Below are 562,419 nucleotides of genomic sequence, written 5' to 3' on the forward strand. Positions count from 1 at the left end.
GATGGCTAGGATAGGGCATTCTCTCTACTAAAGGGGAGGAATGGACAAGTTAGATTAATTTTGTAAACCTCGATCAGAAAAGGGATTTTGAGAAAACCTGTTTTCAGGAGCACACCAGAAAACCAGTATTAGACTTTGATATTCAAATGTTTATGGGGAACTTCTTGTGCTTAAAGATGCCCCACTGAACAATGAATGTCATTACCCAAGAATGTCCCTTTATCTACCATGATGAGGGACACAGTTTTGTCACAGGGTAACAGTGACACTTTTAAACATATGCTATTGGTCCACTCTCCCTTTGATCAGAGCATGACTGAACTTTGACTGTAAAGCTCAAGATTGATCTCAGTGTATGCTCTTTGGAACAGCCCTTATAGCTAAGCTATGTTAATGAAATAGTAGGTGGCCTGAGCTATGATTTGTTCCATCATAGGGTGTTTCCCAAGTGTAGTTGTCTCCTATTCTGTGTAGCCTTATCATGTGTTCCATCACTGAAATAAGAAGGTGGCGACACAGCCAGCTGTTGGACAGTCACTACAGAAGTTGCTCTCCTGGGTTAGAGTGGTGTTTCCTCTGTGGCTTCCTCGTGGTTCCTGGTCTCATGGCTGAACCAGCAGAACAGATACTTGGAGTGTTCTTTGTCCATTTCAGAGTAAAGGCAGACAAATTAACCAAATCACTTCCAAGCACAGATTTAACTCCAACAAACTGTTTTTTTTGTAAAACCTGTGAAGGGTTCTTTCATCATATTTGTTTCTGGCAAGGAGGTAGATCTGGTTGTGCCCCACAAAGTTGCAGTAACAAACAGATCTCTCAAATGCTTTCCTGACCCTTGCCTCCAGCTTGCTGGTCACTTGCCTATCATGCAGAGGTTTTGTATTGACCATTGTTTATCTGCCACTCTAAAGACAGCAGTAACAGTTCAAATTATCTCTGAATTTCCACTTGTGTTACTATGCCAATGACACAAATTTGTACGTAGTTGAGTGAATTTTCCATTGGCTGTTTTTCTTGTTCTTCCAGCTAGCTTCCTTTAGCTACATCATCTTACCTTCACACAGAAATCCAGCAGTTCCCATTGACCTCCTAGGGATCCTGCATGAGGTCTTGGTAACAGTTTGAAGAATTTTGTGTCACACTTGATTCCATTGAGAACAGTGCCAGAGTGCTTGATAGATGTGGGCCCAAGGTTATCCCAACTCTTTGATGGTAAGAGAGAATTCAGATCAAAGAGACAATTTTTTAAGTAGTTCCCTCTCTCACATAGTAACCATTCCTAATACTTCTACAGCATGTTGGGGCACTCCATGCAGTAAACAAAAGCCTAATTCACTGTCCCAACCTGCCTGTGAGTCATGTATTACCATATTTTTCAGATAAGGTAGCTGAGAAAGAAGGGAATATTGATTCCCTAAAGCAGAATACAAACTGAAGCAATGGAGCTGTGATTAACTACTTTGACATTTCTACCTCCTCCTAATTCTTTTGGCTAAAATTTTTTAATTAACAGTGTGTGGCTGCAGAGGACTTCTCCCTTCTTTTGCCTAAGAGCTGAGTGATTTGTCTAGTAGTTACACCAAGAATTGCTCCATTAATAAATGGGGCTGAGCCTGGTGAGGCACATTGTCCAGAGTCACATTGCTAATGTTTGCCCTGAAGCTGTGGAGTGTGTCCCTTCCCTCATGCTCAGCTGCATCAGGGAAGAAAAGCAGTGGTTCCAGTGTTTTAATCTCTCAAGTCTGCAGAGCTCCAGCGCCTGTCCCGCACATCTCTGGGAGAAAGATTTCTCAAAAGAACAGCAAGACTTGCTCATGTCTGCTACTCTGAGCTCTCTCTGAGCTTCCTGATTCATAAACCAGCTGGGGATCTCATTAGAAAGTCTGTGCCATGAAATGGTTCATCCTTTTCTCCTGTCTCCAAGACCTTTACACAATTCAGCAAGGCAGTGGTAATGTTTTGTCCTATGTCAGCCATAGCTGGCAAGAAGCATGATAAGGACCTTTCTAGTCCTCTCTGTTGTTTTTAAGCTTTGGATTTTGACATCTGTAGTCTGAGCACCCTGGTGCAGATGCTTGTATATGTAGTAATTCTGCTCTGGAACCCCGCTGTTATAAAATGTGATAAAAATGTGATGAGCCTGTGCTCCAAACTGTTCCTGAGACAGAGGCAGTGGCTGGTGCTGTCTGGGCCACAGGAAAATTCAGAGCCTGTAGACTTGCAGTGGAATGGAAATATAGTGAGCTCAGCAGGAAGATGTCTGCTTGGCCTGTGATTCCTCTTTATGGCCTAAAAGCCAGGAGAAGAAAATGAATAATCCTTCCAAGAGGAGCTGTGCCAAGCTGGGATGTTGCTGGTGTCCCTTGTGCCCACCAGAGCAGCATAGGACTGGCAGACAGATTCTATGAAGGAGAATCGGCCAATTTGTCCACTTGCCATTGGCTAAATGACATCTCTTGAAAGCCCTGGGAGGTAGGGAATGGAGGAGTCTGGTGGGCTGCTGGTGTCCTGCCAAACTGCTCTGCGGGGTACACGTGGCAGAGCCTGTGCTGAGCATCTGGATGAGCTCAGGCTTTCTTTCTAACTGTCCCAAATATCACCATGACATAAACATGTGCTTCTGAGCTTGGACTGGAAACCAGGCAGCTTGACTGGAAGATGAATTTGGGCCTAAAGCTGAACAGACTGGCTTAGAGTGAGTGAACAGCATTACACAGATGTAGTGGGTGGCCCTGTCTGGGTGCAGACACACCAAATCCTGTCTCACTCTCCTCCACACCTGGACAGGAGAGAGAAAATATAATAATGAAGGTTCATGAGTTGAGATAAAGACAGAGAGAGATCACTCACCAAATATTGTCACAGGCAACCTGACTCCAGTTAGAGATATTATTGAATTTATTGCTGACAAAATCTGAGTAGGCTAATGAGTAGGATAGTGTAAGACCTGAAAGATACCTTCCTCCCACCTTTTTTCCCTTCCCAGCTCTAACTCGGCCCCACCAGTGGTGCAGACAGGTGGGAATGGGAGTTATGGTCAGTTCATCACACGTTGTTTCTATCACTGCTCAGAGAGAGGAGTGCTTCCCCTGCTGCAGCATGGGGTCCCTCTCACAGGAGACAGTTCTCCATGAATTTCTCCAATGTAAGAGCATCCCATGGGCCACACTTCTCTCCAGACTGCTCCAGCGTGGGTCTCTCTTCCATGTGGCCAGTCCTTCAAGGATGGGCTGCTCCAGCATGGGTCCCCCACAGAGTCACAATTCCTGCCAGGACACCTGCTCCACTTGGGCTCCTCTCTCCACAGGTCTGCAGGTTCCTGCCAGGATCCTGCTCCAGCACAGGCTTCCCACGGGGTCACAGCCTCCTCTCAGACATCCCCTTGCTCTGGTTTGGGTTTCTTCCAGGGGCTGCAGGTGGATCTCTGCATCCCTGTGCTCCTCTGTGGGCTGCAGGGGCACAGCTGCCTCACCACTGTCTGCAACACAGGCTGAAGGGGAATCCAGCTCTGGTCCCTGAAACAGTTCCTGCCCCTCCTTCTCCACTGACCTTGGTGTCTGCAGAGTTATTCCCATCACATATTCACCATTCATTATCACCATTCCTAATTGGCCCAGCCTTGGCCAGCAGCACATCCAGCTTGGAGCTGCCAGGGATTGCTGGACAGCCACACCTGTACAGCCACCTTGCTACCAAAGCCAGGCCATTCAAACCTAATACAGCAGATCCATACAGAACTTTCCAGCCCATGGTCTCTTGTGCTGATCACTGCAGTCCTCTGGGTTAAGGGAAGATGTGAGGACAATTTGCTCTAACATCTGCCAGCTTTGGCATTGTGCTTTGTTTAATCTAAAATTTAAGGTGTTTGAAGCCTTGTTAGTAGGAGTTCTTGCCAGGTTTTTATGGGGACAGTTCTTGCAGGTGCCTACTGCATGTTCTTAATCAGTCAGAATGCTCTGGACTGGAAGGGCAAATCTATGAACATGAGCCAGTGTCCTCTTTCTACAGTGCTCCCTATAGCTGAACTACTGGAAGAATCTGAAGGGAGGTGTCTTCATGTGTGAAGAAATTAGAAGATTGGGCATAGTTCAAGTATCCATGCCTCCCTGTTACTTTCTAAGGAAGACAGGAGCTTTTAGCACTTCTTATGCTAAAGAATGGAGTTGAACTCTGGAGCTTTTAGCACTTCTTATGTGGAGTTGGCTGCTACACATTAGGAATTTGATTGTATGAGTGGTCCCTTCACAAATTATCTATTCCCCATTTTGGAACATACAAGACATTCATGTCATAGTATTTTTATAAAAATGGTTCCTGACCTTATTTTAGCAAGCTTTTGCAATGTCCTTCTTCTTTTCAGTCCTGACCTCTGGATCCAGCTGACCTCTCTGCTGTAGTGCCAGCTGAAGATGGAAGGGTCCTCTTGAGAATTGATGGTTAAACTTGCTCTACTCAAGCAGGGTGAGCGAGATCAGTCTGTCCAGAACTTTGAAGATGGCCAAGGATGCAGTGCCCATAACTTCTGTGGGCAACCTATTCCAGAATCCAGCCACCCTCACGTCCTCTTTATTGTGGTTGCTTTTCCCCTTTTGTCTCAGCTATTGCCTCCTTGAACCACTTATGCTGGACTGTGCTCTCTGCTCTGTCCATCTCTAACACCTGCACCTCTTCCTCCTCAGCCCAGCTCATGCTAGGAAGCTCTGAGCCAAACCAGAGCAGGGGGTAATTCCACCACAGGGCAATATTCCTAGGAAGCTTTTCTTCTTGGTACAAGTTGAATGTATGTATGCATTGACTGCTTAGGAAACAGAATTTATCTTATAAACCCAGAGCATTGCCTGTCAATAAAGCCTTTCTGAGTCAGCTTTACAGAGGAGAAGGAGCAGTTAATTAGTACTTGAAAAGGACAACATAACCTCCTATCAGTTGCTCTGTGTAAAACTTCATACCTTTTCAGCACTGTATTTTAAGAATGTTATTTTGTTTTCTTTTGTGGTGTTTGTTACAACAAGGTTGCTATCATGAAGAAAAGAGCTAAAAATCAAGTCAGCCTGATTACTTTTTAATCTAGAGTTCACTGAAGACTTTATACATTCACATTAAGTGCCCACTGAGAGCTGATGTTTCTGATGAGAAGAAGAGGGATTTTCCTGAAGGTACAGACAGCAAACACTGCTCATGACAATGCTGAAGTCAAAAAAATATGTCCCATTCTCCAGAATTAGCAGATATCAAATACTTCCTTGTGGCAGGTTAAGAAATGAACAAATAGAGTTGAGTGATGCAAAGAGTACCCACACCAAACCCCATCCTTGGGCCAACCATTCAAGCTTTGACCAAGGTAACAGGCTAAAAAGTCCCTTCTTTGGTTTTGGGTGTCACTCTGCTGTGGCAGGATCCTGGGACAGTGCTGTTCCTGCTGAGGTGTTGTGATGGAACATGCTGTGACATCCTAGCCCACAAGTGGGTGGGAAGTGGGTGGGAACCTTGTCATTTGTCCTGTGACTGTCAGTGATTTCTGTTATCACAGGTGATGCAACATCTGTGGTACAATGATAAAAACGTCACAATGTAGGTGCTTGACCCAGTGGGGGAAAAAAAGCAAACAAACAGTCACAGTAGCTGCCAGCCAAGGCAAATAAAACTTGGAGGAAGGTAAGTTGCTTAGGATTTTTTTAAACTTTTACAAAATGTTCTGCATGCACACAGAATTTCTATTCTTGTTAAATAGCTCTGAAGAAGAATTAGTCATCTTTTCTTAAATGTTTCTACATTTTGGTTATACCACAAGTTCAAAGTAAATGCTCCTCACATAGCAAGAGCAGGACCCAGTGCTTCTTTCCTAGAGAAATATGAATTTTACAGAGGACTTCTTTAATTTCACTCTGTGAGGTCTAGATGGTCAGCTGTGTCCATAGGCTATTCCCTGTAGGCTGAGCCCTCTGAAAGTTAAGAGGTCAACTGAAAGCAATGACTTCAAAGGTGGTTTTAGACTTTCTGAATATGTCCCTGACTGCACAGGTATGGCAGATACTGCATTTGGTAATGGTGAAGGAATGCACAAGCTGAAAATCTGCACAGATGAGAAGGGACATTTTAAGCTGTGTAACAAATGTCACAAGCTCACTCTCTCTGTGTTTTTACATAAAACACCAACAGCTGTGTTTAAACAATCCTGAAGGACTCTCTGGGTAAAAAACAGTGCTGTCTTTTCCAGTTCTGAGGGAGTGATGGATATGAACTGAACCTTTCCCCACCCTCTCATGACAAGTGGCAGTGACAGCACTTGCTGAACACATTCAGACAGTGGCAGTATTCCCAGTGAAGCACACGCTCCCCTGAGCTTCAGGAGTGGAACTGGCTGGGCCAGACAGCATTTTGCCCAAGGCCTTTCCATGCTCCCAATTCTACTTGGAGGGAGCCAGTTATTTATAGAAAGGAGTGTGAGTTCTCCTGTATCACTCTCTTCCTTGAAAACCATTACTCTTCAAGAAATATTTTGGCAGTGCCATGTCCTGCAAGGGGTAATATTGTCAGGATCTCTTGGAAGAGTCCAGATATCCTTTGGCTTATTTGGAGAGTCCTTTACACCATTAAAAAAAAAAAAAAAAAAAAAAAAAAAAAAAAAAAAAAAAAAAAAAAAAAAAAGGAAACATGATAGACTGAATTCAACACCTGTGAATTAAGCACAACCTGCCACTCAAACCTGCATTATGAATATTGATAGTTTCCATTAACTTGAATAAGAACTTTGTGGATCTAACTGTTTATTTTGCCATTTGCCCTAGTACCAAAACTGTTTGTGGAATTAATCTGGTAAAATCAAAAATGTCAAAGGCAAAGCAGTTTCCCAATGCCTGGTGTGAGATCTTTAGACTGAGAATTGACAATAGAGTTCTTTTTCTTGCCAGGTGACCTTTGGTTTTTTCTTGCCAGGTGCTTTGGTTTTCTCCTCAGAACCCCTCCTATAGCTGTAAGAATAAAATAGGTTACACGCTTTTCTATCAGTGTTTTAGTACTGCGTTTACACTCCAACATGTAATACATATGCTCCACTGTACAGAGTGACCACGTGGCCCTTGCATGCCAGAACCCGAGAGACTGGACCCGAGGTGGATGCTCAGTAAATTGTGCAGCTAAAGCTGTTACTCAGATGTTCGACACAGAGGGGAGCTCTGGTAACAGAGAAGAGAAACTTGTCCTGCATCATCTGCAGACACGGAACGGCAAAGGATGGTGTAAGGCTGCTCCCAGCATTAGTCTGGTCCCACGGCTTTATTTGCAAAACCTAAGTGTATTTATCTCATTTGCTAATAAAGAGCTTCTTTTGTGCAGGCAGCTAAAGCCTCTACAGCTGGTGAGATTATCGCCTGTGTCTGTGTGCTATGGAGCTCCTGTCTGTCTGGCTGAAGACAAAGGATTTCTTTTTGTCTTTCTCATCTTTTAGGTTTAGCTCCAGTTCTACTGACTACAAGTTAGTTCAGTCCCTACAACTCCTTGGTTTGTGCTTAGTCTAAAAATCATGGTACATACTTTATCAAGGTCCTGTTGTAAAATGATCTTATATGTATTGCCCTGTTGTTCTTAACAAGGGAAACAAAATAGTATCATTTAATTAATTATTTTCTGATTTCCTATGGGCAGAATAAAGGCAGAAGGAAAGTTAAAAATTGCATAAATTTTGGGTACTGCAGAATAATTGTCAGGGAGCAGAAAGGGCTGGTTTCTCCCTAAAGGAAGGTGAGCCAGGAGCAGAGGGTGATTCCAGCCTCCTGAGTGTCCTCACTGATGGCTGAACTTAGAGTCATGGAATGGTTTGGGTTGGAAGAGACCTTAAAGACAATCGTGTTCCAAACCCCTTGCCATGGGCAGGGACACATTTCTCTAGACCAGGTTGTTCAAAGCTCCATCCAATCTTTGAATCTGGGGATAGGGCATCCACACCTTCTCTGGGCGACATGTTCCAGTGTTTTCCCATCCTCTGAGTAAAGAATTCCTTCCTAACATCTAATCTAAATATCTTCTCTTTTTGTTTCAAACCATTGCCCCTTATCCTGTCATTATCTGCCTGTGTAAAAGGTCACTCTACCTTATTTTTATTACCCCCCTTGGGTAGTGGAATATGCTCTAAGTTTGCCCTGGAGTCTTCTCTTCTCCAGGCTGGACAATCCCAGCTCTCTCAGCCTGTCTTTGTAAGAAGAATGTCTTCATGTGCTGGCTGAATGTGGTGGACAGAGATGGATGATGATAAGAGCTCATCAACAGTCCCAGACCAGGCAAGTAATGAATCAAATCCAGAGTCCAAACTCAGATCCAGAGCAAATGGAGACAGAGTTATAGACAAGGCTGGTACATGGTTCCAAAGTCCATTCAGGCTGGGGACAAGCTAAAATGTGCTTTTTTGGGGCCCATCCACCTATGGCTCAGCTCCATGGCCAGCCCAGGACACTGGGCCTGAGACTGAACTGGGGACATGTTTGAGTATAGCTCAGCTTGGGCAAAGGCTGCAGCCCTGATGGTGCTGGTCAGGATTTTCAGGTGTGGTGCAGGGCCAGCAGCCTCCCCTTCCCTCAGAGCAGCCATGGGGGCAGGGTCCCCAGCACAGTGTGGCTGGCAGCTGAAAGAACACTGCCTTCAGAGAGAGATCTATAAAATAAATATTGATATGCTGCATTCTGGATTACAGGTCCTTCAGAGACTTGGTGAAATGGGCGGGGGTGGGAAAAATCATCACTTGGGTCTTCTTTAAGATTAGTTTAAGTCATGATAGTGAAAAATGAGTATTAATCATGGCTCTTCTGGATTTTTGTCATTGGGCTTTTAAAGCACTGCAATCTGCATTGCAGCGTTTCCCTACCAGCAGCCTGAATGCCAGAAATTGTTTCCTCATTTACACCTGAATGGTAACTTGCTTAATACTTCTCATTTGCTTTTCACCCAAAGAGCACAATTCATGAGAAACAAACTCTTATGCTTTTTGAAGGAGTAGGACTTAGTTCTTTTACAGAACTAACTGCACACTTCCTGCAGCGTCTGGAGAGGTTTGAGCAGGATTTTAAGCAGTTTACCTCTTGGTATGGCAGATAATTTTCTGTGGACTTACACAGTTCATGTTACCTTTGATATTATTGTACCTCAGCCCAGTGGCACTTCTCTCCTCAGACTGTCCAGGTTGTTTAAGGAAGGTACTGCTCAGTGTAAGGGTCTCACCAAAAGTTTTTATCTGTGGAAGACATTTCTAGAGCCTGTGATCAAAAGGATGTGGTGGTTTCTTGTTTAGCTATCTTCATCACATCTAGGAGGTCTCTGATATTTTCCTGTGAGTTTCACAGTTTGTCAGGTGGAACTGTGTGATTGGGCAGGTAGCAGATAGGGAAATAATGATGTCCACATGAAAACCTGGTTAGTTCTTCTGGCAAATAATAATTTTACCTATGAATTAGGTTGCTTGTGTTCTCCCTGTTTTAGATATCCTGCATTTCCAGTTATATACCTCTTATTTCTGATACTAAGCCATGATTACGTGCTCCTGTTATATGGATTGTACCTGCCCACTTAGAAATTCAGATGCTTCATTTCACCTTATGATTTTAGGTTTTCTGCAATCTAATCACGCTCTTCACAGGTACGTAGCTACATTAAGATTAGATGGACAATTTCACACCCACAATCTCCCAGATTGAACTTGTATATCATCACAGAAATCAGAATTTCACTGTTTTTCTTTCTGGCTAGTTGTTTGTCTCCTCTGCTAGATCAGCTTATTGAAAAAGGATCCTACTGAGTGGAACATTTGTTTTTGAAACTGGACCAGTATTGCCTTTTGGGCCAAAAAAATAATGGATCATCTCCAGCTACTCTTCTTTCCACTGGCCAGTGGATATTACCAGACTGGCCAAGGCTGATGGGACCCAGCCAGACCTAATCGGCTTCTGGATACTCAGCAAGTGAGGAAAGCCAATCTATTATGGTATGACACTGGTCTCACTTCATCAAAAAAGCAGTAAGGAAATAACTAGGACTGATTAGATTTTGTGTTCAGTAATGTGCTAAAATAGAGTTGAATTTCAAAACAATTGCAGTAGCTCTGGTAGAGTCATACTACATCAATTATATAAAGATATGGTAAGGACTTGTAATTTGTTACCTGGGGACTGTACCAGCACCTCACACATGCATGGGTTGGAACTCATTAGCTCTTACTCCAGTGAGTGCACCAAAAGTGCAGCAAATAATCAGTGGAGTGGAAACATCTATCAAAGATCACATAAAAAAAAACAGAAGAGGGGGGACACTCATACACAATCACAGTTTCTCATTTTTTTTACATGAAACTGTGATTAGTTTAAAAGTACCTACTTTTGACACCTGTTTCCATGGCAACAGGAGCAGCAGCTAGAAATGGCATCCTTGGAGTTCTTGTTGGTTGCACTGGCACAGGAAACTGGAGATATTATATGCAGGCATTGGGACCATTCAGCAGAGTTTTGTCAGGAGAAGAAGAAGGTTCCATGGTGTGTTAAAATCCCTTAACACACTTAGAGGAACTCCCTACAGCTAATATTATTATTATTCTTAAAATAAAAAATTAAAGGTAATTTTCAATTTAAAACTAAAATTATTAATGAGAAGTACATTTTGCCCGGAAAAACTGCACCTCTCAAGCAGCTAATAACATGAGGCTTGGAAAAGAAACACCTAATGTAACAACATTATTGTATTTTTCTGTGCCTCTAAAACTGCCTGAGACACACTCACTTGCCTTTTATCACATCCTTTCCTTAATGGTATTGCATTAGAATCAATTTCAATATGTGCTGGCAAAACATCTTTTTATACACTGCTGAATCATATATTTACTTGGAGTTTATTACATTGAGCAGTCTTATTTTTCTATGTGATTTGCCTAAATATTTTCTTGGAACAGAAGTGTTTTGCAGTGGGAAACTTAGGCATGAATTTCTACTTAGTTGGGCAATACTGTAAAATCTGGAAAGGACCACCCCCAGCACAATAGAGTGTGGCAGTTCTGTGGAACTTGTTGTTTAGATGTCTTCCAAGTAAGATGGAGCTGTGGGCCATTTATGCAAAATTTCTGAATGCTTGCAAAGTATCAGATCTGAGCAGTCCTGAACTGAGCATGACAGCTTTCTGCTTCTTCCACAAATTCTCTCTCTCTCATAAGAAATAAAGACAATTCCTTCATCCAGAAAGTGTATTAAAAACATAATTTATAAGTCATAACACCTATGACTTAATACATGTTTTAGAATAAAGTTCTACTTAGAAAAATATCTTGTTTTTAGTGCTGATCAATAATTGATGTCCAAGAAAAGGTGTGAGGAAGGGTTGCTGTATGGAGTGATCCTTCTTTGCTATGACTACTTCTGGCAATCAATAAATTGAGTTTAGGTTTTGTGTGAAGGTATAAACCCCTTTTTTCCTGTACCTGGTTGCAGGTACTTAATTGTGCCATCTTTTTTCCTGAGCTCATTCTTCAATAAGTTGCTCCATGCCACATTTAACAGGATTGAGTTAAATGGCAACTTTTTTTTTACAAAGGGAAACATCCTCAAGAAAAAAGGTCCAAAGCCTTGAGGCTGCAAGTAACTCATGTGCATGCAGCTTTTGCAGGGAGAGATTTGACAGTTTGTAATTGATGCAATTCCTTGCAGTAACAAAATATTTCTGACCTTTTATTGATAATTTTTTATTGCTATTACACTTATTAACAATTCAGTTGCACCAAGTGGTGATGCAAGGTACTCCAAATGAAGGGGAACCATCAGATCCTGTCTGGATCCAGCCCACCCCATGATGTGTCTCTGCCAGGAGATAGGACAGAGCTCAGACCTCATTCAGGCCCAGTGCAGATGTTGTAGGGATACAGGGATGTGCACAATGATGGGATTTGGAGTATGGTTACCCCTGGAGTGACAAGATGTGAATCATCCAAGCTTTTCCTGTGGTTAGTGTCTTAAATGCCATGAGTATTAATCATTAGTGACATGTTTATTCTTTCAGACAGTGTCACAGTGCCACTAGGCAGGTGTCAGTGGTGTTTCAGAGCAGATGATGTTGGTTAGAGACCCTGTCTTAGGGGAATGGGGGCTGTGTTCTATTCCTGTCTGTTAGAGGTGGGGCAATTATCTTCTGTTAATTGGGCAGTTTTCTTTTTCTCTTCCACAGTCCATCCTCCCTCCAGGGGGACATCTGCTCTTAATGGGCCATTGAGTGTCACTGATAAAATGACATCATCCCATTGGGAGATGCTCTGCCCAGGGGGAGGAGCCAGGCATTCCTACCTGGATAGAGTCTGAGATTTGCAACACCACAGCAGCCTTGCCCACTGGGTTACCAGAGGAAGACCAGGCCCATCTACACCACCACTGGATCTTCAGAGGAAAACTCCCCCCTTCTACAGGATCACTGCTTCAAAAGAAACACACCTGGCACTGTAGGAGGGCTGCAGCCATTTAATGGGACTGCTACCAACAACCCTGACCCACAGGGTGCCAGGTCCTATTCTGACTCTGTCAGTGTTGTTTTGTATTACTGCATTGTTGGTTTTTTTTTTTTTTTGTTTTGTTTTTTTTTTTAGTTTTCTCCCTAATAAAGAACTGTTGTTCCTGCTCCCATATCTTTGCCTGAGAGCCCCTTAACTTCAAAATTATAATAATTTGGAGGGAGGGGCTTTATATTTTCCATTTCAGGGGAGGCTCCTGCCTTCCTTAGCAGACACCTGTCTTTTCAATCCAAGACACCCTCTTTCAGTAGAAGTCTGGGACCCTTCCTGGGGATTTCACGCTGCATTGGAAGCTGCACCAAAAGGTTGGACTGGGGGCACTGGAACCCTGCCCTTCATGAATCTCTACCTGATCACAGACCCTCCCCTACTCCTGGAGTGGTACATCAACACAAACAATGCTGGCAGCCTCTAAGAGCAGGACATTTGAAGAGATAATATGACAGCATAGTACTGGGTAGATCCAGGCTACACCATGGAAAGCAGCACAGGAGGTATACAAGAATACACTTTCAAATATTTTCAGAGTATGGATATCTCATAATTTGATACTGAGTGGTATCATGTGCATTTAAGAACTGTTATGCTACCAAAATATCAATATCAAATATCTGACTAATAGAAGTGACTGTGAGAACAATATGTGAACAGTTTAATTTACTGTTTCCTCTAAGGAGATGAAATTTGAACAGTGTTAAATTCTCAACACTAACCAAAGCAATATCTTAACATGCATTTTCAAATATTTTAATTAAAAAAATTACTACTATAGACTGTTACGTATAGTCTTATGTCCAATATATAAGAGTATTAATTATCTTTGGGAAGATCTAGGCTGCAAAGATATTCTAGCCCTCACAGCCAGGCTATGCTGCAGCTCATTATAAACAAAAGTAATTATTCCTTGAAAAGTTTTCCCAACTTAAATCAGCTTTCCTAACCCTGAGAAGCCAATAAATATCCAAGAGATGTGCAATTTTTTCTTTCTTGATATTTGCTTATCCCTAGATACCATTTTCAGCCAATTTTGTTCTGGAGAGTGCTCATTCATATTTTATTCTTCATATCCCTGTAGAGGGAGGAAAAGAAGAGCAGCAATAGCCTAAGAAGAGTCTGAGAAGCCAGAGGCAGGTTATCCTCTTATATGACGTTAATGACAAGAGGATCTGCTGGGATTTCTGCTAATAAAGGTAAGGGTATTCAAGTCCCTCTTTATTTGCAGACATTACAAGGGGAAGTATTGCAGTCACTTGCTCTGATAGGTTTCATGGCTGTGCTCTTCTGTACTGCCAAAGGAAAGAAAGTTTTGTCCATTAAACAGCTCTTTCCAGAGAGAACATGCTTTTGTTGCTGCCTCTGGTCAGATCCACCTCTCATTTCATAGATAATGAGGGAACTTTTGTGCCCAGCTCAGAAACTCCAGCAGATGTGGAGCTTATTTCTGTCATTGGGTGCAATTGACTTTCAGCTGAAATAATGATCCTTCAGGGTGACAAGGACTTAGCACATGCTCCCTCCTGTGGGGTTTTGAAGTCTGGAGGCTTGGCTGTTGAGGTGAGTTGTGATATCCAACTGTGAGTGATATTTGGGTAAAGCCACAGGTGAATTTAAAGCCTCATGCTCCAGCTTTGCAGTGGTGCTCAGTAAACACACCCGTGGGCAGGAGCAGCTAAATGGAAATGTGCAAACATGCTGCTCATCATCTCTCAGCTATTAGTGCCAGCTGAGCCAAGTGCTTCCAAAGAGTGCACAAGTGGATTTAGCTGTGGTTAGCATTCCAAATCTTCCTGTACCTGCAGTGCATCTGCAGTCATGCTGTGTCTGGGACCAAGACCTCAGTAGGTGTGATGAGAGTCAACAGCTCCTCCAAGAAACCAGTAGTATCTCCTCTATAAATTTGAAGCAATATGTCTCACTCCTGCCTGAGGTGAACTCTAGCTGAAAAAATGACAATGCTGGTAGGGCATCCATGATGCACATTTTTTTTGTGCTGAAATAAAAGGTTCTAGGAAAACCTTTTGAAGTATTATGTGCATGGATTCCTCACTGCAGCTGACATGTTCCTGTACAATAATTTCCATTCTGGTGAAATGTTCCTAGAAAATACATTCTCACCAGCTGCTCTAGGTCAGAGTAATCAATGGCATCTCAGAGGTACAAAAAGAACTCCTTTGTTGGCTTGCCACACACTTTTTATATCCACAAGTACATTAAAGCTTTTTGTAAATAATGAAAGGAGTTTGCTGTTAAGTGACAATGGTGTTCCCATATTGCATTATATCCTGTTCATTACTTTTATTCCCTGACTTGAGCCATAAGTAGGACAGCAAAATGTGTCACTTTCCCTGCACATCTGCCTTTTCTAGCTCTGTGATTCACAATACCTTGAAGGAACACTGACTGGGGAAGACCAGCACTACAGTCTTTACAGGGCATTGACTACTCAGGAAATTAAAGTTAGTAGAGAAACTAAAGTGACTTTATCTTGAGAAATAAAGTGAACAAGCAGCAGCAGCTGGCTTCATTGAACAAGTGATGCAATGAAAAGGTAGCAAATTCTTCTTACAGATCTCTCCTGATTGCTATCAGTTGGCTGCCTCATTGTGAAGAACCATGTTATTTAGCAAAAAAAGGAAAGCATGACGCCCTTTTTTCCTTGTGAGAAAAATAGCATTAATTTATGATATCTTGGACTCCTATCAGTTGATGTTCAAGGAGGTACTTATCAAGGGCAAAACACTTGCTCTTCTCAAATGTAAAAGTAGGTTACTTTCTACTGTTGTTGGATTTCAGCGCCAAAATACTTCCTGGTTAAAAAGTTATTGGGGTACTGGATGATGCAGGCCCTAAAACCAACCCTTCAGGAAGGAGCACAAAGAACAGGTATCAGCCTTGCCACAGACAGGGGCAAAATGTTCTGGTTTTCTCAAATAGAACAAAGTGAAACAAACAAACAAACAAAAAATATCAGAATATTGTGAAATATAAAAGGGTTTTTGTCCTCTTTGGAGTTGTACAACTTGCAAGAAAACAGAGTACCTTTTTGAAAATTGTGTTGTGGGAATACTGGTGTATTTAGGAGTCATAAAAAAGATTGAGCAAAAATCACAAAGTCACAATCTTTCTCTTAGAAAACACGAGTAACATGCAGTATTTAATAGGCAGGAGAAAATAATGGCAGTTTTTCTGAGTGAAGCTGGTGTTAGTTGATCATGACCACCTTCACAGCCTGAGAAGCAATGCCTTGATGTCATTTGGTCCTGTTGACAGACATGAGGCTGTCCTGACCATTCAAAATACTGAATGGAACAGTAATATTTTTACAGAGACAGGTAAAATATTTTCCAAGCTTTAATTCCACAAAATTCCACATAAAGAGGAAAAGAAAAAAAACCAAAAACCTGTGACTTAAAATTCTGATCTTACCTTGGTTGGTGTCATGGTTTAAGCCTGGCACAATACCAGTGCCCCCACGAGAACACCTACTCCCCTGGCACCTACTGTGAGATACGATCAGAGACAGAGCAAAGCAGGCTCCAACTTAAGGTTAAAAGGAAAAAAAGCATTTATTAACCTACAACTACAAAAGAAGACACACAAAACACAATAGAACATAAGATGAAAACCTTCCAAAATTCTTCCTCCTCCCCCCACCAAATTTCCAATTTCATTGCCACCCTTCAGACAGTCAATTCTCAGTCTCTTGAGGAGAGAGAAGTCCCTCTTGCGCCACACGCCTTCCATGTCCAGTGCTCTCACCACTGCACATGGATCAGAGCTGCTTCTAGGGTTTTTCATTTTAAGGATACTTTGACCAGTTCCAAAGGGAGCACAGTCCTTCTCCTTCTGGGACACTTGTCCCCCCCAAATTTCACCCCCTGGGGCCGAGGGGTCTCTTGAACAGAGATCGTCTTCTTCTCTTCTTCGAGACGGAGGGCACCACCACCACCCTCCTCACCCGTCGTCTCTGTTCACTCCTCCACATCACCGCACTCTCTTGGCTCTGAGCCATCGCCTCCCCCTAGAACGCAGTCTCTGTGGCACAGAAACACCAGTGGTCCTGCCGTGGCTACACAAGAAAAGTCCAGCCCAAAGCCACTCCATCATCTCCTCCCACCTAGAATTTTCTTAACATCTTCTCAATTTCAACAGCTTCTCAATCTCATCAACTTCAGGAGGACTCAGCTTTTGCAAGGTTCTCATCTTCCTCAGAGGGGTTAAAAGTCCCGAGCTCTCTCTCTCTGCCGGTTTACTTCGTCAACTCCCACGCCTGTCTGCCCTGCTGGGCACCCCCCCCCCTTCTCCTTCACGCCGGGCCATTATCACAGACACCACAGGCACCGGCTCTGTCTCTCTCTCCCTCGCAAGGCGGGGAGGGGGGGAATGGAGGATGGCTGCCCGAAGCCCTTGCAATGTTCTCCTCCACCCTTGGGCCCAGGCCTGGCCTACCTCTCTCTCTAGTCACATGGCTCCCCTCCCCACCCTGCCCAGCTCGGCCGGGCAGGGGGAGGTCTACTCACTCTCAAGCGGGACTCCAAGAGAAAGTTCCCCTGGGAGATCACAGCTTTTAACCCCTGTGTTCTCAGAGGCGTATCCTGCCCTCAGTGGACAAACCAGGTGCCAATATTAAATCTGAACACTGATTGGATTGCCCACACCATCACAAAAAACTTCATTTCCTTTCAAACCACGACAGTTGGCTACAGTTGTGAGCAACAGATTATTGACAAATTAAGACAAAAAAAAAAAAAAAAAAAAAAAAAAAAAAAAAAAAAAAAAGAAAAAAGATACAGTAGTTCTGTGGCAATGAATATTCCAGAAATTTGCAAGATGGATCTGTCCAATTTAAATTGCCATTTCCCTTAGGATTCATAGTAAGTCCTCAACACAGATTTTAATATTCCATTTGAACTCTGGGTACATAACTTTTCTGCAATTTTACAGTATAAATAATTTCCAATAGGATTTGAAGTGCTGCAGTTACATGAGATTGAAAAATAGGGCATACAGAACCATATACCTTTTTCTAAAAAATCAGATTTTCTCCATCATTCTTTATCATAGTTTTGGGGAAATCTGGCCATTCCCAGAACCTGCCTCCAGGATGGACTTCTGGGGAGCAGGAGTAGCTTGTCCTGCAGTGAAGGCATGGCCAAAGGATTTTCAGAAGCAAACAAGCCAGGAGATTGCCAGCTGAGCTGTCAACTAATGTAAGCTCAAGCCAGTCATAAAATCATAGAATCCTTAAGGTTGGAAAAGACCTCCCAGATCATCAAGGCCAGCCTTAAGCCAAATACCATTATGCCCATGAAACCATTTAATGTAGTACCATGTCTACTCATTCTTTGAATACTTCCAAGGATGTTGGCTCAGCCATTTCCCTGGAGAGACTGTTTCAGGGCTTAACCACTCTTTCAAGTGAAGAAATTTTTTTGTAGTATTCCACTCCCCTGGAGCAGTTTGCACAGTACTCAAAATATTCTAAAATGCAATATTAAAAAAAAACAACAACCCCAACCAACCAGCCAACAACAACCAAAACAAAATCACAAAATAAAAACAACAACAAAACCCCCAAAGAAACAAACCACAAAAAAACCCAATAAAGCACGAAAGTCTTGAATATGTCTCACTCAAGAGCAGCAGCACAAGGTTTGGACACCCAGCATAAGGAAGGAGCAGACACTTTGCAGTCTCATGACACACAGTCTGTTTTCCCCTGTTTGTAGCACAAAATCTGGTGTTTGCTGTGAGGAGAATGCTGTGAGCTCCCCTTGCCAGCACAATCTTTCTGCCCCTTTTTAATTAAGCTTGAAAGGCTAAGGAGTGTTTGTGAGGAATGAGAAAATGAACTAATCAGGTTTGAATTAATATTTTTTTCCTCTTCTAAATTTGCACCTGACAACAAAACTGGAAAACCTGGCATGGGCAGTGGCTTTTTGAGAGGTTAGAGCTTCTCCTACCCCTGTCCTGTCTACACAAGCCATCAGTGTGGCTGCCAGGGCAGGCTGCAAACTGACAGGCCTGTCAGAGTTCATCTTTTCCTTCTTTCCCCAAAAGCACCACACCTTTGTAGCCATGGCAACTTGCTGCCAGGAACAGGCATTCCCTGTTCCTCATCCTTCATGAGCTGCAGCATTGCTTGGTGGTCCAGAGCATCCCTTCATGGGCTGCAGCATCCCCTCCTGAGTCACAGCATCCCCTCCTAGGTCACAGCATCCTTTCATGGGCTGCAGCATCCCCTCCTGGGTAACAGCACCCCTTCATGAGTTTCTCCACCATCTGTGCCAGGGCTATGGAGCTGGAGATGCTGGACAAGATGCTCCATATTTAATGCTCCACATTAAATCTGAGCAGGGAAATGGGTCTGTTCTCTTTGGAAAGGCTGTTACCAACATTTGAGTTTGCTGCTGTCACAAACAGCTTTCTACCCACAGTGCACATTCTGTCTCAAAACCAAGCAAATCTCAATTGAGATGTGTATTCTGGGGTGAAAAAGGAATCTGATCCTTTTCCAGCAGCAAGGTTAAAGCAGTTAAAGGGATGGAGTAACACAGCCTGGGATTTTTTCCTAGGTTTCTTGGTGTTTGCAATTGCAGACATTTGTTATACCCTGCACTAGTTGGGTTGTCTTTTAAGATACCTTCTCATTACAGCAGCACACTCCTTTAGTGAAAATTTCTTCATGAAAATTTCTTCATGAAGATTTCTTAATGAAAACCCTTTCTTCAGGTTCCCAAGAGGTGGCTCTTTATTTACATAGCAATGCAAACCCTTTCCTTTCATTGTCTTGAGGCGTCATCCTGCTTCTCCTGAGGGCCTGAGGAAAAAGAGGAGGTTAGAGAAGAGCAAACCCCCACACTCTTGATTCTGACAGCACCTTCTGAGGGCTGCAGGAGGAGCTGGAGGCAGCTCCCTTGAGACACCATCATGAGTGGAAACCTAACTGGGCACATCCTGACCTGAGCCAGTGTGACAGCAGCCTGGTGTCCGGCATGGCTCCATCCTTGATGCCACCTTCTGCAGTTCATTTCCTGCTGCCCAAAAGCATCACTGTAAAAAGGAGCTGCGGCCCTACAGGTCTCCACATTGATCCCTGTGGGATCATTCTGGCTTTGCTGGAAGTGGCAATGCCATGCCTGCAGAGCAATGTGTTCCAAAAGCCAGCAAAAAGGCTGCCCTGGAGTCCTAGATCTGCACTGCTCATAGTCTGCAGTGCTGATACTTCTGTGTGCCCAAGTACCCACCCCTGGGTTTCACAACAAGTGTTGTTTCTCATATAATGATATTCCTGGAAGAGTGCAAATCTCTAGATTCACATGTGCATTATGACAGCAGAGATGGGGAGACTGGACTGGCTGGACAGAGCTGACACTCTGATGACACTTGTAAAAAGAGAGGAATTTGTAGGGTTATATTATTCCAAATAGAGGAGTCTGTTGGCAGATAGAAACCACATAGAAACTTGTGCCTTCTGGCTCTGCACAGATCTATTTAACCACGTGAAGGTGCACAAATGATTCAAAGGATCATAGACTAGAGGCCTTTGACAACACTTTCTTGCTTCCAGTGGAAGCATTTTGCTCACCAATTATCAGCTTGATTTCAAACGTAGAGACATCTTGTGGGACACCAGAACAGTGGGCTCTGAATAATTGAGGAGGCTCATGAAGCATCCCTGGCCTGTCTGGCCAGAGAACCACAGTGACCAGGACCAGGGCTGCTAGAGCTGTCCAAAACAGACACTGCCAGCTCAATGTGGAAAGGAATGTGTTTGCCTCTGTGTTCTCCTCAATCTCCTGGATGAGGCGAATCATCTCCTGACGCAAATGCACCTCACGCTCCAGCATCTTTCTGGTTATAGCCATGTCTTTTGGGTTATTCTCCTTCAGGACAGGCTGGACAGCCAGCAGAAGCAGAAACAACGTTGTCATCAAGGACATGGCCTGAAGGAGGTGAGAGGAAAGGGGCTCATCAGGTGGGAGGGAGTAGGGAGCTGAGGGCACCTAGCTCATCCTCAGAGTCTCTCTGGGCACTCAGCTCTCTCTCTGGGTTAGAAACACCCTGGGGGTCACCCTGGTCCCCCATCCAGCTCAGCCTTTCCCCTGCATGACAACTTGCCGTTTGTCCAAGTCCAGCTGCAGTGGGGCTGAGGCTGCCTGTGGATACCCCTGGTGATAGGTCCCATTGTGCCCCATCCTGAATGATGTCACAACCACCAGAGCCTCATATCCTGGCTGACAAGATGATGAAGGCCCTGCTGACAGCTGCCATTGTGAGCTGTCTCCAGTCATGTCACAGCCATCAGAGTGACATCACCCAGCTGGAAGCCCCCAGCCTTTGTCCTGCCCCGTTCAGTGGGTCCAGGGCATCATCACACCAAGTGCAAACCCTCCTGAGCAGTCCCAGGGGCTCTGCACAAAGTGGGCAAACTGCCCACAGCTGTAAATGAAACAAAATGCCAGTTGTGTCCCTGGTGTAGTGTAAAAGAACCACCGCTATACCATGCCCCCAAGTGCCATATGTCTTTTAAATTCCTCTAGGAATGGTGACTCCATCACTTCCCTGGACAGGCTGTTCTTCAAAGCTTGATAACCATTCTGGAGAAGAAATTCTTCCTTGTATTCAGCTTAAACTTCTCCTGGTGTAACTTGAGGCTGTTTCCTTGTCCTATCACTTGTTACCTAGGAGAAGAGACCAACCTCCCACTTGGCTACAGCCTTCTGGCTGGACTTAGAAGCAGACTTTTAAATTAGATTTGACAGGGAAAGGGGATGTACTCCAAGTGTCAGAGAGGAGCCAGGAAACACCAACATTTTGGGAAGCAAAAGGAAAATACCTGTAAATAGGTGTATTTACAGAGCTAGGCTGGGCAGGAGGGGTGTGTGTGTGTTGTGCTCTGTGTTGAGAAATGGAATGATTGTGAAGAGGAGCAGCCAGGAGCAGGCTGAGAGCTTGTGGGCACAAATCAAAGACCAGACCAACAGAGAGCACCTTATGCTTAGGTCTGCTCAGGGGTCTGACTTGCAGGCCCTGCTGGCTCTCTTATTTCAGCTCCCGCAGCATCCAGCATCTCGCTCCCAAGCTCTCATCCTGCTGGGGGTTTCAGTTCTCTGGGTTGTCTGCTGGGAGGGAGCACAGCTGGCTGTGAGCAATCCCCAGAGAGTGCCAGGGACTACTTCTTGGTCCTGGTACTGCCAGATGAGAAGTGCTATTGTGTCCCTATAGGACATGAAATAAACCAACGAGGACACTGGAACCTCCAAGGTAAAAAGAAGGGAAGTTTAATTTCTGGCTCCAACATTTATAGTCTTTCAAAAATGACAGTGGATTGGAGGATGACAGTGCCACCCCTCCAGTGACACTGGACAAACCAACAGTTTATCAAATTTCTCCTCCTCCATAAAAGAATGTAAAACAATAATTATTTACAGAAACCTGCATGAGAAAGTTCATAACAAGAATGCAAACATCAGAAGGCTTAGAAGAACTTAAAAGAACAGGGCAACACTACTGGACTTGGTGACACATGCACAAAAAAGCTCATCAGAAGTTAAGAGTGGAGCAGCCTGGGCTGTAATGACTGTGCCCTGGGGGTTTGTGATCCTGGAGAACATGGGCTTGGTGAGGAGCAGAGTCAGGACCCTGAACTTTGGAAGAATGAACTTCCAGCTGTTTAAATAGGAGCAGTGGGCAGATTTAAACAGTTTCATAGCCCTGTGCTTTTGAGAAAAACTAAAGGCAGGATTTGAGTAGAATAGGAGACATTTACTTCTGTGAAGCTTTCTTGCTTTTCAGGTTTCCTTTAGACCTGCTACAGCAGTTCTGTTATTTATTTACTTTTTCTCCACATATGAGATTCGGATTGAACATAATGACTTTACACAGGTATGGCAGACATCCCTGCTGCTCTTCAGCCTTTCTGATAAATCTGAAAGCAATATTTCCTGCATGATACATGACTCTGTTGAAAAATGCTTTGTCTCCAAATGTCTGCCCTACAAGTTTTTGAAATGACCCTGAGTAACAATGGGCTAAATTCAACTATAGTGAACTTTCACAGACTATGAAGAAGAGGTATGATGGATTAATTTTTCCTGAAAACCCTTGATAAAAATATTACAATAAATTAGTTCCTTTCATAGAAAGCCATTCAGTCTTGTTTCTTCCTAGAAGTTAGGAAATTTCCTTTCTTTCCCTTCCCACCATCCGTTTTTACCCCATTCGGTTGCTTTCCTATAGTGTCCTCAAAAAATACTTTATTTCCTTTCCTTGTAGTTTTTGGATTAAAAATACTTTATAGAATACAATCATTAAGTCAGTTCAGATACTGTTTGCTCTCAAATTACATATTCCTTACATTAGGGAAGGGATAGACATTAGCATGTAATGGAATCACTCTGCCTTAAATTAAGAATTTCTCTTTAAAAATGTTTTGTGAGTCTAGAATAATAATGTTCACAGCTGGTGAAATGTCACTGATTTTATTTTAGTTCTATCAGAGTGTGGAAAGATCCCTTAACTAATTATATTTTTCATGAAAGTACTTAAATAACATTTTTCTCAATGATTATTTGGAGTTCTCTGTCTCCTTTTCCACACTGTATTATAAAGCAAACAGGTGAGTAATTGTGTAATATAATTTTGATGAAACCATGCTAGAGAAAAGACATTTAAATTATTTTTGCCATTTAATCCATTGCATTTGCTGTTGTTCTCAAAAGTTTCATGTTAAAAACAACTCATGGCCACTTTTCTGTGATATTTGAGAATAAAATGCACTCTCACATGAGTTAACATAAGGTCTGCTGATAATTAAAAATAATTATCTTCAGAATGCACAATGTAAGTTGCTGGTCACCAGGAAGATACTGCCTGTAGTGTTAAATATTGGACAGCCAGCCTGAAACACTGTGAGAGGTTTTATTTTCCTTGGGGTTTGTCTGTACTGCACATGACAGGCTCATACAGAACCACTGGAAACCAACTGGCTGGGGCATCAGAGAGGTTGGAACTTCTTGGTTCTGAGGGCTGTGTGAAGCACCAGGCTGTCACAGCTACATACCCCTGGAACTTGCACTTAATAAAGCTATTTTGGATGTATAGTACAGGCAAACAATTTGTTAAAGTGATGGCTGTTTGAGGCAGAATAAATTAAATAATGGATAATTGATTTTCCTTGCTACAGCAGTCCACTATTCCTGAACTCCTTGACTTCTGGAACAATACAAGAGTACTTTGGATATTCTCTAGCCCTTGTAAATGCAGATTAATAAAGGCAAAGCACAGTTCTTTTATCCAATGTTTTTGCAGGGCAGCATTCTTACTTTGCTGCTAATGAGCCTCAGGAAGTAAATGGTCACCAAAGTGCCTCTTGAAATGCAGTCTCAGGTGAGGAATTATTAGTTAGCTGGCAAGTGTCACCATCCCTCAGTCACTGAGCTGCCCAGTTTTGTGAGCAAAAGCTGGATGCAGGCACATATGGAATGACCCTTCTGCAGACCACCCTCTGCACTACAAAAAAATCAATGTCATCAGTGGTGGCAAAAAGCTTCCAGGATGGCATTTCCTGCATGGATTTGTTTCCAAGGAACATAGTCTGTAAATGCTCCTAGAGGTGAACAGCCTGAAAGAGGGAAGATGTGAAGGAACCAGCATCCAGTACCAGAGGGAACTGAAGAATTTCTGCAGCCTCATGGTCACCCTACACTGATCCCAGCAAATGGTCACAAAGGTGATTAAAAGAGATGAAAAAAATATGATTTAAAAAGATAAAAAAAAGATGATGGAGCAAATGATCACAGAATGCTGGAATGAGTTGGGTTGGAAGGGACCTTAAAGATCATCTAATCCCATTTAATGATGGTCAGGGACACCTTCCACTAGACCAGGCTTGGTGCATGGGAAAAAGCCAACTGGGCAGGAATTTGTTCAGAAAGGAATGATCTTTTCAGTTCAAATGCATCTGTGAACACCCACTGGAATACACAGCCAGACTCTCCATTCTTGTGAACAAAGAAAAGGATAAGAAACAACAGAAGAAATTGCAGCAAGACAAACTCCAATCAGATATAAAGAGAAAAATTCATCATGAGACCAAACCAGCACTGTTACAAGTATCCCAGAGGGGTTCTGGAACCTCTTTGGAGATACTCAGAATTTGTGCTGAGGAACCTAATATAACTGCTTTAAGCAGTGGAGTTGGACCAGATGACTTACATTATTCAGTTTTTCTACAAAAATATCCATCACTAACCTGATACCTATGAGAGCAGTGACATCCCTACCAAAGGGCTCTGAGAACAACTTGTAAAGGCACAGATGTACTTCAAAAATTTGAAATGTTGGAAAAAGAAAGCTTGAAGAAGAAAATTTGCATACAAGAACAAGACTAAAATGAGAGAACAAGATTGAAAAGAAAGAATAGTGGGTAATGTTAAAGGCACTGTCTAATTCTGGCAGTAGCAGCCCTGACACCCTGCTGACTAATTTAAACTTTATTTAGCCTTGATGAGGCAGTGACACTGGGGATGCAGCAGGAAGGGACCAGCTCTTAAGGCTCTGGCAGCTCTCAGATTTCCTAGGGGTTTAAAACCACTCAGCACTTCCAGGGAGAAGTGACAGATTTTAACAAGGCAGAAGAAGAGCCCAGTGAGCAAATTACTTGGGAAGTTACTCTTTCCTTTCATTATGCTCTTTCCCTTAGTGCTTCCTTCAATTATTATTCACAACTCTTCTAATTTCTCTTGCTTATTAATTTTTCTAATGCTTCCTCCAATCACATATATCCATTTCTTCTAGGATGTTACACATGGTCTGTGAGAAAACAAGAAATAAATACATTTGGTACTTCTGTTGATTTCAGAATTTTTCTGGCAGGATCCATCTTCTCTGGTTGCTTTGCTGCTGTACAGGGTATAAAGAAACATCCAATTATATTCTTTATGCCTAGGTACAGCTCTTACCTCAATTTAACTGAATAATCAAATAGAATTGAGGTATTTCTGTTTCTTGTGTGCTGCTTTGGGATTAGAGCTGTGAAGACATTTCTTGTAGGTATAGAAGACACCATCTGTCTTTGTACATTGAATCTGAGATAAAGTGCCTTAAAGGCAAGGGGAGTCTAAACAGATTTCTCAAATATAGATTCTAAAGAAAAAAAAAGGTAGATTCTAAACAGATTTTAAAAGATAGCTGATTTCTTAGCAACCTTGGCTACAACAATGGAAAAATTATGCAGTTTACTGTTATGACCTCTGCACAACACAAAGTAGAAGAATGGTGGATGCTGAAGATAAGGAAGTTGAGTTCATCAGTGCTCTGGGTTCTCCTGGTGTTCTTGGAAAAAAGTGGAAAATCTTAATGAACAAGACCAGACTGCCACTACTACTTGCACATCTAACCTACAGGGAAAGTCAGTGCAAATTTTCAACTTCACATGCCAAATGCAGTGTGACTGATTCCTCCTCTCTTAGGATGATGAATTCTGGTATCAGGAGGCTGCAATCTTGTCTCAGTTGCTGTGATTCTGTGGGATGCCATGCAACAACAGAATGAGCAGAAACACAATCCAGTGAGATGAATACTCATTAGTTAACATTAAAAATACAAATATGTACTCCCCTTTCCACTACAAACTGTTGCAGAAAAATTATAAAAGAAAGGCTTCATAAAATCAAGCCTGCTCTGATTATATATATATATATAACTAAAATTTTATCTATCTATCTAATATATATATATATGTATATATATATATATATATATATATATATTTATATTTATATATTTATATTTATATTTATATTTATATTTATATTTATATCAGTGGCTGGCCTTGTCAATCTAGCACTTTGCAAGGTCCCATGTGAGAGCAATCCTGTTGTGAGCAGCTTCCCAACATAACAATCTATTCCTGGGTGAAAAACAACTAACACCTGCATAAACATTAAATCTATCCCATGAGAACCAGTGAAGAAAATATGTAAAGAATTTAAGAGTAGAGATTTGAGGGACAAGTAAAGTACCTTTTACTAACCAATAAAGTAATTGGCAAGAAAACTGCTAACCAATTGGAGTCACACATGAGGTCTGTAAAACTGTAAAAATGAGTTGTGTGAATAAAGAATGGGCTTTTTCCACCATGAAGAAAATGGAGTCTTGTGTGATTTATTCCAACAGCAAACTCTTCCTACAGGGTACAGAAATCTGTAAATTTAATCTGCAAGTAATTCAGATACAATATTGGGCCATGAAGTACTGGTAAAGGCAACAATATGTTCCATGTATTAATGCAAGTTTTCTTGAAGTAAACTTCAGATTAAAATCTGGTGAGTAGAATTGAAAAACTATCTTTGATAGTCTCATTTGAGAGTAGGGAGGTAGCACAGTACACATGGATCTCACACAGATCTCTGGCAGTATTTTCCTCATCATGGGGGACTTGGGACATCTTTCTGCTTTACAAGAGCAACAGACTGCTTTTGTCACTCAGAGATTGATGGAGCACTAGGACATTTTTAGTACTCAGAAGCAATTCCACTGATGTTTACTTCCCAAACATCATGTAAGTCATTAACTGTTGCTGAAACAGTCAATTCACACATTCAGGAAAGCACTTTGGAATAATAATAATATGGGTGTGTTGAGGAGTAACTGTGCCACCCTTCCCTTGCATTCAAATCTGTTCATCAGCCTTTGTTTTAGGGCATGTAAACAGGAGGAATTCAAGCTTTTCAGGGGACATGCTCTGTAAAATTAATTCTTGTAATATGGGGAAGGTTTCCTTTGGGGGAAAGGAAATAAGTGTGCAGAACAACATATAAACAAATACCAGAGGAAATTTAATCAGCCTGAGAGAGGAAAACAAGTTTTATTTCAATGCTGAAAGTTTCTGAGAACCTCAAAACTCTCCATGGTGCTGAGAAACTTCAGGAACAGCTCAGTGAAAGGATGGTGTCAACAGCCTCAATTTCCAACCTGAACAGTAAGTACAGCAATCCTATTTTACTGACCAGGTAGAGCATATTGCTGCAGATTGCTAGCACAGTGGCATCAAGGCAATTTTTTACAGTTCTTTTCAAGTCAGATGGCTGAGCACAATGTTACCCAAGTTAGACCAGTGCACAAAAGTTAGCAGCTGATGCAGTTTTAACATTTTAACCCAAATCTGTATTAGCTGGAACAAGATGTTTCCATTTGACCACAGATGCTTCAAGCAAATCAGTAGGTAGAACTATTTCTTCCAGCATCTACATATTTCACAAAATTTAGATAATCATTTGCAGATTTGCCCCATCCCATTCTTTCTAGAATAAACATCTTACTGGATTAATTACACCACAGATCTGTCTGACAAAACCACTAGCTTGGGGAACTTAGGTCTTTGTTTACAATTTGAATATTTGAATGCAATTTCTGGTTTATTTCCTTCATTTAGTTAATGTATTTTGCAGAAAATAAAAGAATCACAGCAGAACCCTAAGTGTTTTGGAAGGATTTTAGAGGGCTAGAGAAAAAGAAGTATCTGGAAAGGTGGTCAGTTTGAAAACAGATCAAGGCCCCACAGGCTATGAAATAGAAAAAGATGAAGAAAGCATATGTTGGAAGCAGTCACTGATGAGCTGCACTTGGCCAAAAGAGCACTTGAAGAAATAGCAAAATGAGAAAAAAAAGAGCCAGGTACTTTTTCCCCTCTGTATTGCTATTACAGTGAATCATTATGGTCTCTTAAGACACTCTTTAAAACCTTATTAAACAGGTTTTTGGTCCTCTAGTTAATGCAAGCTGGCTCTCTGTTCGAGTGATGGTAACTTAAGGAGTTTTTAAGAGACTGCTTCAGCAACCTGAAAGAATGAGTTTTGTCACAAAAAGAGATAGAATATATTGCAGAAACTGAACAAAAGAACTGTTTGTAAAAGAGGAGTCAGAAGAACTGTATTGTTCCTTTAAAAAGCAACCAGGAGTTGGTTTGCTGAGAGTTTAAAAAAAATGAACTAAGAACAATTTTAGAGGTTTAATTAAAACAAATTTTGATATTTTTATTAAAAATGATTTTAGTAACAGTCTCACTGCTTTCATACCACCATTATTATTGCTGGGAAAGTAATCATGTTCAGTGGTTCACTACAGCATGCTGGCATCACAGAACATGTTATGAAGAAAATGTGTTTTAATAGCAATGCATTGCTGGTATCAGATGCAAACATTAGATGCATAGAGTAATGTAGAGTTGCAGTTACTTGAAGAATTAATTACAACTTGTAACCATTGGGTTCTTTAGCATCAGAACAACTAGGAAATACTTTCAATAAAATCAGAGTTGTGATGATTTGGGCACTAGTTTCAAGAGACCAAAATAGGAGCCCATATTCTATGTGTGGCTCTGCTCTTGTTTGCAATACACAGAGTAGCTCTCATATGTAAAAGCCCCCAGGTAGATTTCTTGTGTTGTGTTCTGCAGAACTATAGGTTTAAATATATCTAGAAGCAAGTAAAAAACACATATAGATGCATGTTTAATGTAATGTTTCCAGCAGCCTTTTTGTTGAGCGGGTGGCATCTTCAGGTTCAGGTGGACAATGATGGCTGTAAGAGATGCAAAGTTGTTTCCTAAGAGAGAAACCTGGGCATTAAAAACTATGTGGAATATTTTAGGATCACCTATAAAGCAGCAAGGAAAGGCTCACTGTTTAGAAGCTTGTCTATAGATTAACATCTCACTTTCATTAGATGGAAAATATCTACAGTGTAGTTTTCCCATTAATGTTTGCATAAATGGGAAAAATCTACTTTTTGCAGTATGGGAAATTGGAAGGAAATAAAAATCAAAATGAGTGCAAGGTACAGTCAGGAGATAGTGAGGTCTCTTACATGTGGGTCTAACACATGTATTTTTTCTTCCCAAAAATGTAACTGAAGGAGTGTTCAGTAGGGCTAAAGTCCAGCCCTACTGCATGTTGTTATGGTTAAACAGTCTATTTCCACAGAACCATGTACTGTGACTTGTAGGGAAAATTACTTTTGCTGCCTTTGCAGCACCTTTGAGTTGATATACTTCATGTTATGTATGTTATACATAACCTGAAGTATGCATCCCAGTAATGCATCCCAGTTCTGGAAAATGTGTTTAACCAAGGCTCTTTCCCTAATGAGAGTGGAGCTTGGCATGTAAGTGCTCTGGACACTGTGACACCAGGGGATCGTGGTGAGTGGGTGCAGTCAAGGGAAAAGATGGTTGGCACTGCTGGGGCTCCTCTTGGCAGCCCTCTGGCACCCCTGGGCTGGGTTTAGTGTCCCTGAAACACAGAATCTGTCCCCATGCAGCCTTCCAACCAAAACCTCTGGTGTTTTGGAGAGCTCAAGTAACTGCCTTCAGGACATTTAGGTTCTGGGGACCTGAGTGTGCTGTTTGTCTTTACTCTTTGGTTAATTTTGGCACAGAATGCAAGAAAAGTGTAGTGAATGGAGTCTTGGGATGATTCTGGATTTTGAAGGCTGGTTTTTCTTCATTCTAATCTCATATGGAAGTAGTGATCCTGGCCCTGGTGAGTTTAATAGCAAGAATTCCACTGACTTCAGCAAGGACATGACTTCTCAGAAAGACCATGCCCTTCCACCAGTAACAGCTTCATATTACTAAGAATTTAGAGGCAGGTCATAAAAATATATAGAAAGGAGGTTACATTCGCAGAAAAGAATCACTGAAATAGTTTTGAAAATGATTTTTCCAACACTAATAAAGAAAATGTAATAGACCATTTTATGCTCCTGTCCTTAGGCTATGCCTTATACCATGATCAATATAAAAGAAAATTATATTTCCTTGATTACTCATTCAAGCAGAAAATGAGTTCTGTTACCTGAAAATTTAGAAGTTTCCCACGTAATTGGGTAGCCTTTGTACATCTTCAATTTTTGATGTTATTGGGTAGTTCATGTTATTTACTAAGATGTTTTAGTCTAATCATTTCTTTGACAGGTTAAAATATCACTATTACAGTGGGAACAGTCTCCTGACAGTGGAAACCATTTAACAAATTAGATGCTGAATGCAATTTGCTGGTCAGTGATGCAGAATATACAGTGCATGTGCAAGAAATAGTTTAAATAACAACTAGAAACTAACTATGCAAATTACACAAAAGGATCCTGCATTGTGCTGGCTTTTTGCCCTTCTTCCAAGAGTGCAGAAGACACTGGCAGGAATAATTTGAGCAAATAAATTGTATAGAAATCTGTCTGCTTCAGAATTGCAGGCTCTTCTTTCAGTGCTGAGCACACTCAAAAAAAAAAAAATAGAGTTTAGGATTTGAAGGAGAGTGGATTAACCAGGAGTATTCATCATTTCTCTCTGGTACTCATGCAACAGTCATCAGTCTTGAGGGGTGTCTGACAAAGACAGGCTGGTACCTTTCAAAGTGCTTGCAGGAAAGATCTGCCACCTTGGCTTGCAAGAGTGTCCCTGAGGTCCCTTAGCCCTGGTGTGGGTCCTGTTTGAATTTGTGACTGGTGCACAGCAACAACAGCAGTGGCAAAGAGAGATGTCCCAGCTCCTGCACCAAAGAGAGATCTCCCAGTTCCTGCACCTGCTGAAGCTCCAGCAGAGCCAGAACATCCCCCCTTGCTCACTCTTTCTTCCTCCCAGCTGGTGGGATGGGGAGAGAATCAGAAAAGTAATAGTGAACAAACCTGTGGATTCAGAAAAAGACAGTCTGATAGGGAAAGCAAGAGACTCCCACACAAGCAAAGCTAAACAAGGAATTAATTCACTGCTTCCCATAGTCTGGCAGGTGTTCAGCCATCCCCAGCAGAGCAGGGCCCCATCACACCTCTCAGTGCATTGGGAACACAGAGAGTTTTGTTTTCTGGTTCATGCACAGAATCACCAAAAAGAAACTCTGTGCCTTTCATCCTCATATTTCTCCCCTAATCCATTTCTGATGTCTTCAGGCTCTGGTGTTGTCTGCTTGGCAATTTCCCCACTAGCCCTAGACTGCATGTATTCTATCTTGTTTCTTGTGACTGTGTCTTTGTGCATGCACACTTCTAGGGGTTTTTCCCCTCTACATCTCTCAAAAGAGGTGTATTAGCTAGATGCTTTTAGTTTGCATGTTACAAAGATTTCATCTGTATAGAATAATTGAATAGAGTCATTATTTTATGTGTAAAATTTGTTCAGGCATGTGCCTCTCTTGAGAGGCCTATTCTATTCCTTCCTAATTCCTACCATCACTATTACTGCATCTCTTCACAAAGTAGGAAATTAATTAGTGAGATGTCTCTAATGGTCTTTATTTTTTTGGCTATTCAAAATAAAACAGCTTTGAGATATAAGTAGGAATGCTGTTTGCATTCAACTGCACCATTTCTAGTTTTTTACACCTTTTTTATTACATTTGTGGCTGGTGCAGCAGACGTAAGTGACTGCAGCTTCTGCTGGGTTCAGTATTCACAATCCTGTGGATTCTGTGAATATCCTTTCCCAACTTTCTTCCTACCTCCTTATCTCATGTGAGGATCCCTCAGAGCTTTGCTCTTCATCTTGTTCATGGGGAAAGCGTCAGAAAGAGATTAAGGTTAAAATGTCAGGTTTCTCTCATTTTTAGGTGTTGATTTTATGTGTCCAGACCCCAATCCTTTCAAGTGCACTCTGCATTATTGGACTCTCAGATGGAAGCTGCCCTTTGAAAACCAGCCATTGTTGCTTCTTGCTTTCTACATTCCCCTTGTTCAAAATCTCTTTAAGCTGATGGGTATGCCAGTTGCTTTCCATTCTAGCAGAAAGTGGGAACAACAGTGAGCCCCTCTGTTTTACAATAATTGGAACATGGGAAGCTCCTTCAGAGACCACTCTGAATGCCAGTAAAACCTGGAACTGTTGATCTCCTTGTGAGTGGGTGTGTGATCAAAATAACCAAGGAAGAGTCAACTAAAAAGAGGAGTGTTTCTAGTATGAATTTGAGAGAAGAACAAAAATTGCTTGGAGCTTTCTGTAAAAATATTTCTGGAAGAATAAAATGAACTTCCACATGATTATTTCCCTGATCAGAGTGGTTTATGTGTATTCTGCAAATAAACAGCCAGAGAGAGATGACTGCAGACCCCACACAGTATAGAAGCATGGGCTTAGAACAGTGTCACCGACATGTTTTATGAAAAATCCTTTCCTTAGGATTTTTCCCCTCCTGGGAAGCTGAGAGGCCTCAGGAACAAACTGTAAACAATTCTTATCTGCTGCTGTGGAATGCAACAGGGAAATCTGTGATTGGCCTTGTCAGGCTGTTTGCAATTAAGAGCCAATCACAGATCACCTGTCCGGCCGGTCTTGGTCTGGGAGAAGAGCTTTGTTTTCACATTCTTTCCTATTCTTAGCTTAGCCTTGTAGTGAAATCCTTCTCTCTATTCTTTTAGTATAGTTTTAATATATTATATATCATATAATAATAAATCAAGCTTCTGATACATGGAGTCAACTTTCTCGTCTCTTCCCTCATCCTAGAACCCCAGTGAACAAGGTAACAGAACAGAGCTAGACCACAAACACTCAGCAAAAAATGGTTTAATGAGCTCTCAGATTAAAACCATGGTAGATTGGAACTGAGCTCATCCAGGACCATCTTCATTCAGGTGCTGTGTATCTTTTGTTTCCTTTAGCAAAGTAATAGGTGGCATTGTTCTCTGCTAATACATTGGCAGCATATTTTCTGTAATGTTCTATTGCATTTAAAGCCTATTTGCATTGAAGACTTTGCCTAAGTTCCTGATGATTCTGGAGAAAACCTACCCCTCTCCTTTTGCTGGGATAGCTTCCATGAGAAGTTCCCAAGCTGGAGTGGCTTCTCCTGGACCAGGCCAGCTCCAGAGCCAGCATGAGGGACAGGGAAGGACCCTGTGGTCCTGAGAAGGCAGGAGAGGGACACTGCTGCTGGTGATGGCAGCAAACTCTCAGAAAGGAGGAGCTGTCCAAGCCAGTAGCTGCTGCCATTGAGAACATTGATTTTGAGGAAAAATTCAACAAAACTTGATGCAAAATGGGATCTGATATAAAAAAACTGTACATTAAAAAGATACATGGTTACATCAGGTTCTTTATCTACCTCTTTGTGGTGACACTGAAAAGAGAAACAGCAGTTTCACCACTCTGATCTTTGAGGTGGCAAGCTGTTCTTAAGTACCTGCAAAGATCAAAAAATGAAGTTCAGTTGCTTCAATTGCTGTGAAAACTTTAAGAACCTCTCAGCCACTTCAGGTGCCTTTGCAACTCTCTTCTCTTGTTCTGCTGGCATCATCTTCTGTGTCTGAACTTTGCTTTGATAGTTAGATTTGGGTTATCTGCTGTGGGCAGAAAACACATTTCAGCTTACTTGATAATATTTGTTGTCTTGTAAGAGAGACTGAATTCAGAACAGCTGTTCTGGATGTCTGTTAAAGAACTCTTGAAGGGCAGTGGGTGTGACCAATTACATTTCAGCCCCACACCAAAGGCACTTCATCAGTGATTGCTCTAAACCAGCAGGCCTTGTCTGTCTTGCCCAGCTATTCTGTCCCCTTTCATTGCCTACTTTCTGGGAAGCTCATTGCAAACAGAGGAGGCAGAAATAATTTGCAAGTTTAGGAGGAGCAGCTCTCATAAATAGGTATATGGCATTGGCTGTTATCTTCTGGAACTGCATGGTTCACATTTTGTATCACTGGGCAGCTGTCTGTAAGGTTCTTAATTCTCTCTGCTGATTTTTGTGGTTTTATGGAAAGAGCAGCTTTCTCCAAGTACTCCTACTCTATAATGAATGTTTTTGGGGTTTGTTTCCTAAACTTGCAGGTTAAATTTAACCAGATCAAATGAAGAGGAATAACTAAAAGCCTTCTCAAAAAATACTTTTGGCTAGTGTAGCTGTAGGGTAGATGGGAAATGAATCCATTGTCACTAGTCCTTGGTGTATGGGGAGGAATTCCTTTAGGAGGTTGGGGCCCTGGAGGGCATATGATGTAGGTGAAAAGGAGAAGAAGGAAATGAATAGTAACTTCCTGGACAGCAAGAAAAAAATTCCTTCCCCATGACCTAGCTGTGGTTGTGTATTGGCAAGAAACAGCTTATGTTTGAAATGTTTATATAAGAGGGCTTGGTTTCTGTAATCTCTATGCCCAATTTCTGTGGAAGCAGAGAGCCTGGAGAAACAAGATTTGATTTTGATTTTGGGGAAGCAGAGTTGCCTCCTTCATAACACCTGCCAGGAAGCTAAAATCTCAGAAAAGAATCAATATTTGTTTATTATAGCTTATTATAATATATTCATTTAATTGCTACTTCAGGACTGATGTGTCTCCATACAGGGTCTGCTCCAGCAGGATATTCAAGGCCAAGGAGACCAAGGGATGATGGAGGAATCTGCTGTAAAGCCATGAGCCATGGCTGGGAGCTCTACCTGCAAAGATTTAAAGGAGGGCAGGAGTTTCAATTGTGGTGGGGGGAAATCTTTTTGACCCAAGAGACCAAGCCTGCTATTTATTAATATCCTATAGTGAGTGTGTGATATGGAGACTCTGGGTTTCTCATGTGTGTAGATGTTTTAGATCCATGTTGAGTTTCCTCTGGAAACCCAGGTTTTCTACATTTAAAAACCAGCTTGAATTCAAAATGACCTATGTTGAATGTGTATTTAATGAGGTAAACTGGAGGAAGTCACACAGAATCAAGGAACACAAGTTCCACATTCTCAGCCAGTGACTTTCAGCTCTTAACTTTAGCTGTCTCTTGCCAAGACTGCAACTAATTGAGAAGAGAATGAAATACTGCAGCAATCTTCAATCCTAAGGAATGTTGCAATAATTTAAGATGAAAGAATTTAAATCTTTAGTTGTTTCCTTCTGTGTGGTACTGGGGTAGAAGCTGTGGTAGCAAAGCCAGGTATATTCTCCTCACTTGCTGTGAGTACACTGTGGGTGAATGAATACCTTTGCACAAAATGACAGTTTTGTGGATAGTTTCTTTCAAATTCTTTTAGGCATAATTGTGGTGCTTATTTCTGCTAATGTTATATTGCATCCTTATTTTCCATAAAATCTACATCATTTTTTGGATATGTGAGAAAATGTGGAGCTATTTTACAGCTATCAACAAGTGTCCTTAAGGACAATGCCACAGCAATTTAATGAGGTGCATAGGAACCTGTAACCACTGAACAGCATCCAGGAAGATTCTTTCTGCAGTTCTGCTCTGGCCCTGCTTCTTCACTCCTCCCTCAGAGTGATCCTTTTGCTATAACACCTCTAAAACTTGTAAGAGGTGGTAAAAATGCTCTTTGTTACGTGAATCCTCAAGTTAAGCCAGTCTTCAAATTGCTTACATCGTGTGAATTTGCTGGACAGCCAAGTCGTGACTGTGAGACCTGGTGCTAAATATGGTGGGAGTGCAGGGGAGGAGACTCAGTGCTTTTCTGGGGATTCTGTGGACAGTGCACACCATGGGATGGGCACAGCCTGTCCTGTGCTCCCAGGAGCTGCTCAGCCTTCAGTAATTTTAGGTGATGATGATGTGAGTAAATGATTCTGTCAGGGACAAGGCAGTCATCCAGGATGGGCCTGCATTGTCAAGTAGATAAATTTACCCATTTTATTCTTTACACCACCTTTGTCTAAAGGAACTGCTTTTGGAATCTATTGGCACTAATGCATTTTCCTTCGTGTATTTGGTCACACAGGGGAGCATAACATCCTGAACTGCATCTGATTTGGATTTTTTCTTCCTTGTGTATTGCCTCAAGGCTCCTTGTAGCTGCTCCCCATGTCTGCTAGGCAGATGCTGCTTCACTTACAAACTGCTGCAGCTTGGAGTCTAATCATTCCTTTTTGTGTGTAAAAACTCCTACCTTGACACTCCCATCCTGACAACTCCCCCCTCAAAAACCCTAGGTGGAAAATACATAAATTAAAGGCCTTCATTTTATATTGGTATAGGAAATATTAGTTTACATTATATATATAAAAGAGAGAGAAGAGAAGGTGACATTTTTCTTTGTCTGCTGCCAACCTGTTCCTGATTTACCATCATTTACCTATATACTCTTCATTCCATTTGGTTATCTAACACATAAAATCTTTAAAACAGTCAGAATTTTCCTTCATTGAAGGGTTTTATTCATATTACCCAAATCAGCTGTGGCTCCTGACAGAGTGGAGATCTGACTGGAGAGGGAAGATGCAATCCACAGGTAACCCCTTCATGCTGCTCCAATGCTTATTTGGTTCCAGGAATTTGGAGTAAAAGATTTACAGGACCAGGGTCAAGTACAGATAATTGAGGGGCTGCATCAGGATGTGAGGACAGTGCAGCCCTTTTATGTGCAAAAAACTAAGGTTCACTTCTATAGTGTTTAGCAGAAAACCTTTATTATCTGTCCCATTAGCCCTGAGGGTGGCTGGGAACATGACCTGGTCCTTAAACAGACGTAAATAGGATTACATAGGCACGAGTCACACTCCATATAAGAACAAATCATCAAAAAGCACTGGCATTTAAATCCCCCCTAGCTTGCAAAAGGCTTTATCTTCTAAAACAAAAGGAAATTCAAATTAAAAGCAGCAGTGTTTGGACCAGCAAAACAATAATGTGAGGAGACAAGGAGGCTCAAGGAAAGCACAGAGAAACAAGGTAGAGACAAATTTGATACTGAGAAAAATTGCATTAGCAAAAAGTAATTATAGGAAAGGCTGACTGAGTAACAGTGATATTACCTTGGTCTGGTTCTGGCTGTGCTTGCAGGGAAGATGTTGATAGCAAAGGAGGCAGAGCTGTTTCAGCTCCTAATTCTAACAAATAGTTTTGGAAAGTTGTGTAAGCTTGAAGGTGTTTTGGTGTCCAGAATGCAATAATGTGAAGCTTTATCCAAGCAAATTCTTAAGCTTGGTATATGGCTTTATCCAAGATAATTTATAAGCAAATTTATTAATTTCTCCTGACTAAATTAAATTAATTCTTAGCAGCTAATCAAGGATTTTGGAAGACATTACAATGTATAAGTGAGAAATGGACCTTGCTGGCTGTGTTCAAATTTTGAGTTTTTCTGTTGTTTTGGCTTTATGTTGGTTTGGTTTTGTGTGGCTTTTTGGTTAATGCTAACTCAGTATGCTGGTTTTGGGTAGGGTAGAGCTATTTTTGTTTGGGCTATGCTTTAGATGCATAGATGTCATCATTTGAGCCTGGCGCAATGCCAGTGCCCCCACGAGATCACCTCCTTCCCTGGCACCCACTGTGAGATGTGATCAGAGACAGAGCAGAGCAGGCTCCAACTTGAGGTTTAAAGGAAAAAAAAACTTTATTAACCTTAAACTACAAAGGAAAACACTAAGGAAAACACACAAAATACATAGAACCGAAGATGAAAACCTTCCAAATTTCTTCCTCCTCCCCCCACCTAGATTTCCAATTCCATTACCACCAAATCCACCCTTTAGATAATCAGTTCTCAATTCCTCAAGAAGAGAGGAGTCCCTCTTGCACCACCGACTTCCCCAGGAAACAGTCGAAACTTCTCGTATTTCCATGTCAAATGTGGCACCGCCCGGAGAACATTTTGCCATCGTGACTTCTTCCTTCCATGTCCAGTGCTCTCACCACTGCACATGGACCAGAGCTGCTTCTAGGGTTTTTCCCTTTAAGGATGCTTTGTCCAGTTCCAAAAAGAGCACAGTCCCTCTCCTTTTGGGACACCTGTCCCCCCCAAATTTCACCCCCTGGGGCCGAGGGGTCTCTTGAACAGAGATCATCTTCCTCTTCCTCTTCTTTGAAGCGGAGGGCACCACCAACCACCCTCCTCACCCGTCGTCTCTGTTCACACTCCTCCACATCACTGCACTCTCTTGGCTCTGAGCCATCGCCTCCCCCTAGAACGCAGTCTCTGTGTCACAGGAACACAAGGGGTTCTGCTGTGGCTATACAAGCAAAGTCCAGCCAAAGGCCACTCCATCATCTCCTCGCACCTAGGATTCTTCTCAACATCCTCTCAATCTCATCAACTTCAGGAGGAATCAGCATTTGCAAGGTTTCCATCCTCCCCAGAAGGGTTAAAAGTCCCAGGCTCTGCCGGTTTGCTTCATGAACTCCCACGCCTGGCTGCCCTGCGGGGCACCCCCCCTTCTCCTTCACGCCGGCCGCTATCACCAGCACCGGCTCTGGCTCTCTCCCTCTCTCCGGGGGGGAGGGGAGAAAATGGAAGATGGCTACCCGAAGCCCTTACAATGTTCTCCTCCACCCTTGGGCCCAGGCCTGGCCTACCTCCGGCCACATGGCTCCCCTCCCCCCCTGCCCAGCTCGGCCGGGCAGGGGGGTCTGCTCACTCTCAAACGGGACTCCAAGAGGAAGTTCCCCTGGGCGATCACAGCTTTTAACCCCTGTGTTCTCAGAGGCGTATCCTGCCCTCAGTGGACAAACCAGGTGCCAATATTAAATCTGAACACTGATTGGCTTGCCCACACCATCACAAAAGCTTCATTTCCTTTCAAACCACGACAATAGAGTAATGTAGAGTTGCAGTTACTTGAAGAATTGATTGTAACTGTTGGGTTCTTTAGCATCAGAACAACTAGAAAATACTTTCAATAAAATCAGAGTTGTGATGATTTGGGCCCTAGTTTCAAGAGACCAAAATAGGAGCCCATATTCTATGTGTGGCTCTGCTCTTGTTTGCAATACACAGAGTAGCTCTCATATGTAAAAGCCCCCAGGTGGATTTCTTGTGTTGTGTTCTGCAGAACTATAGGTTTAGATATATCTAGAAGCAAGTAAAAAACACATATAGATGTATGTTTCATTTAATGTTTCCAGCAGCCTTTTTGTTAAGATGGTGGCATCTTCAGGTTCAGGTGGGTAATGATGGCTGTAAGAGATGCAAAGTTGTTTCCTAAGAGAGAAACCTGGGGATTACAAACTCTGTGGAATATTTTAGGATCACCTATAAAGCAGCAAGGAAAGGCTCACAGTTTAGGAAGTCACTTCAACAAACTTGTCTATAGATTAACATCTCACTTTCATTAGATGGAAAATATTTACAGTGTAGTTTTTCCATTAAGGTTTGTATAAATTGTCTAATCTACTTTTTGCAGTATGGGAAATTGGAAGGAAATAAAAATCAAAATGAGTGCAAGGTACAGTCAGGAGATAGTGAGGTCTCACTATGCTGGTTTTGGCTAGGGTAGAGCTATTTTTATTCCTAGCAGCTAGCATGGGCTATGCTTTCAATTTGTGCTGGAGAAGGCACATCTTGAAGCATTAGTGGCTGTGCATGAGCCCATGCTGGAGCAGGTCCAGCCCTAAGGGATTGCAGTTTGTGGATAAGTGCAAGCTAGAGCAGGAGGGAGGGGAGCAATGTTAAACCATAAAACCTCACTCAAAGGGATCAGGAGTGGAGAAGGTATGGAAATACCTTTCAATTGTTGTAATCCATGACTTGAGTTGTATGTTATGGGAGTTGCTACAGCAGGAGCCACCAGAAGCAGTGCAGGACAATCCTTACAAGTGCAGCAGACACCCGACCTGAGATGCCTTTGGTGTCTGATAACTCCCCTCAACACAGCACTTCTCATGTCCTGAGTGAGCACCACACCAGATGGAGCACAGAATCATGGGCTGAGTGAACCTGTTGGGCATTTTGGGGGTGCTTGTGGTCTTTTATGGACATTTTACAGACATTTCACATGGGTGGTCCATAGACTAAGGGAATGTTATCTGTGAACTACATCAAAGAGTGAGAATGAGGATGGAGGGTGATGATGATGAGTAGGACCAGAGCATGATGTAAATGGTATGGGATAAGAAGTGGAGATTGTGCTGGTTGGGGCTGGGGTGTAGTTAATTTTCTTTACAGTAGTATGGGGCTGTGCTTTGGATTTGTGCTGGAAACAGTGCTGATAACAGAGGGGTAATTTTATTATCACTGGACAGTGCTAACACAGCTTCTCAACACCCCAGTGAGGAAACTGGGGCTGCACAGGAAGCTAGGAAGGGACACAGCCAGGACAGCTGACCAAAGGTGTGTTCCAGATCACAGGGTGTCATGCTCAGCATGGAAAACTGGGGGAAGAAGAAGGAAGCGGGGGGGGGGCATTTGGAATGATGGCATTTGTCTTCTCCAGTCACTGTTAGATGTGATGTAGCCCTTCTTTCCTGCCTGCCCATGGGAAGTGATGAATGAATCCCTTGTTTTGACTTGCTTGTGTGGGAGACTTTTGCCTTACCTATTCAACTCTTTTTATTTCAACCCACGAGTTTTCTCACTTTACTCTTCCAATTCTCTCCCCCATCACAGTGAGGGGAAGTGTGTGAGTGGCTGTGTGGTGCTTAGTTGCAGGCTGGGGTTAAAGCATACATAAGCTTTTTTTTTTTTTTTTTAAGCATAAAAAGCCTTGTTTCACATGCAGTAAAACAAAGATATTATCCCAAATGGGTTCCATTTAATTTGCTTTCCTTGAAAATGAATGTAGCTACATTGAAGAAAAATAATTCCCCCTTTGTCTGTGTTTGTGCATCTGATATTTAAAAAACAATGCCAAAGGAGTTTATTTATTATGCTGCCCAAAATGTTTAAGATGAGTACATTTCTGCTTCAGAGCAAATGTTAATTATGCTTCAGGTTTTCCTGTGACAAAGATAGAAAAAGTTTGATTTAGCCTTTTAAAAACCTCAGTGTCTGATGCCAGAAAATGCTGGTTAATTAACCTTCAAATTTCTGTGCTACATATGAGAATGCTTGGCTTATAAAATGATTCCATCATGTAAGAGCCTTAACTGCAGTGAACGACAAATTCAGAGGCTTGTTATGTCAGAAAGGAGGAGGAGGAACTTCTGTTTAGGTCTTGCCTTCAGAGGGAAAGGAAACACTGGTAGTATCCCTGTAACCTTGCACTGATGAGCAGGCACCACATTGCTTTGGAAAGATTCATATTTGAGATCTGATGACTAAGTGGTGGTGGGCACAGCTGCTTTTAGAATCAGAGATAAAGGAAAGAAGGAAAACAAATCCAGAATTGCTATGAGAAAATCTTGCTGACATGTAATGCTGTCAGAGCATTTATAAAGAACAGAAACCCTATTCAGTGCCATTCAGGTATGTGCTATATTGAATGAAATATTTATTGTTGTAAATGTTGCCAAAGGTCTGCAATTGATAATCTCTGGATTTATGAACAATAGGCTCTGTGAGAGAAATGAGACAGATTAAATTATTGAGAGTATTAATTTTTGGTTCCAGTGTAAATTTGTTCTTAAAGTCTATCAGTTTATGCAGATTAAGTGATCTTCCAATAGGCTTGGGGTTTTTAAATATTTGTGGATACAGAGAAAATGATGGAAGTTTGCTATATTTTAGGTCTTTGGCTTAAGAATCTTATTAGAATAGGATTGCTGCACTGAGAGCAGAAGGAGTATTTTGGAACATAAGTGGTGTTTTAAGGTTTTTGGGAAATTCCAGAGATAAATAGACTAACAAAAGGTAAATGCCTCTTCCAAGCATCATAGCAATTGGTATAACCTGATCCAAACCAAATTGGGGTTACTGGAGCTCTCTTGACTTCTGAAATTCCAAGTCTCTCACTGATAAATGTCTCAGGTTTTGTTGTGACAGTTCTGAAGTAGTTTTCCCATTGAAGTCAGTGATACAGATTTACACTCTTTTATTATGATCTTCAGCTTTAAGAAGGATCTTCCTAATTAGACAATGAGATCCAAGCCTGGTTTTTTGAGTTTGTTTTTGGCATTGCTAAAAGGTTTATTTAACAATAACTAAAGATTGGGCAGCACACGTGTAAATCTTCATCAAACCCATCAGAACCTTTGCTTGAATGCTCTTAAAAGACTTTTGGCTAGCAATGGCAAGAATGATCTGGTCTTTAATCTTGGATGCTTTATGACCCAGGTTTTATTAGAGAAAATAAATTACAGCCTGGGGAGAGGATGGGATAAACAGCAAATTGTGCAGTTAATACCTTGGAGTGGTGGGTAAATGTGCTATTTCTTTCTGGGAAAGGGTTCAGCCTTGTCATACAGAGAATGATGCACAATTACAATTTGTGTGTAGAGAAAGTTTTGATATGATTATGGGTGGCATGAGAAACTGCTTTTGAACATCAAGTCATTTACCATTTGCTTCTGATGTGCTTGGTGTTAGCAGCAATGTGTTTCCTCATCCATATCCTTGAAATTCCTTGCTCATCTGTTGTCCCCACAAGAGGGGGAGTTCTAAGACTGGTGCTTTTACTGAAGCAGCAAATACATGTTGTATTTCTGATTTAAAGCCTGAAAACTTTTATTTGTTATTTGAGAACTTTATTAAAATTCTTTTTTTCTGTTTGTAAACAAGGTTTACTTCTCCGTGGCTGTCCTCCTTTTTGCTTTCCTTTCTGAACTTCCCTGTACCTTTTAAAATAAGATGTGTCTTGCATTTTGCAGACAGTGGCTGTAACACAGCATTAGTGGAAGACAGCTGTAGTGTCTTCCCTGTCAGGCTGGTAACTCTGTGTGTAAGTGAACAGCTCACCTTCCCCAGGCTTTCAAAGGAGAAATAACAATAAAAATTTTGGACCTGAAGTGATGGAGCAAATCTGGTGCTTCTTTGCAGTTTATCTCATCAGTGCTGTAAATGAGAACCAGTAAATGGAGCTCCAAGTATTGCTGGAGAAAGTGGAAACACCCAAACTATTTTATATCCTTGAGAATTTTTTGTCTGATAGCCTGAAAAACTTTAAAAATCACAGGAACAAAATGCTCATAGTTTTAGAGGTGTTCTTAAACTGTTGAAACTGCAGAATTGTCTTCAAGAAGTCAGATAATGTGAGTTTCTATAATGTTCTGATCAAGAATGGATTAAAATATATTAATTAAAACAACTCTAATTCCTGTTAGTAGATGATCTCTTTAAATGTTCTATATTTTAGTTCTGGTTCTTGAATATTGGCTTAAAGATAAAAGTAGCAAAGAGCTTACAGTGACAAGGGATGGTGATCCAGGGGGCTGACCAGATTTTGTATCCACTCTTTTACTGTGCTTTTCTTCAGCTATCTGCAGCATGCTTTTGCTAGCAGCAAGAAATATTCACATAAAAGAGTTTGCTGGTCCATTCCTTGAGAAACAGGACATAAGCTCAGCAGGCAGAAATTCCAGAATAATTTCTCAGATTTCATTTTAATGAGACTAGGAGGGCATTACAATTTTGTCTTAATTAGTATGTTAGACAAATGTCCATCTGTGAGAATGATCAACAAAATTCCAACAGACTCAGCTGAGACAGGATTTTACTCACAATGAAAGGCAGGTTTTCATGTCTGGGTTAATGATGAGACAAATCCGGAACAACTTGCTTTGTTTAAGGTACTAAAATATATGCAAAACTTTTGTTACCTGTGGATGGTGCTAAGTATATCAGAGCTGGGATTTCATGCAGCATTATGAGAGTGTTTCACAGCATGAAAGGCAGGAATAAGCAATGCCTTGGTTTCTGTGCTCTTTCAGTGATTTAGTGATGGTGGAGAAAAAGTAAAGGCATGATGACTTATTTATGAGATGCTTTAAAGTCTTTTAAGTCATTAAAAATCAGCTATCAAAAAAGTGCATTGAAAAAAATTTATTTTAAAAAGTTAGAATAAAATTGCTGAGACAAATATATTTAGTCTTGAATTTGCTGTTAATGTGAAAATACACAATAAAAGTAATACAGATGGAATAGTCTTTTACAGAAATTCCAGTAAGAAAATCAATTTACTATAGCTAAAACCAGATAAGCAGCCAGAGGAGTTCTGCATTTTATACATATTCAGACACAGATTTCATTTCTATGCCATCGTAGAAAAGATTGCTTATTCAAGTTTTATGACTAAAAAGACAAAAGTTTTACCCTTTTTATTTCCTCTTTGGCTACCTAAATTAATCCTATAGCATGAATCATTTGCATTGTGAAGAGGCTATCTGGAAAAAACACCATAAATAACACCATTTTATTTGGGGAGGAGAAAGTTGAATAAGACATATTGCAAATTGGTCTGACAGGAAAAAAGTCCACTGCTTTTTCTTCACTCTTTAGGACACTGAGATCTGAAAAAAATTATTCCCTGACAACATTTCTGCAAGGAAGATTTTCTTTTGCCAAAGACTGCTCTGGTTATCACCATTGCTTCTCAGCCTCACAAAGCAGGAGGTTATTTGAGGAGCCTGAGGCATGGCATGCTCAAGGGAAAACCAATGTCTGCTCAGTCAGGAGCAATGAATCCTGCATTTCTGACATTCATGCCAAACAGAACCTCCCCCCCTGGCTTTTGGAGCTGTGGCAGGGCAGATGTGCCAGGGTGGTAGAGCATGAACTGCAGAAATAGATGAATTCCCATAATGTGGGGATGTGTCCCACCCACCTGTCTGCCCAACATCAGACTTGTTGCCTAGAGATGGCCAGGGGTCAGGTTTGAAGGGCAGTAAGGACTTTTCTCTTTTGTGCATTGGCAAAAGGACTTGTAATCTTTTCCCTGGTCTTTATGCCTAGTGAAGAACAGCTGCTCCCAGGGAAAGTCTCATCTTTGCTTTCATCAAAGATAAGATACCATCTCCCCTGAGAGTGTAGGAATTTTCAATTCCTGCCCTATCCCTATTGCCTGATTTACTTGTTTTTCTTCACATATTGACTCTTTTAGCCACCATCTCTTTCCTCTCCAATTTCTGCCTGGCATGAGTGCATTGCTGCAGGCTCTGCTCTCTTCATGCTGCTGTAAATCCTCACAGACCTCAGTGGGCAATCTGCTGGGGGAAAAGGGTGAATAAACGAGGTGGAATTTTCAGTCCCAAATTTATTTATAATACAAGAGCTGTTGATTTGTTGTAAGAGTAAACAGAAGGAGCTTGACTTGAGTAAAAAAAATCTCAGCCCCCTGTGCCAGCTCTTGTCTATACCCTGCCAATAACAGAGACAGTTATTCAGAAACTCCCCAAGCTGTGTAAAAGTTCTGCTGGGCAAAATGAGGCATTTTATCCATGAGCTTTTTCTCTTGTTGAGGGCAGAGGATTGAGCATGGCACTCTGCTCCTCAGCAGACTAGAGTGATGGAATATCTTTGATGCTGATGTGGGCACTGGGGTTTAGGTGTTGATCACCAAGTTTGCTGACTGCCCCAAGCTCTGTGGTGCAGTCTCTGATCTGCCCTTGGAAAGCCCACCTGGAGTGCTGAGGTCCCATCTCTGGGACCCTCAACATAAGAAAAAGAAAATAAGATTCAGTGAGTCCAGAGGAGGCCATGAAATTCATCAGAGGGCTGGAGCACATCTCATATGAGCCCAGGCTGAGAGAGCTGCGGTTGTTCAGGCTGGAGAAGAGAAAGCTCTGGTACTTCCAGTGCCTAAAGGGGCTCCAAGAGAGCTGAAGAGGGACTTTTTACCAGGATGTGTAGTGATAGAGCAAGACAGAAGGGCTTCAAACTGAAAGAGAGCAGGTTTAGATTGGATATTAGGAAGAAATTCTTTACTGCGAGGGTGGTGAGCACTGGCACAGGTTTCCCAGAGAAACTGAGGATGCCCCATCCCTGGAAGGATTCAAAGCCAGGTTGGATTGAGTTCTGAACAGCCTGGTCTGGTGGAATGTGTCCCTGCCCATGGCATGGGGGTTTGAAATTAGGTGATCTTCAAGGTCCCTTCCAACACAAACCATTCATGGGTTCAGTTACAATTCTGTGAATACACTTTTTGCAAATGACCAGAAAGAAATGGAGTGGAGGAAGGCACATGTGCTTTTGTTCTAGGACACTGTCATTAAGAGAGAACTGTTGATTGAAGGAATTAATTCCTCCTGGATCCAAGGAACAGGTGCATTCCATGCTGTTGGGACAGAGCTGTGGTGTGGCAATCAAAACAAGAATAATTTTTTTTTAGAATTAGCTTTTCTAATTGGTATGTGCTGGGAGACCCAAGTGTGCTTCAGAGATGCTGGATGCAGATGCACATTCCAGATCCATGAAAATCTAAATCCCCCTGCTGCTCTTCCCTGCCTTTTCTTGCATTAGAGATGCTTTTGTTTAATAATGAAGTTCTTACTGGAAAAGAGTGCTATTCTTTGTGCTGGCCTCTGCCATGGTACTGCTGCAGATTGGAGCATGATAACAAAATCCTCAGATAGATCATTGTAATGATAACTTGTGTAATAATTTTAATAGATGTTTCTTTTCTGATGGAACACACTAAAATTTTCATGCTGAAATTCAAATATTCTTGTTGACTAAAAAGTCAAAATAGATGGAGAGTAAAGGAGCTGAAATGTCTCAGTTTGCATTTGTGTTCTTGAGTGGGACAGTGGCTTTTCATTTCTGGTGTCTGAAACCCCACAACTAGGAAACAGACCTAAGAGATGCAAATCACAGAAAGCTTAAATCCACTCTCAGATCTGGTAACATTTTAATGATCCACAAATTTAAAATCTAAAAACTAGTAAAGTCAACCTGAACTCTAGTTTGAACTGAGATCTGAAAATATTTTTCAGTAATGGGAAGGTGGGAAGGGAAATCTAGAGAGCAAGTGATCAAGCATCCTGCTCAGTCTTTTTTTAACCTTTCCAAAGACAGATTTCACAGCCTTTCTGGGTACCCTGTTCCTGCCCTTAATTCTCACTGTGGAGAATTTTCCCCATGTTCTGCTGGGATTTCCCTTGCACTGGCATGTGACTGTGATCTCCAGACTTGTGCACTTTCTGTAAAAAGAGTCTGGAGTCCTTGTCTTGGTAACTCCACTTCAGGGGGTAGAACACTGAAGTTGTGGAACAAATCCAGTTCCTTTGGTGCCCCCATGTCATATCCATTGAGCTCTGAAATGTATTTATGAATATTTAGAATAATCTAGGAGTTGTCAATGTTGTGAGTAATTGAAGGCTAACATAGGCTAAAGAGTGCTCATTTTGCTTGTTTCAAAGTATTTTTTCCTGTGTGATTTTGAGCTGCACTATTTTATTTAGAGTAGGTCTTGATGCCATTGAGGACAGGTTATTAATTTTGGAGGAATGAGTACAATATCTGAAGTTTGGACAGATAGTGAAGCAAAATGCAAGCTCTCTCTCCCCTGCTTGTTGCATCCAGTCCTTCTCAGGTAATAATAAACTTGTTTACTTGCCTGCCTTCTGTTGGCAATATCTGGCACTGCTGTGTTTAATGAGTAATAAGTTTGTCACAAAACCTGAAGCACAAGTATCATATGCCTCAGGAATGACTTTCCTTTAGTAATCACTTTTCCAGAAGATGATTCAGTTTATTGTTGCAGGGAGTTGTGTAAAATGTAACTGAGGAGAATATTAATAGAATGTTCTGTGAGATGACTGAGGATCTTTGGCTGTGGGGTGGTGGAATGCACGCTTGCTGAATCACCTCTATTAAACCCAAAGGCACAATGATTGCACTTTAGTCTAAGCCTAGCAGAGAGAAAAAGGTCATCTTGATTCTCTACTGCAAAAAATATTTACTAAAAAAATATCTATAAAATGCTAAGCAGTTGTAGTGTGTGCTGATGGAAGGGTGCCTGAGAACATCCATCCCTTCCTTGCTTTTTGAAGTGTTTCACTTTTCTAGGAAGAGCTATTGTACTATGTTCCCAAGCAGGCACCCTGCCCTCTCTACCCATTTCCCCCTTTCCAAAACTAAAAAAAAAAACCCAAAACAAACATAAAACTGGAAAAAAATTAATTAGTTTTTTTCCCTCAAGGCTTTTAAAGAGGTTCTTGGTATAGGTAATGTGCAGTAAGAGGCTTTTGAGTTTGTTGAAATACGTCAGATGGTTTAATTATTTACCCTGGTGTCTGTTTGACTATGACATCTAAACCAGTCCTTGTGCCTCATCTGGCATGTCTTGCATGGTGACTCAAGATACATTCAGTTGTTGTAGAGTTATTCAAAGACAAGAAACCAGGTTTTTTTTTTTTTTTTTTTTGGTGAAGAACATTGATAACATTTGGGTTTTTTTCCTACATCCTCATGGATAGTGGTGTCATCCTCAGGGTACTGGAGCTAATGAAGCTGCTTTATGTCAGAAGGGAATCCTGCCTGTAGTGTCTTAGATTTGTGAATGGTAAGTGTTACTCAAGGAACTGGCCAGAATGGCTGTTATTTACTTCATAAATGGCATTGCAGTTGTTGAATATCTTGCTAAGCTAAACTGACTTCAGTGGATTGAAACATTTGCAGGCTCCCAAGAAACTGGAATATAAAAATAATAGACACCTGTTTTGTTTCTGTGTCTGGTACAGATCTAGTGCAGAGCTGCCAGACTGCATGCAAATAATGCATTTTATCATTGAATCTTCCTTTTAAAATCTTTTTTTCAGAGGAAGAGGGCATGTTGGGACAGGAGTTCACTACAGGAAATAGTTCATTTCTGTTTAAGATATGAGGACATTATACCAGTATTGAACAAATTTATTAGCCTATTGCACTACTTATTGTAATCCTTGTATTGAATGTGGTTGTGCTTCCTTCTGCAGTGTTTGTGGAGTTTTTCTTGAGTCTCAGATCTTGAGATCTGTTTCCCTCAGTCTTCAGTTCTTCTTTAAGACACACAACTTCACAGTTCAGCAGCCAATCTTTAGGACCTTCTGAGCAATAATGCATAATTTCAGGAGTTTCCCTTTTTTGGTGAGGCTCTGGGCTTTGCATTTCAAATTCTCTGGGTGTAAAGAAATGTGATCAACACGATCTCATGCAGATCCATAGTCTACTGTGGCTAGACTATTTCTGCCACCCAAGTTAACAATCTCAGGTCAATACTGTTATTTTTTCACTACATTACAGCCTGCTGAAGACCATGAGCACAGTTTTCTTTAACCTGCTGGACCCCAGAGTCTCCTTCTCTTGTCAATAAGTTATGAGCAGTGTGTTTTTCAGGAGGGCTGTGCTGACTTCTTATGCTTGTGTGAACTCTTCCCCTAAAACAAGCTTTACTTTTGCTTCTGGTAACTTCTGAGTGTGTTTCTAAATGCTGTGTGTTGCCCTTTGGAGGCAATATCTCCTCCTGCTAAGCACACACTCATTAGTGGATTTCCTCTGCAGAAAAACATGACTCAAATCTCAGCTGATTTCTGTTCATAAAATTCTGTAGTAGCAGCTCTGTGTTCTCTCTGCTTCCACAGTGTGCAGGCATTTATTTGCTAAATGCTGAGGGAAACTACACAGCCAGTCTGCCTGCTGCAAAAGCTGGCACAGCAGAATGTCTCCAGCTGACTGGAACAGAGATGAGGCTGTGATGCTGCTCAGGTCCTTCCCTCCAAAGAGTTTGGGGCTCCCCTGTGCTGTGTGTCCTTCCAAAGGAGGCAGAGGGACAAAGTAAGCACAGACAGCTTTTGTTGGACATGCCAGCTCCTCTGGCAGAGTGCCCACGCTCATCCTGAATACCTGCAGCCTCTGAGACTGCAGGGGGGAATACAGCTTGGCTTATACTGAGTCTCTAAATGTGTGTTGAATCCAGTGTGCTCATTGGGCTCACTCCTAGAAACCCCTGAAAATACTCCTAATTTTTTTTGTTCCATCATTTCCTTCTAAAAAATTACCCACCCCATAACCTGGGAGTGAAAGCACCTTTGGTTTTATCAGTGGTTTTTTTTGCAGTGAAGTTTGCACAATGCCTGGTTTTTCCTGGGGGAGGCTGTGAAGCATCTGGTGGAGGCAGGTGAAGGGTGTGGGTTGTGTGAGGGGCGAGGTCAGAATCCCCTGCTTTGACTGCTCTGGAGGGCCAGTCCAAGAACTGCTGGACACAAACAGCTGCTGAGAGATCTCATTTTCCTGTTTCCCGCAAAGGAAAAAACAGCAGCTGGGTCTAAAGTGCCTGAGCTGATTTCAAAGAGTTTCTGGTTATTTCTACACATACCTTCGGTTCCATTGCCAGGGTGCAGAGCGAGGAGGGAGCAAAGACTCCCAATTATCCATTTTAGTCAAAAATACTATTTCTTACATTTTCTCTTAATGTTTCTACTCTCAATCCTCACCCTAGAGGAGAAAAATGTGTCAGTGCCCCAAGGTGGCACACTAGAATTGCCATTGGCCTGAGAGCTCTGGGGACAGGGAGGTTGCTGGTACTTGAACAAACCCATGCTTGAATCTTCCTCATCTTGCTTTATGTGAGGCAAAAAAAAAAAGGTAAGAACATTTAGCATCTATACCTTGGCCACTTGGTGAGCAGCAAAGCTGTGGGTGAATGCTTAGCTATCCTGTGGTTCCTCATGTTAGGATCTTATTGCCATATGTAAAAGTACACTGCAATATCAGTTCTGGGGCTGAAACTTGCTCTTTTGGATACAGAATTGTTTTGAATTGCAAACTAGAGCTGGAATGAATTGCAGATGGAACTCTCAGTGAAGAATAAAGAAAAAAAATATTTTTAATGCTACAGTAAAATAATGCTTCTGGGACAGGGGTCTGTCTCAGGAGAATAATTTTGGTGCACTTTTTTTTTCTTTTCAAAATTCTTGTCTCTCTTAAATATTTTGTATATGCCTAAATCTAGTAAAGAGTATTTACTGTGAGGAATTTAAGGTCTCTGTTTTGATAGCTGAGTGAGATGGGAGAAAGGACAGGGGGTAGTTGGGATGGGGATGGAGAGTTGCAGGGAATTATAGAACCTCTGGACCCTATGAAATCACTTCAGTTTTATTGTCAGCTTTGGAAATATCTGCATTTTATGATTTCTGCTTTTCTAATGGCTCTGTGCAGAGCTGCTGTGCCCAGGGACCTCTCAGTGATGAAGTTGCACCTTGCTGCCATGCACTCCCTGTGTTCCTCCTCTGTGCAGAGGGATGTGCAGGGGAGTTCTGGATTTGGAGGGTGTAGGGGATATGCATGTGTGTGTTTGTCTGCTCTCAAATTGCCTGCTGTTCCATGTTTGTGATGGAAAAGGGAAGCACCCTGAAGCACAAGGCTGAAGGCTGTGGTGCAGTTAACAGCAGGGGATGGTGAGTTGTCAGGAAGAGAATTGATTTCTCCTCCATAGCTGTGAACCTTGGGGTAATTTTATCTCTGATAGAGTGCAGATTTACCCTGGTTGTAACTCCTGGTAAGTTGTCACCTTTATCTTTGTTTCAGGCAGGCCTAAAATTTTTGTTCTTAAAATTATTTTTATTTTTTGAGGGAGTCCAAATGCAATGTTTGTTTTAGCCTTTATTTTTAAGGATATTCTAGAAAGCTTTCTTTTACTTAAAGGTAGTAAATTTGTACTCTGACTATTCAAGTGCATTTGGTATGCAATCTGTTTTAAGGAGACTTTTTATGTTTTCTGATTTGGTATGCAATCTGTTTTTAAGGAGACTTTTTATGTTTTCAGGTTTATTGGTTCCTTTTTTCTTTTACAGAAAAGACTTAGTGCAGAGCTTTTTTAATTTTTTAATTCTTGTTTTTTAAATTCTTTATTGTCTTAGGATGAATATTTAAACAGCCCTCTTCAATCTTGCTTCAAAATGTCCCTGTGCACATCTTCTCACAAGGACTTCTCTCAGTTGCTGCCACTTCAGGATATTGGATGCAATAAAACAGAAATTAAAAATTCACCTGCTGGTGTCATCTCTCCAGTTCCTTACAGCTGCAATCAGTCCACGCTGACAGCAGAGCACAGTCCAGTCTACATTCCCTCCTCTTTCGTGGAAAACAGACACGAATATTCCACAATGGCATTCTGCAGCCCTGCTATGGTCAATTACAACATCGCCAGCAATTTTGGGGACCCAGAGGGCGTGACTGCCAGGCAAACCTCGAGCCCCAGTGGGCTGTGGTCTGCTCCTGGCCATCTGTCCCCCCTGGCTCTGCACTGCCAGTCCTCCCTGCTGTATGCAGAGCAGCCCAAGAGCCTGTGGTGCGAAGCGCGCCCGATGGAGCCCGTGCTGCCCGGGAGCAGGTCAGTGCTCTTGCTGCTTCAAACCTTGCCTGAATGGGATTTGCAGCTTCCTTAGCTCACCTCTTTGCTTTTTACTTTTGAATTTAAGGGTTGGTCCCTCTGAAAAAATGATGCAAAAAAACCTCAACTAGACACTGAATCAGCCAGGGGGTGTGTGTGTTGTTTGTTTGTTTTAATGTAACTTCTGAAATAAGGAGTTTTTCAATACCTCCTTAGAGTACTATACACCAACACAGAGCATTACAAATACCTTCAGTGTGGGAGCAGTTTACATTGCATAAACAGAAGTTCAAGACTGCTAGGTACTATTTTGTGTAACAAATTAATTTTGCTCTGGCAGATTAAGTCCTTTGAATGATCAAAGAGGTAAATGTTCATTGCTTTTGCCTTTTCATACAATATTGTTTTAATTCATTTTTACCCAGATTATTTTTTTTACTGCTTCTAATAGATGTGAAGGCTTTTTGTTAACTTGAAATTCAAGGGAAATGTTTTTCTTTGCTTTTGGGCTTTAGTATAAGCAGTCACACAGCAGCATGCATCACGTTAAAAGGGGGCTGCTGCTGGAAAAACCTGATTTTGTTTCTTGCTGCTGTTCCCACCTGACTTTGTAAAGTTGTTGTGATGAGCAGAGTCACAGGCTAAATTTTCAGCTGACAAGAAACTCTGTTTGCAAAACCACATTCTTGTACTGCACATTTACTCATACTGCAAACCCTAACCAGGGTCTGGATCATCAGCTGATGGCATTGCTCCATTCTTGGGCACACACCTGTGGGATGGATAAAAGCTCAGGGTCTGCAGGTGCTGTTCCTGCTTCAGCAGCTGTGTGTTTATTCACAGGCCTCCTTATTTAACTGCAGCAGTCAGTTGGAGTATGAAAAATTGTGTGTCCTGGTAACAGTTTTAGTCAATGGCTGATAAAGGATTTGTGCTATTTTTGAGACTACCCACACTCCTTCTGCAATGGGTGGGCTCTATGGACTGCAAATATGCTCTCAGTGTAGGTGTGTGGATTGGGAAAGACTCTGGGTAGCACTTACATACAGAAGAATTCCCCAAGCAGCTTTGATGTGAACAGGGGGCACATCCAAACTCCTTCCACTTTGGTTAAGGTTCCAAAACTTTGACAGGGGAAGGGTAAGGTTTGAAGCTGTCCAGATGTTGGGACAGCAGCTGGAATAACCCAGGAGCAAGAGCACCCTGATGCTCTGCAGAGCCCTCTCTACAACAGACAGAAGGGAAGCTAATAATATTTATTATTTAAATATTTAATGACTTATTTAAATAAATAAGTCATCAGCTATTTGTATAGCTATATAAGGACTATTGCTCATGCAGCTGATGATGACCTAAGTTAAAGAGAATCAATAAATTCTGGAGTATAACCTCTTCTTCACAGCATGGTTTGAATTGAAAGGTGTCTTAAAGACCATCTAATTCCAACCCCTCTGCCATGGACAGAGTCCTCTAGACCAGGTTGCCAGGGTCACCTTCCTCTAGACCAGGTTGCTCAGAGTAGAAGGATGACCAGGAGAAAATCAGTGATTTATTACTTCAAGTGAAGTCTTAATTCATTTTAGAAAGTTAGTGTTTCTATACAGAACCCACCATCATAAAATAGAGAGGAGTACTAGGAGGTGTAAAGCAATAAATCTTTCACCAGGTGGTTCCTCTGTGCCCACCAGGGAACATCCCCTGTTTTCCTGCATCCTTTGGTGCAGGAGCATGGTGGGCATCCATCCAAGCCCTTCCAGCTCTCCTGCAGGACCTGGCAGCTCATTCCTCTGCTGAGCATCCTGGGCTGCCCAGTCCCACAGCAGCTGGCACGTGGTCTCTACCCCTCTCTGGCTTGCCCTGTGTGTGGAAATGCTGCTGGGGCAGCAGAGCCTCAGGTATGGGGTGGTTACCTGGAAGCCCTGACTTTTTGCAGGCTCTGTACCCTCCCAGACAGCCTGACAGACTGATGGGGTTTGAGCCTCCTGGTGTGAGGCTGCAGCTCTGGCAGATGAGTGGCCCTGGTGCTGCTTGGTCTGCAGCAGGAATTTGCTCCAGATGGTTCTGCTGTCTGCAAGCTGTTTGCCAGGAGTCTGAGGAAGCATTGCAGCTTGCCTGTGTGCAGGGTGGCTGTTGGTAAACTTTTAAGCAAGGAAAGAAAAAGTGCTTTTAAAATACATTTGTCATGACTGGGAGGTAAAAACCAACAATCCTCACCCAGGTGTTGTGGTGTGTGGTTTTTTTTTTTATTTTCATCCATCACCTCAGTGTTTTATCAAGGGCAATAATCATTGATCTCCACAGCATATCAATCAGTCACAGAGAGGCTCTGCAGCTGATTTTGAGCCTCTTTTGACCCTCACAATTAGGTAACATTTCCCAAGTAAAGCTTAAAAATATACCTCTTTTATTAATGTGCAACACCCAATCACTTTTGCTTCCAAATACAGGGAAATAGGAAGGAATAGGAACACTATTCTCTCCTTTCATTAGCAGCAATTTAGGCATGTGTGATACAGCCCCTTTACTCTTGGGGACAGTTCCCCCTCACTGGTGTTCCCAGCGTGGCAGAGAGGGAAATAATTCAGTGATTCACCAGCCCATTAACGAGGTGTGTGTGTGTAATCAAAGACCCAGCTTGTTAAATGCTTAAACACTCCTCTGCCCTGCTGTAGCTGAATGAATTAACATTTAAAAAAAAATCTCTCAGTAACTTAATTGTCCAACAAATATCTTAATTTCAAACAATATTTGAAATTTGCTCTGAGAAGCACCTTTTCCTCCTTTCCAAATTTTTTACCAGGAAATTAGAGCACGTTCTCCTCAAAAACTTATGAACTTGATGATTTTCAGTTGGCATGTGGGTGTGTTTGTCCTTACCTCCTGTCATGAAACCAGCACAAAATCTACTTTTAATATATTAGTTAAAGCCTCTTTGACAGCACTTTCAGCATGTTTCCACTCTTCTGTTTAAACTTGCCCTTGTTCTGTAGAAGTCATAAACCATGCTACCTGCTGTCTTATCCCAACTGATTTTTCTTCTCCTCCCTAATCCTTCTGGAAGGTTGGATGAGGAAAATTCTAGAGTTCCTAAGTTCTGCCTCTATGCTTAGGTTTATACCTGTAAGTTGATTATACACCATTCCCTTTCTCAAACTCTGAGCTGCTCAGAGTTTGCACATGGCACTTTTCTCTCTGTCTAGAAATTCTACTGAAAGCACAATGTGCAAAAACCACCAAGAAAATGAGGTCCAGATAAAAAGGATACAGTGGATGTACTTCCTGCACCTAAACCAAATGTTACCGATGATCAAAGCTCCTTTCCTCTTTTGTTTGTTTACAGGTTCTTGGTGTCAGGAATTGGCTGTTTTTTCATGGTTTTTCCTGTTTTAATTTTAATCTCTTCCTGAGGAATTGTTCCTGTGTGTTGGAGTTATCTGCAACACTTCAGCGATGTCTATATCTTACTGATTTATATAAAGCAACAGTTTCTTTAACATATGGAAGTATTTTATTAATTGTGTTTCTTCATTCTTGTAGTCAGACTTCTTTTTGTTTAGCAGTAGGGTTATCAACGTGGGCTGTCACCTTGAACAGAAAACTTTGCCTGCCATCATGAGCTGATCTTGTAGGCTGAGATTCACGCCTCAGTTATTTGAATGTCATTGGATGAGTTAAGCCTCATGTAAAGGATGAACACTTGGGATGGATGTGTGTTGTAATTCTGCCTTACTAACAGGACAAAGCAACTGCAGCTCTGTTCATTGTAGCATTTATAATGTCAGTCTGAGCTCTCTGGGTTCTCCATTTCCATGTGAAGCTCCCAAGAGGCAAAATCCACTTGGTTCAAAAATTCCTGGACTTGCATATTTCCATTAATTCAAGACCCATCAGCATTCCATATGATTTTTCCCAGGGTTCATGTGATTGGTTCAGCAGCAGTCCAGTTTTATGCCTAAATCCTCCTAGTGTGTCATCACTGGGATCAGACTACATGCTTTAAATGCTTTATCTTGTCAGAAAAGGCTTAGCAGTGTTTCACACTAACCTGTGTTCAGGAGCATGAAGACTCTAGAGAGAGAGAATAGAGAAAATTATGAAAACTATGAAACTCTTTGCAGTGCAGTTTAAATTTTTCTTCTTTTATAACAGATGTTTTTCTCTTCTACCAGAGAAACATTAAAAAGAAAAACGAATGGCAATGACTGTACAAGCCCAATTGCAAATAATCCTGGCTCAAAAAAGGATGCCCACTTCTGTGCAGTCTGCAGTGACTATGCTTCAGGATACCACTATGGGGTCTGGTCCTGTGAAGGCTGCAAAGCATTTTTTAAAAGAAGCATTCAAGGTAGGACAAACAGGTTTTGATAATTTGCTTAAACAAATTGTTTCATGTGACCAGGGGCTGCAGCAGTTGACCTAGTAATGAGCTGCTCTGAAATCCTGGTGTCTGGTGCTCCATGCTGAAAATAGAGCAACACATGATTTGGCTGCTTTATCTCTTGGCTCTGATGTTATCAAGATCTGGAAATATTACAGAGTGAGGAATTGATTTCTTTAGAGAAGAGGTGGAGTGCATAGCACAGTGAGGCTCTGCAGCACTGGGATGGCACTGCAGACCTGGGAATCTGATGGGAATCTGTGGCCCAGCTTGGCTGCAGTAATTGAGAGTTAGTTGTCATAGGCACAGTAAGAGTAGGCAATTATCTGGAGACTTTTCTTGCTGGGAGCTCTTCTTGACAAGGGTCTATTGCCTGGAGCTGTTGAGTCACAGTGTACAATACCTACACACTGTGGAGGATGGAAAACTATGTGCAGCACATATCAGGTACTAACCTGACTATCATTAATGCTCAGCCCTCCACCCCTCAGAGCCTGCCCTGCAGTATCTCTCACCCTGCCAGGCCTCTCTAGCTAAGACTTCCACTGCCATGTTTAAATTCTTTAATATTTGGTGTTTAGTTCAAGTTTGCTGCATGGCTGCAGCTCCACCTTTGCTGCCACAGCCAGTGGGAGTCACTCATGCCCTGTACTGCAGCTTTGGGGCACTCAGTTTCTTTAACCTTGGCCTTGTTATCCTGATCTTTGGCCTCCTCTCAGGCCATTTGGTGGAAATCATTTCTGTTGACATTGGCTGCTATGTGTGGATGCAAATGCAGAAAATCCTGCTGCAGTTTGATCTTTTCTGTTCCTCTTCCTCTTCTGCCTCCAGAGCCTTTAGGAACCTTCAGGTATTTTCTTTTTGCTCAGTATGGCAGAGATGGTGCCACTAGGAGAATCAAATTTAATTCAGAACTTGTTTTGCCTTTTCAATTCATTGTGCAGATTCTGCACAGGTGAATAGCAATTTCTACAAGCTGGTGCAAGTACTGTGGATTTCCAAAATAATTGAAAAGACCTTTGTGTCCAGTTTGTCACAAATGGAGACTGAATTTGATCTCAAGGTGTTTTCTGCCAAGTCAATGCTTTGCCTGCTCTGTGTTGCTCACATGTACTTGGGCCACCAGCCAGTTACCCACTGTGGTCTTTTGTACACCTCAGTGTACCCTGACAGGTAATGGTGTTTGTATTTCAAATGGAAGAATAAAAAAGGAACATAAAAGAAAGCCAGTTCTTGGCATAAAACATTTATCAATCACTCAGTTGCAATGGTTGTTATGCAGGATATTGTGTATTAAAATAAGACTTCTGGGCCTGCCATAGAGCAAAATGTTGGCCTTATTAATGAAATTAAAATTAGAAGTGTGACTGACCAACTGTGTGTGGTCTCTTTGGCTTGTCTGAGTTTGTGGTGTAGTCTGTCCCACATTGCTGAACATCTGCCTGCAAGTTAAATTATCCCAAGGCCACAAGAGTTTTAAAACACTTTATAGTCCTGTGTGCAACAGAGAGTTTCTTCCTCCTCTCCCTTCATGTTGTGTGAAGAGTGATAAACAGCAATTTGTTTTTCAGTCGTATCTGCCAGTAAGAAATGGGACAAACTGTAATGTGATCTCTTCTTTTTAAAATTGTCCATTCAAAAATTCAAGGTTAAAATAATTCTAATTTTGCATGGCAATAGTCACAATGGTTCAGTTAAATAATTACTCTTGGGGACATGAACTCTTGGATTTTCACCAAGTGAAAAAAAAAAAAATCACTCTAGTAGCTGTATTTTTGTCTGATCTTATTCTTGGTTGGGGAAAAAAACCAAACCAATTTCAAAAGCAGCCTGGGAGAAAAGATATTAAGAAAAGTAAATGAGTGAATATTTTTTTCATCCTTTAGTAATTGCTGCAGGAGATAGTTCCATGATTTGGCAGGAGATGATTCAACTGTATTTACACCAGGAGTGTACCCAAGTCCAGTTTGCAGTAATAAACCTTTGGACCAGATTATTGATTAATGAACTGCAGTATCCTAAAGGGGTTTGGGTGGGAATGAGGTGATGTGGGAAAGAATAAGAAGAGAACAAAGAGGCTGCAGCAAAAACTGATGCAAGTAAGATAAACACTTGTCCAGAATATCTAAAACTTACAACCTCTCCTTGTGCTTTTCTTTGTAGTTACAGGATGCATTATTTCCTACCAGTCTGCTTTTATCTTGGCCTTTTTTTTTTTGGTTAACTTTGGTCCAGTGTCAATCCTCCAAAGGCTTCTTCATTCCTGGAACTCACCACATCAGAGTTCAGTAAACAGAGCTGTAGTTTACTTAAATCTTTGCAGGACTGAAGCTGTTCTTTTCAATTCTGCTGAGTGAAAAAAAAAGAAAGAAAGAAAATCTAGTATCTGCCAGCTATAGACTCCCAATATACAGTAAGAAATTGGAGGCTGGGAACAAATTTCCACAAGAGCGTGTGTTCCATTTTCAAAAAATTAGTTGGTTTTAGAAGGTGCTTGGTTGTCTGACAGTCACCACTATAAAGCTGAGTGATGCTGTCTGGTTAATTTTGAGGCCACAGGCTGATGTTTAAAATGTCAAACAAATACTCATTTTTGCATCAGTTAAATTAATGGAGCTTAGATATATGCACACAAAAAAGCTGAGTTGTTTAAAGTTGAGAACATTCCTGATTTGGGAAATGGCCAAGATGGTTGGAGATGTTAAATTTTCCCTTCTTGCCCCTCTGCAGGACACAATGATTACATCTGCCCAGCCACCAACCAGTGCACGATCGACAAAAACCGGCGCAAGAGCTGCCAGGCGTGCCGGCTGCGCAAGTGCTACGAAGTGGGGATGATGAAATGTGGTGAGTTTGGCAGGGCTGGGTTCTTAGCTGGGGGTTTGCTGGTTTTGGCTTTTTCTTCCCTTCAGCCAGTTCTGTATCTTTTTTCCCCTTGGAATCCTAAGAAGGCACAACAACTAAAGCAAGGATTTATAGGAAGGAATTATCTGGTTCTTGAAGCCGAAGAAGACTTGTCATTTTCAGATCTGTAGGTTAAGAGTGAAAAACATATAACCTCTGCAGAGCTTTGGGGAGGCAAGTTACTCCCATGCCATGCAGAATGGGAAATCAAGGGCTGCTGCTTTCAGAACCTTCCAGAGCCAGCCTCTGCTCATGTGAGGTAAAGGAGCCTGTGCTGTGCTCTGCTGCTTGGATGCACTGCAGGAGCAGCAGTGTCACATCAAAGCAGTAGTTAATCAACCCAACATTCCACCTCTGATGGTGGCAAGAGTGGGTGCCTCAGGAGGAGAGTAGGAATGAGAGCAGCAGCTGAGTGGAACTGCTGCTGTCAGCTCTGAGCTTCCAAAAACTACTGGTTGGGGACGTTAACAGAATGACAGATTTTCCATTGTCCCTCTTTTTAACTATATAAAGGCTTAGCATCTACAACATTCTTCAACAGCTTGGCCACTCATCTGGGGAAGAACAAGCTCTCTGGTTGCCAGGCTTTTGGTGGGGGGGGGGCTTTGGTGGGACAGTGAGGGAAAGGCATTGGATTGGGATTGGATTGGACTTTTTTTGAAAAAGCCATCTTCAGATGATGCCCCACAGCTCTTCCACCAAAAGAAATAGAGAACCACCACTGTTTGTCACTGCACCACTCAGAATTATCCAGACTTTTCTTTTATTCCTGTCTTGTATTTATGGCAATGTAACTTCAATTCAGTTGATAATTTATAGATGATGTTTTAAAGGTTACTTTTTAAGAAGAGAATTATTTGAGAAATATTTCAATCTAATATATGTTTACAGTCAAGGTTTTCTGTTTCTTATAGCTTCCCCAATGTATGTAATAGAAACAGGCTGAGAAAATAGCCATAGCCCATAAGAACACTGGAGTGCACAGGAGCAGGTCCCTGTGCTTGGCTCTCCATGATTTGCAGGTGTGCATCTTGTTTCAGCCCATTTAATGCAGATACCTAATTCTGTTTCAAACCCAGACACTGTTTTCATCCTCCCACAGCTTTGATCTGAAAACTGTTTGCAAAATATGACTTCTTTCATTAGGAACATTGTTTAGAATTTCAGCCTGCATTTATTGATGACCAATAATGTCCACTTTTTCTTGCAACAACATTGTCTTTTAGCATAGAGGCTCCTCTTCTCTTTGCTGCTAATGGCCTGAATTTGTTTAAGGACTGCATCATATCCCCTCACAACCTTTGTTTTAGTTGGCTAAACAAAGTAAGAAAACTTCTCCTCTTGCAAAATAGGAAAGTTGATGAATCTGGAAATGAGCAGATTGTCCCTCCACCTGCTCCAGGCAGAGCTAACCCAATTAGCACTTGGATGCCCAGAATCATGGACAGCATTCTGGGGACTCTCCTCACTGCAGTAGCACTGACACATCTCTGTTGCTGCAGGAGCTCTCCTCTGCTCACAGCCCAGGATCCTATTTGCCTTTTTCAAGGTAACATCATGCTGGCAGTTCATAATCACTCCATGATCTGTTATGACTGCAGTCACCCCGTGCATTTCTAGCTGACAACTCCCAGAGCAGAACTGAAATTTCAACTGTGCCTTGTATTATTTTTGTACTCCTCAAGTACATTTAGTTTCTTCTGCTCAAGTCAGATGCTTCTTTCTATGTGAAGCTCCTGTCTTTTCCTTCAGTGATGGTCCATCTCAACTTTATTGGTGTTTGGTCTTACTTCCATCAAGGAAAGCCTTATGCCTGCAAATAAGATTCCTTTCAAAATCTTTCTAAATCGTGCCACTGTCTTTTGGTCATTTTTATGACTCAGAATTTTGCTTAAAGTTTTTCCAGTGGAGGTTTCTGTAAAGCCCTAGTTCTGGAGTTGGAAAGGTTTGGTAAAGATTGATTCCATAGTGATATTATAAGGTAGACCTCCACGGTGCTTGCCTTAAATTAATAATTTTATTCTAGCTGTCCAGAAAGTCCTGGTGTGTGATAAGACCTGATAGGAACTGTGGTATTACAAGTAATAAATTATAGTATGCACTTATGTTCTAGCCTGTGTTCCCTTGAATCTTGTCACATATTCATAAACCTGTATTGCTATAATAATGATTGTCTGCAGGACATTGATGACTATGCCAAACAAAAAAAAAAAAAAAAAAAAGAGTGAAACTATAACTGAAAAAAAAACCCCTGTATTTTTAAATAATTCGTTTTTCAAGTAGTAGCACTAACGCTTGAAACTCTTGAGAATTTAATTTGAGAAGCTGAACAATTGATTTTCAGAAAAAAGAACATAAAAATTACTCAGAACTGTCTGAGTCAGCTGATGAGTTAAGTGGCAGCTGTGAGTAATGCTGGTGTATGGACACATGGTGACAGACATTTAAAGCAGACAGATTTTAAGACAGTATTTCTTGCATGAAATGTAAATGCCATTTCCTGCAGACCAGAGCGATTATCTCTCAGACATTTTCTCACAAGAACTGGGCTTTAATAAAAACTTTTTATTGTAGAAAGCCATAAAAGAGAACACTTTGTTTTTAATGAAGGCTTTTCTGCATCTCTGCTCCTTTCTGAGGTCACTTAGTGAAAGGATTGGTTCACATCTGCTAAAGCCCTGGATGGGCTGGAATGGTTTGTGAGTGCATTTTTGCTCAGTGGAGACTTGTGTCCAGCAGAAGTGATGAAAGAAGTTCAATTGCCACTTTGTAGTTTGAGAGCTCTTCATAAAATCTTGGCACCATTCCCATCATACCTTTAAATCCTTGTTTTGCATATTATCAATAGACAACTCAAGAGAAAACACACCCTAGGAACTCGTTTAAAACAAGGTTGTGTGCCTAAATCTGATTGAGCAGGACAGGCCACCTTCCATACAGTAGGAGAAGGCAGAAAAGTGTTGCTCTCCAGCTTCTTGGTCTGAAATTCTCTTGGATGTCATCACCTTCAGAAATGTTAAGAAGTCAGCCCAACAAGCCACAGGTATTTTGGTGGAGGCCAGCTTGGGGGTGCCTTGTATTAAGGTGATAGTGGATTTTCTGATAAAATATAGAAAATATTCATATATCGTATGAAATTATTCATATATCATTGCCAAAAGCACAGGGGTCACAGACATTGCATCTGCCAATTCCTCTGCAGGAAATCTATGTTCCCTGCTGTTCCCAACAAGGAAGCCACTGCTAAAGTTTGGCAGTAGGACTCCTAACAGTGCTAGAAAAATAATTAACAAAAAAATTGCGCTGTCATTAGGAACAAAAAAACAGAAAAACTGCAGTTAACTCTGCCCAGAAAGCTTGAATAAAATAGACCAGGAAAAAACTTCCCTTGATCTTCCCTTGGAACCTTCTGGTGTTTACCTGGGGAGCTGGAATGGACTTGGACTGTTTGTCAAAGGCAGTGAAGAAGAGGAGAGTTGCTTCATCACTTTTCACTCGGGGAGCAGCTATCCCCTGCTTTGCTTTTGGTTTGCTTTCTGAGGCTCAAACAGACCTTTTTCCACAAGGAGTTTTCAGTTTCCCTAACTTTTATTTCCCTCCTCTGCACTTCTCCTGTATCTTTTTTCCCCATTTGTCTGTTCTCAACATGCTGAAATAGTTCCAAAGGTAAAGCTCCTTTCAGCCCTGAGTGAGGAGGCTGAGAGGCCACACTCAAGTGATGGAGATGCTGCTCTTGAATCATCTGACAAGTCTGCAGGAAGGAAAACAGATTTCTCTGTGGGCTGGTTCAGCATTTGGCCCTTTCTCCTGTGTGTGGCTGCTGTGTGCAGTTGAAATACTGTAAAGTACTTTTCACACAGAAAATAAGTGGGGACAAAATGTTTCAAGGCATTCTCTGGACATCAGATGTATTAATTGAATTTCAGCTTTTATAGCAGTCACTAGAATTTCAGCTCACGTTCTCATGTGCACAGAGCAGACAGCAGCTCCTTTGTCAGTGGCTCTACTCTTGAGAATTCAATTTGAGAGTCAGCTCTGGCGTATGTACTCACCAGAACATTTGCATTTGCTTTGGAAGGTGACTGGAGTGATCATGATTTACCAATGGAGTGTACTGGAGCAGGTTTACACTCACAGTCTTTTAAAAACTGGCTATAAAATGTCCAGTGGTAGAATCTGTGGTTGCTGCAGAGCTGGTTGGTTGTGTGAGCCATTGCCAGGGACCAAAATCAGTATGAAGGGCAGCATGCCATGTAACTGCCTACCAGATCAGACAGCATTTGTGATTTTCAGAGAATTTGCAATGCTTGAAAAATAGTGTGTTTCACTGCCAGTAATACCTGCTGTGGCTGAGTGAACAACAGGCTCATTTTAATGACTTTTTTTCAAAGTGCTTCACTTCTTATATCTTGGTCATTTACTCATGGTCTGTGGTGCTGCAGCTCAAGGTCTTGCCCTTGGCCCAGCATTCTCAGCTGAATACAGCAATTTTCTTGCACAAAATAGCTCTAAATAAGGAGAGTGTGGTAGGAAGAATGAGGGATTTGATCATTTTGCACTTCTGCAATTGCCTGAATTACTTTTATAGAAATGAATATTAGATTTTCAGAACAGTTAGGGAGTTTGTAGTAAAGTCGAAGATAGCCCCTAATCTGGGAAGCTGTATTTTATTTCTCTGCTTTTACACACATTGATTCACATCTCTGTATCTACTTAAAACATTAGGCTGGTCAATAATTATTTATAACATATAATTATTTATAACATATATTATTGTTTTATAAACAGTTATACATGTCTTTTTTATGCTAATATATACATATAAGTAAAATTTCTTGGTCTGCCTAAACTTTGGATTTGAATATAAAGAAAAGGAGTTCCTTTATGTTGTTGAAAGCTGTTGTTGTAACTGGAAAGACTGGTGTTTTCTGCTGTGTCAGCTGACTAGAAAGTTTAAATGTAGTTTTCTTTTACTTTAAATGCAAGCACAAAAAATTAGAAAGTATAAATAAATGTATCTCTTTTTAGTATCTTTTCTGGATACTGCTTGGTCATTCAGCCTACTTCTGCTTTGGCAATATATGGTGAATATAAACCACCACAAATAACTCAGAATCTGCTTTGGTTGGGTTTTTTCCCACCTTGTTTTTGTCATCAGTTATATTTTCTTTAGCAGCAAGTTTTTTATGCAGAAATGTAATACTCCTAGTCTGGCTTCCTGCACTGGTACTGTTTTTATAGAAATTTGGTAAATGTTTTCAATTGAGCATATTTTATATAATATGAATTGGTTATATAAGAAACTCAATTCAGTTAAATAACCTAAAATAAATTAAAGGTGTTTGCTAGTTCCCAGTAAGAACCCTCCACAAATCTTTAGACCTTTAATACTCTCAAAATCATAACCTGATTGAATTATCTTTAGATGGAGCACTGAGTGCAGCTGTGCAGATGAAAATTGTTCAAGATTTTGTCAATTAGAACAGAATGCTAAAGTTTTTTTTTAAAGTGCTTTTATAATTGATTCCTTTGATATTCATTAAAGTATCTACTCAATTATCTGTGTTTATATTTTCTGTATATTTCTATAAGCTTAAATTTATATTTATAGGCTACAAAATGTTATTTAAAGATCTTTGCAACAGTGAATTGGAAAGGATAACTCAGATAACAAATGTCACAGAGCATTTGGTATTTTTTTGATAGCCCAAGAAAATTTTTACTCTATTCTGCCCATGGCTTTTATTCCCTTTGCTATTTTTCTTGTTCTGTGTTTCAAGGTGCCCCTGGAAACGTGCTTCAGGTTTCTAAACAGTGAAAACAATGTGCCTTCTTTCTTGGTGGTTATGGTCTGTCCCATGCTGTGGAGACCAGAGCCTTCTCTGTAGGCAGAGCACCCTGGTACCTGGGCATCTCCTCATCTGTCTCATTCCAGTTGCCTGCTGTCCTCTCAGCTTTACTTTTTGTCTTTCCTGATGGAAAATGCATGCTTTCTGTGCATTACATGATTTCAGAGCAGTCTGCAGCCCACTGTGCCATTCTAGTATTTTTTGGAAGCTTACAAACCACTTCAAGATTCTCCTCTTGACCTTTGTGCATTAGTCAAAAATGAGGTTTAGCACAGAGTTCACTACATTATCCAGGTGTCTTTGTAGAAAATAGTCTATGCCTTGCTGGCCTTTGACTCTCCTCAGGAAGGATTTGATGGTGGAAGAAATTGCTTTGTTACTTCTGTAGTTCTGCAGGGAACCTTTTTTTGGGTATTTTCATCAAGTCTCATTCCATGAATCTACATAAGATAATGTCTCATGCCCTGTCTCTGCTGGTATGTCATCTTCCCTTTGCTGCTATTCATCTGCTCTGGCAACTTCTAGCCTGTTGTCATTTGGCTAAACATTTGGTTCTACAAATTAATTTCCTTCAATCCATTATTTGTGCGAATTTCCTGTCTGCATCCAGCCCATTTCATCCTACCCACATCCCTTTCAAAGTTGCAAACCCATCCTTTCTCCAAATGGTGCAGGCCTAAAGCTGGAATTGCAGCTGGAAAATACTTCCAGTTCCAAATGGCCTGTCCCACTTGGAGAGCTCTGTGCCTGAGGTCTGTTCGTTGAACCAGCTTTGCCCGTTGGGCTTCTCCAATCTCTTGGATTTCCAGGGAAAGAATGTTCTCCAATACTGAGAACTCCTTTAATGAGAACTTCCTTAACTTTCCCTGCATCCAGCATGGTTTCCTGAACAGGCAGCAAGTGAGGGCCATGGCCCACATCCTAAAAGTCCTGGAAGACTCAGCTGGTCCTTATTCAGTCAGGTTGTTCCTGAGTGGCCTTTGCATCCACCCCTCCCCCAGACTGCCCAAATGCTGTTTGACAGCTGCTGGAGATGTGACAGGACTATGACCTGAAAGCCACCTCCACCTGAGGCTCCTCTGCCACATGAGAGTCACCCAGCATCTTATTTAGCAAGACAAAGCCTTGTCAACAGCATCTGAAATTATTTTTTTTTTGTGCCCTCACAGCCCTTATTTTTAATTTGGCTTATGCTTGGACCTCTTTGCTAGCTGAAGTAGAGCTATAGCTGAGTATTTTATGAATGTCATGGTTTTGGAGAAACTTTTAGACTCTTTCCTTGGAAGCTATGCAAAACATAGCTACTACAGTGATGCTACTAATAACATTGACCAAGAACTGCACAATGTTTAGATTTGTCAGAACAAACAATTAATTAAATCTGGGAATGTAAAGGACTGCTTTTTGCAGTCAAAAATAGCCTTCTGCAGACAGAACTCCACACAGGGTGTTTGGTTTTAGTTGTAGATATCTGAATTTCCTTTGGAGAAACTCCTGCTGGCTTCTTGGGGCATGGGGAGAAAATGGGTTGAATCTTGTGAGTCGCTGGCTGACCATCCAGCTAACTCTGAAGCCCAGCTGTGCTTGTTCCTGAGGCATTTAATCTGTAACCTGGCCCAGACTCTCAAGTTTTTTATTCCTCCAGATTATATATATAAAGCAAAATTTACAATCAGCCATCTTTATATCTCTTTAAAGATCTGATTCATATCTTTTTGATGTCAATGGGAGTTTTCCACTGAACTTTTTAAACTGAATTGACTGAGGTTCAAAACCAAACATTTTTCAACTTTATTTCTGTTTAGCAGAATAAACAAAACCCTTCAGCTGAAGTCAGCAGGGACAAAGTTAAATCCGTGCTGAATGTCCTAGAAACTTAATGTTCAATATCACAACATCCAATATTAAAGGGTTTTCCTCCTTCTCTCCAAACATTTGTGTTGGGACCCAGAGCATTCCTCTGGCTGCCCTGGGTGATTTGAGACCCTGCCAGGGGGCTCAGAGACCTTGGCACGGAGTCAAAAACACCTGAGCCTTTGATTTTAGCCCATGGTAAGAATGACCAACTTTGTGTGAAGAGTTACAAGCCACAAGAGTTTGAGTAGAATGATAGCTAATTTGTCACAGGGTGAAAAAGTAGAATTTTGGGGTTTTAGAATGGGGGTTCAAGAGGCAAGATGGAGGAATCTGGGCCTGTCCTGTCCTTCTTCTTCTTGTCCTCCATCTTCTGCTGTGATGGTGGCACTTTTGGATTGGTTTAGAGTAGAGACAGACTGTTTAACATAGGTGATAGGTATTGGAAGATTATTGTAAATAAAGTACATGAAGTTCTTAGCATAAAAAGTTAACACCACCCCCAGGGCAGGTGTTGTGCCACAACCCGACCTGCTGGACAGATCTCAGCAGGTCAGAGAAAGAATGTAACAGATAAGAGAAAATAAACAACCCTGAAAAGCAGAACCAGTGAATCTCGACTTCTTCAGTTGCGGGGCTGGGAAAAAAGAGACTTTCTAACACCTCGGGGGTCACCTCAACCACAGAAACCTGAGACATTTGGGTTTGCACAAGGGAGGAAAATTCTCTGGGGAAAAACTCTCCAATGCAACCGTGTGGTTCTCGTGGCAGGTTCCAGGAGAGAACGCTGCGGGTACCGGATCCTGCGGAGCCACCGCAGCGCCGAGGAGCGCGCGCACTGCCTGGGCAGGGCCAGGAGATACAACGAGGCGGCCACGAGGGTGAAGGAGATCCTGCTGAGCGCCCTCAGCCCCGAGCAGTTCGTGCTGACCCTGCTGGAGGCAGAGCCGCCCCACGTGCTGGTCAGCCGGCCCAGCAAACCCTTCACCGAGGCCTCCATGATGATGTCCCTGACCAAGCTGGCGGACAAAGAGCTGGTGCACATGATCGGCTGGGCCAAGAAGATTCCTGGTGAGGAATTCAGGCTTGGGTTTGGTCAATGGTTTTGGTTTGGTTTTGGTTTGATTTTGGTCAATGGGTTTTGGTCAATGGGTTTAGTCAATTGGTTTGGTCAATGGGTTTGGTTTTTGTCAACGGTTTTTGTTTGTTTTGGTCAATGGTTTGGTTTGGTTTTGGTCAATGGTTTTACCCAGCAAAGTGCCCTTCTCTGCTCTGACATGACAGAGCAGCACAGTAAGTGTGTGGTATATGTGAAAAACACCAATCACTTGTTTATAGAATTTTAAAAATTTAATAGTAATAAAATTGTTAGAAAAATAGTAATATAATTAGAGTAATAAAAATTTGGACTATTGGGATTTAGAACAATATGAGACAATAAGAACAAAGATTTATGGATGATCCGGGTATCTTTTTCTGGGCAAAATAAGCCTGAAAAAGGACCCCCATTAACAGAGGATTAACCCTTAAAAGCAGTAGCCTGTTGCATATTCATACACCACATACATGATGCATAAATTCTATTAAAACAAAGGATTCTGTATGGTCAGTGTCAACTTCTTCCTCTTAATCCTAATGGCATCCTCGTGGCTGAGCGAGGTGGGAAGAAGTTCGTTTCTTCTGATAATGGGGCAGTAAATTCTCGTTCTCTGAAAGATTTGGGGGTCCTGTGGCTGCTATCTCGGTGTGAGTCCTTTCTTTAGAAAAAAAGTATCCTACATAGCATAGTTTCTATTTTAACATTATGTTATAAGCTAAAACTATATTTAACACACCACTTCAGAAAATTAATACAGCATCACTTTCTAACATTACACATATAATATTCATTTTAATATTTGCAAAAATCAATCACATGATACACATTTTTCACAGTATAGAAGTCAAGTTTTCTGTCCTGCTAAGTAATAAAGAGTTTATTCCTCTCAGTAATTAACCTGGATGTTTTTTAATTTAGATAAAATATAACCCATAACTTGCTGTCTGTTCTTACTCAAATACTCGTTCATTTTGCTACAAAGCAAAGGTGGTGTTGCAGGTAATTTCTGCCTCAGCTATAAATACCTGATTAGCTGATTTAGAAGGTTCATTTAGCACCAAATTCTCTCCTTGAGTCCTGATAGAAGGTTTCTAGTAGTTGGTGAGAACTGAAGGGTGTCCAAGTCCTGGGTGTCTGCAATTGATTCATTTGACAGAGCTGCTACAGAAAAACATCAGTGGAGCTCAGTATTGATTTCAGATTTATCATGTGCGCTCCTTCAAAACAAAAATCAGTAAGGGTTCTTTTGGCTATTGGCAACACCCAGAACATCCAGTACAACTACCTGTGCCAGTGCCTGGAATGTCTCAAATGTCTCCATGGCATCATGGCAATGAACCATTTAACTTCTCACCAACCAGAAACGGTGAACATTTGCAGTTCCTTCTGCATGACTAAAAGAGGCAGAATAAAAACTAAAAACTAAAAGTGAGCCGAAAGCTTGGAATATTGGTGGACTCACAGCAGTAGAGGGCTTGATCCTGAGCTTCAGATAGAGTGCACTGCTGGGGCCAGCACTCCATGGATCCTCTCCTGGGTTTTGTGCTGAAGGATTCAGGCCGTGCTGGTGTGTGCCCTGCCCTTGGTGTGGTGTGCACTGTAAAGAGCTGCTGCTGCTGGAGAGCACTCAGGGAAAACATGGCAGGAACCTTTCCCTCCAGAAACAGTGTGTGCACAGTGCAGGAAACAAACTTGGAGGAGAATATCTCATTTAATCCGTTAATTAGGAATTTAGCCATCAGGGAAGCGCATCCTCTTTCAGGTCTAGGCAGAGTGGCTGATGTGCTTCCAAATCCAGCTAAGCACATCTCCCAGGGCAGAGCAGTCTCAGACACTGGGATGGAGGGTCCAGGTGTGATGGTTTTGGGGTGTGCAGATTCCAGGCCAGTGCTGGGGAGGAGATGTTTGCACCCCAGAGTATCTCAAACCACGCTGGACCTCTGCCAAGTGATGATGGTTTTGCTGGCAGTGTGGGATGTTTAAAAAATGAGAGCCCAAATCCTTCAGACTCATTTTTTGTGGCTTAAGGAACTAAAAAAAAAACCTGTGAAGTAAGTAGCCATAAGGGGTCAAATGGTAGCTATTGTTATAATTTCTTGTCTAATCATAAAAATGGGATTAAAACAGAGGACTACACTTGGTTATGTTTATCTGGTAGGAAGTGAATTGTGAAGGAAAACCAGTCTTAGAAAATTACCTCATTTTAATCAATATTTCAGGGGGAAAAAACCCCAACCCAACCTTTTCCATTTTCTGAGTATTATTAATTTCTATTTTTTGACTCTGAGACTTTTTTTTTTTTTTTTGAAAGACAAATCCACAAACCCAAACCTTCAGCCAGTTAAGATTATTTCTTTGTATTTTTCACAAGAACAGTTTTCAAACCAACCTCAATTTTGGCACAGGTCACTTTTAGTTTATTTTCAAAATATGTTAGAAATAAAAACTTTCTTGGCAGTAAGAGAACTGTATGAAGAAAACCCATTGAAGTAATCAAACCCCTTCAAAACAGTTCTTGGGAATGCTGACACTTTGTTGTCTCTGTTTGTTTTTTCTGATCACTCCTGTTACAGAGAACAGAAATAAACAGCATTTTAGAGCAGTGCCAAAAATAGATGGGTTTTTTAATATATAGCCAATTATAAGTGACACTGCTGTATTACATGGAAGTTGGACCATTAACTCCAATCTGGATTGATTTTTTTTTTAGTTTTTCATATATAAGCTGTGATGGCTAAAGCTCAGGACATGGAATTTTATTTTTCAAAAACTCTTGCCTGAAGGTAATCATGCCTATCCCTGCCTGGTTCCTGGAGGTAATGCCTTAGGAAAAAATAGAGAGCTCTTGGCTAATGGCCCAGTGAGCAGTAATTTTACTTTCTGAAAAGCTGACTATTTGCTTTTGTGTACTCTGGTTAGAAGTCCATTTTCATCTCAAGTTATTATTGGATTTTATTTCACAATCATTGGAGGTGAAAAAAAATTTCTTATTGTCTTAACAGTAACTTTTTGCCTAAATAGGAACAAAAACATGTTTGTATTGTGTGGGTTTTTCATGTTTAATATTTAATAACAGTCTTTTGTTATGAATTTTACTCTGTGGCTGTATTTTTGTTCTGGTCTTTCAGCCTAATGGAGTATATTTTTTTGTCAAATAGAAGCTGACATATGGATTTTTTTCCTTCTGAATCCTAAGTATTTTAATTCTCAGTTGTCAGGCAGCAGAACACAGCTTCTGTAATTACCTCTTGCTTTGCTGACCTAATCTAAGAGAGTTTACATGGTTCATTGCTGAACCTGTATTGCAAATCAATAGGATGCTGTCACAATATCAACATTTGGATTCATTAGGCAGCCCAGTGTGTTGCTGACCAGAGCAGTGTGTCTTTTCCTAGTTTTTACACATCCAGCACAAGTTTTTTTCTCTTCTCTGTCTTAGCAATTCATAATTAAATTATAAGAAATAGAGTCCACAGTCTAAAGGATGTGTAATACAACCATGATAAAAATTATTAGTTTAATGTATTCTGGAGGAAATTAAATGGGACTCCTGAGGCTGCAGTGAAAGCTGTGGTTGCTCTTTGATGTCCTTCACCTTTGGAGCATGAGATTATTAGGAAAAAGAGAGTTAGAGTCCTTCTAACAGCTGTGCTCAATGGCCATAGCTCCCACTGCTGCCACTGATAATGTGAGTTTAGCAGAGGACATCTGTGATAAATCTGGATCTTCAAGAACCCACAGATTGAACCTTGGGACTTGGTCTGGCATCACTCAACTGAGAGAGTTTTTAAACCTGATAATTCCTTGTTTATGCTAGAGAAATCAGCACAAGGCAGTGTAAATGTTTATTTAAATATCCTCTGAAATGTCTTTGGGCTGCTGTTTCCCAGGAAACTGGCACTGTCAGTTTTTGTACCATTTCCCACTTCCCTGAATATTTTCCTAAAAGCAGTTTGAAGTGATGAGTGTGTGTGGCAGACAATCTGCTGTGGGCTGTGTGCTCTGTAGTAAACTCTGTGACAGGGAACCCAGGAGGGAAGGTAACACTCCTGGGCTCCTGTTTATCCTTCCTGTAAAACCAGAGGCAAGGCTGCCCCAGCTTTGAAAAGCAGCACGTTCAGGGATGATAAAAGTGAGCTTTGCTCAGTTCATGGCAGCCCCTGGCTGTCACTGACTGTCCTCCAGCTGAGTTGTGTAATGAGATTAAAATGCATGGAGCATTGGTATAAACTACTGACAGAGAGATTCTCTGGCAGCCCAAACATCCTGTGTGTGTTTTAACACCTTAGACAACCAGGAAGAACTTCAGGAAACCAGTCTGCCATGGCCAGGCTGTACCTGGGTTTGTCATCAGGCAGTGTCAGAGATGCCAGCTCATCTGAAAATGGAGCACCTTTGCCAAGGGCCCAACCTGAAGAAGCTCAGCTTTGAAAACTGTGGCCTGATCTTGTTTTTGAGCAGCTCTTCATCATATCTGTGCTTTTCTCCTTGACTGAACAGTCTGTTTTCCCATCCATGCTTTGATAATTTACACTTCTGATCCTTTGGTTTGGAATGTATGAATTTTATTTCTCTGATTTTTTCTTTTGACTTTTAGACATTACATTATTTTTTCCCCAGTAATTTTTTTTTCCCAGGGGAAGAGAAAAGGTGGGCTGTGACTATCTCTGCCTTCTGGCTGTGCTGCAGAGTTATCTGAGGCCTTGCTAAAAGTTCTGGAGAGAAATGAATCATAGAATCATGGAATGAGTGGGGTTGGAAGGGACCTTAAAGCTCACCTTGTTCCACCCGCCTGCCACGTGCAGGGCACCTTCCCCTAGAGCAGGATGCTCAGAGCCCCATCCAACCTGGCCCTGAGCACTGCCAGGGATGGGGCACCCACAGCTGCTCTGGGCAGCCTGTGCCAGGGCCTCACCCTCACAATATTTCTTCTAACATCTCTCCTCTTTCAGGACAGGAACATAAAGCAGGTGACTCTGCAGTCATTTGAGTTCCACCAGCTGTATGGGACTAATTGCACTAAAACACCACTCTGCTTTATTCCAAATATTTTGTAGATGGTGATAATTGCAATTATTTTGGTTCCTGTTTGAAGTGGCAGCCTGCCACTTTGGATGTCAATGCTCCCTTATCTTCACAACCCTTAGTTCTTTCTTGTTCTGTTTATCATGGACTCATTTTTCTTTATTAAACCAAAACATTTAACAAGTTGATTTATTTTATGCTCTCTGCATCACTTTAGGCTTCATTGATCTCAGCCTCTATGACCAAGTGAGGCTCTTGGAGAGCTGCTGGATGGAAGTTCTAATGATTGGTTTGATGTGGAGATCCATTGACCATCCTGGGAAACTGATTTTTGCACCAGACCTTGTACTGGACAGGTAAGAGGAATAAATTTATTGAGAACACTTCAAATTCGTGTGGTTGAAGGTGGGGAAGAGGATTAAACATGGCAGATGTTACTAATACTTCATCTAACAATATAATTCACTTGTGCTTGTAACAACCCTGTCCTAAGGTTCCCCATCCTTTCAGGGGTTAAGGAATGCTAAGCTGTAAAAGCTTTGTTGAACTTGCAAATTCCTGAACTCCTCTAGCACTGAGTGTGAAGTTTCTCTTCACATTTTTCTTCTCTCATTTTTTCCCATCTTTTGGTGGTTTTGTTCCCTCTGTTCCAGGTCTCTAGATGCTGAAACTGTCAATACAGCAACACAAGGCACTGCATTGTCCAATTGTCCCTACATCCCTCATTTTAAAAGAAGACACAGTGTCAGGCAATATTTTAATTATTTTAAATAGGTTTCCTGCCTGTTTTCTTCCTGCCACTACAGCAGACTTTATAGCTGGCTATAACAGTAAGCATTGGAGCACTAGCTGAGAGGGATTTAAAGACCCCTAGCTTGCTGTTAGATACTAAGACTGTTTTTTCAAGCTACAGCAGGATGTTTTCAAGTTTAAAGATTATTTCTCCATAGCATCATGTACCAGGAAGGAAGACTATGGATTAGTAGAGATTTTTTTTACAGAACCTTTGAAGGATTTGACCTGTGCTTCACATTGGTAAAAAAGTCAGAGAAGCAATCTACTCTGTTAGAATAAGAGAGTAGATTGCTCTTTAAAATATCTTTTCAACCTGGAGAAATTCAGATTTGCACCAGTTCTGTGACTTGCAATCAATAATTATCATTGTAGATACAGATAGGTAAAAGTGGCTTATTAAAAAATAATTTCTAAAACAGAGGAAATAAATATTATTTGCTCATATGAAATTCAATGCAAGGACATGCTGCACTGTTCAGTGCAATGATCAGAAATTGATGAAAATGTACAATGCATTTAATTGCTCAAGAGTTAATTTGTGCTGAATAGAGTGAGAATATTTGATGCATTTCTTCATTTCCTCAGGACATGTCAGAGTGGGAGCTTACAAGTGTCTGGGCATGCTGTAATTTTATTCAGGACACTCCTGTGTGAACCTGGTCTCTAACTTGATTGTTATTATCTTAGTTGAACTTAGAATCCCAGAATGGTTTATGTGGAAAGGACCTTAATAATCATCTCATTCCACCCCCTGCCATGGGCAGGGACACTTTCCACCAGACCAGCTTGCTCAGAGCCCCATCCAACCTGAACCTTCCCAGGGATGGGGCAGCCACAGCTCTGGGCAACCTCTGCCAGGGCCTCAGCACCCTCACAGTCAAGAATTTCTTCCTGATCTCTAATTAACCCACTCTCTTTCCATTTGAAGCCATTCCCCCTTGTCCTGTCCCTCCAGGTCCTTGTCCAAGGCCCCTCTCCAGCTCTCTTGGAGCCCTTTTAGGCACTGGAAGGGGCTCTGAGGTCTCCCTGGAGCCTTCAGATGTGTTTCATACATAATCTTTGCAGACAATATTTCTCTGGAACTTCTGTCCTTGTTTTGAATCTGGCAGCTGCCTCTCCTTCTCTAAAGCTTAATATTCTTCTTTGCTGTGAGAAACACAGGAAACTGGGCCATAAGAAATACTTTTTGCAGGCAGAACCTGCTACCCTAGGTGGTGTTATCTGCATGTTCCTGCCTCCAGCCTGAAGGCTCAGCACCTTTCTCTTGGGACCCAGTACATTTCTTTTATTCTCCTGCACTGCTGTGCTTAAATCTGTCTTGTCTTAAAAATGTTACTGAGAAAAAAAAATCTCCTGTGACCAAGAGGATAAGGAGCCTCCCTTTGAATACTGTTGTTGTAGAGCTTAATCACTTTTTTAGTTCAGTACATATAAAACAAAACTAACAAAAACCTGGAACAGCAACTTTGGGAGCTTGAGATTTGCCACTGCTGAATTTTAAACAAATAGGAATGACTTGTTTGGGGTGTTTTCAGATCTGAAAACAGGACCACTTCTCATGTCCAAAATGGTGAAAGTTGCATTCTGTAAACAATTGTAAATATAAAAATAGCCAAACCACAAAATCACCAAAACCCCAAATACCTTTCAATACCTTCCCAAAAAATAGTGCCAGGAGATAGGGACAAGAGTTGTTTTATTATTTAAAAATGTCTTGTTATTCCAAGCAATTGACTTTAGGAAGTCTTTCCTTTTTACCAAGTCCTGAGGCCTCCATTAAGTACAAACATTGTTATTGGTTGTGGGTAACTCCTTATGAAACAAATCTGGGAAATTATTCAGGGTGGTATTGTGCCCTGCACTGCAGGATTTCAGACTGATTATCAGAATGATACAGGCTGAGAGGACACAGAAATATGATCACACTTATGACCAATCCTGCTTGCACTTTAATGAGAAAATCAGTTTCTTAGAAATGCTGGCCTTTCACACCAGTGTAATTTTCAATTCAGATTTCATGACAGAGCCTTTTCAATTGTCCCAAAGATGAGATGAGACAGGCCTTCTGCAGCCTCCTTCATGCTTTGACTTTGATCTCTCTCAGTCAGTTCCTCAATTCTACTTTTTTGGTGATGTGTTGAATGTGTTTCCATAGGGATGAGGGGAAATGTGTAGAGGGAATTTTGGAGATCTTTGACATGCTCCTGGCCATGACCTCGAGGTTCCGAGAGCTGAAACTGCAGCACAAGGAGTATCTGTGTGTCAAGGCAATGATCCTCCTCAATTCCAGTGAGTATGTGTTGGCTCTATACTCACCAAACTGCACCTTTCATTTTGAGGGTGGCTGGGAAATCAGCCTCAGAAAACCCAAAATGTCAAATGATAAAAAATTGTTGGAAGAGAATAATAGGAAAGGACTTGTCTCTGATAGATTGTAAAGAGGAAATTTTTGCTCAGGAAACTTCTAAGCTGTATAATTTGCTGTATTCAGGGGCTGTGCCCTGTTCCAAGAACTGCATGGAAGACCCCAAGTTCTGATGGCTTCTCACAAGGTGGGGCTCATCGCTCAGGCTGTGGATCTGTCCTTTTGGATGGGAAATTTTGCTCCTATCTCTGTGGATCCTGGTCATGTGTGAAGCTGTACAGTCCTACAAAACTTTTCTTAATTCTAGTAATTCTAATAATACTAATTACTCAACTGAGTGATGATTAATGGGGCTGAAATGTTCCTATTTAATGGTAATGACTTGGTTAGAAATGATTGGAAGTACTCAGCAGTTCTGCAGGATGAGTTTCAGGAGGGGAGCTTTGCTTTGCAGCCTCTCACACTGGGTGTGGTTTTGCTAGTTTAGGGTAGCCTGCAATAAAAATTATTTTTTTCCCCAGAGCACTTTATAGTCAATATTGACAAAAACCAAAATCCCACAACAAAATAGCAGCTAAGCTATTTACATCTACTGCTTTCAGCAAGAAGCTGCTGCATAATTCTTAGTCCAGTACTGAAGGGGAGCAGTCCAGCTGCAATCCCACTTGTCTGCCCACTTGTTTGAGATGGAGTGTTGATCTGCTGGAGGGTAGGAAGGCTCTGCAGAGGGATCTGGACAGGCTGCATTGACGGGTCAGGAACCAACAGGACCAAGTGCTGAGTCCTGCACTTTGGACACAAAATCCTCCTGCAGTGACACAGGCTGGGGGAACAGTGGTTGGAAAGGGATGATGATGATGATGATGAGAGGAAATGGCTTCAAGCTGCACCAGGAGTGCAGATTGATATCCAGCCAGGTTTAGGTTGGATATTAAGAGCAATTTCTTCACCAAAGGAGTGGTCAGGCATTGGAACAGGTTGCCCAGGCAAGTGGTGGAGTCACCATCCTTGGGGGGATTTAAAAGCTGTGGAAATGTGGCACTTGGGGATGTGGTTTAGTGATGGCCTTGGTAGTGCTGGGTCAAAGGTTGGACTTGACCTTAAAGGTTTTTCCAGTCTAGATGATTCTATGGTTCTGTGAATCCCACTGTTTCAACAGACAACAAAAGCTGTTCTTTTTCCATGTTTTCCTAAAATATTCACAGGAAAAAAAACCCAGTCAAAAAACCCCAACCAAACTCCACATTCATCACCCATATTTTCTTCAAAGTTCATGTCTCAAAAGATCTGTCCATTCTCTGCTTATACTCTCCTTTCTTGACAAAATTAATAATTTGCCTCTAATTTTCAAGGTGTTTTGGAGCTCTGTCCTTCCATAGGTATCTCTGGAGGGACTGTTGAGATTTTTTCTTTCCCTTGTCCCAGGTCTCTTTTGCTTTATCATTAATGTTATTGTGTTATTCCAGACTTTCTTAGTGATGACTTCTTTTTTTCCTTGTCCATATCCCCAAACCCCTTCTTTATCCTTCCTTCAGGTTTTTTTTAAATTTTATTTTTGTGGAGTTTTTGTTGTTGCTGTTTTGTTTTGGGCTTTTTTTTTTTTGGTTGGTTGGTTGTTTTGGGTTTTTTTTGTTTTGCTGACTTTCAAGGTTTCTCACTGCAGCCATTTGCTGTTATTATGACACCCTTAGTGATCTTAGGGAGACCATGACCAGCTGGGTCACTCTGAGCAGTGTCACTGACATGTTCCCCTCCCTCCCTTCTATATATACAGGAAAAGAAGGGGTTTTTTTAAACAAGAAAGGATTAGAACAAGCACAATATTATAGTTCATAATAATACAAAAAAGAAGGTACAGGGGAAAAAAACCCTGGAGAATGGAGAACATATCATGACCTGACTGAAGGGTCTATGTGCCATAAGTTCAGGGAGGATTTGGAAGAACTTCTCACTTTGCAAATGATGGAGCCATAAAATTCAAGCTTGATGGGGCATGTAGAGCATCATTTGTACAGTCTTGAGGGGGGTGTCAAGGCATGTATCTTCTCTAATTTTGTAGAAATATTACATATTAAAAAAATCTACAGTCACAGCTTTTTTTCCTTCCTCACTAGCAGCAAATATTTCTTCCTGTTCTCTGGTTAGGCATGTTCCCCTTGTCAGCAGAGGAACCTGAAAGCAATAGGAAGCTGCACCACCTGCTCAACGTGGTCACAGAGGCTTTGGTGTGGGTTATTGCCAAGAGTGGGATCCCCTCCCAGCAGCAGACCACTCGCCTGGCCAATCTGCTGATGCTGCTCTCCCACGTCAGGCACGCCAGGTAGGGTTGGCAGAGTGTGTGGAACACTGGTGTTATGTTACTGTTTGGTTATTACAGCAAAAAAAGAGGTGGCTGGAACTCCAGAGCACTCCTGAGGGAATCCTGGTGCTGCTCTGCACCTTTGTCACTGTGAGGCTTTCCCTCCCAGCACAACAAAACAGGCAGTAAACTCAAGTGCTTGCTGGCACTCAAGGATGTGATGATATGCAAATGTTGTCTTAGCCTTATTACATTAAATTATTCATTATGTGTCTGCCTGAAGTGTTTAACAAAACACAAATCAAGCCTTTTAGATGGCCTTCCATTCAGCCATCAAAACCCTTCCATTCAAAATGAGAATCTCTTCCAAAACTGATCTGCACTGTGGGCTTTGGTAGAGCAAAGTGGATTTTGGAGACCGTGTTTTTCCCACACCAAATTTGTTGTCTTTTATGTGAAGCCACAGAGTTTTTACCAAATGGCTCATGCCACAGCAGTGTTAGGCTCCTGTTTTTCCATGGGAAGTGGGAAGTGGGAAGTGGTCCAATTCCTGGACCTCCTTGAGAGCTCCATCCCTTCTCGTGGCACAGCAGACTGAAATGCAGATCCTACAAGGAGAGGTTTTAGTTTTCAATCTGTTTGTCCTTTTAAATTATTACCCAGAGGCCAGCTGTTGACTAAGCTGTCTCATGGCTTAACTTTGGACTGTGTGTCCAGGGAAGATGTCCTGGGACCTGGCTGGAGCACACACAGCAGAGCTGGGCACATCTATAGGGACACTGAAAAGGGGATGGCCACCTTTGCAATAAACTCCCTGGGAGAGCAAAGGGCAGCAGCAGGGACCTGATGGTGCTGACAGACAACTTTTAACAGTCAGTCTGTGGGCTGGGGGTGAGTTTGAGAACTGGCCTGGCTCCAGCACCAGCCAGAGCTGAACCTGTCTCATGGCTCTGATCTCTGCCACCACCTGGATTGTGCTCTGTGATGTGACTCCACAGCTTTGCAGAAGCTGCTCTGGCATTCTGTGAACAAACATCACAAATCTCTGTGAAATTTTTACATTTTCTTATTAAGCCAAGATCCTTTATGCTGTGTCTCCCTGAGCCAAAGTCTGTAGGGGGCTTGTTGTGTCCTTCTCCTTTAGGTTGCTTGGTGCTGGTCAGTCAATTAGACTTTGTTCTGGAAATAATTGAGAGCTGGGTGTGGGAGAAGGGCTGCAATTTCTCCTTGTCCATTAACATGTAACTCTTGAAGTGCAGCAGAACCTCCTTTATCTGGGAGCATTGCCCCCCTCCCAGCCCAACTCACCAGCTCAGCTGCCTGCTGGCTGGCTGCTGCTAGTTCCACTGGGGTAGATTTGGTGTTGAGCAAGCACCCTTAGATCTCAACCCCAAACCCCTGAGTGCATCTGGAGTATAAATATGTGTGGCTGCAATGGCAGTAGACATTTTTGGTCCAAACTATGATACAGCACTGAGTGTTCAAGCTAGCAAGGTGTCGTTGTATGTTCCTGCATAACAGAAGGATTATTTTAAAATCTGCAGCCACCTGCAAGATCCTCTCACTGGACATGCAGAGAGTAAACAAAATGCTTGAAATTGGCTGAGTAATTTGGTCTTCCTACTCAGGTAGGAGAAGTAGGTAGTGTTTAGTAAACTGCATGTAGTAAATCACTCTATTGCATAAAGCTTCAGTATGGGGCTTCCCACATTAACAGCATCCAAGAGGTTTTCCTTTCATTTCAATAGGGTCAATACATCTGAATTATTTCCTGGAAGGGTTTGTGTGGGGTAAAACAACCTGCTTTTAAAAATAGTAGAGCATTCAGCCTTAAAGTATTGGGATGTTGTGACTGTTGGTAGTGGTAAGTGATCTCAGGGACCACAGCATCTAAATCCTCTTAAATCCAAATTAAAAAAGGGACCCTTCTGAAACCATGAGTGTGTTTTTCTTCTCTGCACTTGGGAACCAGATTGCTGAGTTATTTTCTGTTCTCCTGCACAGTAACAAGGGAATGGAGCATCTCCTGAGCATGAAGTGTAAGAATGTGGTGCCAGTGTATGACTTGCTGCTGGAGATGTTGAATGCTCACACCCTCCGAGGGCAGAGGAAATCCCTGGCCACACACCCTGAGTTTGGCCCCCTGGAGCAAATGGAGCCTGCAGACAGCCTGAGGAATGGGGCACCCCAGTAATTGTGCAAGACCTGGAAATGTGAGGCTTTTTCAGAGCTATGGGGGAAAACAGAGCTGCTGTGATGGGGCTGCAGAAGTGTGACCTGGCGTGAGCTCTCATCCCTCCTGGATTTGCACATCTGTGTCTGGGAGAGGCCGCGGGGCGCTCACTCTGCCTGTGTTCTGACATTGCAACAGCTGCACTGCTGTAGTGCCTTTTCTGAGACTCTGCAAAAGCACCTTATGAAATCAAGCCTCAGAACAGCACTGTGGGACAGGGGATTGCTGCCTCTCCTTCTCAGAGGCAGAACTGAGAGGGAGAGGTAAAGGGACAGGTTTGAGAAGCTTGGAGAGAGCACGTTGCTCTGTCTCCCAGAGCAAGACTTTTAGGAACTGACTGAACAATGTCCTCTTTCAGCACGGGATGGTGTGAAATGCAGGACAGCATCATTTGGGACAGATGTTTACCTCTGTGTGCTGGTCCCTGGGGAATGCCTGCTCTGCAGCTGATCTAGATAAAGTGCCGAGATACAGACAGTGTAAAGGAGCTTTTTCTCAAATATGCAATGGCTGCAAGAGCCTTCATGTGAAGGTCATTAGAAATAGCTTCTAGGGTCAGTTCAGAGCCTTTGCAGAAAGTTTAAATTGATCTTAAGTTTGTATTTTGTGAGCCTGTTCTCAACACTCACGTTGTTATCTGCTTATAATTCTTCAGTGCTTTAAGCAACGACCAAATCGTCTGAATATCTCAGTCACTGCTGACCTTTGAGATGTGCTTTGTCTGTGAGTTTATAATGTTGTTTTATATATTTATTAATGATGTTAAATCTATTCTAATAATTAGGTACAAGAAGTTGCTCTGTGGATATTAACTGTTTGTATTTGTATATGATCTGCTGATCAGGCCTTGTGAAACCAGCTAGGAAAAAAAAATCTTCCCACCCCTTTGTCTGGTGTGTGGAATTACGTCCTGCCCACCCAAACCCTCTTGCAGCGGGTGAGGCACTGGATGGGAACATGGATGGGGATCTGTTTTTGTCTGCTGCCCTGAGGTTTGCTGCTTGCTTGTTCTCAGCATGCATGGCACCTTGTGCTGTGGTCTTCATTTCTTTATAGGAGCCCTCAAAGAGCGAGGATGGGGATAATGGTGAAGACAATGTGAAGATGGGGATAATGTAAAGCACTGCTTTGCTTTGCAAGTGTGATGACTTGTTTGAATTACACTGAAGATGTAGTGGTTTAAACTTCCTTTTTGTGCTGATTTCTGCATGTGTTTAAGCTGCACTGAGTAAAAAAAAAACCTGATTAAATGGCCTGGCTGACCTCAGAGATCAGCAGGGTGGCATCATTCATTCTGGTAACTGCCTCTCTACTTGGAAACATTTAAATATGGCACATGCATGTTCTGGGCATTATGGTGAAATGAATTGGGATCACACCAAAAGTCTATTTTGAGCCCCTAAGTCTTTTGCATTAGGGACTTTGATTAGTATTCCATTTGCATATTTTGAATATTAGTCAAACCATTAATCTTGGTGGTTTTTTAAAGCCAAGGACAGTATTTTTTATAGGAGGTTTTCAGTGAGTTACACATCTATTGTCTGTTTTGATCTTGTACTAACTATACCAGATGCTGCTGCTGATCTAAATTTTTACTCTTTGCCTTTTTATTGTTTTTAAGAAACTGTAATATAGCTGTGTCCTTCTAAAGCTGTGTAATATTTACAATGAAAAAAAAGGAAAAAAATGTGAGTACAGTCTGGAATTTATTGGTACTTTCATGTTGAGAGATGTTTTGCTGTGAAACAAACCTGTCTCAGTATTTCTTGGGCTTGACTGTGTTCTGGCCTCGTTGCCTGTTGTGTTGCTCTTTCTCTGATTTTCCTTATCCTGTGTAATCTTTTGGTTTAATACAGTTTTTCAAAGATATGTTTAAGTGATTTGTTTGTTTTGCTTTAAAAGTGCTAAATTTGTGTACAATCTTGGAACAAACCTTTTGAAGAGAAAATGGGAAAGACTGGGTTTAAATCATGAAATTATCTTCTAGATGGAAATTTGCTGTGGACTGACTCTGTGAAAAGGATATGCTGCAGTTTTGTGCTACGTGGTGGTGTTCATATATGTTGCTATTAGTACAGTGCAAATAGGAAAATGATGTGATTTTAACCCACTTTTTGTCTTGTTGAACATGATTTTATTAAAAGTTACTAACGATGTTTTAAAATGGGTGAAAGTCATCAGCTGTGGAGTCTGGATTACTGGAGCTGTGCTCATTCTGGGGTGAGGAGAAGATGCTCATTTCCAACAGCACAGGGAGGGGTGTGGCAGTGGCTGAAGGAGGGTGCCTGGCTCTCTTGTGAGGGATGTTGGGTTTGTCTGGGGTCTGGATCCCCCAGACTGCCTCAGATGCTGCAATCCTGGTGTGGATATCCCTGTCCCTGCCAGCCTGGAGCAGAGCTGTGCTTCCATTGGGATACTGGGGCTGTTCCAGTCTCAGTGTGGGTGAGGGGAGTCCTCAGGACCTGCAGGGGCTCTGAGGAGGGGCTGTTTTACTGCTTTCCTTCACTGCTTGGCTGTGACTCAGCTTCTGCTGGGACCTGGCAGGGCTGCTGCTGCTGCTGCTGCTGCTTGGAGAAATGGTGCTGCAGGTCTGGGATGTTCACAGAGGGGAGCAAACCTGGCTAGGGCAAGAGGGACAATTGTCATGAGTTAAAAAAAAAAAAGGAAAGCAAAAAGGAAGGAAGGTCAAACTTTTTAACAGCACACATAAGGGAAACATGCTGAGCTTCCTCTGTCAAGTCTGGAACTGGAACCAGATGGTAAAACAAGCTCAGATGTTTTTCTTCTTTTCTTTAAAAAGAAATGTGGTATCAGACAGGTGAAATGCTTTGTCTCCAGGAATATGACACCTTTTCCACACCTCTGCCTTTCTTCAAATTACCCATTTTTAGTGCTGTAATGTTTCCAGTCAGAGAGGAGAGTGTGGGGAAAGATATGGAGGTGTGTTGAGACATTCTCACTTGAGATAGTGCCCAACAGGGTAAGTGCTCCTACAAAATAGCAAACTAAGATTAGCAAACTAAACACTTTAATATTTTTTTAAGAAATATGGATATTTTCATAGTCATATTATGTTAATTCCTTGCTGACTAAATGTAGATCTATACAGGGATCATCATGGTGAAAGGAGAGCATCCTTTTAGGTATTTTAAGTGCTGGAATTTTAGTCTTGATGAGCTAGGGAGTATGAAAAATATTTGTTGTACTTGCATCATTACAGTGGTTTAGCAGAGCCTAAAGAGGCAGTGAGGCCCAGAACGTTGCCTGTTGATCCTGTTTGAGCTGTCACCAGTGATCTTCCTCTTCTCTTCTGAGGTAAGAATTTTTGTCATGTTTGGACTTTGATAAAAGAATCATGGAATGGTTTGGGTTGGAAGGGACCATCTCCCCTGGCATGGGCAGGGACACCTTCCACCAGACCCAGCTGCTCAGAGCTCCATCCAGCCTGGCCTTAAAGATTTCCAGGAAAGGAGCACCCACAACTTCTTTGGGTGACTGTTTCACTGTCTCAGCACCCTCACAGTGTCCTGTCACTCCATGCCCTTATCAGAACTCCCTCTCCAGCTCTGTTGTAGCCCCTTAAGGTACTGGAAGCTGCTCCAAGTCTCCCTTCCCTGCAAGGATTTCTACAGAGCCTGGCCAGGTGTCTCCAACCCACCCACCCTCCATTCCACCTCCCTTAGGAGGTTCTGGCTGCAGATTGTGGGTGTGGGGACTCACTGTGGAATGGTTTTGAATGTGCCAACCTTGTTCCAGCCAGGGAGTAGCAACTGCATTTTACCCTCAGTTTCTGGACTTCTGGGATGCAAACATAACTTCTCAGCTTCCTCTAAGTTTACCCCAGGCCATCCTTTCACACTTCCCTACAGACAGACCTAGAAGCCATGGAAACACCTTTGCTATCATCACCATCCATCTCAGAAAAAATGGTTTGACACTTAGGTTCTGTGAGATAATGGGTCAGCAAAGCAGGTAAGATGTGATCTGTTGTGCTGACCCAGTGTCCACACCAATTCTAAAGAGACTGCTGCAAATGGGAGCAAGTGCTACAATGTGGAACATAAGTGTTATTCACATTAATTTTTCACAGTATTTTACTGCTAAAGTGAAATGGGATGTGTTAAATGGCACTTTCGTAGCTAAGGCTTCATTTTATTTATGATCTGTGTATTATTTAACTCCATATTTACATTTAAGAGTCACCTGTACTCCTCATGTATTGCTGAGTGTTAGCAATTTTGATTTAAAGATACTGCTTTGCTATAAAAGTGCCAACATCTGCTGCTACTGCTTCAACAAAACCTTCTTCACTCATCAGTGTCACAGAGGAGTTGGCATAACCATTACAGTGCTTACTCCACATCTCCTCTACCTGTTTTCCACAAAAGGTTTTGTTCTCATTCCTGTCATTTTGGTTTCAACATTTCACTCTGCGAGTTTGTAATGGAATCAGGCTCCTGACTGAAAGTGGTGCCTTTTAAAGCACTTGATGTATGTTATGGTAATGTGAAAATAACCCCACAACAGCCCAGCCTCTCCCCTTCCCCCAGCTGTCTTTAATTCTGTGAAGTGCTGGCATTTGTCTGTTGCTGTGTTTCATTGTTATGGATTGGTGCAGTTGACTAAGCAGGCATCACACAATGTAAATATATTGCTTTTTGTTCATTTCTCTCCTGCAGCTGAGCTCATCCTGCTCTCATGAGCACGCCCTGTGTGTGCTCAGTGACTGAGGGACACCTTCCACCAGACCAGGGTGCTCCAAGCCCCATCCAACCTGGCCTTGAACACTTCCAGGGATGGAGCAGCCACATCCTCTCTGTACAACTTATCCCAGACCTCAGCACCCTCACAGCACTGGATTTCTTTCTAACACCTAATGTAAAGCTGTCCTTTGTCAGTTTAGAGCCACCAGCCTTTGTCCTCCCACTCGATGCCCCTGTGAGAAGCCCACCTGCAGCTCTCTAGCAGGGCCCCTTCAGGTACCAGGAGTTGCTCCAAAGTCTCCCTGGAGCTTTCTCATTGCTGCTGACTGTGCTGGAGGGGGGGTGGGTATAGCTGAAAAAGGCCAAGGCTCATCTCACTGCCAAAAAATAAGACTTCAATTCAGAACTAGTTTTGGCTTGGTTTGATTTCTCAGTGCTTGTGCACAATCATAGTGGGTTGCTCTCACTACTGCATCTGTCCTCTCTTTAAAGTATTTTTTTTTGTCCTTCCCTGGACACTAACAACCCAGTCCAGAGAGAGAGATGATGACACAAAGAAATTGTTGGGGATATAAAATGACTTGTTTAAAGCAGACTTCAGTGTCAGCCTACAGTGCAGTGATTATAATCAACTGGAAATAAAACTATTTAAAATAGGTGTGGAAGAAAAAAGATTTAAGCTATTTCCCAGACACTGTTTTTTAGTGACATTTTGAGATAATTTCTTGAAAGCTCCTCTTTTTATATATTACATCAGCTCAACAATTTGATATAACTGTTCATAATGAAAGGAAATTGTAGGCTATGAAATTTTCCTTAGACCTTTTAACATTGTTCAATTTTTTCCCCTGCATAGGTTCTTTAATGGAAGAAGAACTGAATATCACGTCAGCAACTGCCTATTACTTCTTGGCAGAAAGGTCTGCATGAGCATTTGAGGCAACCTGGCTATGAAATAATGGTTGAGTTGGCTCACTTCTACAGAGGAAGAAACTTAAATGAGCTCCATCTTAAAGTCATTGCTTTTAAAATATCAAATAATGATTGCAGAGGGAGAGAGGACAGTGTGTGTGGCTGTGTGCAGTGAGGGGGATCCATCTCTGGCTACAGCCCCACTGTGAGAGCTGTTGGTGCTGGAGCACAAGTCTGGCACCTCAACACAGCCTTAGGAGTTTAGTTTAATGTCCTGGAAATAAACCAGAGTGGGTTTGCCACCCTGGCTGGGAAAAAGCTGCTGGTTTGGCCATTCTGTGAACATGAGGACAAAGCAGTTTGCTTTGTAAAGGCCCCTGCCAGGGGGAATCAGCAACCACCAGTGGGGACAAGTGCAGAAGGGGTGGGAGAACTCTCACAGGCTAATCAGAGATCTTATTTTCTATGGGTAAGCACTGCAGAAAGAGGCTAATTCCTGGGTCCCTTCACTGCCATACACAAAAAGCTGCTGACCAAAGTCCTTACTACTGCACTGAGCTCTCCCCCACATGCATTTCCCCACTCCAGCACTCCCACTATAGAAAGTTCCAGAGTGGGAATAGTTCAGCATTTCAAACTAGTAACAAGCATGAATTGGTTCAACTTTGTGTTCTTCCTCCAGAAAAGCAGTTCCAAAGGGAAGGATCTGTGCCATGGAACACAGGTCCCACTGCTGGATTTGTGATCTCTTGCTCTGACAAGCAAGAGAGTGGTTGTGCTTCCTCCAGCACCACTCCTTTAGCAGGCAAAGAAATGGACTCTTCCAGGAGTGGAAGGGGCAGCACTGCTGGAACATGAAGCTGGTCTCCCCCACTAGACACACCCACAGTCCTACAGACATTGGCAAAATTTTAATGACAGTACTCAAACTGTACAACAGAGGGGCAGTGGTTATGCTGACTGTACACAGTGTTTCTCCAGCCCCTGCCCACACACTGGTTTCATTTTAAAAACAAAGCTTATAAAAATGCACAATTCTCTCCCAAGGTACTGTACACTATTCAGCAGGTTAAAAACTGGAAAAAAAACCCTTTCATTAAAAAAGTCATTGCACTATTTCTATACATCAGGGATAGTCTACATAATCATGTTCATCTAGAAAATATGTGCATTATAAACCATGTCCATGCAATGCAGCAATTCCTCATTTCAAAGGTGGTATAAAAAGACAACACAGCAGTCCTAACTACTAGAACACTTTATGTGAAACAAAACAAATGTGCATCATGATAGTGAATGTGTTAGATGAATAAAATACAACAACAAAGATTCCAAAATATGCATTTTTTTTCCACCAAGTGACTACAGTACCAAAAGATACAAGTAATGTGAAGTGTGTGTGCAGAAATCATATTACATGAAGTCCCTCTTCACCTGCCTGTTTGTCATGCTCACCAAGACAGACTGCTATGTTTAAGATTACTGTGATGTCGTTTCTGCATCTAAGAACTCAGTATCCAAACACCTTGCAAGCTTAAGAGCACTGCCCCTATAAAATAGTGTATCTATTGCATCAAAGTATAAAGTGTGTTGCTTACAGTTTAAAAAAAAAAATCTATAGAAAAAGTTTTGTTTCCCGTACAAAAACGCTGAAATTCTGTCAAGATATACATTTTGAGATGTGAAACTCACTGCCTGATTGATGCTAGAGCAGCATGGGAGAAAAAAGCACCAGCCAAGAGTGTTTTGTGTGAGTGCAGGCTGTCCTAGGTGGGGGGGGGCCCGTTGGTGTAGCGCAGCATGGGGTAGAAGGAGCGGGCGAAGTTGTTGGCCTGGGTGCAGCTGTAGTCTTCCTCAGAGGAGGGGATCATGCAAGCCAGGAGCAAAAGCAGCAGGAAGAACAACTGCAGAGGTAAAGCTGCTCTCAACACTCGGTAGAAGAAAGAGGGAGACCGAGGAGCTGTCCGCACAGGTTCTGAATGGCTTTCACTCCTGAAAAGGAGAAACAAAGAACAACAGGCACTTCAGGGTTTGAGTGAAACAAGGTGTTTTTACCCTGTTTTCAGATGCAAACTCAACTTTTCCCGGGAGGCAAACAGACCATTCCAAATAGGTGTTGAAGCACAAAGGAAAGACATCATCCACACTGATGAAGTTGTTCTCTGCCCTGGCTATTGAGATCTACCCTTTGAACAGACCCCAGTGGACTGGGGGTTAAGTTCTCCCTCTGTCCTTCATGGTCTGTTTGTACCAAGTGGCTCTCAGGGGCAAGTTGCTTTTTCCAGGCATGCTGGTGGAATTCAAGGAAGATTTAAACCTAAAAAATCCTCCACTTGGCAGAAAAAATATTTTCTCAAGCCAGTGTTGCACATCACTGCAGAGGTCCTGGAGCAGGAGTGCTGAAGGAAACCATTCCCCAAGGAGCAGCCCAGAGCTGGTAGGTAGAGGGGACTCCACAAGTAAGCAGAAATCACCTCCACCCATGTGTCAACCTACAAGGAACAGCTGCCCAGGTTTCTGCTGTTACATAGCTCATCTCTGTTATATTCACTGTTTATCAAGAGATCAGGCATATATAAAATATTACCTTGTGCTGCTGCCATTTCTGCTGTCAGCTGCTCTCCTGAAGGCCATCTGTTGAGAGAAATGGCTTTTAGTATCCAGGTTTCAGCAACTACAAAGAATTTCTCTAAAAAGACAGCTGAAGACTTTAAGATCTGATTGTAAATATTGTAATAAGGTACATGGAGCTAAAAGATAAAATGATTATACTTGAGGAACTTCCACACTAAGTATGTCAAAATACACTATATGCTGATAGCAAAATATTAGGAGAAAATACTTGCCTTCTTCACAGCAGGGCTGGATTTCTCTTCTTCTGGATTATAGACTCCTGAGTCCAAGTCATCTGGAACTAGCAGGAATGTTTTGGTGTCCTGAAAGATAACACCACCTTTCACTACCTCTGTAGGTGCACAGCCCACTGACCCTTCACATGAGAATAACCAGTTCCCCAGAATAAAGAAATGTTTTACAGTGCCTAGCATGAAGGAATTGCATCCAGGAATTATGGGTGCATACAGGAATTAACTTGGAAATATCTCTGACAGGCCTCAGGATAAGCAACCAATTGCTAAGACCTTCAACTCCTCCATGTTCAACTCCTACACATTCCTAGCCTGATACCTGGTTTGGATCACACAAATTCAGGTTGGAAGGGACTTCAGGAAGTTCATCCAGTCCAACCTCCTGCCAAAAGACCTGACCAAAAGCCTTACTCAGAGCTGTATGCTCCCTGCTCTTCAAGCCCCTTGAGGACAGAGGCAGCACAACCCCTCTGTTATAATACTGTAGTAGCCTTGGGGTGCTGGAGTTGCTCCTAGAGCCAGAACTGTTCTTTTTTCAGCTTATCAAGGTGGAAGTACTTAAGCTTTAAGTTAGTTTTTTATAAATACCTTCACTCTTAATATGTCAAACATGTAATTTCTTTCCAGTAAGGAAGAGCCACAAACAAGTATTTAAATTCCAACTCACCAGATTCCCTTGTATTGTTTTTAAGTCATGAGAGACTTGTTCAATCAGCTGTTTCAGTTTTGTTCCAATTACATGGACCTTCTCCTCCTCTTCAATGTAATCACCATCTGATTTCAGCAGCAGGTAAGCAGTGAGCTCTTGGAGGGAGTTCGCATTAAGCTGTTGCTCCAGCAGCTCTTTCTCCAGTTGCTGAGAATAAACAAAAACAGCACAACAGACTGTTACCCTCACCTTTATGGATGTTCTCCCAAAAGGAGAAACTCTGGAAGGTTTTAAAGAACAACACAACCTGCCTGAGAAGGAACAAGGCACAGAAATGGTTATTACAGCTACATAGGAAATGAAGCTCTCTTGAAGAGACTGGTTGTACCTGTTTGAACTAACATTTAAAAATAGTTCTGGCAGCAGGTAATTCATATAGAGAAGACGTTAAATTTTGGAAATTGGAAGTCTTGCTCCAGAATAAAGACTGCTCATAAGCAGCTTTATTAGGATGTGTAATTATGGAGAAGTGCCTTGTAGATGCAGTGTCTTGATCCATTTCAAAAACCACCCACATGCCTGAGCACAGCAGATCTGAGGACAGGCTGCAGACACTGTGAGACACAAACATCCTGCTCTTCAGTGTGTGCTGAGAGCTGAGGTGCTGCAGTTAGGACTATACTCACCATCAGCTCCTTCTGGCATTCCAGTATTGTATTGAGATCAGCACTGGGATCTGTGATTTGTGCTTCATTCCTCCGGCTTTCAGCACTTGCTAACCACAGGATTAGCTTTTGGCTCTGGTCGTGGAAATCCTAGAGAAACAAAAAGATTGGCCCATAAGAAGAAAAACACCTTTGTACTGCCTTCACCTACAAACAAATTCACAATTAGTGAGGGTACAGAAACTTTGTTAAAGTATTTCACCTATGTAGTAAAGGACATTATCCACTTCAAAGATATTTTTACCAAACCGTTTCAATCCATCAGCGGCAACTTTATCAGGAAACAAAGTGTCTCGGATTGTGAGTGACCATTCCACTTATGTGCAGGAATTACCCCTCTGCCCTTTCCTCAACAGAATCCCAGAGAGTTTTCCCTTACAAGCTGGCATGTGGTATGCACCTGGCACTGCAGTAAGGCTTGCTGCAAACCCTTCCTCCAGTTGTCCAGTGCACGATTTGCCTTCTCCCAGTGCAAGTTGACCTTCCGAAGCCTGTTCTGCAGCTCCTTGAACTCTGTGCTGTCTGCTTTCTGGAATTCTTTGCTGCTCAGGTTGGCAGAAAGCAACACTGCTTTGTAGCTGTCAAATGCTTTAAGCATGTCCTGGTAGAAAAAGAAGATTAGGAGTTTTTATGAATGATGAGAAGTATGGTTATTTACAACAAAACCACACACTCAAAAGTATCACAGGTGTTGGGGAAGGATGTTTGAATCTGGTGGCTTTTCAATACTGCTAAGGAACATATTGAGGCAGGTTTATGTTTGGGGTTTTTAAAGCCAAAACCTTCACTTTGAAGAAAATAAGTGTGACTGGGCTTGTGCTTCTCCCTAAGTCACAGGCATTATGGCTTAATCCACATCTGCCTTTCAATTCCTCTGAGCTGTCTCTTTGCCTGACATTTTGACAAATACCCACATTGATCACCACATGGTATTTTCTCCTAATTAATAAAGGTTTTGCCACCCCAGAATCCTAGAATAATCCTGTCAGGGACATCTGGAGGTCTGTACTCCATTCTCCCGTTTCACACAGGACCAACTTCAAACTCCAAGGAGTGTGCTCAGGGCCCCATTAATTTAAATTTTCAGTATTTCACAGGACAGAGATTCTCCACCCCCCTCTGGGCCCCTGGTCCCACACCAGACTGTGTTTGGAGGTTTGTTTTTTTCACACAGGACAGGACTGTTGGGGTTCTTTCCCTGAGCTTTTATTTGCAGCATCAGCCTCATTACATGGTTGAGACAACAGAAAGATGGCCAAGCTCATGTACAGCCAGAAGCAGCCAAAGACCTCTTTCTTTGCTACAGAACATTTTAAAAACTTTTAGTTAATAGTATATTGTTAAAGCTTACAGACAGTTGTTCTAGCCAATTACTTAAAGTACATGTATACCTCTTCACACAATGCTTGTTTCTCTTACAAAAAGTCATAATAACTTTTTCTACTTTCTGACTGCAGCTGCTGCTAGCTCTGAGTTTTCTCTGCTCTTTCTGTTTCTAAGGCTTGCTTTTCCCAGTTTTCTGAAAAATCTTCTTACCTTTACTATTTCCCACACCAGACTACTGCATTGTGAGAAATTATTTTTCTTCTCTCTGGTCTCAGTTTCTGTCAGCCCATATCTCTGACTTCTCAAGGTCCCCCAAGAAGGCAGTCCTGCCTGCTTTCCTCCTCTCCTTAAGAATTGCAGAGGGAATAATATGGAATTTGCAGTCATGGTCATCTCATCTAACCACCTTTATGTTAAGGCTGACCCTGTATTTCTGAAGGTTTTTTAGAAAAGGAATGCCAAACAATACCTTCCTTGTACCCTCCAGTTTACAGTTTGAATCAAGGGTACTCATCTTTTCCAAGCAGCTCCTGCAGTAGAGGGAGGTTAGAGCTGCAGGATGAATCCTACAAGCCACAAAGCTCAGACTGCTTTTCTCAACAGCCTTTCTATCCAAGAGTGTCAATCTCAAGATCTGAGTTCCACTTGTAGAAAACTGCTGGTCTAAATTACTTTTTTTCACCCATCAAAGGATCCTGTCCCCCTCTCCTCCAGGCAATAAAGTTTCTCTTAATATCAGACAAAGCAAACAGACTTCTGAACACCAGTAAGCCACTCTGCAGGCAGTCTGGCTTTATCCTTATCCCAGGCAATTGGGATGTCCTGACACCTCATGAAATTCACTTCTTAGAGCACACTGGCTCTTTTAACACCCCTCTAAAGCCAAACTGTCTGAAAATGGGATTTACAGCCAGCTGGACTCCTCTTAAGCAGATGCAGAAGAGAGAAGAGAAGGGAAGCTCTGCTCCCTGAGGAGGTCAGACACCCAACTCCAGGCTGAAGGGAAACACCTCACTCCACTTGGGAGGCACCATCAAACCTTTCCTGGGGCTTGGTGCCTAATCCAGACTGGCTGAAGGAGTCAGAGTTGATCTTACTGGAGTGCAGAGTCATTGTCCCTGGCCTAATACCTACTCCAGGACATGCAGGCTTAAACATACTCTCAGCTTGCCTAAGGAATCCCTCCTCTGTCCTGCAGTGTCCTGTTTGTGAGCATCACCCAAGGGTGACACCAGACTGACCAGTGGCCTCAGGGTGACTCCACAGGGGGCAGCTGGTGAGGGGTGAGCACACAGGGATTTTGCACCTCCACAGATTTTAGGAACACTTGCTCTCTCAGACTTCAACCTGAGGCATTTCATTGCCTGAGTCCCACTCACATGTGCCCTGGTAACCTGCTGGCTCATGTTGCAGAAACCACAGCTTTAGAGCAGATCTTTGCCAGTCTCCTGCTGGAATTACACCCCAACCTTAATTCAATTAAAAAAAAAAGCAGCCTAGACTTTGCAGCCTGTTGACCTGGCTAATTTTCAATCTGTTTCTGGTTTGCATAGAGGAGAAAAGCACAAGGAAAAGATGTCGATATCACTGTGCAAGAAACAGAAAGGGAGAAGGGGAAAGGTTTTTACTTCTGCCTGCCAGTCTCTGTATATGAAGACAGAAGCACCTTGTCTAAGACCCTCTTTAGCCCTCTTAGCTGAGAGCAGTTCTGCTCCCCTGTGGCACAGGAATTGCTATTGGCATCCATGCTGCCAACTGATCCCAGGAAACACAGTGATTAAAAAACATCAGCATCTTGAAATCCCTCTTCTCAGTAAGCCATAACTTACTTTCAATTTCTTGACCTTTTGTTCCAATGCCTGCATGCTGGTTGGAAGCTTCACCTTTTGCAGCTCTTCCAGCTCTTGCTCAGTTTTATCAAGCCAAGCAGAGATATCACTGAGGTCTGAGTCCAGCTGCTGCCACTGCTGCAATTTCTGTTTCATCCTAAGTTTATTTCTGAGGTCTTGAGCTTGGATGAGCTCCCACCTATCAATAATGCCTGCAAATCACAGGGAAAAAATAATTACATCTTCAGTAGAGGAAGGAGTGTGCAAAAAAGATGCAAGAAAATTTGCAAGAAAATTATTTCCCATGCGACTTGAGATTAATTAACTGCTGTAATGTATTGCTGTCATTGAGCCACATTTTCTTGAGATTCTGCAGTGTCTAAATTTCATATTGCTGGTCAAGTTACCCACATAGCAATGCTACAAAGAATTTTAATGGCATTAATTTGAGATGTTTTAATTCACTTGGAAGAACAGACCAAAACTAAGGAGACAGAGTTCAATGAGCCCAGCTGCAATTTGGTGAACGTCAAAATTCAGCACAGGACAAATACAATCCAGCAGTTAGGACTTGGGTTTGTGTTTTAAGTCTATGTGGAGCTGCTGGAGAGAGCCCAGAGGAAGTCACAAAGATGATGAAAGGGCTGGAGCACCTCTCCTGGAAAGACAGGCTGAGAGAATTGGGGCTGTTCAGCCTGGAGAAGAGAAGGCTCTAGGGAGACCTTAGAGCTCCTTCCAGTGCCTATAGGGGCTCCAAGGGAGCTGGACAAGGACTTCTGACAAAAACATGGAATGATAGGACAAGGGACAGTGGCTTTAAACTGGAGGGCAGGTTTAGATTAGAGATTAGGAAGAAATTCCCTACTGTGAGAGTGGTGAGACACTGTCCCAGGTTGCCCAGAGCAGCTGTGGCTGCCCCATCCCTGGAAGAATTCAAGGCCAGGCTGGATGGGGCTCTGAGCAAGCTGGTCTGCTGGAAGGTGTCCCTGCTCATGGGAGGGGGGTTGGATCTAGATAACTTTAAGGTCTCTTCCAACACAAACTATTCTCATTACTCTTAATGATTGTTTCATCAATTCAGTGCAAAAGGACATGGAGATGCAACCTGTGTGATCAGTGACACTTTCTGAAAGCACATCTAAACCATTCTCAGGTTATTCCTACTCATTCCACACGTGGGACACACCCCTGGACTATTTGTGAGACCACAGAAACAAAGTAAGTGAGCTGGTGCATGTAGCTGCAGCCTTTTTTTCATCACATGATTTGCTTTTGTGACTGCAGTACAATGTGTTGTTACAATCCCAAGCACATGAAACCAGGAATGAGGTCCTAAAAGGCCAAGAGAACCAGCTTGCTGCTCTGTTTGCATGAAAGGACCACTGTAAAGATACTGAAAAACAGAATGCATTACCAGCTTGGAACAAACATTTCTGTAAATGGGAGCTGTAGCATCTTGTTATATGGAGTACCAATAACTCCACATAGCAATCTTGTTTTAGACAGAACCTTTGGTTTGAAATCTGATTAGAAGTCCCTGAAGTGTTCAGTATCAGACAAAAGTGAAATTGTTCCCATTTACTACAAGCAGCAAAGAGACAGAAGTATGTTACGAAAGAAAAACCTCAATTCTGGCAGAAGATGTGAAAGCTTTGAACAGCACACATGGGTTGGACAGAACCAGATGAGATGAGAAGGGACCTCAGTGACGTGGAAATTTGGCAAAATGCTTTTTTTTTTTTTTTTTTTTTTTTTTTTTTTTTTGTTCCCAAATATGCTGCCTTTGTGCCATGTCTGCTTTGTCTTCTCAGAGTCACAGGACAAACACCACAGCCCCAAAGCCACTCCTAATGCTCTGTACCTGACTGCTTCTCTGTTGCTGCTAGATTCACAAGTTCTTGGTCATCTTGGGGCTCCTCATCACTCATGTTGGCAGATGGAATCTTCTCCTTGCTGCTGCTGCTGCTTGCAGAGCTGAGCTGCTTCACCTGGAATGACATTTTGGTGGGTGAGCCCAGCAGGTTAAAGGGATGTCAAAGGTCCAGCATAATCTGTGTTACTCTGGGGTGGCTGGGCTGCTGCTGAGCTCTTGAACATCAGATTTAGCACTGGGCTTCTGCAGCTTTGCTACCAGTTTACACTGGCTCTCTGTGCCTTTCCAGTTAACAAACACACACCATGGTGATGCCAATAGTTACAAGAGTGGACATGGCAAATTAATTGCTTTTGCACTATGTGTTCCAGACAATGCACAATTGCTGGTGTTCTTTGTTGGATTGTGGGTCTTGGTCATATTGACTCTAAGGCTCTGAGACTGGGTTATTGATGCCAAAAGCAGCCAGATCCCAGTACCACCCTGACTGGAAGAGCGCTGATAATGGGTCCAGATCCACTGAGCCTGGCAGCTGCTGGTGAAGCCATGGCTGGCAAACAGCCACCAAGGCTGAGGCACTAAAGGACAATAAGCCATTCTGGCACATTTTTCAGTGCTTAGAAGCAGATTAAATGGTGTGTAGCATATTAAGACTCTTCAAATTTGCTTAGGAAAGGGAAATATGTCAGTATCAAGAGATTCACACCCTGTCCTTTGTGGGGGTTAAATTCTAGACTTGTCATATGACAATAGAGGAAGGAAGCTCCTCCAGACCCTGACTGACCAGAAGTCCAACCTGAGTCACCAGAAATAATGTCTAAGTTGGTGTGAAGTGAAAATTCCCCACCTCAACTATTCTTTTCCTTGATGCTGGAGAAGGGAAGAGGGTGGAGTTACACAGAACAACAGACTCTGTAGTACAGGTTCAGTGCCCACAGAGCCTCCAACTCACATAGGCTGGTTTAAAGGGAGTACTTGTCTCTGGTCCAGACAACACATTTCCAACCATCTCTGCCTGGTTGTATCTGTGTTTCCTGCAGACTGGGCTACCTGGAGAATGCCAAGGACGAGCTTCTGAAACGGACTTTCCTGAAACAAATAAAACCAAAACCACACACCATGAGTGCAAGATCCTACCTCCACAAGGAAGCTGCTGCTTTGTATTAAGTTAGAAAGCGCTTTGAATAAAATGGCATCAAGTTATGGCATAAAAATGACAGTTTTGCAGCTTTCCTTGCAAAGCATGCACATTTGCAAAACATCAACAGTGTTTCAAAGGTGATGAGATGAGAGCCATGCAGTTATGGGACATTCTGTTTTCTTCAGGAAAATGCTTGAATACAGGTTAGAGTATTCAAAAAAAAAAAAAAAAAAACCAAAAAAAAAAACCAAACCAAAAGACAAGGCTGCACCATGGTTTTGTAAAGTTTGCATCCCAACAATAACTATCACACATCTGCAACATGTCAGAGGGAACAAGTTAGACATGTCCTGGTTTGGAGAATGTTTGTTCTGGATTTAACAGACAGGACACACATAGTTCTCTCATGCACAAACCACAAAAAAATACTCGCAGAGTTGGAGCTACTGCCTTCAGTAGTTATGCAACCAAAATTAGAAACAACCAAAAATTGATACTACCCAGAGCAAACCACCGAGAAAGAACCAAAAGACTTTGGATCAGTACAATGAAATGCATGTTAACCACCTTGGCATTTACCAGGCAAAATCTAAATGGTGTGTTCTTGACTGCTTTTAATGTCCATGTGGATACTGCAGCTTAAGAACACCATGACAGGATGAGACATGGTGTCCACACAAGGCAGGAAGTCAGACATTACGTATGAGAGAGGTTGAGGAATATAGCGTGCAGCACAGGGAGATTGCCATGTTCAGACACATGCATTAGCAGGTGCCTACCAGAAGATGCTTTCAAAGTTTTTGTGGTCATTTTAAGATATGCCTCAGGGTTTTCAGTGATTTCTACATCTGAAAAAAGAATAATGTCATTTGCCTCACTAATCAGTATCTTCCAACTATTAAAAACAACTGAAACAATGAAGGACAGCAGAGACAAAGAACAAAGTGGTTGGTACCATTTCCAACCATTCTTAAACACTAAGGCTTCTAAAACCTTCTTATGTTTCTAAAAACAAAAGCTTGGTTTAGACAGTACCATTTCCTTCATATAAGAGACGAGCCTGCTCACATCTATTAATGGTACTTGAAAACCAACCAACAATGTGGGAGCAAGACTTCAATCCCCCTCCCTTCCCACACAGGGACATCCTCCAGCTGGTCATGTCAAACCAAACTGCTGGACATTGGTTCTCACCTGACAGAGCACTGTAATATGTTGCTTCTTCATCATCTTCATGAGAGGAAGAACCTCCCACATCACCTGTGTGATCCCACTCAAGTGGGATGGAGTCAACGCTGACAGGGGTCTCGCAGCCTGATCTCTCATGGCCCTGGGTCGGGGGCATAAGGTGGCAAAGGGACTGTGTTGATGAGGGCCCCTCAGTGATGGCTTTCTTATGCCAGGGATCATTCTGGATTTCTCTGGAGTCTTCTTGATCTGTCTCATTTTCAGAGTTGTCTTTTTCATCGTCCAATCCCTACGAGTAAGTAATTATTGCATATAAATAAGATTTACAAGATATCTTAATGAAATAATGATTGAACCACACAGTACTACTGAAGACAGTTTTGTGGTCAGCTGCAGCAACCATGGGCCTAAAATTAAAGGGAAACATAATTCCTGCCTTCTTCCTCTTTTGCCAAATTCAATCCTCACATCAGCAGCTACCTCTCCTCTTTCAAGGCACCCAACCACCACCACAGCATCTGTCCAGTTTGCAGAAGGAGTACCCAATTACAAATGGAGTTAAAAAAGTCAATCAGGAAATGATGCTCAGGCAGGAGTAAACAGCTACTTGTTCATGTTCCTTCCTTTACCCAGCTTTCTAACAGATGTTCTTTCTTTTTGAGGCCAAGCAAAATGAGAGTCATCTGAAAGTTCCCAGGGAAAAGCAAAGTGCATGCTGTTCCCCATTCAGGGCTCTCACAACAAAATGGACAAACAAATAAATTAAGAGATATTCTAAGCACATTATTGATGGTAAGGAAAACAAAGTGATATTAAAAACACCAAAAAAGGTTCTGAAGCCTTCAAGCCACACCTATATAATTCTGAACCTTATGAATAACCTCCATGTATTATCCAGATTCTGCAGATGGAGAGGCATGAAAGGACTGGCAACAAAGATTTAGCAAGGCTGGCACATGTACTGCAGAGCTCCTGAGCCACTGGAGATTAAACCACTCAGTCAAGCTGCTAGGAATAAGCAATAAGCAATTGCAATTCAAAAACCAAAATAAGCATTGCAATTCAAACACCAAAATCTTGTCAAAGCATTGAAACAACTGTTGCTTCTTACAGGGTCCCTTGAAGTCAGTCTTTGATGGAAGCGGGCAACTCGCCCAAACACCTCCTGGCAGTATCGATGAAGCTCTTCCAACTCATCCTCAATCAGGATGGCATCCAAAGGCTCGCTCTTCTGAATCAACTGCTCTCCAAAAACAATTAGCTGATCAATCTTATTGGTGTTTAATGTTATTTCCTGTTGGAAACCCTGTTTGGAACACACAAGAAAAATAATTACTTCTCCATTGGCTCTTTCTAGCTCAAGGTTTCTCTCTGTTGTCTAGCTTACAGCAGTGAAACACAAGCAACAATTGACATTGTTGTCTAATTTAATTTGGCAAATATCTTTTTACTCAAGAGGTCCAAAGATTCGTTTTATGAGCAGAATTACAGTTCTAAATGAAGTGGCATTTTTCACCCATGTGTACATCACTATGAGCGCAGTGTCCTGAACTTGCAGGGGATCATGATACAAGAGTTAGTTAATCAGAGATTATTCTTTTGTTGGTACACACAATCTTTTTCTCAGTAGCCAAGAAGTTATTTTGGTTTCTTGGGCCTCCAGCCTACACAACAGTAAATCTACATCCCAAATCAGTTACAGGGAGAAAGGAGAAACGAGCATATAATGTAGGAAAGAACTACTAGAATATTCCTTACAATCACTGCACATTTCTGATGTCCAATTTCTGCTGAAATTACCAGCTACAAACATGAGCTCTGAGGAGAGACTGTACAATAATGCCAATTCAAAAAAGATTTGCACCAGAAAATAATGCCAGAATTTAGGAATGTAGCTCTTACTGTTAAGCAGCATCTGTGGCTTTCCAGGCCAGATACCACTGTCAGTGACACATACTGTCAGAAGAAAATGGCAGGACAGAACTGAGCCTGAACTCTGAATCTGAATTGAATAATGCACAGCTTAATCTTGATTCAGACAATATGTCTTTAAAATTTACTGCTGTCATCAAACAAATGTAGTCCTAGAGATGTGGTGGCTGTTGTGAAGTTACAGAAAAGAGATGATTCTGTCAGGCAAGGGCAGCCCAACAAGATCACTGGGCTATAGTAAACAACTGCTTCAGAAGGATACGTACATTTAACTGGCGCATTTTGTCATCAAAGTTACTTTTTGAGAAGTGTTCCACGTTTGTCAGCTGTAGGTCCATTTCTGTGAGCCAGACAAGGATGCTTTCCCTTGTTCCCTCAAACTCATCTCTCCGATTGGTGAAGTGCTGGATGGAAAAAAGGAGCCAGTGTTACATGACTTCAGCTACTAAAAGAGACAGGTCACAGGAGCTCTCTGAAATCAGTGTTTTATTTCAAAACAAGGCCATCAGGACACAAACAGCAGCATGCCGTGTATAAAACCTGTCCTCTTCCTGTAGGGATGCTAGAACAGTGCCCTGTACTAGTACACTATTTGTACAAAAGAGGGAGTAAAAGTTTAGCACTTAAAGATGCTTCTATAAAATTACATTATTGATTCCACACATTCCTTCTCCCACATCATTATACCAGCAACAGTTACCAACAATCATTATATCAACAATTACTTGGACTGAGGCTTAACATCTAATTTGCTCTAAACTTAAAACAGAGATAAACAAAGGAAGCAACCCTCATCTCTAATAAAAGTAATTAAAACTGCGAGACTGAAATCAGATTTTACTGATTTTACAATGGAGAGGCTGGATCATGTATGACCATTCCAGTGTAATTAATGCACTGTTTGGCATGGTATGTCCCACAGAAGCTAACAGACATGCAGCTTGCCTGTTCTCGTGGGTGGATTTACTTTTCAGAAGGGGGATCATGTAACATCCCAAATATAACAATTTGTAGCTGCGCAGATCAAACCCCATCACTGCTCTCACTGTCTCATCCACTGACTTTGGGTAGCTAACAGTTTTCCCTATCAGTTGCTTACAGCACTGCTATATTTAAAAAACTGGCAGTGGTAAGTTTCCCCCAGAGCACAGCACAGAGTATCTGCCCAGAGATCAGCTGAACTGATGAGCAGGATGCTTCTTTGAAATACACTCCAACAACATTCCTCATCAGCCAGGCAGCACAGCAGGAGCTGCTTTCTATCACATCTCCATCTTTAATGCCTTCTTGGTGAATAATAACTTGGCTCAAAGTAGCGCTGAGTTGGAAACTCCAAACCATATCTGCACTTTGGGCCCTTTTGTCTCTCTGTCTCTTATCTATGGAAAGGTCTAAGTGCATGAACACATCCACCCATTACAAGTGGGTAAAAGGAAAGTGTGATGGGAGCAGTGAGTATTGCAATTGACCTCTAAAAATTTGCACCCTTTCTTCCTTTAAGCTATTCTTCAGCTACCAAAAACCAATCTACCAAGGTGAGGTTTATGCCATGTACTCAGTGACCCTTCCAGAGCTCCCACGCTATGCCAGTAGCTTGGAACAGAGAGAGTTGCTCTGATGTAGGCTTTGCTCATGGGTAATTCCTGCAGAACCCTGGATGCTGACAATTTTAAACTTTCTATGCTGAAAGGCACAGACCCACAAAAGAATACTACATTTGACCTGGAGAATGCTTCCAAAATTGATAACTGGGATTAGGGGTGTGTAGTTTGATTAGAAGTGTGTAATATCATTAAGTAGAAAACTTAAGAGTTTGAAGTTTTAGAATATAGTAATATATATACAGAGCAAGATAAAAGTTTTAGAGTGGAGGCTAGTCTTTCTTCTTCATGAGTTTGGGTAGTATTTGTAATAGGACAGAAAAGTCCATATTGCAGACTCTGAGTGCTCAGTTATTGAGTTAAAAGTAGAAATAATTCAGGTGTCATTTCTTAATTAGATAGTTTAGCTTTAAAAGACCTTATAAGGAAAGATAGTTTTGTAGCTTGTTAGTAGAATGCTGTAAAACCCACCACTTGTAACATAAATAAGAAATAATAAACATCTAAGTCTGAACACGAAACACCGTCTCTAGCGTTTCAATCCTGACCTTGACAGAAGCAAAAGAAGAAGCCAAAAACCAGCACCCTGCGAGTGCTCCTCACTCCCTCACCCCACTGTGCCACTACCTTGAGCCTCCTGAGAATGGAAGCCACTCGTTTCTGGAGGTTATCCCAGCGCTGGTTGCCCTCGTGCACCATCTGTTTGAGCTTGCTGGCCGAGTCGGTGCGGTTCTCGCGGGCCAGGCGCCGGTACTGCTTATTGATCAGCTCCAGCTGCGTCAGGCGCTCGTGGATCTGCCGCTGGAACGCCTGCAAGGCAAAGCCAGGAGCTCACTGCCTGCTAACAGTCAGGATGTGGATATTATCCATCAAGAGAGATGGTGCCCTCCCCCTTAAAAACAGATCTTCCAACTGCAAAACTAAATCCACATTTTATAGACCCGTCTTTTAAACCATATGCTCAAACTTAGCTCACTAGGAGAAGAAAGAAAAGAATAAATAGCACAATACAAAAGTCTCTTGTGTATAAAAAGCAAGGCTTTAAACTTTTAAGTGTCTATTCAGAGTATTGTATTCTCCACATCAAAAAAAATTCTGGAAACAGACATCTAGCAGCTGCACACTAACCAAATTATTTATGTTCCCTACACTACCAATGCCAAACCAGTGTTTACCAGAGACTAAGGCATTTTGCACAGACAGTACGTATTCAGCAGCCTGATGCTGAGCATAAAAAAGGCAGTTAAAAAATTCACCTCAAATTTTTTCAGCTCCTCTTTTGCATGTGTGTACAAGACCTCTGAAGAGTTAGGCCTAGCTGCTATATTTTCAGATGCTTTTAGCCAATCTTCAAAGCGAGAATAGTCATCCAAAAACCTCTGCCACAGACGCCAGGTCTCCTCGATTCTGAGAGAGCAAAAACAGAAAGGTTTTATCACAAGCTAACTATCAACTCTGCATTCTTTTTTCCTCCTCAAAACTCAGTTTGTAGCAAAAGCTACAGCGTTTCCTCACAATGCTGCCACAGGTTTCTGTAGGGTAGGAACAGGAGACGTACTTCATTCGCCTTTCCATGGACATGGCACAGATGTTTCTCCACCGTCTGTCCAAGCTCCTGGTGGTTTGCTGGATGGAGTCACACTCTGTCTCATTAGCACACGCATCGGAGTCGTGCAGCAGGACTTCACAGATCTGGAACACGGACTCCACGCCCGCCGTGTGCTGCTCTATGTCTCTCTGCAGGTCCTGCCATCAGCAAAAGAACAGCGTCAGTGGGTGGAAATGTACAGTGTCAGTGGAAGGAAACATGCATGGCTACATCCCACCCATGCCCTTTCAAAATGCTGCAGAGGATGGGGAAAGAGCAGCTCCCGTGTCAGGAAAAGCTGGTTTGGCTTTAAAAAAGACTTGCAGGATGAGCTGTGCAGATGACAAAGGTCAGGAGAGAGCCAACATGTGAAAAAAGGGCTGTCCACTTTTGGTGTCTCAGTCTCAATCTTCTCACTAACAGTCTGGACAATTTTAATGTGCATTCAAAATCCAAACCTTACCTATACCAAAAATAAATTCTTATTAATTTTGACAGCACAAGATGACTGTCTCACATCAGGTTACTACACTGAAAGGTTCATCAGAGAACTCCTAAAGCAGTACTTGCATTTTATTGACTGATCACAGACTGCAGCATGAAACACAAACACAGAACACAAGTACCTGGTGTTACACTACCTTTCTTAATCCCTCTTGTATGGCTTCTCTTCTGACAGACTGTTTCAAAGGGTCTGGCAAAGGCCTTTTGTCTAATCTACACTATGGGTTTCTTTTCCAGAGCCTGCACCTCCATGATAGTCTGGCCTTTCATCCTGTATCCATCACTACTCCTAAAGTCAGTGTAATTGAAAGACAGAAAAAAAAAGCCTTATCTAAGTATTTCTTATTGAAAAGGTAGATCTGCACTATGCTACCAACTTTAGGTATTAATAAAATGACAATAGCCACTACAATGCCATTTTCAACCTATTTCTGGCTTTTCTAATGAAGGATACAGAGACTTTTGCTTGAATAACACCAGAGCAACAAACACAAATGAGTATTCTCCTGACAAAAGTGAACTAGAGTTCCCATTTAATGGTTTTTACTGATTTCAGTCAAGAGATGAAGCAGAATTGGTTTTGCTCTAGACTTCAAAAAAAAACCCCCAAACAAAATAAAACAAATAAACCCCTCCAAAACAGACACAGCTTGTAGTAAATACAAAATGAGTAGAAGGAAGATTTTCCCAGAAGTCAACAAGCTGCAAGGAGTTGAGAATCACTCAATGGCAGCTCTCAGTGGTTACATGGGTACCTGAATCCAGGGCTGAGCCATAAATGGTCAAAATATGGTTTCTGGGATTTGTAGTAATGAACAGCTTTATGGAATGTAGAAGTGAAATTCATTACATGGATGAGACTGCCAGAAGGAGATCCAACAGAAGCTTTTACAGGTTACTCAGGATTCACAGCTATTTACTGAGTCAGTGTCTTTTCAACATGCATCAGTGTCTTTTCAACACAGGCTCCACAGCTGGGTGCAGGCTCTGTCTCACTACTGGTACCTGGAGAGTGTCTTCTGAATTCATTACATTTCACTGGATTTACAGATGTATTAGTGAAAATAATAATTCTGATCACAGATTACAAATTAATTCTAACTTGTACTACAGGAATGGTGCTGACATGATCTCATTACTTCAAGCTATGACTGTGTTCATGGAGGAGCCTAGACAATCCTTGTTTTCCAAATGACCTGACTGCATGAAGTGAGACAAATATAACTAACTAAGGGAGAGGAACATACATGGAGCCCCAAGAGGTACCATTCCCTCAACTCTGCACTGCACTGCCCAGAGAGCTTAAACAGACTACACACTGCTAGATCGTTTCATTAGTGAAACACTTTTGCAATCTTAAATTATTATTATTATTATTCATGTTGTAATCATCATCTTTGAATTTAACAAACATGCCATAAAACACCTCTGTGGATACACAAGGCTTTTCAATTTCATTATTTAAGACTGCACTGGTAAAGCTTTTCCAGTCATGGATGTCAAATAAAAGAAGCCTGTAGGGCATATTTCTCACCATTGCTCTGCTCTTGCTGAAATAATTGTTCAGCTAAAACCAGGAAAGATCTTTTTACTTGACTCATTGAGACAAATTTTTCACTAATGCAGAACAAAAGCAGGTTTTCTTTTTACTGTGGTCTTTTTAGTCAGCATAGCCTTCTCATACTCAGCCTGCTAAAAAGCTACTGTAGACAGAGTCTAGAGGTGCCTAGAGGTCTGTATTTAAAACAGCATCCAAAAAAATTAAGTAGTGAGTAGCTCTGAGCAGCAAAAGATGGCTCTTAAAGCCAGCTAAAGCTTGAATGCTCATAATAAAAATAAATTAGTTTGGACACAATTCCTTTGTGCTCTATGCTCTGCTCTGCCTGGCAACTTATCATGGCCTTTGAGAATAGAAAAGGTTTGAATGAGAAGAAAATATTTCTTTGTTGTTTACATGACCATTCACAATGTAGATGGAACCATGAGAGGTGCTGGGCCAAGGCTTCTGGTGTTTGACCAGCTCCTGCAGTGCAGTCAGTGGGAGCCACCTCTAATCCTGACACAGAGGAACTGGCCCTTCCTGTGACATTTGGGACATGAGTACAAGGACAGCCACACCAACTATCAGAGAACAGAGTCCCCAGGTCTGGGTCACTCAGGAATCCTTAGACATGAAAGCAGAAGCCAGAGAGAAAGGATGGAAAGGATGGGAAGGATACCAATAAGTGTTCCTAAAGGCAGATGCCATAAAACTTCCAAGCTTCCAAACCTGACAGACTTATTCTTGATCTTTGGTTTTTGGGCAAGTTTTGCTATTTAACACAAAGGCCAGATGACAGCCAAGCACTTAGAACCTGGCCAGACTAACAGCACAGCCCTGAGCAAAGGATGACTCCACCTGCAAATCTGTGCTTTGGAGAAGTTCCTTTTCCTTGCCTGGCTGCTGGCTAGACAAAATTTACTGCAGGACTATCCAACTCCTCTCCTAAGATCCTCTGGTAAGCCACTGCCTTGGATAAATGCCCACAAACACCCAGCAGTGTGAGGTTGGTTCACACTTGTTGTCTCAGCAGGATTGACATGCCAGCTCCCCCAGCCCTGAGGGATCTTCAGAGCCTGCCTCTGATCAAACCTCAGCCAAAGGTGTGTCTGCACAAATCCACCTTCCAAAGCCCAAGCATCCTGCTCTGCCAAGCTTGCTCTGCTGTCTGCAAGGAAAGGACAAGAACTGGAGCCAGTGAGGGAAACACATGGAATCCCATCTCTTTGCAGAGAGCAGCATTCACGCCTTGTCAGTCGAAGTCATCCTCATGTACTCTGCCCACTGTCTGTGCCCTGCCCAGTCCTCAGGAAGTCTGCTGTACTGAAATGAGCAAATTTGCTTTTGTTTGTATTTTACATGTTTTCCTTGGGTAAAGGGGGGCAGGGAGACGTGAGAGTAACTAAACACACTACTGAAATAACAGCAAGCAAATAAAAATTTTCCATGTAACGCATCTTGGCAGGAACACGCCATGCAAAGCAAACAGTCAGAAGGGCTCGCTAAAGAAAAGAAACAGGTGATTTTATACCAGGACCAATCAGCAGCATCTTAGCTCATTTACTCTGGCTGCTGCTATTTCCCACCTGCTGTTCTGCCAGTCTCTTCTGGATTTCTTGGTCATCACAGATGTCATAAACAACAGGCTTGGAAAGCTCAGACTCAATCCGGGCCAACCAGGTGCGAAGGTTACTCATGTTTTTGTCCAATAGTTGTATAAAAGCAAATGTTTCCTTCAGTTTCTTCACCCTAAGTAAACCAGGAAGAACATTTTGTTACAAAGGTGGTCAATCAGTGGAAAAGATGCTGGCAGGACGTGATGACAGGCATGGCTTTATGAAGCCATGTTGCATCAAGCTGCTGCCTGTAAATCAGAGCTGTGTTTTAGTCAAAACCTACCTAAACTGGCTCAGCAGGCCCCTGCTCTACAGCTGCAAGAAGGACTTGGGTAAAGGCTTTAATGGAACTGTATAAGCAAGGTGAATTTTCATCTGCTAGGGAGCACTGGACATTTATCTAAGTGGAAATTTGCACAATAATTTGGCACAGTTAAACTAAAATGGGTATCTATGGTTTGATGTTCTTGCTGTGAATTTTGCTCAGTGTCATCTTTAGCAACCAACAAGCTCACACTAATCAACAAGGTACCACACTGCCAAGATAAGCAGAATCTGCACAAATCATCAGTCCAACACCCTGGCAAAATCACAGAAGCACAGAATGGTTTGGGTTGGAAGCGCCTGAAAGATCCCCTTGCTCTAACCTGCCATGGGCAGGGACACCTTCCACTATTCCAGGTTGTTCCAAACCCCATCCAACACAGCCCTGAACATTTCCAGGGATGGGGCATGCACAGATTCTCCAAGCAACCTGTGCCAGGGCCTCAGCATCCTCTGGATGCTGACAGGAGAGGAGAAGGCCTGAACAACAGCTACTAATAGAATTTGTAGCACCACAACGTTAAAGCTCATCTAAACACCACACAAACATGCAGAGATATGCCAGGCTCTCCTGACGAGTGAGAAATTAAAAAAACCAATCCTGATGGGGAGGGAGACTTGTGCAGTGGACAAGCAAATGAACCATTGAGACCATTTACTTTTCTTACAGCTGTTTGTAGCACAGCTCTCAAACTGCAGGCAAACGTTTTTTTACTTCCAGCCTTAGCAGCACATTCCCATGTCAAACCCCCATATCAGCCCCTCAAATTACCCACATAGCATGCTTTGATATTTTGGCAAATTTGTCTCCATGTGTTGGAGGAGTATCTGGTGAACTACCTCACTGGTCTCAAATTCTTCTTGAAATTCTCATTTACTGCAACTCCCAACAAAAATTACTAGAAAGGCAACACCAGGGTGCCACTTATTGCTACAGACATATTTCAGAGCTTGTAATCTAGACCTTGCTAGATAATGGAGAAAAAAAAAATCATTACTTGTATCAGACTTGTCTTAAACATCCAGATCACAAGATGAGATGAACTGTACCAAAAAGCACATATTTCTCCCCATGAACTGCAATGGTCTACCCTGCAGTACTATAAATATCAACACTGCAGACTCTGAAGTCAGATGAAATCATTCCACCCATGCCCTAGGGAAAGCCCATTTCTTAGCCAGCACTGCTTCCCTGTGCTGGTCTCCTGATCTCTAGTTATGTCCTTGTGCCTTAGGATGTGTTTTTGAACCTTGCATGTGATTTCTAAAATGCAAACTTACAAATTAAACATTTAGCTACTGCAACTATCAAGATGAGCCTCACTTACTTAAGTCAAGTGCAGCACAAAATTTAAGCCTGTATTGTGAAAAGGCTGAAACATTTCCCATTCATTGGCCACAGAGGCTGGGAAATGTCACCATATAAACAAAACCAGCAGTGGGACTGCAAGGACAGCTTGTACAAAGGGTTCACTGCATGTGCCCAAATAGAGGAGACTGTTGAGGGTCTGAGTTGAGCCCTGATGTACTTGGCAACACAGGTCTTGTGCAAGCTGGGACTGAGGAAGGGTGAGGGATGTGATCTCATGTAATGCAGGCAGGGACAGATTGCTCCAAGGCAGAAGTGCCCACACAGGGCACCTGGACAGTTTCCTGGCCCACTGTCCTGCCTGCTGCCAAACTAGCCTGGCAAGTTTTAGAGGAGAGTGGTCCAAACTGTCTGTAATGAATGGCTTTTGCAACTGCCTGATGGTACAGTGACAGAAGATATGCAGGCCACCTAATCCATAATGAATATGCCACTCTGCAAGCAACATCTGATCTTATTAACAACCTTAAGGTAACCAAAGAGGATACACACGTCAGCCAGACACTTGATTTAAGGTAAAGCACTTATGGAGGAGATATGGGAATGATCCTGCTGGATTTCAGTCCTACTGTTTACAGAGTAAGGCCAGAAAATTTAGGGTCTCATATGGATTAGCAGCATGGAAAGTTTCCCCTACCTCTTGTCCCAGAAGCACCAGACAGTACTTTCAGTTGTTTTACAAGGAGGGTGAGAAGAACACAGTCCTACACTGAAGCTCCTGGCAGGTATTTAGCAACTCTGCACTCTCCAAAAATAAAATTAGTATTGTCTGACTGATTTAAGTCTGCAAGCCAGCCTGAAGTATTTGGCCCAAGTCCATGGTCCACCTTGTTCCTCCCTTGCACCCACAAAGCTGCTGACTCTGGTGCAGAGCACCTGCCTCTGCCCCTTCTACACGGACTGATTGAGAGTAAACCAGGGGATGACAAAAGCATTTAGCTGCTCTTGCTTTTCTTAACAAGAATTTTTTCAGAACTCTGGTCCCAAGTTCAACCCTGTATGCAGACAGCATCTGGCTCCCAAGCAAACAGCTGCTGTTTAAATCTTGCTGCTTTTGATTTTGCTTATATTAAGTGGTACTCAATGAACATGTCATTGCACCATTTTCTTGGGCTGTCATGGGCTGGCAGTTATTTTACCCAGGAGAACTAATAATTCTTTCTCTGCCCCGTTCCCATCAGTTATTTTGGCTGCTTACAATGCTCAGCAGGGTCAGTGACTCTCAAGGCATGTGGCCCTCCAAAGGCAGGTGACTCAGGAACCCTTTTCCCTGGAGAGATGGACAATACAGGCTCTGTGCTGAACCCAGAATGGAAGAATCTGAGCTAAACATCTACACTGTAGCATTATTAACTCTGCATGACTTCAGGCCAGTCAGGAGGAAAGCAAGGCTCAATCTCTGCCCGGTCCCTGATTGTATTTTGTGGCAATTCACTTCCTGCATATCCTGTGATGCTTCCCACAACTGCTCTGGAGACAGGCACATGTAGGGACCATCTGATGGCACAGCTGACCTGCTGAGACCACAGCTTACTGTGCTGCTCAGATCATCTCTGCCTCCCTGGGCTCCCTTCTCTGCCTCTATCCACCTGCTTCCCATCCCTAGGCTGCATGACAGAAAAACTCACAGGGTGCTAAACATCTTTCTTCAGTCTGCAGAGTGGATAGATGAACACAGCCAAGGAAGTCCAAAGCAAAACCAAAGGATATTAGATATAAATAAATATATTTATGACTGAAAGTACATTAGATAAATTTAAAAAGCAACAGTTTTAGAATCCAAGTGTGGCTTTTTGCACCACCACTCCAGTATTATTTTGGCTTAGAAATCACTCTGATTTTCAAGTTATGAATGTCACCACGAGGATCTTTATCTTCTAGTGTTACCAAAAGCAATAGTCTCAAAGACAGCACCATTGTGGAACTGAGAGCTTGTATTTACTTTCTAGCAATTGCCATTAGAAACACCATTGTAATTAAGTCATTTAGTCTGTTATTTATTCTCGATAGAATTTGGCATTTGCCAGTCATTTAAACACCCTTAATGCTCTAAGCCATTCATCTCAAACTTGAGCTAAGCAGCCAAAGAAGAACAAAAACTTAAGAGAAGTTCACACCAGTGCAGTGCATAAATGGGAAGGCAGCCTTGTCCAGACATTCACATTGGCTGATCTGCTCCTGTCAGCAGACACAGAGACCAAGGAAAAGGGCAGGGTTCTACACTGAAACAAGAGGCAAACTGATGAAAAATATGAGCATCCTCAATTTGCAAAGAAGTCACAGGTAACTGCCATTTCCCTGGCTCCAGCTCGAAGAAAAGAGTGAAACTGACTGATTACATCAACAAAAGTCTTCAATTGCAACCACCATTCTCAGATGCATATCTGCACCCAGAAAATATTCTTACAAATCACCTGATCTTTGCATGAAAGAAACTTCATGTACTCTTTTGAGGTGTATCCTGACCATTTCTGGGGAAAGACAGACCTTCTGGAAGCTGGGTGGGAGTGCACAGTGCAAGCCTCCAAGCCTGGGGGCAGAAGATTCCTGCCAAATGCAGGTATCAATCACCCAACACACACAGTGAATTAACAGCACTAAAAGTTCAAGTGCAGCAAAGAAAACCAGCTTCTTCCAGAGAGTGGAAGGTGCCACCACTGTTGATTGAATTCTTCCTCTATGAAGTGTGATTCTCAAGTTAATTGAGACTGGTCAAACAGGAAAAATTTCCTGTTTACAAGAAAAACTCCTTATCCATTGTTCACTTCCCACTGAGAACTCACCTGCCACAATTCAACATGCCTCCAGAAAGAAACAAAAAGTAATAATACAAAAAAAAATACAATAAAAATATCACCACTAATCTTAAAAAAACCCGACAAATTCAGATTTATCTTGTCTTTTGCAATGGGCCAAGCTAAAAAAATCCATCCTGATTAGCACTCAGACACATGCTTAAATTGCCTGGAATAAGCCAAACAAAGCCAGTTTTAAAATATTTTAATCTTTACACCACAACAGAAGTGGCAGAAAAAGAACAGAAGTAGGAGATTATAACTACAAACTGGCTGCAAAAGTGAACAGAAGGACTAACTGCTTTGACTCGAGATTGGATTTGGGTCTTAATACCCACCATGAAGTTGCCAGTATTGGGTTACAAGAGAAAAGTATTAAACTGTCTTAGGCTGAATCTTTGCACAGCTCCAGAAATACACAGTATATTTGTAGTAACTACTCAGGAATTAGCTAGCAGTAGGAGGAGCTTCCAGGTTGATCGAAATGTATTCACACAAACAAAAAGAATTACAATATGCATGTCCTATTGCATTGTTTTAGCTGTCAAAATGCTGCAGGAAAAGGTAGGGGGGAAGCTTAAATAAGGTAAATAGCAGCATTCATATTTTAGTGCCTGAAAGAACGAAAAACATCCTAACATCTATTCCAAACTCTCCTTCACAAAGGCAAATGCCACCAGAAAAAGCGACTCCGTGCATGTCTTTTGGAGGAGGAGGAGGGGCTGCAATGGCCCTGCCAGCTGACAGGATTGTTTACCAGCGGCAAAGCAAATGAGATGCACAGCCCAGGAAACCTTTGTTCAGTGAGTCGCAGGGGGAGGTAACCCTGTGAGGGACAAAAGACGCTCTGGAGAGGTGATGCCAAAGGCAAATCTCAGGCCTTTCTCATGGAAGGCGAGGCCATTCTGGGTCCGTGCCGGGGCCGTGCCAGCCGCCCCGTGCCCCGGGCTGCGTGCGCGCACGGAGAAGCGCAGGAGGCTTTGGGGGAGGCTTTTCTCCCCGCCGGCGAGCCCCAAGGTTCTTGTCAAGGCTCTCCGCCGCCTCGGGTGCCAGCCCCAAACACAGCTGATCGCAAGGCAGAGGCCCGTGAGCACAATTCCTGCTGCTAACGTGCCGCACTTCCCACTCGCCCAAGGCGAGCTGCAGCGGGGCGCTGGCGCAGCGCATCCATCGCTCCCCCCCCGCGGCCGCCGGGTCCCGCTGCTCCGCCAGAACCCACCGGCACCGCGCACCCACACGGCACTTACGGTTCGCACGGGAAAACCATTCCTCAGCCTGCAAATCCCAAGCTGCAAGGGGGGACCGTCTGTGCGACCAGGCAGGCATGGCAGAGGAAACCCCTCCTCCACAGATGCCCTATTTATTCGCCGCTTTAGCATCCCGGGTGTGGGGGGGAGGCTCGCCCGTTCTCCTCCTCCCCGACCCCGAGCTGGGGAGACACCGGAGCTCGCTCTCTCTCTCCCCCTTATTTTAACCCTTACGTTTTGCGTTGGGATTTTACCTGGCGAACGGCCGCATCCCTCCTCAGAACAAAACCACCAGAGCTTTATTCTGACACGAGGGAATTGTTAGCACGGGAGGAAGGCTGCCCGCGGCTGGCGACAAAAAGGTTGCGGGTTGGAGCCTCCGGCACCGAGAAAGGTGGATGCGGTGCTCATTTCTTGGGAGAAAGAGGGATTATTGAAGCCTCAGACCCGGATGATTTTGCAGCAGAGTCAGTCTGAAGCGAGCCCAAAAAAACGAGCACACATACATCCATGCACAAGCAATACGCACAAAGATGTATCCTTATTTCCCCTGCGTTCTGCTCTCTCGCCTTTCCCATTATATCCCAGGTATTTAAGTACGAATTAAATCTCCCACACACTAACCTGTCCTCTCTTTAACCTTCCAGACCAGGCAGAAGGCCTCCACTGCAAATAGCCTGTTATACCAGAGGGCAAAATAACCCCTAATCTTCATTTATGATATCATTCGTTTGTGGAAAAACACACTGTCATGATTTCTGTGTGTTATGATTGCCAGAGATCACAGGGTGGGAAAAAAAAGGCGGAAGTCAGAGAACCTTGGGTTACAAGTCACTCCCCACCCAGCCAAAATCAGAAAAAAAAAAAAAAAAAAAAAAAAAAAAAGAAGTTGTGATAATCCCACAAAAAATGCAAAGAATGATTTTGAAATCAAAGGTTTTTCAGTATTCAGGTAATTTTCCACAGACCTGTACTGACTTGCTGATGGCTCACATGGCAGAACACACAGTGCCTGTGAGGACACAGCACACTGTGAGAGTGCTTTGGGCATTTGCACAGGTAAATCATGCCCAGTCACCTTCACAGTTTATTGTCCAGAGTGGTTCAAAACCACATTTGAAATGATTGCCCTGAGTAAATGGGGAAATGACCCCCAGCTTTGCAGGCAGACACTGGGAGTGAAGATGGTGTGCAGAAGACAAGGACTCCCCTTGCACTGCCAGCTGCCCCTGCTCCCTGCACACATTGCATAACCAAAATAAGCCCAACCATCATGCCTGAGACAATAATGAATTCTGTCACAGCTTTTACACTGAAGAGAAGTGTAATCCTCAAAGGACAAAGAGAACATGGAAAGAAAGCAAGCACTTTGTGAGTGAGATTTCAACCATCTACATATTGTGCATACCAAAAGAAAAAACAAACCCAAGAATGAGATTTTACAGTGTTATTGCCACAAGCCAGCACAATTCTGCTGGACATTGCTGCCTTGTTTACCTGGGGAGGCCTCCCTACAGCATATTTTGGTTCCCTTGCCATGCAATATTGATTTGCAGCAATTTAAAAAGACCTTTGAACACAGAGTGCACCCACACTGATTGTGGGCTGCCAAAGGGTAGGACAGTACACCAACACATGGTGCCTGATTGTCTGCCCTGCCAAAGGGTAACCAGTGTGGTGGAAAATAAATAGAGACCAGCTGAAGGGTGTGCTGTGAACTCACTTGCTCTCCAAACCCATAATCCAGGGCTTGCTGCTGCTGGAGTGACTTTTGGGGCAACCCAGCCACAGTGAGGGTGCAAGAGAGGAGTGGGAATTGGCATCTCACTGCACTCCCCATAAAACCTCCATGGACCCACAGCACAGCACAAGGTGATGTCACTGGAGACCTTCAACTCCTTCCCTTTTTTTTTTTTTTTTTTTTTTTTTTTTTGCAACCTGAGAAGTTTCAGTCTGTTTGGGAATTTCAGCCCCTCCCCCAGGGTATGCAGGAAATGAGCTGAAAACACCTTCAATCTTCCAAGTTCTCTTAAGGAAGGTAAGGGCTGACTTGAGTGTGGCAGTTTAAGATTTCTGGACAACGATGATGCTGGCAGCTTGCAAACACAGGGTAAAGACCCAGTTGCCAAGAACAGCTGCATTTAAAAGAATGAGCAGGCACATTTGACCTTGCTTGCTTCCCTGAATTTTCATGCTTGCTTTAAAGGTCACAGTCATTTGAACCCGTTCCTGCTACATACACAAAAACTTTGCTTTTCTTCACAAGGTTGAAGACATAGACTAGACCCACCAAGTAAGACAACATGAATGTGCCTGTAGCCAGAACAGCTGAGAAATGGCACTCCCTTTTCACAGTTTGGAAAAAAAGTGGCAAGAGCTGCAGGATGCCCAGAGGTACAGAAATGCAACATCAGCTACTGTAGAGACTGGTCTGCAGACCCAAAATTCCTGGAGACAGCTCCTGATGAAGCTGGTGGCTTTAATGAAGGCTCAAGCAGCATCCAAAGCTTTGCACAGCCCCAGGCAGTGCAGACACCTTCCAGGGACACGGGGGTGCTCCTCCAGCCTGACTGCAGGCACTAAACAAACAGCAATGCAGAAGGAAAACTTCTGCATTTTCCTTTTCAGCAGGGTGGGAAGCAAAGTGAGGAGTTAGAATCAGTGCTGGATGGCCCAGGAAAGGGAACATGGCCATGCATAACACAGTTCTTTGCTAGTCCTTGCCTGTAGATGCTTGGCCCAGGAGTGCTGTCCCAGAGCATACTGAGGATGTAAATCCCACTCCATGGGTTTTTGGTTGTCTACCACCCTCAGGCAGCCTGTGCACTCCTCCTCCTACTGCTTCAGTCACAAAAGCAAGACATTTCCTGTGTCCATCTCTACAGTCAGCACAATGCTCCCTCCTGTTAGTATGTTTCTACTCCCCATCCCTCAACAAAGAGTCAGCACAAACCTCCCGTGGTAAACCGAGTATCTTCTGAGCTGAACAGAATTAATTTGTTCTCCTTTTCTGGCATACTAATGCCTTGATGGTTACTTTATCCCATGAAAATTAACATTTTGAGACTCTTCCAAGTTTGCAGCCACACGTTGGCTTGGTGCAAGGCAAAGCTTTTGTCACCACACAGGCTGAGCACAGGCAGATAATGAAAGTGTTAAGTCCTGCAAGTGCAGCCATATGGCAAATCTGAGCTTGTCACCATGAACTAAGAGAATCACTTCAAGGACTAAATGGGGAGCTCACCTAATTTGCCCATCTGTCCCAGGACGTTTATTGGTTTAAAAAGGTGAAATAAGCTATCAGGAGGAATGCTCTGCATTGATATATGGGCTTCCAGGCTGGTTTGGTTTCATGTTGGTATCACACAGCCATACACTGCACTGCAAAGAAGATAAAATCCTGCATAGGTCACAGGGACAGCCATGGGGACATCAGCAACCACAGAACTGAAGCTGGCAATATATCTCAATTAGATTCCTTTGTGGATACAGGTTATTTTTCACTCTTGAACCACAGGATCAAAAAGTGCCCATCTACAAGACAGATTCAATGCCAAAACTGAAGAACTGGCTTTGAACACACAGCTATTCAATATACATTTTCTCCTCCTACTCAGTGCCTGGCTCTGTAGTTCACCTCCTTCCCAAATCTTGGCCTGCCATGAAGACATACTGAAATTTGGTCCTTGCTCCTGTGATGGCGGGTGGGCCACTGGGAGACAGGTGCAAGTACAAATAAAGGTAGCAGCTCAATGTATGTTTAACAGAAATTGTTAGAGTTGAAATAGTTGTCAAAAAAAAAAAGCTTCAAGTGGTCACAGATTTGGCACCTGAAACATCAGAAAACTTTCAATTCAATTTTACTTGCCACAGCTACAAATTTAAAAAGACAGGAGCAAAGCCACCTCCTCATTTCATGGATGTGCGAAAATAAGTTCCTACAAGCAACTCTTTTTCAGGAGAAAGACAAGGTTTTGCCTGCATCAAAGTCAAAATTTGTCACTTCTCTCCAGGACCATTCCCCTACCCTCAAACCCTCCAAGCCCTCTGGCAATCCTTCCCAGAGGCATCTCCTCTATTCCTCTTATTTTCCCCAGTAATGAAGCAGTGCCCAATAAAAAGGGCTTTGCACAGGTCTGCAGATGTGGCAGCATTTGTGCAGTGCTCCAGTCTCTTCTGCAGGGCTGCGGTGGATGCACAGCCCCTGTGCCATTCCCTCCAGCCTCCACACACTGTGAGAGGATCTCTGGACAATAATGGCTTAATCCAGCAGGGACAAAAAAATTCTGCCACTATCCTTTACATGTATTCTTTCAACAAAGCCTCAATACAATTATTTTTTGTAACAGTTTTTGCAAAAGCAAACTGAGAAGGAAGGAGACAGTCTGTCAGCACAGGGCATCACAACCCACACTCACAGGTCACCTCACCTCAAGCCCAAGGCTCTTTGCTCCAGTCTGCTCTCCCTCAAAGATGCCCAACTTGTGTCACACTGGTGATGGGTCGAGCTGCTGCCTCCCCCCCATCCCCTGAGCTTGAGAGAGGCCACTCAAAAGCATGGAGGAACCTCATCTTCAGTGCCCCAAAGCACACCTCAGTGAGGTGGACATTTCAGTCAACTGATGCCTAATCTAATTCCTTCAGACATCAAATCTCAGTGGCACCATAGCAGCAAACTCAAAGCAGAAAGTTGGAAGGTTATAACAAGGCAAAATAAACTCTTAGGAGTGTACTCAGAGTCTGTTGTGTCTGGCCTGGTGGTGGTTACTTATGACTGAGCAGCTGAGAGCCTGCCCCAGCAAGGTGGATTAGGTGAGGGAGGAGAGGTGCTGGCAAACACTGCCATATGCTGAACCTCTTTTAGTATTAACTCAGAGGGGACCAGCAGAGCCCACAGGGCTGGCTGATAATCTTGGGCCACCAAGGGAGCTGCTTAAAATCACATTTTTCCAGGTCCTTCCAGTTCATTACCTTGGTCGTAAGCATCAAATTGATGGAAATCACAAGTAGAAGCTGGCATATTACAGACATTTTGGAATTAATTACACAGGAACACTTATAAAGCATCACACCAATTCCCCAGGAGCTGCAATACCAACTTAGAAACCAAATACTGGGAGCCTTGTTGATGCTCTAGACAAATCCACAATAATGTACCCCAAAGCACCACTACACACTTGCCTGAAGGTAAATATTTAAGAGACACCAGGTAGACAAGTCCTTGTTACAGAGTACTGGAATACAGTTGCCAGATGTCTCTCTAAATGCCCCATCAGTTCTTTAGCATGTTTTCCTAAAGATTATCAGAAATGTGCCATGCTTACCTCACTTTTAAAACAGTGCATTTTAATCTGCATTTAAAATTGCTACAATTCAAAATGAACACATGGCAGAACAAAAAAAGATCATAAAAGAGCATTAAAAGTGACACATTACTATCAGATGAACAGAAAAAGTATTACTAAAGTGAAGCTTGCTTTCCTGCACCAGATCAAAAACAAAGACACCTTGAGACAACCATTGCAAGTCTATCTGCAGTGTCAGATCTTAAGAAGGCAGCTTCTGCTTAATCATTCACAGCTCCTGTGTCACCATTAATTCAGATCTCATTCCTGATTAAGGCCCAGCACACTTAGCACTACATTGTTACAGCATAACTACCTGCATTATCTGTCCCAAATTTAACTGAGCAACAGAGCTGCTCAGAGCCCAGAGTAGGGGATCACAGGCAAGACAAAACCTTGGGAGAGAAGTTGAGATCAATACTAATTTGGTGTTAGCTTTATTATTTCTGGATTACCAACAACCCAGCAGGAGGCAAGACCAGCCCAGCATCCTCCTCCCAAGCTGTGGCAGAAACTCAGAGATAATAATGAAATGGGATCGTCTCAGTAAGGCTAATACTGAAATGATCATGATGTTCTTAACTCTGTCAAGTATAATAAAGATGCTTAATCCATTAAGAAGAGGTTGTTGCCTAGACTGTGCAGGTTTTGGTTTTCATTTCAACTGACAGTATTTTTCACTTCACCATCATACAGAAAATCCTGAATTTAAAAGGAACTCATATGGTCTTTCAGTTGTTTTTAGGAGGGAGACTGAGTAAAGAAATAGCACTGGTATTAAATGAAATTTCAAACACTTGTGAATGTAAAAAAGGAACATTATCATATAAATCTGTCTGCAGAGACAGAATAGAGTCTATTCCTAAATCCTGTGCATTCATACACAGAGTGAAAGAGAGGCTTGTGTTAAAATATGAAGCTCTCCTAAAAAGCCCAAATGAACTCCTACCATGAACTCCTGCCTTACAACTAGGTTGCAATTCAAGACATGGAACGGAGAGATAACTTTGACTCTTTCTTTTACAAAGCTCTCATCATTAAAATTTTATTTCATATGAATTCTTACACCCTGCCCTCTACCACTGGATAAATTAAGACATTTGGTGTCATAATACAGCAATAAGTTACAAAAGAAAAGCATTCCCTTCAGCTTGACTCTCAGTAATAAATTCCAACTTAACTGGAAAGTCATGTCACTCTGTTTCTGATGGCCAAGGACACAAGCCTCTGACTTTTATCTCACATAAAACATTGAAAATCATTTTCTTACCGTGCTCCAATGACATCGAAGAGGTGCTGCCAGCGATCATTGATTTTGTTGAGTTTATCATCTACTTCTGCAACTCGGCTCTTGTTGCTAGCCTTGATTAGCTGATCACCCATTTGTTTCAAGTGAAGCTTATTTTCACTGAACAGGGTTATTTCTTCCATGCAGTCCTGATAAACATACACAAACATTGCTTTAATTACAGGGCAAAACAAAACAATGATACCAAAACAAAAATATGCGTTTCTTTTCCCACGTGTGTGATGCAAAGTCAGGTTTGGCTGAGGTTTCTACATTAGCACGTAGAAAACATCACTGAAAACAAAAAGAAAACCTCAATGAAGAAGCCCTCTCACAATCTATGAAAAAATAAGCAGCTTAAAGACTTGCAAGTGCCAGGAGTAAGTATTCCTAAAAATAGCAATTGAATGTTCTAATTGTATCTGTTGTTTTCCTGATTTAACATCATTTTTCAATGAAGCTACCTCAAAAGAACCCAAATTCGTGTTTAGGGTGGCTTTACTTTGCTGGCATTCTTATCCACAGGAGATCTGGGATTAGATACTGAGACATTTTAGCCATGGGGAAGAACAGCAGAACAATAATGGTCTTCTTTAAAATCAATCTAATACAGAAGTATTAGAAATCACCAATGGGGAAGGGACAGAATTAGGTTTTATTTTTGGTTGTGGTAACTTCTTGTTCGCCTGGTATAAGACCTACCCCATCCCTCAGTCTTTTCTTTGCCCTCTGCTTACCAGTTGTGTGGATGATGGAGGTGGTGAGAGCAGTGAGCTGCTCCCAGGACACCATTCTGAGCAGTGCTGGGTGTGCGTGTGTGCCCCAAAACCCCAACAGCCCAGACCCCACCACCACAGCTCACACTGACTAAATGCAGTCCAGTGGCATTTCTGCTCTGCTTTAAACTCCAAATCTGAACTACCAAGAAGAGCTAATGATAGAAAAGCTCATCTCACAAAAGCCTCTGTGTGCTGGTTTTACATCATGTATCACTTCCAAGAAGCAAGGAATGCATGAGGAATGGTGCCTCTGTAGTGAGTTATCTGACTGCAACTGAAGAAAAGTGGCATTAGTACTTACCTTCTGCAATTTGTCTATCATGTCTTCAATGCTAACATCTGCAGTCTGCAACACTTTGCTTTCCATTTGGACCAGCCAGGAGCACAGCTCCTTATTCTTCTCATTGAACACAATCCAGGCATTGAGCCTGTCCTCAATCTCCTGCTTCCGCAGGGACACCTGTGGAAAAGCAGACACAAGAAATTCTAGCAACAGCTTTTTCAGTAAGGAAACCAGCAGTTATGAACCTTCTAATTTCTAGTCTGCATTTGATCTTACTCCATTTTGCAAGAGCTGTTATCAAGTATCCTACTTTTCTTTCCAAAGCCATCAAACAGATTGTTATTACATCTTATTTTGGATAGCAGAGCAAAAAGTTGACTAGCAAATACCAGATTCTCTCCCTCAGAAGACAGAAACTGAGTGACAACTTTATAAATAATGTGCTTATATAATAACTTAAATGTTACTCAGTGAAAACCTGAAAATGTCAAACACAGAAGGAATATAAAAGACATAATTACTACAAACTGTTTAGTATGGCCCCATATATAACACAAGAGAAATAACACCTAGGTAAATTCTTATTTTTCTGCCACCCTAAGAGAAACTTTGTAACTACTGACTGCAATTATTTTATCTCTATAAAAGCCTCCCTGATTTCTTTCCATTTGCCCAGCAGTAACTGGAGAACTTCCAAAAAAATGAGCAGCAGGAATCTATCCCTTTCATTGAAAACTATGGATTTTTTTTCCCCTATCAAAAATACATTTCCCAGGATGGATAAACAAATTGTCTAGACATAGCAATTAAGGTCTGAGACTGCCTGAAAAAGCAGAGTTATTATCATTGCTCCAGTATCTCAGAAATAAGCAGGGTCACACTTCTAACTAGCTAATAGCACCTGTCTCTAGCCTAGGGCTCTTAAATATGTATTTATTTATTAACCTTGATGGATTCCTGTACCAGGATATATGGGACAAAAGAAGGGAAAAATGGTTCAAGCTCTACTGAAGCAAGAGATACAAGTAACCCCTCATTCTCACCAATAAATTCTGTCTAAAGACTGTGCACAACATTTTGCTTGTCTTGGCTGTAAATGGCCACTCTAAATGTCTGCCCATGGCAGGAAACACTCCCTCTTCACATCTCACATGCACTTTATACAGCATATGACTCCTCAAAATTCCATTATTGATTCTTCTAGACTAATATCTAACACACTTTTGTACCCCAGAGTGAAGTTTAAATGTGTAGTGTGGAAGCAAGGTCAGCTCCATGTAACACCAGGATCAGAACAGAAGGCACCAAGCCATCTCCTACCACATTGCTTTTGTCCCTTAAATTCTGACTTGTTTTCAAGGAGGGGATGGAGAGCTGAAAGGGATTTCTGAATCCTTCATGACAATCTAAGCAAAGAGATGAGGATGAAAGCATTGTCTTGAGACACAGGCAATCAATCTCCCAAAAAGCCTGGAGGTGCCAGGGACCTCAAAGATTTTCTAAGAGTGTCTCTGCTCTGGGATGCTCCTGTGTACCCTCAACCTCAGAGGTCTAGAGGGTGAACCCTTCATCCTTCCTTACCACTTGCAGCATCTCCCATGCATGGAGATGAGTTTACTTGGTCAGTGGAAGAACAGACTCTGCTTGTCAGCAAAACAAGCTCTGAATGCTGATGTGATTCTGACTCCATGTTTGCCTGCTCAGAACAGGGCAAGGCAGGATTTTAAGAGCAAGAAGCACATTTTAGCTGGGTAAGCAACACAGGCTGAGAGTAAAAAACACGGAACACCCCAAAAAATCCCAGGCAAGCTTCTAGGAACATAAACCCTTCAAGCCATTGCTTCAAGCACTTTCTCCTCTGCCCAGCTGCCCTGGTACCACCCCCATTTTGCACCCACTGTGTGAGCATCGTGTACATTCCTAAGGGAGGCTAAAATAACATCCCTGCTGGATGCTGGCTGGGATGAATGGTTAAATCTGTGACCTACATGCACCTTGCAAGGGCAGCTCTGTAAATGCTAATCCCTTGAGTGCATCTGCTCCCTCTGCCTGCCTGCCCCTGCCCAGTTGAGCACAGGCATCTGGCTGCCCCAGGGCTGTGACAGCTGCAGCTCTTTCACCTCCCTGCATTTATTCTGCACACTTTCCTCCACACAATACATCTTGACTCTACTTTGTTATCCAAAATGAAGCAGTCATGCCAACAGCAGAGCTGATAAAGTCTGCTCTCCTAGCCTGTGTCCAGCACTGAGGAACACTGTGGGCTCTCCTGAGGTTCATTAGGGCTGTGCAAACATTCAGAATCTCCCTCCACTACAGCACTCAAGAGATTCCTCCCACTACAGATTTTGTGTGCCTAACACAGTTACGTTACTGTCACCTCTTTCCTGCCTCCAAGACAGACTGAACTCAATGCTGCTCCCTCAGGAAATTAAAATGGAAATTTTGAATAAAATCTGATCTTAAATTACTACAGGAAATTACTACTTGGATAGACTGTAGTGGAGCATATATAAAAAATTTTAATTTTCAGGGCTATTTGACACAGTGGGGACAGCAGGCTTCAGTAGTTCACCAAAAAAATGAAAAACAACAAAGTTCTCTCATTTATAGGCTTAACTACAGATTTCCATTAGGAAAATGGTTCAGGCACTTTAATTTAAAAAATAATGGCTTGTATTTCTCAGAAGGGGAGAGGATGTCTCTGGAATTATTTTCAGAATTCAGAAAAAATAACAGAGAAAAACTGGTTGTAGAACAGCTGTCCAGTTTAAGAAATTAAATTCTTCTTTCTCATTGCAATGCAAAAAAAAAAAAAAAAAAAATCTTCCAATCAAACCAAATAACTATTTCATCACAACACAGTTTGTGAAATAAGCACAGCTGTTCATTACTCTGGCAACATCCCCACCAAGACTGCTTGACCTTTGCCTGTGGAAGGGTTAGAAACAAAATACTAACTGGCTTCAATAGTTCCTTATAGACAGTAAAATAAAAGCTATTTACTTGTCAAGTAAAGGGATGCAAGAGTTTGGCTTGCTGGTGTGTAAAGCCCCCCCAAACAACTTAAGACCCTGAAGTATTTTACCTCTTCCAATCCTGTTAACAGGACAAAGTAAACACACATTCCAACTGCACAATAACCTAATGAATCGAGTCCATGTGACTTTGCTGTAAATATTCCCCAGCAATTTTACACGCAGCACTAAATTAAGTGTAATACAGCAACCAGCCACAGAGAATGCAAATGTTTCCAGCATTTTCCTGCTACAAAGGTAAGTCAGTTCTCAATGTGTTCAAACCCAAGGAGTTAGTATTTAAACACATTTAAGTTTCCTTTCTTCTGGCATTTTGTTTCAACTTCCCTCTTCCTTTCCCTGCTCTGTGCCCTCAAGCAATTCCTGTGCTTATCCCTCCCTGCCTTTGGCAGCCTGGAACAAAGGCACCTATTCCAGAAACCAGCTGCATCTGGCTCTGTGCAGTCCCACAGTCACTTCTTACAAAGGGTTTGCAACAAAACCCTGGGCAGCCTGTCCAGGACACAAAGGGTGAACTCCAGCCGGGCCAGGAGCAGCCCCATTCCCACCCAGAATTGCCAGAGGGGCCGAGCCCAGGAGGAAGCCCAGTCCTGCCCTGCTCCCAGGGATACCAGCCCGCTATGAACACCCTGGAGGAGGTGTTCATACACTCACCCGCAAGCAGAGCTCTTCCCACTGCCTGTGCAAATGCTCCACTTGCTCCTTGAGCACCATCATGTCCTCGGTGAGGATGAGGTGTGCCAGCTCCACCTTCATGGCCTGCAGCTCCTTCATGTCGTGGGCCCAGTCTGCCAGCGACTGCTCCAGCTCCTGCATGGAAACGCACCCGCACAAGCCTTGGCACTAAGCTCCTCGGCTTTCCAAACCTGCTGGCTAATCCCCTGCCCGGCCTGTGGGGGAGGAGAGCAGGGAGTGTGCAGCCGCCTGTGCTGGGGCTGGGCTGGCCAGGATCCCCAGGAGATCTCTGGAACCCCACTGGAAGCCACTGGAGCCCACAGCAGTGCCCCAGCTGACCCACCGGGACCATCCCTGCATCCCGAAGCGCTGGGACACAGCCTGGCCCCGGCAGCTCCCCATGCTCCAGGGCAGCATCTGGGCTCTCACATCCAGGCCAGCACATGCCTGCTTCTTCAGGGTTTCATTTTTCCTGCTATAATTGTTTTGGACAAGTTGCTTTCCACCTGCATTTGTTCCAGTTTCAGGTTGTTTTTCTAAACACACAAAAAGATTAAATCAGTTGCCTTCTCTAATGAATGATGTCATAGGCACTTCCTCAGACTTACGAGGAATGTGGAGCTTTTAAACTGCTTGTTCACAGAAAACCGGCTCTCTTTTCTGCTTTGCTCCCTCAACTCCCTTTTCTCTTTATTCTAAGTTACACATTCTCCTTAACACTGTTAAAATTGTCCCCTAAAAGGCAGAGGTACCACTGCATGCAGCTGGGGAATATTGAATATTGACAGTCTCCACACATAAGGTCCTAGGTCCCATTTTGCAAAAAAAGCTGCTGGGAAGGGTCACTGGCTCATGCAACAAAAAAAACCTCTTAGAGAGAATCCAGTTCGTCTCATTTTGAAGGGGGGAAAAAAAACCTCTGAGTGTTTGTGTCAGAAGTGTGCTGGGTCTAAACCCTGTGAGGATTTTCACAGGTCTTGGACTCAGCTTCAACACTAGAGGAAAAGACCAAACGAACCTGACTCTAAAATTTACCTGAGATCACAGCACTCCTATGGATGTGCACACATGCCTTTAGGTCTCCTAACAAGGGGCAAATCCAGAGCAATTACAGAGCTAACTATGGAATTTCACGGGTCTTTGCTAGCCTCATGTAAGGTCCAGGGCTGAAAGAAAAATAGCTTTATTCCAGATAGAAGTACAAAGCAGAAAGAGCATACCATGCCATTTTAGTCCTTTATTGTACTACAACACCTACTAGCAGCACTGGCACTGGCACTGCCTGACCCTGCTGCCTCTGCAGCTGAATTTCTCTTGCTGGGATAAGAGGCACAAGCTGTGTGCTTCCATCTCAGATAAGTCAGGGCTACAGCAAGGCTGCTGCCGTGGGAAAGGCAGCCAGCACTCATAAAGAAGATTTCAGACAGCTGATAATGAGTTCAAAGCCTTGGCTTGTTAATAAGCTTATTTGTTCCCACTACATAGGTCAACAATTCACTTCATAAAAGGATGATGAAAGACTGACCACTCCAGACAAAATGTCTCCTATCCCTTGGAAATGCTTTTCTTGCCATTTAATTTTCATGGTGCACTATGGGCTGCAAGGAATTTGTGCCACTCCCTTACTCTTAATTTTCCTTCTCTTTAATTATTCCCAGATCCTGCAGGTATGTAAGGTGCTTTGCAGAATTACAAGGTCTCTTGCCTGAGGAGCTCCATGTCCAAAATGGATTGGGAAACAAAAAGGGAGATTCAGTCATGGGACAGCAGCCAACTGAGCTGACAGAAGGGAGCTTTTCCCTTTTGTTTGAGAAACTACTTATTTTATAAATTCAGACTGTAAAGGGAGCAGAAGCAGGAAAAGAAATTCCAAACACTACTACTACTCAATCTTCTTGATAAGCAGGACTTTGGAGATGGGCAGCAATCAGGATGGTGTAGAGGAGAGAAATTCAGTGTCTCTCAAGAGTAGGTAAGAGGGGAAAACTGATTTTACAGGTATGAGGTGTTGTGCAAAGACTACATCAATTTAAATATACTACAACTGTTCATACCTTAATATGTTCCTTGGCTTTGTGGAGCTCTTCATGCTCAACAGGGAGTGGATCTTTTACTTTCTCCTTTAGCTCTTGCAGTCTGCTTTCCAGTTCCTTGGTTTGCTTTTCAAAGCGGTCACAAGTCTGGCTCAGGGAGACAAAAAGAAATATAAAAGGTGAGGAAATTTTATCAAAAACATATGAACCACATGGATATGTAACAAAATAGCATCTTCAACCCACTGAAATAATCTATCTTGTGCTCTGCTTTTTTGAATTTTCTTTTTTGATACATAGTGCCACCCACAAGATTTTGGTGCTTGGATTTACAGAACTTCAAGGCTCTCTTATTTAAGCCTTGCCTTAGAGAACATTTCTGCTCACTTCGTATTGTTCAACCCAAGAGGCTTTAAGCATGGTTTTTGTAACTGTATCAGTGATAGTATTAAATTTTAAGACATACCTAACGTTCTACCTAACCATGAAAGCAAACTCATTGCTGTAAGGAAATAAATATGACCAGCCCTTCTATTTATATGCTGAAAAACACGAGGAGGAACAAGTCATGTTGACTCTAAGCTACATTATATCTTTACAGCCCAAAGCAGGAGTGAGCTCCAGGCCATGGGGAACTTCAGAACAATCAGAGCAGAAACATCCATTGTAGCAACAAATGGAATCCAACTCAATTTCCTTTGGAGAATCAGGGGACCACAGTTTTAGCATTCCCCAAGCCCTGATGACACACGACAGCACTTCCCTCAGAGAGCCCCTGCAGTGAGCAGCAGCTCAGCCTGGAGATGATGGGACAGGGAAGCTCCTGAGACCCAAGGCCAGAGCAGCAGGTGGGGAGGGCATCACCTACCTGTAGGGTGCCACTGAACTGCATCTTCTTCTTCTCCAGCAGGGCCTGGGTTTTCCCCCAGTGCTGCTGTAAGTGGCTGAGCTCCTCCTGGAGAGCAGCGCTGGTGCTGGGATCAGAGACAGCGCGCAGCTTCTCCCCCATGTCGATGACCAGGGTGTACATGGCTTGCCACCTCTGAAGGATCACTGCCTTACTCTTGGAAAAGGAAAAAAAAGTTAACTTTCTAAGCTGTTCTTAGAAAGTTCCAGGAGAGCTTTCTTGGTATTTCACTTGGGAAGATGACTCACAAGGTACAGCTTTGTTCACAATTGTGAAAGAGGAATCAATAGATCTCCTATGTGCTTCTTTAATTTCAGAAAAATCATGTTTTCTCTGATATTTTGATTTATAAAACTCTACAAAAGCTTTCCCCAGACCAAATCTATAGTCCCAGACTGAAAGTGCAGCAGTCAAAAAAAAGATGGAAATTCAGTTGTGTGAGTTACTCAGAACAAAAAATACAAACTGAGTTCTGAGACCACCTCTAACATCAACATCTCTTAGGCTCATTTTTTCAGAGATAACAGCCCTGTTAATCATGATGTACTCCAAGTGAAGTAAGCCATCAATAATAATTTGCCCACAACAAATTGATCCCTAACACAAGGAGGTATAATCAGAGTTTCTTTATGTAGAACAGCAGCAGGAGGAAAAAGGCAGTTTGGAGTAGGAGGGAGAAGAGTTTCTGGCTTTTCTTACTAAGAAAAAAAAGCAAGAGCACTAAGTTGTAAAATCTACTGAAAATCACCTTTACACAGCAGGTAGAAATACAGATGAAATAAAAAGGGCTAGCACCAAATGGAATACTGGTTAATCCATCAACACCAGGTGTGTGTGGGGACACAATATAAATCTTGGACTGTGCAAATAGCATTCAATAGTGTGATTTTAAGAGGTTTTAGATTGCCTTACAAAACCATCAAGTTCACTGCTTGTTTCTACCTTCCTATAAAACAAAGAGGTCCACAGTTAAATGCAAAATCAAAACATCCAAAATTAACAAAGGAAAATATTTTTTTCCACTGCATGTAAAATGCAGAACTCACTGTTCTGAAGAAGTGCTCATTTGCTTTTTCTTTGTTTCTGGCCTCTCCTGCTCATCTCTGCACACACAGGACCTATTTGACCTGTTTTGCCACATAACTACCTTTCTTCAGGCAAAATAAAAGTCCTGAATTCAGCAGTCATGTAAAGTAAAATGTACACAGACATAGAAGTTACCTGCTAACTAGTGTGTCTGTCTCATCTGGCACCCTGAATTTCCATCTTCATATCCATAAAATTTTTAAAGCATGCAAGGCTACTAAATGGCCATGCTGATCAAGAAGTTTCTGAATATAATGAGCCTTTTGCAATGTCACTGATTTCTTACCTGTGCTCAGCTCTAAGGAAAAAGTATCACCAATCATTTCAACCCCAAGGAAGTGTGTGATTTTAAAGCTTTTTCCTGACTGGATAGAAGCTGTTTCAGTCTGAGGGAAAAAGCCCACCTATTTTAGATTTATGAGAAATAAACACAGTACCTTGAAATCATGAATTACATTTCTAAGCTGGTAAAGGCTGTAACAGTCCTGGCTCTTCACAGCTGCAAGGAAGCTGTTTGTGTCATCAAGGAATCTGCTGAGGCTCTGCAGGGAACTCCTGAAGAGCTGCCACTGGCTCACGAATGCATCGATGTCTTTCTTCCTCTGCTGAACCATCCGGATAACATTCTGCCACTGCTCTTTCAGCAGTGTCAGCTTGGAAATAAACTCTGTCCTGAAAATTACAAAGGCTGACTGTTAATTTCTTTTGATCTCAAGGCTGCATATTACAGTAATTGTGATGGAGCTCCATTTGCAAAGTTGTTTTTCAATTATACTACCCAGCAATCCTAGAAAGCTCTTTGCAGCCCTAAGCTCAGCCCTGCTTTCTGTATTCCATCTTTTAAGCAATCCAAACAATCTTTTACATGATAAAAAAGAGGGTAAGGCAAGTTAATCTTGCAATTGTGGTATAGCAACATACACAGTACAGCAATCAGACACAATATACACTAAACACTTCTCTGAAGAACAAAAAGGTCAATCCAAGTGAGACAAGGTCGCTGATTATGCTGCAAAATTGATCTGCACAATGGAAAATTGTGTAGTTATTGAACCTATTTAAGCAGTTATTCTGCCCTCTTCTTCAACATGGTCAGATGATCCAGCCAGATCTGGCTGGTTGGTTAAGGCAACCCCATCTATCAACTCTGCTTCTCTGCAGGAGGCCATCATCCCTGATTCACTCTTAGACAAACCCCTGCCTTTGTGTGGGTAGTTCCAAACACAAAAATCCAGCAGCTCAGCTTAGGGTAACCCTCCCTTCCCTGGCAGTTTTAAGCCAAGCTATTCCATACTGGCATGTCTGAGGGCAGCACACACACTGTCCTGCCAAGTCTCTGGAAGCAGCAAGATCTGGCAGGGGGGGAAATGTGTTCACCCCAAACACCTGAGGCAGCTGAACCCCTGCTCACAAGCATTACCTGCTGTTTCTCATGCTACAGTGATTAAGAGAAAGGTGTAAGATCACACTGATAAAAGACAGGTTTAGGGACCATACATTTGGGGTTTCATGGCCAGTGACTCAGTGCCCTGCCATGTGTGCCAGGAGCTATGTGGATACTCCACACCTCTGCACTCTGAGAAGCAGAGAGGTCCAGGAAGAGGGAGAGCATCCTTCATATGCAGCATCCTCCTTATGCTCTGTGGGCAGGCAGCTTCTCAACCACAGGGACAGAACAAAAGATTCCTCTTCAGGAGCAATTATTTTTGTTTCCAGCCCAGCCTGTTACTATCCCAGATGCAGTCTGGCCAGGGCACCTGTGTTTCTTTATCACTGCACCTTCTTGTGCTTTTGCAAAATGTGACAGGTGATCATTCAAAGAGTGAACCCAGCTAAGAATTTGGATTTATGTCCTCATAAGAGCAAAGATTCAATAGCAATTCCAAGGAAGGCAGCACATTCAGGAGAAAACCAAAATAAAGTACCTTTTCTCTGCTTCTCCGGATTCCAAGGAGAGTAGAACTTTTTCTATGATAGAATTAAATGTCTGCTGATTTATGGAAATCTCAGTCTGCAGCATCTGAAAATATCAAGAGAACAAATTTTAGCTATTCTGTGAACAACCTTTGCTATGAAAGCTGCTTCTGCTCCTCCAGAGTGACAGCATTTATTTAGTTGTAAAAGCTGAAAACTATTATTTTCAATTGCCAGTGACAAATGCACCCTAAGAGTCCACAGTTTTTGGATACCAGGAGGAATTTGCACATATGTGATAGTGGACCCCACCAGGAGCTGGATATACAGATCTGATACCTATTGTTTTTTGACTGTTCCTCTGTAACAAATAGCAACTGTCTGGAAAAATGGCAGAGAAAACAGCTTTTCACTAAAATCTAACAACTGGTCAAACCAGAAATATGCTGTGAAAACACTATTTTAAATGCATTTCTTCCAGAAACTGTTAAAATTGCTGCTAGGTCTCCAGCAAACTATCCTGTTAGTTGCCACAGGCAGACAAGTACACTTCAGGGGTGGAGAAATTTAGGACTTTCATGACACAGCACCTGAAGATGTACTCCTAAAGGTCTGATCCTTGCAGAAAGGGATCTGTCCCTTTGGAAAAGGATTTTCATGTTTCAGAGTTTTTACCTTAATAGGCATTTCAAAAGTGAAATGCTCTGTAAAATCCTGCCCAGATCTAATTTCAAAAGGCACAGCATTTTCTAGTGATTTCCCCCTGCCTTCATGCTTCCATTTTTAGAGTTAGCTTTACCTCATATACTCTCTGTTGCTCTTGCAGTTCCTCAAACCGTCCTGGAATATCTGTTTTTAAGGCTTCTTTCATTTTTTCTAGGAATTTCATCCACTTTTCACATTTCTGAAAGAATTTCTTCTCATCATTTTGGGTTCCCTCAAGCATACTGTAGAACAAAACAAATAACCACAAACTTCTGTTGGTGGATGTTTTTCTGGGTATGTTTACAGGTGCTCTAATGTGGTGGTTAATAAAATTATTTTGTATTTATTTTGAAATTTATTTTTAATATTTATTTTAAATATTTTTATTTTAAAATTAACATATGGGGGTTTCATTTGGCACTTTGCTCCCTTCTTCCCCTACAAACATCCAGGGTTTTTCTTCAAGTGACTTGGAATACAAATAGCCACTGAAAAATCAAGTAAAATGCAAGGGCAGAATTCTACCTGGCAAGCTCCTGAGAAAGCTGAGAACAGACTGCAAGATGTTCTATGCTTTAACTTGGTTTTCATTTCAATCACAGAAAAGGGAATTGTTACTAGTGATTTTTTTTTGTTTCCATTTCAGACCTGCAACATTCCAGAGCAGCTGCTGTTTTCTGACTCCATTGCCGAGTCAGGCTCTGCATTTTCTTCAGGCTGAAGTCACTGAGTGGCAGCTTTATGCTTGCTTCATTCAAACTCTCTATGCTTGGAGAAAGTGCAGCAAGCTCCAGTGTCTGCTTCTGGAAATAAAGAAAAAATAAATTATTGCAAAAAAGTACTGCCTTTATTTCATCTCAAACAAATGTAAAAGCTTATTCTCCACTACTTGAAAACACCCAACATTTCTGTGTTAACTTCAAAAAATACAGGGGAATAAAAAGTAATAACTCTTTTACATAGGGCTCACTTTTCCAACAGCACTGAACAGATGCTCAAGACCTGGTACCTCCACATTTACTTCATTGAGGGAAACAGGGCAGCTCCAGGGCAAAGCTGGGGAAAAAGGTCTCCCATCAACCCCAAATCTGTTGATTTTCCTCCCTTCCAAGCAGGCACTTGGCCTGAAATGCAGATCTAGAGTTTCTAAACTTTAATCACTGCTTTTTGTGTTTTGGCTGAATTATAGTTACTCTGATGGAAGTGCTGCACCTGTGACATTTAGGACACAAAGAGCATTTTGAATATGCAAGAGCTGAGCAGTATCTTTTTGTATTTGGGAATGCAAACATACCAGGAGCAATTCTGAGTTGTCTCCTTCCTCTAGACAGAGGCTATCAAAGGTGTCTGTGCAATTCTTGACACGACCCTCCAGTGTTTCCAGGCAGTTGTTGAAATCCTCCAGTTGTAAAAGATTGAACTAGGGTGAATATTGAAAATTTACATTAGTTACTATTTATTACACTTATTCAAAAGGAATTACACTTATACATAAAGGGGCAATAAGCAATATTTTTTAGGAAAACAAACAGTTATTAAACCTAAATTCTAATGTATTTATAACTCTCTATTGAACTTTTTTTCCATTTTTCAATGGGACAAGGGGAAAATTTAACCCAAAGCAGAGACCAAGAAACAGAATCTCCAAATTCTGAGACAGCTGTAACTACGTGAAGGGAATAGGGGTTTCTGTGAAACCTTTTGTAGCTTTGTGCTGGTTAACTTATTGTGAAATTGGAAAATGAAAACTCAGCTTATCAGAGGGAGGAAACTTGTAAAAATGAGCTTCCTTTGAGGTACACACAAAGCCTGCACAACCAAAGCTGTGCAGCTTACATCAGCTCTGTGGAGAAATCAGTAGGGCTGGAATTCAACTTTCCTTTAGCAGAACAGCACTGGGAAATCTTTTTCTTTCTTTCCAGACTTAAACTCCACATCTCTGAGAGCACTTACACAACAACAGTTTTGTAAGGGATGAATGGCAAAAACTGGTGTATGGAGAGAGATTGCTGTGGTAATACCACAGGGTTAAAGCAGAAAAAATGATTACCCAGAAATGCATTTTTTCATGCAGTGAGAAGTTCACAGGGAATATGAGAAACCTGCTATCTTCACTAAGATTTCTGGCTTCCAGCCATTAACTGTGCTAGTAGATGGAGTCATAAATAGAGCTGGCTTCAAATATCTTGATGAATTTGGGTTTACTTTAAAACAGAACAATTCATTGAAATCAGACTTTTTCCATAGGAACAGATTAAATCTGTATGAGTAAGTGTCCAGCAGTACATTTGCTTGGAAGCTTTCTCAAGAATACCTGTGAAAAAAATCAATCCTCCACTACTCTGAGCAGAGCTCCTGCATCCCCATCTGGCCTGAACAGGAATGTGAATCTGGTCCTCAGAATTACAAGTGGTCACAGTTCTCTGTTTGCTTTTAGGTTCACTACATGAACTCTTCCCAAGGAAAACTGAGGCCCATGATTTTTTTTCAAGGCAGAGCTGAGAAAGTTCACAACTTACTTCAATGTTCAAAAAAATAAAAATACATTTCCTAATCTTTAATCATCTGAGGGTTCTGGGGATAATGAGCCCAGTGACAGAGGCTGTTAGAGCAACACAAGCAGGTAAGGGTGAAATCCTTCACCTGTCCCTCTGGCTTCAGCTATTATTTCTTTATATAGTTTATCATCCTGTTTTATAGTTTATCATAAGTTTTAATGAATTGAAATTCCAATTCAAGAACTAGAGTGAGTTTTAATGAATTGAAATTTCAACTCAAGAACTAGAGTGCTCTAATGAGGAGTGTGGCTCACACAGGACTCTAGTGAAGTCACCCCACACTAACAGCTAATTTAATATTAAAAGAAAAAAACTACCTGAAGTTCATCCAACTTCCTCTGCAACATCTTTTCCAAATAGGTTGCTCTCTGCAATGGCTGCAGCTTCTCCATCAGAGTGGCCTCAGCAGCTGTCCCAGCCTGCTGTTTTATCCTGTCAGCCTGCAAATAAATCTGGGTTCGGCATCCTGCAAGGTTTTGAAGGCCGTGCTGTAAATTCTGATGAGAGAAGGGGAAAGGGAAAAAAAAAGTCAGTAAATGAATCAGATCATCATTCATGTGCCACTTTCACTTGGTATCTTTTGTTGCTGTAACTAAACTCTTTTTGTTGAGCCCATCTGGGAGCCAAGCTCAGCTGTGGTGAACTGTTCAGTCTTTTACTTGGAGGATAATGGGAACTGCATCCATTGAGTGCAGTGCTGGGAAAGGCACAGTTCAAAGTTCAATGGAACACCAGTGACTTCAGGCAGTGGGATACTGCTGCTCCAGAGGAAATCAGGGAGGGAAATTGGGATATCCCTCTCTACAAGATGTGTGAACACTAGAAGATGGAGGAACTGGCCCATGCTGCAGATGAGGAATGCTATTCAGTTACAGCCATACCAGTACTTTGGATCCCTCAATGACTGAGGACTATGGGTTTGGTTTTAATTTGCTCCCCTTTACTAAGAAATATGCTATAAAATTATACTCTAAAGGCAAAGTACAAGAACAAAGGGAGTAATTTCACACTTATTCAATATACTTGATTTTTTTTTTTGACAAGTGAAATTTACTTTTAGCCATGAACCCCCCTGAAATTTGCCACTATGTGTTGTCTTTTCTGAGAATAATGAGCAAAGTCTTCTGATCAATAGCAAAGAACATACACATTTCCCTAAGAAGCAAAATGGTCCTTGCTTCCTGACCCCTTTGTCTGAAAGGATCGTGTTATAAAATACCACTCCAGCCATTTAATAAAGAACCCATTTTGATTTCTTCTTCTGTTTATAAGAATTTAGTTTTTATTTTTTGTGGTGGCAAAAATCCATAAAACCATAAATTTTCCCAATATATAGAGAGGAAAAGATTAGAGGGATTAAAATAAAATTTTGTTGTGCACATGTATATTCAAATACACAGAACTCATATACTATTTCATTGATCCCCATTCTTTTAACTCACCACTTTAAAAAACCCACAATAAATTCCATGTGTTCTACCCACACACACCAGGATAGGATCTACAGTGCTAATGGCATTCAGGTGGTCATGCCTTGCTTAGTAGGTGTAACACTCTTCCCAAAAATTTCCAGAAAATGCAATCCCTTTTTGCTGACAAATTGGTGAATTTCCGTCACAGGCATTAGTATATCAGAAAAAAGTAAAGACAATTTTGGTCTAGGCATTGCTGCTGTCAGTTTTTTCTGACAAAGAAAGATACAAGAGTTCTCTTCCCTGTAATGTAAAGTTTCTTATTTAAGGCCACATGCAAAATGGAATACTCTGGACCTCTTCCAATCCATGGCTAGAGAGTCATAAAGCACAATGAATCACTGCTCTGTCCTGACAGAGGACAGATTATTAAGGATTATTATATTTCTTTATCACAGTCTATAGAAACCAAAAATGTCAGAACCCAGTGACAGCTTTGCTGCCTGACAGAGTCCAATGTGCCATGTGGTTTCAGCATGAGATCTCATTTGCCTAAAGTCAAAGGCATTTAGAGTAATCTAATGAGCTCAGGAATCTGTGAACTCATCACACCAGACCAAAACACAGCACCAAATCCAATTAAAAACAATTTGAAGGCTGTGGAAGAGTTCAGAATGAAGATGTGCTCGGGAAAACTGCTCTTTTTTCACTCAGCTACTGTTCTTGTAGATATTATTCCTCCTCCCAAACAATGCCCCAGAAAGTAAATAATTTTTCTTTCAGTGATTCTTCCTTCCAATACAGGCCTGATCTTTTGTGTAGAGCAGAGAGGGGCAGAGATGGAATATGAATCCCTTCTGCTCTTTCCTCACCATACACTAGCTCTGCTTTGGTCTCTGGTCACAAAGTGTTTAAAGGAAATACAAAGGTGCCTGTTCATGGGAGAAACCCACAGATTTTATCTTTTCCACTGACTGGATTGTTGGTATTCTTTTGCCTTATTTCTCAACAATAAATCTTGGTTTGTACCCAGCAGCAGAAATTTATTCATGTACCTTTATCTCCTGTATCCTCTGCTCCAGGGTTTCTATGGAGTTCTCCTCAGGCATGTGAGCATCCAAGAGCTGAGCACACTGCTGGCTGTACTGCTGTAACTTGGCTGCTGTCTCAGAGCACAGAGCATCAAAGGGCTCCCAGAGCTGCAGAGCTGCCTGTGCTGCCCTCAGCTGATCTGTGATGTCTTCATTTACTGAGTTCCACCTGCCAAAATATCAAAAGATTTAGAGTGTTTTCCCAGTAGGTTCTCCTGCAGAATTTGATTTGGCACAGGATTCCTGAGGGAGTTGCTTTGCATCCACACCATGTTCCTGAAAACCAGTTTGTGCTGTGGGACCCATCACATGAAAAGCATGCAGGTAAAAGGTACAAGAAGTTCCCCATCCCTGGAAGTATTCAAGGATGGATGGGGCTTGGAGAAACCTGGTCTGGTGGAAGGTGTCCCTTTTCATGGCAGGGGGCTTGAAACTGGATGATCTTTAAGGTCCCTTCCAACCCAAACCAATCCATGATTCTGTGATTCTACTCCGCACACAGATGCTCTTAGATGGGTGAGATGCATTAGTACAGATTTGAAAATCTGACAGATGTTTGAGTCCTGCCTCAACAGCTTGGGTTTTTTAAATACTAATAACTGGGGTCTGATTTTGCAGGCTTACCTAGTGTGTGCCTCCATGCACTTCTGGTCAATAATCTCTGCAAAGGAGGGGGAGCAGCTCTTCTTCAGGGTACTGGCAGCAGCCTGGAGCTTGGCCCAGCTTTCTTCACTGTTCTCTGATTCATCTTGAAGAGCCTGCAGAATGGATTATTGCAATCAATTGTGGGGGATAAATAACCTAAGTGAACTTCCCCTATAGATTAGGAGGGATAGGGCAGCAATAATGCCATACTTCTGCAGCACAGATTAAAATGTTTGCAGAAAATGTAACACCAATTCCTAAAAATCAGGAAGCTAAGAGAGGTGAAATAGGAAAAAAAAAATCAGGAGACCTGTTTTAAACTAGGATAATTTATTGGCTGTTAAAGAAAAAGCTCATTTAGCAAACCCACACCTCAGAACTGAATAAATGAATTTGCTAGAAACCAAAAATAATTTATTTTAAGCCACTTTTTCTACTGGCAGTAAAGTTGCCTTGATATCTCCTGCTCTCAGCTGCAAGCTCTCCCTCCTGATATGGGCCATTATCTGTGAACTGCTCCAGGTTAAAAGTAAACAAAGGGTGATTGAAGGAAGGAGATGAGAAGGTGCCAGTTCCTTTTATTTATAACATGAGCCCAGATGAGGGTGGCAAGAGCTTGAGCAGGGTTTACTGCCAAGAGTCCCCCATCCAGCATTCACAGCCTCAGGCTGTCCTGCACCACTTCTGATACAAGTTGAAAAACCCCAATTCAGGCCCTATTTACAGGAAAACAGGGAGTGCTTGCAGAGCCTTTCAACCCTCATTTAGAGTCAGGAAAGGGGATTTTAGCCAGAGCTGTGAAGTGCCCAGACCCAGGGCCAGCCTAACTGCCTAATCCAGATGCTCCACTTGGACTCTGTAACAGCCAAGCAGAGCAGCAGGAGGATCCAGAGCATTTATGTCTGGCATTCTGACTCCTTCAGAGGCTGTGCAGGGGACTCCAGCTCTCTGGAGGGGGACAGAATAGTGGCACTGGTGCTGGAGCAAGCAGAAATGCCAGGCTCAGCATCAGTGCAAGGGAGCATGAGGACTTGGTGGCTTTTTTCTTGTACCTAAACTGCACTCAAGTTGAACTTGAATAAAATAAGAAGTCTAAGTACCTCTGGATATAAAAAACCCAGTAATATTGCACTGACTTCAGTGTCATTATAATAAAGAAAAAGTTGCCCAGATAATTTTTTCTGTCTTTTTTTCAGTGGAGTTTGTTTGCCTAAAGGGAAAGAAAAAAGTACAGAAAAATAAGACAACTTTACCTGGAGAGTTTTGACCTGTTTTTTCAAAGCTTCCAATGAAGCTTCTTCCTCAGAAGGTTTGCACTGGTCTATGCAGTACAAATATCTTGTTGTCATCAAGCTGACTTCTGCATAAATTTCATCATATGCTCTCCACTGCTCCAGTATTGACTCCATTGAGGCCTTCAGCTGTGCAACCTGCAGATAAACCATTTGTGTTAATATTTCTTGGGTAGTCCTGACATATAAATCACCTTTAAATTGACTTAGAAATCTAAACTCAATGCTCAATCCATGACAAGTCACAAGAATTTGTCAAGTTGGAGTTTTCTACTATTCTTTTGGTAAGGAATTATTCAGGCTTCAAAAAAAGCAGTAAATCTTATCTGGAGTGAAGTATAAGAATTTGCTGGAAATCAAAATTTCACTGGAGGTCAAGGTGGCATTATTCTGCCAGAACACCCCAGGAAGTACTGAAATAATGAACTGCTTATTTCTTCCTGCCAAAATCAACCTGAAATGGGAGGAAGTTGAAAGCCCTTATCTTCTTAGGAAGCTGATAGTTTGATCCAGAGATCAAGTTTCCTTTCAAGGACAATTTGAACAGAAATTGGTTTGCATGGAAGAAGCCACTACTGCAATACTCTGAGAGCTGTCATTCCTCTTATGCCATTGTGCTCTAATAATGCAGGCCCACCTGGACCCCAGGCTAGCAAGTTCAGGATTTTCATACAAAATTAAATGATTGATATTCCCTTTATCTTCTGTCCCTTTCATTAATGATGGATAGGCCCTTTATTTTCCCTTTCATTATTACAGTTGTCTTATCTACAAGGGGCAGGCATGGCTTCCATTTGCCACAGGCTCCTGGACTCTGCCAACACAAAAACACAGTCCTCCTTCAATCATTTTCATCCTTCTCTTTCAGGGAAGTACATAAGGCATGTCCTGGGTTAGATAAAACATTCACCTAGTTCAATACCTATTTTCAGTCATGCTTGGAAGAAAAGCACAAAAACCAGGCAGACAAACAACCACATCTCCACGAGACCTGACAAAAGCCAGATGCCAGACTTTGGTTCTGACAATGCAGGCACAAAATGGAAGATGAAAAAATGTCCACACAGTAGTTCACCCTAAATACACTGCAAAGATAATTTTATCCTAGTACCCGAGTTTCAGGCACATACAGGCTGGTGGATTAATCATCCCTATTCTCTTTTGAATCATGGTAGAGGTGGGAGGAATCTCTAATTGCTTTTTGTAGCCTGTAGCTAATTACTGCCCACACAAGGAAGATGGAAAGACATCGTTCCCGGGAAATGTCTCAGGGCCACAGACTCACAGGCTTGAGCTCAACCCACGGACAATTTAATCAAGGTATTCCATCTCCTTAGCCCTGTATTAGAAATCTCTGCCTGGCTCTGATGTGAGCAGTCACCCGTGGGGAGGAACCTGCACTTGCTGTTCACTGCACACACAGAGAGCTCAGCCCCAAGAACATCCTGCAGTTTGTAACTTTGGTACTTGAGTCACAAAATCCCTGTAATTAACATGACCCACGGTGACTGTAAGGAGAAAAAAAGCACCAGGCTGTCAATCCTGCCAATTTCTATCCCCAGCTATATATCAGAAGGAAAAACTTTCATCGTGTACATAAACATAAATTTTCCTGCTTTCTTGGTAAGAAACAGTCACATCCTTTCTGCTGAAACCTAAATCAAGAAACAGCAGATCAATACTGGATCGACACCTCCTGTGGAAGAGTTCAAGCAGAAGGGTTCAGGTTTCACAAAGTTCTGAGGAAAAAAGGCAAGGAATCGATAATAAAAAGTGTAAAGCATTCTTAACTAGAAACACAACCACTCCATCATGTATAATTCTTAATGGTTCTACATGGTTCTCTATAATTCTACATGGTTCTTTATTATCACAAATTTAACTCTATAAGTGCACTCATTATTATCTCTCCTGCACCTGTGAATTACATCCACATTAAAAAAAAAAGATCAGCTCCAATTATAAAGATATTATGACTATAAATACAAACTCCTGGGGAGTCAGTTTGCATGGGAAACTAATCTGCCAGACTCTCCTTGAAGCAACTGGAAACTACACAGGATTTGAGGATGGCAAAAGCCACCCTGGTGTGTGGATGAAAGAGTAAGTGGGAGGTGGAAAAGCTGCACTAAGAACAGGGACAGAGTAGGCAGCTTCCACCAGCTGCACTACAAGGGAGAAAGAACAGGGTATGAAAGAGAAGGAGATCAAGTAAGACTAAGGTTTCCATTTGCAGCTTGACAGAAAAATAGCAGAGCTCTTTATTTTCTTAAACTGCAGATGGGGATCTGTTCCTCCTCCCTTTGTACCCAAACTGCTTCAAGATCAGACTAATTTTCCTCTCTCAACTTTGGAAATATATTAATTTACTTTACAGTTAAGACTTAAAATGGAATTCTTAGGAAGGTAAGGAGAAAGGAATACTTTGCATCTTTTTTTGTAGCAGCTCCTGTCATCCCATGAAGAAGATTAATGACATTGGTGGTCAGAACATGCAGTGCAGGAAACCTGAACACAAGCAAGGCTTTTACCTGGTTTACAATGCTGTCCTTCATTTCACACAGCTCAGCTATCCTCAGAGACTGAGCTTCTGGGGTTTCTTCTGCACTACCATCCGAAACCAAACTCTCTTTGAGCTCATCAAGAGTTTTGGATTTAGCCACGAGTTGATTTTCCAACTCCTAAATAATGTGGGGGGGAAAAAAAGATAAATATGATATTTTAATGAGACCATAGGAAAAAACTTCTGTGTGAGGAGCTTAGGTAAACATTCCTACTTTAAACCAAATTTTGTGCAATTCTTCAGTCATGCAAAGGTAAGACAGGAACTGGTTTTGCAATGAGCAAGTCCCTGACATCCTAACAACTTCTAGAAAGTTATTTTCAGTTTGTCCCTTTACTCAGAGGGACCTCCATGGCAGAAATTCCACTGAAATTAACTCCAGTGGAATCAAGTGAGAACACTCTCCAATGAATGGAGATACCTGGGACTCCTTCCCCAGCACAACCAGCAAGATTATAAGAGTCTTGGCATGCTGGGGAAAGCTCAGCAGGGAGCTCTTGAAATGTGAGGAACTATCCCTACCCACAATGGGCCACAACATTTTTCTATAATGCTACACTTAAAGCCATGACCTTTTTTCACCTCTCACTGATCATCTCCAAAATATTTTTAAATTTGGACCTCATTTTTACTGACCAAATGAATTTTAATGAAACATTTTAGCCACCTGTATCCTAGCACTGTGTTGCTTAGAGCAGGTGAGTGTTTAGACCAAGGTACCCTTGTGCCTTTCTTTCATTCTGGCTCCTCCACACTTTCAGAGATGCAAGTAACTCAGTGTGTAACAGAGCACTCCAGACAATAAAAGCAGCCTACTACAAGAGAGAGATGTAACCATGGCAATGAAAGAACAAATATTCCATGTTAAAAAATAGAGAGGGAACACTGTACTGAATGAAAACAGCAGACTGTCAGAGTAACAGGAACCAATTATTAGCTGGCTGCCACTTGTATTAATTTTGAGGGATCTGATGCTGAGAAAAACATAACAAAGGACACCCAGATCCTTGAGGCTGATGCAGAGAGACTACACTACAGTCTAGGGCAGAAGTAGAGAGGGTTGCTATTTCTCCAAATGGGACTGAGTAGTTTCCATGACACTTCCATCACAGAGCTCTTCAAACTAATGGAATTGGTAATTTCTGCCATGGCTGTGCTGAACTGAGAACTACTTCTATTGGAATTATCTCAGAATACAATATTGCTGCACAACACTCCAAATACCATGAAGCAACAGCAGATGCATCTTCAATTGGTGGAAAAAACCACAGAATAGCCACTCACATTAAAAATGGTTCTGGTTCTTTATCACCTGAATGCAAAATGCTTTAATTAAAATGACACTGGAGAATTCTTCTGGGGAAATGGCAACTTCCTTTACATTTCTTTCTGTTAAAATCTGTGCAGTTCCTTGGTCTGGATTCAGCAAAGTGTGCTAAACAGGGCTTTTACAGTAATACCATTCATGTAATGCTTTACCTTGCAATCATCTAAGGTGTTCTGTGCAGAGATCAGACTTGCTGGGGTCTGTAAGGATCTCAGTCGATCACTCTGAGCTTCCAGCCAGCTGTGCAGAGTCTGGGCTTTGTTCTCATTCTCAGTAATATCCTCCAAAATGTGTTCCAGGTCTTGTATCTGAAAGTTACAGAAATGTTTTAACTTACTTAAACCTGCAATTGGGCAGAAACAGGGCTTTGCCTTCCATGACAAAATTAGACATTAAAAAATCCATACTGAAAATATTCTTTAGAGAAAATATTTTGAAAGGAAAACCTAAAACGTTTTGCAGGCTTTTTAGGATCTGACCTTTTCCTTTGGAAGAAACAAGGCAGTGTGTGTTCTGGGGCTGGGAGACCTGACAAGTTGGGGGACCCTGGGCTATGTGGACACATTCATGTGGAGTCTGAAAAATCTCATTCTCACTAAAACCCACCAACAAGGCTACTAATAAGAAAGGGACCTCAAGTTTCCTATCTTCAATCTTGGCCCTGAGGATCCATTAAATCCTAGAACTGAATTTCATGAAAATGGTAGAGAAGATAACCTTTTCCCCAACAAAACTGAAATTTCATCATGGGAATTTTCAATTGTAGGGGAAATGAAATTTCCACTTAAAAATGTTTCTGGAAGACTTTCTGAACTAAAAACATTGGCAATTTTCCATCTGACCAGAAGTCTTTGTATCTGGATTCAGAATGACCAGCTTCTCCCAAAGCTGCATAATTTGAGACACAGAGATGAAAGAGAAATGTGTTGGTAGGGGGATTCATTCCAGCAGCCTCATGGTTGCATTTTGGGATTCTAAGCTCCCCCATATTTTTTCCATATCATGAGTCAACCAGCTTTTCTGGGCATTGGGGCACATAAGCAGCAGCATCTAATTCTGGATGCATGGATTATTTCCAGCCTCACTAGAACAGAATAATTCTGAGGCATTTCTAAGGCAATTCTGAAACAGATTTTCTCCAGAGAAACAAGAGTATGTGCTGATAGGAAAATTCTACATGCAGACTGACTCTATCAGCTGCTGACCTCCAAAGCACTGCATTGGGAAAGCATATTTAACTACTGCAGGAGGAAGACACTGACAGAGGAGCCCATTTCCAGTGACCCAGGAGGGCTGGAACAGGGCTGGGAACTGATCCCTGCTGTGCCTTGTCCAGGAGGTTCATATGTCCCCATCTAAACATGGCTGTCAACACTACTTACTTAATAATCACTGCTTGCACAAATCCAACTGCTACAACAGGAAAACTGCTGCTAGCTTGATATATCCCCAATACAGATATACAGGCAAAATCAGAGCTCTAAGAGGGAAAGCCATGGGAACTCAATCCAACCTTTCTGTTGAGGGATGCCTGCAGCCGGTGCCACCGCAGGTTCATCTCACCCAGGCACTCAGCAAACTCTGTCCTTTCGTAGCGCTTGCTCTCCACGTCACAGGTGCTCATCTGCAGCAGGGACTGGTTAACAAAATCTACCATCCACTGCTTAAAGTTCATTTCCATCATGTATTCCTGCAGGGGAAAAAAGAGAAAGAACAAAAACATAAAGCAATCCGTTCTGTAGTTTTAATCACAATGGTTCCAATGATGCTTCAAGGTGTGGCAATGGGACGTTGATGGCTTTGTTTGAATCATGATCTCAAATGGTAAAATTCTCAAATTTTACCATTCTGTATTTGTGCAGCTGTTTCCATCCACTGAAATTTCTGCAGAAAATTTCTATCATTATGTGGGTAGTTCAAGGTAAAAACAGGCTAGAGATGGAGCAGGGAATAAAACCCAGGGGTACCAGACCCTGTACTTCATCCATTGGACAAAACCATCACACTGACATGGGCCCAGATTAGGCCAAGACCAAGGCTTTCCCACACTCCTGCAACTCACAGGAAAATGAAGCACGAGCTTCTACTCTTTTTAACAAAACATCTGGTATCAGAATAAAATATCAGAATATCTGGGAGGAAAAAGTGTCCTCCAGCATCAGCATCTCTTGTGCAGAGAGAGAAGTGAGAAACTACATGCAAAGTGAAAACATAAGGGAATGTCTTTTTATTTCAGAGGGTATTAGAAGAGAGTAGGAAAGGGCTCCATATTTATCCAGTAGTGCCCAGAAAAGTCACCAGGGAATACCACAGTAGCCACAGCTGCTTCCCTCTAGGAATTTGAGACTGTCATCCCAGCTTTCTTCTTAGCACACACAAGCCCACCTTGCTGACAAGTGCAAAAGATACACCTACAAACCCACCTCTAAATAGCCAAAGTGTTAAGAACAGCACCTCACCTACATGTCCTAACTGCCAAATCCAACTGATACAGACCAAAATGTTATATATATACTATACCAAGGCACTTGGAAAGAAATGTTTGCATTGGCACTTGCCTTACGTGCAGCACCAAAGTGGCTGGGAGCTGCAGCTGCAGATTGAGAACTGTCAGCCTGTCAGAGCCCTGAGCAGGGGCAGAGCAAAAAGGGCTCTGTGAGGATTCATGCCCTGAGGCTGGGCTCCCTGGCATCCCTGGAGTATACAGCCTGAATCCTCCCTGTGGCTGGAGCAATCAGCCTCTGCCACTCGTGCTCCAACATCTGGACAGTGCCAAGAGTCTGCTGCAGCCTCTCTCTCTCTCTCTCTGCAGGGATGTTCATCTTGTCCCTCTTTCCTAGCAGGTCATTTCTTTTGATGACCCTGTTCCCTAGTTAAATGGATTCAGGTTATGGAGCTCCATTAGGGTACTCCTTGTTAAAAGACAGACTAGAACACAGCACAAACACAGAGTCTGTCCTAAGGAAGGAAAGCTTTCCTGCTTGTTACATTTTATAACCTAAATGCAAGAGATAGAACAGATGAGACAGATGGGACAGCATGAGAAAAGGGAGATTACAGCCCAGCAGGCAGAGGCTGTATTGCAGAACAGGCAGTGGTTTGTGTGTTATGGAAGCATAAGATTTTATAAAGGAGGATGTTACAGCATGTTTCAGACTGAGGAACCCTCCTGAGAGCAAGGGGAAGGGTATGACAGTGCCTGTAGGCTGCTTCCATCCTTTTCACAGCAGGCCTGGACTCCCAGTTTCCCATTTACCTTGTACTTCTGAAGGAGGGTCTTGACCTGGGCAGCACTGTGTTGTGAATTTACTGGCTCCTCACGTTCCTGCTGCTGTTCCACATGGTCCAGCCAGGCCATTAGTTCAGCAATAGCTTCCCGTGATGAAAGCTTTTCCATCTGAAGCTGAGGTAAAGCATATAATGAATCCTCTACACTCTACTTGTCAGAAATACCAAGGGAAATGGCATTTCTATTTTTAGAAAGGCTCAGGCACTATAATCGCATTATTGGGGCATGAACTTGAAAGTGAACTTCAAGTTCACTTGAAGTTCCAGAGTGACTTCAGTTCTAGAATTCATGAATCTGAAATAAAATTCTTTCTAATTTTGAAAAATACTTGCTAATTTTAAGTAACAGACTTCCATGCAAAATCATAAAGATAAGGAATATATATAAAACAGCTCAGGAAGAACACAGTTATATTTAAACTGCAGTACAATATTGGGGTTATTCTGAAAGCGTGGCACAGCTAATTCAGAAAAAGTCAACTGAATTCCAGCACCAGCATTTTAACAAAATTATTATTTAGCTTGAACTGAGAGATGGCAGCAGAGTTTCTCACTCACCTGGTGAAGCTTTTCTTGGATGGCTGGGAGCTGTGTAATCAGTTCTCCCCATTTTTGCTCAAACTTTGCCAAGAATGACCTAAGTGTTGCAGTATCAGCTTGCTTCACGTGGAGGAGCTGGCTGGCAGTGCTCACCACTGATGACTTCAGGGAAGATTTTTCATCAACTTCCTTAGAAAATGTCTGGGGTGCACAGGAGAAATTTAAAAGGGAGTAAATATTTATATATCTATTGAAATGAAGACAAGCCATATTTTCACAGGATGAAATGCCTCAACAAAAAGATTTTATCAAGATGGCAAAGTTCAGAAAACCTAAACATGTTCTAGCAGATAAATCATTTTTTTGCCCACCTTGATATACAGTGCTGAATGCCACCTTTTGCTCCCACAGAGACTGGGAATATCCTGATCCCCACTTCACACAGAGGTGCAGGGAGCAAACCCAGTCCTCAGACCTCTGGCCAGCTCATATCTACCAGTCAACCTTCATGAGCCTTTTCCTTCCCCCTGTGCACTGTTGCTTCTGTCTGGCCTCACACTGGGGCTGATCCTCCTGAGTAGCCATCCAAAGGGAGCAGGCAAAGACATGAAATGCAATTCAGCATTTCAGTTTCTCTTTCCTGACTTTGGGTGACCACCTTCACTCCTGTACCCTGAGCCCACACCCCAGGGTCAGCTGTTGAGTGGCTTTGGGGCACACAGCCATTCAAGTGCTGTATTATGTGGGTGGCTCAAGGGCATGGCAAACCAAAAAAACCTCTCAAAAGGGTAATTTTCACCAGAATTCACAGTGTCTTATCTAAAGCAGCAGAAATGACTTACAAACAAACTGCTGATGCTGTCCCTGATGGTGGCAAGATCTTGTGACACATTGAGAGACTGCTCCTTCCAAAAATTCATTCTCTGCTGAGCAGAATCCAACCATTTCATCAATTCCTCTGAGTCTCTGTTGTAGCTACAGGAGAAACAAAACACAGAAACACATTTCTAGCTGAGGCTGGGATACATTTCTCACCCAAGTTGTCCTCTCTGAGAGAAGACACGTGCTATTCTGGCACCTCTGCTGCTGCACAACCCTGCAGAAGCACAGCTTCAGCTGTCATCTATTAAAAAAAAATCACAAACTAATATCTAGCTGATACTTCAAACTGTTTTTTTGTGTTGGACCCACCTGACCAGGAGTTTCAGTAATGTTTGAAGTCGGTGTAGCTCATGGCCAACTTTTTTGGTTAAAGACAACCACTGCTCTTCCAGCTTCCCAATTTGGCTTCTTATTTCTGGACAGTTCACAGCAGACAGCAATTTCTTCCCTTCCTTCACCATCTGGTACAGCCTGGCATGCTTTTCATCCACACTGCTTTTGATTTTCTGTCAGAATATGGGAAGTTTGCAAAGCAGTAACATTTTAAAGACAGAAAACACAACTAGAAAAAACACATATCACTTGTTCTAACTTCTTAATTATCTCCTCTGTAATGTATTTTATTTTCCAAATGCCAGGAACCTGTAATTCATTACATGCAAAAGGGACATAGATTTTTGTGGGTTTGTTTATCTTTTCTTTGTTTGTTTCCTCTGGGGAGGTCAAGACAAATCTCATCATACTTATATACATTATCAGAATGACTGTGTTATGGTTTGATGGGCTTTTCAGACACCTGAAGACCTCATGCAATGGACAAACACTCTCTACCTGATCTGGCTGCACTGTCCAAACATATGACTGCTCCCACCATGAAATTATTGTCTTCCCATGCTCCTGAAAGTTCCTGTTCCTCCTTCAGGCTCTATCCTATTTTGAAATGAAGTTACCACAGTTCTGAAGGAAACAGCTGGGATAATTATTGAATAATGGTGGCAGGGAGAAATGAAGAGTAGACAGTGAAGTCATTAGGTAAAAAAAAACAAAGGTCTGGGGGTATTTCTGTCACAGGAATTAAGCCCTAGAGAATTTTATTCTGCTCTGCTTTTGAAACTGTGAAGCTCCACATTTTCACCCTGCACCAAACATCTTCTAAAGCTTTATGGCTTTGTTTCTGAAGTCTTTAAAAACAAATAAAGACTTAAGAGTGAAAAGCTAATGAAGAACTCAAAAAGCCAAGGAAAACCAGGCAACTTCACATCAATGGCTGTGCAAGTTTTGCATGTCTCTTGTCTCAGTGCAGCAGGAATCAAAAGCACCAGAGGGCCACTAAGACTAAACATCTACAGTTGATTTATTACAAAGGCTTCACTGTAGCTCAGATTTTCCTGGGAATGTCCAGTGATATCTTTCCTGCAGTCAACTAGATTAAATTATTATAGTACATTTTTTCCTTTATTAAACTCTTTAATCATTGATTAAACACTCATTAATTTGCTTTTATTAAACACTTATTAATTCAAAAAATTGTAACAGAGTGTGTCCTCTGAAGACTGAGAAAGGTCACACCTGTGAGGAATGCAGAGCCCTCTCTGAAAATACATTACTAAGGCTACTGAAAAGCTTTCTTCTTAATTTTGTAAAACAACCATAAACGCTGTTTTCATATCCTTATATTTAAATGTGCTTAAAACATGGATAAAATATTTCCAGCTGGAGCTGAGATTGTAAATAAAGATGTAGCTCTGTCATCAGAGATGCAGCTGCAACCAGTGTGACAGTAAGAGCTCAAATATTTGGTATTTTCAGATATTTGAAAGCACTACAGTTTTACACTGTGGCATGAAAACAATTTCTGCATTACAGAGAAGTGGCATTATGTTCACTCCAAGGCTCTTGCTGTCCTTGGGATCCATGGAGCCTGCACAACATCCATCTTACCCCAAATACCTTCCTTTGAAGACTGAGTTATAAAGTAGTTATGGCCATTACTGCCACTAAAATGGACCTGTAGCCCCCTGGCTGAAATTAGCAGCCCAAGCTTCTCCTGCTTTTAAAAGTCAGTTTTGAGCTGGCATCCACACACAGCTGAGGAGATGAGGCAGTGCCCTGCAAATCATCTCTCATATACTAGCTAATATTTTCTGCCAGTTCTACTGATGCATAAAGAAAAGCAGTGACAAACACATAAATACCTCTAGAAGTGCAATCCTTTCCATTAATCTTTCTTCAGATTCTTCTACCAAACTGACAGAAGGCAACACAGAGGCAAGTGCTTCTAACTCCTTGTTGAAAACCAGGCATTCCTCATCAAATACCACCCAGTCCTAAAAGGTACATTGAATTGTTAACACAGCACACATCCATTTGCATTTTAATACACCAGACTTAGGCCTTAATGCCTTCTAAAACATCACCAGCTCTTGCTTTAATGAAACAACACAAAAACAAGTGAATAATATGTAAATATCAAAGAGAGACATTATTTCACTACAGAAGAATTAATTATGCACTCTCCAAAATCTTTAAGGATTCTTATTTTAAGTGGTGTATGAATTTTTTTATTCTCTAGGGATGTTCTGAGATTATTGGTTAAATGGTTTAAGTTTTATTTAAAAACAGTGCTGGTATTTTTTTGCCTTAAAGGTCTCTTCAGTCCAGACACTCAGAAATTACAGCAGGAAGTCAAAGTGTGATGTGTTGAAATGTCCACTTCCAGAGGTTTTCAAGAAGAAAGTTGTTTTACTGACACACACAGAACAAGTAATAGACTGTTGCTGTCCAGTGGAATCAGGAAAGGACAACTACTAGCCAAAGAATCACTGGCAGGGCAAGAGCTGCCCCAGATGCAACTTTTCTCCTTCCCTCCAGGTTTTACTCTTGGGTGTGTTTTCATTTATTACCTTTAGCAGGCTCTCTAAGTGTATACCATACTGGCAGGCCTTCTGCTCCAGCAATTTGACCTCATTCACCAGCTCTCTCCAGAATTCCTCTCTCTTTTGCAGGACAGAAGGACTCACTCTCTTGGAAAATGCTTCCATGTAAGCCATACGTGTCATGAGGTTGTGGAAAAAATCCTGGAAAAAACCCCAAGTTACAGCTTGGTCTCCAAGAGAGATCACACTCCCACAGCAGGAGTTCTAAGGCTTAGGTAGTAGGCAGGACACAATAATCCTTTGGGAAACTCTAAGAAAGGTGTGTTTTCCTTACACAGCTGTGTGTTCTGAGGTAAGCAGAAATAGCAACTGATCACCAAAACTGGTGCTGTTTTGGTCTACTGAAAAATTTGTCTGTTTTCTGCACGTACTCCAGTCCCTCCCTTTTGCTATGAGCCAGTCACTCTCTTCCACTACACTGGAGAGAAACCAGTCCCAGAAAACAGTGCTCCTTGCTATGCTGACCTGAGCAGTGCTGTGAACAACACCTCATACCTTGTGATTTTTCAGGTGAGACTGCAGAGCTGCTCTGTTCTTTGTTAAGTGCTTTGGATCTTGGGCCATCTTCTCTCTTCCAATAGCTACCAGCTCTGCAAACCCATGAAGCAAGTCCTCATACTGGCTTTCACTGATGGCAGGGGAGTTCAGCTCCACATACTTTGCTTTCAGAATCCCCCACATGTCATCCAGAACATCCTACAATGCAAACACTGTGCAGTGATCCACGAAGGGCAGAAATTATTTCCACAAACTCACAGAATACAAAATAACCATCAGCCTTTTGATGCTGAAAGTGCATTGCTTAGAAGAATCAAACCTTGCTGAGTAAGTGGGAACTGTGCTGGGCTCTTACCTCTAATTTATAAGCTTCCTGGATTAAGGTGATAGGTAGCTGCAATCTTTCTCCATGGCCTCTCAATTTTGATACTTGGTTTTCAAAGTTTTGCAGCTCCACAGCAAAGTCACCAATTTTCTGGACAAAGGACAAAATTAACTGTTAGGAAGAGTTCCATCCCAATAAACTTTCCATTATCAGAAGGTGGTGCAGTGAATCCACTGGCTGGATCTCTCCTGTGCTAGCACTTCAGAAAATCCAGTGAGTTTATAAACTAAATGGACAAAACATGGCAAAACTTATTGTGTTCACACAGCAAAGCCAGGAAGGGAATTCAGGTCTTGTGTCTCAGAACATGGAACATGCCTTTCCATTTACTAATTCAAGAGCAGCCATTAAAAGGAATCATGGACTCAGAAAACAGGTTTTTCTTATGTATCAGAAACACTCAGGGATTGAGACAGGATCCCTCTGAGGGAAGGAAAGCTATGTACTTCTGGCATTCCTTTTCCAGGAGTGGTTACCTAACAGAATACAGCCAGTCCCTGCTAGGGAATTCAGCAGGGAACACAACTCTCAGTCTGGCAGAAAATAATGCCTCTAAGCAAGGTTATAAACCTGTAACAAGAAAGATTCAGAATACCCTCCCTGCTTTGGTAAATGGCCAATAACCATTCTGGGGAGAACAGTCTGTTAATTTTTAATTTTCTTCTAATCTCAATAAAGATCAAAGAAAATAGCTTAACTGGTCAAATTCCATAGGATAAAGTGTTCATAAATGCTGCAGGAGAAGATGGAAATACCAGAGTCCCACAAAGAAAAGGTAGTCAGGCATAAGAAAAGGTATAACATGTGTAGCACTTTTTCTTTCCTGCCATAGCATGGGGGGGGTATTTGCTCTAGGAGGTTGAGGAGAGACTGGTTCCTCCACTCCAACCACTAAAATGTCTGGAATTAGGTCTGAGTGTGGATTGGGTGTAGTTAAAAAAAAAAAAAAAAAAAAAAAAAAGCAAAAGGTGTGGTGGTATGGCAAATACTGAACTCTCTCATTTTCCCATTTTAAAAACCCAAGTTAGACTCAAACTTTAGAAATTATGAAACTTCACAAATTGCAGAAGGCTAGAAATAATAGCTAATGCAGCAAAACCTCTCATTTCCTTCAAATAAAATTACCTGAAGCTGTTCAGAAACATTATGTCCACGTAGTTCATTCAAGCATTGTTGCAGAGCAGCTTTTTTCTCAGTTAACTGATCATAGAGCAGCCTGGTTTGATTCTGCAAAAGAAACAAACATCAGAAATATATCACATTAACAGGAATACAGTAATGACCAGGCAAAATTACACAGCAAACAAAATGATTACCTCTCTAAGCAAATGCATTTTTTTTCTCTTAAACAAACAAACAAAAAACCCCACCAAAATAAAGCATATACATTATGGGCTTAAAGCAGTAATTGGACAAGGGAATTCTGAGTCTGTGTAATATATAAGAAGCAGATTACTCTGCCACAATGATCCTCTGTAAAAGTGACTGTAAAAATCTGAGAAACTGGTATGAGAATCAAATTATTCTCTTCTGAAAATGGGAAAATGAGCCCATTACTGGGGACTGATGGAGCTCTATGGATTCTGCATACATAAACATTGCAAGACCAGTTCTGTGGCTGTTTGGAGACAACATCCCAGTGTTCCTCAAAAGGGCTGCTTTACTATTCAGCAGTAAAGGGCCAGGATGACTTGCAGATGATGAGCACACTGGAGTTTTGCTGGACACTGCAAACTGTATTTCAAAGATCAGACTCTTCCTTCCTTAGTTCAGACTAAAGACCTGATCTGAATATTTTCCAGCAATGGTTTTAGATTTACACATCACAAGAATATAAAGAAAAGCTTCTCACGATCTGCTTTTCCAACAAAGACAAAAGAAGGAAAATTTTGCAACTTTAGCTTATGTTTCTGTGGCACAAAATCTAAAGGAATCTGCATGCAAATTTTCTACTGTGATCCAGGCCTCTGTGGCAGTCAGCATTGCCAACAGCACTGTAACCAGCAAAATGAATCTGCTTCTTGAGAGGCCAAGACAAGTGTTTTAAGTAGTGAAAAAAGAAAAGAGGGGAAAAAGAGGGAAAAAAAAGAGGAAAAAAAAAGAGGAAAAAAAAAGAGGAAAAAAAAAGAGGAAAAAAAAAGAGGAAAAAAAAAGAGGAAAAAAAAAGAGGAAAAAAAAAGAGGAAAAAAAAGAGGAAAAAAAAAGAGGAAAAAAAAGAGGAAAAAAAAGAGGAAAAAAAAGAGGAAAAAAAAGAGGAAAAAAAAGAGGAAAAAAAAAGAGGGAGGAAGAAAGGAGGAAAAAAAAAGAGGGAGGAAGAAAGGAGGAAGAAAGGGAGGAAGAAAGGAGGAAGAAAGGAGGAAGAAAGGAGGAAGAAAGGAGGAAGAAAGGAGGAAGAAAGGAGGAAGAAAGGAGGAAGAAAGGAGGAAGAAAGGAGGAAGAAAGGAGGAAGAAAGGAGGAAGAAAGGAGGAAGAAAGGAGGAAGAAAGGAGGAAGAAAGGAGGAAGAAAGGAGGAAGAAAGGAGGAAGAAAGGAGGAAGAAAGGAGGAAGAAAGGAGGAAGAAAGGAGGAAGAAAGGAGGAAGAAAGGAGGAAGAAAGGAGGAAGAAAGGAGGAAGAAAGGAGGAAGAAAGGAGGAAGAAAGGAGGAAAAAGAGAAAAAAGAAAAAAGAGAAAAGAGAGAAAAAATAGAAAAGAAAAAAAGGGAAAAAAAGAAAAAAAGAAAATCCATTAGAGATTGCTCATCTGTAACCCAAATGCATTAACATTGACAAGGCTAGCAGATGCTGTGAAACAAGATGTGCATTTGGCAGTGGAGTACCAGGTAATTGCTATTATGATCCAGGCCAGCTTTCATGGAGCTGCTCCTTGAAGCAGTGGCAGCTTGGGTTTGTTCCAGCCGTGCCTGCAGGTTGTTAAAGCACTCGCAGAACACATCTGTGCTCCCACCAGCGCAGCTGATGGACTTCAGAAGATCATCCTTTTTGTCACTCAGATCAGCATGAAGTTTTTGCAGCTCCACAGACAGAGTCTAAAGGGTTGAAAGAAAAACAACATGTGTGAAAATGGTCTGTGCAAGAACTTTTGCCTATAAGAGGCAGCAGGACTAGAGTTGATAATTGTTAAAAGCATCAGGCTCAAATCTGTGCAATACAAAATTAATTGTTTGGCAGCGTTATTCCTCAATAAAGCCAGAAGAACAGAGAGGAAATACCAGGCCATAAATAATCTGCTGTAACAGAAATCCACTGGGATTTCTCCATCCCTGGAGGATTTGGGACAGTTACCTCATAGAGAGCCTGCTGCACAGCTGCCTCTTCAGTGGAGAGCACGGAGGTGTTCAGCATCTCTTCCATGTTATTCAAACACCGGCTGATTGCCAGAAGCAGCTCAAACAACTTTCTGTCCAAATTGGAAGAGACTTCCTCTGCCACATTATCCTGGGTAAATGCAAGCCAGTTTTCAGTTCTTTCACCCAAGGCATGGCTAAGATTCATTCACTCAAATAAGGTTAGAGGTTTGCTCAGCTAATACTAAAATGGAATTAATGAAATACTGAGGGACAGACTTGGATATATCCATGTAACATTCAGAGCTGTCAAGGCCAAAGCTGAGACAATGACCCTTTATGTATTGGACAGTGGCTGTGCTCTTACAGGTCTCTAATCTCAGGCATGAGCACAAGAAGTTTGTCTTGTCAGCTCCCATCCTGCACATTTACTGAAATCATTCACAGGCTCCTTGCTTTATACAGTTTGAGGATTTTTACCCACACTAGCAAACTCTTGGACTCAGCTAGAAGTATCATAGTGGAGAACTTGGAATGTTTCTTTTCAAAATCCTCAACCTACTTCTACATTACAGTCCATACCCAACACAAAAGCTCACTGCAGTGAATGCCATGTGCAATAATAGGATTACTGGCTGTTTCCCAGTGTCCAAGCAGTGTCTTATGTCTAGAATCCCTGGGGTTTTTTGCAATGCTTAGGACATGCCATTTTCACCTGTGCGTGCACCACATTTGCTTCTTGGCTTAGGTCTCCCAGCTGGACAGTGTAAGTTTTCAGTTCTTCCACAGTTGGGGTTCCTGCACCTGAGAATGTGCCTCGAGGCAGCATGTTCATCTTTGTTGTGATCTAACATTTGGAAAAAGAACATTGCAATTAGAAGAACAGCTCAAATGAAGAGAGACTATGGGCAACACAATAACACTCCTGTCAAAAAGCATTAAAAGATTCAAGGCACTGATATAAAGCACCTGGGCAGCAGGGTTCCCTTTTCACTGGCAGAAGCTGGGCAGGCTATGCCTTAATGGGAGCTTGACTAAAAAATGAGCCTCTGATTCCCAGCTCTATGGGCTACAGCTGAAGTTTGGGTTATGGCAACCCTACTGCCCACTGCAGGGAAGTCTTGCCTGAAGAAGAGCTCACATTCATCCTTTTACGTGTCTAATATTCTTCCATGTATTGCAGCAATTTCAGAGGACAGAAAATCTAATAATTCTAATTTAGTATGAACAAAACTGTTAATAACAGGAATTAATAGTTTTATCCAAGCAGTAAAAGTCTGTTCAGAACACACAGCTCAAACTCTGTTTTTTGATGTGTGAGAATGAGAGAACACAACGGTGAATGGCAGAACAAAATTTAAGCCAGAGATTTGCTTTGATCAAAATGTTCTCACTTGTGGGAACTGAGATTTCACCCACATCCACGGGAACCAGCTGTGAGCTTGCTGGATAACTACCTTAGTGCTCCTGGAAGGAGTAAGCATGCAACCGCTATAAGCACACGAACCTTTGGTTAAAACAATGCTTGCTTATTTCAAACACAATGCCCTCTTGTAAGCCTTAAAACACAATGCACAGAGCTCCATTATTAAGCTTCAAACTTCCTAATATCTTGCTAGATAAACTTTTCTGCAGCTTAGGAAGTTTTCCTAGACAAGCGTTAATACACAGATCATTGTTCTGTTTGTCCTTGCTTTTCTACTTTTTAAATAATTTTTCTGCTGACCAATCTCATGGCTCCTGCTTAGCTCTAATCACAGATCTGCTGTCTCTGAGGCTTGCCTTTCACAGCTTTCCTAAAACCCTCTGATTTTGTGGATTCCCACAGTAAGCAGATAACATCTACTCTTAAAATTAACCACAGGGATTCACCTAGGTGCTCCCACACTGTGCTCAGCAGTCACTACTTCAGAGACATGATTTACCTCAAAGTAAAATTAAAAGACAATTATGAAAACACTGTGCAGTAATAATCTCCACCCTTGCACAGATTTCAGTTATCTGATGGAGGGCCTGCTACTATGAGACAGAAAGATACACTAATTGCTATCTACACTATCAGACTGTTTTATAGAACTTAAACAAACCTGAGGTTCCACAAGCTGGCAGAGAGGAGATTTCATCTTTGATGAGAGTTCCTGTTGTAAATATTGCCATTTATTACCCATTTGATCCTTTGGAGCTAAGGTGGTATCAGCCTGCTTGCTCTTTGAGTCAGCTTCTCCATTGCTGTATTGAGAAAACATTGTTAGAATGCCAGTTCCTGAAGCAGAGTAAAACTAGGTTTCCTGTATAAGATTAGTTTCTTTTGCTCCTGCCTCAAAAGCAAAGTGAAACCAAGTGCATGTATGATTATTAATCCAAGCTTTGATAAACTTGGACTTTCCCCTCTGCATGAAATATGCCAGAGGCCTGCTGGCAGCCTCCACCTCTGAAATGACAACCTGGGGAGCAGAGTCCTGTAGGAAGTCCTGGTTCTGTGCTGGAAGGTGCCAGATTCCAATGTCTTTCAAAGCTGCTGCCTTGACACTGGTTGGGTGTGTCTGTGCATTTGTAGAGCCATGGCTGTGAACAGAGGGACCCGACCTGCCTACAGAGAGGCCTGATTTAGCTCATGGCAGGTATCAGTCATGTCTGCTAGGATCATGCTAGATCCTGAACTCTGGAGTCAGCTGAGTATCACAGAGGCTGTCACATAAATGAGCCTCCATTTCTCTGGACTGTTGAAGCTTTTGCCATTTTTCTTCTAAAGGCACACAGAACCAAATAACAGAACCAGGGGTGCCACTTCAGCAAGTTTAGGCAGTTTTGCATCACTGAATCTGGTAACTGATTGTGTTATTCTGTACCTGGATTCTGATTTCGGAGTCACGCTGTCCTCAAGCTGTGGCTGCATTTTTTCCACACACGACTCAATAAAGTCAATGAGGCTTTTCTGCTCAGCTGCTTTTAATTTCAGGTCCTGTGCAGAGAGAGCAGCATGAACAGTTATGTGACCTGTAATAATCTGAAGGGGTGATTGTGCTTTTTCAATCACATTTTATGTGAAATCATTTAACAAAGAAAACAAAAAGACTACATCTGTCAGAATAAAATGCAGTTTATGTATGAACATGAATCTACAGAACAAACCATTTTCTGCAAACATGCATTTTTATGGAATATATTTCTACCTGAGCTGAAGTTTTAAAAGTTAAGCCCAACCAGAAACAAATTACATATAGAAATTTAAACACCACTGACTGCAATCCTTACATAAAGAAACAGGTAAGGGAAAATGGGGATTTGCTCAAATGAGTTTGAGTTCCATTAGTTAAAAGGAGAGTGTTGAGTGAAAAGTGAGCAATTCTAGCAGCTCAAGCTGGACCACTTTCTCCAGCTCTTTTCCAATAGCATGAAAAAGGCTAAAGTTAATTTACAGTTAGCAAAATAGAAGTAATTTGCAGAGCAAATTACAGAACATTACAAGATTCTTACACTGTGTTAACAACCTTCAAAGTCATAGTGAGTTAGCCCATGGGAATATGTTCACAAAACTTTAGCTTTAAACTTACCTTCAAAAACAGTATCAGTGTCTAGATTCAGATTTCATAATACATCAGTGTTTTAAAGCTAGGACTCTTGCCTTGTTTCACAATGATTCAGATGGCATCACCCACTCCTCCAATCTCTAGCTCTACGGTATTAGTAAAACTTTTGGGCAGGGGATTTTAGAGGTGAGGCCTTTCTCCATCCTGACAAACTCCCCAAATCCTGGAGGAGATGGGCAGCTGAAACCAACCCTTACAGAGTTGATCCCACAGGGAAAACTGCAGCAGTTATAAGAGCAGCTGTCCCCAGCCTGTCACCGACATGTTTTATGGAAAATCCTTTCCTTAGGATTTTTTCTCCTGAGAAGCTGAGAGGCCTCAGGAACAAAATGTAAACAATGATCATATGCTGCTGTGGAATGCACCAGGTGGATCTGGGATTGGTCTCATGTGGTTGTTTCTAATTAATGGCCAATCCCAGTCCAGCTGTCCAGACTGTCTTGGTCAGAGACAAATCTTTGTTATTCATTCCTTTTCTATTCTTAGCCAGCCTTCTGCTGAAATCCTTTCTTCTATTCTTTTAGTATAGTTGTAATATAAAATAATAAATCAGCCTTCTGAACATGGAGTCAAGATTCTCATCTCTTCCCTCATCCTGGGACCCCTGTGAACACCATCACACCCCAGCCCACAGGGGATGTGGAACAGCCTGGCCTGGAGGAGAATTCCTTACCTGTGGCTGCTGGAGCCCATTTTGCCAAGGCTGTTGGGCAAGGGGCAGCTGGGATGTGCTGAAACCATCAGAGTGCAGGATCTCCAGGGGCTCTGGGTCCATCCTCTCCCTGCTGGGAACCTGTGAAGAGACACTCATTGTGGGAAGGCTTCTGGACTTGACAAGAGAGCAGAACCCCACAGGTGCAGCCTGGGGAAAGGGCAAAAGCTGCCTTGGAGTTACCACACAGAATCAGCAGCACATGAAACACAACTGCTGCTTTTGCAAAGATTTTTGTCCACTTGAATTTACTGCAAGTTTTAACATCCTAACCATTTTAACTTCTGCCAAGGTCCTCACATTCTCCCCCAACAGTTACTTTGCTGTCTTTGCTTTTCCTGCTAGCAGATTAGGTGATACTAACCCTCCCTTCTTTTTGTTTGACCAAAATACAGTCATGTGCAATTTATTCTTATAAATCTGGTCACACACCTGGATTTTCAATCTGTCTGTGCTCACAGAAGAATTTCAACACAAGGCATTACCAGTGCTAATTCACCAGAGGGACTGTGGCTGCTCTTAAGCAAACACAGCAGGTGGGCTTCTCTGATCCCTCACACAACAGAACGAATGAGCTCTGAAGCCAGGAGTTGCTATCTCACCCACTGGAAAACTCAGCAAAGACTGTGCAGCTGTGGTGCAGGAGAGCTGACAGAATCACTGCATTTTAACATTCTTCAAAGAGAAAATTACTAAAAGGTCTCTTTGCTTTGATACTGTCATAGATAAACATCATGGACTTTTTGAGTCATTTAAAACCAAACCCAACCCTAAGTGCTTTTCCTGTGCTCTTAGCAGAATGCTGACCCCTGTCACCAAACACTTAGAGAAGAAAAGATGCTGTTCAGAGACTCATTAAAAATCCACTACTTGTTGCAAACTACAAGTAATTATACAGCACTGTAAAGTAGAATAATGACAACTCTGACATTTCTCCCTTCATTGCTTCACATGGTGAGCTCTAACTGTTCTTCTGCAACCACAGACCAATAAAGCACCAGGACTCAACTCTTGCCCTGCACAACACTCACATGTTTTACCTGCTCTTCACTGTGCTTGTCTTGAAGCATCATCTGGACATTTTCCAAATTGCGCTTCACCTCCTTCAGCTTCAAGGAAAGAGCCTCTGTCTTTTGTTGGTAGTCTGCACTATCTCCACAATCTTCCAGTAAAGAAAGGACCTTTTGTTCAATCTCTGATAACCTCACCTAGAAGGGACAGCAGATAATTATTCTCAGAAGTGCAACCCTCCTTTTCTGACAACATTCTCAAGTCAATGCTCACACCTCCCCTGTCTGAAGAGAAGGGAAACATGCAGGGAAAAAGAGAAATAGCTGCAATCCCCCTAGATTTTCTCCAATGTAGTCTTTTTATCCTGGACAATTAAATGAATTTTATACAGAGTTAGTCTTAAAACTGTTTCAAACAAGAGTATCTGCAGTAGGTTATCTTAACTCAGGTATCAAGTAATAAAAGAGGAGAGCAGAAATGACAGACTCCATTTGAATGCAACCAAGAAGACAACACACCTCAGTAGGGGAGAAAGAAGCAATGCACACACAGCTCACATCACTCTTTGAGAGGATGATGCTGAACTACCAACACATAGGAATGCTTCCATGTGACAGCGAGGCCACTGTAAACTCTTGGGATCTGATTTTTGATCCAAGCTGCTGTGAATCAAGGTGCATCCCTGCATACTTTAAACTCACATTCTTTAGGTGAGCATGGGGAAAGGTACCATGATCCAACTGCAAAGTAATCAACTGCAATAAATTAATTGCTTTATATCATAAACCCTTATCTAGAGACTGTTTCTCTTCCATTCTGTGTGTATTTTTTCTGTGTAGATCTTGACTAGAGAACCTTCTTCCCCTGCCCAAGCTCATATCCTAACACTGAGCCAGATTGTTTGAAGCTGACAGGAATACAGCAGCCTGCTTGTTTTCACCAGCTGGAGCTGCCCTGGTGAAGCCTATACTGACAGGAACCCTGAATGGGATCCAGACACAGCCAGCTGCTTAAAAGCACTCAGGATCCTAATTCCCACCAAGTTCAGCACCTGAGCACTTGGCTGAATCACAGCCTAAACCCAGAGGCACTCCAATTAAAAACAACCACCCAAAACAACAACAAAACAGCTGGTGATGTCTCCCAGTAATTTAAAATGGGGACATTTTGGTATTGTGAGTGAAATTTGTTGCTCTAGGTAGGCTCAACGCCTGAAGCCAGCTGGCATACAGCAGACTGGCACCACAGGGAGCCTCAGCTCCGTTTTAATCTGCACATGCTGCATGCCAGGGCTCCCTCCCACCCAGCCCCTTGTGCCAGTCCTGTTTTCCTCCTCCCATTTTCACCAACAGGTACCACCCACTCCTTTAGTTCTGCTGCCATGAGGGCAAGAGGCTGCCCTAAGTGCACAGCAGTAGGTACAAATATCACCACTGCTCACTCAGGGCAGGGGGAAAGCCACTATTTTTCTGTGCTGACAGTTTACAGAAAAAACTGAAAAAGTAGAACTTAGCAGCATGGAAGGTTTCTTAGACCAGTCTTTTAAATCATTCTGACAAGCAGAAAGTGGAAATGTCAAATCTTTTGTTTCTAGCTGATTTATTATGATCAGGACCAATGAAAAATTGCCTTTTAATAGACGATTCAAACTATACTCAGCCATGGTTTTGAAAATACTCCAAATCAAACCAAAGCTTTACATATATTCCAGAATTCTACCTAAATCTCCTGGATGCATACAGATCCCAACTCTAAAACCAGGTATTTTAACCAAACCCTGGCAAAGCTGAAGCCAAGCAGTCAGTCACCTGCTCTGTGCAGAGGGTGAGGGAGCTGCTGAAGCAGGAGAGAGGAGCAGGCACAGTGTCCTGCAGACACAGCCCAGGGAAGGGGATGGCAGCAGCAGTGTCACCTCCTTACCTGGCAATCAGCAAGCTGTGGCTCCACCATCTGCTGCCTTTGGGGGGTCTGAGGGGCTGAGCCCAGGGACATTTTAGTTTTGGCTAGCCATTGTTCCAGCTCTGCCACCTGGGCCTGGCACAGCAGGAGGATGGATTCTGGCTCAGGCCTCCCTCCATCCAGCGCTGTCTGCGAGCCCAGGGCAGCGTTGGGCACTGGAGGCAGCTGCTGGCTCTGGAGGAAAGCACATCAAAGCAGCCTGGTGAGCCACCTGGTTTTGTAATCTCCCTCCCCTCCCCTTAGCAGTGAGAGATGATTAACTTCCACACTCACAGAGTGTGGAAACAACAAACCCCAAAACAACTCCGTCACCGCGTTCCCAGCCTTGCGGGATGGGGGGGGGGAACCACAAACCAAGAAGGAAAGAAGGGAAACTCTGCAGGAAGGTGATCCAAGATCTGGTGTAACAGGTTTCCAGGCAGCAATTTGCATCTGCAGGGATCTACCTAAGCACAGCAGCTATAGCTGAGCACACAGGGAGTGATGACTCACCATGAACCTGTTCTCCCCTGAGGAGAGATGTTTTTCTGTAGGAGTTACACACAAAAGCAATGCAGTTGGAAGCTGCCAAACAAGCTCTTGGACAACGCTTACAAGCTACTTGTGTGTGTTCAGTTCCAGCAATTAAAAATGCTTTACTTAGGCTCTAGATCATACAATAAAAAAATGGTGTGTTTTAAGGGTGTCTTGTGCAATTCTTCTTAAACACACTCCTTGAAGAAGCAATATTGCATTGCACATGTCCATAACAAAAGTCCAAAGTACTTGGAGATAAAGAGCAGTGACTTGGAAGGCTGCACAGGTCTGTATATGCCTCCACACATGCAAATGTTGGTACTCAGTAAGTAAATGAAGCAACACTACAAGAACAGAATGCTCCCCTGGCTCCAGAGCACACATTCAGGCAACTGAGACGGCCAGTGCTAGTGCACAAGCTTCATATTAAAATGAGATTTGGCAGAAAAAAAAGAGAGAGCCAAAATGCATTGTTTCAACTATCAGTGCCATCACAGAATGACAGAACAGTTTGGCTAGGAAGGAGCCTTTAATGGACATCTAATTCCAATCCCCCTGCCACAGGATACTGGAAAAAACTTCTTTACTGAAAGGGTAATCAGGAATTGGAACAGGCTGCCCAGGGAAGTGGTGGAATCAGCATTCCTGAAGTGTTAAAAAATGTGGGACTTAGAGATAAGGTTTAGTGCTGAGCATGGTGCTGGGTTAATGGCTGGACTCTGTGAACCTGGAGGTCTCTTCCAACTTTAACAACTCCAGGACTCTGTGATCCTAAAAGCTGAAGCTGCTCTGCCACCAGACTGCTGCTCCTGGCCTTCCTGGAGCACTCATGTCTGCAGACTCTTTTGTATTTAACCTGCTGCCCACTCTTCTCTGAGCCTTTGCATGTTTTCCACAAAGCAGCAACACGTGTCAAACTCCTCAATCCCTCCTGTAACTGCCATTTAAAAATGCCATGGCTGATGTATGTTTACTCCACTAAAACTCCCTCATTCATGCCTGCATGAATGACAGCAGCTTCCTTGCTGAAAATGCTCCATTTTTTTCCCTAGAAAATTGCATTTTCAAGGAGCAATTGAAAATTTCTCACCCAGAGCCAACAGGAAGAGGCCCACAAAGGGTTATAGGTATCCTACCACATCATACTGCAGCAAACTCTCATAGCAAAACCAAATGGACCAGGGCCTCTGCCCACTAGGTAGGTCACACAACTCACTCAGGAGGTCACCTTGGTCAGGCCTTCAAACTCACCATAGCCAGACTGCCATCAGCTGTGCCAGGACCTTTAGGGCCCTCCAAAGTTGGCAGAGATGTTTCCTCATCATGTTTGCTGTGTGATTCAGTTAAAACATCCTCATCCTGGAGAGAGAGAGGCAATAGTGGAAATATTTCCTATCTTCCATACAGATGTGCAGTAGTGGAGATGTGGCACTTTGGGACATGGTTTAGTGGTGAACCTGCAGTGTTTGGTTTAGGGCTGGACTCGATATCTTAAAGGTCTTTTCCAACCTAAATGACTTTTTGATTCTATGTTCCACTGCCTTGTTGTGCTAGAGAAGCCTCAAAGAGCAGCAAGCACTCAACCTACTGTGGTCCTGGCCCAAGAATATTCACAGAGAGCAGTTTTGTTATGCCTGTGGCACTGATGTACAGACACAAACAATTGCATTACTGAGGCACCATGAAGAACAGCACCAAAACTGTACCTAATTGGGTGTCCCAGACATTGATTTTCTCATGTACAAAGAGAACCTCTTCCACAAATCATCCCCCACATTTTTAGAGCCTTTCCAGGAATCAGTGAAACAAGTTCCTGCTACTAAATATGCATTTCTGCCCTTGGGGGTTTTGTGACGCTAAAAGGAATTAGAATCATTGAATCATTTAGACTGGAAAAAATGCTTAAGGTCACTGAGTCCAACCAGTATGTACAACAGAAAAAGAGATTCTAAATGGCAAGATTTAGTGTGAGATGGAAGATATGAATATGGCCACCTTGTCCTGCATTCCTACACTTCTCTTGCAGTACAGGCTTCAGCAATACTTAGGACTTGTGTAGGTCTTTTGCACAAAGGTGAGTTCCCACCCCCACAGAGAGAAACCCAAGTGCACTACCTGAACAATGCCATCTGACAAGGTACCAGAAGACCAGGAGGTTGCACTGTCTTCCTTGAGCCTTTCATCATCTCCTTCTGAAGGCCAAAGGCTTGCATCTTTCTCTGTGGCTGTACTTCCCTTTGAAAGAAGTAACAGCTCAGCTTTAGCTTGTGACCAGGAAGCTCCAGGCCATGTAAAGCACTGCAAACTTCTAATAACACTTTGCTCTATTTCTGCCTTGTCTATCCATATTTGGGGTTCCCAAATCCAACCTCTCTTCTTGCTCTATAGCTCTGTTGCAGGATGAGTGGCAGCTGGATGACACTGATAATGTTCTCTAGAGACTGCAGAATATTCTCATTTTTTATAATATTAAAAAAAAAAAGCTGAAAAAACTCCAAGCAAATCAACAACCACCAAACCAACAAGACACTATCTTTCTCCTGTCCTGTCCCCAAAGAAGTCCTACATGTAAAGAAAATTGCACCAGTGATGGTGTAGAGTGAGAAATCCCAAAACCGAAGTGCTTGGATCAAAAGTGAGGCACAAGCTCTCCAGGATGTTTGGACTTCTTTGCTCTGTCTTGCCATGGAGTTTTTTTCCAAAAGCAATTAGCTTTGCCCCTCTGCAGTTCACCTGGGCATTCAGACCCCTCAGATTCGGAGCAACCTGTAGAGCAGTGTCTCCCAATGTACCAGAAATCTCTTCTACCCAAACTTCTCTCCCAATAGTCCAATCACACCCTTTATTTTCTTATGTTCAAACATACAAATAAATTCTGTTGTTTATGTTTTGGCATTTCAGAGGCTAATTCTTTCTGAAATCCACTTCCACATGGAAGCATTGGTATTTAAGGACATATTTTGCCTTTAACACTTCCACAAAGGGGGCATTAGTAAATAGGCAATCCCACCAAAAGCAGGTGGGATCACACCTCACAGAACAAGGTGCTGTGTAATGCTGGCACTGGAATATTGGTCCACTGGCTTGAGAGCAATTCCTTTGTAAACTGGAGAGATAACAGATAATTTAAATTGTTCTGAAATATTCCAGATTTTCACATTTTTCAAAATTTCTGCTTTACCAAAATATTCTATCTTCTTTAATACACAGCTGTGTGTATATATATATACACATACATATTATATACATATTTATATATATATACATACACACATACATATATATATATATATGTAAAATACACTGGACTCACCTTGCTGTGTAAAGAACAGTCTTCTGATTCTTCATCTAAGGAAGGCAGAAGAGATATCACTCCTCTTTTTTTCAACTACAAAAACACACACAGAGAGACAACCCAATTAATCATGACAAGAACAGCAAAAGCCTCTTCACTTCTGCCTGTAAACCAAAACAAATTTACCACTTGAGATCCACTTTCGGAGAAGCACTGAACATCTGGCAACCTACATTAAAGTGACTGAAAGCTGCAGGTTCTAAGCACCTCTGAAAATTGGGATTTGATTCTGTTAGGTTTCAACAGCACAGCTACAAAAGGGACAAATTTCTTTCTGCCCCATGAAAATAATTTATTGAAAATCCCAGAACAACTGGTTATCAACAAAACTAGATGTGGAGCATTTTGCTGTTGATTGATGCAAACTTCATGTTGAAAGTGAAAGACGCATAGAAATAACCAGAGGCTCACCTCTCCTACCTTCTCCTCAGCCTCAGTCCTTCTGAACACAAAGGGGAGGAGAGACACTATTGATTCACAGGGACAGGGGTGCTCCTCTGCCACATGCCACTCCTCCAGGAGCAGGAAGGGTTATTTACCTCCCCTCTTTGTCCTCAAGTGAGTGATCACTTACCTGCTGAGGTGAAACATCAGTCCCAATCAGGTGACTCTGGGCTAATACAGAGGCTGGAGGTTCATCTGCTGCTTCAGGCACTTCTTGCTGTAGGCACTGGTGAAGCTCAGACATGGAATTCTTCATCCTGGTAAGGAAATCTTCCTTTCTTTGGCACAGCTTTATGATTTCTTCTTTTACAGCTTCCATTTCTCCCTAAGGAGCAACAACATCTGTAAGCATCCATTTTCCCCTTTTAACCAACCAGCAATGTCACAGATGACACCAGGGATGCATCTTACTGGTACTGGGGCTATTTCCCCCTTTTCCTTTTTCTGGCCTTTGGGACAGTTCCCCATTGTCACTGCAGGAGATGTTCAGGCACATGCAAACCAACAGCAACAGATCCAGCTCAGGACAGCCCTTGCCACTTGTGATGCAGAAGTTGGCAGTGTGGAAGGAAACGTGGCAGGCTGGAACAAATTCTACCTAGGTCCTGCATATCCATGAGAACAGCAGCTTCCTCCAGGATGAGGGAATGCAGATGGGTCACATTGCTCTGTGTGTCACAGCAGGTGATGTTACTTCCAAGCACCTTCCCTGGCAGCCTGAACACTTGGGAAAGCCCTGAGGAGGGCAAAGCCAGCAAATGAGGGCAGCTCAGGGCTCAGTCTTTGCTGAAGCTGGCCCAAAGGAAACAAACCATTTGGTGGGTGTTGGGAATGTGGCTGGGGCCAAAATGATCCCATGTCTTTGAATGTGATACTGGGAGAAATAAATGGAGCCCAACAAAGCTTAAGGAAAATATTTAACGTTCTGCAGAGACTAAACAATAACCCAAGTAACTGCACTAACAGAGGGGGAAATAAATCTGTCTTGGTCTCCTTCCTGGCCATGACTACTCTTCCAGCCAGTGTTCTGCCCTTAGAGTTTTCTCCAGGGCTTTCCTCACCACCCAGCCTCCAGGTGAACCAAGAAACCCCAGCAAATAACAGAGTAAGACAGGACATGGAATGAATTGCCCTACTCCCTCCATTACTGAAAGTGCTAAAGCTCTTTGAAGCATTGTTACCTGCTCAGAAGACTGAAACCTGGCTAAATATCCCTTTGCACACATTGGGCTGAGCTGATCACAGCAAGCTTTGATGCCAGGCCTGAAGTGAGAACAGCCCTGGCTCCACACCATGCTCTGTCATTAGTGATGTTATGCAGGTAATACTCTGTGGCAGATGAAAGCAGGGAGGCTGCTGCTCCTGCCTCCACTACAGCTTCTGTTAATAGCTCTGGGGTGGCAGCATGACAGCAAAGGTGGAGAGAAGAACTCCAGCAAATTTTCAAAGGACATGGGAACTCTGCTCTGATAATGCTTTCTTCCTTTTGTACACTCAAAACCACAAGATAAAATCATCCAAAGGGAAAGGAAAGAAAACACTGAAATGGAGAAACAGACATCCATGACAATTTGGCAAGGTTTTATGAATGTCCACTAGGAACAGGATATCTATTTATTTCACTGCAGGAGACTTGCCAGCATAGATTTGCCAGCTACTCTTTTGCAAACTTAATTAGCCATAATCTCCTCAGAAACCAACTCTTTCTTAAAATCACTTCTTTTTCTGAAATCCTCCAGTAAGATGGGTGATTCCACTGCCCACTTCTATTCATGCAATGCTGTATCTGCCAAGTTTTCTGCTAAAACAAGAACTATTAAACATAAAATCCTACACTCAGGGACAAAAACAAGGAAGAATCAGGAAATGAGTCATGCTGAGCACTACATCAAGCCTCCAACATCCAACCAGCTGACAGCAGAGCAGCTATGTACTTAGGAGCCTAGTGAGTGATTACAGTTATTAGGCAAGTACAATGTAAGTGTATTAACTTTACTGTGACTGACTGGAAAAAACTGAGCATTTCAGAGGCACTTTATAAACAGTTATTACATTTAATTAGTAATTTCCTGGCTTCTGCAGTGCTATCCTTAAAACACATCTTATTTTTGCATTAAAAACATCAATTCATCCATTACAGAAAGCAGCTGACTGTAGAGAGAAAAGCAACACATATTTACCAGTGATGCAAACACACTGGGGCAGTGAGGACAAAGAAAGGAGTCTAATGAATCTAACCCTAACCAGAATCCCCAAAAGTAGCATTGCATGACCAGTCATCAGAAAGGGGCTTGGTTCTCTCCTTAGGCACTATCCCAAGCTGCCACCTCAGGAAATTTAGCACAGGTAAGCTCTCAGTGCTGCATATTGTTTCACCAAAACAGCTGTTGTGAAAACAGCACCCAATTTTTCTTCCAAGCTGACATAGCACAAATGACACACCAAAATCAGTAAGGAGTATACTACAAAAGATAGACCCAACTTGCAAAGTAATATTAATTGTCATAAATTATATGGTTACACTATGGCATTCAATTGCCTGCTTCACTGTGGTGAAGGGAAGCACACCCCTATTTCTCAGTGCCCTGCATCATCATGATTAGTGTTAGGCAGGATAAGGAATGAAAAGAATGAAACCCACCTCTGGACAAGGAGTCTTCTGAGCCTCTGGTTGATCTTCATGTGATATTTCACCCAAATTGTTCTTTAGGAGTTGTTTCAACTTTTCAATTTCTTGCTCACATTCTTCTGTTTTTTTTACAGTTTCCTGTGAAATAGCAATTTCCATAAATAATTTTGAAATAAGGAGTGCATAAACAAACAAGTCAGCAAGGAAACAAAGTTGAACTGAAGAGTACTGAAGCCTCCTTTGTACCTGCAGTTCTGTGTACTAGAATCTGTATTTGCTCTGCTAACTTTGCACAACCCCATCCCTCACTAAGTTTATTATTCACTTGCTAAAGACAAACAAGCTGTTCTACCCATAAGTTGAAGTATGGTGGAGTATTCCATCTAGGAGCTCCAAAGCAGAACTCTGAATTTGGCTATTGAATGGAAATGGAGCAGATTTCACCACATCCATTACAACTTAGAAAAGTTTGTGAAAAAGAGAGAAATAAAAGGGTTTCATATCAAGTAGAAAGTCTGACTGGTTTTATTGGTGCTCAAGTTTTTACTGCCAGCTAGTTCTGCAAAACCAAAAATGAAACTGCTCAAAAAGAACTGTGCTGCACACCAGGCAAACACTGCAGCTCAGAGGATAACCCAACCACACTGCCTGACTATTTGAATACTTCCAATAAAAATTATAAGCATTCCCAACATGTGAACTTCTTCTGTTTACATGGCATATAGGAAAACACATTATATGTAATAAACAGCCAAATTCACTTTTAGTCATTTGACAGTGACAGCAAAATCTTATTGCCCCCTCAGGCTCTGTTGTCCATGCAGAAATGGGCAATCTCCCCACACACTCCTATTTGTCAGCCACAGTCTGTCCTGATGTCTCAGGTCATTAAGAAACTGTCACATCTACAAGTCAGAATATCTTGTGAAAACACTGAATATGCACAGCACTTGGTGGCCCTGTGTTTCTTTGGCTGACAACCAAAGAACAACAAAGGGCTGTTCCTCAGGTGCCTGCTAAAGGTAATAAAGAAACAATGAAGTCAACAGGCTTGATCCTCCTGTGCTGTCAGCAGCACCTGAATGACCCCACAGGTCAAAGACCTCACTGCAAAGTGTTCACAGAGCAAAGAGTCTCTCCTGCTACCAACAGCAACAGTGCCATTTCTTCAGTCCCTTCTTCATAGCAGCACTCCCTCTCAAGAAAATGCAGGCTAATAAGGTTCTAAATAACCATTATTATTTTACAGGTGTTAAAAGTGAGAAGAAACTGTTTTCTACACTTAAAAAAAGAAAGCCAATTTGAAGGGGAAGATACTTGTGGTCTATAATCTTAGTGCCACAGGCAAAGAATCAAAAAGGAAAGAAAAAGGAATAGGTCTTCTGCTCAGCTTTAATGAGAAAGTAAAAGAAGACCTCCTAAAAGGAAGATTCTCTTACTCACACCTTTAATTTGATATGAATGGGATTGTTTATTAATAAATTGAGCCCTACCTCAAATTTTCTAGACTAACTAAAGAGTCTGAATATTTTGTATACAGACTCCAATGTCTTCTGTCATGGACCAATATGTGAATATAGTCACTTACCTAAAGATAATTAATTAGTTTCTGCCTTCTACTCAGGGAAAAGAAAATCTGATTCTATCCCTTATCCAACAGAACCAATTATACAATATATGTGGGACTGAATTTCTTCCTACAAGTGCTGCCTTTCTTTTATTTCCTGGTTAACAGTTGCTCTTTACTTTTCATATAATGGTAACTCCAGAAGACCTACCCATGGAAAAGACCCACCTACCCACAGTGTATATGTTTTGGAAGAGCTTAGTGAAAATGAGACCAGTAAATCATCAGATATGCTAATAATACCACTTTCTTGCACTGAAAACCAGTAGAAGCAGATGTGGCTTCCAAAACTTCTTCCTGATGACGTTATTTAGGTGTGGAACTTAATAGACCATAAATAAAAAACCAGAGAGCAACATTCAACAGAGAACCAAGTCACTTAAACTCCTATATTTTCAGTATCTATAACAGGCTTTGTTTCTGACTGTTTCAGGTGTTACAATGCAACTTAATTACACAAAAGTTACTGGTGCAATATTCCATTGCCTCATCCATAGCAAAATATGGGCAAACTCATCCAAAGACCAATCCCCAGGGGGAAAAAAATGCATATATTTGTACAGGAAGCTTGGCTCCCATTTGCTTTCCTCTCTAGCAGGATTCTCACCACCTTTTTAATGCAGCACTCAAAATGCCATGGTTTAATAGATTTATCCTTTGTTACAGCTTAGCTGGGGCTACATTTGTATTGTAGTACTGCTGTTTTCAACCCATTCAACTGCACTGGAAAATCTCTTCTGCACAGTTTGATACACTAGTTGCCAAGAATTGCAATATTTCCAATCCGTTTTCTCACAAAGAAATTTCACTCAGCTACAGATTGTTGGGTGTCTACAAGATAAAGGCAAATGCTGAGCAAAAAAAGGTCACAGCTTTACAAAAAGGAGAAAAACCTAAAATTTGACCTAATATTGCTCAAAAACCAGTTACAAGTGTCATTACAACAATTGATAAATGGAAAGCAGCCTGTTTCTGATGCTTTTAAAGTGTTTTGAAAATTCTCCATTATTTGATCTGGTAACTCTGAAAAAGGTACATTTTACCACATCCATTTTTTGGACCTAAGAAATTGTATGGACTAAAAAAAAAAAAGAAGACTGTAGGGATTATACAGATCTAATAAAGTCACTGCTTTTTTCTGACTCCAAGCATGCACAAGTCATGTGGCATGTTTGAATTTTTCTCTTTGTGTTCTGCTCCTAATTTCTCAAAGTGAAAATCAAAAATGGACATTCCCATTTTAGCTGCCACTTGTCTGCCTGGCCTCTGAAATGATCAGTTAGATGTTTTAAAGCATTCTGCTTTACCCTAATAGCTTAGGAAAACCAAATCAGCAAAGATAATGTAACATTTTTCTAGGTGCTGTCAGCACCCTGCCAAGAAATGGATGGGTCACACGAGAACTTTAATTCCTTGCTGCCGTGGGAATCTGATGTACAGAACTCCAGACTTCCTCCAGCCAGGGCACTGGAGCATGACCAGCTCCTGAACTAAAACTTCCCTGAGCTGGTACAACCACATTGCTCAGTGAAGTGCTGCACAGAGACTCCCTCAGGTCTGGAGCTGTTCCATAACTCTCCCTGCCCCTGAGGTAACATTCCCTGACCTGCCAGCATTGCCTTCTCCTGTTGTTGCTTCCCTTCTGTGTCCAAACCTGGCCTGGCCAGCAGCATCTCCAAGACCCCAGCACAAGCTGACCTGCCTCAAAACAGTGAATTAACCCCAACACAGCCATAGGGAATGGCCAATTTCCTGGCTCACTGATTTGGATTAGTAGAAGAATTTCTGATGTTAGCAATTGCTCTCTAATGGCTGTCCACCAGAATTTCCATGGTCAAGGTGAGTTTCAGGAGTTGGTGAGTGCCTGCATCTGACACTGGACTTCAATCACCAGTGCAACACCTGAGCCAGCCTGCCTGCCTTCCTTCCTTAGTATGTTGCCAGCTGTGACTGAATTGGAAAACTGAAATGCATGTCAAGACTATTCAGTGTGCTTTGTTGCAGAGTCAAATTAAATAGGGGGGGAAAAAAAGCAGAACAAAAAAATGCCCAAAACCATTACAGAGAAGACACAGTAGGTGTAACTCTATGGCTGCAAAAGCAATGGTGTATAAAGATCAAAATTACTTAAAAAAAAAAGGTGGTACAGGTGACCACAGGGGGAAAAAAATTACCTCCAGTAGCTCATTTTGTTCCTTAGTAATTTTTTCTAATTTCTTCAGTTCTCTCAAGAGTTGTCTTGCTCTTTGGAAGACTGAGAAAGGTTGCATTTTCAGCCCTGGCAGCTGAAGAGCATCTTCATAGGACTGTATATGAACAATAGTTTTCTGCATGGGACCAACATGCTCAAGTATAACCTGTCAGGATAGAAGAGAGATAATGGATGTGATATTGAGTTAGAAAAATCAACACCACCAATTTATACTACAGTAATGATGAGCAAAAGCTCTCTTTGGTGAGTTTCCCATTTAAAAAGGAAGAAAATTTAATCTCCATATGGGGCATTCACTTAAGAGCTGGACTCTATGATCCTTGTGAGTCCCTCACAACTCAGAATATTCTGTGATTCTTGTTCTTGGAAGAAATAAATGAAAATCCACATTAAGGTTGTCTAAAGCAAGACAAAGATATAAGTTATATTTACATTTCTGTTTTTTCTGTATATGCAAAGTTTGCACAGTGACAAAAAAGGCTCAGATTCAGATCAGTTGCTATTTACTAAGCAGCTCATTTCAAAGCAGAACATCACTGGCAGTGAAGAGAGTTAAAGTGGTGCAAATTCTTTGATGTCACTCTTGGCAAATTCTGGTTTTGTCTTTTGTCCAGCCAAGCAGTCATGTTATGATGGTCCTAAAAGCAGTCTTATCAACAGAGGTGAGATAATGAAACAAGATGGAAGTCAGCAGAAACCCCTGAAGATGGCTCTCCTGTCAAGGACAGCATTTCATACCACAAGACTTGGAGTAAATGCACAGTTCACAACCACCTTGACCAGTCTGGGATGAACAGAAATGTGCAGTTTCATAGCACAACACACGTTTTATGCAAGACTCAGTGATCAATTTATGAAAGACAGAATGGCAACAGAAGCTCAAAACTTCTTGGTTTTCCTTAAGAAATATGAAATCCTACTGGGATCCCATTCAGCAGGGAACTCCAGAAGAAAATAAATAATATAAATACAAACCACCTACAGGACTTTTAATTAGTAACATTTTTGTTAAAATCCCGCTCAAGGAGATTTTGTTTTAAAATGGCCCAGGGGAAATAGAGATGGTTATTCTCTCATTCATAAGCAGACTGTATCAGGAATTTTTTGTACCATCCAGGCTTTGCTTTACAGTAAAGAAGTAAGTGAACATCATTTTCCAGAAGAAATATTACTCTCATTTTTCCATGTAATATAGTTATTACAAAATTGTTCTCTGGGTAACCAAGCTGCACAGCATTGCTATGACAGTTACAATGCTTTGACAGGTATGATGACATTATTATTCCTCACCTGAAACTGAACCCATGCTTTTTGGATTTTAGGCAGATAACACTGTGGACTGGTGTGAATTAAAAGAATCATCTGCTAAATTTTGTCTCCATTTTTGGAAAAACAAAGCCTAATTTTCCAACTTCAAATTTCCATTTGGTGCCAAGTGAAGCAGCGTGCAGCAAGTGTCTCTTGAAAATCAGGCCATAAACTTCCCAAAATATTGAGATCCACAAATGTGGCAGCTATGCCTGACATGTGCTTCAGTTACACACTCGAGTTCTCTGTGCACATATTCTCAATAGTGCTTTAATTTCAAGTGTTTTGTGTTCAATCCATGACTGTGCTGCTTGAAAAGGTCTCTTAACAGTCTCACCTCAGGGTTTACACTGATCAGGGAAAAAAAGCCTAGATAGGAGTTTTCACAGACCTGTCCATGTTTAAGTTGGTCTTTAGGAGAAAATTCTAACAGATCTTCTGATGACAGGATTGTCTTCATTTCTGCAACATCCTTCTCAAACACTTTCACATGTGATTCAATGGCATCCAACTCCTAGATTTTGGGAACAAAGAGAATATTTGTAGATAGCCCAAATACCAAAGCCAACTTGCATTTCTGTCTTTCAGTTAAATTTAGAAAGAAATACTGAAAAATGAGTGCAGCATATGCAGGTTATGTTAATGCATGCTATCAGTCAAAAGGCTAGTTGTTATAAATTACTTTTAGTTACAACTTCTAAAGGAATTAAGTATTCAAGATCATCTGTTCTGTTTTAAACCCTGAATATAGAACTGAAATTTCCTTAAAAAGTCACATTAGAAATTACCAGTAGTGAGAAGACATTTTTCCAGTGGTGATAGTTATCAGAATAGGAAAGTGCTATAATTACACTGGTGCAGCTTCCAGTAGGAAGAGACTTGTGTCAGATGGAAAAGGAACCCCCAGACAGCTGTTTGTGAACTCTCACAGAGACAGTCACAGAGCAGACTAGGCTGGAAGGGACCTTGGAAGGTTTCTGCTACCCATCAAACCAGGGCATGTGGGGTCTGATCCTGTTGAGATTTGGGTATCTCTTGAGGTGGGAATATTACCCCTGCTTGGAGCCCCTGATCTAGTGTTTGATCAATCTCACTGCAAGAAAAAAAATTAAAATCCTTCCTACTGTGTAGATGTAATTTCCTTTGTTACACTTGGGCTCTGTTACTGAACACCCCAAGAAGAGCCTGGCCCAATCCTGTCTGTCATCTCCCATCATGTAGCAGCAAACAGCAGCAATATCAACCTCCCACCCCCAAGCTTCTCTGGGCTGAACCAATCCAGGCTCCCATCCCAGCCTTTCCTCCTACATCCTGAGCTAATCCTGAACTTTACAGCTTAATTAGTTACCAAATGCCTTCTGATGGTTTGTTTACAAAAAATTAATTTCCTTGCTTGGCACACCTACAAAAACCAGCACTACACCCTGTTTTCCATGCAGGTGATATAATCTGCATTTCCTAATATATGATGAAGCTCTGATAAAAGGCACTTATGGGTCACCCAGACTTACATCAGCCACATGCAGGATTTGTGGAAGAATCTCTGCAATCTCCTGCTGTAAAGCTGCTACTTGAACATCTATTTCATTCAGCTGTTGCATTACACTGTCAGTTTCAAAGACTGGTGACAGCTCCTCCAGCTCCATGAAGATACCATGCAGAAGATTTTGCTTTTGCTCTGAGTCTTCCAAAGCCATCTGGAGACAAAACAAGAGTTAAGTTTGATGCATCACTGCTGAACATTAAAGTTATAGATGTTATAGAAGAACAACATGCTCCAAAAAATATCATGGCAGTTGTGTGTGATGTGAAGTCTCTTCCCCTGCAATGAACTGGATGAACTGCAGTGAACACTGTCATGAAGAACAGTGAGGGCTGCAAGAAATAATCCATTTATCTGGGTGTTGTGTGAAGGAAAGGACTGAATGCACATTCCCACTTTAATGCAAGCCCAGGGTGCATTTCCAAACCCACTGGTTTCACAGCCCAGGACAAACAAAACATTCCATTTCACAAGCACAGGAGACAATAAGCTTTTGCCACAAAAAATGTCCAAGGGTTTTGGAAATCACATTCTCCCCACTGTGGCTACATGCTTTTGTAACATATCAGCCCAGAATGGGCAACTACTTTCTGTCAAGAATTCTTACTAATCCTACTACAAAAATCTATGTTTAGAGCACCAGCATTCTCACTTGGTCTAAGCCAAGGAGTGGATGCACAGAAAACTTGAATTAGTACAAAATTCCAGTAATTTCAATTTTTGGCACTGGCCCTGATTTTCCCTGCAGTATTACAAACATTCAATTTTTGAAATTACCAATCAGAATTACCTTCAAGACACAGTGAGCACAGCATTCCAAACCACAACTCACTTCAAAGTTTCCATCTTGCACACAGACATCAATAAACCAGCACTCTGCCTTTCTGGCTCACATACAATATAGAAAGAATCTTATATATGCAGGCAGTAAAAACTGACCCTAGCTCCTCAGCAGGGTTACAGAAGACAATCACACAATTCTGGAAGTTGTACAACAGTTCAGCACTTGCACAGGATAGGCATGTCCAGCACAAAAAAAATCTGTATTTCATGAGTCTCAACTATAACTATTTTTCACTTAAAGGATTTACTGAAAATGGTAAATTACTTATGTCAGTAACAATTAAGAGTGGAAAACTCATCTGGTACAGAGCAGCAAGTGCCAACAGGAGCATTTATGTGCATCAACTCTTACCTGGAGCTCATCAGTATACTTGTGTAAGCTTTTTGCAGAGTCGTGCTGAGCATCAGCTCTTAGCAAACTGTTGGTGCTTTCTATCCAATCTTTCACATTCTTCAAGAGCTCTTCATATTCTTCCATCTTGTTGGTGGCCTAGGAAATGACAGAATTTTACAGAAAGTCACACGTCAGTTGCTTCATTTTATAAGATAAATGCATCTATGAAGAAGATTAAAAGAAAACAGGATGCATTTGCATCATGGTCAGTTCAATTAGCATGGTGAAATAAAACCCATTTTTCTGAAACAGTTTCATGATTTCAGGCTATCCCCTCTTGCAAAAGTAATTTTGGTGCTTGCATGTTTACATTTTATGGGGGCATTGTCACAATTTATATGGCAATTGCACTTTAATAGACCCATGAGCAGAGTCTGAGAGAACCACCCCAACCACCCAGGGGCAAGAATTCACCATCTGAAACCCCTCAGCCATGGCTTGAGCCAGTCCTTTGGGGGAGCCCTCCAGAAACCCCAGCTACAATCAGCCTTGCCCCAGCAGGCTGGTGACTCTGCTCATTTGACAGCCTCTGATGATGTTCCATGCAAAGCCCTCAGCCTGTTTTTTGTAGGACTGGATTTTTAAGAAGCTGTTCCACTTGCAGGTACCTTGTTGAGAATGGCAGTTCTGCGCTCAGCACGCTGCGAGACCTGCTGGTACTGCTGCAGGGGGGCCACCAGGATGTCCATCAGCTCCTGTGCATGGCAGGAATTCTGCTCCACTATGTCCTGCACTTCTGCATCCAGCTCATTGAGTTTGTAATGCCACAGGTCCAGCATATCCCAAATTTGCTGCATGTGGAGAGAAGGGAAATGAAACAGAATGTCAGACTCAAAGATAACAGCAGCATTATTTGTTCTGCATGTGGGACATGAATTGCAAAGGTTTCAGAACTGATATGATGAGAACACTTTGCATCTACTGGTGTGATTCACAGTTGAAAAAAGCATGGATTTTCCTGTGAGAAAGAACTGATAAATATTCACCAGTTAAATGCTTGCTTGTACTTCTCCTTTTACAGACATAAAATGAATGAAGACCACTTTATGCTAAACAAGGCTCTGTAAAAACTATCAAAAATCTATTAACACCCACAGATTATTTTTTTGGCAAGATTACCTTCTGAACTTCTTTGGCTTTTGCAATGTTTTCACTCTTCTGTTGTAACATCTTTTCAATAGCTTGAAGGCCATTGTTAATAGTTTCTGCTTTTCTTTTCAGCACATACTGAGGAGAGTTCTGCAGGATTTCAGAGCTAACCTGACAGAGCAAAGAGAAAACAACAGGGGAGATTACAAAGATCTGCTTGTTTTTGTGCACCACCTTACAAAAAATATTCCAATTCTTTTTGTTTCTCTTGACAAGTCAGTTAAAAACACTGGAATGGAGCTACACTTAGAGGGAGAAGCATTAACATGAGCAGGTTCAACATCTACACGTTGTTCACTAATTTCTTCTCATTAAAAAAGGCCTGGCTCAGAAAAGCAATCCCTGAGGAAAGCAGCACTGAGGCACTGCAGCTCCCTGGGTGCTTTGCTTCACCCTGCTCTCATCTCTGACAGAGGTTGCTCATGCTGCATGGTGGGAAGGGTCACATTTGGATTTATGCTGTAAGAAAGCCAGAATGACACCTTTATGTCTCAGCTGACAGCAGTGACTTCCATGAAACAAATAAGGGAACATCCAAGTGCATCAATGCACAGCCAATTTCTCAATATAAACTTGGAGATTCATCACCAAAATAGAAAGGTCAGAGGGACTTAATTTCACTCTGCAAGACTCCACAGAAATGAAAAATTGGTGCACTGGAGGGCCTGATTTTCTGTGGAAAGAGAAAAACTCTCCAAGCTGAAGCTGAGTAATTGCCTGAGCACAGGACTGAGCAGCACAGCATAAGCTACCAGGTTACTAGGGACCAGATGAAGTGCAGGGAGTGAGAAAAGTCCTTCATCTTGCCCAAAAGTGACATCTTTTCTCACTAAACCCTGCTGGCTGCCAGAGTCAGCCAAGCACCAGGAAATCATTAAATTGTGGTAAATTCTTTGTGTGCTACAGCCCTAGGATTTATGAGGAAATGCACACTGAACAGTTTCACGCTGCCTTGACGTCAAAGATTTTTAATTTAACAGTTATTTTTAATAACTATTTTAAATTTAATTTTAATAACAATTTTATTTAACAGTTATTTTAGTTTGAAGCTCCTAGTACTGAAATACTTTATCCTTGTTGTCGGATGAGGAACTAAGACCATTTTAGTTAATAAGTTATCAACTAATTTCTTAATTTTATTAACATCATTTATAGATTCCAACCAACCTCTCAAAAAAGTACCCACAGTACAATATTGTATTGTTAAAATTTCATTAATCAAAATAAATATATACAGAAAAAACTAGAGGGCTCCTCTGAAATATTCCTGCTTATACTACAAAACCTATGAAGTCCCTCTGCACTTAAAGCCTAAGACTTTTTGGAAAAAGGAATTCAGGCTGTAATCACTGAACACTCGACCATCACCACTATCCTGGAATATACCAAATATGGAAAATTGTCTGTAATTGTAGTGCCAGCTTCCAAAATGAAAGACAATCACGTATGAGAGATGTGACACAGCTGGAAATGAGTAAACAGATCAAGCTCTGACTTCACCTATTTCTTCAGGATAAAAACACTGCATCTGTCAATGCTCTGGTTATCAAGCAAAGCAGGATTTTATTTCAATATTTCTTACTGTGATAAAAATTTATTATTTATGGCATCAAATGTACAATTTATTTTTATTTTTTGGTTTCCAGATTTAAAAGAAAGCAGAATGACATTAACATATGACAACTCAATTTAACACATGGTGGTATCTCCTAATATGTAACTGACCTTCAGTTCCACCATGGTTTTGTTTTATTTCCTAACCATTTTGAAAAATTCCAAGGTAGTTTTTAATGTTTTCCAACACCTAGATGTGAAAAGCAAATATTATCTAGCTTCCAGGACCAGTTCTTTCAGTCCAACAGGTAATGTGTGCTTTGGGATAACCTTTTATATCTTGGTAAATGAAACAGTAAACAACAAAAAAACCCCAAAGCATAAATACTGTTTTGCTTTCCTTTTCTCCTCCCAGTTGTTGGTTCTGAAAAGACTAGCCTCATTTTGAAACAGAAACCATCAAGTTAACCAAATTAAAACTCATAAGCTTCAGTCAATATGCTGCTTAATACTTTACATAAGATAAAATGAGTAATTTGATAGGCACTAAAAAGTAACTGGATTTCAAAATTGTTTTATTAAACTTTCAAATTGTATCAAATTAACTGAGATTTAACCTTAAAAATCAGGATTGAACATTATTATTTCTGAAACATGAGAACTGAAAGGGCTTTTTTTTCATTTTTAAAATAACACGAATGAGTACGTAACAATGATGGTAATTGTATCAGGCTAAAAATCTGACCCTAAACTGAGAGTATTACTCCAATTAGTTTAATTTTGCTTTCAGCTAACTGCTTATATCCCTTGTAGACAGAATATATTGCAAAAATCTGATGCAATGGGATTCAGTTATATCAATTCCCTGATTTTAAAGGAAGGCAGCCATGTTCTCAGAGGTGGCAAAAAGAACCATGTCATGATACCCTACCATATGTGCAAATTACATTCAAAAAACATCCTGTTCCATCCTGTTTTTAACCTAGTTCTGAAAATATTTTCTCATTCAAGCTATGCAAACTTTGCAATCAACTTTGATTGCTAGTTCCCAGTTTAAGAGTCAGATTGGATAGAAGGCAGCATCCATATAATATTAAAAATTATTGCTAAAGATGCTGCCACATCCATTTTTAATAAAAAATTAAAATGTTATATTGACATTGCTGACCATAAGATTATTCTAAAAAGAGATCTAAGCATGAGGAATGATTCATACATTGCAAACAGATGAATATGAAAACCACATCAACAGTTACCTTCTCTTCCAGGTCGTGCAATACTTTCTTGCAGTCCTCCAGCTGTGTTTCAATCTCTGCAGGGACTATTGAGTACATTTCAGAATACTTGATCCGAAGTTTCTCCATGATATCCTCCAGAGCTTGTCTCTCTCTGTCAATCACACTCTGAAGCTCCTACAAAATTAAGAGTAACTTCAGCAGTTTTACCCAGTTTTTACTGAGTGCATGTGTGTGTATGTACATAAATATGTGTACACACACCCGTACGTAATGTGTTTTATATTTCCTACCATGATTATGGCTTGGAAAAATTGGGTTTGTGATATCAAACCTGATTTGATTACCTCTGCAAGCAGATAAACTCTAAGCAATAGTGAACTCATTTAATTAAATGATGCTTTTCAATCTGTAAGAATTAATTAAACCTGATACTGCCCCATGCTGGGGAAGTGACGCACTGATGTTCATTGACAGCCACAGCCAAGGGACCATCTGAAGAGCTCCTATGATTAAATGTTAACCTTTGTGCTCTCCCTTTTGCCAAAAGTGCATTTTTCCCTTTCAAAGAATTTAATAGCCAACGTCCATCCCTTCATTATTATAAACAAGACAAAGGCCACAAAAAGCAACAGGTTTCAGGCTGAAGTGTCTGCTTTCAGGCAATTATGCAGAGCAGCACAGCAGGCTCCTCTCAAAACAGTAGTTTCCAGTTCTGCTCAAAGAATGTAGGTTTTATGAGATAAAAGAAACTTGAACAACTCTCTCCAGCCTGTGGCCTAGAAATAAAATCCAACCTAAGTCCTCCTGCAGGAAGAATGAAGAAATTCATTTGTTTGGAAGGTTTTCTAGAGTTTCAAGTTGGAATGTTCTGTTTGCTGGCTTTATGGTTCCTTTCCTCTGTGCTCAGCTGTTTGAAAAACTCAAATGGTAACTCAAGTTATTGGGAAAAATTATCCAAACCTCCTACCAGGCAATGAAAGACACCAAAATTAACTGCCTTTCTTTTTCAATCAGGAATAATGGTAATCCACTAATTCATAGTTTTCACTTGGGAATCTTTTCCTTCATACAAATGCAACAGACAGAAGAAATATGTAAGTCATTGAGGTTGATTAATTTCCTGTCATCCTACAACAACTGGGTCTGATATTAAAAAAAGCCAAACACTCAAAACCATGAAACAGCTGTGTGCCTCTCAGGGAGAAGGCTGCTGTTGTCAAATGGCCCAATTAAGATTGTGCCAATATTTATTTCACAGATTCCCTGACCTGAACTGCAAAGAATCAGTTACAACTCTTGTCTCCAAAACAAAGCATGTCCCTGCAAACTGGTTTCTGTGTATTGCTGCACATTCACATTTCACAGATTATTTAGCTGGAAAGCAGATACCTATCAAAACCATCCCAATTTCTTCCTAAGGGATGAGATAATAACACTTCCCCCTTTTCATCTGTGTGGGTGAATTTAAAACCTTTGCCAAGCTAAATCAGGTTTGTCATCTCGAAATGAAATAGATTTTTCCACTCAACAGGTGCAGTGGAGTCCTGACTAATGCTATAAATTTCACAGGAAGTAGATTTTCTTTGGAAGTAAGGGATGAAATTGCCCTGCAGATTTTGGCTCACTGGTGTTTGGACTATGTAAAATTAATGAATTCTTCAATTCTTTCAGCTCAGTCTTCTCCAAAGGAACAGGCCTGCTGTGACATACTGTTAAGAAAAGATCATTTAATGGGACTGGTGCTAGCATTAGCTTGTTCCATTGTTGTCAGGAACAGGAACAAAGTCTTAACTCACTTTTGGGTGAGTTTTAGGTGCTTGGAGTAGCAAAGCTTGGACGTGAGGGAAAAGAAGGCATAAAGCACCTGCAGTAGGAAAATTTCCTTCTGGACAAAAAGAACTCAGTAAAAAAGCAAACACAACCCTATATTCTAATTCTAAATAATTTTAAATAGAAAAACAGCCATTTTGATAAATCCAAGGTCCCACCACAGCAATGCTGGCTCAAGGGTTTAGAGCTGTTACCAACCTCCAGCTGTTCTGCCTTTCCATCAGCATCCTGCAGTAACACAGATGCAGCATTCTCTAATGCATTTGTCACAGCACTTATTTCTTCAGTGACCTTGTTCCTCTCTTGAATCTCAGCTTTCACAGAATCTTTATGGTCTTGAGCTTTTTTGTACAACCTATGCAAGATGACCAGAAAGAATACATTGTTTTAGACTCTAAGTAGGAGCAAAGAGCATGCTACAGATATTATGTAGGTATATATTCAGAACCACATTTGTCTGTAATTTAGGGGTTTTTTCCGCTATTAAATTTATGAGTTTTATTTAATTTTATCTCATTTTTTTTAAGTGAGTCCTCAGGTAGTGCTATTTGTTAGACCAAACCAGAGAGCAGGCATATTTAAATAGCAGAGGTCAGGTTCTCAGTCTGAAGATGCTGGCAGAGCAGATGTTGTTCACAAAGATTACCATATCCAAAAGCAAACCCAGAGAAGGGTGAATACAATAATCAGATTAGTAAAAAAACATTTGGGGAGAATTTTAGACAGTGGCACTCAGATCAAAGTTGCATTGTTGCAAAATGCACAAGGTCTGATTTTCCTAAAAGCAGAAAATCTTAAAATTCACAAGCAGTTGGAACCTCTAAAACTGACTATTGCTCCTTGATTCCTACTGCATTTGAAAACAAACTGCAGCCCACAAAGGATATGGCCAGGCTCAGGTCTTCTCCCTAAATAATATCCACCAGCACTGGAGACAGCAGGAGGGTAAGATGGAGCATTGGTCTGACCCAGGAGAGCATTTATTGTCATTTTTACTGCATTACAGCTTTTTGTTATCCAGTAAAATCCTGTGCTTGTGAACAGTCCTATCTCACACCTTCCACAGAAGTTTCTCCCCACTTACTTCTTACAGCGCTCCTGCATTGCCTTTATCTCAGCCAAGGCAGGGAGGGCAGCTTCCCTCTCAGCATCTTCAGGGGCACTCAGGATGTTTCTTATCCGGTGAAGGAGCAAGAGTAAGAGCAGCTGTTGCTGGTTGATGTTTTCTTCAAATGAGTTCACAAAATCAAGTAACTCCACCAGCTCCTCTCTGGTGGCCTTTTCCTTCTCTTTAAGGCTTTCTGGCTGTTCTTCCTGGAGCTTATCCAGAATGATTGTTTCTCGTTCCAACTAAGTAAACACCAAGACAGAGCATGAGATAAAGTGCTTTTTGTTCCACCACCTGAAGTTACATTGTTCATTTACTCACATGGGTGACTAACTACTGGGAATTACACAGCCAGAACTTGAACCTTTGAAGAGTGACAAAACCTCTGAGTTTGCTTTAAAAAAGCACATAATCCTGTGCAGAGCTGCTCAGAGGACTGAATAAATATGCCCACCTTTTCTGACTTTTGATTCAAGAAAGGGTGGGAAATTATGTCCTACCCTTATCTCACCCCTTAACAGGCCATTTTATCTCCACACCCCAGAATATAGATGTTGAGCAACTCACCTCTTCATTGATGAATTTCCATTCCTGCTTTAGTTCTTCACAGGTAATTTCCAGCCCTTTGGCTGCCTCAAGCAAACCCAGCCAGTTTTCCCACAGCACTGTAACAATCCTGCCCAGGGCCCTGTCACTTCCTCTGCACAACCTCATCATCTCTCCAGAGATCTGTCTCAGCTTCACCAGATCCTCTTCAGCAGAGTCAATGCTGGAGACTAAAATCTTACAGGAAAAACAAACACATCAATAAATAAAATGCTACAGTCAGGAGTACTAATGAAATATTCAGTAACATGACTAGGATGCTCTAGAAAAATGGCAATTACTCCACTGAGCTGGTAAATTATGGTCAGAATGAGGGAGTTCTGTTGGCTAAGGCTGTGGAGAAAGATGAAGTAAATTAAATGTCTCATTTCTAGAGCAGTAAGATATACTCATTTCACATGATCTATTATACCTGGTCTTTTAAAAAATATATAAATATATCAACACATTCTGTGGGTTTATATATACATAAATATAGGATAAAGAATTCCACTTCTCCCTACTATGATGTCACATGGTATGCATAGCTGCATTAGTTTTGCATGAGCTTTTCAACTTCTTCAGAGCCTTTCTTACCTTGCTTTCTTCCAAATGCTCCAAAGCCTCTTTATAAGACACTGGAATCTTAGACAAAGACTGTCTAAGCATCTTTTCCAGTTTTCTAAGATTATCACACACTTTATCTTTGGTTTCTGTGTAGCTTTTGTGTTTTTCAAAATACCTGCATGAAACAATGAATGGATCAATTAAAATTTGTTGTTGTTCCTCTCTCCAACCACAATGCCCAACAGAATAAAAGTTTTAAAAAAATCCTTTTGAACTACTAGTTCTGGCTGTTTCCAAGTTATAGTCAGTTAGCATTTGGTAAACACTTCAGGTTTGATCACTGGAACATGATCAAGCAGTTTAAAAATCCTTTACTCTCTCTCCCAAACTTTTTCTGTGCAGGTATCTGAAGGCCCCTCCACATTTCTTCTGTACCTGAAGGAAGGAAACTACAGCCTGTGCCTTGTTTGGGTTTTACCTTCCCAAGCCACCAGAACAGCCTATGGAAAACATGAATTAGGGACCCTCAGGAAACTATTCTGACTTCCACCAGAACTGCACTACAAACTAGAAATGTGCTTTCTTCTGATTTCTGGCACCCTATGACCCCCACTCAAACCTCACGTTTTGGAATATACAAGAAGTGACTGCACTGTAGATTAGTGGCATTATGGCTTTTGTCTGGCAATTTTCCTTCCTTAACAACCACACCTGAGAACAACAGGAATGCTCACCCTTCTTGCTGATGGGATTTCTGACTACCTGAATTTCTATCAGAGCAGAAATAACACTGGATTTATTTTTGGTCAAGTTTCTCACATTAAGGAACAAGATCTATGGAGATCTCTTTAACCCACCTCTGCTCATCAGCTTCCTTTCTTTGAACCTTCTTCCTTAATGCCAAACTCCTTTCCACCAGTTCTCTTACAGCATTTTCCAGACATACTTTGTCTTCTGGCTTCACTAGGTTTTTCAGCTTGGAGTGCAGGTTTTCTAAGTCAGCCTTTGCAGAGTTGAACTCTTCTTCCTTCCAGTGTGGAGTCTGACAGATCTCCACTGAGCCACAGAGCTCTGCTGCAGCAGCCTGGGCTGGAGCTTCACAGTCCTCCAGGAACGTGGCAGCCCTCTGAAGGGCCTTGGTGTAAAGCTCACCAGCCCTACAGGCCTCCTCCAGAGCATTCTGAAAGCATTAAAAAGAGAAAGGAACAATAAAATAACGCTGCTGTGCTCCTCTGGATCACCACATGGTCTTAAAATTTTACACTTGGCTGTTTTTGATACCAACTCTCCCAGAACTGGCCTGAGGAGGTGAGGAAGGACATGTGGCAAACACATTTGCTACTTGTGTAGTCACAGAGCAGTGCTGTAACCCATGTGTTTATTGCCCTCAGAACAGGAATTACATTCACCATTCCTGATCCCATTGGTTTGACCTGTGCTTTAATCCTCTTGGTCATTCCCAACAAGTAAAGCTTCTTTTTATAGTAGAAACAAGGTGCTTGGATTTTTTATCATTGTCACTACTGAAAATGTTGCCTCACAAGATGACTGCACCCAGTCTCTCTTTAGCTGAATATTTCAACACAGCCTCTTCCTTCCTCCTCTTTACCATTCTTCTCCTGTGCTAATCCCCACTGATTGATTATAGTCAAAGGGAACACAACTTTCTTTGGATCCTTAGTTTCTGTCATGATTCCCATCTTATCCACCAATGTGGAGATGATCACAGGCCAATTCAGGTGTTAGAATAAATGAGGATGTGAGTCATGAAAATAAAAATGCCACAGTCACAGACACCTAATCTAATTCTTGGGGAAAGGGATATGTCAATACTTCACTTTCATTAAATATACTTACAACACGAGCAGCAATGTCTGCCTTCACTTGTGCTTCACAGCCTTGCAGTGTCTCTAACTTTATTTTTATAGCAGCAGCAGGAGATTTCTCTTCTTGTTTTTCCTTCTCTTTTTCCATTATACATTTAAGAGCAGAAAACTTTCCTTCCATCATATTCTGAATTGCTTCCCATCGCAGCTTTTCATCCTGCATTGTATTTATGTCTATCACAAGAGGCTGCTGGAGTTCTAACTGAATATGCCTTATGATGTGGAATATATTTTCTTCTTCATCCTGGCTACCTTCCTTGTTTACACTCTGTAGCCCAGAGACCAAGTTTTGAAGAAAATGCTTTAATTCTTCAACATTTTTCTCCAGGCTTTTTATTTCTTTCCTCTTAGATTCTTTGAATGATGTATCAAAGACCTCATTTTTGTTTATTTGATTTGCTGCCTCCTGGGTTAAGCACAAGATTTGTTGAACTGCCTGCAATAGAATCTGTGCAGATATGACATTCTCAGCAGGAGAAGAGCTGGAGCTATCATTTAGAATATTAGCTTCTTTTCTGACAGTGGCTGTCACAGTCTGGATTTCATCTAGCAATCCTTGAATCTTTTCCCATTCCCTAACAACGTTTTCCAAGCGCATTATTTTCTCTTTAATTTTATTTTTAATTTTAGAAAATTTAGTTTGCAATTCATCCATCTGCAGTGAGTCCCATTTCAGACCTACACATTCAAATATTTCCTTGTACTTCATTACTTGTGACAAACTTGACTGAAAAGCTAACACTTTTTCTTTCAGTGCTTTGCATTTGTCCTTCAGTCCCTGCTTGGCACCTACTAATTCATCATCTTTCAGGTTCATTTCACCATCCTGCAGGTCATCAAGATCCTGCTGCAATGAAGCTATTCCTTCAGCAAACTCTCTGGAGACAGCTGCCTTTTGTTCTACTTCATGAAGTTTACTTTGAATTTGCCTCTGTGTTTTCCTTGCTCTATTCTTCAGACTCCTTAACTGATCAATCAAGAAGAGTTGTTCAGACAGGCTCAGCTGCCCAGCTGTGACCTGACTCTCTTTACAGTGGGATGAGATAAGCTCTTCTATTTCCTGTATGTCCTTTAGCATCTCCTTCAGAATGGCTTGTTGGCTCACCAGCTCTGAGCAGGTGCTGTTTTGGTTTGGGTCAGGCCTGGCCATCAGCTCAGCTTTGCAAAGCTGAGAGTGAACTTTGTCTATTTCTGCAGTGAGTCTTTGCCTCTCCTCCAGCTGGAGCTCCAAGTGCTGCAATCTTTGAGCAGATTTTAAAACAAGAGCCTTGTATGAACTCTTCAATGTTTGTAAAAGGAAGGTCATATCAGAGACCTCCTCTGGCTCCAAGCTGGGGAGGATGTGCTGGAGCCCATAATCCAGGGATACAATCACAGGTTCTCTGCTTAGGATGTCTGTGTTCATAAGCTGACAATTTCTGATCTGTGATTTGACATCACTGGGGAAAAGTGCTGCTTTCTGATCAAGGTGGGACAGTGAGTCTTTGACCCAGGAAATATTTTCTTTTAGCCTCTTCATCATTTCATGTTTCATGAGAGCAGGACCAGTGGTCTGGATATCCTCTTGAGGAGCTTGTTGGGCTGATAATGCTTCCAGTTTGCTCTGCAAATCCTGTATAGAGTTCTCCAAAGCCCCCTTCTCTTGATCACTCCAAATTCTTTTCATTTGCAGCTCAATCTTCCTTTTTAATAGAGAAAGACCATGTTTAATGTCCTGTAGCTCTGTGGTCCACATGAGAGGGTCTTTGACTTTTCCTGCAGCTGAAGAATGTAACTCTGCTTGCAAATACTGTTCCTGTATCAGCCTCTGAATATCCCGTGCTTTATTCATTAGCAGGTTAAATTCATCAATTTCTGCCACAACCTGATCATGTTTCTTTTGCACTGCTTGTTCCATGTGTTGCCACCAGTGCTCCAGCTGCCTCATTTGGCTCTCTGTCAACACTTTATCCATGCATGTCAAATGCTGAGATAAAACTTCTTGCTGACTTTGCAACCGGTTTAAGACATCTCTTTCTTTCCGTAAGGACTCTATGCATGCCTTAATTTTGTCCAGAAGAACTGTGTTGTTCATAGGACCCCTGGCAAAAACATGAGCAGTGTTTAAAAATAATGAGTTCTCCTTATACAGAGATGTTTTAAAACCAAATTTCACTGTTTAGAGCACAATTCACTAACTTTATTCACTTAATCACACATATCTCTCAATGTTCTCTTAGGAATTCCCTAACCACCCTTGCAGTATTGTTATTTCTTGCTTACCTGTAGAGCACTCACTATTCAAAGATATTGTGCCAAAAAAAATTTCTACAGTATATTCTCTAAAATTGCAGTCTATTAATATAGAATGTAACCCTCATCTCAAAAATCAGCACCATCATCTATAACTGAATTAACAACATTTTATAATAATTTCTGGTTGACGATGAAGATAAAACTTGGTTATTAAAAAAACTGAGAAATTTCCATTCATACAAGATAAACTCTTCCAAATAAATCTACTTAACCTTCTATTTCCAGGAATATTTTAAAATGCCCAGCTAAAATACATTTAGCAGATGGATTTTTATTACATTTTTTAAATCTCTCTCTGTAAATTAACAATTTCGTAAGTTTTAAATGTTTTCAAATTAATTTAGCACATTACAATGACAAACTAGTTCTGTGTTTTGAAGACTAATTCAGAAAACACAGTAAATATTTTTTGCATTGGTCACCTCTGAATTGGTAATGTAGACTTACTGTCATGGAATTTTTCCTATCAAGTAAGGTTAGTTTTCAGAATAAAGAGATGTTTCATTCAGAATAAGAAACTAAAGAAAAATGTGTATTTCACATCTGCCACATTTTTTAAAAAATATTTTAAGATGGATTTTTTATAGGTTTTTAGCCCAGCAACTACTTCTTTGTTTTGCCTAAAAAATAAAGAGTAGATGTTGTTTAAGGATAGCAGAGAGGCACCAGAAATTCTTCTGCTTAACTCTGTTCACAAACTTACAAACCCCTAAGACTTCTCTTGAAATGGATATAACTCCATATTCTTGTCTGAGCATTACTCAAGCATGTCACAAAATTCAGTGTAGAACCATATTTGTTGTGCAACCTCTTAACCAAACCCCTCCACTGCACTTACATTTTTATGTTATCTTTTTCTGTTGACAAATTTTTCATGGAGGACTGTGCAGCAGAAAGATTTTTCTGGTATTCATTAATTAAACAGCACTGCTGTTGCTTCACTGCCTTAATGGCTTCCAGTTCCTGGAGCAGCCTGTCCCAGCAGGGCTCTGTGGTTTGCAGCTCTGCTCTGTTTGATCCTGTTCCATTGGGAACTGCTTCTTCACCATGGCACAGAGACTTTGCTTTCCACATTTCCAGCTCAGTTTTTAAATTCTACAATCAAGCCCAACACAAAGAGAGAAAGAGGGCATTAAAGGGTGATCTTAAAGACTCTTGGATTTCAACACGAAATACAGCTAAATACTGATTCACCTACAAACATATTCCTGCTCATCCACAAGCAAATGAGCACATCATGGAAGCAATCCTAGGTGTATCACTGCACTCTGGAAGAGCAGTACAAACTATGGGATTTACATGGACATGCATCAAGGCATGGTGTTTGCAGACAAACTGACTAATTGTGCAGTTAAAACTCAGATAAGGCTGTGGGCAAATTTTGGTTTGTCCAAGTGAATCACAATTCTGCAGGTGGATCACTACCTTAAAAATGAGGAATGGCTTTGCAGTTTCCATACCTCCAGCTCTTTTAGTTGCTCATTTATAAGCACCATATCCAGTTCAGCCACTTCATTTTTCAGCTCATTGACCTTTTGTTCCTCTTCAAAATACTCATTGTTTACTCGCACTCCGGGAAATAGTTCCTTCTGGACAACCACTTCTGCACCTGTGTCCTACAACACAAAACAAGATTCTTATTGCTGAAGGGTCTAAACCAGTAAGTTTTCTGACTGCAGCACTTTGCTTCATGTGTTTAAGCCATGCTGGGGTTGTTAAATCCTGCTGTGGTTTTCCCCCACAGCCTCTGTGGATCAATCAGGAGCCAGAAACTGGAAACTCCATCACTGTCCCCCACCACCCCTGCAGTCACCCCCTCCTGCCAGCACTGCTCAGATAGCTTTGAAATCTCTGCCCATCAGAGATATCTGGCACCCTCACCTTCAAACAACATCCTCCCTGCACCCACCTCTGCTCCTGATAAATTCGCAGGTCTGTTGTGTTTTCTCCCTCTCCTCCTTACATATTCATGAAACTTTATCCTCTCTTCACACCCACATTTCTGCTTAGCACCTGCCCTGACAACACTGCTGTGTCCTTCACCAGGACACCCTCTTGAGCTCTTCTTCACAGGGCAGCTCATGCATGAAGCAGCCTGGCTGTGACACAAAGCCATGGCTGCCATTGTCACAAGTGCTATCCAAACTCTGGGGTAAGATGAGAGCAGTAGGGAGTCATGTCTCAATCAGGTTGGGGAGGGATCAGGAGGCTCCAGAGCCAGTCCCTGGCACTGCCTGTGATTCCCATGACAGAAGGACAAGTCACTTGGGCTGGGACCAGGTTTAACATCACCTTCAGTTATTGCAGACAGCAACAGATATGAAAGGTCACAGGCTAGCTGGATGACATGATGATCCCTTAAAAATCTTTCTGCATTTCCCTTCTCCCAGTACCTGTCTCTATCTGATGATCTGTTCCATGTATAAAATTTATATGAGTGAATGCATACAAATACACAGCTATTACTGCAGTGTGAGCTTCTCCATGGTACCAACATCTAAAATCAGCAACAGTAAAAAAATTCTTGTCTGATAAACTTCATGTATTTCCACTTTAGACACTCTTTTACTAGAAACAGTCAGTTATCACTGTAAGCTGTCACTGTCATCTGTCCCTTCATGGGTCATGAGCTATGCAAAATATATCTGCTTTCAAGTGTGGGAAAGAGACAGCAAATATTACACATTCTCAGAGAAGAATAGTTCTCTTCATTTGAACTCTTGGTTATTTTCAGTCAAAACTGAAGAGGCCACTCATGAAGTAGTCAGTTGGAGAACTTTTAAATTTCTCTGTGTACATAACCATAACAGTTGTATCAATTCAGACATAAGACTTAAGAGACTTTGGAGTGCCATAGAACTGAAGTAAGCATTCAAACCCAGCTAAGCTATCACACAGAAAGGAGGAAATCCACTTCACCAGATTGAAATATCAACATATCAAAAGACACAGAGAAGTGTCCTGACTTTTAGAAAAACCTTGCTGTGTACTTGTTTTGCTTGTTTGTGTGATGTTCTCATTGCACACTGCCTCCATGGATACAGACAGGGGAGGCTGCACCTCAAATTCTGTGTCCTGTTTCAGGCCCCTCACAGCATGAAAGGCCTTGAGGTGCTGGAGTGTGTCCAGAGAAGGGCAATGGAACTGGGGAATGGTCTGGAGCACAAGTCTGGGGTTTAGCCTGGAGAAAAGGAGGCTCAGAGGAGACCTTATCATTCTTAACAACTCCCTGACAGGAGGGTGTAGCCAGGTGGGATTGGTCTCTTTTCCCAGGTAACAAGTGACAGGAGAGGAAGAAATGGCCTCAAGCTGTGCCAGTGGAGGTTTAGACTGGATTTTAGGAAAGATTCCTTCACTGAAAGGGTGGTCAGGCACTGGAACAGGCTGCCCAGGGCAGTGGTGGGTCTCCATCCCTGGAGGGATTTAGAAGACGTGTCCCTGTGGCACTTGGGGACATGGTTTAGAGGTGAGCTTGGTGCTGGGTGAATGGTTGGACTTGATGGTCTTTGAAGTCTTTTTCTACCTAAATGATTCTATGATAATTGCATTGTTCCTTAAATGCTTTTCAGTAGTACCCAGCATGATCTCCATAATTTCCCCAGGAACTGAGGTTAGTCTAACAGTCTGCAGTTTACTGGATCTTCCCCCACACCCTTTTTGTAAATCAAAATATCACTGCCAGCTTCCAGTCAGCAGGGACTTCTTCAAAGTCCCAAGACCCTTGGGAGATTTTGCAGATGTGCAAGTCCCAGGTAAGACCTGTCCATGGACAGGCCAGCTGTGGACCTGCCCATAGATTCACCAGGAAGATTAGATTTAGCCCTGCCTCCAAATTAAGAATGTGGTGTCCAACAGTCACAGGGCACTTGTGATGTAACTCCTTTACTCTTAAAGAAGAGCAGACCTAGTAAAGTCATTCAGTAATGTAACTTGTCATTAATTCAACTTGAATCTCTTCTCCTTTCTCTACTTTATTTTATTTATTTTCTTATGCTGGATCTCCCTTGGATTTCAGTTCTCTGATCTGCCTTCCTTACGATGGCAAAGCTATCATAACTGACTGTAATAACATGAACAAAGTTTGTGTTGATTAACAGTTTGAAGAGAAACTCTAAATATCATAAAGACTGATTATGATGGCTCTCAAAACTAGGGTGAACTCTCTTTTGAACAGACCCATTATTATGATGTGGCAAGCACTTTGGATGAAGTTCAAATCTATCATGGCCATAAGAGCTATATGCAATGGTCTTGATTTTGATGTGAGTAATTGTCTCTTCTTTTAAAACAACTTCAGCTGAGGGCCAGGTGGAAACAAAAATTGAACAACTGACAGATTTCACTTGAAATAACAGACTGTGGGTTACCTCATGTGCAGGAACTGGGGGATTAGATCCCACACCATCCTTCTCAGCTGCTGCAGATTCCAGGACTTGACCCTTTTGGCACGACTTCTCTTGAAGCTGCCCCTCATCTTCTCTGTATGATTGATTCTCAACATCAGTAGGTGCCTCCTTTTGGTGTAAGAAAAACAAAAGCAACCAGTAATCAAACAGTTCTAATCAAACCTGCTGAGTAGTAATTACAGGGCTTTAGATGAGAAAGTTATGAAGCCTATAATTATAGGTAGATGAGGAAAACCATAATTACACCTCATAATTTACTGTGAGCAAGGTTATTGCAAAGGAAACCACTTACAAGAAGCAGTGCTGTAATTTTGTTATAAATTTTTAGAATAAATTGCAAGTGTTCTGACCTACTGTTCATATTTCATTATTCTAAAGCAGGGACCTTGAATTATGTGCTCCTGGACACAGTCTTGAATGCATTTTTTAAAGGTTTAGCTTTTTCCTGAGGACTTGTACTGTAGACAGAGAATGTCTGTTTAGAAACCCAGCCAGGATAATCCTGTGGGTAACCTGGAGATTTGCTGGATGGAGGTTTCAGTATCTCAGAGTTTGCTAAACCAGAAATTCTGAGAAGAGTCTGGCTCTATAACACCTCCCCTCTTCAGAGAGGGGATGACAGCAACAACACCCCTGTCAGCCTTTTCATCTTCAACAGGAACTTGGCCTCTTCCCACTCATTCTGGCTCCAGCTCCTAAAACACTGCTCTGGGTGTCAAAATTCCCCTTGCACCAGGGTGCTCCACACAGGGCACAGCATCTCAAATGCAGCCTCACACATGCAAAGTAAATATGTAAATAAGAAAACTAGAAAGCAAGTCAAGCACAACAATATTCAAGCAAAGTGGTCACCAGATTTCACAATACATCCAGGTGACCTGGAATGCAATATCCCTTGGAATGATCCTCAGCCAACCACTAAAGAAAAAACCTCCCTCTACACTAATTTTGTACAGGAAAGAAGTGAGTTACCACATCCTAACTAACACATCAGACTAAAGTAGCTCAGTGTAAACTTGAGGCTTTTCTCACTCATTTCTTAGTGGTATCATCCCCACAGCAACTGAACTGGATACAAACACCCTCAAATTCAACCCCTCTGGTGCAATCTCATGTCCAGTTACCTGTGCTGGATGGCTTTTTTCCCTAGATTCATCACCTTCAATACCAACACCATGCTGATGTCTTTCCAGTTCTGCTTCACCTCCCAGAACTGCACTGTCCAGAACATCCTCTTGGAACCTGTCAGCTCTGTCCATATCTGGGTTCTCCTTATCAGCCTCCTCCTGATTTGAGAAATGCAAAATGTTTTCAATCAGTGAAAGTCACTGTACAAAATTTCCTAAGAAACTTCCCACTCCACAATCTGTCTACTCTATCTTCAGTTTAGCTTCATGAATGATGGAAGAGGCTGAGGTAACCCAAACCCAGAGAACTGGAAGCCCCTGCTTAGATCAGTTTGCCATACTGGGATCTTACCCACTCTGAAACAGTTTCAGGACAGGGTAAACAGGAATAAGTGCTCACATGATTGTTAATACAGTTCTAGAAGTTTCTGATTAGACACATTTGGTAACTATTGATCTTGCACCTTCTCCAAAAATCCCAGTATGGACAGTTTCCACTGTGATATTTTGATGGTCATCTCTCCATAGTCAGTCAGGTGAATGAGGGAGTACTCCAGATCATTCCCTTAGCTTTGCACACATTTACATTTACATTTTTACGAGTAATTTCCAGTATCAGTGTCCTGAGGTCCCATAAAAATCAGCAGTTCCAGATTAGTGACTTCTCATTACCTGCAGTGATGAAACCTCCTAAATTCCTCATTCCTGGGAGTGTTCAAAGCCAGGCTGGATGCAGCTTTGAGCAACTTGGTCTAGTGGAAGGTGTCCCTGCCCATGGCAGGGTGTTGGAACTAGATGAACTTTAGCACCCTTTCCCCTGAACCATTCTGTGATGGATTTTATGAAATCTCAGGTAGATTTGGCATCATGGACAAAGTGGGTCCAAGCCCTGGGGGTTTACAGAGACCATCACTTTGATCTCTTGCACTCTTCACATGAGCAAGGCTGAGGGGATGATTTGGGGATCAGATAAGGAAAACATGCCTCCATAAGCCAAGGAATTTTAAGGGATTACAAATGGATTTCTAATGAACACAGACACACATATACAGACTTATATTAAAACACATTTGTCAGGTACCTGAGCAGCCTGCCCCAATCTGTCCTTGCTGTGATGGATATCCTGTAATGGGCTGTCTGACAGTACACTGCTTTCCTCCACAACTGGAGCATTCTGCCTCTCTTTCTCAGACATATTTCCATTTACATCTTGACCCTAAGAGAAGTGATAGAAAAGAAAATCTGCTTGTGTTGCCATAAACATTGTATTTTAACATCGAATCTCTGAATGGTAAAAATTATTCTCTCTGTAAACAAACAGGACAAACACTGTGCTGCAGTTCTAAACAAGTCTCTCTGGTTTAAGAGGAGCTCTCAAAGCTCTTAGGCAGAGAGGTTCATCTGCAATTTTTCCATCTCTACAACTTCTTTTCATGTCCTGACTGAGGATACCTGCTCTATTAAGTGGCAAGAGAAAGTGACATGAATTTAAATGGAATTGTATTTAAAAGGAAAACTGCTGTTTTAAATATGTTATTGGCTTGTTACAGACTTGCTATAAAAAGTTATGAGAGTTCCTTCCACTTCTGTGATTTATACACTTGTATTTACAGGAGGCTTAACTTCAGTGAAATTAAGGTTGCAATACACAGAAGACATTTGAGATGCCTCTTTAGCTAGCTTTCCATTGTTGTTACTGTCAACAAATAAACTCACATCTCTCATTTCCAAAGGCTCCTTTAGCTCCACTGCTGTGGGGGTCTCCTCTGCAGAGATTTGAGTATCAGAAGTGATCTGTGTCCCTTTCTTCAGCATTGAATCTGCCTTATCTTCCTTTTGGATTTCATTACCAAACTCATCTTTTAACTCAAGGGCTTCACTGGAAATGTTTTCCTTCTTTTGCTTGACATTTTCAAGTCTTTCTTCCAATCTTTCTTTGTGTTCACTCTGAAGTGTTTCCATCTCATCCTCAATAAACTCCTGTTCTGGTGAAGAGGTGTTTTGTTTAACAGTTTCTCCTAAAACCAAACTTTTCTTTGCCGTGTCTTCACATCGGCTAAGAGGTCCCTGTTGTTCCTTTGAACACGAAGAAAACATTTTAGTTGAAAAGTATCTTCACTCAATATACCTAATGTTAAGATCTAAAATCAACCTCTAAAATCATAAATACTTGTTTTGAACAACAAACCGTGTTGAAAGGTACATGCAGACCTATTTGCTGCAGAAAGTCAATTACCAAACCAATAATTTCATCAGCCATTTTTATGCACAGACAACACCTGAAGCTAAAAGCATTATGGTAATAAAACAATCCCATGGCACACAGGGTGGTACATGATGATCCAAGTTCTGAACAGGTAATTCCCCCCTCACCTCCTGTCCCTTTTTCCTTCTTAAGAGATATAGCAAATTCTGAAGGACAGGGAATTGCAGTGATCCATATCTCAGCTATGATTGCACCTTACAGCAGCTCTCTATGCTCACAGCTACAAGACTGATTTCCACTCTGTCAAAGAGCAAAAGAATGTCTACTTATGCATTAAGGACACTTCTTATAAATTAACTTGGCTGACTTTTTTTTTTTTAGTTTTTCACACTGGCTAAATTAAAGACACTAATACCAAATTTAATAATCTCTTTCCTCATTATGCCATGAGAGGTAAAAACCAAAAATCCTAACCAACCAAACTGCATCCTTGAACCTTCAGTTCAGGCAAAAGTAATTAAGTCCCCCCAGTGCATTAAGACTGGTTTGAATCCTACAATTATCTCAATAAAGGAACATTACATAGTTTTTATTTTAGAAAGGTTTCATAGCTTTCAGTTTGACACCATGAGCAGTTCTCTTTTGCAAATGTGATGGGCTCCATAATGCAGAAACTGCAACATACCTGTGATTTCAACTGATTTTGCTCAGCTGATGGTTCTTCCATTGCTGGACCATCACACTCAGCAAGCTTCTCAGAGGCAGTTTTCAGCTCAGTGCTCAGGTCTGTTGTCATATCCTGAACCTGCTGGTGCCCTTGAGCAGGGCTTTCCAATGTCTGCATGATGGTCTAGAAACAAGGAGTTTCTAGGATTAGTCCACCATTATCTCAAACAATCATCCACAGACTGTTACAGCTTTTCCAGGACCTCACCAGCACAACAAACTTGCTTTTTTCCCATAGAACATCTGGCTAACCACAGGTTAAACACAAAAACATCTTGCTCTCTTCCCAGCACATCGTGGACTCCATCATGAACAAAATTTTAATGAATAGCAGGAAGCAGAAGGGTTTACATTTCACAGAAATGTATTTGTAAAGAGGATGTTTTCTCTTAAAATGGAGGAAACATTGGAGACAGAATGCCACACAGGGTACAAATGCAATTTGCACTACCTTGGGTGAAACCAAGAACAAGAAAATGCTGGAAAATAATTTTTCAGATGTTTTCCAAATTCATCCTTCCAAAAGAAAGAAAAGCTACTGTGGCTTGAAGAATGTAAGAGCAAATGCTCTGTATTATAACTATCCAAATCTGTTTATACAGGTACAAAATGTTCTTCACATTTACTTTGGTCTCATTTGTTTCACTATTTATCCCTCAGAGGGAAGGAAGGGAGATATTCCCTGCCCTTTTTCAGAGGAACTTCCTCTCCTCTCAGCTTTACCCAAAACCTTCCCACCTGAATGACACCACAGCTGAACAGTGAGAACTGCAACCAACAGGAAAGGAAAGAGAGTGAGGTCCCAACCTGGAGCTGGCTGAGCAGATTTTCATGTTGGTGCTTTAATTCTGACCATTCTGTCTCTGTGAAGCAGGGATCAACAGTGTGGCCCTGCAGATGCTCCTTCTGGCCCTTCAATTTGCTAAATTGGGAGGTCAAGGCTTCTGTTTTCTGCAGGAGGTCAGCATAGTTTGCCAGCTGAGCTTGCTTCTCCTCCAAACCAGGCTGAAGGGCAAAAATCTCCTGTTGCTGTTTCTCCAGTTCCATTAGAGCCTGTTTCAGATCTTCTTTGCTTTGCTCATATTGCTCTCTGTTGCACTGAAGTTGCTCTTGAGGGCTAAGAAAAAAACGCTGTGTTTAATAGTGTCAAAAAAACAAATGTATTGATTACCTAGAAAATGTCAAAGTGTGAACAAGTCAACCATTAGAACAAACTTTGGTGTACTGAATACTTTTTTCCCCAGATTTTAAATTACTGATCAGACTGGAATTTTCAAGGTGATGAAAAACACAGAAGTTATTGCAGATGAACTGGACTTAAACGCAGGACAATTGACTAAGTCTCTTTAACCTATAAACCCACAGTTTCCAGCATCTGAGATGTGATGCTCATGCTCTGTATTCTTCTGCTTTTCACTGCAGAAATTCTGTTAAAAAAACTACAATATGGTTATGAATCTGCTTTCCTTGACTTGCCATGACAGCCTCCTGAAAGGGAATGTTCTGTAGAAGAAGCACATCCCATTTAGTTGGCGGGGGAGTGTTTTAGAGATAGAGACAACAAAACCAGCACACACAATATGGGGTATGTGAGTACAACCAAGTGATTATTTGCCTGACCTTTACATTGGATTTCTCTTTGTGTGCTTTATAAGCATGCTGATCTGCTGCAGGTGAACAGGTTGCATTTGTCCACAGGAAGTATGCAATGAGACATAAGTAACATTTGTATGTTCACATTTAGTGATGGAGCTCAGATATCTTCCAGATGGAACTTAAATGCCAACATTGGAAAATGTGATCCCACACAAACAAATCCAAATAAACAGCCTGGATAGAATTCTGTTAAGTACAGCAGGATAATTGAGGACAAAAGCAAAGCTTAATTGTTTTGGGTTCTGCCCCTCAAGATTCATATTTTTTGGCAAATAAACAAAGCACAGCCTCACATACATGAAGTGCTCTTGCATCAAGTTCCCTGTTCCAGCCCCTCACTGCTGTTCCTGTGGTGCATCTGCTGTTCACAAGCCTGATCCTGCAAGGTCTGGAGCATCTCTTCAGGCATGCAGAGCACCTCCTCTCCTGTCTTTAACAGTGTGAACAGCTCTTCATTCTGCTGTGCTGGATCCAACACAGCCACAATGTTCCATCTTCCTGAGCTCCTCTTGTGCTGGTTTTACTGAGAGCTCAGTAGTAACAAGAAGACCCAGAAGATTCTCTGGCTATTCATGACCACATCAGAAAGTATCTCTGGCTATTCCCCACCTGAGCATTCAGGCCAAACTGTCACCTGCCCCTCCACAACTCTGCAGAAATACAACTGTTTGTGTGGGTATCTCATTCTGCCCCCAAAGAACAGTAAGTAAATTGAATGGATGCAGGGAGAAAAAAATCAATACAGAAGTGATCTCCAATGCCTCTTGGTAAATTCCACATTACCTGCTATATTCAGTGGCCAGCTGACAGAGGTTTTCCCACTTCTTCTGGAGCTCAGAAATAGTCTGCTGAACCTCTGGATTCTTATTTTTCTCATTTCTCAACACAGTGTCTCCTAGAGCCACCATGCTCTGTATTTTGGCCTCACCTTCATCTCTGAGACTTGTGATTTCCTGTATTAAACAAGAAGCAGAAGCAGTGCATATACAATTATTTTTGGTTACAAAATAAAAGGTATTACTGTTAATTTTTTTCATACTTTTCACACTGCTGTTCAAGTCTTCTTCTAATATATTACATAGCTGACATATAAACAGATAGATATCTAATTTTCAAAGTCTGGGACAATTAAACTGACTTACTAATTATTTTCTAGAAAGAAGACTCATATTGTACTGACAACTTAAAAAATGCCCAAATGACAAAACTACAGGCCACAAGCAGTGGCAGTATCTTTCAGGAGCTACTGACTCATCAAGCATTACCTTGAGGTGGAAGGTGAAAAAGGAATATATTTACCACAATACCTTTATCTGATTAATCCTTTCATCTGATGGCAACTCACTTCCTTGTGAACTCATTTTATTAAGAGCCTCCTCAAGCTTTTTGATCCAGCAAGAAACATCCTGGGCAAGGTCTTCAAAATTTTGTCTTTCCACTGGAAGTCTCTCAGCATTCCCTGCCATTTCGCTGACACGTGTTATCAGTGCATGGTACCTGCTGATAAGGTTACTGGCTTCTGAAAGGGTTTCATATTCTGTCAGCCCAGCCTCCCCCAAGGAATTTGACAGCTGAGCCAGGGAGTCAAATGGTTTCCTGAAAAATAATAAAAAAAAAAAAATTAATCAACAATCTATTTCTTGTAACAACAAGGAACGATCTCGTTTGGTTCTTAGAAAGAGACCAAAAACCCCAATACCTCTGCATTAACAGTGTTTTATAGACATCTTCAAGGTCTCTATCATCTTTATTGATCTCTTTTATTTTTTCCTCCTGAGCAGAGAGCCATTCTTTCAAAGCCATGCTGCTTTCTTCAAGGCTAAAGGAGGTACAAATAGAGACTCAGGTCAAAATAAGAGGCATCATATGGCTAAAACCTGCTGGAAGCAGTGTTTTGCTGAAAAAATAACAGAAATATGTTATTAAGAATAAAATAAAAATAATATAAAATATGTTATTAAAAACAACAAATATGTCTGGTCAAGCAAAATTTTAAACATGAGCCTAATTTTAACTATTTCTGTTCATGTCACTGAAATTGTCCATAGTTTCCATACAGGTCTGCTATGAAATTGAAAAAGCAACCCATATGGAACATACAACAAAACATTTGATTAAAATACCATCTCTTGTAAAAAGAAGGGTTGCTTGCCATTCTCTAGGGCTGTTTAATAATGAATCATCTGATACCACTTGTGATTAAAATGTCAGACACAAGAATAGCTCCCTACCTGCTGAGCTGCTGGAGAGAGGCACCAAGCTCCTGTTCCCTTTTCTGACATTTGCAGATCAACCTCTGCAGCTCTGCCTCCTGATCCCTCACACGACTGTTGAGGTGGTTAATGCTGGCTTTGGGCAAGTAAGGCTTCACTTTATTCAGTAAAGCTTTAACCTCTTGGATGTCTCTATCTCTGCCTTCAGATGTTAGGAAGTGCTGAAAAAGAACACAAACACAAGATTCATTTGCTACAGTGTAATAGATATTTATGTTACAAGAGCTTTTTAGCTCTTGTTATCTCCATGAGTATTTTTTTCCCAGCAATTTCAGCTCCTGAAAAAGAATTAAAGAATTTATGTTAATTCTCAGTTTGCTGACTATTGCACATGTAAATGGAAAAGCTGCTGTTTGTAAAAAAAGGAGAAAGTGGAACTGATGACTCGTTTTCTCTACTGCACTGGTACACACAGAAACAGGCAAGCAGCATCCAAATCTAGCACTGACATCACTCTATCTCCTTCTGCTGCTTAACTGTGATTGCTTCTTGCAGATGTTGTGGCTTTTCCATCTGTTTTCTGTTCATTCTGTCTGATTTGGAGAGAAAATCTTGCTACAACAAATTAAATGCAAATTTGTTCACATTTGAGTCCATTGGGGGTCAGAATTTCCTGCTACTCTCTATATATTTGACTTTCTGCAGCCTTGCACACTGAAGTATTTGGTCAAGGTCCACTGCTTCTCACTTGCCCAAGCTGTCTGAACTTGAACACTGACACTTCATTTCAATTAGGTTTTATTTTCACTGCCCTTATTTTCCCAATGCTTTAAGCTACATGAGATGTTCCTCCAGCCTCCAGTTATAAAACCACTGCAGGTGAATTCAGTCCCAAGGATAGCCTCAGAGGTGAAAAGAGTAACACTGCAAGAACAATCAGCTTTAGAAATTACAATATTTTAATACTTTACCTTTAGCCTCTGTAGTCTTTCTTCCAGTATGGCTTTTGTTTCTGAGGGCTCAAAGCAGTCCTTCAGAGACAGCTGAGTGCTGCTGAACCAGTCATTAAAATTCTTGCACTGACCTGAGAAAAAAAAGGTACATTCCATTTTTTTTCATTAATTGCATTCTGTAAAAGAACATCCTATTTAACATGCAGATTTCAGACAATTTACAATTACATTTATCAGTGCTACTGTCAAAGGTTGCTTTTTACTACAGAACATGTGACTGAAAATGCTGCAGCTCTTAGTTTTTTTAGCTAACATTAGCCAACACACAAAGCAGTTTGGGTAAACAAGACCTGGAATAGCCTAGTGGAAACTTCTCATTTCCACACAGATTAATACCATTTAAAAAAAATTTGAAAACACAAGACTATCTTTGGGACAAATTTCCCACCTGCATAATCCTCTGTCTGCTTAAAGCAAAGAGTAATAACACCATTTATTCTCATAACTAATTTTAAATAAAAAACTGGAAAAAATTAAAACATTGGATTTCTGTATTTTTAAATTTAATACTCTAATGTTTGATCCTGAATTCTGCTTTACACTTCTTTTATCTAATTTTTTAAAAGCAAAAATAAGAAACCAAATACTTTGATTCAGACTGAGTTGTTTTCTGGGATCAAAATCCATTTTTCTGCAAATCTTTATCTTCCTCAGAACCCTGAAGAAGTTTGAGATATCAAAGCAGTTTCAGACACCTAAACAATTAATTACACAACCTTTAAGTCATTGTGGTGGTCAAACCTGTAAAGGTAAATAATTGAAATGTGTTCACTTACGATTCAAAACACCCATAAAGTGATCTTGAAGCACATGTTTCTTGCTATTGAATAAATCAGTGACACATTTAAGCTGCTTATTTAATTCATCCACATCAGGACAATCTGTCTCTTCCTGGAGTAATGCCACAAGGTGCTCCTGTTGCAGAATTTTCTGGTGTATCTCCTAAGGTTAAAAAAAAACCAAAACAGCAAAGCAGAAGCAGCTTTAAAGAATAAGTTTTGAAGGCCAAGCAGAGGTTCAGTGTACAGAGCTGCTTTAGTACAAACTAGAGTTTTGCAAAAAGGGTTTAGCACTTCCTGTGTGTCAAAACAATTTCTTTAATTATGTTGGCATTAGCAAGGCCATCAGTTGGTGGGTATAAGCACTAAACTCCCCTTGAGTAGTGTGTGTACACCTGTATGCACAATTAACCCCACAGAACAGGTTAGTGAATAGTGCCATTGTATGTTCCAGAGCATATAATACTTACAAACTATAATGTCTCAGCTGCCATAGGCATTATTCCACCCTCTAAATTTGTTATTCTGTCTGTCAAGACCCTGTGGTCTGAAAGGTAACTTAGAGGCAGCTAGAGAATTAATTAAAAACTGTCTTTCCTCCATGGCTGTGATTTCACTGCCCCAAACACTAAAGGTCTGACACCCACAATGCACATAATCCACTCACTGCTCCACAGGAGGTTTAAATCTTGCCAGCCTAAGCCTCCAAGCTCGGGTTTCAGCAAATATTAGGCTGAAATTGCCTCCTGGGAGTTCCCCTTGCAGCCAGGCTCAGGTGGCACAAAGGCATCCTCTGTGTATTACCCAGGCTTGGAGAACAGACAATCCAAACAAGCACTACTGCCTGAACATATCCTGGGTGGCAATATTACTACTGTGCCTAGGATTAACCATTTCCAACAGCTGCAAGGGTTAAATATATCTGATAATTCCAGGAAAAAGAGGCTTTTCTTCCATGTCTCTGGCAGCTTAAGGAAATATTCAAGCCAGGCTCTTGAGTTATTCCAGCAGTTTACAATTTACACAGGATGAACACTTATGAACACTTGACCAAGAGAGAAATTATGAACAAATGTATAAAATATACATAATCTGTGGCATCTACCTCTAGTTTAGTAAAGATCTCTAAGGTGTCTGAAGGAGATAAAGCTTTGAGAAGTGATTCAGTCATTCCAATCTGTGTCTTGGCCAGATCAAGGTCTCCTTTCAGCTCTGCTGTATTCACAGTGAGTTCACTGGTCCCTCGCTTGGCTGACAAGAGCTCTTTTATTAGCTCCATTTTCTGCACAACAGATGATCTGATGACCTTAAAATTGGAAATAAACATACATCAATTATACTGGATTGATTTCCCAGACCATTACAAAAATCTATGATAGACATAAAAAGAAATTAAGTGATCTGAAGTCCAGATGTTTCAATTACAGATTGTTTTGATTTGTTTCCCTCCCACTCCAGAAACTGAAAAATATTTAAGTATTGCTTTTTTGAGGAGGAGTGATCTCAGCTCATCTTTATTAGCAGTTTTACTGGTGCTGTTCTATTCTATTTATCAATCTCTCCAGTGCCTACTCTGAGCTTCAGCTGCCATGAAAAAGAGGGTTGCAGCTCTCTCTGTAACACATGCCCCTACAGTGATTCCACTGGGGGAAATTCCCCACAATAACCCAAAAAAAGGTCAGCAGACAGGTTGGGAGCTCTGGCTTGAGACTATTCACTAAGGAGCAACAGGTGCTGAACTCATGCATCCTTGACTTGCATGAGGCAGCAGCTGGGTGGGATCACGTGGGAACCCCACCCCAGGGACTCAGGGTGCTCTCGAGGAGCACAGCACAAGGTTGCTGAATCCTTCCCTAAGCTCCTTAGATCACTTCACCCAGTGAAACTGCTCAGAGTTCACTGCCTGCTGAGGATAAACACAGAAATAGCTGAACAGGGTCAAGCTCAAGGTGCATCTGACAGATACTGTGAGAGGATGATTACAAAACTGCTTTAGGAGCAATGGAAGCTAACACGGTCTTAAACAGGAATTTATTCTTTGCTGTGTGAAGCTAACACAGAAAGATGAAGATTTCCTTGTGATACCCCAAAGGAAAACCTCACTCTGTGCAAGAAACTCCACATTACCAAGCTACATTGTGAAGGCAAAAGCAGAGTTTAAAACCAACAGTCAGTAAAGCTGAGTTCTGGGGATCCCCAAAGGGGTGATGAGGTCCATTGTGCCCTGGTGTCGACCAACAGCTAAACACCAGATATCACTGATATCAGCCTCTTTGGGCAGGGCCAAGGGCCCAAAAAGGCTCAGAAGTGAGAAAGACCTTTGTGTTTAAAATGACAAGTTTGGTTCTAACAACCTTTAGCAACCTGAGATGTACAACAAATGAAATACCACTGCCCGCTGGCAACAAAATGCCTCCAACTGTCCTTGAGCAGATATAAAACCAGTATCTGACTGTGGCAAAGGCAATATTAGAAGCAGGGCTATAGTAAGGAGGACTGGTGTATCAGCTGTAAAAGCTCCTCTGTACCTGTAGCTCCAATGGAGGTTCATTACTATTCAGGAGTTCTTCTATCTCAGCCACCGTGGTGTCGAATTTTTGGAGTTTCTGCTCTTGGGCCCGTAAGCATGCCTAAAGGTGGAAAAAACACATTGGTAACTGTGCTTCCCTCTAAATTAATGCTCTATGTTTATGTTAGAAAATGATATTAAAATATTCTGATTATGCATTTTGGTGCATAGAGGTGTCACCATTTGTTCATTTTCCTGATTTTTATTTTTGTAATTAAGCAATTTTGTATTTGAGACAGAAACACTCTGTTTCTCAGGCAAAGAAGCTGATAATGCAAATTAGCATATATTTAAGAATCTTAATTATTTTGCTTCAAGTAAATTTGCAGGAAAATAATTTTAATTTTGTATTTATGACTTGCTGCTTCTACTAAAAGGGATATTCTCAGATGCCATAGATTTCAAGTCAAGAATTGGCATCCTGATGGCACGTGCTTTGGTATGGAAGTGATAAAATACAACACAGGCTGTAAGCACTTTTTAAATGTAAATCCTTTGCATATGAAAAGACCTCCACTCATTTCAATGTATTTTAGAACAAGTCAGTGATGTGAAGGTAAAAAGCCAGCTTCAACTTATGAACAGGATAATGACATTGTCTCATATTCCCAAATTGATATTCCAAGCTCCCTGAGGACAAAGCCTTCCTTTTGTAGTCTCTGTAAAAGCAATCATCAAAACCCATTCACATGCTGCAGCCCTTAAAAGAGTTTGCATTTGCATACAGGCTACAGAGGAAAGCAGAACTTCTCTCACATTTTTTATATATACTGAAATTATCCTTAAATACACAGCCCAATAATCCACTGCTCTGCTCTTTTGTGACAGGCTCCCTGAAAACACATGCACCAGTGCTCACAAAGGATCCTGGGTTTCAACCCTGTGCAATGTGATACACATTGCAATAGTTGGGGATCTTTTTGGAGTTAATATCAATGCAGGGAAGGTTCAGCATCAACAAAAAAAAGAGCAATAATAAAGTGATAAATGAACCTGATGCCCTCTGCACTTGGAATCGTTTCACAAAAATTCAAATGCATTGGTTTCAGTTTTCTCTCTTTCTGTTCTGCTTTGTAATAATTGCTCAGGGGAACTTGGTTTCTGTATCTCTTGCCCTCTTCTCCCTCCTCTTTTGAGACTTATCTCTCACAAGAAAGCAGCAGAATAACCTTAGTGTAGCCACCTCCAGCACAGCCCTTCCTAAGGAGGAGAAGAGTCACGCTGGGGGCACAGTCACATCACGCTGGACTTGAGCAGTTTCCAGGTAACAAAATGGCCCTAAAGATGCATTTTTCAGCTGGTGCATTTTTACTGGAGCCTCCAGGGACCTAAACTACTCCAGGAAAATTCTGACAATACAACAATGATGTGACAAAATATCCACTGCTGCACAGTGGATACGCCACTGTTTCCTGGTGAAGATCCATACACAAAAAGCACCTTGGCCTTTCATTTCTCTGAAAACTAAAGCAAATGAGCAGTGCTAACAGTAGGAGGAAAGCTGCAAACAACCATAATAAAAACCAGGCCATTTGTAGCTGAGGAAAAACTGCCTGCAAATTTTCAAACAAGAGGATATGAGATGTATTTATGTATTTATGTCTCAATCACTCCGTTTCAAAAGCAGGAAATTTTTTTGGCTTAGTAGACACTGGTTATGACCCTAACGAAGCAGCACAGCTGGTCCATTTTGGCCCTAAAGATGGAAATTAAAATATTCACCCCCATATATGAGGCTTTCAATGGCACAGACCTTGTGCATGTGTTTTTATACCCAGCTGCACCCTGACACCAAGAATTAACTGTATAATATATACAGTTAATTCTTGGTGAATTAATATAATCTGTGCCAAAGGGGCATGGGCAGCCCAGGCTCTGCTGCTGCCTGCCCATGTGCAGCCCCTGGAGATGCTCTGCAGCCACTCTCTGCTGAGGCTGCAAAAAGTTACAGTGAGGAACACACCGGGACAGGGGGAAATAAACCACCTCTGAAACCTCTCCTTGAGCTGTGCTTTGCCCAGCTGTCCCAGAGGCTCCAGCATCTTCAATGACAGGCCACTTCTACCTGGAAAACTAATCATTAACCTATACAAACTCTTTTCTTTCTTCTCTGTGCACTGCTGCACTCCAGGCTACAGCCTTCCAGGCCTTCTCTTTGCTCTATCTTTGTACAGCCCTTGGAGTGTTGCATTGATTGACAACCATTTACTACACACATACACTATCTGTGCATTAGTTTTCCAAGACCTGTATCCCCAAATAAAGGTAATATCCTTAGTGCAAGCACCCATGCAGATACAACTACAAATGTTACAACTTCCTCTGCTGGTCTGTGCAGCATGCATGTTTATAGCCCAAAGCCTGTATCAGTATAGTATAAAGGAAAGGTAAAAAATTGCCTTTAAACTACCTTCAACTGGGTGAGGTCCTCCTCAGTCAGGCAATGGTCTTCTGCATTCTTGAGTTCTTCATTTGCCCAAGCTTCAATTGTGTCAGATAAATTCAGGAGTTTGTCCCACAAAGCCTGAGCTCTCCCCAGATTATCACAGTAATTTTCAGTCTTTTCATTGATCTACCATGAGATTGATAGGCAGAGAACACACACAGAATTAAAAAAATGTTGAGTTATATTCCAAAAGCAAAAGCAACACAAGAAAATCAGAGTGAGATGAAACCACCTACAAAAACAAGAGCAGAAAATGGGGAAAAAAAAAAATCGTGTCTTCACAGTGAACTGGTCATGGAGAAGATACTTAAATCCCTGCCACACATGTCACCAAACACACCAATCACAACAGCAGCTTGCTAGTTTTAAGGCAGGTTTAGGAAGGAGCCTTGCTCATTAATGTTTATCTACTCCCAGTAAATACCATTTAATCTCAGTATTGATGCACTGCTTAGATCGACAGTGGCAAACATTTCCCACCAAAAGCATCAGCACTACAATTTTCCAGATTTGTCTCCAAAGTCTAAATCCATAGAAGTTGTTATGGAAGCTTACAGATTCATGCAGAAAACATAAATATTGCCTTTTCTGCATTTTCTAGAATTATTTACTGCCAAGGAGTACAGACAATATAAATTACCTGAGAGATCAGAAACATTTCATCCATAGATACTCTGCAAGCTTTGCTCTGGTAAACACTTGGATTTATCTCTTAAGAATCCCTGCCATATTGCACTTAATTTATTTGAAATATTACACCCACATCAGAATCAATTACTATAATGCATAACAGATAAGACCACCCTGATAATTTACTTTTTACATACATCCAGCCATCTGTCCACAATAATGTTAGCCTCATTCTCAAACGGAGGCTCCTCAAAGCTTCTCATTTTATTCAGCTGGAATTGCAGGTTTTTGCAGATCTGATTTATTTTGTCTACATCTTCAGAGTGATCATTAAATTCCTCTTTTGCCTCTTCAATCTGTGAAAAAAACCCACATGGATATTTGTGAGCATATTTGCTTATGATTGTTTATTCAGCAAAATATTTTTAAACTGATTTGCTGGGTTTTGTTTTGGTTTTTTTTTTTTGCTTAGAGAAACAACAGCATTACATAAAATAATCTATTTTATACAATATGATGAGACTGGGAATGCATTCTGTGTTGTTTTATCCCATGCCATGCTGACAGGAATATTTCCCTGTTAGAAATCAATATCATTCTGTTATTGGTTGCAGAACAGCTGAGTGAGAAGGAATATGGACAATTTATTTCTAAGAGAGCCAAAACCACAATTTGCTTTTAAAGTCCTAAGTGCCAGATCCAAGGGGACTGTACATCCACACACAGAACCTTGATTACAGAGATAAACAATGCAGAGTGTGATAATAATCTGAGCTACTATTACAGCTGCACTCTGAACCCCAGGTTTTGAACTATTTACAGAAAAAAGCTTAAATCCAATTTAAACACAGACACTGTCAAATATGTCACAGACAGAAAGTGAAATGTCTCTTTCTCCTACTTGCTATTTAAACACCAAGCTGCTTCTTTGTGTTTCATTGGAATGTCAGTGTTTACAAACAACATGGAAGCTTCCTGGAAAAGAAACACTGACCTCTAGTGCTAGGCACCTTGATACTAACAGCTCTCTCCTTATTTCCCACAGACATCCTGGGAAATTACTTGTTCTCATACCAACCCCACTGGGCACTGAGCTCAGGGGAGGGATGGCAGAGCTGCTCTCACAAACCAGAACAAAGAAGAGGACTTTCCTGCTATTATTTTGTATCATTCTATATAACAAATCATCAGCACTCAAGGACATGCCTGGACAGTGCCACAGCAACTTCAGACCAGAGCTCTGGGAGTGGGAATTGCAGAGCTCAGGGTGAGAAGGGAGGGTTGTTCCCAGAGAGGGGTCTCCACAAAGCAGGGGCTGGGATATGCAGGCAATGCCCTCCCTTGCAGTAGGAGCCCAGGTGATACAAGGTGCCCCAAGTCTCACTGGAGGGACCAAGAAGAGACCCTGCCTTAGCTAAAGGGGCCTGGCACAAGCAGACACCATCCCACTGCCTCAGGAAAACACCACTTACATTCCCTCTTAAATCTAACCAGCCCAGGCACTGCCTGAGAGCAAACACTCCTATGGGTGCTATGGGTGATGCCTCACCAGAAAGCCTAAAGAGAGGATCTGAACCAGTTACATAATCCAGGATATATGAAATCTGTGCAGTAAAATGGTCATGATGGCCATGCTGCTGCTCACTAATCTGTTAACCATGGACAACTATTCCAGTAGCTGTATTCACTTAGCCAAGAAGCTGGCTGTCACAGTTCTGAGAGAAAAGGTGGAAAACTTTAAACTAAATGAAAAGGTGTCCAGCAGTACCTGCTCATTCAGTATGAGCAGCTCAACAAGTAATGTAAAAGCTACTGCAAATGTTTAACTGCTGTCACAGCTTGGAGTGAAAGGACAGGAATAAATCCCATCTTCATACTAGATCCTAGCTCTTCCATGGGGTTTGGTTTTGTTTTTGTAATCTCTCTCCATTATCAAGACTTTGATTCACTACTTAAAACAAAAATATGGAGTCCCTAAAGGTATTTTGGAAGACGAAGTGAAAACAAGGCCTTAACATATGCCCTGAAGGCTGAGGGTACAAGGGCAACCCTGCATCTGAATGCTCCCAGGAAAGGCTTTTCTTTCCTTTCCACTAAGTTCTTGTTACTCACCTTTGCTATTAGTCTGTTCAAATTCTCCTTCCCCATGTAAGAAGTTTGCTGGGAAAGCACAATCTCCTGTTTCTGGATGATGCTGGTCAGACTCGTTTTGCAGCTTTGATACTGCTTCAGGAGCTCCAGAACCCTTGCACACTGCTCCTGGCTATTAAAAAAAGATGTATTATTTATGGCCTAAGCATAAACCTGCAGTCTGAACCTCCTGTCTGCTCCCTTCTCCTATATTCACACACGTGGGAAGTTTGACAACCAGGTTTGGCTGAGAGAAAAGGAGTGATGAACTGTACCAGTCTTAAATCCTGCAGTAATGTGTGAGACCTGTGTGCTATCCAGACAGTTTCTGGAACCAGAAACACCCTTCTCCATCATATGCCTCTGATCCACATTTAGCTGTGATGAGCAGCTGGGTTCATATGATCCTCTCCACCTGGGAGGTGAGCTCAGTCACCAGTAAACTGAAGCATCATGTGCAGCAGAGCTCACAGCAGCTTGGATGATGGATGGAAGGAGCCCATCCTTCAGTGGGGTATGAAAACAGGGTAGTCCCACCTGTGCAAGCCATGAGAATTAACCAAAGCTGTGCAAGTCCATGCAAAACCTCTGGGCATCTTCAAAAACCATATTTGAAGCACAGATACCCTGGGCAATCAACCACAGTTGATTGAGTCATCTACAGTTGACTCTCCCAGTCCCCTTTCTTACAGAATTATCAGACCAAGCTCCCTTTCTTTTGCTGCATAAGAGACTGTTTTCCCAGCTGTCCTTTTCCATTTGTTTCAGTCTGTCTTTTCTTTTTCAGTGAGCTGGCAGGAAATTCACAGCAAATACAGAAGACACAGCATTCCCTGCAGCAGCCAGGTTTTCTCCTGGATGCCAATTAACTCCAACACATCACTGCATACCTGCTAAATGATGGGACTACGATGCTTTAAAAATATGCAAAATTCATGAGCTTTGGCTGCAAACTTCCACATGCAATTCTTGGTTTAATGGTAGTTTATGGCTCCACTGTACCTTTAAGGTATAGTCTAGGGCTTTTTTTCTGTTTGATTTCACAAGCAAACTTCTTGAACAGTATTACTTTAAAATGCAATTTCCCTCCTTACCATTCAGCAAGCAAGAGCTTTGTATCCTCCCATAACCTCTCTGTAACTCTGCACTGCTCATTTGCTTCCTCTGCTTTCTCCTCATTGATCTGTGGGAGCTTATTAGCAATTTCTTGCATAGATTTCATTTCAGCAGCAGCACGATCCAATTCCTTTTCCAATTCTGTTAATGATTTTATCCTTTATTAGAAAAAAAAAATGAAATACAGTCTTATATTAAAGTAAGCCTTTGATTTGGTTCACAATGTAATTATTAAGTTCCCTAGAAATTCATCCTGAGCTCCACATACTGTATTAAATGACATCATAAAAAGTCTAATTTGGTCTTCAATTCATGTAATCTGACACAGACCCTCAGATGAGTTATGCTGTCCTCAACACTGTGAGAAAATAATCCAAATTCTGAAGGGCAGTTGGGTCTGTATGAACACAGTGAAATTAATTTGTATTAAAAGGCAAGTGCAGTCTATCTTACACTGCAGAGCTTCAGATCAGGTGCATCAGTGCCCAGCAAGGGGACCCATCTCCCTGTCTGACAGTTTTCTTACTGAAAACTAAGATCACAATAACCCATCTCCTATTTTTTCTTCCTCAATGCTGCTTCAAACACACACACATACATAAATACATTGCAATATATATGTACATATACACGAGTTTGAAAGAAGAAAAATGGAGAAGGCTTCCTTTCTTAGGCTGTGATGGAACAAATAAAACAAACTCACAGTTACTGACAATGCTTTACAAATACTTCAAATTTCAGTGCTCTCCTGCAGAGGGGACCCAGGCTGACTCCACTGAAATTATGAAATTAAAAGAGCTTTAAAAATAATTCACCTTTTCTGAATAGCTGGAATTGTTGGATCCTTCAAGCCTATTTTGTTGATTCTGTCCCGTAGATCCTGAATGGCTTTAAGGAGTTCACTGTTTTTTCTGGAAAAAGTCTTGTATAAGTCTTTTTCTTCTGCAGGCACCTGCTCACTTGAGGGATCATAAATGGCATTTACCTTTTTAGATAAAGCCCTAACAAGTTTTTCACACCAAGTCTTTCTCCCATGATCATCATCTTCCAGACAGATTTGAACACTCTTCAGGCGCTCATCCAAACATTTGGCCTCTTCTGCCAGACGAGAAACTTCCTGTGCAACCTCCCTCAAAGCTTTTCCCTGCATTTCAGGTTGATCAGGGGGATCTGGGAGAGATGTGATGGAAGTCTGGATCTTCCTCAGGGAGGCCAAAAAAGCTTCCAGATCTTTAAGGACAGCCTCACGGGTCTGCATTTTATGGAGCATTTCTTCAAGCTGCTTTTGACAGTTAATTATAACTTTTCTTGCAGCTTGCAGGTCTAATGGATTAACTTCATCCCCTGCTGAACTGTCCAGGTGCTCCAATTGTTTGCACTCTTCAATCTGACTTAATATAGATCTCTGCAGCATCTGAAATTTAGAGAATGACCAAAAGTGTTAGCAAGTGAAAGAAAACTTATATCCTGCATTCAAGCTGAACCTATGATTGAAAAACAAATTATAATTTCAAATTATAATAGCAGTAAAAAAGTATGCTAAACAGGATGGGTAAGATAGAAAACCTATTCTGGATGTCAGTGGAGGAAAGAAAAAAGAACATAATCAAAATAATCAAATAAAATAGTATTCCACACACAGGGAATTTGTTCAACACAACAGAAAGCTCAAGACTCCTTCCTGCAATCAGACAAGGAGATGATGATAGTCCTGGGACTGCAAGCAGCAGGCTCCCACAGCAGGACATCAGCCAGAGCACAGGCAGCCACAGAGATATTTATTACTCTGCCATCTTTCAGTTCTTTATGCTATACTTTTGGAGCAGACTTCCATGCATTTAAAAATCTCCTAGTGCAGCCTGCAGGCTCTCTGGCTGCAGCCCTCAAAGAGCAGCATGTCAGGGCTGTGGAAACCCAGATGTGCAGAGAGCTGGGCAAAAATTCTGGGCCCTTGCAGCCAAAACTGGTCAGACAGAGCACACATGCTGTCTGCCTTACAGCTTGAGAGACCTAAACCCTACTTCACTGGTGAGCCAAGGGCAGACAAATGCAAACTTTCAGTTCTGGGTGGCTGTCAGAGTGCTCAGCCCAGAGGGCAAGTCAAGAATAAAAGAGAATTCACTCTGCCCAGTGGACCAAGGCCTGGGCATCAGATATTGATAGCAGGTGAACCATTACTGCACCCACACTGAGCTTCCTAACCCACCCTGAGCTGTGCTCAGACACTGCAGCAGATGTGACACAAGGTAGCTTGGCTGAGCTCATAAATTAACAGTGCATTACGTGCATGACCCCACAAAATGATATAAGGCCAGGTGAGAACACCACAAATCTGCATAAAAAAAAAAAAATCCTAATCTACAATGAAGTGTTCACAACAATGGCTTTCACAGCAGAACCTACTGAGGGTCCCTGGCTTGCTCTACAGGACCAATAACTGCCATTACAGATTTTACAAGGTTTGGGAAGTCTGTAATGGCAGTTATTGGTCCAGCCCCAACCTCCTGAGTGAAAACCCCATGAAGTTCTCTGCTTCCTAGATATTAAAACCTATCCTTGCTAGGGTGTGGTCTCTGCAGCTTCCCTTACCTCCAGTTCACTAACAGGAAGGTCCCTGTCCATCAGAGTAAACGGGTGGATGTACTTTTTCTTCAGCCATTCATCTACTAATTGACAGACAGAGATGGATTGATATTCTGTTTCCAAAACAATTTCCAGAGCAGCCCTTAAAGAATTTGCTCTGAAAGAAAGGTAACAAAACATGTACTGGGAAAGCAAGCTAGAAAAGACACTAAATATTTTTAAGAACAAAAAGCCACAAAAATAATGCAACTTTCTAATAGATCTATTCCCCCCCCTCCCAAGGTCAGATGAGTTTTTCTCTGATTCATGAGAAAAGCAATGTGAATCACCGTGAATTTAACCAAAAGATGAAAGAAAATAACAGCAATAAATGGGAATATTGCACAGTTATGTCCCAAAGATCTGTCTCTGATCTTCTTGGGGAGACTCACACTACCATCCATGTGTATATGAATTAATTTTTTGCAATGAAGAAAAGGTTAAAAATGTGCAGCTATTTTCTGGAACACACATTATTCCCTTCACAAGGTACAAAATTAGTTACAAGTCCTTAGCTAATACCATAAAGTGTTATTTTATACCTGATACTTATAATATCCTGAAGTTCTTCCCACTCGCTTTGTAGCTTGTTTCTTGCCTCAGAGAGAGCAGCCTGCTGCACTTCAGACACAAGATTTTCTAAGGTAGATGAGATCTTTTCCAATTCTTTCCAACCAGACCTGAATTCCATGTCTGTCATTGCCTAGAAGACAAGCAGTTCTAATGCATTAATATGATCCTATACTTCCCAGTGGACATTTCATAAAACTAATCACAAGAGTCTCTACAAAAACAGTGAAAACATCATCTGAAACTAAGAGTATCTACTGCCTTTTTTCTCCTTGAAGACCCAGCTTTTAGCTGCATGCAAATTTCCAGTAACACTTCACAGTGACAATTTCCATGTCAGATCTACGCCTTGGCTACGTTTTATAAAAGGGTCAATAAATAACGGCCCAGGCACTCTAACTACAAGAATGAAAATATCTCCACCTAGCTATGTTCAGTAGAAAAACAAATGTAGAACTGAACCAAGTTCTGAGATTTTTGATAAGGCTTTATAGTCCTTTCAAGAAAGGCCATGAAAATTTGCAGTAATAAACTTTTCAACATCAACTCTGTGCCTTTTGCTGTCGCCTTAAGGATCTCACAAAGCTAACCAAGTTTTATGTCTCCTGGAACAGCTCCATTCTGCACAAACACCACTTGGTGGTTCAGCTCTGATGACTCCTGCAGCCCTGGCCATCTCTGCTGACAAACAAAAACTCCTTTCTGCAGTTTTTTCCCATTACACCTATTTCAGCCTGCAGACAACAAACCCAGAGCCACCAATCTCTTCTTTCAGCAACACCTGCAAAACTCCAGTACTAGGCAGCAATGCAGTTCTGTTGAATACTAAATCCTTGATTTCCCTTCTTCTAACACATATGGTTGCAAGGATGCTGCTTTTCCCTTGGCAATATATGTAACAGGGAAGTGAGTGCTCTACATGAGAAAATACCAATTTAGGCACCAGCTATATTTTTAAAAGATGAATACTTGCCTCTAGTTCAAGCAGCTTAAACTTAAGGGATGAAGTGTCTTTTATTTCATCAGTAAAGTCAGATGCTACTTTATCTCTGCTGTGTCGTAGAAGCTCCTCCAGGTTACTTCTCTGTGTGTTAAAGCTAAGGAAAGATACAATCAGTATCAGAGAGAATATTACTTTTAATTAAATGGAACATCTCAGGGTATGGGACTCACTGATCAACAGTGTACCATAAAAAATAAGCACAGTCTATTGCAAATACATATTTTATTTAAGTCCAAAATGAATGAATAATGCACAAATGAGCAACATATTAAACAGTTTGCTCATATGGCTTATCTTCAAATCTAAATGCCAGTCTGCATTCTCTAAATTCAGTTTTACAAAAGGAAAAATTTCATTTCTCTAAAAATGTCAGTTCTCTAAAAAACTCGACACATTTCTTTATTTTGCAATATTTGAAGTTATTAGTAAGGCAGATGCAGACTTTTCTGGCCAAGAAAATGAGGAAAATATTCATAGCTAAAATGTTCTTGCTACAAAATCCTAATGCTCAAAGCATTTAGTTACTGTAGCTTCCCTATGAATTACAGATCAATATTCAGTAAACTGTAGCAGAAAAAAGAACAGGGCTCTGCATAGCTAAAATGCACCTTATATTTGGTACATTCAATGAATTTGGGAGCTAATTTGTCGAGCACAGCATCATACCTTAACAGCCATGCATTTTCTCCTTTAAAAATTACCTCTCTAACAGAGCTGGTATGGCCAAATCACCATCTTCCTCAAACTTGTCTGCACAGCTTTCTCCATTGTGGTGCTTCACATCTGGTTCCAAAACTGTATCTGCAGCAGGTCTTGATGTCTGAGTAAAAATGAAAAGGGCGACAGTGACCTCCACAATATCCTGTGTAACACACAGAAAAGCCTAACAATCATCTGTGAGCTCCTGCAGGGAGGGATTGCTTGATGTGTCCCAGAGGAGATGAGAGAGGCCATTCATGAATTCAAGATGTGTTTGAACTCAATCACGAGCAAATTTTGGAATACTTGTAGCCAGCTCATTCATTCTTTTCACAGATACAGACAAATGCCTCCAACTCTTCACTAGGACTCTCTCTGTCCTCTGAAAATTGTTCATATTACTGGGAATTTTCACTTGAACACAGCTTCCCACATAACCTTCCCACCTGAAAATGATATTTTTGCAAAATATCATTCCAGGCTGGAGGTTCACATTTTCTCAGGATGCCCAGCACTGCTGCCTGCATGTTAATTTTTATTATTTACTTAGTCTACATTCACAAGCACAATAGGGTTTGGATTTCTGACCAGAGGCCCAAGGTCTTATCACAATAAAAACAGTAAGAGAAATAAACCCTTTTTCCTCCTGGCAATGACCTGCCTTGGACAGAGCACTGTTTTCCATCAGTAAGTCTGGACTTCTTACCTCCTGTACCATAAAGCTGTCAATTTCTTGAGAAGAACCAGACTCTTCTCCATTCTCAGAAGCCATAATGGAGTTCCTACAAGAACAAAATATTAAATACAAAGGGAAAAAATAAATCTTAGCTCAAGGTTTAAAACAGTGCAGCTGTGATGAAGGATAATCAAACATTGTACTTGCCAGTTTATGAAACTTAATACTTTAAGTGTTTAAATGCACAGCTGGCCACAGTAATGTACTACCAAAACACATTAGAGTATCCCAAAATTTATGTGTAAAACTGATTTATATAAAGTTACAACACCCCATGACACAGCCACCCACCCTTTCTGAGGGGGCTGTCCTTTTCCAACACGAGCCAGCAGTGCTGTGTAAGTGTCTGCCACCATTTGCTGAACCTTTTCTAGCCTTTTTTCAAAGTCTGCAGTGAGTGTCTGTATCCCTGGGACAGTTTCTTCTGAGAGTCTTGCCAATGTTTTAAGGCCTTCCAAAGACTTGTTAAGCTCCTTCATGCTGCCTTCATGTGAAAAAAAGGCCTAAACAAAGAAATAACAATATAATAAACCCACGTTAAAACACAAGGATAAGAAATTATTCTCATATATTTTTAATACTACCATTATCTTGGTTGAGTGCTCTTAAAAGTCTAAGCTGTCAAACCAAGGAACACACACTTATTTTCTCTTGGTTCTTTTTAAAATAGAGCTAGAAATTAAAGTAGGATTTCTGGCATCATGTTCCCAACTATATTCACAAGACTACACTGATTCTTGCTTGATTTGGAATCCATTATGTTCTACAATTTTTAATTTTGGTCCCAAGTCTTCTTCACCTTGACATCAGACAGACGTGTCCTACTGCCTACAGAAAAAGCAGAACATCTTTAAAATATTCCTTGTCAATTATTATACTTCCTAGAGTGAATTCAAGATACACTAAAAATCTGGGGGGGGGAATGGAAAAAGGATACCATCTACTTAACAAGGAGTTAATTCCAAAAGTCTGCAGGCACACTAACATCTGCAGTCAAAGAAGGGAAAAAAATTATTTTGGTGGCCTCTTTGCTCTGTGTTTACATAACACAGAGCACAAGGGCCCTGCTCCACAGAAAATGAACCAAAAAAGGAGGAAGAAGGACAGCAAAGCATCCACAAAGAGAGGCAGAAAAGGAGAGTGTCAGGTACCTCATGCTCCTTGATGAGTCCTTTGGTTTTATCCATACTTAGCAGTTTCTTCTCTTTGCCTAACTGCTTATTGATTTTTTTTAAAGTTGCATTAAATTTCTTTTTTTCCCTTTCTATGATGAGCTGGACATAGGATGCAATTTCCTGACGAACTGCCTGCAAAATACAAAGTACGTTGTTCCCATGAGATGGTGAGACAGTGTTACACAGCAAGTAAAAACACCAGAACACACTGTGACAAGAAAAAATTTGCTTTCAAAGATGCCAGGCCTAATGAGACCAGACAGAGGATTCTCATTCCTGAATTATCTCACCTCCCATCTCCTACGAAAATCATCTTCCACCACCAGCTTCTCATGGTCAGATGAAATATTTTTCAGCAGTTCAGCTGCTTTCAAAAATTTGTCAAGAACTTTATTGTCCAGAGCATTAAAAGCTTCCTAAAAAAAAACAAAACAAAACAAAACCCAGACATCATAATGAAAACCAAACAGAAGTGAATGTAACTTATTTAACTAACAAAATGACATTAGTAGCATGTAAAACCTGTGAATAAATCAATGTATACATCACACATATGGGCTGTGTGGTTCTGCTGTGGGTGGGTACAAGGGCATTCTCCATCCCTGTTTACCTGCAAAAGCTTGCAGAATCAGTGGATGATTTAAGGAGAAAAGCAGGTGCTGTCCTTGTAACAACTTTCAGGGAAAATTTGGTACCAAAGACAAAAGATGGAACTCTGCCTCTTCCCTAGGGAACACACAAGGCTGTGTCCCATGGCTGTGAGCAGTGAAAGGGTGAAAGGTCTCCTTCAGCACCATGGCACCTCAAGGATGGCCTGGAATGAGCTCTGTGCCCCTGCTCACAGCCATGGTCACCCAGCTCTCTCTGCCAGACCAGGGAACAGAGATTTTGGGCACTTCCATCTCCAGCACCCCTTTAAGAGATCCACATTTTGAGAGAGGATATTTGATTTACCAACCACCCTCTGGGAAAAAGAGGAGATTCAGTAGTTATAATAGCCTGCCCAAGAATTCAGGCATGTCATTCTTGATGGGAAACTTAATTATTGATCAGGCCAGAAAAAAAAAAAAAAGAAGGCTGTAGTTCTGAAAATTATGAGTTCTGATGGAGTGATGGAGTAATTTAGGACAGGGCACTAAATAAACTGCCAGATAGATTTATGTTTATTCATTCAAGTTGTCTGCCAAGTTAATATGAGTGCTAAATCAGAGAACTGAGCAAAGCATTACCAGCTACCAAAACCCAAAAAGGTCAGTATTTTTCTTACTTCAGACTTTTAGAGACCACATAGTCCTCAGAAGTACTCAAATTCAGCTGGTTCAGAACACAAACCCACCTCATATCTTGAAACACATTCTTCGGGACTTAATTTTTGACTGACAAGTTGCACAGCCTTTGAAATGGAAGCCTCAAGTTCTTTCTGGGATTCTTCAAAATTGAGCAAAGCCTCCTTCTCTGAGGGCTTCTTCTCAGATTTGGACAAGATGTTGTTCAGGTCACCCATGACAGCCTTGGAAGAAAGAGACTTTTCAGAACACACCTGAGTGTCAGTAATTACACAGAGTTACTGCTCAATAACATCACTCAAGTTTTTCAAGTTGAGATACTGATCTAGGAAATGTTCTAGATTTTGCCCTGACAAGAGTCTGGGAAACTGATTCCAATAGTACAGAACTTTTTCTATTTCACATGACTGACAAAGAGTTTTCCATATTCTGTAATGGTAAAATTAGAGACATTAGTGTGTTTATAAACAAGTACCTCTATTTTGTCTCTGGCTTCTTTAATTCGTGCCTCCAGCCCAGTGGTGTGAGAATGCTGCTGAAACACCTGACTCGAAACATTTTGCCTCAGGGATTGCAGTAGCTCTTCTGCTGCCACAACTTGGTCTTGGCACGAGGATCCTCTTGAAGCCAAACTCTGGTTTGAACAAAAAGCATTAGAAGCCTTTACAAGTGTTTATTTGTATTTTTGTTTAAACAAACTGAGTGAAAAAGCCAGCCTTGATCATGGATGGTTGATCCTTGGTAAAGGAAAGCCTTACATTCCAGTTATGGTCAGTGTACTGCACTGTAAAATCTCTGTGTGGAGAGAAAGAAATTTGCTGCCATCCACAGGGGATTCTGTTTGCTGAAGCAATTTCTTTCTGTCACTGCAACACCTCCTGTGTCTTTGCCACAGAGCCAATCAGATGTGTTTTTAAAACATGCTCTCCCATCCAAGCAGCTTCCCAAATGAAACCACACATTTGGATATGCAGCATCTGATCATGAAGTCATCCACAGTGAGCACACACCAAGGCTCAGATTTCCTTGTAGGATTCAGCACTGCAAGGCAGGAAAGCAGCTGGGTGCCCTGCATGCAGGAGGAGTGTGCCATGTTTGAATATACATCATGAAAAGTCTTTATTAGAGCTGTTTCTATCTATGAATTTTCATCACGTTTCCCCTGTCTGAAGTTGTCAATTAGCATTCTCCTAATCAAAATCAGAGCTTTATTCTGGATCTTGACCTATTGCACTGCAGGTAACGAGTGACCTGATCTCTCCTGCCCCCAGACATGGAGGGACAATGCCAGCCACATGTTTGGAGGCTGTATTTTAGGGTGTCCTTTGTTATTTCATGGGTTTTTTTACAAACTAGAGTCACACTGCAAAATGAGGCTTGTTTTATAAACATATATACCTGTGATTAGAAAAAGATCAACAGATTCTTTTCATCTCTCACACTCCCAAATCTGTCAGGTAAATGTTGCAGTAAAAAGAGACAGGACTTTTGATTCTTCCTGCAGAAAAGCTGAATTTTTATTGTATAGTTCATATTTTCATAAGAATATCAGAAGTCACTATGTTCAATCTAACTGGTTAACAATACACTGATACTCAGTTTACTGGCTGGTAAATGGCTAGGGTGTATGTTTATTAAACTTCTCTATTTTTGGTTAGTTTACTTTTTTTTTTCACGGATTCTCACGGGACAGACTCTTTGTTTTTGTAGGTGTGAAAAGTTCTCTTACCAGAACAGATTGTTGTGTTAACTGATTCTCATTTTCATGATTTTTTCACATGGGAACTTCCAAGCTAGCTGCTAGCTCAGCTAGCTTAAACTTTATTTTTAACAAGGCTTTTCTTTTGTAAGGCATTACCTATATGCAACAGCTAAACACTCTGCAAGAAGGCACAAAGCAGGAGAAAACTAACAGAGATTCTAGTGCACAGTTACTGTATATAGGTTAAATGAAATAAAGAGTATTTCTGTTTATTTATAGCAGTTACACAAAGGAGTTTCAATGAAACCTCCTGGTGGTCACCTTCACACCATTAGGGTACACAGGCCCTGTTGCAGAAGTAGTAAAGGCAACATAAGAAGTGTTTCAGCTTTTTCAGTGTAAATCTTGGCACCTTTATTCTGTCTCACCTTCATTAGCAAGTGAAGAAAATAAATCAGACTTTGTATTGAAGCTGCTGAGTTACATACACAGATTTTCACCTGCCATCTGCTGGGAGCTGGGGGTAATCCCAGGCAGAGAGATGTGGGAAAACACAGTGACTAGTGGAATTTATTCTTAGAAATTAATTTGTGCTCTCTGAGGATATTTCTAACAACTACCAGTAAGATGAGATTCCCAAATAACCCCACATGCTGCTGAAAATAATTCAAGTATACCAGTTTTTGATCGGTAAGCCTTGAATACAGCCAAGTTGTCCCAAACCTCCTCCCTAATTGGAGAGTAGATGACAAAAGTCCTGTGTGACCAGGGGAACTACTCAAATTGGCAACTTGCAGAGCTCTGGTCTGCTCCAAGTGCTCTGCTGGACAGGAGTAATTAATAGCACTCAAGAACAAGCTGCTGATCAGTGGCACCAACAGAATTTCATTGGCACCTGCTGGTCATCTGGACACAGTGATGGTGGAAGTTTCACTCACAGCTCATCTGGGAGTGATCCTGAGAAATAACAACACGGCACAAGCACTGTCTTGACTTTTTACAAGTATTACAGCACAAAATCCAAAATCCACATTAAGTTCTGCTTCACTGATGATGCCTCATTTTACCCCAGTCCATGCTGCAAGATGAGAATCTGAGGATCAAGTATTCTAAGCAGCATTTTCACCTGCAAATGTTCCTCCAGCTCAGGTTTCACAGGCTCCTCGTGGCTGATCTTGCTAAGGAGATGTCCCATCTCTGTTGCCCAGCTGTCCACCCCTCTAAGGAGCTCTTCAATTTTCTCCAGGCTCCCTGAAAGCTCAGTGGTATCTTCAGCAGCATTTGTGCTCTCTTCTCCAAGCTATCAACAAAGAGCAAGGTAAGATGTTCATTCCCATCATCTCCCCACTCCTCCAACACAGCCACCACTTGGGTCATTTCCCAGCTTTAGCACTCAACAGGGATCAAAGGAGAAATAAATGCCAAACATATTGATAAATAAACCAAGTGAGGCTCAGTTCCTCAGCCCTGAGGGCAGGTGGGACAGCACAACCTGTGCCCGTATGGCCTGTCCCCTTGTCCCCTCCCCTATAAGCAGCCACCCTACTATGGAGAAAACTCCTGGGCTGCAGCATTCCCCAGCCCACAGCAGGGAATTGTCCAAGAACAGCAGCTGGTGTTGGTCAAATCAAGATCAGGAAGTGTGCTGACATTAATGGTACTGGCAGTCACAGGCCAGAGCTCAAGCATTTGGTCTTGCATTTTATATTAAAAAATAAATATTATATATATGATAGCCACAATGTCCAGAGCAATGCCACAAAAATAACTCAGGAAGTCCTTAAGACCTTAAACAGGCTTCTTGCACCTCACTTATCTGATTCCTCAATATATTTCCTTGAAGCATCTCTTATTAAGGGTTTTTCTAGCAAACTCTGGATTTCCCTCACCCTATGATTGCTTCCTTTGATTTTATTGCATTCTCACTAAGCTCATCTCCTACAAAAACATAGCAGTAATTTTTTGCCACCATTTACTGTCACAGCAGTAGCTTTAATAAATGTCAATGAAAGGCTCAACTCAGAAAATTAAGAGTTCTAATATTCCCAGGCAGAGTGAAAATGTCATTCTTGTGAAAGCACTCCAAGGACTATAATATGTATAACATTAGGCAGGTTGTGTAAGGATTTACAGCAGCCTAAAAACCTGTCAAGTGAGCTGGTGAAAAGTTGCACAACCTTAGAAATATCTATGCAGCAATAATTACTTTCTACCAGCTAAGACAGAGTCTGTAAAATTTAACACAGGTAAATTGATTACTTCCACCCCGAGCACTGAATTAAGAGCTTCAGCCTGCAATAAGATTTCCTTTTGTAAGTGGTTTAGAGATTTCAATTTAAAAATTGAACATTTTCCATCCTGTTATAATGAGAATTTTACTGAGTCACAAAGATTAAGAATGGGATGCTTCTGTGTACTCTGTTCCTCAAGCTTTAAAACTGGCAACCTTGAGTTGACTGGAAGATTGATCAATCTCTGATTAGCAAACTGGTAAATCTAGAAAAGATTACTTTGAAGGCTGCATGGCAAAGAGTAACAGTAACCTGCAACTCACAAAGTGTGTCCTCTTGATGAACTTTGCCCATCTCCTGTTCAGTTTCTTCAGCTCTTTGGCAATATTTGATCCAACTTGCTCTTTGCTGACTTCAATGAGATGGTTTCCAGCTTCATTTAAGGAACCATGAATCGAATTCCTCTTTGCCAGGACCTCAGCAGGGATCTAGACAGAGGCATTGAAATAATTTTAAGCAGAACCCTGTCAAACATTTATTTCCAAAATGAAAAGCAAAAAAGCAACAACAGCAGCCACTGTTGAGATTTCATGTTTTTCTTCCAGGAGGCTTTGAAGTATCTCTGTCAAACAAAGAGAAATCCAACCATGTACCTCTTTTGGATCCTCATTTCTGTTTTCTTCCAACCATGTCTTCAATAAGTGCATGTTTTCTGTGTAATTACTCCAGGAGGACAGGACTTTCTGTAGGGTGGTGTTTACATTGGAAATATACTCTTTACATGTAGAAATCTTTGACTCCACTGTCTTCAAAAGTTTGGTGATTTCATGAGGATCTCCAGCTAGGACGTGGAATAGGAATTATTGTTATATACATTTGGGAACAGACAAGTTAATTAGACAGAAACACTGCTTATATGGAACAGTAGATGGAATTAAAACTGGTGGCAGCACTTTACTTCAAAATAGAGATCTTCATATCAACTTATGTGCATGAGCTTACCCAGGTCAGGACCACATATGTTCTTCAAGTCTTCACAGATGTGGGTAGCAGTGTCTAGTTGTGTTTCAAGTTCCTTTTCTTCAATGAAATTCTGCCCAAAGTGAAAAGTAATTGATATGGGTAGCACTGAATGACACAAAACTGGGTATTTGCAATATGAGCCTACAAACTACAGGTGAAATGTAAACTGAGCAAAGCCCACCCAGCAATTCAGCTGCACCCTTTAGTCTGAAACAAACTTGTTCTTTTACTCTGCTTGTGCAGAAAGTAAACAGAACTATGAATACCTGAATGCCACTGCCTGAGCCACAGCCCTGTATGAGTCAGGACTGCTTGCTTCAAAAAGTTACAGCCCCAGGGCAATACTGAGAAATGGCATCTAGAACAAGTCAGGCAGAATTCAGTCACATAAACCAAAATGTGATGAAAGCAGAAGGTGGGCCTCCCTGCATGCACAGAAACATTGAGGTGCCTCATTTCTGACAGATCAAAACAAACTGGGGATGGAGAGGGTGAAAGAGGAGGAACTGGGAGCAGAGAAGGAGATGTGTGTGCACACAGGGAGTGAGGGTTGATCCTTAGCCCCTCTCTGAGCTGATCTCACTCCAACACTCCCCACTTCTACAAATGTCCTACCCAGCAGGGTACAAAACAACATCCCTTGTGATTGTGACAAGCCTGGGCCCTAAACCCTAAACAAGCCCTAAACTCCCTGGCAAAGCTCTGCATTCTATCAGCCTGAGCAAGACCATGAGCCACAACTGTAGAAACAACATGATAATAAGTATTTATGAAACCAACTGAACCAACAAACTCAGCACAGATTAACTGCACAACCATCTCACCACAGGGTGAGGCTGACACTGCTCAGGAAATTGCTATTTTATACAACCTATTGTTGCCTCCTTCCACAGTACTGAGGCTGGTGAAAATCCCACTAATTGAACTGTGGATTTGCCAGTCTGAAAATCCTCTGAGAAAGTCCACTAAGATGGAATTCACAAGGAATCCCATTAACCAGAGATGGGGAAAAACCGGAGGCATCAGCATCTTCACCTCTACCTCTACTCCTGATGCAGTATCCTTGGTCAGTATTTGGGGTTGGGCAATCCATGCCCTCCTAAAAACCTACATGTGACATCAGTTTCATAACCTGAGTCCAGAAACTGAGCTAAGCATAAAGTGTAATAGAACAAGACAATTCATATTCACCACAAAGCATAAGGAAGTAAAGAGGCTGGGAAAAGGAAGAGGCAGCAGTGTGAATAATGGTTGGTTTTGAAGAAAGCAACTATTGAACTACCACGGAGAGGGTTCTGGGGATTGGAGCTAGGGAAGGGCTGCTACAGCTGGCTCTATAAATAATCTAGAAAGAAAGAAATCTTCACAATGAAGAATAAAAAAGGGCAGAGAGAAAATCACAGTCATGGCTCGCCGTAGTTCTCCAAACTGAAGAAAGAAATCTCATTCATAGCAAAATGGAAGATTCTGGGGGCAAGGAAAACTTCTAGGGAAGTCTACCTGCCCTTCTTTGAATAAATCTGAGATTTCACCAGTCCACCATGCTTCTACCAACTATAATATCTTCAGATGACATAAGACTGAATCAAAGAGAGCTGGGAAAGAATTACCATCAGGGTGTGATACATATATTTGAAACTTACATTCCAATTTTCCAGCAGTGACTCCACAGACTCTTTTGCCCCATATTTCACATCCCAGATATTGAGCTTTAACTTCACCTCATTGGCAATGGCTGAGCACAGTCCATAGTGGTACTCAAGAAAAGTGCTGGGGTTTGTAGAACGAATATTGCTAAATCTGCAAACAGAAAATAGTTCCAAAAGTTTCTTCAAAACCATTGGATACAAAAAGCATTAATGCATCAGGATTTTATCCTGAAAAAATCAAAATTACATCTATGTAAACTTTTTTTTTTTATTATGACAGGAATTAATAGATAAGAGAGCAACAGTTCATTTTTTAAGCAGCAACAATTGAGCAGTCAGTGTTGTCTGCTCAATGTATGAAAAACCTTAAATGCCCAAAAAAGGGACATCTGCCACCTCTATGTCAAAGCATCTCAGGTTATGGATACAGATTCACTGATAATTTTTTTAAATATCCTCCAACAGATATTTGGGGTAGTACAAGCTATAGATTACAGTGATTTTTAATGGTGGAAATAAAAGTTTAGAGAATCCCTGCCACCAGGGAAATTGAAAATATTCAAGTTTCCTATCCCTAGTGGTTGTTTCATATCCCCACTAGCAAAGGGCATCTGAAAAGGTCCCGTTAATGAGCTCTACTCTGTACACACAATTAAACATTCATGGGACCAATGAGAGATCTGCTCCACTTGACAGTCAGCCTGTGTTTAGGTTAAAAATGCTCTTTTTTTTTGCAAGGCATGGATAAATTATTGCTTTGTTCAGAACAGCAGAGCCAGTCAATAGCAGAGCTAGAATACAACATGAAGTAGAGGTAATTTGAGCATCACAACCTTCTTTTCATTTCCTCTAATTTTTCAGGCAAGACTAGTGGCATATTCTTCTCATCTTCATTCTTAAATGACTGAAGGGTGTCCAAGTGAGAATCAAAACAGTCCATCAAGCCCTGGGGAGAACAAGACACAGTAAGCCATTCATTTTGATCTAGAGTATTTCATCTGGAAATCTCCAACTCACCTGCTGTTAGGGAAAGAACTATTAAGAACCAGTCAGCACAAGACAATCTCCCAGTGTCTTTACTCATTAAAGTACAATAAAAGGATTTACCTAATCACCTTCTGAAGTGCATATTTAGTGCAATATGACCTGATTTCTCTTATCACTGTGCATCTACTTAAATATAAGAACCACAGACCTTACACTACTCCAGCTATCAGTTTTTTTTCTGCAATTTCACTATCATCCCTTTGAGAAAAAAGCATCATTGTAACAACTTCAGGGTATTAAGCTGTTCTTTGCTATCCCTTAGCAAAGACTGACAGCAAAACCTGTTGAATAAATCTATTATGTCACCTGCTCCATAGTTCATTTGACTGCTCAATAAATCTGTGTCTAACACCAGGCTGACAGGGTATCAAATTAACCATTCAATGGCCAGTGTCCCATGATTGAGGGAATATTTCACAGGCATGTGTCTCAGCAACAAATTCCCTACCTGAAAATAGAACATAAAATTCATGGCACAGAACAGAAGCCTATTTCTCAGTGGCATATTAAAAAAATTCTATTAAAAATTTCTATGTTATAAAATCTGCCACAAAGCATGTTAATGGAAATGCCTAATCCTGGGACAGCCCTCAACCACAAAAACAGTGTATAGACTTATAACACTGGATTTTGTAATCTTAACAGTGTATCAGTCAGACAGTTATGAGCATTGGTGAATAATTTCCTAGACCTTAAATAAAATTTGCACTATAAGGTACCACCTTGCCAATATGATCCATACACACGACATACTGAAAGGGGAAAAAATTTCAGCAGGATGTCTTCCCATCAAGAAAAGAGGATTTGGCAGAAATTAAGCATTAATGTGTTTCTTCTTCTGAAGGAATGACATCATTTTATCTATATATTTAATGGGAAAAAATAAATTCCTTAAGAAATGACATCAGTCTCTATCTTATTCTTAAAAATGCTTTAAGTACTTAGGTTGCACAACAAAAATCTTTATCAAATGGCTAAAGACTGACAAAGCTGTTACCAGTTAAAAAGCCATCCCTCCTATCAGGAGCTGACTAGAAACAATACAACACAGTGGTGTTATTAAGCCATTTGCAAGAACCTCCCCAGCCCATTCTTTCAAAGCCTCTTTAAGGACAATGGCAGAAAATGAGCAAATTTGTTTATAAAAAACCCAAGTATGGCATTATGATCACCAGCCAGGCATCAACACATATACTCTTTCAGAACTTTCAAATTCAAAAGGATGTTTAAACTATTATCTCTGCAAATATTTGAAGATCAGAATAAATAACTTGCATGGTACAAAGGTATCAAAATATCCTTGCCTTGAATGGAACTACAGAGTGATTCAGCAAATATTTAACTTTAAACACACAAACTTCTTGAACTATTTAACTTTTAAACACACAAACTTCTTGAACTCCCTGGAATGTAACCTTAAGCTCAAGTGCTTTTCTGAATAGGTATGCATTAAGTATAGATTTTAAGATAAAGATGCAATTATCCTGTGTTATTACTTAACAAACAAACAAGGAACCACATAAAAAAGAACAGCATAATTTACTCATTCAGGCAGTGCTCAAATTTAATCTCACCCCAGTGAAGTCTGAAACCTGCCTTATAGACCCATGAAGTTATTTAATTAAACTCATAATTCTTCAAAGGTATGTTCAGAAGAGCTTTTCATCTTCAGAAGACAAACATATGCACACCACTTCCCAAAATGTCAAACAGCAATTCCATAACAAGTGCTTTGCCAGGTCAAAGTGAAGCAGAATTTCCTTTGTGATCAGCATACCTTAAATATTCCAATTATTTCTCTGAAGACAGACATTGCTTTGAATGGGTCCTGTAAATCAGGCAAATCTTCTGCCTGCAGACGTTCCACCTCCTGGAGCCAAGCCTCAATGCTATCCAGAGGGGAGGGCAACATCTGGTCCAGCCTTGCTTTCCACTCGTTAATCTTTAAAAGGAAAACAAGTGGATTAAATCTCTCACTATTATTTTCTTCCCCATCTTCAAGATGCTGATCTAAGCTGCATAAGATGGTGCTCAAAACATCCCAGGAACCTACTCCCTCATCCCTCCCACTGTTCAAAAAAATAGTTTCCAGTGAAGTCAGCTAAAATCAGCCCCGTTTACCTCAAACCCAGGTTTGCTCCCAGCTCAAAACCTCTGCAACACCACAGAGAATTAGGCATGACTATCCTTTGCTGGTGACCATCCCCAGACCCAGAAACAGGAAAATTTATAGTGAACTAGCTGCAAAAATAGGGGGGGGAAATAGAGATGAACAGCTTTCTGTCTGTCATGGGGCTGACAGGGGAACATCTCTTCCACAAACAGCAATTCCCACCATGGCCCTACATATCCCAATTTGAGCCAACACAGCCAACCTCACTGCAAAGCACTGACCAGCCAGGCCCCACTAGATCACTATCTGTGCTCCGAGCCATAACTGTGTCCCAAAATAACCTTTTAAGCATGAAAGTCCAAAAACTTTGATCAGAAGAGTGCTTTGAGATAACCAGATGCATTTTCCAGGGATTTTTCAGTCTTGAGGCTCAGGAGGCAGAAGGGTAACACACAAAAAGTCACCTTCTCTTGGGCACTGCCATCTCTTGGGCACTGAATGCCACACAGACTGACTGGACTTCAGGTTCAGGGACAAACCTCTTTTATCATTCCAAATAAAACATCATCCCCCCACTTTTCCTAGTGTGAGTTCCTGGGGTAGACTTAGGCTTCTTCATCCATCCCACATGCTCATGCTGGTATGGGGGTGAGTGAGAGAGAAATGTCTCTGACCTGAGAGTTGACTTTATCCCACTCTTCCCTCATCTGCTGCTGGCCTTCACTCAGCTCAGCTTCACCCCTTTTTGATGACAACACGGGCAGAAAGGGGATTTTCTCTTGGTTAAATGTTTCCATAAATGACATCATTTCCTAGAGATAAAACAGAGAGTAATTCACAGAAGATGTCAGATGGAAGCTCATGGAGCCAAGTCCTGCCTTTGAACACACTGGTATGAGTTCCATTAACTTCAAAGGGTGTGATGCATGCAAAGGCAAGACAGCAAGAGGCATTCTTGCCTCCAGGCAATATTTGGGTCTGAAATTATAGGTGCTGTTCCATAAGTCTGTATTTAACATAATGTCAGTGCAGTGAGAACACAGTTCTCCCCTCCCAGCAAGAGAAAGGGAAAATTCCTCCTCTCACAGATCCCCATGGGCCACTTTATTACAAACTCTGGCTACAATAAAAGCCAAATGAAATTTTGCTGCAGCACAACCTAGAGCCAGCAATTCAGCCACTCCTCTACAACATGAGCTGGGTAAAACCTACTGTTGTAATTAGCACAGAAATAGCAGAAGTAACTCTGTGAAGGGCCTACGTGCTTGAATCTTGTCCAAGTCTTCAACTACGTCAATTAATTAAGACACTACTTTACTCTTTCCAAAACCTTTGCTCAAAAATGAAATAACATATCTCTTTTTCATAACAGACAGAATTTTAGCCTACCTTTCCTTCAATCATATGAGGAATTTAACAATTACATAGTCAGATTTCCAAGTTTTCTTTAAAAGCTTATTTAACACTTCAGTTCAGGCAATGAAGACGAAAAATATTAAAAACATTCACAGAAAGAGATTATTTTCACAGAACATGAAATGCAACTTACTTTGTACTTCTGGTAGTATGTTTCATTCTCTGTTTCCACCAGTAGTTTTGCTAACTTCTCCTCCTGTGCAGCCAACCAGCCCACAGCCTCTCTTACTTTCTCCTGGTAATTAGAGCAGAAAATTTCATTTTTCCATTTTGCAAGCATTGTTTTTAATTTACACTGTGCAATAAAACAACACTCATTAAGCATATGATAAAGTTCATTCAAAGCTACTGAAAAACAAATAATAATTCCTGGGGACCCTGATGAGTTTTGAGTCAGGCACTATTATATTGCAGGGACAAAGTTTCAAACCGTTGGCATCTGGATATATGAAGACATCAAAAAAAGACCTGACTGCAGTTCTACTGAAAGGAGATTATCAGCATGTGAATAACCAATTAAACTCTCATAAGAAACTAGAGAGAATACAAAATGTGGGTTTCTGGTCAGTGTTATCTGTCAGAGGCAACTTCTGTCCACTTTACATGTCAACCACTAAATTTAAAACCGGTTGTTCTGTGCATCTGCAAATCTGCCTTTCCTCCAATGTTTACACAGACTTCAGAGCACACATGAAGACAACCAAGCTTGAAAATGTCCTCTGCAATAGTTACATGAAAACAAAACAACCTGCACAGCAGTTCCACTCTAGGACCATCCAAAAATCTGAAACATGGAGTTTTTTCTACCACATAGGAGCATCAGAAGGCTCAAACCAATTCAGTCCTCTCAGTAGCAGAATCAGAGGATCTACTATGTGCTACTGACTCAGATATAAACTGGGCAAAGAAAGCACATTCACTTGAAAATGCCTCAGTGATAACCCACACAACATACCTGCATGTCTTCTTCAGACTCAGGCAAATTCTTGGAGTATTGCAGAAACTGAGCCACATAAGTCATGATTGATTTTTCATCTGGATTCACAGTGTCAACATCTATGAGAGCCAATACAGCATTTACATAATTATGCAGCCTTCTAGGCCTGATCACATAATTACACACTATGCTGCAGTTATTAAAACACATTACCATAAACATGTTTATTTTGCAACAGCTCACTTAACATGCCATTGATAGAAATTAATATGTCATGAACATTTTTTTCCTTGGGAATATTTTAATAGAACATGATTAAGTAATGAAAAAGTTTCTCCCATGAACAGGAAAGTTTCATATCCTTTCTTCTGCATATTGCTCCTGCAATTGCTGCCAATTTAAAAATCCTACAGTCCTTAAGTACAGCTGATGTTATAAAATGAAGAACCTCAGGTTTGAGCATTAGAGCAAACATCAATGTTCCATTTCAAACTTAAGCACAGTCTCCTTGATCACATTAATCTCACTAATAACAAAGGTTTTTAAAAAGCTGATCATTTACCTTCAGGCTCCAGAAGTCGTGGGATATTCAGCTCCAGTTCTGCAATTCTGAAAGCCTCTTTCAGGTTTTCTATATTGCTTCTGGCTTTTGCCTTCTCCAAATCAACCAGACCTGGCCTCAAGGTCTGGATGATGGCTAAAAAGGCCAGTCCACTTCGCCAGCTGGACTTGAAATCAGTGACACTGACAGAGCCATGCCTGTCCCAGAAATGAGTGGAAACAAAATGTTAGGATATCTGAAGAAACAGGATTTAAGTACCAATTTAGAAATATAATATAAATTCAGCAAAATGGAGTATGAACCAAATTCAAAAGCACCTCACCACTGAACTTCTGCACAAGTCAGACAGCAACACAGCCAGTACTACCAATCACAACAATTAACTCCTTTTACAAGATGAATATTTCTTTTTGTCTTCTACTGCATTCTGAAGATAAAGCCTTGCTAATCCAAATCCTCTCTAAGTATCACCTTTGTGCTCAACATCTATGCATTCTATGGGGTGGAAAAGCAACATGAAAAGCACTGCAGAACATGAAGGACACCAAGAAGGGGCATTTTAGAAAACCCAAAGCTTAAAACAAATGCATTAGTGCAGGAAAAAGTCTTCTTTTTCTCTTTATTGGCTTAGTGTCCTTAAATCATCTTTTATTAATGTTAACAGTCTGAACAGTGCTGTGAGATGCGCAGCCATGCAGGCCACAATGAATTCTGGGACAACTTTCCAAAAACAGCCTGTATGTTATGAGTGTGTTACAGCATGGAAAAGATGTGGGGTTTCAGGCAATCAAATTCAGTCACAAAACAATGGCCCAAGTCTTACAAGATTTGTTTCTTTACCAAAAACTAGAGGATTCACTGGTAACAAAATATTTCAACATAAGGCCAGTTCAGAAATGAGACTCCAAACCAGACAGCAATATTGCTGAAAAAGAGGCAAAAGGAAGAGGAAGATTACATGGATAAAGAGCTGGTTTTGATGTGCCAATTAATCTTCTGATAAAAGACAGCTAGAAGGCAAACCTCAGTGCCATTCTACTGGCAGAAAGTGTCTGATGTGCTGATGAAGTGTGCTTCATCTCTCCACTGATGTGCTTTATCTCCCACTAATAACACAGAATATTAGTAGGGTTTTGTTAGAAAACAAAACAACCCAAAGAGCTGAGGAGAAAGAGCTGACATTACTGTAAAGCATATCTGGAAGATCCTGGAGTAAAGCAGCAGCCCTTGAAGAAAATGTAAATATCTGTATCTGCTCTAGACTGTGTGCTGTGAACACTCCCTCCTCTGAAAGCAGCAGTGCTATCTGTACATCAAGCACAATCTTGTTAGAATTAGGGACTAGGACCACCAGGATTAGCATCCACCTTTGGGATCATGCAGTGTTTTGACAGAAAAGCATGAGTTGTGGGATCACAGAAATCCTACTTTTGCCATTAAAAAACATTTAAAAATCCTTGAGACTGTGTGAATCAGTGCCAACCATGAGGATTAAAAAAGTAAATCACGGAAACATTTCACTAGACTTATCACACAGGAGCCCCTAAAAAGGAGAAGCCAAACAACCCAGATTACACTGTTGTGTTTAATTAGTAAGATGAGCTTCAATTTCTTATATTTAAAGGGCTCATGTCAAAACATTTGGGGCCTGACTGATGCTGAAAGTACTGGTAACCACAACCGAAAGTTAAAGGATTTTCTGCTAAGCTGTCACTAAGTAATCTTAAAAAAAGGGGGAAATATCACATTTAGAGGAAAGGAGTCATACAAAGCTAAGCATGTTAATTATAAGTCTTGGATGGAACTTACAATGAACACTGTTCTTTTGCCCACAACAAAAGAGCCTTTGTAGCAGACATCTTCCACCGTTCCTTAATTTTAGCACTTTTTTTGGCTGATCTGTTTGCCTTTGGAGAGGAGTCAACAGCACCTGGACAATCAGGTGAAGGCTGATTGTAGGTACAGGCAAGTGTCCTGGCCAGTTCTTCAATCTGTCAGAGAAGATGGGAGACTCAATGAGGCTTCAGTGAGAGATTCCCAAGGCATCAATGGCAGAATACCACAGAGAACCAGACAGGACTCAACCACAGCTGTAACAGAAGCTTACCTGACCCCAAAAATCAAACCAGGCTTTTTAATCTGCACAATCTGAACCATTTCACGCTGAATTCTCATCTTTAGGCATTTTTTTGGCAGGATATGTTCACCCAAAGACTTGTGTGTTATGCTGTGGGTACCAGTAATGACATCAAGGGACTTTCTCACTCAATTTCTACTCTAACCAGCGATAGCATTGTGTTTTCTGCTGTCAGGAATGACAAATACCAGGCATAGAGTTTTCCTGCTCATTCAGAGTGCAGGAAAACCTACCTGACAGACCTCAGATCTCTATTTGGTTAGAGAAGCTGGTTTAGGTTAAAAGGTAATTGCACAGGCCATGAGCAGCACAAGACTCTTTGGCATCAAAGTACCTCTACCACAAAAAATATGGGTTAAATACTGCTAGAAAACTTTGTTTCTTGGTGCTCTTCTGAGTCCCAGTCACTAGTGCACCTAACATTATTTCACTGCTGGGTTCTCCCTAGAAGCCAGCTTGCCTCCAGCACCCTCTGCAGCCCTGCTGGGCTTTCACACCTCCTCATAATCTCATGCCATGCAAGGTGCACACTCTTATTGTATAAGAAACATGACTTTGACAGGCTTTGTGTTATTTCATGCACATAAATAACATTTTTTTTCATACTACTGAAAAAAAAATACAAGAATTGTAGATGGTCAGCAAAGTCAGCACTGAGGAGTGAGGCTGTCTCCGAGAAATGGATGAGCCACTTCACACTATCTCCTCTTTTTGGAACTTAATCATTACAGACCTTCGACAAACAAAGTTAAGCCCATTTTTTAACTGGTTACTTAAAAAAAATAAAAATCTCAGTATCTTTCTTTCCTACCATTTGCAGCTAGATACTGTTTATCACTGCCAGCCCTGCACTGGTGCATCTCCTCCTTGAGATGTCACTTCCACATGTCAGAAAGTAATCTTTTGTTCAGTACTAATTCATCTTATTTAGCAATCACATAAGTCAACACATTTTTGTGCTTTTCCACTCTACTAAAACTCTCTCACATCGCTGAAATACTTACATGAAAATGAAATATAATGGTCCAGATTAGGCCAAGCACAATGGAAGGTTTTCCTTCAATAATGTCAGCTACATGAATATTTATGAGCTTCAGCTAAGGAGGGGAAAAAAGGGATCATTGTTAACAAAGAAAATGTTCCACTAGCTAAACTGGCTTTAGTTGTGAATTTTGAAGTTAATACTCACTGATCTGCTCTTTAAAAATGTCAAAGCATTTTCTATATTACTTCTACACTGGAAGGTATTAAATCCTTTTTCCCTTGGCTGCAAAGCAAAAAAAAACAGGTTATATCTTCAACTGCAAAAATTAATTTTATTCTATATTTTGAAAAGGGAAGTCCAGCAAAAATTCATAAATTACTTTGGATCAACTTACTTCAGCGTGTTTCAGAGTCAATGGTATAAAAATAAGTTACTTGAAACTAACTCTATGACCCCAGAGGGATGATTCATATGGTTGCACTTAAGCATATCCAGAAATCTTTGCTGGACTTGACAAAGGATTGAGGTAATATTTTTATTACTCTGTCTTACCAGATGTTGACCTGAAAGCACTTCCAACAGATCCAGAAGCAAATGTCCCTGCTGTATGTCTGTATACAGGTCTGAGACAACATAAGGAGGGGTATGCTGCAAGATAAATTTCAATCTTTTGTCATTTTGAATTCAACACACTACAGAACACCACAGATTACTCTGCTGTTAAATAATGTTTAGCATGTTTTATTTTTTTTCATTAAGCTGCAATAAAAATCCTGCATCTAAACAGCCACATCCTGCTTCTTCTAACCCATTACTATATTTGTGTCTTATTTCCTCCTCCTGGTCCTGCCTGTGTTTTGCAAGGGTAATTTCAGTCCTCATTTCAAGCACTCACATTTTTCAGGGAGGTCTGGGGCAAAAGAAAAAAATTTGAGAAAGGGAAAGCTAAACTAGGCAGTTAATTCATACTGAGATCTTACTCAGTATTAAGTAAAAATGTGAGTATAGAGCGGCATAACTAAACCTCTTTTCACCCACAGAACACAAACTTATCAAGAGCTCAGCAGCTTCTGCTCAAGGAGGGACCAAAACAAAATCAAATTTTGTTTTTACCTGAGCAAGTCAGAGCCCCAACACATGCTGCAGGAGCTGTTTTCTGAGAGCTTAAAGAGCACTTCCACTACTATGTGGTTTGTCTTAATACTTACTAGTCACTCAGGTCATCTCATTAAACTCATGTTCTTGGATTGCATAATAGAATAACACTTACCTAATCCCAGTAAAACCAAGTGTAAACTCAGAAACTCATAAAACCCTTAGACATGTGCCTCAATCCACCACAAGTTTTACCACATGAGTAAGGAGAGTGACATCTACACATAAACCACCTCATACAAATGTCCTTGGATGTGCCCCAATACAGTGCTGCTGCACTTACTAAACAAATGCTTCTCAGGGCTACTTTTCCCATCCAGTGCCTAAAAACACTTGTAGTAATTTTAACTAAAAAATTTAATCTCTAATCAGCATATCTGAATGAAAAAGTCAAAAGGCAAGTGATTGTTAAAGAAACCCCATTTACCTTTGCCAATATTGAATTTATCCAACTAGTGAAGGTTTTCTTCTGTGTAAACTCTCGCTGGACTAGAAAATAAAAAACAAAAAAGAAACTAAAGTTAAGGGGAAAAAATGATCAGGTTTTATTTGTCTTTCCCAAAAAGACACATGGTATCCACCTCAAACCCAAGGTCTGTTCTTCCAGATATTAAGTTACTATTTAATATCCGTTTTTCTCAACTCCTCTACAGCCATCAAGCATAACCCACAGGATGCAGAAAACAACTAATGAAGGTTTTCTCAAAAGATCAGCAAATACAAATAGTGATGTGAAAGCATAATTCTACAGAGAAATATGTCTGCAATAACTCTGTCCATTCCTAGATGTTCCTTCAAGGATTCAGGGCCATCATCAGTATAAGATAGATCCTGGAATTTGGGAAAAGCCACACATTAAGTTGGATGCAGGCTGGAGTTAGGTGATAAATGCACATCTAGGGGTGAAGCTACACCATGAGATATCTTTGCTAACTGAAGGGCTGGAGAGAGTTAGGAAGCTGTCATGGGGAATTACAGCCTCTACCTGCATTCTTTCCACTGCTGGGCCCTCCCCAGGATGTACAAATTATTAATCCAGCTGATGCCTTAGGTTTTAGCTTTTGTATTTTTCAGATTCTGTGCTGCTTTAGGGTGCAGTTCTGAGCTTCATATTAAGAGATGGTGAGCTCTCTTCACAGAATAGGGAGACAAAATAATTCCTTCTCTAGCTGGGGACCAAGGACAACCCATCCAGATCTCAGGCCCAAGAGCTTAAACAAAATGGACTGAAGAGAGAAAAACAAGAAGGATGGGACTTCATAAGCTAAAGCTATAGGTGAACAATTAACTCCAATATGCAAATGGAGCAGAACTTATTAAAGTGTGAGACCCAGTGACCAGTTGTTCATTTTGTGACCATTTTGGGTTCATCCTGGGTGTAGCCCTGGCTGGGCTCTTGTGCTGCCCAAGGTGGATCCATTCAGCCCTTTTAATAAATCCCTACTTTATTCTTTAACTCTGTCCAGCCTCTGTTCTAGGTCAGCCTTCACAAGGCAATCACAGCTAAAAAGGAGCACACAGGTTATTAATACAGGCAAGTGGAAGAAGAAAGGGCTTGAACTTGTGCTAAAGCAGAAAACAGTGAAATGGGACTCAAAGCATGACCCAGGGACACAGAGGTGCAGCTCTGCACCCAGGGCCCTCGTGGTGCCACACAGTGAGTAGCCACCAACCAGCAGTTCTGCAGGGAGACAGGGAGCTGGCTAAGCCCATGTTTCAAAAACCAGAGTACTTGAACAGCTTCTCAGTCTTGCCCATGGGCAGCAGAGATGGAGGAAAATCCAGTCCCCCCAGAAGGTGAAGCAGAGGGTGAGCAGCAGAGTTGGACCAGAGCAGATCCCCAGCCCCACCAGGGGCAGTGTATTACCTGATTTGCCAGCCCATGCTCCCTCCCAAAATACCACTCCATTTCCAAGATACACCACAAAACCCACACATCCCTAGGGCCTGGAAGTCTGAACACAGGTCTCAGGTGACAAACAGAGGTGCTGGCCCCTGAGATGGTGGACTCACATCTGCCACCAGCAGCCATCCCAAAGGCTTGTGAGAGCCAGCCTAAACACAGACTCCTTTTTATCTCCTTTTCCATAGCAGCCTTGACTGCAAGCACTGGGCTGGCTTCCCAGAAAGGGCATGTATGGAGAAAGAAATCTGGGAGACAGTGTGGGAAGAGACCATCTCTTCTGCCTCTGAAAGCAACTTCTTGCTCAAAAGATTAAGATTAATTGAAAGCAAGCTTGACATTGTAAGGAATGTGCAAGACTTCTCAGCAATAGATATGTATGTTTTGGTAGGCTGGGCAGGATGAAGGATACCAAAAATACCATGCCCTTGGGGGAAAAAAAAAAAAAGTTGACTGTTCTGCCCATGAAAGTGAAAATGCCACTCACAGGAAAATGTCCACACTTTACTACACTCTGGAAATTTGCAACCACAAACTGTTCATGATCCAAGACAGACCTAAGGAGTTTCTGTGAAGCTTCATCAGTTCATGAAACACAGGATTTCACGAGGACAACCCCGACTCCTGCTCCTCACCCCACAGGCTGCCTTCTGCCTCACTGGGCGGGTGAGCAGCAACAAAACCATTCACATTAGCTGTGTGGAGCACTGGTTTGCATGCTGTAGTGAAGGCATCTTTCATCAGCCCTCCACTAATCTGCACCACCACCATCCTGTCGGAGCATGAAGCAGGCAGTTTCCCCTGCTGGCTGGATAGTTTTAGGATTCTTTCTAAGCATCACCAAGATTGCCCTCAAAAGGTTACATAAGGGCAATCTTAAAAGACCAAAACAACACAACAAAATTGGGTTTTGTTCGGAAAACAGAAAATTAAGTGTGCACATGGCACACAGACCAAACAACGCTACAAAGCTCACAGGGAGGACAAAAATAGCAGGGAGATACTGGCTTCATGTTAGCACAGGAGCCAACCACACCCTTCAGCTGAACACCACGTGGGAGCCATTCCAATTACCCAAGCAGCAATTATTGAGTCTCTGCGCTCAATTTTATCAGGCAGGCATTGCTAGCATCTGAAAAGGGACAGAGAGCAAATATTGACTGCTCTGCCTGACGCCAGTGACTCCTGCAGCTGCAGCTCTTGCCAAATACACATCGCTGCTGGTTTGAAGAACTTGAATTTGGGGTTGGTTACAGATGGTTAGGATGAGACACTTGGCCTTGTTTTGGTTGACATGCCTATCAAAATGCTTCATTATGCAATAGGGGCCAGATGCTGCAAGTGTTGATTCACGTGGGCAGCTCTCAGGCAAATGTTTCACCTGGTGAAAGTACAAGATGGTTATTCCACCTAAGAGCACCTTAAACCCTCTACCAGCTACCTAACACAACCCACTGGGCTGCCTTCCAAGCAGCTGCTGCCTCTGCTGCAATGTTCCTTTTTTCCCTACCCAAACAAATAATAATAATAGAATCTTCTCCTGAATGAATAACAGAACTCCATGATTCCCCCAGCTTGTAGTGCAGCAATCAGGGTTTCCATGCTACACAGTCAGTACAGATGTGCTCCTGGCACTGTGGCAGGCAGTTGTATTGCAATTTACAGGCTGAGTCTGTTTTCCCTCCCAGTTCCCCCCCAGTGCTGCTGCTCAGAGGCACTAATGATTTAATCAAGCTCTCCAATTCTTATCTCTACCATGTGGTTAATTAATACAGATTTTTATTTTTATGAGTGTGAATGGATTCTTTGTTAGGCCTTTTTGTAGGACTCTAACTGACCTTGGTTTTCTCTTGCCCCAGTTTTCAAAATGTCACTGACCTAGAATAAAAAAGCTATAAAAACCCCCAAACCCTGATCATCCTCTACTTCAGGTCAAAACTCACTAAGCTAAAAAGTGTATCTGAGAGAACAGAATAAAAACCTGGTAATCTGAAAATACCCAAAATCTATCACATTTCACCCTGTGTTAACAACACTTTAGGGAGGAATAACACATACAAGCAATGTGTCACGTAGGATAGCTAAAAATCAATACACACTGCTGGACAATGACTGTTTTATTCAGTAATGAGCTAGCAACAAGTGCTACAAGCCAGGCTGATCATTAGGAGCACAAGGACAGACAGGGACCATGAGAGTGCTGAACTCTCCCAGAAGGGAAAAGGAGAGCAGCAGCACTGCCAGCCACTGTTTTACTCTCAGCCTTCCTTAAACTGTGATGTAGAAATAACAAGACTTAAAATTAGTTTACTCTCCCCTTCTGCCTTTCATGCCTCCCTTCCTGAGGTGGGGGAATGGCAGCTTGGAGGAAAGCACCATCTCCTCCTTCAGCAGGGAGCTGGGGGAAGCAAATCATGGCAGAACAGATGTAGCCTGTCCATCCACACTCATCAAACACTCTCACCAAACAGCAAAGAGGATTTCTTCTATCACAACTTGTGTATCACTGGCAGGGAACAATTTACAACTGTATGGCTTCTTTAAAAAAAAAAAAATTAAGTGATCACTTTAATGAGCACAAACCTGTCATCTCATTTCTGTTTCACCAAGAGGAATTACCTCTTGTGTAGGATATTTTTTTATCTTCCTTTCAGCACTGAGGTCAGCTGAGGCTATGTCTGCAGCAGTGTGCAGGGGGCTCATCAGGAACAGATCAGGGGAGCTGCTGTTCACAACACAGTGTATCCACCATGTGTGCAGGGACAAAGGCTGGGCTGGGCTAACTCCAGCCCCAATGCCCACACACAGCCACAGCACCTTCCTTATTTCAGTTTCATTCAAAATAACCATTTCCACACTCCCTGACAGAGCAGCAGAATGAACCAAAGGATGGGAAGCAGGAGAGCTCCTTCAAGACAGTACTGCAGGGATGAACTAATACACCAAGCAAGTACATTATTTAAATGATTGGAAACATCAGAACAACAATTAAGTACTCGAAAATCCAGGGAGAGAGTGAGCAATTAACCCCCAAGCCCTTTGTAAAGTCCCTTCCCTTCCCCGAAGCAACAGTTTCATGTTCTGCAGACAGGAAAGCAGGGAAAAGGGTTATTTCCAGCATTTATGTTCAGCAACATGGTGTTAAGCAATTAAAAACAAACACAGAACTCTGTCAAGATTGAGAAGTTTACCCAAAACCCAATGAAGATGAGGAAAATACCTTTACAGGAGGAATGGGTCTTTTCAAATCCAAATATTACATAAATATTAACTAAATCACTATTACCACATCAGTGAAGCAAGTGGAAACTTTCTGCACTACTCCTTTCAACCTCCTTTTCCTTTTGAAAGCCAATTGTCCAGTTTACCACAAGTGCTGCTAACTCAGGAAGTGTGTCCACACAAGCTTTGCCCTCCTGGCTGTCTTAAACCCTTTTGCTGTTCTCATTGTCAGGATGCTCTGAATCACCAGTCTTCACTGCCACCACAAAGTGATGTCTAGTACTCATGGGCACAGGCAGATGGAGATTAAATTCTCAAAAGGTACCAAGTCACATCATCTACATATCAACATACTTTTAAAGATAAACGTTCAAGTGGCTTTTGTAACATTTCAAAGAAAGTGAACAGTGAAACAGGGATCTGACTGTAGTGACCTCACAGGTGACTCAGGAGCCATCAACTCCTTTGCATTTTAATTCCAGTTTTTAATCACTTACATACCAGACAATGCATTTAACAAACTGCAATTTACCTAGCAGGGAACACTTTGACACAACTATACAATCTAATTTTTATGTTAGGCGTGTGAAGCAGACAAAAATACCCATGACTGAATTTTTTCAAGGCAGTGTCATGTGTCAGTTGCCTCTCCAGTGCCATCAGCCCTGTCACATGCCACAAAGCTGTGCAGTTACGGGAACTGCAGAGAAGCTCCTCAACCAGACAGCACAAACTGGGAATAAATTTCTGTGCAGCTCCTATGGGAGCTTTTTGTAAGTCACTCTTGTAAAATTGTAATAAACATTTAACAGGCTTTTAAAAATCATTCTGGTAAAGAAAACAAAAGTGTAGCTTCAATAAGCAAGTAGCCCCATCAGATAAGATACACAGTTAAAACAATAAAAAGCTAGGTAAGAATTATTAATTTACCTTACCTCTGGATGAATTAAGAGGGTCTCAAAAAGAAATACCCCTTTACTCAGAGATGAGTACAATCTACTGCAAGCTGCACAACAAAACCTATCCATACACATCTCTATATTTTCAATTTCACTTGAAGAGAAATAATTTATGAAGGATTAGACATAACTGAATGAAAATAGTATTACTCATTTCTTATCACTAAACTCTCTTCAAAAACTCTTTTCAGCTGTAGCAACCACATTCCTATATTATCATGCTTTGAGTTACAGTAATAAACAGTAACACACATTAATAAGCAGAGCCAAAAATTAGGAACCCTGCAGTTAACTAAACAGTGAAAGAGTAAGTACATGTCCCAAACTCCAAAAGCTAAAACACACTCTAGTGATTGAATTAGCTCAGTAAGCATGAAAAGAAAAGGGAAAACAGGGTTCTGTGCAGGCTTGGTAGGAAGCACCACACACAAGGGTCTGTTTGCTATCCCAGGGAAGATAAGGGAAGGATTTGTGCATGGGACAAAAAATTGAGGTTGAATCCTCCCACATGTAGAGATTTACATTCCAGAAGCAAGAAATAATCTGGATCCAGGGTGCACAAACCCTGCAGAGCTCCTGCTGCAGCCACCCATCCCCGAGTTGCCTTGTTTGCAGCATTCCCCTCGCTGCAATCCCGCACTCCTGCTCAGCAGCAGAGCTTGGCTCCATCTCCAACAGCTCCCAGAGCTCTGCCAGAAACCCTTCTCTTACCAAGCAGCTGACATGCTTCCTCATCTCAAGCAGCCAAAGGCAATTTTGGATGTTGACTATGCCTCTTCAACTCACAGAAGGATGAGCAGCAGGCTAGACCCCTCTCTGGGGCCAGCCCATGATGCAGGGAGGGGAAGGAAACACAGGAGGAGGAGACACAGGACAGGGACCCTGCTTTATTCCTGCCATGCTCATTGCCAGCCAAGCCCTGAGCCCCTGCCTGCTCCATTCTACACCAAAAGTGACCTCAGGTTTCAAACATGGCCCATGGAGCAATGAAGCATCTCCCTGTCAAGCATCCTCTGCTCACCAAAATGTTTGCAGACTGCCTGGCAGGAGAAGCCCTTCCCTTAAGTATTCCCCCACTGGATATAGCAGTAATAGGTCCAGCTCCAGGCTTTGCACCTGTACTTTTACATGGCTGTGCAAGGATTGCAACAAAGCAATTCTGCAGCTGCTGCAAGATGTGCTGCATCAGAAAACTGTGAAGCAGAGAGGTGCTGAAGCAAAAGGCCCAGATAATGCTGACCTTAATCTGATTAAATTTTATTACAACATATGGGACAGAGGGAAGGGGAAAAAAAGAAAATAAAAGAAGCCTGCCAATTCCTGACATCATGCATTTTCATAGCAATTTCCATTTTCTTGGCAGGGAGGGAAAGGGTAACTCTTACTCTCATCTGGATATCAGCTTGAAAACTGGTAAAGGTTAAAGAGCAATAAATAAATCTGAAAAGATCCATATATAAGGGTTTATATTTTTGCAGCTTTTTACTTCAGCCTCACGATTTTATGACTATCTTTACTGTCTGGAGATGGGGGCAGTAGAAAACATACTGCTTTCATTTCTTCACCTATTTTCTTCATGTTTTTCAAGCTTCATTAAGTCTCCTTAAAGTAATTAACTGACAAGAAAGATGCACTGAGAACTAAGTTACATTATTACCTATTTTCCAGTGAATTTCTTCATGGCATCTTCTAGGCCAAACACTATTAAGGAAAGTGAATGTTCACCCTTGAACACTCTTCTGCCTAAAAACCCACTAAAACAAGCTTTTACATTATTAACCAGCTAGCCATAAATTAATAGGAATTATATAATGATTAGAACTAAAAAGTACTAAACCCTCCCCTAATTAGTTAAATAAGATTGTTCTTATTTTTCTTGCTTATTTTTCTTCCCAAAAGTGCTGACCTCACAGAAGACTGTAATTTAAATAACAGTCAAACATACCTAAAATAACATACCTACACATGGGAGGGAAGGAAAAAAAAATAAAGCTAATGATTTTGTTACATTTTTTAGGCATAAATTTCACAAAGTTATATGACCAAACCAACTGACACATTAAGTTGATCTTGCCCTTATTAACCAGACTAGACAAGTGCTCTATCCCCATGGGATGCCTTTCAGGAATAATGGAAGGTTGGATCACAAAGAATTAAAAAGTAGATTAAAATATATCTGGACTATATCCAGACTAGATCTCACTCCTGCTTCTTCCTTATGCACATCTCCAGCTATGCTGTGTATTACAATGCTGGACATTTCTTTGAAGCCATATTCCAGCAATTTGAAAAAGGAGATCATAGCAAGTTTAACATCTGTCCGCAGTCACACAAAATGTAAGCTGCTTTTCTGATAGTTATAAGCAACTATTCCTTGAATCTGAAATTTCTCTCATTGATTTAAAGCAGTCAATATCACCAGCTGCTTCATAAATCTCAAGATTCCTATTAATGGAAAAACCTGTTTCCTTGAGTGACCCTATTCTTATTATTTGACCTTTGCTACCACAGATCTGTGAGCAGAGCTGCTAATGGTCCCTATATGTCATGTCAGAGAGCATGTCTTTGGTGCTTCCTCACAGCTGTATTGCCATTTGCTTATTTGACCCTGAGCAGACGCTGCAGCGCCACAGCTCCACACACAAAATGTGTCAGGACCATTTGTTGTGTCTTCAATCATTACAAAAAATTGCTCATGTCACTTCTAAGGGATATCTCTGGATGTTTTACAACAGCCAGGCACAGACAGCTTGGGCACAAGATTTGCAGTGTGTTCATTTCAACACAATCTAAGAGCTCCATTTATTACAGCAAAGAAATACAGTCATTTCAATTTTACTAAGCAGGGCTCCTTCAATGAGACATTGACCAACTGTTTTTCAGCACAAACGACAACCTGGCTTCTCAGAAAAAAAAAAAAATTTGAAAGTAAATCCCTGCCCTAAAAATGGCATGTAACTTCAAATCTGCCTTCAAGCTGAAGAGTGTTTTCCAAATCTGTTTCACAACAACAGCCATCTCAGCCTTTCTACCCAAGGCTGAGTTTGACTGGCACAACAAATGTGTGTCTGACAAGCTGTGCTTGGTGCAAAAGTCAGACTAACTCCTGTCTGTTACAAGTTTTTGCTTGTTCTCCTGAAATGCAACAGTGAAGCAAAATGAAAGAAAATTCATATTAAAGACACTTGGCTTTGGACCGCTATTAACACTCACTGGTCAAAACACATGGCTTCAACAACAGCATTAGTGCAAATATGGATCACACAAGGGACTTGGCAGAATATTCTTTTGCACCATCTGTTTTCAACATATTTGCTCTCCACCAAGCACCATGGAAATTTCATTGCAAGGGACTTAAAAGGAAATAGCTCTGCGGAAACAGGAGTTAGTCCATCCGTTCTAGGATGGACCAGGCTCTAAACACATCAAAGCCAAGCTTCTCAGCAGGGCTAGTCCTGCTGCCTGGACTAGCCTCCTTGATAGCCTCCATGAATATGTTCACAGCAAAGTCAACCCTCACAGAAAATTTTTATAGAAGGAAATTCAACACGTGAGTAAGGAAAAGCCAAAAGTTCTGAGAGGCCAGGTCGGATGCACTCATCATCATTTAACTGCCCAGGTAGATGCCACTAAACTGAAATAATTAAAAATCAGCACTGAGTGCTTCCTTAACAAGTTATAACACATGACCAGTAAGAACCTAAGACTTGACCTATAAGAAATCTGTTTAGAAGCCACAAAAACTATCCCAACTATATCCTCCCAGGGACATAGTACTTAAAAACAGAAAAGCAAATAAATAAAATAGCAGTGTAGTCAACAGCTTCATGAAGACAGCTCAATGCAACCACCTAAGTGTCAGCAAGCTGAAAAAAGAAAACTAATGAACTGGCTTGTTTTCAGGCTGGTGGTTCCTTTCCAGTTTACAGCAACATGTATTCTGAGTAACATAGCATAAGAACCAGTGAGCACATCAGTACCAAAAAAGGCAAGTGATCTGAAAATATCACGACAAAGTACTAGAAGAGCTTATCTGTCATTTCCCTGCTGAAGCCTCTCTCCTGAAACACAGAAACATCTGCAAAGAACCACACACATGAACTAACTATACTCACCATAACCCCAGTTTAAACAGGTTTCTCAGAATTCCCTTCAACTTGTACACACAGCCACAGATTTTTGACAAAGATCTAAATTAAAAAGGCACAGAAAACTTCAGTGACTTACCTTGCAGCGTTAGATGGAGATCATCTATTTCAGAGGAAGCCTGCTCCTCTGTTGATGCAGATGACTGCTGTGATGCCATATTGAATTCTATGGTAATTCTTCAATCAATTTCCAAACTGAAATTATATTACAAAAAAAAGGGAAGAAGAAAATCAGTACAGCTTTACATAAAAATTGATGATGTTCAATGCTGATGTGGCACCAAGATACACATTTTGTTTTGGGATTTCTTCCCTTGGTCAGCTGTTCCCTAAGTTTATACAGAATAAAGTGACTGTTCCCATTGCAGGAACAGAAGCCTTGGTCAGTTGACTCTTTTCTAACAGCAGCACTCCAGAGTACAAACTAGGATCCCAATGGGTCTTGCCATGAAAACAAAAGCACCAGGATTAAGAAAATTCAAACACCGTTGCTTTCTTTGAGAAAGCCAAGTTGACAAAAGCTCACAGTGCCTTCTGCAGACTGGTAGCTGCCAAACATCAGTTTTTTAATCCTTGTACCTTTCAGTCCTCCCTTCCTGCCTGGATAATATGGAAACAATTCAAGCAGAATCTGCAACAATGAAGATGAAATGAAAAAGCAGCAGTTATCATACAGAATCAACACAACTGTTGTCTCTGTCTGGTACCTTTGTTACTCCTCAACTCCCATGAAGGAGTTTCTTTTTCCAACTCCTCCATTTTTCTCTCCCTAGATATCTCCCTCATACTGATGCAACTGTAGAAAACAATATGCTTTATCTTCCTTAATAAACTACAAGAGATCCTCGTTCTGCAGTACTGTTCAATTTGCCACTGTAGGAAGAACTGGATGCTTAAGATAGAGACTCATTTTTACCACGAGCCCAGAAGTTAAACAAATTCCAAAAGTAATTAAGCTGAAATTTAATTAAGGTCTTACTCTTAAACAAACTTTGTTACCTACACAACTGTAACCTTTTCACCAGAAGCACTAGGATTTCCACACCATACATTAATAACTCATCCACCAAGTATATGTCAAAATAAAGGGTGTGAATAGATGAGTCAGGAACTACAACATTAAGGAATGCCAGAGAAATTCTTACATCCATTCCCTTGTGCACATGAATCATGAGGCAGCCTTTGTTTACTCCACTCTATACTATTTTTCCTCACTGTCTCTTTCAGAGCAGAAAGGAGAACATGCATTCCATGAGGAACTCTTCAATATTTTACTTTCCTCACCCTGAACAATGTGTGTCCTTGTGCTTTATCCAAGAGCTGCTCTGATGACAGGATTATTGAGTCACTCACAAGATTTTCTATGGCACTCACCACCCTGGCATCTGAACACTTCACAAACATCAATCAATTCAACATTTACAGCACCTAGGTGAGACATGGGGTTATTGCCCACATTTAGAATCACAGCATGCTTTGGGCTGGAAGGGACCATCAGTCCAACCCCCCTGCTATGGGACATCATTTTACTGATGACAAGCAAAGGCCAGACAGAGAGAGAAAAAAGGCAACAAAAAAAGTGTCTGGATTTCCAGAGAAACAGATATTAGCTGATATGGCTGAAGCACTGATTCCAGCTGCTGCAGTGACCATGCAGCATTCTGCAAGTCACCAACAGCTTACAACTGCAACTCAAGGCACCAGATCTGAGCAAGGGGAGTTCTAGCTGAGCCAGGTAAAGGTCAGACCTCTCTGGATAATCAAAAAAACCCATATTTTACAGGAGTTTGGCTTGCTTAGCAAGCAAAAACAGGAGAAGAAAATGATTTGATCTTTGGCTGGCACAAGAACAGTGACATAAACAAGCCAAGTCTTGAGGTTATGATGGAAATCATAAGGTATCTAAATTAGCCAAGAAAGCCAACAAAATGCTGGGCAGCATGAACAAGGGCATCACCAGCAGAGATGGAGAAATCACTGTCCCACTCTGCTCAGCACTTGTCAGAACACCTGGAATACTGGGTGCAGTCTGGGATCATGCTGTACAGAATATTATGTGGACAGGCTGGTGAGAGAAGAGCACAAAGATGACTGGGAGGCTTGTATGGGGAAATGGCTGAGAAAACTGGGTTTGGTGAGCCTTGAGAAAAGAAGGCTAAGGGGAGACCTTATTACCATGTTCCAGGATTTGAAGGGTGCCCACAGAGAGGATTGAAACTCCCTTTTTGCAAGGAGTCACATGGAAAACACAAGGGGTAGTGGGTACAAGTTACTGCTGGGGAGATTTTAATTAAACACAAGAGGAAAAATTTTCATAGAACAATCTCACTGGACTAATCTCCCCAGGGAAGTGTTGGATTCCACAACATTGGCACTGTTATGATTTGATAGGGCAGAATGCTGTGCCATCTTGTCTGGACCATGCTTTTAGCACAAAATATGGGACAAGATGGGCCTTGAGGTCCCTTCCAACCTGGAATTCTATAATAAATACTGGGCTCTTACAGGAACTGAGGAAGGGCAATGGCTGAGCAAGAATCCAGTGCTCACAGCTATGCCCAAGGAAAGGCAATCTTTCCTGGGAAACTCCCTTCTTTTTTTCTCTCAAGATTAAGCAATAAAAACCCAAAGTCTGAAAACACAATATGTCAGGTGGCCTTAATGTTTTTTGGTTATGACTAAGTCTTTAATTTGGTTTTTTGATCACCACCTTGAAGATGATGACAAATGGCCCAAGTGGGAAGTATGTAAGCAAACTCCCAGATATGTAAGTGGAAACTTACATATCTGTTCAATTTCAAAGCACCCACATTTGAGATGGTGACATGGGCAGAGCCAATTTATGTTCAATTAACTTGCATGATGCTAGAGTCACTGAGACTACAGTCCAGGGAAAAGGAGCAGGATTTGGCATTAAAATTCCATTATAATAACAGGAAAGTATGCAAGAGCCTGAATAACTGGTGGACATTTCATAAACAACATAAAGTGTATTTTTAACCTTTCTGTGACTGTTCCTCCTCTGTGCCCAACCCTTGCCAGCTACAGCAACAACACAGCACATAGAGTCTCTTTTTATGTGCTTCACTGCACTTCATGTGATGGGACCCCAATCTCAGTTCAGATCTCTAACCAGTAAAGTAGTTAAAGCTAATAAAACTTCCAGGATTTCAAAGCAGAAAGTATATTAAGGTCTAAAGAAGAAATTGTTACTTAATTTACTAATTAATTAACTTAAATTACAGCACATGATCATAAGAAAAGCATATGCTCTTATATTCTTTTAAAGTCAATTTATGGCCTCCTTCCCAAAAGGATGGGAAATTCTAAACTGTTTTCTTTTAGAGACATCCACTTAATGAATCCACAGTGCAGGTTATGAAGACACACAGCTAATACCAGGTAAATTTATGCTAAAGCTTTCATGTCCCTCAAACTCTCAATTCACCACCCAACACAGCAGATGCATTTTGCCCTGCCCCGAGAGAAGACTCCACAGCTGCTTTGAAGGGGAGACACAAACACAGTCTTGGAGGACACACCTGCAAGGATTAGTCTTCTTTAAAAGGTACAAGGTACAGATTGTCTGAGAAGGGATTATACAGGGACAATATGCCTGCTCTGTCCACCTCTCTGCCCCAAATTTCATTCAAATACAGCATTGTCAACTGTAACTATATCATTACAGCCTCTGAAGAGTCTAAAACAATCAAGTTCTGAAGAGTCTAAAACCACCAACCAGCAATGGTTGTCATTGGCAGTAGGAAGGATCATCTTTTCTACTTCATATTTAAGTCAGTTATTTTGTTTCATAACAACTCAATGAACTGCAGAGCTAAACTAATCCCTTCCCCTCCAAGAAATGCAAGACAACTAGGAAATATATACCCACAGTGTTGAAAAATAAATCAAATGCTTTCAAACTACACTTTGTCACTGGGGAATAAAAACAGAGGTGAAGAGAATGACCTTGTCCTTCCCTCTGTCTGGAGAACCTAGCATTAATGTAGGAAAGCATTAACTGCTTTCACCTTGGGATAGCCTGTGAAGTATCACAGAGTCAAAGAGGCAGTTCCAGGCACACTGGGATCCTATTTCCTGTGGATTCATTTATGTGAATTGCACCAGAGCTGTTGTGCAAGCTCATCTTTTCTCCAACGCAGGTAAGTCACACAAGAGAAGTGTCATTAGCAATGTCCTCCTGGAGAAGAAAGTTTTCCATGGTGTTCTCCATGGGATAAATTCCTGGCCTCCTGGGCTCAATCTGCAGCTCAAATGGTTAAACTATCAACAAAAGGTTTCCCTGTGATGATGGCACTCCTCAGACTCAAACTCTTCTTCCTCTACCTCTCCAGCTATTTTCACAACAGGCTCCTAAAAATATTGGTGGGAATTATATTAGCAGAGTTGTACCACATCCATTCTAGTGTAATTTCCCTTACTCTACCAAATTCAGCTAATATTAGCCAGCAGATTGCAGAAAATCCTGGGCATTAACATACACACATAGGCACAGTGATAAGAGAGAAACCCAAGAGCAAGTAGCAGACTGCAAATCTCAAGGAACTAACCTGAAAATAATCATACCCAGGCTTTGCATTCCATTATCATAAGAATAGACAACACTGATTTAAATACCTTGTCTCCAGTGAGGCTTAAGTCTTAATGAGACCTAAGAGATGCTCTTCTTAAGCAGGGTCTTTATAAGGACATTCTTGTCTCAGAAGAAAGGGTGAAAAAAGTTTCAGATGGATTTAGAGGATTCATTAGAAAGGATTTCACAGCCTTAACATTAGTTCAGATCAGGGTGGTTTGCAAACCTTGGCTTTCAGCTGTTCCAAGTACTGAAGATGGTAAGATTCCATGGCATGGAAAACCAAGCAGTTCACTGCCTTCTTCAAAAACAATGCCTGTAACTACAGCTAAAACAGGAAATGGGTATTTCATCAATTAATTTAAAGATAACTCTACAAAGCAGCTGGGCACAGTACTTGGAAAGCAGGGCAAATTAGCATTTTCCACATTGTCCCAGGCAAGAACCTTTTTAGCCCCCGAGTTCACAGCTAACCTGCGCACATCCACGCACAGATGCACCCTCAAGGCCCTCCCCAGGAGCCAGTCTTGAAAAATCATATGCCATGAAATTAGCTCAGTTTTGCACTCCTGAAAGCTGAAAGCAGCAGATATCTTGCAAACAAGCCCAGCTAGAGGGATGTGAATATTATAACCCACTGTTAGTAAATCCCTGCTTCATTTGGTTTTGCCTTTGGAGATCCATGCCCCATACTTTCCCAATTATGCTGGTTACATGCTTTCCACTGGTGTTGCAATAGGAATTGCAGACATCTTTTCATGGCATCTCCAACTGCTTGTTTTTACTTTTCCTCCTTTGAAGTGCCACTGATTATTTATGACCCACTCAGGGACTCAAAGACCTGCCCTCCACAGAGGCCTCTCCATGTAAACTGAAGTCTGTTCCTAGCAACAGATTATTATTACTCATGCACTGAGCCAAGCCAACATCATGAACAGAAACGGCAGATTTTTATCTTTGGTGAACCAATCCAAAGGAAGTAGAGCTCCACAATGCTGACCAACTGAAGACCCTTTCCTTTTTGGCAATTAACAAAGATCTCTGTTTATTTTAGATTCAGAAAGAAGAAGCAACATTTGGAGGTGTGAGTCTTGAGCTTTGCAAAGTGCTCAAGACACTCTGAAAGTGTCAAAGCCAGATTGTTTTTGTAAACTGTCTTTCTGTAACTTTGACAGAGCCTCCCTAAAGACAAATTGTTGGCATCCAAATCATGACCCCATGACCTAAATAATTATCACAGGAAACCCACATGAAATCGGTTTGGTTTTCACTTTTTCATATTTTCTTTTCCCATCACTTCTCATGTACTCACAGCTCTGTTAAGCCTGAGAAGTTCACACAGCACTTCAGTTTGAAGGTCCTGCTTTCTCCTCAAGACTTCACTTACAATGGTTCCACCACATTTTCACTCAGTGGTGAGGAGAAAGAAAATGTATCCTTTAAACAGACCTATCACCTTTGTGTTCAAACACTCTTTTTTTTTTTTTTTTTTCAGATCCTACTCCAAACTGAAGTTCATTCCATCCACTTTTAAAGCGTGTGCCAACATCGTTCTTCCGGGCCATCTCAGGTTGTATCACACTCCCAACTGGAATGTGATCACACAGAAAACATGCTGATTCCCCTCCCTTCAAAGACACACTTCTCAGGATGGCAAAAATCTGGCCAGCATCACTGACACATCTGCCTTGACGTCCTCTCTTGAGGTCCTGACAACTTCTCTATGTCTGGCAAAAAAATAATTATTTGTCATCATGCAATACGCAATAATGACATATTCTCTGTGCTTCCCTGGAGGAAGAAAAGTGCACCCATTAGGTTTCCATCCCTTTGAAGGTGATACAGGAAAGAGGCTATAGCCTCCTGATCCTACAAAACACCCATGAGCATTAGATGGGTATCAGCCAGTCTTTTAATAAGTGGTATTAGTGCATGTGGCACAAGAGAGACTCTGCATTGCCTGGGATGAAGTTGAAATAAGCCTGACCTTGGGTACTCCTACGCTATCAGTAGCTGGAGATGAAGGAATCCAAAAGAGAAAAGCTTGGAAAAGACTGAACAACTCTGCTCAGGTAGAATCAAGAGAGCATTAGATAGATCTGCAAGACACCAAGCCTGGAGAACATAAGATCTTGAGGGGATTCAGAGCTGGACATGAAGCTGCACCCCACTGCCAGAGAAATGATCTTGTCTCATGTGACCTGATGCTCTGGAACCAAGTGGACAAGTAAGGACTCCTCCAAAGAAGAAGAGCCACAAGACCAAGGCAGCTCTTATAAGTTTATTTATGACAAGCAGCAGCAGTACATTTTTGTTATACAGGGACTTCCCAGTGATCTATTTATAGTTTCTGAAAACCAGCCAGGAGAAGCATATGAGTATACAAAAGCCACACCATTTTTAAGGCCAGCAAATGTTGCTAGTTTGTCTTTGATTTACACATCAGTAACACTTCTTGTTACAGAAGCACAATGGATCTCCTCATTGTGTTAATCAATTTTAAAACACTCTTAGCTAAGTGTCTTTCTTGACCTTTTCTCTTTTTGGGGGGGTGGTAATATATCAGTCATCCTGGTACAATTACACAGTTTGAAAACTGCACTAACTCCATGCTGATGTTAACACACACAGAGAAATGCTTTTATTAACAGAGCTAAGCCTTGTTCACACAGTCACAAAGGTTGACCCACAGAGGAGCACGATGCAATTACTCGCCCTCGGAATAAGAGCCTATCTCACATTTATCTGTTCCCAAGTGGGAAGGCAGTGCCAAAGCACACTGACTAAAACTGCAGAAACAATTCAGTTTTCAACTGGTTTCCAAGATTTTCCATATTATTAATAAACACGAAAACTGCTCAGGACTTTAAATCACAGCTGTTAAGGTAAAAAAGGAGTGCTGAATGCCTGGAGCTCAGGAGGCTGATGCCATACACCTCCCTCCATCACCCCAGCGTCCACTGCTATGCAGGAAGCCAAACACACCATGGTGACTTTACGCCTCCATCACTGTCAAGGGCTCCAAAACACAAAGCCATGAGCACATCCCAGCCCAAAGCTACCTGTGCAATGCCCAGAAGCCTCCAATTATATCCAAAAAACCATTCATCTGCTGCTGTGAGGCCAGAATGGAAAAGCTTTTCCAGAGCAGGGGTTGGTCTTGCACTCCCCAGCCAGGCAGAGCAGCTCCAAGGCCGCTTCCCGCAGATAACAGGGCTGTGGGGAAGGATTATCACAAAAACAACACAAAACCACGGGCTGGCTCCAGGTCCGTGCTGTACCTGGGAACTGCACCCAGCGCACCAGCACCACCTCCTCCCACGGGCTGGGCTAACTGGGAACGCAGGCAGCAAGAGACAATCGCTGTCATTTCCCACAGGCAGCAAGAGGACAATCGCTGTCATTTCACTCCTCCAAGCCTCTCCCCCTTTTCCCACGACAGACAGCCCTACTGGCCGCTTGCCCCGCTAGCTGGGCTCAGGCTGTCCCACGGAGTAGCCACGCCGTGCCCGGCCTCCTGAGGGAAGGGGAAAGGGCGCAGCGCGGCCGGGCAGCGCCGCAGGGCCCGGACAGGCCTCAGACAGGCCCCTGACCTTGGGCTGGGCAGTTCCCAGCGCACAGCTCCGCTCCCACAGCCCCTCCTCGGCTTCCTGGCCCCGGTCCGGCTGTACAGTAGGGAAGGGACGGGAAGGGGGCGGGAATGGCCGGCAATCACAGAGAGTTACAGCTCTCACGCCTGATCGGGACAAACTGGACTGTACTTCCCGTGCTAACCAAGCAAGAAGCATCGCAGTAAGTTGTTACTCTTATTTACAAGTGTTTCCCTCCCTTGGATTGCAACTGAAAGTGTTTTAATACAGACTCGCAGGAACACTGGAACCACTTTACATGGTAAAGATATTTAAAATAGCAATATATAACAACTACACCTGCTTGGCATTAATGGCATGGTATTCATGAGAAACAGGCTCCTAGTAATATTCTGCCTTTGAAGGAATACAAATGTTTCCTTCCCACTGCCTTCCCAATTCCCTTTTTCCCCAAATAAAGGAAACAGTCAGATGGTTAACAAACACATTATTCTGTTGAGCGAAGCTCTCCTAAGCAATAAAAGGCCTGGAGTATCTAAATTAAATCATAACACTGATCGGAAAGACCTTCCTGAAGAGCAGTCATCTGCTCTTTTAGGAAGTTAGGAAAAGAGAAAGCCACTAGGGATAGTGGCAATCTGAGCACGGGAGTTTCCACTAGGGACTTGTTCTGACTGAGCAGAACCCCTAGAAGCAGCAGAGCAATGTTTGCACAACAGAGCCAGGAAAGGGGAGGAAAGTGAACTGCAGAGTGGATTTGGGAGCCTAAAGAGAAAGGGCATGTCTCAAGCTAAATCCATCTACTTTTTGGCAGTATTCTTGCAGGGATCACAAACTTGTTGTGACTGCTAAATATAGCAGAGAAAATGAATCTACTGCAAGTAGCTCTCTCCAGCAGTGCTCACTATTTTACACAGGCAGAAGAAAAACACAAAAGAGATTTGTCAAGCAAAAGGAAAATGAAGCTTGCCAAATTTGAAGGGCAAATTACAATTTAAATGATAGGTCCTAGCCTGGCAGCTGTGCATTCATCAGCTTCTCTCTCAAGCATGTCCAAGCAAGGATACAGAAATGCAAGCTAGTATGCTTCCCCAGCACACCTCTCCTCTGACTTGGAGGGGCTGCCTCTCCAAAGAATGAATTCTTCATGTCCCTATAATTCTCCCAGCTGAAAATTCCCTTCAAAGTGCTAGTTCAGGGTCTTGTTTGTTTGTTTTATGCCTTCTGTCCCACGTAGTTCAAGGTCTGTGGGCAGAGCAGCTTTTCTACAAGCACAGCCTGCACACTCGCATGCCTGTGCTGGTTCTGCACATACAAAAGGGGCCCCTCAACAGTGGCATCTCCCACACTGACTGTGCAGGACTTCCTCCACTAAGAAAAGCACTTTCCTTGTCCATTTAAAACAAATAAAATATCTTTGTCTTTGCTTTTAAGGAATTAGCTGCTTTAGGGGAAAGAAAAGAAACCCACAAACATACATCTCTGATTTATAGCATTGTTTCAAGCTTGTAGAGTAACTTTTGGTGTGCAGTGAAAACCTGGCCAAACACTGTTACTCCTGACAGTGCTGATGCCAGAGAAGACCAAACAGCCCAAGGGCTCATAGACAACCCAAGAGAAAGAACCTGGTGTTGCACAGTAAACTGCTAGAATAAACTCTTCTTGCTATGCAAAATAAAAAAATAAAATACAGGTGCAATTGCAAAGCCAAGTACTCCAAATTAGAAGCAGCCCAGATTAAATAATGCCTTACTTATGCATTCCACTTCTGCACACTCAGGGTGACAACAGTCTTCCCATCCAAGTCTGAACCACAGGGTGTCCAGGCTGCTTTCTTTGAGAATCAGGATTTCTTACAACGCAGACAAACCAGGAGAGATGCCCGTGAGCCGCGTGCATCTCCCTGGCTGAAAGGCACCAGCATTACTGACACCAAAGTTACTCACAGGCAAGCCCAGTCAAGCACCAGAGGCCGTGTTGCGTAAGCAGAGCTGCTGCTCCATCCTGTCCCGGGCCAAGCAGGTGAGGTAAGACATGAGCCAGCCCCAGCCCAAGCCAGCTCCAGCCCACCGAGATGTGTCTGTGTCCCTGGACAGTTTTTAGGGACACACCTCTGGCAGTCACCATCCAGAATGAAACCCCAGCAGGGAGACGGCGTGTGATCACCAACACAAGCCCTTGGAACAGGATATGCTTCAATTTCCCCACAATTCACACTCTGGCTTTCAGTACAGGGAACTCCTGGACTGGCTTCTCGCAGAATTTTTGCAAGAAGAAACATGTTCAGAGTCACCTCTGAGCTTTGCAAAGGTGATGCCTTCACTCACCTACATTATCTGTAAGGCATTCCAAGGCTACCTACAGCACCAGGATGACACAACTGCTCTGCAGGAGCACTGTTTGCTCACACTAAATTGCACAGATACCCACTTCCACCCCCTGAGGTGACCTGGACATGTAATTGGGAAGAAAATCCAGACTTTTCACTTCCCCTAAACAAAGCCAGTCCCGCTCTTGATTCCCTCTTACAATAACAAGCTCTGCTTTCTTCATCCCAGGGGTATTTCGTCATCAACATTCCACCCAGTTTTGCATAAGAAACAACAAAAAAGCTTACCAAACAACCCTAAATCTGTCAGCCTTAACTGTGAAACCACTTGTTACAGGCTGAGCAGTTGAAGAAACAGGATGACAATGCCAGGAAATACCTGGAATTGATCTTCAAAGTTTATTTTTGGAGACTGGCTTTTCTCCCAGCTCTTATTTAATAATTTGCTCTTTCCCTCCTCTCCCCAGTTGTTCTCTCTGGGGTCAAATTGCAATCTGTTTCACCTCCTGGAGTTCACCCACAGACCCCCTAAAAAGAACTTTAGGAATCAAATTCTGGCTCAGACAACACGTTCTTTCTATTTCATGGCTATCATATTCTTTCTCAGGTATCAGGAAAGATAGAATAGTCTGGTATTTGTCTAGAATCAGACATGCACAGGATCCTTTTAACACTCAGTGCCTGCCTGTGCTTCGTATCTCTGCTACACAAGCAAATTTCTTCAGCAAAGTCTCTCCCTCGACATTTAGCTCATTTAGCAAAAGAAGTCCTTCTATTGTGAACTAGTTCTCCACACAGGAGGAATTTTACCCTTAGCCTACCTGGTTTACCAGCACAGATAGGCTTTTGCTACAAGAGCTGGTGATTTCTTTTCCAGACTGCTAAGTAACACTATGATGGCAACACCTCTGAGGTGACCAGGGTCTGGCTCCCTGAGGTTTGCATTCAGATCTATCTATCTATTGCATGCTGTGGATGTGTCTGTTTAAAGAGGTTCCACACATCACCCAACCACCAGGGAACAGCCACACCTGCTGTCCTGGGCCATGACAAGACTGAACTGTTGCATATTTACGCCAAGGTTCAAGTGCTTGTGACTGAGAGCACACATACAGTCACCCTCAGCAGTCTCATGGGTGCACAATACTTCAGCATTGTGCCTGAACTACAGATTTTTGCAAGCGAAAGGGCAGGGAAAGGAGGATGAGCCTATGTAATTTTGCAGAAGGTTTCCAGCCAAATGAAGTGAGTACCTACCAGGTGCTGTCCACCACTGAGAGCCAGTGCCAGCCTCAACCCCCAGGAGTGCAGATTGCAAGGCAGCTGTGAGGAGCTCAGGCAGGGGAAGGAGCACACCCCTGGGAGCCCACAGTGTCCTCACTGCTTTCACCTCTGCCACTAACCTGATGTGTGACCTTGAAAATGCCACTCTGCAAATCCCCTTCGGCCTCTTATAGCAGATTGCCAGGTCCAGCCCGAAGCTTGTCTGAGTCCAGGGACTGACCAGGGGTGAAGGGTGAATTTAAATTAGATGTTGCTGCCTGCTCCCCAGTCTCAGGTACAGCCAAATGCCTTACACTGCACAACCAACACTGAGTCTGGTGGAAATGAGGACACTCAGAGCCCTCCTAGATGCTCTGCTGGGACATGAGACACTTTGGCCGAGATTCAGCTCTCCTGACGCTAAACAGCCACAGGAGCAGTACCTCTGTAAGTGCTCTTTGTTTGAGCTCAGCAGAAACAATGGAGAGGAACAGGCACTTTTAGGGCAGTTTGTCCAATGTATTTTTAGATGTCCAACCCAGCGTGGATGAATCATGGCTCAAAAGCGTGTGCTCTTCTCCAGTGACTATGAAAGGAGTCTGGAGAACTGTCTTTCGTGCAGATAGTTATGTTATAGAGTTTGGCAAGATGAACTGCGGACTTTTAAAGATGGGGGAAAGGAAGGAAACAAAGCAGCACCCCCTCGGGTTACCCTCCAAGTGCTCTGTGCCTCCCTTCCCCAGAAACACCTTGTAACTAGATGATACACAACCACTTTCACCCTTGGGCCTGGCTTTGCTAGAAGAATTTCATTGAGTTACTGAACTTGCATATTTCACCAAATATTCCTGCAAGCAGAGCTGCACATTGTTTACGATTCAAGAGCCTCCAAGAGGCTGCACAAGGTTCTTGTGAGTCAGCTTTTGCTCCTTTCCCTGCATCATTTAGCTGGTTATTAACAACACAAGACCACACAACACAGAGTTCTCCAATGGAAATTGAACAGAGTTTCTCAGGTGTCTCTACAACAACTTCATGGATGGATGTACAAGCTGTGAGTCACAGACCAAGGGGTACCCAGAGTATTCCTTCCCCTCTCTGCTTAAATGCTTTGCTTCACCATTAACCAACTCCTGGTCTTTTTCCTGGCAACCAATAACCCAGAAAATTCAGAAAACATAACTTTTTCCTGCAAACCACACATTTCTGCCTCCTCCCTGCACTTCCACAAAAGTAATTACAAGTGCTTTGTTTTCCATCTTAATTGCCATTTCCTTTGATAGACCTTGCAGCATAAGTCTTAAAGCTCAGATAACTAATGCCATTCTTTTCTCTTCTTCCTCATCCCTGGTCACAAACAGTATTGCTTGTACCAGCATCAGCAGCTCCTTAAAAACCTCTCCAGCCAATCTGTGCAGTTGCATTGTGCAGGGAGTTATCAGCAGGCTGCAGGAAGGTTAGAAAGCAAACATGCCTCCCTACGAGACCAAAGTTATGCCTGGAGTCAATGCCCCATCCCATTTCCCCTCCTGTGGGGAGATAACAGACTGTTCTACACCAGCTCTTTCCCTCACACAGCTTTCTGCTATGCACACAAGCTGGGCTAACCAGTAGTTTTAGCCTCACTCCCTCTTCTGTCCCGGTCCTGATCTCTCTGCATCTCCACAGGAGCAGATTGTTTCATCTCCCGCTGTGAGTACTGTCACTTATGTGATCTACAGAGGTTGTCTTCTTGGTACCCTCACCTACACCAGGAGTTGTGTGTGATCCATGAAGATGGCAGGAAGCTGGCCAGTATTCAGCAACAGTATTTAGACTGCAATCCTTCTGCAAAGAAAATGCTCCAAACAAGAGGGGTCTCTCCCCTCTCAGCATTATCCCTAGCCAAAATACATTCATCCTTCACAGTGACTGCTTGCTACTGGCACCCTTCATGCTCTCCAGGATACAAGTCAGTCCAGGAAGTGTAAGGCAGTCAAATTCATGTCCTATGGGATAACATAAGCTGTATTTTATGATTCATAGTCCAGCAGCTATATGTTCTACTGCAGGTATAAACTCCTGCTCCTCCTGCAGGAACTGCATGCTGGCACAAAGACAGTGGGGTGAACATTGCCTGTCCCTTAACATGAATATTCCAGTTGTACTCCCATACATTTACATTCCTGACCAATTCATCCACATCAGCTGAAGTAAAAAACTCCCTCTGACCAAAGTCAGGTCTTGATTCCTCCTCTAGAGACCAAAAATAGCAAAATCAGCTCAACCTGCTCTGCCAGTGTCTATGTGGCCACCTCTGCCTCAGTTACAGGAGTCCCCCACCCAAACCATCCAGAGATAAAATTAAAGCAAGGAAAGATTAGGTGAGAGGTGTATGAAATGTCACCTTCCCTTTAATCACAGCTTATGGATCCATCCAAAGCATTACTCATGCAGTGCTCCACACTCCACATTGTGTATAATCCCACTGCCTAATCCAACTACTTGTTCAAACAGGCACGTTGCTAGGAGTGGGTCCTTGCCATCACTGGAGCATTCCTTCAAGACCACATCCTCTCCCACATCTAGAAGTACCACAACAGCTCAAAAAAATCTGCAGGAAAGGTAGAGCAGGCGTGGTGCACACACAGCTCATCCCTTCAACAGGACACAGCCCATGGCCATCCTCTCTCACACTGCCAAATCGTGTTGGGGAAACACTTCAGTTGTGGTAAGCAACAGATAAGCATCTCTGCATCAACACAGAAAAAGCATCTCAGCTGGTAGACTTTTAAAACCGGTATTTATTGTGCCTCAGGGAAGAAAATAAATTGGCTAAATGGGCTGAAAGGCACAGCTTCACTAGGAAGAGCTTGGATTGTCTCTTTGCATCTTTCAGCACAAACCCAGCCATTGAGAGCCCGGATCTAAAACAGAACTGCAGATGCTAAGAAAACAGCGCTGCAAACAGATGTCAGGAGATGATTCATGGAGCAAGGGCATATCCCTGTACTACAGATAAACCAAAATGAATGAGACTCTTTATACCTGATCTCCCAAGCTGGCCATCTTCATACCAGCTTTGGGACTTTTTCTTTAGCTCCTTTCTATATTCAGATGTTGAGGAAATGGAGCAGAGCTGAACTCACTGTTTGTGGAATAATTACTAGAAAAGGGGTTTTACAACATGCATTATTAACTCAATAAATGGGCTAAATTGTGGTCCATTTTCTCCCAAAGCATGCAAGCAATCTTTCCCAAAACATATCACAAGGAGTAACACAAAACATACAGATAAAAACTGCAAAGAAACAAACAGTAACTGGTTGGGGTTTTTTTTCTTACTTTCTCTTTCAACATAAAACTTAAAATTAGCAGCTAGGGAGATAAAGCATTTTCAAGCTATTAGATCATTAGCCAGCAATGCACACTGCTCCTTGAATTACTTCATTGTGTCTCTGCTTAAAATCTTTGCCTGACAATTAAATAAAAAATAGCTGGCACACTACAGGACTGGTCAAGTGCTACTGACACCAACAAAATTCTGAGTTACTTTACTGAGCTTTTAGTCAGATTTAAGAGGAGAAAGTTAGCTCCTTTCTTAGAATATCCAGAATCATGTAAGATCCTGAGTTGGAAGGAACCCCCAAGGAGCATTACACTACAGGTCCTTTGCCCCTCTTAAACCACCATGCTCAAATCTTAGCACTGTTTGATATCAGCAGCACTTAACATAGAGTTTCCTGAGGCTATTTGTAAGGAATTGTATTAAAGTTCCTTTATTTAAACATGTTTTTATAGAAAACTCAGGTAAAAAAGTAATTATCATTCATTACAATTCATTAGGAAGAAGGGAAGAACGAACATTAATTTATACACTTCTGAATAGGTGTTTGTACAGCATTTCACACTAGGGGGGCCCAAACATTGCCACTGCATACATCAGGTGACAACGTTATTGTGGTCACTGATGGTGTTTCACCTCCAAATTCCAGTGCCACCACCCATCCCTCTCTCTTCAACTCATCCCCACTGCCACCACCTGCAGATACCAGGGCTTCCTCTCCCCTGTCACCTCCTGCTCACTTCACACCACCCCATCCTCTCTTGCTGTGACACGCTGCCTTCTACCTTGGAAATCAATTATTTAGGCTGCCCTGATTTCAGCGAGAGGTGGCTGTGTGTGCAGACACTTGTTATTGTGAGCAGAGTTAGCAGCTGCCACCCCGCTCCTTCTCAGAGCTGTGGAGCCACCCCAGAAGCGGCTGAAGACCATGACACAGCTAACCAGGCGCCAGCAGCCGCGTGTTGCTTCTGCAGGAATTGCATTTCACACAGAGATGTAAACAGAAGTGCCCGCCAAGCTACGGCTCTGCTCACTTGGCCAACAGTCACAATAACGAGCCAGGACGCTGCACGTGGCACTTACGTCTTTGTCTGTCTATCTGTCCAGAAAGGGCAGATCACCCTGTGAGCTGAGAGGGTGGAGAACTCAGGAACGACAGAAAGAGGGGGAGAGGACAGGCGGAACACAGGGAAAGAGAAAAGCAGAGGCATGAGGAGCACACAGTCCCAGACATGACAAAGGCTGCGAGAAACTCTAAAACTTGCTCAAAGTTTTCCCTCTGGTAGATTCCCAGTAACTTGAGGAGGGTGCACCTGCTCTACTTCCTAATGCCTCCAGCAGCTCTCAGGAGAAACAGAAAACCGATTCAGTTTGATTCAAAACGATTCCAGCTTGAGCCCAGGTTTACTTCTGGAGGTGAAAGGAAGACAAGGAGCCTTCCCTTAAATCCACAAACACACACAGAGCACCTGACACTAAATCAGCACCAAGTTACAGACAGGAAGCCCCACGTGCGGCATCCCATGGGCTGGAATAACACAGATGCCTAAAAACTGCTCCGAGAGGGAGCAGGCGGCTGCCAGGAGCCCTGGAAAGACGGGAGGAGGGGAGGGAAAGCAGGAGGGAGGCTGGCAGCGAGGCGGGAAACAGAAAGGAGCCCATGTGCAGCGGAAAGCACAGAGCTCTCGATTCCTCAGCGGGCAGCAGCACCGGCAATAAAACACAGCGCAGGGAGGATGCCCCTGCCTCCTGCGGCCCTCCCAGAAGAGCAGTCGCTCCCTTTTCCCGATAACTTTGTCTGAGTAACTTTGCACGATCAGTTCCCAAACACACAACCCTAGAGATAGCGACGCTCCCAGCGGTACCCCGGCTCCCCGGGGAAGCGCCGGTCACCTGCCCGCACCCGCTGCGCCCTCCCCCGCCGTGGGACAAGCCGGCCCCGGGACAAGCCGGCTCCGGCCGGAGCTCCTCCGGCAGCGCGGCCCCCGCTCGGGGAGGGAAGGGCAGGACCGCGGGGGCGGGAGCTCGCTCCAAGCCTGCTCCAAGCTCTCTCCAAGCCCGTTCCCGCCGCCGGCAGAGCCCGCCTCGCTCCCCCCGCGCAGCCCGGCGAACTCCCGCCGCTGCCCCGCCGCATTGCTTTCCCCTTTTCCCCGGCTTTCGCAGCGCTGGGAAAGGGGGGGACGCGCTCCGGGAGCGCGGTCTCTCCATCCGCGCCCCCCCGCGCAGCGATGTCCCGCGGGGGGCGCGGGCGGTGCCGAAGGTGCAGCCGGCACCGAGGGAACAAAGGCGGCGGCGGCGGGGAACAAAGAGCGGCAGGTACCGGCGCGGCGGAGGGCGCGGGCAGCGGAGCGGGGCGGCGGCACCGGCGAGCCGGGGCAGGGGCAGGGGCCGGACCGGGCGGGCAGCGCCGCCGCTCCTGCACAAAGGCGCAGCCGGGGCCGCGCCGCAACTTCCCACGGGCGGGTCCCGGCGGGGCAGACTCACCGCGGGCGCAGTCCCGGCATCGGCGGCGGGCGCGGGTGGCGGCGCCGAGGGCGGGAGGGAGGAGGAGGAGGAAGGACGGACCGGCCGCTCCCCGCCCCGGCCGCTGCCAGCGAACGAGCGCGCTCCCCGCCCGCGGGCCGGAGGGCGGTGCGGCCGCGGCCCCCGCAGCCCAGCCCGGTCCGGCCGGCCCCGCCTCCCCCGCCGGGAGCGCCCCCCGCCTGCGGGACACCCAGAGCACGGCCGCGGGTCGTGGCCAGAGGAGGTGACAGTCCCGGCTCCCCGTGCCCGCCCGTCCTCACCAGCCTTGGCTTCGGCGTGCGGGGTTTCCCGGTGTTTTCCCTCCCGGCGCTTACCGGGACGGCGCTGTTCATCCCGCCCCTCGTGAGCAGCCGGGCAGGGCCACAGGCGCTCTGTGTCCATGTGCTTCAGAGTAAGAACGTGTGCTGGAAATAAGAAAACCTGTGTGCTGTAGGAACCGTTTTCTGGTCTGGGAACATTTGGGGTTACAGGTGATAGGCAAAAATAAAATACTTCGTCACAGATGTGCAGCACCCCCAAATCAAATTTAGAAGATCACTGGAGACCTGTCCAGTTTCTGCACAGTCTCCATAGCCCTCCCCAAATTGAGCTCTCCTCACCTCAGGCACAGACCCCAGGCATGAGCCATCTACTCCTCTCTTCCAGATTCAGACTTTCCTCCAGTTTAGGGACAGCATCATCTGGCCATGCCCAGCTAGAGCTCTGGAAGCCAGATGCAGGTCAGTTTTGTAAACATAAGTTGGGGGTCTTCTTTTAGAACTCAGAGAATGGTTTGTGGAGGAGGAAAAGGAAGGAATTCCTTAGATTTGTCCCATCTGATACTAAATATCTTTTGGCTGTAGACTTCACAAAGTGAGAAGATACAAATATTGGGATTAAGCTCTGCTTTACACACCCAGAGGTCAGCCAGCTATTCAAAGAAAATGTAACTTTACAAAAGCCACTTCCTGCCAGTGTCAATACATTGAGCTTCTCCTTAGTCTGTGCTGGTAAAACATCAACCACCTTAAAAGAGGAAAGCGAGTGAGGTCCTGTATTTGAAGGCTACAAAACCAAATGTACCTGCTTACTCAAGCTTCTCTTTATATCCACAGATCTGCCTAAAGAAATTCTGCAAGATTTGGAGCTCTGATTTTCTGCAAGGAAAGTTTTCTTTTCCAGGCAAAAGTGAATCCTGCACCTTTTCAGTGTCATTTCAGCTGGAGCCTGAGAATGCACTGACTTGCAGAAGCAACAATCAAAGCTGCCTACCACTTGACTGCCCTGCCTTGGCAAACACCTGGTCCAATTCATGCTTTGTTGCCATCCTGGCAACAAACCAACCCATGATGGTTCTTTGTGTACTTTTTTTACTTGTTTTATTGAGGATTAATTAGTGTTTGTATAGTGACACAGCTATCTGGTAGTCCATGGACACAGCTGAAGGCAAAGGCCTTTGGGCTATGCTGTGGTTTCCTAATTCCTGTGTTATGGCTACTGTAATGCATATCCTCAAAGTGAAACATTCTAGACTGATTTATGACTCTTGACTGCCAGTTTTCTTCTGCTAGAGAAAAGAGAGAAGAAGATGCAGTACTCAGTTATTGCAATACTTGACTTATTTCAAGTCCACTGTTGATCACTTGAGGCGTTTGCACATGCTATGAAATTCACCAGAAGTCTCATGGATCTTTGATCTTTTATGCCTTGGAGAACACCATCCCACATTATCTCTCCATGTTCTTCTCACTGACTTCTCCTTGCCATGAATCACAGGGCTCCTCATCCCAGCATACACAGCACTGCAGGCATGCCAGGCTGTGTCAAACACAGCACAGGTCCCAGCTCAAGGTGCTTGTTTTCACTCAAATTACACATTTCATAACTTGCTTGTAAAGCACTTTGAAGATATGACACTAAGTGTTGCTAACACAAAAAGGTATTGATGGACAGGTTTAACATGGGCAATTAAACAGCAATTCCATAAAAAAGGTTTGAGATACAAAGGTAGAATTAAGTCATATATGCCTACTTTGTATCCAAATCTTCAGGCTGTTGATTACTTGGACTGACACTGAAAATAAGCTTTCATCTCTTTTTCCACACAGCCTTCCAGCTAGGAACTGCTAAGGCCCTGTGCTCAGACTATAACTGCTTTGACAGGTACATGGGTGCTGCCAGCAAGGATAGCAAGAGGCTGGCATGGATCAGGCTCTGTGGAAGGTGAAGGTCTGGAAGCTGTGAGAGCAGAGTTCTTTCCTGCTGTCTATGGCTGTCCAAAATGAGCTGTCTGGATGGATGCACAGAGCACTGGGGAAAAGCCCTACAGAGCAGCACTGTCAGGCAGTGATGAATATAACAGCAGTGGGGATGAGGAGCCCTCACAATTCCTATTAAATTCCTTCCTGGAAGAAGGTTTGATCAGTTCAGCAGTGATGCTTGCCTCACCACCTTCCCACACCACCCAGAATGGCAAAGCCACAGAGCTGAATGTTTCCTGTACAAGGCATCCAGGCAGTGATTGTCCCCCTGTGCTGGGCACTGGTGAGGCCCCACCTCAGATCCTGGGTTCAGTTTTGAGCACCTCACTACATGAAAGACATTGAGGGGCTGGAGCACAAGTCTGATGAGCAGCTGAGGGATCTGGGGGTGTTTAGCCTGGAGAAAAGGAGACTCAGGAGGCCTTACCACTCTCTACAGCTCCCTGACAGGAGGCTGTAGCCAGGTGGGGATCAGGCTCTGCTCCCAGGGAACAAGCAGTAGGACGAGAGGAAACCACCTGGAGTTGTACCAGTTTACATTGGATATTAGGAATTATTTCTGTACTGAAAGGGTTGTGAAGCATTGGAACAGGATGCCCAGGGAAGTGGTGGAATCTCCATCCCTGAAGTATTCAAAAGAGGTGTGGATGTGGTACCTGGGGACTTGGTTTAGTGGTGAATGTCATGGTGCTGTGTTAACAGTTGGACTCAATGATCTCAAAAGTCTTTTCCAATCATAATTGGAAGGTTGGTCCATAGATCCCACAGGGATCAACAGCAAGAGCTTCATGGTAGGATATTCCTTCCATAATGGAGAATTTGCATGTCTAGATTCCAGCATTGGAGGAAGATCAAATGTCCCTAAATCCCAGCCCCAGTTAACTGGATAAGTGTTAACTCTGAATGATTGTGATGGGGGTGTAAACAAATTTTGTTTGGATACTCCAAGTTATGTTTGCTCTGCAGTCTGCCAGGAGAAACCTTTGGCTTAGTGACCCTCCTCTTTCCCCTGTGTGCAACCCCCTGTGCCGTGCTGGCACAGTGTGCATGCTGGAGCTGGAGCTGGGAACCAGATGAAAGTTAGCCCTGAAGAAGAATACTTTGTTTTGATCTGGATTGCTCCCAGGGTTTGGTTGTGGCGTGGACACACAAAGAGATATGTCAGCACAACAGAGTGGGCAGCAGGATCTAGCACAGGGACAGGAATGCAGAGCAGAAGCTGGAGCTGGGAACAGGACTCTAGGCAAGAAAACAAGGGATCAGCACTGTGCCAGAGACATCACCCTCTGTGCCCAGCTGCTCTCTGCTCACCCCTTCCCTTGCAGGAGAGACAATTGGGAAAGGGGAAGAAGGGGTGAGAGTACAAACTCACCTTTGAATGAGTTTTTCCAAAGGACCTTCCACTCTGCTGGTGGAGCAACACCAAGGAAATACAGCTGCAGTTTTGCAGGCACCATTTTTGGTGGCAGCAATTTGATGGACCAGTCAGGTTATGCTCCCTCTGTTGTGCTGGTGCAGCTCTTTGTGCTGTTGTGTTGTCAAACAGACCAGGAAACTGCTTTAAAAAAGCAGCACCCTCCCCTCCTCAGTTATTTTTACCCTGGCTCAGTTCCCAGACACAATTCACCTTGTCTCCACTGAGGTGCAACTGCAGGAAGAGTGCTGGAGTGGGAAAGTGTAGCCAGAAGCAGTAAAATAGGGCTCTGCCTAAACCCACTGTGCTCCTCAAAAAATGCCCATGGCCCAACACCTTGGGGAGAGTTTCCCTTCAGCAGTCACAGCCAGCTTGTTTGTCAGAATTAGAGAGATCAAAAAAGAAGAAAGGAAGGTTGAATCCATGCAGGAGTGTGTGACATTTGCATACTATTTTCCTCTGGAAAACATAAAAGGAAATCTGACAGTAATCATGTTAGAAATGCTCCCTGTTCCCCTCCCATTTGATCTAAGCTCTGTGTATGACACTGTCCCTGGCATGTAAGACGGCTCCAGCCGATCGCCGGGGCGCCAACGCTGCCTCCAACACCCGGCTGTTTCTGCTGAAGTCAGTGGAAACACTTTGATGGTTAAAGGTGCCCATGCCTAGATGCTCTGTTAGGTCACCAGCTAATTTTGGGATGGAGGAGCACAGTTCCAAAAGAGAAAAACAGGTTAATAACAGTTAAGTTGCAGCAAATCTGTAGGAAATCTCCTGGAATAGGTCCATAATTAGCAAATCTACACTTCTCAAAGAAGAAATCCTCATCTTTCCTTCAGTTCCCTTTTCCCCTTGATTTTGCCTGTGGATTGTAGTTCCTGTGGCTAAAACAGGATGAACTGAAGATTTCTACACTTTAAGATTAGTACCTGAACCTTATGGCAGCATCCAGAGCCAGAACCATGCACTTACATCTTCCTATACAGGATTGCATTAGGGAGGTGTTTACTGTCTTAAAGTGAACAGTGCTGTTGTGAACTCCCAAATTTTTCAGAACTAAAGCACTGGATTCTGCTCATACAGAGGCACATCCCAGGTTCGTCTCCTGAGGACAGACACCTGCAATCTGAACTGTGCAGGGCTCATTTTGTTCCATTTGTGACACAGCTATCATGCATGAATAAAGGTTTCCACTCTGTTTTCCCACCTCCCAAAGTGCACCAGCTCCTCAGTTACAGGTGAGGAGGGTTTGTTACACAAACCCCAAAAATTAAAATTCAAAGGTGATCATCCCTAACCCTCAATTCCATCTTAGTGGGGTTTTTTGGATTGCAGGTTGTCTTAGGTTGCAATGCAAGATGTTATCAGGAGTATGTATTCTGTCACCATCTGATGAAACCAGGTGGAGCAGTGTTCTTTATCTCTTCCATGACCCATCCCTCAAAACTCCAGGGGGGGAATATCCTCTGTTAATGGGCCAGTTGTTAAAAGCAGGTAGGGCAGTTTGCTTTATCTCTTCCAGGACCCATCCTCCCTCCAGGAGATATCTTTTCTTAATAGGCCATTAAGTGTCACTGATAAAATTACATCATCCCATTGGGAGATGCTCTGCCCAGGGGGAGGAGCCAAGCATTCCTACCTGGATAAAAACTTGAGATTTGGAACACCAGGAGAGCTGTTTTCCACTGTATTCCCAGAAAAAGACCAGGCCCATCAATGCCACCACTGCACCTCCAGAGGAAAACTCCACCCTTCTACAGGATCCTGCTCCAACAAAACCACACTTGTCACTGCAGGAGGCCACCACTGAATGGGACTGCCACCATCACCCTGACCAACAGGGTGTCAGGTTGTATTCTGACTCAGTATTTTTTTTTTTGTATTATTGCATTTTTATTTTAATTTTCCCAGTAAAGAACTGTTATTCCTATTCCCATATCTTTGCCTGACAGCCCCTAATTTCAAAATTATAATAATTTCAAGGGAGGCTCCTGCCTTCATTAGCAGACACCAGTCTTTTCAAACCAAGACACAGGTACTTACTGAGAGTATTTGCCTCTGACCTGTCTAAGTCCTGCTTCAGGTACTGAAGTGCCTTTTTGTGTCCTACTTGAAACCTTGCATTCCTGACTGACTTAGTGAGCTTAGCAGATTGTGTTTTAGGAATCTGTTGGACTCCTGCTGAGATCGGGTGAAGCTTTTGCAGACTTTTAGGAGCCCAGGACACCCTGACCCAATCTCATCAGTAAATTCAGGCAAGGTTTTGGATTCAGAATCCCCTTATCTTAAACCCAAACATTTATCAATTTTTTAACTTACATTAGTCAGTCTAACAAAAATAATACCCCTTCTATCCTTGGACTGTCACAGCTGCAGGCCTTGTGTTTATAAGAGCACTGTAATGAGCCTGCAGTCAAAACCACACCAGTCTTGTCAGCTTTGCCCTGTGCTCCAAGGCTGGCTGGTGCCTCCCACACACTCTGTATCTCACCAGCAGCTTGGCATCTCACTTCTGGCTGTATTTCTTAGAAGTTGTGTGAGAGAAACCTGCCAAGAAACACTGCTCAGCTGGCCAAAGCAGAAGTTTGAGAAACACAGTGTAGTGGTCAAATTCCAGGTCTGGATTCTGGAACCCACAGCATGGATAAGGAAATAACAGCAGCTGGACAAGCAGCTTTGTGAAAGAGCTCCAACAGCAGCTGCAGGCTCAGGTGCTTGTAAAAAAAACAAACTGAGCAGCAGGAGGCAAGCAAGGGCTTGGGCATTTTGCTCTTGCTGGCCTCCTCTCACCCCTGAAGCACTTTCACTGAGGCTCAGACATGACCTGCAGTAGTTTCTCTTTGAGCAGTGTTTTAATCCCCTGACAGCTTTTCCTTTCCTTGCCACCTCCAAGAATGGAAAGGAAATGAGGAAAAAAACCTTCCTCGGTAGTTGCAGGTATTGATAGTTCTAGGATACACCTGGCCTGAGGATTGCACAAACCACATCAGGATATGGAAATACTGGATGAGGCATCCCTCTCACCCCTGCATGGCCAGGGCAAAACTCCCTTGAGCAGCTCTCAGGCAGCAGCAGTTTGCTTTGCTTCTGCTTCCCCTGCAGCACAGACATATCTTGGGTGGCTACAGCCCATTTTCAACCATGATTCAGTGGAGAACAAAAAAGCTCTCAAGGGTAGGAAGTGGGGCTAAGGCTTCTTTGGAAGCAGGATTTAGTAATCCCAGTTGCCACCTTTAAAAATCAGTGCCCTTGGGCCCCAGCCAGCCCCCAGCTCTGTCAACATCTTTACTGCCAACTTTACTAACAGTCACACAAATGTAAATCTACTGTGAGAAGAGGATTAAGCCCATTCTGGTTTTATGGCCTATGAAATGTCTCTTGCCCTTCTGCCACTGTGCAGAGATACATAACACAGAAAAGGGGAATTCAGGCTGCTACTGTGTCTTCAGAATTTTAAAAGAAAAAAATGTAATTCCAGAAACATTACCAGCCAGGGAAGAGCAAATGCAGACAAGGGGTTTTCTAAGGCAGAAGCTAAAGGCCTGTACCTTACCAGATGCTGGTTGAAGTACATAATTTTTTTTCCTCAAAATAAGATTATCAACAGCAATTTTCCATGCATTCAAGTTCAGGATTTTGTCTGCTAGGGGATTAAAGCTCAGGCAAACAACAGCCTGCCTGAACACTGCCCTGCTCCATGTACTGCTCCCACTTGGGATGAGACATGTATAGGGGGCCATGTAGGAATGTAGGAATTCCACTAAAATGTTTATTTCTTCACTGATGCCTCAGCTGGCTGAGATTTGCAAGGAGGACTGAGGGAATCATATTAATGGTTTCTAAAAAAATTCAGTTTGTTGTGGGTTCCTCACTCACTTGGGCTGATACTTTCATACAAAAGGGTTTTCTTTACTACAGAATTTATGGTTGCATTTCAGCTCTTGGGCTGGGCATATATTTTGGTTCCAGTTTCTATAGTCTCAGAGGATGGCTCAGACCTCTCAGCAAGATCTCAGTACCACTAAATAATTGTAGTGATCACTAGCAGAGTAACTCCATTGAGCTGTCAGCTGAAAAACAGCTGAGCTGAATACTTATTTCAATTAAAGATGCAGAATTATGCGTATTTATGCACAAGCCTGAAAAGCAGATGATATTTAAAATGTTCTTCAGGGCAGGAGATACAATTAATTTTTCATTACCTTCAACATTTATCCGATTTATCTCTAGCTGGAAGGTCTCATTCATTCAGTCCTTATCTGTGTCAAGTTGCTGTTGTGTAAGATTTTCTGGGTGACTGAGACTATTTCAGTCACAGGGGATAGGTAGGGACTATAATGAGCTACCACTCTGACCCTTGAAAGCACAACTGATGGCATTTGCCAAAATGGGAATCCATCTCCCTGGCAAACCCTCACATACACACACTCAAACTCTCTGCTTCCTCTTTCAGTCCTCCTGGTCAAAGTCTCTTGCAGATCAGAAGAAGTGGCCTGTGAAGACAGACTGCAGTGACCTCTTGCTTTGGAATGCAGTGCTGTTTGTTTTGGCATTGCAGATATATTTAGTAAACTGTCATCTGTTATAACTCGAGAGACGTTCACTGTCCTGCATTGCCTGGAGTCCATAAATTGCTGTGTCATTTGCACACTGGTCTATTTTAAAAGTGTTAGTGGACACATCCTCTCCCTTATCCCACCGTGAGGACCCTGAACTCCCAAATGCTCAAGCACAACACAGCAGATTTTTAGCCAAGTCCTCTTCTCCTAAGCAAACAATCTGATATTTATTTACAAGCAGTTATCCTGAAACCCAGGGAAATGCATGCTAAATGAGCCACTCAAGTTTCTGACCATGTGCCACACTGTCCCTTGAGGTGTGGCCTCAGCCTTCCAGGGGTATCATCCTCCTGTGACAGACCCAGCTATTTTTGGCCACCAAGGCCCTGGTGTCAGGCGCTGTCAGGGGGATCTTCTGCTCCACAGAAGCACGTGTTCCATCAATCCCATTCTGTGCAGGCAGCCACCAGTGTTAGTCCCAGCCACAGGTTGGCTTGTTCATCCTCTGACCTCAGAGCAACACCTTGATTGAATTTGCAGGAGAAAAAAACCCTCATATTATTTTGTATGTAGCCCAAATACCAGCAGTCACCCTCCCATCCCCTTAAGGAAAGGGAAGGAAATGACCACAGGAAGAGTCCATGCCAGCACAAAGCTGGGGTTAAATCACCAGGATTGGTGCAGCATTGCTGTGATTTCATCCCCCAGACTCTGCAGGGCCCTACAGGTGGGACCCCATGACCCCCTGGTCTCCCCACACCTCACCACAGCCTTGCAATCCTCCATGCCCATCCTGGGGATGTTGCACCCCTTTTTAGGGTGAACTCACCCAGCATTAGGGCTGGACACAAGCCTGGCTCACAGACAGCTGGTCATACCTCCTACAGCTGGATTTGGGCTCAGCCTCAGAGGGCAGAAATAGCCCCTTGTTCCCTCTGCCAATCAGAACTTCTCCTTTCATTATCACTCCTAAATTACTCCTGATAGGGGCTTGTTCTGGGCAAGTCCCAGATCTTGCTCAGGTACGCACTAGAGACAGGGGGTTTGGGTGCAGCAGGAAGCTGAGCTGCTCCTGCCAGTTTTGGGCACCAGAGGAAGGTGCTGAACATGCAGCATCCAAAGATGCTGGGTATCTCCCCTGTGCCATACAGTGAATCCCTGGCTTTTATTCTGCAGAAATAAGATAAAAGCTTTTTCCAAATTTAAACTTCTGGAGAATATCTAGTGATACATAGCCTAATGTAATACATTAGCATGTATCATGTACTGCTTGCTTTTGAAGAAACAAGGTCAAAGGAGAACAGCAAGACACGGCAGAAATTTGTGATGATGGCAATTCTTCCAGGAATTGTTACTTTTAGGGTTTGCAGTGCCTAAAATCCGGGAGTCTCCCTTGGCAAAGCGACATATCAGTGCCACCAGCAGAAAAAGGGTAAGAAGAGCCTGTGCACAGCCCTGGAGGTATCAGGTAATGCAGTTGCTGTGCAGGACCTCATTCCTGGTGGAGACAGGCAGAGGCTGGACCTGTTCAAACCTAAGCTGGTCCAAAGTGGTGCTTGACCCTCCTCGGGGTTTGGGGTCTGGGTGAGCATCTGGAGGGAGGCTGGAGCTGAGGAGTCCCTGCCAGAGCTGATGCTCATGCAGAGGGGGACAAGGGCAAAGAGGGGGGAAATGTGACTGTGAAGAGCAAAGAAGTCCTGGCAGGGCCAGGGTTCAGGTGTAGGGGCTGATGCAGGGCCAAGCTGCTGCTCCAAGATGCATTTCTGTCTTTTCCCCACCACCTCTAGCCAGGTGGCCCTCACATCTCCTCTGCATCAGACTGGCACTTGTGGGAAACATAAATCCCAGCTTCAATGAGCTGAGGGAACTGCAGAGCAGTCTGGAAAAAGGTGTGTGATTGGTTATCAGTGGGCTGGCTGGAGCCAGCACGGAGAGCTACAGCTGATGGATCAGGGAAGGGGAGAGCAGGCAGGGCACAGGCTGCAGCTTCTGGAAACTCTGCCCACATGGGTGAGCATGAGCCAGTGTTTTGTTTGAGCTGATCTAAGAGGGGGTGTCACAGTAGGGTGATCCCATCCTGAGCTGCCTCAGCTGCACTCTCTCCTTCCAGGTTTAGTGATGAGAGGTCAGCAGAGTGAGTCAGCTCAGCCAGCAGATCCAACAGAAAGCTGCTTCTTTACAGTGACTGTGGTCAAAGACTGGAATAGGCTTCCTAGAGAGGCTGCTGATGCCCCCAGCCTGACAGTGTCTCAGAGGCATTTGGACAATGCCCTTATTACAAGCTGTAACTTTTGGTCAGGCAGTTGGATGAAATGTTCATTGTAGGTCCCTCCCGAGTGAGATATTCCATTCCTTTCTTCTCTTCCATGGAGGCACTTTCTGATCAATCAGATCAGCTTACTGAACAAATGCATCCCATGGACATCAGCACTAGATACAATGCAAAGGGAGTAATCTTAAGCATGTGATTTTGTGATGTGGCTGAGCCCATTCACCTGTCCCCAGCCCCTGAGGTGTGTGCTCTGTCCCTGGTCCCCTCCCCACCACACTCTGGTGTGCTGGCCCTGGTACACACTGACCATGCAGCCAGCTTGTCCTTCAGGGACCTGAACCAACCAACAGCTCATTTCAAGACATAAAAATGGCTTCAGGCTGGGCTGGTTAATTGCCCTGGCAGGCTGTGCTGGGAGCACCAGAACTGGATGTGCTGGTGTTTGATGCACAGAGCTGCTCCCCAAAGCCACCCTCCAGTGTGACCTTGCAGCAGGAGCTGCTGCTCCCCAGCAGATGTGCAGTGAACTGTCCCAGTATGGCCTTACACAGCAAGGTCCAGCACAGGCCTCCAGATGTTTCACCAACCCCAACTAAAAGCCAGGTCAAGGTCTCCAGGAGATTCAAACCAAGCTGCAGGCAGATGTGCATGAGCAGACTGCATTTCTATAAAAAGCCATGACTTTTAGGACAAAACTCAGCTCTTGCTAGGGCAAGGGGAGGTAAGCTGGGTGTGGGAGAGTGTGTACTTGCTGGAGCAATGAAACAATTCATCTCCAAGTGCCTGATGAGCCCTCCAGAAAGCTCTATGTGACACAAAAGTGCTGTTATTCCACTACCACCAGGGACTAAACCAAAATGTCAGTCCCTCTCAAGCTCAAAGTATTACTCCATGCTGTTTCAATAACAAAGTTCACTGCATAATTTTTGCTCTGTGCTCTTTATTCACCTCAGACAAGTCCAAAAATAAAATGGGATCAGGGTAAGAGGCCAGAGCTGAAGTTGCTCATAGCTGATGTTTAGTCTGTGCCATTAAACTTTCATTTTCAGTTCTACTAATCCTTTATTTTCATGACAACCTTGAAGATCCATTGTAATTACAATGTAATGAAAAAGCTGAATCCAGAGATGTAGCTGCAGAAGGGAAATCACCTCCTGTGCTTTTTATTTAGAGGAGGTGATTAACTGTACATTTCAGGGATGGATTGAAGTGATGAATTTGACAAAGTTCAACAATCAGGAAATCTTAATTTAAAATCTCTCTCTGCTATTTTAAGTTTCTTTTTGCAATGGTTCTTTGCAGTCATTTCAATTTTTAAAGGAAGATTAAGTTTAGAGGCTGACAGAATTAATTAGATGTGACTAACCAGGAAGGCACCTGTGGCTTTTACTTATTCCAGTGAGTCTGTATCTTATATGCATTTATTCAGATTCCTAATTATATTTCAATAAAACTGTTAGAAATGGTGTGTAATGCTTATATTATTAACATGATTATCTTTCTCTTAGGTCATGTTGGGTTGCAGTTAAAAAGTAGTATACAAGTGCTTTAAAATTTGATTTTACCCTACAAAGTAACTGAATACATCCTGGAAATGACACATAACTTACTCTTTTTAAAAAAAAATAAAGCCAACTGATTCATTAAAGGACCTTTTCCTGTAATGAGATTTGAAGTTTTTTCTGGATTTCAAGAAGTGCTAGCTCTCATCCTCAGCCATCTTCCCTTCCTAGGCAAGAGGAAGAAAACAAGTTTTCTTGTTTTTTCAGTAGTCAATGAGCTTCTTGAGCTGTCCTTAGGCAGACAACCAAATAAACTGGAAATAGAATTACTCTCTCAGCCCCAGCAGACCAGGCTCTTGTCAGATCCAGAACTCAGAACTGGCTGCTGGACCCTTGGACCTGGCAGAGCAGCTGCAGGTCATATTTAATTATAAATACTTTTTAATTTATAAATGTACTTAATTATAAATATAAATATTAATAGAAAAGTACATATGTAGAAATATATATTTAGATAAAAATATATTTTATATGAACAATAAATTAATTTATCAATTCATTATAAAGATATAGATTTATGTGTTTTATATGCAAAGAGAAGTATATAAAGATAAAAATATATTTATATAAATATAAATACATTTAATTATAAATGTGAATATTTCTAGCAGAATAAATGCAATTAAACACCTCCATGACCAGAGTGGCTGTTTGGAGGGCAGTGCCAGGTGCTGGCGTGGGCTCCCATGGGCGGACAGATCCTCTCAATGATGCCAAAAGCGTTTCGGTGCGAATCTCCGGAGAGTGTGTGATGCAGGGGGTCCCCACCAGCCGCTGGAAGCCTGGCTAAATGAGGGAGCCTCATTAGAGGCGTTTAATTAACCCGCAGAGATTGCAGGAGGGACGCTGACATCTAGCGGGGAGTCCGCGTTACTCGGGCAGCCGGCAGAGCCTTGGGGAGGGATTTGTGCCGGCAGGAATCACCGCCACGGCTGGAAAGGCGCCGGTAATGACCGGGCTGAAAGTCAACATCAGTGACTTACGTGTCTCCCCAGCTGCTGGGGCAGAGCTGATAACCCAGCACTGCGTATCAGCTTTGTTTTCCAGTCTGTTTTAAGCATTATGGAGTCAAACCTTCTCAAACCAACCTTAACATTGAAGGGTTAAAGCAGCAGAAGGAAGGGATCTCGCTATGCAGCTTAACTTTATTTTGCATTACAACCTGTTTTGCAGTACAGAGATCAATGCTGTGCCTGCTTACATAAGCACTGAGCAGGGGCATGTGCTGGATGTTTCTGCTCCACAATCATATCTGACAATGCCTATGGAAACAAGAGAAATCAGAGTTTTTATGTCTGTAGTCCGAGCCTCTCCCTCTGCTTCTAAAGGACAATTGTGCCAACAAGTTGGATTAGAAGAGAAGTTAAAGGAAGAGGTGTTTCCCTAGAAACCTGAAAAGGCATTAGGCAGTTTCATAGTCCTGACTGATAAGAACAAAGATATTGAAGGGAATGATAAGCCTCCCATGTTTTAGAAACAACTAAAAGATTGTGAGATGAAGGTGGGAGAGACCATGATGGACTACCTGAAACACCTGCTACTGCAAGAGCCAGCAAGGAGAGGCTGAACCACCAGGGGAGCTGTGCTTTTAAGGTTTATTTTGCTTTTTAAACTCAAAGTGAACGAGGTCTACCTGTACACACTCTGTTTGGAAAATGCTATTGCATGTCAGGACAAATCCTTTAGACTGTAAAGGTTAAATTCCTCCAAGAGCTAAATTTCCTACAGGAAACATGGAGATAGAAGCAGCTTCCAGGAGCTTCCCCAGGAGAGGGGGAGCAAGGCAGTGTTGGCAGGGTTGCACACTCCCACAAACCACAGGTTTGAACATGAATGAGAAACATGAAAACTTTGCTTTTACAGATTTGAATTATAAGACCTGTAATCAAACAGGGCACATGCTCAGGCAATAGGTAGAAGTGAATGTCTAATCTTCGCTGATTTGAAGAAATTCCGTAAAAAGAAGGGATTCTTATGGCTGCAAAGAAAATTTACAAAACATGACCTGTTTTTGATAAGGTAAAAATGTAATCAGGACCTCAAACCATGAGGTTGGTTACACAGAGAGCTAAAGCATTCCTTAGTTTAGGCTTGTTCACTAAAACCTAGCACTAACAGGGAACTCTCTATTGCTCAGGATCACTGCAGGGCTCAGCCTAAATCTCAGGGTAAATACTTGACTCGTGTTTTCTCCTCTGGGAGTGTATTAAAGAGGCAATAGAGCTGCTCCCCAAATAAAGGGTCTTGTGTCACACAGTCTCCCTTTCAGCTGGTGCAGAAATCTCACAGACCCTGCAAGGCTCCCTGCCTGACTTGGCTGGAATAGCAGGCCTTGGATGCAGAGGGATGCTGAATCTCTCATCCACACACCACAGATGAAACACTGGAGAGCAGGAGTGCTTTTCTGAAGTGATTTCCACTGTGGCAGCTTCTATTAAAGCAAAATTCCCAGTATCCCAAGTTATTGTGGTCATACAGCAGTATTTTACTCATTACATTTCATTACTTTTTATTTTTCTCTCTTTTGTTTGCCTTTGCAGTTTGGAGCTTTGTTAAAGCTTTTTTGGGACCCCAAATTGAATCTCAGCAAAGCTACTCAGAGACAAAGCAAAGCTGCAGCTGGAGAGAGCAAACAGAAATCCCTGCCAGCACGGAGCTGTGTTTGCTCAGTGGAGTGGCCTGCGTGGAAACAGCGATCTGTATTGAGCAGGCAATCACGGCTGCACTTGGCTGCCTGGCAGGATTCTCTTCCAGCCCCCAATGCCAGATTTGGAGACTGAAAATCAATTCCCAGCAGTGCCTCTTTGGCCAGACAGTATCAGTATTACAGACCCACCATACATGCTTGTGTATTTCCTTTCTCTTTTGAACCACCCAGACAAGACACACCAGCACCAACCCGAGGGCTTGGATGGCAACGCTGTGCTCTGGCTAATGTGGGTATGGAGGTAGCAAAGCTGCTGTCACCTTACATGTGCCAGCTCATGTCACAGCTTCCTGGGAACCTTGAATGTTACTGATCCACTGCCTCCCTGTGCCACAACTCTTTCCTGTTAACACCCACAGAGATGTCTGAACTCGCTGCTGAGACTCAGAAAACCTCCTCCAGTCACCAATCAAGGTGATGAAGCAGCAGTGCTCCTTATTTACTCATTTACCAATGGTGGTTTATTTGATTTATTTGGTTTAGTTATGGGTGCCCACCATGCACCCATAAATCACAAGTCAGTGCAGAAGAAGCAGAAGGCAATGGAAGCAGAATTTCCCAGCTGTGTAGTCAGGGCTGTAGAGAGAAGGGCTGACGTGCAGCTCCCAAGGTTCATCCCCCTTTAATCTACCCTTTCTCAAGGGTAGATCAAAGGGGGATTGCAGTAGTTTATTATGGATTTGTAGCTTCTAGGTTCACAGAATCATGGAATGGTTAAGGTTGGAGGGGACCATACTGAGTCAGCTGGTCCTCTGCCCAAGTAGGGAAAGAGAAGTCATGCCTGTGTTCTTGGTATCCTTGTTAAGCAGCACTTTACAACAAAATTAGAATCATAGAATCTAAGGTTGGAAAGGACCTTTAAGATTATCAAGTCCAACTGTAAGCCCAGCACACCACCATGTCCTCAAGTGCCACATCCACACACTTTTTGAACACTTCCTGGGATGTTGACTACAACTGATGATACCATTGATTTGAACAGGCTCCTATGTGACCTTTTAAAAGTTGAGGGATGCAATGCAGAAATATCATGTGAAATTTGCAGATAGGCAGAACTTACACTTTCAATAAAATTGAAATTACCTGATGCATTAAATAACAGTCAGAACTCTTGGACTGTGGAAGGGCAGCAAAGAAGTTTCCTTGAAAAACCAGACAGTGAGACAGTAACAGCTTGGCGTAGAAGTTTTGGGTAATTTCTCCCACATCTTGAATTATATAGAAGGCTGTCAGATTTCTACTGATTACATTTTTGGTGATAGATGAAGACAATGCATTTAAAGGAATTATCTGAGCTACAGGAGATTCAGGAATCTGGGCATACCAGGAAAAGCTGCTGCAGCAATTTCATCAGAGAACACTTGCTCATGAGATTTACACATTTCTCTTTACTGTCACCAAAGAGAATGCAGTGCAAACCAGAGAGACTTCCCTAAGTCTTTCAAAAGTCTTCACTAAACCTTGGAAATGAGGGACAGATGAGACTGCCCTGCCTGGAAACAGTCCTACTTGAGGCTATCAGCATTGGGTGAGACTTCCTTTGTGACTGTGGTGTTCACGTGGGCGAGTGTCTTGGTTTGGAAAGACAGGTGCCTGCTAAAGGAAACAGGAGCCTCCCCTGAAATGGAGAATGCAAAACCTCCCCATCCCTCCAAATTGCTATGAATTTTAAATTAAAGGGCTCTCAGGCAAAAAATATGGGAGCAGGAAATAACAGTTCTTTAATAGGGAAGGAAATAAAGGATAAAATAAAACAATGCAGTACACTAGAACAACACTGACAGAGTCAGAACTCAACTGACACCCTGTTGGTCAGGGTGCTGGTAGCAGTCCAGTTGGAAAAGTGGCTGCAGTCCTCCTGAAGTGTCAGGTGTGGTTCTAGTGGAGCAGGGGGTCCTGTAGAAAAGGGTGGATTCTTCCTCCACAAATCCATGGAAGTAGAAGCAGCTGCTGTTCCTCTGGGGAATCCAGTGGAGAAAAGCTGTGCTGGTGTGTCAGAATCTCCAGATTATATCCAGGTAGGAATGCTTGGCTCCTCCCTCTGGGCTCACATCTCCCAGTGGGATGCTGTAGTTCTTATCAGCCATTCAGTAGCCTGTTATCAGCAGATGTCCCCTGCTGGGAGAGGAGGAGTGATAATGATCACTCAGGGAGAGATAAAGAGAATTGCCCACTTGATACCAGACAACTGCCCTACAGATGGTAATAGAATACATCTTGCCTTGCAATCTGGAACAGGAGACTTATGAATCCCACAATTTTGGGAAGGGTATCAAGCAGTGGGACTGAATGTGCCTGCAGTGGCTGAGGCTTTCAGGGGAGCAGAGGACCTGCTGCACCTGTGTGCAGCACAGCATGCAGGTTGTACAGTTTTGCAGGATGTCCTGACCTGTGGGAAGTGCTCATGGAGAGAGTCCATCCATATTTCAGCTGCTGCACCTCTGGAAACCTTTACCAAACAGAAAGGATTTAACCACAGAAAACCAGGGCATATGTGGCAGCCTTGAGCCCCCTCTAAATTCCAGCACTTTCAGGCATTCTGGCACAATCCCCACACCCAACCACCTTAATTAGCCTCCTGTTAGCTTTAATGAGCATGGAGAGCCCCATATGAGTGTCCTGGGAGGCCTGCATGTGCCTTCTCACACGTGGGTTTCTCTTTATCTTATCTGGAAAGCTGACTAGTTTACTCCAAGCTATGTGTAATCTTTGTGCACAGTCTGGGAATGCTGCTCCTCACAACCCTACACATGGGAAACATTTCCAGAATTCCCTTCCCAGATCCCTTTTACCTTTTGCCCCAGGTTTCTAACCCCCTGGTTTAAGTTTTCTCTTCACCCACACTGCGCCTGCATCAAAGATGCCTGAAAGGCTTATGGTGGCCAAGTAATGCAAAAAGAAAAAATTGGAGTCTTCAGAAACAAGACCCCAGAGCTTAAACCAGACCTCACATGGAAGATATTGGGTTGGTTGTACTTGATCATTTCTTGTAGTCACTAAATGCCCCAATTTTCTGGGTTTTTGGGGATTTTTCAAGTGCATATCATTGGATCATAACACCTTTCCGGAGTGTTTGTAAGTGTTTTATGTTTTGCAAGATTTTGTTTCCCTGCCTGAATGGAAATTTCATTTCCTTTTGGGCAGGGAATCGAAATTTGCGATTTCAGTTTGGATGAATTGAGCAAGCTTCGGTCCATGTCCCTTCTACTCCCACTGACCTCCCTGGCTGCCAAGGTCCATGTCCACTGTGGCAATGCTGGTGCTTGCAGGCATTTTCCTACATGTCTTCCCCCCTCTTCTAGCTCAACAGATGCAGCTCTGTCAGTTTATATTCCTAAGTGCTGTGATTTATTTGATGCACAGATTGGCACATTCCTGCATTTACTACAGGCTGGAAAGCTCAGTTCTGGCATGTATTTACAGATGCATTTATGTAATTAAACATTTAAGGGTAATTACTCTAATTTCCTAGCTTGACTTGTTAAGCCTCCGATACTGAAGATGAAATTCATTTACCTCAACAGGCTTCATTTTCACAGCCCCCTTCATTCCTATCTGTCCCTTATTCACCTGAGGACTTTGCCATATTCCCTTTCCCTGGTGTTGCAGGTGGGCAGTGACCAAGGGCTGCTTGATCCTCACAGCTGGATGTTACAGAGGGGCTGCAGTCAGGAGTGTTCTGGTGGGTTTGCTTGTACAGCCCCACAATTTCCAGCAGTTATTTAACCCAGCTGCAGCCTTGCAGGGTCATCCCCCTCTCTCTCCTTCCACTCAACAGCCAGCCCAGGCTGAAAAACCCTGTGAGGCCTGGCTGTGCAAGGTGTGTAATCCCTTGTGCCTGCAGAGCTCCCTGCTCTGTGTGCTCACAGATGAATCTGCAAAGAGAGAACACTCTGCTTTGAGCACAAAGCTGCAATCACCTTAGCATTACAAACCCCAAACCTCAGCACAAGGGTTTGACTTTGCATTTTGACTATTTAGATAAGAACATGCTGCCTGTTCTATTACTCTTTACATGGGCTCAGGTTTAATCACTGGTGTGCCAAAGGGAGATATGCCTTCATTCTTGCAATAACTCTGCTGCTTGTGCTGAGCTGAAGGGTCCTGCAGGAATGGAGCTGTTGTAATCATCCCCCAGCACTCTCAGCCTTTCAGAGGAGACAGACTTTCACATGTTGATCATGCAGTGTCCTGATCAACCTTACCCAGCAGCCTTTTGCCAGAGGGTGAATTTTTGTTTCCCCAGATTGGATGGCTTTCCCATCTTTTCTCAGCACATGTAGAAATTATTCTCAGAAAAATCACCAGTGGATCCAGAGCAGAGATATGGATAACCAGTCCTTAGCTCTGCAAATGCACTGGCTTGTCTTGCCTCAAAGCTATGACACAATGAAAATTAAATTAAAAGTACAGATGGGTGTTGTCTCCATAACCTTTCTTCTCTTTTTGTGCTCTGGGCAGCTGGACTTATAGCAACTCCTACATTTATTTGGGCAGGTGGAAAGAAAATGACGCAAACTCATTTATCCTCTTAATTCTCTGAAATAGCTCTTAATGAGATGTTATTGTCTGCACAGCACATATAAAACAGGCAATGATTCCACACAAAGTTTCATGGTCCTGTCCTTTGGAATATTTTTCTAATTTGCATGTGGGTTTCATGCACCCACAATACACATTCCAGAATTCCATGAATAATAACAAATACTCTTTAAAACATGCCAGGGCCTGATGTCCCAGCATGAGAACAAACCTTAGAATTCAGAGGTACCTGCTCCTGCCTGGCACCGTGTCCCTGTACCACTAGGTGGCTTTTCCACCCCATAGTTTGTACCTCGTTCTCCGAAGTCATTACGAGTATGGGAAATCTGCTCCAAGTGCAACCATCAAACCGGTGGAAAATGGAGAACAAAGCCAAGGCATCCTTTAGCAAATGAGCTCTTAAATTCCCATCGTTTTACAGTGAAATCTTTATCAATCCTTTATCTGTCCTGCTAATGCTTTGGTTTGACTTTGTTACAGCTGCCTTATTTCCAGATTTTGGGTATCATAAGGTATCTGCTCAGATACATTTCTGTGTAGCTGTGGAACTTTGCAAAATAGTGCATGTACCGAATTTTATAACAGTCCTTTTTGTAATTCATTAGCAGAAACCAACCAGTGACACAGAATCAGGATGTGTATTTGTTAATGTAAAGCATTGCCTCACCGTGTTCTCAGGAAGAGTAAATCCAGCTTTGTCTTCTCGGATGTTTTACTCCTTGTTTTCACTTACCCAATTTAATTACAGATCTTTGCTCACACCTAAACACTGCAAATATCTGGCTATGGATAGTATCTTTTTCAAGTAGCACTCAGCGTCTGAAGTTTCCTCCAAAAAGAAAAGCCCCGAGGGGCTCATTGACTGTACACAACAGTAGGGGCAGAAGAACGAGGGTTGCAAATCCACAGAAGTGATAAAAAAATATAAATTCTCAACCCTCTCCCCTGAGTTTTTGTTTAAGTTTGGCCATGTTGAGTAGAATGTATTTTATTTGAAGCACAAAGGAGCTGAGTTGGGCAGAGACAGACCTAAGAGATGCTAGAAATTTGGCAGATGAACTCAAGATTTGCATTTTTCATTCATTTCAGACTTTCCTGAACTCCTGTTACAAAAATGGTCATATATTCGCTGGAGAGAGATCATGGAGATGTCTCCTGACAAGTGCCCTTCAGTGGTGTGAAAATTGCATGAACAGCTCTTTCAGGTAGAATACATGGAATTTACATGTAAAATTTAGTGGGGGGCTAATCCTGCAACTAATGTAACACACAGGAGGTAAGATCTGAAAGAGGAAAGTCAGCTGTTGATGAAAAGTCTGGAGAAGGCAGCAGAGGAAAACAGCGGAGTCTAATTTGGAATAATCTGGTTCCTATTTCCAGATGTTCAGCAAAGATGGACACAGCTGGGCAAGAGGTTGAGAAAAACACACGTGGAGCTGCTCTGCACTGCTGCATCAGGGTGTGCTCTTGGTTAACATGTCCTGATTTGTGCTGCTTGGATCCAAGTCTCTGCACTGACTGCAGCTTTTTACAGCAGCTGGTTTTCAATACAAAGCTTTCCCAGAGGTTTGGGATTGCTGAGGGAAGAGGAAGATTGTAGTTAAATTTATTGGAGAAAACTGATGCTCGGTAAAAGCTGCACCAGGGGAGGTTTGAGGTGGATCAGGAGGAATTTCTTCACAGAAAGGGTTGTTAAACATTGGAATGGGCTGCCTGAGGAAATGGTGGAGTTTCCATCCCTGGAGGTGTTCAAGAAACAACTGGACATGGCACTTGGAGCCATGGTTTGGTTGACAAAGTGGAGTTTGGCCAAAGGTTGGGCTCAATGATCTTAGAGGTCTTTTATACCCTAAATGAATCTGTGATTCTGCAGTAATATACCTGAATAAATAAAACAATTAGGAATATGTGATGTTCTTTTTCATTATACAAGTACCCTTCCAGCCATGTTTATACAGCATAAGTGTCCATGGTATACTCCAGCTAAAAGCTGTGTTATCACAGTAGCCTGGTGCTGATTCAAAGGCAATATACTGTGCTCTCAGGGGCTTCTTTGCTGGAGCTTGGCACCTCATGGATGCAGGAACACAGATTTTGATGGGCACAGAGCATGGGCAAAAGCCATCTGTGTTATCTCAGTGTAGGTGCATGTCTAAGCTGATCTTTAGGTTAGAATTATCCTAATCAAAATGAAGGTTTGATCTTTCATGCTCAGACAGATGCATTGCAATCTGTGCTTTTGCTTTGGCCTGGCACAGTTTGAACCTGTGAGTGCTGGCAGTGCTTCCTGGCCAGCGAGTGCCTCAATTTGTGGCTTCCCTTGCTGAAAGGCACTGGACAAGTGGTAAACCTCTGAACAACCTCTGATCTCTTGGCTGTCCCTCAAGCTGTATTATCTCTGCAAACATACACTTCCCTCAATCTCTATATAATCTTCTCCCAGACAGAGTAATTAAACCACAGTTCCATGTCTTTTCCTTAGCTTTGTCCAGCTAAGCATTTTGCAGCCTCCCCTCCTCGTGCCAACAGTCTGTAAATTTTGTCCTGTGACTTTATTTTTCCTAATCAAACTCTTCACTCCTCTGTCAGCTCTGCTCTTTATACAGAACATTTTACAGGTGAAACACTCTCTTTCCTCCTCTCCACCTCATGGGGATTACTCATGTGGCTGAAGAGTCCTTGTGGAAGCAACTCTGATCCCAGCTCTGCATTGCTTTCAAACACTCCTCTCCATGAATTTCTGTCACCTCTTCTTATCTCCCTGTGCCCACAAGCTGGAGCAGACAGCTGTGGGGCATGAGCAGCAAGAGGTGAGGTCTCTGTGCCAGAGCTGTTTCCTGGTGTGCTGCAGGTCTGGATGCACAAAGGGATTTCAGCAGGGTGGCTCTCAGGGAGCACAAGCACTGGCAGAGGAGGCAGCAGCCAGGTGGGGATATCAAAGTGACAGCCCAGGGCTGCTCTGGGAGGCAGCTGGACACCTCTCCCAGTTGTGCCCAGCATCCAGGGCCACCTCCTTCTCACAAGAGTCCTGCTTTTCTTCCAGTCCTTGGAAATACCCACTGCAAACCCACAGGTCGTGGGAGGATGTGATATGCTTTCCACAGGGCTGGAATTTCTGTCAGGTCTTCTTCTTCAAAGCTTTTCTCTTTCCATTGTCAGGATCATCATCTTTGTTTTTAGGCCTTTGTTAGTTCTGTGCTAATCATGGGACAAATATGTGCTGTGCTGTTACTGATTTTACTGTTTTGCTATACTTTGACATCCATTTTCCAGCACAACAAAGAAATATTGCTATAATCCCATATTCTCAGTTATTTTGACTGTAATTATACCACACAGGAAAGAATGTGAAAACAGTTCTCTCAAAGTATCAATTTTATTTTTTCAAGGACTGCATGGGCAGTTTATACCTTATATTTTAATTGCTTGTGGTAAGGAAACATCAGTGGATTCAATGTAATAATATTTTTCTACATGAGTGCCAAAGATCATGCATCTGAAAAGGTGCTTGGAAATTATTCACAAAAGCAGATTTTCATTGCATTGATAACAAATTTTTTTGTACTTTTCACTGGTTGATTTTCAAAGGAAATCAGTGTCCTTATTTCACTGTTACTGGTACAGAAGCACAGGGAGAAAAAGGACTTGATAAGGTTTATTCTTCCTAACAACATGATTGCTTGCAAAGGTGTTAAACACTTCTGGCTCCTCTCAACTTTATTTGAAGTTAAGAGAGCCTTAGGGGCCTATTAAAAAACTATCAATGTTCACCTAAATAATTTCTTTATATTTCAATCTGCTTATTATCTTTACATGGAGTATTTCAACACTGAGAAAGGAAGCTGCATCTTAATTCTATTAGCAGTAAGCCCACAGGCTTCTCAAAATTAATTCCAAACATTTTATGACCTTGTCAAGATTCAAACATGTTCAACTTCCAGCACTGAGTGCCTTTCCTGTGACTTCAAAGGAATGTGTGAGCATAAAGATAATCCCTTGCAGAATCACAGCACTGGTCAGTATCTTTACTGGAAATTAAACATTTCATGGTGGAATATTACAAAGAGGTATTATTTTGTAATGGCACACTTGGGAGAATAGTGTAACTGCCTTTAATTTGGAGATCACTTCATGCTGCAAACCTGCACAGACTGCTTTGTAAGAAATACCTCTTACAATAAAAGGTGCCATTTTCTAAGGTCTTTGTTTAAGTGCCTCCCAGGTTCTTGCATGCAGAGCTCCTTGACCTCTGTGTGAAAAGAGCAGTTATATTAGTAAATGTATGTGGCCAAAAAAGCTTCTGAAACCAGAAGGCTATAAATGACTATTTACACAAACCTTTTAAACTTCAGTTTTTAAACCATTTAAGCCAAAATCTATAACTCAAGCCAGACTTGCTGAAGGCATGGCTCAGGTTCGGTGAGACAGATCATAAAACTTAGACAGGCTTACACCGAACCTGATCTGAGTTTCAGATTTGTAATTTATGCTGGTTTGAGGTTTTCTTGCAAGTACTTTGCATGCCCTAACACATACAACTGCATTTTAGTTTTTACAGTGTCAGGGGTGTTTGAGCACCAACACACCTTTCAACCCTGTGCCCATGTTTGGGGCCAGAGCTGTAACCTGGGACAAGACTGAAGGGAAAAGGGCTGTGAGAAGTCTCCTCCAGGCTGGGATTTGCCTGGCCTTGTGCCTGATCCTGCCCTGACCTCCCTGACTTGCCTTCCTGGCTTGGGCATTGCCCTTCCTCCCTGCTGTGGCTTTGCACAGCCTTCGCTGGGCTGCAGCTGATTCCAGCTGCTGTCACCAGGGCTGCTCTGCTCACCTTGCTGGGGTGCTGCAAGACTGTGCCCCAACAGACACTGAGAGTCTCACATGTGGCTTTTCCAAGCACTTGTTTCAAAAATGAAACCAGCTTGTTAAATTACAGAGAAAAATCTTGCCATGTCCTCGTTAAAACTCTTGCAGGCAGTTGTCTTCCAGTTAAACAATATGGTCTGACACTTGAGTGAAGTCCTGTTTGCCAGGATTTCACTGGACATGGCATGCAACAGCAGCATGATGATGATGATGGCCAATCTCTTGCATCATTTAGATGTGATTTCCTTCTGGACACGGAAGTCCTGGTCCCATTTTAGTGAGGGCTTTGTTGGAGAGTGGTGATTTTGTTAGGCAAAGAAGGTGTTCTTATTACACCTGAAATATGTCTGTTAGTCATTGCTACACCATGTTTGCCTTGTTCTCCACGTTTTTCTTTGGATATGTTGCTATTGGCATGAATGCCAAATCTTGCAGACTCAGAGGCTGGAAATTTCTCTGGGACAGAAGGGTAAGCTCTATTTACACACTGGATAATATGCAGAAGCCTGTGATTGTATCTAGGAAGCTTTGACTTTACTTATGCTTTGTTTATGATTTGGTTTTGTAAATGATATGGGATAATTATTGTCTACTCATCCAAGGACATATGATGTGTTCTCCAGCAACTGTGTCACCCTGTGTCTCCAGTTTCTTAATGAAGCCCAAGTTCTTAAGGAAAAATGAGGAAGTCCTGTCCTATGTAGGACTTACAAGCCATATCCAAGAAAGAAATTACTAAGAGAGTAATTCTGTCTGGTGTTAATTTTCTTCCATAACAAATCCAGTTATGCTCTTGTTATTGGCACTGTCAGAAGGACTCTGTGCTTTTCTGCAGCTGGCACTTAAAGGGTGAAAAAAATATGAAGTATAGTAACATGACCCTGGGACTACCATATGACCAGAAGTGTGAGTTCTCCACTGGTGCTGGTAGGATTAAAGAGTAGGACAGAAGTGGTTGTAGAGCTTGTGGCTGCAGAAGCCTTGCCAGACACCCTATGTTCAAAAAGCCAAAGGGAGTTTGAAGAGTTCTCCTGACTGCACATGTGGGTGAAGTATCAACCAAACAAATGCAGGGGAGAGGTCAGACAGAGCTAGTGAGAACAAGGCATAATAAAAAATGTGTATGGGTACACAGATACATCATACAGGAGGGGACAGCACCACAGTCATAAGGCAAAATCAGATTTAAAAAATGAGCACTTCCAGCCTAGAAGAGATAGCATAAAACCATCAGATTAGCGAGGGAACCCGCAAATTTTAAGACAAAGTGAGTGTGACAACTTCAGCCCCTTCATGAATAGAGTTTTATCTTCCTTTGTTGTCTAGCTAAGCTGGTTTGAAAAGCCCCTTCATCAGCAGGATGTCATTTCTAGCACAACAGAGGTGCAAAACTACACAATCCTGAGAATGCTCAGGTCCTTAACTGATGAACCTACACTGCAAGTTCCTCCAGTCATGTTACAAACACCTTTTCTTTTTCTAAAATAAGTGATCAAAGAGTTATGCAGTCTCCTACTGCCTCCAAAATTAGGAACTTTAAAAAATGCTTTTCCTACTATACATCATCTTTTCTTGCTTTCTTTTCAGGGACCACAGCAGATCACAAGGGCAGTATCAGAAGACATCCAGGCAAACAAACACAGAGCTGCTGCATCCTCAAGTTATGCTTCAAGGATGGCTGCTCCACAGCTCTGTGAATCAGCAGTCTTGTGTTCCTGGCCAAATTCTACCATTTACATATCCTGACTCCAAACCTACAGCTGCATGACTCGTTTGCATGACTGATTTCACTGAATTCTAAGGGCAGGACTTTGGGGTCCTCCAGCTGCAGCTCCCAGTACCTGTGGGAGGTAACACCTAATCAAAAGTCTCTGCTCCCTCCTCAGCCAAAGCAGGGAAGCTCCACCAAATGTGGATCTCCAACTTCCCAATCACAGCACTACTTGCAATGTTAGATCTCTTTCCATTCCTCTGACAGAGGTCTTAAAATCAGGAGGAGGGATGGAAGACACAATGCCCTGGATTATGCCATAACCTGGTGGCTACAGCAGCCTTCTGAGTCATGAGTGGGCTGCATCCCATCAGGCCAAGATGAAACTGAACTGAGATTTCCCACTCCCTAGCTGACTACATTTATTAAGATAAATGGAACAAAGCTCTGCTGCTTCTCTTCCCTTACCCTTTTCACAGAAGCCTGTGGTTTTTCTGTGAATGGCACTGGCTCAGTGCTACAAGACTCTGAGTGTGCACAGCAGAGTGGGCTTCTCCAGGGATCCAGGTGGAACAGTCATGCCTTTGCTGTGTCCCTGAATCAGGCTGAGGGCCTGGCCCTACTGCTCACTGACACCTGTGCAGCCCAGTTCAGTCACCTGGGAACTGCCAGGACAGTTGCTGGGAGGAATTTTGACACACCTCCAGGCTCAGCTGCCACAGCAGAAAAGAGTTTCCCTGATGGGTATCTAGAAGATAGGTAGTATTCTTGAACCTGGTCAGATGAATCCACCTGAGTCCCATCTCTGGTGCCCAATGCAGACTTTGTAGAACCTCTCCATCATGACAGTGCATTTATTTAATGACTTGGATGTTTGAGGGCAAGTCACACAACCCTATATATTTTAACTTGCCACCCCAAACATCTAATTACTTACTTCATCATGATATTTTAAGGATTAATTTACATTTGAGGAAATGGCTCAGGGTCACCAGGGAAACGGCTACAGCACCAAACCTCCTGGAGTTCAAGGAGTATTTGAACAATGCTCAAGGGTACCTTGTGTGGGGTGTCCTGTGCAGGGCCAGGAGCTGGACTTTGATGATCCTTGTGGATCCCTTCCAACTCAGGATACTCTGTGAAATATCACAGACACACATAATTCTGAGCACTTTCTGTGTAATTAAAAAGAGCAGCAAATGTTACCCTGAGAACGAGAGCTGGCAGAACCACGGGCTCCATCCCAAATACTTGTCCTACAGGTTCTGGATCGCCCTGGGATGCACGGGTTGCATTACCTGAAAAAGGGTGCAGCAGTAAGGCAGGCAAGTTGTTCTGAGTATCACCATGTGTGCTCAGCACACCTGGCCTTTTCCTGAGAACCTCCCCAGGACTTGGAGTACGTAACACTCCAAGATTGATGGAAATGGATTGCTGGCATTTTCAGCAGATTGAAAGAAAATGGCTCTTGGCAATGCTGGATATTCTCAATTCACCTGCAACAAACAGGACCACAATGAGAGGGAATTAATATTGGCTATCACATTGTTAAAAGGGCTTAGAAATGTCCTTTCCTGGCAAGAGCTCTGACCACTTGGCATTGATATAAAAAATGGGAATCCTACTGTGTAAACAAGTGGCATCTACCCAATTATTTATAAAAGTAATCACGACTACCAGCAGTGGATCCTGTATTGCACTCAACTCAAGGTATCTCCCTTTTAGTGCTGCCTGAGGTGTGGGATGGAGTTTCAGAGCCATCCCCACACTTGGTTTGTTATCAGCCAACTCCAAACAACTCTCTCATCTGCCTGTAGCTCTCCTGGTCTGTCTGTCTGTCAAGAAATCTGCTTTTTCCAGTGAATGATTCCAAGAATGACGAACACATTTCCCAAACTGTGGCTTCCTTTCCCCCTCTGAATAGAAAATGAATACATGTTGTCAGAAAGGACCCTAGGGAAGCTTTCACTCCTCCTACTCAAGGATGAGTAAGTTGACACACCCTTGAACTTTAATCTGCTCCATTTCATAATCTTGGCAATTTGCAATCTTCCAAGAAAAAGAGTCCAGAACGGACTAAAACACAGATCTCTGAATGCAAAGGCAAATTCCCCTCAGCTGTACATCTTATACTTTGCATCCTGATTCTCTCAGCATATCAAATCCCTCTTCCCTAGGGATTTATTTGGCACATCTAAGCCTTGCCTAGTTACCTACACATGAACTTTTGAGACTGATGGGAAGATTTGAACATGCTCCTCCCTTTCATGTCATGGGATGCCACGTGGTGAACTTTCTGCTCCTGCTCTTCAGGCTGATTCCCATGAATTCCTTCCCATTCTTGTGGTGTGGTGCGCATCCCTTTGATGAATCTGAAGAATCAGAAAGGCTCTAGTTTCTTGAAAAGGAGCTTTTTCATTGGTTTTTTTTCCACAAGTTGTAATTCCTAGGATGTGATCCCCTTCCTAGGTGCCCTTCCAACTCTGTGATGCCCTGAGAAGAGGGTTGTTTTCATCCTTGGCCTGGGGACAATTGAACTGCCCCATCAATGAGCAGGTTCTGCTCCTGGGGAACCAGGAGAGGGATTCCTGCTGCTCTCAGCATGCTCCAACAAGAATCCTCCTGCTCCCAGGAGCTCTCAGCAGCTGTTTGCCCCCTGCAGCACAGTTGGCTTTCAGACACAGATGTGGCTGCCACTCCTGCAAAAATTCAGCCCAATGTGCAGGAATTGCAATTGATGTGAGTCAGCATGAAAGAACTTACTCCTTTCTTAAAGGACAAGTATCTGAGGGATCTGCAGAAGTTCCAGGGATAAAAAGGCTGAAAGTATGGTATAACCACCAGATGAGTTGTGGAAGAGGGAACCCTCTAATTCTGGGCTCCAGGTTGATGAAGGGCTGTGCACAAGTTTTGGTTGCTTGGGGTTTTTTAATTCTACCCTTCCTCTGCAGACTTGCTAGTAATAAAACATAGCTATAAAATAACACAGTGATGGCACCCAAACACGTGCAGGCACAAGTTAGCAACTTGCCTCTTCCATGGAAAAATGTTGTGGATAATAAAGGAAAGCATGGGAATGAGAGCAGAGTCAGTTATCTAAGTGAAAGCAAGCAATTCTACAATTTAATCCCTGCTAGCCAGAGTACAGAAACAACTTGCAGAAATGAGAGTTTACACCCACAACTAGGTATTATTAGTTCAAACTTTAGAAAAAGCAGGAACCTAAACCTCCTCCTCTTTTTCTAATTTTTTTTTATCATTTTATGTTTCTGAAAAAGAGCAAACCCACTCTGCCCACCTACAAAGCAACCAATGTCTCCCCTGCCTCCCCAGATTTAATTATTTTCAATTCCAAATCCTGGGATGAGGAGGCAAAATGACCACGGGCTTATTGTTGCTTTAGGATTTGTTAGTCTCTTTGAGAAACCACAGGGGAAAATAAAACAATCTCCATTTTCTCACCACACAGTCAGCACATCACTGAATTAAAAATTTAAAATTACAGGAACATGTGAAAATGGAAGAATGAAACTGTTACCAAATCAGTATCTTTTTCCCAGTAGTAAAATTAAGGGGGCGTGTGTAATCACATGTTCCACTCCCTCACAGAGTTGTTCTGATGTATTGCCAATTAGGAACTGTAAGACACTGAGATAAATGTATTTTAAGATAATGTTGAAAATGGAATAATCTCATTTTTAACACAACAGAAATGCTGCTTAAAGAATGACACCTTATCTGAATTGTGTTTGAGATGACATGTGACAGGGTTAAATCCATGGATTTAAGTTCACAGAAGAAAGAAAGGACAATTACAACTGCATTCCTAGAACAACTTTAGAGAGGAGACTCCACCACTGCAGTCCCTTTTATTACTTATTTTCAACTTTTTTATTCTTATTTGGTGTAATGAATCACAGCAGTGCATACCTGGCATCTGCACACAACCTCACTGTCACTAAAATTCTGTGCCTTTCCCAGATGATGTGCCCACACAGACATGCAGATTAAAAAAAGATAAACCAACCCAAGCAGCTGGGCAGACTCTGGAATGATGGGCACACTTGGCTCTCACCTAAATGAGGCAGCAGTATAATGAGAAATGCATCTTGTGACACGAGGACATGTGCTGCTGTGCCACCCTGGGCTAAAATAGCAACACACCAAAGCCAGCTGATTCCATTCCCTGCAAAGTCCAAACTTGTAACTCTGAAGCAAAACATTCACCATTCAAACAAAGCCTGTGCTTTCTGCTTTTGGTGCTCATGGTCCTATTGCCAAGGTAACGTAATTTGGGCCTTCATCTTTCAATTTATGCAGGCTGCCAAGGGATCAGATTTCTGAGGTACCCAGTGACCTTTCCCTATCGTCCCCAAATGCCAAAGCCCTGAGTGTGCACAATTTAACAGATTAACAAGGTAAATAATACAGGTAAAGTGTTATAGAACACCACCACCAACAAAAAAAGTTCTCTTGCATACAAAACTTAGAACAGAATCCTGCAGAAATTAATGCAGAACCGGGCTAAATTGAAATCAGCAGATTGCAGCAAGTAATTGAATTATTTCTTTATTGCAATGGTAAAATTTTTAGCATAGCAATTAGAACACCACCAAAAAACAAAACCAAAACAAAACAAGAACCCATAAGAACTAAACCTTATTCTTTCCAAACTGAGATTTAGGGGTTTTTTTCCCATGTAGAATGACAGAGTTGTTACACCTTATCTAAGAGAAGTGTTACATTGGCTCATTACATATATTTTTACTAAAGAGAGCTAAATTCCTTGAAGTTCCATTGAAAAAGCCATCACTGAGATTCATGAGCAGTAACTTTTTCAGAGATAAGCAATATTTTAATACCTTAAATCGCTTACAAAGAAAAGAACTGTGCAGGACTCAGCAACAACCAAGCACCACAGCCTAAGTGAGCTGAAAACCCTTCAGTCTGTTCTTTCTCCCACTCCTGTAATAGTATATTAGCACTTGTCCAGCTCCTTCACTGAGCTATTGCAATAGCTCAGTGCATACTCAAGAACAAATCAAAACCCTCTGAGGCTTTTTTTTGCTTAGAGCAGTAAGCATTAATTAGAAATAAAATCCATTTTCCCTTATATTCTCATGTATTTTTCAAGACTTATAATAAACCTTATAATAAATATATTCTTGCCTTCTCAAATCTAGGCACTCAATTCACCAATTTCTTTAAAAATTAATAATAAACCCGATATGATTAGCACATTTTATTCATTGACATTCAAAAATCATCTAAAATGAAGCTTTCCTCTGACTCTAGGCACTTTAACATCATTAATAATATAACACAGCCCTAGCAGCATTAGAGTAATTGTTTCAATGGGAAGGCAATCCTTCAAGACCTCTATGGATATTCCTTTCCATCCTTCCTCATACTGGGAAATAATCTCAATTCTCCTGACAAAATGCCATCCTACATGCCTTTGGCACAAAAAGATGATTGGATTCAAGCCATTTCTGGTGATGACAGAAAAGAATCCCCCAATCCTGGAGAACATTCTGACCTGCTCCTTCAGTTTTATTAGGACAGAAAAACAACTGGCTTCTGCTGGCTGGGATAAACCGGTCTGCAATTGTTCAAAGCTTTACAAGGCAGAACTGGTGTGTTAAATACCAGTGCTCATCTAAGTGGGTGCCAAGCGAGATGTTCTGCTTCAAAAAGGAACTCCTGGTGCTGTTCCTATCACTGGGGCAGGGCTGTGACAGCAGCAGCTGTAAGTGGGATGTGATCTGCACCTCATTTGCCATCGGGTCCCACAGCTGTCTTGTCAAATCCTGCCAGCCTGCAGAGCATGCTGCGAGTGCAAGGCTTTGCCAGGCATCCTTGGAAATGTATGGTATGGGTGTCAGCTCAGGCAGCCCTTGTGTGCTGAGCTGAAATGGATCCAGAACAGCCTTGGGGCCATCTTCTGCAGATACTACAAAGAAACACAATTTCTGTCCAAGTTCAGTGTTAGGGCACACCCCACCCCCGTCCTGTGTGCCCACTGCAATCCTTACTTGCCTTAAAACGCTCAGAGGTAATTTAAAAGCTCCCTCAGTATTAATGTCATGCCATTTTCACACTAACAGTTCAAAGTCAAAGTAAACAAGTTTCAGCCACACACACAAACACTTTCTGCTTTTTTAAGTTACCAAGCACATACCATAAAGACAAGTCTTGCTTTGTAATCGCTGACTTTTCCCCCCTGTACAGTTATTCAGATCTCATTCCAGAACTTGTCATCTGGTTAATTAACAGATTTCAGTTTGTTCTGTGTTTAAGAGAGATTGTTTGTGGCTTGACTCTGGGAAAATGCACAAACGAGGCAGCAGCTTGTTTTTCAGCTCCTGTCTTTGCATTTTCTGCCCAAGAGCCAGGGAAGCATGTAAATTAGGAGGCACATGTATCTTGCAGGATTAGCATTTCTCAGAAGACAGAGAAATGACAGCACACCTTCCAGTCTCAAGACAGAAAAATTGATCATGTACCATTTTGGGGGTGGATTTTTTCATGTTTCTCTGCCAAGCTACTGATCTGAAATCTTATTTTTAGTTCATTCATCCTTCTTTCAGTAACAGCAGCTCCTCTGTTGGTAATATAATTGTTCATATTATGATGCCTCAAGTGAGGTTAAGGCTGTATGATGAAAACATATGTCACATACAAATATACATGATGTACAATATAGCAAATCTATCAGGATTCATTTGGTGCAGTTACCTGAGCACTCTGCATAATAATCCCACAAGAAATATTTCACAATGTGAACATCAAATAGGTGAAATTGCCTCAAGGCCAAGAGAACCAGAATGCACTAAATGAATTTTCTTGTAAGGATCTACTCCTTCAGAGATTTAAATAAAATGCAAAGAAATTTTCCCAAGTAATCCCAGGAGTGTAAATTTAGGAGGGAAAAGGCCAAAACCTTTGGATATTTTCTTAGTAAATATATTCTGCAGCCAAAGGCTTAATTCAGATGAGCTTTTTTTATGGTGTGTAGGTATTTCAAGGCAAAAAAATAAGTGATTCTAATCTTCATGGCAATAAATGAAATGTCTGCTTCTGGCACTTAGAATTTGAAACACAATGGTCCCAGTAGATCAACTTGATGCTGTGCTTATCATGACCCATCAGATTTCAACATGCATTCATCCAATAAAATAAAACATAACCTCTGCTTGGCTGAAAACTAATTTTCAGAAATACATCTCATCTTCAACAGAAGACATGAAATGATGGCAAATCCTCAGCTTCTCTTTGGAATGTGTTCTGGTGGTTAACCATGGAAAAATGTGTGTCCTATTTCCTATTTGAATTTGTCTGGCTTTGGCTCCTGGGCATTACTTCTTATTATGCCTTTCTTCAATAGATTAAAGAACCCTTTAATATCCTGTATTTCCCCTTAGGAATGTTCCTGTACACTACAATCAAGTCACCTCCCAATTCTCTTCCAGATAACTTTAACAGCCTGAGCTCTTAAAACATCCCAGCATAAGGCATTTTCTCCAACCACCAGAACATTTTGCTTCATTCTTTTCCTCTCTCTTATTTTCCAATGTGCTTCTTAAAATCTGAAAACCAGCACTGTGTGCACTACCCTGTGATGATATTATTGAGGTCAAACATGAGAGGTAAAACAAACACTATTTAATACCTTTGTTTATACATTGATTAATCCTTTTCTGCCATAGCAGCATAGAGGAGAGCCCGTATCTGACTGCTTACTTATCTGACCCTAAAATCCTTCTCAAAGTCATTACCTTCACAGTCTTCCATTTTCCAGTTATGGTCTCCACACTTGGATTTTAAGATATACAGCTATATGGTTTGATGAATGAAAATTCACTAGGTTTGAACAAGCTGCTTGTACAAACTGTACTGATCAGTGCCCCATCCTTGTCATTATTTACAATTCCATTAATCCTGGAGCTGAATTTTTGCAGCAGCAGGTTTGGATCTGCTTTCAGATCATTGCTAAAAATGTAGCAGGACGTGGAACCTGCTACGAGGAGCTTTTTAGACACCATCTCTTTCAACCAAGTTGCCATACAGATTTCTTCTTGAGATATAGCAGCAAATTCCATTTGTATGGTTTGTTGGCAGTGTATAATGAGAATATTCCACAACACCAAATCAAGTACCTCCTCAAAACAGTATTGATAGTATTTTAACTAAAACACTCTAGATCTGCACCATATTCCTTGGTTTCAACTTTTATTATTTGAATTCCACATCATATTTTCTATTTTGCTTAGGATAATTATTAAGCTAACCAATTGCTTGGGTCATATTGCTCATCCTTTTTAAAAACGGCACAAAGCAACAGTTTATCACTTCTGTAACCTCATTTTTTAAGGCAAGATACAAATACTCAGGAGTAGCATCTGTAGTACAGGCAGAAGCAAAAGAAAGCAGAGAAGACCAGACTGCATTTTTCGCAGCCTTTCCAGTGTGGAAAGCGCAGGAACTGCGGACTTGCAAAGTACCTGCTCACAAATCTCCTGGTCCTGCTGAACTCCTTGCCCTGCACACACACACACACACACACACTCAGGAGATGTGGAGTCTCCTCCCGACTACGGAGACGGGGTAAGTAAGACACGACTGCTTGCCTCAGGCACTGCAGAACCTCCCCGGGCGGCTCCGCAGCCCTGTGGTCACGGCCTGCCGCCGTGGCTGAACCGGCCTGGCCGCCGCGGCTGCGACCACTCCGCTTTCCCTCTCGTGTTTGCACCACCAGATTTAGGCTCCGAGAAACCTTAAGCAGCACCACGGGAGGTTTAGGTTGGACAGTAGGAAGAATTTCTTCACGGAAAGAAGAAATTCTAGGAAGAATTTCTTCACGGAAAGGGTGGCCGGGAATGGGCTGCCCAGGGAGCCGGTGGAGCCACTGTCCCTGGAGGTATTTAAGGAAAGACTGGATGGGGCAATCAGTGCCATGGTTTAGTGGACAAGGCGGTAATCGGTGACAAGCTGGACTCCATGATCTCAGAGATCTCTTCCACCGCAATTGATTCGGTGTTTCTGTAACGAAGGAGGAGAAGGAGGAGAAGGAGGAGAAGGAGGAGAAGGAGGAGAACCCCAACCCACCCCACGGACTACCCGGAGCCGCCTCTGCCCCTCACGCTCGAGGCCGCCTCACGCTCGCCCAGTGCCGAGCTCCGATTGGCTGCGCCGCCAGTGGGGGCGGGACCGAGAGAGAGTCGCGGCCAATCCGCGCCGCGAAGGACGTTTCCCGCGGGGTGGGGCCTGCGCGCAGGCGCGGCGGGGCGGGGCCTACACGGGCGTGAGGGAGGGAGCGAGAGGGGAGGGCGTGAGGAGCGAGCGGCGGGAGGGAGCGGGTGAGGCGAGGGTAGTCCCGCGCTATTCGCGGCGCCTCGCCTTCCAGCGGATTTCTCTTCGGGCAGCGGCTTTCCTTTCCCGAGGAGCTCCCGTCCTCCCATCTGCCCCTCAGACGAAGTCCCCCGTCACCCTCAGCCCGCCCCCGGTCCCGCCGCTATGTCTCTCGGCCAGCGCCTGGCCCGGCTGGCCGCCCACCTGCAGGACCCGCGGAAAGTGGCCGCGTTCCAGCGGCTCTGCGGGGTGGAGGGGCCTTCGGGCTGGGCCGGCGCGGAGCAGCGGGGGCCGGTGGCGAACGGTGGCCCCGCGGGCGGGCAGGAGCATCCCACTGGGAACGGGGCCGTGCCCGGCGCGGCGGGAACCCCGCGGCGCTGGAGGAGGAGGCCGCGCCGAAACTCGCTGACGGAGGAGGAGGACGGCAGCCAGGAGTTCGCCACTCGCAGCCGATTCCTCTACTATCTGTTCAGCCTGGGCACGGAGCTGGGCAACGAGCTCTTCTACATTCTCTTTTTCCCTTTCTGCATCTGGAATGTGGACGCCTGGCTGGGCCGGAGGCTCATCATTATCTGGGTGTGGGTGATGTACCTGGGGCAGTGTACCAAGGATGTGATCCGCTGGCCCCGTCCTGCCTCGCCGCCCGTGGTGAAGCTGGAGGTCTTCTACAACTCCGAGTACAGCATGCCCTCCACCCACGCCATGTCGGGCACCGCCATCCCCCTGGCGCTCCTGCTGCTCAGCTACGGCCGCTGGCAGGTAATGCTCACACCTCCGCGTCCTCATCCGTGCGCTTTCCAGCCCCGAGGTGTAACCATGTGGCAGACCTGATTTCTCCTCAGGAGGGGAGGTGGCTGAGTTTGGTTGGGAAAACGTGAGATTCGTACCTTTTTTCCTTGCCTCATTCTTTTTTTTTTTTTTTTTTTTTTTTTTCTATGGTTTAAGCGAGTGCTCAGGTAACGAGAAGTGTTCTAGTAATTCTGTCTTGTGAATGGAAATTGTGCTGGTTTTGGGGATTAGCTCAGCACGCATGAAAAGTTCGCGGTAACAATCTGCGTTTTGTTCCGATGAGGGTTTTTTCCCAGCTTGTCCATTTGCGCAAAGTTTGGATAAGTATCCAGTGTTTTTACAGGCATTTGGTTTTACAGAGTGAGAATTTAGTGGAGAGCCAGTAACTAAAGAGCTTCTTGTTGATGATCCTTCTTTTCTTCGAGTCACTTTGTAGCGTCACTGAGTTGTAGCGTTAGCCTTTTCTTTAACGATTTTATTTTCATTAACCACAACCTGGAAATGATTCTGGTATTTTTACTTTCAGGAGGTTCTACAGTCTATCAGTGCGTTCATAATTAGCAGGAACTGATAATCTGTGATATTTTCATCACCTTCATTCAGCAGAATCTCTAAAATCTGGCTGTTGCACTTGGGGTCAATAGATAAGTTAAAATAACACTGTTAATCGTCTGGTTTACGCAAGCAGTGGCATGTGCTTAGGCGCTGGCTGCTGGAAGTACGGCAACAGCAGCAACTCCGGAGAAAGCACATCCAGCTCTCTAAATCCACTTTCAGCAGTAGCTGAGAGAAGGCTTTCCCAGGTAAATGTCCAGTGCAGCGTTTTAAGAAGTCAGGCAGTAATTAGACTCTTAAGTTGTTAATGTTTACTAATCCTTACTGTAATACCTGCCTGGTTTAAGTTGGATATAAGTCATGTCTTTAGAGAAAACTAACTCTGATCCTAAGCTTCGTGCAGGGGCTTAACTCTTGTCTTCCCTGTTACTGGTAGCAATCACCAGTTGTCTGCTGGCGCTGCCTGACACTTTGTGCCTCTATCTCAGCATCTAGAATGGGTGACTGAAAGGAGTGAGATGATTAAGGGTTAAAGATTTTATTTGGCCTCTCTAACCAAAGATTATTTATCTGTTTCTGCAAGGTGAATGCATGTGCCCAGAAGGAAGCTCTTAGTCATTCATATTTGCTAGGAAAAGGTGAAGTATTATCTGCTGGAGTTATGCAGGTATAATAATTACATACATACATACATACAAAAAATAATAATGTCATGTTTTGTGAGAGTTTGAAATAAATATTTGAAGTTTTGCCCCTGAGATGTTTCATCTCAAAGTTGTTTTTATTAAATGACTAAAATCTGTATGTTTGATTATTGCTTGTTAGATGTGTAGGGATGGTGTCAGTTGGAAGCACAAACTGAATTTGTACTTCTTTGCCTGTGGGAAAGCTCATTCCCAAAGCAGTACCAGTCGATCAGCTTTGCTCAGACTGATGTCATGTGTGCAGAGGAGAGCCCGTCTCCATGGCCTTTACAGGAGCAGCAAACAGGGTGTGAAATGATGTTTTTGCCAATGAACAGAGTTCGATCTGTGGTTTGCCAACCCTGCCGCTGCAGTCTGTGAAACACTCTGCTAATTGACTAAACATATTTACCATGAATGCATGGTAAGAAATCATAAACATTCATCCTTGTTATTCATGTAGGATTGTGCTTAAGAAATGCAGAAGCAAAGTGTTTGAGTCTTGATTTCAATTCCTTTATCTTAGAAAACGAGTATGAATAAAAGACCTCTCTGAAACCAACTTCTGTTATTTCAAAATACTCATGTAAAAAAATAATTTCTGATTTTTAAATTATTTCCATAAATTAATCAGTAATTAACCAGTGGCATGTCAAGAGTCTTTTCATTAACCTTTCATCTGACACTTCTTCTGTTCTCCCTCTTTTACTTCTGTTGAAAGGGAGTAGAACCTATGTGACATCTTTTTGTCATGAAAAATGGCGGTTTTCTGGAAATTGTGTTAAAAAAGACTGACCTCAGAAGTTCTTGGAAAGCTTTTAAAGATAAAGAGGTTTTTAGTATTATTTTAATTAAGTTCTACAAATTTACTAGTAGGTGCAGGTCGCTGGATTTAAACCTGTTGGTTTAACCTCTTTCTGTATATATTTAGTATAACAAATACATATATATACTTATATTTAGTATAAAGGACACAACTATGAGCTGTGCATTTAGAATTTATTTTAATAAATCAGAGCCTGATTGTGATGTTACAGTATCTTGGGACTGTTGGTTCAGCAGATCATAGTGGAACGAGGCTGAGGATGACTTGAGGCAGATACAGGTGTAACTCTCTGCAGGGATTTTACTCTGGAATACAGGCAGCTTTGAGTTTGTCACTTTGAAGTTTATATTAAACCAAAGAAAGCTCTTCTTGCTCTAAAAGATGTTGCACCAGTGAGGAGGGAATCTCTTTCTTGTGTGGCTTATTTGCAGTTTGCTTTCAGTGATCTATGACTTCCTCCTATTGTGTAATAGTTCTTTTCTATCAAAGACAATCTATTTGAGTCTTTTTCTTGAAGAAAATAGAGAACAGAGAAAATGTGCTCCTATTTTTCTAGGTGTGGCTCACATTGTCCATTTAAAATTGTTTGGATTGCAGTAAGGTTTTTTCTCAGCCGGTTGACTTTGTGCTTTTTAATTTTTCAATGTCTTTAAGCAATTCTGTTACAATTATTTTAACATAGTATTCAAAAGGATTTTTGACGGTAAAATGAAAATACTTTCTAAAAATGCAATAGTTTTATTGTTCAACTAAAATATTTTCAGAGATAATGTATTTTAAAGATGGTTTTGGAAAATTACCACAATTAGAGACTTTGTGCATGGGGAATATTCAATGAAACTGTCCTTCAGACTGGAGCGAGTTACATATTAGGATAACTTCCATAGTAGCTAACTGTTCTGTCCATTGTATCCAAATTTTTCAGTTTCTTCTTGTATTATGAGAGCTTGCCTGAAACTTTTGATTCTACTTGCATAATCCATGTTCATTTATTTCATTTATTTATTTAATATGTTACATTTCTGCAGGGAAAACCATTTCTTTCAATGATACTTCAGTAACCATGAAATACAAAGCTCATGTCAAAGACTCATGAGAATTTGGGAGTGTTATAAATGTTTTTCCTGATCCCCCCCCCCCCCCCCCCCAATCTTTGAAGTGCTGATACCCTGAGGGCAAACATTTAAAAGACAGTGAAGTTATAGATCTTGATATGATGTAGGAAAAAGCAGCCTTTATCAAATTGGGGAAAACTTGCTTTCTTGGAAGTCATGACAGTTTGACCCGGGCTGGCTTATATCATGTCCCAGATGGGGTGAGGAAGAGATAATGTGAACTGCTAATTATCCACAAAATCTCCAAAGGCTCAGGCTGAGACTGCTGGAAAAACTATTTTTTTAAATTTTGTTTGATTGTGTTGAACTGCTGATTTCAAATAGACACCAAGACGTATTTTATTAGAAACGGTCCTTGAGTTGGGATGGTACCTGAATGTGTCAGAACTCTGCTGGCTTATTTTGAGGAGAAAAAAATAAACATCAGCCAGGGGAACAGAAAAATCAGAAAAATAAATATCATAAAATAAAGAAAAATAAATATCAGCCAGGGATGGATACAGAAAATTTGCTTCTCTCCCAGAGTTCCTCCAGGATGCAGCCTGGCTGTAGCAGTGGCTGTGAGCGTTAGGAAATGATGGGTTTGCACTCCTTCCTGAGCTCTGCATTAATGAGCTTAGTGAGGAACTGCTGACTCTCACTGTAGCCACTGAGCAAACTTCAGTTGATATTCAGCAGGAGCCCAGAGCCTGGGTTGATGAGTAGCAGGCCTTTAACTATATTAACCAGTGCTGATTTACCTTCTGAAGCAGCTTGTGGTGCTGAATATGACAGCCTTGTCCTCCCTGGGTACCTGTCTGGCAGTGTTTGATATGCAAAGCCTGTCATCAGTGACTGCCTTTCCACCCTGCTGCTGCTAATGGTAACCTGGATAAACACCACTGCTGAACCTGCAGTAGGTGCATCTGTTCTCCAGTGGCCTCTCTGATGCAGTTTTCATCTACAGGTTTCATTTATTCAGTGCTCTTTTGACTCTCTGTGGTACCAGTTGTGTAAGACTCTTCTGTGGTACCACGTGAAACTCCCTTCCAGAAATCTTTCATCTGCACTGTGACTTTTAGCAGCCAAGGCTGGTGAATGTAATTAAATGAGATGGGTTTGACAGGATCTGTGTTGGGATTTCAGGGAGATCAGCATCGCTCTGTGGTTCTGACTGACCCCTGTTGAAGATTACCTCTAGAATTGTCTGCCTACTCTTTCATTTCAAAAGGCTAAACTCTCTGATCCCCACTGGAGATAGGGAATAATTGGTTATTGGGGATGAATAAACAGCCTAATCACAACAGTGCTGTAGTGAGAATTTTGCAGAAAGGGGCACACCCTTGTTTTAAATGTCTGTCCTTGGTGAAAGGCTTGCATTTTCAGGAAGATTGATGTAGTGATAAACTGGAAGCTACACACAGCCATCTCTTACATACAAAGTCTGTGTGCAGAAGCAAGTGCAGTCCCTTCAGAAAGAGACACATCACCCCTCAGAGAAGCCCAAATGGGCCTTTGGCTGAAATACTAAAATGTTGAGAAGAAATGTTGGCAAAGAGATGTGTGCATGCTTGTCTAATTGGTCTTCTTGCACATGTTTCCTAAACAGTCAAACAAAAACTCTTCTGACATGGGAAGCACAGCTGAAGGGATGATCTGAAAACACAGAATTACCCACACAGTGATTTGAGAGGGAGATGGGAATTTGGAGGGTCAGCACTGGCCTTGTCTTGTGTGTGTGAGATGTAAGGTCTTCCATGGGCCATATTAATGCCTATAGTTTGTTTGTAAAGGAAACTGAAAAAAGTTGTTTTTTGCAGGTGTTAAAAGTTTAAAAAGAGCACAGCAGGTTCTGACAAATGTCACTGGGAATCTCTGCCAGAGGAATACAACAGCCTGTCTCATTAGACTGTGTTGATTGTCCTTAAATGTATTTTTCAGTTTTGCCTAAGCAAATCCTTAATTAATGTGAAGGGTCTTGGGGGAAAACATGTAAAAACAAATGCTCTAAGGCTGGATACAGAGTTTTTGATGAAAAGGTATTCAAAGGAAATACTCTCAAGCAGTTTGTTTTTCTTGGTGCATTGTACACATGTAAAAGCACTCCTTGTTCTTTAAATAGGGTGTGCTGATTAAACTGAGAAAACATTGTTTTGCAGAAAAAATGTAGTTTTAGGTACTGGAGCATAAACAGAGCAAGCAATAAGCAAGACTCTTGCTAGCTGTGTTCAGAGAGGGATTATTTTTTTAATGACTGCAGTGAAAGAAATAACAAGCTAATTCCTATTGTTACTCTTCAATTTCTTTTCAGATTAGGTGTAGCAGAAAATTAAATGTTTTAACTTCCTTCAGGACTGGCATTGAAAAGTTTATCTTGGAATTTTAAAAAGGGGTTCTTGTAGTGGCATGTAACACTGAGGTTTTTATGTCTCTTTGTGGTAATGTTGGTCAGTGCAAGAAAGGAGAAAATCATTGATAAATGTAGCTTAACCAGTGGTATTTACCACCTGGCCCATTTTGAAAGAAAAATTTTGATTATATTTCCTAAAATGACTGATTGGTGGTCTCTTTTTTCTAACAATCCTTTTCTCCCTTTTCTTCTGCTCCTTTCACCAAATAATTTTTATGATGTGCTTTTTGAAATCATCTGTCCAGCCAGGGTGCTGGAGTCATTCCCATAAGCATCGATTATGGCTTTTTGTATGACTTTTGCCAGTACATGGCCCAGATACCTCATTAAAAGCCTGGTGCTGCAAGTGCTGCTTGGATTCTTTCTGTGAACTTTAGCCCAAAATAATTGTCTCAAACTCAAGTTGAACTTCTGAGTTATGATATGATTAAAAAATGATCATTGAATACTGTAGAACGTGGAAAATATTAGAAAGTTACTTTGGAGTCATTTGTGGGTGCTGGAAACTTCTCCTGTGCAGAATGTGCTTTAGAAAGGTAAAGAAGTGAGCATTTAGTGTCTTTTAATAGTGTTCCCTTATGAAAAAAGGAATTTTTTGACCTAGGTCAAAGCTTTTAGGACAGATTGTTTCCTTATAAGCATTTTTAAACAATGGGTATGTTATTAAGACTCTTGGCAAAAAGATCAAGGAGCCAGGAGGAGGATAGGGGAGGGTTTTGTGTGCAGTCCAGTCAGAAGTTTGCAAGCCTGTTTTGGAGGATGTAGTGGAATTTTCTATAGGATGGGAGTTTTCTTTTAAAAACATAGGATATAAAGTTCTCAAAGACTTACTGAGAGTATTTTCACTGCTGCTTTACAAATATGAATTTAATTCAATTTCTTTGATCAAAACAAGGTTATGGGTATGAGAACAAAATTGGGGTCTGAAACACTTTTAGTTTATTCAGTCAGCTTTATCCCTAGCTTTACCTTAATAGGTGAAGTTAAGAAATCAATACACTTCTAATTTTTTTAAATAACATGCTTATTAGTTTGAGGTTTTTTTAACTTGTAAAAAAGAAAGCAGTATGCATTAAAAAAAAAAATAAACACAATCAGAATTGTTGAGGTGGCATGTTGGCTCTGGGGAGGCATAAGGAGTTTTTGAGGATATACATGAGATGGTCTTAAATGAGGGCATGGAGACAGGGTTTGAGATGTTTGTGTCTAAAATGGGCTGCTCCTGAGTGTCTGACTGAAAGTGATACCAGGTGTGGTCCAGATCGATGATACATCAATTCTTTTATCAAAAAGAGCAAGCTGAGAGAATGAAACCTGGTTTCTATGTCTGCCTCTCCCAGCTGTGATCTTTGACAAGCTTCCATACTCTCATCTAGAAGGACATGTGATACCAGTCTGCCTTCTGATGCCCAAATGAGCAAAACCAGCTGTGAATCAGGGAAGAGGGTAGAAGTAAACTTGTAATCTTTTGTCCTTTGTGCCTCTCTAGGTCTGATCTGGCATGCCAGGAACCATGGGACTAAAACTGCTGGAATTCAGCTGTCTTGCTTAGTATCTCACATTTAAGTAGAGACCCAAGTCAACACAATAAAAAGTGCTTATGACTTTCTTCCCTGAACACTTGATATAAGTTTATATTCAAATTTTCACATTAGTCTTTCATTCAGTATGCCTGTTTTTAAGTAGAAAACCTAATAAAAGCTGTTTTTTTTCTTTGAATATTCATTTATGATTTGGAGAGGAGATGTTTGAAATCCATTATCATAAAACAGTATTATTACAAGGCTTGCTGGTACCTCAGCCTTGCAGGCAACAATTTGGAAGTAAGTTTATGGCATCAGCTTTTTTTACAAGGATCCAGGTGATGTCCCTGTTGGTGGTGTGACTCGGCATGCTGCTGAGCTCAGAGGTGTGTGGGAGTGCTGCTATTCTCCTTTAGTCACCTTGTGCACTTAGCCCAGCGTGTGAGGACCAAATACATGCTTGTCTCACCACCTCAGGGCAGATTTGAAGCAGGTGCTACCAGTTTGGTGTTCTGGGAATTCTCAAACCCAGTAGCTGCTTGAAAAGGTAGGAGTTAAAACAGGCTGAGGAGGACCCAGGGTGTTGTGCTTCATTTGTGATCTGGACTTAAAAGGTGCCTGTAAGAAAGATGGGAGCCAACTCCAGTGGGCCTCTTGTGATAGGAGAAGGGGTGATGGTTCTAAACTGAATGAGGGTTTAATTTTGATCAGATGCAGGGAAGAAGTTTTGTACTTCTGCTGGTGAAACACTGGCACAGGTTGCCCAGAGAGGAGGTGGATACCCCATCCTTGGAAACATTCAGGGACTGGTTGGGTTGGGTTCTGAGCAACCTGTTCTAGTTGAGGGTGTTCAAGCTATTCTACTATGTTTTGCTACAGAGAAACTAAACTAGCCTGTGTTTTCAGATGGTTTAAGGGCTATTTATTCAGAATTAGAGTGAGATATGACAGAGCCAAGTAATCTTTCCAAAACATTCTTCAGAGCTGGAGTTTCTCTTTTTTCTTACTCAAACACCCCTCCCCTGTGAGTTCCCTGACAGCAAGCATTTATTCTTTCATTTTCAGAATTATTGTAGTTGCCTACTGTTTACAATCACCTGCTCAGGACTCTTGAAACCAGACTTCTCACGTAACTATTTCCTTCATACTCCTTGTTCTCAGGATTTTGCTGTTTAGCTGCTCTAACCTCTTCCCTGCCCCAATCCTAGTCTCTGACCCACAGTGTCATGAGCAGCTGCTGAGTCCTGCTGAGCCTGGCACTTCATTCATCTTCCTGCTAAAGCTCCAGCCTCTCTTTGTGTCAGGTACTGTAGAAACAGGACAAGTCTTTAATAAAGAAAAGCCTTACCCCTGAAAGCACAAAAGATGTGTGTCAGGAGACAAGGATGGACACAGGGGATCAAGTGGTGGCCAAGGAGTTTGAAACTCGAAGCTGCTCTTGCTTCAGAGGCCCCAGGGTACAGCTGTCCCTGAACATGCAGCACTTCTGTGTGAGGGAGGCTGAGTGGAGCAGGCCGTGCAGGGAGGGTGTGTGGCTGCTGCAGGCAGCATTCCTCCTACCCTGAGACCAGTGGCAAAGGGAGAAGCACAGCAGGGCAGAGGGATGTGGCTGCACTTGTACCAAAAGGGCTGCTTTTGTGGCTGCTGTAGCAATGTTGGTATCTGATAACTGCCATCATGTGTGAGTGTGACAGAGTTGCTGGTGCATTGCCCGGGAGTAGCAGAGTTCGGAAAGGCAGGAAACTGAGTTTGTTCCTTCATCATTGCAGTCAGAAATGAGTCACAAATACACAGTTCTGTTTAGATCCAGTTTGGAGATGAATGTGATAGAAGCAAAGACAAATGCTGCTACAGGAAATAGAGTTTAGTCTAGATGGAACACAACTATGAGCTGGGTGTTTAGTATTTATTTTAATGTGAAATCTGCTTCTTATGTGAAACATAAGCTTCCTGATTTTCTCTTAGTTTGAGAATGTTAGTTTTGTCATGCTGACGTGGAGTTGAGAATTCAGTGAAGGTTGGAAAAATGCAGAAGAGTGATATCCTATCTCAAACCTTTACAGAAAGACTGATTTTTGGAACTTTACAATCTGTAAAGTGGCCTTCACAGAGGACACAGAACTTCCTCCAGTAATTTTAAAGATATTTTCTCGAATTTGTTGGATATTCTACCCTTCAGGTTACCTATGAAAGGAACAAGGGAAAGGGCAAGAAAACTGCCTGTAGATTTTGTTCCTAGGTTTGAGTACATCTAGGCTGCCTGTTTATATTGAACATGTTTATCGTAGGAAGAGAAGCAATTTTGGAAACTTGCCATTTTATCTTGTGACTGCGTCTTTTATAGAACAGTGGCAAAAAAGGAAGCTGTATCCTGTCTTGTACGACATTTTGCAATAGTGGGGAAAGTATTTCTTACTGTGCTGTAATATGTAAATTAGCATAGTTTTATCCAAAACCTGAGAAAGTTAAGAAAACTATGTTTTTCTACATGATATGTGCTTATTAAAGCAAAGTTTTTCATTTCTTCCTGGTAAACAGTCCTTATTAATTAAAAAATGTGAAAAGGCAAAAATAATTGGAAGTAATTATTATGATTTTTGTTTAACAAATGAGGCTTGTAGGAGGAAATTTATGTGGGTTTGGAAAGAACAAAGAAGATTACTGATTTACGAGTTTCATGCTGATGCACAGATATTGAGTCAATGACTGCAGAAGCCCTAAAACAAAGAATTGAATTTCTTTATAATTTTATTATGAGTTCCTTCTTTTCAGGAAAAAAAGTGAAGCCTCAATTCTGCCTGAGTGATTGCTGACAATACAAACATGTGATGGAGCTGCTTCACCCAGGGTAAAACGGTTGCACAGTTTAACACACTTGTCTCTGCCCATGTGGTCACTTTGGGATATCAGAGCATGGCAAGACAACTGCTACAGAGATTGATACATTTCTTACTGCTTTGAAACAGTCTGATCAAAGCACTGAAATTCATATATCCTGAATGCAAAGAAAATGGGCAAGATTGAAAGTTTGACTTAACAATTTGTGAAAAGATGCTCTGCTAGGTCTGTGGGGTCTAGGGCAAGTAAAAGGGTAAACATCAGTGGCATTAATTGGAATTAATGATAGAATATTCATAGAGTAATTTGTTTTTGTTTTCAAATACTAAAGTGGTTTCTGCATTTTTCTTCTCTACCAGTATCCCCTTATGTTTGGACTGATCCTGGCATTCTGCTGGTGTTCTTTGGTTTGCTGTAGTCGAATTTATATGGGAATGCATTCAATTTTGGTAAGAAAATAATCTAATCTACTATTGAACTTCTGCTTTAATCTTGTTCTGATTAATTTAACTTCCATCACATTGAAGGTTTTACAGTGCAATAATTATATACAGATGTATTTTTTTGTAATGTCCTACCATACAGAAACAGAGGAGTTACTTTTTATCAGCATAGAAATTGATAAAACAGCTACAAGTGGCTCTCATGCTAAACTTACACTTGTCTTTTATTAAACTCAGTCCATGGTTGAAACTTAACAGGTGTTTAATGTCATTTTTTAGTGCAGAAATTGATGACTGCTCTAAAGTGTAGAGTAAATTTTCCTTTACAGAGTAGAAATGTTTTGCAGAATGAGGAAGTGGCTGTTAAAGTTCATTCCACGTCAGCTGCTCAAAGCATGTGCATTTTGGAGTGCCACTCTACATGCTAGAGTTTCATTTACCAGAGTTTCTAAAAGCAGGTGACAAAGTTGTCATCTTGGAAAACAAACTCATTTATTAAACAGATTAAAACTCCCCAAACTGAAACACAAATGTATGCAATGTAAAAATGAGAAAACAAAACACTACAAAGTGGTAATTGCAGTGCAAGATCACTTATGAGGGTGGTTAAAGACATTTTTGAGCATCACATGCTGGAAGAAAAGCTAACACCTGCTAGGGAGTAGAAAAGCTGGTAGATGAACACCGTGGAAAAGGAGCATGGGAAAATAATGCAGCTCAGAAAAACTAAATGACATTTTTGCATCAGTAGTTAGGAGTTTCCAATCTAAAACCACTCTTTCAAGGATGATGTGATGGACTGATAGTTCAGTTGACACAAAATGTCATAGAACAAAGTGAGCAAGCAGACAGAGCTATTTTTCAGTTTCACATCTGAATCCTCTGCAGAGTTTGAGGGAATACAGTTCACCGTGTGGTGCCTGCCATGTACATCAACCACAGTGCCTAAGTTTGGAGGGAGTAGGTGGCAAATAGAGCAGAAAGGTTTTTTTGTTTCTTCTGAAATGAGCAAGTCTGATGTTTATATCAGTCAATTTTAGTAGAGCTTTTATCAGGCTTTCAATTAGTGGAAGCAAATAAGAATGATTCATTGAAGCTGGAGCAATACAAACTCTGCTGATTGAAGCCCCACCTCCTGGCTCATGTGGAAGAGCTGATAAGCATGAAAATGAAGGCAAGCCACTTTGTAGTGCTTGGATTGCACAAATTCTTTAAGAATCAAAGATGACAAAAGTAGCAGAGAGTTCCATGCAACTGAGTGATCAGTCAACAGTTAACTGAAATTTAATGCTGAAATAAAAAATCACTGGGTAACCTTTTCATTAAGAAAAGAACTTTAAAAACTGAAAATCATTTAGGAAGCCATAGAGGTTATCTCTTCCTCTCTTTAATATTTGGAAACAGTTCCCATCCTTCCAGCATTATTAATTCTGAAGCTGGATAGGCAAGTTGAAGCTGCTCTAGTGCCTGACTGCAGTGGTCCTTGACTGCTGCACCAGCTGCTGCTGCTGCCAGTGTTGGGTGTGTTGGCACCCAGGCCCTCAGAGCCGCTGTTGAGCTGTTTCAGCAAACTTAAGTTGGCAAAACATATTTAGCTGAGCTGGATTTGTGCTGACTGTAGGTTAGAATGCCCTGGCCCTGGACAGGGACCAGTGTTGCCAGCAGAAAAATCATAGAAGAATCACAGAATAGTTTTGGGTTGGAAGAGACCTTTAAAGATTATCTAGTCCTAGCCCTCTGCAATAAGCAGGGACGTCTTCAACCAGAACAGGCTGCTCAGAGCCTTGTCCAACCTAACCTTGTATGTTTCTAGAGACAGGGCATCCATCACCTCTCTGAACAACCTGTACTAGTGCCTCATCATGCTCACTGGAAAAAAGATACCTTCCTTATATCCAGTCTGAATCTCCCCTTATTTAGTTTAAAACCATCACCCCTTGCCCTGTTGCAACAGGCCTTACGAGAAAGTCCAGACCTGCCACTTCAAGGAAGGATCCTTTGATCATACCTTCATTCATGATCTGGTCAGGATGCATGTGATTTGTTAATAGGTGATCAAATGCAATTCCTTACCTTATGTTTAACATAAGAAAGATTTCGTCTTGTAAAAGGCAAAAGATGGGAATCCACAAGTTGCTTTTAACACCAGAGCAGCTAGGATTGAATTCTTGTTAATGTAACTTGAGGGCTTTTTTAAAAAATAGTGACTACACTGAAACCATATCTTTCTCTTCAACAGGACGTTATTGCTGGATTTCTGTATGCTATTCTTATCCTGGTTCTCTTCCATCCAGTTGTGGACCTGATTGACAATTTCAACTTAACTTACAAATATGCACCCTTAATTATCATCAGTCTCCACTTGGCCCTGGGCATCTTCTCTTTCACCCTGGACACGTGGAGCACGTCGCGAGGAGACACAGCTCAGATCCTGGGCTGCGGTGCCGGCGTGGCCTGTGGCTCTCACGTCAACTACATCCTGGGTCTGCAGCTGGACCCTCCTCCCCACACCTTGCCCTTGTCCCTGTCCTCCCTCACAGTGACTGTGTTTGGAAAGGCCATACTGCGCTTGTTGATCGGGGTCATCGTTCTGCTGTTAACAAAAGTGGCCATGAAGAAAGCCACGATTCCTCTGGCCTGTAAAATATTCCGCATCCCACAGGGCGACGTGCGGAGAGCCCGGCAGCGCATGGAGGTGGAGCTGCCCTATCGCTACATTACCTACGGCATGGTGGGCTTCTCCCTCATGTTCATTGTTCCTTGCCTCTTCCATTTCATTGGTCTTTCCTGATGCAGTCTGATCACGTTGGGTAGGGAGAACTGAGCTAGTTGCTTTTTGAAGAGGTGCACTAGTTTGCTAAGGGAAGGCCAGCCAGCTTGGCTTTAGCAGGGCCTTCCTATTAACAGCAATACAAAGCAAACAAAGCATTTAAAGGGCTTTGCACATCTCTGGGGATGGTTTAGGGCCAGAAGTCAAGCATCAGTCCAGGAGAAGTGCTGACCTCTGTAAATGCTGTTTTTTGGACTTGTTGCCGTAACAAAGTCTGTGTGTGTGTGATGCAGTGAACGTATCTGGGATGGCTGCCAGGCTGTACCTGTGTACACTGACACTTCAGCAGGTGTGTCTGACAGCTGGTCAGAAGGCTCCATTCATTATCTGTTTGCCATTTCACGGTAATTAATTCAAGTTGTTGGACCATAAACTGTTACATTTGCTTTCTTCTATTCTTTCCTGAAGTCCTGCTTCAAGGTATTTCAATTAATAGGTATTTTTAATGGACCAAACTTGTAATGAGGTTGAATTTTTCTAAATAAACAAGCAAAAGGCTTTTTCTTTAGCCCCCTTTGCAGAGAAAAATGTCTGGATTAGCATTGGTAGATATCACTAGAGTATATATAATTCAGGTACTGTATTTTATGGTTTAATAACTGTGCCTTTCTGTTGCTAAATTAAGAAATGCCATATATACTGTGATGTAAAAATGCCTAATTTTATGGAAAATCCTACATAATTAGGCAGATATTAGAAAATGTTAGTTGTCCATGTTGCTGACATGGTCCAGGTTAACCAGAATGTCCAGTTTTTACTGATCAAAATTGCATAAATGAAATGACCCAGGAATTGTCCTTGAGCTCAAGATATTGTAAATGAACAATAGTCCCTTTTGTAAGTATTTTTAACGTGTATTGTAAGTTACTGCAAGAGGATATATTTTTCTGGAGATTGTTTATACAGTGGATGGATATTCAAAATTAATTATTTAAACATATAAACAATAAAAGCACCCCATTCTGCAAAGAAATGGGCTTCATTTATTATTCCAAACTAAACTAGAAGGACCACTGCTTTTAGGTATTTGGTTAGAAAATATTATTCTAGAAAAATCTGTATTTTTATGCATTAGCACACTATATTTAAATGTTATAATCACTTTTACCCAATTTAGATAGTTATAAGACAATGTAACAATTAAAGTAAACTTGTAATCATTCTGATTGACAGATTGTGAGGAGTCAAGACAGCATGGTCAATGCATGAATGGTTTGTGATGTCTAAATTTGGCAGGATTTTATTATGTGCTTTTGAGCTTTTCATGATCCTTTTCCCTTCAAGTGTAATTTCATGTGCCTTTTTTCTGTTTCATTTTGTCTTGTTCATGTGTTGCCTGATCTGTTCTTTCCATGTCAGGAACACTGCAGGAAGCACTGTCTTAGTGTCTGAGCAGACACAAATGATTTAATTTTGTATTATACTTCTTTTTCAGGAAAAGCATCATTTGGTTGGCAAATATGGTGATTAGATACAAAAAATTTAGGCTTTGTATTCTAAGCAGTATTTGGTTTTAGAAGGTTTTTTGTGTTGGAGATTGTATCTCCAAGCTGTTAATATGGAGATTTTAGAAGGTTTTTTGTGTTGGAGATGATATCTCCAAGCTGTTAATATGGAGATTGACAAAATTAGCTTCACTTTCTCTGAAGCAGATAAGGTTTATGGTACGCTGGCACTGGATGATGTGAAAACTCCACTTTTCTGGTGCATTTCTGCTGTGCATTCTGAATGCGCTGCCATGAATGTATTCAAACTGAGGTATCCAAAACTGAGTGTGTTAAACAACTTCCACAGCTGAAAAGACCTCACCCAGTAGAAAATGGTTAGCTTGTTTCAGTGTGTATTTCTGGATTTGATTTTTGTGTCTGTTCCTCTTTTGCAGTTCAATGCAAAATGTGCAGTAAAAGGTAAATTGGTTTCTGGGGTTTTGAGAGTGGGGTTTCCACTGATCTGGCTTCACACACCAAGATAGCCATTAAATACATAGCTGGGGGAATGTACACAAAATGCCTTATGCTTAAAGCCCTAAGCAAGTGGTGTAGTTTCAATTATATTTAATTAGTCTGAGGACTGTTAAAAATAATAGGATAACTTTCTCTGAAATTTAGAGCATATTCTCCTTAAATATCCTAGCTTTACAGTTTATAGCAAAAATGTTTAAATTCTAGCACAGAAAAAGTGAGCAAAACTAATTTTTTAAGGTACATATTGGACTTATAGAAACTTCAAGTTTACATCATAAAGAGCATAATTAAAGCTGTATTTTCTAGCTGTGCTTGCTCTCCTGTAGTATTAATGGAACATGAGATCTACTGTGGAGGATCTGGAAGGGGTGAAAAAGATCACACAGAGCTTTCAACAGGCTAAGGAAAATTGCACTGTAGCTTATTCTACTGTCATAAATTTATTTTTTATATTTTTATACAGTACATTGAGTAAGTTCAAAATGTCATGTTCCACTATCCAGGAAATGTCCATCAGAATGTCTATACAGCACCTTCAGTAACTACTTGACTGAAGTTTACATGAGAAAAAGTTCTACTGTTCTGTTTTCATGTTTTATAATGGGTTAGGCTCAAGAGGGCAGTTAGCACAAAATGTCATGCAATATGAATACCTTTAGAGGATAAAGAATTGCAGACATGCAAATGCTTAAAAATCCAAGTAAAGTATTTGTATTGTGGTATAATTTTGTTTACTGATAAGCTAAGGTTCCTTGGAATTGGGCATAACAAAGCAGCAGGTAAAACTGGAGCACTTTCTTTGCCATAATCTATTCTTAGAGTTGAATATTAAAAATGTTTCTAGTGTGAGCACCAGCTGGTACCAAATTCTTTATAAATAAAGTTAGTATAGCTTTAAGAGGTAGTCAGATGTCTTTCCACAAGGAAAAATGCTTGAAAACTTTTATGACATGGTGCAAAATCGTCCTGCTAGTGAACTCCCTCAGTCCCAGAGAGAAATATACTTCATAGAACCACATTTATTGCAAAAAGTTGCAGGCTAAATTTGCCTTTTTAAGTTATTGTATGAAATAAACCTTTAAACCAACAGGTAGGTAGAGAGCAATTTGACACAGAATCCTGTTTTCCAAGAGGCTGAAGAGATGCAAATTAGTCTGAGACTGCCTTAAACATAGGAGCAGGATTTTTTCTGGCCTGGCCCTCACTCAGAACTGTCATGTGCATCTTGGGTGAGTTTCAGAATCTGTTATTTTGGAAAAATGTTTCATGTTTATAAAAAAGCATTGCTTTTGCTTTCTCCTGTGTGATCACCTGTGAAGCTGTTGGGTCTCTGAGCAGGAGGTGGAAGAGCAACTTGCAGGGAAATTGGCAAACCAAAGGGAGTTGGGTTTTGTGTATTTATTTGGAGTTTTTTTAAGGTTATGTACAGCATTTCTCCTGGAATGAAAAACCAAACAGAAAGATGCATTTCTTTTAAAATGGCATCTCCAAATGTGATACGTGGCTTTTGTGTTGTTTATTTTTTTTCTTACCAGAACAGTGTTAAATTGTCTGGATATTAGAAGCTACTATGTTTTCCTTTGTTTTTGGTTTTTTTTTTTTTTTTTTTCAATTACTACTCTCAGTATTTTTTACTCCATTTTTTGCTTATTTCTGAGAGAGTATCCAGAACGTCTGGACATAATTGCTACTTATGTGAAGATTGTAATTTTGAACTTGTAAATAATTAAGGGTTGTTAGCTTCAAAAATATATAAAAACAAATCCTTGCATGCTGTAAGTAAATACATCTGTTGTGCTAAAAATTGTTTCTGTTTCTGTTTTTGCTTTCTCAATAAAAAAATCCAGTTTTCACACACCATACAGAAGATATTTAATAATCCAATGGTATTGCTGTCAAACTCCTGCTAACTTTACTGGGAGTTCTGCACTTGGTTCCTTCCACACAGCACTGGGAATGAAGCCTGAAGGGCAAGTCTGTGCTGACCTGTGAGCAGGCTCAGTGAGTGTGAAATGACTCAGCTCTAAATGTGATAGCCTTGCTTTTGGGTGATTTTCCTTGTTAAAACCACACTTAGCCCTGTTTTTATGAGATTGCTTAAGGGCTCAACTTGGAAGTCCATTCTCTGTAGGTGGAACTGGCTGCACATTTCTAACACTCTCCCTCTGTACCATAATTCTGTGAATGAAGTGACCCCAGAATGAAGTCAGGAGATAAAATGAGAGGAGAATTGATTTCTTGGGGTATTGTGACTCAACTTATTGTAATTGGTTATTGAATGGTACTTTGGTTGGAGTGGACTTTATGTCTGTTGGTTATAAAATTTATTTCTGTATTCTACAAAGAACTTCGAGGAAACTTAACTTTTTTGTGGGAGGAAGTTGAATGACTTCTTGCCAGACTTCATTCTGCAGGAAAGCTTAAGTGGCCTTTTGTTTCAGAAGAAATATATGAGCCTGTTTTAAAATTTACTGCAAATGATATATTTGTCAAATTGATAGATTAATTGGGTCACTAACATTCTTGTTCTTGCAATACTGAACAAAGGCAATGAAAGCTGAATTTGAAAACAAAATGTGATATTGTGTGGCAGAGAGGATAAAGTAATTTAGGTGTTCTCTAAAAAGCACGTTATCACATGCTGGTTTTAAAGCAAATTTAGCCATGCATTAGAAAAATTTCTTTGCACTCCATTCTGTACCAGAAATTATTTGCATGTTGGTAAGAGGCCTTGTAAGAAAAGAAAGGAAAGCAGGGTGTGCTTGCAGTGTATGATCAGTAACTGTTCCTGTAGGATCAGAGGAGAAGAGAGAGTACATGGGATAACAGTACCTTAAAGATACTGATTAGTAAATGTAAATCCCGTCAAGTTGGAGAATTTTATTAGTCACTGAACTTTGACTAAATTAGTCACTAAGTTTTTCCACAAGTTTATTTTTGTTAGAAAGTGTAATGAAAGATAAGAGTGATATTACTGAAATGGAAATTAGCTCTCAAGACAATTCTAGATGACTAAAGTATCAAAACTGAAAAAGATCAATTCAGGAGGAAGTAATGGGAACAGTAAGAGTAGAGTCTGAGGGGGATTTTGTATTAAACTTAATGCACTTAAAAATATGCCAAAATTTGGCCTACACTTGATTTATATGAAATCTGTAGTACAATATATAGATATATATAAAAAAATATTGTGCATTGGAGCTTAATAGTTTTTATGTATAGATTTTTTTTTTGTTTACTGCATTCCCCGATAAAAGGGAGTTGATAAAATACAAACCTGTGTTGTCTCTATGTTAGTAGCCTTTTGGGAAAGAATGCAGTTGTAACCCAGTCTCTCAACCTCTTGGAGAACTTGATTATAAAAAAAACCCAAACTATAGAGATGCAAGCCCTGAATAAGTTGAGGATCATAAAATGTTTGCTGTATAATATTGTACAACTGATGTTTTAAAAATTAATACATCAGCACTTTGTTTTACTCTTGTTAATGATTTGGTACTCATTGCACACTTTCTGAGTTGTCAATTTAGCTTATAGTGACTGGTAACTGAAGTGTCTAACTTCACCTGCAATGTGTGGGTAATAAACTCCTGTTGTATTCAGTTGTGTTACTGTCTTTATTCCTTCCAGTGCTCAGGGACAAGATCTGAGTTTGTGGATGGATTCAAACCCCCAAACAACCCCAAAGTTTGTTTCTGAAAGTTCTTTTCCCCTTATATGTGTTAAGGCTGATTTGATGCAGTAGCTTAGCAAACATAAGCAGAAAATACATTCTGCTTCCGTGTCAGTTGAAAAATTACCTTGGAATATTTAACCCAGCATGTTTTTTCATCTCTCCTGGTATGCCAGTAGCCATATGTGGGTGGGAATTCCTGCTGTAGAGAGTTCAGTCCTGGTGGCTAATCAAATCTGCAGCTGCCTTGGGAAGATTGCCAAAATAATGCCTGTAATGAAGAATTCCTTTGCAATTGCTTACCTCATGCTGTTGGGCAAAGGGATGCAATCATGTTTGCCTCGTATAGAATGATTAAATTTCAGAACATGATGACCCAGATTTCTACTAACTTGTAAAGATTTTTGAACTGGAAATTCAGGAATGCTGTTTCCCATGCTTCACTGTGTGCAGCAGGTACTTCATTAATTTAGTTTTGGTGATTTACTGTTTGCAGCATTATTCATGCTGTAATGACTCCTGATTTCTTAGTGGTTATTGCTGTGGACTGCAGTACATCAGCTGCAGATGCTGAAGCTCTAAATTAAATAAAGCTTTTACTCAAATTGACACTTCCAGCTTTAAGAGTGAGAATATTTTATCTGACATGATGTTTATGAGACCTAATGCTTTCTCTGATCATTTTTAATATGGTTTGGAGGTGGAAAAGTTGCTAATCTCTTTAAGACAGTGGTAAAAGCACAGAGTCAACAGCTCTGGCACTCAGAGTGATTTCCCAGTGATGGTAATTAGCACTGCACTGTGCTTGCCTTGCAGCAGCAGATTCAGTTCTTTCCTGATGCACTGGCCGTGTGTCAGTGTTGGTATTGTGTCTAGACTTCAGGCTGACTAACCTCACTAATGTACAGTTGAGAGAAAAATAATAAATGCTTCATGCCACGTTGGCTCTTTACACTTAGTGGCCTGTTTGGGCACCTTCTTTAAACCTCTGATTGCCAGGTTTTCTTTCTTGTAAATGAAAAAAAAAGGACTATTTTACAATTTATATACAAGGCACTTCAGCAGTTATGCAAGCACCCTGTTCTAGGATCAAGAGTTCTGGAATACACATCTGATACAGTGGCCTAGTGCTGAGCTTGGGCTTTTGGGGACCAGTCTTCTGTAAGGGACCTCAATGTCACCCCAACCTGTCTATGCTGGTGTAAGGAGATCAGATGCTGAAGCAAAAATAAAAATGGTACCCTCCCAACAAAAACCTGTACAGCCTGAGGAATCTGATAAATCTTCCTTCTCAATAAATTGCCCCTCCCAAAAGGCAGTAAGCAGCAGCTCTGAGCTGCTTTATAATGCATGCCTTTTGCATTCAGGAATCTCACACGTGGGAGGGTTGACTGATGTTCTTGGGAAAATCCAGCAGGAAGGCAATGGCTCCAGCTTGGCTCCACTGTTTTGCCTCTGTACAAGTACAGAAAAAACTGAGCATGCACTGGGTGAACTGTGCACTTTTGGGTGTTCCCTCTGCTACCTCTCAGGTGGAAGGAAGGCTCCTGCTTTGGTGCCCAGCTTGATCTTTCAGCTTCAGAAAGGAATCTGGAATTCTTGCCACTAACAAAATGGCCAGTAAAAAAAAAATCAAATTTCAGTATGTACATCCCTAACAGGCCTGTTCAGGTAGTGAGGATGACCAGGAAAACAGAAATAACACGTTTGCAGTCTGTTTTCCTACTTGAATGTGCCTAGAACATCTACTCAGCTTCTTAGGGGCAGCTTCAGGAAACTGAGGCTGAGGAAGAGCCCTCAATGCATGACCCAGGTTTTTGCTTTCAACAGGATCCAATATGAAATCCCAACCTGGCACCCTGAGCAGGTATGAGAAGCTGTGAGCGCTGTTACCAACAGCAACATTATTAAAATTAAGGCTTGCTGTAGCAAAGGGATGAAAGACACAGCTCTGTTACTGCAGGATGAGGGAAGTTGGCTTAGATTATGTGAAGTCAGGCACTGCTAACTCTGAGCTGACCTCTAAAAATGGTGTCCTTACCCAACAACTTGACTTTGCAATCAGAAGTTCTTTTTATTGTACTATGTAATTAGAGTATATAATTTAATCAGCCCTTGATTTTGGTTTATTAAATGCTTATTCAGCACTGAGTGGCAATTAAGCATTGAAGTGCCTTCAGTGAATCCCAAAACCTGATTATCATCAGTCATAATAAATTTGCCTCACTTGTACATTTTGTCAAGTTCTGCAGATAGAACTGCCAAAAAATGCCGGAGGGAGGTTTGCAAGCTCCTCCCTCCCCCTTATCCCCAGCAGAGGAGAACTGACAAGTGAAACCAATGAGGTGTACCTTTTGAAGATGTTAAAAATAAACCCATTTCTCCAGCAATTCACATTAACTTCTGCTACTTCAGCTGCAGGAATCTGCTGATGGAGTTGTGTTCACTGATCCCTGGAATGTAACACTTTGTCTCTATGCACATCAGCTAATTACAAATCGTTAGACTGAAAAAGTTGCAAGCCCTAAAGTACACTGCCACAAAAATAACCTTGGCATATTAGGTAGATGCAAACACACAAGAAAAAAAAAGGAAAGAAAATTCTTATTCCAGACAATTTGCTGGTTTGAGTTCTTGACCTCTGGCCTAGAGTACATGACAATGAAACTCAGATTTGTTTAGACTTCGGTTTCTTTTAAGGTGGGGATCTTAAAGATTCTTTTCTCAAAATACCTTTTATGTCTGTAAAGTATCTGTCAAGAGTTACAAGTGATCTCTAGAGCATCTGCCCTGCAATTCCTGTGGTAAACTTCACAGCTGCATCTCGACCCATGGTACCCTGTGACTTAGCAGCATTGGTGTGCTATCCAAAAAATGATATTTTCAGTTAATACAGCTGCACTCGTCTGGGACTGCTGGGCACCAAACCCTTGGCTGTAATCTGTGGCTTTCCACTTGATCCTGCAGCTGTTTCTACCACGTGAACAATGAACAGAAGGTATTGATGAATTTGTGGCAACTGTCCTGGGAAACCCAGATGAAAAACTACCAGCTGAAAATGTTATTGTAGCACTGACATTTGCAATACAGTCTTATAGTGCATATTGTGATCTCAGTGAAATCATCTGCCTCCTGTTTGGAAATCTTCAGAACGAATCTCACCAGTGTGAGCAGGCTTTAGTTCTGGGTGACAGCTCTGGCAGGACGAGGCTTCAGAATGAGGAAAAGGTATTTACTATGAAAACATGAGTGTGTCATTGGGGTCTTTGTGCTTTGATGTATCTAGATATTTTTCTATGTTCACTGCACTGTGAAAATGTCAACCAAATAACCGTTAAGGAGCAAAAATAAACAAAAAAGGGGCACTTTTTCATGGCAGTTCGGTGAGCTGTGCATCTGTGGCTCCTCAGGAATGCAAGTACCTGGTTCTAATAACCTACTCAAAATGTTGCAGAGCTATCCACACAAAAGGGTAATCTCTGCTCACAGACAGATAACTGCATTGGTAGAATATAAATGCATGCATTATTTATAAGTAGAAACAGTAAAAATAACAGTTATACTGGAGTGTGTAGAATTAAAATACTGCACCGGCTAGTGACAGACAAATGAAATTGTCAGTATTTTGAAGACTTTTGATTGATTTTTCTCCTTTAAGGTGGCATTAGACTGAACTACAAGGTGTGTTTTTTATAATACTCTATAGTCGTTGTTCATGTAACTTGACCAAGTCATTGGGTTTAGCTAAAGCCCTTTTTATCTTACTAGAACAATACAAAGCTCAAAATCTTAGATTGCCATTTTTAAAAATGGAAGCGCGAACTAAGCTAATGAAAATATTTCTATGTTTAAAAAAGTCCTGAAATTATTTATTTGTCCCTGATATTGGTAATATTACATAATTTATCAGAAAATACTATATATGTGATTTTAACTGCTATGAAATAAAGGTACAAATTATTTTCCTCACTGAATAACATCCTCCAAGGTTATGGATTAATGCTACTCATCAGTATTGAACAGTAAATTCAGAGTAAAACAAGGAATTTTTAATTAAGAAACTTGGGACCATATTAAATAAAACATTAAAAGAAGCGAATGTTACTTATGCCATCTTCCTTTTCATAGCCTGGATGCGTTAACCTAGTAATTGGCAAATAAAAAGAGGAGAAAAATACTCTGGAAGTTTAACTGAAAAAAAAATAAAAAGAATCTGGGAAAATCTAATTAACCTTCTTGTCCTTTTTCCTGTTTGGGTCCCTCTTAGGAAATAATCCTCCAGGTGTTCCTGCTCTCCTGGAGGACGCAGCTCCGTGTGTCACCCCAGAGCCATTCCTGTTTCCCGTACCCGTTCCCTCGCGGGGCGCTCCAACCCCGCCATGGCCGAGCACAGCCGCGCCCGCGCCCTGGGGCGGGGCTTCCCTGCGCCAGCCAATCACAACGCGCCGATTGCCGGCCTGCCCCGCCCCTCCGCCTTTGCACCAATCCTCTTCCTGTGCGTCGTTTCCTTCCCCGCCTCCATAAACGGAAGATGGCGGCCGCTGCAGCCAATGGGGCGGCGGGGGCGGGGCTGGCGGGGTCCCCGCGGCGCGCACGCGGCGGTGGCCGGGACAGCTCTGAGGGACCGGGACCGGGACACGGCCGGGACAAAGAACACCGGCAGGGACAGGGACCCGGGACACGGCCGGGATAAGGATCGGGATAAGAAACACCGGTAGGACAGTGCCTGGGACACGGCCGGAGTAAGGAATACCGGCAGGGATGGGACCCGGGACACGGCCGGCATAAGGAATACTGGCAGGAGCAGGGATAAGGATCGGGTTAAAGAACACCGGCAGGGACAGGGACAAGGATCGGGGTAAGGAATACCGGCAGGGACAGGGATAAGGAGCACTGGCAGGAACTGGGATAAGGGCCGGGGTAAGTAAACACCGGCAGGGACAGGGACAGAGATAAGGATCGGGGTTAGGAGCACCGGCAGGGAAAAGGATAAGGCTCCGGTAAGGAATTCCGACAGGGACAGGGATAAGGATCGGGATAAGGAGCACCGGCAGGGATACGCTGCCCAGGGCAGTGGTGGAGTCACCGTCCCCTGGAAGTGTCCAAAGCCGCGTGGATGCGGTGCTTGGGGACACGGTTTGGTGGCGGCCTTGGCAGTGCTGGGTTAGTGTCCGGACTGGATCATAAATGTCTTTTTCAGCCCTAATGATTTGTGATTTAATGAAATATATGGATTAGGAAGTTGTGCTGGTAAGCACCAGTTGACCTCAACCAGGTTTGGTGCAGATGGAATCTTTATTAATGATGGTGACAGTGAAACAACAAAAAAAAACCCACACCCAAACAAATCTGGAAAATGTCAGAAGAAGAAATGAAAGTTGCAGTTTGTTTTTTTTTTTTTTTTTTGTTTGGTAATTTTACTCCTTTGGGGAGAAAAAGAAAACAAACTTTTCTATGGTTTTGAATATAAAAGTAGTTACAGAAACTACTGCCAAAGCTGTGATATACATGTCCTAAACTTTTATTTTATATAATGAACAGGTGTCCTTCAGTATGCTGTGTTGCAGAATTATCTTTTCCTACAAGATACAGGGAGTTGAATTGTCAATTCTCTGTTATGTTACTGGCCCATATTGGTTATAATCCTATAATTCTAAATTCATTTTTCCTGGATGTGTGTTACATATTTGAAAGGATGCAGAAACACAAGCTTTTTTCTTAGTATGCTGGTTTTTAGGTCTGTAAGAACTTTGTTCACAGAACTAAGTTATGCTAATGCCTTTTATTTCCTCATATTTTCAGTGGGTTTCCTGTTTGAGAGAATAATCAGATTCAGTGAAGTGTGTGTGCAGAGCAGCTCCTGAAGATAATTGTTCCTGTCAGCAGAGAGATTGAACAGGTTTGTGTTCATGTAAATCATAGAATGATTTGGGTTGAAAGGGACCTTAAATCACCTCATTCCAACCCCCTGCCATGGGCAGGGACACCTTCCACCAGGTTGCTCTGAGCCCCATCCAGCCTGGCCTTGAACATTCCCAGGGATGGGGCAGCCACAGGTGCTCTGGGCAGCCTGTGCCAGGGCCTCAGCAGCATCACAGGGATGAATATCTTCCTGCCCTCTGTCAGTTTAAATCCATTCTCCCTTGTCCTGTCACTCCAGACTCTGGTAAATAATCTCTCCATCTTTCTTGCAGGTACTGGAAGGCTGCAGTTATGTCACCCCAAAGCCTTCTCTTTTCCAGGCTGAACAATCCCAATTCTCTCAACCTTTCAAGATGAATTTTTTTCAAATGTGTTTTTTCTTTCAGTACATCCTTTTTGCAGGGCAGCCCTGGGGTCTGGTCTGTACCTGACTGTGTGGGAGGTCTCCTGAGAGACCAGATGGTTGTTGCCTGTTGGCAGCATTTTCCAGCTTTGTTGTGCTTTTTACTGGAAGTATAAAAAATAATTGTATTTCCAAGCTTTTCTGGGGAAAAAAAAAAACAAAAAAACCAAAAACCAACAAAAGAGCAAAACAGAAGGAAATCAGCACTACCAAGCTGCTCAGCTGTGTTGATACCAAGCTGCCTCTGCAGACAATCTAAAACTTGGGGTTATTTGGTGAGGGAAAAAATTTTTTTATGGGACTCAGCTTCTCCTCTGTGAGGACAAGCCCATTAGTGGCTTTCAAACCAGACATTAAAAGGAAGCATTAAGAATTGTGAGTCAGGGTCTTGGCAAGGTCTTGGAGTGTGCTTTTGCACTCTAGAGCAGTTCAGGTGCAAGATGGGCAATGGAGGATACAAGAAAAGCAGAAAAAGAATATATTGCCCAATCCCTTGTGGGGTTAGGAAATTCAACCTCAAACATGGCTTTGCCCTCCTCAGGGACCTTCCCCCTGACCCACCACCCACTTCTCCCTCATTCCTTTCCCTTTTCATGTCCCTGAAACTGTCCCCTTTCCTTCAAAAGAGGAGTTAAACACAAAAGAGTTACATAAATTCTTGCTGGTTCATTTTCCTCTCTTATTTCCAAAATTAGTTTTAAAGTAAAATGATTATTTTGCTGTATTGTTTATAGCCTTTCTTGCAATTGCTTTATTTCTTCAGCAAAAACTTAATTTTTTTGTATTTTTACCCAATTAACAACTTTTAACTTGCATCTCTCTGCAGCTCACCATCTGAGCTCATACTCTCACCATACTGAGACCTTTTTTCCCCTGCCTCTTATTTCAAGGCAAAACTGTTCTCATTAAAAATAAGGTACAAAAGTGCTGTACAATTGGTGAGAAGACAGCCCAGCATTTAGTTAGAATTGACAAGCTGGAATTGTCTGCTGGCAGTACCTGGAATAGGAAGCTTCAGGTATTGTTCACTTTTCAGTAATTTGAGGATCTTTTCATAATAACAATTTGTGCATCTTTGTTGCTATGGGAATGAGTGGGAGAGCTGGAATTAAGTGTTATTACTCCTTTGTGCAATCAGAAGGGACAAGCAGCTGTGAAAGCAAAATTTCTTGTTTAGAAACATACAGCTCTTACTGGCAATTCTGACTTCAGTTTTTATGCAGTTCATGAAGGAGTTTTTTGAGGTAAGAGGATTTTATTTTAGTTTATTCAATGTCTGCCAGGATATCTAAGGAAATACATGACTCAGTTTTGAAAGGGAGAAAAACATATATAAAAATTTAATTCTAGTGGTTTCATGTCTTGGGCAACTATTACTTTGCATGTGCATTGAACACTTCTGCTTCAGGAATGTTTGTGAGAGATAGATATGAATGGAGAGATTGAAAGAGGAAGATTTTTGTAGCTGCTGGTTTGGTTTGCTGATCCCTCTTCCCTAGGAAATTTGAATGATGGGTGTTTCTGGACTCAGCACTTGCTGGATGCTACAAGAGCAAATGCACACAAGTCAGTCATTCCCTGTGTTTATGTGTGCCTTGCATGGACATAGGAGCTGCATCTGGCACTGTTTTCAAGTCTGAATGATCCAGATCTGTGGATTAAAGTCACCAAATGAGACTCTAAAAAAGAACGTGTGTATTGTTAACCTCTGATGGTTCACAAAGAAAAGTTGTGCCATAGCTGAATTTGGTTGGTTTTTTTTTTCTCCTGTTTTTCCTGCTAGGCAGTTCTGTGCTGTGATTTTTGATTAACGGTCTGATTTGAGGAACGGAGGCTTTAAAAAGAAGAAAAAGGTACTGGGGCTTTATTAACGCCCGCGTTAATTATTATTGGGTCGGGTAAATCGCGGAGCTGCTGGGGCGGGCACTGGCGACACCCGGTGGCCGAGAGCGGAATGACAGCCGCAGGGCTCTGTCCCGATCTTTGGGCTTTCCCACCCAAACCCTTGGCTCCAGGCCTGGCTGTGTGGAGGGGCTGTCCCCGATCTTTGGGCTTTCCCACCCAAACCCTTGGCTCCAGGCCTGGCTGTGTGGAGGGGCTGTCCCCGATCTTTGGGCTTTCCCACCCAAACCCTTGGCTCCAGGCCTGGCTGTGTGGAGGGGCTCGCTCTGCTCCTTGGGCTGCTGTCCCCGCAGTTCCTGCAGCGTGGAGAGGAGGCCACTTTAAGCTGGAAGCTGCGTGCTCTCTGTGCACACACATGCCCTTTTACTAAATTCCTAATGCTGCTCTTGGAGCTATGGACTGAGCAAAAAATGTGTCCTGCTGTTGTCTGGTATCTTCCAGAAAGGAATCGTGAGCCAGCTTATCTCAGAGTTGCTTGTTTCTCAGTCTGCCTTCCTATTTGGGTTCTTTGCTGTGCAAGGTCAGTGGTGGGTGCCAGGCTGGCGGGGTTATAAAAGCAGATGAAGGCAGTTCAAGTTTTTACCCCCACTGTTATAACTAGGAAGTGTTTTGCAAGATAAACTTTATGATTTCTGCTCCATATTTTATTTATGGTCAGTTTATGCTTTTAAACTCTTGTGCCAGTATTGTTCTTGAGTAGCTCCCCTCCCTCCCCAGCATTTATTCCTTTGATGTATTTGTAGATAGTAATTGTATCCCCTTCAGTCTCTGTCTTTGCCAAGCTACACAAGGCAAAGCATCCAGCTACTTCTTGTGAAATAAACAGTCCATTACCTGCATCATCTCACCCTTCCTTCTCTGCACTTGATTATGGCTTAGTTATCAAGACATTGGCCTCTGCAAAGGGCACTGCTGGGAGCCTGCTATGACCCTGTGAAATGTGGGTTTACTTAAGCATTGAGAACAAACATGGCTTGAGAGCAGGGTTATTAAAATGCAAAAAGCTCTTGACTTTGCCTTTTATTCATGCATTATTTTGGGGCAGGAGGCTGCTGAAGATGTTGGAAAGGTGTTTGTGGATCTCAGAAAAGTAAGTTTCCACCTAGGTCTTCAGGGTTCGTGGGTCCTAAGAAAAACATGGAGTTCTGGTTTTGCCAGCAAGGATTGTCTGTGCTGCTGCATACAACAGATCTCTTGGTCAGAAAATCTGGAATATCAATACCTGCACACTTTCTCCTTTGTCGTTCCCTTTCATGATTTTATTGCTTGTGACTGAGTCCTAAATCACTTAAAGAGTGAAAAAACAGTTGAATGTGACCTTCCAGGGGAGTATGGAAAATCACTGTGCATTTGAGTGTCGTGAAAAGTAAAAGCTGTTTGGTTTTTGGTTTTTTTTAATCTTCTGTGGCATTGGTGAAGCTGCTGCTGGAGTTCCATTATGGTTCAGGAGTAGTAAGCACTGTCTAAAGGCTCCTGAAAACAAAGAGCTGAATAGAGTGCCTTGCATGGCTTCAGTGTCCACATCCTCGATGCCTTAGCATCTTTTGTGGAGACTCAAAAGTAAATTCTCCTGATCAGGATGAAGGCAACATAACTCTGAAACCCTTTATTTCAGCCTCTTCCATCTTCCTGTTGTCACTTAGATGACATCTTTTCCTTTTGTCTGCTACAAAGCATTAAAAATTGAGCTTAGGGCATGATAAAGATTCAGCAGAGCCTCCAGCTGTCAGACTGTGCACAAAGAGCATGTTTTGGAAACTGATAGTCTGTGAACTGTCAGGGGCACACAGGGATCTCAGGTTTCTCTTGTTGCTTTGAAACTGGAGAGGGTCTGACAAATTACCTTGACGTGGGGATGTTCTGGAGTAGTTAAATATAAAAAAAAAATGGATATTGTGGGATGTGACTGGCAAAGACACCTTAGTGATCTGCAAGTTCTGGGGTAGCAGATGAGGATAATGAGAAGTCATTTTCCCTGCTTAGGCTTGGCAGATGTTTGTGCCTGTGCAACACATCTGGAACTGCAGAGAATTGCTTGGGCAGTGATGTTGGAGTTGGGCTAAGAATTACCAAGCACACAAATGTTGTTTGTCTTGTATTCCCCTACATCTGCATTGGAGGGGAATCTTTTCACCTGCTCAGTAGTGATTGATTTAAGCTTGGGTTGTTAAGAAAAGAGTCCTGGAAACATAATAGTTTGTGTTTTGAAGAATGAGCTCTGATAATGAAGTGTACTTAAGGTAAATTACTGTTGTGAAAGAATTTCTGAAGTATTCCAGTAAATAAAACATTGACTTTATGTCATTGTAGGTATTTTGGCACCAGTGTGTGGTAGTAGAAGCTCTTTTTCCAATTACAGCAGTTTCTTTATATCCTTTTATTATGGTTGCTGCTAAATTCAGGCTGAAATTTCCCAGGCTTCCTGTGGTGTAGAAATAAATTATTTGGAAGAATTTCAGCAAGTTTTATTAATCTTTTGGAAGACTTCTTACTTACTTCCAGGTTTCTTCTCTATGAGGATGCTGGTAATAAGAGTGTCTAAATTGAAGGAAATAAATGGTGTTGTTTCAGAGTTACTAAATTATTCATGCAGCTGTGTAAGTATTTTTTTTCCTTTCACCTTTCTCTGTAGGGTGGATCATTGGTGTTGCCTGTTCATGTGGTGTTTTGTTCATCTCAAAATGGCCCTGAAAATCTTCACTCTTGGAGTCCTTTCTTGTAATCCCAACCTTGAAAGGGCATCAGAGCACTTTGTGATTGTGGAATTTGCAGGTGCACCACGGTGTCACAGTGACTTTGGCATTGTATCTTGTAGTGTAGACATTCAGAGCAAGGCTTCTTGTGTGAAAGTGTGCTGCTGGCTGTGCTTACTAAAGTTTGTGTGCACAAGGATTGTGAATTGGGCAAACTCTGTCCTTGTTTCACTGATTGGGAAAGTGAGGAGTGAATGTTGGCCCTTGCTGGGAATTGCTCAGCAAGCTGTTCTGCCACAGTCAGGGCTGGGAAGTGTTTGTAGGCCAGGCTCTTGTTCAAATTCACTTAGATAAATACTTTATTTCTGTCTGATTTGAGATGACCATATCAGTGCTCAGCTCTAGTGCCAAATAAGACAGCAAAGCTGTTGGACCCCTTCACAAAGCAAAATGCTGCTTGTGAGCATGAACCTCCTCTGAGCTGCTCGTGGCTGCTGTGTTGAAGTGTGAATGGGTCAAAACTTAATGCTACATGCAGGTGACCATGGTAGCTCCATGTTTGATTTCCAGCAGCTGTGGCTGTCTGTTGTTTGAGAGGCTGATGAGTCCTGGATCTTCTTTCCCATGTTTGTGGTTACAAGGAGCCGTCTCGGTGTGATGTGTTCGGTGGGAGGTGCTCACAGGAGAAAGGAAATGACTTCTCTGTGGTGCCTGTGGTCTGATGAGATAAGCACAAGTGCAGCAGGCTGAGACTTGGATTCTCTTCAAGGTTTGCAGCAGACTGGCAGGATAGCTGTGGTTCCATCACAGGCAGCAGGCACAAGCCTCATCTTTGACCCCCATGTCTCAGTGCAGAAGCCAGAGCCCAGCACTAGGGCAGTTTCCCTGTTCTCCAGAATCCACCTGAGGATGCAGCATTTGTTGTTCATCTGTTCAGAGGCTTCTGAGAGTGCAATTTAGGCATAGATGAGCTTTCAGAGTGTTTTTAAATACAGTATTCTTTGCCAGAAAAAAAAAAAAAAGAAGAAAACATAATATATAGAATTTAGAATACAAATAGCCCAATTGCAGTATCTCTTTCTGTAATTTTCCCTTTGTCTGGGAATCTTTCAGACCTGCCTTTATAAAATAGGATTGCTTCTGCTGCAGCTTGATCTGAGAATAGCCACGAGAGCAAAATAGAGCATCTCTTATCCTCTTATTACTCCTTTATTGGATGACCACCTCACCCACACCTGGGTGCAGTCACATTCTCTACCTGGTGAGGTCACTACAAGGAAAGTTCAGGGACAGCTTCCTTTGTGGCTCCTCTGTTGGTAGGTCTGTGTCACAGGCATGGAATTGGATGAAAAAAGATTGAAAAAGGGATATTCTCAAATGTGTTTGAATTATTGGTTTATACAGTTTCTAAGAGTATTTAGAAACTAAGTTTCCCATGTTTATGTCAGGGTCTTCTAAATTGTTCTAGAGAAGGTAGGTTAGCAATCTGAGCATCATATTTTAATAAATTTGCCTTTATTTTGATGCCAAAAATTATAATTTAGCACTTTTATTGTTTTGTATAGTGCTTTCTAGCTTATTTGAGTTTTTTAATTGTACATTGGATTATACTACACTTTTTCAGTTGGTCATCTGATATGCTCTTTGGTTCATGTATTTCTGTCAATAGGCTTTCAATTACTCAAGCTTGAATGTTAATTCATTGTGCTTGGGACCTGAAGGCATTCCTAAATGTTCTAGATCTCTGTAAATCTCCACCATCTTTTCCAGTGTTGCATGCAAAATCAAATCATTCTAGTTTGAATGCAGAATCTTATACCAAAAAAAAAAAAAAACCCTGAAAGTTTTCTTTTGATGAAAATAGTCATTGTATGGTTTTTGTGATATATGCATTTAAAGCCATGCTTGATCCAGTTCAGAAGTTGTTTTTACATTCTCTCTCTATGGATGTCCAATATAATATTCAAAAGAGGTTTTGTTTCTGTATTTTTGTGAACACTTGCTTATGTCCCCAAAAGATGAGTTCAGAACATTTGTAGTTTCCATTATTTTTTTTTTTAAATTATTGAATTCCAAAGCACTGAGCACCTGGGCCTTTTTCCCTTTATTCTCTCCTACCTCTGACTCTTACTTTTTCCCTCCAACCAATGCTGTTTAAGGCCATTTCCTTGGTTTTCTCTCCCACCTACAGCTCCTCTCTCCATTGCTAAACAGGATTGTACCCCAAACTCAGTCCTGGTGGGAGGGCACGAATTGATTTCATGAAAGGCAAGTAGCTTGGTAGACCTAATTTTTTTTATTTTGCCTTAGACTTTGTGCTTTATCTTTTTCCTCCTTTCTATTCTACTGATACAATTTTCTCTGTACTGCAAATGAAGAATTACATGGAGCTTCTTTCTGCCTGTGCCTTACATTTGGAAGCAAGCTGTAGCTGATTGGAGAGGATGAAATAATTCTCTTGGCAGTTACATCTTGTCTCTGCACTTTAGCGTAGCCTCTCATGCATTTTATTCCCTTCCTGCCTGATGACTAAATGCTCTTTGCCTTCAGCAGGCTTTGTGGGAATGCTGGAAATACCCCTTGTCCCTCTGCTTGGGTGAAACAACAAACCCAGCTATGGGAGAGTGCGTGCTGGAGAAACTGAGCGCTCCTGAGGGCTGGTTTGTGCTTCCTCTCTGTGCTCAGATCATTTGCTGGAGAGTGGTGCCAGTCAGGAGAGGTCTCTGCAGGCTGCTGCACTGGAGAGGTGCAGCCCTGGTGTGTTCTGTCCTGCACTGGAAAACTACAGCCCTGGTGTGTTCTGTCCTGCACTGGGGCAGTGCAGCAGTGATGTGTTCTGTCCTGCACTGGGGCAGTGCAGCTCTGATGTGTTCTGTCCTGCACTGGGGCAGTGCAGCTCTGATGTGTTCTGTCCTGCACTGGGGCAGTGCAGCTCTGATGTGTTCTGTCCTGCACTGGGGCAGTGCAGCTCTGATGTGTTCTGTCCTGCACTGGGGCAGTGCAGCAGGGATGTGTTCTGTCCTGCAGTGGGCAGTGCAGCAGGGATGTGTTCTGTCCTGCACTGGGCTGCAGCGGATGTGTCTCCTGCATGGGCATGCAGCTCTGATGGTCTGTCCTGCAGGGCAGTGCAGCAGTGTTCTGCCTCAGTGGGCAGTGCAGCAGGGATGTGTTCTGTCCTGCAGTGGGGCAGTGCAGCAGGGATGTGTTCTCCCTGCCTTGGCAGCTCTGCTCCCAAATGCAAACCACATGTCCTGTGCATGCACGAGCTGCCTCCCGCTGCCCAGAGCTCTGGGCTTGTTCTCAGCTTGCTCTGGAACTTGTAATAATTGTGAAAATAAAAGGAGGGTCTGTTTGTATTGTTTATGGTAGGAAAGAACAGTGCAAGATTTCATCTGCTGCTGTTCAGATCCCTTGCTATTTTTGGTATTTGACCTCTGCAGAGAAGATTGTCAGAACTACAGGTCTTTTTCATTTTTATTACGTGTTTCTACCCTCCTACTCATAAGTTACTCTTATGTTAGTGATTAAATCTTTGAGAATGTGCCATTTTCCCCTGTATTTTTCAAAGAAAAATTTGTATTTCTATATATTTTTGAGCTAACATTCCCTTTTGGAAAGGAGAACTTGGCAGCATCTTCTGTACACCACTCAAAGGAAAAGGGAAATAACTTATGATTTGCTGGTTTATCTTTTGAAAAACGTTCTGGATTGAAGAGGGCTGATGAGCCTGTTGGCTTGAACTGAAGCTGCAGCATTTAGAATGCTGCACAAACAGCACAGCAGTAAGTGTTGGGACAATGTTAAGTTTAGTTTGTGCAGATAGGTCCTTGCTTTCATTCCTCCACCATTGGAAATGGCTGCCTTTAGCACAGCTGTTTGCTTCTAGTCTTGCTGTGTGGTTGTTTCCACACTCCCAACAGTGAAAAACACATAACAAAGGCATCTGAAAATCCTGTCCTGCCTCTTTGGCATCACTTCCACTTCGTGCCTTCTATTCTAAACATTGAGTTTATTTCTTTTTTAAAGGAGCCTTGTAGGATGCCCTGGAGGTCAAAATATTTTAGGTTATTTCAGAGAATGGTATTTATTCTGAGTTCCCAAGATGTAATGAGTTTTGAGTGTCCTTCCAGAGGCTTGTTGTTTCTGGTAGTTATGGTATCCAGGAGATGTGCAGGGGTTGCATGTAACTGTGTATTTAATTCATAGAACAGATCACCTGAGTGTAGTTCCAAGTCTGGATATAATAACATAGAAGTTTCAGGTTTAATTTATAAAAGGTGGCTTTTCCTGGCTTGGGGGCTGCAGGTGTGGATGCAGCTGAAAGATGAATTCCATGTAAGGAATGGTGATCCCTAAGGATGGGATTGCACCTCTGTGTCAAGCACAAGTGACTGGCCAGAGCCAGCCACCTTCAGCACCTTCAGGTGCTGGTGTGTCATCCCAGTGGTGGGGGGGGTTCCTGGCACCTTGACATCCCTTGCATTTTGTCACTGTTGAAACTACAGATCCAGACTGTGGTTGACTTTGCTGGAGAAATTGAAAAACCTGAATTTGATTAATTAACTCACAAATTTAATGAATTAACTCACATTCTGAGCAGAGGAGGATCCATGGGGAAAGAAGAGCTTTTGGCCAGTGCCCTCTGTGATTTTTTTCTGAGACTGGAGTAGTCCAAGAGCAAGCTGTTGGTACAAGTCTTTGTGTCAGAGAGTCTGTCATACAAACATGAGCAGTTCTCCTCTCTGATCACAACTGGCTTTTGTGCTATGTCCAGAACGTTTCAAAGACTCTGATGTTGCCAAAGGATTCTTTGGAAAACAGATACCTCTGTTGTTGAACTTAAGGAACTGAAAGTGCTTCAGTGCAGAGGACCATGTGCTCTGTAGGTGGCTGCAGTCCAGTGCTTAGTTATCTTCTATTGTGTTTGGAAGACCATTGTTTCCTATTTGTCTCATAAATTTAACACAGATCCTATTCCTGCCATTTAAACTTTCCCATCAAAATACAACAGTGACTTCCCTTTCTGAAAAGGAAGGGCTGGCAGCTACACCCTGAAGTTTGAGCATGAATTGTTTATATAACCTTCAATCACAATTTCATAAGAGTCTGAAGACTTTCTTGCTAAAGCAGACATTTTACTGCATTTTTAGCAAAAACCTGGCTGCCATCGAACACAAGTCTGAGTTGTTGCAGTGGAAATAGAATTGAACCTTCACCTTCCTGATGGTAGAAATTGCATTTCTGTCTGAAAACATGAACATCATTTTCTGGTCTTTCAGAATAGCTGTAGTTAAGTCATTCTAGGCAAAAGCTTATGAGTTGTGTTGAGCTAATTTTATTTCCCAGAAAATATTATTAAAACTGAATGAACCTCCTTTTGCAGACTCTGGCTTTTTACAACTTCTGGGTATTTGCAGAGTTCCCTCACCTTCCCCAGCAGTAAAAGCTGTGACATGAGTGTTGTAGAAACTGCTTATTGAAAGATACTCTCCATCATAGTCAGTAATATTTAAACAACTGCAGCTTGCCTTCCAAATGGATGACATTTGTCAGGAACATGTCTGTTTGAGTTTACTTGGCCTTTTGAGTAGACAAAGTCTGAATATTTAGAGCTTAAAATTCAGGTCAGCTTGGAAAACTATATTTTTCTTACAAGAAATTCACAGAGAGAACCAGATTTTTTTAGTAACCATAGCACTGCAGGAGAGCTGGATTACAAAAACTCCTTTCTCCACCCTCAAGCATGTGTGTTTGAAACTCCATTTAAATAGAAGCTTCCATTGTAATTCTTCAGTAAATTGAATTAAGCAGTTTTCCTAATCGATAATGTTAAAAATATTTTATTTCTTCAGCTAATATTATTAATTTGCATGGCTGTTTAACAGTTTTGTGTTTAAGCAGCGTAGCAAGCAGCGTTTGAGAGCAGTTGGCTTTATGTAATAGTTCTAGTAAAAGCTTGTTTCATTTGAGGACATACCCAGAAAAGTAAGGAAGGAACAAGTTCTGTGGGTAGGTTGTGCACAGGGTAATGCCAGAAAACACGTTGAACTTCTTTGCTTCAGAGGGGGAAGGAGTTTCCACAGGATGTCTGCATTTTATGGCAAAAATGACTGGTAGATGTGCTCTGAAAGGTTGCTTTGATGTAGAAGATTAACCTGGGGACCTCATTGTCAGGATATTACTGAGGCAAATCACTTAGTGAGATTATTTGTGACTTGGGAATTAAGTTTTTATGCGTGCCTGGTTAAGCTGTTTTTTAAGAATTTGCTGGTTTGTCACATGGTGTCGTGAATATTTGTGTACACCAAACCAGAGGAGGGAAAGCAAACCCCTGAAACCACAAACAATGCCAAGAAGGAAAAAAAAAAAAAGCAGAATGCAGCTTTGTCATAGCAACTTCTCCTTTGTTTTTGGTCTCTCATGGGCAATTAAAATAATTGCAACTAAAGCAAGTAATACATGGAAACTTGCACATTCCACCCCTAAAAATCCAGCCTGGAGAATTTGCAGAAAAATTGATGATAGAACAGCTGGAAAGGCATGAGAATATTTTCTCACATTCTGTGTCTGACTGATTTTTATTGCATTTCTCTTTGGATTTTTTTTTAAGGGTCATTTCATGCATATGGTACCTGGGATTGGCTGCTGGTCCAGACCTTAAGGAAATGCCAGTACCAGTGAGAAATCACTGGAGTGTTGACCCCTTAAAACCTGCTGTGAGTCCCTCAATGTTTGGGTTTTGACCCTTTTTAAACACAGAATAGTGGTCTCATTGAACCTGTGTTCTTGACAGAAGTGGATGACTGTAATAACATACCTACATCTTCCTTTAAAAAATGGTTGTAGTTTGTGAACCACTAAAACTATCGCAAATATCTCTTTAAAATGTAAATGCTGCTGTGCTTTTCCTGACTCTGAATTGATGGAGTCTTTACTGCAATTACAGAATAGAATTTTCTGTTGTGTTATAGAAAGGAAAAGTATGTTTTTCCTTTTTTTTAGGGCATATTTTCAAAGTGAATCTGTGAGAGAATCCAAAAGAATTTTGTTTCATTTTGGTTTTGCTGGGTAAAGTTTGCATTTGTGTGCATTGCTGAAATAGTTTGGGTTTCTAGAGGGGTTCAGTAGTGACAGAGAGGAATTGCCTCTGAAGGGAAGATTTTTATCAGCTGCACTAAAAGCCAGTGTTCTGTGGTTTTACAGGAGGCTCAGAAAACACTGAGGTGCTTAATTGCAGTGAATTCCACAGGTCATGTAGCCTGTTCAGGTGGTCCCTGATACGCTGGCAGGTGTTTCTGTGCGTCATTGGGCACCTAAATACTTGTAAAATTACCTCAGCAGGCCATTTCAGGCTGCAGTGCTGTGTAATTTTGGTCTTGTTCTCTGCCTGCCCTGTGCACATCCCTCGGCACAGAAGCTCACTGAAGGAGTCTCCTGCAGTTGCACTGATGCAGCTGTTTGTGGGCTGTGCTTCCTAGAGCAAACCTTACTCCTCCTCAGGTGGAGGGGGTGACTTCATTTTGTTTCCACTTGTGGAGAACATCGTGTTACTTTATAAAAATAATAAAGCAAATTTAGCTGAGTGATTTTCCCAGATAGACTGTTTAATCTGTTAAGGGGATTATCTGGTATAGTGCTTACAGACACAAGAGACTGAACTTCAGTCAGGGAGCCCTTCCCTGTCCTGTGCTCCTGTGAATGAAGTTGTGCTGGGGAGGACATCGGGATAATTAATTTTAGCTCCGTGCATCACCTCTGCACAAGATGCTTTTTTGTACTCGTTTTTAAAGCTAACACTGTTGAAGAATGTTGTAATTACAGCTCTCCTTGGCTTTTATTTGTTGCAGGTTGCTGGCGAGGCTGGGGAGATGACAACAGTGGAGAAGGTGGAGGAGCAGCTGGCGGGGCTGCGCATAGCCCGGCGCTGTGTGCCCAGCGAGGAACCCGCCTACCTGCTGGACATCCACACCTCCAGCACCTGCCCAGGCCGGCAGCAGCCGCTGGGTGGCCGTTTCCTGCTCCAATGAATCCCTCAGGGTGTACGACAGGGACACGCTGCGCTGCCTGCGCCAGTACGGCGGCCGCGGCGGGGTCCTGGCCGGGGTCAGGTTTGCACACACGTGTGACAGCCTGGTGTTCTCAGCCTGCAGCCGGGGCACCGTCAAGTGCTGGGACGTTCGCTCGGCCACGCAGGAGCCCGTGCAGGTGTTCACTGGTTATCCCTCCAACGTCTTCATCAGCTTCGACGTCAGCTGCAGCGACCTCATCGTTTGTGCCGGAACGGAGAAAGTTGAAAAGGACTCGTTTCTGGTGTTTTGGGATGCAAGAGGCATTACAGACTGTGTCAGCACCTCCAAAGAGCCCTTGGGAGTCTATTCTGAAAGTCACAATGATGACATCACCAAAATCTGTTTTCATCCTATCGAACCCAATTTGGTAGTGTCTGGCTCGACCGATGGCTTGGTGAATGTGTTTGACATCAACAAGGACAATGAAGATGATGCCTTGATATCCACTTGCAATTCAGATTCATCAGTGAGTTCTCTTGGCTGGTCTGGGGAAGGCTACAAACAGGTCTATTGCATGACACATGATGAGGGGTTCTGCTGGTGGGACATGGCTCAGCTGGACACCGAGGAGCCAATAACCCTGCTGCATGTTCTGGATGTCAGAGAGTCTGTGTGCACTGAAAACCACGGCCTGCATTACCTGGTGGGAGGCTTCTACCACGAGAAGGCAGGGAAACTCTTCCTGATTGGGGGAACCTCCACGGGAGACATCCACCTGATCAGTTGCAGCACTGATGGCCTGAGCCTGGTGGGGACCCTGTGTGGGGGACACTCGGCCACCGTCCGCTCCTTCTGCTGGAGCCCCACGGATGAGTCTCTGCTGACGGGTGGAGAGGATGCTCAGCTGTTGCTATGGAAACCCGGGGCTGTGGAAAGGTCCCTTACAAAGAAAGCATCTCTGAAGATCTCTTCTTCCGTGCAGAAGAGAGTGAGAGTTCACAACACCTCCCTCAAAAGCAGGAAAAAGTGAATTGCCTGAAGTGAGAATCTCTGCTGTGTAGAGCTCTCCTGGTATTTAATCTCTCTAGGCAATACTTGGCCGTGTTTTATTTGGAGGTTTTCTGTGGAAAGAACTGTGGTGCTTGAATTCCCCCTGGGAATGTATTTCAGTCATCAGAAGAATGCCTTTTATTTTTTTTTAAGTTGCTAATATTAATCAGACAAGAGTAAATGTTTGCTCCTGAATTCCTGAGCAACAGATGCTAAATCATATTATATAAAACTGTTTTTATGGTTATTTAATGTCTCAGACATTGTTTTAAATGTGTAATACAGGCCTATGGCTTGCAAAGTTTGTTACCTTCCCAATGATATTCCCCTGGCACATTTTAACAGCTTTTGTATTCCATGCTGTATTCTGCTCTCTTCACAGAAAACTTAATGAAATTGCTCAATTTAGTAAAAGATTTTATGTCACATCTTAATGCCTGAAGGAATTACTTCTTGATGAAACAGAAAATAAGTAGTTTTGCACTGTCACATCACTGGTTTAGAACAAGCTCATAAAGAAGCAGCTGATAGAGCCATCTTTTTCATAGCAGATATGAATGTATTCAACCAAACAGCAGCTAATTTGTATGAGAACTGTTTAACTGGTATTATTTCCTGCATGAAAATACCCAAGAATTTTGCAAGCAGCTTCATTCTCTCCTCCTAAGTGCACCTGGAAAACTGGGGAGATCTTTGGTGGGTTGGAGAAATTGATGGGTGTAATTACACCAGTGGTGCTTAAAATCCTAAGCCCTGATTTGAAAGAAACTGGTATCACATGCTCAGTGGGGATGCTGAAACCCAAAGACGAACATTGCCTTCAGAGTTATGGAGGAACAGACTGATATGAGGAGGCTTTACCAAAACCTTTTAGAGGTTGGCTAGGTCCTTTAAGAAAAGTTTCTCTTTGCAGAGAGGTTTATGCTTGGACATCTCCCCAGGAGAACTTTGTTTTATTATTCCACCAAATAGCCACTGAGTGGTGCAAAACCAGCCCTGTACTTGTAAAATGGGTGAGACTTCATGTTTATTCTGCTTTGCTGGCAGACTCCAACCTGTGCTCCTGGCTCTGCTCACACTCTCACCTCCAGCCTTCCCAGGAGCACTGCAGGCAAATGGTGCTGTTATTTAGGCTGTAGTTACTCATGTGCACTACAACTGAAACCAGCACCAGAGTATTTAAGAAATGCTCTCTTATAGATTAGCTGGCAAAGGATTTAAGAGGGGTTGGGTTTATTTTTTTTTTTTTTTTCCTTGAGGGTAGATGGGCAATTCTTTCAGAACAACTCCTGAACATGAGGTTTAGAAGGTTATCCTGGAGTTTAGAAACAGTTTCTGAGGTACAGAACATACTCTAGCGTGTGGTTACAGCTGTGCTGAAGATGCCTGAATCATCTGTGGAATTGAATCCTTTTCAGCCACAAGTATTGAGTTTCCACATGATTTTTCACAAACTGTTAATACCCTTTAGCCACAACTGTGAATCCATTGTTGGTTTGGGTTTGCCTGTTGGTGATAAGTAAGATGATTCACTTGTTTTTGTTACTGCTGGTTATTTAAAAGTGCAGCTTCCATTTGAAACTCACAGCTCTTTACACCTTTCTTTTGTCACTTTTGTTAAATTCACAGTTGTCCCCAACATCCTTATCTGTTGCTTTCCAGATTACATTGTGCTGTTTTGAGACGAGGTGGGCAGTGAGTGTCAGGGCTATGATGCACCTGGATCATGTGCCTCTCTCAAGATTTATTATCCCAGGTCACTGTTTTTTTGCTTGTTGTGTGACTGAGTGGACCAAGAGCAGCTTCAGACTCTGAAGTCACTGTAAAGCCCTCATGGGCCTGGCTTGGTTCAGTGCCAGATTGGGGGTGGGTGACTGAAGGATGATTCTGAGACTTATTTCATTGCAGGTACCCAGTGTATAACTTGCTTTTTAGGTGTTTATCCACTCTTTCCCCAGTTATCTTGACACATTGATTGGAGTGAAGTCGTTGGGTCTGTTTCATGCTTGATTTCTTGAAGACAGGTTTGTGTGCACTTAGAGAAATGCACAGAGAGGGAGTTTGTGGTTGCCCCACTTGCTTTCAAGTGTCTGCTGAGTGAAATTCCAGTATGCTGTGCCAGCTGCCTCTGAATTAAAGCAGCAGAGGTGGGAGTTCTGGGACTGAAGAGTTTGCAGTATGCAACCTGTGCCTGTTGTCTTGTTCCTGGATTAGGTGGATATTGATTTGTTCTGTATCAGTCACAGCTGAAGCCATTATTTTCTCTGGGAAGCTGATTTCTCCCTTTTACGTGCATAACAGAAATAGCAGCAGAAGTGAAAAAATGTGTGTCTGTAGCTTAAAATTCTGCAAAGGCACAGCAGCTGTCACGAGACTGAGGCTTGTGTTGCCTCTGAAAATACTCAGTTTTGTTGTTCCTCTTTTTCTTTTGTGTTGACTTAATTTCAGGTTAATACCCACAAAATAAACATAGATGGAAACCACATGTGAACAAGTAATTAGCACTGCTTGCTTCTGTAGGCTGCAGACACTGTTTCACAGACCACAGAGCACAGGCAGAATCCATGTGTGATCACATAAATAATAATAGACTCAAAATCAGGTTAACTTGTCCAACAGTATTTAATCTCTTAGGCTAATTTTGACATCTCCAAGTTGGCTTCAGCATTGGTAAGAAACTCTGAGTCATGGAATCACAGAATAGTTTGGGTTGGAAGGGACCTTTAAAGGCTGTTTAGTCCAGCCCCCTGCAAGGAGAAGGGACATCTTCAATTCAACCAGGCTGCTCACAGCCCCATCCAACCTGGCCTTGAATGTTTCCAGGGATGGGGCATCCACCACCTCTCTGGGCAACCTGTGCCAGTTTTACCACCCTCACTGTAAAAAAAGTCTTCCTTGTGTGTTACCTGAATCTGCCCTCTCAGTTTAGAACTTTAACCCCTTGTCTCATCCCAGCAGGGTCTGCTAAAACATTTGTCCCCATCTTTTCCATTGGCCCCCTTCAGGTATTGAAGGACTGCAATAAGATCTGTCCAGAGCCTTTTCTTCTCCAGGCTGCACACCCCAAGCTCTCAGCCTGTGTTCACAGTAGAGGTGCTCCAGCCCTCTGAGCATCTCTGTGCCCTCTTTTGAACCATCTCTCCTGTGCTGGGGGTCCCAGATGGATGCAGCACTGCAGGTGGGCTCTCAGAAGAGGGGCAGAATGCCCTCCCTGGCCCTGCTGCCAGCCCTGCTGAGGGTGTAGCCCAGGATGGGATTGGCTTTCTGGGCTGCAGGCACACACTGCCAGCTCCTGGCCAGCCTCTCCAGCAGCAGCACTGAGTCCTTGGCGGGGCTGCTCTGGTCTGAATCCCTTCATCCCCAGCCTGGACTGATACTGAGGGCTGCCCTGACCCAGGTGCAGCACCAGCACTTGGTCTTGTTCATCCTCATGAGATTCCTGTGATCCCATTTCTTGAGCTTGTGCTGGTCCCTCTGGATGGCATCTCATCCTTCAGGAATGTCAGCAGCACCTCTGGGCATGGTGTCATCTGCTGATTTGCTGAGGCTGCACTGGATCCCACTGTCTGTGCCATTAATTAAACAGTGCTGGTCCCAGTACAGACCCCTGCCCTCTGTCAGGACATTGAGCTGTTGGCCATTACCCTCTGGATGTGACCATCCAACCAATTCCTCATCACCCAACACCAAACCCATCTCTCTCCAGTTCAGAAGGATGCAGGAGGGGACTGTGTCAAAGGCCTTGCAGGAGTCCAGCTGTGACCTTTATAAGCCTTACGTCATTAAAGCTATGTGCAAGTGGCTTTAGGAAATCATCACTGTGTGAATTGTTTAACCCCAGGGGAAGCTCTCATTCCGGAAGCAGTATCAGATTTGTTCCAGTAAATGAAAAGCAGAAATCCAGATAGACTTGTTCAATGCAAAAAACAGTGTCCATTTTATTCAGAGTTTATAGTAAACCTGCTGGATGATATATCTGAGCAGTAGATTATCCTGCTGTAAACACATGACAATTAACTTACTTGCATTTGGCACGTCCTGGAATGTATTCTTCATTTTTTCCTCATCTCTGTAATTAAAGTACAGTATTTGCATGCTCATCACTGTTTTTCAAGTAAAAGATGTTCAGGATGACATCCCACAGTCTGTGGATAATTTCATCAATTACTTGAGTGTAGGATTTTACCCACACTTTGGAGTTGAGGTGGAAATTATTTGAAAATCTAAAGTTGGGAATTCATTTCTGGGTGGAATTTATTTAGCCAGTTGCCAGCCACAATCTATTCTGTGGTCACATTGTATATGGCACATGTCCTGTGTATTCAAACTGCCTATCTACATTCAAATATCCCTTAGCAGAGAAGCTGATACAGTAAAACATTTTAAAGTCATGAGTGCAAGCTTTACACTGTTCCAAATGACAGTTTTCTCTTGGCTCCTGCTGTGCTGTGGCTCTGTGGGTCAGAGTATTGTGTGAAGCAGTGCATTTTGTCATGGGAAGTGCTGACTCAGCCCCTCCACACTCCTGGAGCTGCATCTTGTGTTTTACAGGATCCTGGACTGGTTGGGGTTGGAAGGGACCTCTGGAGATCATCTGGTCCAACCCCCTGCTCTTGCAGGTTCACCTAGAGCAGGTCGCACAGGATTGTGTTCAGGCTTGAATATTCAGGGTTTGACTATCTCCAAGAGACTCCACAGCCTCTCTGGGCAGCTGTTCCAGTGCTCTGTCACCCCCACAATAAACAAGTTTTTCCTCATATTCAGATGGAACTTCCTGTGCATCAGTTTCTGCCCATTGCCCCTTGTCCTGTCACTGAAAAGAGCCTGGTCCCATCCTCTTGGCACTCACCCTTAAATATTTGTGTTTTGGGGGGAGGCTCCCTTCTGTCAGGAGGGGTTGGGTATGGATGCAGTTAATTGCACTTCAGTCCATCAGCAAAGTTTTTGTACTCCTGAAAGAACGAACACACTTGCCCATCTCCTAAAGATCATTTGCTGTGGTTAATTTGGAATTTTTTCTCTTCACCCCTTCAAAATGGTCTCCTGTTGTTTGACTTCTTGGTCTCTTTTTGGACGGGGTCGTGGGAAGTGGTGTTGGCACCTGCTTTTCTGAAGAGATGAGTCCTGTTCCTTTCATCTGGGAGTCTCCTGCCCAGTGCATGATCTGCTGGACTCTGCACTTCCACTCCACACTAATTGGAGAGTGGGAAGCAGAGAAAGGGAAGAAAAAGGGGAGGTTGGCCCCAGCTGACCCTCTGACAGGGCATCTCTCCTGGGAAGCTCCTTGATAAGGAGGTGGACCCTCTACCTTTTGAAATACATGTAAGAGCTTATTCTTGAGCTTGATGGAAGGAGGATAGGACCTCAAATAAATTATGCAAGACATAAACACCCTTTAAGCATAAAAGCCAGTTCCTGTTTGTCTGTGAGCTGGGGTTTGTGAGATTGTCTGTGTGATTTGGCAGTGAAGTGTGTGAGAGGCAGAGGGTTCACTCACCAGGGCTGGGTGTTCTTTACTTCCAGGAGCTGTGAGCAGAGCCACTGGTTGAGCCACTCTTGCTCTCCTTACTCTGCAGGAACCAATGGATTTGGGGATTCCAAGTGCCATGGAAAAACAGGAGTTGCTGTGGAGATGACAGCTAAAGGCAGCGATTCAGCCTGGGAACTTCTGCAGTTGGGGTGAAGATACAGCTCCCTGCTCCTTAGCAGAGTTATTTCCTGATAACCCATCAATCAGTTCTGTGGATCTTTGATAACTTCTTGGTTTCTGTTTTCTTTTTCTGCCCCAGTTCTGACCTGGCACAGGTATGCTGGCACAGGGGAGAGGTGTTACCTGCAGTTGCTGTCACTGCAGGCGTGGCCTCAGCTTCCTGCCAGGCTGTTCTGTCTTGCTGGGATTTCTACATGTGTGTTTCTTCCAGCCTTCCTCCTTGTGCCTTTGAATACTTTGAAATCTATATTTTGAAAGTTATCTTCTTCTCTGGAAATAGAATATCAGAAAATACTATTCTGTATACTGTTCTGCAATCTTGGCACCGATATTTTTAAGGGAATAGATTACATTTTGAACAGCAATTTCAGTCTCACTCTCTCGTGCTCTGACTAAAGATTTGATGGAATTCCAATCCCATAGAGGTGGTACTTGAGCAGCCTGTGGTTGCAGGAACTCAGGACTGGCAGTGAGAAATGCTGGGAGGAGTTCAGGAGAGCTCTCAGTGGTGATTTAAAATAATCATTTGGAGAAGTGTCCTGAAAGTGGGAAAAAAGAAGGTCTAATAACTCAAAATACACAGTAGGGCACTGAAGGACTGTTGCATACCAGGAAATATATTTGATATTACTGATTTGGAGAGTATATTAGATAAAAGCTGAAGCAGTTTTAGAGCCTGAGAGTCCAGATTTCTGGATATTTTTAATACAGCAATTCTTGATTTTTAAAGGAATTGAATACCTGCAAGTACAATGTATGCTAGGCCTCAGTACTTCAAGTCCAGATTAAAATAAGTTTAATTTATTTTAATAAATAGCAGGCCAAACAGCTGGAAGTGGCTCCCTTAACTTTTACTGGGACTTCTGGAGAGCAATGCCCATAGACCAAGCACAGTGGTTCTGATTTTTGTCTTTGATTTCAGTAATGCAGATAGATGGAAAATGAAGGTAGAAGGGTAAACTGACATGTCTTGAAGAAACTGAGGCTGACAGGCTTTTCTGTTGGGAACTCTGACTGGTTCATGGAGATCTCAGAGGTTCCTTTAAAGGTTTTTCACTCAGGCATTTAGAGGATGCAGAGTGCAGTGTTTTCAAACAGTAATTTGGGCATCATTTAAAGAAGGAAGGCTCAGGGCTTCACCCTAGCAATGATCTGGGTGAATTATCTCAGTTTAGGACTGATACATGAGGGATCAGCATAAACAGGGGATGTTCCTTGGATCAGTTAGGATGGTGGTTGTGCTTCACCCCCCAAAAACCAAAGACTGGCTGAGGCCAGCACTGGACAGCCTGGTGTTTATTAGAAAGGAATGAGCATTTTAGAAAACAATCTTGTTTTGATAAATGAAGACACATAATGCTGTATGGGTCAGGAGGATACCTTGAGATAGCAACCTATCAACCTGGCAGTAATAAAGATCTTATGGAGCTTTCTAGATGTGTGTGGTATTAAACCACAGGCAGATTAAATCATTGCTGGAATTAATTCTTATAGTTGGGTTGAACTTATGGAGTCCTAACTGTTGCAAACAGGAAAAAGTATGAAGGCAATTCAGGAATGTAGCAAAAGGAGCACACAGGCATCCCAGCACATGCCAAGGAATGAATAGTGGTGCTTTGTTACAACATTTTGGCTAAAATAAGCCCAAATCCTTATTTATTCTTAATAGTGTTATTATTTTAACATTTCTGTTGTGGTTTATTGCCAGGATGCCTAGACAGTGAGTGAGCTGTAACTCAGCTGTTCTGAGTGAGCTCTGGGCCATGTGCAGGGGGTGAGAGCTGCTCTTCCCTCTCTTGTCCCCACCTGCCAGCCAGGACACTCCTGTCTCCCAGGCTTCACCTTGCTTTTGTTTCAGATGTTCTAAATCAGCAGGTTTATTCTATTTCCTAGAGAAATTTGCTCCCATTTATTTTCTAAACTGTTAGAATGCCCCAGGACTGCATTTGAACGAGACATAGCTGAAGTATTTGTGGTTTCTTACAGGGGTGTGTATTAGACCCATTTCTGATTTATTATTAGACACATTTAATAGATTTACTAGCATGGCAAAATTAGCACGTGGAGAATTACCTCTTTATGCATTAATACAGCAGTTTTAACTGCCTGGTCAATACTCTTTAAAGACACAGACACACAAAAAATTCCTGAGATTTGATTACAGTTGACAATTTCTGTAGGTGGGGGTGTTTTTACAGAGTTGTGTTGGTGCAACAATTCCAAAAAGCTCCACAGTATCTTGTAAATGAAGAGCCAGTGTTTTCCAGATGGCTCTATAAATAAATTTGGTAGATGCAGAAATAAGTGAAGGTATTTCAAGAGCTCCAGGCGTGTTTTTGCACATAGTGCTATGGTGAGCTAATAGAGGAAATGAACTTCCTTTTGTTTGCAAGATACAAAACCCCTGCAGTCCTTAACGTGTTTTCCACCCTGCAGGGTGAGTTCAGCCACAGCACAGCTTTTCCCTGTGGATCCTGAGCTCCTGGACCATGCTCAGGAGCTCAGGGGAGAAAGGCCACAGGGAGCTCCACACAGCTCATGTGGGTGCAAACCACAGCATTCTGCTGGGTCAGAATCCAAGGTCCAGGAGAATAAATCCTGCATGTGCATGTGTGGCTGGCCTAGAGAAGCAAGAGCTGAGAGCAGTTGCTGCTGTGTCTTCCCATTCTTTTCCCTTTTTTTTTTTTTTTTTTTTTTAGAGATTCTTTAACTTCCTGTGCAATTACAAAAAGAGAGTGTTACTGAACTGACACTTGAGACAGCAGAACCCAGGTAGCCAAGAAGGCCAGTGGCACCTGGTCTTTGTCAGGGCAGTGATTGTCCCCCTGTGCTGGGCACTGGTGAGGGCACACCTCAAACCCTGGGTCCAGTTCTGGCCCCTCACTGCAAGAGGGGCTGGAGTGGGTCTGGAGAAGGGAATGGAGCTGGGGAAGGGGCTGGAGCACAAGTCAGGTGAGGAGCAGCTGGGGGAGCTGGGGGTGTTTGACCTGGAGAACCTTTCACTCTCTGCCAGTCCCTGACAGGAGGGTGGAGCCAGGTGGGGATTGGACTCTGCTCCCAGGGAACAAGGAACAGGATAAGAGGAAATGGCCTCAAACTGGACCTGGGGAGATTTAGATTGGAAAAGAAAAATATTCTTCACAGAAAAGGTTGTCAAGCCTTGGAAGAGGCTGTCCAGGACAGTGGGGGAGGCACTGGAGGGATTTAAAAAGTGCAGATGTGGCACTTGGGGACATGGTTTAGTGGTGGCCCTGGCAGTGCTGGGTTGATGGACTCAGTGGTCTTAGAGCTCTTTTCCAGCCACAATGGTTCTGTGGTTCTGTGATCTCTAAGAACCTCCTGTTCCCTGCCTTGTTCTTCCTGATCTCAAACCATTTCTGTTCTTTAGGCAAAGTGAACCTGACAGTGACCAGGAAAATTCCACCTCCCTGGCTCACCACACAAGCACTGGGACAGCACCAAAGGAACAGGAAACATGCTGGTTGTTAAAAATAAATAATTTAAACCCCAAACTGCAAGGATGTTACTGAGTGCTCCTAGAGCACTCTCTTGCTCCCTGACATTTTGGGCTCTGGGGCTTCATGCAGGATATTGAAAGAAGAGTGGGAAGTGCAGGGCATTGTGCCCACCTGCCCTGTTCCCTGTTGGAATGTGCAGAGGGATCAGGTGTGAGCAGCCTTGCCCAGATGGTGGTCTGAGAGGCACTTTGCTCCACTCTTTGGAGCTTGGAATCACTTACCAACAGCTATCAGAAAGGTTTGAACATGGTTGACATTAAAGCAACTGTGTTAAGTGGAATAGTCTAAATTTACACTTGGAATAATAAACTATTGCTAATCTCCTGGAAGAAAATGGTCCTCTGTCACTCAAAGATTATTTTTCCCAGATTTTAGACAGGATTTAAGCTGGGTCCCCCCCTCCCACTATCTCCAGTATAACTAAAATAAACTGGCTCATTTTTAAAGTTATGTTACATAGTTATTCTCAAGCAGTGAAATTAAAACCTCTAAACTTTAGAACCCAAATGGAATCTAGGTTTCTAAAAGCACAGATTTTTTCTTTTTTAATGTTAGAAATACACATTTTGTTCCACCATATAATATATTGTTCCACCATACAATATATTTCACAGGCAGAATGGTCTTGAAACCCATTGTAAAGATAAAGATTGTATCAGCTTTTAGAAAATGATACAGAACAGCAACTCTCTTTAGCTTCCTTAGGAAAGTCTTCTCTGAGTGCCACTAACTTTTTTTCTGACCTGCTGCTCATGGTGTTCATTGTGACCAGCAGGGCCCAAGGTTTTCCTGCATGGAGGAACAGCTCTGTACAGGCTGCCTGTGGTGTTTTGTGGATAAACAGTGGATTGTCCTGCCAGAGAGCTTGTCCTTTGAGTGTCTCATTCAGGGAGTGGATGTTGTATTTTTCATTTTAGAGAGGGAAAGTGAGGCAAAAACCTGCCCAGCTGCACGTAAGAAATCTGTGCCAGAGCTGATCAGAATCAAGAACTCCTGCCTCTCTTCCATCCCTCTGCTCCATAAGGCTGCTGCTGCTTTGGCCTCTTGTGGAGTTTATAAAGTCATCACCAGGGGTAATTTATTTTGTTAATTTAAAGATTTGAAGCTTGGGGTCTGGAACTCCAGAGGACAGAGAGACAAGGGGCACAGAGCTGATGTACTGAGGGAATAAACCACTCAGGGAAGGGGAAGGAGATGAGAACAGCAGCAATGCAAGCCAAGGTCATCAAACCAGAAACGCCCAACCTTTCCCCAGCCCCTTCCCATTTCTGTCAAGCTTTTGCAGACTGGCTGGCAGGGAGGGGAATGAACACACGATTTTAAAGGACTCTGAAAAGAGAATAAAGCAATGGCTTGGTGGTTTCCTGAGATCCCCTGGGGATAGTGAGGAGGGGCAGCAGGGGAGAGAGCAGGAAAATGTTCATTTGGAAGTCAGACAAAGAGGTGATAAAACTCCTCCTAGATGTGTATCAGGCAGGAGTAGGACAGGTGTAACCCGTGTGGCCTGTCCTGTGCTCCATCAATGCTAAACTGCAAACTCAAGGGCTTCTGAAGGGATGGCAAGGGGCCTCTGAGAAGGTCCTTATTACAGTAATTTCTGTTTTCTTAAAGCAGAAAGCCTCAGACAGATTGTAGGGCTCCAAAACGTGCTGGAGATGCAGTGAGGCTCCTGTTGGTGTGAGGCTGCAGGGCACTGACAGATAATGATGAGCCTTCAAAAATCCCAGAGGGCAAATGTTTGGAGAGAGGAGGAGGAGTCAGGAGAGCTGGGACTGGGATGTGCAGGAGGAGCTCGGCACAGCCCAGCCAGGGTTTGGGAACCAGCTGAGCTGTCAGCCATGGTGTTTTATGATGATGCCCTGCAACGTGATCTCTGTTTATATTTTAATAGATCCATTTAGCAAACGCAGTGCTGGGCCTGCTGCCAGCCCTCTTTTCCTTGCTAATGAGTGTGAAGGAAAGGGAAACACAGGCAGGGAACCTCTTGTGCCAGTCCAGCAGGAGCTGGGCCTGGGGATGGGGGCAGTGGGGCTGAAGTTTGTGCTTAGCCCAACTCATCTCCCCTGAGCAAGAACCTTTACCAAACTCTGATCCTCTGCAGCCTCAAGATAAAGATGGACAGAGTTTTTTTACCATGGGTGGCACTAAAGGAACCTTTTGGTGTTTTCTTTTGCATGTTTTGTCCTTATAGGGCTGGGTGGGAGAACAAGACCAGCGAGGCTGAGGGAGATGTGGAGGAGATGGTGTGAGTTCAGAGACCATGGGGCACATGGGGGCTGTTGCCTTCTGTCTTCTGCTGCAGGGACTTGACTTCCCTGCTGTGTTTCTCTGTGGGTTTTAGAAATTTTGGGAGCTCTTAACACCAGACACACTTGGGAAACAGCATGAAGTGTGTGCAGGAGCCTGTCTGTGCTTGCTGCCATTGTGCATTATGTAAGAAGAGATGATAAATCAAGTCTGTTTCATTTCACTTTAGTTTGAAAAACCCATGGATCTCTCCTGGGGCTCTGTTTGTGTTTACCAACACTTTAGCAGTGTTGTATTTACTGCCCTAAGGACACTGACAATCCCTTTAAAATCATCATTCTGGGAAAGCAGGACAGGTCTGAAATGGCTGTGAGTGCCCACAGCCTCCACCACGGGAAGGCTGAAGATGTTTTTTGTACTGAGCTGAGTCTGGCTGGGATGGAGTTAACTGTGCCCACAGCAGCCCTCACAGGGCTGTGCTGTGCATTGGAGGCTGGGAAGGTGTTGATAAATAACACAATTGGAGATGTTGATAAATAACATCCTGCTGTTCTGGCTGCTGCTGCCCAGCACTCCACAGCATCAAGCTGCCTCTCCAGCATCCTCCCCTCACCAGGAGGCTGCAGGTAGACCAGGATCTGGGAGAGGACACAGCCAGAACAGCTGACCCCAAGTGACCAAAGGGATGTTTCAAACCATTTGATGCCTGGTCATCAATAGAAGCTGAGACTGGAGAAAGAGGGAGGGCATTCCATCCTAACAGCTGCTCCATGCTGAAGCACTTCCCAGAAGTGGCTGGACCCTGCCTGCTGGTGGGAAGTAGGCAATAAATACTTTATTTTCCTTTGCTTCCATGCATGGCTTTGCTTTTGCTTTATTTAACTACCTTTATCATGACCCATGAGGCTTTTTCCATCTTATTTCCCCTTGTCCCCATCCTGCTGAAGGAGGGGACTCACAGAGTGGCTTGGTGGGCACCTGGCTGCAGCCCACTGCAAGGAATTGTCTTTCTCTAGGTGCTTTAGCTCAAATATTGTGTTTAATACAGTCTGTGTGCCACTGAGATCTATTTACATGTGAGAAACATCCAGACTTAAGCATGTTTAAAATTCTTTTGCAACAGAGGCTTATGTGAAGACATCACAATTAGTAGTAAAATTAATTAACAGCCAAGAATATGAGTATCTAATCCTGCCACACATCTGTGAGAACAGCTGAATTCAGGTTTGGTGGGATGACCACCAGAGTGGGATGCCTAAGCTCATCAGTATTTTCCTTGCAGAGGTCATAATGTACAGGGGGAAAAATCAACCCCCCAAAGCAGAAGCCTGGCTCCAGGACCTCTTCTCCACTGACCCTGCACACCTTCCCCTCTCCTGGGCTGGGAAACCACAGGAAAGAAGACAGAAGGTTTTCAGAGGCTGCTTATCCTGCTTGAAACAGCCTGTGAGCACTGCAGACTCTGATCTTCAGTTTGCATATAGGAATAAATTCAGTAATGACAATATTTATTACAGTAATCAACATATGACAGGATGAGTGTCTGGGAGCCAAAAGTGGACATAATTCCAATAAGAAAGAAGGTACATTATAATGGCAGAGGTCAAAATTAACCATTCAGCAACTTGCCTACATCACACAAGGCCACAACACAGGAAATACTAAAAATTAAGATTGGGTTTCCTTCAGAAGAGATGACAGCTCCTCATTTACTAAAGCATCACAGCTATTTTCACACTCATATATTTCATATATTTGAGTGTATTTTCATATACTTATAAAATTTTCTTTTCTTTTTTTTTTTTTCTTCCTCAAAATAATTTCCCTGACAAAATGCAGAATGGATCTTTCAAGTCTTTAGTCAGGAGTATCAACTTCCATTGAATTCTTCTCCCTGCTTTCCCTCCCAGTTAAGAAATTGTCACTCTTGTTAATTCAGTTTAGTAATTCTGTGAAAGGATCATGCCCTCCTCACTCTTATAAATTCTTTGCCTTTTCTATTTGTTTAGCTCAGGCGTATGATTTATCCATTTTCAGGAAAAAGCTGCAGTAACTTGGTGCATCCTGGATGTGAGAATAACCAGAAGCCACTGAAGGACAATACAGGGGACAGTTCTGTCATTCTTGGAATGATACCTAAATACCCTGAAGGTTTTTAACTGTGAAAGAACTGGTAAAGAATAACAAAGTTACAGGGGAAATGATGCTGAGGAAGAAAGAAAAGCAATAAGCAATTCACAGGAATAGGAGAACTAGGAAAGGGAGAAACTTTTCTGACAAATTGTGTATTGTGAGGCATTGAGTGGTTTCATAGTCTCATACATGTGTGTTTGACCATGGTATTTTTGCCCCAGTTTCCTCAGAGGTTAAAAGCTGCAATGGAATCATTCTGGTTAAGCTGAAAAGAATGGAGACATTGGTGGTATTTGCAGAGGAGAGGTATTCTTCACTTACTGGGAAGGTTTGAGACTTCTGCTTGCAACAGGATTGGCCCTGGTTCATCTCTCTTGTTTATATTTTGAATTTTCAAGTCACATACTGAATTTTGCCAAGTGACAGAAGGGAAAGTGTCTGTGTGGAGCAGTCATGCCCCCACAAGGAATTGGCTTCCTTGGCACATCAGTGTTTTCAGGCACTGGTGACCCTCTGAGTAAGAAATGGAAAGAGGAATGATGAGCCAGACTTCCAGACAGGCACACACAATTAAACACATTTGAATGTGCCTTATTTGTACTCGTAGGGGTTTATTTGTATTTCTCTCCTGAACAGCCTGAGCATATTGTTACTTTTTTCAATAGCCACACAGGTCACTGCCCTCCTCAAGGGCCTGATGAGCTGGAGCTTGCTGTCCTCCTCTGTGGCAGTGCTGGAGCCCCTGGCTGGCTAGAGGAGATTTTGGGCAGTGTAAGGCACCCACAGCAGTTTCAGGGGGGAAAACCCTGAGCTGGATGTGGGATATCCACAGGGTGTGGGATCTGTGTGTGGGTATGGAGCAGGAAGGTGAGAGGCTCAGTGTTCACCAAAGGCTTCTGGCTGAGTCTGTGACTCTGGCTGTGACTCTGCTCAGGATTTTTGTAGGAAGCTTCTCTCCCACTTAAAATTTGTAAGGCTCTGCTCACGGCCCTTTGCTTCTAATTATAGCAAACATCCACAGAAATGGAATCAATAGAATGGTTTTGGTTAGAAAGGACCTGAAATCACCTCATTCCAACCCCCTGCCATGGGCAGAGACACCTTCCAGCACAGGAGCTTGCTCAAAGCCCCATCCAACCTGGCCTTGAACCTGTCCAGGGATGGGGCAGCCACAGTTTCACTGGGCAACCTGGGCCAGGGCCTCAGCACCCTCAGAGTAAAGATTTTTTCTACTAATATCCAATCTAAACCTACTCTCTTTCCTTTTGAAGCAATTCCCCCTTGTTCTGTCACTTCAGGCTCTGGTAAAAAGTTCCTCTCCATCTTTCTTATAGGTTCCCTTCAGGTACTTACACTTGATTCCAGCTCTCTTGTTGAGGAACAAGTGTTTTTGATGCCTCATTTGATCACAGGTATCATTCATGACAATTTTATCAAGCCCACTTGTGCCAGAAACATAAATTTATGTAGAGATGGAAAAGTATTAAGAAAAATTTCTTCACTGAAGAGGTTGACAGCCATTGGAACAGGCTGCCCAGGGAAATGGTGGAGTCACCATCCCTGGAAGTGTTCAAAAAACGTGTACATGTGGCACCTGGGGACATAGTTTAGTGATGGGCTTGGCAGTGCTGGGTTAGTGGTTGGAATCAATGATCTTAGAGGGCTTTTCCAACCAAAATGACTCCATGACTTAGTCTCTTTTTTTTTTTTTTTTTTTTCATTTTTTATGCTGTTGTCCCTCTTCCCAGATGCAAAACCCCGTGGGGCTCACTGCAGCTGGCAAAATGGTTCACAGATGCTTTTGTTGAGTTTGAAAACTCAGTGGAGAAGCCCAAGAGGCACTGCTGTGGTGAAAAACTGTAAGAAAAAGAACTAGATCCAGCTTTGTGGTTCATACTTTATTCTCAAACACCTTTGAGTGGGTCAGTACAACCAGTTGTAAATCTTTCTTCTTGATTAAAGAACCAAAATAAGAGCAGAAATATTGCAATTTGCAAAATATACTAAATTATTTGCACAGTTCCATGGCTGCAGGTTATCCACCTGATTTCAGTGCCATCCTTCTGTGGCCAGAATACAAAATAAAATAAAGTAAATGTATGTAAAGGGAAATGTTGATCAGTTGTTTTTTTTCTGTAATATTGATTTTTCTGAGCACAGTCTTTAGTAAAAATAAAAAAAAACAACCTCAAGAAAGTCTTTGGCTGCCTACCCCAGTCAATGACACAGTCATAACCAGCTAGACAGTGTCTCTTCAAGTACAGAAGCAGCTGTTGGAAGACAGGATTAACAATTTCATCAGAGGTTTTGACCAAGAGTGTGCTGGGCTTAACAAGAGTTTGTTTAAAAAACCCAATGAATTGTAAAGGAAACTGAGTGTGAATAACTTTGATTTAGGAAATAATGAAGACTGTTTTGGACTGTAACTAGCCTGTTGAATCCTTAATGGAAATATGCACTCCAGAGCCACTGGGAGCTTTCTACATTGGTGTGCTGGAGGAAAATATCCTATGGTATACATTAATTGTGTATTGGGTTTGCATGACCAGAGAGGTTCTGGATGATGAAGGATTGTTAATGCTAGCCTAGCTTGCACACAGACATTTTTATAATCAGTACATTTGGAGGAAAAACATCAGAAATGCTGTAATTCTTTAGAGTTACTTCCTGGATTTGATGATCTTGGAGGTATTTTCCAGCCCTAATGATTCTATGATTCTAAACAAATGGCATCATTTTTAGGGCCTCTGAATGCAGCAGAACAGATGTGTAGCCCATTGAAGATCATCCATGCAAAGAAATCAGTGCACAAGTAGTAGAAGAATGCAGGTGTTCTTTCAAAAGCCTTCTTTGATGCTAAATACTCCAACATGAGATGGAAAGTGGGCACAAAAGGCTGAGACTAAGCCTGTTGCTCAGTGGAGAGAAGTTTTAAGTAAGAAAAGATAAAACACCCTCCCAAACTGCCCTTTTCTCAGGACACAACATTCTCAACAGACCTAGCAGAAGCTATTTGCTTGGACTTGCAGCCCAAATAACTCATTTGTTGCCTCCTTCTGGGAGAAAAAAATGAGTGGGAATGGGTCCCTGAACACACCACACACATGCAGGGTCGAGTTTCAAGCTGAGAAAAGTTGACCAGAGAAGTTTTGGATGCCCCATCCCTGGTCAGGGCCACGCTGGATGATCCTTGGAGCAACCTGGTCTACTGAAAAGTGCTCCTGTCCTCAGCAGGGGGTGGAATGAGATGATCTCTGAGGTCTCTTCCAGCCCAAACCATTCCATGATTCTGTGATTCCTGCTAATTCACCCAGACACTGAAGTGCCCCAGATTCCAGACCTGGGGTTAAGCACAGACACGTCAGGGTACTGCTGCTGCAAAGACATTTGTCTGTGTCCCCTGAGTGTCACCTGAGGTAGAGAAAATACACATCACCTCCTGCAGATCCTGACAGCCTCCTGACCAGGAAATGGCTCAGAGCATCAGGAAAAACCCAGTTATTTAAAAAAACACCATTTATCTCCACAAGACACTTAATCACAGAGAGAAAAAATAAACATGCACAGATTTTAACAAATGCACAAAGGACTTTCAGGCTTGGTGTTTAAAGACTTGCATGTGGAAGCTGTTGCCAGTCCACCTGGCTACATCCATCCCAAAAAGCAAGAGGGGCTGAGCTATGGAGAATCACCATGTAGGACTGATTTGGGCTAAACTGCTTTGTGGCTGGATCCACGTTCCCACCTTCGGGAAGTATACTGGGTTTGGATTCCAGAAATAAGTCTGCTGCCTGGGAAATGTGATCCATCCTATTGCTCACAGTTTGCAGAAGCAGCAGCCATCTGCTGGGGTTTAGAGAAGGCTGAGGAACACAGGATGTTTGCTTTCATTCAGATGTGCTGTGGATGTGCCTTGTGTGAGCAGACTTGTCACAATCCTAATAAAACAACTGGGACATCACACTCGAGAGGAAAGCTTGCCTTATGGGGTAAAATTAAACTGGAGCAAGATAGAAAGCATTAGAAATACACATGCACACATGCATATACATAATCATTTAAGTAAAGGTCAGTAGAAAACAGGCCAGACAGAAATTCCAAGCAAATGCAAGACTGAATTAAATGCTTTCTAAGGTGTTTTACGGAAACCACTCCCAAGACAAAAAAAATCTAAAAAAGGTAAAATAAGGAATGGTCCAGTTGCAAAACAAACCTACACGGCAAAATTACAAGATGAGATTAATTCAGATAAACTCTCCCACAGGGGATTTGGGATTACTGACAGAACTGAAACGTGGGTGTGGATTCACAGCACCAATCCAAGACTTCTGAAGAGGAGACAGAGGCATTCCCTTATCACTGGCAGTGATCACCAAGGCCACCTAGGAGACTCAGAGAGCTGGGCTCAGGTGTCTGCAGCTGCAGGAAAATGTCATCCACAAGGAGAGTAACTCCATGCTGCTGTGAATGTTAGCCACAAAGGGGAAACATTCCCATGGGAGCAGAGGATGCAAGAAGCATTCTGCAAAGGCAGGAGGAGAATGAACCTGAGAGTAACCAAAGATGCAGATGGAGGTGCTGGCAAACAGCATGAGCAGCAGCTAAGGCTGTTCTTGCCAACAAGGGAAAAAGTTAAGTATAGTAAATCAAATAAAATTAAACATGCAGCAACAATGGATGCCCCACTTTTCTCTGCAAATGTCTTTTACCCTTTTTCCCCAGGTGGTAATGAGGATTTTTGTAAATCTCTGTCAAAAGCAGACAACCTTGCTTATATTTCTGTCTAATGGCTTGAAGAAGTGGAGAATATTTCAGGTGGCAAATATTTTTTCAACAAAAATAAAATAAAACATTCTGCATATGTGGCATTGAGGTTGAAATATCCTGTGGGTGATCACCAGCAGGACTAAAACTACTGGTATTTTCTGTGAAGAAAGCATTTGAATGGGATAACAGGCACTGTATGAAAGCTTTGGTGAGTATATTTGTCAGAATTCTGTCAATTTGTCAGAAGCAAAGCAGTGAGGGAACAGGGGACAAGTTAAATTGCTTACACAGACGTATCAAACCAGTTTGCTGAGTTGCAATGCTACCAGGAATTCTGAAAAAAGTCTCCAAAGTGTATTCACTGTTGTGTATCAGAATGGTGGTGTGCAACTTCTGTAACATCCCAAAGAAAAATCCCTGGATCATGCTGGGAGAAGGCCTGAGGTGGGTTTCACTGGGGGTAGAACTACATTTGATGGGATCAGAACAGTTTGAATGTCATGGAATGAAATTCTGGATGAAAATCAGTGCACTTTGGAGCAAAGTTTATTAACTCAGAAAGAATGCTTTATAAAGAAGATAAAAAAAATCTATTTTCACATCTCCCAGGATGTGACTTACATAATGCTTTAAGATCTTAAATGAAGATGCAGTGAGTTTTCAAGAAGGAATCCAAGATCATAACATGAATTTGACCTAGCTATAAATCAGACAAAAGACAAAAAATTACATTTAAAAATTGTACTCAAGCAGGCATTGAACAGCATTTCCCTGGAGTAGCTTACACTCATGCATCAAGATGGTGATAAAATTTCAGGAACAAAAGACTCTACAAAGATTATGGAACTAAAAAAATGTCTCAACAGCCTATCATTAAAAGCCACTAATTGCAAGAAACTATAATTATTCTAAAACAAACTTGCTGAGAAGTGCTTGTCTGAAGGGCTCTCATTAGCCATTTTACTAAAAGCTTTCCATATTAGAATTTCAGTGCCTATTGTATTTTTGATGGCCTTTAACACATGAAGTAGAGGTGCACACCTATAGAACTGCAGTTAGAAATTAATTTGCTCCAAGGCAGGGCATCTTAGAAATAAACATGACTCAGAAGCATACAACTCTCTCAAATATTTCTTTATTTATTTGTATTTGAGCTGGAATGGCTCAAGTGGGAGCTACAATTTCTTTGGATGTACTAAATATAGCTTAAGACAAATTTTCCAGAGGTGTCCTCTGGTGCCACTTGGTGCCCCAGCAAATTGTGGTTTTAACTTCTCCTTGCTTCTTAAAAAGGGAGATCTCAAATCTGTTTTTGATCAGCTCTCACTCAAGTCTTGGCTATTGATTCTTGCTATAAATTCTTCCAGGTCCCACCTGACACTGGATAATGTTGAAAATTCCCCAAGTGTGGGGACTGCACAGCATGTCAAAGAAGCCACTCAATAATGATAATATGCCAAATATTACCACATCACAGATTTTATATTAGTTCCAATTCTTCTGTATTTACTGAGCTATCTTATCCTAAATCTGGTGTCTAGACTTCTCTACTTTTAAAGCAGACTTTTAAAGCTGATAGTGGTGCATTTTTATTTAGTATTTAGATAGGCTTCTCCACTCACTAATACAGTGTATGTGTCATGTATGTTGCAATTAAAGCAGCCCATTAAATATGAGGACAATTTAATCTCCTCAGTGCCCTTGAGCATCTGGTTTTTAAAATTTTGCTTTATTGAACCTGTTCAAACTTTTTGCCTCCCTCACAGGATGTGGAAGCTTGCAATATTCCACCTTGCCAGATAACATAAGAACAAAAAATACTAAGCAGTTTTGATAAATAACTCACTCATTCACCCATCTCCCTTCCACTGAAGATCTCAACAAACCTCTGTCAAATTCAGCATGAAGCTTTTCTAATTCTGAGATCAAGATCACCAGTGTGTGAATCCTTTCCTTCTGTAGGAATTGTACCAAGCCATCTTATTCCTTGGCTTTCTCTAAATTACAGAGAGTTAGAGATAAGGAAGGATGCACAATGGATTTGTACAGTGGTATATTTTCTGTTTATTTGCTACTCTTTTCCTAACTTTGGCATCCTCAACTCTTTTGGCCACCAAGTATGGGGGAGGCTTTAATGCCATTCCTTCTCAGTGTTTCCTAAAAATCAGTCCTATCAGAGTGCTCCTTTAAAGTGAGATGTCCTCATCTCTTCAAATTGTTAAACTTCCAGTGCTTGCACAGAAGAACACCAGTTTTGTTCTTGTTCCAGTTATCTATTTTTGTGTGGTCTGCTTAGTCATGAGATTATTTAGGCATTTCTTTGCTATTTTCCATCTCAATCTAATGAATTTCTGCCTTTTTCTAGGATTTATAGCTTTTGGATCCCAACTCCAGTTCCTGTCTCACACAAAGTCCTTTCTTATTGGTCATTTATAGGGTATCTGAAATTCCTGTACAGGGTCATGACAGAACTACCATCTCCTAATTCATGTAATTTTCTCAGTGGCAAAATTATCCTATTTGTTTACCTGACAGTGGATCTCAGAAGACTCTAGAAAATGCTCCTATTACCTTTCTTATCCTATCCTTCTCATTTTGGCAGTCCTACCTATCTACTCATTCCTACTGCAAAATTTGGAACCCATTAAGACTTGTATTTTAAACTTAAGTGCTGCTAGACCCCCTCTGATGTTAAGCATTCCTTACAATGCTGAGCTGAGCCACTGGCTATAGAACACTTCCATTTGCTGTAATTTGAAAATTTTTAAAAAGTATCCAACAGGTTAAAGCTGTACCATGAGATACAGGATGTTGCAAAAATACAACATGAACACTTGCCTGTTCTCTTTTACAACAAAGAGAATGAGACATCTCTGTCAGCCTACTCCATCCTCAGGGTCTCTGCACTTGTGGAAAAATCCAAGAGTTTTATCAACTGCTGCTTTGATCACCAGAAATGTACCAAGCTTGGGAGGGAGCTGGGGATGCTCCAGTGAGATTGGGAAGTGCTACAGTTCACTCACTTTCTGGGCACCTGTACACACATACAGGTATTTTGCTCATTTGGTCTTTCCAGGGTGATGTTGTAAGTAGGAAGCTGGGCCACAACAGAAGGTGCTCACCTGAAGAGGATGGTTTTATGGCAGTGCATATATTGGTTTGTAACACATTAAATGCAGACATAACTGAGGAGACAGAACCAAGGAATGGTTTAGGTTGAGGGAGACCTAAAAGACCATCTTGTTTCAACCCAATGCCACGGGCAGGGACAATTTCCTCCATGCCAGGCTGCTCCAAGTCCCATCCAACCTGGCCTTGAACACTGCCAGGGATGGGGTAGCCACAGCTGCTCTGCCAGCACCCTCACAGTAAAGAAATTTTTTGTAATACATAATCTAAACCTATCCTCTTTCAGTTTGAAGCCATTCCCCCTTGTCCTGTCACTATATGGTCTCCAAAAAATCCCTCTCCATCTTTCTTGTAGGCTCCCTTCAGGTACTTGAAGGAGACTTGACCACAAAGCAAAGAGCACAAGCTGAGCTCCTTGAAACTCTGACATGCCCCAGTGGCCCAGGGGACCACGTAACACACGTGACTGTTTCCAGGCAGTTTCAGGTGCCAGAGGCTGCCTGTGGGTGCTGCCCTGTGAGAAGGGGCAGCACCAGAACCTTCTGAGGCAGTTGTAGGTGACAGTTGGGGTGGGCAGGGACAGTTGGGGAGGGGAGTTGGCCCAGCAGTGGAGCACAAGGCCTGAGGAAGGTAAGAGGTAAACAGGCAGCGAAGGAAAGCGAACAAAAAAATTCAGAAAACTTGGCTTAAAGGAGTGCTTGGGGCCTGGAGGCAATTTAAGACGCTGGGGGAGGGGAACAAACCCATGAATTGGGGAATAAGTGAGAGCAGTGTTGTGCTGGAGGAGGCAGCTAGCCAGCTGCCAAGGCGAGCAAGCTCCTACTTATCTTGCCATGTTGACTACAGAAACAGACCTCAAATGACGCAGTGTCTATAAACAGAGAGGAAGAATTAATTCCCATTCTGGTAGTTGTGTCTATGACCCTAAAATGCTTACCCCACACACACCAGGAATTCAGTTCCTGAGGGCATTGACAGTGCCATGGCACAGCTGATAGAGGAGGAGCAGGAGGAAGCTGAAACAAGCACTTGCTTATTATTAGAGAAACTTGGTATGGCAATTGCAAACACTGCCTAAAAGCCACACCACTCCTCCCCAAAACCAAAAACATGAATCAGGAGTCAGCTGCAGGGTGAACAGCCTTTAGCAGAATGCTTTCTTGTTACACGTGAATTGGATTCTAAAATAAACAAAAAAGTCTCAGACTGTGCCCTTTCAATGCCAGTGATGGAGCAGGACAGTTACTTTGATGCTGTGTTCCACAGTATTCATTTTTGTTAAAAGATGTATCAGAAAAGCCTTGTTCAGATGCTGATTTGCCTCTTCAAACAGCTCTGCTTCTTCCTCCATAACACTTTCTTTGGCTGGTCTTTTTCCTGATGGTCTGAATAATTAGTTCTTTGGGGAGATCAAGTCTTTTCTTGCTTCCTAGTATTGGAACAGGGAATATCTGGACTAATCCCATGGTACCCCGATAATGCTCCCTTTGACATATAGGAGATCCTTTATGGAGCATTATGTGACCCTTGCTGCAGACGAATACATGTCACATGTGCCAGGTGAAACAAACTCCAGCTAGATCCATTTGTGTTTATCACTCAATACAGCAGGACTTGCACAGTGGTATCTCTGCAGCAATCCTGTTTGATAAGCTGCACTGCAAAGAGCAGAATGCCAATGTGGATGAAAGCTCCTGTATTCCTGCCTGGGTGGCCATAACAGATGGTCTATAGTGGAACTCCAGACACACAAAAAAACGTGAAGTGGCACAAATCTGAGTCACTGGTACAAAAATCTCTGTTCTGGAGGGCTCTTGACTGCTGTTCCAATTGTCTGGGTGCTAAAAAGCAGAGCTGAACTGGTGAGGAGCCGGCCCTGAAAATTCCTTTCCAGTTATTTTTAAAAAGCCCTTTTGTAGGAAAGTGAGGCAGTGTAAGTTTTAAAAAGAATAGGTTTGTCTTGTACCTTTGATAGCAATGGAAAAACACTGATCAAAAGGATTTATTATTGCTTGTAGTTCTCCAGGAATGGCTGCAGGTACTGAATGTGCACATATTTTCATATATATATGCCCACACACTTGTATGGGAGATGTTGGTCATGTGAACCTTTATCTGAGGAAAGTTAATTTTTATTCTTGCAAATTGGTATTACATGTATTTATACAAACACATACATAAACCTATACAGATACACATCTATGTAAAACACCTGCAGTACTCAGTTCTTCTCCATCTCTGCTTGGGATTCACATAACTATTTTCAAAGTAGCAATTTTTACAAAATACAAGGCTGAACAGAGAATAGGAGAAAGACTAGTAACAGTACCCCTTTGAAACATCAGCAGTTTTACATTCATATCTTCTGTTGTGCTCTGAAATCTCATCACAGATGAGGACTTCACAGATTAAAGCAGAAAAAAGAAAGCGACCAGGAAATAAATGGGAAGCCCACTGCGTAAAATCTGATGGCCACATGATAAAGAAAAGGTAAGATTTCTGTTTATTCCCTGATAAAGCCTGTATTTTTTTCTCGGATTGTTACTGTCCAAACATCACCAGATATAAAACACATCATAAAAATGCTTTACACAGCCAAAATGGACCAACCAGACTACATGATGACCATCTAAGAAATGAATTAGCTGAATGCATTATTTACCAGCTTGTTCAGCTGTACTGAAGAACTAAATCTGTAGTTATTAGACAAAGTCAGAATGAAGAGTAAAAACATCTGTGTGCACTGGACAGTGGACTTGGACAGCACTGTTGATTTTTATCCCTTCTATGGCAGTTATTTTAATATATCCCCACATCACAGGCTTCAGTTTTAGATATTTGATGTTTTACAAAGATGGATTAATCCCATACTAGGAAAACTGAAGTACAATGATGCAAAATGACTTGCTCAACTGCACCTAAAGTGCCAGTGTAGCCATCAGGCTGTGCTAGAACCTCCCTTCTGCAGAGCGTGCTGCCAGTAGCTTTATGAGCTGCTCACTGCACTGTTCACATCAAAAGCAGCACACAGGACAGTGAGCAGAACTGAGGAATTCTGAGCTAACAAAACTAAGCACATGGAACAGCAAAACACATACAGGTGCAGGTTCTGTCCCTCACGAATGGGACGTTGCACTGTTTATGCCATATTTTATCTTATATTGGTATAACTCCAACCCACTTTCTTTGTTTTCCACCCTTGTTTGAATTTAGATTATTTTAGCTGGTTTAGTTTAAGAAAATTTAAAGCTTTAAATGTCTACAAATACATACAAATCACTCTTCTAAACTTAGAGTTACACAACCCTTCTGTAACTGTGGCACAGTTCAATCTTAGTTTTGCTTTTTTAAACACAATCCTTCCGAGAAGTGCAATCGATTCACACAGGATGACAAATTCTACAGTTCTCTGACTTAACATCAGATGGAATTTCATTTTAAAAGATGTCTTGGCTGCTTGATTATAAAATAAAAATGAAGGCACAGCATTAGGGCTGTTGCAGGACATAATTTCTCAAGCAACATTACTGTCTACTTGAGGGAGAAATACTGGCTTGGGAGGTCAGCAGAAATGGATGCGGGGGTAAAACAGGTCAGCGAGATTGTGAACAGATCAGACTGACTCAAAAGCATTTGTATTGGCATGTGGAAACAGAAATGGGGTCTGTGGCAGGGAGGACAGCAGATGCTGGCATTGTTGAGGCCCAGATTTTAGTAACATCCAGTCTTAAGGTCAGGCACTACAGTTAAAAAAAAAAAGATGTGAATGGTTTTGAAACAACACAAGGAGAAGACATAAGCATCTTAAGAGGTTTAAAACTGTGCCACACCAGGAAGGATTGAAAGGAAGCAAAAATGCTTTGTCTATAGGTAAAAAAAATAGGAGAGACATTTATCTTAAGATATAAAGAGGCATTTTGAGAGATGAGAAGCAAAACCCCTCTCATCCATTACAGTTATACTTCAGTGGCCATGAGCTTTTAACTAGTGTTTAATTAGGCTCCTCAGCAGGAACTGGACCAGGGAACTGGCTGAAAATTAGCAATTTTGAAAGCAGTTTGACAACAGCTTAAATGACTTTGAATCAAGTCTGACACAGTCTCACTTCCTCCGTTATGCCAAAAGCTGAGTCAGGAAGCTGAGTAGGACAGCAACTAGACATCCTTTGCAGGGTTAGTAATGTTGAGAGGATTCAGTACCTGCACAAACAGCAGGGATGTGGCTGACCCACCAAAGCAACCAGCTCTCAAACTGCCTTTGAGCTAATTTCCTAAAAAAAAAGACTGTATATCAGAGGGATTTGGTCATATCAACATAGGAGGGCTGCTGCTCACAGATGTCAACTTTTTAAAAAACATAACATTCATGTTAACACCATTACAGAATCACACAATCAGTTATGTTGGAAGAGACCTCTGAGATCTATCACTGAACACCACCTTGTCAACCGGACCATGGCACATCCAGTCTTTCCTTAAACACTTCCAGGGACAGTAACCCCACCGATCTCCCTGGGCAGCCCATTCCAATGTCTAATTACCCTTCCTACACAGATATTCTTTCCAATGTCCAACCTAAACATCCCCTGGCTCAGCAGGGATGTTCCCTGACATCCCCTACTGCGTCCCTTCACTTCTCTCACTTTTCTGAGAGAGAAGAGACTGAATCTTAGCTACAGGCTCCTTTCAGGGAGTTGCAGAACACTAAAATCACCCCTGAGCCTCCTCTTCTCCAGACTAAACATCCCCAGCTTCCTCAGCTGCTCCTCACAGGACCTGTGTGCTGCAGATCCTTGCCCAGCTTCGTTACCCTGTAGCCATTAGATGTATTTTGGGAAAACCCACAGCAAAAACAAATAAGCCAAAACCATCAAACACCAAGCCATCGGGTAGAAAATTTAACCAAAATTTATGATATTTAACTATGGTATCTACAGGCAGTCATTGTGCTGGTCCCTGGTTCCAGGTATGGATAAATAAACTTGGGGAAAAAAAAAAAAAAAAAAAAAAAAACAAACCAAAAAAAAAACCGATGCAGACAGCGATCACACACTGGGCTAAGAAACCAAGGAACCAAGGATGCAGATCTGCAGCAGGAAAGAGTGAGGGGTGCATGGCTGCTTCCCGAAGCAGGGAACTGCCGGGTCGGTCCCTCCGGCTGCAGCCAGCGCGGCCCCTCGCCCGCAGTCCGCCCCGGGAAGCGGCTCTGTGCCCCCCGAGAGGCTCCGACGGGGCTTTACCTCAGCCTGAGCGCGGTTTCCCCTCAGCAGCGCCGGGTTTTACTGCTCAGCCGACGGGCCCGGCCGCTCGCCCGGGCGAGGGATGCGAGCGACGTCGCGGGCGAGAAAGACGAGGGACGCGCGGGGCTGCGGGGCCGCGCTGCCGGGGGAGGGGGCGGCCCTTTCCCGGCGGTCCCGGCGGCCAAGGCGGCTCCGGGCGCCACTGAGGCGGCGCGTCCCGGCGGCGGCTCCGGTGGGCGGTCGGGGGCGGTCCGCGGGCGGGGGGCGGTGGCAGCAGCGCGCTCGGTTGTGAGCGAGAGCGAGTGCGTGCGAGCGAGTGCCATGGCCGGAGCCCGCTGAGAGCCACAATAGGAGCGAGACCCCGACGCCCACCGGGACCCCCCGCTCGCTCTCCCCCGCGCCAGCCGCCGGCGGAACAGCAGCGCTCCCCGCCCTGCCCGGCACTGCCCCCCCTCGCGCCCGCCGCTCCACCTCGGCTCGGCTCGGCTCCCTCCCGCCTCGCAGGGCCCTTCTCCGGGAATGTGAAGAGGCAGCAGCACCGCAGGCAGCGGGGAGTGCACGGGACTGAGCGGAGCCGCCCGCGCCTGAACCCGCCGCCGACGCCGCCCTGCGCCGGGGAGGCCGCGCTGCCGCCGCCGCCGAGGCCGAGGCCTACAGGGCTCCTGCGCCGCCGCGGCAGCGACCGAGCCCGGCGAGAACCGCACTCGGGCCGCCGCCGCCGCCAGGCATCGGCCGCGCTCCGCCAAGGCCGCCGCCGCCTCCCTCCGTCTCCGGCTTCTTTACCAGGAGCGTCAAGGTAACTCCATCGCCGGCCCGGCGGTGCGGGAGGAGGAGGCGCGGGGGGCTGCGGGAGGACATGTTCCAGCTGCGGAGATCCCGTCTGGAAATGACAGCCGAGAGCGGATAATTGCGCCTCTGCTCCCTTCCCCGCCGATAGCCGTCGGTATTTTCACTTCCCCCCCCACCCCCCCACCCCCGGGACCGACGGATCTGATGAGCGTGGCTTCGTATTTACCAAAATACTCGGGGAATAGAGCGGAGGAAGCAGGGAGCGGTGGCCGGGTTTGCAGCTTTTCCCCCTCGCACACAATAAATAATCTCGGGCTTTATTCCCCCCGCCCCCCCTCCCCCCCACTGTTGGTGGAAACAGAGTATTTCCCTGTGATAGTGTATGCAGGGCAGCGAATGTTCATTTGGAGAGGCGAAAAAAAGATCAGTGTTTACTGTAAGGTTGTTAGGCTGGATGTAGTCTTGTTGAATTAGAATTAGATTTTAATAATTTATAAAGCAGGTTAGGGAAACTGTTACTAAATTTACAGCGGAGAAGTGTCAGTAAAGCTCCTTGCTGACACAATGATCCTGCAGTTTAAGTGATCTACTTCAGTCGCTGTCCATTATTACTATTTTTATTATTTTTTGTAATTTAATTTGGAGAGAGCGTGCAAACATTTCTGCAGGGATGGTTACACTTTAATGATGCACGTGATGAAGAGGGGAAGCTTTCTGATGAGATGAGATGGGGCCAAACCGATTCAGGTTTAGGGAATATATTTTTGCTGATATATTCAGAATTTGGTTTATGTAACAGGTAACTTTGTGTGTTTTTGGCGGACTGTTGAAATCTTAGAAGTGGGTTACTAAAGTACAGGCCATTCTATTCCAGTTTATCTGACTTTTTTATTTATTAATCTTGGCTGGGGCCTGAATGCCCTGGTGATGGTGGCTTTTTTTTTTTTTTCCTTGCCTGGGTGATAAACAAGACCAGTTTAAGGTATGGGTTCATGTTGCTGATAGTATATTATATTTAGAAAGACTGAGCTGGTAGTGAAAGAATACCTCAGGAGAAATCAAAAAGATGGAATAAGATTTTTTCATTATTGTAATGCCAGCTGCACAGCTCAGCTTCTGGGTGCTGCACATGCTTCCTTGAAGAAGCTATGGAGTTTATACTCCATTTTTGATAGCTTCAGTGCACCTACATGTAATTTTGCATTAAATAGTTCTTATCTTTTGGAGCTTGTTTACACTGTTGCAACAAATCATGCTTTCGAAAGCTTTTCTTACAAAAGACAAACCCAAATAATGCCTGTTTCAGTGGATTTAGTAACCTAGGAAGCACACGGGTAACCAGATAATTTCAATAAAAATAATAAGTACTCGAAAGTGTTCTGTGTGTTGTGGAATCAACTTCTTGTAGCACACGAGTCACTTTGGTAATTGAAGTCAACAGACACTGCGGATGAGTAATGCTTTCCAAGGACATGCTCTAAGACCCTGATCCTGCAAGTGCTTACGCCGATGCTTAACTTTGCACGGGTGCCTGTCCTGGCCGAAATCGACAGAGCTGCCCTCGTTAATGATCTTGTCATTAATGCAGATGAGGCTGCTGGAGTTAACTGTGCACCGAGCTGCTTGTAACGTGTAGGCCTGAATTCCTCCTGTCTCCTCTCCCTTGAGTATTACTCATGTGTTTCATCAAGCTCTGATGGGCCTTTTTAACAGACAGGACCAGACTGGTAAATAAAATAGGTGGATGCATTAATTCAGTGTTTGCTAGAGGTACAGAATCAGCTGCAGGAGTACCACCAAGGCAGGTTTTGTAGGAAGAAGCAAATGCCTATTGCTTAGGCCAGCTGAAGTTGGGAAACAAACAAACTTTTGCTTGCAGAAGCCTTTTTTGGCTCTCTGCCTCTCCCTGCAAACCTTGTCTGTCTCATGCCCTAAGAGCAGTTACTGCTACCAGGCTGCCTGTCGTCCAGAAATGCCAGGACATGGAATAACTACATGTAAAGGCACTCACAGGAAAATAACTGAGTGTTTCTGAAGTGGAGAATAAAGAAGTAATATGCACAGTTTGTCAGTGTTAGTGACATTGTGAAGCATAGCAGTACTTTTTACTATACTTTCCTAAATTTCTATAAAATCTTGTATGTAGGTGTTGCAAATAAATAGAGTTTTTGTTCTGTCCTGTGTTTTTTGTCCTGTGCATATGGGTAACCTTAAATCCAAAAAACCATCTGTACCTTTTTGTGTACCCTTCTTTAGAAGAGTAAGTTGAAATGACTTCATCCCAAGGAGTGAGTAATTGAAGCTACAGTCAGGTCTGCAGGTGTATGAAGTTCTGTTCTGACAAAGTTCTGAATGCAGTGATATCAGCATTAGGTCTGAAATTTTTGGCAAATGGGAGACAGAGATAAAAAAAAATAAGCAAGAGGAATTACTACACTAATAATTAAGTTCCATTAAGTTTATTCCATCTATAAGATGGGTTAGATCTCTCAACAGTTTCTCTGTGTGAGTTGTCAACAGGGAAGCAGTGCAGGAAGAAGATACTTGGAAAGTTTAGATTAATCTTCACCTGTTTCACTCATTTGGAACACATTTTTAACATGTGCTTTCCTTCAGTAGGGATATGTCCTCAGCACCAACTACTCCTCCATCAGTGGATAAAGTAGACGGATTTTCTCGGAAGTCCGTCAGAAAAGCCAGACAGAAGAGGTCACAAAGCTCCTCCCAGTTCAGGTCTCAGGGCAAGCCTATCGAGTTAACTCCCCTGCCTCTGCTAAAAGGTAAGATCATACACAGTTTTTAATAAAACAATTTTTGCTCTACAACCAACTTTGAAAATCAAAATATTCTATTGTCAGGAATCGCAGGGAAATTTTGCAGGCATTGAGAAATGTTTCGTGCCAGATATATATGTATTTGAGCTCTACAAAATATTTTATCTGTGACTTGAGGGTGTGGTAATTGTTTGCAATACTTTTGGAAGTTTTAAATGCTGATGTTAACCCCTACCATGGCTTAAATTTTCAAGGCTCTCTGGCTTTGTGCAAGAGTGTTCTGGTTTGTAAATTCTCAGCAGCTGACATAAATCAGCAGTAATTTTGGTAAGGGTAAATGGATTTGTGAGCTGAAGGAAGCTGTTTTTTTAATGTCTTTCCTTGGTGTGTGGATCTGTACCCTGTGATAATGGTGCCAACTGCGGCCCCTAGAGCAAGAGAGGAGGTAGGATCCCCTCTCATACCATTTGTGCATGGATTGCTCCCAGGTCCTGCCTTCTGCTGGATTTTGAAATGGAAAGGTCCCATGAGCTGCAGCCTCCCAGGGGGAAAGATGCTGCCAATCTGGTCTTAGGCAAGACCCTACTGTTTTGAGATCTTGCATATCCCAATGCTGGTTGAGTTTCTGCTGGCAGATTTAACTTCTAATTTGAGAAGGAAAAATATGATCTAGCACACTGCTCTAAAAAAGATTCCAATATCTCTGTGGTACCTTGATTGCTTCCCCTGAAATCTAGTTGTCACTGAATTTCAGTACAAATTGAGGGGTCAAAAGCACCTCTCAGAATGTCTGTCCGGTGAGGAAGGGGAAATCACCTTTCAGGAGTCTTCAACACTGACTTCTCAAATGGTTTATTTACTTCTGTGTATTTTTTTCATTGCTATTCTTCATTTCTGCCTTAAGTACTGAAAATAGGCATGGCTGGTGCTGATAATTCTGGAAAATAGGAAGTTTATTAGGTTTAATACTGTGTCTGTCCCTTTTTGGGCAAGTATATTCCCCACGTTCTCTCATCTACCTCCTTTGACAAATATATTAATCAGAGTATTGAAATATGTAACAAATGTGGAACTGCACTTTGGTTAGTTCTCAACCCCACCTCATTAGGATACAGTAGTTGCAAAAAAAACCAAACCAACAAACCCCCAAAAATCTCTCACCTTAATGTGTGTCTTTAAATTTAATTAAAAGCAGGATTAGTTCCGGTGGAGCTGTCATTGCAATATTGTTTGCTTCTTTCTGTGGCTCCCTGTAAGAATGCACAAATGGAATATCCTGAGTCAAATGAAATGTGCCCTGTGCCTGGTGGTGACTTTTATTCAGTATTTCTCAGTTTAGGGTTGGTTGGTGCCACTGGATTTGTCTTTGTAGTCTGCAGTGAATATTATTTGTCATTCTTTGGGTGATCCTGTGCAGAGCCAGGAGTTGGACTTCTATGATCTCGTGGGTTTTTCTCTTTGTTGTTGAACTCTTTTGTTGTTTTGTGACAATATGATGAAGAAGCAAATACTTCTTTCAAATAATATTAAAGCTAAGTTTTATACTTTTTCAGGTAATTTTTGATATGCAGGTTGTTTCATACCAGTTGCTGCATTTTGGAAGGTGACTGGAGTTTATCCTTTGGCTTAAACGATGGGATTAGTGGAAAACATTTGGGTTTGTATTTGTACAAATGAAGAAATTGATGTTGTAATTATTTCACTTTACTCTGTAGTCCCATTCAGGGAGTAAACCAGGCATGGGCACAAGCATAAGTGAAACAGTGAGAACCTCACCTTGCAAAAACACAGGCGTGTCCAGGTGCTTAATTTGACTACTGCAGCCAGTCCTGAGGATTGAGATATAAAACTATAATAAGATAAAACAAACAGATGGGGAGCAGAGAGTGTTGGTGAGACATTTATGATTAGTGTCATAATGAGTTACAGTGGTCCAGCTTCAAATTAAGAATGTGATCCTGGGAGTTGGTTTTCCCTCTTTGCCTTAATGCGGATTCCCAGAGGGGCAGGGATCTACCTGTGCAGATTAATTTGTGGGATTTGGGCCTAACAATTGCTCTAAACAGCAGAGCTGTTGGTCCCTGCAGAAGGGACACTGACAGCTAAAAATCTTGCTGCTGTTTGGAAAGATTCTTGACCTACATTAATATTTGTCACATTCAGGATTGTTAAGTCTGCAAGAAGTGAGGAAATTATTTTCTCTTATGTTTTTCATCCCTTTCTTGACCAATTTCATCAAAGTCCTGATTATTTTTTAACTCTTACGGTTACACTCACCTTCCAACAAGTGACCAGTCCTATTCCTTCTGTTAAATAACTGTATGATTTCCAGTTTTATCCTGGAAAATTTTGTCTTCTAAACCCAAATAGAGAAAAGATACCAGCAAAGTAGCTTTTTAAAGTCTCAGAAAACTGAACTTAGTTTGGAGATGTGCAATTGATAAACTTCCTGGTTTGGGTAAATTTCAGGTTTATTTAAACCTGTTCAGAAATATTTCGGTATGGGAAATTTTTAGAGGACAGACCTCAAATTCATAATCATCAGATGTATTTCATGGAGGGGTCTTGCTTACACAAACATACATGCTATGCTTCCTTCAATTTTCTTTTTAAAATTTTTTTTGGGATATATTGCATATTGACATTGTCAGGCTGCTTTATTTCAAACAGCCCTTTATGGCCTTCAGTATCTTCTGTGATTACAAGAATCATGAATGCAGAAAACTGGGTAACTGCTTGGTCCATTCCTTGCAAGTTTTTATACTCTGCCTGTCACCATAATGATCTGAGCACCTTCCAGTAGTGTATTAAGTGACGTGACTACACATCTGTCACATCTTATCTGCTCTCCTTCCTTTCCCTAGGGGCAGAGTCACATATAGTGAAATGGCTTGTTTTGGTAGTGTTTTAATGCAGTCTGTTGCCTTCTGTGAGCATACATGCCTGTATTGCAAAAACAGATAGATACACCAGCCTTGTTGTTGTTCTTTTGGTAATAAAAATATTTTGGGAAAGAAAAATAAGAGAGATGCTATGTTTTGATGCTCTGTACAAGTCTGAAGGATGAGCTGCTATTTAGGAAATGGAATAAGAAAAACTGGAATTTTCAGTGTTGCTCATTTCAGGGGAAAAAAGTATGGAGAAATGAAGTTGTTGCTCTCATATTTTTTTAAAAAACCGTGTGGATGGTATCTGTTTGTAAACAAACATTTAATGTATTTGGAAAACAAGGTGTTCCTTTTGAGGCTTTGGTGGGCTGAGTTCAGGCTTTCAAAATCCCCAAGTCAAAAAAACTGCTGTTTACCTGGAGTAAAGACTTATATATTTAGATGATTTAATTGTGTTTTTATTTATTGCATTGTGACAAAATCTGATTTGAAATTGTCTTTTAAAATCTGACTATTGTCCAACACAATACTTTAAGCCCAGTGTTTTCTCCTTTGTTTCAAGTGTAGAGGAATGGGATGGGAATTGCACATGAGAGTTGTGGCACAGTTGCATTTTGCCTCTTCTGTATGTTTCTCACATGCATTTTTTTGAAGGTTGCATGCTTTTCCCTGGTGTATCTTGCAGTGCATGATGGATTTTGGCTGTACTTTGAAGAGGCTGCTGGTATTACCCAGGCTGACAGGTGCCTTAGGTGTAACTGGCTTGTGACAGAGCAGTCCTGGTGAAGGGCCCTTTTTTGAGATTGAGTAATTCCATCTATGTGCCTGAGATTCCCTCCCAGGTTTGCTAACCAGGTTTGTGGTGTGCCTCAAATTGAGCTTGTTCTGTAGAGGAAAATAGGATTGTAGCTGCGTTGGATAGGTGTATTATTTATTGGAGGACTATTTTGCTTTCATTTTGTATAGCTGCTCTTTTTACTTAGAAGTCTCTAGAGGTGGAACAGCAGGAGTGCAATGTTAGAAAGCATTTGGCTGGAAAAAGAGTATATTGTAAGTGCTGGACATGTGAAAACAGAGCAATTTCAGTATTACCTGCAAAAGGGGGAGGGGAGCTCGTTTGTGTTTCTGCCTGGTGTCTGTACGGGTAGGGGAGTGTTCAGAGGATGAAAACATAGAGATGATTAAAACATCATGTGTCTTAAAAATGCACATTTAGCATCCTGAGAAATTGCACAGTAAACTTGCATGTAGCTCACAGCATCGTTGCCCTCACTACAAATACAGAAGTTAGGCAAAGCAAACCATCCAGAAGCGAGACTGTTAATTGTTAAACCATTTGTATCCCATTTTTCTAATTCAGGGTGTGTTTTTTTCCTGTCATCTTTCTACATTTTCCTATGATTTAATATAATTAGTGAAGGTTACTTTCATGTTCTCTGCAACTATTGTATATTTTTATTGAAAACATTTCAAAGTTTGAATTTTATTTTTAGATGGTTTTTCCTCCTTAAAATAAGCGCTCAGAGCAGAAGTTCTCTGTCAACAGTACCAATTGCTTTGCTACCTCAATATTATGAAATTTTTTGAGCTTCTAATACATTTATCAGATAGTTTCCATGGCATTAAAGAATTGGTGTAGTGGCAACAAAAGAGCATTGCATAGTCAAAAAGGGAAAAATCTTTTTCCACTTGCAGTTTGCTTTTGATCATTAAATTATTTCCCTATAGCTGAGATTTTATTATAAGCTTTTCTTGTGAATCTTATCTATTGGTCAAATGGTGAGGTTCCTAAAGAGTAAAAAATCCTAACAATTTGAAAAGACTCTTGACTAAGAACTACAAGATGTGCACCTTTTTGTTCAAATGCAGTTACTTCTGAATTTTTAAAATATTTCTTTATCATAAAAAAAGTATCCAGGTCTTTGCAGACCTATGGATGCCACCTAAAACTTGTTATATGGGAAATAGTTATGATTTGAGTTGTAGAAGAAGAAATACAAATTTTGTTTTCTGTTGGCTTCCATGGGAGCTGCCTGCTTATCTTGTCTGTGCTGCTCTTCATTTAAGATATTTGGAATGTTTTACAGATAATCAGATATACAAATATCAGTAAGCTGTTAATAAAATCACTAAGCTAAATGCTCTCTTCTCGTATATAAACAGGAATTTAGGGTCATAGTGGTTATAATTTCCCTAAATAAAATTCAGCCTTATTTACAAAATTAGAAATAGATCTTAGGACTCTTAATTTATTGCATGGAAGAAACACTGGAACTTGGTTTGAGCTGCATGTACATAATCAGGGATGAATCCTGGAACTGCTTCTAGGAATTTTATGCCCATTCTGGTTGATATAAATCTGGACATAATAGGCCATCTCTGTGTAAGATTTGGGAACAGGGCCACAGTCTCAAAAGGAAGAAGTACTTAGGCCATTTAGTATTTTTTTTATGAATATGTATGATGTTCTAGTCATAAGTAATAAATTTCTTCACTTTCTTTGCGCTCTTGTCAGTTGGTTTTTGAATATGCACTTAACCTTCTTTATAATCTGTTTACATCTGTTGTTTGTAGAAATTTTTTTCCAGTAATCTTAAAGGTTTCTGGTTGTTTCAATACACTAATTACATTCTGGTTTTTTTTTTTTTTTTTTTTTTTTTTTTTTTTTTTTTTTTTTTTTGTTTTTGGTTTTTAAATTTTTTTAAAAAAATTTTTTGGTTGCTTTTTACTGTCTCCCACATTGGGAATGTATTTTTGTAGGACAATTGTGTAGAGAATGGGCAGGCTAAGTAAAAGAAATACCCTCTTAACAGTGTATGGTTGGAAATGCAGTTGGTGAGGAATTCTGTCAGCTGATCCCCACTCATCCAATGTTTCCAGTCAGTTCTCTGTATTCATTTCTGAATTGCCAGTTTTCCTATGGCCAGAGTGGTGGTGGGTTATTTTTTGTTTCTTGGGGGAAGGTGGTTTGGTTTTGTTTTGTTTTGCTTTGCTTTTGAAGCCTCCAGTGTAATTGTTTTACTTCCGGAATTTCTCAGCCTGGAAAGTGTTTAGTGATGATGATTCCCACCTTTTCCTTTTCTTTTTTCTTTTTAATAATTTTTAAAGTGAAGTAAGTTATAATTCCGTAAAATGTGTTTCTATATTCTTCACAAGATTGAGTGGAAAATCTTGATAATTTTCTGCAGGATGTTTAGACTTTATCATAGAATCACAGAGTCACAGGATGGTTTGGGTTGGAAGGGACCTTAAAGGTCATCTCGTTCCAGCCCCCTGCCATGGACAGGGACACCTTCCACAGACCAGGTTGCTCAAAGCTCCATCCAACCTGGCCATCATCATGAAAACTTTTGGTTTCTGTGCAAGCCTCTACTTGTACAGTATGTCTTTATAACATTTCTCAGTAATACTTATCTCTCTAATAATATTGCCATTTTCTTTTCTGTGCCCAAGTGTAACTCTGTGGGTCTGTAATAAAACCTCCTGTTTCTGTAATAAGTACCTCCTTTATATTCCTTTCCTGAAGTACCTTCAACAAATACAAGTTCTGGTTCAGCCAAGCTATTATTTCTATATAGTGCACGTGGTTGTTGAAGTACAGTTCTGCCTTTATAATTGATTATGTTATAGAGCTTTACTGTTGTGAAAGAACACATTTTCCATATTTCTGGAATTATGTGTGTATTTATAAAATCTGTGTTTGTGTATATTACATGTGTATAATGTATAAGTGTATGTAAATAAGCTATAGACATATTTAATGTCATATACAAAGTTTAGGTTTGAGTTTATTTAATTTTCTCTTCTGATTTTTGAATGGGATAGTGCTTCTGTTCATTGGTAGAGATTTATAGTAAGGCAGCAGTCCTTTCACATTCATCCATTGTAAGCTACTGCCTCCCTGAGAAAAGAGCACTTTCATTAATGCTTTCTGGGGAGTGGGAGGAGGACACACAACTATTTTTAGGTTCAGGGTAACTTCCTTTCACCTACAGTTTTTTCATTCAAGTTATTACTGTTTCTTTGACTCAATCAGGCAAAAACCCTTAGTAACAGAGGAGGGGACTTGGGGAGCTCAGGGAGTTTTGGTAGGATGGGTATTTATGGATTACTGTACTCTTGATAACTGTATAACTCACAAGTATCAGCAGATGGGCTCACTTTGCTTCATAAGAGGTTAAGGCAAATCTGTTAGAAAAATACTAGAATCTTCCTCTGAAATCTCCCTGGTAATGTCATTCTGGTTGCAGGTGCAGTGACAGGAAGGTTTTTTTTTCTGGTGGCAAAACTTTGAGAAGTTCAGGAGCCAAGTGTGGCCTCTCATCTGCTGAGAGAAGTGTCTGAGGGCCACAGTGTAAAACAGATTGTTAGAAACATTGCACCTCCTCCTGATTTTAGTGATGTGCTTGATCCTGTGTCCTCTCAAACAGTTAATTCAGCAAATCTGAAATGCTGGTGGGTATTTATGTAGGGTTGATAGTTTCTGTGTCTGTGGTTTTCTGCTTAAAGTAAAAAACAGTACAGCTACAGTCTGAGGATCTTTATCAAGCGTTTTGAAAGATAAGGCAGCTGTCCAAAGAATCAGTGTAAAATACTTTTCTGCCCTTAGTTGTTGCACTGATTGGAAATTTTGTCTGTTTTCAACAAAGTCTTGTAGTCAGACCAAAGAGGAATCACTTTGAATAGGAGTAATAATGATTCACAGCAATGGAAGGTTTTTCACCAGTAGTTTTTTTCTAATTGTTATATTAAATCTAAGAATATGTACATTTTCAAAATTATGCACGTCAGTATCATTTTACTTTTGAATTTCCTGTAGGAAGTTTATTTTTCCTGTCACAGTATGTCTGATGTTAACAATTTTTTTTTTGCTCGAAAACAAAGTATTTAAGATTTTACTTTAAAACACTTAGCATTTTTAATATATTTTATAAAAAAAGATTATTATTTTGTTTTTATTCTCTTTGTTGATTTTTCCATTCTTCTTCCATTCCAGTATGTATGACAGATCTTAGACAGTGGTATTTGCCCTGTGTGTGAAGTGCAAGGTCCTTCCTGTAGCATCTGCCAGAGGAGGAAAACAACACAGGAGAATTGCTGTACCTGGTTAAATGGGCAGAAAGCAAAAAAAAAAGTGAAATGGATAATTTCTGGGTAGCTTCCCAAAAGAAAAATTAGAATATCAGATTGCTGTAAAGTCTGTTTTACAGGGTTGGACATGGTGCCAGCTCTTCTGTAACAGCAGTTTGTGTTCCCCGAGCTGAAGAGCTTGTTCAATACCTCAGTGTTGGACTTGAGAGCTGACCGAGTTACAGGAGATGTGGAGAGTGCAGGCAGCAGTCTGCTGTTCTGATTATAGGAGTTTGTGCATAATTGGGGTATTTCTGAAGATTTTTATGAATTGGAAAAGGTGCATCTCCTGCAAACACGAGTCACAGATTCAGCTGTCCTTACTTGATGGTATTTTGCAGAAGTTGAAGTAAACCATCAGTGTAATCTCAGGGGTGATGAGTAAATGCTGACACCTTTGTGCCCCTGCTGGTTAAAAGTATCAATTTTAGAACTTGACCCCCAGCAGGAGTTATGATAAACTACTCAGTTACAACAATTTTTATTCTGAAAAAATCAGATACCATAATGAAGGATAAGGTTAAGTTGAAATTGTGTGTTGTCTGGAGTTCTTTGCTGTCAGATTTTGACTGAAGCAATGAAATAAATACAAGTTGCATGGTTATCTGTTTTATATTTTTGAATGTGAAGGCTGCCTGGGCAAAAATGTAGTTTGGGTATTGGGGGAAGCATTTCTTTGGGTATTCTCTTATCAGAAGGTTAAGGAGATCTGTCATTAGAATTGTTAGTTTCTAACTCTTTGAGAAGTATCAGAAAAAAAGTTTAGTGTCATTAAGGAGTAACTGTAGTTTGTAGTAACTCTAGTTGGATGTGGTGTGTAGTTTTCTGTGGGATTCCTAGAAGGTTTTAGGAAGTTCTAGGGATGCATTGTGTGTGATGTATTTTTTCATAATGCTCATGATATAGCTACCTAGTCTGAATTGTGCTTTTGTTGTTTGGGATTTCTATACTTCTTTACAGTGTCATGAGTTTCATGTTATTATGACTTCCTTGGCTTTTTTTTTTCCCCATGTGCTTGTACTGAACTTGGATTTTCAAATTTTACAGCATAGGTGGTAGCAAATTTGTTGCTTTCAATACTTTTGTCATATGGATTATGCTGCAAAGGAAACCTACTGCACGTTAAATTTCTCCTGTTGCAAATTGACACTATGGATAGTTAAAAACTGAGGGAAGGATGATTTAACTTTTTAGAGGAATTAAATATTCTTATTTTTCCTTTATATTACCCAGTGGAATGTACTGTGAATGCATAAACTTTCATTAATTTTCTTGGCAAGTTTCGCTCGTGTGCTCTCCACTTTCACATTCCAACAGCAGGACATAGATGTTATATGCAGCCTCTGTATAAATTAGAAAGTCTTGTTAGTGTTTTCTGATTTCATATAAGGTTAACTGTTCAAAACTGTTTATAGAGAATATGTTTTCCCATCTCTGTGTAAACAGAAATGCAGAAGGTGGTGATTACAGCTGAGACAGTACTTGATTCACTGTCGAGAACAAAACTTATTGGCTGAATATTGTCAGTGCTACCAAGGGAGAGTAAATTTGGCAGCTTGCTCTCTTGATGTTTTCAAATAACCTTTTTGGGATAGCTTTTTGAAGAAGTTGAGGTGGTACTGTGTCATCATGGTTCTCCTTCACTTTCCCTTTATTCCACCCAGCCCATACTTCTCCTGTTTTCTTCTATGCTTGTTCCTTATCACTGCCTTCCTTACTCCCACTTCTTTTTCTTCCTGCACCCTCTGATGGATACGATAACATATTTTTCCACAAGAGGGTGATAAAACTCACACGTGTTAAAACGAGCACTCCAGGTGGAGGGGATTGCAGAGGTTATTGACAAACTCAGTAGAGTGAAATTAGCTGTACTTATACAGAAAAAAATAGTCTGCTCACCTTCAGCTCCATCCATGTGTTACAGTGGTTGTTTGTGTGCACTTCTGGGGGCAAGACTAGACCTGTCAGGATGAAGATCCACCCTGGGAAGAACATGCCAGCTCCATCCTGCCTCTGTTGTAGTAATCAGACCTTGCTGCAAGACAGTCTTTCATATCTTTATTCATGCAATAATTTTCTTTTTCCTTTCTCCCCTACGCATTCTCATGGTAGTTCTTGCTTTTTTCCCTCCCTCTCCTGTTTACTAGGATACAAAACCTCCTTCTTTATTGGTCCTATGAAACTGCAGTGGTTGAAATTTTATTCATCTTTAAAAAAGATAATTCTTTAAAAAGAATGAAAAGATGAGGCAGAGAGAGAGAAGAAAATAGCCACTCTCGTGGTTGGTCTTTAATAGGGAATCTTAGTAAAAATTTCTGGTTTTGACTGTACCCAGATTTGAACAAGTGTTTTACTCAGGACTAGATGCTGCTTCAGTTTTCCTTTTTAGGGCTAGGAAGGCTGATGGAAATAAGTGGTCCTTAGTCCCTCTGACAAGAGCAGCTCCAGAACTGTGTGCCTTAAGTGGTGGAGACCATGACTAGAGTTCTGGCACCTGGGCTTGGCTCTTGGAAGAATGGTGTGGTGTGGCTGGATGACAGAGATATGGGAGTAGATCCATTATATATGTGGGAGAGGGTTGGGATGCAGGGCTTTTCAGATGACCTTCAAGAAGAAGTCAGCATTTCAGGGTGGTTGTTAGCCTATATTTTGGATGCCATAATCTTAGAAGTGTCCGTCGCTGTCCAATTGCTTTGGAATATGATCTGAGCTGCCAGATGAAATCTCTGCAGTCACAAGTAAAAAGAGCTGCTGTGAGTCTCCTAATATTAGAGAAATGAGCAAATGAGCTCTGTACTGTGGGCTAGGCATAAGCCAGGCAGTGAAAAGGCTCCTGGAAAAATTCTAAACGCTTCATTGCCATGAGTCAGCAGGAATCGTGGCAAGGAGGGAGAGAGGAACAAAGTACTTGAAGTTATGTTTACTCCATCCTCCTATTAACTGTGAAATTCCAGGTCATAGAGTGAAAATTTCTCACTCTTCTCCAATTTCAGGAAGAATAAACAAGTGTCCCAACTAATAAATAAAAAAGATTCTATCTTTTTCTAAAAAGACAACCACAGAGTAGATGATCTTGTCAGAATCTCTTTTTAAATATTTTGTCTCTCTTTAACTGTGGGAAATTCCAGTGGCAAGAGAAATGTGCTGAATTTCTCAGGACAAGTCTGTTCCTCTTCCTGTTCTTGCACTGTCCTGTTTGTCCCTAAACTGCCACATCCATAATGTGCACAGTCAAGTAGTCAAGTTCAATAAACAGCATTTGGTGCTCTTGCTTCATGGGCCAAATATAAGCTTTGTATAATCTCAACATCTTCCAATTAACACTCTTGATGTGAACATCCCACCCTTACAGTAGAAAAAACAATATACAAAACCCCCAAAATTCTTAGAATTTCTGTATATGCTTCTGAGCTGATTCTGAGTGTAAGGGAATTGGGGACATTCTAATTTCCATTAGCAATATAAATCTATTTTTCTTAAGTTTTTGGGATATTCTCGTGATGAAAGAATGCTGTAATACCTAGGAATAAAAAAAAGTAAAAGGCTAGAAGCAGGCTTTGAGTATCTCTAAGCAAGTTTCTCTTATTTCCTGCTTGGTAAGGAGCAATCATTCCTCCTGCAGAAACTTTCTTAATCAAGGACTTTGTAGAGAGGAGGATTGCCATGCCCTTCATATAGATTCTAAGGTGACCTCATTTGACATGAGTGCAGCATTGGTTTGTCTTCCCTTGTTTTGTACAGTTGTTCCCAACATGAACAGGCATTGCACTATGGCAAAAATTCATTTGAGAGCCAAAATCTTCAAAGTAATTTCAGTTGTGGTGAGATGTGCCAAAACTTCATGGTCAATAAAAAGCAAATGGTTTGGAAATGAGCATATTTTCATGTTTATCTGCTTTTGGAGAAGTTTTGTACTTGTGGATTAAAGTGTTCTGATATATCAAATACAATGAAAATGCTCTAAAAAACCACATCTTATACAATAAAAAATTCACAGACTGTTTTTCATTACACTTGGTCTTTTAAGCTAAAGCACTCAGTAGTTCATAGTATTTTTTGCCTATGTAGTTTCAAATGTCTGAAGGAAAAGGACCTATCTCATGTCCAGAGCTGCAAAAAGGAGAGGAATAGAGCACCCACTCGTGTGTGCTTCCTTTTGGGAGGGTTGTCAAATGGGTGAAAGGAAAGTAATTCAGCCTTCTCCCCATTCCTACATTCAGTGGCTGGACAGACACTCCCTCCCTCTTTTTTTTGTTTTTGCTCATGCTGCTTTTCTGGTTAATGCAGTTTTTCTGCATTGTTGTTTCCCAGGTTTCTTGTCCATATTGAATATCTATATTTGGGATTATTTTTCCCAGATGTATTAGCTGATGTTTTTCCAAACTGAATTTCACATTATTTTCTGGCTGTGTAAGGAATGTGCTTAGGTTCCTTTGTATTATTTCTGATTTTACTGCTACTCAAAGTTCTCTATTTAATATCCTCAGAAGATACTATCTATATGCTATTTTAATCATTATATCATTAAGGAAGTTATTAATGTCTGGACTGAATTGATTCTTATATCTCACTGGCATTTCTTTCCAGTTGGATACTTGGAGATTTTTATCCTTTTAATTCTAAACTTCTTGGCAACACTGTGTGTGTCAGCCTCTTCTATCCAAAAAAATTTGAATCTGCTTTAAACGTAGGACTTTCAGGGAAAACTGAAGTGTGATTCATGCTGGAACAGAGTAAACTTCATAAATTCAATCACAATTGAAACTGGAGATGTGTTGTAATCACTTCATATGTATTTTCACATGCATTTCAATATGCTGTCTTTTGTACTTTCATTTGTACAGTAGTAGTTCTTAAATGATAAATTATTAAGTAAATATTTTCCCAGTGGAATGTGCTTTCTATTTTTGTATATCATCTTGAGAACAGAATGTGATTCCTTTCTGTAGGGTCAGCTATTTGAAATACTTGCCTGTGTTTGTTCTAACTGCATAATCTATAATCCTCAGTATGTCTTTAATCCACTTTATCTCCTACAGAACTAAATCTTCGGAACTGGGGAGAATATAGTGTGATAGATGGTATCTAAGGTTATAAAGTTTGGGAAGATTAAATTTACTTCTGAGGTCAGATTGATTGATTTTGGCAAATAACAGATAAAATAAATGACTAGTAAAAAAATAAACACTACTCATATTTTCATGCCTGTGGAATAAACAAATAATAAGTAACAAAGAGGTTTTGTAGTGTTTCATCTCTAGAAATAAGACAAAATTAAAGATGAAATTTCCCGATTGGCTAATATTAAGCATCTCCTACAGTGATAAGGAGAAGGAATTGATTTATTTTCTGTTTTATTTTTCTTGTGTGAAGTTGACTTGAACTTCAAAATGTTTACCTTTGTGTGTATGACTAAGGCAGAAACCAGAGTGCATTTTTTAGCACTGACCACTTGGGACTGAGTGGATGCATTAATGTGAACAGATTTAACCTTGGGTTCAAGGAGAAGGTGTGTGCAACCACACAAGTGTCTTGAAGTCTGTCCTGGGAGAAATGAGTTTGTCCTGGGATTGTTTAGGGTGGCTTTAACACTTTGGGGTGCTGGCTTTGCTAAGGATTGACCAAAGTGCTTCTGTGGGATTGCTTCCTTAGAGAAATGGAAGGAGAAAAAACTCCTTTTTTTAAACCTTAAGTAAAACAAGTTGTCGAAGGTCAGGTGTCTGTGTTTGTCTAATAAAGGTATTAGGTACCATTTGTTAGGGGATGATGGATTTGTCATTTCACCTAGTGATAAATAATCTGATTTTATAAAGTGTTTGGGGAATGAGGATAATGATCATGTCAAATGGCAGCTTTGCACAGCACAGTTAATGAAGGCACACTGCATAGCAGGCCTGGGTTCAAAGTCCACAAGTACTTATTTTGTTTTAAGTAGTTGGTGTTTAACACAAATACTCCTGGTTTCATATTTTAGAAGAAGCAAGATGATCAGCAATGTTGAGTAAATCTGGCTCATCAGTCCTAATATTTGTTCTTACAACAACATGCATAATACTGAAAAAACCACATGCTTCTAATACTAAACATAAGAAAGAAGTTAGTGTGGAATTTCAGCATACTGTACTTGCAAAATTTAGGACAATCTTGTGAGGAGATGTAAATTGCAGGGAAGCTTATTTACATGAGTAGAGATTTCCTTTATGGAAAAAAAAGCTACCATGTAAAACATGGCCTTGTCTGGTACAGACCCTTAAAAATTATCCCATCTGAGCCATTCCCTGGAAGGGATGGGAGCTGCCTGACAGGGCAGTGAGTGATTCTGGCCACTGAAATGTCTCTTTTGCCACAGTGATGGCATCCGTATGGCTGCAGGGAGGGAGGGCCTGCATTTGATTTTTTCCAGTGAGGAAGTAAGTGGGATTTCACTCTTTTTTTCCCCTTTCAGACAACAAGAAGTTTTCTCCCAGCTTTACTGCTTAAATTCATGTTGTGCTCTCTGTGCTGCCATACCATTTTCAGTAAAAGAGCAGTTGCATGGAGACAAAGAGGCTGCTGATTTAAGTCTCAATAGAGAAGTCTGTTAGGCTTCAGCTGTGGGAGGATGCTAAATGTAGCTCAGAGGTTGGCAGATGCTACCTGGACCAAAACTACTTGAAAATATTAGGGAGCTGTTTAGTAGGTTTGCCTAAAAAAAGAGACATTTAATGACTGGAAGAATTAGTGGGACAAATATGACAATGGACTTGCAGTTTAAAAAGGTACTTACTGTGTGGATGTGATCTGCTGTTCATGTTGGATAAAAAAAAAAGAGTTCAGCTACAAATATTTTGCTAATCTTGATGGGAGGGCAGAAGAAATCCAACCCCAAGCCCTTTCTTTTCCTACCTGTCTTACATTTTTTTTTAAATTATGTCAGTTTATGCAACATTTTGAACTTCATTTTTAAAGGGAGCAATGCTGTTTCTGATCATGATTATGTAAGTTAAGCTGAAAGCTGTGGAGTGTTATTTTCTGAAGTTTTCGGAAAGCTCAGTGTTACTATTAACATTTTTCTAAGCCATAACGCAATGAATATTTACCTTAAGGGTTTATTTTGTGCTGAAGCCTTTGGGAGCACCCTAAGAAGACCATAAACATCATTACTGAGGTGGTGGGACTGGGCTTGGCTTTCTGCTGGGTGTGTGGAGAGCTTCATGGATGATCCAAGAGGGGAAGTTTTCTTCGTCCCTGCATGAGCATCATCCATCCCTGCAAATTGGATAGTACTGGGAGCTGCCATGGTTTCTTACCTTGTTGCTGAGCCAGAGTTTAAAGGCTCTTTAGCCATTTCATTTCAGACCTGTGAAATGCTGTGCAGGACACATGAAATGAAGTATCCCAGCATTGTTAGTTATTTTCTTTTTTAGGGATGGAGAGGGGAGATAAAAGTAGTGTGAAGGTGTTGTGCAGCCTGAGTAAACATAGAGGAAAAAGCCAAAGGAATCCACTGCTCAGGACCAGGATAGCTGATTTAACAGGGAGGATGAACTTCTAATTAATTTCTAAGTAAGGTTTCTTTTATGACCTGTTCCATGGGGACAGTTGATGAGAGGATCTCTGTGCCAGGTTATTAAATAGTTAACTTCAAGGGAGATGGTTTTGCTTCTGAAGCAGAGGTTTGCACACGTGTGGGTAACAAAGTGTTTCCAGTAGAGCACGTTTGATACTTAACCTGCAAAATGTCAAAAGAGGTGATTAATGTTTTGTACCTTTGGAAGAGGTTTGATTTTGTGTGCCTGAAACTTCTAGCAGGTGCTATAGAAACCAGGGAAAAACATTATCTTTTCAGCATGTTGCACTCAGAGTTCACATTGAGCCACAAAATAATATCCAGATGAGTGACAATCCCTTGTTTGAATCTAAATGGAAAATGGAGTTTTCCATGGCCTACTTATTCTAGAAATGATCATTTCATTGTAGGCAGATTTAACTAAAACCTAGGAGACTTTGTCAAAATTACATGAAAGAAAAAAAGATATTATTCACTTTTAAAGTGAGGCAAAGAAAATGACAAAAGACTTTTCAGAGGGTCTGTGTTGATCTATCTCGCCTGCTTGTTCTGCTTTTGAGAGAAAGCAGTTTTCAGTTTTCATAAACATGTTCTTCTTGGTTGTTTGATTACCTTTTTTTTTTTTTTGCTACTACATCATACAGTAATGTGGCTAAAATTGCTATATACAGTTTCTTAAATTTCAGGGTTGTTTTTCAGAGTTTATAAAAATGCATTTCTGAAAGAATGCCTGTTTGCCCACATGAAATGGTGCTTTAGAACTCTGCTAATGATCCCTTGCTATTAGTCAGGGGTGATGTTTGTGCCCTAGGTCAGCTTTTTGCCTTGTCTGTGAACACTAGCTCAAAACTGGCTGAATTCTGAGACAGCAGATTACCCTGTGTATAACAGCTAGATGGGGTTATCATAATTAAGAATGACCAGGCATATTAGCATCTGTTATTAACCAGAGTGTAGGTGTGTCACAGAGCAGATGAGGGTGATTTGTTTCCTCTGGGGTGTGATGGAGGCACACAGATCAGGCTGGGGCTCTGGTAAGATCAATATGAGGATGCATCATGGCCAAACTTGCAGGAGCTGTAAGAGGATAAGAGAGATGTAAACCCATTAAATGATGGAAAACCCAGAGAAAATGCCTTATGCAATACAATTAAAAAATAATTTGAATAGTTTATTAAAAGGCTCATGAGCAGATACGGTCATAGTGTCTTATGGGGAGGAAATACTGGTTAAAAGGAAGAACTGATGCTGTCAGCTGAACCAGGATCCATGTGGTTTTAATAGTGAGGAAAAGTCTATGCTGGCAGGAGCTCCTTACATGGATGATAAATATCCTATAAGTCATGACTCTTGATTTAGGAAGGTGTAGTTGAGCACATGTTGCCAGATTAATTCATGGAGGGTTGCTTCTGTAGGATATCTTAGGGGCTGTTTTCATTTAGGGTACCTGCTTTGGTAGCCTCTTCCAGCTTGCAGTCTCCTAAATCTGCAGCTCTAAGACCCCAGCTTCTCCCACTTGTGAAGCTGTGAAAGTTGATGGAAAAGCAGCAAGGAATTTGTGAAGCGAGGCTTTAATGAGTTAGACTAGTGGGATATTTCCTTGGAGGAATTAGCCTCTGTTCTTTCCTCTGCTCTTTGTATCTTGGGTGAATCTCTGCTCCTCGTTGAGAGCTGCTCCTTTGCTGTTTCTGCTGCTCGGCCTGAGAAAGGAGGTGGTGATTTACAGAATGGAGGATGACTCAAAGTGCAAGTGAACTTGGTGGGAGCTACTCCTGAGTATCACACAGTGCTAAGTAAACATCCAGAGAAATCAGGATGTCTCCAGTTGAGCATTGAGAGTTAATGGATGCTTTTAATCTGACTCTTTTTATTTCTCAGCATTCTTTTACATTGGTATCTTGTGAGTAATACAGCATAAAAAATGACAGTCTTTAAAAAAAAATATTATTGTCAGCTTTGAGGAAAAACAAGATAAAATTACATTTGACATTATGCTAACTCTTTAAGATTCACTGCTTTTATTACAGCTAAGTAACTGAAAGATTGCTCTAATTTTATTTTAATAGAAACAAATCTGATTGAATTATTTCTGTTTTTTTCAAAAATGAGACTATCACAAACATTTTAAAAAGTCTTGATTAGAGGTGATGAAGTGCCTAGTGAAATTCAAGTATCCAGACTGGAGCTGTGTTGTTTCATTGGTTCATTTTGAGCATGAAGTCTTTTGCATTTCTATCAGATTCTCTTTTTCTTTAGGAATAAAATTTTAAAATTAATTATTTTTGGTTTTATTATAATACAGTAATTCCTGATTTTATTATGCAAAATTAATTAATTTTTTTTCCCTCAGAGTAGTGTACTCTTAGGGTTTTTAAAAATTTTTAACTGAAATCCATAGTTAATTTTGTTGCTTCACCGGATCTTTTTCCCCTCCTTAGCACATTTTAGCAAGGCTCTCCAGGTTAAAGAAAGGCCATAGTGTTAAAATAATTTTAAACTGGGATCCTGCTTAAGCTCTTCTATTTTCTCACTTCCTGACTGAGCACAGCTATCTTTGCCTGCCCTTTCTCCCCTCTTTTGTTTACAGCTGAGGACGGGGCTGATACCCCGTGCACTGGAGATCCTTATTGTCAGCTGGAAGGAGTTCAGTAGCAAATGCTTTGTCTTAGGGAATATTGAACAGCACATCCCTACACTGTGAAGGGATCTTTTATGGCATCAGAAAATTCATCTGTGTGGGCTTTCGGTGTTTATTCTACTAATTTGGTAGTGGAGCATGCAGTAATTTATTGTCATGTGTTACATCTTCATATATCCAAAAAAAAAGGAAAGCAAAATAAGGTTAAATAAGGTTTCCTCAATATTTTATTATTCTGTATGAACTCCTTAAAACTTGCTTTTTTGTTTATTTTTAATAGGATTGGAAACATGAAACTGTGCTGATGAATCTGAAATTTATGGAGATTTGATAGATATCTATCTTTTCTTAAATATATGAAATGTTTATATCAGTAAATTGCTATTCATTATTATCTTGTTGAAAAATGGTTATGCTTATGTTCTCTGAAAATAAAGGCTTGTAATTTGAGACTGCCTTTTTAAGAGTTCCCTCCAACGCTGTCTCAAGGTAGAGTTTGAAAAAGGAAGCAATTTGTAAACTGCTGAAATACAGCTCAGTGTCAAAGCAACCAAAGAGTAAAATTGCTCAAAAGAAATAGTTGCTCTTATTTTTTAAGCAAGTCAGAGTGGAGGAGCTTGCTTTGTGCACAGCTGCTATTGGCTGCACACACCCCTCATCTCTGTGGCTAGTGCTAGATAGGAATATTAACAATATAACTCATGCCTCGTCGTATTTTGCTGCTTAATCATCTTGTTTGGCACACCCCCAGTCGTGTTCTACGTGGCCATAATTCAGGAAAGCAAACTCACTGGGGCACTGGTGTTACAGTGCAGCAGTCAGAGAGGCTGGGATTATGCAGATGATGAAAGGACTGCCCGGCGTGGGTTTATCCAGGAAAACTGGAGAGAAGTTGTAGCAGCCAGGAGCTGAGGAGCCACCTCCTGTGCCAGCCCATGGCCCTGGCTCCCTCTTCACAGCTGCCCTGAGGATCCAGGCTGGGTAAGCAGAAACCTGTGTCAGCAGCTTTGCTGTAAGCAAAACCTCCAGCTCTTACAAGTCCTTCCCAGTGTTGTCTTCCTTGTGCTGTTGCTGCTGTCAGAAGTGGTATTTCAAGGAGGTTGATAATATTTTGTTGGAAAATACTTGGTTACGTTAATGTAGTTTGGGAAGATGAAGAGGGGCTCTGGCATGAATTCCAATAGAAGAGAAAAGCAGTATTTTTTTAATTTCCTCTTAATTTTTTCTAAATCTGACATTTCCTCAGAGATCAGAACTGGACCCTGTGAATTGCTTGTAATTCAAAGTGTTTCTATATTAGTCAGGAAAACTTCCAAAAAAATGTGGAGTAGAAAATAAACATTTGGCTTGATCCTAAAGGTTGGATCCTTTATAGCTGAGCACTCTAAAGGATAAAATGATGAGAGAATAAAAGGAAGTATCTAAAACAAATCAAAGGGGAAACTAAATTTAATTGGGTTTTGTTTGATTTGTTTTTGTTTCTTTGTTTCAATCTTTGTTGATTGGGTTTTGGTTTTGTTTCTTTGTTTCCTTTGTTTTATTTTTAAAAATCAAGAAGTCCTTTCCCTCTTTTTGGTTTTTAAATAGTTTGATCTTTAAATAGTGTAGGTTCTTCCAAGAGACTCATGATTTTTTGTGAAGTGGCTTCCATGCTCTTGTCAGTGCATGAATAAGAAATAATAGAATGGGTGGGGAGGAAGTTGATTGTAATTTGACTTAAAAGCATGAATGTTTTGACCTCAGCGATTGGCAGTTTGAAAAGAATGATTTGCTGTGCTGTTTTTGTGAGTGTTGGGTTGTTTAGTGTTAATCACCATCCAGTTATGAATATAATTCACTCGTTAGACAAGTGAATTAGACCATAGGCTAGTGCTGGACTTCTAAACATACCTTCAGTAAACACTCAGGTTAAAAGGAGGGATGTTACTTGGAGTGCTTTGTTGAGGGAAATTTCATATTCATCTTGTGGATGTAATGAAGGTAATGCTCTTCAATTTGGAGAGGTCTGTAAAATAAGAAAATTTTATGATAGTTTCTTATATATTTAAAGGTGTATTTCCTGAAATACAGTTTTGACTGTGAAGTTTTCATGCATAAACAAAGGATAAGGTGTTAGGGTTTCCTTTTTGGTGGGATGTTGTTTTATTTGCTTTTTCTAGTAGTTTATGTTTTGGGCTCTAAGTTTCAAGTAGGATGCTTTTTGGTTTGGTTTACAGCTTAAGTTGACTGCTGTAGCAGCTGATACCATTTAAGAATATTTTGTCTTTGCTTGCTGTAGCAAAGCAGTGGTGTCAGAGGAAAGCTGATCCTTACTTTTTTAAAATGATACTTTTGTTTGTGGTTTTTAGAGCTTTGAGACAGTGGGTGGAAATCAAATCAACATATAACCTGATCCTAGCTGCAGAGTTCTCCTAGGTTTGAGAGGCCCAAATCTGAAGAAGTGTAGGATCAGTCCCCACTTGTAACAGTTTTTCCTGCATTTCAGAATTTAGGCCAGTTTTTGTGATGCTCAGAAATAATTGTCATTTGATTATATTAGCACTTTGCCTGATTAAGGATTGCTGAATCAGGTTCAGTATTTGAGAGGTGAAGGATGAGTGTTAATGTTTGTGTTACTCTGGCTGGTGTGTTTTGTGGTAACATTTTAATAAAGAAAGGGTTGATCATTGTGTTGAAGGATGTTAAAAGGGACTGTTTGTATTCTAATCCAAAAGAGAGACTTTCAGTTTATTTTTTTGCCCATCTTTTTGCTGAAGTTGTTGTTGAATGTGCCAGGGCCTGAGTTGGTTCTCCTCTGGTTGGATGTAGAGAATTGCTCAGAATAAAGATAAAATTTACTTATAAAAATAAACTTGAACTGGAGTTTTCAAAGTTTTTATGTGAAAGTTACAAACCCCGAAGTTTTTATACCAGTAATGTGTTTTCTTAAATATTTTTCATAGGAATGAAATACTGTGTTTCAGTTTGGTTTAAGAAAGGACATCAGCATTGCTTATTAGGCATAATAAAAAAGTAGCTTAGTTTCAAAATACCAGTCCACTGGGAATTTCATGCACCTCCTGTGTATTCTCCCCCATGGACTTTAAGAAAACATTAAGACTGTAAATAAGACATTTACTGTGGTCACAGGGTGGTTTTGTTTGTCTTTTTTCCCCCCTAAACATTTTCAAATAGTTCTAAACTTCTTCCTACAGATTTCAATGAGTTCATTACTTACAATGAGAAAATAAACTTCCTGTTTTTTGTTGTTGATTGTTTTTTGTTTGCTTTAAGGGCTCAGGAAGCCCAAAACCAGAAAATGACCAATGATTGTTATCTTAGACCTGCCCAAAATTTAAGGGTTAAAGGCAGCTTTTGAGAGGGTGCCAAGGAAAAGGTGGGGATGATCAGGGAAGGGGGAAAAGCCAGGGAAGTTTGTTGCTCAGTCACAGAATGGGGAACAGAGAGGAACTGGCCAGACCTGTTGTATGGGAGGGGCTGTGTCAGGTGCAGGGCAGGGAGCTGTAGCTCCCTGGTACCGGGGTGAGCACAGGGAGCTCTGCTCAGCCCTTTTATTCTGCACCTGAGAGGTGCTGAGTGCTGCTGCTGCTGGCAAACTGCAGTGTCTGAGCTTGCTGGGAGAGCTCAGCCACTTTCCCCTCAGCCTTTTAAAGGCTGGGCACTTTGTAACACTGGATACAGAAGAAAGTTCACAGCTTACTTGCTGTGCTGTTTCTTGGAGATAGTGAGGATGTGGAGAAATTATAGTAAGATTTTATTCCTGAACAGGTAAAATTCTGTACAATAGCACACTACTGTATAATAGTACAGTTCTGTTTGCCTTACTATGATTTTAATCAAAATGCCTATGCATGAGCTTACATCTGTCCACCAATTGGTTGAATTTTGGAGCAATTTGATTTTTTTCTCGGTTATCTGAGCTGTTGAAGGGAGGGCCAAGAGTAAATACTTGCCCCATGAGTGCCCTAAAGTGGTGCAGGTGCCTCAAGGAAGGATTGTCTCAGAGTGGGAAGAGTAGTGCCCAAAGCAGAAGAACCTGTCATTTTCCTCCTCATTACACAAGCAGCCCTTTTTAATTTCCTCTGCCTTGCTGAATCCTGATTGCATTAGGATGGCAACCTTGCATTAGGCCAAGGCAGCCTGGTTGCCCAGGTAAGGCTGTGTGAAGTGAGAGAGGTCTGGCTCAGAGATTGGATGAGAGGAGTCTCCTGTAAAATGATGAGAAAATTATCAGGCCTTTACCTGTTCAAAAACTGCTTGGGTATGCCTGAACCATTTTTTGGAGAGTTGGAGTATGTAACTAGGAGTGACCATGTCTGTTCACAGCTAGGAACTCCCAAATGTTTTTCCAGCATTTTGGCTGAACAGCCATAAGGTTTGGGAGTTGGAGGAGTGAGAGGGATGCTCTCAGGTGGGTTCTAGGGCCCGGGTTGCCTGGTGCTCTTGTGATGGGCTCTGAGTGTCCTGTGGTGTCTTGTTCTCCCTCTGCTCACTCCTTGCTCTCTCCAGGCACTGGATATCCCTCACAGTGCTGTGTCATGGGAAACAGGGATTCCTCATTGGTTTTGAGGTACTTGCATGTGTTTGAACCCAAAGAGCTGTGCACACCCATTCTGTAATTAACTTGAGCCCTTAGTCAGGACCAAGGCTGTGCACAGCCATATGGAACTGTTCCTTCAGAAAGAGAAACAGCCCCAGCCAAACCACACTAATGTGAGAGTGGGAAGTAAGGATGTGCCAGCTAATGGGGTGGTGGTTTGCTGGGCAAGGATTTTGCAGTCTGTTGTATGTGTTCTTTCTTTTCAGCAAAATCACATTTAAAGCAGATTGTTTTAGCCTTTATTTCAAGTGAAAAGAAGTTCCTTTCTCAGCAAAACAAACCATCATAGAAGCATTCAGTTTCTCATTTGCAGAATAAATGATTTTAGGTTCTCTTGAGTCCAGCATGGAAAAAGTGTTCCATCGTTTTACTGGATGCTGTGTTCTCCAAAACATCAGTTTTTTAAAATGGCTGTTTCTTAATGATCCACAGCTGAAGGTCCTTCCCTTTACTCTTGGCAGCCTGAGCTGTCTTCATAAGGTGGAACAGGCTCTCTCTTTGGTCCTAGTAGATAGAATTAATCCTGCCAGTATTGAACTGAATCCAGAATTACTAACCTGTCAAAACTCTGCTTTTAGTTACTACAGATGATATTCAGAATATCTAAGGGTTGCATTCATGTTGTCAAAAACACATGATGTATTTGTCTGTGGTAACAACAGAATTTCTAGAAGGAATTAATTATATTAATATTAAATTATTCCAGTCTCTATTAGTAAAAATGAGTCAGGTTCTCTTAATAAAATGGTAATTTTCTAATTATGTACTATATTTCTAAAGTAATGGCTTTTAAGTACCAAGCATTTAAATTTGGCTTTTTAGTGGAATAATGAAGTATTACAAAGGCTGTCAAATAATTTAGGATGAATTCAGATCATTTAGTTATTTGTTTTTTCCAGTGTTTTCCTAGTAAAAGCTGCCTAACTAGTCTGTCTCTCTCATGGTCTGTTTTTCTTGTTTGTACCAATTTGGTTGATAACTATACAGAAGCAGAATAGGTGGGAGGAAATTCCAAGATGTTTCAACTTTTCATTAGAAAAGTGGTTGGGAAACAAGGAGGGTTCACTGAGATGTCTGAAATATCATTTTGTAGCTGTGTAGCAAACGGGGCTGTGTCACACACATAAGAAAGAAGTCCCTGTGGAAAAGCAGCCCCCTCAGAATGGGTTGCTTTTATCTCTGTATTCTCTTTGCTTGTTTCAGTCTTCAAAACTCTAAATTTTTTTTTTTTTTGGTCATTACTTTTGAGTAACCCTTGCAAGTTTGCATGTTGGTGTAGGTAGTATGAGGGGGAAAACCCCTGGTGAATAGGCAGGGTAAAATTGATCTCTAGTGCTGCAGTTCTCTCTTGTTTTATATGGTGCTTGCTTAAGGATTTTGAACTTTAAACATCTTGTGCAGGAAGGCTATTATTTAAAAAAAAAATGTGTGACACTGCTGTAAAATCTTAGAAACCCAATTCTGGTTAATTTGTGTTAAACCCTGGAACAAATTTACTGGAAGCTTCCTTGTCTGAATGAATGTGAGCAGCTCAGAAGGAGTTACTCAGCCAGGTTACTTTTCCAGTTGTGACTAAGGGGCCAATTAGCAGCATCCGGATGAGACGGCAGCGCCTGGGTAAAAATAGATGGCATTTGGAGGAGCTGGGGGCTGGCTTGGAGGAGGTCTTCAGCTGTAGACTGAGAGAAACAAGAGCAAGAGGCACCCTTCAGAAAGGAGTAGTACAGGGCTGTGAGAAATTCCATGAGCAGGCAAAGGTAGGAGCAGCCTAGAGAAATAGCAAAAAGCAATGCCAAATTAGACCCTGAAACCAGCAGGCCTCTGCTGCCAGAGGAGTTCCTAAGCTGGGCTCCATTTGACTAGAGCATAAGGCTGGCATTGATATGAAAATGAAACAAGCTGTAGCATCCTCTGAAAATGACAGGAACCAGAGGTGTGGGTGTACAGCTCGCTAGATCGTTAGCTCTTCTGTTCAGGATTGATACATTAGTGCCTCTGTCAGAGGCAGGACTAAGTCACACACCAGTGATGCTTCAGCTGATTTGCTTGAAGGCAATTAGTTGACTACTGCTGGCATCTCTGAGGCTAAATAATTAACTACCATGAGGGGTACAGGGAGGAGAACTGGATGGGCTGGGATTTTGCTTTCTAGCCTTTACAGTTACAACTTAGTCCTGGGACCACAGCAGCTTTGATGGTCCTGCCCTGTTGTTTTCATAGGATACTGAAGCTGCTGGATTAGTATAGTTAAAAACTCTTTTGTTGCCCACTGACCTACTTTGGCTGCATGTTAGCTATTGGATTGGGAAAGGGCCATCTGTGTATGTGCCCACTGGTACAGCCTGAGTGCAAAGAGAACCTAGGATGCTGTCTGCCTTCTCTTGATAAACATCAGTCCAGTGGAGGCAATTACTTAAAATACTCAACTTTATTGTGAGTAGCTCGCTTCACTCAGCATTTAATAATGTATTAGTGAATTTGATACTTCATGGAAGAAAGAGAAGGCATGAGGGATGCACTTGAAGTCCTATCTTTAAATACAAAGGGTGTAAGTTAAAGATTTCACACCAGTGGTCTAGTAGTGAGCTGGCTGCTTTCTGAAAAGTGCAAGCCAGGGAAGGTGTGATCTCTGTATTCCTTTGGGCAGATACAAAGCATGCTTGCTGATCTGTACCTGCAAAACCTCTGTAAAAATAGAGGCTTGCAGAATGTTATGCTAATTCACCAGTAGTGTATTTGGATCACCTCACTTTTAGACTTACCTATATTTGTATAAACCTGCAGAGCACAAACTTTTCCTGCTGAGTTTTTCTCCATTAATTTGTTGTGGAATACATAACTGATGTGATTGCTCTTCTTTTTTTTAATTATTTTTTTTAATTCATTAGTAAGCTATGAGCTTTCTGCCAATTAGAGCAAAGGTGTAATCGCAGTTGTAATGAATCAGAGTAACACTCCTTGACTTCAGTTTGGCCAGGGTAGCACCTTCAAGATGAAGTTTGTGACCACAGCACAGCTGGGGATAAATATTGCTGGAAATCTAATTTCAGTTTATCATCTTCAACAGAGAAGCAGCTGAACTAATGAGCAGCTTGGAAGAGGTAGAGAGGAGCTGATGATGAAGGGTATTGTTTGGTAACCACAGAGGAAGTGTTTTAATTATATTTAATGCCTAAACTGTTATGTCTGGTTAATATTTGTAACAGTCTAAACTAAGAAGGCTTTGCAAGTAACTCTAAGCCCAGCAGAGCTATACCTTTTGGTTGTGTTACTTGCATGACATAACCTTGTCTGTCAAGTTTCTAATTTTCTCAGACTTGTTCTTAAGAATTTAATACAAAACTTCTAATTTGTTATGGGTCAAATACTTATTTTTAACAACGATGTGCTGTTGTAGACTGACAGTGATATTGCAGAGAGTTTAAGTAACTTCTAGAGAAATTCAGGTGCCAAGGCCTAGCAGTCATCAGATATATTTGTCTGTCCAGGTGCAGACAGCATTTCTGAGGAACAAAACCCCCTATTATGGATTTGCTCATAAGCAGGTAGATAATGTTCTGCCTAAAAAATCCTGCATTATTTTCTTCAGTGTTTTTGAAGAGGTGAGAGGTAAAGATCTTGTGAAAAAAGTTCTATGTACATCATGCTAGTGCAAGGTTATGATACAGGTTGTTCTTCAGACAATTATAAATATTCTGAAATTAAGTCTTTGCTCTCTAGAACCATGTTAGGGAGATAAAATGCCTATGCCATTTAAGGTTCAAGAAGCAGAATAAAAAGTTTCTGTTCAAAAGAGAGAAAAGTGGCCTAATAGTCTGTGTCAGTCAGTTTTGCAAGTTTTAGCAAAAATACCTGGTTTAGGTATAACAGAGCAATAGACTCTAAAGGTGGATAATTACCAGTAAATGACTCTCATTTACATAGCTTTGAAACTGAGCTGAGCCATTCTGTGATGGACAAGATGCTATTTCTAAAGGAATAGCTGTTATTTTTACATAGACATATGTAATGATAATACATAATAACATAAAATACCCAGCATAGCACATATTAACTTGACAGGTTATAGACGAGTATTATATAAATGTCATGTTTTTCCCTTCTCTTGCTGAGTTGTTCCAGATCCTGAATAATCTGAAGATCAAAAAGTTGCTGTAGAAGTGGTGTAGAATGGCAATGTGTTTCTGTGCACCAGGGAATGTGAGAGAGCTCTACAGCAACTGCAAAAGCAAAATAAAGTCAATTTATATATTTCTTTTCTGTCATTTAGACATATGCACTGGGCTTGGCAGTATGAAAAAGGGTGTTCCCTCTGAGTTATTGTCACAAGGTGTTGAATAACAAAGTGTGAGGCTCACAGGTGACCGTGTCTGGGGTTGGCTGTGCAGCCTGAGCCCTGCACGCCCTGCAGGGAATGCGCGGCTGCGGGAGCCGCCTTCCTGGCAGGGAAACCTCATGGGCTGCTGTGCTGCAGAGCCCTCACGTAGCATCTTCTGAGTAATGCTTTGGAGCTTCTCAGCTGGCCAGGAGCTGTTATCCCAGCCTGCAGACCAGGCTGTACCTTCAGGTTTTCCTGTGTTAGCCATGGCTGGGATGTAGCAGGGGTTCTGTTCTTTTGCTCAGGAAACACAGGGGCTGCTGTCCCGAGGGACTTCTGCTGCAGATGGAGCAACCCTGCAACCCCTGCTGGCTTTTGGCAAAACGTTGAGTCCAGCTTGTTGATTTTCGTTTTGGACATCTCATTAGGTTGAAACTAGAATTTAAAAAAAAAAGAAATTAATAATGAAGGCTAAACCCCTTGATATTGTTGTTGTGTCACCCTGGAGCTTGTACAGAAAAGGAGGAGATAAGAATATCTCTTATTCTTAAGAAAGAGAAGAGAGAGAAGGAGGAGGTGAGAATAAGAATGTGTAAGAAGTTGAGCTTTCACTGTGTCCATTTGGGGACTTTGGAGTGAATTCCCAGCTCGTTTCTGCATCTTTTGTCATAATTTTGGGATATGTTTACTAAATACTGGGTTCTTTTCTTACACAAACATAAGACCTTAATGATGTGCAGTTCCATAAAATCTTTACTCCATTACACACATTTGTCCCCCTGTGGAGGGAGTGAGAGAGCAAACAGTTGGGTTGTGTAGTACATTACTGGAAAATGTTGGGAGACTATTGTGGTAAATTAGCATAAAGTAGAATATGTTGCTGACTAAATTTATACTGCCAAATGAGAAGAGAATGGAAATCATGTTTTCAGGGTTCAATTAAACTCTTCTCAATGTATAAACAGGGCTATAGAAATGTATATTTTATATGTATGTATATTATTTAAGCTAATAAATGTGAATATTTTAAAATATAAGGCTGAGCTTTTAGACATTGGGTTATGTATGTAGAACAGCTCACATATAATTATTTGTTTCACTCAAGAATGAATTCCTGTAACTTCTGGGATAAATTAGTGGGTCAGTACCAAGCAAAGCAGCAATTCTGGCACTTGCTCTGAGCCTGCTTGGATAAGAGTTATGAGTTGGGTTTCCTGTGCTCTTGGTTCAAGCTTTTTTTGCAAGTGTCTGGGCATTTCTGTATAAATTTCATTGAGCAGCTCTGTAGTTGAAGCAAAATGAATATTGCATATTTTATTTGGACAGATGGCAGTTTCAGAGCACTTACTAAGCAAAATACAATTTTTGCATTCTTACAGGAAGCATGTACAGATGTATAATTTTATCATTATTTCATTATGTACTTAATGCACTGAAGAAATGAATTGCAATGCAAATCCTGGACTGCCTTGTGACTGCATTCAGGGTGGAAGTTAACTGTAAGATTGCTGTGACGTGTGTTCTTATATTTAACGATCATTATAGAGCACAGGCCTCTCATGTCATGCAGAAAAAAAATGTGATCTGGTAAGAATCTTATCAAAAGAAAGACAATAATCCTCTTAAGGATTCTTCTGTCTTAGGTCAGGAGGCCATCATGGGGTTTTTGCAAAGGTTTGTTTTCTTAGTGTCCTGGAGGTTGTAAACATTTTAAATTTTTTGCTCTCTAAGAAACCTAGAAACAAGGTCCTGTTCATTATAAATGGTTGGTCTTGCCATAATATTGCCATTAATTTACAATGGAAAAAAAATGTACACATTGTAGCAAGATAAAACTGAAGCTGCAATGCAATCCATCATGCTCTCTAAAATTAACAGAAAAACAAGTATGAGATAAAAGAGATTTGAGCATAGCACAACCAAGTTGAAATAATGAGCTGAGACTTGGTGTTTCCATTGATGTTTTGGGTTCCAGTGCTCTATGAAGAACTTGGGAATGGATGTAAGATGGCAGCATCCTAGTGACCAGCTAGGCAATTTAAAATACACTGAAAAGCACCTTGAAGAATTGTTAGAGATTTTAAAGGAAAGGGTGATTTCCATGGAGCATTAAGCTACTATTGTGCAGCTTTGCTCTATATTAGATGTTTGAGAAATCCTTTGGAAAATGAAGTGATTTTGTTTATGTGGTTTTCCTGCCTCTGGGATTTGGGATGTGATTTAGGGTAGAGGAGCTGAGCACATAGATAAGTTCAGCTTACTTTGCATTTGCTCTCTCTGTAGCTTTTGCTATTCAAATGTCTACAGAAAAATCTGACTAATTCTGGTGTGCAGCTCCTCCTGGTAAGGGCTGAAAGGAGCTGGTAGAGGGCTCTGCACTGGAGGCATTACCAGCTAGAGCTGAGCAAAGGTGGAAGGAATAACACTTAGTGACTAATCCTGGAGCCTCACCAGCTGCAAGGATTTCCCATGAAGAGTCAGTCTTGTGTTTGTAACCAAGCATGGTGCTGAAATTCAGGAAGTCTTCTGAGTTTGTGGGTATTTTGATTCTTACACTGAGAATGTTCTGACAGCTCAGGGAGTTGCAAAGCATGAGCTGAGTTAACTGTGTTTTAGGGCTGTCTCCCAGGTTTGTTTTTTTTAATACATCTGGCTAAATTAAGAGGTTAGTGTCAGGAAAAAAAAATCAGAAGCAATAAACCATCCAAGAAACAAACAAAAAACCAAACTGAAAGATGCTTATGTTTATATACATGTAGAATTTAGAAAAGAAACAGTGGGGATTTTTTTGTCTTTTTTCTGTTAATAAAGAACATTTGCAATCCACCACGTTTTTTTCCCCCCTTCTTGGAGAAGACTTTGAAAAGTAACTATTAAGTGTTTCATCTGTAATGCTGGAATGGTATTGGGCAGAAAGTGTGTGGCAAAGGTATCCTGATAACTTCTTGACTACCTCAGGTCAGTGTTTTCAAGTGGCAGGACAGACATTGGCACCAGGTTTTTCTGGTGACTGTTCAGCCATCTCAGTGACTTCGGCTGAGTGAAGAGTAGCTTGTACTTTGAAAGTGCAATTCAGTAAAAACCTACTTAAAAAAAACTGGCATGTGCTTTCTGAGCCAGTGTAGAAGAAACTTGAGTCAGGGCAAGAAACTGGCCACAGTAACTCTGTGTTTCAGCAAAGTATTTTTGTCTTCTTTTGGAGCTTTATGCCATGTGTTCGATTTGGAGAATTGAAATCAGGTTTGTGTATTTTTGCCAGCCTCCTTGCTTTCCTGAAAAAAAAAGAAATTATTAATCATTGTTTTTGAAATACTATTAAAAACTGGGGGGGAAAAGAGCAAAAGCAACTTACAAAACCTTTGATCAGCCTGGGGCTAAAATGTAAGTGTTAATTTGATGTCTAGGCAAACTCACCCCAAGTAATGTAATTGGATATATTAAAGATGTCAGACAGTCAAGAACCTCCAGATATGTGGCTGCTTAATCAAATCCAGCCCCTAACCTCTAACTCCTTCATTCTTGTTTTGCTTAACCACTTTGAGCTACTACTTTCTTTCCTTTTAAAATGTTCTACCTTCATTGTGTACATATTCTCTAAACATTTTTTTCCTCCATCTTCCAAGTCTCCTGCTCTACTTTATTCTCTCTCTCCTGGTCTTTTAATAATTTATGTTGTTTCCCTGCCTTCTTTAACTTCCGTCTGTCTACTATCTTCATAATATTCACATCCTCTTTGCTGTTCTTCCATCTCTGCTGAAATTTTTTGGTACACTCATCTACTTGCTGTTTTTCCATCAATTTTGCTCTGAAATCTTGTAATTTGAATCCTTTTCCTTACCTTCTCTTTTACCTTCTTTAGCCTGGATAATTTATGGCTTGAATAGATTTACATGTAGAATAGGTAAATGTTGACTGTCTTGGGATTATTTCATTAAACTCCTCCCAGTTCATGAAGAACTAATGGGGAAATGTTGAAAATGTTGTCAGTTTGCCTAAAAACCAAGGTATTGCTACTTGATTATGAAGAGACATGGTTCTGCTCAGTGACTGATAATGTACAGACCAAATAACTCGTGAGTCTATTTTTGGGAGACATCAGTTGGTGTACCAAAATACCCTGGCAGTCTTGTCTTCCATTAATTGCTCAGGAATTCTCACTATCCATCATGTATTTCCTTGATTACCTATCATTATCCAAGATGTTTGATGTAACTATTTCATAACAGATTCCTCGTGTAGGTCAGTGATGAGTGAGAGCACCCACACTTGTAAAACCTCAGGTCCCTTGGAGTCTCTCTGCCCACTTGAGGGTGCCCGTCATCAGTGCCAGTTTGCACTAATACAGACCTTTTGCAGCCAGTATTCGTGGAAGAATATTTTCTTACGGCTCATAAATAGCTTTGACAACCAGGCTTGTGGTCTTGGTTCACTTCCAAATTGAAAGATGTTCACAGCAAAGACATCATTGGTGAGAATGGACAAGAGTTGGTCACAGGTTAATGAACCATAGCCCAAAGGAGAGTTTTCCTTGAAACTTTGACTGCTGTGGCTCTGGATTGAGCTGTATGTAAATGAAGAGAAACTAAATTTAATAATTGCCTGCACCATGCCTGCTGTGGAAATAGGCAGAAGGTTCAATGAAACTTCATAAAGTCTAAAAGTACAATTTTGAAAATATGGTTTATTAAATTCTTTTTATTGTCAATTTGTAACCTTTTATCCATGTATTATTCTGTTGAGGTACCACATATGTGAGTAAAGGCAGAATTTTGATTAATATATCTACATTGCAAAATTTGGGCAGTTTATATGACTAAGCATACATCTGTTAAGGAGTACCCTGTGTTGTTTGTAATGCTGCCCCATCAAGGCTCTTAAATGATATGTTAGATCTACACTGAGTTTATAGTAGCCACCCCAGTAAATGATGTTTGTTGAATATCTCTGAAATGATTGGGGAGTGTTACAAGCAGTGGAGGCATTTGTGGATCCAGGATCCCTGTGGAACTACCCAGGAAACTCCCACTTGGTGAGAATTTGCTCAGTTTGAGTCAGGGCAAATTTATGGCCAGGGAAATAATTCTCAATTTTGAGACAGATTAGCTGAAGAGGCAGTGATTATCAGGAAATTGGTGGATTATGTCCTGTGTTGCATTTCTAATCATGCAGTTTGAATGTGCTGGAAATGGTATGGTAATGTTGTGCTTTTTCTTTGAGTGTTTTCACTCAGAAAGTCAGCTTGAGTTTGTCCCGCTGTATTTATGGCTGTGTGAATAATTGTACTGGTTAGATTTTACATATTGGAACACAGTGCCTAACTGCTGCCCTGCCTGTATAATTATTAAGTCTAGAGAATGGGTTGGGAAAACAGCTTTGAGAAAAGTACCTCTTATAAATGAATGATTACTGACTTGGCAAAGCATTCATAATATTGACAGCCAGTTAGGAAAATTAAATCAATGCAATCAGGTTAGTGATTATTTTTCTCAAGAAGTGTTTGTATAAGAAAAAGAGGGCAAACATTTGTACTTCTTGGAATGTTAAGAGCAATATTGTGCTGTGGAAAGTGACCTATAGACACGTGGTTGTTCTGTATTTCAGGACTGTAAGTTAGGGAAAGCTCTGAGCTGGGTCTCTTGAAGTCATCTTCTCAAAGAAAATCAAAAGGCTTTCAAATTCAAATTTGCCAGTTTTATTGGAATGAAAACTAGAAAGGTAACTTCTTCCACAATAAAATCATCACAGTGATTTGTGAGGGCTAGCTGTGTAGCAGAGTTCTATGCACCACTGCCCCCTTTGTGCAGGTAGGTCTTGATGCAGTACTTGGTTGTATTTAATATGATTTGGTGAGTGGCAGCAAAGTGGGAGCAGTTTGGGGTTTGGAATATTTTTTTGTCACAAGGAGATTTTGCTTAACTAGAAAAAGAATTGTACTAGGTTTACTTAGTAACTGGAAGATATGAAAATTGAAGAAGAGTTGAGGAATTATTTTGCTATTAAGTCGAAAGGAAAAGTTGAAATTTTGCAACTTAATTGAAAGAGGAAATCTCAGAGGTGGAGTGAATGCAGAGTTCTCAGATGTTGGGACATTATAAGGAAGTTCTTAAAATTAATGTGAATAAAAACGTTACTATTAGTCTCTCTTCCCCATTTTGGACTTACTTTGGTTTTAGTATGTGTTTTTTTATTTTTTGTGTTTAATGTGGTGTTTGCTTTTGCTATCATACAAAAAGATGATGCTAATTCTCCATGCAAATGTCATCTTCAAGCTAATGAATACCAGTAATGTATGTACTGGAAGCAATACTTATTCTGAGAGCATTTTGATTTTAATGATTCATACATGTTCTGATAGTGTATATGTGGGTGAAGGGTAGCATATGTGAGCATCCTCTAGTTCTGCTTAATACTTCATATGTCATCTGCATATTTTGTCTTGTTTCATTCTGATTTTTACTGCCCTGTGTCTGCAGTCCCATGGCTTTTCCTCACAGTTGTCATGCTGCTCTGAGCAGCTCAATTCCTTCCTACACCTTCACTTCTTCACTTCCCAGCATTGTATCCTTCATTGCAAAATTAGGGGCAGGAGGGAACTGATCCAGGTTCTCCCCCATCTGGCTGTTCACTTGCCAGGGAGAGGAGGGGAAGAGCACACTTCCCTGGATGCAGTTTCTCTGGTGCATAGTTTGTTTCCTATAATCCAAAATGAGTTACTTGTAAATGACTTTAATTAAAACATGAATGTAGTATAAACATTAATATGTTTTTATGAATGTTAGAGACTTGCAATAAAAGTGTGCCATCAGATTTTTATGTCTTTAGTTGATAAAAGGATGCAGAAGGCAGAGACTGATGAGAAGGGATGGGCTGGTTGGATTAGGATTATTTTGGGAAAAGGCTATTAAGAGAAAAACAGAATTGCTTTAGCCATTTTAGTATTTCAGCCCTTGCAGTAAAAAGTGCTGGTCCATGTCTAAAAAAATATTATAGCACTTTCTGTCAGTTTTTCTGATAACTTTATAAAAACTTGCCTTTAAAGCTCTGATTCTGTCTGGATAATCAGCATTCAGATGTACTAGTACATGCTTTCACTAAGCCGATTTCCTTTGAGTCTGTGAATACTCACTGTATTTCAAAAGCTCTGAACAGTTTTAAATGGCTGAACAGAAAACTGACAAGCCTGAAAATTAAATTCTAGCAAAGACCTGATAATGAGGAGAGTTCTCACAGTCACCCAAACAGAAATTTATCTTGCTTTAAATTTTGGCTTTAATAAATGTATACTCCTCTCTGTATTTGACATAAATCACACATTCTACTTAATAGCGTCACTTTAATTTTATTTTATAGGTTATTAAAATGTTACGTGTATTTACACAGATTTATTAGAGTGGTTGCTCAATTTTCTGTTCTTTTATGTGAAAGTAGATACAATGGTAATATTGCAAGTTATTAAATTTTGGGACCTAAATGTGTGGCTGTGTGTTAGCATGGGAGTAAAATTCATTGAAAGCTTTGAGTATCTGCTGAGAAAAAAAGGGTTTGCTGTCTTTCCTCAGCCAGCTGTGAACATCTGTAGGGAACTGTGTGTTTCATTCCAAGCTGCTGCATTAAGGAGTTCAGGAGTTCTGCTGTGGGGTCTGTAGGTATTTGCCCCAAATACCAGAAAAAGAACCCCCCACCCCAGAATCTCAAACCAGCCAATGCCATGGTCTGTGTGGGAAGGCTGGGAACATGGAGTACTGATTTTATTTATTTGTACCACCCTTTTCTTGTCTTAGGACCCCCTAATTTTTTCAATCATATTTACTCTCATATTCTTCCCCTGTTTCCAAGTACAAAAAACCTCTGGCATTAGGTGTTACCCTGTTCCCAAGGCACCCCAAATTCCCAGGAACATGGAGTGAAACTTCATAGAGTTGTATTCCCTAGTGTGAGTGGCAACTTGCATAATAAAGAAAAGCAGATCTGACCAGGACAGTTGGTTTGTGGGCTTTTATTCTGTGGGGCTTTGAGGTTTTTTTGTTGTTTGCTTGGAAGTTTTTTGCTTGGCTGTGGTTTGGTTTTTCTTAGCTTTCCCTATGGTTCATATGGCCTGTTGATGCAGTCAGACTGGCATGAATTTCTTGAAGGGTTTCAGAGTGGTTTTTCTTGAGAAGAATGTAATTATATTTTTTGTTTTGTTCCCACACCTCCAGATACTTAACTGGAGAAAGAAAAAGAAAACAAACTTTTATGAGTTATTTTAATGCTTTAGTAATTTTAAAATTTTTATTTAATATGAACCCTGCTTAAAATGAGTGTAATCTTGAGTCATGTATATGAGTTTGGTTTTAACTTGTGCTGAATTGTAGCCTAATGGATTCCACTTGATTGCAGCCTGTTTTTCTTTAACTATAATGTCCTTGTTGGTCAAAACAAACATGTAAAAGTCGTATAGAACAGTTCAACCAAAACCCCATTATGGTCATGTAGCAACATAGATTGTATTGATACCTTTTAAATATTTTCAAGGTCTGTGGTGCATTATAGGTGTAATAAAGAGTGTACGTTTTAAAAATCAAGCTTTTGAAAAGTAACCAATTGCACTTTGTTTCTTTTTTTCAGCCTGTGTATAAGGCTGTCTTTAAAGAAATGTTTCATCATTTAACTGTTGCCTGCTTGTTAATAACAGTGAATTCTGAAGTCCATTCATCTCTGTTATTTGAAGGCAGGTAGTCAAGAGAGCAGTCACAGAACTCTGCCTCCCCAGGCCCTCTATGTCCTGTAGGGCTGTAACCTTAGAAAGGTCGTGTATAGAAATGATCTTTTTTGTTGTGGGTGAAGGCTAATGAGTTTCTCTGTCTCCTTGGCTCATCTTAGGTTTCAGCTCTGCCTCCTCTGAGGTGTTTGAATGTGTGAGAGAGACCTAGCCAGTGGAATGGCTTCAGGGTGCCTGGTTTTGGGACCTTTAGTATTCCAGAGGTGTTTGTGGAGGATTCTTCTCCCATGTAGATTAAAAATCCTGTCACTACTTCAGTGCTGTAAACAAAACCAGGTTGAACAAACTGTTGCATCTTTATTTGTACTGCAATCCATGTTTATTCTTTTTAGTGTTTAGGCAGTGGTTTTAATTAAATTGAAGCACTGTGTTTAAGCAAAACAGATTTGTGGTGCGTAAGCCTTAAAACTACTTAAAAGTACCATACAATTACTAACACCTCCCAGCATTTGCCAAGTATTCCTTACTATGACTTATTCTTGTGTCAGCATAGAGAAGTTCCATCTTAGATTGGTCTTTTAGAAGTCCAGGTTTTAAGAAATAAACATAAATTCTTTACTATTAAAGCTTTTTTAAAGTGAGATTGGGAAGGTCAGCCAGTGGATTTTGGTGCTGAGGCAGGTATTGGTGCCTAAATAAAACCAGATAGTTCAAAGGAAGTGCTGTGCTCCCTAGTCTGAGGACAGACCTTCAGAGTAAAAATGTGGATTTCATCTCTGCAACTTTCTGCTATTGCTATCCTCTTGTGTACATGAACATTGGATAAATGAAGTTGCCTCTGTATCCTTTTGATGCATTTGGTAAAGCAACAACAGCTGAGAAGTTGACATTGCTTTTATTATTGTATTAAGTATTTTCATTTGCTGCAAATGAAGAAAACAGAGCAAAAGTAGTGAGTTCTGCTTACTTTTTTGGTCAAGCACATATTATTTTTTGTGAAAATGTTCCTATTCATGCATGTTATGTGTTCACAGTACAGAAAAAAAATCCTCACTGTTTTTCAGTGAAATTGATTTTGCTATGGGAAGTGTCAATGTGGGGATAATGATTGGAGACTCAAAACGTTTGTGGAATTATAGTCTTGCTGTGTATTCATATATATGTATTTATGTATATTCATACAGGGTTATAAATGACGTGGTGGTTTTAGAAATACAAATTAATCAAGCTGGATGTGTTTGACACTTCTTTCATCCTTCTTTGGAGTTGAAGTTAACAATGGTAAATACCAGCCTCCAGTCAAAGTAGTTGTTTATTGTAATATTGTCTTGAGTGCTGGTGTGTTTCCATTCTCTACTTCAGCCTGGACTCTCTTGGTGAACTTTATTTTAGCAGTTGATGATTAAATTCCTTCTACGATACATTCAAGATCTCAAACACACAATAGTAATACAGTTCCTGTAAGTGGTTCATTTGTTAATCTGGGCTCTGTTTTACAAGAAATGTATGAATGCTGCTTTCCTTTGAAATTGATCTTCAAAAAGAAATCCTGTTTTGTATAATAAGATGCCAGACTCACAAAGATTTCCTTTCTTGTTTCATAGACGTTCCATCTTCAGAGCAGCCTGAACTGTTCCTAAAGAAACTTCAACAGTGCTGTGTCATTTTTGACTTCATGGACACGCTTTCAGACCTTAAAATGAAAGAATACAAGCGCTCCACTCTTAATGAACTGGTGGACTACATTACAATAAGCAGAGGCTGTTTGACAGAGCAGACTTACCCTGAAGTAGTTAGAATGGTGAGTTCTTTCTTTCTCATGGTCTCTTTTTAAATCCATTTGCACTTCCAGTGAAACACTGTGGGCAAAATTGAACCCTGGAGTAGGTGGATTAAATGATGCCTTTGGCTTGGATTTGCTAATAGACATTGCTTGGGGATAAGTCTCCAATGACAAAAATATTAATTTTTATATATTTTTAATGAAAGTCAAGTAGATTATTGTTATTATAGTGTCACAAATTATGAAAGGAAACCTGGATTGTTTCCTGATAGAGAAAGCCAGTAGCCATTAAATCATAGTCCTTCATGTTTCCTCCAGTCTATCTTCCCTCTCCTCCCAGTGTAAATAATTGAATAATTTTTGCAAGTTTCTTATCTTTCTTTGAACTTTCTCCAAATTCTTGGGTGTCTGTTTTAGGTAGAGATACCTTAAAGTATGCATGGATAATAATTTTTAAAATAATAAATGCTAAAAATGTTGTATAGGATTGTCGTGTCAATTTCCTGGTTGGGTTATGTGGATTCATTGCAGTGCTATTAAAGTGAGCAAGATTGCTCAACTATAAAGCCATACCTTGTATATATAAATTGTTAAATAATAGTGTTTTCATTGTAAAAATGGAAACAGTACCAGATGCTCCATGATGAAGAATGTTCATTGCAACTGGCAAAATCAATCACTGCTTTAAAATGTTTGTTCTGTGCTACTGAACAGAACCCTTATAACCTGTTCTCTAAATGAGAAAGCAATTAATTAAATATAGATTTGGTCTTGACAGTTTCCTAACAGTACTGTGTGATTGTGGAATCCACTGGCTGTGTGCTGTAAGAAGAAAAACATGAATAGTTTTTGCATTGCATTGTGTATGCTCCTTGCTTCTTTTCTGACACACAGATACATGCTGTGGTGCTTGTCTGTAATACTTAAAAATAGCTGTAAATTGTGACAGAACCATCAAGCAGTTAATCACGAAGGAAAAAACCAGAATTAAGGGTGTATGAAAAAATCTTAATATGGCTTCTTTGTGTGTATGCATTGTCAGAAAGCCTATAATTATGAGATCAGAGTCTCACCCTCTCCTGCCCCTTTCTGCAGTGGACCAGTCTTGTGAATGAACTGCTTGCTGTGTTATTTCTTCAGAATGTGAACTCATGCACCATTCAAATACCAGGCAGAATACAGAATGACTTTTTTTTTCTTCTCGGTTTTTCTGCTGGTGCTGCACTGTAGTATCTAAATGGTTTGCATGTGTTAGTTTAATCTGATGTGTACCCCTTGTGATGAACAAAGTATAACACACCCTTTGCCTAGAAGGCATGTTGATGCACAGATAACTTCAGTAAAATAGGGGATGTAGCAGATGCCTCCAAACTTATCCCCCCAGAGAATTTGGTAATCTTTATAGCATTTCTGTTACTGAGGTTGTATTCTTGAGTTCACACTGGTTATAGTTGTTTACTGCAACAACATCTCTTGAATAAGAACTCTGCAAGTTAGTGTTGCCTTAGCTTGGGCCCCAGGAAGCAAGAAGAATTTGATTTGCAATTGTTTATGAGGTTCAATTTGAATCATAAATAATAATCCATGAAACAGTGTGATCTTGAACAGTAAAGTAAAACCCCTTTGGTACCATGTCCTACTGTCCCTGCAGTCACTTGTATTGATTCACACAACAGTTTTTAACTAAAGGAAATGGTGTATTGTTAAAGAGTTTGAAAAGCATGGTTTTGAATAATTTCCTTAAATATAGTCTGTATTTATGGTATGGAGGTGTTATTGGAAATAAAGATACAGCCTGAATATTTCCAGTGTATTTCACAGATATTTACTAATGGTGCTTAAGAAATTCCAGCTTCACCTTAGATCCTTTGTGTTAGAAATATGTTCTCTCATCTTTTCCTTTCATGGCATCATGCCCTTCTTCATTCTGCTTTCTTCTACTTTGCATTTGTGGTGCTGAACCCAGGCTGCTTCCTTTTCAGTGCTGGGATACTGAAGCAGGGCAGGACTGTGAATATTCTCATGTCCTGTGTCTGGCTACCCAGTGGCCCCTGACTACCCAAACCTGATTTCCTTTTAACAAGTAAAAAGATGCCTAAGTATTTAAGGAAGTGAGCATGTGTTTTTCCTTAAGATTTTCCTGAGAAAATTTTAAGTAAATATAATTGTAAATTGTAATTTAGATTTTGGGTGAACCTCCAGCCTCCCAACAGCCACCTGAGCTTTGGTGTAGGTGTAAGCAGTTGAAAGCTGGATTCCCCTGATTGTGCCTGTCACAACCAGTGGTGTTTTGGGTGCATGTGCTGCTGGAAAACCACTTTGGTGGTTGTGTTCCATGGGAGCAGGATGCAGTGCTGTGATACTGAATTTGTGTGAGTGAACCCATAGCAGATGCATGAATGATTCCTGTCAATGGTCCCAGTGAATGCTCTTGCAGTGTTTCTGCTAAACCACATCACCAGGGCTTTTGAGGCTTGCAGGTGCTTTGTTTTTTGTTGATGGACTATCTGGTAAAAATGCTGTTTTTTCCTGCTGGTCTTTGCCTATAAAGCAAGACCACTTTGAGAGCAGTTTCACAGGCCCTAGAGGGAAGGGTAGTTCTAATATGCTGTAGAATAAGTTTTCAGCACGTGCTGCTGGGTGAAGAGATGGCATTAGTCACTTTGTGCTGAAGCACTGCTTTTTGGTATAACTTGGTCTTTGCAGTAAATACATGTTCTTCTTTCAGGCAGTTTTGTGCCCATAATCATCCACAGAGACAGACTTAAATGTGCACAGTTGACTTCACAAGTGCAGCTGCCACCTTCATGTGCTTTTGGGGATTTTCACCAAAGTCTCCAGCTGGGTTCACAAGGGAGCTGTCACATTGACAGTCTCAGACCTGTCATGATAGTGAAGAAAACAGCAGTATCTATGTTCTGACCAAATTAGCATCCCCACTGCCTGCCTGCCACAATTGTCATGGGAGTGTTTTGATTGAAAGACCAGGATCTTAAAACTGATCAAAATGGAGCCCAGTTGTTGTATGTCCCTTTGAAAGATCTCTACTCTGTTTAGTGTTTATGAATCTGAGAATTAGTATTTCCTGCTTGTCCCTTTGGGCTACTGTGATTTGGAGGTGAAGAGAAAAAAAGTTCTTTTGTGAGTTTTAACATCATCCAGGAGCAGGAAAAAAAGTGTGCCAGTCTAAAACTGGTATTTTTAAAGTTACTAATGTTCATAGAAAAGGATTAATAGCTAAAATGTTTTCTATTCTAAATCATCTAAAATGTTTGAAAAAAATAGTATCTGTGGAAGAGACTTCTTTGTTTTAAGGTTTTATAATGTATGTATATGTTAATGATCTCTGTTAGTGACTCAAAAGGTGTTTGGCTCTAGACATACTAGGCTAGGAAAAATTTGCCAGTAGAATTCTTCAGAAGAGCTGAGATTTTAATTGCTTCTAAAATATAAGGGTTTGAAAAAGTCATTTGTGGCAGCCAGATAACTTATAGATGTTTTTCATGCCAACCATGTAAAATTTATGCCAATAAAAGCTTTATCCATGCTTGTAACATCACATGTTTTCATCTTCTTCTCTTGAGCATGTGATATGATGTTGTATATAGCTAAATGTGAAACCACTTGGCTGTTTGTCAACCTGTGTGCAAATCTGCTTCCTTAAACCACTCTCTGTAGCTTGATACAGTGTCTGGCATGTTATTTGTTATTCAAAAAAATAAAATAAACCAAAATCTCCTAGTGACCACCAAAGCAAGTTGCAGAGGCCTCATTTGTGTTGTCAGTATCAGTTGATGGGGAGAGGAATTGGGATTTGTGGTAATGGCCATGAACTGAACAGATTTATTCAGGGGGGGATTGCTCAGCGTGCCTCCCCTGCAGTTTGATGTGTTGTTCAGAAGGGCAGATGACATTCCTCAGAATTAGGCAAATCTTAGGAAAAATGGCCTTGCCAATTAAGCCACACTCTGCTAAGAAGGAAATGCCAGTAATAGGACTTTATGAGCCAATAATTGGACACTTAATCTAAAATTTATTTCTGTCTGAGCAAAATGTGGAGGCTTAAACTAATGATACTGATTTTTGCTGTTAGATTAAGCAGTGGTAGTTGAAGGAAATAAATGTTTGTTTTTATCTGTGGTATCCTGAAGGGTGTATGTGGTAGAACTGTTTGTGTTTTATGGATGTTAAGACATAGATTGAGGAAACTCATCTATTTAATTTGAAAAATGAACAAAAAAAATTGACAAGCTTTTAAACTGAGAAGTCTGGATGAATCTCTTTGTTGGTGAGCAACCTTTCAGCTCTCCTGCTTGCTTCTTTAGAAATTGTAGACCTGGGCCCTGACGTTTACACATCAGTGTGTGTTTGCCAGCCCACAGGAGATGGCTAATGAAACCCTCTTCAGATCCATCTTTTAGAATGGAGTAGTGATACTTTGTTCTCTTTTCTAACTGCTGAAATGCCTCTGGCTTCCCATTGTCATCTTTATCTTTTCTGTAATGGCAAATTGAGTAAAATAAGACTGTAATTTCTGTACAGCCCAAGTGAAACATCATAGGAGATGTCATGTGGTGTAGAAGCTGTGTTAAGCAACACAGAGAAAGAAACTTGGTCAAATCAATACCCAAATAAACACAAAAAATGCATTTTAAAGGTCAGATTCTGGTTTGGGTTTGTTTTTCTTTTTTTCCCTCTCTCTCTTCTTTCTACTGACATAAATCTAGAGAGATTGCATTTGTTTTTTCTGCAGGTTTGTCTCAACAGATGTGAGGGCAGAGTCTGTTCAGGAGTTTGTTTGTGACAGACCCGTTAAACATAAAGAATATCTTGCTAAGCCATGATTTTTTTAGTATGTTGAGGAACCTATTTTTAGGAAGTGCTCTAGCTGTTAGACTTCATAGGCATTATGGTTTTTATATTTCCTATAGCTTTAGCTGTGTCTTGTGACTAAGTATGACATCTTCAGTTTCTGTATTAAAATGTTCTTGGATAGAGATTTTTCTGCAGGTCCACCTATATTCAGTCTTACCTTTTTGATTTAACAAAAACCCTGTGTCTATGTTCCTGTTGCTTCTTGCATTAGATTTCAAAATATAAAACTGAATGTCATTTTGAGTTTAAGGGAAGTTAATGAAATCATATACTCTCACAAGAATTGATAAATCATATCTCTTTCTAATGGGAATTTTATATAAAGTTCAGGAATTCTGTAAAATATTAGGAATTAATCTTGAACTTGACTCAGTGGAAGTAGAACGGATTTTGAAGCCATCTGAAATGCTGGAAGGAAAATGCAGTGTCCTTTGATTCCCACCACCACCCCCCCCCCCCCCAAAAAAAAAAGTTTTTTGATTAAAAATTGTCATGTAGGTGCAGCCATAACGGAGCAAACATGCTGTTGTTAAAGAAAAACCACAAAAAAATCACATAATATTTTAAATTCTGTTCTTCTTTCTTTAATGTGAGGGTTATCAATTCTGTAGAAGGAAGAAAGGAATCTTTTATTTTTTTATGCATCATTTCTAAATACTTTTGTTAGAGGTTTTTGTTACTCACATTCTTTATACACCTAGCTCATATTAAATGTATAATGCTTATTAAAAGAAGAGGCTCTGATGTTTTGTGCCCTTCTCAAAAGATCAGTTGGAGGCAGCTCCTCTTGCAGCAGTTGTCCCTAATAATATTTCTGGAGAGTCTGTAATTACATTTACCTGTATCCATTATTGCTGTGGTTGGTTACATGGGCCTTGCATCTGTCAGGCTCTATCTGCATAACAGTGCAGTGACTAGGTCTGAAGGAGAGAAATAATCTGGGAAAACACTTTATTGTTCAAGAAAAACTTGAGCTTTATTTATTTATTTAATTATTTAAAGGACCTTTACATCCCTACCACAACCTATTTTGGCTGTGTCATCCTCTTAAGTGCATTTAAAGCATTTTGTCTACAGACAAGTACAGTGTTAATCTGCTTCTGAGGGATTGTTTTCCTGAGTTTTGAATTGTATGTTTTGTTCTTTAGTTTGGAGTCCAGGACAGCATGAGTTTTGTAATGCTGTCTAGAGTTCAAGTTCATTCATTGGCAGGCTTTCACTTGATCTCCTGCCTGCTCTAGAGGTGAGGGGCTCTTTCTTCTGGTACTGTGCTTTAATTTTTCCAAGATACTTAGCTACTGCTATGATTTTTCAGACTGTATTACAGAATTACCTGGGCACACATTAAATAAATAATTCTTCCTTTGAGTCATCTGAGAGCTTAGTTACAGAGAGATGGTGATGAATGGGGTTACTGGTAGGGGACCCAGATATAGTTTGGGTCTAGGTGACCTAGAGTGGAATTGCAGAGCTCCAGTTCCCAGCAGGGAGGAGGTTGTACCCAGGGCTGGGGGCTGAGCTAACACTTCTAATTCAGATCCCAAGTGTCATAATCCACCTTGGTTCTTGTTAGAGCCAACAAGCTTAGAACAAGGGGTAGTGGCTTTAAACTGGAAGGGGAGAGCAAATGGTAGTGGCTTGAATTTGGAAGGGGAGAGGACCAGATTATGTGTTAGGATGGAATAATTTCTGCATTGTTAGGTTGGTGAGTCACTGGCACAGGTTGTCCAGAGAAGCTGTGGCTGCCTCATCCCTGGGATTGTTTAAGGCCAGGTTGGATGGGGCTTGGATCAACCTGGTCTAGTGGAAAGTGTCTCTGCCTGTGGCAGGGCAGATTGGAATTAGATGACCTATAAGGTCCCTTCCAACCCAAACCATTCTGTGGTTCTGTAAGGAGTTTCAGGGTTTGTAAATTGGGTTTCTTTTGGGCAAAGCATCTGCTGCAGGAGTATAGCTACTGCATTTTCAGTGCAAGGTATCACTAGAAAGCATCTCCTTCATGTAAACACACATGGTGTGGACATTGCACCTGAGCTCCAGCTGTTTTGTCCTACAAACTCGCTCCAGTTGTAGTTCTGCCAAGAGAAGCAGAGGATTGCCCAAGGATCTCTGGTTTGCTGCTTCCTCATCTGTATGGATGGAAGCTGCCACCACCACTGAAGTGGGTGAGGGTAAGCTAACAAGTTTAGGAGCCCTGATCCAGAGCTAAATTCTTGCAGGTTATTGATTGAATTTTTAAAAGACTTAAAGGTCAAGGGAAAATGAGAAGAACTGTTTTCCCCCCAGCCTGTGATCTGGTTTGTTGACTGTATTCACAATCCAATGTAGTTCATTTTGATGCAGCCAAGTCAAAAGTAATGCTGCTGGGCAAAAGAAGGCACATAATATTAAGCCCTGAAAGACTGTATTCAGGCAAGCAGTGGTGCAGAAAAGAACCTGAGCATTGTGGATTGCTTATCATGAGTATCTTAATACGAATTTCTGGTACGCTGCACTGTTCAAAGAAGAGAATGTCGATAAATTAATATGACAACATGCAGGAAAAAAGAGGGAGATGGTCTGGCTTTTTATATATACCCCAGTGCACTTGTGCACAGGTGGGAGGTCAAAGGAAGGAAGCAAAAATAATCACAGGATTAAAAACAAACAGAGAAACCAACAACTGCCTGGGTTTAGGAGCTTTGTTTTTCCATTTAACGACACAGAGGTTGAGAGCTGTCATGTCTCTATAAAAATACCTATCTATAGATAGACACATACTGCATATGCAAATATATATATACAGGTGTAAAAGAGATCTGGTGGTTTAGCAAGAACTAACAGGGTATCAGGCAGATTCAACCTTGAGATCAACAACAGTGCTGTAGCTAAATTAGTAGTGAAACTAGGAAAAGAGAGCTGGTGGAACAGTTTATAATCTTTTAAGATAAAATTAGATACTACATTTCGTAAGATGTTCTTTAGTCAAACTTCTGGGAACAATTCAGCAGGTTTTATAGAGGGATTATAGCTGAGTGACTGCAGTAGTTGCTTCAGGCTCTAGAATATATGATATTAAATGATATTAAAAAACTCCACATATGCAGATGTGTTTCAGTAGGACAAGTCCAGTGTCTTTTCTGGGGGTCAGTGTTGTCTCCAGTTTAGCATGGCTTCATGTTATGACTTAATTACATTTTATTGCTTCTCTGTGTTACTGTTATGCACAGCAGTTTAAACATTGTGAGCAGAGATACTGGGTTTCAATTTTATATGTCCACGGGGTTTATTTGGATGATTCCACATATTTTTAATTGAAGGACAGGTGTTCCCTGTAAGCTAAATGGGTATCCACTTACCCTGGTTTTATATTGAGAATACATTAAACTTTGCAGTGTGTGTGTTTTCATTTCAGCTTTCATTCAGGAAGACTATTACTGATAAAAATCTTTGTTTCAAACAGCACAGAGTAGAAGTGCTCAGCTGCAATTCAATTTGTGAAGTGTTTCTGTTACAGTGTTGTCACTTTCATAGCACTCCAGTGAGAGGGGCAAGGAGAGGACTTCTCAAAACATGAATTTTGACTTCAGACTTGAGTCTCTTACTACCTTCTTTTCTAAAAGTTATTTCAAATATAAATGTGGTGATAAAGATTTCTTGAAGCTTGATGCTTTTACCTGTGTATTCATAATTTTGTGGCTGTGTATTGCCAGGTACCAGGCATCAGATCTGTTCAGAAATTGCAGCTCACTCTTGGGGGTGGTTACAGAGCAGCCTTCCCTGTCTTGTTTGTTTTTGACAAATTGACATTGACTTATAATTGCCTGGGAGAGTTTTTGTCTTGCATCTGGCTGGAGTTAGGTGTTAGATCAGATCTTAAGAAAAAATTCTTTCTTAAGAGGGCAAGTGAAGCACTGGCACAGGTTGCCCAGAGAAGTTGTGATTGCCCTACCCCTGGAAGTGTTCAAAGCCAGGCTGGATGGGGTTTGCATCAGCCTGGTCTGGTGTGTGGCATCCCTGCCCATGGCAGGGTGTTGGAAGGAGATGACCTTAAAGGTCCCTTCCAACCCAAACAACTCCATGATTCTGTGACTTGTGCCTGACTGACACAGAGCTCAGAGGTTTCTGTGCATCTCCAGTCTGGGAATCTCTCATTTCAGCATTTCCACTTTGGTCTGGGGTGTTTTTGATTCAGTGCCAATGGGTAAATTTAACTGCTTGTTAAGTTGGTTTCTGGCACTTGTGTGTTGAGATTCTGTGTGGTGGAGGAGCTGTGGTGGACTCTGTACACCCAGTTTGGTGTGTGCTTCTGAAAGGTACAGCCATGGACAAGAGGGTACAGGTGTTTTTGAGGACAGAGAGGGGACATCTGTCTTGATACAACTTTCTAGAATATTGGAGTTCTGCTTTGCCTTCCAAAATGATCATCTGGGCTTGGAGGCTTTCCTAATCAGTGGCAGACGGAAGTCAGTATTGATCCATAGTCATTTGTGTTGGCTTTGGGACAGGAATCACCAGGGACTGTGTGTGCAGGCTGGCAGGGATGTCCTCTGGCTTGATGATCCAAGAAAGGTCAGGAGAGAAATGGTTCAGCTATCCAGCTGTAGGAATTTTGGCATGCTGCTTGGGCCCAGGGATAAATTCTAAATAGCTGCCTTATGCCTATCTGAGAAAAAGTCTTTCCAGATCTGATGTCGTGTGTTCCTGTGTTGTGTGGTGGCTGTCAGGGTCTCCAAAGTACAGCTGGGCAGTTCATGCATGGAAGGACTTGTTGTCTTCAGTTCTCCCTTAGAGGCTTATAAACATTAACCACCCAGAGGCTACTGATTTAGATAAGCGTGCTATAAATTGACACTGCATGTAAATGAGCTATCGTGCTGTGTTGTGGTGATTAATGTAACTGTAATGGCACACATTATCTCCTAAAGTTATGATAACCTGGGGAAATCACTTAAAGATAACCTGTTCTGTCTGTTCTCCTCAGGAGGATATCTGCATTTTGGCTCCACATAGTTTATCTTTAAAGCAGAAAATTAAAGAGAGCAAACTGCATGCTAGGACAATTTTCTAGCTTGCATTGCATTTACTCCTGCTTTTGAGTTGCCTTGAGACTGGCATTTTTTAATAGGCACTCTCCAGAGATCATACTAATTTTGTCCCAAGCTCGAGATCCAGGTGTCTGTGCTGGAACTTAGCTAATTGTTGCTGAACCTCTCATACTTCTCTCGTGCTGGTAAAGCCCTGGCACTAACTGCTTGAGGCTTGGTTTGACTTAATTTGAGTCTTACAGACATTTGTCTTTGTTTAGCTCTTCATGCTGAAAGTACATACTTTCCCTTGCAGGTTTTACTTGTGCCATAATTCAGTATTTGTACCAGTTTCTAAACAAAACAGCTGATGAGTGATCTGTAGGTACAAGTTTTAATAATACATGTATAGTTAAATTTGCAGAAAATTTTTTCTTGTTTCAAATGAAATTTAAAGCAGAAAAGGGAAAAAAAAAGAGCTGCCTTTGGTTTTCTTAGTTTCTTATTTTGATCCAAATCCTGAGAGAGCTGGGGTTTTTGGCTGTAAAGCATTAACAAAAAATGCTTGAGTAAGTATTTTAGAATCCCAGGTCTTTGGATTCAAGGTACATTTCCCACTTTTTACTTGGAAATCCTTTGGGCTGTCTATCCTCTCTTGTGTTCCATCATAGAAACTCTGTCTTGCTAATTGTGATCACTCTTCTCCTCTCCCTGCATTTTCCTATCAGGGATAGTAGAAGGAGGAGCTCAGGAATCCTTGAGGAAAGACAAACTGTAACATGTATGTATTCCTGGAATAGTTATTTGACCTCTCATGAGATTAGAAATGTCTCTTCATGAAGAGGCTCTTGAGAGAAGTGAATGAGTTGGGGAAGAGGCTGGAGAGAGGGGGAAAAGATCTTGTCCTAATGGATGCTGGCAGTCACTTGGCTGCTGTGGGCACAGGGCAGGAGGAGCTCAGTGCCCACCAGCACAGGCTGCAGGAAGTGCTGAGTGCCTCCAGGCTGAAAGCAGTGCTGAGTTTCACAGAGTGGGGCTCCTGTAGAGCCTGCAGGACTGGAACTGCAGTGGCACACACCCTCTTGTGGCAGGAAGGGACAAGTCCCAGCACAAACCAGTGTGGCCTCTTGTTTTCTGTGCTCACTGCTTTGCCTTGCTCACTCTTTTGTGTTCAGTGAACATCCCTCACTCGGGTGTACCACGTGTGCTTTCCTGCACTTGCTTCTTTCATCTTTCTGTTCTTGCAGTGCCTGAATCTTTTCTGTTTGTCTTGCAAATTCATAAACATCACCCTATTTAAATCTGGTTTTATCAGTATTTGGATTGTATTTAAACTGTATGCTGTTAAGTGCCCTTTCTCACTAAGTTGCCGACATACTGAAAATACTCCTTACAGACTAAAACATTTACAGGAGCAAAAAAGCTGGAAAAATAAACAAGGATGCTGAAAAACATATTAGTTTTGTGTCTTAAATAGCTTAGTTTGTCTGAACTACTATGAAAGGGTCATGTATAGATTAGGGGATAACATGCTGCTTTTCCCAGCTGTTTGATTAACCAGCTTAGGGATGGGTCAGATGTGCAGGGGCAGAGCAAGGAAGGCACATCATCACCTTCCGAGTGCAGAGGGGCCCTACAGCATGTTTGCAGTTATCAGATTTGCTGCATAATAAGCTGTACGCTCCATTCAGCACTCTAATTAACCCAGGAAAGCTCTCTGGCTCAGTCTTTGCTGATAGCATGAACCTCACAAAGCCAGGCAGGCTCACCAAAGTACCTCTAAATAAGATTAAGCAAAGCGAGCCAGCCATGAAATAAAATGTAGGCTAAGTGTCAAGCAAATACTATTGTTTGCTTTCCTTTAGTACCAAGTTCTGTATTTGGCATGAGGTGTCCAGGCATTTAATGTGTGAGTAGCACTGGCAACTCCTAGCAAGTGCTGACAGATGAGACCTTAATCATTAATGTTTTTCTGTACAGACAAAAATAACCAAATGCTGTATGACAACACTTATAAGCACGAGTTGATGGTATTTTCTACAAGTCTTAGGCATTCCTGGCTCCCACTGATGCCCATCAGGATTGGGAATTACATGTTGGTGGAACATGGTGGCAGACTTGGTAATGCTGGGATATCAGAGGAAAGGAGAAAAGCCAAGGCTGGTGGCAGGTTTGTAAAGTGACAGGTTCCTTAGCCCTGTGCTGCTGCTAAAGATCCTTGTCAGACAGCAGGAAAAAGAAACAGTGTATAAGTGATGGAGGATGGAGCAGGTACAGACATACAGGGTCCTGAAATCTGTTACCTGTTTGCAGAATGGATCTCATCCTTCTTTCTTTGCCTTTTCAGGTATCTTGCAATATCTTCAGAACTCTCCCACCTAGTGACAGCAATGAATTTGATCCAGAAGAAGATGAGCCCACCTTGGAGGCATCGTGGCCGCACTTACAGGTTTTTGATTATTTACCTCAGAAGAAATTCTTGTCATTACTTGGTGTATCTAATAATTTTCTCAGCTTTTTTTTTTAACCTGTGAATCAGAACTAGTCTGTGAGACACTAGCATTTATTAATACTGTTTATGATTCTACTATAGTACCTACAGAGAAAGGAGAGAACTTTGTGATATTTCCAAAATGTTAAAGCTTTCTTTCAAAATTATATTGATGATATCCCTCATATTCCTCTTTTCCTTGACTGATTTAAAAATTATTTTGCTTCCCAACTGCTTTGGTGCACAAGTATTTTTCAACAACTGCAGCAAGAGCATTGTGAGGATGACACTGCTGGCAGTTTTGCTTTATTGAGGGTGGTTAATATTCATAGGAAAGTACACAGGTGTTGGCAGCTGATCAGAAAAATGAATGAGAAGCTGCATCCCTATCTAAGTCCTCCTTCCTCTCCTCAAGGTTTGCTACCAGGTGTTGGAGCAGGATTCAGGCTCATTCAGTAGCATCCCTTCCTTTGAATTTCAGTTGTCAAAGCAAGGGATTTTGAGATCCCCTTGTGGAATAACACTGCATCCAGGTCTGGAGTTACTAGCACAAGAAAATTGTGGACCTGTTGGAGTGGCTCCAGAGAGGAGAGTGCAAAGGTGATCAGAGGGCTGGAGCACCTGTCCTGTGAGCACAGGCTGAGAGAGCAGGGGTTGTTCATCCTGGAGAAGAGAAGGCTCCAGGGAAGCCTCATTGCAGCCTTCCTGTACTTGAAAGGGAGCTTGTAAAAAAACAAGGGAGGGTGACTTTTTATATGGTCAGATAGTGATAGGACAAGGAGAGGTTCAGATTACACTTTATTAAGGAGTTCTTGACTTTTGAGGGTGTGAGGACCTGGCACAGGTTGCCCAGAGAAGCTGTGGCTGCCCCATCTCTGGGAGTGTTGAAGGCCAGGTTGGATGAGCAGCCTGGTCTGGGGAAAGGTGTCCCTGCTCCTGGCAGGGGGAAGTGAAATGAGATGATCTTTAAGGTCCTTTCCAACCCAAACCATTCCATCATTCTGTGATTTTGAATGAAGAACATAAACTAAATGGAGAAAACATCACTGATACTAATGCAGTAAATTCCTTTATAGAAAATATAGATGAAGATCCTGTGTGTGTTAGTCAGGATAATGACTCACACCACTGGTAAATTTACAGGAAGTTTGCTTGAGTAACAGTTTGTGGAGTTTGGGAGTTTTTGTGAGCAAAGGAGCAGAATTGATCTCAGTCTGAAATGAGGATTTTATTTTACAGTTGCATGCACAATCCTGTGAGTGGTTTTTTTTCACTCTTTTGTGCTTTCTAATTCAGAATCTGTTGAAATGTAGGTTCATCCCTCACAAAAAATAAGAATTTTCAAAACTTCAAGGCAGCTCTGAGGAGCTGTGCCTGCCTGGAAACAGCACATTCAGTGACACTGGTGCTGTAGTTCAAAAAGTCATTACTTGCATGGAAATGAGGGAGTTTCTTATCCAGTGGATGACTTAGCATTGTCAAGAAGAAATTCACCACAGTATTTGTGAAAAGTCAATGGAATTGATTTCCTGATGATTTCTTGTTGGTGTTATGTAAGCTGTCACTTTTCCCACAACTTATTTCTAAACCTCTTTCCTTCTTTTTGATTTCCTATTGCTTCCTTTGGGAAGTCAGAGAACACTGTTAAAAAGTACCAGCAGCAGTTTTGCAGCATATTGCTGTCATGGAAGAGTTTAAAATGGTTTTAAAATGTAATTTTTAAGCTTCCTTTCTCCTTTCAGTATCAATATTCATACTCACCAAAGACAAAAAGGAAAAAGTTTTCAGTGGCTGCTCTTTATGAAAAGGTTCTGCAAAGAGAATGGCTGGCTGGTAGCTCATTATCAGTGACAGATCAGAGCTGCTGTCTTATGAGGCCACAGCAGTCTCTGTTTCACTTCACTTCCTTGTTCCCTGGTTTTTATACTCTTCTTTTTCTCCACTAAATGAAAAGTCTTGCTGTCCCACTGAAGAGTTTAGGTAGAGATGGAATTGCATGAAAATAAGCAGATTTTCTCCAGCCCTGAGGCTAATCTTTACAGTAAGTTAGGAACTTCTGAATAAATTCTGGTTTGTATTCTTCCTCTGTGTTTCAAGTTGTACTAGAACACTACTCTAAGCAGTTTCTAATTTAATTTAAATATTTCCAACTGCTACACCAACCCCTTCAGAATTGTAATGTCTGTATTTGATGTGACTTCAGCAGTTCAGAGGGCAGTTTAAATGTGCTTCCCAATTACTCTGGGAAGCTTTACAAGATGATAACAAGCATTACAAGATGGCAGTGCCTGTTCTTGGTGATGAAATGCTTTGACTGGAATTAAATAAGCAGAGGCAGCTTAAAAAGCTCATGTAATTAATTTTAACTAAAAGGTGGCAATTTGATAAAGGAGAAAAATTTTTCAATTTTTTAACCCTTTGTTCTGGGGAAAAATAAGCACTTAATCTTCTAACAGAATAATTTAGGGAAATGCTAAAAATATAAAGAGTAATCAAGTCATAAACTAAACCCATGTTTTGTTTATTTTTTCTTTTGCAGCTTGTATATGAGTTTTTCATACGATTTTTGGAAAGCCAAGAATTTCAGCCCAGCATTGCCAAAAAGTACATAGATCAGAAATTTGTATTGCAGGTAAGCTGGTGTGTTTTCTTTAGGGCTTAGTGTCACTTCTGGAAAAAAAAAATCCTTTAAAAAGATTTAGTTTAGAATTTGAAAGTGTATCTTCATTTGCAACAGAAAAAAGGCTAAACCAGCACCTACAGTGAAAGTTTTCAATCTGTGGAGGTAAAGGAAAAAGGTGTGTGTTTGTATGTCAGTCTCTGTTACTATAGATACAAAAAATAGATGGTTTGGATCCAGTTTCAATACCTCAGTCAAAATATTTGACTTACTGGTTTCGAGACAGAGCTGAAACAGTAACTGTTGAAAAATGAAAAGTTTGCTACCAAGGAGTCTCAAAATGCTGTTCTCTCTATCTAGAGAGACTACTTAAACACCAGTTTTAATGTGTCTTAGTATTGTTTATACATTTGTTTTCTGGGGTAAGCCAGGATACAGTACAGATACATTTTTTTGTCTTCTGAGTTGAGAACAGGCCTGTCTTGGGTTTTGTTTTCCCTTTGTGAGTTTTTTTTTGTAACTGCAAAGTCAAAAAGAACTTTGTGCTTGATGCTGTGTAGCTTGCTTTTGAAAATCAGGGGAATTTAGAAGGATTGCTATTTAGTTAGAAAATGGAGTTTCCTTGCAGGCTGACACTTGAATGAAAAAGCAACTGGAGTTGGCAGGAGAGACTCAGCATTTCTGAAGACCTTTCTCTTGCCCCTTATCACTCTTGGAGCTTTTATTTTTCCCTGTGCTGCTCAGGCAATAAAAGTTGTGCTTTTACTGTTCATCTCTGTTGTTTGGATGAAGAATACCTGAAAAATGTAGTGAACAGAGCAATTTCTGTCCTTACATTCAAAGTTTCAAAGAAGAGAATTCAGTTTCCTTCTTGATATCACAAGACCTTCTTCATCCTACAAAAGCAATAAGATATACTTAAATTTTTATTTTATCCATCTCCTAAACACAAGAGCAATTTTCATCTGGCTCAAACCTCTGGTGGTTTCCTTTTTGTTCATCCCAGTACTGATTTGACAAGCTGGTGCACCAATGTGTTCATCCAGTACCTGGTGGAGATAAAAGAATATGCGTGACAAATCACTCCTGACAGGTTTTTCCAGACTGGTTTTAGTTTGATTAGATAGAGCAGGATTGCATTAGGATGAATACATGTGCTCTCCTTCAAAATCTAGTAAAAATAATTCTTAGATGCTCCTGTTCTGTGCTGCTGAACTTGGTCATGACTGGCAACATCCCACTCAACCTTTTTAAGACATTCAAAACTGTCAGTTTGGCGCAGGAGAATGGTCTAAACCAAGGATTTAATTTTTTTTTTTTAATCTTGCTAGTTTTCATTAAATCTACTAAATGGAAGAATATTATCTCCTGAAGGAGGGGAATATGAGATTTTAAAACCTACATATCAGAAAACATGATATGACAATTAAGAGGTCAAAGGAGTTCTAAGGATTTCTGTGTTCCTACCATGGGGTTTGGTGATGCACATTTTTATATTGCTGTGCACAGTGTCAATTTAAAATACACATTTTTCTATAAAAAGTTCTATTCAGACATATATATACACATATACACACTACATAGAAGTAGTTCTATTTCCATATGTGTAAATACTTGGTGGTGAGCTGTAGGAAACTGGAGTGTCCTTCCACTTCCTATTGTGTTTGTTGTGTGTCAGGAGTAACTCCTGAGTATCTGCAGCTTTTCCCTTACACAGGAAAGCAGTTTGAGAGTTAAGAACTTTAAGCATTTTGGTGTCTCATGACACAACACAAGTGGGACATTTGCAGCATTTGGAATCAGCTTTTTCTCAAAAAAAAAATTTTAATTTTAATGATGTGTTTCTTGGCAGTAAGGATGCCTGTATGAAAAAAGAAGTTAAAAAAAAAAAGTTTGGTTTTTAATGGACTTTTTTCAAACTTTTTCCTTGTTTACTTGCTTTTTGCTTTCTTTTATTAAATATAGCTGTGTTTCTGGCTTTCAGCTGTATGTTTTAATAAAATACTGTATTTACCAGAGTAGCTGTTCATTTCTAAAGCCTGCTTATGTACAGTTTGAAATGGTTGGCAGTGGTTGCTAAGAGACATACTATTCAAATATATCCACAAGTCTCTGTTATGTAGGTTGCTATTTTGGAAAATTAATTTCCCTTTTCTGTGTATGTTTAGAATAGTCAAAATAAATTATGGAAGTCTTGATGCTTATTCATAAAAATAAGAGTTTATTGTTGAAACCTGAAAACAAATTGGACATAGCAAAATAATAGTCTTATTATTATTATTATTATTTAATGAGAGACTTAGTTGTAGTTTAGGAGTTTTTTCAGAGAGGATCTGCATAAGAGAACTGGAAATATAAATACTTTTCAATCCAGTAAGAAAACAAAAAACATAAATGCTTCCAGCTGTTTGCTGTCTTAGGCTGAAATGTGCTATTTGGGGAAGGATGAAGTGACTGTTTATTTATTTAAATCTAGAACTAATTGAGGAGAGCCATGTGTTTCTAACCTCTGGAGGGCAGCTGACAAACCTCATACTTCCCTCATGAAATCCCCACCACAGATTCTTACTGCAAGGAAGATACAGTGAGGTCTCACTGCAAGCTGCAGAAATGTTCCAAACAATGAGGAAGAATGTGTGCATCAGTCCTAGACCTGCATGTCAGAAAGCAAAATCCCAGACAGCCTAGCAACTTTTAATCATATTTTTTCTTATCTTTTTTCACCTCCTCAGAGTTATATAGCAGTTTCACAGAGAGTATGTATAGCATGCATACACTGACACATTTACTTGTAATAGGTATTTATAATTTATCTGTTTGTGAATCTCAGATAATTTTGTTTTCTGCCACTCCTGTAACGATTTTCTGACAGCATCTTACCCATTTGTAAGACCTGTTTGCCAAACTGTCTTTATTTCTCTTGCAAGACAGGTATTGGTTCACAGTTACTTTTTTCATGCAAGACAGATACTGGTTGCCTATGATCACTAAAAATAACCTAAAATTCCCTGGTTTCTGCACATTTGTGGCAGTTGGTTGTGCTTTTTGCTTTAAAGTTTACCTCTGAATTTATTCCAAACATCCACCAGAATACCCAATGTTGTGGTGTCACAAAAAAAATGAAGAGGGTGGCTAAGGGAAAGCTCATACTGTTGTGGCAGAGGATTCAAGGGGAATAAAACCAAGTCCTGCAGGTGATATTCCTGCTGCTCATTTTGTGCAGCTTCAGGTGTCAGTGTTTGGGATATATTTTGTATAATACCAGACACTAAAACACCTTCTCTCTTGACTGAGTCTCACATAACCATTTAAGAGCTACTTAGTAAATATGGGGTTTCTATTGTTTTTTTTCTTTATTCATTGTTTTGTTTTTTTAATTGGCATTGATAATGAAATCACCGTTTTGGTCAAAGTGAAGGATTAATTCCCTCTGATGCTTTTGAGTTGTGGCAATTGGTGGAGATCCTGTAGCAGCAGATCCAGTGCTGGCATGGACTTCCCTGTTGAGTCTTTCCACAGTGTGAGGGCCATGCAATCACTAGGAAGGCTTAAGAGCTCATCATATGAATTACAAGTAATTAGAAAAATGTGACCTTGACACAACCTTGTGAGAACAAAGTGTTAGAGCAAAGGAGGATCTTCTGGTTCTGCACAGTCAGGGAATGGTGGATGGTAAAAGGCAAACTGTCTTACCATATTTATTTTTGAGGAGAAGAAGGGCAGCATATTGGAACTAGTTAATCACAAATTTATTATTCTGAGGTTTATGATGTCATACTGAGGTTCCAACAGGTTTTTTTAATGCTGGATATCTACTGCTTGGGTACCATGGATGTCACATTCTTTGACTGATGTGTTTTCATGAATTCAGTTTCATACAGAAGTCTGTGTGTCCTGCTTGTCAAATGTCTCCTGTTTCAGTTCTCTTTTTCCTTCAAACACAGCTGTTGGAGCTGTTTGACAGCGAAGACCCTCGGGAACGAGACTACCTAAAAACAGTCTTGCACAGAATTTATGGCAAGTTCCTGGGCCTTAGAGCATTTATCCGAAAACAGATTAATAATATTTTTCTACGGTGAGTTGTGGAAGAAGGGGCTTTTCATTTATGAACCCTTTAGGAAACTGATATATTGCTTATATTTAACTTTTCTTTTTTTAGATTTGTTTATGAAACCGAACACTTCAATGGCGTAGCTGAACTGTTGGAAATTTTAGGAAGGTAAAGGAGTCTTTATTTATTATCTAACTCAGACTTCCCTTGTGGACACGTCAGGATAGTGTCAGATTCGGAAAAAGTGTTATGATAATCCCTGGCTCTGAAAACAGATGTGTGCACATGCTCATCTTTAAGCCCATGTGCAAATCTCTGTCACATCTTTGCCAAGAGTGTATAACTACAAGTTACAGCTGAAGTCTTGGATTGATTTTATGTGTGTGAGTCTATTAAATACTGCAGACTTCATCCTTACATGCTGGAGGATTATTTTCTTCTGAGCACACTTAGCAGAGGGAATGTTTTGAGTGAATCTAATTTTGGTAGGTTAATTACTCGAGACCACCTTGCCTACATGAATTTACAGACCACATAGACAAGGTCTTCTCTGTTTGGCAGCAGGTTTGTGCAGCTGTTTATGTGATTATTCCTAATGGGAGCTGGATTGCTACCTAGATCTGTAGTGCCCTGCTAATATGAAGCAGGACCAAAGTCAGCAGCTGTTTATAAGTGCTGTTTGTAAATAGCTGCTGACCGCTAAATGTATTTTAATCTAGAAAGTGCTTGTTCAGACCTCAGTATTGTTCTCTGTGATGATGACACTAATAAATACTTCTTTTCTCGTTTCCAGTATTATCAATGGTTTTGCTTTACCTCTCAAGGCAGAGCATAAACAGTTTCTGGTGAAGGTGCTGATCCCTTTACACACAGTCAGGAGTTTATCACTCTTCCATGCACAGGTAGAAATTAAGAAAATATTTTCTGTTCAGTAAGAATTGTATGTATATTTTTAAAGGTTGCTTTGTAAATTTAATTACATGCACATAAAAAGGGGAGGGAAATTCTAAATGTGGAACACATACAATAGATTTTTTTCAAAATTAATTCAGTATTTTTTGTATGATAATTATCTAGCTTCTGTTTTGATTAGGTAATAAAAAACATAACATACATCTGTAATAGTTTGGAAATTTTATTTAGTAGTTAAGCTCTCTCTCTAGGTTTTCCTCTCTGTTCTTTTCTCATTCTCACAAGTTTGCCTTTCCCATTCTCTCTCCCAAGAGGATGTTTGGGTTTCCTTAGTCTTGTCCTGTCAAGGCTCTTCTTCACCCTGGCAACCTTCTGAATACTAATACCCACATTTTTTCATTTAATATTCTCCCTCACAGATTCCTTAATACTGCATTTATGCTCTCATACATCTTTTTATACCTTCAGCTTTCATTATGTAATTTTTCCTCTGATACTGCTATCTGTTGCCTTTCTCTCAGATTTTCAGATAGTGAAAATTTTCAGAATTTCTTTTGGTGATAAAGCTCTGTTTTCTAAGTATGTTATTGCAGATTTTAGCTGTGTCGACTCATCTTGCAAGAATTCTCATCACTTTGCTGTATAAAATTAGTAAAAAGTTGCACTTTTAAGAGAGTAGCAGAAGCTTCAAAACATTGCTTGTATGACTGTACTTAGAATTCCAAGTTGTTCTGATTTTTATTTTATATGCTACTTTGTCACTCTGATTGTTCTTGTAAATTGTCTTCTTTCTTATAAACTGAACTTTGGATGGATTTGCTCAGTGCAAACTGTGCATCTCAGTCTAAAATTGGATGTAGTTTGAGAGATCTGAATAGCATCTTGCCTTAAGTTTTTCTTTGTAAAAAAGTTTGGGTTTTGTGGTTTCTGTATAGGAATGTTCTAATTTTGTTTTTGTGAATTCTTACCTCTTTGCAGCTGGCGTATTGCATAGTACAGTTTCTGGAGAAGGACCCCTCACTCACAGAACCAGTAAATATTTCTTTCATACTTTTTTTTTTTTCACTATGAATGGTTTACCCTCTAGAGAGAAAAGTAAAAAATCTAACTTCTTTTTTCCTTCTAATTTAGGTCATTAGAGGTTTAATGAAATTCTGGCCAAAAACCTGCAGTCAGAAAGAGGTAAGTGATTTGCTGGTATTACATAGGGGAAAAAAAGTTATTTTGCTCTAAAATATAAGAAGCAGGGAATCTTTAAATAATTTGAGGTCGATAGCACGTTTTGTGGTGAATCTTGGTATTATTTATTGTAGATGATTTTTCAATACTTTAATTCTAGTTTTTTGAACAGTTTTGACTGTGCAAAGTTTGATAAGTCTGGTTTCTATTCACAAAATGATTCCTGGTACTGCTGCAGAGAAGTTTTAGAAAGGAGAAAGTAAAGATAGTTAAGGATAGGTTGGAAAAACTCAGATTTGGAGTTCTTTATATATGAAGACAGTATTTTTCAGTAAGGATGAAAGATGCTTTATGTGGTGTTTACCTACTCAACATGTAAAAGATGCAGTTAAACATGTGCATTTTTATTTCAGATGCAAATCAGAGTTTCCCTAGTGAGGTTTTTTGAAACAGCAAAACTGGTTATTTTCCATGTTGCTCTCAAAAATGAGGTAAAATTAGGAGAATCTCTTTAGTTGCTGAAGTTCAAGCCCTTGTTCAGATCTTTGTATGAGACAAGGTTTTCAGCATGGATGGTATATGCTGGTGCAATTCTGAATTTCATTCAAAATGTTTTAAATGCAGCACTTGAAGAAAAAACTTGTCCTTGTTTTAAGGGACTGAGTCCAAAAGCTGCCAGTGGTAGAACTGATGACATTTTTTGAGAGAGGGTCTCGCTGAGCTAGTGAGGTTTCCATTTCCTTTTGAAGCAGTAGAATTTGGAGGTTACCAGCATTCTGCAGAACAAGATGATCTGGAGGTTTTATATTCAATACTTTCTTTTTTGTCTCTAGGTCATGTTCCTAGGAGAGCTGGAGGAAATCTTGGATGTAATTGAACCATCACAATTTGTCAAAATCCAGGAACCCTTGTTTAAACAAATTGCCAAGTGTGTCTCTAGCCCTCATTTTCAGGTCAGTGGTAAAGGTTATTGTTTATATAGGAATGTATAGTCTCAGTTTTAAACATAACTCCCCTCAAATGTAAATATTATTTTATGTTATATTTTCAAGTACTTGTCTTCTGTGGAAGAGGATGTGTTGGGGTGGAAGGTTAGGTCTGAGCTCCATGAATAACTTGGTTGGTGTTTGGGGTTACAGCACAGAGCTTGTCCTTCTGAGTCCCTCACAAATCCCTAACCTGTGTCCAAGCAGACTTTGAGCCCTTCCCACTGTGGGTGGCAGGTGCTGGCCCTATGGACCCTGGAGGATGGATTTGCTCCCTGGTGTTGGTGCAGTCTTGTGCAGTTCCTGTTTCTGACTTGATTCCTTCTAACCATGTAACCACTTGTCTGGTTAGAGGGGACACAAACTGTAGCCTGTTTTAATCACATTGTGTAATGGGAGGAAGGGGAATGAATGGGATATAAATGGATATGTGAAGAGGATATAGAGTTTGTGGCCTGTAGTGTCTCCATGTTAAGCCTGGTGATGTGTCCTGGCACAAAGACAGATGTAACTTTTCATCTCTTCCTTGGACTACATCTTTTGTTAAATCATAATTCAGATCAGCATCCTCCTTCCTACCCCCCAGCTCCTCTCCAGGGTAATTACTGTCCTTGGTACCTTCCCTACACTTCAGATTTCTCCTCCCTTATCCTGCCCAGCTACTGGGCCTTTCCCTGTCTCCTTCCTCTGGTATCCCAGCACTGCTGGGTCTTTTCCAACTGCACTCTTCCTCATTTTGAGGGAAAGGGTGATGGGAAGTCTGTCTGCTCTTCCTTCCCCTCCTCAACTGCTGTGTCTGCACCCAGTCTTCAGTGAGCAGTAACACATTGCTCAGGAAATAGAGAGTGGGTGCTGTGGGATCAGAACTACAAGATAGAAATTAATTCCCTTAATGCATGTTATGCTACTGATTAGAGTAGTTTAATTCCAAAACTATTGACTCCTGGTAGCTCATCTTTGTGGAGTTTCTCTGTAATTTGTTTTTCTATCAGAAAATGACAAAATTACAGGTATCTGAATTCCTGTTCATGTTTTATTTCTTTGACTCCAAGGTGGCTGAAAGAGCGCTGTATTATTGGAATAATGAATACATCATGAGTTTGATAGAGGAGAACTCAAATGTTATACTTCCCATCATGTTTTCCAGCCTTTACAGGATTTCTAAAGAACACTGGAATCCGTAAGTTTGTGCATTTACACTTTATCTCTTCTTTGACATCCCTGATAAACTCAGGGAATGTCTGCTGAAGAACATCTGAATGGGAGAGATGCAGACTCAAAGCTGCTCTGAGCAAGTGCAGCTCTGTTAATGACAATATATATTAGTCTGCACTTGAGCTTGTCTCAGTGTTTTTAATTAACTGGTATGTGTACAAAAATCACTACTTTGTAGGATAAAAATAGGCCTTCTCACAAGCTGGAAAAAAAAAGAAATTAAATGTTACATTGTTATTGAAGGAAAAATGTTGCTCATCAAGTGTTTCTCCTACGCAGTTTTTTTATAAACAGGGTGGCTCTTAAGCCTGATTCTAAATTGTCTAGAAGAATATCACTTGACATTAATAAAGCTTTGTAGCTGTATCATCAACTGATACCTCTGGGAGACTTTTGGTGTTGGCATTTTTTTAAACATTCATGAAACATGCAGACAGTATATTCTTAGGTTGGGTTGTTTTTTTTAAATTTATTTAAATACAGCTCTTTATGACAATAATTGAGCAGTTACTTAGTATTGATATTGTGATAATTAGGCCATTTTATTTTAAACTGAATAGCCTAGTAAAAAGTGTTTTAATGAAAAGTTGTATTGCAGTAAGATGACATATATCCTTTATTTTAGTTGGAAAGTTTTTCTAAGTCAAGATGATTAGCATTTAGTAAACCCAGTATTTTTAATGAGCTGTGCTATGTTCAGGTCCCAGTTGCTTTGAGACCTTACTGTAAAATGTTTCATCTTTTCAAACACTGGTCTTTTTGTTCTGTACCTAGTCAAACTCTAAAGGTTGTGTGCTTACATGACAAATCTAATGCTGCTGGAAAGCCTCTGTAACTTAACACTGGTCACAAAAGGACACTTTCCAGTACCAGTCTCCAACCTTTTAATACTATGCCCTGAGATACTTCTGGTAATGAGAATATTCCAGTATCCCAATTCAGAGTTTTCTTACCCATAGTAATTTTGTTACACGAGCCAGGTAAAGACACATCTAAAATAAAGGAACTTTTTATAAAATTTTTATGTTTATAAGGAAATTTTTAATGTAGGCAACAAAAATGAAAGTTTAAATAAAGAGATGAGAGAGACAGGGGTGTGCGGGAAATGGCACATAGTTTGTGTGTCCTGAAAGGATTAGCTCCAAAGGTTCCTGGCACTTGGACTGTTGATTCACTGCCTCCTGGCTGAAGAGCTGCTTCTTAAGCAGCCCTGGGTCTGAATATGACAGCCAGAGTAGTGGATCAGGAACTGTGAAAGGGAAAATGAATATGAGCTGCATGAGCACAAGGAAATCACTCTTGAAATACAGCTTTGTATTTTGCATAGATGCACTGAATATTCAGCTTCATAGAAGAGTCATAAGGAAATATGAATCACTTTCATTTTGTGTTTGATTTCTATTCCTTCTGCCAGCATCGATGATTTGAATCTCTGAAGTTGCATTCAGAATTGCTCCACAGCATGAGGGAAGAGACTGTAGTTATATGTAATAGCTTTCTGTTGTTGCCTTTCACCCTAGAGTTTTGGCCTGCTCCATTTCAGTAGTCAGTAGGGACATGAAAGCTGATTCTCACCTTTAAGTATGTTAATCAAAAGTAGTTTGAGTGAAATCGAGGAATTTACATAACCATACTTGCAGGAACAGAATTGGTCACAGAAAGGCTGGGAAGAGAAGACACTTTTTATTTCACGTTTGATTTCACCTGAAACTAATGGATTCTCTTCTTTCTTCCTTTTCCATGTTTCACAGGGCTATTGTGGCTTTAGTCTACAATGTGTTGAAGGCATTTATGGAAATGAACAGCACCATGTTTGACGAGCTGACAGCCACTTACAAGTCAGATCGTCAGCGGTAACTTTTTAAAGCTTTTTTTTGTCAGCTGTGCCGATGGCCTGCAGTTTAGTTCTCCCCTTACACTCAGGTGCAGTTGCAGAATCTCAGACATTATATGGACACTGCCTTATTTTTGCTCTTGCCTGCTCCTTGGGCTTCTCATTGTAGGATGTGCAGGTTTTTCTTTAGCCTTTAATAAATTAAGTATCCATTGCATGGCTTGGGAATCCACATTCCTCATGCAATTCCTTTTTGACTCCGCATTCCAAAACATTTAAGTTTATCAAGATCTTCAATGATAAAAGGAAAACAGGGGTTGAAAGGTAACACTTTACTTAAAGACTTTAAAAAAAAAAAAGTTACACTGAGTTGTGGAAAGAGACAAGAGGGAAGCCCCTAAGATTTGATTTTCCAAGCTGCTGTTTGTTGGCTGGATGTGATCTTAAAGGAAGGAGGCATCTCTCTCTCAGCCTTTTTATTTCTTATTCAGAGGTCCTGCTGTATCTGAGTCTTTCAGCATGCAGGATCCGTTAAATACACCACTTATAGAGGCATTAGTTCAACTCCAGTGGCTTCTTGTCTTTTCTCCCATTTTCCCTAATCTTTATTTCTCCATTACAGTGTGGCATCTTTTCTCAAAAGTTTCACCTTATGCAAAGATAAGGTGAAAAAAGTGAGCAAATTTCAGGAACTCTGAATAGGTTGCAGCTTCATTTAAGTCATACTTTGGCTGTGACTCAGGGTTCCCCCAAGCAATGCAAAGGACACTGCATGTCAGCAGAGGTTTTTAGAGTAGTCCAACCTTGAAAGTCTCTTGGCTGTTGTAGTTTTTTGGCTTGTGTGACTGGAGTCACTGGCCTTTCCTTGCTCTTTGTTTTATAGCCCAAAAAATCTGCCCATAACAGGCTAGTTCATTAACATGGTATTTTACTTGTAGAGACTTATTTCGAGATATATTTGAACTAAGAATCCAGATAGTCTTGATATGATTGATAAATAAGTGCCAATCATGTATTGCAGTTGAGACAAACTCTGTGGTTTCCTAGCAAAAAGGCAGAGTTTGAGCACTGATCATCTAGTCCAGATATTCACTGAGGCAGCTTGGTGACCTGAATCCATTTGTGGTTGCACTTTGCCCCTTAAGATGAGAAATTCTGCTCTGAACAGGACCAGACACTGCAGTGGTGTGTCCCATGTCTGGATAATGGGGAGGTTTAGTGGCTGAACTGCCCAAAGAATTCCTTTTGCACCTGCTGACACTGTACTTCTTACCAAGGCTGGTGCTAACCATTTCACCATTTTTATTTACTTCTTATAATTTTAAAATCTGAATGTATAAACCAGGATAGTTACCTTAAGTGTTTCAGAAAATCTTTAGCATCTTAATAAAACCACATTTTAGAAGGGTAGCTTTGATACCACTTCAAGCTTGAGGAGAAATATGTTCAATATTAATGGCTAGGATAGGTCAAATAGGTAAGCTGGATGAGGTGATCATAGTCTAACAGACCTTTAGGTAAGCAGGCATGTATTTCCTAATGATTAGAAGATAAATATTGGTAAGTAGCCTGAAAATGTAAGGCTATTTCACTTATTCTTGTATTTAATTTAAATACTCTCCAGTAACAATAGGCTCTTTTTTTTTCCTTTTACTGTTCTTCAGGGATTTATCTGAAAGTTGTTTGTATTTTTTTATATGTTTAAAATCCTCTTGGGAAATCAGAATTCCAAACAAATGAGCCAGATGTTGGTATGTTGAGTGAATCAAAGTGTATAGGAATGTTTCTAATCCCTTGAAATACTTCTCAAGACTTCTGTAAAGTGACTGGCAGAGAATCTGTGTATCTGTCATTGTTAGATTTCCATTTCATCTAAACCTACAAGGTGATGTCATAGAATTTGAAAGCATTTTGTGCCTTGCAGTCTCAAGGAGATTTATTCACAGTAAGCTGTGGCAGAGACAGGAAATTTAGAAAGCAAACAATGCAGGTAAAGTAAATGTTAGGTTTGCTGTTTAATTTTCTCAAATCAGCCACTGAAGTCTGTTGTTAAAGCAAATGCTACACAGATCTTGCAGGAATTTGGTGTGGAAAAAGAGTAACTGACTGAACAAAAGGCACATCTTGTAGGTTGAACTTTGCCTTGGTTGGTGTCTAAGCTATAGGGAAGCCAGCAGTCAGTGTAAGTAAAAATAGTGATTCTAAAAGGATCAGGGAATACTTTCTAGAAAGTTGCTGTGATTTACAAGATTATTTGTATCTTAAATTAATAAACATAAAAATAATTACATAACATAGTCCAAAATGTTAATTTTTATAATATTGACAGATCAGTTCTGTAGTAAAAATCCACTGCATTTTTTAATTCCTTATTGCAAATTAGTGTCTATGAATACTGCCATTTTGCTCAGCTTACATTTTAGGCTCTTCTCATACTGCTTTGTTTAGTTAAATTTATTTAGGTAACAAAAATAAAAAAAAAAATTAAAAAAAGTTAAATATATTTTAGGAAAATTGCAGTTGTGTTCAGGAAAATTAGTGCAGCTATTTAATGTCAACTATATATTTTTTAACATAAGTATTATTTATCTCCAGTCTTCTCTTCTGTTAACTGTTTGTTTTATTTCATCTGTCAGTGAGAAGAAGAAAGAGAAAGAGCGTGAAGAACTGTGGAAAAAACTGGAGGATTTGGAATTAAAGAGAGGTCTTAGACGTGATGGAATAATTCCAACTTAACAAAAATACAAAACAGCATTATTAACCTGTGGAGTCACACATTTATGTAGTAGAAGATGGAGCAACAGTTTTCTGTATTGTGCAACTTTACAGTAGATTTCACATTTGTTTCATTATTACAACAGCACTGTATATACCTGTCTCTAAGTAAAGGAAAAAAATAAGGACTTTAATCCAAAGTTTGGACAACAGATGGACTTCTCAGAACTTTGCAAACATAATCATTGTTTTAACCCTTCTTTAAAACCAGTCTTCAAAGATCTGTTGATGAAAATTGCAATGTCAGATTCCATTGTCAGGACCTGTTCCTTATTTATCGTTAGCAGAGAGTATAATACAACTTTCAAATGTGAACAATCTTAAAATTTAGCTTGTCTTTCTGCTAAACTGTTACGTGTATTTATAGTAAAGAGAAAAAAGACTGTCATTTCCTTATGAGTTTGTGTAACATCCTCCTTCTCTGGATAACTTTACTGTAATTTGACTTTCTTTTCCTTTTGCATATCTTCATAAGTTGAATGTCCATTCAGATCAGGGCCATGAAAAACATTGGTCCTGAATAAAAGTTTTGTTTACTGGTGTGAGCATTTTTTTAGTACCAGGCTGTCTCTGGTGCTTCCTTAATTTGAACATTAGGAATTAAAAAACAAGTAGGTGATAAACATAGTAGGAAAGGGAGCTTTGGATTCGTGCACCTATTTATTGCAAATCCAAATTAATGTCCACAATCCATGGAAAATAAAAACAGGCAGTGGTAACACCCTGGACTTCAGTACCTAACCAGTATTAGTGATGCAGCATTGGACACATGTACCTGAGTTGGTTTAGAAACACCAATTGCTAAATTATTACAGTATGTTCTTATTGGACCATTCTGAAAGAATAAAGACACATGCTAAACAACACAAGCATGAAATTGATCTCCAGTGGTCATGGATCTAATTGGAAATTGAGTTGAGATATCAGTTTGGACAGTTTGGAGTTGTTGCCTTACTTTTTAATATGTATTTATAAAGTGTTCCAGCAAAAGAGGATGTAGCCTCTAAGAAACATACTCTAGTGTTTTTGTGGTTCTAGTACTATTACTCATCACAGTACCAGCCCTATGGTCTTAGCTGGAAAGGATTCTGGATAATACACTTCTGCATTCTCATCTGGATGCTCATTCCTAACTACTGTATTTGTTACCAAAAGTGGTTCTACAAATGCTACTGAAAAAAAAAAATTCTGGAAATCCTAATGTTCTGAGTATTAATAATAAAGTTTCAAATGCTTTTATATCAAAGGTGCATTGTGACCAAATTGTTTAAAACAAAAGAGGAAAAAAAATACAAAAACAAAGAAGAGGGCTGTATTATAAGTATACATTATTGGCTATCTGCTTTGTATTTGAAAGTGGAATCTTACATCTTTGGTAGGTAAAATGCTGATAAGACTTCTGTACAGTATATACTTAGCTAATGCAGTTGCATTATTCTATACCGGAAGGTATGTGTTTCAGGATTTTTCTCCAGGATGCTTTTGAACTGTTATAGACATATGACAACAGTGAATTGATAATCCTAAACCATCAATCCAGCAGTATTTACAGTATAAAAATGAATTGGTGTTCATGAGTCTTTGTGATAGTTGCAAACATGAATTTATGACCTGTTGCCATTGATAGAAATACCGTATAAATACAAGCTTGTATATTTTTCTTCCTACCATTTAAATATACAGTAGAATTTGAAGTTTTCTTGTTTTCAGGCACGGAAAAAAAAGTAAAAAAGAATTCCCTCCTAGACTACTGACTGTTTCAGGATTATCAGGTCACAGTTTGTACTCCTGGGTCTGCACACACAAATGTTGTAAACTCAAGGCTTTGTAAGAACTTGGCACTGTTAATTCTGGAAAGAAAAAAAAAGTGGAACTAGTCATATGCAACACCAAACACAACATGATTTAATGGGATTATTATGAGCTTCTTTAAGAACATTGACTGGGACTCAATGTAAATTAGGCAGATACTGTCATAGTTGAAACCTTTTATTTTAAAGTGCTGAAGCAAAGGTGCAAGCTGAAATACTGAAGATTAAATAAATTTATAACAAATCATGTCCCTTAGCCCATTGATTTTGACAGTCTTTTATTTCTGTTACCAAAAAACCAAACTTGCCAGTGTGATTTCTGTGTGAAATGATCATTTCACAGTACAAGAGGGTGGACTCAAACTCATGCTCAAAGACTGTTCCATTGTGAAAAACTGAGAAAGAATGGAGGAATAAAACTTGATGTTCTTCACCTGGTGGAGTAAAACACAACAATGTGAAATTAGAAAAAGCACCTTGTCCTGTACTTAGAGTTTAGGTGAGTGTTGTTTGTTCATAACTATTTTTGGTTTTGCCATGTCATTCTACTCTTGATCATACAAAACTGACCAGAACCTGGTGGGTTGCAATATTTTGTGGCCTCTGCCGCGGGGACAGCGGGGAGTGTCTGACGTTCATAGATGATTTATCACTTCTGAGAAGGAATGTTCCTTCAAGGAGAAGGAGATGATGTGCTGATGTTATGAAGTCACTTGACTCTAAAGGCTGGGTGATGCACCTGAAGAAGCAGCTGCTGCCAGGACCCCGCGCGTGCCGCAGCCCCAGCGCCGAGTCTGGCCCCGCAGGGCTCCCTCTGCTCCCGCTGGAGCTGCAGCAGGAGGAAGAGGAAGGCAGCCCATGGGCCCAAGTGTGATCAGTGCATCATAAATTACACTTTTGTTTGCTTCTTGAGTTCCACAAACCACCTTTGTTGGTGTCAGTGTTGTTCTTGACTGCTCGTCCGGCAGGCGTTGGGTGGTCCTGCGTGTCCTGGGCCACATTGGTCTCAGGGGGAAGGGTTGAGCACTGTCTGCTCACAGGAAGGAGCTGCGAGGGCATTGGGTCATGGGGATGTAACAACTGTACAAGTAAAGTTCCTCTCATACACTCTGAATTGACCACATGTTGCTTTCTTCATCTTGCACGTCTCCCGTACTATTTTCCTTTCGTTGCTTTCGAGTGTTTTTTGTCTCTCTTCCAGAGGTTGGAATGCTTTAAATAAAGGTATTCTAATACCATTGGAGCGTTTTCTAGCAGGGTTACAGTATATTTAATCTTGGTTTTGTTAGCATAAGTAAAAGGGTTTAATTTATTTTTTTATCTCTTCTCGTATATGGAAAAATCGAGGGTGTTGGAGCCAAGAATTGCTTGAGTAAGAAATGCAGCAGCTGTACTTGCATTATATGCGCGCAAGTACAGCCTTAGGCTCTCTCACTCGATGGAAAAGAAAATATATTATGGGCTCCAAAAAGCTCTTTATTGTTTTGTGAGGAGTGGGAAAGATGAGATTCTTCTCCCTCCAAGTAAAACGGACATCATTTCCTTTTAGTTCTGTCTTTGAGAACAAAGATGCCCTTTTCTCTTAATTGTGTGACACCACTATCCCAAAGCAATTGCCCTTAAAGAAGACAAGAGTGATGATGCTCAAGGTTGAAGAATGTTTTTATTTACTTACAGCTTTTTCTAATTTGGCTCCTGTGCTTCCCTTAGCAGCTCTGGAGTGAGCCATGAATTAGTTCTTCCTAGTTGGTATGTGCAGCACATTTTATGTAGCCCAGTTTTCCATTTTGAACTCTATGAAACAGCATCTTGAAAGAGAATGGAACTACTTTTGGTTGAAAACTTTTATCCAAGTGCTGCGTCCCCTCCACAGAAGCGTGTGCTTTTTATCATGACCTCTCTGAGTAAGAGTTTTTGTTACTTGGATCACCTGTAAATATGTTGTATTCATAACCTCATGGAGCCATGAGTTTTCAAATATAAATAGTATCAAGACATTTCTTGTTGTTGTCCTATTTTTGATTGTAGTATAGCGAGTGACCTGTCATGCTTTTTGTTTAAGGTTAGCATTAGATTCATAGATCTTAATATTTTAGCATTTCATTGTTTAAGCAGGAGAGGGCAGCAAAAGTTCATTTTTCCCCATAGGAATGCTCTGATCCCATTTCTGTTTTTAAACTTGGGTGCATCTAACTATTTGTGGGTAGGGGGGGAAAATGAAACGTTTTTATATATATTAAAAGGTGCATATGAAAATATATAGACTGGTCCAACCAGACTGTGAAAATGTCTTCTACTCTACATCCAAGTAATAATAAAAGTATCTTCCACCTCTGGATAAAGTACAAGCAGGTCTTAAACTCTTGGATTCAAATGTCATTCTTTGGAAACAGTTTACTTTCTTAAAAGTGGTATCAAAGAAACTCAAACTCAATGGTGCTCCCAGCTATACATGTGTTATCTTCCTCTTTTGCACATGCTCAAGAGGCTCTGTACTGTGGGTGCATCTAAATAAAGAAGCAATGAAGTGTTTTCCAGGTGCTTGGCTTTTTTTTCCACCTCCTCCCATCTAAACTTCATGAGCCTTTTCAGCAGTGAACTTGGAGCAGTCAGGTGCCCATCTGCATGTATCAAATGTAAGGAATATTGTCTGGAGAAAAAAAAAAAAAAAAGCAATGAGGTGGTAATTTTAAATTTCAGCCAGAATTACCATAATAAACACTAGGTTTTCATGAAGTTAATTTTTTTCAGAGGTCTTCTGATGATGGTGAGTATCCTTGTACCTCACACAACCCCCCTGTGAGGGAGGTCAGGATGCAGGAAAGAGGCATCAAAGCCACACAGAGTTCTTTGGGAACCCTCTGAGCCTTCCACTGTGCAGCTGGTGAAGGAATTTGTTCCTTTATGGCAGCAGTCTAGTGTTTCAGTGCTCCTGCTGCTCTGCCTTGCAGTTTGGAGGTGAAGGGAAAGGCTGGAGGTCATCAAGAGAGAGCCATGGACAGAGCCTGGAAAGGGACACTGCAGGTGAATGGCTTTAGCAGCAGTGTAGGAGAGCTGTTTGCTTCAATAAAATGAGAAAATATTTATTAAACATCTGATTTTTAAATATCACCATTTTAAATAATGTTTTTTAACATTATTTGTTCCAATAGTCTAATCCTGAATTCTTTCCAATTTTTTTCCCAACTTTAATTTTAATCAGTTGGATCTTGCCTTTGTTAGAAGAGTTCATTATCACAAATCTCTTTAAATACTTGTAAGAGAATATTCACAGCAATTCTGCTTAACAGCTCCATGTCCCTACTTTCTTATTGCAAGGCAAGTATTTTCTAAAGAAGTTTAAAAAAAAAATAAAGAGAACATGCAGTAAGTTGGCCTCCAGGGTAGGATTTGTCTTCTTACTTGCAAGTTAGAAATCAACCTTTACAGGATTGGAATTAAAAACTTAAATTAGTTTCCTACTTTCAGTAATGATAATTGCTTTGCTAATTTTTCATCTTGGTCTTTTCTTCCCAGGGATGTTTTGCTTTCTCCTGCAGCAGCAAAATGTCTGGTTTATCTTACATTAAGTTTGGACCTCAGATCACAAGTGTGTAGCCTACAAAAGTAGTTTTGTGTGCAGGTATAGGCTGGTCCCAAGGCTGCATTAATTTGTGCCTAAGTGTACTCTGAAGGAATAGCTTGGGACTTAAACTGGACACTGACACAAGGTCTCAAATAATGATCTGTGGTTTTAAAGATTCAACATTGGAGCTGAAGATGAAACAAAAACCCTGAATTTGTTAGTAAATACCTTGAAAGGAAGTGAGCAGTGACCACAGGCTCTTCTGGGGGTTTCCATGACAGGAAAATAGGTCATACAAAAACTTTATCTTGCACTATTTTTATGTTTGTTTGGTTTTGTTTCCCCCCTGTCCATCTTGTATATTCAGTATTATCCCCCCTTGAAGTCACTGAAGGTGTGAGAAGCTGGGGGTCACTCAGGAAGGATGGAAAGTCTGAGATGCATTTAAAGAAATGTCTGGTTTTTACACAGCGCTTCATACTTTGATACACACTGAAAGTGTCTGGGAATTTGGCATTATCCCTGCATCTGGGAAGGGCTTCCAAAAAGAGAATGAGAAAAGAATATTCTACACACCAGATGAATCCTGTCAAAATTCTTACTTAGCAAGCTTTTCCTTGTGTAAGAAACCTGTGCACTTCCCTGGCAGAGGAAGCAGTGACCCAGCATTGAGTATTCCTGGAGCCCCAGCCCCAGCAGGAGCACACTGGGGCAGAATGGCTCTGACAGCCAGGGAGGAAAGACCCTGTGTTGCACAAGGATCTGTGCAGGCCTCCAGCAGTAAAGGCAGAGGTTACCTGCAAACCTTTGTGAACTGAGCAGGCTCAGGTCAGGTTTGAATCTTTGCTTTTTGAGCCTTCAGCACATGTGAGCAAACTGGACAACTGATCCAGCTCAGTTTTAGTTTTTTATATTAATTCTGCCAAGAGTGCTCAGTGGGGTTACAGCTTCTGCTCATCCCAAAGGCTGTGCAGCAACTCCCCTGCTTTTTTAGATATTTGCCAATGTTTATGATGTGCATGAGTGGAAAACCACTGTATATTTATTTAACCATCTCCAACCAACATGGGCATCTGCATTACATAATTTTCCATTTCAGGCATCTTGGAGGCACCAGGCTGAAATCTGCAGGTGCCAGATCTTGGAGTAAACTGCAACTTGGCAAAGGGCACTCTTGATTTCTGGAGGAAGGAAATGTGGAATTCAGACAGTGGTAATTAGTTTGTTAGCCCACAGACTATTTCACAAGCACAAGGGGATATTATTGCTGTTTGCTCTCCATGACACTCATCAGACAATAATTGTCACGGCTAGTGGTTATGCACATTCCAAACATCAGTTCTGGCCAGACAAAAATGACTCAGGAATACAAAGAAAAGGATATTTCCCACTGCCCTGTGGTGCCCCCAGCCCCTCTTTCTCCTGTGCTCCACTAGGTGCTGCAAACACAAGTGTAAGGAGTTGTATTGGACTGAATTTAAGTAAAATATGCTGTTCTACTTGAGACTGTCATAAGGGGAACATAACTACAGACCAGGGGGCACTTCAGCCTTTTCCAAGCAAATGCCTTTAAGTGGTCAGCTAAAGAAATGGGATTTTTTAAGAGGTCCTTCCACCAGATCAGATTGTTCCAAGCCCCATCCAATCTGTCTTGATCACTCCCAGGGATGGGGCAGCCACAACACCTCAACAGGGCAGCCTGTGCCAGGGCCTCAGCACCCTCACAATAAAGAATTTCTTCCCAACATCCTGTCTAACCCTGCCCTCCATCAGTCTGAAGCCATTCCCCCTTGTCCTCTCACTACACACCACTGTTAAAAGTCCTCTGATCAATGTCTGCAAAGATCCCAAGCTCACAAGCAGCACAAACCTTTTGGATTCTTCTGCTAAGACAGCTCAGACAGGCCAAGCATGTGCAAGAGCTCTTGCTTGCTTGTTTTCTGTCTGAATTTAGGAGAGCAGAGGTGGCCACTTGTCCCATGGAATTTTAGTCCCTCAACTTCCAACTTTTTCAGCTGGTTTTTTTCCCCTGAACATTTCATCTGGTTTTCTTGCACTGGGTGTGAGTTTGTGACTCTCTCTGAAGTTCAAATACACTTTAGTAACAAAGATTCCCCTGGTTTACATCAAGTGCTTCAGACTTACCAAACCTGGCAATCAGGTGCAAAAGAACATTCTCCCAGCAGGAATCAGGTGTGCCCTGAATGTACCTTTTACCCTATGATTTCAGTTGTTTGGAAAAGAGATGAACTAAATTAAACTGTGAAAACACACACACACACACACAACTTTTCCTATCCCCTTCCAATAATAATTTCTATAATTTATCCAATAATAATTTCTATAATTTATATTTCTGTTAAATCCCCAATCAAACTGCTTCTCACTTCCTATTCTAATTTACCAATCCCTTCTAAAATCATTGACAATGATATGTATGCTGTATATAATTTCATGGGACAATATCCAATCATCCATTACTAGAATTTGAAATCTAATAGTTAAATTTATATGCTTAAATTAATTGTCTAGGAAAACAGAATCAATAAATAAGCATTTAATGTCATAGTGGCTTTTTGGTGTTTTTTTGGGTATCAATTAGTCACTGATGTAGAATATCCTGTTTTGATTGCATCATCAGTGCAGCATGGAGTGTGGGCATGGAATCCAGATCTTGCAGCAATAAATAAAACTTTAATGCTTAAGTTGTTGCTTCAACATAAGCCTGATTTCTTGGGATTGCTATTGGGCCAACCTTCATTCATTGTGGCAGGGTAGTTCAAGGCAGAAATGGGTTCAGTTTTATATTCCACTGCTTTATTGACCAGAAACAGAAAAATCAGATGAAAAGAAAGCATTCCTACCAGAATATTCTCTTTCAGTAGCCAGTGTGGGCAAAACACAGGTAAGGCTTAGCATCAGTGATTTCAAGCTTGCTGTGGAAATGCTGGTAGTTAAACTTCTGTGACCTTACTTCCACACTGGCTTGTCTCCTTCTGTGCTGCCTGACTTGGCAACAGATGAACTCCCTAAAACACAGCTTTAGAATGTATTTTCCTTTACTGAAACCTTGAATTGTTTTCCATGTGTTCACATTCTCTCATTCCCATCCATTTTCCCCATCAGGCCACTCATGCTCATACATTTTCCAAGCAGAGTCTCACTCCTGGAAGTGTCTCTCTGCAGACCTGGGGCTGTTATCTCTTTGCCCTCAGAACGAGGACTGAGGAGGTGAGAGGAGGAGGAGGAGAAGGCTTCTGGCATCCCTGTGCCAGTGGGGTGGGTGTGTGAGCGATGCAGGGAGGACATCCCCGCTCCCTGCGTGGTTCCTCCCTTCCCTGAGAGGAGAGGGCTGTGGGGTAACCCTCACCCACTCCCCACTGGATCCACACTCCTTAGGTTTTCCATCCCACTGCACACTTCCCTGAGTTCTTCACTTCCCAAAGAATCAGATTCCTGGAGGGGAGGATATGAAAAAAAAAATGTTTGTGTTCATCTGGAATTGAGTTTGTCCCTCTGCAGAAGGGGATTTTGTTTAAATCTCAGGGATAAATCAAATGTTTTATATCCAAGGCTAAGGTTTGGGGTCTTTTCAAAGATTATTGTCATCATTTTTACCATGACTGCTGGAGATCTTGCCTCTTCCAAGTACAGAAACACGACGAGACAGATTAAGTACAGCTCTTCTGTAAACTGCAGGACTTAATTCTCTTCCTGCCAGAGTCAATGATGGAAGCCCTGTTGCTGTCACCAAAAGTAAAATAAAGATCTGTGAGGAGACTGGACAAATCTGCTGCGTCTATGTGGGAAAGTGGTCAGTACTAACAGGGGTGACATGGACTCATTTCCTCTTCCTGCAGTAAATGGATCCTACTCACATCATCCACTATTGTGTGTACATTGTCTGCGTGACCTCTAGAAAGCTTTCATGGGTATGAGCTTCAGAGGGAATGTGTGATCCCAGTTTGTTTCCTGCCTGTTTTACAATGACACCCATCAGCTCCAGAAAAAAAAGTGAATAAATGTCTGCTGCATAATTTGTGATCTGTACCTGAGCATTCAGGTAAACACTTCAGCACATGTAATGAACCCAGCCCTGGGATGTTAAGTGAGGCAGTTTTTCTAAGGCTGTCTAGACACAATGTCTGCCTACAAAAGAATTTGGTTATGAACAGGGCCTCATTGTTCAAAAGATGTTATTCTGCTGCTGGGGAAATGGAAAAGATTTTTTTTCCTTTTCTTTCAGGAGCAGGGAACTGCCCTTTCCTGGTGCAGTTGTCCTTTCATGACTGGTGTTACTAAAAATTTTCTCCTCTGAGACTATCCATTATTATTAATTACGTAAAACATGCTGTCTTGCAAAAAACCCCTGCTAACCTATTCTTTGACATGAGAAAAAAATGGAAAGCAGGCAGTATAATTTCACTTGCTTTGTTTGGAGAAATGCATCCAGGAGAGTATTTAGTATGGACTGCAGTAAGTGTCACTGAGATGCTGAGAAGCAAGTTGGGTACCATCTGTAATGGAAGTGTACCAGCACTTTGTAGACTGTGGAAAAAGGGACCTTGCATGGAATGTGCTGCTCTGCCCCAGACCTGAGAGGAGAAGGAAAAACGTGGGTTTGGAATGAAGTTTTAAGGCTGGAGGTGCTACAGTGAGGTGAAAAAAACAGTCAAAATAACCTGTGCAAACATTTATCTGCCTTGAAAGATGATCAAATGTTTAAGGAATTAAGGAGACAAGGCATTTTTGAAGATGGCACAGGATAGGGATGTCTCAGCCATGTCAGTGAAAAGCTCAGTCTGGATCTCTTGACTGCCTGGGGGTGCTGACAGCAGTGGCTGACCATGAGCCAAGTGTGCTCAGGTGGCCAAAAAGGCCAATGGAACCTGGCCTGTGTCAGCAACAGTGTGGCCAGCAGGAGCAGGGCAGTGGTTGTCTCCTGTGCTGGGCACTGGTGAGGCTGCACTTCAGATCCTGGGCTCAGTTTTGGGCCACTCACTACAAGAATGACATGGAGGGGCTGGAACAGGAAGGACAGCAGAGCTGGAGAAGGGTCTGGAGCACAAGTCCTGTGAGGAGCAGCTGAGGGAGCTGTGGGGGCTCAGCCTGGAGAAAAGGAGGCTCAGGGGAGACCTTCTCACTCTACAGCTCCCTGAAGGGAAGCTGTAGCCAGGTGGGGGTGGGTCTGTTTTCCCAAGGAAAAGGACAAGAGAAACCACCTCAAGCTGTGCCAGAGGACATTCAGATTGGGCATTAGGGAAAATTTCTTCACCCAACGGATGGTCAAGCACTGGCAGAGGCTGCTTGGGGACATAAATCACCATTCCTGGAGGTATTTAAAAGATTTTCAGATGTGGCAGGTGGGGACATGGTTTAGTGTGGGCTTGGCAGTGCTGGATTAACAGCTGGGTTCAGTGATCTTAATAGTATTTTCCATTCTTAATGATTCTGTGTTTTTACCTGTCCTTGTATGTGACTATTTTAGGTTGACCTCTGTGTGGGGTTCAGAGAGGTTGTTGTCCTTCTCTTCAGGTGCTGAGGAGAGGGCAACAGAAGGAGTGCGGAGCTGTATTTGGTGCCTCCAGTAATTTCTTATTTGCATGTGCCAAACAGGTTTGGTGGAGGAGAGATTCTGAATAACACCATGTCTGGATGAAATGCCCTGAGCCTTTTAAAAAAATGTATGAAAATTCAGTGTCTAATGGCTTTGGTGATAAACACTCCTTGACAATGATGTCAAGAAGACCACACTTATAGCAGGAATCTATCCTTGGACCATGGTTTGAAGTTCCCACTTTCCTGTGACATGGAGAATCCTTTTTATTCCAGAGTTCCTCTTGGGTCAGGCAAAATCTGTGTTGCTCAGCCTGCAGCCACTGTTTCTTATATATTAATTAGAAGGTTTGGAAAACCTTTGCCTGGACACGGTTCTGTGCATGCACTCAAACAATTTAAATGGGGGAAGAGAGCAGATTAGATAATTTTAATCTATCTGTCAACATTCTGGCTCCTTGGATTAAAAAAAATAAGGCAATTTCTCAGTTGAAAAAGGCTGTGCAACTGTGATGTCCAGAAGCTGCCATTGCTACCAGTCTCTTTAGAGACTCATTATAGTTCCACCAGGGCTCTCCACTCTGTGCAGGGAATGCCACCCAAAGCAGGAAGATCAGTAAATGTTGGGCTGTGGCTCCAGAGTATGTTCTCTGTCTTCTTGGCATTCTGTGGCCAGCCTCTGTGAGGAGGGTTTTCTAAAGGAAGTACAGAGCAGCAGTTTTCCCCTTTCAGTGTCAGTGGAGATTTGGCCATTGCTAACCCTGGTAAATTTAACCTACAGTGCTTGTTGCTCTTGGGTGATGCTTTACAAAGTGCTCAGAAACTGGAGCCTGCAGAACACCTGATCCTTGATGCTAATTAAAGAGGCAAAACTTAAATTTAATTTTCTAGCCTTATGCTTTGAGTCAAACCCAGCATTTTATTATCATTTCAGCTTAATCTATGAGTCATTTGTAATGCATTTTCCTTATAAAGAAACATCTGTATGTTGTATTCTTTACATGTCCAAGAAGTTCAGAGTCTTTTAGTACTTTGAGTCGAGTGGGAATCCCTGGGGTACAGTTTGGCACACACCTCTGCAAACATACCTTTTAGTCATTTACTGCTGGGTTAAAACCTAAATGGATGATTGAGGATTTAAGCAGCTGGATTTCAACATCCATTTGCCACATGCCAGCTGCAAGCAAAGCAAGAAATTATACTTAGCCATGATTTACATATTTGACCTTTGAACTGCAGAGGATATAGCTGACATTGTCTGATTCAAATACTGTATGAAGCTCTGTGAAACATGAAACTTGTCTTGTTAGACTGTCCAATCTTTATAAATTAATGTCTGGTTTGAAAGTGTCTTTAAATGACAAAAGTGTTTTGTTTTAATCAGGATTTATCTGTCTGATCTAATTAAAATAGACACATATTACAAAGACTGCAGAATAAAAGGCATGCTTGAAGAAAGGCAGAGGTGTGTAGCATTAGCACCATAAAATTGAATTTGTGGTACTTTTTTTCAGTTAATCTCTATTGATTAATCCATATGCAGGAGAGTGCAGGCTCTGACCTGAACTTTCAGCTCAGGTGAAATCGTTACTACTGTGATGTCAGAATTTGTAAATAAGCTGTAAACTATAATGAGTGATGTTAATTAGGAAGAAATTCTTCCCTGAGAGAGTGGTGAGACAGTCCCAGTGTGATGTGCCTGTGGCAGTGATGCTCAGAGGTGAAAGATGAATCTTCGTTATCTCTCACTCTTCTTATCTTCCTCCCCTGGTAATTCTTCAGTTGCTGATAAGTTGGTGTCTCCAGATAGACAACAGAAAACTGGGCAGCCTCTGGTACCTCAGCTGTCTCTGTATGGTGGTGGGGTTTGTTTTTTGTCTGCTGGAACATATTTTTCTTCCTGGCCTCTGTGAGCCCTGCTGGTCCCATGACATGGGATGAAATCTGCACCCACAAGGAACTTGTTAAAATCAGTGGGAATAGTGTGAAGAACTGATACTGGAAAAAGTCTGAGGACCCAAAGTGTTGTCTGGGATCCACATTTCACCAGAGGATAAAAAGAGTTCAGGCTGGAAGATTTGGATCTATCTGCTTCTGACACTTCTTGTCTGTTACTGTCTGGGTCTGTGCGGTGCCGAGGTTTGACTTGGCCAAATGCCTCTCTGGGGTGTGGGACTCTCATCCTGTTTGTTTCCCTGGCTGGATTTGGATTAGTTCAAATTGGTTCTATGAGTTTATTCTGACAGGATTCACAGGAAGAGACAGTAGCTTTGTTTCAGGAAACTTCATTTTCAGCTTTGTCTAATTTGCAAACTTCACTCATCACGAAGGCAATGTTAAAAGGGAGCATTAGCACTGGGGGTGATGTGAGTCACACAAGGTGTCTGTTCTCCAGTGCACTGGCCATGAACAGTAGGGAAATTATTGAATTAAGGTAATGGATCTTTGAACTTCTGTAGTTTTGATTAAGAAGCTTCATCTTCAACTTCTGAGCCCAGAGCAGCCGTGTCATTGCTTATTATTCTGTCCTAAAAGACTAAAATGTCTTTTCTAAAAAGCCATTAGAGGAGAGCTATGGAGTGCAGAAGGGACTTGGGCTAAAGTGGTTATTGTCAGGAACATAAAGTTTCTATATTTATTGGAAAAATCTTTTCCACACTGTAATTAACTCAGATCAAATCTCCAGGCAATTCCCTGGTGCACAATTAGAGAGCCCAGTTCTCTCTCCCATCAATACTCAGCCAATTCCATTGGATTTGAATTCTTGAATCTAGATCCTGGGCTGAATGTGATCATCATCATCACCATGAAGGGACAGTTTGGTAGGGAAGAAAATGTGGCCTTGCTTGAGGACAGTGTGAAGGTGCACACACTTCCAAAGTACCTGAGAACACGGAGAAGGATGTTACCAACAGTGTGGTGAAGTGGTGTTTGATTGCTTACTATCAGGAGCTATGCTTGAAAAATACACCTTTTCCAGAGCAGCCTTAAGAAATGAGTCTCCTTACTTTCCTAAGGACCATGACAAAGGAGTTCCACAGCCTGGGCTCAGTGCTGTACCTTTAGTCTCCTCCTCATCCATTCTGGATATGTGGTTTTGTGTTTGTCCCCTCACCATTGTATATACACAACCCCTGAACCTTCAGGGAACTGCCCAGGAACGCCCCTGTTGCAGGTAAATTCTTCCTGCCAGTCAGTCCTTCAGAAATGTGTCTTCAGCAGCTGTTAATCTTTGCAACATGTAACTTACAGCCCCAGTAGAGTAGGGCTCTGGAATCAATATTTGCACTAGTTAGACTGGGACGGATATCAGACAAACTGGTCCGGTCTATCTTTTATCTTAAATTTTTTATTTTAACATATTTTATTTTAAATTTTGCCATCCTTTGCCATTGGGTCAGGATGAATTTTGTTTGAACTTGTTATTTTCTTGACAATGGAGAGTCTTTACTTCCTTTTTTGCCTTTATATTTTTCCTTCTGATTTCTGCTTGCAAATCATTTTGCTCAAAGTTTAAGGTTTCAGAAACTAGCTTTTCTGAGGTAGCCTGTATATAAACATACCAAAAACGAATGTTAGTAAATGTATTCAAACTATATGTTTTGTCCACATAGTAACAAATCAGGTTTTTGTCCATATAGTATCAAATCAGGTTATGATCAGGTTCTGAAGTAAACCTGCAGTTCTGCTATGGATTTATCTTTATTGGAATGACCTTGTTTAGGGTGCAATACCTGTATATTAGAGATGTTATAAGGAATCTGTCAGAAACTATTCTTCTCTTCCTTTTCCATCAGACTTGGAAACTACCAAATTTTAGAAGCTTTAGCTCTTCTAGTGTCTGTAGGACCTTCATTAGTTCTCTTCTGGATTAAATCCATCATAGCTACAGGCCTTTTTTAGCAGAAGAGTGTTTTCTCTCCAGGATAGATGTGCCTCCAGCAAACTGTGGATTAGTGTTTTTTGTTACTGTTAAGCTTCACCCTTGGACTTCATTTTCCAAGTCTGATGGAAAAGGAAGAGAAGAATAGTGTCTGACAGATTCCTTATAACAGCCGTGCTGCTGAGGCAGTGTCTGTGCTGAAACAGCTGGGATTCTGCTGCAGTCAGCACAGAGCTTTTCCCCAGCATTTCAGATCTGCAGGCTGGATTTTACAGGTGTGCTCACTGGGCTGTTCTGCCTTTCCTAACACAGGTACCCCCACAAGCTGCAAGAAATGTTTATCTCCTCTGTAAGAGGGCTCATTCCCCCGAGTACTGAGTGTGGTGTGATTTACTGCCACAGCAGCCTCAAGAAATCCTCTTTCCTGACTGCATACTTGTCCCCCTAATGCTCATTCAGCTGGTGCCAGCTCGTGTTGTGTTAAGCTCAGGAAGCAAAATGAGCAGAAAGTCTTTTAAAGCAGAAGTGGCTTTGTGTGCCTGAGATCTTCAGTGGGGACTGGTGTCCCATTGTTAGCAGGGAGAGCCCACATTTATCTCATTCTTGCCCAGGAACACATTTCCTGATGGCTGCATTTTGCTCCCTGTGTTTGCACTTGGCACTGTTTCCATCAGAGCCTTCAAGGAGCTTTACTTGCTGCCTTTGATTTTCATTTACAGATCATCCATGCCCTCTCAAGGTTAAACCTGCTTTGTCTGTCCCTTCACAAACCAACTCTTTGCATTCTTTCAGAATGCAGAAAATGACAGAAAGTCACTCTCCAAGACAAACGCGCAACAGCTGTGGGGATGGATCAAATAATCTTAATGCACTTGTTTGAAATGCTGTTTTCAGGACATAAAGGTTATATTTTTTCAAAACTACCAGCAAAGACTAAACAACCTATTGCCATAAAGTCTGATGTTAACTTGTATAGGGAAAAGTGATTCTAGTGCTATTTTTTTCCAGTGAGTTCATCAAATTACATCTAACATTTATAGCTATGTATCCTACCTGATAGTTTTATGACTCTGTTCTAAACTGAACACTAACCTCTCTTGGGTGCCACCTCCTGTGAACTTGGCCAGCCCACACCACCTTGATTCCTCACCCATTTCTCCTTCTGTGGTGCTTTTGAACTAACACCCACCTTTCCAAACCCTTGCTGTGTGCAGTGCATTAAATATCTCCTGTCCAGTCACTGACTTCTCTGGCCTGAATGGTCACCAGTTTCTTCTGGCCTGCCACAGCCTACATGGCTCTGTGCAGTGCTTACTGTGTGCAGCCACTCAACATTGGTATTTCCCTTGGTCAGTCTCATTAAATAGCTCATTTCAGCTCCTTTCTCATGATCAGCCCAATTTGAAATCCTACTGGTATATTTATTGATTAACTTAAATGAGATAAACTCACAGAACAGTAAGCAAAAACTCTGCATGGGAAAAAGTCAGCACTCAGGCTTTTGACACAACACAATGCAAATCCTTCAGGAACTGGTGTCTGTCCCACAAACAGACAGGATTTTCTAGAGACAGAATAAGTGAGAGTCTGCAATTTCTCTTTTGTTTCACTCTAAGAGGCCATTCAGTACAAATGGAGATGACAGAACAGGATCTTAGCTGGAGTTACTGAAACCAAGCTGAATTACACAAAACCTCCAGCACCTGGTTTTTTAATCCATAGAAGAAGAGGGATCTGTCAAAGCTGGTTCATCTGCCATCTGGCACGTATTTCCTGTACCTGCCTCTAATCTTGGGCTCATTTTTGCTGGTACATTTCCAGAATCAAATAAAGGGGACTTAAGCTCAGTATTTTTACTTTTGCATGCTTTCCCAATAAGTCAGGAACTTTAAAACTGTATATTTTTGGAAAAGCTTTAGAAGTTTATTTTCTAGCTTTATTTTTGGTCAGTGAAAATTACAGAAAAGTAGTTTTAGGGTTATTTTAGAGGAAAGTGATCATTTTAGATCAGTGAAAGGACTTGGGCTGATCCTCTTGACTTGTGATTTGTCTTTGAATTTCCTGCTTTCCCTGTTGGTTTCAGTGGTGGAAAAAGGCGTCTGGGACATTGTCTGGTGATCTGATGGAGACATTTATAACCCCTTCATTCAACATCCCACCTCCAAAATCTCACCTGATCACCCTTCACTTGAATCTGGAGTCATTTACTGCCAGTGAGATTTGGAACAATAATGAGGGAGAATATTTGGATAGAGTTTAAACAATCCCTCCCTCCTAACTTTTCAAAATTTTAATTAAAAATTCTGTTCCTTCTTTTTTTGTTATTATTTTGGTGTCTGTTAAGCGAATTATTTGAAACAGCTGTTTCCCATGTCATAATGGCAATATGGCAACAGCACTAAATGCCTGCTGCTTTTCTGTTTTTCAGACAGTCCCCTCTTTCACTTGTTCCAATCACTGTTTCCTAATTTAGACAGAAAAGGTAGACCTTGAGAGTAAATAACCAGCCTTTTACATTCCAGCTTGTGTGGCTGCTCCAAGCTGAATAATGAAACACAGCAAGTGCTCTGGGGTTCCCAGGGCTCTGAGAACAAGTGGGAGCTCTGCTGCTGCACCAAATGTGGGCTGCTGACCCTGGCAGTGAAACAAGGACCTCGAGCCATGGGTTATTAACCCTGAAAAAGGGAGAGCACCATTGTGGTGTACCTTGTTTGGTCCTGAACGGTTCAATATCTCATTTCCTCAATGGCAGTTTGTGTTTCCTACAGCTCATACTACAGAAAGCCTGAATGTATTCCATCAGAAGTATGTATGGGATATTTCTAAGGTAAATTAACAAGCTCATAGTAATCACTGCTTCATATTTGAAAAGATGTATGTTCTGGACATCAACAGACGCTGTTTTGCTTGGTTGTTGTGTTTTTTCCTACTCTTTTTTTGCTTTTACTTATTTTGTTTTTCCCTCTAAGACATTGTAACATGGGTTTTCTTTGAATCAAGGTTTCCCCTGTGTTTTCTCTTCTCATGGCTGGGTTGTATTGCTGTGGCTGCCTCTGACACCATCATCCTGAGGGGTCCATAATCCCTGACACTTGCCCTGTCTTTTCTGGATTGTCCTGGGTACTGAAGCAGAGAGGTCACTGTCCATTCATGGTGGAAAGGAAGGGAGGTGACTTTCTCCAGGACATTGTGTGAGGTTGTGGCTTCACTCCTTTTATGAACTCACGGACCAGCAAGTTTTTCACAGAACCAACTTCCTCAGCTGCTCCCTGTCCTGTGGACAGCTGAGAATTGGGTTTGCACAGTGAAGGCAGAGGACAATGATTTCTAAATTTCCTTTCACAGTGGAACTTATCTGTGTTTCAGCTGCCTGGCTTACCAAGAGAAGAACACTTTCTTTCCTTGTAAGCTCACACCTCCTCCCCCCATCCCTTGCCCTTGCTTGTACAAAGAAGTCAAGTAGAAAAAGATCTTCTGCAGCTGACAAAAATCCAGGCAATTTTTTGTACAAGTATCTGAGAAGTCTCCCTTGAGGATATTTATTTAGGGCTTGTAAATTAGAGGGGTAATGATAATTTCAGAGCCAGCTTCTAATTCCTTCACAAAGGTGTTGACATTCCATTATGGAAAAGAAGATCCATTTTGCCCCAGTGCCTGCTCATAATTTCACTCACTGAGATACTCTTTTTTTGATCAGATTATGAAACAATAACCTGCAAAAACAATAATTCCCTTGAAGCTAATCACTGCTGGAAAATGGAGTCTAGCTTTACAGTCAATGGCTTTGATGCCTTGGGTGGTTCAAGCAAGGATCTGCCTTGATTGACAAGACTCTTTCTATAAATTTGAGCATTTATACATCCCAGTAGCAGCTGCTGGGGAGATCTACTGGTCACAAAGCTGACAAAGATTGCAGTGCAGGTCTCCTGCTGCTCACTCTGACATCCTGAAACACCATCTGCAATTTAAAACTGCAAAAGAAACTCTGACTCCAACAAGTTAGGTGAGTGCATGTCTGTTTGCTCCCTGTCATGGCTCTGGCTCATGAATAAAGCAGCAGGATTTGCTAAAGTGGCAAAGGATAAATGTTTGATTTGTTCTGAAGTTTGTCTATTTTGCTATACATATTTTTTTTTAAATAAGGAGTTTTAGCATTTTTTACCCTGTTGAAAGTTATTTATAATCATACTCTTTAATCACATGTAAGACTCTAGTGTATACCTGGTGACATATATGATGCAAACATCATGTGCTGATCTGAAGCTCTGATTTAGCAAGTTTAAATTATTTTGTTTAAGAGGAGCCTAGAGACTCAACCATCAGCCAGGCAAATGGCAGTCCCAGCTCACTTAATTTTGGTCTGTCCAGCTGAGGGCAGATGCCAGCACACACCAGTCCATGCCCCATGATGTAGATAACTTTCTCAAAATTCACTGTCAAATCTGGGGATTCTAAGATTTAAATGCTGTGATAGTAAGTGAATTGTAGAATGGACTTTGTGGCTCAGAGTACTTCCCAGCTCTCTTTTTTTGACAGAAGAGGTGTTCCAGAGAGGTTGCTCACTTTCTTTGCTGAGACAGAAGGTCAACAGGTATCGGAGGGTTTGGTGAGCACTGAGCTGCTCAGGTGTGAGGAGTTCAGGGTTCCTGTGGTCACCTTGGCCATGTCCCCATCTGCCCAGCTCTGATCACTGGCTTGGCAGCCTGGGCTGGGTGTGAGCTGTGCTGAAGGGACAGCCATCCCTCTGGCTGCAGCCCTGCGAGAGCAATGGCACCAGTCCAGTGCACTGGGTGCTGGTAATACTCCAGTATTTTTACTCTCCTTTATTTTTACTCAATTACTCTCCAGTAATGCTTCTGGGAGATGCTGAGATTATAGCACAAATTCAGGGGATACTTGGCTCCCATCTGTGCAGCTCTTGGCTTTTTGTGAGCTCAGGACAGCCCAAGCAGGGTGGTAGAAAAGCATATGCTGAAAAACAAATCTGCAATGTGGAGATTTCAGTGGGGCTGAAGCATGGGCTGGTGATTTATGTCTTCCAGGCAAACTCCCACTGCTCTGCAGGGAAAGCCTTCACCCTGCTGCATTCTGTGACAGACCTTTTTATTGAGATTTTCCACTTCTGGGAGTAGTGACCCCTCATTCCTCCACCAGCCCATCTTCTCCCAGGCTGAGTGAGGATGAGCTTTGAAGGGAGGACGGGCTTTCCCCGCTTCAGCTGAGCCCATCCACTTGCACTTCTTGCAGCGGCCCTGCTGGGCTGTGCTGGCTCTCCCAACCCTGCCCTGCTCTCCCCTCTGCCCTCAGCATGAAGCTGCCCTGGCTGATCCCCGGAGCTCTCCTCGTCCTGCTGCTGCTGCCCGGCCGCGCCGCCGCTGCCAAGGCCTCGGGCCTGGACCTGCGGACGTTCGTGGGCTGCGCCGTGAGGGAATTCACCTTCCTGGCCAGGAAACCCGGCTGCCGCGGGCTCCGGGTCACCACGGACGCCTGCTGGGGACGCTGCGAGACCTGGGAGGTGAGGCTGTGGCACAGGGACACCCCCGGCTGTGTCTGCCCCCCAAAAAAAGCCCTCTCAAAACACCCAGTGCCCATGGCCGCCTGGCTGCGCTGTCAGCGTTTGTTGTGGGCTATCGCCTCGCTCCTGCCACTGCCCCACAGGGGAATGGGAGCCATGTGATGATATTAACGAAGGCCTTATGTAATGCTCTTACTACGCAGTCTGAAAGCCTCTTACAGCTTGAACACTTAAGGAGAGGGGGACTTTATTACTTCGCTTGAAAAAAAAGTATTCCTTGGAGATTAGGACGGAGCTCCCAATTAATGGGGAATATATTTTATTCCAAAATGCAGATCCCAAAGATAATGTCTGTTTCTAATTTGGTCCCATTTTAAGTCACAGCCCTGTATAAATATGAAGTGCTTAAGTTTTAGGGGTGTAGAGAGGGAGAAAGAAGGAACATAAGTACATCCACACACAGGTCAGAGAACAAGTTTCTGACTGTCTTTGCCATTCAGCAACAGGAAAGCTCAAGGGGCCAATCCCAGTTTAATTTATTCAGAAAACCTCAGAGGGATTTTGTCCACGTGAAGACAAGGACTCGACATTGGTGACCAGAGGAGGAGCGGGGTCTGTTTGCCAACCCTCACTCCCCTTCTTCATGACTTGGTGGGATGAAGGGAAAGGCCACCAGTGACAGATTCCATGCTGGGATAAGGTGCCTGTGAGGTATCTCTTGACTCCCCTTCTTCATGACTTGGTGGGATGAGGGGAAAGGCCACCAGTGGCAGATTCCATGCTGGGATAAGGTGCCTGTGAGGGATCTCTCGACCCCTGCTTCCCCCTACTCCCAAGCTCAGACCTTTCAGCCTCTCCTGCTGTACTGCAGTACCCCTGGGGTGTAGCTCAGCTGGATGCACCTGGCTGTGGGTTCAACAGCTTCCAGAAGGCACCACAATGTGTTTGGACAGGCCTTTGTAAGAGGGAAGCTTTCTGCACATCTTCTTGCTGAAATGTTGTATTTGTTCTCTCCCACTTTTTTGGTTGCCAGGGAGGGCTCTTTGCACAGCACAGAGGCAAAGAAATTAAAATGTCTCCTGGCTGAGAGACATTAGGCAGTGGGCTCCCATTCTTTTGTGTCCTGCCCATCCTGGAGTCTTTGGAAAATAGGTGCCCCTGTTAAGGAGAAACTGATTTTTCAGCATAACCAATGTCCCTGTTGATACCACATGGCAGGGTGGGTTTCAAGGCCTTCAGGCTTCCATCATCTGATGGCTGCGGTCTCTGGCCTCGCTGATTTTCTCCAGAGGAATTGCAGACCTCTCTGCTGGCTGCTGTGTTGAGAGCTTTCCCCACAGTGTACAGCCATTAGGATTTGTGAGAAGTGCAGCCTGACAGGGAAGACTGGTCTGGCTGAGAAAAAACCCCAGCCCTTGGCACCTGGATGCACCCCTGCTCTTAGGCAGCTTGTGCACATGGAGGGTTTCCGGCAGAATGTGTTTAATGGAAAATCAATGCTCTTGGAAGAAAGCAGCTGCTCTTGGCAGCATTTGGTCGAAACACTCATATTCTGCTAAAAACCAGCATTTGGGGTAATCTTTTGTCTTCCTTCAAGCAGGTTTTAATTGGAGCATTATGCTTTAAACACATACATGCACCCACTCCCCTCCATGGCAGGACTCCAAGAGGCAAGCGTTGAAGTATGTAGCCTAAAATTTATTGCCACAGCCCCTTCCACCTGATCCAGTAGCTCCTCTATTCACACAAAATCCCCTTGAGGAAACTGGGGCTCCAGATGTTGGTCTTGCATCTTGCCTGAGGCCAGCATTTCTCCCCTGCAGAAACCAATCCTGGAGCCTCCTTACATCGAGTCCCACCACCGGATCTGCACCTACAACGAGACCAGGATGGTGACGGTGAAGCTGCCCAGGTGTGCCCCTGACGTGGACCCCTTCTACACCTACCCGGTGGCCATCCGCTGTGACTGTGACATCTGCTCCACTGCCACCACTGAGTGTGAGACCTACTGACCTCCCGTCCCAGCTTAGGCAAGGAGAGGTCAAATTCTCCCCCAGCTTCATAGCCTTGGTACCTCCAGAATTCTGGAGGGTGAAAATCAGTCCAGAATTTGATCACTTCTTGTAATGTTGCTGCTCACTGACTTTTCTGGGTAGATGAAGCTTAATCCTCTCTCCTCATGCTGCTCAAAGCATTATTGCTGTAGAAACCCACAGCCTTACAATAGCAAATCCCATGGTAAAAAGAAATGTTGCAGTTTCCTTTCCTCCTCATGAGCTTTTCACTCTGTGTGACCCTTCTCCCTGCACAAAGTGCACACGGACCGAGCAGCCACTGGGGCGTGGAAACACCCCACAAAGGCATTGCCTCCTCCACAACAGCCTGATTCATCTGGGGTTTAGCTTCTTCCCAGTAACATAAATGCAGTCACCAACACTTCCACCACCTCCCCCTCCCAGCCCCATTAGTTAATCTTACCCTGCAGTCATTCAGGAATAATAGTCAAAGAAAAAGGTCTCAAGGCCAATGAAATGGAAATAAGTATTCAGATCACTACCTTGAAATTAGGGAGAATGCATACTCAGCCCTTACTCAGCCAAGGACTTAAGCTCATGATTAAGTGTTTTGCTTAATATCATTGGACTTTTACAGTTGAGCATGTATTTCAGTGCTTTGCTTTATTGGAACTATTTTGTTGAAAAAAACCCAAAAAACTTACCTCACAAGGGACAATTCCTGAAAATAAGAAAAAAAAGATCTATACACATTATGTGCAGAACCATCTGCTTTTGTCCAGGGATTGGAGGGGAAATGGCTTCACATGGAATCAGTGAGACTCTGCAGAGCCCAAGGCATCTCTCCTGACAATTTCCAGAGTCAGAGGGGCCAAGCCAAAACGCAACGATCATGGTTTGGTTTCAGTGAGCCCCTGGCTGAGGTGGTGGGAAAGAGGGAGCTAAGGAAGGGTGTTCCGACAGCTCCCTGAGACCTGCTCCTCTGAGGGTGCACACAGAGCTGGGGGACAGCCAGATGTGCTTGCAGGAAAGCTGTGCAGTGTCCAGTAATGGTGGGTGAGACAAGTCCAGCACAGGAGAGAGCAGATGTTCCACGGGACACTTCACACCTCCTCAGACCCACTCTTTACAAACCAGGGGTACACCTGGGAGCTGCCACAAGAGCCCCCTGTGACCACAGCCACACAAGTGCCTTTGTTCCCTGGTTCCCACCTGCAGGAGGACACACTCACGTTCATCCCTCATTTCTCCCCTGAGCAAAATGGGAAATTAAGTGAACGAAGGAAGATTTGCCAAGTGGGAGAGGCCCAAAGGAGCTCACAAAACAAAGACACCTTCTCAGATAGCCATTAGGAGAGAATTGCTGCTCAGAGCAATACCTGCACCTGTCTCCCCCCACTCAGTGCCTTGTCTCCTGAAAAGAGTCACCTTCATTTACAGGGATGCATGCTTGAAACTATCCCAGGTGTCCTGTCCACACTCAGACAGATTTAATTTAACCTGTAATTTATTGGTTGATATAATTTTTTTTTTACCTGTAAAAGCTGTACTATGACTGAGTAGGAAGATCACCCTACCTTCTGTAGTTCTGAATAGAGACTGCTATGTCTAACAGCATCAGGAGCAGATTTTTGCTGATGGAGAGTTTAACTACCCTTTAAAAAGTCCTTATGTTTTGTTTCAAATTGCACCTCACGATCCCTCTGATATTGTCAAATGGCTTTACAGTTAATATGGGAAACCTGCAAATTGTTTTGTGTCCTTAATAAACCTCAAAACTGTAGCATGAAAGCAATTTCAAGCAATGTGTCCCTCCTTTTCTGTGTGGAGAGATTTCTCACGTAGAATATCTATAAGCTCCTGCAAACTCTTTGCCAGAGCTGTGAACACCTGCAAAACATCTCCTCGGTGTGAAGTCATTTCCTTCACTGAATTTCTCTGATGGAGTCTGGCTGTGCTTCAGTCTCAGGATTAGAGGCAGGGTTAGAAAGTGGCAAACTTCCTTCCTTTGCAGCCTGCAGGAAATCAGGGCTGTACTCGGACACGGTGAGACAGTAGGAACCTCAGCAAGTGATCAGAGCAAAACACTGCAGGGTGGGAAAAGGGTTTTGACTGAGGCAGCCAGCCTGGGGAACAGAAGGGGGAGGTGGGAAGGATGTACTGGCTGAAACCAAGTCAGCAAAATGCCACTTTGAGATGATCTTTCAAGGAGGAGAGCAAAAGAGATGCTGTAAATCTGCCCTGAGTGACAGAAGTCAAATCAATGCCAGATTGCAAATGTGGAACTTTCCCCCAGAAGTTATTACACTAGTAGGTCTTAATTCTGTTAAATTAATATAATTTTTTATACTTAAAATTACAGAATAGTTTGAGTTGTTTCTAGTCTGGCCTGTCTGCAAAAAGCAGGAATGTTCTTCCACTAGACCGGATTCCTCAGAGCCCTGTCCAACCTCACCTACAATGTTTCCAAGGATGGGGCATCCCCCACTTTTCTAGCCAGTGTTTCACCATCCTTACTGTAAAAAACGTCTTGTATAAATCAACCCTCTTTGGTTTAAAACCATTACTCCTTGTCCTTTTACAACTTGTGACCAGGTCTTTAGTTTTCACATCCTTGATGCTGCAGATGCAGTGGTATGTCCTGCCCAGAATTTGTAGGCAGTCAACATAACCCACACATTTCAGAGCATGAGAAGCTTGTTCCCAGGCAAATGTCACCTCCTTGGGAACATTTTAATGCTCTTTAAAGCCATTGATTTAGATGTCACCACCCAGCCTGTCCAAAGCAGTTAAACAACTTGTCTGTCTTTGGCATGTGTTTGCAAGGAGTGTTTGTCTCAAAGGGCAGTGACACCTCAGGTATTCTTTGTCCCACGAAAAGCAGTGGATTTCTTTGTGCCTCAGTTTCCCTTTTGGACACTGGGAATGATGCTGTATATGATTTTTTCCTCTCTACAGTGGGTTCTGCAGTGTCTGGGCTGTGGGGCCCCTTGTGCCAAATCACATCTGTATCCTGCAGTGCACTCAGTGCCTTCAGGATAGGTTTATTGTCGAAATGAATAGGTTTATTGTGGCTTATTGAACCTGAACAGCAATGCTCACTGCCGTGCAGTGCTTTGATTTGTCAAAATGCCCTCCTGTTCCATGACATCCACAGCAGTTCACTGGCCCTGGAAACTCAGCTCCCCTGCAGCTGGTGTGCCCAGCCCCGATGACCGTGCCAGAAATCAGTGTATTTACCCCATACAGAGCTGAGTAGCCGTGAGAGGGAGGGCAGGATGCCTCCCTGAATGGGTGTTCCCTACACTGACTGGATTTCTCTTTGGGAGATGGGACAAGCAGCTGCCTCCTGCTCTCATTGTAGTCACATGAAAACACTGGAACCAGCACCTAGGCACAGAGCAAAGCCTGTCTCACTTAACATCCTGCCAGGGAGTGTAGCCAGGCATGGGTATTCAAGGAAATGTGGAAGCATCAGAGCTGCATGGCTCCATCCTTCCCTTGGCTACATCCACACAGCCTCATCTGGCAGCAATTTAGGAATTTTCTGCTCTGGGGGATTCCTTTGGCACATTGCTATTAACCCCAGACATGTGGGTCCTCCGTGCCACTTTTTCCCAGATAAAATCAGACCATGGAAAGTCTGGTGAGTAATGCCACCTTCCTCTGGGGAAGGTGAATAAAATATATTCCAGGCTGTATGCTCTTGGATTGTCCTGGCTCCTCTGAGGATGTATCCATTTATAGCAGCCAGGGATTTGGGCTGCAGTGCCTCTTTATTAGGAATAAACCTTGATATGCTTTGTATTTTCTCTGCAAGTGCTGCAGGCAGGGCTAGTTAAACCTGCTGAGGTTCACAAGCTGCAGGAACATGAAAAGAGCCTTCCTCTGGTAAAACTTGCTTTGGTCCAACCAAGATAAGGGATGTTGTTCAGGAATGGTGGGATTTCTAGGCTTAACTTGAAGACCAGACCAGCTAGTCAATGAGATTGCTTCTGGTCTTGAAACAAATTTTAATGAACAGCTGGACAACAAAGGCACTTATAAAAATTTTTGGTAATTTATTTTGTTATTTTTTAAAAAAAACAAGATCCACATCTCTGCACTGAATCCCTGGAAGACTGGAGCCAGTCATATTCTTATTTCCAGACCAGCAGGGCTGTCTTTCCTCATGTAAATTCTTCATCACCATAAGCCTTTCACTTTCCCTCCTGACACTACCTGCCCTGGCTGCTGGACCACAGGGTGCACAGCTCATCATCTTCCTTGCCAATATGTTGGTAGGTGTTTTTCCTACCTGAAAAGTCCTGCAAGGTGCATGTGATTAGCATCTGGGAAAATAAACACAGCAGCACACCTCCCCGAAAGGATGCTGTCAAAATACTTTGAAATGCATTTATTTTGTTAAAATAAACTATGTACAATAAATGATATTAATGTGCATTACAATATACAGTAATTACATGTTTAAAAGATGATAAACAAAAGAGTACAGAATTATGTGCTGTAAATAGGAAATTAATAGTGTTTACATGATTTTTAAACTATGCAGAACACATTTGCTTGAAAATGGAATTTCCTTGGTTTGAATAAATTTTGCTTTGAATTCTGAAGATTTGGGTGATCTTTGGAAAAAGGCATACCACTCAAAAGTCAGACATAATCTTTTAGTGCCCATCCTTTGGTTTCACCAACCCCATATTCCAGCAATATTGCACACAGCAACTTTTGAGAAAAATTCAGTTGCTCACATCAAGTAAGTGACTCTTTCTCCTAACTGGCTAAAACCTGACTGGTGGTGAGTTAGGTCCTGATTTTTGTTGAGGTCATTACATCTACTTCACAAATTCAATCAGAATAACTTTTTGAACTGTTAGTTTTAAGCATTTCTTAAGGAATAATTTTAAATATTACTATTAAGTAAGCATAAAAAGAAAGGAACGAAATGTCCTTGTCTTTGTGTTCTCAAGGAGCAGAGAATCTCTGTGCAGTGAAATTTTTGCATTTGTAGAAGTGCATCAACATCATGACACATTAAACTGGATTCAGTTGTCCTCACACTCCATCTCCCTGCTCCTCTCTGCAGCCTTCTCTGAAGTCCTCCCAGTCTCGAGGTGCTGCTGAGCCCCAGGTACCCAGGTGTGACTCCACAGAGGCACCTCCCAGCCCATTCACCAGCCTCAATCCATGTTTTTTGGGGCATCAGGGCCACCACACCATGTCCTCCTCTGTAGCATTTCCCACCTGGCACCCTGGGCTTGGGTCACTTCTGCTCATGACTGAAGAAGAATTTGCCAGTGTCGTTTCCTTCTCACATACCTTTTTGTTATTGCTTATCAGTGAATTAATATTTACAAGCTTGGGGAGAGTTTGGGCTCATTTGCTCCCTGCTGACAGGGCAGTTCAGTGCCTGCCAGGTCTGTGATGCAGTTAGAGCAGCTGCCTATTTAGGGGAAAAATACTGAGAGGGACGACATGATAGCCACACTCTGGATATGATTTACCCACAAACTACTTTGACAGGCATCAGACAAATTTTTCTGCATTTATCAATACAAACAAATGTTGTGTTGGAAGATCTGGAAACTGTAGACTGGTAACAACTGTTTACTCTGAATTCATTAACCTCCAATCAAAGTCAAAACTCATCAGATCTGGTATCAGTGAGAGCTCAAACTGATCTTCACCAAAACCACATCAAACCTGGTGTCCTGAATGGCATGAGATGAAATTAAGTGACAGCAGTGAATTTAGGGTCTTTAAGCAAAGATAGCCATATATCTCGAATATTACACTGTTAATAAAATGTAACTTTCATCTTCAACTCTGTAGTGGTTGAACTGAGGTGTTTCAGATCCAGCCTCCAAAGGTGAGATCAGCAAAGTCTTTGGATGCCCCAATACCTTTCAGGAGTCCTTAACCAGCAGCAAGAAGGTATAAAGGATTCTTGGACCTGGCTCAGTGTATCTGTGTGCTCAAAGCTTGGTCAGCCAAGATAAAAGGTCAGAAAAGGAGGAAACATAAAGACTCAAACATTTTCCACATTAGTTATGTGGAAAACCCCATTGAAATTTTCCATTGCCTTCATGAGAATTGAAATGAAGCCAACACAGAGCATCTTTGAAAATCCCACCCCACCATTATAGTTAGAAGCAGCCAAACACTGCATTATGGTCTGTACAATCCGAAAAGGGATGGGGATCCATATTTTCAAAGTTGAAGAGATTTTTCACCACTGACAGCAATTCACATGATTTTTTGCTCGTTACTCTGGATTTCTGAACTAACTTTCCTCTTACAATGATCTTCTGACTCTTTTTGCTGTTATGGTATGGCTCCTGGAACTGCCCAAGAGAACAGATTTTTGTTCCCATGTTTCTGAAAGCTTTAACTGAAACAAAGAAAAGAGAATTTGAAGATTTTTTTTTATTGTTGCTGTTCTAGCTATGGGCGTACCCATAACATCTTAAAATGAAATTTAAGGTTTAGGATCAAACTGACTAATTGTGACTCTGGGCCCTGATTTTGCAGCTCTCCCCCGAAGCAGAAGTGATTCTGTTGCATTCATGACTTGGTGATTTATGTCCTGACTTTTTGATGCAAAAATATTTCTGTTCCTGTTTTGTTTTGATAGGTGAAGACAGCTGAGATCACAAGCCACTACCGAAATCAGTGGGAGGCTTTTTCCTGCTTTCAGATGGTCTTTATTCACAAGGAGGAAAATAAACATTCATAGTGGAAATTTGTCTTCATTTTTGCAAAGAGCTCAAATGTGACTAGAAGTTATCTGACGTAGGTCACTCCACGCTCACCTCCTGTCACAGCAGATGCTCCTCCAGTCCTATAGAGTTGTGAACCAACAAAATGTTCTGTTATTTCCAGATTTTCCTTTTTAATGTAGGATAAAACAACATTACAGGTCCTCCTCAGGGAAAAAGAAAATACATGGAGAAAGGCATGTGCAGCCACATTCCTACATTCTCCCTCTTTGTTAAACAAATGGTCCTTGGGCCAACGTGAGCATATGGATTGCTTTGTGGAAGAATACAAATGTGCTTTTAGACAATCCTGGCCTGAGAAAGATTGATGCCACTGCAGATTATTTTTAATCCAGATGAGGTTTCCGTGTGGTGAGTGAAGAGGTATTCCTGTGTCACTTGGGGAAAAAAGGTACAGGAAAAGGTCACAGGCTCTAAGCAAGGTATAAAAGCAGATGGGCAACTTTCATGTATGAATTAAAGGGAGAGATAGGCTGGCCAGGGAAGTGATTGGGTCACCATTCCTGGAGGGATTCAAAAGAACACAGGCCACCACTACTAGAGCAGCTGGCAGAGGTTTTCTGGTAATTAAACTGCAAGGGCAGATCACCAATCAACCTCCCTCATGACCTGAGCAGTACTAGTGGGATGGAATGAGACATGAACAACTTGGAGACAGTTCCTTGTGAAGAGAGATTCTCTTCAGTATGAGGAGGACGGCCAAAATCTGTCCCTTTAATAAAAGTATTTGGAATAACTTTATTTCATATTAAGATGCAGTGCAATATTTAATTCTATGTCTATTTTGAATGCTTTGAGTGCTTCAAAAGAGAAAAAAGGTGACATATCAATGTCAGCTGCTGAAATGATTGCTTTGATTGTCATACTGGACTTGGGGTGATTTCTGTACCTACACAGGGCGTATATCCAGTTGAACAAATGAGAATGGACCTGAGTGGGGTTAGAGCCTTGTTTTTGCCTTCTCCCCAACGTTTCAGAGCTCTGGGAGGCACAGGACAAACTGTGAGTCTTTGTGGGACCTCCTTCAAGTCATGCTGGGAGTGGCAGGACTATCCCAGTCCCACTGTCCTGGTGTTTTCACAGGGCTCTGAAGGGCAGAGGGATCTGCAGGTGGTTTTAATGTGGTAACAACTGTCTGATGCATTGAGATCTCTCTCAAATACCTCTAATCTCTCCTTACAGGGGTTTGCATGAAAATACTTTGGGCACTCTGTTTAAAACTGCAGCTTCAGGTTAAGAACTCTTGGTAGAACAGGAAGGTTTCAGTAGAGGCCAAAGGAGATGAGTTTTACAGGATCCAGCAAGTTTCCTGTAAGTTGTGAGTGCTTTTGAAATGACAGCAGCCTATTAGCAAAGGCAGGTCTGTCAGGAAAGGCTTTGACATCAGCTGCATTAAAGGGACGTTGTCAAATAAGTTCCAGGGATGGTTTCTAACCTTTATGACTCTCCTTAACAATGTTCCTTTTAAGGTGAAATTGGGATCTGATTTCTAGCTCATCTCACAGTGAGTAAACCCATCTCCTTTCACCTGGCAGTCCTTTATTGATTTTCTTTCCTTATTACTAATGGTGCTTCAAAAATAACTTGAAGTTTATATCTGTGGCCTTATGCCTGCAGTTGCACTATGTCTGGTGTTGTGGTTTTTCTGAAAATAAGCTTTACTGCCTTTCAACACCATCTGCTGCTTTTAAAAAAGGCATTAGGTATGACTTGCCAGATAGTCAATGATTCTTCTTACATCTGCCTACAATCCCTTTCTGAAGCCTCTTGGCCTGTGCTGTCCCTGCCTCCCCACAGAAATAGTGTAACAGGGCAGATCCTGGAGAAATTGCCACATTTCAGGGACAGGTGTGTGTACATAACCTAACACAGGAATAATGTCTATGGGACCTGCATTAAACATGGCTTTTCAAAAAACATTTATTTTTACTGGAAGGAAAATTAAAATAAATGGAGTGCAGAGGCCATTTCTCAGTGGATTGTAACCACTGTCCCTCTCTTACAGCTCCCAGAATTCAAATTTTGGTCAAAATCAGTTTTAAAAAATTGAAATTTTACCACCTCAGAAGCTTGACATGCTCCATTTTGTAAGTTCAAGGAAACCCCTGCGTAGCCTTAGCCTTTTTTTGCTTCCTCTGTGCAAGGATTTGCTCAGGATGCTGCAGTTTAACCCATTAGGACAGCAGCATTTTAGCTTCTCCATCACCATATGTTTTGTGGTTTATTTTCCTCAAACCACTGCAGTTGCATTAATGCTACAACTTCCCACTTGATTTTTGATTTTACTGCCAATCCTATGCCATTCCATTAAGATTAACAATCACCCCTGGTACTCAGTGGCAGGCAAAAAAAAAAAAAAAAGATTATTTGTGGCATTCACTGCTGCATGCCAGGGTGCTCCATTTCACTCTTCCAGTGTGCTTGTTACATTAGGATGAGCTCAGCTGTCACTCTGGATTTTCTATTTCCTCTATTTCCACATTTTTTGAAGCTCTAAGAAAACCAGGCAGCTCCAACCTGAGCCCTTGAATTGTGCTTCAGCTAAACCAGACTTCACCTTCTTCCACCAGAGACTCATGCATCACTCTCCAGCAACCTACATGAGTTAAACCAATCATCCTAATTAATTTCCACTGAAGTAAAGGGCAGCACAGTGCAGATATAATTTCCCTGAAATCTGTTCAAGGCCTTTTAGTTTTTGTTGTTGTTTCAGTGGACTTCTAGTCACGTTGTAAGCCTAAATATTAATTTATTTAATGCATGCCTAGTTCTCCTCATACTCTAATATATTTTTACACATTATAGTTCAGCTTATAGGCAGCGTCCTGTTGAGGTGAACACTCACTGCTCTGCCTGGGGATGGACACAACCTCTGTGGCATGGCATGGACTCCTGCACCTCACTCTGAGCTGGCCTTTAGTAGCCAGGCCATCTGAAGTACATGCCTGGACATATTAAAACCAAACAGAAAATATGCACAAAAAATCACCAGCAATGAGGGGAACTTGTCTATCTCAGATATGGCACAACTGTGTTTTCATCCATGTTTGTGTGCAAGGGGAAAGGGATGTGAGTGGAAGCCACTGGGTAGAAAAAGAGCAAAGCATTTGCCTCAAGTCTGATGGCTTTGGTCAGAGAGAACTGTTGATTTCTACCTGGAAATGTTTTGGGGTGTCAGAGCTTGTTTCTGTAGCTGTCCATGGTAAACTGGGGTTGGAATTAGATGATCTTTGAGGTCCCTTCCAACTCAAACCATCCTACAATTGTAGGAAATTGAATTAGTGCTGAGGGTGGAGCTCAGATCCATGAGCCTGGTCCTGATGCAGGACTGGGCACTGCACCAAGCTTGGTCCCTTCCATGTGCCCTGGGTGCTGTTCCCATGTCCTACTGCAGTCACTGTGGCCAACACCAGGTCTGGAGCTGCCTGGTTTGTCTGGTGGCAGGTGTGTTCTCAGTCAGAACACTGTGCTTCCCATGGGGAGAGGGCTGCCAGTCTCCTGGGATGGGGTGCAGAGGGGAGCAGGGCCTGTGCCCCTGGTCTCACTGCTGTCACTTGCTCCCTCCTGGCCCTCCTGGACACACTGGCTACAGACACAGCTTCTGCAAGGAGTTACATCTTCAAACTTGTGTGCTGGTGCTGGGATTTCCTGCTTGGGGAATGAAATCCAGGACAAGACAGACTTGTGGCACTGCCAGGGTACCCAGAGGCAGCTGCAAGTAACAAGACACCCTTGAGTTCACCTCTGAGTGTCTTTGTGCTGCAAAGTGCAAGGCTCCAGGGTCCTGGGAGAGGCTTTAGTCACAAGGCACAATTTCCCCAGCTGCAAGGGGAGGTCACAGGAGCTTCCCTTCCCCTGTGAGCTGGGCTTCCCATCTCCATGCTGTTGGCTGCAGTCCATCAGCTGCCCCTCGTGGAAAAGTCCACTCCTGAGGACCTCAGCCACACTATGGAACAGCACTCTCTGTGGAGATGGAAAAATGGGAGCAGGGAGAGAAGAAATGAATGGGAGGAGGGAGGCTACAAAAAGTCAACAAGTTCACAACTCCACTTTGATGAGGTTTTTTACAGAAATACTTCATAAAAAAAGGATAATTTTAAGGCAATTGGATCACCCCAAAGCACTTAAAGTCGGTATGACCTTTGGCTTGATTTTTTTTTTTCCTCTTCTTGGCTGTTGGGTGAGATGTAGAAATCCAGCTGATCTGTAAGGTAAATTCTCAGTTGCCATGGCAATGTGTCTTGTTCTTGTTCTCAGTTGGTAGAGAGATTGTTCCATGCTGCTATTTCATGTCTAGGGCAACATTCTTTGGTGGCAGAATTTCTTTGTTTCAGTACATTAATGCTACAACTCTGTACTTCCTTTCCCAGCTTAAGGAAACATGGCTCAGCCTGAACATTCTTCTGTAAAAATACAGTTATTTGCATTTTTTCTTAGGTGTAAGAACATTCCTTGAGTCTGGAGGTAAATGTTGATCCATTTGGATAGCTTGGATGCAGCAACATCCCGATGCTGTGAAGTTTCATCATTAAGTGAAAATAAACTGCAACCACTTCACCTTTGCTTTCATGTGGTTTGAACAAACTAAAGTATCTCCTGAACTAGCAAGTCTTAGAAAAGAAAAGCAATTTTAAAGTATATCTTACCTATAGTGTATATCTTACATATTAGATTTCTACAGATCTCCATGTGCTTTCAGTCAATTCAGATTCAATTCCTAAGGACTGCAAATTCCTAATTTTGATAAATTCTTACTTAAGGCCACAAAAGAAGTTTCTCCTCTTTCTTTTGCTGTCTTTAGCTCTTTGTTTTGTCACAAGCCACCTTCACCTTATTCTTAAGGTGGGGAGCCAAGCAGGCATCCTGGTTTCTGTTGGTGCGTTCTGCAGAGTGGGAACAGGCTGCCAAACAGCTCTGGAGGGTTAGGAAAGCACAGAGACAGGAGACGGCCAAGGGTGATACAGCTTGGAGGTTTCACAGCATGGAGAGCTCCTATATTTGGGTAAAAAAGGACCCTTTTCTGCTCATGCTCCCCATTTCAGTTGTGTGTGACCTTCATTGCCTTTCTAACCTGCTTGGTTTCACTGAACTCAGCTGGCTCTGCTTCCCAGGGGACGTCACACAAGGGTGCAACACCTGTGGCACTTTGCACAGCGCTTCTTCTTCTTCTTGGGGTGGAAAATGGTCATGATTGCCTCATCAAAGACAGTCTTAAGGCCTTTCTGTGTGAGTGCTGAGCATTCCAGATAGCACTGGGCTCCGATCTGAAAGAGAGGAGGGAAAATGAGAGTATCCACTGTTGGGAGACACAGAGTGATGCTGTTCCAGCATCTTTCTACATTTAGAAAGGGGTCAGACCATTTCTCTGTTTTGTATCTGGCTGTATCTGGGGTGAAGGGACAAGCTCATGTGGCCATCCTGAGGAATCAGCATCAACATGAGTATCTCACCACATGGGGGTGAATGGCTGCAGGAATTCCCTGCACAACCCTCCAGAGAGAGGGGGGCTGAACCCACGTTTGAGGGCTGGACCAGGAGCTTGGCCTCCTGCCTGTGCAGCTGGGGAGGCTTCTGAGGAAATGCTGGGTTGGAGTTGAACCCTTCACACACTGGGCTCTGCTCCCCTGAGCTGTCACTCTTGTGTCCTGCCTCTGCCAGTCCCAGGGAGCTGCTACCTGGGGAGTGCTTCCAGCTGGCTTTTGGGAATGGGGAAGCATCATTCTGAGACAGGAGTCTCCAGGGTATGCTGGCATGACACAAACACCCACAGAAGCCTGGGAAAGCAGCTTCAGCTTATTCAGCAGCCTTGTGGCTTATTCAGCTTGTTCTGCTCATGGATGCTCTGATTTTAGGGCCAGGGATAGTAATAGCACCTGCAGCATAGGAGGACAAGGCCAGGATCCAGAATCCTGCACCCCAGGGCTTGGGGAGTGCTTCTAACCCCCTGCCTTTCCAGAAGAAATGTACAGTCCCACAGAAACTTTGGGAGCACCATCTCTGCTGCCTGCAGTGCAATGGATAAGTGGGAATCCAGTTGTCTGTGCTTTTGTGAGGGATAGGGAGGAGTTTGATAGGAGGTGGCTTGACAGCAAAGAGGGGTTTGCCACATGCATCTCCTGGCAGAACCCTGAGCAAGAAACACTTGACTTAGATATAATAGGCAGTAAAATCTGTTGTGATGGCCCTTTGCCACCTGCTGCCCTGTGTTCCTCCAAGCTTTTCTTAGAGCTTGGTCATGGTGCCTGCTAGAGATCACAAGTGTTTGGACCATTCTCTCTGACACATGGTGTGATTTTTGAGATTGTCATGTGCATGCCCAGGAATTGGACTCATTGACCCTTTTGGATCCCTTCCCACTCAGGATATTCTATGTTCCAGCTGGTTCTGCAGCAGAAGTGCAGGCTCAGGGGTCACAAGGTGTGCCTGGGTCCAGCCTGTTTGAACAGAGGCTCCAATCTCTGTCTGGGGCCAAGGGGCCTTGGGGGACCCTTGAAGGAAAGAAGCCCAGAGGAAAGCTGTGATCAGCCAGCCTCATGAGGCACCAGAAGAAGCTGTTACCTCCTTGGCCAGCTTCACTCCGTGCTCATAGGTGAGTGGTTTCTCCTTCATGTACAGCAGCCGCGCCAAAGTTTTGGGATCATCCCGGAGGTCAATCTAGGGCAGAACACACAAAATCTGTGCTGTGATTCTTGAGGCAGATACTCATGGCTTTACATCAGGGCAGCTGTATCACTCCTCAACTCAGGTGATACTTCAGAAATTAATTGCACATTTACTTACCTTTTTTCTTTCAGTTTACAATGAATTAGCTCTCCTTTACAGGTTGGTGGGCCACAGCTCAGATGGGTATGGAAGAACCCCTCTGGTGGGGGAAGCTGCTGCAGCCCTGCACTACATCACCCAAACCCCGCCCTGACAGGCCAGACTGACACAGCTCAGTCTGACTTGAAACAAAATCCCTTGTTTCCACGGAGTGGAAGTATTCTGGCATTTCAAACCTGTCCATTTTCAGACTGTGTGATTCAAAGGATAATGCTTTTATTTTTAAATGGGTATTTTAGATTATTCCAGTGTAGAAAACAAAGACAGTGTTTGAATTATTTGCCTTTCCTGTGGCATGAAGACTTTGATTTTGACTAGAATTTGATCTGTTTCTCTAATTTGACTTAGGTTACTGTTCAGTGCTCTGACATTTTCTATGTGGTTGTATCCCTACCCTCACAGTCTCAATCCACTCTCTCTTGGTAACAAACCCATCTTTAAGCCATTTTTATTTGATTGACAGATTAATAGATGTTAAGGCCAAAATAAAGGGGTTTGATCATTCAGTCTGACAATCACTGTAACACAAGCAGGATGGTGAGTCACCAGTTGTAATGTTGATACAAAACCATGAAGGGAGGCTACTTCCTTCCTGTGTCATTTGGCTGATTATTCCCATTCTTAAAATTTAGTTTGAAGTTTAGCTTCAGCTTCTAGCCACAAACTTTGATGTTTTTTTTTCCTCCTCATCAGAGACCTGTATGAAAACTTTTCTCCTTATAGGTATTTATGACTTGTTGCCACATTAATATACATTTGAATAAGAAGATAGGATGAGCTTTGCCAGTCTGGACACCTGCACATTGAGTTTCTTTCGTGGTCCCTGAATTTTCCTCTAATGGGAAAATCTGGCTGAATTTCCTATGAGTTAATTAGGAAACCTTTCCAGATGCTCAGGAGAGGCTTTACCTGTGTTCCTATGAGGACATAAGGCACATTGGGCATGCAGACTTTCAGCTCAGGCACCCACTCCTCCTGCACGTTGTGGTAGGAGGCAGGATTCACCACGGAGAAGCAGATCAGGAACACGTCTGTGTTGGGGTAGGACAGGGGTCTCAGCTGGTTGTAGTCCTCCTGCCAAAGGACAAGAGCAAGAGTGTCACAAGAAGGGGATGACTCCAAGTGGGGGTGTCATGTTGGGTTTCATGAAGAGGCCAGCACTGCCCATACTCATTCACACTTCTAAGTTCCACGTGGCTGCTGAAGGGGGGGAACCACCCTTTGGAGGACAAGAGTGCTGATTTATAAGCATTTAACCAAAAAAGAGCTGAAAGATGCCCCATCTCTGGGAAGTGTTCAAAGTTGGATGGGGCTGTGAGAAACCTGGTCTAGTGAAATGTCCCTATGCCTGGTGGGAGGATGATTGTGTGTGTGGAATTAGATAATTTTGAAAGTCCCTTCCAGCTCAATCATCCTGTGATTGTGTGAACAAGTCTTGTTTGTGTTATCTGTGGAGATGGTGGTGCAGAGGTGATGCTGAACAGTCCTGCAGAGTGCACAGCAGTGTGGCAGCCAGCAGAAGACACTCATCCTGAAAGCAAAAAACAGATCAAATCCAGCCCTGCAGTACCTGGGTACTCACTGTGGGTGATTTAGTGTTTCCACAGAAGGAGAGTTGTTTCCTCCATGGGCTAGTGTTGAAGAGGGTGAATTTTCAGACCCTTGAATCACAGCTGTGCTATGTCATGAGCTGGCTTTGATAGCTGAGTTTCAGGGAAGAATTTAGGTCTGTTTTCAGGCTTGAGAAGCTGAGAGCAAGCAGAGGTTTTGCAAGCCATGTGAAAGGGACAGCCTGGCTCTTTCTGACAGTGGGAGCATTTGTAGCTGTGTCTGGTGGGTACTGTTCAATGAAACCTCTTAGAAAACTACAGTGCAATGAAACAGATGCTTTTTAGAGAGGATACATCTGTTCCAAAGGCTTTTTTAGGGGTTCCAGAATTAAAAGGGGGAAAGAAACACAAAGTTGGAGTGTGGGAAACAATAATGCATGCTGCTGTCAAGCCTGACAGCATTGTAGATTTGCAGTTTATAGTTTCTGCATTCTGGACAAGTCTCAAGTCTCTGCAGTCTGGTCACTTTTGGTTATAACTGTGTGAAAACTCAGCTGGTGTGATTTGCTTTGCAGATACAGACTAGTTAATAAAAGGAAATAAGGTTAATAAAAAGGGGAAAAAAGACACTTGGGTGCTGTTTCTTAGACTTGAGAGCATTTATTTTAGGCAGGGAAAACCCACATTAGGGGCAAGAACAATGCAAACTGCTGCCTGTCCTGCAGGAGAAAGTGATGCAGAACTGTATCAGTGTGTGTCAGAATAGATGATGTTTTAGTACAGCCTTACTTCTGTTTTTGTTTAATTGGGTCAGCTAATGAAAGGACTTAATTGTGAAGTGAGACTGGCAAATCACCTTTCTGAAGTCTCTTTTTCACTGACTATACAGTAATAAATTGACCCAGACTCCTTCTGGATCAACACTACTTTCCAAAATATACCAATGAATTACTCAAAACCAGTTTGCACCAACTGTTTCTAAAAAAATCCCCCAAAATTTAATTATTTATTCTGAAAGGAGGCGTGAGCCCAAATTTAGCTCTGTGTCAGGAAAGAAAAGTTTAAAAAAGCATCCTGAAACACAAACAAAATGTTTTGTTTGGTCTAACTGGATGTTTATTGTCCCAAACCCACTTTGACAGGAAGAATAAATTCTCATTTGCTACCTCCAGCCCTCACAGCCACAGTATTTGGGGTAAAACCAGAGTATTTTTCAACTGACATATTTATGTCTTTCCAATGGCACAGAAAGCATGGATCTGAAGAAAGATTTACAGGAGGAGGTGTTTGGATTTATCACCTCCCAAGAAAGTGGATTAGGAACTGAAGAGGATTCAAGGAATAGCAGGGAAAAAACCCCTCAGAGATGTTTGTGGGTACACCAGAGATGCACTTCATGAAGATGCAAAGTCAGTGACAGGAGATTTATCCAAGGCTCTGGAGGTGGCAGAAGGAGATTTATCCAAGCCTGCACCCAGCAGAGGTGAATAGAGACAAAGTGAATGCCAAGGTGATGGGATCAGGGGAGAAATTGCATCGGAGAGACAGTTTGATGTGCAGCTGTGGGTTAGGAAAGCCTGGCCTGATTATGGGGCATTATCTGAAGCCAGAATATCAAACCTGAGTTTGATTGTGGCACAGCCACCACGGGCTGTTACCGGCTGCTCGGCCAAGATCCTTTCTGGGCTTTTGGTTTAGCTCCTGAACCAGCCACGTGGTGGCAGCAAGCCTCAAGGAATCCTCATCTAGGCGGGTTTGGGAAGGAACTGGCTAAATATAGCCATTTTCAATATTCCAGACGTGCATATTTAGAGGGGCTGGGACTTACTGTACCATTAAAACCACAGATTAAAACCATGAGCGCTCTGCTTGGCTGTTACATCTCCAGGAGCATGCATTTAATTTCATTTTCCTTGTTCCTTCTGAATCCCTAGAAAATCCGTTTTCAGGAAGAGCATTCCTGATTTGAGCTATTAGCACAGAGCATTATGTAAGTTGTAAGCAGGGACAGCCAGGCATCTCATAGCAGAGGTCTCACCCCCACCAGGGCACATGGGATTCTTCACAGACAGGTCAAAACACAAATATCATGGATAAGAGTTGATCTGGGCTCCTGTACATGAACAGGATCCTCCAGGCCACATCAGACAAGGACCCCTTCTCTGTACCTGCTCTCCAGGAGAAAGTCTGGTAGCTTTGCCACAAATTAAAATAAAATAAAATAAAATAAAATAAAATAAAATAAAATAAAATAAAATAAAATAAAATAAAATAAAATAAAATAAAATAAAATAAAACCTTGCCATGGACCTTTAGAAAAGACAGCCCTACTGGGTAATTTCTCATTCTGAGATGGTCAGCCTCACAAATGATGGGACTGAACATTTGCATGGGTATGGGGCCCATCCAGGGAGGGGTGCTATAGCAAGTGACAGTCATGTTTGGGAAGGGACTTGAGTCCTTGTGGGCTTGAGCTGTGGCTGATCAATAATTTATTTTTATTTATTTATTTTCTCAGCTCGTGCTTGCATTGTGCTGTCTGCTATTCAGGGGCTCAAGGCTTCCCAGTTAACATTGCTTGGCCACTGGTTTGGTCTGGAAATGCCTGACCTGGCCCTGTTGAGTTGTTTGCCTGTGACTTGCCAGGACCAAGATCAGTTGGTGCTCCCCCTCCCCTCCACCTTGGCCATCAGCTCAGCAGTGTTTAGGCCCCAAAAATGCAGCAAAGCTGGCTTTTTTGTTTTGTTTTTATGTCGTTGCTGTGCTGATCTCTTGTACACTCTGCTAAAGCATTTTGCATCTGAGTCCAGCCCACCAAAAAGCCCACAGTTTTTTCCTCTTAGGATCATTTGTGCCAGGGATACAGAGAACCAGATACCTCAAATCTGGGGTCTCTGCCAGCTCTCCCTTCAGGCTGACAGAGGGTCCTGCTGCAGGAGTACATTTTTCAATTGTTATTTCATTAGCATATGTTTTATAGCATCGCAGTGTCAAGGGCTATTTCTGGCTATGACTTCACCCTGATGCCTTTGGAAAGCCACACAGCACAAGGAGAAGGAGGGAGGAAACAACCCAGATGATCTGTTGTTATAACTGGAGCATGTGGGAAGCATCATCCCTCCAGCCTCCACGGGGACAATCCAGTCATCAAGGGCTGATTCACACTCTGAGCTCTGGCTAGAGAGCCACGTCCTCTGGAGCAGGGTCTGGAAGGGACCTGAGCTTGGTGAGCTAGAGAAGGGGTTTGGAGGCAGGTGCTGAACTAGTCTAGTTTGAAGCAGGGGATGGCAAAATGATGAGGAATGGATGGAGGGGTGAGGCTTGTCAAAGAGACAGCTGAGTGTTCCTTCTGGCTCAGGAGGACAAATGAGAGGAGGTGTTGCTGTGGAAATGGGTGGCAGGTGGAACTGTCAGCCCTACAAAACAAGTAGGAATATTAAGGCATGGGGTGAAAACTGACTGGGAACTGAATATAACTCCAGTCTGGCTTGCAAAGGCTTGCAAGGCTGATGGATCGTGGCACAGGCTCTGAGCTCAGCGTTTGTGAGCACAGAATAAAAGACTGAGCAGGATTTTGACATGGGGCAAGGGCTTGGGTCATATTTTGGGATTGGCTTTTGGATCATCAGTTTTCACCATGCAGATAGGAAAGATGTGGGGTCTGTAAGGGCCGCCAAAGCAGCCAAGACTGATGCTGCCTACAGAAACATGATAAGAATGAAACTAAAGAAAGTGAAATCCAAGTTATCAAAGCCCCAGTTCGGCTGAGTGCAGGTTTTTCTGGAAGTGACAGTCTGTTCTGGTGTGGGTTTTTTGATCTCTCTGCAGAGTGCTGCAAAGTATATTCTGCAAGAAGTGGCCTTTTGCAGACAGCAGGGTCTCCTTCTGCACTGTTTGTGCCTTTCATGGCAGTCAGTCATGCCCAAAACCAGTACAGCCAAGAAGGTGGTGCTTTCCTGGTGAAAGCAAAGCCCTGCATCCAGGGCTGCTGGAACCCAGAGGGAGTGAAGCAAGTTCCCAAATCTGCTTTCTCTCCTGTTGGCTTCAGTGTCAGCTGTGACTGGAGGAGCTGGTGGATGTGGGTTACAACATTCCCAGTCTTTGAGGAACCTGGAGCCTCCTCCCTCTGCTCTCAGCAGATGATTTTTTGCAAGGTTTCTGTGCAGACTATGTCCCTTTCTTTATTTTGTCACTCACCAGCATTTGGAGTCAAGAGGGGGAAATTTCACCACAGAAAAGTGTTGCTCCCTGTACTTCCTTCTGCCCTTCTGCTGGCAGAGCAAAGAAATAATAATTTCTCCTCCCCTCCAGGGGGTGAAATTATTCTGCAAGCTTTGAGAGCAATCACACCATATCAGAGTGTGGACAGTGGAAACAGCAAAAGCATTCTACATGTAAGTAAGCATGGGATACAGACTCTCTTCTAATGGACACCCTTGTCCTGGGAGAAGGATGTTGGGGTGTTGGGGTGGATGCAAATCTGGCTGGGTTACCACTTAAAAAGTCAACAGCTGATGACTGATAGACTAATGCTGATTATACCAGTTTTCTGATCTTGAAAATAGGAATTATTCTCTGTATCTTCAATGCCACCATGTGGTAAAGGTAAGAAAACCCTGATTACACAAAGCATCTTATTTGTAGTAGCAGGTGGATATATGGGGGGTTGCACAGCCTCCTCAAGCTTTGTTTTTTTTGATTAGGCAAAACACAATCTTAGGGATGAATGTATTTGTGTGTTTTACTGCTGAAACAGAATGAAAACAAAATGGAGAAGGTCAGCAATTCAATCATTACAACTCAAACCTGATTGTTATTATTTGTGAAAAAACCCCCAGCAAACTCCACAAATATTATGAACAACAAAACCCAGTGTATGACAGTAACAAACAAACCATGGGGAAAGAAAATGGTAAATGTTTTGCAGTCCTTTACCTGCCCTGCAGTGTCATAAAGCCCCAGCAAGTGTTGTTGTCCTCCCACAGTCACGGTTACTGGAAGAGAGAAACGAGAAATTTGTTTATGCACAGACCATGGCCTCATTTTGATTTAGTGTTTTAATCCCAAAATGCCAATAGACACATTAGCAGGTGTCCTCCACTGGGCATCCTGAACCCAGCACATCAATCCAACCCAAAGTGAATCACAACAAAAGCAAATCCTTTATGCCATGATCTTATTTCTGTACAAACAGCCACGGGTGGTGAGCTGCACACACTGCTGCCATCAGGGTCCAGAGACAGGGGGACCTTTGTCTCTGCAGCCACCAACTGAGCACCCTGGACTTGAAAGCACAGGATTCCTGCCTCCCCACCATGGGCATTGGGCTGGGCTGGTCATGGATCATTGGGAGGGTTTTTTATTGTTTTATTTCTTCCAGGCTGTGAAATGATGAAGCATTCAGCAGTGGCTGGTGTTTGGTGGGTCTCACTGGACGTGCAGCTGTCCTGCCCTGTGCCATCACAGGTGAAGTGGCAGTGTTTAGTACCTGGGGCTATGTGGTGGATGATTTGAAGGACAGGAAGAAAGAGGAGCTTGAATATTTTCAGAGATGTTGACCACATTCTGTTGCAAATGAAGGAAAGCTTAGTTTGTTGATCACATCCAGCATATTTACTCCTTTAGCAGAAATTATGTTGAACTTCATTTTGAGCCCATTGACAAATTTTGACATTGACAAAAATGTTTTCTCATTGCCTTTGGATGAAGCCCATTATTAGCTGATTCCTGTAACCAGTGTTATTCTTATAAAGGACATGATCTGGGTTAATGACATTTAGTTAACCAGTTAATCTGCTTAAATCATTACTACTCAACTGGAAAGAAAGGGGGCCAGTCCAGTTCCACCCATTAGTCAACAGGAAGCCTTCAAACATTTGTCAGGAATGTTGCTTAAAATAATTATATTGTTGCAGCATATGGACTATTAATTTTTTTAAACATGAGGGCAAGTGGCAGGACATAGGAATGAACATAAAGTTTTGTCAGGAATGGGGGAAGAGGCTCAGACAGGTGATCACAACTTGCAATTAATGAGGGCTGGGAATGAGTAATTTTGGACAATAAAAAAAAAAGAGACTTGAAAACATCACACAGCATCTTGTTGATTTTTTTTTTGTTTGTTTGGTGATAAAATTTGTACTAGAAAAGCAGCTACAAATTTATAGAATTTAATAGCTCCTGCACTGGGGAACAATGTCCTGTTTGAAATCTCTTGGACTGAAAGTCTCTGCCAGTGTGACTGGACAGGCTGACTATTCAGCACCTTTATTTGCTTGCAGAGACACAGTAGTGTTGTCAGCACATAAACAGAGCAAACCTGACATCCTGGAAGTACAAAGGCCCAGTGAGGACCAGACTTGCTGATGAGAGCAGGATGGGCTGCACTCACCCACTGCTGGGGCTGCCTTGTGATGTGCACTGGAAGAGGAGGTGGGGAAGGGGAGAGAGCTCCCTCTCCTCATCTCAACTCTGCACTCTGCAGCTCCCAGGGAACTCATGGACACTGGGCACGGATGCCCAAGGGTGGCACAGCTTGGGGAAAAAATACAAGATGGGGACATGGGCACCAACACAGACAGGAGACAGTCCAGATGCCCCATCCTCTTCCTTCAACCTGACTTGAATGAAATAATTTAAAATAATCCTCCCTGGCGCCGTGGTTTTCAACTTCTTGTGGTGTAAGGAATCCCAGAATGCCCAGCAGGGGTATGAACTGTGTAAGTTACTGGCAACACTCCTGCTTTTCTTAGCTGCCTTCTTAGAAGCAGTGGGTATTACAGGTGGTCAGCACAGCTTACGGGAGGCAGTGGGAAATGTGCTTTTTTTTTCCCCTCTTGCAACCTTGGCAAGCCTCCAACCTGCCCTTGTGCCAAGAAATGCAGGAGCCAGAGCTGCTCTGGAGGTTTTACTCTGCTCAAGGGCCAGCTGTAGGAAGATGTACCCTTCAGCTGAAGGCAATTTTCCAGCTGCAGTGCACAGCTGGCCGAGGTGGTGTTTGTGAGGACACGCGGTCTCTAGGGCTGCAAACAGCAGTTGCACTGTCAGTCCTTGGTGGAATGTGCAGGGAGCCTGCAGAGCTCCTCCAAAGCAGGATGCTCTTAGGACAGCTGTGAGGCACATGGAAGTGCAGGTCAGCTGGTGTTTCTGATCAATCTGAAGAGCCATGAGCCACACATCACTGCTGATAGGGTTATCCAGCTCTGCCTCTCCTGCTGGCTCACCCTGAGCACAGGCAGACTGGGTGGGGTCCTGCTTGCAAAGACATCTTCAGTGCTTAAAAAACTTAAAAGCTGCACTGAAATTTACTCTGCTGTGAAGCTTTGCTGGCCCGTGTCTTTCTTGGTGGCAACTGACTGGGAGAGCTGCACTGGCAAAAAGCCCTGGTGCAGATACAAATTGCTGGTGTGTTCCAGTAATTAATATGGTTTGGAGATAAGCTGTTTGGATAGAGGATCAGTCCACCTCGAGTGTGCTGTGCTCTGCCAGAAGGATTTAACTCCTAGACTCTTATCTCTGCTTTGTGGTCCATGAAGTCACAGTGGATGTTTTGCAGCAGGTCTGTGGAGCCACACACTGAGCAGTGATTGATGGCTTGTGCAGTTCAGTTTGGCTTCTGGTCACCTCTGGGAAATGCTGAGGGGGAATAAAGAGATTGGTGGTGTCCTACCATTACTCTTCCCCCACACAAGGGATAAGAATTGGAAGGGCTCTTGGAAAAATACATCTGACTCTACCCAGCCTGCATATCCCATTTTAATTCTCCTTCTACATCTCGTCCCTTATGCATCCTGCTGTGAATTTCTGCATGGAACCAGTCCTATATTTTCACTTTTCCTCTCTTTTTCTCTCTTTGTCTCCTTTTTATTTTTTTCCCCCTCCCCTGCTTTTGCTTTTGCCCATCAAACTTTATATTTTCTTTCTTCTTGTCAATTGTTCTAACCTGTCTCATCATCAGAGGATATTTTTCCTGCCCTTATCACCTCAGAATTTGCAGCTACCACCCCAGCAAAACTGCCTTGTTGGCTAAACCTTGAGTGTTGTCTTTGGATTCCTGGCTCTGAATGCAGTGGGGACCAAATGGCTCACACTGGCAAACCAAATGATCCCTGGCTCTTGAAACAGTGATGTCCAGATTAACGTATTGGTGCTAAAATTTCCACCACACTTTCAAGCAGGCAAAGCAGATGTGGAAATAAATGGCTTTTCCCTGTGAAATAAATGGCTTTTGCCTGTGAAAACTTCATGGTGTTTTTGTACCATGAGTTTATCAGTCTGCCTCTGTCAAGCAAAAGTCTTTTCAGAGTATCCACTTGGTGGGTCATATTTATGAGCTGAGATTGCCCTGCTGGATTTGTAGGCCTTACTTTTGGCTTTATTCCAGTTTACTCTTACTTACCCTGTTATTATCTTTTCCTGTTCTCTCCGTGGACAGGCCTATGGGAAGCCAGTGCGGAATTCCTTCCCAGCCACTGGGGTAATGCAGGCTCCTTTATGGGATTGTGAACTCGACTTTATGAGCAGTCTTGGAGTAACAAGACAAATATGAACTCTCCTTGTCATTTACTGACTGTATTGGTGTATTGATTAAGCACTGAAACGCCCTGGCCTTTAACACTGAGTGCAGTAGGGACTGCAGTAAAATCAGGCTGAATATTTGCACAGTCCTGGCCCTCATTGCTCTCCAGTGTGGGTTGCACCAGATGATGCAGCAGGACAGATGCTCCCCTCCCTTCATGAGGTGGTTTTAACCAAGTGCAGAGTTTGTAAAACATTGCTTTAAAAATGATTGCTAGGTCATAAATTAGCTGGGTATTGCTTACTAGAGTTTGAATAACTATTTTGGGTCACTGCAAGGCTTTGTTGCAGGTCTGTGTGCCTGGGGTTCTGCTACAGGACCTCAACGCAGAGCTTGGCCACCGCAGCAGAAGGACAAGGTGTAGATGGACATTGTGTGGGATGGAACTGGTCTGAGCTGGGAGCTCTGTTTTTAAATCCATGCTTAGTTTGTGTTTCTAGGGACAATGTGACAATTTTCATTGATGTTCTCCATGCCCAGATTGCCCCAGATCCACCTGTCAGTGGCCAATCTTTGCCCAACCCTTCTCCCATTGTGCTTTGTTTGGTAACTTTTTGGGACTGAGCTGCACCTGTGGAAGAGCCCTTCAGCCAGACAGCAGCAATGTTCACAGCCTGCACTGACAGAAATGGGACATAAATTGTCTGCTGAACTCTCAGAACATCTTCAGTTTGATTAATGGAGCAAAGCAACACATAAATCTCTGTATGACACCAAGCTAGGATGCAATATCTCAGCCACACTTAGCTGTGGCACGGGAGAGTGGATTTGCACATCAGGGGGAATTTTTCCATGCCAGTGAAGAAGTGCTTGCAGAACCCAAAGACTGTGAAACCCCCAGCCAGAATACACACAGGAGCCAAGCAGTGTCTAATGTGACATCAGATGGGAAAAGTAATTTATTTATTCTAGTGCCTTCCTGCCAACGAATTAAGGTCCAGCTGCTTCAGAGAAAGAAGCCAGGAGCCTGTGAGCAAGCAGGGATGGTGGCACCTGCCTGGATGGAAAGACTTTCTCATGGTTTTGGGCAAATTAGACTGCTTCAAGCCTCAGACTTTCACAAGGGCCACCTTCAGCCCTAGGCAGCAAGCAAGCTCAGAGTATTAATCTGGGCATTTGACTGTTCACTAGGATTACACGTACCTGGTGCATGTTGCTTAACACAGAATAATCAAAAATGATAAAATGATTGGGATGGAAGGGACTTTAAAGACAGTCTAGCTTCAAGTCCCCTGCCATGGCAGGGATATCTGGCACTAGACCAGGTTGCTCAATGCCCCATCCAGCCTGACCTTGAAAACTCCCAGGGATGGCCACCAGTACAAGAACAGCTGCAGTTCTGGTTGACCTGCTGGCACTAGAAATGCCCAAGTCTGTTTCTTTTTCATCTGGGAAAAAGGATAAAATCAGAACATGGGCAAAAGGACAGCTCTTGGTCAGCAAGTTCCTTCTAGGCACCTTTCAGGGTAATTCCTGTGATGTGAAGTTCCTGACACAGTGAATGTGGTCTGTTCTCCAACAGCTGATGTCCCTGGGGATACTGACTGTGTGTTTGCTACTGGGTAATATTTTTCCTTCCTTCCTAAATGCAGTTTTGTGAAATCTCTTGTAATGAACTGGGAATTCCCCTCCACTCTACAGATGTCTCCTGCTCTCTGGAGCTCACACCAGACAGGACAGGAGTGTTCTGGTAGGAGTTTGAAGAAAAGTGATTTCAAAATTCTGGTTTATAAATTGTCTTCTTTTTGTACTGCATAGCTTCTAAATAGGGGTCTTTGTGGCTGGAATTTGAGGATCCCTGTCCCAACTAGGCACTGAAACTCAAAAACACCTCAAAGGCATTTAGATCAAAGACATTCGGATCTCTAATTCCCTCTGGTTCCCATAATGGTCAGGCATCTAAATAACTGAGCTTGAACTGCATATCCCAGGATTTAAGAAATAGGAGCTTTGAATATTCCATCAGAAAACAAAGTGAATGTGGGCAGTGCATTTTTATAGCACCTTCTAAGTGCCTCATGTGCATTTCTGAATCCTATTTTGGGTAATAATTTTCTTCAGAATATCTTTCTTTGGCTAATCCAGGTGGAGAAAATAAAAGTCATGGATTAGGTGTCACACTCTGCTTTGATTTTGTTTGGGTCACTGTTTGGGAAACAATTTCTGTTGCTGTGGACCACCCTTCAGAAGATGTTGCACTGCTGCAACTGAAGCTGGGAATGCTCTGGAAACTGCAAATAAAAGCCCTGCAGATGCTACAATCCAGCAGCCACCAAAGGAAGACAGTAAAAAAAAAAGAGTAAAAAGACCTTAAGGACAGACATGCAGGCCAATCCATGACAATCAGCTCAGCTGAGCTCTGTGCCTGGTTCCCACTTTAGCCAGAAGCCTCACTTGCAGTGTTGCCCTTGGAAATATCCCCTTTTGCTTTGGCTGAAAGGCAATCCTGTGGCCAACACACCAGGGCAGGTAAGAGCTGTTTTTACAGAACCCTTGGCTCAACATGGGTCAGTGACTCCTGGGCCTTTCTTCACTTCCATGCATAAGGGTCATCTCCAGGAATTTGAGTGATTTGATGCTCAAGGAATGTTCTCCCACTCCCTCCTTCATGACAAACAAGATTTGAATACAGCCAAATCAATGTTCTACCCCAAATTTACCCTGCAGCTTAGCTACATTCTTCTGAAAAGCAAATCAAAAGCATGCTATTTTACCCTGTAATTGGCCTAAATGCTCCACTTTATATTTAAATGTTACTAAATGCTTTGAATTGCTCTTGTGATCTTCTACCACCAGTCACACACAGATCTCTGAGAGCCAGATTTCCAAAAGAAGGGCTCTGAGTAAACCTCACCATTCCCTGTCACCTCATCAATGGATGAGGTCTATGTTCTGCTGAGCAAATACTTCTGCCCATCTGATATTTACAATATCTGAAAAACATTTCCAGTCTGCTCCCTGTGGTGGGAGCACAGAGAGGCCTCCAGGGCTGGGATTCAGCTGATTTCACTCCTGTAGCTCTTGGTCTAATGAGGTGGTGAGGAATTTGCTGCTTTGTCTTTAGGCCACAGACATTTAGTGATTCTAAAGCCAGATAGGATTCATGGCATCATTTATTCTGCTCTAAATAGCTTATCTAGTGTCTTCCTACAAGGCATATTTTCTTGTTCTTGAATTATTCTTGCAGCTATTTTCCAAATATTTTGTTGAGCAGTTGCTGTGACCAGACAGTGTGGTCTAGCAATGGTTTCATTAATGATCTAGCCAGAGGTAACATGACTTTCTTATTCCTACCTGTCAGCCCTCAATGGCTCATCTAAAGCTCTCATTGGTTGATTATCCTCATTATTTAATGAGTCTTGCTGTGCTTTATTCCTTTCTTAAGGCTAAAGTCCAGTCATTCTTGGCTTTTGTATTTGCAAGGCTTTTTATTACATTCTTTAACTCTGTGGCTGAGTGGAAAATCTGGAGACTGTAACTCAAACGCCCACTGAAGGCATCTCACAAAAGGGGAGGGGAACAGCCATGCTCCTGCAGTGCTCCCAGAGCATGGAAGTCACCAATAAAGCTTTTTTGGAAGTCAGCATTAAAGGCTTTGGGAAGTCTGGGGTTGTCTTTGCAGTGACAAGCTTTTTCAAAAGAATGTTTCGGGTCAGAAAAATGATATCCAAACACTTCTCAATGTTCTCTTTCCAGACATCTCCCTACTGCCTCTAGGGACTGCTCTTTACCCTGGGCTCTTTTCTCTAAGGGGCACCACCTCTCCTCTTCCTTGGCCATGCAGGTTTCAAGATCCCAGTGGAATCAGGAGAAAATGCCCACTCCTGCCTCGTGCTGCAGCCTCCCTGGGGAAGGAGGCTGGCACCAAGTGACAGTGCCATTGTCCCCTTCTGCAACAGCAACAGATTCATGGAGATGGAGCCATCCTAGAGGAGGATTCACAACTTGTGCTGTGTGGGTTTTTTGGAACCTGAGAGAAAAAACAATGCAGCTCTTCACAGCTGGGTATTTTCCACTCAGAGACAGCAAGCAGAGGAGGTGTACCAGTCCACCAATCATCTTTAATAGAGCAGCTCTAATGAAATATTCTCAATCTTTCAAAATGCCCTGAGAAGTCAGGCTTCAGCACTGGCCAGCATACATGACATGGAACACAAAAGCAGTGGAGGTTGATTAGCAAAATGAAATAGGTCCAGAAATGGATGAAAGAGAATGGAAATTCCCAAAGCTTTCAGAACAAGCACAACACTACATCTTGAGCCAGCTTCTTCTCAGTCTGGGACATTACTTATTTATAGACAGCATGAATGAAGTTGATTTATCGGAATCATCGACCTCATTGTCTGTAAAATCAGCACTGGAGGATTTCCCCTGTATCCCCATGAATTATTGCTGTGCTAATCAATCCTTGAACAAATTCAGCTCCACTGATTGCAGGGTCCAAGGAACCCTGGGGTCTCTGTCTGCAAGAGAACCATGCCCAGTTTCTCCAGTAACACAGCGTGGAGGGAGCTCTTGGGACCTCAAGGTTGTGCAAAGCCCTGCTGGATGGAAAAGGATGATTACAGTCCTTGGGGAATTGAAAAGCAATTGACATTGTGTCCAAGACAGTGTTTTGTTAGATTCCTGTCTCTCTTAACTGGAGGGGAGGGCTGAGCACTGCCACAGGCTGGGAGGTGCTTCCTGAGTGTTTCAGCTCCCTGTGCACCATCAGTGTCCTCATGGAAGGCAGTTCTGCTGCTGAGTTAGAAACCAATAATAACTGCCAGATAAATGGAGTAAATTTGTGGGCAAATAGGCTCTGATGTGTGAATTTCAATGGTAAACTAGTTGAAGGTCTTTTTGCTCTTTACTGAAAGTTACAGAACTAAATCCAACCAAATGCAAGGCAGAGTAACAACTGTAGCATTGAGCAATATAAATAGATGGAACCTGATCATGTTCTTTAAAAAATGTGATTGTTCCTAAACAATGAGGAATACTGGATATTGTCTTAATCCTGATGGAGGGGAAATGCCTTTCCTGAGACCATGTGATTGTCTGTGACACTGAGATGAATTTTGGCTACGACTGTAGTGTAAACCTATTACAAAAGAAAAAAAAAAAGGACAGACATATAGTTTTAAAAAATATTTTTAGCTCTACTAAATATTTTTGAAGTTTCCATCACTCTAGCACAATATTTAGGAAAATGTGTTTTTTGGAGCTAGGTTTTTAACTCAAGTTAATAGCAAACACAGTAAAGCTCTGAGATTATTAAAGTGTAGCTGATAATTAGAGTATCTTTATTAGTATTTTAACAAGTTATGCTGACCTGACATATAAAAGACCAGATACTACAACATTTTCAGTTTTTTTAATACAGATAAAGTCAGTCAGTACTCTAATAAAATCCTTAAACCTGACAGTGAAGGATGTATTTGGAGTCTCCTAACAGTGATGCTGAGATCATGGTAAGCAGGAGTGGGAGTTTTCCACCAAACACAAAAAGTGGGAATCAAGGGAGAAAAGTACGGGAATAAAGAGAGTTTTTGACCATTTTGCTCTTTCCTTTCTACTATTCATGTGAGGGAAAAGTCATGCCCCTAACTGAGCTGAGTGCTGGGGAAAAGAATATCCCCAAAGTTATGTCAGGCATCTGGTTATCAAGGGAACATGAGACTTGGTAAATAGCATCAGAATAAATGGGAGATTAGTGGCAAAATGAAACAAATTGCACTGAAATGTATCCAGGCAATACACAGGGTGTTTCCCAGAGCATGGGAGGACAAGTCTCCCTGTGTGGCTGGGGGGAATCAAGGCAGCTCATCTCTACATTTGCACTGTTCAAAGGTCAGGATAAGGGAATATTTTTCCCTGGAAAGGAGAGGAATGCAGCCTGCAGAGGCAGTGCTGCCTCACAGTGCTGGCTCTTTGCTCTAGGTGTCCTTCTAAAGCCTCTGGGGATCTGCTTTGGTCTGGGTTAGATGACAGTGGGGGCAGACAATGGAAGGGCACAGAGAGTCAGCTCTGCAGTGGGGTTGTCCCCACTGTGGGCTGGACCCTCCAGTGATGGAGGGACTCTGTCCTAGTGACTTACACTGGCAGAAGGCCCTTATGGCACATCCTACCTCCACCAGGTGTGATTCAGGGGGAAAAATGGCCTTTTTTCTTACCAGCATCTTCAACAAAAAGTACAGATACCAAAGCCAGAAAGAAAGAAAAAAATTGCCTGATATACAAGATGGGGACAAGAGTGTGTTTTCTATAAGAACCTGACATTAGGGGAAATATGATTGATAATATAATCCAGGAATATAAACCAGGAAGCAGCCACAGCTTGGCTGCTGTCTGTGCAAAGAGCCTGGGACTCCTCTTGCTCAGCCTTGGTGCCAGGTAAGCTGGGCAGGCCTGTCCTGAGCTGGCTGTGGTACCTAAAGCCAAGAGGTGTCTAGTGCCAGGCTGAGGTGTTTTGGGTGCTGTATTTGGGCACAGACCTGCAGGACATGTGTGTGTGTGTGTGTGTCCCAGGCACTGCCATGAGCACTTGAGCAAGACCTCTGCAGTCAGAGTCACTGCCTGGCTCAGCCAGCACAGCGCTGCCTCGGGCATCATTCCAGAGTTAGGGCAGCATAACTTAAAATAGCATCTGATGACTCTGGGTAGTGGGATTTAAAATAGCATCTGAAGCTCTGAGCTGTGGACTGATGGGGCAGGGGCACGTTTGGCACACTGAACTGGATCCAGCAGGCTCCAGTGTAACGCTGAGGTCAGTGGGAGAGCTCAGGAGAATCAGGTTTGTCCAAACTCCAGCACTTCTGTAGCTGACATTTTTCCTGCCATCAGTCCCGTTTTGGGCAGGGGGAAGATTAAATGGTATTTTGTAACCCCATCCCAACACCAGCCTCTGACACTTTGTCTGTATCTTGTTGAAGTCTGACCTTAATGCTGTTTTTTTCCCATACATTTTTCCCCATGATGCACTGCTTGAGAGGCTGAAAACAAAATACCTGTTCCTGAGCCTCAGGAGGACCAGGACAGAAACTCTGCTTTGCATTTCCCAGAAGAAGAATCAGGCCCATTGTCCTTTGCACCAGGACCAAGCCTGAGCTGCTATTTGCCCTGCAGCTTGCAGAGATTAGCCAAACATTTGGGCAGCAGCTCTAAGCCTGTGACTTGAGAAGCAGAAATGTTAAACACTGTAAACAAAAGTCTTGGAAATATTTAAACTTTCTGATAAGAAAATCCGAAGTTAGGAATTATTATTTTTCCCTTGGCTACCACAAAGGTTTTAAATGCTGCTAATGCTTTCTCTACACCCTGCTGAGGATCTTTCCACTTTCCTGTCCAGTGTGGCAGTGCTGCAGACAATGGAGTGATTGTAATGTTGGAAAAGCAACAGATGGAGATGGATGAAATGGTCTTAAATCTCAGTGTGTTTTTGTCTGCCTGTGAAAGGGAGAGGTGAGGGCAAACCTGAGCTCTGGATACCCTTATCCTTTATTTCAGCATGGTTGCACTCACATGAAGCAGGGTGTGATATTCCAGGATCTCAGGAGGGCAGTTTCTAGGGATGATTTGGTGGCAGTTTCTAGGGATGATTTGGTGGCCCTTTCAGTGCAGAGCTGGGTCTTGCAGGCTCCTCTCAGGAGAGCAAGAGGCTGCAGGTTGGCTGCAGCCCAGGGTGTACAGAGGAGCTGCTGAACTGTCTGGTTGAGCTGAGGCCAGAGGATTTTTTTATTTGAACAGAAAAAATAAATCCAAATTCCTCTGTAGAGCTGGAGAGGAATTTTCAGCCATAAAATGTGATTTCTACAGAATCCGAAGTTTCCATGGGAAGCTATCACTTTCATCAGAGGAGTTCAGATGTTTCCACTGGGAGAAATGAGGTGAAATGGTGTGAACTAACTGACCCTGATCTGAACTGCTCCCTCTGTTCCCTCTTAAAAAGACCTGAGCCAGTTGGAGCAAAGCTGTTTCTCTGACAGTGACAGTGACAGTGACAGGGACTCCTGCACCTGAGGCAGTGACCCTGGATGGGAGCACAGCCCTGGGGTGCCAGGGAGGCACCAGGGGCACTGGGACAACTGGTGGCTTTCTGGGAGACCAGAGCTGCAGCCTGGACTGAGAGCAAGCACAAATAACCAGATCTGGTGCTCCAGCTGCCATGGAGTGCTCTACACAAAGGTGAAAATGAGCTTTAGCACAGAGTCCAGATTTTTCAGGCTGTTGGAAATGCATTAAACTGCTGGCATGGATAAGCATAACCCTCACCTCAATTTAAAAGTTTTGAAGTAAAATGGTTGAGTATTTTTCAGCAGATCCATTTATTTACTTCTTCTTTTTTTTTTTTTTTTTTTATTTGCAGGGAACTTGTTCTTATGAAAATGTTATAATTTTAAACCTTTCATCCACATGTACAATGAAAATGAATTCTGAAATGTGTAGCTTTTCCAAGTGACAGGAATTAGTGATGGGTTTCTGCTCTAACCAAAGCTCTTTAAACTTCTAACTCTCATGTTAGGATTAAATAATTTAAATGTTCTGTTAATCATTCCATGCTTGAATACAATTTATGAACCAAATGTTCTAATTCAGTGGTATTTCCACGAATTTCTTGTACTGACTGTTAGCTATAACTCCATTTAGAGAGTATTTACTCTTGAAAAGATTTATTAGGTTTAAATCACCTTCTCTGCTGCCTTGTGAACATCAGAGGCAGCTCTGCTGAGCTCAGAGGAGTTACTTTAGCTTGGGAGAAACATCAATCATGTAGCTGCAAAACAAGTGAACTAATTTTGAAACAAGCAGTGTATATTTTCATGTAAATTGCTGTTAAAATGTTATGCATGCAATGGTCACTAGGTGAAGAGAGCAGAAACTTATGAAGAAATTATTATTTTTATAAAATTTAACTTTTTGCCTTAGGTGAGAAAGGAACACAGTCAGAAAAATACAGGATAACAGCAAATGGCTCAATTAAAATCAAAATATTAGCCCATATGAAATTTGGCATCTGTGCAGATTATTCTTTTATCTGGAATAAATATTATTTATTTTATACCTAGCTTTATTTAAAGCTGTATCTGCTTAAGGACTGAGTGAAATACACAGCTCTTAACATTCTGAGAGAGTCTTCAGCATCATGCCTGGTAATTTTTCTATTTCCCACTGCTCTCCTGAGAGCCCAGCAGTTCAGTCCCTTTTGTTTTCTGGAGCTTTAATCTATAGTAGAAAACGTTGACACAATTCTTCAGCTACATGAAAGTGCCACTAATGGGGATCCCATCTGACTTCAGAGGAAAGGGACTTGGAAGGAAAATCACAGAAAACTGCAAATCAAGGAGAAATGAACCAAGGTAGAAAATCCACAGCTACTTCTCCCAATTGATTACCAAGTATGATATGAATTCTGCCTTTGATTTAAATGCTGCTTAGCACAATTAATGGATTTTAAGCAGTGTATTTTACACAATGAGATACATGAAAAGTCTTGTTTTGAAGAGTGACATTGTTCTCCGTTTCTATTTTTGCAGTGGCAACACCTCGGATTGTGACTCCATTGTATGAGGCCAGTGCAGACAGGCTGAGAGAGGCCCTGCAGAGCAAACACCAACAATGAAGGTGGAGAAAGGAAATTTCCTGTTTCACAGGGAGGGAAACGAGGGGCACAGTGGGAACATTGGGCTCCTCAGTGGAACATGGGGAACATGCAGCGCCGGGCATCTGGGGAACAAAACCCTGAGCCTCAGTCTGTGGCTTCATCTCAGCACAGAGATTGGGTTTGGCCATCCTTGAAGGCAGCACATCCTGCTGAGTGATCACAGAATCACAGAATTAACCGTGTTAACCAGGCCATGGCACTGAGTGCCCCACCCAGCCTACCCTTACACCCCTCCAGGGATGGTGATTCCAGCTCCTCCCTGGATGGCCCATTCCAGTGTCTGATCACCCTTGCTGTGAAGAAATTCCTCCTGATGTCCAACCTAAACCTCCCCTGGTGCAGTTTGGGGCCTTGTCCTCCTGTCTGGCTGCCTGGGAGAAGAATCCAACCCTCATTTGATTACTGCCTCCTGTTGAGGAGTTGCAAAGCAATAAAGTCCCCCCTGAACCTCCTCTTCTGGCTAAACACCCCCAATCCCTCAGCTGCTTCTCACAGAATTTGTGCTCCAGACCCTTCACCAGATTCATTCTTTGAACCTGCTCCAGCACCTCAATGTCCTTCCCAAACTGAGGGGCCCAGAACTGGACACAGGACTGGGCATGTGGCCTCAGAGCCTGGCTGTGGATGAGCCTGACCTGCTCATCCCTGCTCATCCCAGGCCACAGAATCATTGAATTATTAGTGCTGGAAAAGATCTCCAAGATCATCCAGTCCACTCTTTTGTCCATGGCACCTCACACTAAACTGTGTGTCAGGATCCATGTCTACTTCTTTCTTTGCTCTGGCAGGTGTGTGGAGCAGCAGAGAGCAGAGTGCATTGTCCACGTGTGCTTTTGGAAAGTTAAAGTCCCTGCAATGTTTTATTTGAGCTGTTTTCCCTGACAATATGACTGGAGTGGTGAAGCCTCACTGCTGCTGAAATTGATGTTGAGCATCAGCAAGTCAGTGTTCCTCTCAGCCACAGCTGCCTGGCAGGACTTGCTTCTCTGTAGTCACTGGGATATTGCTGAGTTTTTAGGCATTCTGCAATTTTCCATTGATTTTTAATGAAACATGCTGATGCTTGTATAAAAATGCACCTCAGGATCTTGTGCTGATTTTGTCCAGAGCTGAACTCATCTGATAACATTTTTTTCCCAGTTCCTGACTTGTTGGAGCAACGTGTCTGACAGGTGCACAGAAAACAATTCAGGGAGTACATCCTCGAAGAAATCAGGCTGCCAGATTAAGTAAAACAGATATTAACTCAGGCACCTCTGGGCTCAGCTGAAGCATACTTCTGTGCACAGACAAAAGCCAAGTTGTTTGCTTTGTTTTCTTGTTTAAAGGTTTTTTTTTTAGCATTTTTTGTGCATTCTCATAACAACAGCTTTAGAAAAGACTCAGAAATTTTCAGCTATCTGATTGGAGTGAACAAAATGGTCTGAAGCATTTTATACCAAGCCCAGAGGAGTTTCAGATTGCCACTGCTGGAAGTGTTCAAGGTCAGGCTGGATGGGGCTTTGAGAAACTTCATCTACTGGAAATTTTCTCTGCCTGTGGCAGGTGGGGCAGAACTAGATGATATTTAAGGTAATTTCCAACCGAAATAATTCTATGATTCTTGGATGGATTTTGCCATCTTGTGCCACACTCTCGCTCATGCCAGTGGTGTGAGTGAGCTCTGCTGTGGAGAACTGGTTTAGAAAGGCTGCAGGGGTGGAAACTTGGATTTGCAGGGGTTTTAGTGGGGCCAGGGCTCTCATGTAGCAACCCCAGGTTGCATTTTGAAGATCTCTGTTGCTGCCACAGGCTGGAATTATTAAGGATATCCCTTTGACTGCTTTCTAACCCATCCATATAAGGAGAGCTGCCACGGAGCTGCACTGGGAGAGAGATTCAAGGGGGAGGACGCTGCTGGTTTTAAACCCTCTCTGACACTGCCTGCATGAGTTGGAGGCAGCACCCTGGACATCTGGGATGTGTAAATCTGTCTGCCCAGCTGCCAGCTAATGCTCTGATGCACTGGGAACTCTGCTCTGCAGTCAGTGACCACATTGTGTGCTCAGCCACAGCTTGGGGCCAAACAAAGTGGAAGGGAAGACAAAGCAAGCGTGGACCACAGAGCTGTGTCCAAAAGCCCCAAAGCACAGCTAAAGTACAACAAAAGGAATAACTTCTGTTTAAATTTCTGATATTTCTAGTGCTCTGAGCAAAGCATCATCTCTATTTTCCTTCTGCCTGTGTTTTTCTGTTCTCGTTCCACCCAACATTTCTCACAGGGAGGCAGGGCACAAGTGAAACACAGAAGGCAGAATGAACTCAGTTGCTTTCACCTAGTGTACTTTATCCATCTGCCTTTTTCTTTGATCCCAGGGTTATCCAGGGCTCTTACATAAAAGAAGAAACAGGACAAAGTCTGTGTCTAAAAAGGTTGGCTGTAGATGTTGCACAACCAGGCAGGGAGGAGAGGCAAGGCAAGGGCTGTGCAATCTCGACCACGTGGAACTGGGAGCAGGAAGGTGAGAAAAATGCTGCTTAGGGTGGTGTGTTTGTTCCAGTGAATAAAATCGAATTTTATTCCAGACCCCCCCACTCCCTGCACTGCTGCCCCTCTGCCAGCTCTCATGGCAGCTCCCCCCAGGGCTCCCCATCAGCCAGAGATCCTCTGCAGGTCAGGGAAACAGCTCTGCTACCCCTGAACTGACCCAGCCCTGATGGAATATGGACATGTTACCATTTTACATGCCCTTCTGAGAGGCCATGGTGCAATGGAGACCCCTGAGGAACCTTTCCCAGCAGCAGGCTCTGTGTGCACACACAGTGTTTGCTTTGTGAGCCCCTCTGCCAAGTGATATTTTCCACAGATGCTGGCTGGGATCAGTCTGCACCTGCACGTGTGTGTGCAGTGTAACCCAGGCTGTGATTAGCCCATTTGTCTGAACAACTGTGGTTTCAGCTCTTTTTTCCTCCCCCCTGCCCCTGCCCATGCTCACAGCTCCTCTTTTTAACAATTTGATCTGCTGCATGCAGCAAACCTGTGCTGCAAAATAGACACACTGCAATTACTGCCCTTTCCTACCTACAAAGTGAACTTGATGTTCCTCTCTTTCTCCTCTGCCAAACAGACACTTTGTTGTTTATTTTCAAAGCATTTAGCATCAGAGCTGAAAAGTAAGCTGCAATATCTGTGGGCTATACCTGCATTATTAAATAAGAGTGAAAATAATCCTGGAGGGCTTTCTCTGGTTTAACACACATGCTTTCATATTAGATTGACAGGGCTGTATTTCATAGAGTCACAGATTAATTAAGGTTGGAACATAAGATTGTCAACCCCAGACATTAAATCCACCTCTGCCATGTTGCCACTAAGCCATGTCCCCAAGTGCCACATCTACATGTCTTTTAAACACTTCCAGGGATGGTGATTCCACCACCTGCCTGGGCAGCCTGTTCCAGTGCCTGACCACCATTTCAGTTTGCTATGGTTCCTGGAGAGATGCTAGAGGAAAGGGTCAGCTCTTTCAGTGGCTATAAGTATGGCAACATTGAAAGGCTTCCTCGTCTACTTGGAGAGAGACAGAAAGTTGGGAGTGACTTCCTGGCTTGTTTCATCCTGGGAGACAACTTAGATTGGACCTAGTGGTAGTAGTTGATTTAGTGGCTGTTGAAATCTGTAAGGATTAGGGATCCTTTGTAAATCAGAGCCAGGATTTGGAGGAGGATGGCAAAGAGAGAGCACAGGCACGACTGCAGCCTCCTCTCACTGCAGGGTTTCTCCCTGCCTCTTGGTGTGACTGAGCACATGCCATTGGTTTAAAATCAGCACAAGGATTGTGAATCAGAATCTGTGGTGGAAATCCCTTGGCCCAACTCAATGGAGCCACAGCTCTGTGACAGAGGGATGTGATGCAGAAGCCTGGCATGGGAGCAGGATGGATGGAGTCTCTCTGTCTGAGGTGCACAGCACTATTTTTGGCAATTTAACTGCAGGGTCAGTGATGAGTCTGGTCTGATGCAAGCTGGCAGGCTTTGCTGAGGCTCAGATGGCAAGCACTGCTGCTTGGTGCATATTCCTGAATAATTTCCCTTTCATCTTGCCATACTTCTGTCTTTTCTGGCTGTTTTGAAATATGTCTCTAGTCCACACGTATGGAGATGTCTGCAAGGCAGTGCTGCCTGTGGAAGGAACAGCACCTTGCCCTAGATACTGAAATGCCAGTACAGCTTGCCATCCTAAAGATTTATGCAGCAGTTCTGCCTGGAGAGCAGGAGCCTGCTGCTCCCCTGTGTGTCTGGACAGGCTGGTTAGATATTCTGGTCCTGGTTTTACACACTCTATTTTTAAGAAGCTCGCACCTTGGTGCCTTTCCCCCTGACTAATGTAAAAAGGCAACCCACCTCTAATCTGGTTATTAGAAGATCATCCAGCTCCATGGGTCGATGAAAAGTCAAAAGCACCATTTAATTCTTGAACTTTGCTGCTGGCCCCTGGCCTTGGCTGGTGCTTGCTGTGAATCCAAAGCAGTTGCACAGAGAGGAGTCAGGATGTGTCTGTGCAGAGGCAGCCCAGGGCCAGAGGCCAATTGTTTCCCTGAGTTGGTGGCATTTTTTTCTTCCTGGAATTTTGCTGCATCGTGACTTGCAGATCATTTATCTCTCAGCCAGGGAAAGAGGCTGACCCTGATCTCACTGCTGCTCTGGGCTCCTTGCTCAAAAGGATCTTATGGTGTGGGTACAGAGGAGGAGTGGGACACATTTCCACTGGGTTTATTCACAGTTCAATACATTGCCAGGAAAGACCTGATGAATCCCTTCTGAGGATGTTCCTCTCAAATGCTGGTGTCTCATTTTCCCCTTTCCCCACAAGGTCATCCCTGGTGTTAATCTTGCTCTGGTGGTTCCTGCTGCTCTGTCCTTCCCCACTGGGGGAGAGACTTCCTGCCTCTGAGTCAGTCTGGCAGCTGGACCAGAGAGAGCAGATGGAAAAAGGGATGGGCTCTGTTCACACACTGCACCCTCCCTCTGCACCCTGAGAGGGAGCACTGCATCCTCCCCACTCACACCACCATGCAGGGAAGCTCTGCCCTCTCTGCAGTGCCGTGCTCATCCCACAGAAACCAGGACTTCTACAACCACTGCTCCCTTGTGTTTAGGGAGCACAAGACTTGTGTTTAGGGAACAGCAGGCTGACTTCCAGCACGGGGATCTGAAGGGCTCATATTACAGTGCTTAGGAAATACCCATAAAATATCAGCTCATTAGACACACTCAGTGGAAATTAGGCACACTCTGCATTGGAGGTACATCAGCAATGAGTCAGAGTTGCTGTTTGTCACTGCAGCTCGTGGCTGAAGTGCTCTGAATAACAGCAGGGCTCCCTCAGCTGGGTTGTGTACGACAGAGAGAGGCAGCCAGGGAGGTGCTTAATGTGCTTATGGCTTGCTCTAATGTGGTCCACTTCAAACAATTTATCTTCTGAAGTCCCAGAATCATGGAATCACAGAATCAGAAAATGGTTTGGGTTGAAGGGACCTTAAATTTCATCCTCCTAGACCAACAAGGTGCCTGGAGCACCAAAACTACTCAGGAATGAATGCCAAAAAAGAGCATTTCCCTGTGTCTTGTGCTGGATATTTATAATATGTTTATTTAAAAGAATGGTCATTTCCTAAGAAATTTGCTTTCCAATTAAAGTCTATAAAAAGAAATGTCTATGAAAGGTGAAACTGATTACTTTTCTCTAAAGACAGATTGAGTGGGAGCTGTAGGTGTTTCTTTGGAAAATATTGAATTGAATGAAATTACAGGGGGGAGAAAGGAAGCCTGGTTTTAATTAGTTTTGTTGAGAATTGTGGCTAGTGCAATATAGCTCAGAGAAGATATGGATGTCCCATCCCTGGAAGTGTTCAAGGCCAGGCTGGAGTGGGCTCTAAGAAACCTCATCTAGAGGAACGTGTCACTACCAGGGGCAAGGAGGTTGGAACAAGATGATCTCAAAGGTTCCTTTTCACCCAAACCATTCCACTGTTCTATGATATCTTTTATCCACACCTCAGAAGGAAGGAAGAAAACCATTTGGACCTGGATGGCAAATGTATGACTTTTTTCTCCTCCTGTACCACAGGTTGTGAGTGTTGTCCACATTCACACTGCTTCTGTGTGTGTAAACGTTAAAACTATTCTTAGTAAGGTTACTTCACGTGTGGACTTGCAAACAAGTGACAGTTGTGCTGACAGCAGAGCTAAAGGACAGGGAAATGCATCTGCCACATGCCAGGCATGTGCTTTCCTTGCAGAAGACTGAGGAGATGGTAGAGGAGATGGTAGAGGAGATGGTAGAAGAGATGGTAACATTCATCTGAGTGGTGCTCGTGTCTCTGCACTTGCGTAGTTACTCTACAGATTTTATTGATGCGTGACAGCCTCTGTTGCTCTGTGTGTGAAAAGATCTTTTGTCCCTTTAAATGTCACTTGCTGTCAAATTGAGGGAAAGCTTAGAAGCCAATGTTGACATTTATGCAAACAGATCTGAAAAAAATTTCTGGTGAGGTTCCACTGATGAACACTTTGGCCGTGATCTTACGGTTGGGGGTGTGTGGGCAGAGGTGTGTGCTCCTGCAGACCCTCTCTGACTGCTGGGAGAGGACACATATTTTTAAGTCAGCTATTTGCCTTCAGCTTTTTGCTGGACAGGGTTTTAGCAAGGAGCTTTGAGAGGCAGACGAATGACAGAAGAGCACAAAGCCACCAATTCTCACTGGGAACTGTATATCAGAAATGAAGTCAGGCTCTTTTGAAACTCAAAAGTTGCTTTATTATTTAAGAAATTGTCTAAATATTTTTAATTTTCCTTTTCCCTCCTCAAGCATTTGCATTTTTCTGTCCTGTTAAGTCCTACCTTGTTACCAGTTGTGAGGACCTGAATTTTGCTCTCAGCTGTTCCTGCAAAACCTCATCTTCAACCAATTAGACACCAGCCAGGTAAAGGATTATATTAGCTTTGCATGGAAACACACAAAGATCCATGAGGTTTTCATGGGCATGTTGCATTATGCAGTGATTCCTGGACTATGAAAAATCATTGAATTGTCTAAAATCATTGAATTGTCTAAAAACATGAATTGTCTTAAAATTATGTTTTAAGTAAGTGAATCTTGATTTTTTACTCAAATCTTTTTGATGATATACCAGCAGACATTAAGATCATAGTTGATAATTTAGTTTCAGATGTTAGGACCTGGGTTTTGTGTGTGCACCCAAGATATTTTTGTGGCAGAAATAAGAACTGAGAGAACAGAGCTCCTGTAAGGTTTGTGGATTTTAAGTGACATCACACCACTTCTGTCTTTCTGTCTCTCTGCTGCTAGAAGCTGCCCCAGAAGTTTGTCCTGCCAAGGCAGCTGTTTGTCTGTCTGTCAGTGACAGTCTCAAATTTGTCTGGAGAGCATTTAGGAGCTGTGCTCTGAAGAGAAGTCTGTTCCTGAAAGAAGTTTTCCCTTCCAGGCTTCTCAAGGTCATGCTTCACCATGAGACTTGAAAATCTCACATGACAGCGAACAGTGGGACAATCTGGTAAGTGTACTCAGAGGCTGAGCAAGCTGTCTTTTTTTGTATTGCTGTGTAAGCTTAAAAATGTAGAGAAACTCCACTGACTGTGCTACCAAACTTGGTGTTTCTCAGCCTGCTCCTCTGCTGCTGGAGTGACTTTTGTGAAGATGCCCAGAGCCCCCAGTCTGCTGCTTTGGTTATGTTTTCTGTTCTTTGGTGTTCCAGCATTTCTGATGTCTCCCTTGGGTAGAATCCCAATGAGCCAATGGAAAAATTGTGTCGAGAGTATTGAAAGCTGGAATTGGCTTTTAAGACCCCCTTCCTAATCTGACCTTGACACTGCCTGTAATTCACAACATATGCAGCTAGAAGGATAATAATAGCCTAGGAATGAAGGTTAACTGTCACCCTTCAAAGTGAAATCACTATGCAAAGTGGATACTTGTGTTCACCCCTCTCTACTCCATTATGCTCAGGTCTTAGAAATCCTTCTTTAGGACAGTAATGATTGTTGGCACAAAAGGTTTAAGAGCTGTCACTTTAAGTATGAAAAAAAAAATATCTTGAGTCATGTCAGATGATTTAAGCTGGTGTGCAAGACCAGCCAAACCAGAAGAAAATGTTCATTTGGAGTCCTGTCCAGTTAATAAATCACAGGAGCTTCACACCTGATACATGCCCCTTCTGTGGCTGTATGGGAATCAGCTCTCAAAAGCAGCACATGGTGTGACCCAACACCAAATGACAGCTGGAGTTTAGGGCACTGCTTTGGACCCTCAGATCACCCTGGAGAGCTTGCCCTGTCTCTGAAGGCAAGCTCACAGCCTGCATGTAATGATGAATAAGGATGATAGCAGCTGAGCTTGTTGGCTGCCATGCCCTACTGTCTTTAGCCCAGGCACAAGAGCTGTTATGTCTTTGGACTAAGAAAGTAGGGAAAGGAAGAACAAAATACTTCAGGAAGGAGCTTTCAGAAGCACTGAGTTCTGCAGAAGCTGAAGACTCATTTTCACAGAAGAGAGGCAACTCTGGATCGTGTGCTGCACTCGGATGTGTGCGTTTGCTGCATCTGGAACACAATGGGGACTCCATCTGCTGAGATGAACTCTGCACAACATGAAAAGCAGCCAATGCCTCCCCTGTATGCAACATACTCAGGAGAATGGCTCTGTTGTACCCAGCTTTCCATAGGAAATGAAAGAGCCTGCATTGTCCTTTCCAGGCACAGCCTGAATGCAAATCCATAAATACAGTTAATATGGCTGTTCTGCTTCCACAAGTTTGTTCTTACAGTCTCTACGTACTAAAATGTTAAGTCCTTAATTGAAATTCCACCTCCAGTGGAACAACCCTTCATCAGCTGTCTCTGGGAAAACAGGGCAGTGACAGCAAAATCATTGTGATGAGCTTTTCTATCCCCTCCTGTGTTTTTTGAAAATTTTCCATTATTTTGGCTAAGAAGTCAGAACTGGTCTGGAAACTAAGTTGTGCTTTTGATTCTCTATTATTGAGCAAAACACAACATAATTTAAAACAACTACCAAAATCAGAAACCAGTCCTTGCATTGCTTGTGAAGGGCCTGCTTTAATAATATTTTTTTCCAATGATCCTGTGTCTCAAGCAGCACTGAGTTACCATACCCATCTGGCCATATATATATTTAGATATAAATTGTTTTTCACAGCAGGGAATGTTTGCACATAATTTTACATAAAGGGGTCAAAGTTGTCATAGTTTTCATGTCCCCCTCCCCTCTCTCTCTCTCTCTCTTCCCTGTCTCCTTAGATTTAATTGTTGCTTTTTGTCCTTGTTGCTTTGATGAGTAACATTTAACAAAAAGCTCTCAGCTCACACAACACAGTTCTCCAAGGACAATTATGTGAGTCTTGAAGATATTACATGCAGCTCTGAGAAGGGATAGGGTAGAAATAGGGTCCCAGGAAACTTCCTGACTGCACATCTACCTGCCAGTCCAAGGCAAGGCATTGGAAATAGGAAATGGCAGATAGCAGGAAAATAGCAGATGGCAGATATCTCCCAGAGGTGCTGACAGGTGATTCAGTGTCTAATATTTGCACACATATAAGATCTCATGAATATATGCTAAATATGGCAAAACAGAATCTGCCATAGGCTCTGCTGTGGATCTGGTTGTCCTTGAACTCAGTTAATGCCCTTAGGGGAAATTGGTATTCTAAAATCAAAGGGTTTTGTGGGAACATGTTTACACACACACACATGCACTCACATTTACATTTAGAAAGAATGTCGGATGGACTTTGCAGATTTAAAGCATTCCCATGCCATGAACTGCCTTCAACCCCTTCTCTGACGGGGATTCTCCCTCACTGTTTGAAGAGATCCATCTCCCCCAGGTTTGACTTTGGTGGAATTGCTCCTGGTCTCCACAGTCTGAGGCAGGCAGCGATATTTTGTAGCTCTGAAATTGATTGGGAGGAGGAGGAGAGAGGAAGAACACACAAAAGCAGAGGGGGAGGAGGCAGGCAATCCATCAGACAATGTGGACTGTTTCCCAGCATCATCTAATGACTGCTTTGAATGGCTGAGAAATTACAGCAGAAGTCTTACAAAGGCAGAATATATGTTTCAATGTATAATTATATGGTTATATTGTAGTCATAAGGATAATTATCACAATAAAAAAAAAACCCAAATCATTAATCTGTGATCTGTGTGTTGTGTTTTATTTCTGCATTACAGCTATTTCATGCATCATAAAGTATTATCCACTACAGGAATTGGAAATTACTTGTTTTATATTGTTGTGGTTTTATTCTGCATCAATCTCTACGTGTTGTCAATGCATATTTCCCAAGAACAATTCACTGGCAATAATACTTCTGACCAAATATCTCTGACCAAATTCTGATGCACATACAGCCTGCAAATGCTGCCCCAGGTGGCTCAGGCTGTCAGGATCTGACCCAGTTCCACAGCATTTCACTCAATAAATGGCAACCTCTCATCTGATCCATGTGGGCATTTTATGGAGCAAAGTCCTCAATTTCAAGCCTTATAACTTGCACATGTGTTCCTGCCACCCACCATGGGCTAGTAATATTCCAGCTCAAAAAGGCACTCTTGGTTTTGCTTGTCTTGTACATGATACATGAGCATGCTTGTTTATGTGAAATTTGGGAGAACAAAGGCTAACTTGATCCCACCCTTCCAATAGGTTATATGTTTTTTCAACCCTGAAGCAAAATTCTATGTCTGTATGTTTTGGCTTTTAAACTCAATAACCTGCAGGCCTCAAACACATCAGAAAAGAAATGGAAATCTCATTATGACACAGAAGGTTTAAAACTTTGAACCAGAGGCTACATCAACAGCAAATGGGACACCACAGACATGCCCTTCTCCTTGGGACTTCCACTGGATTCAGGATGGAGGGATGCTGTGAAGGTTGTTTTACTTTGCCTCTGCACTCTTCAACCAGCACAGTATGTTGATGGTACAATGGCTTTTTTTGGATATTACTGTAGATTCCTATTTGACCAGATAAACAGGACAAGAACAGACAGTGTGACTTCAGAAGGTGAAGGTGAGATGCTGGGCCATGTGAATGAGCACCCACCCCCTGCCCACCCTTCCTCTGAACTGTTGACTGTGCCACAGGAATTTCACTGGGCAGTTGGATTTTAGCAGAAAACTTTTATTCTAAATTTTGGGCAGTTGAAGGTCATTTAGGCTATTCTGCAGGTATGAACTCCATTTAAAGAAAGAGGATCCTTCTGCCCTGAGCTTCCTATTCTCTCTTCCTCCCTGCTCCCTCTGGACTTTTACCTTGCTGCTCTGTATTGTTTTTCCACACCCTCCCTGCCTTTGATGTCTGCAATGCTGGATTTTTTTTTTTCCTTTACACACCTTCTTTTTGAAACCTTCTATTATTTTTGTGACCTTTTGGGGTACTTTCCATTCCAAGAGCATTCTTTGCAATACAGACTTGAAACAGAGAGGAATAATCCCAACCTGGTCTTCTGGGACATGTTTTTACACCATGATAGCCTGTGATTTTTAACCCTGCAGTGTCCTTCCCTGTGCTCCACGGGTGCTGTGCACAGCTCTGGTTTGCTCCCAGGGAGTGTGGAGCTTTCCCAGAGCTGTGTGGGTTGCTGTGTTGATGGGGAAGGCTGTCTCTGGAGGATGCTGCCACCAAAAGCAAAATGCCTCTGTCTGCCATCCAGCTATTTTCGCACAGCCAACAGTTTTAAGGCTTTTTCTGCACATGTATCCCCTGAAGGGAGTCTCTGGTGTCCTGCACTGTTGGTTTCCTAAGGGAAGGGAAAAACCCCTGCTTGGAGCAGATCCTTTGAGGGATTCAGAGCTCCCTGGAGGAATGCAGCCCTGAACCGAAGGCGTCAGGTGCAGCTGATCCCAGGAAAGCTCAGGGCTTACCAGGGTTGAGTGGGCCAGGGAGGGGGGAAGGAAGGATTTCTGGCCAGAACCCAAGGCCAGGCAGCTGGAGATTCACAGAGCTGCTCTATCTGCCCTGATTTCTTGGATGTGGAGCAGCCACTGAGGTGTGCAGAGGGCAGTGGGAGACTTGGCAGGTTAAACACAACCCCATGTAAGAAATGGGAATTGCAGCAAGGAATCCTTGCTTTTCAGCTGCTGGATATACAGGAACCTGCATCCTGCTGGGCTGGGATATACAGGAACCTCCAACGTTGCCCATGATTTCTGTGTGTTCCACACAGGGATACTGTTGCTGTTTATTTCAGGGGCCAGCCCTAGAAAGTGTGGCTGGCTGATGTGGCTGCCAAAGCTCTGCCACTCGGGCTTTGCTTGTCAGGAGTGAAAAACACGGCTGGTGCTTATGGCACTTCCAGAGCAAACACCAGCAACAGTCCCTTCAGTTTTGAGGCAGGCAGTTGTGTTTAAAAATGCTTCAGTCCTAGTGAGAAAGGCTGTGGGTCAGGGGACTGTTTCCCAGGGTTTGTTTTTAACCCTGTGGATGTTTTTTAGGGACTGCATGTGCTCCTCTGAAGTTTCCAGTTTGGCTGTGCTGGGCCAGTGATGCTGGCTGGTGTCTGAACCTATGCAGAGGGGACAGTGCTGGATTGTTCCAAATGAAACTGGTGCTGAACAGCACAGAGGCTTTGCATCATCACTAAAAACCAGGAATTAAATTATTTTTTGCTTCCACCCTACTGAAAAAATTTAAATCTAAACCTGTGAAGGTCTTGGGGGGCCAACCCTGTGTAATTTATGCAAAACAAAAGCAGGAGGATGATCATTCTCACTCCCTGAAGGCTGGCAGGCAAAAAGATTTGGATCACTTTAGCAGGCCCTTATGAGATGCAAGAACAGCATCATTTCATCTGTGCCTGAGTGTTTCAGCACAGTCACAACACTGAATTGATGGCAAAAGTGTGTGGCAGCAATTACTGCTGTGAGGGTTACTCTGGAAAGAAACACAGAAAATTAATTTAACTCCTGCACTCCCCACTATAAGGTAATTTGGACATGCTATATTCCCAGCACAGTTGTAAATTTAAAAACAAGCACAGCCAGGGCTGTAGCTGGAGAGGGACTGGATGGTGCAACTGATCAAAATGTGCTCCAGCACACACTGGAGTAAAGTTTACAAAAAGCTGCCTTTTAAATCTTGTGCCTACGATCTGTTTCATTCTGGAACAAAATATGGTTCTCCCAGCCTACAATATGGAGTGAGTCATAGTATTGCCATTCTGCTCCCAGCACAATTGGAGCATACCTATGGTATGAAGTGGGAGAAATATTTGGCCCAGAAGAAAGCTCCAGAATGTTTTTTTTTAATGTACTGTCAAGACACGCTTAATAAATGGAGAGTATTCTTTCCATATTGCGTAATCCCGACTTTCCTCATCCTGGGCTTTTTTCAGCACAACATCCAAGTGTGTGCTTATCTTTAATGAGAGTTTAAACCCAGATGAGTGTAAACATCATTAGAGGAAGGACTTTCCTTGCCATGCATGGAGGCAAACGTGTAATTACACCTGCACAGGGGCTGAATGAAGATATGGAGGGAAGATTTTAGTGGCAGGAAGCACAAGAACTTGCTGTGGTCCACGTTCTCTCACTCTGTATTTCTGCTGTTCCCCCCAGGGCAGAGCTCAGTGATCTCCAGCATCACTTATGGACTCAGCACTACTGGGAGAAACAGTGTGAAGGGCAGCAAAGGGAAAACCTGGCTGCCCAGCTGGAAAGGCTTTGGGGCACAGAGTGAAATCCCTGTCCTGGCCATGCCAACAGGAATATTGCCTTCAGCAGAGAGATTCCACTCCCTGTGTATGAACAGACACTGAAACAGAAAAGAAATCACGATGCAATGGCTGACTGGGAACTGGTTTGGCAAAGCAAACAGGGCTTAAACCTCCAGCTCTTCCAGGGTGAAAATAAAGGCAGGAGAAACTTTAGTGCACATGGGGGGGCAGCAGGGAGGGCTGTGGGTAAGGCTTTGGTCCATGACAGATGATTTGGCCATGATTCCTGCCCTGCAGCTGTGTGACCCTCCCAAGGCAGAGCCTCCCTCCAAATAAAATGTGAGTATTGACACAAACCTGCTTTTATGTATTGCTGTGCTTATACTAGAGACTGCTTATGGGTTGAACTTAATGTTTGCTTAATATATCCTACTCCTTGATGTTAAATACTGTTACTATTAACTGCTGTGATGCCTGCTGCCCACAGGGCTTTAATGATCAAGGTCATCTAAAATAACAGTGGTTCATTTTGTTTCTAAGCATTCAATAGTGTGCAATGGATTGCTTAACATTAGGCAGAGTATGCATAATTATGTTGTGCTCATATATGAAGTGTGTTTTTTTACCAAACAGCCCAGAAACCTTTCTTGCTCTTGGTAATGAGAGCTCTCCCAGAATCAGAGAGCTCATGAACATTTGAACCCTCCAGAGTGTGAAATAATAATGGCCAGCTGGTGCCATTTCAGTGGGGAAAGCAGTGAGCAAATGGCAAAGATATGAGAATTAAATCTTGTTTATACCGCACCTCTGAGGACCACTAAGAAACTGGTTTGGTTTGGTTTGGTTTTAAGAGGATTTCAAAACAAAGGGGTTTCTCAAAAATCTCTCAGAACAGCAACATTCCTCTGTACACTCAGGATCTTTGGACTTTGAGTTAGGAGCAGATTCTCAAATAAAGGATGGATTAACCACTGCTGAGACCCTCTGGAGAAATTAGGATGAGAAAAAATGCCAGGAAATGTACCCCTATATATCTCTCCAAACCCATCCCCTTCAGCTAAAATGCTAAATTGTTGCTGATATTTTCATAAGGCAGCCTGGGGTGTCTGAGGGGCTCCCTGACATTTAACAAGCAGCTGGTGGGAGTCAGACACTCCTCAGGTTGTATCTACCTGGTCAGTGATGGATTGGTGTTCACAAAACCAGGGCTAAGGTAAGCTGTGGGTGAGCTGTGGAAAATTTATATCTTCTTGTAATTGCAGGAACACACCAGGGACAAATTAACTCAATCCTAGGAATAATTTCATCCTCATAACCCTGTGTTCACCTTGCAATTTGGGGGTGAAACAAGGGCCATATCCTTTTGAACTCAGGACCACATCCCTTAGCCTCTGCTGCCATGCTTGCCTATGTTTGCTCACTCCAAAAAAGCTCTTTTTTTTCTCACCCAAGGCTATGTGGGTGATGGAAAACTGCAGAGGCTTTTTCTAGGAAATATGCTTTCTCTCTTGAACATTTCTCCCTGGAGTTTTTCCCTCCCCTGTTCCTTCAGACATATTGATCTCCACAGTCTCACTTCTTCCTGGTATAAGATCTGTTTTCTTTTAAGACAGCTACAAGTCTGGGAAATACACACCCTGGTGTCCAGGAGGGCAGAGGGAGGTATTTCTAGAAATAGCTGGATGACAAACAAACCACTACAAGTTCTACTCTTGGCTACCTTACTATAAACTCAGCCCATAGATATTTTTTTTTTTCTTTTTCAGAACTGAGGTTTCCCATCTGCCATATGGGTGAATACAAATCCCAGCAGATGTTAAAGAGACATCTGGAGTGTATCCATTGCACTCCCTGTGTCAGTGATCATCTCCCAGTTACTCTGTACTTTTGCTGAGCTAAGGGAATTTGTGGCCTTCCCTCCAACTGGGTGACTGCAGAAATTGTGATGTCAAACATCCTCTGCCACAGCTACCAAAGTCTCTGATGCTGAGACTCCTACTGAGCACTTGTATTTCCATAGCCAGGGCTTTAATGACCACCCCAATAAACCATTTTATAAACTAAAGCAGTGGGTGCTGAGGGTGGGCTTCCTGCTGGCCTGCAGGGAAAACCCTGATGGCTGTGGCAGGATTCTTGGCCATGGAGGAGCTGGGAAACTTCAGCAGCTCAAGAAGGTGAAAGAGGGGATTTGAATATCTTAAAAGTCAAAATGAGGGGGGAGGATTTCCCAAGGAACCCAAAATCTCTGTTTCCAAGCTGAATTTGAACAGGATCTCCAGCTCTACAAAGTGGCTCCAAAAACCCTGCCCTAATTTTCCATAAGAGGTAAATATATTTTTTTCTTTCATCCTCTCACATCTGGCTGTGGCCTGAGGTGTCCAGGCAAGAGAGAAAACTTTTCCAGCCAACTAGATATTTTTCTACCCTGGGAAAGACTCCATTGTACAGTGTGAATGCCAAAGTCCAGTTTCCTTCTGGGCTCTGCACATTTTTTGAAGTTGGTGTTTATTTTGCCTGATCTGCCCTGACTCTCTGGTTCCTGTTACTGTTCTCTCCTATTGTTGCTGGTGAACTCTGGCCCTTACCAGGATTTTGGTGGGGTTGCTTTTCTCTGAGCAGGTACATGGGAGATTTCCCAGAACTGGAGAAATGGCATCTGTATTCCCCTGCTGATCAACCTCTTATTCCTCTGATTATTCCAAAACATGGAGAGAAATAAAGCTCATTAATGAGCATCTGTAATTAACAGGGATTGAAATAAAGAGGGACATTAGAACTGCTGTCTTTGCTTAGCAAGAGGCATCTGTGAAATTCTTTGGGGAAAAATTTCCTGAAATGGAAACTGTAGGTACTTCTCTATTTGTTTATACAAATTAATACAACAAAGAAAGAAATTTGGGGGAAAAAAAATCCCCAAACATATGGCTTGTTTGTAATCTAATTCTTTGACAAAAGTAAAGCATAGAATTATTAATATATGAACAATTCCCTGCATGTTCTGTAAATATATAAGGAGAAAATTGAGACTTTATTCTTGAGAAATTATTTACTGTGTGTCTGTATCTTTATTGTGATTCCTTGGGAGCTTAGAGCTTTGCCCAGAATTGCATTAATTAAAATACCTTCTTCTTTTTTTTTATTTTACTCATCTATTGTCTTTTTATCACGTGTCATACATTCCTTCCCCTCAAGGGTTTCCTGATTTAGGTTTGCTTGGCCCCAGCTCTGTGAACCTTCCAAAACCAGATGCACCCAAGTCTTGTGTGAGCACAGCCAGCCTTGAAAAAGATTGCCTAAAATCTATTACTCCTTCCTTTTACTATCTGAAAATGTATTTACCACAATTTCTTCATGCTGAAGATCATCAGGCTAAAAGCCATTTATTATGGCAACAGGCATAAATATTTACAACTAATAGAGGCAATATCTAATTTTAGGCACCCACACCCACCACCCTGACTGGGAAAGGAAACCAGCCTCTTTCAGGTTATGCTTCCAGCTCTTCTGAGGAAGCAAATCCATCAGGCACCGTCAGTAGTGACTTCTCACTACTTCTGTTGACTCTGTTTTATTTCTTGCCTGACAGCTCACAGCAGGAACACATTCAAAAGGGTTGCCCACATAGGAAATCTGAAATTCAGTGCTCCTCAGACACCCCAAATGAACTTCCTTAGGTCAGATGTAATTCATACTTATGACAGGATTTTGAGCCCTCCCTGGAGAAGCTCCTGGGAAGGACTGACTGGTTTAGCTCCAGGCTTATGGAATGAATCCCTCCTATCACACAGCAGTGCCTTGGCTTGTTAATGTGACAGACAACAGAAATGCAGATATATGGGCAGGATCCTGGGGGTGATGTGACAGAAATGGGGATATAGGTTGAATTTCAACTGAACTGATTGCACAGAACCCAGTTCCCCTGGATGTAGAATGAGCTCCCAGTCAGGTCCTTTATTTTTCCTCCATAGTTCACAAACAGCATTTCTAGAACGTGGGCACAGACACCTCCCTCCATGTCCACTGGGCAGCACAGCTGAGTCCTTCTTTCAGTGTCACTAACTTTGGGGACCACTCACTGGAGCAAGATTGTGTCTGGCAGAAGGAAGATGTCCCTTGAAAACCTTTGAGTGTTTGGGATAGCTTCCTTCTTCTGGGAATCAAACATACATCATCTTATAAATCAGAAATGTGGATTTATTGGACATTTATGTGATGACAGAAGTCATCAAAAGAGAAGAGGAAAAACCTTCCTGCAGTAGCCTGTACCAGAGAGAGTGAGGACAGGATGAGCAACACTCAGCTCCAAGACTGTTTTCCCTTCTCCTGAGCACTTGCCTGGTTGTGCCATCAGGTTTGCCAAGGCTTGTGAGGATTGCCAACCTCTCCCTGCAACCACTGCAGCTCTTCATGTTGAGAGAGCCCAAAACCACACCTAAACTCATGTTATTTGAAGCACTTCCCTTGGAATTTTTTGTCTTTGCTGCACAAACATTTCACTTAGGGGAAGCCTGCCCTTGGTTAATAATGATTGCAATACAGCAACTGGAAAAAGGATAATAACAACAGCTAAGTGGAACTGGCCAGGGGATGATAATTCAGCTTTGCGACAACTTCTGAGGTTTTACAATTTGTTTTCATTTTACAATGGAATGAAAACAAAACCTTCAGATATTATGTTTTCAATTTGGGCCTTTTTTGCTGCACTGTCAGAAATAACCAGAGGGCCCTGGACCTCAAGAATTTGTCCTCTCAAGTATTTTAAAAATGCTTCAGCTTTTGTGAATCAGCATTTTCTCTTGGTGGGACAGTCCATGAAAAATGCTCTGGCCAGAACTTCTGCTAACCCCAAAAGTTCAAAATTATGAGTCATATCCCCCAAAACGTACTCATTACAAATCACTTGTTTTGTGATTTATGGACATCTTCTGGACTGTCTGATCTCAAACATACCTTTCCCCCCATCCTCTAAGGATGTACATTTCTTTCCCACACTTCTCCACTTCTTCTCTCCTATTTACTTGGCCATTTTTTTGGTTCTCATGCAGCTCCCTGGCTCGTTTGACCTTCTCTAACTTAGACAATGCTGAGATAATATTTTTATGGAATTCTGTGGCAGGGCTTGGCCAGGAAGGAGGTGGCTGCTGGAATGGATAGTGGTCACCGTGGGGTGGTCCCACCACCACCCTGCAAAGCCCTGTCTGGCTGCTGGCTGGTTCTCACTCATCTCAGATGACATTTTCCATGGGGCAGAGCTGACATCTGTCAGGAGGAAGAACATCTGCTCTCATGCCCTTGGCCCTGGCCAGCCTGGCAGCACGGGAGGGAATCAGAAGAGACACCTGGTACCAATTATCACCCAGGGCAGCCGCTCTGTGTGCAATGTCTGTGGTTTGGTTTTGGACCCTGCTGCCTCAGAGGTGGCTCTGCAGGATCCATAGCTGGTTCTGGCCAGCTCCATGGCCTATGCTGCACCCAGGAAAGTTTTGGGAAAACAATCTTTCTTTCTTTTTTCTTTAGCATTTCAGGTGGAAAGACCCTGCTCATGAGAAAAAAAAGGCAGTGTGGAAAATAAATACCAAGAAATGGAAATGTGGCTATTCATTCTGAAAGCTGGAGGGAGCAGCAGAAAGGAAATCAGGACCTGGAAAGACTACATGTGATGGAAAGTAAAAGGTGCTTTCTAGTCAGGAGGTTTTTGTAAGAATTGTCTCATGCCCCTCACCAAGACATACTGTGAATGCATTGGCCAGGGACGAGGCTCCCCCGTGCCCTCAGGATTTTCCACCCTGTTGGGCATAGTCTCAAAATACTGTTCTCCTTGCAAAATCGTTGCAAGACTTACATTATTATTTTTCTTTTCCTAATCTCTCATGTTCATGCATTTAAATAGAAGGCAGGGGGAGAGAAGCCCAGTTGGAGGCACCATATGGAGAGAACACAAGTTATTGCTGTTCCCCCATTATCTTGGCACAGATTTCCTTTGTCAAACATTACTTCAGATTTGGGACCTCATTTAGTATTCACACTCCCCGTTGCTTCTTCCTTCCTTGGAAGCATTAGGAGGGACTTATGGTATTGCTACAAGGAGCTCTTTACAGGAAAGGAAGTAAATTGGGCAATGTGATTCAAATAATGGAAGAATGAATTATTTCACCATTTTAGCAGTTTCCCGTGAGGGACACTTGAGGGAGAAAATGCACTTAACACTCTAAAGTATTAAAATAAAAGAACCACAGCAACCTCACCCAACTGGACTTGAACCAAACCAAATGGTTTAGGTAAATGCCCAGCAGATCCTCAAGTGGCACAATCCGTGAGAGACACTATTTCTGTGCGTGGCAAGGAAAATTCTCCATATTAATGATATCATGAGCTGGCTCAGCTAATTTGGACTTCATCCATAAGGCCTGGTTTCTGGCAGATTAGCTGAAATTTTTTTGAGTATGAACTCCTCTTTTAATGTTGAGATTGATCCTGTTTTCATGGCCGATATTCCTGGAAAATATTTTCTTAAAGCTGTACTTCACATATATTTATTTTAAAATGAGAGGTGTTGCTCCCTTGAATTCCTGGAAGAGGCTTAAAATATCTTGAGTAGCAACTAGAAGGTAGTGAGATGAAGGGAACTGTGCTGGATTTTTGCAATTCACTGGTTACATTACTGGCTACCCAGAACAAAGCAGAGCTGCACTGTGGAGATAAAGGGTCTTTCTAGGAGCTTAAATCTTAGCATCCTAAGGGCCTCCTAGAAGTTGTTCATGGTTTTGCTGAAAATTTTAATGGCAAGTTTTCAATGAGCAAAAATGGGCTCAAACTAGACAGCAACTACAAGCAATTCTACAGGCTCCTTTGTGTTCTTGATACAGCTGAAAAGGTTTGTGTGTAGCTATAACTAAACAAAAATAAAGATACAGTTTCCAAACAGCTCTCTAGAGCTATTTTGTGATTTATACACAGGTACACCACGAGCCCTCAGGGAAGTTTGTGTGCCCATGAGGAGCCATTTGGGAAGCAGGATCATACAGCCCAAACCCAGCTGGAATGGACACCTGAGGTCCTGGGCATTACTGCCACAAGCCTTTGCTTGATACAGACAGCATAAAATAGATGGTCTCAGGAGGCATTTTCAGTGTGAGTTTGTGCCAGAGCTGAGATTGCCTTGTGGAAATGCCTCAACTTCTAAATAAAAAAATCAAGTCTCTGCATTTCTGCTGCTCCTGGACAGAGACTTCAGCAACTTGGCTCCCAAAATTAGACATAGATGTTGACTTTACACCCAGTTATGGGAGAAAGCCAGTTCTGAAATGGAGCTGGGGCATTGCTCAGAAACCATGTGTGTCCTAGATGGGGAGGGTCTGGCCTGTGAGGACACGGCCCCTGGATGGCTGCCAGCTCTGAGGACGGAGCATGAGACAGTTTGTGAACTTAAAACACATTTTCCAACCTTATGGGATTTTCCTTTAAGTCTGTTCTCAGCAAAGCAGCATATTATTGCAAATAGATGCTCTTTTGGTCCCATCTCCCAGGGGATAGAAATTAATGCTATGTTTGAACATGTATGCTTTCCCACTCACTGCTGAAGCTGTGCTTTTCCTTAAAGTCTGCAGAGAGCTGAGCATGAGCAGATACTGTTAATGCCATTACTTCAAAGTTAGAGCTGGAGTCAGGGCCAGAGAGTCTCTAGTGAGAGACGTGGCCTCTGTTAGCAGGGGTTGGAAAGCACTTTCAGTGAGTCATCTCAGGCATCCTCCTGCACTGTGGCAGGACCTTGCTGTCCAGCCCCTCTGCACAGCCCTCTGTAACTCTTTCAGGTGCCTAAGTGCTGGCTCCTGTGCTCACCCCTGGGACTGCTGTGTCCTGAACCAGGAGTGAGGATGTTGGTACAGCCCAGTGCTGCTTTTCCTTCTTGCTCCAATGCCATCACCCTCCTGACTGTGCCTCCCGTGCCACTGTGCTTGGGAATATTTTCACAGCTGTCCATCTCCTTCCTCTGGGAGTTGTTTCTTTTTTTTCCCCCCCAGTATTTCTCCTGTCAGTGAAAGTTTTTTTCCAGCCTTTTCTTCCCCTGGGGGTGGTTGGTGTATTTGTGGATTCATTGCTGTGCCAGTTCCCGAGGTAAAAAGGCAACCCTGGGGCAGCCCCAGTGCTGGCCTTGCTGCTCCTCTGGACACACACACTGAATGTGGGAGCTGAAATAACAGCCTGTCATGGTCCTTCAGGCCTTCCCCTTCCCTGGGACCCCAAACACCACTTTGGATATGAGGACTAGCTGGGGGACAACAACTCCCAGCAAGTGACTGTGTCCCCCAGGACCCTTCCAAGCCACCTTGCCTCTCATTTGACTTTCCATTTAAGAAGAGGGTTTTGATCTTGGCCTTAAATCAAGAAGGAGGGAGACCTCTCACTTTGAATGCAAATGATGCTAGATATTAAATAAGGTAAATCAACTTTTTTTCGTAATCTTTTAATTATTAGACATTAATTTTCTCAGATATTATGTGGGGAGAAAAGGGAGATGAATTCTAGTTCAATAATCCTGTTTAGAATTCATTCATTCACTCCCCCTTGGCATAAAACATTGGGTGACAATTCATAACACTTTCATTCTTTAGTAACATATTCCCTGATTTAGGTGGAAGACCCCTGGCTTGAGGTACAGGGACAATATAAGTGGAGAATGGCAAATGGTCACTCTTAAAAGTAGATGAGAAATATAACTTTTATTTTTTTATTGCAAAGATAAATAATAATTTGACAGGAGATGTCATCACTGTTTAATGACTTTGTCTGAACAGAACAATTGAAGGAAATATGTTTGCTCTTCCTCATCCCTTGCCATTTCCATGATGTCATTAGTTCTGGCCATAACAACTGGAAATTCAGAACATAGGAAAGGCACTGCCTGCATGGCAAAATCCACTCAGTGATGCAGAGCAGCCATGATGAGTATCACCAGTGCAGACATCAGAGTATCAACTTTATCAAGAGAGCAGAAAATGAGCAGCAAGTTTTAGCAGAGGTATTTGGTATTGACTTGTCAGGAACTAAGCCATTGCAGTGATGACTTAGTGAAAAAACTGCCACATCTGGTGGTGTTGAAGTTTTCATGTCTAGGAATTTGGCTTCTTAGACTTCTTTGCTGAATTTTTGTTTTTCTTTCCTACATGTGGAGCATCTTCTGCTGTGGAGCATCTGCTTGGCTGCCTGCTCTGGCACCACCCACAAAGTGCCTTTGTCCCCTCTTGTGGGCTGCTTGGCCACATGTACTGAGTCAATTATTGATTTTCAGATAGTGGATGTGACTAAGTTCAAGCTGTAGAGATTGTCCTTAAAGGGACAATAGACACAGTTTCAGTTTTGGCCTTCTCAGCTGGTGTCACCTCCTGCAATACTGGGCAGATGACAAGGGAAGGAAAGACCAGGCCTGACTGTCTTGGAGTAGAGGAGAAGAAAAGGGTCATTTTTAAAAATCCCTTAACGTCTCTCTGCAGCAGTCCACTGCTGGGTAAGCAAAATTCCAAAATCAGTTTGCCTATCCATAAATCAGAAGAATCACACCAAAAAGTTATTTTCTAAAGCCCTGGGCACAAGGTGTTAGGTGGGGCCAAACTCACAGCCTGGTGTCTTCACTTCTGACATAGTAGTGGGCAACTTTAACATAATTTGCCATTCACCAGGCCAAATTTAGGTCTTTTCCTGAGCTCTAAACCAAGGTTGTGCCAGCTCATTCCCTGCAGAAGTCTTTTCCATTAGCTAATGATAGCACTCAATCTCCCCAGTACATGGTTCAACCCCCTTTTTTGCACACCTTGTTAAAATTCTGTCCTCAAGAATTTTTATAAAGTGATAAGTTCCCTGGGTTAATCACATTCCATGCAAAGAAATATTTCTTTTTAAGCCATTTGACTTTTCCTTCTTTCCAATCCATTCCCTCAGGCCTGTGGCTGACCTTAAGAAAAATCCCATCATTCTACATCCAAACCACCAACACTCATTCAAATGGTCTAACTCCTTGTTTAGTATTCTTTGTGATTCCTCTTGCCCTTCAAGCACCACATATCTAATACAAAAGAGTAGACAGTGGGGCTTAGGTGGAATTTAGGCTGGATAAATCTGGATAAAGCAACATGGCTGCTCCATCTACTCCTCTAATTCCTGGCCCTATCCTTTGTGATGTGTGCTGTAGTTTCCTTACTCTCTACACCCAGTTTTCAGACTGCCAGTGCCATTCATGGTGCAGTGTTGGCCCCTGCTGTGCTTGGAGCACAAGGACATCCACTGGCTGCTCCTGTGGGCTGGAGAAATCACTTCTGTGTGTTGGGCTGTCAGCTGAGTCCTGGCTGCTGGTTGGTGTGGGAATGGTGCAGAGCTCTTCTGGGCCATAAATTCAAAGTACAACCAAAGCAGAAGCGGCAGCAGTACTAAGAGAAGCTGCACAACGCAGCCAGGCAAAGGTAAGAAGCAGCTGGGGTGCTGCTCCATTCACAGCTGTAGGGGCAGGGGACAATGGGGACTTTGCCACCACAGTGCTCAGAGCACTGCTGCAGAAACCCTCTGGCCTGAGAAACAGAAACCCAAAGCACACACCTCTGTCTCCATGGGCTTCAAGTGGACTGTGCAGGCTCAGGACAATACAGGGATGTGTGTGAGGAAGAGATAGCAGTGATAGTTATCTCGGGTCTCTGCATGCTGACAGCACCTCCAGAAGGAAAAGGCCCTAAAATGCTTGGGGTGTATGTGGAGCCTCCCAAATGAGTGTGAGTCACAACCATGGTGATTCAGGCAAAAGGCATCTTCTCAGTAAAAAACTGTTCAGGCTTCCTAGATGGGAAAAACCTGAGGATCACTACATCACCTCTGACTTGTATGACTCAGGACAGAATTAAACCTTCTTTTGGGAGACTGAGAATTAGTGGTTCTGTAAAATTCACCTTCCAAAAATCCAGCCATGGAAACATTTGAATTGCACTGGTGTGTTTGTTGTGTTCTCATACCTTAATTGTTTTATTGAGAACCCTGGTCTATTCTGCATGGTACCAGCAAGATTGGCAGAGAAGTCTTTTGAGCTCCTGAGAGGCAAAATGAACATATCTGTTGAGTGGCTGCCAGTTTAAAAGAGTCAGCTCTTAAGAGAGTCAATGCTTCCTTGTCTCAAGGCTAAAGTTCAAATCTGTGTGATCAAAATTGGATGAACATTAAAAGGGAAAAAAACCACCCACTGCACATATCCATGCAAATAAACATCACAGCTCTCTTTCAGTGCTATTTATATCTATTGGAGTTTAATGACCCCAAACATTGTATGAGGAGTTTCTCTAATGTGCTACCAAGACTGTTCATAGGAGACAACTGTCTCAAGAATGTGGCAGTGTGAAGACTCCCACGGCAGAACCCGTGCAGAAATTGCAGATCTGCTTGGGCAGTCTTTTCCTGTCAGAGCTTCAACAGGGAAAAAAAAGTGATGGTCTTGGGGTTATCACTTACACAAGTGGCAAGCAGGGATGGGTTGAATGCAGTGTGCATTAGCAATCAATTCAAAATGGCTAGCACACCAAAAGTCTGGACTGATGTGCTCTTGTGCCTGTAGCTGGAGAAATTTAGGATGTTTGGGCTCCCCTTGGGTTTCTGCCATGTCTTGGCTGGTGTTTCCTGCTCCTTGGGAGAAGCTGCAAGGCAGAAGAGCTGCCTGGTGCTTTGGCCTGTATCCCCTGGGTGCTCCTGCCTGTCCCAGGACAGAGAGCAACCAGCCATGGGCAGTCCCAGGATCACTGACAGCCCACTTCCAAATCCTTTCCTCCATGGGAGGATGTCAGGAACAGGGATGTGGGTCACTGCTGTGACATACAGACAGGATATAATGGATCTGTGGATTTGCACAGGTACAAGCTGGGCAACAGCAGTCATACTGCTTCTGTGCTACTAAAAATGCCAGAGCAGGAGACTCCCTTCTTGCACAGCTTGTCTGGCAAGGTTGGGATCACTGCTCTGTGGGACTGGTGATGCTCCAGCTCACTTCAGTGCAAAGTCAGAGAGATTACATTGAATCATCACTGAAGAACAAAAAATGTGTCTCCTAACAGTAAGTAATGTCTCTCTTCTTCTATATTGCTTTTAATTTGCAGAGCCCCAGTCAGGGCTGAGCTATCCTGTATGCTATTAATTAGCTGATCACATGCCAATGCTAATTTTTTTCAAATGGGTTCACTATTTATAACATTCACCAGTTTGTGCTGACACATGAGGGGAGCAGGGACATATTTACACCATCTACTTCTTGCAGATGCTTTGCAGTTCTCCCTTGGAAGGACTGACCTCTCTCATTTATCAAAGATGCAACTTTGGCTCCTAAAGCTGTTTGTATGGTATTCATCTCTGTATTATGCCTGAACTAGAGCTGAGTTTAAGACTCACAACCCTCTTTTCTCAGACTTCAGCCATCTAATGAGTCCAATCATCTTGTCTGCACAGTGGGCCAAGTTAGCTGCATGCCATTGTCACTGTTCTGTAAGCATGGAGAGGTTTTTTTTTTAACTTACAAGCAATGCACTTCTGTAATAGAATGGAATAGTTTCAGATGGATGGGGCCAGTAGTGGTCATTTAGTCCTGCTTGACCATTTCAGGGCTGACCAAAACTCACAGCACATAATTAAGGGCCTATTAAACACTGACAGCCCTGGGGCATTGATCACCTCTCCAGGAAATCTGAATATAAATTTTAGGGCAAATAAAATTCATGCTAAAAATTGCTATGTTTTTAGGCTTCATGAATATAAAATGGGATGCTCAGTGGCTTCCTAAGTAACAACACACATTTTTCTCATGTCTTTAACAGAGCAAGCCAGCTACCTTTGGTACTATTAAACCAACTCTGCTAGTTGTTGAAATGAGTTTTTTTGTTGGTCCAACCTCAGCCCTAAATAAACATTTGTAACCTCACATAGCTAGGCACAATACAAGTCATCCTGGCTGAGAGACCTTTGCTCACGGAAAGCCAGGATTTGATGTTCAAAAGACAGAGTGGAACCAGCATGTTGAAGCATCTACTCACTATCCAAACAGCCCCTATTGTTCCAGTTATTGCCAGCAATATCCTGTTTGTCACTGGGATAGCACTTTGGTGAGCCTGCCCTAGAAAAGCCATTTGCCTTGTGGCTAAACACTTCCAGTGTGGGGCTTGGAAATTCACCAGAGCAAGGAAACCTACTCAGGGCTCTGGCCTCCAGCAAAACCTCTTCAAAATGCCTTGAGAAATAACCAGACTCATAAAATTCCATGCATCCAATGAAAGAAAACATTTTCATATCCAAGTAACAACCTTGCCCTCCCCATCTGTCTGGCATTGCTCTGATTCTACTCTACACCCGTCACATCCCAACACTGGCAACAGGCCCTGAAGAAATTCGGTTTTGTGGACTGTGGGTGAAATCTGAGGCAGGATATTACTAGTGTGGAGCTAATAACTGGTCTGGACTTTTGTACAGTGCAGCTGCACACATGGTGAGCCACCAAGAGCTTTTCATGCCAGGCACTGCTGTGTCCGAGCTGTAAATGCTGTGTGAGTTCCCTGCAGGAATACCTGCTCCTTCCCTGTGTGAGTTCCCTGCAGGAATACCTGCTCCTTCCCTGGCTGAGTTCCTGCAGGAATACCTGCTCCTTCCCTGGCTGAGTTCCTGCAGGAATACCTGCTCCTTCCCTGGCTGAGTCCCTGCAGGAATACCTGCTCCTTCCCTGGCTGAGTCCCTGCAGGAATACCTGCTCCTTCCCTATATGAATTATCTGCAGGAATACCTGCTCCTTCCCTGGCTGAGTTCCCTGCAGGAATACCTGCTCCTTCCCTATATGAATTATCTGCAGGAATACCTGCTCCTTCCCTATATGAATTATCTGCAGGAATACCTGCTCCTTCCCTGGCTGAGTTCCTGCAGGAATACCTGCTCCTTCCCTGGCTGAGTTCCCTGCAGGAATACCTGCTCCTTCCCTGGCTGAGTTCCCTGCAGGAATACCTGCTCCTTCCCTGGCTGAATTATCTGGAGGAATACCTGCTCCTTCCCTGGGTGACACTCAGCTCCTGCCTTTGATTTTCTTAGAGGCAGGTTGGGTGCACCTTTTATAAAGTGGTTTCAAGCTCTTTCATGTGAAAGGCACTGAATAAGCACCGTGTAGACTAATAGTGCAGGAACTGAGTTTTTGCTTCCCCTGATCACTCCTGTTGCTACATCCACCTGCTTCAGCAGCAGGAGCTGAGGAGATGAGATGCAGCAGGGCAAGTGCACAGAGCTGGTGCTGCAGGGCCATGAACAGTTAAGGCCTTGGCCACAGCACTGGTGCAGCTGGAGCTTTTCCCAAAGCTGGGCTGGAGAGCATCACTGTCTCCCCCGAGTCGCTGGAGCCGTGGCAGTGAGAAACTGCTCTGAGATCACCACTGGAATCCTTGGGTTTTAATGCTTCTCCTCCCCACCCCCTGCATTTTCCATTAGGAGGAAGTAAATTGGTAAATGCCCCAGGAGTCACAGCCAGGCTGTGACCTGGTGAGGCAAGAGGGAGCCCTTGCTAACACACCACTGCTGGTAGTAATGCCTGGGTGGAAAACCTTCCCTGGAAAGTGAAGCTTTGCAAAAATCTGCAGAAATTAATTGCTTGTGAGCATTGCCAGCACAGAAATGAACCATTGAATCTGAGGTTTTCAGCTTGTTTGGGAAAACTGAAACAGTTTCAGCAGTGACAAGGACAGGGGTATTTAAACCATTTTCATGGGGTAAATTCAAATGTGATTTTCCAGAGCCTCCTACACCCTTCAGGATCTGTCCATGTGTGCAGCTTTCCCATGTGCTGTGCTGCCACCATGCCCGTGGTACCTCTGTCCCACCTCTGCTCTTCACCATGGGCTGCCATGCAGATGGATGTGGAAAATCCAATGGAAGATCCTAAAAACTGGAAGCTCAGGGGCAGAGTTACCCCAAGTGAGTTCTTTGCTCAGTCAATACCCACAGTATTTTAAATAGGATGTGCTATACTTTATGCCATGTAATATTTTTATGAGTGGGATTTTTCCCAGCACTCTGCTCTAGAAGTAATTCCAGCTGCTTGACTCTGTGTGCAATTTTGTAGTGAAATCAGCTTAATAAATGATGGGATTCCTCAAAAAACTGAAATTCCATTTGTGATCAATGCTAGTTTTGACCACCACCACTGGACAGGGATTATCTCAGAACAGCATGTTAATAAACAGGGCTATTTTTTCCTCTTATCTTTATGAGTTTTCTCACTGAAAATACTTTTATATTTATCTGCTATATTAGTTAAGAAGGCAGATAAAAATAGCTGGAGATATTTTAGAGGGTAAGTGTTCAAACCCTGAAAATGAGGCTTGATTTAAAAGTGCCTTCATACTTCTTTTACCCCAAGGAAATCAGGATTATGCTGCTTCATCTTCCCATCCTTCCCTCAGCCCTTGTATCCCTCAGTAACTTTTGAGCCCAGTGGCAATTTCCAACACTTCTGGCAGAGCAAAGGGAATCAAAGCAAGTCCCTGTGAGTCACCTGTGGCTGGTTAGGGAGGAGAAGCTCAGAGTGGTGCCCCCACCAAGTGCCAGCCTGCCTGGCTGGCATCACCGCCCTTGTGTGGGCACAGCCCCCATGCCCACATGTGTGCCCCCAGGCTCACACCAAAACCACCAAGACTGATGCCCACATGGTATGGCACCAGCTTTGGGATGGCTTTTCCCATAGGCAGAGGAATTTGCAGGGCATGGAGGAGAGTGGGAGAAGGGCAGTGGGTGCTGGGATCAGCATTTTGTAAGGGGTGAGCAGATCTGAAGTCATCACAGGAAAGCTGGTGCTGTTGCAGTATAAGGCAGCCCTGAGGGATTTTGGCTCATGGAAGCACATATTTCCAACAGGCACTATGTTATGTTTAATATATGTTGTATATCTTGTCTGTGGAAATGTTTTTTTTTTTCTAAAGGGATCACTCAGTCTGGAGGGAAGGGCAGAGGAAAGAGGGAGCTGCTTGCATTAGAAGTGACGCTGCCCACTCTTGTGGAGGGAAAGCTCTTCACATTTCCACGGGTCAGATTCTGCAATTGCACAGCTTTCTTGTTTGGCCAGTTCATCTGCTAAACCTGACACAGAGCCAGAATGCAAACAGGGATTTTTCCCATTACAGAATACCAAATCTATGATAAGCCACGCCATGAAAATTCAGTTTTTAAGGAGGTGGAGAGAGAATGAAGGAAACTCCAACTGCTGCTGCAAGATAAGCAATGAGTTTTGCAGTGCTTCTAGAATCTGTGTCTGGGATCTCATTAAAAACCCCCATAAGCCAAAGGAGCACTGTGAGAAGAAAAACAGCAGAATTTGGGATAGTAAAACTTAAGCAGATGTTTGAACACCAGTTTTAGCCTATGAAACGTCTGTGTGATAACTTTGGACACAGCTGGACAAAGTCAGTAATTGCTACAGAAAGAGGCCTGTGAATATTGTACTCAATCTGTGGGTCTGTTCTGCACAGCAATGCAGTGAATATCAGTGGTGACCTTGATTATGTTTGTGCTTTTTCCTTATACTACAAATTCTCCTACTATGAAGGATTCAAATCAATCACCTCGTCTGCTTTTCACTACCATCAAGTTGTAGCATTAAAATCTATTTATAGATGGAGTAACAAACTCCATCTCTGGAAGGAGAGTTATATACTGACAGCTTGGAAAGAGACTGTGGTGTTTTTTTCAAGGATAACTCCTAAAATAGGATATATTCTCAAAGATTATTCCTTAAAAAGGGTATAAATATTGTAATTTATGCATCATTTGCCAAGAGGGACAAGATTGTGGTGATGGCTTATATATACATACATATATATATATATTTATATAGAGTCTTTCTAACTGCAAATTGCAAAGCTCAGAACTTCAAAAACTAACCAAGAATACAAAGTGATAGAGGCTGAATTACGTTTGTTGTCCCAAAACACAGTGGATTTAACTGCATCCCTAATGCTTCTTATTGGCCAAACACAAGACAAAAATAAGAAGCAAACAAATAAGATCTCGGAATAAATCCTGCATTGTCCCAATTTTATGAGCTGCCATCTAAGCTGCCTGGCAACCATCCAGGCCTGAATGACATTCCTGGACAAGAAGTAACCCGTGCATCCCTTTTGAACTGTCCTCTCCTCGAGCTGCCTTCACCTCCCACCTGGCTGTCCTGCAGCTCTCTGTTAAATGTCTTTTAAAGCACTTTCTTACCTGCATAGTGGTCAAACACAGTGGGGACATACTCCTCTGGGAAGGCATCATTGGCATAGCTCATCAGCAAACAGGTTTTCCCAACTGCACCATCCCCAACCACCACGCATTTCAGCATCTTCTTGGTGTTGCTCCTGCTGCTCCCGTCAGTGCAGTTGTCATTTTCCTCCTTGCAGTTCATTCTTGCTGCTGCCGCTGCTCTTGCTGCTCCCAGGACTTCCAAGTGCACATGAAGGAAAAATGAAGTGCGATTGTATTGACTTTTCCTGAGTTTGGAGAAGGAGGGGGGTGGGGGAGAGGGGGGAGAGCAGCAAATCTCAAACTCAGGAAATCATACTAATGTTTCCAGGCTGTCACAGCCGCTTCTAACAGTTACCAGATCAGTCAAGAGGATCATCGAGGTGAATAAATTAAACACACAGAGAGGAATAGCATAAAAAAAAAAAAAAAAAAAAAAAAAAAAAAAAAGGAGGGATCTGTCCTTTTTCGTTTGTCCCAGTCAGGAAATCCTCATCCTGCTCGGCCGTTCCCGGTCTGTGTTGCGACTTCAGAAAATATCAGCAGCCCGCGGCTTCGATCCGCGTCTCCCTTCCTCCAGCCTGGCCGCAGGAACCCGGGATTCCTGTTAAATCCACTCCATTTTCCATCTCATTTCTACATGGAGGAGAGTCTGGAGGTTTTTAATGGAGTTTTTCCTTTCTTTCTCCAGCTTGCTGTGTGTCAGGAAATCATGGGTTTCCTGCTGAATTCCATATTAGGATCAGTGGGCTTGTGAAGGGCTGCAAACAATGGGAGCTCTGTGTGTATTTGTACTTTGGAGGAACTCTGCCAGGACATGGAGAAAGGAAAACACTAGAGGTCCCCCTGCAGAATGAAGTTTTTTAGGCTCTCTGCTCCATCCAGCTGCTCTCGGGGCTGCCGGCCCCGGCGAGGAGGATTTGGGAATACGGGAGTGCTGGAGATGCTGCGAGCTCTGCCCCTGTCCCAGGGATTCCTGCTGATCCCAGGCACGACCTCCTCTCATCTCAAACAGGAATCTTCTCCCATTTGGGAAAGGGAAAGGGGGAGGTGGAGAAGCAGAGAGGAGGTATAGTGGCTAGATAATGTCAACTTTCTGTCTCTGTAGCTCTTTAAAGTGTTTGTTATAAAGAATAAATAACTGATTTTTCAGTTCACGCCCTCAGAAAGTTTCTCTTGCCTTTTCCCTATCCCCCTCCTCCAAAAAAGACAGATTTTCCCCTCCTAATGTAAAGATGTAGACACAGACAGAGAGAATGAAGTGGGATTAAGAGTTAGAGAAATTGAAAAATTAAACAAACAAACAACCCCCTGTATAGCAGTCTGTGAAAAACCAGCTTTGAACGACATGATTCCTGCCCCCTCCTCTGGTTTGTCCTGGTGCTTCATGTGCCTCCTAAGCCTTCCCCCCATTTAAATCCACAACAATCTACATGCACACGGAGGGCAAAACTTCCCTCTCCTTGCACAGGAAAGATTTTGCAATTTCCAGCAGAAACGAGCCAGACACTGACACAAACCCCAGTGCAGCAGCCCAGCACATCCTGCTGGCTGCATTTCCCCTCCACGAGGCTGGGAGGCTTCGAGAGGGGGAAACACCCCCCTGTTGGCACTCCACCGGTGACAGACACTTCCCCTGCCCTGCTCACACCTGGTGAGAGAGAGATCAATGCCCAAAATACACACCAGTGCACACCTGCAAGTGCAAAGAGCAACACAGCCTTAGAAAGGAAATCTTATAGCCCCAAACTGTCATGGTAAGGACAAACACAGGCATAGTAATGGAAGTCTGTAGTCCCAACATGTGTGTCCTTCATTGGTTTTGTGGTGAAGAGGCACAGCAGATCCACCTGCAGCCTCCCCTGGCCAGGCTAAGTCTGTCAGAGCTCTTCAGTGATTTACCTGTGCTGGATCAGCTCTGGACACCTTCCCCAAGAGGTGCTAGAATTATAGAATCCTGTAAAAGTTTGGGTTAGGTGGGACCTCAGAGATCATCTAGTTCTAATCCCCCTGCCATGGGACACCTTCCACTAGACCAGGATGCTCCCAGCCCCATCCAACCCGGCCTTGAACACTTCAAGGGATGGAGGATGGATAAAACATGGGAGCAAGGTTTGTCTGTTCACCTGGAGAGCCCCAGGGAGCTCTGTTTGCTGTCTCCAGCCAGGAGCCCTGGTCATTCAGTAATTTGTGCCTTCACCTCCTCCATCCCCCCCTCCCTGCTGATAACAGGGAGCTGAGCAGGCAGTGCTGGGCCCAGCATCACTCCTGCCATCAGAGGCATCCCTGAAGTGTTTCCCAGAGTTAGGAGATCAGGTGCACCCTCCTAGCTTCAAACTGCAGCCCAGTACTGAGCTTCATCCAAGACATCCTGTGAGCTCTGGGTGTCAGATCCCCCCTTCTCCAGCATCTGCTCTGCTGATCACTCCCACCATCAGCATCCTGGCTGGGCCACCCTGAGGTGCAGGGTGATGCAAATGTGAGAGGGATTTATTCTTTGAGCTTATTTCTAGTTGTAACTGAGGTCAAACTCCAAGCCTGTGCTCTGAGGAGGTACCAGCACCCTGATCCCCTCTGTGCCTTTGCCTGCTAGCCTGGTGGCCTGGTGGGGAAAGTTTGCCAAATAGGTAGGTGCATGCTGTTGCAAGGTAACTGCAGAGCCAGAGGAAGAAAAACATCCCAACAATTCATGGTTCAGTTCCCCACTGCCTCTATCAGACAGAAAGCAAGAAGCTGTCTTGCTTCCCATTTTAATCTTTTTTCAACACCAGACATACTCCAGTTAAGGCAAGATTTAATGCTAATTAGGCCAGATTTAGGCCTGCAGCAAAATCCTCATGGCTCATTCTTCCCTGATCATAAAGCTGGGCAAGTCCAGCAGGACTGTACCCACGTCCCCTTCTTTTGCAAGAGGTTAAATGATGAAATTTCCTTGCTGTTTTTCCTAGAGGATTAAAGTGACTTTATTCTCTCTTTCCCTTAAAAAAAAAAAAAGATCTTCCAAAATTTAAAGGTGTTCTTGTGCTATTAAGGGGCTGAACTGGAGGATCACAGAATCAGAGAATCCCAAAATCATTAAGGTTGGAAAAAATGTCCAAGGTCATTGAGTCCAACCTTTGCTCCATTATCACACATCAACAAAACCACAGCACTTGGGTGCCACATCCAATCATTTCTGAACACTTCCATGGCTGGTGACTCCACCACCTCCCTGGGCAGCCCATTCCAATGCTGGACCATCCTTTCAAGGAGAAATTCTTCCTGAACTCCTTAGGTCTTGGCAGACCCTTCCAATTCCAAGCTCTGATGCATGGGACACTTTGTGGGGGACCAGTTTAGTTAAAAATGCATCAATAAAATGTTTTATATCCCTCAGTGTGAAGAATGGAAGTGCAGCCATGAAGCCAGAGCCTAAATAAAGGATGGCCTGGAATAAACCAACGGGAGGAGTTTACCTTGAAGGTGAAGGAAGGCTAACATCTGATCTGCAAAACTCAAACTCAGTGCTGCCAGTTTGCTTTCCCTATATTGGTAATATTTAGAGGAGCTTTAGAGGAGTTATGATAAAGTTATTAAACAAGAATTGTATCCAGACTGAAAACACATGTTATTTTAATCTCATGACTTTAACTCAGTTTGGCACCATATAGATCAGCTGGATCAAAACATTTTAAGAGCTGGTTTAGCTTCAGCAAAGTTTGGTCACTTTGTTTTACACCACTTTACTCAGGGGACTGAGAGAGTGTTTACCCCTCTGCTGCTCTGGGGTTGTTGATGTTTCACTTCTCTTGGCTGTGTGAATTAACAGGCCAGACCTGTCATCCAGCAGTCTGGCAAAGTCTGAGGCAATCCTGTTGCATTTTACAGAAGATTTGTTAACCTGCAAGTGGCAAGTGGCAATTCTATAGGTTAAGCTGACCCTTCTGCACTGCTGTGCAAGTTTCAGCTCCCCTAAGAGCCCTTCTGAGCAATGGAGCTGCCTTCAAGCCCCAGCCTGCAAGCCACAAGGTTATTGGTAATCATTAGCAAATGTCAGAGAGTTCTAATGATTTAGTCTACATCCAGGGCTTTTTTTTTTTTTTGCTATTTCACTAATCAGATCAGAATTGGTCAGATTTTTTCCCAAGATTTCAGTCATTACCATCTCACAAACCCAATAAGAGCAGGCTGGTTACGAGCCACAGCTTGGGAAAACGTGTCTGAAGCAAAAAACAAAAACAAAGTAAATCCAACTAGTCTGAATGCTTGGAAATCTTGTTTAAATGTGCATGGTTCTTGGGTATCCAGACCATTTTTTTCCCACTGATTTTACAAGTTCCTAGCCAAGGGCACCACAGCACAAGCAGATGTGGGCAGGTGGAGTGAGGATGAGCACCGTGGACTGAAGATGTCACCTGAGGCACTTCCTGGCCAAGTTTCTCAGGCAATCTCTGCTCTAGATGAAGTGCCTCTGACCTTTTGCTAATTAATGGATTTACTGGCAGCAGATCTGTTCCTAAGGCTGCAGAGTATCTCCAAATCCCACGAGCTGTGTGGATGCATCACCTTCATCTTCATCAGCACAGGTCAGACAGGGGTGCCTGGCACTGCTTCCTTGGGGATTAGTGAGTTCAAGGCTGGTACAAAAACTTTAGGTGAGAAGATCTGCAGGACACAAAGGACTTGCAAATTTTTAAATTAGCTCTGCAATTAGCAATGTCTTGTCCAATTAACTTTATTCTGTATTTCTGTGCAGGCTCACAGGAGGAAAGAAGGGATGTGATGCTCTGTCGTGCTCTCCCTGCTCTCTTCCCCTGGCCAGCCTGCCCTCCCCACCCTTCTCCAGTGCTGAAATGCACTGGTGTAACTTTGTGCAATCTTATGAGTTTAAAACCTGACAGTCAGAGCAATGTTCTGCATTAAGAGTTTTCCTCACCAGACCTGACTGATTTTAAGGGGTCTTAACTCTTCCTTATGTCTTGTTCTCCTAAATCCTCTCCTGCCCTAAACCAAGCAGATCTGTCTCTGCATTCTCACGCCTAAGAAGCTCCCCAGGGTGGGGGATTTTGAAGGTGACAACACTGCTGTGAAGCTTTTCTCCCCATGCCTTGCTGCTAGAAATAGACACATTCAGCCACTCTCCTTCCACCTACCAGTGTTGATGAGGAAATGAAGTTTCTGGCACTACTACTGAACTGTAAATTGATTTCAGGCAAATCTTCTCACAATTTTCTTATCCTTTGTCTAATCTGTTTAGATTTTGAGTTTTTTAGGGCAGGGATTGTGTTGATATTGGACTGAACAGAGCAAAACTATATTAAGCTTAACTATCACTGTGCTGTTCAAAACCAAGTTTTCCTGGCTATCAAATTCAGGACCTTGTCTGGACTATGCTGTTGTAAGAGCCAGAAAAAAAAAATTGCAGAAAAAAAAAATCTTTTTGCAGAAAAAAAAAAAATCTTTGGGACTTTAAGACATCCCCACAGTCACCCCATCCCTCACCTCCAGTCTTAGATATTGGGGCGGCTCCTGTTTGTTCCAGGATTGCCTCTATGGCCCTCCACACTGTGCTAAGATTTAATTAAATGAGAGCATTTTATCCTTATTCCCTCCATCCTCTCTGCCCCTTTCTTTCTGGCAGCCCCATTCCTCAGCCTCCCACCTCACTGAAACCTCAAGTGAATTTCATATATTGAACAGCAGAAGCAGCAAATTCAGGATAAAAACAATGATAGTTTGACAGTGACCACAGGAGGGGTGGAAGTGCTCTGTGTGAAGTCTTCTTAGAGGCATCTTGCTGATGGGCAGGTGCTGAGAGCCAGCTCTGGGGCTTGTTGAGAGAGACAAAGCCTCTCTCCAGCCATGCCACCCCATCAGGCAGCTGCCACCAGCACCAGCACCGTGGTGGCCATGCCAGCAGTGGGGGCTCCCTGTTCAAGCAGCTGCCAAGGATATAATTAGTGCCATTGGATCTCTCTTTGCAAAGATGAGCTAATGAAACAAGAGGCTTCTGGGAGAGGAGGTCAAGCAAAGGAAGTTTCATGACCTGTCCAGCAGAGACCCCTCTTGCTTCCCAGAGGGGGCTGCTGTAAAATGAGAACTGCACATGTGGTGTTTGTGTTTGTGGATGGGGAGGGCAGTTTTCTGCTAGGGCAGATGATTCTCCCTCTTACATTGCAGTTAATTCTGCATCACTGAGTGCAGACAGTGCTCTCTGTGCTCTCAGCTGCTGGTACTTACCCAGAGTCTGCATTTCCAGCTGTTTTCTGTTCATAGGTATTTGAATTTGGGCTTTGAGGGTGAGTTTTCCTAGGAGGTGTGAAAGTTCCCTCTGGATGCTGGAATGTCTGCACCTGGTGCATATTCTCCCTGTTTGCATCAGAATTCTCTCATTTCCTTCCAGAAAATCACTGGCTGTTGGCTGCTGCGGCGCGGCTGGAGGGCGGTGTGCTGTGCCGGGGCGCGGCGGCCCTCCGCCCCGCCGCTCCTCCCGCTCCGCGCCCCTCCGCTCCTCTCCCTCGCCTCTCCGCTCCGCTCCGCAGGCCGCCCGCGCCTCTCCTCGCCTCTCCTCTCCTCCGCCCTCTCCGCTCCTCCGCCCTCTCCTCTCCGCCCCGCCTCTCCTCTCCGCGCCTCTCCTCTCCTCTTCCGACTCCTCCTCTCCCTCCGCTCCTCGCCGCGCCTCTCCTCTCCTGCTCCTCATCCCGCCCTCTCCTCTCCTCCCGCCGCTCCTCTCCTCCTCCTCTCCGCTCCTCTCCTCTCCCACTCTCCTCGCCTCTCCTCCTCTCCGTCTCCTCTCCTCTCCCTCTCCTCTCATCTCCTCTCCTCTCCTCTTCCTCTGGCCTCGTCCCTCGCCTCTCCGTCTTCCTCGTCCTCCATCCTACCTCTCCTCTGGCCGCTCCTCCCTCTCCCTCGCCGCGCCGCCTGTTCCTCTCCTCGACTCCTCGTCCGTCTCCTCCTGCTCCTCTGCGCCTCCCTCTCCGCTCCGCGGTCCGCTCTCGCGCCCCTCCTACGTACCCCCTCCCGTTCCTCTCCTCCTCCTCTCCTCGTCCTCCCTCCTCCCTCTCCTCTGGGCCTCCTCCGCCTCCGGCCTCCTCCCTCTCTCCCCTCTCCTCAGTCTTGCTCCTCGTCTCCCTCTCCTCTCCCTCTCCTCTCCTCGAGTCCCGCGTCCTCTCTCTCCGCTCCTCGTCCTCCGCCGCTTTCCCTCTCCTCTCCCGTCCCTCTCCTCCGCTCCTCTCCTCGCCTCCGGTCCCTCCTTCTCCTCTTCCTCTTCCTCTCCTCTCCTCTCCTCTCTCGCCTCTCCTCTCCTGTTCCCTCTCCTCGCTTCCCTCTCCTTCTCCCTCTCCTCTTCCTCTTCTCTTCCTCTTCTCCCTGACAAGTTTGGTTTCCCTCTCCCGGTCACAGTGGGAGAAGAGGATTTAGGTAAGAATTCAGCCTGGGATTAGCATAGCAGAAAAAAAACATCACTTCAGGCAATTTCTTTCTCCCTAGCTATGATGTTTTCCATAGAGATTTTTTTTCCCCTAAATTACATTTATTTTAGGTTGAGCAGTACAGCAGGAGGTTAAACAAAGAGAAACCTCATCTATGCCTCTTCTGCATCTCGAAATGGCATTTGCCTCTGCTGATGGAGGACTGCTGGGAATGGAAAAGGGCTGCAATCAGGAAATCAAGCAGCACTGAGGGCTCCAACACTGTGATCAATTAGCACCGTGTGTGCAGGTACTCAGTGAAGTCATTACAGGGACAAATCTGTTTTGTTCACCTCTGAGTAATGCTTGGGACATAATCTGCAATTTCTTTAAAAGCAGAGAAACTTCCCCAAGTTAGATGGGTCCAAATGGGGGAATGTTTCCAATGGGGGAAGAGGTTCGTGTCTAAAAACATGCCAGCTGGAATCTGGAGGTTTTCAGCTTCCCCCTTTCCAGCCCAAATTGCCAAGCTGGCTTTATCACTGAAATGAACACACATCTGATTCATAAAACATTCATGCGGAGTTTTTACTCTCTTGGAAAGAAGGGAGCAGGCTGCTTCCAGGAAGGGAATGTGCTTTTTTGTTTCATCTGATCTTTCTGCCTCCACTCAAAAATAAGCAGAAGGCTGCTGCTGCCTCCACATTCCAGGAGCAGGCAGGCAGGAGGAGCACCAAGGTGGCAAGCAAAGGGATGTCACAGTTTTTGTGCTGGGTCTCCTTGCTGAGCCTGCTCTCAGCCCAGCCCTGTGCCAGAGCTCTGCAATCAGGCCCAGGAGCACCATTTCCAAACCTGCTGCTCAGACTGCCTCAAGTGGAGTGGATCATCCAAGTGAAAGAGGAATGGGGAATGCTTCCTATTTTTCTGTCTATTTGTGCTGCTGATCCTCAGGGCAGGGTCCAGCTCCTGCCTTGCCTGGAGGGTGTGGGCCCATGACACAGCTAAACCAGCTTGCTGACTGCCACCCAGAAAATGCTTGTCTAAGCTGACAACGAGCTTTTGAAAGGAGAACAGGCAGAGAAAACTCTTCTGCTCCTTCCCCACCCTTTGCATTGGTTTTCTGCAGGCTGATGTCCCCCACCTATAGTGTCCCCCACTATAGGGACAGCTTGATTTTCCACCAAGTGATGAGAATTATAGAAGTGCTGGCAGCAGCAGGTTACTTTTCTCCTTCTGTAGGAATTAGAGGTTTTATTTGCACTGCCAAATCGTCCTCTTGCTTTCAAGGTGTCTGGGTGTGGTGGTAAAATGAGTGAGGAGCGTGGGCAGCCTACCTAGGCTGCTGAAATGTCCAAAAATCTCATGAGACTGAAGGTTGAGGCCTTAGGTCAAAGCCTCAGGACCCACAAAGAGCTGAGCATACCATGGAAGGGGGAGGGAGAGGTGGCAAATGTTCAGAAGCAGCATTTTGCTGCAGGTAGTGCAGCTGTCAGTGCAGCTGTGCTGATGGCTGTGGTCTGTGTGTGGCAGGAGCTGCAGCCACACCATGCTGGGCATTCATGGCACACTCAGGCTGGTCTAGAAACCCTTCACCCATCTGTGCCTCCTCTTCCTCGTCACTGCCTGCCTCATTCCTTCTCTCAGAGGGTGCTGACCTCTCTCAGGAGGAAGCTCAGCTTATTTAGCAGTGAAATTCAGGTCTGATGTCTCCTGGGGGATCTGAATCCTGGGAGTGGGGCTGTGCTCTGCACTGGGCTGCAATCAGTGCAGGCAGCCTCAGGAAGATCTCAGGGGTCAGAGCTCCCTTTCCCTGCTCCCTGCTCTCCCACAGGGGCACATTTATGTAAAATGAGCCTGGCTGAACATCAGCCACCACCTCAGAGCTCTCTGGGTTTGCTCCCAGTGCCTGGCACTGAATGGCAGGAATCCCTGTGGGTTATTTTCCTTATTTTGGGAGCAGCTGGGACCATCCTGTCTTCATGGCAGTGGATTTTGCACTGCTGATACCTCTGGAGGTTTGGTGGGCAGAATTGACTCCTAATATTTTCCAATTTTATTTCATAAAATAAATATGATGTGGATGGCAACTACAGTGGATAATATGTGGATCCATTCCCAGTGAAATATTATTGACTGAGATTAACTCTAACATAATTTTTCTACTGTTTTCAGGAGATATTTGGTAATAGCCAGATACAGGTTGCTGTTGTTACAGCACACATTTAAAAGTGGTCAGGAAGATCAGTTTTCTTTCTTGTCTCTCTGATTTGCACCCTGCAGGCATCAGACCTGATAATTTGGGTTGAATTGGGATGAACTCTACCTTTTCTAATATGCAGAGAGCACATAATTTCTCCTCCTTGCCTGTGGTGGTGGATTTTGGGCAGAGGTCTCTGATCAGGAGGGGATCAGTAGAGTGTGGAGATGAACAAACATCTCAGACCAAGTGGGTTTATTTCACAAATGAAGCCAAATAATAGAGAAGCTGACTTGAAGACAACAAGCAGCTGATGAGCATCAGTAATTTACATTTCAGACTTCTGTGATGGATTTTGTTCATCACTGGTAGGAGCAAAACAGCCCCCAGTTTTTCCTGCAGGCAATCTGGAGACCCAGCCTGATCTCAGTAGGCATCATCCAGTAGAACATTTCCTTGGAAAAGCTTTTCCCAAGGAAAATCCCATCGTGGTCACCCCCTCAGAGCAATTCCTCCTTATCCCCTGGCCCACAGGGCTTGTGAGGATGGTGAAGCACAGCCTTAATGATTCTGTGATTACAGAATATTGACCTATTTGTTTCCAATATCCCTTGCAAGGCTCATTTCTCCCAGTTTGAAGGTGGCTTTAAAGGTATTCATTGCATTACTGGCATTTTCACCTTTATTTTAGCCCAGCCTTCATCACCATCATCAGCTGAGCCATGAAACCCTCGTGGCAGATGCTGTTCAGGTGCACAGCAAAGGGAGCAGATGGCTTCCAAGAGCATTTCAGCCCTTCCTGTCCTCTCTCAGCCGTGTCTCAGCCCTGCCTGAGTTGGAAAAGGGCTGGGATCCTGGAATATGTTGGGACTTTCCCTCTGTCATGGGTGACAGCCCTATCCTTTGTGTGCAAAGGAACAGCAGGAATAGACTCATTTCAGCCTGTTGCTGTCACACTGTTTGAAATCCTCCACTGGCTTTTGGTCCTTCCTATAGCTCATCCTCAGAGCTTCATCCACTTTCAAAATGCTCACTGAGACCAATTTTCCAGTTTTAGTTACTGGTTAACCATTGCAAATTAAAATCCTCATTTAAAGCCATTCATTAAATTTCTGAATTGTGTCATGACATCTGAATAATGTCATGGTGCTTGCTTGAGAAACCTCTTTCTCAGATGTCTTGAGGACTGTTAATTTTTTTTTACTGGTTTGGAAGTACAGATTGGATCACTATAACTTTAATGCCCAAGATAATTTTGGGCTACATTCTAATTTTGGGTGAAAAAGAAAAAAATGATAAAAAAGAAAAAAGAGTAATACATGGAATAACAGAGATAAACTTACTTTATAAAATTTCACAGAGAAGGAGCTGTCAAGCTCTTCATAAATCTGTCCTCATGTGATTTCCCAAATTTTTGACCAGGTCCTGTTAACAGTCCTTTTCCAAATTTGTGCTGAGGTAAGGAGGACTGGGAAACAGTCCCTTGGGAAATCATCTGAGAGTGGGTTCATGTGACAGCTCCTTCTGTGACTTGTCATGCTGTGAATAGCAGAGCAGCAGCCTTTCAGCACTCACCCATGTCGCTGCCTGCCTTGCTTCTGATGGAACTGGGCTGAGTGGAAAGGAGGGAAAACTCAACCAGAGCTCTTTATTTCCATACAAGGTCTGCTCTGTGCTCCCATTCAGAGTTTGCATCATCTGATTTCTGTGCCCTGGTGTCACCGTGGCCCTGCTGCCATGGCTCTGTGCTGGCACCCAGGGTTTGCACCCAGCTCTGGAGATGGGGGACGTGCTCCTGTCACAGCCAGCACTGTGCACAGGGACAGGGACACTCAGCAGCTCCAGCCTCCAGCAGGGCAAAGGTGCAAGTGGCAGCAGGGGAGCCAGAAGGGGAAGTGCTGTCCAGCTGACGTGTGAGGTGCTGGGGCTGCCACAAATAGCAGCCCATGCCCTTGACCCATGAGCCCTGGTTATCTCTGGCTAAGATAAATGCCTTGGAGTCATGTGCTGTGCCTAAAGCAGGTTGCTCTGAGGGCAAGCTGGGGGCTAGAGTAGCTTTTTATGGGATTTTCCTGCTGTGGGACCTGCTGCTCTGCAGCACTTGGGAAGGACTGAGTGTAAGGTGCTAAAATGGAAAGACCTAGAGCTGCTGGAGTGAGTCCAGCAGGGGAGGCCATGAAGATGATCAGAGGGATGGAGCTCTTCTGCTACGAGGAAAGGCTGAGAGAGTTGGGGCTGTTCAGCCTGGAGAAAAGAAGGCTCTGGAGTGACCTTATTGTGACCTTTCAGTACCAAAAAGGGCTCCAGGAAAGCTGGAGAGGGATTATTTATATGGGCAGAGCGTGATGGGACAGGGAGGAATGGCTTCAGACTGAAGGAGGATGGATTTGGATTAGATACTAGGAAGGAATTGTTGACTGTGAGGGTGGTGAGGCCCTGGCACAGGTTGCCCACAGAAGCTGTGGCTGCCCATCCCTGGAAATGTTCAGGTCTGGGTGGGATGTGGCTTTGACCAACCTGGCTTAGTGGAAGGTGTCCCTGCCCAGGCAGGGAGGTTGGAATGAGATGGTTTTTGAGGTCCCTTCCAACCCAAAGCACTCTGTGATTTCTGTGTAAACTGTCCTGCAGGTGCCCCTCAAGCAGAGCAGACAATTCTCAGGGCTCAGGTCAGGGCTCCTCTGCTTCTCTCTGTTACAGCAGAGATGTTTGCCTGGAAATGTCCTTTAGGAAAGTGCATTCCTTCTCCCTGCCCAGCTGTATCAAAGGCCATGAAGACATCAGCAATGAACACCTGATGACCTTTCACCAGGGGGCCTTTCCTTAGTCCAGCCCTTTCATCCTCCTGCTGTTGCCTCTCCCTGTTGAGACCATCCCATTGACTGGGCTTGAATTTGTGCCTGAACTTGTTGCATCACACAGATCCTACCAGCTGCTGCCATTCTGCCCCAGGAGGAAAATCCGAGTCTGGACACTTCCTGTGACTAAATTTCTTTGGCTGGCAAGTCCCTTGGTTCCCAGCCAACACAAATCAGTTTGGGAACCAACAAGCTGGCAAATTTTGGGGTTTCAGAAGAGTGGGTTCAAAATGGGCTTGGAACACAAAAAAGTAAGACAATACAGACATGGGATCATCTCAGGTGCACAGTCACATCCCACCTTTTCTTCCTTCCAGAGTCTAGAAACCACATTTCCACCTGAGCAGGACGGATCTGGCGGGGCAAACAATTTCCCACAACCACGAGGTTACTTCTCACAAGAGGCAGCTGCTCACAGCTGCTGTTTCCCACTGCGGATACACACAGCTTGGCTGTTAAGATGCAGGGGGAGAACTTGAGCTCTCAAACCCTAAACAAGCAATTTGCTTCTCCTTCTCTCTCTTTTTTCCCCAGCTGACCTCCGTGTCCAGCCGCGAAGGCATTTTCTGTTTTACGAGTAGCGGGAGCAGGGTGCCAGCAGGTGAAATCCCAGCCCCTCCTGCCCTCTGTAATTAGCAGCCCCAAACATGGAGCAGTGTCTGACCCTGTGACATTTTTTTTCCTAAGGCTTTTATTAATTTGACACTGGTTTTCATAGCAACTCACCAGGGAGCTGTAACAAACACTCAGCTGTACCTGACAGAAAATGGGGGGTTTATCTGCTCTAAAGGTTATTCCAAGCATCAGAGGCCAGCTGTGGTTTGGATCCTGGGGAACTGCTCCAACTGTTTGATGGCAAAAACATGGAGCACTAAGGTGGGAACATTACAGCTTAAAAAGAGGGTTTGTGTCACCTTGAGTTGCTGAGCTCTGTTATTGTGGTCTATCCAAACTCCCACTCTCTGTGGAGCGGGCAGGTAGGGGACTTGTAACACCTTTAATGTCACTGCTCCTCAGGGGACACTGCCTTGTCACCTCCAAACTCATTTAAAATAAAGGTTTTGTTCGTTTGTTAGCTGGTGGAGAATTTTTTTATTTTCTGAAGCAGGCTTTTCTGTTGTTTCCACAAAAAAACCTGTTCTCAGTGCTCTTGTGATCACTCTCCTCCTGCTCTGCCCATTTCTGGTGGGAGCACACTGTTGCACACCTTGGACACCTCAATCAATTTGCCTGGTTTTTTGGGCCAGACACTGTGGCAATGGCCACAGCATGTGCAGGTTTGTGTTTGTTTGTTTGTTTTTTTTTTTTTTTTTTTTTTTTTTTTTTTTTTTTGGTTTTTGTTTTGTTTTGGGTTTTTTTTTTTTTTTTTTTCCAGTGGACTCAAACCTTTGGATTCATGTGGTGTTTTGTCTCAGGTGTTTTGTCATTACCCTAATGAAATTTGATGGCAGTGTTCACCCAGTGCCTGCTCTACCTGGACAGGGGTAATTCCTGTCATCCTTTCCTTGATGAACATGAAGTGCTCTGTTAGAAGACACTTCTTCATTCCTATGGAGTGTCTTGACTTTACCCCAAATTCCAGTCACAACCTGGTTGCTACAATCAAGGACTCTGTCCTCCCCTTATTGATACATCATTCTTCAGTAATTTATTCTGTATTTTCTCCTGTTGCTGCCCAGCTTGCAGACACCTTCAGTGAGGAAGGGTGTTCAGCACAAAGACACCTTTCAGGGCTCTCTGGTGGCTCAGCACTTGGCTCAGTGGTAACAGGGTGCTGCTGGCTTTCCAGCTGGACTCAGTAATTTCAGAGGTCTTTTCCAACCTTAATGATTCTGTGATTATAGAATATTAACTCATTTGTTTCATTGTTCCAAGGCTCATTTCTCCCAACACAAAGGTGGCTTTGGTTCTTCTGTCTAACCCTAAGAGTTTCTCCTCCAGCACAAATGAAAATCTCTATTTCTATATCTCTATTTTATGATGAAAATATTTTCTTTTAGTGTTAGGCATTGCCCTGGGATGTTTATCCTTTTGTAAAATCCAAATTGTTTCTGAAAAGATTTGAATGCACAGGACAGTTGAGTGATGGGCCAGTCAGCTGTCAGTGCAGAATGAGAGAATCACAGAGTATGCTGAGCTGAAGAGACCCACCAGGGTCATGGAGCCCAGCTCCTGGCCCTGCACAGGACACCCCAAGGGTCACACCCTGGGTCTGAGAGCATTGTGCAAACACTCCTTGAGCTCTGGCAGGGTTGGTTCTGTCCCCACTGCCCTGGGGAGCCTGTTCCAGTGCTCTGGGAGAAAAAACTGCTTCCTAAACCTCCCCCTGCTCAGGTTCATGCCATTTGCTCTGTGTTTAAGCAGCACTGCAGTTATTAATGCTGCACTGCCCCTCTGCAGATTTAACAGTGGTGGCCTGAGATCTGTACATCCCAAATTTTTACTATTGTTAAACAGATAAATCTGACATTTAAATTCCCTTGAAAACTTGTTATTTTCTGTCTTAGATTCACTTAAGATCAGAGCAAAGCTTCCATAAAATGGCCTGTGATTGAGAGAGAAGTTCTTTCCTCTCTTACCTTGTGTGGGGGCAGCATGTGTGGTGATGTGTGCCTGCTAACTGCAGGTGGGGTGTTAAATTCACTAACACCTGCTGCTAATTCTGCTGAGGAGGTAAATAAGCTCATGCTGTTGTTCTTTTCTAGCTGCTTCCATCTGCAGTGAAGTGAAATTTGAGAGACTGCACCTTGCATTAATTTGCAAAGCAAAACCATTCCTAGGTGCAGGCAGTTTTGGGAAGAAGGAAAGGACAAAGAACATCCAGACACCATAAAGCAGCAGTCTGTGTCCAAAGCATAGCCCAGTGCTGTTCCACAGCTGCCAGCAGAGAGGGGTAGCCAGCCATGCAGACAACAGCTGCATTGCCAAGGAACAAAATTACAGAGCCAGATGTTCCTCTTGGAAGTACATTGCACTGAACTTGGTAGATGAGTGCAGTAGCTGCCAAGTGCTTCTCTTATTTGGTCATAGGTAATGATTCCTCTATCAGGGAATGTGGAGGAAAAAGACCACACAGAATATCCTCCTCAAAATGCTGTAGTTGAAACATTAACTTCTCCTGGACCAGAAAGGTTTGGGAGCTCCATGGCAACCTTCTCATCTTGTTTGAAGGATAATGTTGTTTACTACCAGGCATGAAGTGAGAAACTTACAGCTACTGAAGCCAAATGCTTTCAAGGTATTTGCTACTGAAAGGTGACTAAAAGACAATTTTTATAGCAACCACAGTTGTTTGTGGGCGCTGTTGTAGTTCTCAGCTCAGGCTGCAAGTGAGAAGGAGAGCTGCTGGCTCTGTCTCTAAAGCAAACACCAGGAGCTCGGGTTCCTGAGGATGTGTGGGTGCTGCAGCCACGTTGTCAGTGCAGACCCAGCCCAGGCTGAGAGAAGGAGCTGGGTGTGAGCAGGGACTGGCCATGGCAGTGCTGAGCTCCTTCACCAGCTGTGTCTGCCTTCACAGGCAAGTGGAGAAGGAGCATTTCAGCCTGGAGCAGACACTGAGAGGGTCCAGGGTGCTCTGCAAGGCAGCACTCAGGCACACAGGCTCAGATCATACCAGCTCACAAAAGTGCCTGACTTGAGGCTTCTGGATGCCAGCAGAGAGGGTTTGATATTGTTTAGGGAGATCCAGCCTTCCACAGACCCCAGGCACCCCTGTAAGTACTCATCTAATGAGAACTGAATCCTTGGAAAGAGGGAATATTGGCATCTCTGAGATAACTGGAGAGATAATTCACATCATCTCTTCAGTCATCTTAAACTCTCTGAATCTGATCATTCTCTCCTAGGACTCCCAAGTTGAAAACCCAGCTCTTTTTAAAAGTACCTTCGATTTAATAACCAAAGAAATGCACAATAGTCCAAATCCCTCTGCCAAAAAAATTACTAAAAATTACTTTGGCCCAACATTTCCTGTACATAATATTAAATTTCTGCACCATCAACAAATTTAAGACCCTGTATATCAGGGATTGTAACAGAGTCCAGAAAAGCTGCAGATCATAAATGAAACCTGAAAATCATACTGAGATTTTTTTTTTTATTTTATTCTAATCACATCGAGTTCATGGCCCCACCACTTATCTGGGAAGGGAGGGAAAGGGTCAGATTAAGCTCTGAGGGTTGGGAGAGGGAGCACACCGTGCTGTTTTCCATGGGATTAAAGGACAATAAGTTTCTCTCCCCATCTAGTGGTCACTAAGAGCCTTTTAACAGAACAGCAGCCTGAACCAGGGTGCTCAGCAGCAGATCCGTGCTCTGAGTTTTCCACAAAACGGGAAAATCAGGGAGGAGATGGTTGCTCCCTTTGCTGTAGGTTATCTAGTTCAGATGAGAGCAGAGAGCAGGATCCCTGGAGGGATCTCTTTTTCCTCCAATACACTCCTAAAATATGGTGAGGGTAAGAAACTGAACTGATGGTAGGAAATGACTGAACCAGTGATTGGGCTGTGGCTGCTGATTTTTCCTTCTCCTGTAATCCTCCTTCTGTGGTTTTGTGGTGAGTGAGAGCAAGTTTGAAATGTGACAGGCACAGAAACATCTTCATTGCTCAACAGTGAGTTTGGTCTGGCTGTGGCTAACTCTGGAAATAGTGTGGCACGGGTGAGGGGAGAGGAGTATGAAATTAAAATTAATAAGGATGTTAAGCAAAGCTGATGCTGACTCTCCTAAATATGAATAAGTAAGTCAGGAGAGTAAGCAGTGAAAGCAAAATTTGAATTCTTCCCATTCCAATGCCCTAAGGAGTTATGGTCATAGGACACAAGACATCCCCCCTCCTTCCCTGAGCCTGCTCATCACACACACCCTATGGGGAGGGGGCCTTTTGGGGAAAACTCTGCTTTTCTTATTGCTGCCCCTCCTTTGGAGCAGGTCACACGAGATCACAGGGATGAGCCCTGCTGGGGCTGCCTGCTGACTCTGGGTTACCCAGGGATGTCTCCCTGCCTCAGAACTTGGTCATCTCCTGCTGTGCTTCCCAGAACTTCACTGCAATTTTGTTCATCTGTAGCTGTGAAATGAGGGTAATGATATTTTTCTCGCTGTGAATAAAACTTTGAAAATGAAAGTTGGAAATTGTAATTAAAGACTGCAGTGTGCCAAGAGTGCTGACAGAGGCTTTACCCTTCACAGGGCAGCTCGAGTGTCCTTCCCTCCAGCTGGAAAAGTCCCAGGGAGCCCCTGTCCTGTCCCACTTGGGGGGCAGTGCCAAGGCAGGGGTCTGGATCATCAGCTCACACCCCAACAGACAGACTTCCCAGATGAATTTTAGAGAAAATCCCTGGAACTGGAGGCTGCCCTGAGCTCTGTCCCTTCCCTCTGGATGCAGACCCAGGTGATCTGTGGGGACTCAGAGGTTGCTCACTCAGGGGCTGCTTCCCCATCTCAGCCTGGCATACCCAATTCACTGCTTGCCGATGAGCTTTCCCCTCCTGCACACTAATAAAGTCTTTTAACTGAGATTTGAACTGCTCCCAGCTCTAGCAAATTGGGACAAGCTTCCCTGGAGAGAAGACAGATGTCTGCCCTCAGACTTCCCACCACTTGTCTCAGGTGTCAGACTGCCTTTGTCTTTAATAAATACCTAAACCAGGCAGAGAAGCTGAAAGCCCATGGGAGGGGATCAAATTATCCTGTGGCTCAGGTGAGGAGGAAAAAAAAGGTCTGGCAGGAGGTTTCCACATGTGACACCACGTTTCTGAAAGGTACAGTGGGATTAGCTTGGGATGGAAGAAGTGCAACTTAAATTCCTTCTCAGCTAAAACCTAGTTATTATTTTCTCCACTTGACTCTACAGGGACCTTCATGCTGTGCCTTACAGTGGTATAATAAAGCAGATGGAGAGAAATGTGCATCCTCCCTCCAGCTCTCTTATCAATACCTCTGCTGAACAGTAAATAACAGGGAAATGGAGCTGGCTTGTCAATGTTCCCAGCTGCCATGGCTTTCTCCAAACATGCAGCCAGATATTTATTGCTAACTGTTCTGAAATACAGAACAGCATGGGACAGGGCTGTGGACACATTGTCTTGCTTAAATAAGATATTACTGACAGCCAGGGTTAGATAGCTTGGGGGTTTTATGTTTTTATTTTCAGCAGATGTTTCCCTTACAGAGGGTGCCAGAGAAGCTGTCAATGTGGATTAATTGACTAATTTCAAATTGGGCTAGATTGACAGCTCACCCTAATTAGCACCTTGAACACCTGCAAAGGGTGTGTTTGTAGGGGCATGGGGCTGATGATGCTTTGCTGGTCTGGCACAGCATGGAGGGGGAGAGCATCCCTTCCCCACACCCTGGCCCTTGGCCCTGCCTGGGCACCCCCAGCTCTGGTTTGTCTCTGGGCATCCCCTGCCCTCCTTGGTGGGTAGGACCTGACAGAGGGTCTCCTTGAGCCAGGTCCCACAAGCTCCTGGGATCTATATCACACCCTAGATAGCTCAGCTACCTTAGAGGGCATGAAATCAGCAGGATGGCTTCTGTGGTAGTGGTGGAAACAAAAAAGTTTTAATGAAAGCCAAAATAACAAAACTCTTTACAGAGGAAAAACCCAGCCAGGTGTAAGAGGTTCTTGCTCCTGGTAAAACACCTCACAAAAACAATTTGTTTCTTTGTTCTCTTCTTTTTCTAGCAAATTGCTCAGGCAGGACTTTTTGGCTCCTGTCCAATTAGCCATCCCTAAGTTTGAGGTGAAGACCCCAGGTCCTATGAGGTGTCTTTTTGCCTAATTGAGGAAAGAAACTTCTGGGCTTTTTTCCTTTTTAAGGAGACAAAGGATAATTTTGTCACTCCATCAACAGGGGGCACGTTCCTACAAGGGCCCTCCAAACTGAGGACACCTGCAGGCTCCTGAAGCTTTAATTGAGGTCATTAATCTGATGAGTGGAAGTTTTGAGTGCACCTGAGCAGGACAGGAGCCCAGTGTGCTCTCAGTGTGAGCACACATTGGTGGGACACCTCTTTGCAAGCTCCTGGAAACCACACTGCCCTTGTTCCTCATCACTGAAATCAAGACATCCACCATCTACCACCTCCTGCTTTCCCACTCATCCTGTCAAAGAGGGAAATGAGTTTGGGCTGGGTACTATGTGTTCTTGACACTCACTCTAGCTTTTTTTCAAAATCACTTTATAGTTCTCCTGGTGTTTATAAACAGATTGTTTAATAATTTGAGCTATTCTCTTTCCAGACTGATGATTTTTTTGGTTCCCCAGACCCTCGTTTCCCACCTTTAATAGTGAGAAGTTCTCTGTTTACTCTCCTGGTGTGCAACACAAAACATTTTATGCAAGAAACAGCAAACTAATATTGCATTGTAGCAGCTCTTCTGAGTCATCCCAAGGATTAAACAGGAGCAACAGCACTGCTAGGACCTGAATGTTCAGGGAGGTAACAAGGCAGCAGGGAAAGGCTGTGCCAGCAGCAGCATCCCAGCTTTGCACAGGGTGGGTGGCAGCAGTGGTGGCTCAGTCAGGATGGGCTGAAGGGAGAAAAGCATCACCAGACAAGAATTGCCCATGCTGGAGCATCACCAGAATCCAATGTTTGGGTGTTTGGCTGCTGGAATTTTGATATTTTGGCAGAGGTGCACTGCTGTCCATCTCCCAGTATGGAAGAGCCAAACTTGCCTTTTCCAGAATGCACTGATGGACTGAAAGAACTGAAAGGCCAAAGTCAGACATGTGACTTCTGTCATATCCACATTAATTCCTGGTGTTGAAAAAAATGAAAGAACCCTGTAGTTTAATAAAAACTGAATTAAGTTCCCAAACAGTTTGTTTAAAAAGTTTCTTTTTCTCTGGCAATGCTTGATTGACCTATTTTGGTGGATTAGGTGCTGGGACATGATGCTTACATAAACTTTCTTAATAAGCTGTGCTAGACACAAACATCCCTTATGAAAACTATTATCTTCTTGCTGCTGACAACTGCATCCTTTTTATTGTTCAGAGCATAACACAAGGAAAAGTACAGAGAATTCAGAAGACACTTGTATCATTAATAACTTCTTAATTTTCCCTTTGCTGTCTTTCTATTAAGGAAAGCAAATGCTTAAATCCAAGTGTACCATTGCTACCTTGGATCTGATCTAAGCTTAGAAAATGAAAATTTGGGGAAATCCCATCATTTTGTCATAATGAATTTCAGTTTCAAACCCTCTTGATGTGCACCATCACATGAAATATTTCTTAATTTATCATGAAGGAGGAGTTTGGATGCTGTTCAGTGGTTCCTGGGGTTCTCTCTTTACAGTGTAGGATGGTGTCTCCACCTTAGCCCCTTCTTGTGAAATGTGAGTCCTGTGCATGGCCATGCAAGTCAACCCTGAAGGAAACAAGGGGGTGACTGAATTCCTGAAGGTCAGGCAATATTTTAGCCTAAAAATGAACCCAGGATTTGAGGTGAGGCCTCACCAGTGCCCAGCTCAGGGCATCACTTCCCTGGTCCTGCTGGCCACCCCATTGCTGATTCAGGCCAGGTGCCACTGGCCTCCTTGGCCACCTGGGCACAAACTGGCTCATGATAAAGGTTGCCAAATCAGGTCCTCTTGAGTTCCACCATGGTGTTCTTTCCTTCACACCACAAGTTTTCAGTAACATTTGCTGATGGCAAGTAGCTTTCTTTTCCCAGTGTCTTTCTGCAGGGACAGACATGACAGACAAAATAATTTAAAAGTTATTACTTTTTTCTTAATACTAAAGCAGCTGCATCATGTTCCCAAGTCAAATATTGTCATTATTTAAAACAGATCTCTTCTTCATTCCTTCGATATTTGGTCAGAAGAAATTAAGACAGCAGAAGAAATGGTCACAAAGCCCAGTTGCCAAATTTTTCCATCCCAGAGAGCTCTCAGTCAAGTGTCTGCAGACATAATGAACAGGAACTGCAGCCAGGTTCACAGAGTATTGGGGACAATTTAATGGGAAGCTCACAGGACAGACTGCAGCTCACTTATGCAGGTAAACCCCTTCTCTCCCTAAAAGATTACTTAAAATATGGAAGATTTGACTGTGGGGTCACTGGAGGTGTAAAGGAAAGTCCTTCAGGAAAACCTGTCAGGAGAGTGGTGTGCAATAAAGGCTTGAGATCAGCTGCAAAGCACACTCACCTTGGTCCTTGGGGAAGTGACCCAAGGGTTGTTAGGAAAAGGAATCCTCTGCTTCCAGTGGGATCAGGGGTTCTGGCTGCTGCACTCGTGTCCTGGTGTTCCCTGGTGCTGGAGAAACCTGGGGGACCCCGTGGTTAGGAAGGGCTGTGGTCACAGCAAGACCTACTGTAACTTTTAGCACACCATAGCTGGGAAGACATCTCAAAAGACAAACAATCACTTTTTAAATGTCTTTTGTGGCCGACAAAATGGCCCTAAGGATACAACATCTTGCATCCTAAGAATATCTCTGTATAAAAGTGAGGTGAAAGTGGGCAGTGACAGCAGCATTACCCCAGCGGCACTGCCATGACTGGGGATTTAGGAATACCCAGGAGGTGTTGAACAGCCTTTGGTACAAACACTCTATTTTGGTAAGAACCTCACTGACTTAGTGGTGCAACACTTCTAAATCAACTCAGGAGAGCATCTGTCCCTGTTAGTGTGAAACAATAAATAAATGCATAGCAGAAATCAACCATGGAGTCTTACTTGAAGATGATGAATTGACACTGACCACCCAGAAAGAGCAGAGACTGAGCAAGTTACACTTTATGAAACAGAGAGTTGAAAAAGCTGGAATATATTCAACCTTCTCAAAGTGGTAGAGAGTCTGGGCCCGCATCCTAAATCAGAGAAAGGGATTTGAAGGAAAGGTACACATTTCTTTTTCCCCTGGTTAATTGGCTGGCTTGCCCTATCTCATGGAGTTATCTTTTAAATAAAAGCTGGTTAAGTGATGTCTGAGCAGTCAGACCAGCCAGAATTCAGGCTGGTGAGTTGTTGGCCCTCTGAAACTGGCTCTGGAGGTACAGAGGACAAAGCAGTGACAATCTGCTGGGGATATTTCAGGGGATATTTCTCTTTGGCTTTGGAGAGACAAAGAAATGCACAGCTGCATAATAGCTTACAAAACACATGAAAGCTGAAGCCTTCTCCTTTGCCAGGGAATGGAAATTCATTAGATCTCTCCTGAAGGCAGACAGCAAGAAACATCTTGCTAGGATTAAGGTTTTGCTTCATTTCTGCTCCCTTGGAAAGAGCTGATGGTGCTGCAAAGACCAAGAGAGACTGTTGGATGGAGAAAAAAAAATGAAAAATAAATTCTAGGATATATTTAAATGTTAAATAATGTTTAATGTGTGGTGTCTGAGACAGAATGTACTTAATGAGGGGAAACAGGAAATCTGTCTAAGAAAATAAATGAGTATTGACTGAAGATTTGAGGGGAGGGGACTGAGCTGACCCAGGGTGTCAATTTTGTGTTGCTCTTGGGATGAGTTTGGCACAAATTGTATAAATGTCAAAAACAGGTAAAAAGGTAATTGTTGATTTTATTTGCACTTAGCCTTGCTCTTGGTGGTTGCTGTTCACAGCTGAGTCTCCTGAGAGGATTAGTAATTCAACTAATGAAGACTAATAATGCAGGTAAATTAGTTTGTATCTGATGTAATGGACTATTTTTTGAAACTCTAATGATGTAACTGGGAAATCTGTACTCGTTTTCAAGTTCCAGATGGTTTCAGAGCTAAGTCTGATTTTCTGAAAAAATGCCTCAGATGCATCACCTTCAGAACATCTGTATTTAAATTATATCTGTTGTGTCCTGTATGATGAGCAAGGTATGCATTTTCCTCTGCTCTTCCAGGAAATGTGATTTATGGTTTTATACTGTGCAGGAATGGCAAAGTGAGCATCCAAATTAAGTCAGGAAGAGGCAAGTTTGGGTGCTGTGCAGGGATGGGGTCCAGATTTGGTTAATTACTTCACACTGAAGGAATGGCCACGTCAGAAGTGAAATCTCTGCCCTGCATGTGATTTGGCAACTCTTCTAAAAACCAGCTCAAAGCATGAGCTGAACTGCTGACACTGCCTGTCCACCTGCAGTGGGATTTGCCCCTCTCACTCCCTGGCTTCCACATGCACATGGTGCTCTTGCCTGGTGCTGGGGGCTTGGTAAGACTCAGGCTGAACTTGCTTCCAGCTGAGTTTGGATAGTTCATCCCCCTGGGAAAGGGGGGGCAGGTGAGCAGAAGGGATGAGATGGCAGAGCACACCCTCATCTCCCTTCCTTCTTCATACCAAATCTGGGATTTGGGATTTGACAGGGGGATAGGGAACACTCCCATGTTGTTTTTCAAGAACAGGTTTTTTCCAGCACTTTTCATGGACAGGCACCTCAATTATTTTCTGCAAAAGTGCATTTAAATGCTCTGATCTTAATCTTATTCTCTTTCTACCATTTGTGACCCCTTAATTTAACATTAGGGAGGATTGACTCTGCAGGCCTTTGGCAGCAATCTGAAAGCCACCAGCTGGAAAAATATCCCATTCCACATCTGGAAGCAGCCAACACAGAGTCTGCAAGCTTGGCATGTCCTTCCCTCCTCTGAGCACCTTGCAACTGCACACAAATAAACCAGCCCTGGTGTGTGTTTAGATTGTGCTCTTGGCTTCTCTTTGGGCAGGAAAAGTGTGGGCAGAGCAGTGTTGTGTTCAGGTGGGGTTTCTTTGAGTGTGCACATGGGAGGTCTTTGTGGAAAACTCTTCTCCAACAGCCAGCAGTGTGTGTGTGTGTGTGTGTGTGTTACACATCCAGGAAAGGACTTGGAACACATTTCCTGCAGCTCTTGCTCATGCCAGACACCTTGGTACTGATAGAAGGGTTCTGTGGGAGCTCTGGCTTTCCTGTTTGCTTTTCTGCCCTCCTGGCTTCACTCCACAGGAAAGCTTGTGGTGGCCAAGTGCAGAATTGGGAGGTGGTGATGATTAATGTGAGTTACCTGTGTCTTACCTCAATTTAATTCCCATCCCCAGCTGAAAACCAGAACAAATGATTGCAAGGGAACTGGTGAACTCCTGTGGTGTCACAGAACTGCAGCCAGCAGGTGACAGAGCCTTGCAAGCCAAAGTTGTGATGATCAGAAGGTAAGACCTCGTGTGGAAAAACAAGGAAATTGTCTCAGTGGTGTGCTGTAGCTTTGAATAACCCATGTAAGGAGTGCCAAAAGTCCACTAAAAAGGGTGATTTGATGGGCAGGAGGAACCTGGGTGGGTGAGTGGGCACCAGGGACCAGCTGGGCACAGGAAGCTGTGCCATGGCTTGTGCCCCTTTCTAGTGGGTCTGATTTTGCTCCTGAACAATGACTACTGAACTTCTTAATCTAGTCTTAATTTTGGTTATTGTTAAATGTTTTCTTCTCTGTTGTTTCTCCAGGGAAATGTTAAATTATCCTTTGTTTTTTTTTGGTTTTTTTCTTCCCCATCTGTCTACTGGTGTTTATCTCTTCCTGGAAGAAATCCAAGTTTAGTAATTAAGGCACTAGGAACAGTCAGAGGTGGGATCAGTAGATAAAATGTAATTCTAATAGAACTATGAATCTCACTGCAGTAAATATTTTAACACCTTGGGCCAAATCCTCCATGGACACAAACAGAGTTTTTGGAGATCACTGTCTTACACCTGCTGGGGATCTGTGTAAAACTGCACTGGCAGCTCCATTGTGATTGTCTGGGAAAATTAAAAAAAAAAATTACCTGAGGAAGGTGAGGCACAATACCCTGCCCAACAGGCAGTTTGGATGAAATGTGTGATTTTGTTTCTCACATCCTGTGATGTGTGCTTGCTTATCTTTTTCCCTTGGCAGTTTTCAAATACCCTGAAATAGAATTATGTCTGTATAGGTAAAATCTTCAGTTGCAGTGGTGAGCAGCTGGATTATGTATATTAACTAGACAAGGGGTGTAACTTATTCCCTAATTTGGGTGCTTAGATGAGAGTTTGTGGTAGAAACATTCCACAGGGAATAAAACCAGAGAAAGATCATTTTGGACAACAGCAGCACATTGCCTGAAAATTCCCCAAATCCCACCATTCCTGGGCATCCTGTTTGCCCTTCTGCTGAAGTCTGGAGCAGGTTTCCATGCCATAGCTGGTGGCAGTCACTATTTCTGTCCTCCCTGACCTCAGAAAAGGCTCTCATGGGACACTGGCCCTGAGGTCTCCCTCAGCTGCAAGCCCTGGGGAAACTGAGGCCAGGTGGTACCCAGCAAACCTGGAAGGTGCCAAATGTTCTTCTGTCACCCCTGGTGGGGCTCAAAGGCTGCAGAGGGACACGTGGGAAGCTGGCTGGCCACAGCCATGGCAAGAGAAGGACTTTTGAGTGAACAACAGCCCCCTAGGTGATCCAAAGCTTTCCAAGAGACTGTATGGATGAACCCTAACAAAAGATGAACAATCAAAATGAAAGTTTGTTAGTGTTAAGGCAATGGAAGCCTGGTGGCAATTCCTGCTTGCCAAAACTGAGGGGCACAAGGTCCTGTAGGAGCAAAGGCAGCAGCAGTTAGATGGGAACAGACATCTTACTGCATAATTAAAGCAATTAATCCCTCAGTGTGACTTCCTTCACAAGCAGAACCAATAACCTCATGACTTTTAAACAATGACAGCTCCACTAATTCAATAGAGAGTTTGGAGAAAGCACTGGATGAGAATGCAGGCATTATTGTAATAGAAAGAAAAACAGTCTCATTGAAATGTTAGCTACATGCTCCATCCTTTAACAAACACAGATTTCAGGGAGCTGAGAGTAAAATTTGAGTTTTTAAATCTTCCTGTATTACTGTGTAAAATTACGTCAAAATATAACATAATATAGTGATACAATATAATAATATAAAATTTAAAATACATCTGTTCTTCAAAACAGGGTCCAAGGCTCATCTGGCCCTTCTGGGTGGCCTCTTTCCTTATGTGGAATTGAGATGAAAACTCTTACCTCAAGCTTGTGTCTGCAGTGAGTGTGTGATCAAAGAACAAACCACAACGATCTTTAAAGTCACCAGAAAGCTGCATGTCTATCAGAGACATGTTTAATTATGATTCACAGATGCCAAAAGCATCTCTTTCCTTCAAGGTTTGCCAATTCATTTGAAAGAAGATGTAAAGGATGCATCTGTGCAAAGGCTTGGAGTTACACAGCTGGGAAAGGGGGAAGCCAGTTGTTTATCCCTTCAGCACCAGCAAACACTGCTCAGGCTGGAAAGGATGTGCCCCACTCCTCTATTTGCAGGGACCCTCGTGGCAGGGAGGAATGATGAATCTGACTCCATGTTCACAGAAGGCTAATTTGTTACTTCATGATAGTATATTATATTAAAGAATACAGAAAGGACAATTATAAAATGCAAAAAAACTTATATTGAAAACTTGTGACTCTTTCCAGAGTCCTGACACAGCTTGGCCCTGATTGGCCAAAGAGTGAAAACAACTCACAGCAGAATCCAATGAAACAATCTCCAAACACATTCCTCATGGGAGCACAACATGGGAGAAGCAAATGAGATAAGAATTGTTTTCCTTTTCTCTGAGGCTTCTCAGCTTCCCAGGAGGAAAACCCTGGGCAAAGGGAGTTTTTCAGAGAATGTGAATTCCACACCCCACACCATGTCTGTGTCTAGCTGTGAGTGCTCAGAGAGGAAAAGCTGTGCCTGGCTCTGACCAGAAGCTTTTGGAAGCAATAGTGAGCAAAGCTCGTGGCAGCACCAGCTCATCCATGAGACACAGTGGTGTTCCACAGAAACATGCTCCTGGGGTTAAGCACACACCCAGAGAAAATACACCCCATGCAGATTTCTTGGCCAGTTGGTTTCTGGCAGGGGCAGACAATTAGAAAGAGGAGTTTTCAGGCATAAATCAGCTTTCTTTGGGCTGAGCAGCATTTGTGATGTAAGAAATGGAGGCCCCAGCAATGGCAGATGCTTGGCTGCCCTTGGCTCTTTCACTCTATTTCAGGAGTCAGCAGCTGGGGTCACCTGGGTTTTAGGGAACTACAGCACATTAATTCATTTTGGGGAAATGTGTTTTGCAAGCAGTGAATAAAGATCAAAACCCATGAAGTGACATTATCTCTGACAACCTGCATTTCTATGGGATATTTTTGTCCTCTGACACAGAACCTGGTAGTGATGATTGAAATAGGGTGCTGCTGTTGTTGTTGAAACTAAAAAAAGCAAATCCTGTCTGCAATTAGAATTTTCAGTTGGGGTGGGGTTTTTTGGGTATTTTCTTTCCCAGTAAAGATTCCCAATAAACATCCTTGAGGATGTTTATTGGGAATTACCAGTAGGAGCTATAAAAAGTTGTCTTGCTATGTACAACTTGTCATTTACATGTGCAAAAATTAGCTCTTTGGGAATTGCTTGTTGTTTAGGTCTGCTCATTTTGGTTTTGTGTTCCTGGGAGCCAAGTCCATGAATGAAGGATCACAGAATGGTTTGGGTTGGAAGGGACCTTAAAGACCATCTTGTTCCATCTCCTGCCATGGGCAGGGACAGCTTTCACCATCCCAGGTTGCTCCAAACCCCATCCAGCCTGGCCTTGGACATTTCCAAGGATGGAGCATCCACAGCTTCTCTGGGTAACCTGTGCCAAGGCTTCACCACCCTCACAATCAAGAATTTATTCCTCTTCTAAACCTCAGATTGTCCTGACCCATGTGCAGGATGTTGCACTTGGCCTTGTTGAATAATAAACCTTTGTGAGGTTTATTAAACTTTTTGTATAAGATTATTTTTTTCTCAGAATCAGTCATGATGGCAGCTGCTGCCCTCAGATTTCCTATTACAAACAAACAAAAACCCAGAACTTTTGGTTCAGATGTTTGTCTCAGTGTTCAAAGAGCAGCTAGATGAGCTCACAGAGGAAGAAGCTGCCTGTCAATGTTAAATGCAAAGGAAACATCTCTGCCTGAGGAAACTCCTGGAGTGCAAAATATCTATTTTGGAGTACATGGACTGTACCTTCACATGGCTGCCAGGTGCTGGTATTCCTGCCCAGACACCTGTTCTCAGTCAGTGCTGGAAACAGGACAATGGGTCTTTTGTCTGCAGCAGCACCTCAGGGTTTTGCCCTCGTGTTTTTATTCCGTGCCATGAAATCACAAAAACTTTGTTGCTTTGAAAACCTTTCTCAGCAGCAACACACCTGATTTTTGGAGCTACTGTGGCTGCATATCACAGCAGAAGATAAACCAGCCTGTTGATATGGTAATCTACATTGCAAAGTTTGCATATGAAACAAAAAAATAAATAGAGTGTATTGAAACAGAGTGCTGCAGTGAGGTGCACCCCCAGGTAACTCTGGAAACTGTCACATTTTGAAAGTAACCACTAAAAATTAAAAAGACATGTGACAAAACCTCCTGAAAATCCCTTAAAAGCTTAATACAAACTTCATTAAATAACAATCAGAGCAGTAAACTATTTGTGGTTCACTCTGGTCATATGAGCTCATTTGTGGCTTGATTTTCTCTTGATTAAATTCTTTGTGAGAGCTGCTCTCAAAGGCAGGAAAAACAATGGGTTAGTTTCATATTCCTGATTTAATCAGATTCCCCAAATTGTAATTTTTCAATGCTGCCAGGGAATCAGAAACAACCTCATACTCTTCTTCTCAGTCCCAGTCATTTCGGCATCCACAGAGTTTGGACCAAGAAAAGTGGGAAAGAAACCGGTGGTAGCAGCAGTGCAGTGGCAAGTTTCAATGAGTGGTTCAGGCCAGTGCAGCACTTACATGGGGTCAGCTGGCTGGAGAAGTCTTGGAGAACTTTGTGCTGGAAATAATCAGGGGACCCCCAAGGTGCTGTGAGCCCCAGCTGTGGCTTCTCCAGCCCCTTGGTGCAGCCACTGCCAGTGATGTCTCAGGTTTGAGCTTTTTTATTTTTCAGATTCTGTGCTGCCTTAGTGTGGACTTCTCAGCTTCACATTAGGGGATGTTGAGCTCTCTTCACAGAGTAGGGAGACAAAACAATTCCTTCTCTACCTGGGGACCAAGGACAAATGATCCAAATCTCAGGCCCAAGAACACAAATAATGTGGGCTGAAGAGAGAAAAGGAAGAAGGATGGGACTTCATAAGCTAAACCTATAATTGGACAATTAACTGCAACATGCAAATGGACCAGAACTTATAAAAGTGTGAGACCTCGTGACTGGTTGTGCATTTTGTGACCATTCTGGTTCATCCTGGGTGCAGCCCTGGCTGGGCTCTTGTGCTGCCCAAGGTGGGTCCATGGAGGCCTTTAAAAAATCCCTACTTTAACTCTGTCTAATCTCTGTTCTGGGTCAGCCTTCACAAGGCATCATCAGGACAAAGTGGGAGTTCTTTGATGGGTTCAATTTCAATAGAGAATTGCTGATTGTGTGTTAGAGAAGAAAAGGCCTCTCTGCAGATGCCCAGATAATGTGGTTTATCTGTGCTGAGTGCCCCTTGCCCTCACCTGATGCCATTTGGATGAGCTCTAGTCACACTGATGCACCTGGAGGGATTTATTTGCACCCTGTCTTGTGGCAGCCTGTCTGGAAAATATCCCAGCTGTCAAAAATAAACCTATGCATCATTCCCTTTTGATTAGTTTTTTTTTTTTTCCCTAAATTTTGTACTCAAGACTTCAAGTTTGATAAGTGAAAAACCATTTAATCAAAACACCTTTCAAAAAAGGAAACTACAAATTAAGAGGACATGTTGCCTTAGCAAATGTCTTCAGTTAATTTGAGCTGGCCAGCTGCTTGAGGAATCCCAGAAGGATGGAACATAAGGCTGTGCCTATTTTTCACCAGCAGTCTCCAAGAAAATTTACCAATTTTTCTATTATTTATTAAGGTCTTCTGTGTTCTTTTATAGAAATCTACCCAGAAGGAAGCAAGACTCAGCTTCTGCCTCTGATGGCCCAGGCAGAATTGCATTCTGTGTTTGACATGCTGGTCCCTCAGAGCCTGGAAAACATGGAGAAATTTGAGATGTCCTGCAGGGATGTGGAAGACATCACGTGCCTTGGAGCTTGGTGAATTTCCAGCAAAATTTACTTTTGCTCCAGGTTCCTTTTAATTCCTCCAAATCTGCCAGTTGAGACACTCTTAGCTAGGAAAACTGGAGGAAATTGAAAATCAGGGTAGAGCAGAGGCACCCTTGCACACAGGGTGTGAGTTTTGTGAAAAGAACAGCTCTAGGGATCCCTGTGAGCCTGGGGAAAATGCCTCCACAATGGAAAGCAGCTGTGAAAAGCCAAGGGCATCATGGAAGCTGTGTTAACAAGGGAATAGGGAGTAAGAGAGAAAGTCCAGGGGCTTGACAAATCAATCAGAGCTGGGCAGCAGTTTAAGAAACCTCACAAGGGTATAAACCAGAGCTGCTCAAGTGATTTCCAGCAAGAGCTGCTGGAGAGATGTGAGCACTGCAAGGGGTTGGGTTGTTTCACTTCAGAGGGATCTCAGGTTGGACAGGAGGGCTGGGGAGAGGGAGGGGGATTGGCAGCACCAAAGGAGAACAGGGGTGATGCTCCTGGGGGAGGTGTGTGTGACACAGAGTCCTGTGTGTGTCACAGAGTCCTGTGTGTGACACAGAGTCCTGTGTGTGTCACAGAGTGCTGTGTGTGACACAGAGTCCCGTGTGTGACACAGAGTCCTGTGTGTGACACAGAATCCTGTGTGTGACACAGAGCTCCTGTGTGTGTCACAGAGTGCTGTGTGTGACACAGAGTCCTGTGTGTGACACAGAATGCTGTGTGTGACACAGAGCTCCTGTGTGTGTCACAGAGTGCTGTGTGTGACACAGAGCTCCTGTGTGTGACACAGAGTCCTGTGCATGTCACAGAGTCCCGTGTGTGACACAGAGTCCGTGTGTGACACAGAGCTCCTGTGTGTGACACAGAGCTCCTGTGTGTGACACAGAGTCCTGTGTGTGACACAGAGTGCTGTGTGTGTCACAGAGTCCGTGTGTGACACAGAGTGCTGTGTGTGACACAGAGTGCTGTGTGTGACACAGAGTGCTGTGTGTGACACAGTGTCCTGTGTGTGACAGAGCTGCTGTGTGTGACACAGAGCTCCTGTGTGTGTCACAGAGTCCTGTGTGTGTCACAGAGTCCTGTGTGTGACACAGAGTCCTGTGTGTGACACAGAGCTCCTGTGTGTGACACAGAGCTCCTGTGTGTGACACAGAGTCCTGTGTGTGTCACAGAGCTCCTGTGTGTGACACAGAGTCCTGTGTGTGACACAGAGCTCCTGTGTGTGTCACAGAGCTCCTGTGTGTGACACAGAGTCCTGTGTGTGTCACAGAGGTCCTGTGTGTGACACAGAGTGCTGTGTGTGACACAGAGTGCTGTGTGTGACACAGAGTCCTGTGTGTGTCACAGAGCTCCTGTGTGTGACACAGAGCTCCTGTGTGTGACACAGAGCTCCTGTGTGTGACACAGAGTCCTGTGTGTGACACAGAGCTCCTGTGTGTGACACAGAGCTCCTGTGTGTGACACAGAGTCCTGTCTGCAGGGCACAGAGGGGATGGGGAGGGATTGGACCATGTGGGGACAAGGGGGAATGGCTTTAAGATGAAGGAAGACAGATTTAGATTTTATATGAAGTTCTTCCCTGTCAGGCTGGAGAGGCACTGGCACAGGCTGCCCAGAGAAGCTGTGGAACACATCCCTGGAAGTGTTCAAGGCCATTTTGGATGGGGTTTTGAACAAGCTGGTCTAGTGGAAGGTGTCCCTGCCTGGGGCAGGAGGTTGGAATGAGAGGATCTTTAAGGTCCCAAACCATTCTGTGGTCCTGTGATTTATTTATTTGTTGTGGGCTGAAACAGGATTCAGAACATAAGGATAACCTGAAGCTGCACGATTTGAGAAATAAACTAGTAGATGGAGTAAGAAAAAACATAAAAGATCTGAATAAAAAGAATTTTAGGTAATATTTTCTACATTGAGTCTCTGTTCAGACTACACAATATAGGATTAGTAAATCTTATTTATTAAAAGCAGGATTATGTTATTTAATTTCCAGTTAATATCCTTCTAGGCAGAGGCAACAGAGTGACTGGAGACAGACCTGCTCATGCTCAGATCAAATTGCTTTTATCTCTTTTAAGGGTGTTCCTGCTGTCAGCAGCTTGTTCTCTGTCTGCTTATGCCAGCTCACAGATCACCACAGTATATTCACATTTCTAAAATACATAATGCTTTGCCTGAAACCTTCTTGAAATTGGCCATGGGTAAAGATCAACTTCAGATCCTGATCACTGTTACTCATGGTATGGAACATGAAAGAGGGGAGTGTTCTCTTCCCTTTGCAAAAGCATCATATCCTTGGGTGAGCTTGGTGCTTCACTCCATTGCTGCTCTCTGAAGCCATCGTGTTTATTTGTTCTGGACCTGCTCCAGCCTTGGGAGAGGCAGGGGGAGGAGGTAAGTGCAGGAAGAGGAGTTTAAGAGGAAGGGATCAGGGTCAAAGGGAGGAAAATGGAGAGGGGTGAGAAGAAGCATGAAGTGCAGGGAGAAAGAGAAGGCTGCAAGAGGAGGGAAAGGCACAGACAGATACTCTGGGCTGGGAGGATGGCAGTGGCTGAGATGGAGCCTGGCAGAGGAGCCAGCACTGAGCCTGAGTGCAGGGCACAGGGAATCTGCAGATCTGAACCATCAGGTGCATCCTGCTGTCTTCTGCTCAGCTGGTGGGATGTAGGAGTGTGCTCTCTGTTCACAGAGTGACAAAACTATCCTTTGTCTCTTCAAAAGGAAAGGAGCCCAGAAGTTTCTCTCATCCATTAGGTGAAAAGCCACCTCACAGGACCACTTCAAACTTAAGGATGGCTAATTAGACAGAAGCCAAAAAGTCCCACCTGGGCAATTAACTAAAAAAAGGGGTGAACAAAAAAACTAATTGCTTTTGAGGTGTTTTTACCAAGAGCAAGAACATCTAGCACCTGGCTCAGTTTTTCTGTTTGTTATGATGCCTTTTATGAAACCTTTTTGTTTCTAACACTGCAACAGAAGCCATCTGCTGATTAGTGTGCCTCTAAGAGTAGCTGAGCTATTTTGGGTGTGTTTTAGGCTTCTTAGAGCTCATCAGACCCAGCTCTAAGAGGTTTCTCTAACACTGGGACTGGGCTTGGGCATCACCTGGCAGGAGGCTGAAATCATGGAAACACTTCGGTGTCAGGAACTGATGTAACCAGGACAAAAGAATGGTTCAGAAGAGGCAGGCAGTTTTACTTCACAGCATAGATAATTCTGATTGTGTCATGTCTTCTGGTTTTGTTGGCAAATATCTGACAGCATGAGACAACAAATGGCTTTTAACTTATTGTTTTCTCTAAGGAAAGCCTTAGTTCTTAAAGATCTCCCCATTAAATCTGCATATACTTGGAGCCTGAAGAAAACAATCCGATGGAGCAAGAGGATGGAACAGCAGAAAATCTATTTGCTAGGTCCTGCAATGGAGAATATATATTTTAATGCAAAACAGTGATGGCAAGGGAAGTTTTAGATAGCTTAAAAGCAAAAGCATCCAGGCAGGCAGTCCTGCAGGACTTCAAAACCTTGTGTGGAGACAAAGCTTTTTGTACATCAGAGCTTGAAATTCAAATCAAGCAGAGATCAAGCCAAGCCAACTTTGAGCATTTTGCATTCACTTGATGTCCTTAAAGGCTGCAAAGGTTCCTTTATCATTTCCTTGCATCACATGCCATTTTCAGGGCTGTTTTGCAGGAGTTTCTTTGCTCCTTTTCTCCCAGTTTCCTTGAGTGGTTACACAGATTTGTAGTGTATCTCATGTGTTTTTTAAAGCTTTTGTTCAGCTGGATTCCCCTTCCCTCAGCCTCAAAGGCAGATTTACAGGAATCTTTCAGAGATATGATGCTGCATTATTTTAAAAGCTTTGCTCTTCTTATCTTCATGGCCTTGGAGGTCACAAAGAACTACATGTGAGGATTAGCATCAGGTTCCCCAGCATGGAATAAAGTCAGGCTGGACTGCAAAAAACACTTTAACACATAAATCCAGATACTCTTTGCAGTGTCTCCCCTCTCTCCTATCACTGATGAGACTTCTTGAATTTATTTAAAAGAAGACAGGAGGGAAAAGTGCCAGGAAGAGCAAAAATATCCCCAAACCTTTTTCAAAAGACCTGAAATAACATTTTAATTCCATCCAAATAATGCTGGTACAAGAGTGGCTCAGTTAAGATATTTTATGAAAAAAACAGCAAAGGAATTTCGTTGCCTAACTACTGATAGGGTTTATATTTCATCAATGAATATCCAGAAAATCATCTCATGTAGAATGTTTTCAAATTAAGTGCAGAGAGGAAATTACAGTTGCTTTTGTTGAAGGAGCAACTGGATATTGGAAAATTGTTGCAGGCTTTGTGGGATTTGATTCAGAGAAATGCTTTCAGCCTGGTTCTCTATTGCCTGTGTTTTATTCTGTAATTTCAGCCATGCTGTCTTTCTCCATGTGCTGCTGCAATGGAGGAACCTGGGTATTTTATAACTTACAGCTCAGCTGGGCCAGAGGTGGGAAACTGGGAGACTTTGGGTATGAAACTTTGGTTTGCCCACATCCAGAGACAGCTGAGGTGGCTGGAGAGGTGATACCCAAATCTTGGCTCCCAGGGTGCAATACCAAAACCTGCACCAGCTGCCTCCTGATCTGCTGGATGAGACCCAGAATGGAATTAAGGGGCAATGGTTTCAAACTGAGAGAGGGCTGGTTTGGAGGAGGTATTAGGAGGAGTTTCTGGACTGTGAGGCTGGTGAGGCCCTGGCACAGGTTGCCCAGAGCAGCTGTGGAAACTCCATCCCTGGAAGTGTTCAAGGCCAGGTTGGATGGGGCTTTGAGCAGCTTGGTCTGGTGGAAGCTGTCCCTGCCCATGGCAGGAGATTTGGAATAGAGAATCTTTAAGGTCCTTTCCAGCCCAAACCATTCTGTGATGCTGTGACACTGACAGTCCCTTCAGCTCTGAACAGCTCCTCCATCAGGGTGCTGGACACCAGCTGTGTCCCCAGGAGGAGGCTGCTGCTGCAGGTCCCCAGCCCTGGCCTCCCTCTCTCTGAGGAACCCTGGAGTTTGTTGCATCACAGGCTCAAACAAGAGGGGTGGCACAAATGGAACAATCTCAGTGGTGGCATTTGCAGGGAAATGTGAGAGGATGGAAATTCCAGCTGTGTGCCTCCAATTCTGATGCTGTTTCCAGGTGAGGACAAGAGGATGATCTTTGCATTTTTCTTTGCTGCATAGGTCTGAGCTGTTTGTTGCTTCCATTACCTTAAAGGTCTTTTCCAGCTGGAATGGCTCTGTGATTCCACACTGAGTGGTTTCTTTCTGAGGGACAAACAGCTCAGCCAGCTCTGGAGGATTGGTCCAGCATCTCCTCTGGGGATGTGTCTGCCAGGTAGGAGGGACAGGGAGTGTTCTGGCAGTGGCTCTTGCTGAAAGGCAGAGGTACAGAGAGGGGCACAGCAGCCTCCTGTCACTCACAGGAGTGGTTCCTGCCTCTGAAGGTGTTGGCTCTTCCTGCTCCTGAGACCAACAGGCAGCAGGAGTCTCTCAGCATCTCCTGCTGTGCAGAGCCAGGTGAGCCACTGTGCTCAACATTCACTCAACAGAAAAAGTGCTGTTGGCCAAAGGAATTTTTGGTAAAAAGCCCTTCACTTAATCTTGTGTATTTTTGTTTAATTGTTCCTAAGAATTCTTTCAAGGAAGGGCAATTCCAAATTTAGGTGAAGTTGACTACAGAATACACACCCAGCTGGAGAGGCTGTTAGTCTTCATTTTGGTGGTCTCCTCAGAAACCAGTGAAATGTGTTGTGGAAAAGCCAAAAACCCCAAGGAACTTTGCCTTTAAACACCTGACCCACAATTAGCATTTTGCCTTTTTCTCCAGGGCACACAGAAGCCCCAGGCTGTGGGACTGCTGGCTGCTTAGCCAGGGGAGCAGGACACTCAGGGGGGACCTGGCTGCTCTCTGCAGCTCCTGCAAGGAGGCTGCAGCCAGGTGGGAGCTGGTCTCTTCTCCCAGGTAACAGGTGGAAATGGCCTCAAGCTGTGCCAGGGGAGGTTTAGATTGGATATTAGGAATGGTTTTGTTGCTGAAGGGGTGTCCAGCAGTGGAACAGGCTGCCCAGGGCAGTGGTGGAGTCACCATCCCTGGAAGGATTTGAGAGGTGTGTAGATGTGGCACTTGGGGACTTGGGTTAGTGGTGGGCTGGGCAGTGCTGGGTTAAAAGCTGGGCTCAGTGACCTTAGAGGTGTTTTTGACCCTAATGATTCTATGGATCCATTATTCTGCAATTTCCACGTGCAGTGATTGAGGACAGGACATTGCAGAGCACTCTGATGGCATGGGCTGCCTCTGTAGGTACAGAAACAATTTATACACCAGAATGTGACTCTGTGCCTGTGAGGGAGGAGAGAAATTAACTCAGGTGAATCTGGAGCATAATCTCTGTGCCCATGCAAAGCCTTAAACGTTGTGTGGGATGCTTTAGTCAGCAGGAGGAGATGAGAGTCCCCGTGGGCACAGGCGAGGGTTTAAGCTGTGTATAACCAACAGGGGGCATTAGGTTTATGCTTATTAAATGTGTATTTCCATTCCTAGCAGAGAAAAATCTCTGAGTAGTTTGATTGAAAACAGCAGGATGTGAATCTTGTACCCTATAAAAGATGCAGGATTCTGTTGTTTGGTTGTTTTTTTTTTTCCCCAGAAGATTTAGTAACTGTATAAATCTGCTTTTCTTTAGGTCTAGCCTGTATCTATTCTGAGACAAAGATAAGTGAGATAGATGTAATTAACAATCAGATGATTTTTGCATGATTTGCAGCTCAAAAAGCACTTGAAAAATAGAAGTGTTTCTGGTACAAATTTGTTTGTATTGATAATTCCCAGTTTTCTAACCAGAAATTAATGAAAGGCTGCAATTATATCTTTCTGATGGAAATGAGATTCAGCAGAGCACAGTCAACTGCTGCCCTTAATTTTGGAGAAATCCTCGCCCTGAATTATTTGATTACTGAATGCAAGGGACTTCAGTGAGGAGCTACAGTGCAAGCACAAATTGTGGCCTTTGGAAATGAAAGTAATATTTATTACAGAGATAATTATTATGGCTACAACCACTCATACTCCTGCACATGGCATTATTCACATACATGCTCCTTTTATATTGATATTTTGTATTCACAGCACTGACTGTAGGAGCAACATTTTCCTCTTCACACATGAAGTGGAAAACTGCAGCCTGCTCTGCACTCCTGCCACACCCCAGCAGCTGGAAAACTTTTTTAGGTGAAGTGATTTCTACAATCTGTAGTTAACTTGAGATGCATTTGGAAACATAGAAATAGATTAAGGAATTAGATGTCAAATAGTTAAGGGATACAGCTGTGACCTGCTTTCATAAAGCAATGTCAAAGCAAATTATTGTCCCAAATGTTCAGATGCTCTGTTTCAATAAGTTGATTTAATTGCCTGCTTTATGTTAAAATGGGTTTTCCATCACCTAAAAACTTCTTCCAAAGTAAAGTAAAAGTCAGGATTTTGAAATAAAGAAATTATCAACCTCTAGCAGTTGCAGACTTTTTTCCTGGGATACTCTCAGCAACTCTTGTTCCCCCACTGTCAGAGAAGAGAAATTCTAATGGATCAGTGGCATACAGTAACTCCTTTTCCCTGAGCCCTCTTTAAAACCCTGCCATTAAAAAGATGAGCTTGGTTCATTTTTACCCAGCAAGAAGTTGTTTGAAGGAAGGGTTGGATCCAATCAATCAGTGGCTTTGCTCTGAGGCACACACCTCATCCAAAGACTTTTTTCCACAGTCCCAATGTGCTGCAGGCAGTTCAAGGTCTGTAGGCTTCAGGCTGGTCACCCACTATAAACAGAAAAATGTGTTTTATCTTACCCTGGTTGTAAACACAAGGGAAGGAACCAGATCACTTAGAAAGATTTTATTTTATTTTATTTTATTTTATTTTATTTTATTTTATTTTATTTTATTTTATTTTATTTTATTTTATTTTATTTTATTTTATTTTATTTTATTTTATTTTATTTTATTTTATTTTATTTTATTTTATTTTATTTTATTTTATTTTATTTTATTTTATTTTATTTTATTTTATTGCTTGGTCAACACCCTGGCACATCCTTCCTTCTCACTGAGCAGAATTTCGTGTCCCCTAATAGTTAACTCAGGCTGAACAGCATTTTAAGCAGGATCCCATCTGCTGGGCCAGTTTGTGCTAGAGAGGAGTGGTGCTACTCTGTGTATCCAACAGAACAGCAAATCAGGGACACCTTTTCCATGCTAATCAATTAGTCACATAAGATGCTCCTGCTTTCCAAAGAAGTGCTGGAGTAGCAGCTGTGTGACTTATTATGAAAGGTCTGTGTGTCAGCAGATTCTGCCTCTATGTTGTGTTTTTCTGCAGAGCCAGCAGCAAATCCTAATAAAACTTAATGTGAGAAAACATTGCCAGTGAGTGATAGGTTGAGATTAACTGCACTAAAAAGAGGTAATTCCATGCTAAGTCTTTTTTAGCTTCTCTGAAAAGTCACTATTATAAACATACCAATTTAAGGGCTTCTTTCTGCTCCCCTGAAAATCAATATGAAAACTCACACTGAATTAATCTAAAAAAGAAAAAACAGCCAGCCAGCTGCTCATCCTACACTTGGGCAGCTACACTTTCTGGCTTTCCAGTAAGACAAGTTCTAACAAGTATGTTTAAACTCAAAATTAGCCCCATGCCAAGCTCTAATGACAATTTCTTAAAAAAAAAATAAAAATTGCAATTGAGGTAAGCTCTGATGCAAGTAATTTCCTTCTCAAAGATAATTTTTATAAGTTAAATTGGAAAAAAAAATACCCAACAACTTGTTCTTAACTGCATCACTGTTATTATAACATCTTCTCCCAAACATATAAAACACTTAGATTGCCTGCATTAGAAGCAAATGTTTTTAACACCTTTTTCTGGTGTTTGGGTTTTTAGGTACCTAAATTCCAGGACATTTAGTGTCACCCACTTATGTCCATCCTTCAGCTGCCAGAAAGTCTGGAGATTTTCCAGTGTACTTGAGGCACAATCCCCAGGCTCTCAGAGGTTCACACAAAATGTGGTGAACACAGTGGACCTGCAGCTCTGGGGAAGGTTTTTTTTTTCTGTAGCTCCTGCTGATTTCAGAAGAGACCCCAAAACCGGCATGATTCTCAGATGGAGAAGGGTCCAGAAGAGGTGTCAGATGTGGGAATAACCTGGACCACCTCTGGGGAGGAAGATGAAGTGTCTCACTTTGCCACAGGCACCCGTGGTCACTGACTGCTCTGTCCTCCTTCCTGCCAGTGCAGCTTCCCAGTGCTACCATCTGAGCAAGGACAAAAATATTCACCAGCCAAAAAAAATGAAAAAAGAGCCATGATGGAAGCTCGAGCCCCAGATCCCTGAGTCATTGGAGCAGGGACTCTCAGCTTGCCCTTTTTTACCAAAGAAAAAGGCTTCACTTTGGAATCCCCCAGAAAGGCTGGGAAGCTGGTCAGAGCACAGCCTATGAAGCAATTCCTGCCTTGGAGTCTGCAGGAAGCCTGAAAACCAGCTCTGATGCAGGAAATGGCTCCATTCTCCAGCAGGGTGCTTGCTCTCCTCTCATCTCCCACATGTGGCCATGGCTCCAAAGAGTGGGGGTTATTTGCTGCTGTTCCTTTCACACTCCCCCCCTTCCCCTGTGTGCTGGGATTGTGACATTTGGGATGCAAGGGGGGATGTCATCCTATTTGGGGCTTCTATCAGACTCAATCCAGGCTATTACCTACTCCTGCCTGAAAAAACATCCCTTCCTGCTACTAGGATAGCATCTATTTCTGAGCTTCCTGCCCCTGTGGTGCCAAGGATTTATTGCTGGTTCAAGTAGTCCAAAGACTCCCCAAAATGTGGAACCCTGGAATCAAGGGCAGGGTTTTTTAACTGTGCTGCAAACTGTCCCCAGGAAGGACCTGTGAGCCTGTGCAGTCCTTGCTTCTGTCATGGATTTCCTCAGAGCACACCTGCAAGGATGATTTTGGGGTAAAAATTCAGGATTAGTCAAAAAGGCCAAGAGAAACAGAATGAGCTTCTGTGACATGTTCTTAGATAGGCACTACTTTAAATGAAAAATGCTTCTTCTAAGACAAACCAGTGGATTGTTTCCAATTCTGAATCTTTTCTGGGATGATTCAGCTGATGGCAAAAATAAGCTGAAGAGTATGATCTTGAAGCACTGTCATCCCATCTTCCCATGATTGTTATTTAATGTATTACCTGTTCAGGGTAAAAATATTTTCCTCTTAAAAAAAAACCAACAAAAACAACAACCCACACAAACTCCCCAAAAAACCCCACCAAAACAAACAAACAAAAAAAACCCCAACCCAAACTAAACCTACCAAACAAACTAAAAACCCAAAAAACTCCCTCCAAACAACAGCAAGAAAAGGGCATGAGTCCATTTCTCTTGGTCCTCTGTAGTTAATAGAGTGATTTATCTCTGTAAACCCTGCCAATAAATTATTGGTTGCTATCAACTTATTTCTCAGGATGAAACC

The 562,419-nt window shown here is 42.3% G+C and overlaps 7 protein-coding genes and 3 long non-coding RNA genes across 17 annotated transcripts; 7 read left to right on the forward strand and 3 right to left on the reverse strand.

Annotated features, from left to right (window-relative positions):
* Nucleotides 1-16,067: 16,067 nt before the first annotated feature.
* LOC127059724 (uncharacterized) lies at nucleotides 16,068-39,013 on the reverse strand. Its single transcript, XR_007777817.1, has 2 exons — nucleotides 38,799-39,013; nucleotides 16,068-16,981 (listed from the first exon to the last, which is right to left on the reverse strand). It is a non-coding gene; the product is annotated as an uncharacterized LOC127059724 (long non-coding RNA).
* A 9,359-nt stretch (nucleotides 39,014-48,372) lies between these two features.
* ESR2 (estrogen receptor 2) lies at nucleotides 48,373-83,354 on the forward strand. Of its 2 annotated transcripts, none has more exons than XM_018907132.3 (9): nucleotides 48,373-48,595; nucleotides 51,930-52,402; nucleotides 56,572-56,747; nucleotides 59,511-59,627; nucleotides 68,159-68,458; nucleotides 73,729-73,867; nucleotides 76,462-76,595; nucleotides 78,817-78,991; nucleotides 80,975-83,354. In XM_018907132.3, the coding sequence occupies exons 1-9, from the start codon at nucleotides 48,593-48,595 to the stop codon at nucleotides 81,162-81,164; spliced, it is 1,707 nt and encodes a 568-aa protein (XP_018762677.1). In that variant the 5' UTR covers nucleotides 48,373-48,592; the 3' UTR covers nucleotides 81,165-83,354. The 2 variants fall into 2 exon arrangements, with proteins under 2 accessions (XP_018762677.1, XP_018762678.1); XM_018907133.3 differs by having other exon boundaries at nucleotides 52,081-52,402.
* Nucleotides 83,355-85,181: 1,827 nt separating this feature from the next.
* LOC115485497 (uncharacterized) lies at nucleotides 85,182-88,141 on the forward strand. The gene is made up of 2 exons (XR_003946274.2): nucleotides 85,182-86,182; nucleotides 86,763-88,141. It is a non-coding gene; the product is annotated as an uncharacterized LOC115485497 (long non-coding RNA).
* Nucleotides 87,715-264,011, reverse strand: SYNE2 (spectrin repeat containing nuclear envelope protein 2). Of its 5 annotated transcripts, none has more exons than XM_030240808.2 (118): nucleotides 263,924-264,011; nucleotides 246,418-246,533; nucleotides 236,534-236,595; nucleotides 235,504-235,599; nucleotides 235,156-235,233; nucleotides 234,971-235,063; nucleotides 233,639-233,820; nucleotides 231,830-232,026; nucleotides 231,286-231,386; nucleotides 230,464-230,565; nucleotides 229,589-229,726; nucleotides 228,579-228,743; nucleotides 226,588-226,700; nucleotides 225,749-225,905; nucleotides 224,085-224,175; nucleotides 223,736-223,923; nucleotides 223,406-223,570; nucleotides 221,978-222,151; nucleotides 219,625-219,783; nucleotides 219,200-219,373; nucleotides 218,154-218,279; nucleotides 217,840-217,995; nucleotides 216,980-217,191; nucleotides 216,659-216,734; nucleotides 215,955-216,073; nucleotides 215,224-215,347; nucleotides 214,223-214,383; nucleotides 213,648-213,798; nucleotides 211,874-212,472; nucleotides 211,037-211,216; nucleotides 209,925-210,075; nucleotides 208,010-208,168; nucleotides 207,147-207,308; nucleotides 204,696-204,797; nucleotides 203,273-203,473; nucleotides 202,165-202,330; nucleotides 201,347-201,459; nucleotides 200,394-200,596; nucleotides 199,862-199,981; nucleotides 199,470-199,758; nucleotides 198,946-199,115; nucleotides 197,314-197,623; nucleotides 196,466-196,630; nucleotides 195,291-195,650; nucleotides 194,656-194,790; nucleotides 193,572-193,733; nucleotides 192,409-192,555; nucleotides 189,502-189,657; nucleotides 188,880-189,136; nucleotides 185,718-187,827; nucleotides 184,718-185,040; nucleotides 183,891-184,035; nucleotides 183,276-183,491; nucleotides 182,685-182,950; nucleotides 181,799-181,955; nucleotides 179,789-179,944; nucleotides 176,949-177,089; nucleotides 176,438-176,620; nucleotides 175,788-175,925; nucleotides 174,561-174,746; nucleotides 173,441-173,563; nucleotides 171,704-171,886; nucleotides 167,915-168,040; nucleotides 165,404-165,598; nucleotides 164,788-164,862; nucleotides 163,590-163,709; nucleotides 162,726-162,833; nucleotides 160,920-161,132; nucleotides 159,029-159,196; nucleotides 157,950-158,069; nucleotides 156,536-156,648; nucleotides 155,774-155,915; nucleotides 154,402-154,533; nucleotides 153,685-153,837; nucleotides 153,219-153,428; nucleotides 151,528-151,629; nucleotides 150,373-150,492; nucleotides 150,015-150,215; nucleotides 149,487-149,660; nucleotides 148,779-148,910; nucleotides 146,893-147,089; nucleotides 146,544-146,676; nucleotides 145,720-145,902; nucleotides 145,130-145,276; nucleotides 143,387-143,563; nucleotides 142,026-142,181; nucleotides 140,515-140,664; nucleotides 137,945-138,121; nucleotides 136,671-136,804; nucleotides 136,011-136,215; nucleotides 133,861-134,040; nucleotides 132,280-132,405; nucleotides 131,634-131,788; nucleotides 131,080-131,227; nucleotides 130,292-130,386; nucleotides 128,804-129,038; nucleotides 127,242-127,436; nucleotides 126,395-126,520; nucleotides 124,320-124,475; nucleotides 120,646-120,804; nucleotides 119,548-119,714; nucleotides 107,168-107,330; nucleotides 103,508-103,695; nucleotides 103,206-103,356; nucleotides 102,577-102,759; nucleotides 100,615-100,752; nucleotides 99,528-99,722; nucleotides 98,423-98,705; nucleotides 98,008-98,076; nucleotides 97,040-97,176; nucleotides 96,076-96,202; nucleotides 94,215-94,426; nucleotides 91,460-91,660; nucleotides 91,021-91,149; nucleotides 90,353-90,541; nucleotides 89,665-89,754; nucleotides 89,406-89,452; nucleotides 87,715-88,810 (listed from the first exon to the last, which is right to left on the reverse strand). In XM_030240808.2, exons 2-118 carry the CDS (start codon nucleotides 246,494-246,496, stop codon nucleotides 88,585-88,587), a joined length of 21,006 nt encoding a protein of 7,001 aa, XP_030096668.2. In that variant the 5' UTR covers nucleotides 246,497-246,533; nucleotides 263,924-264,011; the 3' UTR covers nucleotides 87,715-88,584. The 5 variants fall into 5 exon arrangements, with proteins under 5 accessions (XP_030096668.2, XP_050831859.1, XP_050831858.1 ...); XM_050975902.1 differs by having other exon boundaries at nucleotides 131,634-131,785; nucleotides 159,020-159,196; XM_050975901.1 differs by having other exon boundaries at nucleotides 159,020-159,196.
* Nucleotides 263,583-265,477, forward strand: LOC127059737 (uncharacterized). The gene is made up of 2 exons (XR_007777847.1): nucleotides 263,583-263,755; nucleotides 265,057-265,477. It is a non-coding gene; the product is annotated as an uncharacterized LOC127059737 (long non-coding RNA).
* A 33,654-nt stretch (nucleotides 265,478-299,131) lies between these two features.
* Nucleotides 299,132-318,740, forward strand: SGPP1 (sphingosine-1-phosphate phosphatase 1). Its single transcript, XM_009102316.4, has 3 exons — nucleotides 299,132-299,942; nucleotides 310,261-310,350; nucleotides 312,584-318,740. Exons 1-3 carry the CDS (start codon nucleotides 299,349-299,351, stop codon nucleotides 313,133-313,135), a joined length of 1,236 nt encoding a protein of 411 aa, XP_009100564.1. The 5' UTR covers nucleotides 299,132-299,348; the 3' UTR covers nucleotides 313,136-318,740.
* A 4,637-nt stretch (nucleotides 318,741-323,377) lies between these two features.
* Nucleotides 323,378-339,315, forward strand: WDR89 (WD repeat domain 89). The gene is given in 4 exon segments (XM_018907125.3): nucleotides 323,378-323,525; nucleotides 324,614-324,710; nucleotides 337,579-337,710; nucleotides 337,712-339,315. Coding segments are annotated over 2 exon segments (1,170 nt in total). The 5' UTR covers nucleotides 323,378-323,525; nucleotides 324,614-324,710; nucleotides 337,579-337,599; the 3' UTR covers nucleotides 338,771-339,315.
* Nucleotides 339,316-366,188: 26,873 nt separating this feature from the next.
* On the forward strand, nucleotides 366,189-438,990 carry PPP2R5E (protein phosphatase 2 regulatory subunit B'epsilon). Of its 3 annotated transcripts, none has more exons than XM_030240329.2 (14): nucleotides 366,189-366,329; nucleotides 368,942-369,102; nucleotides 406,525-406,721; nucleotides 418,932-419,033; nucleotides 421,615-421,707; nucleotides 425,640-425,770; nucleotides 425,855-425,914; nucleotides 426,540-426,648; nucleotides 427,637-427,690; nucleotides 427,790-427,840; nucleotides 428,671-428,790; nucleotides 429,876-430,003; nucleotides 431,790-431,891; nucleotides 434,509-438,990. In XM_030240329.2, the coding sequence occupies exons 2-14, from the start codon at nucleotides 368,946-368,948 to the stop codon at nucleotides 434,606-434,608; spliced, it is 1,404 nt and encodes a 467-aa protein (XP_030096189.1). In that variant the 5' UTR covers nucleotides 366,189-366,329; nucleotides 368,942-368,945; the 3' UTR covers nucleotides 434,609-438,990. The 3 variants fall into 3 exon arrangements, with proteins under 3 accessions (XP_030096189.1, XP_030096188.1, XP_009099918.1); XM_030240328.2 differs by having other exon boundaries at nucleotides 366,192-366,329; nucleotides 368,939-369,102; XM_009101670.4 differs by lacking the exons at nucleotides 366,189-366,329; nucleotides 368,942-369,102 and adding an exon at nucleotides 388,143-388,282.
* A 15,780-nt stretch (nucleotides 438,991-454,770) lies between these two features.
* Nucleotides 454,771-456,989, forward strand: GPHB5 (glycoprotein hormone subunit beta 5). Its single transcript, XM_009101667.2, has 2 exons — nucleotides 454,771-454,977; nucleotides 456,801-456,989. The coding sequence occupies exons 1-2, from the start codon at nucleotides 454,771-454,773 to the stop codon at nucleotides 456,987-456,989; spliced, it is 396 nt and encodes a 131-aa protein (XP_009099915.1).
* A 4,384-nt stretch (nucleotides 456,990-461,373) lies between these two features.
* RHOJ (ras homolog family member J) lies at nucleotides 461,374-522,231 on the reverse strand. Its single transcript, XM_030240318.2, has 6 exons — nucleotides 521,692-522,231; nucleotides 521,355-521,570; nucleotides 477,079-477,137; nucleotides 471,503-471,667; nucleotides 470,330-470,425; nucleotides 461,374-469,035 (listed from the first exon to the last, which is right to left on the reverse strand). Exons 2-6 carry the CDS (start codon nucleotides 521,533-521,535, stop codon nucleotides 468,889-468,891), a joined length of 648 nt encoding a protein of 215 aa, XP_030096178.1. The 5' UTR covers nucleotides 521,536-521,570; nucleotides 521,692-522,231; the 3' UTR covers nucleotides 461,374-468,888.
* Between the last annotated feature and the right edge of the window lie 40,188 nt (nucleotides 522,232-562,419).

Source organism: Serinus canaria, chromosome 5, assembly GCF_022539315.1.
Source record: "Serinus canaria isolate serCan28SL12 chromosome 5, serCan2020, whole genome shotgun sequence".
Taxonomy (NCBI): Eukaryota; Metazoa; Chordata; class Aves; order Passeriformes; family Fringillidae; genus Serinus; species Serinus canaria.

Excerpts from the sequence above, each read along its gene's own strand:
- RHOJ (XM_030240318.2), bottom strand. The coding sequence starts at position 521,535 with ATGAACTGCAAGGAGGAAAATGACAACTGCACTGACGGGAGCAGCAGG. Across the intron at positions 477,138-521,354 it reads TGTGTTTGACCACTATGCAG|TAACCGTGACTGTGGGAGGA; the intron begins GTAAGAAAGTGC and ends TCTCTCTTCCAG. Across the intron at positions 471,668-477,078 it reads TTTATGACACTGCAGGGCAG|GAGGACTACAACCAGCTGAG; the intron begins GTAAAGGACTGC and ends GTCCTTTGGCAG.
- SYNE2 (XM_050975901.1), bottom strand. The coding sequence starts at position 246,496 with ATGGCATCACAGCAGTCATCTGCATCAACAGAGGAGCAGGCTTCCTCT. Across the intron at positions 235,064-235,155 it reads CATTTTTAAAGAGCAGATCA|CTGAAGCTCATAAATATTCA; the intron begins GTGAGTATTAAC and ends TCCCCTCCTTAG. Across the intron at positions 214,384-215,223 it reads TTAAGCTGCTTGAACTAGAG|GCAATGACAGACATGGAATT; the intron begins GCAAGTATTCAT and ends CTTGTCTTCTAG.
- ESR2 (XM_018907132.3), top strand. Across the intron at positions 68,459-73,728 it reads CTGGGCCAAGAAGATTCCTG|GCTTCATTGATCTCAGCCTC; the intron begins GTGAGGAATTCA and ends GCATCACTTTAG. Across the intron at positions 78,992-80,974 it reads TCCCACGTCAGGCACGCCAG|TAACAAGGGAATGGAGCATC; the intron begins GTAGGGTTGGCA and ends TCTCCTGCACAG.
- GPHB5 (XM_009101667.2), top strand. The coding sequence starts at position 454,771 with ATGAAGCTGCCCTGGCTGATCCCCGGAGCTCTCCTCGTCCTGCTGCTG. Across the intron at positions 454,978-456,800 it reads GACGCTGCGAGACCTGGGAG|AAACCAATCCTGGAGCCTCC; the intron begins GTGAGGCTGTGG and ends TCTCCCCTGCAG.
- PPP2R5E (XM_030240329.2), top strand. The coding sequence starts at position 368,946 with ATGTCCTCAGCACCAACTACTCCTCCATCAGTGGATAAAGTAGACGGA. Across the intron at positions 369,103-406,524 it reads TCCCCTGCCTCTGCTAAAAG|ACGTTCCATCTTCAGAGCAG; the intron begins GTAAGATCATAC and ends CTTGTTTCATAG. Across the intron at positions 428,791-429,875 it reads TCTCTAGCCCTCATTTTCAG|GTGGCTGAAAGAGCGCTGTA; the intron begins GTCAGTGGTAAA and ends TTTGACTCCAAG.
- SGPP1 (XM_009102316.4), top strand. The coding sequence starts at position 299,349 with ATGTCTCTCGGCCAGCGCCTGGCCCGGCTGGCCGCCCACCTGCAGGAC. Across the intron at positions 299,943-310,260 it reads TCAGCTACGGCCGCTGGCAG|TATCCCCTTATGTTTGGACT; the intron begins GTAATGCTCACA and ends CTTCTCTACCAG. Across the intron at positions 310,351-312,583 it reads TGGGAATGCATTCAATTTTG|GACGTTATTGCTGGATTTCT; the intron begins GTAAGAAAATAA and ends TCTCTTCAACAG.